The sequence below is a fragment of the Chiroxiphia lanceolata genome, chromosome 4 (genome assembly GCF_009829145.1).
Source record: "Chiroxiphia lanceolata isolate bChiLan1 chromosome 4, bChiLan1.pri, whole genome shotgun sequence".
Taxonomy (NCBI): domain Eukaryota; kingdom Metazoa; phylum Chordata; class Aves; order Passeriformes; family Pipridae; genus Chiroxiphia; species Chiroxiphia lanceolata.
Genome location: NC_045640.1, coordinates 27961102 through 28537817, shown reverse-complemented (window position 1 = coordinate 28537817; position 576716 = coordinate 27961102). Strand labels below are relative to the sequence as shown.

The 576716-nt window shown below is 39.8% G+C and overlaps 5 protein-coding genes, 2 long non-coding RNA genes and 1 other non-coding gene across 17 annotated transcripts; 4 read left to right on the top strand and 4 right to left on the bottom strand.

Moving 5' to 3' along the window:
• Positions 1–136304: 136304 nt before the first annotated feature.
• On the top strand, positions 136305–204990 carry LNX1 (ligand of numb-protein X 1). Of its 3 annotated transcripts, XM_032686004.1 has the most exons (11): positions 136305–136360; positions 140237–140717; positions 170749–170990; positions 172586–172741; positions 181456–181658; positions 184321–184692; positions 189694–189831; positions 194606–194783; positions 196115–196337; positions 203073–203231; positions 204277–204990. In XM_032686004.1, the coding sequence occupies exons 2-11, from the start codon at positions 140332–140334 to the stop codon at positions 204410–204412; spliced, it is 2193 nt and encodes a 730-aa protein (XP_032541895.1). In that variant the 5' UTR covers positions 136305–136360; positions 140237–140331; the 3' UTR covers positions 204413–204990. The 3 variants fall into 3 exon arrangements, with proteins under 3 accessions (XP_032541895.1, XP_032541896.1, XP_032541898.1); XM_032686005.1 differs by lacking the exons at positions 136305–136360; positions 140237–140717 and adding an exon at positions 144128–144601; XM_032686007.1 differs by lacking the exons at positions 136305–136360; positions 140237–140717 and adding an exon at positions 144128–144605.
• An 879-nt stretch (positions 204991–205869) lies between these two features.
• On the bottom strand, positions 205870–244762 carry FIP1L1 (factor interacting with PAPOLA and CPSF1). Of its 4 annotated transcripts, XM_032686008.1 has the most exons (18): positions 244635–244762; positions 243926–243965; positions 241612–241669; positions 238284–238387; positions 236079–236140; positions 235763–235870; positions 234542–234672; positions 234198–234266; positions 231826–231935; positions 223597–223690; positions 222375–222528; positions 219174–219200; positions 218549–218603; positions 216688–216743; positions 212481–212558; positions 211249–211468; positions 206942–207079; positions 205870–206193 (listed from the first exon to the last, which is right to left on the bottom strand). In XM_032686008.1, exons 1-18 carry the CDS (start codon positions 244714–244716, stop codon positions 206046–206048), a joined length of 1734 nt encoding a protein of 577 aa, XP_032541899.1. In that variant the 5' UTR covers positions 244717–244762; the 3' UTR covers positions 205870–206045. The 4 variants fall into 4 exon arrangements, with proteins under 4 accessions (XP_032541899.1, XP_032541900.1, XP_032541901.1 ...); XM_032686009.1 differs by lacking the exon at positions 234198–234266 and having other exon boundaries at positions 244635–244761; XM_032686010.1 differs by lacking the exon at positions 212481–212558 and having other exon boundaries at positions 244635–244760.
• A 3496-nt stretch (positions 244763–248258) lies between these two features.
• On the top strand, positions 248259–437609 carry SCFD2 (sec1 family domain containing 2). 2 transcript variants are annotated; one of them, XM_032685873.1, is made up of 10 exons: positions 248259–248994; positions 256000–256168; positions 280469–280596; positions 299829–300004; positions 332039–332288; positions 422267–422311; positions 422723–422868; positions 426337–426471; positions 431879–431998; positions 435929–437609. In XM_032685873.1, exons 1-10 carry the CDS (start codon positions 248259–248261, stop codon positions 436019–436021), a joined length of 1998 nt encoding a protein of 665 aa, XP_032541764.1. In that variant the 3' UTR covers positions 436022–437609. The 2 variants fall into 2 exon arrangements, with proteins under 2 accessions (XP_032541764.1, XP_032541766.1); XM_032685875.1 differs by lacking the exon at positions 422267–422311.
• A 1549-nt stretch (positions 437610–439158) lies between these two features.
• On the bottom strand, positions 439159–443096 carry RASL11B (RAS like family 11 member B). Its single transcript, XM_032686862.1, has 4 exons — positions 442915–443096; positions 442761–442817; positions 441600–441676; positions 439159–440756 (listed from the first exon to the last, which is right to left on the bottom strand). Exons 1-4 carry the CDS (start codon positions 443036–443038, stop codon positions 440289–440291), a joined length of 726 nt encoding a protein of 241 aa, XP_032542753.1. The 5' UTR covers positions 443039–443096; the 3' UTR covers positions 439159–440288.
• Positions 443097–484405: 41309 nt separating this feature from the next.
• Positions 484406–487011, bottom strand: LOC116785834. 2 transcript variants are annotated; one of them, XR_004356752.1, is made up of 5 exons: positions 486982–487011; positions 486575–486693; positions 485620–485731; positions 485121–485201; positions 484406–484693 (listed from the first exon to the last, which is right to left on the bottom strand). It is a non-coding gene; the product is annotated as an uncharacterized LOC116785834 (long non-coding RNA). The 2 variants fall into 2 exon arrangements; XR_004356751.1 differs by lacking the exon at positions 486982–487011 and having other exon boundaries at positions 486575–486973.
• Positions 485329–485447, bottom strand: LOC116786509. Its single transcript, XR_004356977.1, has one exon. It is a non-coding gene; the product is annotated as a small nucleolar RNA SNORA26 (small nucleolar RNA).
• Positions 487012–487164: 153 nt separating the features above from the next.
• On the top strand, positions 487165–491645 carry LOC116785793. Of its 2 annotated transcripts, none has more exons than XR_004356727.1 (3): positions 487165–487374; positions 488472–488532; positions 489102–491645. It is a non-coding gene; the product is annotated as an uncharacterized LOC116785793 (long non-coding RNA). The 2 variants fall into 2 exon arrangements; XR_004356728.1 differs by having other exon boundaries at positions 487165–487672.
• An 879-nt stretch (positions 491646–492524) lies between these two features.
• USP46 (ubiquitin specific peptidase 46) lies at positions 492525–529619 on the top strand. Of its 2 annotated transcripts, XM_032685764.1 has the most exons (10): positions 492525–493122; positions 494069–494190; positions 507795–507875; positions 508696–508909; positions 511183–511412; positions 514886–514962; positions 520790–520873; positions 521175–521372; positions 522134–522212; positions 523173–529619. In XM_032685764.1, the coding sequence occupies exons 2-10, from the start codon at positions 494110–494112 to the stop codon at positions 523272–523274; spliced, it is 1146 nt and encodes a 381-aa protein (XP_032541655.1). In that variant the 5' UTR covers positions 492525–493122; positions 494069–494109; the 3' UTR covers positions 523275–529619. The 2 variants fall into 2 exon arrangements, with proteins under 2 accessions (XP_032541655.1, XP_032541656.1); XM_032685765.1 differs by lacking the exon at positions 494069–494190 and having other exon boundaries at positions 492527–493122.
• The last annotated feature ends 47097 nt before the right edge of the window (positions 529620–576716 follow it).

The window sequence follows — 576716 nt, the reverse complement described above, 5'->3', positions numbered from 1 at the left end:
TGAAGATTGATTGTATGGCTATGGAGAGATTTGATTTTCCCATATGCTTCACAACAAGAATCAAAGGGTGTAGAGGTGTTTCACACCACCTCAGCACTGCTGCTGAAGGCCCCCAGGAGTTCATAAATAGGTGAAATCACTTGAGACAGGCCTGAACACAGCACTGAGGTAGCAGTATTGTGGACTTCCACCTTGGTGGAAAAAAAACTTCCTGTAAGTTTTTACAGGTTGGAACTAATGTTTGAGATGAGTGCTCTGCACAGCAGTAATATTGCTGTGCCCAACAATTACCTGAGGTACTGACAAATCAATTAAGAACTATAAAAATCACACGTGTGACTTGAGATTACATCACTCCACTAACAGAGCAGAAACTGAGGTCTGGTTCTGAATGTAGGAGCTGTCGTGTCTGTGTTGCTTTCACCAGTGAGTTGACTGAATTGCCACCTTTATTAACTGTATGCTATATACAGCTATATATATATATATACATATATATGTCACTGAGGAGAAAGTGGAAAGAATGAACTGCATTTCCATCTCAATTTTTCTGGTATCCCCTGAAATTCAGGATGTAAAAACCCATGAACATTGTATCAACATCTACAGTAATGATAATTGTGTTGCTATAATTAAATCCAACTATCGGAATCAAGTCTCAAAACAGTGTTGAACTATGTATTAAATAATATCTGTCCCCTAATGATGAATTCATTTTCAGTTAATAACAAGTCTTTGTGAAGTATAATGAAAAATACAGTGCCATGCATAGTAAACTGGCCTCTGTTTTCTTTGACAGCATGCCAGTTCCTCAGCTGCAGCACTACTATACTATTCATCTCCATAAAGGGCCCTTTTGAAAGCATTATTAAACAGCAGGAAGGGATGGTGTATGACAGCTTCATTAGTCACTAGGAGCCAAACCTGGCCACTTTCTGCTGGGAATTATTAGCACATTCCAAAATGTCCCTGGGTTGATGGCATCCCAAGTTTTTTTTTCCGAATTTTTGGAGTGTGGCCAAATCTCCTTTTGAAAATTCTGGAATGGCAGTTGTCCTATCAAGACCTCTCTAGGTGAGGTTAGTCTTTATTTGTGAGGGAAATCTGAACGTCTCTGTCTTACAAGTCCAGAAATATTTGCAGGAGGCTATTTGATCTAAAACACACACACAGAGGAAGTCCGCTCTGAGTGCAGAATGTGATCTTGCTGAAACTGCAAATGCCCAAGTGCCATTATTGCAAGCAAACTCCTTTGTATCAGATACAAAATTTGATTGTTTTTCACATCTCTGTGCAGTGTTCACTAGAGGTGCTTCCAGCAGGCAGGGTGCTCTTACATGTTAAAGATGTTCATGGTCCCATTGAGACCAATAAATGTGAGGTTCTGAACTAACATAGGCTCTATGTTGTTAGCCTGAGACCAACTGTATTTAAAGTGAGGCACTTCTGTGTCCTGCTCAACAAAAGTCTAGGGTACAGGACAAACATGAGGTGTAGAATCAAGCTCTTGCATGCATCTGTTGCAAGATTTATTGCTCTTTCGAAAATATCACAGGCAGTTTGTAAAGTGAATTAACTGTTTAAAAAAAGTAAAATTAGCAAAGCCTGTGAAAAATCCTGCTGCATGTTTTAGCTAGCTTTGATTCCAAGAAAACAAAACCTAAAAGTCAGTTCTTTGTTCAGCGAAGCCTCAGTACCAGTGAAGTCCAGGGAATTGATGGAACTCATATTAAAAATACTGTATACAAAGAAGTATTTTACTGTCCAGCTGTTCTTTATTTCCTGTATATTTGTAAAAATGAAATTATCCCTTAATACATAGTTAGTTATGCTTTTCTACCCACATGGAACTTTCTGTGAATATTTTACAGGTAACGCCACTGATAATTAACAACAAGCCTTCAAATGCCTGGTGCTTGAGTGATGACTTAATGTACACTTGCAAGCTTAGCCAAGCCCCTGGTGTGACTAAGCCAAAAGCAGGAGGGGAGATTGTGCAAGAGTGTGCCTCTGTATGCTGTTGGAAATCCTGACTGTTTCTTTCTCAACTGGTGTGACCACTCCATTTGGACTGCTCTGTGGGCTCAAGCCCAAACAATGGGCTTGCCTCAGAGTCCCTGGAGGCTCCAGCTCTTGTTGAGCTTCCTTGCAGCATACACCGGATCACTGTATTTGCACAGGCCTGTAAGCTTCAGCTTTGGTGTCTCCTGTTGCCAGTAACAGCTGAGATTCTTCAACACAGAGAAGATCACAGGAGACAACTCTCTTCCAAACTTCTTGTTTTCAACATAGAGTATTTGGTGTGAGAGTCAGTTCTTATGATTCTTGGGGGCTCTTCCTTGTTCAAGCTATCTCAATGACAGCCTGAAGTTAATGTGTGTTGGCCCACAAGCCTTGTAAGGGGTTTACTAGTAACAATAGCCACAAAGCCGCAACTGAAAAGCTGTGTGCTTAATCTACAGGATAACACAAACAAGATGTCCTTGAGCAGGATAGGTTTACAGCAGTCTAGCAGGAGTCGTTTCTCCAAGAGCAGAAAACAAACTTTTACAGCCAGTGCCTGGGGAGACACGAGCAGAGCAGACCCACAGGGTGATTGTCAGCAATGGACTACTGGCTCTCCCTGCTGTTAATCCAAATGAGACGCTCTCCATTTTGGTAGCATCTATCTCTGCATGTGTGTGATTCTATGATGAGAAATTTGTTTCCAGTTCTCTGCAATCTGGAGCCATTGCTGTAAGTAGTGTTTAGTGCAGCTTTTTCTGATGCTCTGAGGTGCCTGAAGTACAATCTTGGGCATGAACTACAAGACACCTACCCCTACACACTGAATTCACGTCTTCTTTCTGACTTCTTTTGGTGCGTGAAAGCCAATCCTTGTTGAAAGACAGGATTTGCTGCTGGTGGAAATAATCTGCTACTGAACAACAGAGGGTTGGAGAAGAGGGTGATGCTCGCTTGTGAATGGCAGCTGATTAACTCCATCTCCCACCATGGCTTCCAGTTCCACTCCAGCAATAACAACACATTTCTTCCCACACCTCGTGTTCATTTCTCACCTTATGATTCTGCAATGTCTTTGTTCAGTGGACTTTTGTTTGTGAACCTATCCTCTGCCCACTTGTTCTTGCTGTTGGACCTCACTGGAAGCCCTCTCTAAACGTAATGGGGAGTCAAGGAGGGAAAAATATTTCCTATTTTTGTACTGTTTTCAAAGCTACCATTTAAAGTGAGCTTGTCTAAAAACTAGTTTTAAAGTATTAGACCCTTTTCTAGTCCTCACTGAAAAGGATACCATCTCTTGTTGATATTATTAATAGAATCTTTGCAGACTTAGAAAGTTGTCCAGATTTGTATTTTCAAGTCAGTCTATGCATCCAAGAGAGCTAAAAGTTTCCTGTGAAAAATGAAAAGTTTTTTTGAGTTTAAAGAGAATCCCTAACATGCATGAATAAAAAAATATCATGCTCTCAAAAAAAAAAAAAAAATTACCAACATACCATATATAGCTTTAATTGTATAATTATTCTGCACCGGTTGGAGGAACTATGCTTATTAGGAAGGGCATGGGTTTATAGAAGCTTCCCTGGTAGCTGATTTCTGCAAGAATACAAAGAGAAAAGTGTATGTGCATGAAATGTAATCCTACCCCAAATGTTTTAGTAGACTTGGTGTCTATGTGCTGCAGCTTTGCAGGTGTGATGGCTAAATTAAGTTTCACAGCACTCCCTTGGGATGGTGCCCAGAGTAAAAATCTAGGCCTGGAGATTTGAAGCTAAATCCCTCTGAATAATTCTAGAAGCAGATTGGTGGGACTCTGGAGAATAGCAAAGTGAAGCAGGGGAGGAAGGGGGGAGGGGGCTATTACTATCCAAGCGGGACTGGATCAGAGGGTTGAGGAAGGCATACCAATAAGGAGGGTAAAGACATAAGAGTCTGAGTTAACAGGTGACTCGTGTGATGTTAGGGAAAAAATTATTTGCTTTTGTAATGCTGGGGAAAGATTGATTGTTTCCTAATGCACTGTGTAAAGACAGATGGAGCAGTGGTGGGTGAAGAAGGCAAGTGTGAAAAGGCAGTGGGTTTCCTGTAACTGTGTTACATCTTTCTCTTTCAGGAACTGTTTGGCAAATAAATCAGCAGAATTTGTACAGTCTTTGAAAACGCTTCCAGCCTTCAATACTGTAACATAACCGCTTTGTATAGTGAAATAATACATTACAAAATTTTAGCTTCCCTCATGCCTTATGTTCCCCTTGCATTTACAGCTCTCTACAACATAGCAGCTACTATCTACCTGTGTCAACTGAATCTCAAACAACAGTAGTCTAAAACTGGTTATGAGGGATGTGGTGAGCCTAGGCAGTCATCAGAATATTTCACTGGCAAAACCTCAATAAGCATAGGTGCAGTTCTTCTTGAGTAGAAAGACCATATATTAGAGCAGTTTTAAGAAATAGCAAGAAATAATGCTAGAAACACTGGTCTAGAAGGATCCTGCTTCATTCCGGATATCTGACAATAAGACTTATGACCTGGGCTTATAGAAGATAGAAGTATTAGTTCTGTGAAGGATTTCTCCCACAGTCTGTGGGAGTACCTGGTTTGAGTTTGGACTCAGAATCATTTCCAATTGGGAATTTACCTGGGTTTGGCTGTCTTGACGTATTGTCATGTAATACATTACCTGCCATACTGACCGAATAACCAGCCTTCTAGCTGAGATGCCATAAACACCTCTGCACTATCTTATTGCAACAGCTATGAACAATTTCAGAGAATACCAATTACTAAAACAATCATTTTTGACTCTGAAAAAAATAAACCACTTGAGGATCTGTCATCCCCTCACTTTATTTAAGAAACAGCATTGACATGTCTGTCAGCATTTTATCCACGTTGCAGGTTCCCTATGCTGTGTGTGGTTTGGACACAGTTACCTCAGAGCCAGACACTATCACATCTGCATTGCAGAGCTGAAAAGATGGTGAGACACTGAACTAATTGTGCAAGGGATCAACCCATGTCCAGCATGACCAACCCTGCATTTGGACTTGTAAGGCTGGATGGACTAGAGATTGCCCTGTGTAGTCACCTGGCAGTTCGAGCCCCTTTCCATAACCCATATGACATAGATATTTTCCAGTATATGGAACAGAAAAGTTGATAATTTCTGAGTGATTTCTTCTCCATCAGTTGTAAAGTTAACCAAGTCTGTGGTGACATTATTTGTTTTGAGAAGGCTTAGGAGAAGACTGAGGCCAGTACAGTAGCATCAGTTAATAGCATAGAAAATGAAGACTCAAGTGCAGCACATTCAAAGACTTTTCTTCCATTAAGCTGTGCCAGTGCTTCACATGATCTTTCTGAGTGGAGAATGATGAATACATAATTTGAAGTGTGGACCCGTATCTACATACAAGAATAAGCTCTCCAAGGCAGAATGGCTTCTTAAGCCAAAATGACCTCTCAAACGAGACCGCAGGCTACTGTGCAAATGGGTGCCAGCCTCTGCTACTCAGCTGGCAAATGCTGACTGTTCTTCAGTGAGCTGAATGTTCCTCCCATGCAGTTAGTTCTTCCTGGCAAAAATGCTGATGACAGTTTGATTTTAAACAATGGGAATAATGGGAACTACAAAACAAATGATCCAAGGAGCTCGTTTCCCTCACTTGGCTCTGTTTAGCCCTCAGACATACACTGAAAGAAAAAGCCATCCTGGCAGAGTTCAGGAGATACCCTGCCTGATGGTTTTCGAAGGCTGTCTGAGAGGTAGCATTTGATTACACCAAACCTGCACTGCAAAGAAAGCAATCTTTCCCTGAAATGTAAATAAACTGCTCCAGTCATAAGCGGTTTCTCTCCTTTTGGCCTTGGAATCATGGTCAGTGGTTGCAGGCATGGGGTGGTGAGGTCTGCACGATCAACTCTGAGGACTCGGAGCAGCCTTCTGTAGCTCTGGGATGCCTGAAGACACCTGGGTTCTCACTGCAGCCTTGCTGATCAGAGGGCCTTTCTGAGCTCCACATGCCCATATATTGAGTCGCTAAATGCACGTGATTTATGCAAGTGCTTTTTAATCTTTTTTAACAAGATACCTACACCTTTGTCTCTACCTCCCTATTCTTATGCTTTATACTTGGATATTTATTGTACAATTTAAGTATTTGCTTTAAAGAAAATGTAATTCAATGTCTCCCCAAAGATTTGCTGTTCCCCATAAACATTGGCCTAGAAACATCTGCTTCCCTCATATGGATCTCATAATTTGTGCTTTGGATTTCATCAGTGCTCTGTGGAAAGTGATGCCTTCCAGAGACAGAAACCTGATTATGAGAAACCTCATGGGCAATAGTGAGTGCCTTTGTTGCAACTGATTTTGAAGACAGAGAGCAAGAAACAGAGAAGGGAGAAGTATTTTTTATTAATTTTTTTTTGGTGGTGGTGATTTTTTTTTCTTTTTATTACAGACGCATGCCATGCACTCTTTTACTCTCTTCAGTCAGATGCAGGGTAGCCTCTGCCTGTCTGAGTCTCTGCCTCTCTGTGGTTTCTGACCCTTCAGCCAGCTCCAACCACACCTGACAGACATGGGAAGTCTCAAAAATAGCAATGTCCTTGATGTTTCACCAAGTAGGTTAGTGGAAATAGAAAAGAAACATTTCTCTGAGTGCCCTGACTGCAGCGCTACATTGTTAATTATCAGAAAATCCATGCGGTAGAGAGAACTGGCAAAGAATACCAGAAGTAAATAAGCTTTAACCAGTCACAAAATACAAGTCAGGACACCAGACTTTCAGTTTCAGCATTGATGAAAATAATTGAAAATACAGCACCTACAGACTCCAAACATCTTGAAGAACAACCTGTGCTATGTTCTGTACCGGGTGGGAGCTGTGCAACCGGCAAGATATAGGACTCTTCCTCATCATCTCCCTCCCTCCATTCCTCCTTCCCTGGCTGTGGAGGGTGAATCTGTTCTGCAGAGCAGCAGTTCCAAGGAGGAGTGGAAGAAGCCTTGCCCTTGACCTGCCTTCCCTTGCACCAACCACTGGTACGTAAGAAGGAGATGCATTCATTACCAGCCTATGTACTTTTAGTGTTCAGCTGTTTGGGCATTTCTTAGGGCTTGTCCTTGTGGAAATAAGAACAATTTATGTTAGAATAAAACAGGTGGAGAATAAGAAGTGGCAAAAAATGGTGAAAGGAGGAACTTGACAGAAGAGGCAGGAATACAAAGTTCCCTTTCTGTGTTCAGTGTACAAATCCTATTGACTTAGCCATTTGTCTTTGAGAACAAGCCTGAGGAAGAGATGATAGTTGTTACATACAGATCTAATGGTTAGAGAGTTTGTCCAGGGATGCAGAGTTCAGATACGTCCTCAGCCTGAAGTGCCTGTGATCCCTCACCTCCTACTTCCCTCCATCCCCAGGACAGTGCAGTTAAGTATTTGCATCTGAATGGAACCCTTATCCACTACTGTGATTAAAATCTGCATAACAAAGTCGGTTGGGCCAAATTTACAGGAAGTCAAGTATTTTATTTTGGATTCATCTCTTTATTTAGCTTTGCTCCACGACTGTGGTGAAGCTCTGGATAAATAACCAATCTGTGCTGTATTGTACTGACCTCCTAAACATGTCACAGACTTAACAGTTCAACTATGGGAGCAGGAACTTCATTCACGTTTATGCAATGCCAAATCCTTTGACAAACATTAAGAAATGGTCCAAGATTACCGTTGTCTCTGCACAGGAAAGATTTTACTTCTGCTTGGAAAAATGCTGTGGGTCCACTAGGCTGTACATTCACTTGTGACATCCTACACTTCTTGGCTTTTGGTAGCTGCCCACACCCTTCCCTTGTGTTTGTTGTAAGCGTTACATATGTCAGTTTGTTTTGTACACATACTGACCTCAAATAGGAACAGGAAAATCTCTGTTTGGGAATAACCATGATGAGGTACATATCCTTTTTATCGGTGCTCATGATCCCTGGTTGTTTGGTTTGGGCTCACCTCTCTGTACACACATTTTGGTTTTGCCAGATCTCTGGAATTTTCTTCTATTTTGCCCAAAGCTGCTTTTAGGGAGAGGCTTGCCTTCTTTAGCAGTGCATTTTAGATGCTCCCGCATGCTACTATGTCCAAATAGCATTACAAAAATGCTACTACATGAATTGTTCACTGAAAATTGCTGAGGCTGAGGTCTTGTACAGTGCAAACCTGGAGCATAGTCAATGTAGCCATTGGATCTTGACTAAGTGAAAGCAACAGCTTCAGTCCATTATCATCCTAAATAATTTGCTTTTGTAGTTTCTTATTTCTAATTCTTCATCCTTTGGTCTCCTTACATCTGAGGAAATCTCTATCTTCTTGCCCCTCGCCACCCTCCAAGAAACCTAGCACAAAAGTGTAGGTTCCTCTTGGTGGTTTAATGCTTAACTTAGTGCTTCTCTCTCACTCCATCTCTTTCTCTCCTCTCGATGCCCCAGAGGAATGTGCCTGGATATGGGCCACAAAGCAGTCCTCAGCTGAACAGTGCAACCCTGCAAGCATGAGCTGTAACATCTTCCTCAGGGTTCTTCTGGCTCCGACTTTGCTGTGCAGGAACGGAGCTGCCAAGTTCCAGTCAGAGAGTGGAGAGAGATCTGTATTTATGGGATCTGAGCATTGTTTATGTCACAGGAAGAAAAATAGAGTAGATTATGCTCACCAGTTCACTTCTGCCACACAGATGCACAAGCATCATTAATGTTTGAGTCCAGCTAAGACATGGTTTGTTTACAGTGTACCTCGACATCTTTTTCATTTCTGGGGAATAAGTGTCTGCTGGTTTTGAGTCAAATATTCACCAAATGGTACACTTTGGAAAGAAAGGAAAAAAAGTGAAAGAAAACAGAAATTTGAGTACAGCTTGCAGTCTGTCTCTTCAAAATGCAAGCTGTGCTGGGGTAAAACACTTCCCAGGACAGAAGCCATCTCTGGGTGGGGTTGTTTTGGAGGAGGGAGTTTAAGTAGGTATGGACATGGACAAGGAAACTGTTGCAGTTTCCCTGAAATCTGAGTGATGTTTTTAAAATTCCTATCCACCCTCAGAACGTGGGGTTTGCCGCCTGTCTCTGTTAGACAAACACATCTCAGCTTAAAATCTAGCATGAAGTTCATGCCCAAATGGCCTTCTGGCTGTAGTGAACTTCAGCAAAATGCTTACTTGCTTCAATGGGTTTGGACCACGCATCTGACTCTTCAGGAGAACTGATCCTTTCCTCACTGCAATCCAGCCTGAAGCCGGCAGCGTGGGCTCTGTGTCTGCAGTCAGGTGATGTGGCTGGATTTGGGAAAACCCAATGTGTGATCCTTCAGACCCTTCCCAGCCCTCTACTTGCTCACCAACACTGCCTATCCTTCATTTGTTTGTTCCACTCTTTATATTTATTATCATCTTTCCCAGAATTGAAAAGGCACCAGGTGGGAAACGTGGGACATCGCTGCTCCTGGTCTGCCCTCTCTTGGGTAGCAGCGGTGGTGTCACGCCTCCCCAAAGGCAGGCAGCAGCACATGCTTGCCAGAAGTTTTTTAACCAGGTCTGGCACGTGAGCATCGCCCGAACTAGTCCTGTCCTCACTGGAATGCTGCTGAAGCCCGAGCCTTGGTCCTGGCTGGCGTCCAGGAAGGGGACATGCTGACGTGGCGCGCTCACAGGAGCATGTAGAGCTTCTGAGTCCCGGGCAGCAGAACTGCTGAAGTACTACAGCTTTAGCCAGTCAGGCTGCCCGGTTCTTGCAATTTGATCTGCACTGTGTAGTGTACCCGCTGTTCTGAGGCCGGGGAAGGTAAAGCTTAGGAATTGCAGTTAAGCAACAATGTGATGGCGCAGAAACATGTTAACCTTTCAGTTGGGCAATCCAGGGATGGTCAAGGAAAAGCAAAGCCCTGTATATTTCTTCATTTTTTGTAATAAAGACTCATAAAAGATTCCTTTTTTCCCCCCAGTCTCCACACTTGAGAAAGAGAGAAGGAACGGCCTCCAGCTCAGCATGAAAAGGTATCTTTTTAAAAGAGTAACTGTTTTTAAGAGAAGGCAAATGGAGCTTGATTGCTTGCTTTTGCTTTGTTTTGGGTTGTTGTGGGTGGTTTGTTATTTGCCTTTTTTTCTTTCTTTTTTTTTTTTTTTTTTTTTTTGTAACAGCGTTGCTCAATATTTAATCTTCTGCAGAACACATAACTTCTGTTTCCTGTGTTACGAAACCCTGGAAACAGCCTTGAATTTTAAGGAAAGCAAGCACACTTCTTCAGAGAAGATGCAGCAAAAGAGCTCCCTCTGTCGTCCATTGTATGTTTTGGCCAGTTTGCTGCAACGTAAGAGTATCAGGTTAAAGCCAGAGTGAACTGGTGTTAAATTACATTGGATTGAGGGTTTATCTGCAGTATTCTGCTTTATGTCAGTTTAATTCAAATGTTTGGAAAAAGATGAGTAGCAAGCGTTGGCATTCAACACCCAGCTGAAAAAAACCCAAACCCATCCAACTGTTTTTGATAAAGTACTAAAATGCTACTTCTGAAATAAGTTCTTAAAAGCACAGTGGGAGATATATCTTTCATGATATCTAGAAAATATTTAACTGAACATGTTTTTGATTGTATTTTCTCATCAGCTTTAGTTACCAGTAAAATGGGGTCAAAATAAAAATCTCTTTAACCCCCACTTTCAGAGTGAGGTTGGCTGGACTTAAGCCAGACTGATGTTTGTGAAGGCATTTAACAATGATAGCTTGCACCAAAATCTGCCAATCTTATCAAGGGTGGGGATACTGACTTTTCAGAAAGAGTTGAATGACTGTGAACACCACTAAATGGATCCCTAGTACACAAGATAAATGATGTTGCTTTAAAACAGTGGGCAGAAAGGTCTTCAAAGTCTCAGGCAGGGATTAATTAAAGAGGGAAAACAGATCTTCAACCCAACTTGGTTTCTTGCTGTTCTTAAAGAAACATTTCGCTTAAACGAAAAGCTGATGATTCAATGAAAAGCTAATTTCGTTACCTTATTTGAAAAGACTACTTCAGCAATTTCAGATTTCTTGTTATTTCAAAAAGACCAGGCATGGTGGGACTTTTTTCTGCATATTATATATCTTATTCAGTCTTTTCATCATACGATCACATTTTTATGATGGCATTTTCACAGTGTTTTCAAATCACATGGTGGGTTCTGTTAGCTTGGTCTTAAGTGTTATACAGACTCTTCTACTGATGGGAGACAAATGAGGACAACCTGGGAAACTGTATGTACACTAACAGAAAAAAATCTTACTTTAGTAAACACAGGGTATGGAGAGGTAGCAAAAAGCAAGTCTGTCCTAGAAAGGAAAACACTTCAGCCTTGCAATGAAAATAGAGGGAACCTCCTGATATACTTGTGTTCAAAAATTTTAAAAGCATTTAATTTGATTTTTTCTAATTAAGACCTCAAAATTCCCTTGTGTTTCTTAAGTGGGCTGTAACATAATGGAGATATGTTCTATAGCAGGTAAGAAATAAATTACAGAAAACAGCCTGGTTGTTTTAATGGGCTAGGTCCTCCAAGGAGGAAGCAAATCCTCATCTGAAATGGGATGTGTTTCCCTCCCCTCAGTGAAGGCACACGCTGCTGCGATGCATCCCTACCAGGGGTGGTCAGGGGAGATGGGCATCTTTGCTGGACCCCATCTACCTGTCCTCTTCATGTCCTGTCTTCCCCTCTTGGTGACTGTGTGACTACATCTCAGCTCCAACAGGGCATGGCGACTCCAAACCTTAATTGCTACCTCCTGGAAAAGGCAAGTAATATCTGGGAAAGATGGCTTTCTCCAAGCAAACTCAGTTTTACTTCAACAGATACCATATTTATTTTGAAAGTGACACCTAGCACGTTGAAGGTGACCTTGTCAGACTGCTGGCTTCTGTTTTGTACAGGCTGTGATACTAGCCTGTTGATAAATCAAGTGAAAAACAATAACAAAATTAGAACAGGTGCCTACTGAAAAAAAAGGCGGGGGGGGGGGGGGGGAAGAGGCTTTTTTAGCTGACCTTCACACAGAAATCCAGAATCCATCAGGCTTAACTACTCAGTCTTTGTTGATGCCAGAACAGTTTTGGTGGCATTGTGCTCTGGGCTCCACACGCTTTCTTTTTTAATTTAAATCTCCATGAGCTACTGTGTAAATAAATAAGGAGTACAAGACTGCACTGTCTGTTTCCAGAGTACTCTGTGATTCTGTGCATGAGGCCAAGGCACCAGTTAGCAACCACCTCTCTGAGCAGGCACCCACCTGACAAAACAGGTCTCCCAGAGACCTGCCTTTGAACTTAGTGTCAACAGACAGAAAGGTATGGGGAAAAGAGTCTGCAAGGTGGAGACCCCCAGCCCCTGCTGGGCTTTGCTGCATATTTTCCTGCAAACCATGGCTAACAGCAAAGGAATTTTTGTAGTGTTACGCAGGTTTCAAAGTACTGTGATGTTGATTTTCAGTGTGGTACTTTTTCAGTTTTTCCATACTTGTTTGGTCTTAAACAATCTGGGGAGATACTCAGAAGTAAATAAATGTCAGGATGCTCTGGCTGAAGCCCTCAGGGGGTCATGCTAGTCATAAGTCAGCTCAAAACCAGCTCAGACAGTCACCTTTTTTTTTTTTTTTTTTAATCTAAAGAAAGCCAGCTCACAAATTTGAAGGCTGTAATCCATATAATAAAACACAGGGTAGGCAAGACAGCTTCAGCAGCATCTGCTGAAAAATCCCACAGTATCCAGAATGTACAATAATGGATGCTATCAGCCAGTGAACTCTCATTTACAGGGCCATATGCTTTACAAGGAATGTTGATAGGTTCTCCTTATCTCTGTTTGTCATCACTCCTATCCTTCATTTCACTGGTTCCAAAGGAAAACACTCCAAATTGTTAGTGTCCTCCACTGAGCTGCTGACATTTCTTATTTCTTATGTTGGCCTTTCTACCCTGGACCTTTCTGCTCCATATCTGAGCTCTCTTGTCATTTCACTTTAAAGATGATCCAGAGGTTAGATTTACACAGCACAGTGGTACTCACACAGTTGTCTCTTTATAACTGGCTAGCAAGCTTGTCACTTGCTGCCAACATCTGAAGATAGGAACTTAGGAAAAAAATGACACAATAAAGCACACAAGCCCATAAAACTACACTTAGTGATTTGTCGTGCTTCTCTGTATCCTATTAAAACAGGCCCTGTTTTCACCTGCAGTCCAAAGGCTGCTCTGTTTCCTGCATGCATTCCCTGTACGAACCTTGTGCTAGCCCTCTTACATGCGAGCAAACCCCACAATAGAGACCACTGCTATTTTGGGGTGTTCTCACCTGCAGGATGATGCATCAAGGTGATGTGTCTGGTGCCCTGGAGTGCAAGCAAAGAAATAGGATCAGTAAGACTCTGCTGTGTCTGGGCTTGGCAAATACCATATTCTACATCACAGTGTAAGACTCAACATTGACAATGACATCCCTTTTCCAAAGGAAAATAATCAGGTATGGTGTGACAGTCCCATGGGACATGGAGGGTACAGTGGGGAAGAGGTGTACCCCGGTCCCCTTCCCTGTTGCTGCCCAGGGATTGTGCAGAACCTCTTTGTGCAGGGACCTCATAGCACTGGACATAGACGAGGAGCCTCTGCCCATGGGTACAAAGCTTGGTCAGGAGAGGAATGGTCAACCAGGCCCCAAAGCACACAGCAACAGAGAGAGCAGATGGTGCTTGGGCTGCAAGTCCTTGGTCAGATCCATGCTGTGTAAATAGATATTTTCTCCCTCTGGGTTTTCCACTGAGCAAAACACCAGACAGAGGGCATTTCTCTTCCCATTCCTTCAGGCTTTTACAGTTCTTACACTCGTTGAGTTTTCCAGGTGATTTTGCACTAGGAGGGATGCAGAGCTGTGGACAAGGACCTGTGCTGCCATTTGCAGTTCTCACGTGTCAACGAGAAACAGCATCTTGGTACCATCTTCATGAAGTGGGGCCAGGTTTTTGCTGTTTGCACTTCCTCTCCTCCGCCAAAATTTGTGCCTCTGACTGGTTACACAGTGCAGGAGGCTCTGCGCTGTACTTTTTGACATTGTAAAACTCAGTGTATCAAAGGCAAGAAGCTATCAGCTATCAGTGCACAGAGATTTGGTAAAATGCCTATGATGTGTGCAGGGAGAAGAGACTTGCCACAGAGCCAGCCGAGTTCAGATACAGTAAGGCAATACTATACAGGGAAGCGAGGACACAAGGAGTTTCTAGGCTCAGGCAAAAAGGCTGAACAGACACAGTCCCCTGGAAGGCCTCAGCTGAGAGCAACACCAGGAAGAGCGGGGCAGGTAACAGGGGGGCTGCGACCTTCTCTCCCCACGCTGAGTGGCAGAGCCGGTCTTGTGCAGATGGGCTGTACAAAAGGATATAGTGAAGCTGCTGGGGCTGGCTTTGTGCTGCCCTCCTCAACCATAAACACAGAAGAGTGAATGATTCAAGAGGTGTCTTGAATGCTAGTTTTGCCTCATGTTTCATTTAATTCCAAATTCAAAGTATTTTCTAACTCAACCACATTCTTGTCCTTCGTATTGTGTTATTACCTTGCTCTTAGAGGAAAAGCAGTCCAGAATTTCCGATTGCCTAGTGCAGAGGGGGAATTGCAGCTTCACTCGTACTGCTGCAAAATGTCCGTATTCATAAAACATGCTTGTTTCGCAAAAACAAGGAAAGGGGAGGAGTGTTATTGCCTGTAATATTTTGTCTGACTTTCCTGTGTTTTAGCTCAGATGGTTTTATAATGTCAGGAGAATCGCACTTTAGAGATGCATGGCAAACGGGCTGTTGTACGAGTCTTGCAGGAAAAGATTGATGGCAAGGTTGGTTGTTTTGACACATCTGAGAGGCTCATCTCCCCTGTGCTTTTAGGAGTGCAGAATGTGTGGTTTTGCTTGTTACGTAAGGGCTCAGAGGACCTGCTCTTCTGCGCCTTCTTTTTCTGGAGCAGCTCAGATATCAACCAAGCTTACAGTCATGCCTGAGCCACCTCCTGGTGTTGACTCATTGCAAAACTCAGAGAAGGAGAGATATGGGCTGGGGGCAGCAGCTGTAGACACAAAGGAAAACCATTAATATGGGAGAGACTGCCTGTAGGAAAATAACTGCAAAATAGTAGGAGAAACTGGGATTTCTTCGCTGGAAAATTATTTTTTTCAGCCTCTCTATCCAATCACGTAAGAAGGTATTAAAGAAATCCAACTCACTCTTTTAAACTAAACAAAATCTCTTTTCTTCCTTAATAACATATGAAAGGTATGTTGTTTGTTTGTTTATGTGAGGCAAGTCTTTCTGTGGGAGCACAAAACTACAGGGCTCACAGCTGTACAAACAGAGGGCACACTTGCAACTGCCCTGCACATGCAGGACTGCTCCATTTGGGGCAGGGGGTGGAAAAAAAGAGGCTTCAAAGTTTTTTTTTTTTTTGAGAATTGCTCCTTGTTCACTCTTAGCTCAAAGCTAAACAGGCAGCAGCGCTAAGCACAGCTCTTGTTACCACCAGGGTTTAAACATCACGCCTTGTAGCAAATAGGGGATTATATTGTTGCTCAAGAAGAACAACTTTATTTCGTAACAGCAACTGCACTTCCCAGAAGTGTGTATAAGGTCCAGTTCTCCTCTCTCACCTCCCTCAGATAATCAAGATGCAGGTAGCCATCACTCTGTCCTCTGAGAGGCTGCATGCAGTAAGCACTACACAGTGCAGCACCCTACTCTGACAGCCCAAGCTACCCCAGTTTACTAGGTGTAGGTGCCAGAGGTGATACCTTGCCCAGTGTGTGCTGAGTCTTGTGCTCACATGTCCTTTTTTCTACCTTCTGTCTTTTAGTCTTGCTTCCTTCTCTTGGTCAGGTCTCTGGGCCTTACTCAGCAGGGAACAGGTCCCGCTTTGGGATGCTGCCTTGTGTCTCAACCTTTGTCTTGCAGTGAGCGTGCCATTCCTTTGGATTCTCTGGGTTTTGATCACAGCACCTTTCTCAGGTCCCAAACTCTTTCCCTGTATCCACGCTTGTCCAGCAGCCATTCTGACTGCCATTCCCACCACTGGCCTTTGCTTAGCAAACACTGCTGTAGGTCGATGTCCAGGCTGTGCAACTGAGGAGCACAGAAGGCTACTGGAAGATGGTGAAACAAAGGGCTGACACATGGCAAAATGCCACTGCAAAAAGGTTCCCTGCAGTGAGTGCAGTGGCCTGGAATGGCCTCAGCCCCAGGGCTTGGGGACTGCTTTTTTCTGTGCCATGTTGACTTAACTTTGTAAGAAGCCCATCTTGATTGCATCTGAGCATCCCTGTGGAGTTGTCTCTTTGTTAACTGTGTTATCAATTAAAGCCTCGCTGCAATCTAAAGAACCTTTCTGTGTACCCTTCCTAACACACTTTTTATTGGAAATGGCTCTTATGCATTCTAGCCTGACACTTCTCCTGCTACAGAAGATATCTGAAACTTTTCTCCCCAATTCAGAGCCTTCTTTTGTCAGCTTTCCCATCCAGAGGTAGGAAAGGAACAGCTTACCTGCATTCCCTCAAAGGTGGCCAATGGTAAATGCAGACACAGGGTGTTGTCACAGCCTGGTCCAGTATAAAACAACAGAAACTACGAAAACCCACTGGATGCATTTTTTTTTTTTTTTCCATAGAATAACATTTTAGAAACTGGACAGGAAGGTTTCCCATGTGATAACTGTTAGCAAAGATAGACTGACTTCTGGTGATTTTAGGAGAGCTACTGGCTTTGGAGAATTAATTTGCATCGTATTCCCTAATTCAATTTGCTTGCAATCTGTAAATGTACTTTTCTCTACTTTTTCTAGCTTACGTTTGTATAACTTGATAGAGAAATGAGGTCTGGCTTCTGCAGAAAAAAGAAAACTCCCCTGTTCTTTGAGTGCCCATGTTCATTCATCTCCTTGCTCTCAGTGCATTTTTCTGTTGAGATCCCCATTCTCTGAGCTTATAACATTTCCCATCTCCTCTCCCCTCCAGGCCCCAGCAAACATCTCCCACTAGCCCTGCAGTTTGACCTTGGACCTCAGTTGCTCTCCCTATCTGACCCCGGCTGTGGATCCTGGCAAACCTCCAAGTCAGGGGGCTCTGGGAGAGAGAAAGGACAGAAATTTGCCTTACTTGACTCCTGTTCTCCCTAAGACACATGGCAGCTGCAATAAGAGGTCATCACTGGGCACATGGATTCACACTTACTGAAAGAATAATCTTTTTGTGAAAACTCTCCCAAAATCAAGGACCAAAATACTTATGCTTTCTGTACCAGTTTGTAACAACACAACAATGCAATGTCAGGTTCTGGCACAGGATCCGAAAATCGCAGAAGAGCTGGGAGGGAAAGGGGAGATCAAGGCTTTGGGAAACAAGAGACAACAAGTCTAAACGCAGCTTAGACATTCAATTATACTTCAAACCAAACCATATCTTTTTACCAGTCACCTTACTGCTTTCAAGAATGTGTTTTCATGCCTAGATATAAATGAGTGCTGCTCAATAACTAGCAATTTCACCCAAAAAAGCAACAGGCCAGTGTGTGGAAGAATGCAAATAGCAATTGTAGAAGGGATAATATTAAAATACAATAATGAAAGTTGACATGTTTGGGATATCTGGGAACAGTGACCTGCTGGTCATCTCTCACTCTCAGTAATTGTAATTGACAGGCTGCTGCATTTGCAATAACATAGGAATACTAGAGGAAAAGCAATCCAAAAGCTATTTTTCAGGAAGTTCTTGGTAAAAATTGTCTCTATACACACACATCATTTTCTGAGAAGTTGAGTAAGCAACTATATTTCTATTTTTTGTGAAAGTAATACATCCCAAAGATTACAGGATCTTTGAGATTTATGATGAAAAGGCAGTGTCTGACTGTAGAAAATGTTATTTTATGCTTCTAGAGTATTTTACCCACTTTGCTGGCCTTTGGTAGGGCTTGGTCTGAGAGACTCACTACTATGATTAATACAGTTTGTCAGCCCTCAGTTTCTGAGAGATCTCAGCTTTCTTTTTACAAAGCAGGAGAAGAACAAATCTCCTAATTGCAAAATGAATCTTGAGTGAATGAATGGATGTCATTATGCACAAAGGATGCTCTGAACTCTAGAAATCAGTGGGTTTACATTAAGAGTGTGAGACCTGAACACTAATGAGGTCATTATCGATAACTATTTCTTCACTGATTTTACAAATGCCTATTCAATACCCCAAGGTTATGGACAGTTTTATTTTGTGGGAAAAAGGAACAGTCTGGACTTCTTTTTGTCTTTGGACTTTTCACTTTCCTTCATCTGCTCTGGTGCTTAGTTCTAGGAAATAACCTAAAAGTAAATATCTACACTGAATAAATTTTCCTCTGAACACTAGCATTATTAATGAACATTAATATCCTAAACAGACATCAGAATGAAGTTTATACTATGGCCCTGTCTTTGTGTCCTGTGCAAGTAGCTGATCAGTGTTTGTAAATCAGGCAGCACAAACACAAGCCCAGTGGTTGCCTGGCTGGTGGTATCTGTGAATACAGATGAATAAACAAACTGAACATGTTGAAACGTACGTCCGTGTTTATACAATACAGATTTTGAAAAACCTACCTGCTGTTTTGATAGAACGAGGGCAGAGAGTCTCCTGGGCAAAGTTGGGCTTTGCCCAAATGCCAGTTTTTGTGCTGAAAACATCTTTCAGAAGAGCAATTCAAGTTAGTTTTTCTGGGAAACATCACAGTCAGCTTTCCTACAGAGTAATTTTCAGCACAGCCAGGCATCACTCTAGTTTTCTTCTCTTGTAGTACCTTAAAATCTTACAACTGCTATTCCTCCAGCAGGAAAATCAAGCAGACTTGCTGTCACTCTCCAGATGGGAACTGACATCTGCTGCTATAACATGCAATTGCACTTAAAGGAGGAAAGCAATGTGGCATTTCTGGGAGTCTGAGCCCACCATGACTCTCTCTTGAGGAGAAATCCAGGTGTGTACCTTGCTTCCAGCAGAAAGAAATCCATGTGCATTCATTGGGAGAGAGCCAAGCTGCCCAAACAGATCCCAGTCTGCGTACAATTTCCTCAGATTCTCCTATGAAGCTGGAGACAGATAAAAGAAAGGGGGATTTCCTAATTTATTCTGTGTCAGTTTCCCCTCTGCTGGAAAAGTGAATATTACCTGGGAGCTAGCAAAGAAATTTTACTGTGGGAATATGGATGCTACTTCAATGAAGAACTGTCTTGCTCTGGAATTTGTGGATCAGTGCAAATAGCTGTTAAAGGTAAAACATTCTGTATACCTACACGCACTTATGTAAACAGGCTCTTTTAAATCAAAAACTCATTTTGAACCAGACTTCAAAAAGTATTTTGCAACAGAAAGAAAAGTAAAAATGCAGCTATCAAGAACACAGCCAAAATTGCGCTTTGAAAAATCACCTCAACAGAAGACTTGATTTATTAGATTTAAACGCTGTTTTATATCTAGATATTGATAATTCTCAAAAGGCAATCTTTTAAAATGCTTCTAGTCTGCCCAGTAGCTTAGTAGTAGGTACTTTCTCTGAGGCAAAACAACTCACTTCTATAAATCAGCTGTAATTTGGGAGGGAGTAGTATCTCTCAGTGGACTTGGAGTCAGTTCATTCTCTCACCAAAATTCTAGATGTTTTCAAGCTTTACTGATCACTCTGCACAGCTAAGCCCAGTTTTGTTAAATAATAGCTAAGCATTTCAGCAATGTTATTTTCTCCCTGCTGTCTATAAAATAGACAGTCCCAACACTAGGGCCAATGTTCAGTCTTTGCATTGGAAGTTCTGCCTTTAAAGAACATATCAGCGCTTCATCTGAAGGCCCATTTGATAATTCCTTCATGAAGCATGTCTAATCTGGATATCCTTTCCCTTTAGGGAATCTGAGGACAATAATTTCTGGTGAATGTTTTCTTTCCAGTGTTTCTGAATGGCAGTGAATCATTTTGACTTTTGCTATTACTGATATTCTATGCTTTTTTCTGGCCTTTTTCATGATTCTCCCATATAAGCCTATCTCTGAGTAATAATTCATTTATTTATTAATTTTCTGTTTGAATGCTCTAATTTGCCCCAACATTACTGCCCCTTAGAGGCCAGTTTGGGATTATCACCATAATTTGCTCATCTCTGTGTGGTACCACTTTGACAGCACTTTCCCAGCAGCAGCCTTGCTTGCTTATTTGGTGCAGCTTTCTAAGGCACCTTAAACTCACCACTTCACATCTATTGACTATTGCTGTTGAATTCCCAGTTTCTTTTGTTTTTTAACGACTCTTTGTGGAAAAGCTACAGCAATATCCTTTGAAATATGGGCTCTGTTCTGTAGAGGTAAATTGGAGCAGGGAGAATGGGCGGAGGGAGGGGAAATATCCATTAATTTCATTGAAGATCGATTAACAGCAATGACTTTAGCCTTTTCAGTTCTTGTTTGTTTGTCCAAGCTTCATTATTTCAAATGAGACAAAGTGCTCTCTCCAGCAGGAAAACATTAGAGACATAATTAATTCAAGGGATTTGGCATTTCCTGTCAAAATGGCAGACATTCATCAAGCTGTGGAGATTGCTGAGTTTCACGTCCACTTAGGGCTGATGCTCAGAGCATTTTCCCAGCATACCTCTCTGCACAACCTGCACATCTCTGCATTTTTCCTTCACAGCTAAACCCAGTTCCTTGTGCTGACCCTTAGTCTCTTTAAAACCTCCTGTCAAACCCATTGCTACCACCTCTCCCTGTCCTCTTCTAGGGCACTAAGACATTGCTGGAACTTGCCTGGTTCCCCGTGCCCAAAGGAGGAGCAGTGAATTACCAGCATATGCTACAAGAATGCTGGACTGCCTCTCTTTACTGTGATTTCGGGGGCCCTGGAGTCATATCATGACCTTTTTGCTGTTCACTGATGGGCTGGGCAGGACAGGGCAGCAAAGTGGGTATAGAAGCAAGGGTACAAATACTGAAAAACAGAGAGAACAGAGCTTTGGAGAGTTTAAAGACACAAAACATATGGCTACATGACTGGGTGCAAGCCAGCTCCAGACTTTCAGGCACATTAGCAGAAGATGTTAAACAACACTTAAACAGTAAAATAAAGAAACTGTTCTTGGCAGCAAGGCTCTTCTGTGGGGTGCTATGCCCCTCAAGAAAACTTCCTGGCAGCAATCTGCCTTGGGCTGTGGAGACACAGCCGGTGACAGGGGAGGGCTTGACTATGAATAAAACCAGCATATTTAAATACTTATGTGATTTGGTAGCATTTGGATTTCCCCTTCAGCTTTTTGGCTCTTTGCATATGGTCACAGCTCTCACACTGCTGTCTGCAAGACACAGGCTCATATATTTTTTTCCCTCTGTTACATCAGAAATGGAGTGGATCACTCAGAGAACCTGTCTGTTCACAAACCCTTGTTTTAGAGATTAGATGTTAAAGAAAGAGTGAAATGGTTTTCTGATTTGTCAAAAGTCTGGCAGATTAGACTTTAACTTAGCAGAAAATGATTAAATTAGATGTGACAGTAGTACAAGAAGTCCATAGTATGGCCCTGTCTTGTAACTACACTGAAATTAGGTGAACAAATCTGGTCAGTAATGGCTTTAGAAAAGTAAATGCAGCATCTAAATTTGACAGCTATGTGGCTGAACTGATAGATACGGTGATTGTTGTTGGCACACAGCGGAAAAATAGAATTACATTGTGTTTAATCAAAAGGACCTAGACTGGGATAAGCTTTGGATCCCTCCTCTACATGAAAAACAGGCTTTAGAACAAAGGAAGTTCTGCATAATGTTATTTAGTCTGCATGAACCACTAACTGTATGTCAGAGCACTGATGAAGTCACCACTTAGAAACCATTAAGAGATAGTGCACAATCAATGTGATATACTTTGCTTTAGTTGGGTAACATGCTTCTGGCAAGTAATGCAGCAATCAAGTCTGGTGTGCATGCACAACAGTTGCCAGCTAGCTAAGGTCCATCAGATATAAAACCCTGAAGCTTTCTGCCACCCTACAAAAAGAGTTTCCTTTTAAAATGTGCTGTAAGGCCAGTCTTTGTGTTGTCTCATCTCTAATGTGAGTCAGGAAAGTAGATTTGTCTGAAAGGGAAAACCTCTAAGGAGCAGTTTGATATTAGAGAAAATATCTTTTCTGGCTCCTATAAAACTTTAATATGCATCTAATGCTGACACTAGTGGCCAAGGGAAGAACTGTGTTCCTTGCTTTGGTAAAAAAAAGCATTTCCTGCAGGAAAGAAGCCTTGCCAACAGAAATGAATACCTGAGCCCCAACACATTATTTGCTGGGGGAAACATTTTAATTTAGTCATGCAGTTCACCCCCGCCTAAATTCATTATATTATGAAGGTAAGGCAACTCCTGTAGTACCAAGGGGTTTAGTATGGGAGCACACAGGAGGAATGAGGAGTGGAAGGGCATGAGTGCCATCCATTGCCTATCACAGAATAAATCAGAGCCGAAATCTTCCTTTTGTGTGGTTTGCAACAGACATGGGCCTCAAAGACAGATGATTTGGACCAAAAGACATGTCATCCCTTTATCTGGCTGTAATTAACTGCAGGTGTTCCTGCTAACATAATGCAGATTTGAGTCTCATTTATCTTTTTTATTTGGAGGCAGCCCAGCTTTCACATTTTTGGGAAAATTCAGAAGAAAAAAATTAATTGTTTTCTTATTATGGCAGATCACATCTTTCAGTTTGAATTCTTAGCTAATTGTTTTCTTTTGATAATAATAATACTGTCTACTGCTCTCCGACAGATGAGCTGAACATGACATGGGACAAAACAAAACTCAAGATCTGGGCCAATCATTAACACTGAGTCTTGTCTATCAGAACAGCTATGAAAATACCTGGTGCATACTTGACTCTCTCTCTGACAGTAATTCAGTGCCATCAAATCCTCTTACTCAGTCTTCCTCTGCATGTTGTAAGAGAAAGATTTTTGAAGGATTTCTTCCTTTTTGCTTCTTAGCTGTGTCAACTACAAAACCCTGTAGCCCTGACACATCTCTTTTTATCCTCTCTCTCTTTTACATCAGCATAAATCAAGAAAAACTCACTGGAGAAGCCAAGACGGTATAAAGCTGCTAGGATAAAGATGGGGCTGTTCCTCTATTCCATGCTGGCCTGAGAGCAGATACCTAACACTGTGTTGCCTGAATGCAGCTTGTAATCATATTCCTCTCTGGAAACTTGATCTTTCTTAAGGGAGCCCTGAGCTCTGGATAGTTGGCTTCTTTCTGGTCCACTCAGTCTCCAAAGAGAGAAAGGGGCTTGAAGACCAATTGAGAGACTGAGAAGCACAATTTATTGGATTAGGATAAGATCTGTATGGACTGTGTATGACTTGTGACGTTAGAGTTGCATGATGTGGCTCTGCAGTGATGGCTGAGAGGAGCTGGGGGTAAGCTTCAAGAAGGAGCTTGTGCTTCTCCTTGTGCTGCAGCTGAAACTGATTCGAGTGGACTGTGGCAATAGTGCTCCTTAGCACAAAGCAAACAGCAGCAAGAGATGCTGGGAGTTCTCTGGATACTTTTTGTGTTGAAAACAACCACCACTTGCATGAGACTATTGCAACAGCAGAAAAGGTGAAATATGAAACTGCTTTCCCACTCTGGTTTGTAAGGAAGTATCAGGTTCTGGCAAGTTTGGACACCTGCAGCAATTGACTTCTTTCCAGCACAAGTCCAAAGGCATTCAGTTTTCCAGCAAGTAATTCTCTCCTAGGAAGAGAGGCATAAGAGAAGGGGAAAATGGAGGGAAAGTGAGCAAAGATAATAGAAGGACAAAATTTTTCTACAGCAAAATGCTGTGCAGGCTGCATGTTGGAAGGAAGAAAGAAAGGGAACATGCAAAGCAGAGCATATGTTTGAGGTAGCTATAGCTGTCATATTTGGTTTCAGTATTATTTCTTATCTTTGTGAAAAAATGGTGAGTGGAAAGATGTGCTAATATGTTAAGGCTGTTGAGATGGGATGGAAAGTCTCAGTGATGCAGGGTAAGTGTATGGTTGAGGCAGACCATTTAGCCATTTCTTTCACCTCCCCCAAAACCAGCAATAAGACTGAGAGAACTGAACATACCAGAATAAATTCCTATCTTGGCTACTTGGGAGAAACTCCAAGACAGCCCTTCTAATATAATCAGGGTTGAATTTTGGTCAGAGCTATAGGATGCATTAGGAGGCTGCTGCAATAATCCTGATGGGCGGAGTGCTGGTACATTTAGTACCACCAAGGCATTCCCCTTGCTTAACATGGGTATAGGCCCTGCTGTGACTTTGGTATGTTAAGGAGGGTTTCCAAGTATTCAGTTGCTCTTTTAAGTGCTTGTGTTGTTTTTGAGAAGTACGACATTTTTTCATGATAATATTACGATTTTCATAAATTTAAAATCGGCTTCCAAAGCATTTTAGTCCAAACTTTCCTGATGATTTAAATTTGTTGATTTTGTCTGATTCAAGAATCTACATTCTTATCATTTAACTGCTCAAAAAATGCATTTGAAGACCCTAACTGAAAATTTTGAGTTAATTTTAAGCGAGTTTCATTTTGAACAGCTAACTTTCTGCACTGGCTGTGAGGTGACGTTAGTTAGTTTTCCTTTGGTTGGCTACAGCCAAGAAACTGCATTTGTCTGGCACATCAACATGGAAATCAGTAAGAGACATAAGCAAGAAGACGATCTAGTCCCCGAGGAATATTTTATTATGTGGAATGGATAGGAATAATACATATGCAAGTGTACACACAAAAAGCATTATAATTACTCTATATAGTGTGTATAGATGCATTTGCTGCTGACAATTAGTGACAACAAATTAAATGCATAAAATCCCTAGAATAAAAACAAAACAAACAAAACCACCGAAACAAACAAACAAAAAAGAGAGGAAAAAAGTGGATAAATATTGCAAAACATAGATTTAACTCCCCATATTTGTGGAAAATATTTAATCTTTTTGAAAACCATAGTTACACATTTGCAATGGACTTGATTTCTTATGAGTGGAAGTTATTCAGTCTCCCTGATTGCACTAATTCACCAAATATGATTTGTGCTTGAAATTTGTAGTATATTAATGGATTTTAAGTGCTTCCAGCAATTCCATTAAATACGGGTGGAACAAATAAGTGAACACTTTGCCAAAGGTGGAGACACAACAGTTGTGAAACCAGACAGTGGTTTATGTCAAACACAGTCATTTAAAAATATAGCGGCGAATTAAAGTAAAAGTGACTTAAAGATTGGGTGTTCTACAAAGTGTTGCTCTAAGTGAAGACAAGAGTATGAGCAGTAACATCTGGACGGAATAAAGACCCATCTGAGAACTAAAGTAAAATGGCATTGTTTATTTGAACAATTTCTGTGTTAGAAAATAGAACTTAATACCAAGAACAAGAGTCTCTGGGAGTTTTGACAATTGATACAAAATTTTCATCATCTTTACTGTCCATGTTAAATTAGATAATGTTTAACATTTCCTTATGATGTGCCCACTGCCTGATCACGCTGCCTGCTTTGGGCGTCTTGGAGGTTTAAAGTCAACAGAAGGAGACATAAAGCCAGATGACAAGAGAGCAAGAGTAGCACAGCACTTAATTGCAAATGTATTGCAAGATAATCCCCTGCACCTTTACCTGATGGGAACTGAACATATGTGTATGCTTCTGTTTGTGAGAAAAGCACACGTAACAGCTCAGTTTAGGTTTTTCTTTTGTTTAAAGTTTTACTCCTAGAGTGGTTTTAGTCACTATGGAGGTGCCACATAGAGATACTTTTAATTTCATAAGATCCACTGTCTTGCATATAACAATTTTCTCTATTTGGCCAACTTCTTCCTCATTAACCTACCAGGGATTTGTAGACACCAGGGTTTATTTAGATGATCTTTCAAGTGTCCTTCCTGTTTATAGAGTCATTAGCCACATGCACAAGACAAACTAGAGGCCAGGGAATGGAGAATACCATGCTAACAGGAAGCACCTTTATGTAAATAATGGTGATGCTCCACGCCATCCAGCAACTACATCTTCCTGCAGGATACGACCAGCTTTGAAACACTTGTTTGGAAACAGAAGTATTTCTTCTATCAACAGGATTAAGCAAAATAAGAGATGGCCATGTTTGCATTTACGCACACACATTAAAAAAAAAGAAAAGATCACTTCTGAATTGGAGTTTAGAGGGTTTCTTTGGTTTTCTGACAGTGTCATACCCCTGGAAGAGTTGCCTGATGGACTGAGATAATTTTGCTTGAATTTTAGCTTGACCATATGAGTGAACTTTCAACTATGCATGCACTGGAGAGAACAATGCAGGTGATAGAACAGACTCCTGGAAGCACATTATTATGTTTTCTCAGACATCTATTATTCCTAGGGTACCTATTAATGGTGTAATCATATCTGGTTTTATTACTGTATTTGTGCCATTATTTAAGGACACACATAGACACCAGAGCTAAGATATCACCATCATAAACATATCACCATCATCAACATAATATCCTGCCAGATTTCTTTCTAAAAATAGAAATGTCTGCACTTTCAAAAGTGCTTTTCAAATAAAATAGTGAAGACAAATTTGTTAGTTTTTATTAGGATTTTTTTTTTTCATTTTGACATCTTTTGCATTTTATGGTAGTTCCTAGTGCTCATGGATGAAAGGTTTGTTTCTGCATCCAAATGGACCTTGGTGGTCCCTCAGTAGGTGACAGTTGCCTGTGACCTTCTGTGGGCCCAGGCCTGCACATGGTGCACTGACCTCACCCACTCACAAACAAACAACAAAGATGATCTAGAAGCTCGCTGGTGAAGAAAATTAAACACTGCAGGTCAAATGGAAATCAATTACAAGCTGGGTAGAAGAATTTGGAAGTCAACACCAGCTCTCACCCACGAATTGAGATGAAGGCAATCAAATGTTAGGTCAGCTCAGGTCACCCTGTGGCTTTAGTATCCATTTTTCACTCAATATAGGATAGGGAACTCTAAACATCTGCGACAGTGGATGAAGTTAACAGATGACTTAGATATAGTGATAGATCCTGTGCTGAACACATTGTGCCAGTGCAAACAAAATTATTTAAGAAAAAAGATAGCTCTTTGTAGTAAGCAGAAACATGATCACATCCATCTAAACAAAATTTGTTAATTTTTATATTTAGCTCAGCCTCTGATTTATGTATGAAATCTATTTGGTAACATTTGTCTAATGCAATTAAAACAGTTTTCAGCATTGATAGTCTCTTAACATTTACATGAACACAGAAACAGTTCTCTGCTGCAATAATAAAGATTGGCAAGACTTATGGCAAAAGTACCTAAATGAAGTAGAAGCCCAATTCTCATTTCCATTTCTATATAGCATAGTTCTTTGAAATGACCTATGGACTAATGTAGGATGTTATTTTATGTCACTAATCCTTGAAAACAGCTGTGAATGGAGATGGCATCAGTGCTTCAACTTAAAATGCAAGTCGTGACTCCTTGTAACACTTATATTACACATCTGTAACATGTACAAAAGTATCCTGAATGAAGAAATAAATTTTTACTGTACCTAGTAAGTTATTGCAGACTTCTGGAGACTGAACCCATCATAAGTTAACTTTGTGTCTTGACATGGAGTTTCAATGTTAACTGGTAACAAAAAATACAGAGTATTGCAGGCTGGGTCACAATGGTGATGATGGACACAGATGTCTTCACCATAGTCCTTTTTATTTCCAAGGCATTTACAAAAGTCCTGCAGGGTCACATGGGATAAAACAGGCCCAACTTTGTTGACCCAAAAACTGAGGACTGTCCTACCAATGCTTTTTTGCCTCTGGGTGACCTCATTCTCTTTCTTTGTGCTTTACATTTCCTGCTACTTCTTGTTCTTGTTTTCTTAAAAAACCCACCCTCACACAGAACCTAGCACAGCCCCATCATGCTTCTTATCCATTCCTGAGCAGATGTAATATGTGTATCCAGCCTCTGGCTGGGGTGGTGATGAATTCCTGCATCTTGAGAGCTCTGGACTCTCTGGACTCAGGAGCTTGCTAGATTTGTCTGTCATTTGGATGTGCTTGCGTGGCTGGGAATTTTCCAGCAATATTGCAGCAGGTTTATCTCTTTCATGGATCATAGGACTAACATAGGAACAAAACCTAATTTCAGTCTATGCAAAATGGAAAGCAACAACACTAGTAAACCTGTGTATTCAAGAGTATTTCTATGCTGCATTTATTTGAGGAAAGATTTTCCTGTCTCATAACTTTTATGTGTAGGAGGCTGTGGTATCTCATGTAAGCCGTCCCTGGCCAGGAGTCCTGGAGGGAAAAATTATTTTGTGTAAAATGAAATGGATAACAATCTATGCTTTAAAGATAGGCATGACCACCAAGGAGGTCCTGGGTCAGAGCATTAAATATTCTCCCTTGATCCCAGAGGTTTGGCTTCAACGCACACAGGGATCTGAAGTCTCCAATGATAGGTGACTACAGCTGCTTCCAAGGAGTCTCAACTGTAGAGTTTTACAGCCTGCATCTGGCTCACAGCTCATACATTAAACATCCTCCAGAGAGACAACAGTCTCATTTTTGTTCTTTAAGCACTAGAACAAAACTACAATGAAAATCTAAAATGCAAACCTTTTCCCCAAACCAGGTGAAGGTCAAGGAAATAACTTCTTCTGCAAAAACATCAGGAAAACACATACAGAAAAGCAGATATCACAAATAAAAGCAAGCAGCTATTATAACACCACTAGCAATCTCCTTTTAAAACTGGCTAGCAGTATGGAAAAGTTGAAAATGTTCTTTCAAATTACTTCCAACAGCAAAGGATAGGATACTGCATTGGGCACAATATTCTAGCAGGTGGGTCCCACTACCTTCTGCTCACATGTGTTTTTCATAATAAGTCAAAGCAAAGAACTAATTTTCATGATTCTGTTTTCAAAAGTGAACTATGAAGAGAAAATTCTACTATGGTTCTAATGTCACAAGAGGTCTAACAGTGGGTGGGGACATGCACAGAGTCCAAAAGAGACAGGGAACAGGGCTCCCTATTTACCAGCAGATTCTCCAGGAAACACATGAAGGGCTGGAGCTTGGGGGCTTCAGCCTCCAGTTCCTGTTTGTAAGGAAGCTATTTGGCTGCAGTGCTCCCACAGTGCCCTAAGGCTTCTGAGCAATGTGAGGAGAGATGATATTCCCTTCCTCAGGATGAGCTCTGGCACCTCCCTCCTTCCAATGGGAGATACTGCAGGAGGAAGGACTAGCAAAACTGAGCATGGACAGACAGATGTTTCTGTCAGAAGCCACTCCATCCTCTCCCAAAAGGACTTCCCATCCCATGCACCCTGCCTTACCCTCAACTCTTGGTTGACCACATCTCTGGCATAAGTGATAGAATAAGAACTCCTTCATTGCCACAGGCAAAAGCCTACTCTCGCTAGAGCTAGAATCAGTTCTGAGGCTGCTGGGGACCAACAGTGTAAATGTGTTTGAATAGAGAACAGCAGCCTCTCCCCCTACTCACAGGTCAGGAGAAGTTTGATCCGACTGCTCTATCCATGTGGAAGAGTAATGATAATTTTATTACACACAAAATGTACTGCAACCCAGTGGCTCAAAAACCCCTGGACTTTGATGCAGCATTTTGTGCTGACCGTGTTTCTGTGCTTTTATGATGCATATGTAGACTGCAGATCAAAGGCTATTTCTAAGTCATTTTACCTATAAGATTGTTGAGGTTTCCTGCTAAATCACTGAGAACAGTGAAAATTTGAAGTGTTTTTATTAAACTTGCACAGTCAGCACACAGGAAAATTAGAAGGTATGTCAACTAGGGTTTGAATACCTCAAAGAAACCAAAATGCTTAAAAACCGAACAGTTAAACAAAAGTCAACTTCTAAATCTCTTGAAAAGTCCCAGAGATCTTCCAATCTGTCTGCTGACACCTTCTGCCTGTCTCTGACCCTCCTAAATCAAAGAATTTATCTAAGTACAAATGTTGACAGTTTGCATTTAATAGAAGTTGCTTGTCTTGTCAATCTGCAGAACTCTTGTTCTCACTGGCCATTTCCTTGATGACACAATGGCCAGCAGCACTTATAGAAATAGATGTAAAAAGTGGCCTGAACAATTTTAAAGATGTTTATTTTTTAATACAAAATATAGGTTGTAAAGAGATACTGTGTGTTTCAACTAGCATAAATTCTGTTTTGAGGAGTGATTATTGTTCCTGATAACACACATTGTATGACAAAAGAAAAATGAATGTAAGGACCACACTTTGCTTATTTTCAAGGGGGTTGTAATTAACAATTCTGAAACAGTTTCAAATTTCTGCACACAATTCTGCTCATCAGTAAAGTTAAAGATCTATTACACTTGCAAGCATCAGAAAAAAAAATAATTATGTCAATATGTGCTGGTTTTGCACCTCTGAAGTTTTCCAGACTTACATTTCAGTCCTGTGTAATTCTACATGGGTTTTTTCTTTACCCATGTGCTTTAAGTGAAGCATTCGCCTACATTTTGTAGAATGCAGATTGGCATTAAGTTGTAATTTTGGGAAATGTGTTTCCTTGCATATCATGTACCAAGTCCTTATCATAAGGTAATGTTAGTCCTTAGCACTGAGTACCCTACCAGCCCTCACAAAATAGCCTCATGTTATGTTCTAAGGGTATTGAAACTAATTGCTTGTACTTAGTTTCCCTTTTGTTTGAAAGAAAGATCTTTTCTCATGTACTGTAGAATACGCATCAGATGGAGGCAGTGTAGTTAATGCTATACAATATGCATTTGTTTACAAGCAATTTTTCTTCTCTGGACTGGAAGGGAACTGTGGAGCCTTCCCAGTGATCATGGATGGCTACATCATCTGAAACAGCCTCTGAAATTTTAGGCTGCTTCAAGGCTATAAACTCTACTCGATAGCTTGGAGAAGAAAGCCAAGTATGTTGCGACCTGCTTAGGCACCAAGCAAGATCAACCAGAGTGTAGAGAGCATCAGGCTGCTGGTAGAAGCCTAGGATTACCAGTAGGTCCTGCTGCATATTTTTCCAATGCTGAGCTGTTGCATCTTCTTCAGGGAAGGGGAGAGGTAAAAGGGAAACAGGTGAGCATGTCCAGGCCCAGCAATAAGGAAGGATGGGCAGGATAGCTGAAGGGCAGCAGACCCACTTGAAGACTCTCAGCCTCTCCCTACCTGCAGACCTACACTGATGCCTCTATGGAAGGCCGTAACAGGGTGTAGGGGACTGGGTATGTTAGGAGCGGTGGCAAGCCTGCACAGACAGATGTGGTGAGACGAGACAGTGGTTGAGAACTTTTGAGTGTGGTTCATTTTTCCCAACAGTGTTTATTGGCGACTCCAGAAATGCATACACAAACCTCAGTCTGGGTCAGAAGAAGCACTAAGGCGTGTCTATCTCTGTTTCTCAAGACTTCATGGTTGTCGTCTTCTGTCCAGCTCACAGGTCATTTTGAAACTTTATTTCTGTCAAATTTAAGTGGTAATAGAGTTAATACTCTTTGATTGTCCCAGGCTGTCAGAATAGCTTTAAATCCATCTACTGGGGACATCAGTCAGGTATTTTTATATAGAATACATTCAGTTCCAAAGTCTCGGTAATTAGAAGCAACATGGTTTAAATACGTATTTTCTTTTTTATTTTATGGACTATAGTCTTCAAAAAAAATATTCCTTAATAAAGTACAAAAAGCCAAAATCCAATATCTTATACCTTTCTCTTTGTTGTTGCTTTAAAAGAACCAAAGTAATAAATACGAGTTTAGAAAAATATTTCTGAAGTGGGGTTCAGGCCTGTAACTTGAGTTTAAGTTCAGAAGATTATGCTGGAGGTGCATGGAAAAACCTTGAAACAGGTAATATAAAAACACTTACAAATTAAAATTGAAATAAATATTGTTGAAAAACTGAGTATGCAGACTGTGGTATGAGGCTTAGAAAAAAGCAGCTGAGCTTCTGTTGACAGAAGTAGAAGGCAGATTACCTTGTGCTCCTCTCCCCGAGGATGCTTGTGGGAGGCCCAGCTCATGAATCTCGCTGTTGGACAGTGCTGAATTCTGACCTACGTATGGTTATAGAGAGAGCGATTCTTTGGACAGCTTGGAAACTCATGACCCTTGGTTTGCAAAAGGCATTTTAAATAGCAGTATTTTGGACTCCACAAGTGATCTGTGCTTCAGCATAGTAAAACATTCCTTTAGTTCATTTTTCTCTTAAGAAACTCCATTCCAAGTCAGCAATCTCATCTTCTGGTGCTGGTTAAGGCATCAAGTAAAGGAGTCAGGCTTTTACAGTCAGGCTTATGCAAACATGCATCTGTGCACACCCTGGTTTGTTTTCTTTTAAGGCAACTAAGAGTCACCCAAAGCTTTAGCAGTGAAAGTTCAAAGTCTTGGTCCTGACACTGACTGTGTTTTAAATATTGGAGCACGCAAGAGTTGTGATTTATTTGCCTGAGGTGTTAGTTGTTTATTAGTTGTATTTGCAGTGCCAATGAGAGCTTGGGCTTTTGTGGCACATGGTCTGCCAAGCAGAGCAAACCAGTAGGGTGATTTCCTTGATAAGGAATCTGCCCTTGGGCAGTAGCCTGGGTTGTGAAGATCCAGGTCAATGACCACTTGGGTTAGCAAGTGGTTAGCAGGTTTTAAAGTAATGGGACAAGTCAAGTTGTGAGACACTGAATTTCATTTGAGAGTCCTAAAACCAGCACAACCAGTGAAGCTGGGGGAGGCCTGGGGGATGGTGTGAACCTGCTCCTGGCCACACCAGAGTCCCTTCCCAGAGGAGGGCTGTGATGTGCCTGAGCTTCCTGCAACCACTCGCTCTCTGCTCTGCAGATTTTTTTCGAGTGTGGGTTCAAAAAACCGTGTTGTCTGGACTGAACACGTAAACCATGCTGCACAAACCTAAAGCTTAGGCTCAGCCTCCAGAAGGAAAGTGTGGGGGTTTCCTCTGTTCCCAGAAAGCTATGTTAGCCATCTCCATGCCAGGTTGTGGTGCGGAGGTGTGTGTGAAAATGGCCAGTACCAGATGGCTCACATGCCCTTGAGACCACTTTTTAGAAATATAATTTATTGTATGAAAAAATGTATTAGCATAATTCAGGGTTACCCTGAGCGCTCTGATTTAGGGCTTCTTTGAATAATTTCTGGGAATCATAGACAGCCCTCAGAAGTCTCTAAAGCAGGGAGAGAGGAACCAGGTCTCTTGTATCATTATTTCTGTGCTGGTTTTTTCACTGGGACATGCAGATGGCCATGCTTAGTTACCATTGCAAAAACTACTCTACCAGAAGGCCAAATTTCTGTTTGCAATTCACTCATGATGGCTGAACAGGTCAGCCACAGAGTAGAGGTTTAACTTACTTTGGTTTTATCTTTATTTTTAAATCACACTAATATGCTATTTTAATATATATGTATATGTGTGTGTAATTATATTATACATATAATGTGTTATATACAGTAACATATAACTTATATTCATGTAATGCTTGTTTATATACGTAAAATATATTATTTCCACTGACAATCTTACTGAAGAATGGTCCTGACAAGGCAATGGACAGGAATGGATTTTAAACTTAAATTCGTTTTTAATAATAGACACATTTTTTGTATTCATGGCGTTAGACTCTACAGTATCTACTAGAACTATGCTGTCTGATTGCCTGCTAGATCACTATTCCTATTGTTTCTCTTGCACCTCCATATTAAGTTTTTATGCAGTACTCAACTCCAAAGCAAAAGTTTCTCTCTGTAACTCCTATTGCAATGCACTTTACTTACTTCATTGCAACTCTTTTTCCATTAATTGACCATCTGTAATTCACTGGAACCATAACAATGACCTATGCACTACAATGAGAGTAATGGAGTGTCCCCCTGACACAGAGCCAGCCCACCTTGAAAGCCCTGCCATTACCACCACCCCACCGGATTAGTGGAGATGTGGTTTATATTAGTGACCTGAAGAAGGTTCATGCCCTCTGGGAGAAGGCTGTTCCCTGGAATGGCAGTGTGATTAATGGTTTATTTACAGCAGTGACATCAAGGCTGTCAGGACTCTTCATCAGTCTTTGATGTAAAACACACTAAGAGGCCCTAGGTCATTCTTATCTGCTCAGAGAAGACAAATCAGAAATGAGGAGTTGTTCAGTGTGGTCACAATTCTGGTAGGATTATTTTCCATGATGGCAAGAGAAAGAAGAAAATTACAAGGTCATTTCTACTTCACTGGTCTTACCGATGAGACGGTGACCACAGAAAGACCACGATTTCTCTTTTTTGGCTAGGGGAGGACAGCAAGAGAGCACTAGTGACAGGTAACGTGTTGAGAAAATGCAAATGCCTACATCAAATCTACAGGACATTGTGAAGGGGAGTTCTTCAGTTCTGCACAAATCACCGACCAGGAAAGCTTTTTCATGTCCTGGGTGAAGTTGAGCTTTGATAGGTATTTTTAGGGATTAGAGTGTACTCTTCAGAACTATCATGTATGGACATTTCCAATTTTTAGTATTTCATACATCAATGCTATTTTAGAAAAGGCTTCCACTCCTTAAAACTTCCTGTGTTTTCTTGCTTAGCTGGCTAAGCATGGTCTAATTTTCCTCAGCTCTGTGTACTGGTAACTCCCACGCAGCCCGACTGATCAGTGAGATAATGTTGAGGCAGCGTCAGCCCTTTCCCTCAGCCCACTGATGGGAATGGGTTTGCTGATACTCAGCACGTTTTCAGGGGCAAACAGCTCCTCCCCTGCCTGATCCAGATCCTGTGGTGCAGGACTCTTCCAGGAGAGCTCTTGAGTCGGGGGTTTTATGCAGTACTGTGTCCGTGGTGCTTCAGTTCTGCATTGCCTTCACAGGGGACTTAAAAATAACTAAAATTCCTGAGAAGCTCTCCTGGGACTAGTTGAAATAATAACTGAATGAAAACCAGTTACTGAATCGGAGCCAGATCAGACTGAAAATAACATTTTTGAGGGGGAGGGGGGAAGAAAGCTATGTTGGAGAGCCTCAGCTTCCCCAGAACTTCCCTCTATTAAGAGGTCTGGCACTTGCACTATCAACATGTTCCAACCTACTTGGCTTGGTATGGGCTCCTCACTATTTCCCTGTGCCTGAGCAACACAACCTCATGAGACAGCTTTTCTGGATACGATAGCCTGGCAGACTGCGCTCTTTCTTACTGGGTTAAGATCTACACATAGCAAATCCATGACTTGTGGGAATATGCATAGGATATATCCCTGTGAACCAAACCATTGATCTTAATAGAGCCTTGACTTGTTTAAAACCCTGTTAACAGGCTTGTTTGGCAGAGCTGGCTTCCCAGAGCATATTTTGTGGAGCCTGCTCTCTCCTTGGCTTCTTGTAGAGTACTGTTTGGAAATTAGTGGACGCAGTGAGGACCACCCAAAGCAAATTATTTCCATTACACCTAACGAGTACTTAAACAAAAGAGTGTAGCATGTACGTGCAACAGGACCCAGAGATTTCTCAACAGCAGGTGTTACTTAGGGGAAGCAAAAAGCCCCAGGATGTAGTAGGAACAAACCACCCAAATAAAGCAATCAAGAAAAAAGTTTACACACAATGAAAAGAGCTAAACAAAGCTGCACATCCCTGCCCTAACTTTAATCCTCTAAAAGGTCTTCAGACATGGCTTCTAGCCCACTGTAGTATTTTCATGGCAAGTATTTCCATTTGATTAATGCATTTCAGTGTATAGAACCTAGAGCAGAAAGACTGGAAAAGACAGAAGAAACAAAATACACAGAAAACAAGTCTTTGTTGATGACTTCTTCTGTTTCTCTTTTCTCCATTTCATGGAAGATTCGAGGTAACAGAAGTTTATGTGGCTGATGAGTCACAACCAGCGGTCATTATACTCAATACACACTATACATATATTTTGCTATTTTCCAGCTCTCAGAGAAAATTGCATAATTTTGTCATTTTCTAAAACTTTCCCAGACCACTCCCTTTGTAAAATCTGTGAAAGGGCTTTTAGCTACTTTGTGGTCAAGGCTGTGTCCCTTGTTCAGCTTGCGTGTCCCAAAATACACTTCAGTAAACTCAGAACAAAGTTGGGCTACCCTCAGAAGACCCCACTCCCTTTCTTCTCTCCCTCCTCAATTCCTTGTGGGGACTCAAAAGCCTAATTTATTAAATGCTGCAGGCTTTGTTGGTGATGAGCAGCTGCAGCATAGAAATCAGTGAGGGAAACCTGGATTTTCTGACTCCCATCTTGGTAAACACCCAGACTTCCAGCCTGTGTCTCTCCCATTGCTCTTGTCTCGCTATTGTAACCTGGGGCTCCTCCCTGGCCATGTGCATATCTTCATTCCCTCTGTGCCAGCCAGAAAGAGCCCTCCACTCCTCTGCTGCCTGCCAGCCTGCCTACCTGCTGGAGGGGACATCCACAGCTTGAGCTGCTCAGGGCTCTCTCCAATAGTGCTTCAGTCGAAGAGTGTGCATGATGGGTGAGAAGCCAGCAAGGTTTAGGGAGCACTCAGGCACCAGTAGCCCAGCTGCTATCCGGGAAGCTCTGTCCCTTGGGTGCTAGGACAGGGCATCTGGAGCTGCTCTGGGCTGATGCTGGTCAGATCAGGCTAAGGAGCATCCTGCTTTTGACAGACTCCTTCCTACCTGCAGTCCCTCAGTGGAAAGCAGAGACTGCTCTCCCCTCACAGGGAGAAGTAGGTGATGTACGTGAATGTTTTAGGTGACCAGCAACCCAAGGGTTAAAATGCAGCTTTACTACAAGCTCTGTTTTAGGTACAACTCAATCATTAGCAGCTGAATCATATCTGCTTCCTGGATCCCCTTCTCAAGGGAAAGGCAGCACTGCCAGCTCCCTTCATGACACACAGAAAGACCTGCTGGCTTGCTAGTCCTGCTCGCCACCCTGGAGTCAGCTCCCCACCCACCCTGCCTGCAGAAGGAGGTGTGTAGGCTTTATCCAGCAGTCAGTGAGAAGCAGGGGGGACAGTAGGCCCCTTTTCCCATCAGCATAAATTAATGGGGTGGGCCACAGCTTGTTCCCAAAGCCTAGTTTCTGCAGCAGAAGTCACAGCTTGAGCAAGCTGCTTTGCCTGTGCTCCCCCTAAAGAGCATGTCAAATTTCTATTCTGTTTCCTGTATCCAGAGTCTAACATCTCTTCTTGAGTCTGATATAACCTTCTTTGCATCACACAGAGTCCTTACTGTGGGATATATTGCAGGGTCTAACAGTCCTTACATTGTATGTAACAGTTCTTCAGGTGCCAAGTTTTTCCAGTTTAACATGCAGCAGATGTGCTTGCAGTCTTTTCAAAGCTGTTTTAAAAAAACAGCTATAGTCAATCTATTTTCGAAGCTGGCTGAGTAACTAATGCATCCTTGTTTAAGGGTCAATGTTTTCAGAACTACCCCAGGAATGGCACATCATTTTTTCCATTCTTTGTCTATGAAACATTTCATTGATGACTATTGAAAATTTACTGCCAGATTAATTTGTTGATATGATATGATCTTTAAAGTTTTGGCATCTGGCTGGAAAGTTAATGGCTAATAGTCAAGCTCTGACAAAATGCACTGATTCATTTTTTCAAGAATGTATTGCAACTTTTTAGTTCTATAGGTGTTTCAATTATCAAATGCCTGTGGGTTTTGGATGAGGTGTCTGAAACACAGATAAACTAAATAGACATATAACACTGACGAACTGAAAAGCAGAGCAGCCACAATACTCCAGGCACAATATCCCTTAAGAACTATAACAAACCTCTCTTGAAAAAAGTGCAAGTGTGGAATGTGCTCCATCACAGTTAAAGACAAAAATCCCTTTGACTTAACTGGGAATAGTATCAAAGCCAAAAAAATAATGTCCAATAATGAAGAAAATAGGAACCTTACTGCACTGGGAGAAACATAAATGATGGCATACTGTGTTGCTGCGGGTGAAATTTTGTTTGACAGGAATTGAGTGTGGGGCATGAACTCTTCTTCCTAGCACACAGAAAGAAGCAGTGTTGATACTGTTGTTTTAACCATACTTTGTAGTTATTTCTCCTCCTGTCAAAGTAGAAACACAACAATGTTAGCTAAATTAGTGTCTTTTTTTAACACATCAGACTGCAGAGGCGGTTTTCTGCAAAACCAGACTGTACTATAGTCAGGATACAGAAATGGGGCTCTGGTATAAAGTGATAATGCTTCACCCCATTGGCTTACTAGGACATTACTGCCTGTTCTTGAGCTGGCCTGAGAGGTGTAAGTTAGCTTTTTCTGCTCCTTGATGTGGTGTTGAAGGTTTTTGTGTGGTGCCTCCATGGGTGGGTTGTGAGCCTCTTGCAATGCCCAGCCACAGCAACTTGTGTTACTCAGCCCAGAGAGACAGGACCATTGACTGTGCTGTGCATCACACAAACAGATAGAGCAATGGTTGCTTGTTCTGTCTTAGACAAGTCTCTTATGATGAGATCAGTGGAGGAACTCTCACAACCTGAGTAGGATCTGGGATATGTATGGGAAGCCCAAGTCCCACTGCGACAATCCCCAAAGATCCTGCTCAGCTACTCTACCAACCTGGAAGCAACCAAATGTCATAGGCCTCCCCCCTTCTTTAGACTCTCCAGGAACTTAGGGCTACTGTACTTTCCAAGTAGTGCTCAGGGCTTTGGTTGAACTTAGATCCAGGACTTGATGTTCCTCTGCTGAAGTCCCCTGCAGGGGGCAATTCACAACGTACATCTAACAGACACAGGCATGACAACCCTTTGTAAAGTAGCTGTAGGCGAACACCAGGATTATGAAGCCTGGAAAGAACAGCTTTCTTTTAAAGGATGGCAAGAGATGAAGAAACAGGTGGCCTGACACCTTCTGTTCCAGCTCTCCCTTGAGCTAGGACATCTGGATCTAGGTCTCTCCTCTGTTTGAAGGCACTCAAATCCACTGGTCTTGTCAGCTGAGCAGAGTTCTACCTCCAACCTTTATTCTGCTGTACCAAGAAATACTCCCTGGCTCCCATCTCACTCTTGAGTATGTACCCACGCTGATGGGCAAGCCAAAGTGACCAAGGCTCTGATGAGAGCCTGTATGTGGGATGGAGTTTGAGGTGGTGTAGCAGGCATGTCCTAGGCAGCATGGGGCACAGCTTGATGAGGAAGCCAAGCTGTCCTATAGATAATCCCTGCTCTGGAGGCATGGGGTTAGAAGTCACAATTGTCCAACAGTCACCTTCAGGATAATGAATTCACAATCTTGCCCTCTATCTTCTCATGCTTTTTCTCTTGTCTATTTGTGTCACAGGATTTAATTTAAAATCAATTTTACTAACATAAATGCCAATATTAGTCAAGGGAATTAGGCTTTACTGGCAGCAGGAGAAGTGTAGAGTACAGCTCAAGGAACAACATCCGAGCGTAACACATTAGCAAGCCCTGAGTCAGCACAGGCACTGCACTGTAGTCAAGAACATCGCCTGTTTACTTCAGAGTGATGAATATCAGTCATCTGCTCTTCATTAAATGACTAGATCCTTGATAATAGGAAATTTCCTGAAGTTACATTTGGAAATCCCATCCATCTCTCAAGAATTTACCTGCTGGCTCTTCACCTTGTGTGGCAACAGCAATGGCTTTGGCACCAGGGTGGCCAGCAATGAGGCTGGTCCAGCTAGAGGCACTGGACCAGCACTCCGGAAATCCCAGAGGTAAATTGGAGCTGAAGATGAATTGCATTTTAATTTAGCTCTGATCTACAGGCCAGGTGTGAAATAAAATAATGCCTGAGATATTAACAGTGTTCCTGGTTATGCTAAACTTTAAAAGGAATCTCTTAACCTTATGTAGATTAGGCCTCAATCTTTGACATGGAAACAATTACTACTTGAATGTGGTCTCTTTTTCACTGTCATCCTGAATTTGCCTTGCCTCTTAGCAAACTAATGCATGTCGAAAAGATTAATGGATTAAACACGGCCAGGGATAAGCCTATTACACTAAAACTCCTTAAAATCAATCCATACCTCGTAAAGGAAGAGATCACCTGAAATACAAGCCTCAGGGAATATCTACAGAGTGCCATGACCATCCCCACACCATGGTTACTGTTGCAGGCACCACTAGATTGGACATGCCAGCTCTGAGTGTCACACAGGCCACAGCCAAAGCTGGACACTGTGGCCTAGGGTGAGCTTCTTGCTACCTCACCACCACCACCCAAGCCATACCCTATGTAGCCAGTTTTAGCATTGGGAAAGATTTGCTCTCAGACAACTTTACTGGACTATGTTTCCTTTGACTTCCCAGAGGTTTCTTTTGCAATTCGTGGTCTGGGCTCAGGGACCAAAGCAACTGCTCCAGAGAATTTTGCTGGTGTCATTTTCCACTCTGCCTGCCCTCTGGAGCCTCATGCTTCCCTGCAGCTCCATGATATCTCTCAGCATTTTTTCAAGAGATTTGGAAGAATGTTTCACAAGCAATTGGCCTAGAATGCTGAAAAAAATACCCATCTTGTTTATCTATGCTCCAAATTATTTACCACAACTGGTCACTTTAAAATATAGTTTACAGAGTGTTTAAGCAGTTCATTCCATAATTTAAGGATTATCTTTAGAGATTCTGTAAACTATAAAATGTAAATAGAAAGAGGGACAAGAGAGCCTGACCCTCAAAACAGAGCCTTTAGAAAAGAGAAGGGAATCACTCTTTCAAGTCTAGACCTGGCATCACCTTTTTGCTCCAAGATCTAAAGCATACACTGTGTCTTAAATAACCTGCACCTGGGACTTACATCCACTGGAAGTGGCACAAATAGAGGTCAATAGAGATCTGGTTCTTTTGAAGCCAACCTTGCACATGTTCACGCTGAAGACAAAGGGGTTGCCTACACAGTAGGCTACTGTTTGCAACTATGGCCAGGTAGCAGAGGCTCCATGTCTCCAGTTTCATGCTACCTGTTAAACTTGCAGTGCAAGAGAAGTCTCATAAAGAGACATATAACCTTCTCCATAGTTTGGCAAATCAGTGACAGGTAGTACATCAAGATTTTCACAAGTCAAACTCTTAATTTGACCTCAAGCCTGCAAGACCTGTCCATATATAAGCGTGCAAATACTTAAGAGAGTTTATCTTACATGAGGGGAATACAATATTGGAGCCAGCTAGAGACAGCATGAGCAAACACTGCGCAGCTCCAAGGGCACGGTGTTCAGCCCATTCCCAAATTACCTGGTTGTATTGGAGTTTTCTAACTTTGTTTGACTGCAAATTATAGTCATCATTCTCCTGTAACATGACAGCTCTATCCTAGTTGTATGTCTTTTGATACTGGAAAACCAGATGAACATAATAGCTGCAAAAAAATTCAGGCTAAGACAAACTCTCTTCAGGAACATCGCTTTGATGTCAAGCACAAATTAAAAGAGCCCAACAAGCAGGCCAGGCAAAACGAAGTGAGAATCACTGATCACAGTGTGAAATACAGAGTCTTTGGGAAAGTACAGAGGGTCTTGAGTCAACCAACAGTTAACTAAAGCAACAAATTATTTTGAGTATCTCTGCTGTTATGTTTTCAGATGCAGGGAGCCTGATTTTTAGAGGTGCTTACCCATCCTTTTCAGAAAAACAATGTTTCTTGAAGTCATGTCAGGTGGTAAACCCCTCACACTGAAAAATTTAAAATATTTCCAATGTAGAATCTGCAACTATATAAGTAAATAAGATTACAAATTATATTTAAAAAAATGAAACAACCTTGCTCTTTTGAACAGTGTTTACATTGCACAGATTTGACTGATGAATTAGAATTTGATTGATGGTCCAAAAATGCCCACCTCCATTCCAGGAGACTGGATAAATATACAATGCTTTCTTGAGGTGAAAGAAGATTTTGTAAGAGCTGTATACATAAAACATAGTACTTTGTGAATAAAAGATATTTTATTTCCATAGATATACTCGTCTTTCAAAACACAGTATCTTTCATTTTGCTTCAGATATACAGGACAATTTCTTTGTTCCTTTTCAGCCACATTTTCTTAAGGAAAAGCAGGGCTCACTTCGGAGAATGTTTTTCTGTCTTCCTTTTTCCTTAATTTTTTTCAGGATGAGCTTCATGATGAAAATCATATTGACAATTTGAAGTCACTGTAAAAAAACAACAACAAAAGTGTTTTGTCTTACCGAAATAACAGTGTAAAAGTTTAGATGCTGGCAGGAGCACCCTGAGGGGTGTAAGGTCAGTTGTTAGGTTTTTCAAATCCATTCTCTCTTCATTTCAAATGACCACTGGAATGTCATGAGCATTTGGAAATCACTGTTTTTGCCTCGAAGGTATGTTGAATCTTTGCTGTGGAGAATGACCATAATGCCTTAAAATCTAACTGACCATCAACATTTCCAGATGTGCAAGGAGGACTGATTTCTTTCTCAAAGCTCCTTTTCAACACACAGTCAGCCAGCAACACAGTTCAGAACATATGGAAAAGGCACCAAGCGTCTGACCTTCTGTTGGAAGAGACCTTTACTTGAGATTTGTCCAGTGTGTATCTTACATAGAAACTAGTGCTAAGTATACAAAGCAAAACCACATTTTTGGCTTTAGTGAAACAAATTGCAGCTCCTCACACTCCAAAAGAATGTAGGCTACAGAAAAAGGAAGAAAAAAAGAAATAAAGCATCCAAAGTAAAAGAAATCCAACATGGTTAAATCCAAACCCTCCCAAATGTTGTGTTAAAATATCAAGGGATTTATTTCCTTTGATTGACACAGTATTTCTGCTAAAAAGGTCCTGTGCAACTCCCTTTCTGCATGCACATCTACGGTAATATCGATTTTCAATATTTAAATTACTGTTGATTCTTTAATAGAACACTAAAGGGAATAACATTATTCATTTTTGAGAATCACAAATCCTCACACAAATTAAATTACATATGCAAGGTGGTACACACTATATGTATTTATTCTATTACACATGTAATGCAACCGCTAATACCATAATTCCTCCTTCAAAACAAGAGCCTTCTATTCTTTGTCTCTTTTCCCCTCTCCATGTAACAAAGCAATATACCTTTAAATGAGTAAAATTCCCAAAGTAACAAGCAAACAAAAACCTAAAGCTTGATTTAGTGTTGTAATACCATGGCAGTAAATGAGGACTCAGGAAATGTTCTATTCCAAAGGCATAGCTAATAACAGAGATTTAAGGCATTGTTATAAAATATAAACTATTCACCAATTCTTTGTTGGGCTGTACTCCAGGGAAACTGTATTCTGCTTTGCAGAATTCTAGGACTGACAGAAACATAAATAGAATAAATGTCTACATTGGAAGAAGATTCTTCTTTTCCACACTGAAACTATCTCAGAGAATTTATAAATGTAAGTGAATAATACTTTATTTTACCAACCCCAGGTATGATAAATATATCCTCTCAGAAGTGTATTTTAACCATTTTTGTTTTGAAGCAACAACAGCAGAACTGTTAATTGTATGAACTAATGAACAATGCAGGACACTTAGCTAGTGAAGTTGCTTTAAAATTGTCTAGCAGAGTACAATGCCTGTATCAGTCCAAGTTTGGGATCCAGTTTGATTCTCTAGTGTCTAACATGTCTTTTTGCTTCATTTTGTGGCAGAATTTGGCTCCAGAGCCCAGGAACTAAAAGGTGATTACACAGCTTTTTGTGGTTATCACTCTTGCTGCCAGTAAAATGCTGTGAATCCTGCCACAGGCTCAGCCTTTTAGAAGCATTTGGAACAAACATATTTCAAACTATAAGAAGTTATTTTTACATTATAGAAAAGGGTGTAAAAAGAATCTTTTATGTTAATTTAATTGGATCGGTTTATAGGACTAGCCACTTGGCAACAGCATAATTTTCTTCTTGTGGATAAATCCTCCACTTGTCATTAGACCCCACTGAAATATATCCCCATTCTGCAACGGATCTTCCATTTATATATTTTTGTCTTGTTCTGAAAAAGTCATCATCTGATGGATGAAAACATGAAATCGTTCAAACAGAATGACTGAAAGATGGCTCATCCAAAATACTAACTACGTTTGCACTTTGTTGGTTGAGCCATTCCAAATTCCTGCACATCTTGTAGAACCCTCTCAGATATTTTCATTCTTCAACTGCTGTACAGAGGAACCTCTTTGCATAAGCCCTCCCTTTATCTTCAAGACACTAGCTCAGGCAGAAGTTGATGTTCTTCTTTGTCTTGTCCAGGTTCAGTATGGGGTTTGTCCTCAAAGAAAGATTCCTTGTACGGGGCATGGCAAACAATTAATAATAGCTGTGTCCTGAGGGTTCTTGGTGAGGGGTGACACAGGCGAATGCAGCTGTAGCCAAAGGGTATGTGAGAGAAGCACTCATGCACAAAGAGCAGGCAAGAAAGTGAGAAAGGGGTCAGAAAAAATCCAGATGGACTTCAGCTGTCAGGACCAGCAAAACAGGGATGGGTTGGTATAGATTAAAAATAGCTAAAAGTGAAATGTAGAAATTCTGGGTGGTTATTTAGGCTGCTGAGTCCAGTCACAGTTAAAGGGAAGAGACAGAATAAGATTTGTTCCAGACAGCTTTTAGCTGTACAATAAAATGTTACAAAATGTTTTAGGAAAAGGTGTTGCTCAGAAGCATCCGTAGATGAGTGTCCAGGGAGATGGCAGGATATAATGCCAGGTCTTCATAAAGAAACATCTCATGCTGCAAAAATCTGTCTGAAACTGATCCTTTAGTCACACTTCATTGGCCTCCTAGATAACTTCTTTTTACACTTGAAAAATGAAGAGGATGTAAAAATAGCAATATGCCATGAAGTCATTAGGGACTGCTCATGTGTGTCCAAGAGAAAATATATGGCCTCTGGTTTCATTTTGTGTCTGTTGAAGTCGTTAGACTGTTGGATGATAAGCTCGGGGATGAACAGGTTCAGATCCTTGGCCACAATGCCCAGCATCTGATAGCAAATAGCCCCATCCGCTCCAAACGGCTCTCTAGCCAGCACGTTCTGTTTAAAAAGCTTATGCCTCTGGCATGAGATCTGTTTAGTATCAGTACACATGGGCATTGACATGTTCCTTGTCAATATTTTTAGGAATTCAGCTACTTGCTAGCTGGTGCAACAGACTGATGTTGGAAGGAAGCCCATAATGGAAAAAAGCCCATGGGTTTACACTGAAACAAGCTGATATGTGAATGAGAATATATATCAGCCTTGGCAGGGCACGCTATTACTGAAATTTCCCATCTTTCCCACTACCACAGGGTGGTTTATGCCTAGCAATAAGAAGATAATTGAAGACTGTGAGGGTTAGAAGTGATTTCTTTTGGACCCAACAGACCCTGGAGATTTTTACTACTATTACTACCATTATGTGTATGCAGAAAATTCTCTAGGGGAACAAGCAAGGTCTGTGGTTGTACCATAGCATAAAATGGTCAAAAGATGTTCTGCTTCGATTCATCCTGACAAATGGTTTATGCCTTTAGACTTACAGGGATGGGACTGATGAGTGGATAGGGATCCCAGGTAAACAGGATGGGGTTTGATACCTCAAATCAGGGGTCCTTTCTTTTTCCTCCTTGTCTCATGCATCTAGGTTGAATGAGAAGTTGCTGTACATCAGGCCAGTGCAGGGGAGAGAAACCAGTCATTGCTATTTCCCCACATTCAGCTTTGATTAGATGTTACTTTTTTTTAGTTAAAAAAATCTTCATTAGCTCCAATAATAATCAATTAGTTGATCTAGTTTGTGTTTTGACTTCAAGGCTTCAAAATGCCATTTATCTTAAATAAGCCTCTGATCTTGTTTTTCTGAACATGCTAAACTTTTTCCTCTAGTCATATCCCAAACCTCTCACAGACTTTTCCTCCTCCCTGGAGGCCAAGTGTCATAGAGGGGCAGGTAATGTGGGCTCCTAGTCCTGTTCCTTCAGCTGTGCATCTGAAATGGTAGATAATCATCACCTCTGCCACGGTGTTCGCATCTGGAGATGGACAGAACAGAAGTTGCCTCCTCTTGTAAAACATTTTGAGTTCTCTGACATGTCTCTGAAAAAGAATGGCCTCCAAACTCTGATTTGCGCACCACAAAAGCAAATGTCTAATAATCCTAATATTTGCAAAATTCCTCCCATTTTTACAACAAGCAGCAACATTTATTTTAATTGTGCTGGCAAGGATGTTACCACAGGAGAGTCTCTGCCCTTTAAGTCAGTGCTGAGACCATCACAAAGAGTACACATTCTCTCTGATTATTCTTTTTGCTTTGCACTCACTCAATTTTCTATTTTTTATTTTTGGAAAAGATGGAACAAAGTCAATGAGTGTCTACCTAAGGGAAGGACTGGGGACTGTGGATTACTGGGTCAAAACCTAAGCAAGCAGGGAGAGAGCAGGACCGTCTGTTGTCCTGAGTACAAACCAATAGGTTCCCATGGGAAGTGGTAACAGTGCTTGCTGAAGGGGGTTTTGAGAATGGGTTCAGGAGACATGTTTCAATGGCCAGTTACACCACATCTTTTCCAGCACAACTCTGATCTACATCTCACAGAACTTATAGGGGGCTGCAGTGGGTGTAATGAATTCTGTCAGCAGGGTTGGATTGTATGTTAATTTCTTCCCCTGCAACAGAAGTTCCTTGGTATTCTGCAGGCCCTTCTCACAGTGAAGGGTGCTATGATAGCTAATGCTAGTGAAAAACATTCCGTCCTGTTATCTAAACAAAAGTTGATTTTAGGATTTATAATAGGTGCAAATAATTTTGCTGAGTGCAGAGTGGGTGTTAATATTAGGATTATAAAGTGATATTTCTGTAATTCGTATCTAGGAACATAAATAGTAACTTAGATGCTTAACTTTCACGACCAGTGTTTGAAACTAATGCTCCTGTGATTTCATGTATGGTAATCTCTGGAACATTTCAGAAACACATGCTTTACAAATGTCAATGTGCACTTTCTGTGCAATTGGAAGATGCATTATCCATCATGAAAAGAGGGGTGTGCAGAGCTGCTTAGAAAACAGGCCATTATGTCTCTGTGGCATGTGACTTTTAAAGAGGTTTTAATGTGCTAAGTGTTGTAAAAGTCTTCTCTCCAACTTAAACTTCAAAAAGGCAGGAAATTCACAGGTAACATACAACATATACTTGGCAAAGTGCAAGTTTCTGCCATTGTCTTAAGCCTTCATGTAGCATGTGCTTTACTCGTTGAATTCTAGGTTTTCAGACTACAAAAGGATCTTTCTAAATAAAAGGGTAGAAAAGATGATTTTCAAAGCTGAGGCATGCTTTGGTTCAGAACTCTCTCAGACACGACAGTCCATCATGTAGGAGCAATACAGATCTGTGCACGTTTGCTTTTCCATGAAATCAAGAATATAATGGCTCTTCTCTCTACCAAAAATACATTAAGTAATCTCTTTTACTTAAGGGGTTTCTTTGTGGAAGCCAGACCCATTTCAGAAAAAAATCTTTTGGTGCTGCCGCACCAGGGTGTGAGAGTCCCAATTCAGCACGCATTTCACATGAGAATGACATCTTTAATTTGCTATAGGAAAAGTGTCTTTGAGGTTATGTACTTCAACATTTTTAGCTGCTGCTGCTATTAGGGAAACTAAGGGAGAAAAACATGCTGAAAAATCAGCAGTATCAACAATATTCTAGTAATTTTCTACTCAGTTGTTTTCTGCTGTAACTGTGGTAGCACAGCAGGGTGGAAGGGGAGTTAGCAATATTTTGAAAGGACTGGTTAAAATTTGAAAGACTAATTTTGTTGCACAAGAAAGGAAATATCCATTTATCTCCAGGATTTCACATATTTTTGCCATTAGCAAGTGCCTTTTGTATTCTTCACTCTCCCAAAGCCCCATCACGACTCATTAAAGAATTTTGTTTCAACAAACTGCTTGCCATTGTTCATATTTGGGGTCACATTTTCTAAGACGCCTCAGAGTAAATTCACAAAGGACAGGGTCTCTGCTGTGCCCCTCGTTAAGGCGTCTCCCTGGATCTCTGCATGTGCTGGCTGAGTGCTGGACTGCCCACACGGAAAATGGGAAAGTTTGTGCTCATGTGAAGAGACAGACAGAGGTGAGCCCATGGAGCCAGGAGCTGAGCACCCAACAGTGCTGAGAAGAGCAGGAGCAGGGCTTAAACCTCTGAGTGATCTGGGTACTTCCCTCATCTTCCAATTAATTAGTCCCAAGCTCTCTGCAAGAGATAAGCCACAGAAGACACCTAATGGCAGCCTGGACATAAAGTGATTTTGAAACTGAAGAAGTACTAAGACATTATTTTTGTCCAGAATCACTCACAATGGTTAAAGTGCTAATGATATGAAAAGGGATTCAATAAGTATTTGCCTAATTTTAAAAGTAGTGGCATGTTGTCTCTGGATCTTATGAGAACAATTAAGTGCTTTTCATTTTCTCAGTAACCGAGTGGATATAAAAGAGACCATTTAGGCAGAAGAGTTTTCAGTCTGGTTTCCTACAGATTGAGGCAAAAAGGAACTCAAACTGCCAGATCCTGTCCCAATAATTCCAAATCCATAGACTAATTCTTACCAGTTTAGCTGAGGAGATATTTCATAAATACGAGCTCCTGCAAACTTTGTGAAAATCAACAGCTGTGCAGAGGAGAAGGACCCCATTAACGCTTCACTCCATGAAGGAAAACTCAGCTGCTCTCCATGCTGTTTGACTGCAGACAGCCTGCCAAGCCTGCAGGTATATCTTGGCCAGCTGCCCAGCAGCCTGTGGCTCCAGGTTTCCACATGGCCAGCCAGATTCACACACTTACGCTCCAGAAAAAGGAGCCTGGGGTGGAAAGGTGAAGCGGGACACAAATCTGGTTTCATCCTTTCCACTGCAATGGTCTGTTTCACTTACAGATTAGGCTTCTAGAATGGCTGTTTGCAGGGTTTTGAATCCTACTGCCTCTAATTTCTACTGTATTTTGGAAATCACATTGCAGAAGTAGAGTTGTGCCATGCATGGTAACTAATTGTAAACTGGTTAATTTGATATCAGTTGTGTCAGCTGCCTATTTAGGAGCTTAAGTAAGAGACAAAGGCAATAAAAAGACTTTACTTACAGCTAGTTGACATGGATCAGAAAAAGAAGTAGGATTTGTTAAATGCTCCTGGTGTCAGAGCTCGAGAGAGCAGATAGCTAACACAGTGAGCTTCTGCAGTGCATTAACACCACAAAATGTCCTGATTACAGTGCTGTAGTGTATCTAGCAAGACACCGAACAAGTGACTTAAGATATGGCTAGCTGACATCTACAAATGCAGTCATCAAAAGAGAAATGTAACCAAATTGTGGCACTTGTTGTGTGGTGCCACAGAGACCAGTGTTAAAGGCACTGCTATCTAATGAGGTTATTAAAGACCTCCAGGAAAATATTAAATTCCTGCTGACTAAAGTTTTGCAAAGATTAGCGTGTTCACAGCATAATTGTAAGTGGAAAAGAATCACCTTCTCTGGAGTTTTTTTAAGAACAGGTTAGAGTAAGTCCATTTCAGATGGCTGGGCTATCCTTTCTCTGTGTACAGTGTAGGGGGATAGACTAGACATTCTTTTGAGGTCCATTCCAGGGTTACATGTCTCTTGGTTTGTAGGCCTGGACCATAAAGTCACTATGTTAGCCTTATCGTCTATGACTTAGAATTTCTCAAAACTTTCCATTGACATGATAGCTTAAAGAGTACTAGTATCAATAAGTAAAAAGTCTGGTCAAGACTGATGCATGTACATGTCATCATTCATGTTTAGTCTTTGTTGCCATGAAATGAAGTTGTGAATCCCTCCTAACCAATGGGTATGTCTTCTAAATGATGGTTTCCCATAAACTATGAAATGGAAAATGGTCCAAAGAAACAAAGAATAGAAAGACTCTTTCTACTTGTATTTTTAAGCAACACCCTTTAGTAAACTATTGCCAAGTCAGATTGTCTTTTTGCAGAGACAAAATGTATACAACCTAGTGTAAGCAACTCTTTCAAACCTGGCAATTCCTTAATGCATGAGCCTTCGTGTGTTTGGAAATTGGGTGGTCTCTCATTAGACAAAAAAGGATCTTTGCACTCCTAGCCTGACTCTGAAGTGTTGTGTTTCCCCTGTTGTTGTTTTGTAGTAAGGCAGTGCTGCTGAATAGGCACAGTTAATAAATCCTCACATGCTGGTGTTGTGGCTGCCTCCATTCTGAAAGGGAAGGTCAGGGTACTTCCATAAGTACATCCATAGGCTTGGATGACCATTGCCAAACTTGTATCTGATGGGATCCTGGCCTCTGTCATAGTGGGGCTCCTTTCACAGCCACACACAAATGGAAGAAGGCATTTCAGCAGTTACAGATGTTTGCCAATCCAACACCACTGAGGAGCCAGAAAGACTGTGAACTGCTCTCACAGCACTGATAGGGACCCTCTCAGTAGGTGGTAGAGATTTAGGCAGCTTTTTTTGGAAAATCTTTCTGTTCCCACTTCTTCTGCTAGGTTTCCCTAAGGCAGGGAAGCAACTGCCTGACAGAGGGGATTTCTTTGCACTGATGCAAACTAGTTATGCATACAAGCAAGAAGCTGCTCTGTTCTCTGAGCCAACCAGTGCAGAGGAACAAACCCCTGAAGAAGAAGGAGAAGAGTTTCAGTCAGCTCCCCGAGTAGTCAGCATTGCTCCCTGCTCTGCCAGCCCCATGGCAGGTGGGAGGAAGGAGGTAGCTCTGGCTCTGGGGCTGCTCTCCTGGCTCAGGGCAGGACATGAGTGGGGAAGGTGGGCTCCCCCTTTGGGCCCAGCGTGGCCTGATGCAAGAGGAGCAACTGAGAATCAGCCCACTCTCAGCAAAGTGGGACCCAGGGAAATTAAGTGTGGGCATAGTCTGGCTCATATAGTGGGGGATGATGCAGAGTAAATCAGACACACAACATATCCATGATTATATAGGCTACTTCCAGAAAAGAGGAGAGAAAAAAACAGCTCTGCAGCACGTTGTGCCAGTGGGTGAACTCAGGTGTTGGAGGAGGGTACGTCCACATACGAGGGTGCTGGGGAGAATTGAGTGGCTGTTGCCTGCCTGTGGCACACACATTAGGGAGTCTCCTTACTGTGTCTGATATGACAACCAGATGAAACTACTAGATAGAAGTCATGAATCATCAAGCCCTAGAAAAATGCATATGTTACACAGCTGTTCTCTCATCCAGCCACTTTCTTATCAGCGTTACAAGGCTATGCTAGATGCTCTAGAAGCAAAAATAAGTAGTGAAGTAGTTGCTTGCTCTTCCTACCCTAGTGGGTGCATTTCCCCAGACTTCCTGAACAAGTAAGTGTCTAGTCAGATCCAAGCAGGCATGGTAGCCCAGCAGTTTGAGAAAGCATCTTGGAAGAGCAAGAGCAATGTGTTAGGTTCAGTGTTAAGCAGTGTTTACTTACAGGGAAGTGATTGAACTGGTTCAGAAAACTACTTCAAAACTCTACCAGGTGTATTTCCAAAGACAGACGTTCATCAAATGATGGGCTATTATCCCCTAACAACAAAGAATTTGCTTGTTTGGGTTTTGCTTTGTTTTGTTTTCATTTTAAAAAGCATGGTATTTATATCAAATGCTTATCCAGGAGAAATATTAGAAGAATGTCATGAAGCTTGTAAAATTAGACACTCAAGAAATACCAGGAGTCAAACTGCAGTACATTCTTAATTCATCTCTGAGTATGCTTAAATGGTAGTGTCTAACCACATGAATGCAAAAGTCTCTCATCCTCCTTGCTCAGAGTGGATAGTATTTTCTCAAGCAATATTACAGCTTCTCATTCAGTACGTAGCATTCTATCTTATTTACTGTGTGATATTTAAGATCTGCTTTGAAGATAAACCAGCTTGTTCCTGGCTTAGTCTGATGCTTGTCATTATGGTAACTTGGTGTTTCACAAATATTACCACAGTTATTTTTCTGGTTCATTGAAATAAATGTGCATTCTGACAGCTTTGTGCATGGGAAGTTAGCCAAAGGAAGGCAAAACAGAAAAACTTGGGATTTGGGAGTCTTCTGGTTTAGGAGTACACTGTGTGAATGCTCATGCAACTCATCAAACAGCCCAAAGCAGCTTAAATCAGGTACCTAAGAAAAGAGGACTGTGCAGTAGCCCAATGAAGAGTTTACTTCAGCTAATCTAGTACTGTCTAGGAAGAAGTGAACAATAAAGCTGATTTGGTGGGGGATATTCTGCTGCATTACATGTAAAACTAACTTTTTTCATCTGCAATCCCCTGCCTCATCTTCCAAAGTAAGTTATTCTCCGAAGAATCTGGATTATATCAACAGTTTTGTATTGTACCTGAATCTGCTATATTTCTACAACTTCTCTTTCCTTTGCATTAACTGTGGTAATGGATTGTATGGAAAAAATTCTAAGTACTTGTGTAATTTCAAGACAGTATCCCAACAAACAAGCATAAAAGGAACTACTTTAAACTTCTAGAGACAGCCTCAATTCACACCTTAGCTGATATCGCCAATCTTAGTCTTATAAGTACTGGTCTTTACTTTTTCCCTGTGTGTAACCTTCCAGTTTGCTTTTAAAAGATTATTTCTACCCCCAAATGTTTTGCAACACAGCATCATACAGGCATTTATTTGGCACCTGTGCTGCACCTGCAGCCTTAAAAAGTATACAGATCTCTGGCACTTTAAATAACTTAGTTACTGACCATCAGTAATTGCTGTTTATCCGTAGGGACCTAGGCAAGACCAGAGGGAGAGGCCATCGGTCACCATCTCCTTGCAGCAGAGGGATGGTGAATCTCAGACAAGCTGGGCTCTGTCCTGGCCTCAGGATGGGGAGCTGCTCTGGTAAGCAATGCCTTTGTGCATGGATATTTCTCCTCTCTGCCCACTGATCCCTACCACTTCTGCCTCTTTGCTGCATTCTTGTCTGTCCCTCTGCTATTTTCTCTCAGAGGCTTCCCACTCTTGCAGTCATGACTTGGGTGTCACAGTTCCTGCACGCCTGTGCTCCTGCACACAAATTCCAGTCCCATCCTCAGAGCAAGAGAGCTTGAGAGTTTTTCTTGTAAGTGCATGGTGGGTTTTTTAATGTGAGCTAAAAAATGTGATTTTCCTCAGGCTTTGTTCTCAGAAGTGACTGAAATATTTGGTCCTGCTGCTGGTGTTTGTTATTACTGTCTTAAAGGTGAAAATAAGCAACTATAATAGAACTGGAAAGAATTGGGAAGTGTTAAAGACAGGTCAGGCTAATCATGCAGTCTGTCTTCTATATACACAAAGACTTTAAGACGTTTATATTTCCCAAAACAGTGCTTGACAGCATAAAGCATTTACATGCAACACAGTATCTGTGAAATAAGTGCTTTTATAGGATGATTTAACATCAATAATAGTTCAATTTCATGTCAAAATTATTTATACTTTGTCTCTGTTACAAGCTATATATTAATCAAGGATAGCAGAGAAAGTACAGTGAGTGAGAGAAGCTAGGTCAGTGTTTCCCTCGTGAGCATAGCAGGGGCCATGGACTGCTGTTAGACCCAGAATTTCGGGTGAGGTGGACCTTTTGTCTGATCCAGTATGGCAGCTTGAACAAAAGAGAGATTTTGATGAAGCAAACAAGGACAGACGGAAAGCTCCAGCTTCTTGAGGGTGCAGTAATAGCCAAGGAGAGAGGTAATGGCACTGCAAGCTCTTTGACAAAGGCTCGATGAGTGAGGTTTGAATCAGTCAAGCAATGCAGTAGCTCTGCTGACTCACAGCTCAGGACCTAAAATCCTGGAGGCTAGAGGCTTGGATGAGGAACACAGCGTTAAATTGAAAGGAAGATGCCTTCTAATTTGAAGTGATGGCAAGCATCATCGTTTTTCCAGAAATATGTGATGAAGTAATGAATGCTGTACTGCAGCATACCTAATCTACTCCTTCTTTCCAGTGATTTTTATATCTTTTTGTCAACAGGAAGTATTTTGTGGCTGCTCTTTGTTTACACACACAAAAGGGCAGTTTATATTCCCTCCCTAGTACCGTCCCTATTTCATAGGGCCAGCTGCTTGCAAGAAGTTTCAGATAGTAAAACTAAGTGAATAATCTCCTACTAGGTAGGAGAATGAAAAAATACATGTGAAATGTATTTTTTCCATGCTGGCTTTAATTTACTTGGTCACAATGTCACAGGGGACTAATTTTATCATTTTCTGGAGGCATGATTACATTATTGTTGTGTATGTCTGTCTGGTTTTATCTGCTGTGTATGGCATCACATCAAATAATATGAAGTGACATGACTAGTAGAGTCCGACAGAATGCTCTGGGAGAGCCTCTGAGCAGAGATGTCATCTTTAATGCATCTACAAGGAGTTTTGGAGTGAGCTTTGTTCATCCTCACCATTCCTTGTAATTAGTGTGCTAAAAAGACCCTGCTCCTACTGTGACGGTCCTGGGAAACAGTTCATCCATTTGCTGCCCGTAATGTGGGCCACATCTCTTGAGTTATGATGTCCAGAGGGAAAAACAGCCTCTGAAGACATCAGCATCATCTTAAAGGAACCACAGAGACATCCTGAACTATTTTTTTTTTCAGTGTCTTGCTTTTGTCTTTTATGCAAGTTTTCAAAAGTTTACATCCTTCTGACTTTGCCTCCTGTGATTCATAGCCAGAGTGCCCACACAGACTTTCTACCTGGGGCAAGAAGATAGCGGCTGGCAGCTCTTCAGGCTTGTGTGAGTTTGTGCGGATCATATGCCTATGTACCCCTCTCTCCTGGAGGGCTACAGGAAGAAAGCAGCCTGAAAAAATGCAGAAAAGCTCTTCCCTTTGCACTAATCTTTGTATAGTATTGAGGAGGGAGGAGTCAGCAGCAAGGCAGCCCTCACCCCCTTGACAGTGGGGAGCAGAGCACTGATCCTTGGGCTGGTGTCACCTGGATCTTGTGTGTTGATGCAAGAACTGTGTATGTCTCTGAAGCCTGCCACAATTACAGTAAGATTTCCCCCCCACCCCTGAGACTGAAGGGCAGACCCTCTTCTACCTTCATGCCAGACAGCACATCTCCCCTGATGCTAACAGGGAAGGCTAAAATTAACCGGGAACGTACAAGCAGCTCCCAGATGAACCATGGCCAGAAGCCCATGATTAAAGACATAGCAGGCTGCAGGTTGGCTAAGGCTGCCAACAAGCCTCCTGAGCAGGAAGAAAACACTTAGAACTGTCAAAGCACTTAAAGGTATGATACTGCTTTCTGGGCTAGGCTTCCTTTTTGTTACTTTTTGTTTTACCTATATTTTTTTCAGGGAATTCACGCTGCTAACAGTACGTTCCTGAGAAAGATGCTTCTAACCTGAGCAGTGTTTCGAATTTTTAAAGGATCAGGGCTGCAGAGTGACTGAGAAAGGATTGCAACAGGATCAGGCTGTGCTGCTTTCCATTCTGGTGCTGACTCTCTAAAAACTAGAAACTACACGACTTTTTAGTGGTATTTAAGGCAGCCAGTACTTGAAGTTAATGACTGCATGAGATCAAACATGTTACAGTCTTTGTCTATATTTTAGTTACTTAGTGCATTTGAATTTCTTGGGGGAGGAATCCTGGCTCTGCTGATTTCTGAGTGCTGTCAACTGCAATAATAACAAAACATTACCCTTTGGGTATAGAAGTTATAAAGTTTTGTCCAGACATTCACTGTATTAGTAACTTTTCCTATTTCTACATGTCTTAGCACAGGAACAGAGGAAACATTTACACTTTTTTTTAATAGGAAAAAGTGATGGCTAAACCACATCTTGGCAAGGGAAGTAGGGATAGATATATGAGCTAAAATTTCTTTTAGCTCTCTTTATATTGGCTAATTGTCAAGTTGACTTGTTTCCACTCATGGCTGAGTACAGTACTGGAAATTTGTAGGTATGTATATGTTTATATATGTAGGTATGCGAGGTGCAACACACATATTTTTTTACAAAATTATTGTGGTGTCACTGTAAAAAATAAAAAATACAGCTACAGCAGACCGGACTTGTCAGCAGGCTACTGCCTCAGGTTCACATGTATTTATTCTTCCTGAGTCATTGTATGCTGAAGGAACTGTAACAGCACATTAAGATAAGCACACAGAACATGAGAAAAAAATTGCAGTTAAAATCCATTTTCCTGAAATTGTTCAGCTACATCTCTTGAAATATTTTACACTAAGCCATACATCTAAGGCTCCAAAATTTGGGGTGATTTGAGTATCATGTTAAGCCACAATGAGTTCAAGAGACTATATCCTTCTCCACAGGAGACGGCAGTCTTGCAGAGAAGGGATCAGTCTGAATTGTGGCCCAGATTCATGGCCCTGGGAGAACCTGCTGCTCAGCTGCTGTCAGTGGGCTGGCAAGTGTTTGGTGCCTTCTGCACTGAGGAGGTCCCTGGGAGAACCAGGGACCCTCTAGTTCCCCTCCTACTTTCACACTGCCTACTGCTCAGATTTGGATATCCAAGTAATGAAAAGCAGAAAAAATTACATAGATCTTATGATCTCTTCTCTACCACTATTTTGCTGTACCAGCCTGGAATTCATTCTTATTTTGAGTCTTAACTCCATTCACTGTATAATAGAAACAAGCTGAAACCATTATATTACATTTCTGGATGAGAAGTTCTTCGCAGGAAAGGATTTTTTGCAAACATAGCTGTCCTGACTGGGCCGGATGGGATTGCTGGCATCCACTCACACTTTAAATGTTTTGCATATGCAATTATGGATCCTTGTGTTTGGCCAAATCTCCTAAAATCTGGAATTTGAAATTTAGAGACTAAAGTGCTTCCTGAAAGGGAAGTCTCCACTATGTGGACTGCAAGATTTGAAATTCAAATTCAAGCTCAGCTCTTTGTCTTTATTACAGCCAAAGCACTGCTGTAATATCAGGGAATAGATTGGAAAATCATCAACACTATGGAAGACTCTATTGGTGAAAAGTGCAGCTGAACTGTTCAGAAATGCATTTTGTTGAAAGAAAGGGATTCCTTTTTTTTTTTGCCTGTAAGCTGTTAGCAGAATTTTCTGATTGATAAAGGGATTTCTTTCGCCCTCTGTTTTACAGACCCAAATGGCTTGTGATTGGGTGTGTGAGGTTTGTCCTTGGTTAGGATGTCAGGGGATCACAGGTCATCTCATCACTGTCTGATGAGTGAAAACCTAGAGGTTGAAAGAACAACACTGAGACAGCTTTATTTAGTGCTATGGAATGATTGATGTTTATGATGCACAGGATGAAAATAAAGCATTTTGTATTGCTTTTTCTATACTGTGAATGACTGCCCCCTTAGTTTGAGTGGGGGTTGCCTGTTAGTCTAACATAGAAATTTTAACGACTTTTTCAGCCCAGGTTCTGTAATGATGGTGTTGGCAAGGGACCCCATGAGGTGTACAGGGCCCCTCCAGGCGCCTTGCTGCTGCTGGCTATTCAAGCAGCTCCTAGAGGTACCTCCTTTCATCTGCAGTGAACTGCAAGTTTGTATTCCCTACTGTCAGTTGTTGGATAGGCCATTGAGATCCACATCTGCAATTTCTGGGCTGGATAACAGACACTCTGTCCAATGAGAAATTTTTCTTCCAGACCTAAATTTGACTGTGACTGTCCCAGACTCTCTCATTTGGCCTCCAGCAGTTTGGATTGCTGCGGGAAGATCACCACAGCGCTCTGCCCAACGCATTGACCTCTGCACAGCCATGAGTCTACTTGATATTTTGCTTTGACTTCTTGTAGTGGGCAGCCTAGCCTCAAAGTCCATGTTCTTGGTGAACAACCCCATCAAGAGGGGTCTTTTGGCATCCTGCAAAAGAGGTGCTGGAAGATGAAAAATAAGCTGGTTTTGAGAGCTCAACTGGTGCAAGCGTGAGCTGTAAGGGCTTGCTGTTTTTCTGGGACTGGCTGAGGTGGTAGAAAATAAAAAGAATGAAGAGCCCTTTCTCATCTGCAGAATAATCTGTAAGGGCACACAAATATGTATGCTCAGTCAGGATCCAGAAGGTTTCATCAGTTAGTCTTGAAAGTTTTATGATTCTTTGGCTCGATTTTTAGCCTTTCATCTGTGTACATTGAAGTAACAGCCTAATGCATCCTCTGTTTTCCTCTTGTGAGTAGAAATAAGCCAAAGAATACATCTATCAAAAAGATGGGAAAGAAGGGGGAGGGTAGAGAAACAAAACCCCCATTTTAAGTGCAGTTTGTTTCAGTCTCAGTGGAGGTGTGTGAGACTCCTAAGTGTAAGTGTGATTCATCACGAGTGCTCAGTGGGGTCTGGTTTCTGCCAATCTCTGAATTCAGAGGATACTGTGGGAAAGATTGCCTCAATACAGAGTTGTGTATCTGTTGATGTGGCAGTGGACTAGCTCTGGAGCTTCCATGTATTAAATTACAAGTTGGTGCATTCAAGAATAAAGCCCTTTAGTGTGTCTGCATCTTAATTGCCATTAAGAGATGGAGGGAGAAGGGAGGGAAGGGAGGGAGGGAATTAGATAATTCCATCTCTTTGGAGTATAAAAAATCATCACATTGTTAACTGGATGAGAGCCATTGCCAGTTCAGCCATAGCACATGATCTGCTGAAGGGCAAGAATGCTTCAGGTATTTCTGAGTTTGGAATAATTGCATTTCCTGTTCAATTGATACCTTGCCATGTTATTTGGACATATGGTATGGCACTACAATAGGATGCTTAATTCAGCTTTAATGTGACTTAAGTGGAAATTTACAAATCTATTTATATATACCCTGCTAAGTCACACTGCACTGAAAATTGGACTGTGTGTTGAGGCACACACAAATAATCATAGCAATGCTCTGAGTGTTCCTCTGATGTTCCTTAGATTACACTGAATTTGGCTTGGCTTGCTGGAAAATTTTTGGCACCCTTTTAACTGGGTTTCCTGTAACTTCTCTTAAAATTGCTTCAGTATCAAAATCCTTGTTTTAGATTCCCCTTTGTCCCCCAAACATATACTTGTTCCCCCTCTTATGGTATAATTACCATACAACATCGAGATGTAAAAAAAGGTTACCAGAATATAAACTACATTTCAAGTGACTTTATTTTTCTATGCAGTGCTTTATATTCAAGAGCTATATCTAAAAGAGCAGATTTCTGTTAACTTTTATTTTAAATATTTATTCTTGAATAAACTAAAGCATACTAACTACAGACGAACATGTAATGTATCCCACCTACACAGGCAGCAGTGCAAAAAAGATGCTCATCTGGAAAGAAATCCACTTGGACTAGAAAGTAACATGCATCTTGATTAGCTGTTCATCCAGAAAGCATCCTCTCCTTCCTGTTTTGAAGAGCATTTCAGACTTCCTGTGCGCAACTGAGCTATTATTCTTATTTTTAGTTGAGATGGAAAACTGTTTTCTCTCAACACTCTGGAAGCTAAATGTCTTTGCTTATAAGTTAGAATAGGTGTTAATATGTTTGATAGGCTTGTACTAATCCACTGGTACAAAACAGAAGTATGTGCTGTGTCTACAGCACATCTGACACCAGCGTAAGGACAGGGCCGTATTTTCAGCCTCTTTCAGAAATTGCTATATCTTTGATTAATCATTTAAAAATGTGGGAGTCTTTCTTGTGTTCCTCTGTGCAAGAATGTGAAATCTCCTCTCATGAGTCAGACCAGATTTTGCATGATTCAGTTTGTCTGACTAATTAGATGACACTAGATGAATCGCAGTATAGTAAGTCCTGAAAGGAGAAGATGTATCATCATCCAGGGCAAAGATCCTGGCATTTGCTCTGGAATTATTCCCCAAATACTAACCCAACATTTTAGACAACTGTGTCTGGAAGACCGAGTGTGATTACAAACCTTTGAAAGCCAACGTTTATGGCATGAGAGTCAGGGCTGTGACTACCAGCAGTCGTCAACCTCTGAAAGAGTGATCCCCTCACTTGCAGAACTAACTCAGTGGAAGTAATGCTTGTTGAGGAGACTCCCCTGAAACCCTGATATCTAAATCTAACTGAAAACATGATTTCCATTTCCTGATCTTCTAGGATAGACTTTAATCTAGTACCACTTGTCCTCAGCAATTTTTCTTTTGCAATGACATTTCCGGGAATCGTGTGTAGCTGCTTAGAGCACCACCTCTGTACTTGAACAAGATAGCTGAAATTCAGCACTCAAGCCTCTGAAGGTGGACTATTTAATCCAAAACCATTTACCTCTCAGATTTGAGCTCAGGATTTATAACCCCAGCCTGTAATCACGCAAAAGTTAACTTTTGACAGTTGCGGGTTTTCTTACTGCGAGCATTTCTTGCAGACTGAGACTCAGATGAGAGGATATTTTTCAGGCTGAACAAAGTCTTTCTATATTTCATGGATCAGACCAGTGCCACTGCTGAGCAACAGTGGATTGTGGTTGTGTATTTTGGGTTGTTTTTTGGTTGTTTTGTTTTGTTTTGTTTTTTTTTAACTTTCTGTCTTTTTGAGGCTGGGACAGGACAGGACAGCTCCTGTGCCAGGCTCCTCGGCTCCTATCCCCAGGCCCAGTGAGACAGGAAGGCTGCCGGGATTACAGTCAATGCAGATGGCTGTGCTCCAAGGTGCACATTTCCTTCAAGAAAACTCAGCTGGGAATGCTGAACACCAGCTGGAAAACCAGGTCCTACACAAGGCTTCTTCACTGGAGCCTTTGCTGCAAAAAGCAGTCAGAAGGAGTTCAGTGGTGTGAGCTGCTGATCTTACAGGATTTTCAAAACCAGAAACAGCACAAAGTGCTTTGTCAGGGACCTCATGCAAGACTTATGTGTGGGCTGACTTCCTTGTCCCTGTCTAGTCCTGCAAATGAAGACAGGTTGTGAGGCAAGGGAAAGTCTGGCCAGCATGTATGAACCTGACTATGGCTCTTGATAAGGATGTGCCACTGTTTGGGAAGCAGTGTGCTGGCTGCCCTTGGCTCAGAAAGACTTGTGCTGAGATCTGGGACTCTTGACTGTGGCAGCATTGAAGGTCACAGCCTCCTCCTTTGGAAGCACCTGATGGTCCTGTATCCACATCAGGGTTTGTTTTCTCCTTCCCTCTCGTCCCCCTGGCTACAGGTGCAGTACCATCTCTCTCCCCACTGCTTCCAGGGCAGTGACCCACAGCAAATGAAGATGCTCCTGCACCCTCAGTAAGGCAATGTCTCTCTTTTAAAGCTTTTATTACCTGCTTGCACACCTCTACAATAGGTTAAAAAAACAATGGGGGGAAAAAAACTACTCTGCCCTGACAAACTGCTGCTCCTTTGCAGAAGCTTTTGTTTGTTTGCTCCTTTGCAGCTCTTGTATGTAGAGGATTTAGTTTCCTTTTCTCCCCTTTATTAATAGGTCTGTGCTCTCATGCTTTGGATCTCCAGTTTAACACGGAGACAAATTGAGACCATACATGGAGGCTGGAGATGAGATGATGACCTAGTAGATCTGCACACCAGGTGCATCACCTCCTGAGTAGTGCTTAGGCAGCACAAATGCCTCTTACTGTGCCAAGCAGAAAAAGCCACTAGCCATTGGCTTAACAAGCTCCCTGCTTACTTTCACTGGTGCTATCTGCCTCCATGTGTACCCCTTTCTTTCTGCTGATGGACTCAGCAGTGCCTCTTCTCCTTCTTCCCTCTCAGACTGTCCTCGAGGTCCCCAAAACAACCAGGTCCAGGGCTGTACTGCTGCTCACTGTGATGCAGAAATGGGCAAGTCCTGGAGGTGGTGGGTTTGCTGGGCTTGTAACCTCCCCAGAGCCCACAGGTGCTGGTGCTTAGAAACTGGGCTCTAGGGAATTTCCCGTTGCATTGGCTGCTCCGACCAGTCTTTCTATGACCCAGATCAACTACTATTGCTGTTTGGCTTCCAGTTCAGAAGAAGACAAATGCCTGGTTTAACAAATGAACAGTGAATGCATGTAGCTTTGTAAGGCTTCCTCACTCTGCTTGCCCTCAGAGAAAGTTTTCCCTCCATCTCTTGAGGCATACAGTTGTGCCACCTAAATATCTTGGCTGCTTCTCTTTGGTGCCTCTCCTGCAAGACATTTACTTCTGTCTTCCACAAAATTAGAGAAAACTGCAGATGTTGAAAACATTGTGGTGAAATAAGACCCGTCAAATTTAAACTATAAAATAGTTCAGCCTCTGTGATGTGCTGCTGTAATTCCATGGCTGTTCATTGTTTGAAATGAATTCTTAGTTGAATTCAAAATTCGAAAAATTTAGACAGAAATGTACAAGAGTTGTTGATTCACAGGCAAGGGGATGTCTAAAGTTTACTCCAAATCCACTGATGGGTTTGAGAGAGAGACAAATATCACAAATATCAGCTTTTTCAGTCATCTTAAATTCAACCTGGTTTAGGGTCTGTCAATTTTGTCTGACCCAGAACACCACCATAAAATCTGAGTTTCTCCAGTAGGTTTTATGGACTATAAGAGCTATTCCATACTCACCTCTGTTACAGACTGACAGTAGGCTGAGACCTTTACTGGGCAAAAAACGGCAGCAACAACTTCCCATGGGAACAACTTGTGTCTGGGCAGCCTGCTCTGAGGTCCAAGGGCTCTGCTGCACTGCATCATGACATAGCAGTGTGGTCCCCATCTCTCCTTCTCTGTTTTTCCTCCCACCTGGGTGCAGATAAGGTGATTTGAGCATTAGTTATTCATTCATAATTGTAGCATAAAACAGCAGTAAAACCAGAGAGAATCTGTGATCCCTTCTCAGCCTAGTGCTTGGCCATTGAACCCTGGTTTTGAAGGCATTTGTACTGGTACCTCTCTGTTGTGATGGTTATCACAAATGTAAATATCTGACAGTGCTAAAAGGGAGAGAAAATCGTTCTTAGGTCACCAGAAATAATGGATTAGGTTATGAAACCTTTTAATTTTAAACAACTTGATTTGGTCAATGTAGGCTGTTTGCATGCAGGCAGGACATTTCCCTACCTTTTAGAATTTGTGGTTAAAGTATTCTCCATAGACTACCTTTTCCACTCATCTAGCTTACACAAATATTTGACTTGAACAGATACTGCTATTAATCTGTTTAGAATGCTGCTATACTGTTTACACAGAGAGGAAAGCTGTAAGCCTGCTTGTCCAAATAGTTTTAAGCAAGGGCAATGCTGCTTTTTAGCACCTGGCATAAATATTTGGAAAATTTTATAAATCCCAGATAACCTTGCCTCTCTCAGATGTATTTACTGCTTCCTAAAACCTTTTCCCTTAAGGTCCTCTCATTTTTTCTGTTGTTCATTTGGGAAGAGCTTGATTTTTTTTCTCTGTGAACTTTATTTGCACATCCTTCATGATCCTAATCAATGCTGTGACATTATGAATTAAAATGTTTGTCTACCTAGATTGGTACAGATAACACAATCTGGCAGAATGCAGCAAGGTCACTTAAAAGTGCCTGTGATTTGAGTTAAAACATGCCTACTTGAAGACATAATTTCAGAACAATGCAATAAGCTGTCTCATGTTCTGTATGTCCTGGCTTTCTTCTTACATCCATTTGAATTGCGTTATTATTCCCTTGAAGGTTTCTTATGCTGAGAGAGATTGTCTTTAAATAATAAAATCCTTACCACCACTGCAGTCTGGTGGAGCTTTGTTTTGAGGTTGTCTTTTCTTTAGCTGAAGTGTGTCTGAAAGAGGTTTGCTTTTTCTTAAGATTTTATTCATTACCAACGCTTTTGGTAATTTCTGTTAGGAAAAAATATATGTGATTGTATATGGAAAGGAAAAGAAAATCTTCAGTATTCTCTGAACAATTTACGGTTGGGGGTTTTTTGACTATGAGACAAAAGAGAATGAGATCAGCCAGAATATTTTTATATGATTATGATTATTATACTAATACTTCAAGAGCAAGTCACCTGCTCTACAGTCTCAGCAATCCCTGCAGAGCAAGGGGGAGCTGTGTGCCTTAGGGAAGGAGTGTGTTCTGTGCATTGAGATTTTTATACAAACTATTGATAACTGCTGTGAGATAAAAATATATCTATGAAGTGTTTCCCAGCTTAATTTAAGGTGTTTGTTTGTTTAAAATATTTTTTTTTAAATTGTTTAAAATTAAAAAATAAAGCATTGCTTTTGGGCGAGAGCTTCTTTGAATCTGAGATATCAGTTTCAGTGCACTTGACCTCTTGTACTAGTTGTTCAGCCTTTCAGAAAACATTAGCTCCCAAGTTTTAAAAATCTGGGTCTGTTGAATCACAGTCATAAATATTCAAATTGATGAAGACTAAAACTGATCACTGGAATTGTGATCAAATGCATTATAAATAATGATATTATCAAGTGCAAACTCACTTCAGAAAAAATTATTTGGATTTTTAAATGAAAAATCTAATTTAAAAAGATGAGTAGAATTTGGAATGTCTTAGCATAATTTCCACCTGCTTCTGTCTCACTTGCCTTGGGGACAGTAACATGGGGGGATAAAAGGAGCTGACCCAGAGGAGACCTGGAGAGGATGAGATCTGCCTGTTGGAGGCTTTGTGGGCACTGAAGGGGAAGAGAAGGCAGTTCAGTGATGGAGGAGGAGGAGTTCAGAAGCAGCTGTGGATGGATGCTCAAAAGAGAGCACACTGTAGAGAAGGCAACGTAAGAACCAGCCAAGCCAGGAAAGGTTCAAATATATTTAGGTATCTGCTACCAAAATTGGATATACAGACCAGGTAATTCGTATGGCTGTGAAGTTAGATCAGATCTCTTTTATAGTGATGTGCACGAATATCACCTGGAAACTGCAATCTGTTTTCCCCAGGTTCCATGGATCTGGTGAAATTTTGTGAATTGTCCCAATTGCCATGTGTTCAGGAAATGAATAGTCATACAGATAAGGAAGTGATGAAGGGGTGCATATTTCCTAAAGAAGTCAGAAGAGAAAGAGGAAACAAAATTTAGGACGCACTTTGAGAGGAACTGGGTCATACTTACATTCTGTGCAGTGTCATGTGTAATTTCTTTTCACTTCACAGGAATCTGATTTCTTTCCAGTCAGCTTTTTCAGATGCAGAAAATCCACTGAGTTGAATTTAATTACAACACAAAGATTAAAAAATGATTTGTTCTTCTTGAACTGTAGATGTTCAGAGTGCCTGTAACCCATCCTGTATATTGCAGAGCAGATCAGTTGCATCCCATCTCCAGGAAGCTTGCCAGAACCCTCTTCTCTGCATTGTCTCTGAGTCAGGAAATCTAAACATGTATTCCAGTTTGTCAAACTTCCCAAAGTGCTGCTATGTATTTTGGGGCATGGTGAGACTGTTTATACCTCCCTCAACCACGAGCGTGAGAGCATGGAAAGAAGAAAGGAAAAAGAATAATGGGAAAGAAGAACAGAAGTAAGATGTTTCCCATTGGAAACTGCAAGTAATGGTATACAGGCTGACTGATTTCAAAGTTGGGGGCCCATCCTCAGCCTTTGCATATAGGCAGCCAAACTCCTGGAAAAGCTGATGGTGATTGAACGGAGTGCAATTGTTCAGTTAAACCTTTTTGGAGACAAGGAGAGGGAAAGAGGAAGGGAGAAAGGAAGAAGAGATGGTAGATGTAAACAATGAATCTGTATTTACTGATGTGGAGAAATATTGTGAATTTGTGTACGTGTTAACTGTGTTCGGAGAACAGAAATGCAAATACAAATGTCTGACAGCTAATGCAGTTCATTTGAAATAAAAATGGTTACGGAGTTTCCTTCCCAAATGTCCTCTAATTCTGTTGAAGTAAAATATTGCAGTTTTAGGAGGTGAACAAAGCAAGATGGATAGATTCTTTTTTATTATATTTATGTGTACTTGATTCATTAAAATATTTGAAAAATATTCATCAGGTTAACCTCGAAAATGTTAAAAATCTCCATCCAAAGCTACCTATATATTTCACAAAAAACTAATGCCAAGGCCAGATGTTCTCAGCATTTTGAAATGCTAGACACCTGTGAAGCTGTCTGAAAAAAATGCAGATAATCCATCTGTAAAAGCTGAAGTTTGGAAGTGTTATGTGTCTCTTCATGCTTACCTGCAAGGAAGCAATCCTTTGCAATAGACCACAAGACAGGTCTCCTCGGGGCTGCCACTCACCTCTGCTCTGAACCTTGCTACCAAACACAGAGAGGTGAGAAGCTATTGAGTTAGATCTACTTTCATGTTATTAGGAAAGGAAGGCAAGAAAAGCCTCAGAGGGTCAGATCTTGGACACTCCTGCTGTTCCCCACCACTCTGCAGAGCTTCCTTCTGACCTAGGAAGTCAGGAGGGAAGACACCATCCTACTTGCATTTTACTGTCATCCAGACAGTTTTCCCCACGTTTTTTGTCTCCTTCCTATGAACACACTTTTCTTCAGTTACCACTGGGCTGAGACCTGTCTGTAAGGAGAGGACTTGGGAAACCAACAGGTTGAAGGAGGTGATTCTCCCCCTCTACTTTGTTCTTGTGAAACTCCGCCTGGAGTACTGTGACTGGGGCCTTAGCCACAAGAAAGATTTTGACCTGTTGAAACGAGTCCAGAGGAGGACCACTAAGTTGATCACAGGCTTGGAGCACCTCTCCTATGAAGACAGGCTGAGAGAATTAGGGCTTTTCAGCCTGGAGAAGAGAAGGCTCCAGAGAGACCTTATAGCAGCCTTACAGTACCAAAAAGGAGCTGGCAAGAAAGCTACAGAGGGACTTTTCACAAGGGCATATAGTTATAGAACAAGGGGAATGACCATAAGCTGAAGATATTAGGAATAAATTCTTTACTGTGAGAGTGGTGAGGCACTGGAACAGGCTGCCAAGAGAGGTTGTAGGCTTCCCATCCAAGGGGGTCTTCAAGAGCAGACTGGATGAGGCTCTGAGTAACCTGGTCCAGTGAAAGGCATCCCTCCTCACAGCAGGGGTGTTGGAACCAGGTGATCTTTAAGGTTTCTTACAACACAAATCATTCTGTAATTCTATTATTAAACAGTGGCCAGAAGAAGCTTTTCGGGTAGAAGTAGACCAGGACATGCACAGCGTAGTGCTCCCCCTGGCACAATCTTCAGGCCATCAGCAGTGTGTGTTGACACTGATTCATGATAAATGTGATTCAGGGTTCACAGTTCCGCAAAACAAGTACACACACCACAGAGATTTTCCTGCAAACATTTGTGAAGTTACTGTACTACCGTGTTTTACAAAAAACTCTTTTCCAAATAATTATATGCAGGTTGAAACATAGAATTGGGCCTGGCTGGTGGTTGGGGTGAGCTGTCTCCTGTGGCCCTGGCTGGCTGCATTTGCCAGTGAGGAGAAAAGGGTCAGGAATTTAACTCTGCTTCATCTCCTCTTCCTGAGCAGACCTCTGCAAGCAGGAGGCAGAAAGAAACTCATGCTTGAAATAGATGAGTCCATATTGCAATGTATCATGGTAGGAAAGGTTTTGAAAAATGAACAGCCTAAGCGTTATGTGCTGCAGAATAATCCAGGCTCTTCTAAGACTGCTGAGGAAGTTTCCTTCTTCATCAAAAATGCCTGTACTTCCAGGACAGGCTCTGACTTTTATGGCCTTAGATGGAACAGAAAATGGTTTGAATTCAGGTCATCAAAACCACAGACATAAACACTGTGCTATGTTGTCAACTCCTTCCATGAACAGGCAAGGGAATACATTGGATATTATCCTCTGTGGTTATCTGTTACTTAAATATGCTGTCCCAAATTTATGTATGTAACTAAAGTCATGATAGAGACTACAAGACAGAACTCAGTACAGCCTCTACAATGTGACTCTCCTACTGGAAATCACAAAAGAAGAATTACTTGTTTCTTATTCCCTATTAACACATAAATTTCTGGACAGATTTTAGTCTTGCACTAACCAAAATGTAACAATTCCCCAAAAGGAGGAAGGATGACAGGAAGACTGAATGGCTGGGGACTGGGGGAAAGGATGAATGCTGTGGACCTGGAGTCTCTCCAGGTCTCCTGAACTATTTCTGCTTTTGCAGCACTGATTAGTTTGCAAAGCATTTTTTTCTGTAGTTTAAACCTATATGTTTTCGTGAATGACTCATTTTAAGAAATAGTGTGCTGGCTAAAGGCAAATCTGTGCTGTGTGCTTAGAGTGGAAATATCCTTTCTTTTCCCCCACCAAAAAAATAGGTGAGATCTTCTGTGCCGTATAGTTAAACAGTCTGCCTGAGATGGAAACAGTTCTCCTAGTATTGCTGTTAAAATTACTTTCAAACCCAGTAAATCTGAAAATATTTTTGTTGGACAATTAAGGTAAGAGTATGACAATCCCTACTGAAAACACTAAAGAGCCATCTCTGTGGCATTAAGTGAAACTCCACAAAATGAAAACAGGCAACAGATAAGGAGACACATAATTCCAAGCACTAAAAAAATATTGCAAAGAAAATGTATACTTGAAAAGCATTTTTCTGAAAACAAAACATGCAACCTGCAGCTCAGATCTAAAAAGAGAAAAAAGAGTATGTTCCAGCTTGGCTATAGTGGTGGTGTAAGAATCAGCTGGGTAATGTCTTAACATTGAAAAAAATCAGCTAATCAGCAGTCAAATAATGGGTATTTTATCAAACTATTTTTACAACAGAGAGATAATTTTAAGATCTCTCTCTGGGATCACATATTACAGTTAACATTTAAGTTACAGACTCCATAAATGGCTTAGAAATGCTATAGTATATTGAAATTTTCATAGATATATAAATTTACAATGTCTTTATGGACAAAAATATTCTAATGCATTCTTGCTTTCTAATGAAATGGAGTAGGTTGGGTTTTTCCTTCCACAGAAACAAATCAGGTGTCTGCATGATAAAAAAATTTCAAATGCTCAGCATCATTGGCACAAGAAAACAGTCACCTGCAACTGATCTGAAATCAGCTTATAAGGAAATTGGTCCATAATGGCTGGTCCACAACCTTGGAGACCATACCATACATCATAGTACAAGTAGGAGAAGTGGTGAAATCACTGAAGGAGAGGTAAAAATTAGAAAAAATTATCTAATTAAACACTGTGACTTGAAGCCACAGAGCCTCCTGCTTCCCAGGACAGCAGGAACTTCTAACTTGCTTTCAGTGGAATAAGTTTGTTGAATTTCCACTTCTTACTGTAGATTTTTTTTGTAGTGTTTTCTTTTTCACATTGCCAGCATGATTCCTTGCTGACCCCCTTTATACTTTCCCTTCCTGTTTAAGATCTCCTCTTCCTTTCTTTTTCTGAGCACTTTCAAATATTTACCACTAGGTGCACAAACAGATGGTACAGCACCTGTACTCATCCTTGGAAGAGAGGCTTCCAACAGATTTGCTCATTTAGTGTTCTTATTCATTATGGCCAGAATATGCTTAGCTCTCAAGTGATTGTAAAGGTATAAAAGGCCCTGTAGTATATCTTTATTGTCTGCTAGGACCGGCAAAGTGGCTAGCTTAAGCTACTACTGTTCTTGTGAAAAATGTTTTTTATTACTCATCTTTCAGATTATGGAAGTGGAAAGCAGTCTTCATCATTAGATGACCTACATGTTTTTTCTGCAAGAAAACTTAATAGGCATCTCCTTGTTTAATAACTAAACCTATAGTAAGAATATATGAAAAATATAATTCCACATTATGGCAACATTCCTGAAGAATATGAATAAATGAAAAATATCTCTTGTATAAAGATTTGAGTAATAGTAAATGTTAATGGTTTTTTTAATGTTCTAAATTCATAGAAATGTTATGTGGATTTCTTTTTGTTGTTGTTGTTGTAAATGCACATTTTTTTCTTGTTTATTTGCTGAAGTATAGGTTACCACAAAGATTTTTAGTACTCCAAAGGCTGTGAGTTTGTGCATGTAACAGTTAATGGTGTCAAAAGGAAAAATATTCCCCTCACCTCAACACCACAGTGGGCTGTTTTTCTAACCACCGTTTTGTTAGGTGGCAGGTAGCCATTTTGGGGAGGTGGGAGGAGAGGACTGTTTCTAGACAGGAACCCCAGAACATCTTAGTAGTGCCCCGCAGTTCACCCCTGGACTTGTTATGCATGACGACAATGAGTGTGACACTCACAGCTGGAGAAAATATTGACCTTGTCATGTGACACTGTATTTGACTTTGAAATCCTGACCCAGATACGGTCATTATGCCAGAAAATAAGAACTCCCATTTTCCTACCAACATTCCTGGGTGCCAGATACTTCAGAGAGCAGGATAGAGCAGGAGCTTGGAGCCCCATTATCTTATGTGCTTTATAACTCACCCAGGGTTTGAGGTGGACTGAAGGGGTTCACACTTTTTCACTTCACACCTCAACTATCACTTTATTTGTTCCCCTGTATCCAGATGTGTACTCACTCTCTGAGACTAGTGTGACTTGCAGTGTCTCCATTTCTTTGAATTGACAGTTCAATTGCATGGATTCTTTATCAAGCAGAATGTGACTTCTGGTCAAAGTTCCTCATCCACAGGCAATGAGGACAAGGAAGCAGGAAAGCATCTCTGTGGAGGTCTTTTGTTCTCTTGCTCATTCCTGGACACCTCCTGTGAGGCAGAAGCAGGGTGCTGGTCAGGATCCTCTCTCTGACCCCATGTGGCTCTCTTCACTTATGACTTGGGTGTTCGTCATTTCATTTCCAGTCAAAACTGTCTAGCTTGTGTAAGAGCTTGCTTATTTCTTGTTATGTGTCATCTTAACATACTGAAATGCTACCACCAACACTGCTGTGTCTCCACAGGACTTTCGGAAGGAGGTCAAGGATATTCAGCTTGCACAGTGTGTTGAGTTTCCCTGCTGATCACAACAAGGATGTGATTTGATTAGGTATTCAAGCATCTATTTTTGGTTTCATTTTTTTCGGCAGGAGCATTATTTTTGCTGATAACCTCTCAACTGGGCAGAATCTCAGCATAACTCTCCCCAGGCTGATTGATGACTTCCTGGAGCTGGTGTTGCAAGGCTGTCTGCTGAACGCTGCTTCCTCCAGAGGCTCTGCCGAAGTTATTTGGGCTGTAAATGGATTGTATATACAGGCAGCTCTGGAGCTGCAGTATGCTAACGTTTTATGGCTGTTTTTTCCTTCTCATTATGTCTAATGTTAGTCATCCAGGTGCTGTGGGCTTTCTCTCCCCCAGTTGTCTTGGTTGCATGAACTTGTTAGGAACTGTTTATCTGACACTTATATTACCAGGATAAAAAATTGCTACATTTGTATTTTTTCATCTTTCAATGTAGCTGTACCCCTCCAGAGGCATTATCCACTGTACTGCTGCAGAAGTATTTGTTTCCATCTTTTAATTTGACTGATTTCCATCCTGCATCTGCTCTTTGCTTTTAGAGTCATGGTGAAACTTGAAGTTCACATGTGTGATAAAGATCTGTATGTAATGGATCTAATCAAGATTTCTTCTAGAACAAACTGTGGAGATTGTGCTGACCTGCCCGACCAGTCATCTAAAAAATATGTTTATGTGTTCAAGTAATTTATTAGTCTTGGCTTGTATGTTATTTTTTTTATATTGCTCACCATGAAAATTTCTCTTGCTAAACATGAGATCCTGCTGGGGATTTTGGTAGCTCTGCTCCACTTCTGTTGTTGTTTTTCTTCTATAAGTGTGAATCTCTTTCAGTTAACAGAGGTTTTTGTAGTACACAGACTGCTGCATCCAATGTCTTGATCTGGATTCCATGCTTTTACTCACCCCAGCTTGTTAATATTATCTACTGGTTTTTAGAAAAACAATTTTAGCTTTTATTTCCTGTCAGATCAACTTCCAGCCCCGTTTATTGCCTCCATCAAAAGTCTCTGAGATGCTACTGTTTAAATGTCTTGAGCTGTAGCATAAATAGATCTTGCAATTTGTTTATAAACAAGCCTTTTTGCACAGATCATAGAAAAAGAAAAAAAAAGCTATACGGGCATTTTAAAAAGCAGCCCCACTTAGACCAATGCATGTTTATTCAATAGTCTTGACTCCTTTTGGAATGTATGATAAATAAATACCTGCCTGAATTAGATTTACTGCACAAGCATCTCCCATGGACTGATAAAGGATGTAGCAAAGCAGAACAGAAAGTCCCACCCATGTGGGGTGTTTGTTTGAGCAACCCCACTTGGAGAGGTTTATTCCTCCTCAAATCTCATCATCCCTGCAGGGCTGGGAAGGATGTCAAGTCCGTGGAGGTGGATGTGCTGCTGCCCTGTCCACACCATGGTCCTGGGGTCAGATGGGAGCCTGACCCCAAGCAGTGGCTCCCACGGCCGAGGTGTGTGTGTGTACGCGTATGCATGCACAAGAACCCCCAGGCAAAATTCCCACCTCCCCATGTGCAGGGCATGCATTTCATCACAGCCTTAGATTGCTTCCAGATGAGCGGACACCACTACAGAGGAAAGAGTGTTTGCAAAGGGGTGATGCTAGAAATAGACTTTCTGCTTGGGTAGCCTTGCTGCAGGCATGCTGAGCCTAGTCTCCCCTCTGGCATCAGGAGAGAAGAGGAGGTGTGAGCTGGTGAGCCATGGCTCTCTCTCCCAGGATTGTTCCTCTGCTCTGTAGTAGCCGAGCCAGAAAAGCATCTCTGGATCAACTCTTCTCCCTCCCTACAAAGCTGACAGGAAAGATGAACATCTTGGTGGTATGGGCTCTGAATCATACCAGAGGGCTGTCATCTGCTGACAATTACGCCTTTTTAAAAAAAATTAATTTAATGAAGTGCCATTAAATAGACTTTTGGGGGCACACCAAGGCTCTTTCACTTAGTATGATTATGATGAGGAGAGAACTGCCCATTGCAGCAGTCAGTGGAGGCAAGACTGTGCCTGCCTGTGTGACCATTCAGACATGGGACGAGGGATGGTTGCATAGGTGGTGTGCCCAGGAAGCGGGCTCTGGAGGTTGCAGGATATCACAAATAGGGTTGCAGAGTTGCATTGCTGCAAAAAAAGAAAACATCCATGGCTTTGCATAAGCAGACATATAACCTGCAAGAAACGTGAAGTAGTCCCACTGTCCTACTCCACATGGATACTGCCTCACCTGGAGTATGGCAGATGATGCATTTCCAGAGTGCCTGAAGAAATTGGAGTTAACTCAAAGGGCAGTAATGGGAGAGGTCATGTTTCAGAGGCCTGTGATCATTGAATGGAGGATGGATGAATTAAGCTTACTATTGTATTAAGAAGGGCAGTGGTACAGGACCAGGCTGCAGCCTTGAAGGATGGATAAATGTTACTGTCCGTCCTCCTGGGCAACTATAGAGAGGATATAAACTAATGATATAAACTTCAATTTCAACCAATAAAATCCCTGTTAAACACTGGGAAAAGTTTTCTCTTTGGGGAGGAGGGAAATGGCTCTTGGGAATAAATTCTGTGACAAGGCTGCAAAGTCACCAGCTGAGTGCCAACATCTGTCTCCTTCTTGGGAGGACAGGGAGACAGCAGGCAATCTGGCCTCTCTTCCTTATCCTCTCCTTCCCTAGGGCACAGGATGTTCACCTGGCACCTATCGCCCTCCCTGTCCCTGTTACAGATTTATTCTCAGGCAATGCTAGACATTGCAAAGTTTCAAAATGTGTGAGTGTCAGTGTTGCAATTCCAGATTGTTTCTTTTTCCCCTTTGAGATGTATTATGCTTGGTATTTTAATGACTCCAGTTGATACCCCAGGTTTTTTTCAGTGTGTTTTGATTTTTGTTCAGAAACACAAAAACATAAAAATGTGTCATTTAAAGGAATTTTGGAGAAGTGTAAACCATGTCCATGTACTTTAGAGCTTGGGAAATTAAGAACTTCCATATGCCGAGATGCAGCCCTGGGTCAGAATATAATGTGTGTGTTCACAGCATGTAAAAATAGTAAAGCATTGCAGTCAGTGTCTGGGAGAATTCAGCATTTGTTTCACGTGGATTGATCAGTCAAAACCTGAAAATATTCTTGGCAAAGCTCTAATTAGCATGACAGTTTCAGGTTACAGCTGCTGCAAGTGCCAGAGGACTATGAATTTCATTCATTTTTCTTGAGGATCTTGGAAAGAGCATTAGCACGAAAGTTTTGGTTTGTTTTTTTTTTTTTTCAACTACACTTGATAATTACAGTTTCCATTTAGACTGACTCTAGCGTTGGATAACTTAAAACAGGAATTCCATGTCTTTGGAAAAAGAAGTTTTACATGGCAAATTTAGATACCCCTGTGAAGCAGATAGCTGAAGAGCAGCTGTAGTAATTCTTCATATCTAAATTGATGGGGTTTTATCAAATGTAAACACAATCCCCAGAAGTTCAGTACTGGGACATGAGGCCCCAGGGTGTTTATCAGAAAAGAAGTATGAGCTGGTGTCCGCACCTCCCAGCAAACAGGGGACATAGGGGGATGGCAGAAATCTTGCATCAGTTTGCCAATGCTCTTTCTGAGGAAGTTTCCCTTTGCAATAGTGAAAGCTACTTTATTTTCTGATGTCCAGAAATACTGTCCTAAATCAGGGTAGCACTTTCAAGCACAGGTTCATGTAGTTTGAGCTATATTTTAGAAGATCTGCTGCTCAGATATGGGTTTTCCTATAAAAAATATTTTCACACTAACCCTTCCTTGATAAATATATTTCCAAAGTTGTTGGTGTAAGGGTTTGCTTACTTTAAAAGTATGTCATTTTTGTGGAATTTTTTTTGCTTTTAGAAAAAGGTAAATGTTCGTCAGAAGTGCTGTTTATTTATTCATCAATCCAAAGGCTAAAACATTTGACCCAAGCATAAATATTTTGGCTGTAAAGTTGCCACAAACATTCATGGGAATTTCTGTTTGGGTACCTGAGACTTGTGTTTCCCTGTAGAAGATGATCTTCAGCAGATATTTGGTTTATGTGATGCACTGCAAGCAATTCCATGAGGAATTGCCTTCTTTTCTTCACTAAGAGAAGAAAATGCTCTGCTATATAAGGACTGTGACTTTCCTCTAAAACCTAACCAATGTGCAAGAAGGACAGCACCCCTTTCCTCATTCAGTTCAGGTTAAAAATATTTCTTACTTCTTCCATCACAAAAACTTTGGCCATTTCAGCTGAAAATTTTTCAAGAGCAGAAGAAGGTATGAATAACCTTTTTCTGTTGAGTTCTGAAATAAATCTTTGAACCACATTTAATAAATATTTTATTTTGCTGTTGCTGCTTCTTTGGTGTCAGCCCAGAGCAGATGCTCACGAGTTTACTTCTTACTGACTTTCTTAAGCATCATTCTTTTTTTTTCTGTATAAATTACCTCTCTTTTTGATCCTCAGAAGGAACCATCATATCATAGTGACACAGAAGATTCTCAGATAATTTTTACCTAAAATTATCTTTGTTTCATTTATAAAAATTTAATTTCTTTTAAATTCAGGAAGGATGATGAATTTTGAAAGCAAAATAGCTATTTCTCATTAGGCAGCCAGGAGCTTGTTTTGGGCAGAATAAGAATAATGCAATGAGAGCAACTGATTTAAATTATACAGTGATTTTTGCTTTTTTAAAGCATTACTTTGGCTCTTTGGAGGTCTCTGAGTTGTTCTGGATCATGTGGCCTTCCTACATCTCCCTTCTGTTTTATTTTCTTTTTCTGGGCTACTCTTTGGGAGAAAAGGTTGTTTTCCTTTGGTTCACAACTTTGAATGTTATCTTTTAGATACCAGAACTTCCAGGAAAATCAGGCTCTCATTCAGTGCATTAACATCCTGTTACCATCCCTGAACCCTCCCAGACGCTGTTCCATTTTGCTGCCTCCAGCTTGGCAGCCAGCGATGGGTCCCACCAGTGTGAATCACAAGCCCTTCTCTGGGAAACCAGGCATCTCTCAGCATACTGTGTGCCAGCAACAACAAAACAGCAATAAATAATGAGCAAACATGATGGGGTGACACAGGCAGTTCTCCTCCAACATCACTTCCAAGGGATCATGTCAAGAGAGTGATCAGTTGATCCCAAGTCATAGCACCAATACTTTTCTGCACTGTTGTGCGAAAGTTTAAGCTTCACTCAAATACTTTCTTGTCCAGTTTTTCTGCATTTGACAACAAAAATTGGCTTGTTTTTTTCTTTTAACCTCTTTGTAAAAATTACGCACTCCTGAAAAATGCCTGAAGAACTCTCCTAAAGGACTATGGCTATGAGTCTGAAAACTTGTGTTGCTCCGGGCTGGCAGCCTCAGCTTGCTGTAGGAACCTGTCACCGAACACAGAAGGCTCTTTTCTGACTTTCAGACCCATTCCTTTCTTTTCACTGTTGTTTATCTCTAGTGCTGAATGCACAGAAGGGGAGATAAATCACTTAAATTGCTGGTATGTCATACTTATATAAATGCATAATTGATGCAATATGTATTTCCATCTTACGAATAGCTAATCGCTGCTCAAACTGAGATTAAGTCAAAAGTGCACAGAAACCATCTAGGGGTTTAAAAAAAATAAATAAATAGCAGATTCTGTTGACTCTGGTGTGGTGAAATGCACATCTGAACTCCCTGTTTGTATGCATGAGGTGTTTCCTCATTTACCAGACGGAAAATTTTGGAAGAACTTCCTGTGCTGACGCATCTCACATCAGAGCTCAGCATATAATAACAGGGAAGGAGGCTGTGATTTGGGATTAGCAGAGTGCATGCAGGGTCCTGTCTTAGTGGGACTTGCTGCACCAGTGATGCTGCAAAAATTTCAGGAGCCCAGAGCAAACACCACCAAAATATGTAAACACTGGTGAGAAGAAAAAGAAAAGAAGTTGAAGGAAATCAATCCTTTTATATTTCATATTCTTTTCCTTCTGAATATCTGTCACACAGCAAGCAGAGCAGAAGGAAATAAGCAAACAAGCAGAAGGTGCCTTAGATGGGTGGACATGGGTGACACAGGCAGCAGGAGAAGGGAAAGAATTTGAATGTGCATGGTGGCAGAGTCAGACCTCCTGTCCTGGGCTGTGGTCTTGCACCCCAAACCTGCTGTGGGGAGCAAGAACTTCCTTTGCCTATGGGGAGGTCAGGGCTGTCCGCAGCTGCCTCCACTCCCTGTTTTGAAGGGTGCAAGTTTTGTGTGCTCAGTAAAGCACTAGGGAGGAGGGAGTTGGAGTCTGTAAGGAGCCCTTAACTGCTGGAAATGGGTTGAGTCAGAAAATAATGAAAGGTAATGACAAGAGACAGCAAGAAGTTGGAGCACGGTAAAAAATGTGGACTATTCTTGTGAAGGAAAGCAGTGAAAGGCTCACTGCCTCCAACAGGAAGGGAGACATACTTCACTACAGTAGTGGTTAGGTTATGCACTAGGCTTTTTCCATCTCTGATTTCTGAGCTCATACAGCCAGGCATGTTACCTATAATTAATCATACCATCAGGCACCATTTACCCAGGGGTGTGCCTTGGCTCCTCTGCTCTTCCCCACGTGATGCAATTACCTGCATTAGACATAGCTCCCTGAGCACAAGCATCCATGACTCATGGAGGGCTGTCTACCTGTCCGACTGCTCAAAGACTCAATTAAACACTGTCATGGAGCAAAACACAGGGTCCATTTGCACTGCAGCATGCCATGGCAGTCTGGTGCATGAAGGTACCTTGTAAAGGTGCCAGATCAGGACCATGGGGGGTGTGGTGGCACCTTCCTGCATATACATATGGACAGCCATATGTTGCTCCAGCACTATATTGACAACATCAGGCTTAATACAAATATTGCTCTCCCTAAAAAAAGAGAAAGTAGAAAAGAAAAAAATAGAGTGGAAGAAGTGATGTATGCTAAATACTGTCCCTTTTAAAGGTCTGATCTCTACTTGCTCTGATTTCAGTGCTGGTTTTTGTCAGTGTCAATTTTAATGTTGCACACTTGGACTGCTGAATAGCAGCAATTCCCAGGATGATGTAGGGGATGGTGTTAAGACTCCAGTCTAATACTTGAGACACCCTGGTTTTATTCCCTGCTTTGATGGTCTAATCCCAGATTCATCCCAGCTAAATTTAGGCATTGCCTGAAGTAGGAGCTTTGCTTCCTTTCCAGAGGAGCTGGGGATGATGCTGAGCTGTGGTGTCTCTGTGCCTTATATTTCTCAAAACCTGGAAAGGAGGCTGAGTAGACTGGGGAAGGGCTGGTAAAATACAAAGAGACTGGAAAAGAAGAGACACTACTACCAGGCACCGAAGTGAAGGACTGACCCTCAGGTAAAAGCCATCAAATCTCATCTCTGAAGTAGGAGAAATGGTCTTTATGTCAAAAAAGGGTGAGGAGGAGGAACATGTTGAGCGTAACAAGGCATGTTGATGAGAAAGTAATGGGGAGCAGAGCAGGGAACTTTAATTTAGAAATCAACCCTAGCCTGTTTCCTCATGCACCTGTGTTGTGTACCAAGTAACTCATAGGATTTGAAAAATGTTAGCTTTTCCTTATGGACTTGTCAGTTTGGATTCTCTGTAATAATTAGGAAACAAGGTGACAGGCAAGCTCCTATCTTTCTGTAGACCTCTGGAAGAGGCTGGGAGTATGGGGTGAGCCATAGTGTTCACAGAGGTACCAATAGCAGTACTGCTTGGTACATCAGCACACACTGTAAATGCTTTTCATGAAAGATGGTAGATTGGCAGATATTGTGATGATTATTTTTCACAGGAGCATACGAAGGTTAGAGCAGAAGGTGAGAGACCTTAGTATGTGGCTACATATTGTTACCATAATGTGCAGAGAAGAAATCATTGGATTCCTGTAAGCAGATGTCAATGTACTGCATCTGGTTTCTTTTTTTTGTTTTTGTTTTGGTGAGTACAGCAAGTATGTTATTACATGACTGTAGTAAAGAGCAGTGGACTCTAATGACCCCAGAAAATTAATCCTTACAAAAGCTCTATGAGTAGTAGCATTACTATTGATGTTGGCAAAAGTCTTTAAAGGCAAAGCATGAAGTAAATGCAGGTGTTTACATTAGCATTCCAGAACTTTGATAATGAACAGCCCCATGGACATGCATTTGCTCCCACCATCTCTTTTGAAACATGTCACAGATGAGAAGTGTTGCACTGATCCTGAGAATGACTGTTGACTTTTTGAAAATGTCATCCTAAATCCTGCTGTAGCTCTGTTGTGGTTGTTGATAGTGCCGATTTCCTTCATTTCTGCAGTAGAAAGCTATGGGATTGTTGTGTTTCTGTGCATCTAATAATTTGCATCTTAGTGGACTTTGGCTTTACTATGCAAAATAGTTTTATATGAAACAAATTACAAAAATATATATAATTACATAATACAGATAATTACAAATTACCAAAAAGCTGTCACTCTACATAGGAAAGACAAAAGAAAAGATGTGTAAAACAATGGGAAAATTAAGCACCTCTGGCAGCTTCCCTGTGGTAGACCTGTAATCCAGAAACCACGCCAAAATACTGACTCTCTTCCTCTCACTCTGCCATTATTCTGTTTGTCTACATTTCTGATTTTTTTTAAACTGCTTGGTAATTTCTTTCCCATTCCTAGCATGAGCTTTCTGAAAGTTTTGGGTTTGGGTTAAGAGTAAAACCAGATTCCGAAGAAAGCTTCTACTTAGTGACACAGCACATGAAACTTCCCACTAGCCTGTGGCACCCAGTGAAGCTTCCTTCTTGGGCGAGAGCTCTGCCTTGAGCAGCCACAAGAGGTATCGCCCCACTCCTGAGTTGTTAAATTTTCCCCTGAAGGAAGAACCAGAAGCATCTTCTCGAAGCCTGACAAGTGGAGTAGACATCCTGCTAGTCAGTACAAGCTGCTATCCAGTCACCCCACCAGGCTGTTGCATCCTGAACACTTCACACTGCCTTGGTCACTTAATTGGAGAGAGGGACAGGCTAAAATTAGCCCTCAGCTTCCTGAGCTTGTCTGCATCTTATGAAATAAAGATGCTTTGGGGAGCTCTGAAATGTGGATGTAGTCCAGAGGGTGAAGGGGGCAAACATCTAAGAAATTCATCCTTAATAAACAGTGTGGTTTGGTCTGTGTGAGCCAGTTGTCATTTCTGTAATGATTTTGAATGTCACTCCACTGTCCTTGTCCTTGCTGTGACTCCCCAAGTCTTGTCTTAAAGGTGAGACAAAATAAGTTGCCAAGGCTTAGGGTGACTTGCCCAGGGTACTTTGATGGGTTATTTGGTTAAGCAGGGTGGGAGTAAATGTGTTTTGTCAGGACACCTGCTGCCCTGGATGGGCTTGTGTGCTCTTCAGCTCCACGATACTTAGGAAAATTGGTCTGCAAACGTGCAGGAAACATGCTAGACCTTATGACCAACAACCAAAAAAGAGATAAGGGACATTATTTATTTATTTATTTATTTACTTACTTACTCATGAACTCCCAAAGTGACAATGTGGCCAGAAGCACTAATGGGGGTTTTCAAATGTAGACTCAGGGAATGCTCTGGGGGTGTCGGTCTGGGGCAAGGATGTCGTCAGTGTGAGAGAAGGTTTAATCTGGGAATAAAGGTGTGTGTGGGGGGGTGTGTGCACTGAAAAATGCTGAGCAAGCTTCTCAGCTTTTGAAAAAGACAGTGAAAAAAATCTGATAAGACTTCCCTGGGAAATAAAACCCTCAAGCCTGGACACACACCCTGCGACATATAACAAGTTGTTAACCAGGTGACCTGCCAACTTTCATGGTATGTTCCCCATCACTGGGAGTTTTTGAAACCACAAGTTGATTTTTCACTAAAGAGTTGTATTTAGTTCAAACTGGAGTTAATTCAAGGAAGCCTTCTCGCCTGTGTCATAAAGCATATCAAACCAGGTACTTGTGCTACTCCTTTCGATTTCAGAATTTATGAACATTTTCTCCAAACAGTATGTTCACTTGATATATTTCCCAGATTGCAAAAGATGTTCTGTGGGATTTTAAAAATTTATTGTGATTGGCAGTTCGCACTGACTTTTGAACCTGGAATGCATTTTCCTGTAAAGTACAACTAATTTCCACCCCCTCCTTTTCTCCTCCACCCTGGTTTGTGAATTGGTTTCCAATTTCAAATACCTAATTGGAGGGATTTTTGGTGTTTTATATTCTGGGCAGAATTCATAGATTGCAAACTTTCTGTGATCCATTTTATTGCAGCAAGATTCTTTCCAGAAACGTTATGCTATGTGTTGCTGTTTTGTGACTGGGACATGTGGTAAATCTACTTCAAGAAGGAGTCAGTGCCAGATTTCACAATACATTTCTACACTGTCATGCATATAGAGGAAAATCAGAAACATCTGTCCTCTTGTTTTTAATTCATTGAAAAGAAATATTATAAGCACAAACGTGTATAGAAGGTGATGCAGAAGAATGAAATAAAAAGAGCCATGTGGAAGCATATTCTGGAGTTTATTAATAAAAAAAGGCAAATTATTAACCATTATATAATCATGATAAACATTGATGTTTAATATTCTGCATCTCTTTAGGAGTCGTTTTTGATCTTGTGACCATGTGTTTACATGGAAGGCTATTATCAGCTTCCAATCTCTGAAATCAATTGCAATTTTTCACCTTTGCTGAGGCTTGCAGTTGTGTTTCCAAATATTGACTCAAATTTTATATTTTATAAATTATTTTTTCTTTAAAAATAAATTTATTACTGTGTTGCTCTTTAGACCCTCCTTTGGGCCAGATATCTGTTCGCTGGGACACATACTTCCCTTCTGTTCACATTTTGTCATGGACAGCAACGTCAGTGTAACTGTATGGAACATTGTTCCAGGCCCTAGAAGTTAAAATTGGAAAGATATTACTGGTATGTTAACATAAAGAAAAAAACAATTAGTTTTGCTTTAAGAACAGCAGATAGGATGGACAGCTTCTTAGACTCTGTGTGATACAAATTTTTCTATAAGTTCACAGGCACTGCTCTCAGTAAAGACAACAAAATTACTGTCACATTTTTTATGCTGGGGTGTTTCAGCTCCATGGGATAAACTTAGCTGTGTTCTTGCTCTGAGTACTTGGAAAGCATCCCTTTATGTCTCAGTTTTCAGCATTCCTGTACATTAGGAATAAACTATCTCCCATTTTTCACCCTTCATAATTCATATAGTAATAGCACTTTCCCTGAGTGCTTGTTACAGCTATTTTTTTGGAAAACAGCACGCATTTTTCCGAACACTGCTGGCTGATAATACGACAAGAATACACCAGTGCTCTTCCCTTAGATTAACAAATCTCAGTCTAAACATAATTGAGAGAGTAAGGGTTGAGTGAAATGTTTTAGTTCAGACTTCCTTAATGAATCTAGGTAACAATTTAATATGCTTTGAAAAAATTGGGTTTATCATAGCAAATTATTTCTGCTGGGGTAAGACAGGGCATAGTCTTAGAAACCTCTGTATCATTTTAAAAATATAATCAAAATACTTTATAACTAAGCATTATTTCGTTTCAAAATGCTCTACAAATTGGAATACAAATATTTGATCTTCCTAACTGAAATTATTTCTTTTAATTTACTGAAAACTTTGAAAAACAACTGTTAATTTTTTTTTAGCAGAACTTCCAACGTACCAGATAATCAGTCACATGTATCACTCATTGGCCTCATATTTATAACCCTGTCAAAATTACCAGAAGGTATATAATTGAAATGTTGAAATATTTTTTCACTTTTGTTTCTAATTTTGCCTGGGTAGGGTTTGTCCTCTCTGATGCTCACTCCCATGTGACTTCTTGTGACACTACTGCCTTTTGTGTGTGCATCAGTAATTACAAAGTTGGATACAGTGCTATACTTTTGTAAAGACCAAAAGAGTAATATTATTCAGTAAATATTAGTCAGAAGCAGTAGATAATTTACTTGGAATTTCCTCTTTTTCCTCCTCTGCTGTTCTTCTAATACCTCATTAGGAACCTTTGATTGTGCATAGAGAATGCCCAAGCTGGCATGGCATTTTCTTTGCTCTTATGGCAATTTTAGTTGTTGGTGATCATGACAGGAACAGACAAATTGAAATCGAGCAGTTGTAACAGTTTAGTGAAGATTCAACAAGTCAGCAATGTCAGAGTGCATTAGTTTGTTTTTAGGAACACTATCAATGCGCCCTTTATTATGTGGGAACAGTTGTGTCTTTGTTTTGGTGGTGCTGTTTTTTGAAAGATGAGTGAATAAGAGACCATTGATACTTTATTTACCCCCCAAATCTTATGTGTGTCCTTTGCTTGGCTTGTCTCTCTCTGAAGTGTAAAAACAGTGTGCCACTTTGATTTTTACATATTTGAAGAGCCAAAAAGTGGGGAGGAGCAGTGAGTACCAACACTGCAGGTAATAATGGCTAATTTTATCCTGAGACTCATCAAATGAGGCTATTTCCTGGCAAAGTCAGTGAGCATCACTGCTAGGTTCCCAAGCCTCTAACAGCTAGACATGTTGATGAAGGATGAGGTAATTTCCAGATGAAGGGTGGCAAGTGCTGCAAGAGTAATCATGGTAGGAGAGCTGGTGGTGGGAATGGTCTCCTCACAGGTTGTTACCACAGTTATGCTCCGTGGATGTCTGAGGTAGGTCCCATGAAGGGAAAGAGAAGGGAAGGTGGAGAAAAACAGTAAGTTACTGACAAAGTCTGCTCTGTGTGTTCATATTTTTTTTCATTCAGTTCTCACTTTGGTTGTAACAGAACAGACTTTGCATGACAGATGGTTTATTGTTCTTCTTCTGTAAGATGCTAAAAAAATTCTGAGCAGAAACATGCAGCCTTCCTTTCAAAAAGGCACTTTGCAAGATCTGAGTTCTGGCTGTGAAATACCTGAGGTCTAAGTCACATAGACCATAGGGAGGAAAAAAGTGGTGGGGCTTAATGTGTAGCATTCAAAAATATACTTGCTGCTTGTACTAAATTCTCTGCAATTTTAGTATGGGATTCAGAAAACATAACAACTTCCAGATACTGCCAATGTTAATATATAAAAATATTTCTTTTTTGTGGTATAATGTTAGTTGAAAGCAATGAAAAGAAAATACTGGAGATATAATCTTCCTGTAGAAAGGTAATTTTAAGTTTATAGGAGGCCATACGACCACATAGTGAGAAGAAGCAAGACATCTTTAGAACCATAATGAAACTTATGCTTTCGTAGAGAGTAAAGAACGTAAGTAAACCTAATTCAGTCTTTCAGGTGAGATTTTTTCAAGTAGTTATTGCAAAACTGTGTGTGAATATAAATATATAATCATTATGAAAATAAAAATAAAACATAAACATTATTTCAGCTTAGATGTTGGTCAAGGTCTGGTCTATAGCCACAACAGGAAGTGGTTAGCTAGATCATCAAAGGCCCTAAAATACAGGCTCAGAGATAGTACACTATAATAGGAATGGTTATTTAAAATCATGGAATATGCAGTGTGGAAATTTCTTTCAGAATTCTCTATTCCATAATGTAAGATAAAAGTTTCTCTCTGGCTGTTTCAGTTTTAGCATAATATTTTTATGGATGTGGTATCACTTTAAAGCTCATCCTGTGGCTTTAATTCATTACACAAAAGCTGACTAATCTTTATGTATATTTGTGAATGTTGCAGCAGGCATAAAATAACATTGTGCTTAATAACAAGTTATTCCTTTATTTGTTTTGTTTAAAGATATAATGAATCTTGAAGGCCAGGTTTGATCAACAATACTTTTGTTTGCAGTTCTCATGCATATCCAGTGTCTTACAGAATCATGGAAGAAAGCACTGGAAAAAGTCATAACCATGGGCAGACTTGTAGAAGTAAACAAACCTAAAATTGTTACCTTAAGACAAAAGAAAATTTGTCATATCTCTGGCCTATCATTCAAAAGATTTGATGATATTCCGGTAAATCCAGAAAAAACTTCTAAATGTTGCCCTGTAAGAAGGAAAAAATGGACAATGAAAAAAAGTCCACCACCACAAGCAGACAACTTTTAAGCAGGCTGATGCAAGGTGCTGAATGGACCCCCAAGTATTTAAAGCTGGATCATTCAAAGGTCTTCTGAAAATAAGGCTACTTGTTTCCTCACAGGAATCACATGACAGTTTTCAAGCCCTCCACAGTAGCTCAGATCCTGCCTCCACCAAAGTAATAGGACATTACACTGGCTCAGCTGGGACCAAGTTTACATTCACATGCTTTACTAAAAGTAATGCTGAAATTAGGAAAAAATAATGTTTCCGGTCACGTTAAACCTTTGAGTGCTGTAACACCTTTTCTGTTTACCTGTGAAGACCCATCACCTGATAAAACCTTGGGGTTTGTTTTGCTGTACTTTTGTTGTCATTTTCTTTAATGATTAATGTATCAACTTCACAGATTTGAATGAAACAAGGAGCTGACTTGGTGACCAAATTCTTGTTAATGATTTAAACATGTTCAAGGAAGGGAGTAGGATTTGCACTCAGCAAATGAGCTCAAGCTCACAAGCTCGTATTTTATTCCTTCTTTTACTTGGAGCTGCATAACAAGGATGATTTATTTGCAAATGAATTACTTTAATAATAGGTTTTGAGTTACAGAGAATATAGATAATCTTGACCCCATCTCTGCAGCTGTAAAAGTAAGAGCGTGGGTGTGGTTGTCTGGAGGCTGGCCAAGATGATCCAGTTCAAGGAGGCGGATAAAATAACATTTACACTTACAGTAACTGTTTAAAAATGTAATCTGAGTTCTGCCAAATTCTTCAAGTTCATTTTGTGAATCCAGTTTGTTAGGGTTGCCAACACTCAAGTCTTCTCATCCTAGTTTTTTGCAAGTTATCTCCTCCTGCCAGAAGCATTTCACTGCAATACTCTCACTACAGAGCACGAGGTTCCACCAGCCTTGCTCTGTAAATGGCTGGTGAGACACTCCTTGCTGTCAGCCTGCCTAAGTAAGCAGTGACTGAGCCTGGCCCATGAGAGTCAGTATGGAGGGGGGACACAGTCCCAGAGGAAATGTTCCACTTACAGCTCTGTTTGTGTCTGCTGCAGCAAATGCTCCCAAGCCAAGTAAGGTCAGGCGTTTGTTGGATCCTGGAGGAAGCATGTGGTGGAGAAGATGGAGGCTTGGAATTTGGAACTTGTCCTTCAGAGCTAGAGTTGCAGAAGTGCTCTCAGGCAGTGGGGGCAACCAGTACCAGGCACCTTGTCTAACAAGGACACAGAATGAGATCTTGATCATTTTGCAGTCTCACAGCTGTTTTTAAAAAGGGGGCAAGTATTGTCTGAAATAGCCAGATGACTCCAACTGGAATAAGCACTCACTCTCATGGTGTTCATCGTAAGGCAGCACTTGTTTGAGCACACGGGGTGATTCTGTACCATGTCTGGTACAGGCTGCCACACACAGACTATGTCTAGTCCTTGCAGCCCTAACCTGCCTCACCACTGCACTGAGCAGTTGTGAAGTGCTGTAGCACTCCTGATTTGAAAGTGCAAGGCAGCATATACGGCTAGGAAAAGCAATCACTTCCAATGGCATACTGGGAGCTGTGTTCACCTGTGGATGAGTTATTGCTCTTTTTAGACAAAGAACCCAAGCAGGGTGGTGTTTGGGCTGTTGCTGCAAAGTGTTTTGAAGAGTTGGCAGCCTCTGCTGGTTGAAGGTCCACCCATTCAGCCCTCTTGTTAGGACTAATCACAGAGTTCTTGCTAATACCAACCTATTGCATGACAGCATCCATGAGTAATGGATTTCTACCATTACTCTACCACACTGCAGAATGGTTCACAGAGCTTAAGACTTGAGGATCCTCTGTCTGCCCTGCTTATGTTATGCCATCATACTCCATCAACTTTGGCTAAAATACTTTTTTCAAATCAGTGTCTAGTGTTAAACACATAAGAGATGTAGAATCAGCTCTTCAGTGGCTTGTTCACATGGTGAATTATTGCCTTCAACAGTTAAATTAACATTTCTGCCTTGAATTTGGCAAGCTTTTTCAGGTTAAAAAGGTGGTGTGTTTTTTCAGAATAAAGAGTACTCTTAGTACCTTTTCTTAATGAAGGTACATATATGTCAACACTGTCATCCAGTCAGCCTTATTTTGCATCTGGATCCTGCAGTGACCAGATTTGTGATATCCTTTTGTCCATCACCTTTTCTTATCTAACACGTTTGGAAAATTTTTCTCATTTCAAACAAATTTGAAAGACTGTAGAAGTCTCAAAGAAAAGTATTCACACTGGTTTGATGAAAAATTGACCTGGGTAGAGGAGAGGGGCTTGGAAAAGGGAGAGTTCAGCTGTCACATACTCTGTTTGGAAGCCCAGGGCCAGCCAGTCAGTGTTAATATATTTACAGGCCACCTGCAGTGAGGATCATCTTGTGTCTAGTTAGGGCAGTCATAAGAGACATGAAACTGAGGAGAGTTTTCCCTCAGTTTTGTTTACATCAAACCCATTTACACCAAAAATTGATATGATGCAGCTCTTAGACTCACTCCAAAGCCTGATAAAGTTATGGAGAAGACTATTCTGGAGGTATTGAAAAACACCTGAAAGACAACACAGTCATTGGTCACAGCCAGTGTGGCTTCATGAGGGAAACGTCCTGCTTTTCAAATCTAATTTCCTTTTATGACAAGGTAACCCACCTAATTGATCAAGGGAAGCCAGTTGATGTAACCTTTTTGGATTTCAGTAAAGCTTTCGATACTGTCTCTCACAGGATCCTCCTGGACAAAATGTCCAACACAGCTGGATGAACACATCATGTGGTGGATGAGCAACTGGCTCAAGGGTCGAGCACAGAGGATGAATGGGGTAGCATCAGACTGGTGACCTAGTGGGGTTCCACAGGGCTCCATCTTTGGCCCTGTGCTCTTTAGCATCTTCGTAAATGACTTGGACGCAGGACTGGAAGGAATATTAAGCAAGTTTGCAGACAACAAAAAAATAGTAGGAGCTGTTGACTCCCTTGAAGACAGGGAGGCCCTGCAGAGAGACCTTGACAAATTAGAGGACTGGGCAATCACCAACCATATGAAGGAATAACAACAAGGAAAGTACCAGATTCTGCACCTGGGATGGGGCAACCCTGGATCTACATACAGACTGGGGAATGAGATGATGGAAAACAGTGCTGTGGAAAGGAACTTTGGGGTCCTGGTCACCGGAAAGTGGAATATGAGTCAGCAGTGCCCTGGCAGCCAGGAGGGCCAACTATGTCCTGGAGGCATCAGGCAAAGCATCACCAGCCAGTCAAGGGAGGGGATTGTCTTGCTCTTCTCTTCACTGGTGTGGCCTCACCTTGAATATTGTGTGCAGTTTTGGGCGTCACAATATAGGAAAGATATTAAGCTCTTAGACAGTGTCCAGAGGAGGGTAACAAAGATGGTGAAGGGCCTTGAGGGGAAGCCGTATGAGGAGCAGCTGAGGTCACTTGGTCTGTTCAGCCTGGAGAAGAGGAGCCTGAGGGGAGACCTCATTGCAGTCTACAACTTCCTTGTGAGGGGAAGAAGAGGTACTGATCTCTTCTCTCTGTGACCAGTGACAGGACCCAAGGGAATGGCCTGAAGTTGTGTCAGGGGAGGTTTAGTTTGGATATTAGAAAAAGGTTCTTTACCCAGAGGGTGATTGGACACTGGAACAGGCTCAGGGAAATGGTCACAGTACCAAGCCTGCCAGAGTTCAGTAAGCATTTGGAGCATACTCTTGGGCTAATGGTGTGACTCTTGGGGATGGTCCTGTGCAGGGTCAGGAGTTGGACTCTGTGATCCTTTTGAGTCCCTTCCAACTCAGTATATTCTGCGATTCTGTGACAATATAATAATCTTTTGGAATAAATTTGCTCAGCTTCCATAGTTCTCTGATCTTCAGTTATTCTGCAGCAGGGAAAAAGAAGTGGTGGTTTGCCTGAGGTCCTACATACATGGTGCCAGATGGTCATCAGTGTCCTCAGAACCATTGTATGTAGACTTTATGAATATGTGACTTTGCATTTAATTTTATTTTGAATTACATTTTCATTGCCAGGAGAATATTCTTATCGTACTTAGATTCAACGAAAGCCATTGGATGTTCTACTGTGTAGACAAGAAAATCCTCCCAGAATAGATCAAGATTGTTTTTTGTTTAAAAGTTCTGAAACTCTGCATTTTTTATGGGAAAGTGGGACATTGATTTTTAAAGGAAATTCATTATAAAAATCTTCAACACCTTTAAATAAGGTGTAAATATTTATTTTTCCCTTCACAAGGTTTTATTCAAGCCTTGAATAACTTAAGGTGATTCAAACATTAAGATTTCCATTCAGTATCAGCCCAGAATTTACAGAATCATGCAGCCAAAAATCTGGAAGACATTGAATAAACTGTACCCCAATCTTCAATATTTATAAGTCAGTTTAATGAGAAGGAAACATGAGACTGTAAAATTGTTTAGACATTCAAATAAGTGCAAAATTAATTGTGAGGAAATTTTTCTATCTCCATTCACTAAACAAATTTAATCAACAAGATATGCTAAAGGCATCATTTGAAGCAAGCATTTAGGAGTTTTAATTAGGAGATGGCAGTTTCAAATACAACTTTTGAATCCAAACCAAGATTTTCAGTGTACACAGAGTGTTTCCAAAACACACTTTTAAATATTAGAACTTCAACTCTGGTTTTAAGTACTACAGTTTGATGAGCTGTCCTGGTCTGGGGCTAGTAAACAAGTCTAGAACTTGCTGGATTTCTCCCAGCAGATAAATCGTCATCCACTTACTTTTAATGTTGTCTGGATTTGTCAAGTCTTTCCTGCAATCTTTGTCTCCAGGATAACATGGAATGTGGTCATCTCATGGGAACATGGAAAGATTTTCAGTTGTAATAATAACATTCAAGTGAGTTTTTGGTGAAAAATCTGCTGTGAAAATTTAGCTTCAGAAAAATGACCTCTTTTATAGCCACAAGGCAATCTGCAAAATTTTTGATATGTCATTCCTGCTGAATTTTAATAGGGGTAGAGTGCTTGGTTTTGTATGTAGTAAAAATGTTTGATCTATATCCAAACCATGGGTCTGTTTTTTTGAGCTTCCCAACATACAACAGTTGTACAGGTAAGAGAAAGCTAGTATGGATGCAGGACAGTGTAAAATTGCCAGCTTTTGTAATCATGCTATCCATGGATTTAATTGGTCCAAAAAGATTTTTTTATCCACATGCAACACTCTTCTGGCTGTTAAGAAGGTGTGTGGATATGGGAACATAAAGTTATTCCATGCTGTGCTTAGACTGAAAAATTTTGTGCAGTTTAGAGAGAGAGATGCTTTAAAATTTTTTGTTTGTTAGTTTGTTTTGGCACTTTTAAAACTTCTTTTGGCTCCTGTGCTATTCTACTGCCTTTACTAGTCCAACACATTCTAATATGATCAACTTGACTAATACTTCACAAAAAAAAAGTCCTTATTAACACTATAGTAGGCAAAAAGTCTTTTGGTTTTGAGAAACACTGTATTTTTCAATTTTACAGGGATTTTTATTTCTGAAGGGTCTGAAAAGCTTCCCAGGTGCAGACAACACTGTGGATAGTGCATGTAAGCATTGCAGACACCTTGTTACATCTTTATCCACAAACATTTTTTGACAAAAGTCTAAGACAACTGCTGTCTGAGCTACCAGATGCTTTCTTCTAGAAAGCTGATGCTGGTCCCTTCTGCTTTTCTTGGCACCTCTAAAAATCCCCGGAGACTGCAAGGTATCTTGCTGTGCTTACTGCAGGGAAGACCAATTATTCATGGTAACAGCTGGGCTCTTTGAACCCAGGCTTGCTTTATCCCCTGAAGATATTGTGATGGTGTGCGTGTCACTCCATCAAAAAGTATATGTTTTTTCACACACATGCACAAAAAAGGTCTGATCAGATGGGCCCAGTGTCAGGGATCTGGAGGGGGATACTGCAGGGAGAAGGAGAAGAAGGGAATGGGTAATCCAAGCTGCAAGGAAAGCTGAGAAATGGAGCTAGGTCACAAGTTCCTGATGAGGCTGCCTCCAAGTTTCACAAACATTCTTTCCCATCAGGGCAGCAGGCAGAAGGGCTCACCCTGCGAGCTGTGTAAAGTCTCCCTGGCTGGCCAGGGAGTCTTTCTGGCTGGAAGAGAGAAGATATTTCTGGTTAGTCTTACCCTGGCTGACAAGATCACTACTGTGTTGATTTCTTGTAGCTGCAACAAAGTCCTTTCTTCCCACAGAAGTGATGTAAGATCTGATCTCTAGTGGGCTGGTTTTCTTTTCTTGGTGTGCTGCATAAAAAGTCAGAAAGATTTCCCTTACTTTTGCTGCTAGCCTGGTTGTTACATGACACTTTTTAAGAGCTATTTAAAATCTCAGCTGACTAAAGTGTGTGGGGGAAAAGCCTGTTTTGTATTTTGGTGCACAAAATATTATGTTTATCCTTCATTAGATAAAAGACAAGAAAATCTAAACCCTTTGTTTTAATGTGGGTTGAGTGTAACAGGGGAATTCTTTAGGTTTCCAAATTTACAAAGTGTTCTTCCTGAGTGCTTAACTGTTCCCACATTTGTAAAAAGGAGGGGAGAGGAAACAGCAAAAGAGGTTTTGAAAATCGCCCTGGACATTAACAATTTCTTGTTCTAATTCTAGTAAAAGATTCTCAAGTTGCAATATTCTGCTGCTCTCTTCTAAGTGTCTCCTATGGAAATAAGTTCAATGTTGGGAAATTTGTTTGGAGTTTATCTGTTTTGCATTACAAAGCATTTTTACGTCATAAAGCTCTGGACCAGGTCTTTACCTCCATCATTAAACAAGAAGGGACAGAAACTCACTTGGCCTACATTGGCTTAGTTCCATGGACTTTACTGCTGTGAACAAGTTAAAGATTTCATCTTTTGCAATAAGATTCCTCCTTGTGAGATTTATTTTCCTTTGTTTATGCAAATAATCCCCAAAACATAAAAGAAAAACATTGTATTGTTTCAGCCTTGCTTAACTCATGGGAGAAATCAGGTGTGAGGCAAATTGCAAAATTACAGTTCCAGCTGTAGCAGTCCACAAGTGGCAGGATTGCAGTGGATTAGCCCATGTGGCTGGGATAGCCATAAACTAAGTTAAACATCTGCTTAGAGAACATGCAGGTAATTGAATCTTAGCTTAAGCCTGTGCATGTAATAAGACGTGGCCCTTTCCTCTGTGCAGCCTACCAGGAACTCACAGGCAGTTTCCTGACAAGTCCACAGCGCTCCTGGCACAATGGCACCAGACCTGCCTGGCTCCTGGCCACTCTGGCAGAGGTGCTCCCACTAGCCAGGCATGATGAGGACTGAGCGAGTGACAAGTGCAGCATTGGTAGTGCCCAGACTGTGGGGTAACAACACACTGTTTACATGGTCCCAAAGCCAAGGCGGTCCATTCCTAATAACCCTCTGCTGTGAAAACCTACTGATTTATTTATGGATTTATATCAACCAGCCACAAATCATTGGCTAAAATAAAAGAAGGGACAGCCTTTCACGTTGATGGCAGTCACCTTTGTTATCTTGTCAGAGCTGGAGCTTGATTTTGACTCCTGTTTTTCTGTGCTGTAGGGTAGCAGATGGCCATATTTTTAGATGCATGAAGATACCAAAAGTTGAGGACAGAAACCACAAACTTCTGAATACCCAGCTTGACATTCACTTGTACCATCAGGCTCCTCCTCCCTTCAGAAGTCTCCTCCTAACTTTCCCTATGCAGTTACCTACACAGAAAATAGATGTTCCTCTTTACAGGACCCTTTCTTTGATGGGACTGATAATTTTTCAGGCTTTTGGAGGATTTTTTGGGGGATCCTAGTCTGTTTTTTTTTTTTGAAACCTGAACAAGCTGCGTTGCAGTAGCACAGAGAGTCCCAGCAGAGCGCTGTATGGTTGGAGGGTATGTAGGCACGGCATCCTGAAGTGGAATAGACAGATGATTAGCCTTCAAAAAAGGAAAGAAGAAAATATGAAAAATCATTATTTGGGATGTCTGGCAAGCTTACTTGTGAGGCTCTTTGAAAGGGACAAATTGGTGGTTGTAGAGGTTGTTATTCCATGAGCTAAAGCAAGAAGACAGGAAGCTCCTATCAATTGCTTTGTGGTACTGAAGCCAGACTGAGTTTCCACCTCATCCTGTCCTTTCTAGCAAAGAAGAAAAATGTGCCTCCTTTAAAGTGGAAAAAAACACAAGGAAAGTCTATGTAAGCAAGCTCTGAAGAAATGCTGCATCTGTTTGACTTGGTGTGACTGTTCTTGTATGCATGGGCTTATACACTGTCAGCAGGAACAGTACACTCCGCTGGACAGGACAAAATCCTGGACAAAAATCCAGCCTGGAGTCAGAAAAAGGAAACCAGTATAGGAATAACCAGTACCTGTCAGTCTCAATGACAGTCATTCTGCTGCTTGCTGTGGGCTGTTTCTGGTGATCATTGAAAGCATTTCATACTCAAAAGGTACCCTGTACAGGCTGGTAATTCTAGCCATCAACCAAGATCTCCTGCTCCCCATATAACTGTGGTAATTCCAAAGACATGGAAGTTCTGCTTTTCGCAATTATGTACTGAAAGCAGAACCAGTCTTGTTTCAGGTTGGTAGCAACAGTTACATTCCTGAAGAAGTCAGGAAATCAATTGCACTGTCATGGTACAAACAGCCAAGTATCCTTGTTCCTCTTAGGCTCAGTGCAGTGCAGTAGGCAGACTTCAGGGAAAAAGGGCTAGGCCAGGCCAGGAGTTAACACTGGAGAAGGGGATGTTTAAGTGACACCTGCAGCAGGCACTGGCATGTATCCACTTCCACCTCACTGTTTTTACCACTGCTCTCTGGTGCATGTGGTGATGTCGTCTTCTGTGATGCTTGGAGTGTGGGTTATCTCCTCCATTCGCCCTAAACAAAGCAACATTACTGCACTTTTCTCATTGTCTATATGGAAATTGTAATTGTCACTTTTTTCCTTCCTCCAGTTAAAGGAGGGAGGTAGGAAGATCTTTTTTTTTAGAAATAAAACCTATGAAAAAGAAAGGCCAACATGAAAAGGTATATATATATATTTCCTTCTTGGACTCTAGTTTATCTGAAAGCAGCTCAAGCTTCCCTTCTCCTTCAGAGCCCAGGTTCTGTTCTCCTTCTTTCCAAGGCACCTCTGGTACAACACTTGGTTCCACAAGGATTTGCAATAGTATTTGCCTTCTGCTAGCCCACCAAATGCAAAAATTTGTAGAATTAAGACAGTCAAAAGAATGAAGCCAGGGCATGACTGACGGATATGCCTGAGAACAAGGCCTCTGACTGCTGCCTTACTTATTGTACCTGGCAGCACTCAGATAACTTTGCCTTGATATGGTACTCCTGAGTTTAACAGATGCTATGTAAATCACTGTACAAGTGTAAACCACCACACTGTAACATGTACGGCTATGTTTATCACTCAAGGGCTGCTTACCTTGCTTCTGAGGTATTTTTAGATTGGTACACTGATTTTTGCATTTTGGTGCTGGGTTTGGTTTTAAAAACCACTCAATTGTGGAAACCATTGAATAGATAAACTTGAATCTGTTTACAGTTGATGGAAGGAGTTAGTTGAAAGAACTGTGTTTTCTTCCTTTGATTACCAACCTCTTTCAGATAAAGCAATATCATGTTAAAAGCATCTTAACCAAATAAGATATTTTAAATGAAGGACTTCATAAAAACGCTTGAGAGAGGCTCCTTAGTTTTTATTTCAAATAATCCTGGAGAGTTCAGCACAAAAGTCTCCTGTTCTGATGTAAATTGCCTGGAGAACAAAGTACATATGTGCAAGCTCAAGCTCAGTCACTTCTCTCCCGTACGCACGTGCAAACCTGCAGTTGCACAGGGAGTCCACAGACAAAAACAGACCACTGTGACAGTAGGTTATGACAGCACAGGTTCTGGTCATGAAACTTTTCATTTTTGATTCCTATGTGGCATCAGCCGTGGTTTTGAGAACCAGTTTAATGGCTTACTTATTTAAGGGACTTCGGCAAAGAACTCAAAAGGGTAACATTAATTTGGATAATTTACTGTCTTTTTCTGCAGAACAAATGAACTCAATGGATTTTATTTTATCCTAAGCTCTTTTTAAAATCTGATCAAATAGTTTGGGAATGTGGAGTTCCACATATGAAATGTTGCTTATGACCAATTAGAAATACATAATGCTGTCTCTGTTCTTATTTTGAGTGAACTCTCTATTTAGCCAAGGACAGGCTTTTAGGTCTCTGAATGTCTTGGTACCGGCATATATTAATTTTTAGTGTTCTCAAGTTCACCATGATCATGGAAACATAGTCCAAGTCTTGCTTATGAAATACTTTCACCAGCATAGTTACGTGAAGAAGTGCTCTACTGGAGATACAGCTCCAAGCTCCTTACCTTAACTTGGCTTCTTTTCCTTCTCCAGGCCAAGGTAAGTTCTACTGCTAAGAGCATATTTTATAGCTGTGCCTACACCAGTGCTAGTTCCTGCACAAGAACTCTACATAGTCCATATAGCCAGATACCCTTTATTTAGGAATGGGCAGTAACAAAAGTCAGTGGAAGAGATAAAAGAAATTATGCAGAGTGCCTGAAGGCATCTTCAGGGACCTCTTCAGGTTCGGAAATCCTGAGGTGCAATTTGAATGTAAGCTGTTATGTTTTAAATATATAGAAGAATAATACTCTGTGGCTCTGATCAGGTTATGTTTTGATCAAGATGTGCTTTGGATTTTTTGCAGAGCTTGGAAGTGTATTTCCTTATGTTGGTTTTAAGCCTGCTGCTTGATAACCTGATTCATTGTTGCCTATTTCTTCTGCTTGAAGGAAAAGGGAATAATCATCCCCTGTTTATTTTCCCTGTGTCTTTCATGATTTAATAGATCTTCATTGCATCTCTTGTGCTGTCTTGATCTCTTGCAGTTCTACTATTGCCTTCAGGGAAAAAAACCATCTGAATATATCCACAGATGAATGCAGTGAGAGAACATTGTCTTCTTTAAATCATTTCTGGTGTTTCATATAGTGTCTCCAGAGCACCAGGTTGACATTTTCCCAGTGATCCCGATATCCCTTTTCTGCGTGGTAATGGCTATTTTGGAGCTTATTACAGGTACAGATAGAGTAATTTTTCCAAGGTGCACTACTTTTAATGTACCAATTCAGCAGTAACATGACAAAGTTACATAATTAAAATTCTTACGCCTATACTAGTTCTGCAAAAAATGTATAACTTCATGATAAAGCATGCCTTTGTTTTCTTATTTTTAATTGTCTATATGTCATAACTGATTATCCATTTTGTCTCAGCTATTAGAAGCTGCAACTTACCTCCTTGGGCAAATATACAATATACTGTTCACAGAAACTTGAATATGTCGCATCTTCTTTCACTTTGCTGTAGTGTTACTAGCACTGTGTGAACATTTAGAGGACTTCCACACCTATTCCTTTTTCTTTTTTTCTGATCTTTTTTTCCCTGTCATTTTTTTTTTTTAATTTTCTGTCAACATTTTAATAAATGCATTTGAGATCTTCATGATCTTCAATAAGTAGCTATTGGATTGCAGGTTTTTGTAACTTTGTGAGCAAAAATAGGATTTAAAACATGTTAATTATGCAAACTACGCAATCAAGTTACATTGGCTCTTAATTTAGGACTGGCTCAAGCACAATACATTGATAATTGTATAATTTATGGTGCTAATTGAATTATTTAATGCAGCTGTTAACTATAAAGAAAGCATGAGTTTAAATTCTCTCCTAACAAAGAAGTGTGCACCTGAGAGAAATGCTGTCTTCCGAATAGGAATATTTGAATGCTTTTAAAAAGCAATCTCTTAGGACATGGCTCTGTTACTGAACCATGATTCCCCTCAAAGGTAAATGCATGGCTTTGATGGTGGTGGGGAAAAGAGCAGTTAGTAGCCATCAGCAAAATTAAATTCCTTCCTCTCCAGCCTTCTTCCACCTGGCTTGTTCATCTACCATTTCTCTCAATGGTTTGAGCCTTAAACATAGAGATGACTATAGACAGGGACTGCTTATATGTAGTTCTGCACAGACAAAAGGGATCACTAATCTGAGGAGCAGACTGAAATAGGTCTGTCACTGAAGCTGTGCATTGCACACTTCACTGCTGGCACTGTACCATTTACTCTGCATGTGCAAGAACTCAAAAGGCTTTGTTTCAAAAGTTATTGAAATGACCTTCCAAGAAGCCAATTAATTCTATTTAAATACTTGCTAATGGCCAGAGAATAAGCACAGTGCAAACTAAAGCTAAATCTTCAAATGCTGTTTTGCAAATAATTAGACTTGGGGCCTGAAAGCAATGACCTGCTATTACAGTTTGCCTGAAAGCCCTGACATTTTTCCTCTGACAACAGCGGTATTGAATGCTGTTCTGAGAGAGCTGTTCTGCAGTTGCATTCATTGACAGTATGCCCGAGGGTAAGAGACTTGCATTTATACAAGGTGTAGAAAATACTTAACTTGAAAAATCAGTTCCTTGTGCTGTTTCCCATTAGAAAAGCCTTTGCCAACTCTGACTATAGATCCTGCTAAAGCTTCATGGAAACAGTTTCTTTTTACTCCTGTTTTTGCAGTTTGGATGTTAGTTCTTTGTGTGTTTCAGAAATTTTAGGCAGAGATTTCTGAAAGTGGGAAGGAAGGAGCTACTCTCTCCTGGGTTGCTTGGGTGAGATGAGATGAGCCACACAGGTGACAGCAATGTGCTCTTCTTTTAGGTGTTCAAACAACCCAATTGTGTTTTGCCTGTAAATGTTTAAGACCTGGAAGAAATAGGTAAAGCATTTTATATCTACCTTTGAAGGGAGGTGTGTGCCTGTGCTTTCTGGTTCAGTAACATTCAGTATGTAGCACTTGTCTTTCTAAAAGACGTAGGACCTGCTTTCCTGGCTGGCCAGTTTGCTTTGTGTCTATGACCAGCAAAGACAAACTGCCTGAAGTGTGAAACTATCCCAAAATGGAGGCACATTGCTCTTTAAAGCCAATACCAAGAGATGACACAGTTAGTATTAGTCTGTGTGTGCCTGCACACACAGATACACAGTGACAAATATTAGTTAAAAACAGAGAAAAGAGGCTTAGATGCAGTTGTGGTTGAGGAAAAAGTAGTTAGAGAATCCAACAGTTGGCTTGGAGATCCTGTATGCTACCAGCTTTCTCTGTTTGTGAGCGAGTCATGCACTTCCCATGCAACAAGTTTCTTATTTGTAGCAAAAGACTTGCTTCCTTTTCTCTTCGTCTTACCATGTGTTTGCACTTTTCACTTGCATATTGTGTTTGCTTAGGGTCAATACAGACACACTACAGGTTTAATTATGTGAATAATCTAATTGCCTAGACTGTGAAGAGCTCTCATGAAAAAATGATGCTATCCTAACAGAAGGTTTAAAGATCTGTACATTCTCAAATTGCACATAATTTTTAGTTCCTTTTTTGCTTTACATTTATGTCACTACTTGATTTGTAAAGTTACAACAAATGTAACCCAAAGATAGTCAAGAACACTGTTCTTATCCCTAGTACTTAAAAGAAAAACTATTTCAGCAAAGTCAAACCCTCTGAAATGGATCATGTGGCAAATTTGCTCAGACATCACTGCCAGACTTTGAACCATTGCAGTAGGATCCTCATTTCTAAGACCTTTTCATTCTGGGGACCTTGTTCCAGTATGGATAGGCAAAGTTGGATGCAGGATGCTCTTTTTTGTTCCTAGAACTCGATGATCTGGAAGGAAATCTGCTTTCAAAATCAAAAAATTACATAGATGAAAACTTTTTGCCTCTGAGTGTCTTAGCTGGTTCACAAGTCGGCTCAGGAATAAAAATTCACTTGCCTTCATATGACTTAGCTCATAGTAAAGGTAAGAGTTGTCTTTTAAGCTTAAAGTTAGCCATGGATCCAAACTACCCTGAATAGTGTTTGCAAGGTTGGAATCACCATTATTCTGTAGCTTCATCCATAGTTTGTGCTTCAGGAGAGTAATGAATAATCACTGTGTCCTCATCTGCTTGGTATCAGGTAAATAATCATGAGGTCTATGGAAAGGGTTGTTATGGGGGGTTTTTGTTTTGGTTTTTTTTTTTTTTTTTGCCTTAGAGATCTGAGGGAAAAAAACAGGGAGAGAGTAGCACCACCCAAAAAGCAATGTACTATTCTGTGCTTGATCATTTCCTAACAATTATTATGCAAGTCCTGTAGGAATTAGGGTTTCTCCCTTCCAAAAAGGTGGTGGGATCGAAAGCCCAAATGAGGTGCCCCTGCACAAATGCACACAGCACCGACAACAAACAGGAGGAGCTGGAAGCCCTTGTGCAGCAGGAAAACTGACACAGTTGCTATCACGGAGACATGGGGGGATAATTCCCCCAACTCAAGTGCTGCAATGGATGGGTATAAGTACTTCAGAAGGGACAGGCAAGGAAGGAGAGATAGTAGGGTAGCCCTATATGCTCGGGAGTGTTTTGATTGTCCAGAACTCAATGATGGTGATGTTGAGTGTTTACAGGTGAGAAGTGGGGAAAGGCAACAAGACAGGTATCCTGGTGGGAGTCTGTTAGAGACCACCCAGCCAGGGTGCAGAGACAGATTAAATACTCTATAAGCAGCTGGGAGAAGTCTCACAATCGCTGGTCGTTTGGGGGGACTTCATCTTACCAGGTGTCTGCTGGAAATACAACACAGCAGAGATGAAACAGTCTAGGAGGTTCCTGGAGTGTGTGGCAGACAACTGCCTGGCACAGCTTCTGAGGGAGCCAAGTAGGACCTGGTGTTTGTGAACAGAGAAGGACTGGTGGGAGATGTGGTGGTTGGAAGCCTCTTGGGCGCAGCAGTCACCAAATGATAGAGTTTTTGATTCCCAGAGAAGTAAAGAGGGACTCAGCAGAATTGTCATGTTAGACTTCTAGAGGGCAGACTGTGGTCTATTTAGGAGCCTGACTGAGAGAATGAGGGGATCGAGTGCGCCCTCAGTCAGTTCACAGGTGACACAAAGTTAGGCAAGAGTGCTGATCCACTAGACGGTAGAAAAGCTCTGCAGAGGGATCTACACAGGCTGGATCGATGAGCTGAGGCCAGTTGTATGAGGTTCAGCAAGGTGAAGTGCCAGGTCACTTGGGTCACAACAACCCCATGCAGCGCTACAGGCTTCCGGAAGAACAGCTGGAAAGCTGCCTGGCAGAAAAAGACCTGTGGGTGCTGGTTGACAGCCAGTTGAACGTGAGCCAGCAGTGTGCCCAGGTGGCCAAGAAGGACGATGACATCCTGGCCTCTATCAGAAATACTGTGACCAGAAGGACCAGGGAGTGATCATCCCCCTGTACATGGCACTAGTGAGACTACACCTCAAGTACTGTGCTCAGTTTTGGGCCCCTCACTACAAGAAAGACATGGAGGTGCTGGAGCATGTCCAGAGATGGGCAATAAAGCTGGTGAGGGGTCTGGAGCACAAGTCTTATGAGGAATGGCTGAGAAAACTGGGCGTGTTGGATATTAGAAAAAATGTCTTCACTGAAAGGGTTGTCAAGCACTGGAACAGGCCGCCCAGGGAAGTGGTGGAGTCACCATCCCTGGAGGTATTTAAAAGATGTGTAGATGTGGTGTCTGTCACGTATTGGCCTCATAAGCCACCAGTGTACCTGTAGCAAATGTGGATAGTGCCTTCCCAAATCTTCGTTCGCGAAGCCTAGCCATGATGATGAGATGTGGTGTTTAGAGATATGGTTTAGCAGTGGGCTTGGCAGTGTTGGCTTGATGGTTGGACTTGATCTTGGAGGTCTTTTCCAACATAAACAATTCAATATTTCTAAGATTTCTAGTGAGAGTAGTATAGATCCAGTTGTAGAGGTTGGAAAAAGATTCACAAAGAAATGTTTGTTTTTGTTAAAACCCAAAAGGTTAGATTTCTGTTCAAGCCATTCATCTAGGAAAATTTAAGTATAGCTAAAACTGTTAAGTGCTTTCTTTGGTGTTTCAGTTGGTTAACATAGTCCCAGAGGAAGTTTAACAGTTGTCAGTGTTTCTGAAAATGCTCTGTAAAACAAAAAGAAAGTATTTGAAAATATTAAGATACCCTTTTCAATGAAAATAAATATCAGTTTTAAATAAAAATATTATTAGCTTTATAATTTAATTAAACTTCACTAATGCAACTAATTAAAATTTTGATTATGCAAATTAATATTTTGCACTGATTGCTTAATGACTGAAAGACAAACATCCCATTGCAAGGAGATAACAACTCAGTCATTCAAGTGTGTTGAAATAGTTCTGCAGGTACATACAGGCCTAGCAATAGGGTATTGTGCTGATGTAGAGTTCATAGGTGCCTTATTTTTGTAAATTGTCTCATTATTTGACTCTTTTCTTGGGCACCTCTCTAAATATGTTCTGCCACATGGGAGTAGTTTGCTGGTGCTGCTCCATTCCCTCTGAACAGAGCTGCTCCTCTGTAGGGCAGACGATTGGGTGGTTATGAATGAGAGGGAACAGGACATAAAGGACATGCAGGCTATGTGTGCAGTGAAATAAATGAATGTAAAGTGTGCTTCAGAAGAGGGAAGAGTGTATGCTAAGGAAGAGAAGAAATGGCTGTGTCCCACGAGGAGGAGAAGGCGGGGAGGGATGACCATGTCCTATGGAGAGCCCCAGGTGTGCAAGGTAGCCATCTCTCATAGCACTGTGGCCAGTTTGCCCCTCTGCAGTTGTGGGGTCATTTCAGGAGTGGTCCTGGTAGGCTCTAGAGGAAGTTAGACAGCTGTTCTCTGCCCTTGAGATGAACATCATGACGTGATGGAAGGACCACAAGGATGAGGCAGTAACCAGCAAACATGGCAAATTCCTCAGGGTTCCTGTTGTTGACAAGTCTAGCTGAGGCATGAGGGAATATATGGTTATTCCAGGAAGCTTTATGATTTTAGCAGTTGGCTTCCAAAGAACCTGGATTTTTTTTATTGTTCTGCACAGTAATTGCAGGTTTCTTGGGATGCCATGAATACATTAGATTCACTTTGCTATGATGCTTTAGATTTGATTTGATCTCTTTCTTTTTTTACACCATTGTGATGTCTTGCTTCATTGCAAATATTCCTCTGTCCCTTAACAATTAGGAGATTTCTAGTGAAACTCGTGTGTAATTTTATACAAGTGCCTGAGAGCCAGACTGCTAAGTCTGCTTTATTTCTTCTAAGAGAGGTTTGTTGCCTTGGTGGAACTAACTGTTTTTGTTTCCAACGTGGTTGAGAAAGGTGGAGGAAGATGCATGTTAATGTGTATATGTCCCATATGCACATTATTCTATGTGAAATATGTTTTTCTGTATACATGATAATAGACCATAGGTATAATGATGTGTATTTGGAGTATGGATATAACTTCTCTTCAAATTCATATGATTTGGTGAGAGGTAGTATGTGTTTACAGTAGATACATTCAAAAAATTGGCCCAGCCTGTACTTGGTGTTGTGGTCAGACTGCTGTTTTCTAGGCAGCCCTTGCAAATGTTCAAGACTTGCTCTTAATGCTATAATTTTAGGTCTCAAATAAACCTCAGCAGAGTGTTCCTGAACATCAGGAAGCTTTTTTTGTTTGTTTGTTTTAAGTGAAAGAGTGACCAAACATTGGCACAGGTTGTCCAAAGATGTGGAGTGCACAACCTTGGAGATATTCAAAAGTCATCTGGACATGGTCCTGGACAACTATCTCTAGGTGGCTCTGCTTGAACAGGGGAGTTCCAGAAGCCCCTGCCAACCTCAACTATTCTGTGATTCTACTTTGCATTGGAGCTGGTTTGTGCCTGTTCACGTTTAGCAAGACTTAAAGAACTTCCCTGGCTTTTTAAGCACATCTATCATTCTCTTAAGAAGAAGTAACCAAAGGAACGAAATTTTTTTCTAGGAAGAGATGAACTCTCAAGATACTTCAGTCTGGTACGTCTTCTGTGCTACTACTACCTAGATTTGATTTGCTCAGGACTAATGGTAGGCCTTCCAACATGAGGATTATTCACATGAAAGTTACCGCTGTTTTCTGTCTAGCAGAGATGTACCGGGCAATTCCTAGGGCTTGTTACAAGCTTGTTTCCTCTAACTTCTTAATTAACTTAGCAAAGCATGCCCTGTATTTGATCTAGCTCAGCCACCCGCTAGGATGGCGCACAGCTGAGTTTTCTGAACTGGAACGGAATGCAAAGCACCCAGACAACATTGGCACTGCACAGAAAGGAGGGAAGAGCTCCAGTATGTCAGGAAACTAATCCATCTGTTGCTTTTCATCTTGGTCTGCAAACAATTTGCATGGTCCAATTGCCCATGACTATTTCTACGAACCTGTGATTGTCATATTCTTATCCCAACTGTTTCAGTGCAATTTTACCCCTTTGAGTTCTGTATATAAATTTGAGTCACAGAGCAACTAGTAATGTTCCAGTGTAGAGGAATTTTCTAGGTTTGCTAAGAATACTAGCTTCCTTCTCATCCCAGCACCAGGAGGAAGCAAAGGATCTCTGTGGTAGGAAAACAGGACTCTGAGCCTACCCGAGGCACTGGAAGCCAAGTCTCTTGTGGTAGCTCTAGGAGTGGTCTATGCCTCTCAGGTCCAGGTCCTCTGCTTCTAGGGCTGTCACTCTTGCTTCCTTCTCACCCCCCTGCTCTGCTGCATTCCCTCTGGCTTTAAAATGCTCCTGGCCCTCAGCATGTGTATGAGGTAGGGCAGATCCCTCTTTCCATACAGGTTCATTTCATCTTGAGAAGTAAATCAGGCTGATCAGTGTAGTCCCATTGCAGACTGAGCCAATCTTCTGTCTGCTTTCTCCAGATAGAAGAAAAAGTTAATGATGACAGACTGGCAATATTTGTCATACAGCAGTCTTGTGCAGCCTGTGATTTGCAGTCCATGGCTGATTCATAAGACAGGAAAATGAAAGGAGACATGATGGCTACAAAACACCCTACCTTCTGGTCATAGCAATGGGAACATACCTTTTCTGACTGGCAATGCCCAAGAGACAGTGTGCAACTAATAAAAAGAGATACAAGGACAATGACTTCTCTTCCCCCACAGTGGTAGATTGTCCTTTGGTTTCAAAATGACTGGGAAACACTGCTTTCAAGCCTACTAGCAGGAATTGATCCTCTGGGAAATAGTCAATGCGAAGCACAAAGGAGTTTTGAAAACATTCTGGCTAAGAGCTGACTGTGACCAGCTGATACATGTAAGTGAGAATAGCTGTTTCATGTTTTCAAATACTGCTTAATTAAAACAGACTGGCTACCTCTCTCGACTTTGTGGTCACGGCAAAGCCCAAGACAGGTAGCTGGCTGTTGCAGGGAAGCTATTCCTGGCTACTATTAGAGATGCTGTTTTCAGCAGTGCTTGAAGAAATACAGTTGCCTCTGTGTTGTATCTAGTCATCTTATGCTTCAAATGAGAGCACAAATCTTCTGGCAGGCGTGTGGTTGCAGTTATGGAGCTGGGGACCACAGTGAGAGTGGGGGCTAGAGAAGGCTCTTTACCCTGGGTCAAAATTGGGGCTGCTCTGCAGCCGAAAAAAGGCAGGGGTAAATCCAAGTCAGACAGTACTGAGATGGATTCTGTTTTCCAGATTTTTTTCCAACCAAACTCCAAAATATTTCTGTGTTGAGAAACAAAGGAAGAGGTTTGTGAGTGTCTCCTTTAGTGAATGGTGGAGCAGTTAAGGAACTTGTCTAGTTATCCTATTGCTATTTTGCCCAAGGAGGGAGCACTCAGGAAGACCTCAGCCTTTCCTCTTGAAGTTGTTCCACTTTGGATAAACAATTAACATTTACTAGAAGAGGGACTGGTGTTCAGGAAGTCTAATCTCTCAAAAGAAGACCCGCCAGGCTACTGATTCATGCACACACGTGTGCTCTCCATCAATGAATAGTTAATGTTTTATTAAGAGTGGAATGGATCCAAGGGGATGATTCAGATCTCCTCCCTGGATCCAATACTTGGCTTTCAGCTAATATACTTTTTGTTCCATTGGAAATGTCATTGCTTTTACACAACTCCTTCTCCCCATCTAAATGCCCTTCTTTGTTTCAGCTGATTTTTGTTTTGTTACTTGCCCAGACCCTGCCCTCTCCTTTGCTCCTTGACCTTAAGAGTAGGAGATCTGTACCTCTATTATATTTGAGATTAGCTGAACATATGGAAGAGCCAAAAGTAGGTTTTCTTTTGAACCAAGCTGGAGAGGGCTAAAATGTTCCCATCTCCACACCGTCTCCTGAAGCATTTGGAACATATTGCCCTTGATGAGCCTGTGGATGCTTGGCGCTTCTCAGTAGCCTGTTCCAGACATTAACAGAAGTACAAGGGTGCATTCAATGCTCATCAGACTCATTTTCATCGCTGCCCACCTTCTGCCTCTCTCGGGGTGGTCTTAAAGCCAAGGATGGCAGTTTCCCAGGAGAAATGCAAACTACAAGCAGTAATCAGCACATGCAGGCAGTGGGGTCATACCACATTGCTTCATGAGGGGAGAAACCCTAAGGGAAATCCCAAGTTGAGGACCTACACATCACCTTTACTCTGAGAAATATAACCCCAGCCTAAAGCTGAACCTAACTTGGACCTTACCATGCAAACCATTAGGGATTTCCATCTGCTTTTCAGGACTATAAGGTGTAACTTGGGCTGTGATGCCTCAGCCTCGGGTTTTGTGCTGAGGTTATAGATAACATTTCTCTGCCCGCACAGTGACATTAATATGCATGTTGTTGCACAACATATCCTGATCTCTGGGAGTGGAGGCAGATAGGGAAAGTGAAAATGGGACTGAAACAGATGGAGGAGATGAGGTGGTTGTCTCTGCACTGGCTCTTGTCATGACTGGTTGGATCAGTCACAGCCCAGAGGAAAATTAATGGCCATCCAATGGTTGATAGGAAGATAAATGGCTAAGTGGCATTTACAGGACTGGTCTCTAATTGAACTTCACATGCAACCATGAACATTATTCATTAACTTTCTGCTTTCCTTTGTTCCTTCTGTCTTTTGGCCAATATGCCCCTTCTAGCCAGCTTCCCTATCCCTGAAGATGTCTCTTGTCTGCTTTACTTCCAAGGGGTGATATGAGAGCTGCATAAATGATTGCAAAAACACCCATGGTAACTGGCTCCTTGTCTAACCAAGCCCCATCTGTTGCAAACCACAGTGATTGCACTGATATCCCAGAACCATTAAACGGTTCCATGTGGGACGCTTTTCCATGTACATAACCTTGTCCACAACAAAGCCTAGCAAAGGAGTTGTGATGTTAGGAAAAAACAATACAAATCAAAACAACAGTTAACATATTGGGAGAACATGTCAGCAGTCTGCCAGCTGTAAATTATAAATTCCATTTGCCCACCATGCGGTTGTGGGAGAGGAATGTGAGTGATACTATCACCTACGCTCAGATCTCAGACCAGTCGCACCAACCACTTTGCCTCAACTTGGTAAAAGTGGGTTTCGTGATATCTGTTGTTCTTCACATGGAGCAAGCTGATTTTGTGAGTCAGAATGTGTATGGCTTTGCAAATTGACATCACCTCCAGACCTCTGGGTTTTTTTAGCAGACAATCATTGTGTTCTTAACATGTTTTCTCCGTTTTGTTGTTGTGTCCACTCCCAGCATGGCAGACTTGGCTCTACTTGACTCTCTGAATAAACTCCTTCTTACAGGAAAATCTGTAGCACACTCTACCACAGTTTGCAATATTGCATATGGCTTTCTTTTATCCCAAGTAGCATTTGAGCTAACTTGGGCAATGCAAAATAGATTCAGGTTATTCTATCCAAGACAGTTTAGGCTAAGTTTTGTCATGATAGGGAAAGAAAGTAAATGATGTAATTACAGTGAGATTTAGTGCTAGGTTAAAGGGCAGGATCTCACAGGAAATGCAGTAAGAAGGAAAAGTCATCCCACTTTTGGAAACCACAGCCAATGTTCCCTCCGAAACTCGCCAGCTGCCATTCGCCTTCTGTTTTGCCGATGTTTTTATTAGTTCCTTTGTAAAGGTGCCAAAAACACCAAAGAACTGGGAGCTTTTTCTGCAAGCATGGATTAAGTCTCTCCTAGGTGAAATGGTTGTTCAGAGACTATACTGTAACAAAAGCCAAGAAACGCCACCTCAAAGTCTACTTTGGGATGGGGAAATTACAGCCAAGTAGCCTCCAGGTAAGGAAAGAGATATCTGAGCTACATCACCCTCGTTAGAGAGATGATATTCACTCTAAGATGCATGGACAGAGTGACCAAACTGAAACAAGCTCTGATGATTTTCTCATGTAAACCCCTGCTGTACTGCCTTGCTGGCCTTCATTTGGTCTGTGCAAAACACAGCCCACCTGCAGGTTTTGCACATCTGGTCCCTACTGCTGCTTGGCTGACTTGGGAGTGTGTTGGGACCAGAGATGCACAGGCTGTCTCCCACCACTAGCCTCACAGCATGCCTCTGTGTTTGATGCAGCTGGGAGTTTAAATATTTGGTTGAAATGCAGGTCCTTTTGTGTGGTGGGGTTGGGCTGTTGAGCCTGCAGCTTCCAAGTAATTTAACTCACGAAGTATCTCTGCATCCGCCAGAACCCTGCTGTCTGTTTTGTGTCTTGACAGAAGTCTTGTCCTCTCTTTCCCTAACAATATCATCTCCTTGTGGAGCCTACCAGATACAGGCAAACTGAAATTATTATGCTACCAGCAGGGTATCAAATATCTATTTTTCATTAGAGATTTAGAATATGTCTTTTTTAGAAACAAACAAACAAACACCAAACAAAAAAACACCAAAACCCCAAACCCAAGCAAATAACAACAACAAAAACAAAAACACACCACCCAGTGGGGAAAATATTTTGGGAACCTGGTGTTTTTCATGCACAGGCCAAAGTCAAGCCTTCCCTTTCAATAACTGAAATGCAATTAGAAAGATACAGCTGTGACTCATTCAGACTCTCCTCTGAAGATCTGTGAACCAGGGGCTCAGAAAGGAGGCTGCTCTGCAGCAGCTCACAGGACTACAATAGCTTTGTAATTTCCAGCTGCTTTTAGGATGCTTCCTAGTCTCTTATTAACTTATAGACTTTTCAAGTAGCAGATATTTTAGGATTTTTCTACAGAAAATTGAAAGAAACATTCTTCATTTTCTTTCCACTCTTAAGTGCCTTTTTCTGGTTTTCCAGATCTGAACAGCGATTTGCATTTTCTTTCCCATTGTAATTGTCATGCTTTAACTCTCCTTTCATTTTATCTTTGCTAATGGCTACATTTTTATGAGCCTGTGGGACCCGTTCCATGAGCACTTTCCTTTTCCCTCTGAACATGTGGTAACTTGGTTTCAAAATATTGTCTTTAGCACGTCAAGGTGCTCTGAAGGGGAGTTTTCCCATGTTTCGTGACAGCAGTGAACAGGCAAATAAAAACACTGGGTTTGAAGCACATCGGACACCTCTTAGAGGAAAAGACTGTCAATTAACAGACTTTCTTCTCTGGTGAATGGCAACAACACAGACATTTCTGCGACTGCAATTTTCCTGTCAGATGAAGGAAGTTCTGATCACCACTGTAGTTCTTATTCTGCACGGGTGTACTTCAGCAGACAGCAAAGGTAGTTCAGAGGTCTGTCTGTGCCCCACTGACTGTGGCACAGGTGGCTCAAAGGACACTGGCAGGCATTGCTGCCTGAGAACTTGTGCTCCAGCTCAGCAACGCTGCAGAGCAGATGTGAGAGCAGAGTGGTCAATCCTGCCCTTCTTTTCTCAATGAGGTTCATGAAAAACAACTTTTCACTCTTCTTCGAAAGCTTTTCCATTTGGACGTTTCAGTTTTTTTATATTTTTTCAGTTCAATACCTAAACTAGAACAATGTGAGGTACCATGGATTTCACAACCAGTAATATGTCAGCAATACTTGCCCATGTACCTTCTTTTTCATTAATGCAATCTGCTAAGCTGGAGATAGTTCCCCATCTCAACAGGCAGTGAGCAGCAGGGAGCAAAGCCTCTGGCCCTGGTTCAACAAAGACAAGGCTGAAGTTCCACCAGCAGCAGAAGAGAAAGGATGACAGGATTACTGCTGACCCTCTCATACAGGAAGGTATCTTCTCCTTTTCTCTTGAAGTAACATAGGCCAGCAGTCCTGTTTGAGCAGCTCCAGGACCAAGTTCAGAGTATGAGACCTCTTTCTTCAACTGCAGCAATGCTCTCTGCAATGTAGACTGGAAAAGACCTAAAGAGATTTTTTTCTTATTTAAAACAGGTTGTTACACACAGGTTGTTACACACATCAAACTAGAACAGGCCTTCCCATAATCAGAGAGAGAAAGGCAAGAAAACTAAACAAGAAAGTTGGTTATAGAAATTGCTATCCAGGTAAAGAGTGTCTGTTAACCTTTCATTCTGGCTGCAGATGAGCAAAAAAACAGCCTCTTACTACCTTGAGTTAATGCTTTGGATCAGAAACCTGGGGCTTTTTTTTTTTTTGAGACACTCAGAGGGACTATTTTAAATAGGATTTTGGCAATGCTAATGATAATATGCCAAAAATATTTAACCTCCACTCAACTTACCTCTTGTTAGTATTGAACTAGCATTCTATGAAATGACTGAGAGTGATCAAAGGAAGATGAAACAGACAAAAAAACCACTGCACAGTGTAAAGCAAATAGATTATCAAGCATGTCCTTTTAAAATAAAAACAAAAAGCCCTTTCAATTAAAAAAGAGCAAGAATACTTTTTTGTATGTATTTAGGGTGAGATCCACAATAGTTTCTAAAATGATGTTTCAATTATCTATGATTTATTTTCTACTGTTATGCACTTTCCTTTTCCACAGTTGTTGTGCTGTGTCCTACAATTGCATTCTAATGATATTCTGGCATGCATTTTGAGTCTGCAACAGCAGACACTGTGAGGCCATGTAGCATATTCTGGTTGGTCTCTGAGATCCTTTCTCAATGAGTGATTTTGGCATTGGAAAGGTTATCTGTGAAATAAAGTTAAGGAGTGCGGTTCTCGTTCATAAGACTACTCTTGCCTTTTAAGGAAGACCTTTACAGCCAGTTTTCCCTTGTTTCCTGTTAAATTTTTTTCATAGAGGAGCTAAACCGGGGTGCTGCCCACCACCCTCTCCTCTGAACTCTCATAAATGAGCAGGAACAGGCATTGCAATTCCAGCTGGCCAGTAAATGAAGTGTGAAAAAAAGCCTTACCTTTCTATTTTAAAACAGAAAAAAGTTTTGAACTGCTGTACATGGAGAGACTACAGGCATTGAAACATTAAAATAGCATATATCCTGTGTAACAGATGATGAGAGATGAATATTTCAGTCTTTCACAATTTTTACTCCATTTCCCTCAAGTGTTTTATATAGCTCTGTTGAGACACCTTAATTCCTATAGGATACTCTCTCAGCAAAGATTTCCAAGATTATTTCCAATTTACAATACGGGGAAAGAGAATACTTAAGCAAAAGCAACATCTTTAATATAAAGCCCTTCTTTCCACTTAAGAGTTTGATTTTACTCTCATGAAGGAATGAACTTAGAATACAGTGAGACAATTTTGAAATTATATAGTTTTGGGCGTGAGTAATGATGCAGACTCTTGTCGGGTATCAGTTAGCACCAACTGAAAATACTTCTAGGTTCAAATTGCTTGGAGAAGCTCTAGTTCAGAAAGTAAGAAGGCAGAGCACAGCAAGGGGAATAGGAAGCAGGACACACCCAAAGTACCTGGTTCTGAATATGTAACTCTAGACTGATACTTCCAAGCCCTGTTCATAAACCACTGGTAGGTTTGTGATAATACCAGTGGTACACAGAAACTCATTGCTGTGTATGTCTAATAAGATGAAGGAAAGGTGAAAATAAGTCATATAGTGGTGACCTCAATATAGAGAGGTACATTTTAGTGATGGTTTCTTCCTCTGTTGCAGAGTTCTTGAAATGTTGTAATATTAAGTCTTAATTTTCTCCACAGGTACAGTTAACATGCTCAAAAATACATAAAGAAAACTTCTCCTTCCCACTGTAGGCATATGAAAGATTCTCAGATTTCTGCTGTTGTCTTTTTAATAGCGATGCTGTTGAAAAAAAAAAAAAAAAAAAAAAAGGTAGCTGCTGCCCCAGGTGTGGCTAAATGAGCTTAAGAGGATGTAAACTTGTTTTTTTGGAGCCCTTATCAACTCCTGGAGTAGAAAAAGGGACTCCTTTGGAATGGGTCATGAAGTGCTTTTCTGCTTCCTTGGAGAAAAAAACTCTGTAAATATTTGACAAGCAGATCTCTTACTTGATTATACAGAAGACATAGTTTTGGCCAAAAGCAAAGTCAAATCCTGTTGTGATCACTACGAATCTTCGGACAGGCTCTGTATTAAAATAGAACAAACTGGAGTTTATCTTTCAGAAAACAAACAGAAATACCTTTTCAAAATCCAGCAATTCCATCATCTTGCCCTTATATATCTGTTTGCTCTCAGTCTCCAAAACGCCATTAGGAACTGAGCCTAACTCTAAGGTGTGTGACTACTTAGTCATGGTATATGGAAAGGACTGAGAGGAGAGAGATAGAGAATGAGATATACCACACATCTGTGCAAAACAAAACTGCAACCTGAAGTCTGCTGCTATCAGTAAAAACCTGCAGTTCAAATTCCACTGTCCTTTTAGAGTTTTGTTGATTGTAAAGTGAAGCTGCACATCTATCTTCCCATCTCTAGTGAGGATGCTCCTGTAGCACCTTGGAGGATGCATATTGTGAGGAGTGACAGAAGCCTACAGCTTGAAATTATCAAAACCACAAACTGAAACTGCAAAATACACTATTTCATTAAACATACACCTAACTAAACATATAGCTAATTAAAAAGCAACATATTTCCCCGATTACCCTAAAAATATGTTGGCATCAGAAATCACAAATCAGCATTATTCATCTCAATGCAGGTTTATCAGTTCTTTTAGTCTGGGTCATAATCAAGTTTTCTGCGACATTTTTTTTAAATATTAGGGATAAAAGTGTCTTATTTGCTCATTGTTTCTTTACTGTCTTCATCAATATAAGTTTTTCTTTTTAATTGCTTACAATTCTGGTTTCACATGAGATTATATTCTCCCTTTCCCTCCTTCCAGCTGTGTACTTGCTTGAGCTGCTGGTGTGTGAGAGCACAGCTTTTCTACCTACAATGCTGAAGCTCATGGAGATACTGCCTCTGCTGTAAAACCAGTCCCACAGTATTCAGCACAAGTGTACCATTTCCTCCTCTCAGGCCATGGTATTACCGTGATCTTTCATATGTCAGAACTGGAAACATTTAGGAGTTTCAGTAGGATAAATTTTTATGAAGTTACATGTCCCTTGCAGGTGACACTGCTGTAGCACAGGGAATTTACTCTTTCCATTTCCCCTCACATCTTTTAATCCCTGTATGAAGGCCAGGCAAGGCTGTTCCCTGGAATAATCCTGAACATTAAAAAAGATGCCTGATTAATGCACGTGCACATGCAGCACTCCACAGAGACATGCCTGGTTAACATTAATGCTGCTGTCAGTAATGTATTTTCTGGAAGACTGGATGCTCAACCACTCTAAGAAGAAGAGCACAGGCCATGCCTGGAAACATTCAGGTGGTATTCAGCCCCAGGACAGACTTGCAAATGGAGTATGCCTTGCATTCTGTCCTGATGATCTTTATATCGAAAGTATCATTAGTGAGTGAACTATTATTAGTGAGTGGACGTTTTGCTTCCTAGTGCACTAGTTTTGGCAACTGAAAAGACACACACACTTGCTCCTTGCATCGGTAGCACTCAGGAAGTGCAAGCAGGTATATCGCTACATGGACTACATGAGGATGCTGTAAGAGAGGACATAGCTTCTGTGGGGAAACTCTTGAAATCTCGGGCAGGTGCCCGAATTTAGGCATCTCATAGGTCCTAGCTGAGAGGTCCCACAATATCTGAGATATCCACATAGATCTGGCAGCAATGACACAAGAACTACAGAAGGTCCATGTTATTCTGGAGGCCAGGCGTCTTCAGTATTTGAGTGTTTTGAAAGGGCAATAGAAGCCCAATAACTGAGTTGCACCCCTAAGCCAGGGGTGCAATAAAAACAACAATAAAAACATAGTTCAGTTCCTAGCAAGTTGTTTCCCACAGATAATTAGTGTCTGTTAATGGGAACCCAATTAGCATGAATCAGGTACTATTTCAAGATTTTTGGTTGCCTTTCTGCCTCCTGTTGTGGAAAGAAACATCTCTGTTATGAAGTTAAGGGAGCCATCAGCTATGAGACAATATTTGAGCTCAGTTAGCAGACCATGCAGACTACTTTAATGCCTCAGTAACAACGCAAATGCTGCAGACCAAAGCGTCCTGCAACACATTTTTAAAATAACAACAACAACAATGATGATAATAATAATAATAATAATGCAATTTGTCTTGCTGAGTTGCAGAGATAATGTGTTCCCAGCTAGTTTAAAGGCTGTGTGGTTTGCCTTGTCCCTTCAGGAAAACCTGCTTGGTTTTTCCTGGGGAAGACGGATGGTCCTCATTCTCCCTTGGTCAGGTCAAGAGCTGAGCAAACATGCAGAGTGGATAGGCAGTTCCTCACCTATGGATCAACACCACTGCTTACACCCTCTCCTGCTTTCTGTTTCTCACTCCCTTCCCCCTCCCTGCCTCCATAAATATGACAAGCGGTGCTGCATTACACAAACTCTTCTTCCACAGTGAAAACATCTGCAGCTCGAATGCTCCTGCAGAAATGTCACTTGGGGAAATTGCTCTTCATTTTACAAGAAACCTCTCTTTTGAGTGCTCAGAGGGGCCAGAGAGGGAGGGGACACTGAGTTTGACATTAGTTCTGTGTTGTTTTTCAGGGATTTTGCAGAAGAATGTTGTGTCTGATTTTGTGGATTGTCAAAATGAAGCCAGATGGCAGTGGATTAAGTGTAATGCTGCTTTGTTGTTCTTGGGTTCGTGACTGCGCTTCCCCTTGAGCGAGGGAGCCCTCCCTTCACAGCAGCCCTAGCCCTGCATGCCCCTGGCCAACAAGGGCCCCTTCCCATGGGCTCCTGAAAATGCTGCCCTGGAGGGGGGTAGAGTGGAAGCTTTCTTTTGGTGAGGACTGCTAATTGGAAACTACTTCCTTGACATTTTTCATGCCTAGATTATTCACCAAGAGCCTGTTTGCTGCGCTTTCCATCCGACGAAATACAGGTATTTTGCAATTGTAGTAAGGGGTTTTCTTAATGAAGTGAAGTTGCTGGGTGAGCAGCTGAGCCAGTGAAGTCTGGTTTCTTGCAGATTTGTGCCTGGTAGCTGGATTTCCTGATGTTTAGAAAGGTGTGAGTTTAATTGAAGTGTTTCCCATGAGGCATTCAAATATTTCAAGCCTTTAGTTGATTCCTCAGTGTCTAATAAGGAATGTATTTATGCCTCAATCTTCTTCTTGATACGAATACTTAGTGGGGTTACTTTCCTCTACCACTCTGTCTTATTTTCTTTATGCTTATGGACAAATACTATCTTTGAAATCATTATCCTTTGTCAAAGTTAGGATACTGGAAAAAGCCACTGGACTCTGAAGACATAGAGGGAAGACAGGCAAGCAGACACAGACAGACAAAGGTGTGATTGCCTCAACTTTGTTTCCCTAGGAAACTGGGTTAAGGATAAATTATTAACTAGGGAAAGGGTGAATTTAAAGCTGTGATGCTGAGCATTTTCTAGTTTCTTAATTAAAGGTAGATAGGCAGAAAATTTCCTCTTGTAAGAATTGTTCTTCTCTATATCCTCTCCCCTCAACATGAAACCTTTTTCTTTACAGGATAGCTTTTTATGGTTTGGGTCACAGAGTACTTTCCTGTCACTCACCCAGAGCCTTGCAAGGACCACTCAAGCCCTGCTCCCCGTGCTCAGCATCTACAGACCAGTTCAATTCCCCTCAGCTTATGAAAACACTATCAAAGGATGCTCTACAATTTTCCTTTCTGACTGCAGCATCATTTCGGCATCATTTCATAAGCTTAATACTTTCCCTTTAATTTACTCCTCCATGATCGATCTTTCATTACAATTTCTGTTCAAACCAACAAATTTTATTTTGTAACAAATCTGCACGTTCTCATGTAGACCAGTAACAGTCTGTTCTGAGTTTGTCATAAGGTCCTCGGGCCTGGAAACATTCTGACAAGAACCTGCTGCTTCTTAACAAGGGAGAAACCACAAGCCAAGTCAGTGCTGCTGCCTTGCTGTGCTCTGCCCTGTTCTTTCCTCGGACAGCTTCTCAGCTGCTCAGGAATTTGTTTGAAAGTCAGCTGTGCTTCACAACTCTTCAGAGCTTTTTAGCCTTCTTCAGCAAGTTACAATCCCCTTCCTTTTTTGAAAGTCAGCATTATCAGAAAGCTGACTTATCAGACTTTCATGTCACATGCAAAGCCCTGTGCAGATTCATGCAATGTTGAATTGTTCTGGAATTTCTTGTGCAGATCTGATCTCCTGATCTCAGCTGCTTAGCTTGCAAAGTCTTTGATGTGCAGACTGTCTGCATGGCTTTTACAGCACAGTCTACTCTGACAGATTTTAGCTAAAGAAATTGGGGTAGGAGAGGGGTGCAATTAGGGTAATATTTGCTATTATATTACATGTTATAGTGTATAGATATCTTTCATCCAGTCACTGTCTCCAAAACATAATAAGCAACAGCAATTTTATAATGACCAGCTATTACCAAGATGATCAGAAAGACTGTGTTTGCCTAATCTTCAGTTCAGTGATTTTAGAGATATTTTTTTCCTGATTCTTGAGGAGATACCCTGGTTCTGTAAAGTACTTTTTTTTAGAGAATTTGTGTCCTAATACTCAGCTTGTAACCTCTGCATTTCACCTTCTGCCTTGGTGGTCCAGTGGGGGTGGCCCCAGCACCAATTCTGAGTGTACTTTCATCTTCCTTGTACTACACTGCACAGTCCAGAAGGTATAAATTAGACATATTCAAGTATTCCACTAATGTGCTTAGTCTATTTTAAGTAGAAAATTCACTAAATTTCTGTTAAACAGAGGTAAGTTTGGATGTGCTTTTGTTTATGTTTATTCTCAGAAGTATTTTTCATTTATAGTGTGAGCTTCTCCCCCTCAAATTCTTCTCCTGTTTTCTTTACTGTATCCTGTTGTAATATTCCCTTTGGAAGGTCTTTTAGAGAGTATTTCTTTACGGATTCTAAAAACTTCCTTCCTGGCATTTGCATTCTCTCTTCAGATGTCAAAATCAAAGATAATGGTCCATTGCTGATGTTTTGGGAAGGGAGGGGTAGGCAAGGGAGTCTGCAGCCTCAACACGCTCACAAGTCAACTTTACATGCAGTATGAGGGACTTAGTGTGCATCAACAGTAGCTCACTGTTAGTCAGTACAAGAAGGAGACATTGAAATTCAAAGCAAGCATTTTGAAAATTGTCAGTATTTTCTGATCCATTTCCCCACATACAAAGAGAACAGATCTTCCAAGGAACTTTGTGAACATGGTGCAAATCTAAATATGAATGGCAATTTTGTCCTCAGGACATGAATATAGACTTGTTCTGTCGGCAGCAGGGATGCGTGTCAGGGACGGTCTCAACAATCGCTTCAGCCTGAAGCCATTGACAGATAATAGTAACGCCATTCACATACCCTTAGTAAGTACCTCATACAGTGTAAAATGTCAGCCCCAGCTCCCTGGCAAGCAGCAAGAGGAAAAGTCAGTAGCACGAAGCACAGCATTGTACCTGTGGAGATTTGGGCTCAGCTCCTGCCATCATATCATATACAGAAATAGTTTGATGGCTCTGCTGTCCCACATCTGGAATATTTCAAATGTGGTCTGCAGAGGCCTAAAACTACAACAGCAAATGTTATTTCAGTGTTATCAACTGAGATTCAAATAGATGAGCTGTGGTCCAAGTGCTTTTTTAAAAGCTTCTGCTTTGAATGTCTGGGTCAGACCTTCATTTTTACCTTTTTAGAAGTTAAAGACATGCAATAGAGATTCTCCGGATATAATTATGCTGGAAAAAGCACAACAAATATTCAAGACATCACCAAGGCACTGAAAGCTGAGTTCATACTTTTGTAATATCAAATAAGTCTTATCTTCTCTACTTTGCTGAAGAGCTTTATATGGGTTTCCTGCAGGCCAGAACACACTGAAAGGGGAAGTGCATTATGACACTGACCCAATAATAGGAGATTTATAAGTCAGCTAAATGGACTTTCTTAATTTCTTTTAAACAGTTTTGATGGACTTGCCATTTCTGAGGTGTTTCATGGTACAATGCATAAAAATAAATGTTTACTCAAGGACCTCTCATTTGAAATGATACTTAAGCAATCACATTGTAGACCACAGACAAATTCATCATCATCACCATGATTATTGTTAATAATAATAATAATAACAATAATAATAATAATAATAACAATAATAATAATTCCATTAGAAACTGTTCAAATATAATTCAACTTTTTGTTGAATTTGATATGTATGTATGCATTATATATAATGTATTATACAATTATATATCCATTTGTTATGATTTTTGAAAGCATACAACATCTGACATTTTTAGTGTAGAAAACAAGTATCAGATCCATGAGCACCAATGCCAAGGAATCCTGTCTTGCTCTAGATTCATGAGTGCTGTGAGCTTCGAGGGGAGATTTTAAGGCTACTTTCCCATGCTACGAATAGGATCTCTGCATTTTAGTAAGATATTCTCAGAGAGATGTTCTGCTGGTGAAAATGCTGTCAATCTTTCATCTCTGCCTGAAAGCTTACCTGCTTTCATCAAAGTTGTTTAATTGCTGTTGAAGTTCTTGTCATCTGGTTGAAATTGTTGGTGGTTGAAATTCTTCCTTGAATCGAAAAGTTATTATGCGTTCTTGGAGACTGACAGTTACACAAGTACAGTTACATGAGCTGCTGCAAACTTAAAATGCATTTCCTGTGTCACAGAAGGAGGACAGAAGCCCATGAAAGGGGCCAGGGCTTGCACTGCTCTTCAATCCCCTGTTTTCAGACCTTTGGCTTTGTAAGTAGAGCGATTTAGGACAGAGCAGCACTTACTCATTCGAGATTTAGCTTGCACCTCTGAGCTAAATATCTTCAATCATCACCATCTCGCAGTTTGCAACAGGCATTGCTAGGGAAGTTCTCTGTGTGTATGTATAACGTTATACTCTTTATTTGCCTGTATAAATATAAATAAGTTTTTGCATCCTTACAACTTTTCTTTCTGATGTAATCTATACTCTATGCATTGCACTCTCCCTTTGATAAATAAATTAGCAATTTAGCAATTGGCACTTAAAGGAGTGCACTTAGACTGATGCTTAACTCTCTTAAAACTTTCTGAACTCTCTTAAAACTTAGAGGTTATCTGCAAGATGTGCACTATACCCTGTTTGCTGAGCTTGCTGGATCAGCACACTGTGCCTCAGTCTCCAAGCAATAATGTGTTCAGACTGAATATGCTGGGCTGCTCAGGAACCCAGCTGCTGTAGTGAAAAAATCTCCCTGCCTTCAAGGTGGCCCCTTTCTGTGTGCTCTCTCCCACCAGCTGATACCTTTTGTGGTATGCTGTGTGGATATACTAGAACTTGCAGTGTGTGTGACCAAAAGAACACTTGAATACCTAAAGGCACATCATCCCTCCAGTTGCAGCAGTCTAGTAAAAGATACAACCTTGCTACACATGGAGAAGATCTCTCACCTCTCCTACTCTTAGTTACCTGACTCAATTTACATCTTTGCAAGTTTCTATAGTATGTGTGGAAGTAGCACACTTTAAAAAACATGCCCCGTATTTCTTAGCTAGATTGCACAGGCTTTAAACACTTCAAGGGACAATCCAGGGTTCAGTGCTGAGTTTTGTCCTCTTATGAGAAGGCAAGTACCAGCACAGTAACCAGGCACATCCGAGATGGCCATGGGCTCCTTCCTGTTCCCAAAAAGACTCTGCAGAACTACCTAGTTTACTCTGTGTAGAAAAAAAAAGGCAGTTACAAGTGAGAAACTGTCAGACATGCAGACATATACAGATATTAATGCATTTCTTTCTCCTGCATGGGACACATCTGGGTCTCCAGAGTTTCCATGACTGGCTCAGGCCAGCACTGAGCCTTTTGGCTGCAAGGTGTTGCCAGTACTGCAGGAGACAGCAGTTCCTTGATAAATTGTGCCTGTGTGGCCTACGTGGAGTACTTACACTGATATTAAAATTTTATTTGCTGACTTATTTTGCAAAGCCATGGGCAAAACGAGGACACTTTGACACAGTAAGAACGATGTTGAAATTCATTTTTTGAATAGTGCTGCAGAGACTGTATCGCAGTCAGGCTGTGTCAGCATCCCATGGGTCAGCACAAAATATCCATGTTGGTTTTGGACTGACTACACACCATGGAGCAAAACCCTGTACTGGCTTGTAATATATGCAGTACTAAAAAATTGAGAGATTGAATAGACATGGAAAGGACAAAATATCTTGGCTCTTGGGCCACAAGATTATAAATATATATATAAATATTATAAATATACATATATAAATATTATAAATATAGTTGGCCACAACTATATTTAAAGTAACAGCATGCAGAAAGTGGTTAAGAAAGTAAATGTGGCTCAAATTTACCTTGTCAGGAACAAAATAAATCAGTGTGGTAGAGGATCCAAAGACAAATACATTTGGAAATGCTTATACACTGAAGTTGAGAATCTAGGTAATAAGTAAGAGGAACTGGAATTTCTCAGTAATCAAGATGAATTCAAGTTAATTGTCTCATCAGGTTTCAGTGCCGGTGGGATTAATATTGTATTGTCAGAATATTGTATAAGCTGTTTAAGCAAGCTAAGGATGACAAAAGAAGTTGTGTGAGAGGAATGATTTTGTCTATGACCTGGTGACATATATCTGCTTAACTTAGAACTGGGAAGTGTAAAATCCTGGGAAGCACAGCACAATAAATACACTGATTGCCAAGGCCCAGGAGTGAGCAGGAGTGGGCAGGGGTGATATTATAAGTCACTGAAATGAATCTGAAAACAGAATGAGCTACTACTGCATGTGGGAAGACAACTGTGTAACTTGAAGACTTGTTGAAGATTTTATTTAGCTATCTGTGAAACATCACTAGAGTAGCATTAACTACTGGATGATAGTTTTGAAAAATACATGTTGTTATACCTGGGGTGGAAGAATTCTGCTTTCAGGCAGCCTGATAGATAAAAATTATTTTATCCACCAGACTGGAAGTCAGGGGTTGTCTCAGGAAGAAGTGATCATGACCTAGTTACATTCAATACAGTTGAAGAGAATACAGTCCCAAACAGTGATATTCATTCTTGTTATTTTGAAAAAGCCAATTTCCCAAAGCCAGGGACAGCCCTTAGTAAAATTGACTGAGAAGAGAAAGGTATGAAGAAAACTGCAAGTTTTTCAAGAGGAGCTTGTTAAATTAGCAAGACATTGTAAAGACAATTGTATGGCAAAAGAAAATAGAAAGTAGAAATGGACTTACACATATGTACATGTGTTTAAATAGGTTTAAATTTGTCCACACAAATCTGTATATGGAGTTATGTAGGCATACATATCTACAGACACTTATGTAGGCATGCATATACATGGTACTTACATATTAAATAAAGTGTGTGGCTTTATATTGAAAAAATGGACGATAAAAGGGAGATAGATATCCTTTGATATATATATATGTTACGAAGTATGGAAATTACCAGCAAAACCTAGACCAAAATCTACTCTTGGCAAGCAAATGGTGTTCTGAATGTGTTTTAAATTTACATAGAGAGAAAAAAGTAGAAATGGTATGGGCTGAGCAAGGGTCAAAGGTACTAAAACTATTAATAAGAAATGTATAGATGCCTAAAATGTTCAGAAAACATTTCTGGCTTATGTTTGGAAAGAAACAAGATGATGTTCACATATCATGTGTGGATGATGAACTTCTTTCCAACTAAAGGAATCTTAGACAACTCCTACTTTGAGGAAAAACCTTTAAAGCAGTAGCCCTTCTATTACCTGCAGCTATGCATCCTAAATTTTTGTCTGTTTGTTTTTGTTTAAATTGGCTGAGAAACTGTCTGGCCCACTGCTGTGAACTTTTAATAAATTTGGGGACATAGGAGAAATTTTCCAAGACTGAAAGCATGCTCATTTTTTTTGCCAATGTCCTAACAACACAAACAGGATAATTCTGATAACAGCAGGGCAGCTGGCCTGACCTCACTTCCATCAAAATAATAGAGAAGCTGATATGGGAATTCAAGTATAAAGAACAGGAGTATTATTAATGGCAGCCAATGATGTTTTCCTTGAATTCAGGTCTTGTCAGGTAAGCTTGGTTTGCTTTTTTAATGTAAGATTAGCCACTTGGTTAAAAAGTAACTATATAGGCATAAAGGACCCTGAAAGAGTTCAGTTTGATATCCCACAAAAATTTGATGAAAAACGTCGCATTTTACTTTCTTGTGTAAGAACATGTACAGTGGCAAAGAGTATCAAAAGGAGTTGATGCAAAATCACACTAAAAAGATTTTTCTAGTGAGATTCCAGACCCATATCGGGACTCAACCCTCTTCTGTTAATGTTCACATCTTAGTCTTGCAGGAAAAATACCAAACCACTCAATCATTATGCATGGTGCTACAGAAAAGGGAATCTAAACTGCCTAAAAAATGGACTTCAGTTTTAAAAAAGCACGCTTTAATATGACCAAATGCAAACTTATAAACCTGGAAACAGAGAACATGCAGCATATCTACTGAAATGGAGGAGACAGCTTAAGAAAAAAAAACAGAGACTTTGGAAAGAATTTGGAGATCTTAATGCACAACCTTAGAATGCAGTCATAGCCCAATTGCAGGGCAAAATATTTGGTGTGATCCTTGAGTATGTGCACAGAAGTACAATAAACCAGAGCAAGAGTCTCACTTTGTCTGTCTTTATAGTTTGTATGCATGTGGAGAGACTCACAGAGTAATATCAATCACACCAGTCACATACAGTCAGCACTCTAAAAGATGATTTAAAAATTGGAGGAGAATGCAGGGAATAGCAAAAATCTTACCTAAGAGCTAGGTAATACACCTGCTATATTGGCAGGTTTATACCACAGTCCTTTTGTTCCACATAAAAATAGATGCGGATGTCAGCATGAATGTAACACAGGTAGTGGTACAAGATACAGACACCACCTCAGGATAGGCTCTTTCAGCCAGCCAGGAAACGCATAACATGAATTGATGACAATAACCGGAAGCAGTGTCATCAAATTAGCAATAAATTATCCATACGTTTTTACAAGTATGAACAATTACTTTCCAGAACAAGCTACCAAAGAGACCAGTGGACTCCCTACATTTTGGTTCTTCAAACTCAATGGAGTGCTCTTCTAGAAAGACTCCTGGTTAAACCCAGGCATTGGCATCCATAAAGGGCACAGAGCAGGGGATGTGCAGCTTGTGACATGCAAGTCAGGAAAGACGACCTCCATCTCTCTTCTAATCTTGAACTCTATGAACTGCTCCCAGTATATAAACCTGGCTGTGAAAGTTAATTCAAGAGCAGACTGAGCACAGTATGTACTTGTACATGCTTTTAGTGCAGATATTTTACTCCACCTTAAACTATTCCCTTTACTGTGTATAACAACGTATGGGAGAATTAGAATCTTTCTTTATGCCAGAGAATTCTTTGGTAATTAGGAGAAAGTCACTTAATTTCTCCTTCTTTCTTTGCCCACTTCTAGAGAGTGAACCCAGCTTTTTTCAGTCCTTTCTCCCACGCTAGAGGAACTGCAGCAAACATATTCTTCCAAAAAGGCATAAATAATCTGAAAACTGGAGTAGGGCACAGGACTGATGTTTCTAATAGATCAGAGAGCTTTCATCCTGCAAAAGGTACTAATGTTACCTTGGTCAGCAATCCACTCGTACTGTGAACCTTGATGAGATAAATATAATTGTCCCAGGATTCGTTATGTAATGAGCTTTCTTTGCAATTTAACTAATGAATGTGCTGAGAGACCGGCTTAATCTTTTAACTTCGAGAATTTCTCCCAAGGGAAAACATATAGAGCCTGCCTATCTATAATATTATCCTCTCCCTACAGCCAGAGCAATTTGGCCACTTGAATGTTTGTTTTGCTTATGTATGTTAAGTTCATGTGCTCACAGATTTTTCTGGAGGAGGTGGAAGGACCCCAAGCTTTACTTGAGATTTTACAGCTGGGTCTGTGGGCTTTCCCAATCAGAGCCTTTCCTGATGGATGCCATGTGAGTTCTTTGGTGGGATGATTTTAGTTGCTGGTATGGCACAAATTGCTGTTTGGGGATTTTTCCCAGTAGAGCCATATTTAATCCTGTGCACTCTTAGTCCATGAAAGCAGTTCATTTCAGAAAAATAGTAGTCTGGTACTATTATTGGTTAATTAATTGAGGACAAGATATTAGAATACTCTGGTTTTTACTTTCTTCCTTCTCAGGAGTCATCGAGGAAACGTAAAGATACAGGATACAGAAGATCCAGTAAATTCTTATGATAAATGAAACATGACTTCCCAGAGTAACATATACTGTGTAAGATCTTTGCCAACTGTAAATTGCACCAAGTCAGTCAACTTTGGAAGTCAACATCTTATTTAAACTGTCACACTGTACAGAATTGCTACTTTAATACTGGTGATTAATGAGTGCAGAGTCCAGTCTCATTTCCAAGCAGACTGTCAGTGACACTCAGTAGTCCCCAAAGAGTCCATAGTACAAGTACTTGGCAATAGTTTTATATTTTGTGATCCAATTCAGATTGCTGATTTTCCACAAAGGGGAAAAAAGAGAGGGAACTGACATGAAAACACTGGCCTACATTCTGGAGTTGTTTCAACACCTGATTATTCTCCCTCTCAGAGCTTGTTTGTGTTCTCCTGTATGTCCCTACATGCCAAGGTGCAATCCCATGTGAGAGCATTGAATCAAATGCTCATGCCAGATGTGGATGTGGCCTGCCATTGTGGAGGTTCAGGAGAGACAGTGTATCCTGGGGGACTTCAATCTCCTCCTCTCTGGTCTGTCCCCACAACCCTAAGCTGTGACCCACAGTCCTTGATGCACCTTTCCTGGCACCATTCCTTCTGCTGTTTCTCCACTGAGGCAGAGTGCCAGCCAGGGCTACCCAACCTCCACCTCCTGGTCCCCATCCTACCATCCATCCATGGGGGTCAGGGACAAGGATGTATTTTACCATCGTGGGTATATCACAGAAATACACAAAGAATCTCCAATGCTGTTGAGGACTTGAAAGAGACAGCATAGCTCAGTCCCCTGCCAGAACTGTGTGGACAGGAATGCAACATGCACTGGAGATAGCTCTTTTATTTCCTTTTTTGCAAGCAGTCTGCTGGCTGGCCAGGACCAGGGGCTGGAAGAGAGTGGCCAGTGGCAGGCAAAGAGCTGACCTGCCCCCTGACTCTTCTGCTCCGGTTTCACAGAGCTGCACAGGCCTCTGTGTTTGTAGGACACAGTGATCTTTTCAATCCAACACAGATGGCATCCACTACAATATTATCAATTAACACTTCATTATTACAATTTCCCATAATTTGACTTGACTAATCTTCTAACTTAGCTTGCAGTGTATACTGCCAATGGTTTCAGTATATGCTGAAATCCGTTAGTTAAGTAAATAAATGAGTCTAGTACAGTATAGCTTATGGCATGTTGTCCTCCTGGAAATAATTTCAACAGTAATGAAGTATGCAATATCTGCAGCTGAAAATGTCTGTCCTTGTACACCTATTTGCATAGCTTGAGATAAATGTAAAAATTTATTTTAAAATTAAACAGAGATAAATACGTAATTTTTTTTACCTCCAATGTATGAATCTGTACCAGGGAATTAGAAGTTTATCAAGCAGTCAGTGCACTGCACTGGTCAGATCCATGAGATGCTGTTGTCATTTTTATGCAAAATAATGAATTGTAGTTGGCAAATGCTCTTGCTTTTTTGTGTTGTTGGTGAAGAAAATCTGCCAGAGCCTTTTGCCAGCTGCGGGCAAAGAAGAGAATCGACAAATAATGCAATACACAGGCTGGAGATAGCTTCAAAGGATAGCTTCAATCTTCCCAGCAGATGAAAGATAGGTTTGGCTAGGATCTTCCATCAACAGGTACAGCTCACGAGTTCTTTGGTTCAGAGACATTAAAAAAACTCATCTTCTAGGGAAATAATTTGCATGGTGTGCATAAGGAAATATAAATGCCATTCCAGGGGAAAAAATTCGGACAGGAATGAGTGCCCAAGAGGGTTGTTTGGGTAAGCAGGAGAGTGAAGAGCAGTGAAAAGCCTTTCTTCTGAGCAGAAGAACTTCTTAGAGAGTTTGAGCGGAAAGGAAAACAGGAAAACATATCATGAAATGGGAAAGGCTATTTAAGCAATGCAGTAACATTAGCGTGAGAACAAATGAGTTTGAACTGGCCGTTAGTCTGGAAACTTAGAAAAGCCTTCTGGCAGTGGGAGGGAGTAAAAACTTGGCTAGTTTCTAAAACAGAAATTAAGTCTGTAACTGTCTGATGTGGTCACCTGTGGCAACAGGGCTCTGGGCTTTCTGATCTGGGGCAAGCAGCCTCGGAGAGACCTCCCATGAGAGGAAGGATTTAAACGCAGGCTTTGCTCTGCAGGGATATATTTGCTAATGTTTAAGCTTCTGTAGCTTAAGCGTGTTTTTAAAAGAACGTTGCATATGCATAGTTCAATTTTGCAGGCGACTGACGCATGAGGCTTTCATATCTGGCCTTGTGACTGCCGTGGACATCTGGTCCCGTGCGGGCTGTGTCTCTCAGTATTGCACCCATCCTGGGGGAAGAGCAGCAGCTGCACAATGCCCCAGATCCAACACAGTACTACTGGGTTTTGAACAACCATACACTGAGCACTGGCAGGCTGGCTTGGCAGGGACCCATCCCAGGTTTCCTTGAGCAACTTGGAGCAGAGGTGCTGTGCTGTCAGGGGCAGGAAAAGCAAATACTGTTGCGAAGAAGCATCCATCAGGCTAAGGGTACGACTGTCACACTTGCTGGTAGGACTTGACAAGTCCCTTGATGATTTCTTCTAATAAATATTTAACATGGGATTTTATAGTCACAAGCAGCAAGTATGCTTTTAAAATGTTTGAAGGGAAACCAACTTGTGTAAGAATGCATTGGAGACCAAGACCTGGTAGCCATAAATGTTTATATCAGAGCCTGGGGATTTCCTTCTTGGTTTTAGTATATACTGCAGTTGCTTGCTTCAAGTCTATCTCCAAAGCTGCCTTGCTTCCTGAATAACACTTCCTTCCTTAGAAGCAAATGCTTAAGATGGCTGAAGATGCATTTATTAGTGATTCATAAAGTTGGAAGATGAGAGTTTCTTTTCCTCCACTGAAAATATTTTTTGAAAAAAGATCTTTTTTGCTGCCACTGCTTTTGTTACTAACATTCACACTCAGCTGTTGCATTACAGTACAATGTAGCAGCAAATACTTCATCTACAGTGCACATCCCCTTCTTGGGTACTTTAAAAACTGAAAATGACTCAGTAAGAGGGTTTGAAACGGTCTTAATTTTGCAGAGTTCCGAAAATTAACAAAGCTTGTATTTTCAGAGCGCTGATTCTGGAGTTTACAAATTGCTCTTATATGGTTCATGAGTTTACCACCAACTTCAAGTGTACAGGAACAAGGTGAATATTCAAATTCCAAATCATAGACTTGGGGTTAGAACTTGCGGGCATCATCTTCCTTTTCCAAAGGGAAAGTCAACTTGAATCTTTCATCTTGAAGCAATTTTTAAAATGGTCCACTTGACTGTTAAATGGTTCACTTGCCAATCTAAAACAAGAAAAGAATTGCAAGTAAGAGCCTGACTGAAAATGAACTTTGATATATGCCGGAAAGAAAAGTAAAAGCTTCAAATTACACTGTTGTGTGAGCAGCCTGCTTATCTGCCTGCGGGAGACATGACTGGAAGGGTGTGGTCTTTTAAACCTTAAACTGCTCAGGTTTATGCAATTCAGCTTTTCTGTACCTTCTGTCATGCCACAGGCTTCCCAGTCTGACACGGCAACCGACCGCTCTCTGCCTGCTGCGACAGGGCTGAAGGTAAAGTGCAGAGCCCCTGCCTGGCCACGCCGGTCCCAGCCTGGGGATTTTACACCTGCAGGACTCTGCCAGCAGCGGATGAGAGGCAACCTAAAGCCAGACACGTGAGTTGAAAGACTTGTATCGGTTTTTGTGCTGTTCCCACTTTCCCCCTTCACTTGGGCATGAGCTGTTCCAGAGGAGCAAAGGTGGAAGAAGATGATCGGGTAAACAAATCAGCCTCATTTTGTGGCAGGGGGAGCAGGTCTGAACCTCAGCCTGCACTCTCTGGAGTGCCATGCAGCCAGGCAGTGATAAATATCTACTCTATCTGTCATTAGTGATTCAGCCTCCCCATAATCTAATGCAGAGATAATTTTCATAATCTCACAGAGAAGGCCATATAATGTACCTGTAGGTTGCTGTGTTTCTTGGTAGTCAGTGTTAAACTACTTGCATACCTACTACATGCTAGTATGCAAAGTACCTGTGCTTAGTTCATTACCTTTTTGTTAATCAGATGTGTTTGGGTTTCTGCCTTCCCTGTTGTTAAGAAAGTCTATTTCTTCTGTAAAGTGTGTTGAAATCCAACTGATTATGTGTGGAGAGGTGCCATTTGTACTGCAGCTGCTTTTTAGCCCATCATTTTATTAACCCTCTGGAAATCCATTTCTCCCCCCCCAGGTTAAAACCCACAGTCTCACTGCAGCTGTAGGAGGTAAATTGAGGCTACAGTCACTGCTGCTGTATCTTACTGCTTGATTTTATGCATATAACTGCAGCTGAAGTGAGGAAAGAAAGAGAACTTGATTTAGTTTTTATCTTTAGCTCATGTTCTCCTCCACTTACTTCAGCTTATCAGTTCTTTACTCAAATCGTCTTGCAATTCAGTAGAGGTATATGCAGGGATTGCATACCTGTGAATATGAATGAATGGAAATAACTTCTTATAAATTTCACTTCTACCCAGAAGCCTGATTGTTCATGTGAAAACATGTATTTGCACAGACATGCCAACATAGAACCCAAAACTGCAATGAGGATATGTGGACATCCTCACACACTGAAATACGTACTTAGAGTATTCTGTAGACAAGAGGTCCAAGTACATAAATCAGCAGGACCTGTTCACATGTTTGAACATCTTAATGTTTTGGGGTGTTTTTAATGACCATGGATGAACTTCTTAACATCTACCAATGAAAAACATAAAAAGCAGGAAAGGTATGCATATTAGACTTATATTCCATGCTTTTCTACAGTGCCTGATGACTAGGAAAGGGTTCATCCAACAGCAGGAAAAGCAACTATACATTAGGTGACTATACTGGGCACTTTTCCCACAGTCTCCTGTAGTAACAGAGATCCTTGGTCATCCCACTCTCCCAAGCTCTTTTCATTTGATCATTCATGTTCATGCAGAACAATATCAAGGCAGCTCCATCAACTCATTGAAACAGCATTGTCTATTATCTACCGTTGTTGGAAAAGCACAAATGCTGATCTGCAAATAAAAGCCAGGATTCACTGTCAGGCATTTGGACAGCTGCTGCCATGTGAGGAGTTGTATCTTCAATACTCACATCCACTTTCCTAAGACTGAAAGGAAGTAATCTGTTACTAATTTGGTATTTTATTCTTCCATCCCAAACCTCAGAGTCTATGTGTCTTTTCCAAAAATATAAATTGAATTAATCTGGAAAGTTTGTCTCCTTGTTATCTTTTCTTTGCCACCTGAAAATATTCCTTCTCCCACTGCTAACTTCTCTTACTTGTTCGTGGTCCTGTACAAGTCTCCTCCCCTTTGCTCACATGGGTTCTGCTTTTTGGATGAGTGTTTCAAGCCCATGTGTTTGAGCATTAACTGCATCAGGACTTCATTGTACACAGAGTTGGTAAGAAGAATTTTCCTGGCTCTGGGTTGAGATCATCTATCAGAAGAGAAAATTGAATTGTCTTTTGGAAGAAGTTTGAAGGTGCTGGCATCTTCCCCGAGCATAGCCTTTCTTTTGTAAAATGGGAATAAATCTTGCACGCAGGATGAGATGATAGATTAGCTTCATTTCACTGCAAACCAGGAAATCAAACAGCATTGTTTCCAGAAGCAAGGTAAATTAAAAAAAGGCTTTCAAATGCAGAGAGTCTTTTCCAGGCTGGCTGCTGGAGGGAAGCAGTCCAGTATTTCTGGAGCCCTCAGCCCTGTTTGCAGGGCTAGATACTGCCACCTGATTCCTTTCACTGCAGGGGCAGTTGAAGGCCCATGGCTGATATGGAGGCACTCTGTGGTCAGAGCCTTTTGAGAAGACTAATGAGGCCCCTCTCTTATTAAAATGGCTGGACACTGGTGTCCTGCAAGGCTGCCTGACTTAGCACTTGTTTACAGTACACATCCCATTCTTTCACTTAAATTTGTGCTCCTAGAAGCTGGGATGCACAAGTATACAGTTGATGTTTCCAAGGCTTTTCCCAAAGGCTCAAACTGAATCTGTAAATAGGATCATTACCTGAATCATGTGATTCAAAGGGACTCAACATGGAAGATAAACTTTCACCTTCAATACATATTCAGGGAATGGTTAGTTGGCAGCTCCTGTTGTGTACAAGTACTTCCCAATGCCTACTGCTCCTGTCCCTCTGAGTAAACATCAATTAGTCCTTTACAAGGAACTAAACACTCTCAGACTTCCTACCTGTCTAGCTGCTCCTGGTAACCCTCTCATTGGTCCTCCAGTTTTACTTTAATATGCCTACAACATCCTTACTAAAACAAAGAGTCTTAATAAAGTAATGGTTTTCATCTGCCAGTAATTTCTTGTTAAGGAATGATGGCTATTTCTCTGTCTGGACTGATACATCTTTCAGAATATGGCTTGTCTGAAAACAGGTAAATTTTGATTGGATTTTGGATATAATTCTTGTCTATTTTTTACTTGTCTTTTCCCTACTCTTTTGCTTTCCATGCCTACAACTACATGGTGTAGTTACTGTTGAGATGCTGATGTTAAAAAAATACAGGTGATGCTGTTATTTTATTTTATTTTCTCCTTCAAAGACGATTTCGTACTATATATTTAACAGTATCAGTTCACAGGGGATTTTGCAAGTACAACACGGTTCTGGAAAGTATAGCTTTAGATTTTCGTAGTTGCAGTCTGAGAAGTCATCTAATCATACTACTATTATTTGAAAGTATATTGCAGTTTAGATCGAGTCAAAAAGGGTTTGAGGCACTGAAATAGCTGTGACTTGTAGGAGGAATTTCAAAGAATTAAAAAATCCTCTTGCCTGCATGAATGCAGCAGGTCACATCTGATCATGAGAAAGGATGCAGGAAGCAGGACAGTTTGAGCATGTAATTCCTAATTGCTTTCTCATCACACAACTAACAGCACACAATTGGTCTTCACACCCACAGAACCGGTTCTGGAAGCAGATATTTATTCAGCCACAGACTTAACTATCTTTCCCAGGCTGGTGTCACTCGTGTGTCCTGGCTGACAAAACGTTAGTAAGCCCCTTGTTTTTAAGGAGAATATTACAAGGCCATCAGCACATGCATGCTAATTGGCAATGGGCTTTGGGGAAGTTCCCACAAAGCCCCAATTAAGGCAGTGATGAATCAAGGACAGTGAGTAGTACTCACATACTCAGGGATGTTGTTTCCCAGCACTGAGCAGATGAGGGCAGAACCAGGCTCTAGAGGATGTGTTTTGGTAGCTGAGGGCTTGGTCACTGTAATAAACAAAATTTACTTGACGTGACATTGGATGGACAGGGATATTAGTCATTATCCTACTACAAAAAAAAAAAAAAAAAAAAAAAAAAAAAAGGTGTCCTGGAACAGAAACTATTGCACAGCTTCATCTAGAGAGACCTGCTTCCACTCCTGCTTGAATACTTTGTGTTTATCCAGTCCTTTCCATTTGGAAGAAAGTTATACTGCTCAGCTCACTCCCAGATGAGCAGTAAGGACTATCTGCAGATATAAATGGGCACTGTCAGCACTACTTCATAAGAGAGGTTTGTTCAAGACCCAAAAAGTAACCTGTATTAGCCCCAGAAAACTGATAGACCACAGTTACTGGGCTTCGGGGTTCAGCCTCTTCAGTGTGCAGTATGTCTCCCTCTTTCAAAGACTGCTTGTTTCTTAAATGTGAAATTCAGCACTTGGCATTGCAAAATGTTTGTAAGCTCGTCAAAATTTCTTCCCCGTGCCCACTGAAATTTCGATTTGTGGCTGCATATTGCATGTTTGCCTGTGATTTCATAGGCTGTCCCCGGGCTGGGCCACTCTTCCAAGTTGTTGAAATTTACTTGTTGGCTACCTTGCCTGTGCTTGTCCTCTCCTTTCTCCAGGTTCCTGAATGGGACTGGACTCCAGCAGCTGTGACCCTGGGACTGGGTGAGAGGGAATGCTTTCAGATTGTGTTATTTTAAAGATCAGTGTCGCTGTTTTGTGCAGTTCTTCAAAAGGGACTGGTTTTTTTCTGGTTAGAATGTGTTTATTCCGTCATTTTTTGTGGATCCAAGTGGCAGGAGGAGGAAAGAGTAAGACACAGATATAATTTAAGTTACAGACATTTACAGACCTGCAATTTAAATTATATATTGTATATAATATTTACTAATAATTTTTATTATTATATCTAATAGAATAATAATTATATCTAAATTATAGTACTGGAGTTAGGTGCAACATAAGTGGAATTGAGATACAGATAATTAAATCCTTACTCCATTGAATTTGCTTAATTTTGCTTTTGAGTGCAATGGATCAGAGGTTTTAACTCAAGCGTTTGCTTCTCCTGTTTAGACAAGTCACTCTAAGGAGCGAGATGCTGCAAGTTGCTACCGTCCCCCCATGGGTCCATGTTCACAAAGCAGAGGATGCAGTCCTAGAATTCAGGAGCTTGCGAGGACTTTCCCTCAGATCAGATCTGAGAACATCTCTGTTCAGATTGCTTCACGAGGACTCTTGTGACAGAAGCTTGGCCTTGGCCCCATGGCGTGGGAGCAACTAGGTGCCTCTTCCCCCTCTCACCTAACCGTGCTGTGGGCTGCTTCTAAAAAAAGGTCCCCACAGGGTGTTATGAGAACTTATTAAGTAGTTTGTCAAACATTAAGAAACTCCTGGATCAGAGAAGCAGTTGTAAAGGCACAATGTAATTAAAGCTTGGCTTATTTTATTATGTGTTATTAGCAGGGCTATCCATCATATGTTCTGCACTTTGTAGTTATTAAATATTATCTCATGGTCACATGTGAGAAGATGCTGTGTGGTCTGAGAGTGGCAGGCACCATGGCTGTGAGAGGCAGGTTGAGGTGTAAGGCTTCAATATCCTGTGCGGAAGAAGTCCTCCACGGCTTTTTCATTCCCTCTTCATCAGCTTTTTCATTCCCTGGTACTGGGAGGGCAGAGAGGTAGCATCACCCACCTCCCCAGCTGACCCACTTGGAGCCCTGGGAGAGTATTGCAAAGACAGATTAAGACTTACTGTGACGCTGTATTAAGTTACGATTTTCACATTCCCATGCATTTTTTCCCTGCCTATTGCATTGTTATTTTAAAGTTAAGTAGGGCAGGCCCGCACGGAGAACACATGGTCTGCATTCCCCATTACAGAGACACAGCAGACTCACTTGCAGCAAGGACCGGGGACACACTCCCTTATGCAGTTTGCTTGGAATGTTGTACTTGTTTCTGGCTACCAGCATCTTAGAAGGTAGCTGGGGCATGTGGTTGTCCAGCCACACAAATACAGTTTTGTCACTTGGTCAAATGGCTGAAAGCAAGCTTGTGGTATTTGTAAGGTTGCCAGTCTTGCCAAAGTCAGAGCAATCAGTCAAATCGGAGTGGTAACGCACCTTTTGTTACATAACTAACTGTGCAATTTTATAATTTAGTATGTGAAATGCCGATGGCATTTATTATGTCAATTAGGATGAGCATATGTTTAGGAAGCCCTTTAGGAGTCAATCATAATTGCTCACATAGCCTTGCTTTGGCCACATGATTGACTTCCTTTGAGTAGGTAGACCGTGTGCCTTTGGGCAGCAGTTACCCACAGCCTGCCCATTTTGCTACAACACATCTTTGCACTTGGAGTCTGAGCATGTAGTTCTGGCATAAGCTCTTGGTCCAAGTCTGGGTTTACTGAACTTTGAAAAAAGGAAGACACAGAAGTTTCTACCTCAACCAACACAGTATTTGACAACTAGAGACATGCCAGCAACAAGTTTTCTCGGAAGTACTTCTTTCTACTAAGGTGAGTTCATTCCTAGGACATATTCCTGGTACTGTGGGTAGGTTAACATGCGGATATGTACTGTCTTATTTAGATCTTCTCTTCGCTCAAATCTTGTCCAGCTGTTCCTAATATTCTCAAATTACTTCTGGGCTGATTTTTTTCATTTTAACATGCTGAGTAAAGTTCTGTATCCATGAAATTGTCAGAAAGAGCAATTCAGGTTTGTGTGGGCGTGCGAGAGACAGACAGACAGACAAAAAGGCAGAATATATTTCCATACATTCCTAACAGACATTTCAGCTATGTAATTCCACAATGAAAAGCTTTTTCCAATATTGGTTTATTCTGTAAATTCCAGCATGAGCCACAGAGAAAACCACTTTTTTTCAAACAGTCTGGTTCTGGTTTGAGAAGTTGTTGTGCTTGCAGGCACAGTATGCCATTTCTGTTAGGTTTCACAGCTTGAGCTACAACTTAAAAAGTTGGGGTTATTCACCTACTGTACTGTACCACTGGATTTTTCTATTCAGTTGGAAATGCCTTTCATCATTAAAGGCTCTACAAAATGCTTTGATTGTTATAAGCTATGAGAAGGACTTTTTGACTAACAATAACTTTGAAAAACTAGTTGTCTTAAAGGTGGGACCAGACAGAGAAGTAGTTTTGGAGCTCCTATTTATTGTCTCAAAGGCATTCTGTATTGACTGTGCTGAACTTTTAAACACAGTTTTTTTCCTCTAAGACCCAGTTCTAACGGTCTTTCTTATCGTCTTAAAAGTCAAGCTGAATTCTTATCTACTAAATCTTTATCTCCAGGATCACCAACTATCCTCCAACTACTGACTTGCTACCTGGAGGTATGCATCTCGCCTCTGCCCACAACAAATCTCCAATTAGCTACACCTCAGGCAGAAAGAAAATGTTGTGACTGTTCTTTAGTTAGAATAGATTTAAAAATAAGCGAAAAGGGGAAAGAAAAAAAGAGAAACATATACGTAGGAGGGTAGCTGATCTCAAGGCATGATGATAAGATTTTGAGCACCTTAGTGTTTTATAACCTTCCTTCAAACAAAATTTCAAATCTAGGCAGACCGACCCACCCCTTTGGTCTTTAGTGCAGCTATGCCAGAATTGGTGCAAATTATTACATAATATTTTATAGCCAGATCTTTGAAATGTGAATCACTGCCTTTTTGAATCTAAAATACTGCATAATACATATTATTGGAGTATGGGTCACTCTGTGTTCTCCACAACTGTTACATAGTATCACTTAGAACAGTAAAGTCAGTGTAATCTGTAAAAACACTTCATTTGGGTAGAAGAAGTTAGTGGTACAAAACATGGTTATGGGAAACCTGGGAGGCCTGTTACCATGGAAGGCAGTTTGATGAAAGATAATAAATTAAAACAGTTAAAATTTTACAAAAGGCAAATAGTTTTGTATAAGCATTCAACCTGATACTTCATTATAAAGTCCTGAATATGAAATAAGTGGTGTGATCTCGTAACCCTGTGCTCAAACAGGAGCAGTAAGGTTTATACTCTCTTGAGTATGATCACAGCTAACCCTATGTAACCTGAGGGCTTTGTGCTTTTGCTTGTGAGGGTGAAGGAGGACCTCTGCTCCCTCCTTCCTGGCTCTCATCAACTCTTCTCCCCAGTGCGGGTGAGCCACTAGATGGGGACAATGCCCACATCGCCTAACCTGGTCACATCTAGCCATTGGCAGCTGGGCTGATGCTTCATTAAAGAGCTAATTCTGTAACTGTGAAAGCTACAGAGCCTCCTAACAATTTGATGTGGTTGTTTTTTAACATTAGAAGCAAGATGGCAGTCTCCAGGCTCTCAGCTGAGTATCAAGAAAGGCAAGTGTTGGTTGCAGCATGCTCACAGGTAGAGTGGTGAAAGGAAGGCCAGGTTAAAGCATCTCTGGAAGAATAAGGAGTTTCTAACTTTACTTGGCAGCTGACAATGCCACTGTGGCAGAGTGGTTTCCTTGCATGCCTGCAGACCAGCACCATACATTGTCATGTTGAACCACATAAATGGATGGCTGTGACTCACTCAGAGATGCACATTCATAGGAGATAACAGACCATGCAGAGGCTGGGGGAAGGACGCAGAATGACTTTGCTATCACAATTTAGCTAAGAGCACAATAGCTCTGTCAGTAGTACCTCCACCTCCTAGAGGATTGTACAGCAGAGAAACAGGGCATGAAAAAGCATCTGCTTTTAATGAGCAGGTACAGGATTTGTTATGCACACACTCAAAGTTCAAAAATAAAACAGGAGCATTAATCACTTAAACACAGAGAGAAAACCAAACCAAACAAAAACCCAAACCAAGTCAATCTTACTGTACTATTCAAAATCCCTTTTCCTTTCACGTGCTCCCACCCTTACCCTTGATTAAGGATTTCATTACCACCAAGCCATGCTACTTCAGAGCCACTGGGGCTAAATTCCTCTAACTGTTCTGCAGCTCATCTGTGTTGCTCCTCTGTTTTCCAGTGATGCCTGCTCAGTGGCTTGTCTTTCACCATTGGTGATTTAAGCCAGTAGCTGCCCCTCCAGGCCCTGTGTCACTGTTTCTCTGGCCTTTAGGCAACTATTTTTTCCTTCCTGTGATAGCCAATTCCTCAATATCTTTCATCATTTAATTCTTTTCCTTTCAGCCTCTGTTACTCACTTTTTGCTACCTGAAGTTTCTTCCATTTTGTGCCATGCTACTTCCAAGTGCAGCCTCCTGAACAGCTGGGTTAATATTTGATGGTGTGGGTGGGCAGAGGCAGTGGGGTTCTGCCTCTCTGCTTGGCGAGCCCTCCTCTTGCTACACTGCTGCCAGTGTAACTGTCATGGTAAGTCAGTATTTAAGCTTAAGATTGGTTAAATGCTTCTTGGATGGGACAACTGTGGGCTTGGCTACTCTCCATGTTTACTGTCCATGCTTTTTGTCTGGGTTATTCTCTTAAACGCTTCTGGTGGCTGCAAGTTCCTAAGCAGTGAAGAGCAGTAAGATACACACTCTGTCAAATCAGTGGAGGCTACTGGGTAACTTTTTAAAAAATACGTTACCATGATAGTGGCTTTCACTGTGGTCACAGCCTTGGGGGTGATTTCATGTCCTGATGTGACCATTCTCTTTCCATCTTGTGGCTGAAAACAGCAATTCAGATGACAATGTTCTTCCTTCATCATTTGTACTGTGCTTTAGGTCTCTACCTTGGACTAAACTTGATTTGCTGCAGTGTCACAACACTGTCGTTCTTACAAATCAGTATTTAATTTTCTTTATCCAAGACAAGCTGTGCTAGACACTGTACAACTATGGGATCTGAGTTGTTGAAAACTACCTGCACAGCAGCAAAGTGGCACATGCTGGTGATGTCTGATTAGGCATGGCACCACCACCTCCTCTAAAAACTCCTCCTGCCAATCATCCATGCAGCAACCAGTTTCTGTCAATATGGCTTTTACTGTAAGAAGCATGAGACTGCCAAGGTGGCATCCACACTCTGCTGAGGCTGCCAGTGGTGGTTGTAAATGAATGTAGGATTCCTTCCCTCTCCTTTCCCCTCTCCTCTTCCCACAAGAAGGGTCCCTGAAGATTAGAAGTTCAACCAGGTAATAATTGCCTTTTTTTTTATTTCACTGGGGTTTGCCATTTATCTGCACAGGTTTCCTTGCTCAAAGTGTTTTATTTCTCTTATTTTTTCATAGGTAATAGAAGAAGTAGAAATAAACTCTGGTAATCAACAGGTCAATTTAAAATTGCTTCTTCCCTCTCTTCTACACTGTTCAAGAGGAATTAAGGCTTTAATCTTCCTGAAAGGACATGAAATTAATTACGTAGCTATTATGACAGCACATAAATGTTATAAATACAAATGACTGTAAACATTGCAAACAACAATCTGTGTGAAAACTCTGTCACATGTCCTCTATGCTGCCCCTTTTGGTGGTATAATCACCCTCTCAAAGATGGCAGTAATTGCATTGCTTGATATGTCCAGCAGTTTATGAAAAGGTTAATCATGGAGGAACATGGACCGGGTTAGCCAGGAGAGGCTGAGATTTTTTTTTTTTTTCAGAATTTATATTATTTATATTATTATGTAGTCTAAATTTTCTAAATAAATTATTCATATGTCAGATTCATAAAAAGTATCTGTAATGTCGCCAGGACAGTTTGCTTCCTCTGGGGCTTCTCTGATCATTTTTGCTGCAGCAGGGCATGGCCTTAAGGCAGTGATGCCTCTCTGTTGTCATTGCAAAAATAATTGCAGTCACTTTGGAGCTGTAGCAACATTTCCAGCTGTACCTAATTTGTATCAGGGGAATTGATGTGTTGTACATGTGGGAGCAAAGAAGCAGTACTTTCAGGATTAGGGCACAAGATTGGGAAGGGGCTGTTTGGATGCCCATGCTCCTGTTCCTGCAGACTGCTCCCTCCTCAGAGCAGGGCTTCGGCTTTAGCTTTCAGCAGGTTTGCTGATGGGAGCTGTGTGTTGGGTCTCCTGCCAGCAGCAAGCAATAATTTCTGTCCTTGGGAACATCCATGAGGCAACAAAATGATGGGGTTGGTTGTATTCTGGTGTATGGTGCATGGGGAGAGCACTCACATGGATCTACCTGTCTATAGTGGTACAAGAGAACGTGGCAGAGGAGTGGAGGAACAGCATGATAATGCCCACAGCCCTGGTTGCCCCAGGTGCAAGGTCTTTTGACAATGTAAGACAAAACAAAGTTCATAATGCAGTGCTATTTTTGTCATGCTTTATTGATTTTTAATTCATTTTATGTCTATTTTTAAAGCCACAATCCTGCAAGTTCCCAAGCCATGTGTTGCCATTCTTGCAAGCAGTCATGTTGACTTGAGATGGGCTTCCCCTGTGAGTGAGGGATGTGGAGAGCAGCTGAATGCTCTCCTTCTCTTTTGGAAAACACAGCTGCTGGTAGATCAAACACCAGCTTGCAGCTACCCCACTTCACTGAGAAGTTGTCTAAGGGCTTCCTACCAGGAGCCACTTGCAGTGCCCAAACAATCCCCACCTCTTATCATCTTTTCTCTTGTTTCATTTTGCTGTGTTTCACCTTAATGGGACCAAATAATAATTCCTATATTAAGATAACAGGCGGAGCTGTTTTCTGCGCTATGGAGAGATGTTAGTTACTTCACAAAGGGCTGTTCATAAAGCTCTCATGAATATCTTTACAAAAGGAAACATTTGACCCAGTATTGAGTATTTTAAATATTTGCAAGGGTTTTAATTCCACTGAAGCTACTGCTAATCAGGAGACAGAGCTTATGCAGAACTTAGACTTGCAAGCAAAAACTATTATTTTGCAGGCACTTAACATAATTGCTGTATAAGAATAAGATCTAACAAATCACTGAAGTGAATGTATGACATTTAATCATCTGGTAAGAGTTAGTGGAGGTATTATTTTACCTTCATGTCAGAAAAACCCTACCATGTTAAAGTTTAATCTCTCAGGTTTAGAGCCCATGAGCTTTGCATAAAAATAAGGTTTTATTTATATGAAAATATGCTCTGTCATAGACAGACTTCTTTTATTATTCTTTCCCTCATTTGCCCTCAAACGTGTGTGTCTGAGGCTGACACATTGTCTCAGCAAATTAAGTCAAGCTGGAAGCAAGGGTAGAGTGTTACGGCAGAGCACCAAAAAAGATTTACATTTTCAAGCAAGAGCAGTAATTAGGCCATTGCATATTTTATATCTTCATGTTTATTTTCAAAGCAGTATAACAAAATAAGCATTGATATAATGAGACATAAGTGCTCCAACGAGCAGTTGGGGTTCATCAAGTAAAAACTACAAATTACTCTTCAGTTTTGCTACCACCCACAGAGTTTACATCTCTAAAATACCAGCAGACAGGTGCTTCGACCAGAGCTAATTGGGTTTGTAGTTAGTGACATACTGGGTTTCTGTATTACAAATTATGAAGGGAATAGGCCTATTTTTTAGTGATACAGTACTTGGCATTGTGTTGTCCTTTTCAGCATGTGAGGTGTTTGGTGCTTTGGGAAGTAAATGAAGTTTTGAACTGATTATGCTAGTGCAGATGGTTATAACTGCTTGACTTCAGGCAGATAAACTTTGAACGCAGGGGCCCAGGTCCATTGCTGCTGTGGTATGAGGATGGTCTAGAGGGTCCCGAGCTCTAAGTTCTCATGACCCAAATTGTCTTCTCTCTGGCTACACATTAAGTGTCTGTATGCTTGTGTGCATTGGGTAAAGCCGCTGCTCTCTCATGCTGTGCTGAGCAGGTGGTTTGGGCAGTAACCGTTATTCTTAACTATATTTCTTTCTTCTTTCATTATTTCTTAGCTACTTTATTGCAATCTTTGTCTACACACAATGCTGCTTTTCCAGCAGAAGTAATGTGGCCACAAAATCAGCTGATGGAACTGCAATTGTATACTAATTTAAGGTTTTCAACTGTTAAATGCCAGTAGTATTTCTCTCTATTTTGATATCTTCCTTTACACTTAGAGTATCTGTGTAAATTGAGCTAGATTTAAGAGAATAGAAGTCCCTGGAATTAACTCCCTCTTTTTCTGCCCCCCTCCTTTGCTTCACCCTCCCATCCCAAAGATGCAATCCTTCCCTAATACCTGCTAAAATACTTCATAGCCATATAGATACTTTAAGTATGGTAAGAGAACACAAAGCAGAACATAATTCTCTGGTTTTCCTCCCCACAGATCTGATGGCACTCAAGCCTTGCTGCAGCTCTTAAGAATAGAAAACAGGTTGAGTATTCCCACCTTCCCCCTTTTGAATTGCATCAATTCTGATTATGAGCCAGAAAGAAGAAGAAATGGAGGAGAGCTCCCCGCCACTCTGTGTCACCTGCGGCCAAGCACATTTACCAGAAGAAAACCACTTGTACAGCTACACCGAAGAAGTAGATGATGATCTGATATGCCACATTTGCCTGCAACCTTTGCTTCAGCCATTAGATACACTCTGTGGTCACACCTTCTGCACAGCCTGCCTTACAAACTTCCTTGTGGAAAAAGACTTTTGCCCCATGGACCGCAAGCTTGTGATTCTCCAGACATGCAGGAAGTCCAGCATACTAGTGAATAACCTCCTGGACAAGCTAATGGTTAGCTGCCCTTTCACAGAACACTGCTCAGAGGTCATGCAACGGGGTCACCTCGAACAGCATTTCCAAACCCAGTAAGTTGTTGATAGACCTTTTTTTCACTCTTTTCTTGGGTAGAGGAAAAAAACATCATCAGTTAATGCTGATCAAAATAAACAGTTAATGTAAAGAAAGATTTGTTAGTTTCATCCCAAATGAATACCTACAGTATCATTAATTTAGAGCTCAATTTAGTCTATTATATGACAATATCTCACTCTTTTCTTTAGAAATAAATGCATTCAAGGTACTTCATCCTATAGTTAGCAGTTCTGGGTGGATATCTTGTGGTTAGCTACATAATGGAAGTGTGTATGTAGTCCAAAGAGATCTGTGAGTTTTGGGAAGCTGAGTTATTATAAATGTTTTAATAGCACATTAAGGGTTTTATAATTGCCCTTTCTTCAAACCTTTTTTGAATCACAAATGACCTATATGAGAAGTAGAGCGGAAAATATTCTGGTTTGGTATTGGTCTTTGGAGCTGAGTGCTCCTTTCTTCCAGGTGAGCACTTACCCAGGGCACTGCACCGTGGGGCTCACAGAGTGACATAGTCTGGAAAAGCACCCTGGCTGAACTGCCCCTCCAGGCTTACCTCTCCTGGTGACCAGGATACTCTCCCTCCTGCCTGTGGGAAACATGCCCCCCCAGGGAGCAGTTTGGTTCCTCCGCAAGGAGAGTACTGATGACAAATGATTCTCTGTTTTGCAGAGTAAAAGCATGTGCTGTTGCTTTTGTCTTTCATCTTCTGCCTTTTTTAAGGAAAGGAGTAAATATTCAGGGCTGTGATTTCTGATGGCAGATAAATGATTTGGCATAATCTGGGTAACAGCACCTCAGGTTGAAGGAGAGATGGGGTCTAAGAGATGCTCTTTTCTGTGGTCTGTATCTGTTGTCCAGTGAAATTACTTCCTCTGTGGTTTGCAGGTGTAAATCATGTTGCTAGGTGTGTGCTTTGGTGTGTGCATTGTGGAGGAAGCCTTGAACAACCAGTGCAGGGCTCCAGACTGCTGCTGGGAGCACATTCCTGCACAGACACGGCAATGCTGAGGGTCAGAGCATCCGTGGTGAGCAGGCTGGTGAGCCAGAGAGCAGAGATATGTTCACATGGCTGCACACTTCACAGTCTTGAAGCCCGTAACGGGAAATGGCTCTGCAGCCTGCCATTCAAACATGTCCCCATTTGAACTGGAGACCTCATTTCCTGAAGCACCTGAATTCTCACTAGGAATTTACTCACTGAAGATATTCACTGAAGTTACAGTGTTTTAAACAACAAAAAATGTGACCATTTTGCACTACTGAAACTGGAAAAAACCATTAGCAACAGGTTTATTGATCCCTTGCAAAGATCAATAGAACACTTTTCACATGCTAGAAGCTTGGTGTTTGTGGATTTGGGTGCCCTTGGTGCACCCATTTCTGGACCTGGCTTTCCTTGTGAGGGTGCTGCTGGCTCATGGCATGGCAGCAGGTCCCAGACCAAGTCAGCAGTGCTCTGTGAGGTTAGCTGTCTGCTACTAAGGGTAAAAAATAGCAAAGATAATCATAATTTTCTGCCTTTGGTCACTACTCCTCTGGCAGGCCTCAAATGCTAGTTTTAGTAGTAATGCAGGTAGAGGGACTGTCAGTCTTCTGTGAGCTGCTGTCACTGAAATCATGTTTCTCCAACCACAAAATCTTGAGGCCTTAATGCAAATGCCCTTTCCCTTTGCTATACATATAGCTGACTTTAATGTGTTTTAGATCTTCTGTTTGTGTTAATTTTTTTGACATGATAATTCTGTGGCCATAAAAGTAGCAGGACATCCACCCCCACCTCAATAAATAAACAAATTAGAACATTGGTTTTTAGATGGAAGCCACACAACTAGCACAACTGATTTCTAGTGTTGATTCTCCTACATGGACATGTGCAAGTCACTGCAATATGTTAGTTTCTCCTCCTTAAGGTAGTAGTAAAGGCACCCTTCGCTACATATCTTACAGAATTGCATGCTATAAACCATGATTTGGTCCTGTAAAATCATGACAAGTTTTATTCTAGCACTTATTATTGAATGCCAGTGGCCTCGATCTTTCCCTCAGGATCTTCAAGATCCTATGCCTCTGGCTTCTTGTCCTGAGCCCAGTCAGGGCTAGAAAGAATTGTCTCAGTAACATGTTCTCACAGTCTCTTGGGATTCCCCCTTCCCTATGTCAGGCTCCTTGCACAAAGTCCCAGCTTTGCAAATCCAGGGAGCAGGAGACTGGAGATTCACCAAGGGTCATCTTAGCCTCTAAGGTAGTTCAGTACAGAGCATTGCTACATAGGCTGGATGTTTGCTTTTTGCTACTCATGACATGGATTGGCCTTCCTCAGAGTGGTTGGGAGGGCTGAGCTACCTGAAGAGACAGGAGAACAGGAAACCACAGGGAACTTCTGCTGTTGGGGGTTTCAGCTTTCCGGGCCATGGGTAGTACAGCCTCACTGGCATTCCCACTTGATGGAAGAAATAGGAAGGAGCATTCTGAGTGACCCCTAAAGGTGGACTTCTGCAACCTTGTTCTTGAAGACACTGTGCAGTACCGTTATTTTTTTAAGCACAGCATTAATTAATTATCGCCCAAGGTATCTTATGCCTCTGCCTAATTTAATTCTTGGAAATGCAGAAACCTCTCTTGCCATCATCCCACCTCCAACTCATGGCAGGGCAGGAGAGAAGGACACTGTGCTCCATCATGCCCAGGGACAGATTGAGCAGACTGAACTGACGCTGTTCTCTTTAACTCTGATGAATCAACAGAGGGGAGACAAAGTGTGGGACTTTGCTAATAAAACTAATACAATAATAATCATAAACAACTGGTGCCTGTGGTGAGAACAGCTCAGACCCCATCTGAAATCTTGACAGAACGTGATCTGTGTACTCAGCGAATAAATTAAAGTAGACTCTGCTAGAGTTACTAGGGCAGTCAGCAGTCCTCTCATTTCTTGCATGATTCAGGTTCAGAACAATCCTGGTTTTCAGAAACAAAATGAAAGTTTGCCCTGATCAGAGATGAGGTCACTGATGGGACAAGGTGAGCTTGCTGTTTTATTCTTTGTAATTGACAAGAGAACTTTTTATTTTTTTTTAAACACTGGTTACCATGGAGCAGTCCACTGAAAGCATCCTTATTTAAAATGTTTGCTCTTGCATCCTTCAAAAAAACCCTGAGAAGGGACATGTCCTTGGATTATTACATGATTTATGTTTGTACAAAAACATCTGACTGGATTAGGGGAATTCAGACTGAGATGCAAACAGCCAGCAGTTGACTGTGATCTTTTGTGGTGTTTTACTTTAAAAAGGTGTGGTCTTCTGATATCGCCTGCTACAAAACTCCATGGGGGGCATTTTTTCCCCCCTCGTCAGACAGCTACACCCTTCCGTGATGCAGTTCAGCTCGTAACCCATCTGCTTGTGGGCAGTGATGTAAACATACCAGCTGCCTCTGAAGAACCACTCTGAATCCTGCAGGAGGCAGGTCTCTTCTCTGAGCATCGCTCTCCTCTGCAGCATAAGTCACTGTCTCGCCAACCACGCTGTGCTGTCCCTAAACCCTCACATCTACCCATCCGAGAGTCAGATCGAGTAATCCTCTTACAGGTCAATGATTTTTGCAGTGTAGCTTCGCTTAAGGGATTTAAGCTTGATTCATAATGTGCTACCATTGCGTTGAAATGGAAAGGCTTGCTTAGAAGGGGCTTGGCTGGCACAAAAGCTTCTCGTTGTGTGTCCCACCAGCACAGAGAGACGGTGGGAAGGAGGAAATCTAGCAGCAGTGCCAGCACTGCACTGAAAATGAAGGCTCTCCTGTTACTGGTCCTACCTTGGCTAAGTCCTGCAAACTACATAGACAATGTGGGCAACCTGCACTTCTTGTACTCCGAGCTGTGAGTACGCACAGTCGCGTTGGCGTCGTGCTCTCTGTCTGTCTGTCTCACCCGAATGGCGGGAAGGGGCTCACCATGAGCATTTTGGGGCGTCTGTCTGTCTGCCTGTGTGTCTGTGCCTGTGCATACGTGCAAAGAAAATCCTGCAACATCTTGCTAACAGCTTTAAACCGTGCTGCTTCCCATCCGGAGGGCTAATAATAGCAGTACGTCCCCATTGCTTTCTGCTTTGGAAGCAGCTGAGACATACTGAGTGAAGCTGCTTTTTTGTGTATCAACTTGCTTTTCTGTGCCGACGATTTTGGTGGTTGTTGGGTTTACCTTTTTTTTTCCCATTTCCAAATCTGTGTTTCTTCTTTGTTTCCCATAAATAGCTTTACAGGGAGCTGGGCAGAGAGAAGGGCATCAGGATAGACACCCCCAGTAGAGCACTCTCTGTGTGTACATGCATAATGTTCTGTGTGTAAAGCTGCGTGCCTGTAGCAAAATGCTGAGAAGCCTTTCACCAGAAGTAATTCACTTGAGACAGGAAAGAAATTTCCCATATTTCTGTTTTTGCCCACAGTAGAATGTTATTTTCTCTGTAATGCAAATTTAAATGTAGCAATCTATTCATATATCTTCATGGTTTAACAAAACCCACCTCAAACAACCCCATAGCTCATCTTTCCTACCCATAAAACAAATATTCTATGGTATCATCTGTAAATGTTACAACTTTAATTTGTGCTTGAATGTTATTGTACTTAGTTAATAGGGCTTTTATGACTAGAAATAGATATTTGTTCCAATATGATTTCATTTATTATGTTTTGTTTGTATTTTAACAAATTGTTAACTTTCAAGATCTTCATTGAGATAATGAATGAAATGGCTAATTCTTCTCAAAAATGAATAATTACTGTATTATGCCTACGTAATAGAGAATGTTTTAGTAACAGTTGTGATTAGTACCAATGAGAGTAATTTCCAAATGACTTTGTCTCTACAGAGAGACAAAAATAGCAGTGTTTTTCAGAAACACAAAGTCCCCTTTTAAAATTCTCGTGTGATGTGCACGGCAACTATTAATAATTTAGTCACACTGCATACAACAGCTCAGGATTTCTGTATGCCATAAGTGTTTTTAAACATTTAACAAATCTGGTGTTGAGGGTTGCAGCTATGCCCTCATTTTAATTTGCTGGGATTTTGTTTAAGAATAATAATTTAAAAAACCACAAACAACAAAAACAAAAAACAGTTAAGCCAAGCAGACTACAGGAGCAATCAAGCTCAAAACAGAGCAGATGAACACTTATAATGGAAACAATGGCATCTGGGACATCTAGTTTCCAGGAAAACAAACCGACGAGATTAATCAGAGCATAGGCGGAGACACAGCGTACTTGCTTTTCTTGGGGAATTCAGGTTCACTGCTTCTGCCAGGGTAAAAGGCTATGATGTACGGTAGCTATTCATCTCTTATTTATTTAGCCTTCTAACCCACAGATATGTTAGTAGTGCTGGATGTTGGCAGTTGTTCTTAATGGAGTGGGTGTGGACTGGGGCTTGGACGTGCATCTTCAGCTGTCAGCAATGAGAGGTGCACACCCCCTCCCCAGTGCCCAGCCCAGGATGCTACCTGGCATCCTGGTGCCAGGAGGCAGTGCTCAGGACCTCCTGCACCACTCTGTCTCTGGCCGGGGCAATGGGAAGCAGGATTTGCGGAGACTGACATAATCCAAAAGGGCACCAGGCAGTTTGAGCTCATTTCAGGAATTTCTCCTACCCTCCAGATGTATTTGGTGCCTCTGGCTGCTGCTGGATGCTGCACAAGGCGTTGACATACTAATCTGTGGGATGGTTTCAAGGTCCTTTTTAATAGCAGCAGTTAACAGAAAAAGAGAAATCCCATTTTCAGTCCTGTTTAATCAGTTTATACAAATGTTATGACCTACAGGTTGCTACTTCAGTTGCTTGGGCACTTATATGTGGGATGTTTTTAATGCAAAGATTTGTGATACCACAGCCACCAGTGGCCCTGACACAGGGGGACACAGGTTAACTGCCACGAACTTTTGTATCCCAAACCCCACAGAAGCAGCTTCATAAATCTTTCCCCACAGCCAATTGAAGAGAACCTGCTGTATGTAGTATGGCTTGCAGCACAGCTCAAACTAGACCACAGGAGGCAGAAAACTTTTTTTTTAATTTTATCACACTCTCTTTGGTTGCTGGCCAGTAAAAATAATACCCTCAGTCAGGACTCATTATTTGCTTGGCTGTCAGCCACCAGAGATACCAGCCGAGGAGGAAGAGGGGGATGACAGGTTTGCAAGCAACAAGGGAAGAACTGGAGGACTGTGGGGAATGCAGTTACCATCACTGGTGCTGGTGCAAGAGGAAGAATAGAGGCACTGGGATTCATACTGCTCTCCCTCTCACACAATCCATCTCTTCCCTTCAAACAAAGGTTATGTTATTTTTGTTGCGTTGTTGAGGTTCGCTTTAATTCAAAGACATTTTTGTTCCTAAGTGCAGAGTGGGCAGCTTGGGGAATAAGGATTACACTATAGCCCAAAATCCATCTGGAGATGCAAACTCCGGAATCCATCTAAGAAATAAAGAGGAGATTTTAGGAGATTTGAAGAGGAGAAATGAAGTTGGAGAAAGGCTGTGCCAGACCTTTGCACTTTAGCTGGGTGCCACATGGGTAGGAAAGAGAGGTGTGAGGATGTGCTGTAGTGGCACTTTATAGGACAGCTTATAGGTGCCACTATTTTTAATTTTCTATTAGCAGTCTAATAATTATAGACATTCTCAACAAGCAAATACATACCTCCTGATACTGTCGCCTGCACTAAAACTATTTCCCCGGTCGTTGCCTGTTGTCCCTCCCTTGCCCCCAGCAAAGATATTGGCACAGATGATGTTCTTGTCCTTGCTCTCAGCCGAATCATGAAGAGCAGCATGTGGTAAACCAAGGTCCTCTCTCCTGAGGAGAAGCCCATGGAAACCTCTGGCAGAAGGACAAGAGAAACCTGTGAGGTCTCCCTTGTGAAATCTCTCAGAAGGGGGTGGGATGTAGCCACATCAGCCCAATGGCTCTCAGCATTGTAAGGATCTACATGGGTGTTGAGAAGACCCCACCCCAGGGTCCATGCCTTCTTCTTTATATCCCTGTAAAGCAGCTTTGACAAGCATCTGCTCTCTTTAAGATATCTTCAGAAAGAAAATACTTGCCCAAGCATTCTTTTGAGTCAGGTTATGTTATTCCCTCCAGTTAAAAAAAAGATATATGGATGAAGAGGCAGTCTGTGGTCACTGAAGGAGGCTCTCCTGGCTGTGAGGGCCTGGTGGCACTGCTCACACCGTCACTGTCCCTCTCACTTCATTGCATGAGAGCTGTGTAGCAGAGTATTTCTCAATAGCAGGGTTTTCTGCACCTTGAGTTCAAAGAGCCACTTAGAAATAAAATTGAGGAGAAGGGAGTTGCAAGCCTAGGCAGTGACTAACCTCACCTTGTCCCCTCAGGGACCTCAATCACATGGAAAGCATAGGTTGATTTTCAGCCTGATCCCAGCTGGGCACGTGGCCACGCTGACTGAGTGAGTGCCTGGGAGGGCTCTGGGCATCGCGTGTGCTCAGCACAGGTCGAGCACTGGGGAGCCTGTGGCAGCCGCTCCTGCTGGCACTGCTTTTCTCCAAGGATTAAACAGCTCCTGGCCTTAGTCCTCTCTTGTAATACACCAGCTAGATCTATCCCACTAATCTGAATCAAGCCATTATTTTTTAAAATCTGTTGTTTGTCTGGGGGAGATACATAACCTACACCCTTGTGCAGAAAAAAGTACTTTTTTTTCCCTTATCCTTCTTAAGTTTTACATGAAACAGTCAAAGGAATCTCACCAAATTAACTGGCTCAAGTTTTCCCATGTAACTTTTATATGATAACTACTCTCTTAAATTTCAAAACAGCACTTTGGGCTGGAAGAACTAGTAAAATTTAGTTTCTCTGTTCATTCAATTTGAAGTGCCCAAATTGAATTTTCTTAATACACTAAGTGTTGTATTCAGGAGTGCTTGATACAGACTGTGCTGTTAGCATGGGACGTGCAGCAGAAAGTAGTCATTTAATTGACTGAACTATCTGGGTCCAGTCACCCTTGCCAAAGACTAATTGCCCTCTGTCAAATATGCAGAGTCTTCCCCTAAGCAGCATGGTGGGGTCTGGATGTCTCCCCCAGTGTCTGCCACCCTCTCTCAGAGACAGTACCTTTCCCCACCCACACATCCCAACTGGTTCCACAGCACAGGTTAAAGAGTGCTGTGTTTTTGTGGTATGAGTGTTACTGGTGAGCATCTTTTTCCCCAGCACTGTGATTCTAGGTGCAGAAATAAATTCATTTGGAACAGCTCCAGAAACCAAAAACCCTTTGAGAGCATTAAGAATTTGTTGATTCTACCTGGGAATTTTGTGTCAGGAAAGTTGGCATTTCAATCATAGACTGAGAAAGATCTCCTTCATTTCCCTCTATTCATGCAAGAAAGCCACCTTTACTCCATTCACAGCTATCTGCACATACCTGAGATCAGAATTAGACCTCTTATTCTTCTGTTGTGTTTTCTCAAGGCTTCTCACACTTTTGGAAAAGGCTGACATTGGCCAGCTTCAATCTCAAAAAATATATTTTGTTGCCAAAATTAAAACCTGAGCCAACCAAAAAAAAGTGAAACTCTGCCAACCTGGAAATGCAATGCAACAATTATGGTTGGCAGAAAGGTTTCTTTTCATTAATGACTTATGTCTCAGTTACGTTTGATTTTTATGTAGGCTGATCAAAAGAAGTGTGCTTACAAGCTTTACCTGTGTAACAGGAACACAGAGGGGTCAAATCTTATTCCACTTGGAGGTGGCTTCACAACAGGAAATCCACTTTGGAATGGGGACCAGAGAGGGCAAAGCACCAAAGGTCTGGTGGGGTAGGAGGAAGGAGTGAGGTGAGGGGAGTTGCAGGTGGTCAGTGGTTACTCACAAGCAGCAGACTCTCGTTTCTTGTCTGACGTTAAGCCACGCAGGCCGTATGCTGCAAGTCTGGCCGACCTCCCCATCTCTCTGACAATTAACCTAGTTTAACACTGGCACTGGCAGCATGACAAGGATATTTTCCCTTGAGCTATTTCTCTGACAAATCTGCCAGAACTGGGCTGTCCTGCAACGTGAGGATAAGCACTGCTCTTGCAGAGCTCTTATGCCTGTCATAGCTTAAATCCTGCTCTGAATACTGTTTGGAGATCAGCTGCAACACAGCTTGTTTCACTGTAGGGAAGTAGACTAGCAGATCTGGGGGTCTTGGATTTTTTTAACACTCTTGACCTTTTGGGGGAATCTGCCTTCAAGGTCCCAAGTCCACAGAATAACCAGCTGTGTTTCATGACCTTCTCCATTAAAAGAGCGATTGTTCGGGAACTAGAACTGATTTTCTGCATCTTGGCATGTGACTGCATGTCCGTACTACCTCCCTGAGCCATGCAGTGACACGTGCACAAGGATGCCAACAGCACAGGATACAAAAGCAAAGGTTTTTAAGTAACATTAGCGGCAATGCTGGACTAATAACAGCCTGTGTGACAGCACACGTATGACTGCTTGGGGCTTCTGTTTCAAAAGGAGGGTCCAGGCTGTCTGTCTGTGTTGAACTGGTACCTCAGTGGAGGTATCTGTTGGTCAATGACATGTCTTATGTCATGACTAAACCCCCACTGCCACCACAGGACTCCTGGCTTGGAGCTGAACTCTGTTTCGGGATTAAGAATGTGAACTTCTTTCAAAGCATATTAGAAAGCTGAATACACCCCTAAGCCTCAGCAAAGTCGCAGCTGGTGAAGACTGCATTTTATGAGTGAATCCTTGGGCTCTCCCTGGAATGTGCTTTATCCATTAATTTAATTTATTAATTGACAACTGATTCTGAAAATAGAGTGAGGCGAGCTCAGGAGCAGCCCAGTGAAATGGCTGGAGATTTCAACAGATGCTGTGCAACTTTTTCACGAAAAAAAACAACCAACCAACCAAAACTGTAAAGCATCCATACATATTGTACAATATATCCTCCCACTATGAAGGAAAATAGGCTGACTGTAGAAGTGGGCAAGTCAAGTCATATTTCTTGGAAGTTTCTTTCTCATTTCAGTTGGATTTCTGTTGGCAGCATCCTCAAACTTTATTGATAAGGTTTTGTTCTTCTCAGCAGTGCTGGCAGACAACCAAATTTGTAATGATCACACACTGCATTGACTGTATCTGCTCTGGTATTCATTCTCTCTTCTTTTTACCAAGATACTGAGCTGAGTATAGAAAATACTTAGGTGAGGAGTAAGAAGTCACAATTGAATCCTCTGTCTTAATGGAGTTGTCTTGCTCCATGACACGGCTGTGACACATGGCACGAAGTAGGCTAAGACAAGATGTTTGCAGTTGCTGGAGCCATGCTTAATTTTTATTTGTTCTTCTGCTAATTTACTGTATATTGCTAATTCACTGTATATTATTTACCTGAATAATGTAAAATAAGTAAATAAAATGTCTTTAGAGCTATAAATTTCATCTAAAAATTCAAACATTAGTGTATTACTTTGGAAATTGCTTTTCCCTCCAACACTCTCTTGAAATCATGTTGGCAGGAGACAAGCGTTTTAGATCAGCAAGTCATTTCATGTGCACGTATTGGGAAGCTTACACCTCTCTTTATATTACGCATTGCAGTCCCATCATTTACTAGACAGTGTGTAATATATTCTTAATATAGAATTTCAATAATTTAGTAATCTCTTACTTAGAGGACAAGGGGAATCTGGCATGCTCTAAGGGTTGTATTTTCCTCTCTCCTCTGCAGAACTTAGTGAACAGAGATTAGTAAACTGATGGCCTGGTTCTGTTTTGTGTTTTATCAAGAACAGACAGTACTAATTTTAAAATTCAGGTATTTTCTTTTCTCCTCCCATATGTGATAAGCATTACTGCTAGACATCATTTTTAATATTAAGCTAGCACTAGTGATGTCCCACTGTTTTTAACTTTCTTCCCATGTAAAAGGAGTAGTGGAATGGTTTCACAGAAACATCCAGAGAGGCCTCTTTGCTTGTGTATTTTATAACTCAATAGTATGAAAGGTCAGAAAACATCCCTTGTGGAGCAGGCTTTAATGGGAAGGAGATGGACATGATTAACCAAATCCATCCTGTGATCCATGGGAGACCACTGGAAGCAGAGACTATGCTATGCTGCTGCTATTATATGAGGATGTGTAGGTTGATATGGATGAGCAAGGCTGTTTCGCTTAATATGTATGAACACCTCCTGCCAAGCAGCTAAATTACAGTCAGAAATAAGTGCTCTTTATGAAAAGCACATGTTGCAACCCAGCCCTTTGCCAAGCAGGTTTTGCAGTGGGAGTGGGAATCCCAGGAGTTGGTTGTGACTTGCCTGTGTTGGCTCCCAAAGGAACCTCACCAATGGTTCTGGTTTAAACAATTGACACATCTCTCCTTCAAGCATTACTACCTGGTTTGTATTTGCTGCAAAACAAATAACAAATAAATAACAAGTGCAGTATATATATACTGGCATTTCTTTTTTTGTTCTTGGTACTACTGTGCTTAGAGTTGTCTTCAGGATCTGTTGTGGGGATGAGCAGAGTTGAAACTTTGAGATGAAAGTTGCTGTTACTTTGCTCCAACGCAGCCTGTGATGAAAATATTGATACTAACAACATTAGTAAATCAGTTTAGATATGCTGAGAAGATCCTGCTGTGGATGCCCAGTGGTATCTACTGCAATCTATGCCATCCTTGTGCCCCCCTGCTGCAACCTGGACCCTGGCTTAGGACTAGCAGGGTCCCGCGCATCCTGCACAGCCTCCAGTGTTGGAAACATGCTGTATTCTCCACATCTGCTTTATATCTGCACTGTGCTGTCGCGGGTCAAGGATATGGCCAAACAAATGTACTTTTCTTGGTGCCGTGTCTATAGATTTTCTCAGTATCCATTTTTAAATGGCATTTAAATTTTGCATATCTTGATGATTTTTACTGGATTGAGTGTGTGCTGTTTCTAACAAACATGCCGCTTTCAGTTTCTTCCCTCAGAGGAGATTAAATTCCAGTACATTTTTATTTTATCCTTCCAAGGCATGAATGTAATGAAGTTGGACAGTAATGGTTGCTGCATTTCACTTTTTTTCTGCTCTTTCCCCAGTGGCCTAAGTATCTGTAAGTTTGAAGGCACTTACAGTTATGGTCTTTGAGTTCAAAATAAATCAGAGGAGAATAGACCAAAGCAGGACACAGCAATTAATAAGATATATTGTGTACATATAAACTTGCACTTAATATGTTGAGCTGACAAAACAAACAAGGCAGATCTGCCTTTTTTATAATCGAGGCTTGAATTAATGTGACCTAAATGAACAAAAGAAATTCATGAGGGGAGGCCAAGACCAAGAAACCCTCTTCTAGAACTGAAGAACTGTAATCCATACCAGGTATTTTCAAAAAACATTTGCTCCTATTCCACCTATTTCACAACACCATATCCTCCCCTTCCCTGTCCTCTCCTCCCCTCCCTTCCCCTGCCTTCCCTTCCCCTCCCTTTCTCTCCACTCCAGCACACGCTTAGTTACATCCTTTGTATTTTTGCTAACTCAGTATTGGAGAGAGGTTAATAGTCTATTTCTTAGAGAGAAAATGCATTTCACAGATTTTCTTTTTGTTAAGGGCTGATAATTGTTGTTCAGATTTTCCCGTGCTTCATGTCTCCTCTGTTATTCAAATCCCCGGGAAATAGCAGTTGACAACTAACACAAAAAATACTATAGTGATTTTGTGCCCTGTGGTGCTTTACAACACCAAGAAAAGTCACAGCTGACAGCATGGAAGTTTTTTTGCCTGTGATGAGGGAGCTCGGTTTGCTTGTATGTTGGGTAAAAATAAGTTTGCTCTTAAACAGGTGCTTATCTTTATGCAGAGTAGTGTAAACTTTCTTGACACTACCTGCCAAGTTCAAATAGGCTGTTTCTGCCCTATTTATGTTTTGAGAGAAGATGCAGGTTTGAAAGTCTTAAAATAGGTTCTTCTCTTGGTTCCCTTGACATGACTTGTAAAGCTCATTCAGTCTCTGTCATCACCAGTGCCAGGCCGTGTTTTGATTTCTTTAGCCATTTTCCACCTGACTGCTCCTGGCTACTCTAAAGCTTTGTCTTTCCCTTGCTTGCTCTCAATTCCTGTTTTCTTCACACCTCTGCCCTTGCCTCTTGCCTCTCCCACACGTCTGCCCCACTGGATCCAGCAGTACCAAGAGATGAAGGTTATCCAAGAAGTGTGGCCTTGAAAACACACACAGCAGGACAGCAAAATGTTTATTCTCTCTGGTAAAGGCGAATGGAACTGGTTTAAAAACACAAGATGCTCTTGGACTGAACCGTGAATAGAGATCACACAACTGTAATGTCAAACTCACTTGAAGTTGGTAAATTCAATTAGTCCATTGATAGACACTTCTGCCAGGGCTGCACAAGCCCTGCCCTCTTTGTTGTAGTGGTGGAAAGACCCTGTCTGCTCCCTTCTTTTGTCTCCAAGCACCTGACTGGTCTGTGAAATAGTCTGTGGAAGGGCTATTCCCTTGAGTGTCTTGTCTTGTTCAAGGAGAGTAAGAAAGAAAAGGAAAGAGAGAAACTGGCTGATTTGATCTGTTAAAGACCCTTGTGGTTGACTCCAACAATGCTGAAAACACCAAGCCATGTGTCTTCCATCACTTTGCACTATTGCAGCACTGCAAAATTCTGAACTGGTTATGTTTCTTAATTTAAATTTATGGATTATTGTATGAATAATGTATTGTAGATATAAGCTTCAGAACTTAATTTCAGCAAAACATGTAGAGCTGAAGGCTAAAAACAAGGAAACCTGTATGGATTGACCAGATTTGGTGAGACTCTCTTTATATTAACTTCACTTCAGCAGTCTTGGTGAACTCTAAATATTTATCTGTTAGACTAAACATAGGTTAAGGCAGGCCATGAAAATAGCTCAGTTGAAGAGCTGACATCTAATCAGAGTTTTATCAACTGATCTGCTGCCTAAATTACTGTCTGGACTGAAATTCTTAAAAGAGTTGCAAACTGCCCTACAAAACACACTACAAGTGGTGAGAATAAAATAAGACAAAAAATAAGGATCGTAAGTTCTCTCCCTATATCGTTCAATTCATCTTGCTTAGTTGATTTGTTTGGTTCAAGAACCTCGCTCTAGTTGTTCTCTGCCTGCTATTCCAGTACCTACACAGAGGACAGTATGGAAGAAGTAATGAAAACAGAGTAATATCAATGTGCTTGATTTTTTCCTCACTTAAATTCGTACTATACAGATATTATCCCATTGACTTCAACAAATTACTCTCTTGAATTTCATTTGAATGAATTTGGAAGAAAATAAGGTTTTGCATACATGGACAAACTTCTACTTTTTACACCTATAGAGGAGAGAGATGGAATAATAGAGATCAAAAAAAATATTTTTGAGAAAGGAGCATCTAACCACACTAATTCACAGCATGCAGTTTTTAGCAGAAACAACAATTTGAAAAAACAGAACATCCCTTGAGGGCATGTGGGTGAATAAGTTGAAACAATATGAATAAAATGTCATGGACTCCAGCTTCTGCAATCTCTGTGACAACCTCTCCCTCCCTCAAAAAATACACACCCCTGTGTGGGAGCTTTGTAAAACCTCAGACTGCACTTTTCCTATCCCTTGTGACAATGGTAGCTGTATGACGACAGATCTTAAAAAATCAGGACTTTTCTCATGCTTTCTTTTGTTGAAATTTATCTCCCTGCATTGACAGATACAAACTATGACCTTCGCACTGACCAGAAAGTCCCTTTGGAGCAGAATATTTTTGGGAGAGTAGCAGGATGGCGATAAAACAGTGTCCCATTGCTGAATGGTCAGATCTGCCCCTTAAGGGCAAGGGTGAGAAAAGGTCTCTGTTTGTCTCCAGCATCGAAGCTTGTAAGTCCTTGTAGGGTCATCCACATCACTACAGATAGCTCCAAGGGGTTTTGGGGTGAACAGACCTGCTGCCTGTCACATAAGCTACTGAAGAAGCTGAACAGCATAGTTGTAGGCTAGGGATTAATCCTGGCCCCCTCTCACCAACCCCTCTGGTTGACCACAATGATGGGGATGAAGCAGAAATCATTTTGACTTCTCTATTTCACCTCGGTGTGCCAGGCACAAGGAAACGGAAGGATCAGTTTTGGGGTTTTTTTTCTGTTGACTGAAGGGAAATTCTGGGCTTGCAGTTTCTTCCTTCAAAAAACCTCAGTGTGTTTTTTTCCCCTACCTCTTGGCAGTGCCTCAGAGGGGGATAGGTCTGGCACCATATGACACACCTCCCTCTGTCTGTCTCCTGTCCTCCTGCCTGGGGAAGCCCCAGTCATCAAGGAGGACAGGAGACAGCCCATGTCCATCTGAGACCTGCTTTGGCTTGCTGCATGAGTGTACATCAGCAGGATTTCAAAACAACCTTGAGATAGTGTTTTGCCTCGGAAGGTGCATGCCTTCCTGCAGAGCCCAGGAACAAACAGCATTTCTCTGCTTTCTGTGGAACAACTGGCCCTGCATGGATCAGGTAGCTTGCCAAGGAGGCAGATGAAGGGAGACAGGTAGAGCCATGGGTATGATCTGAAATCCTCCTACTGACATTCTGTAGACATGACTGTGACTAAGCAGTAGAGTGCTGATTTAGGGCTATCTCAGCTGCAGCTTCTGCACTGAGACATGCCTGTGCTCCCATTTGTCAGAGAGAAACAGGTAAACTGGATCCTAAGTGATTATATAGCTTACATGTCAGTTTTTCAAGCAACTGTTTGCTATTTGGAAAGTTAGTCAGGCTTGGTCTCCCTGAGCAACGTTTTCAAGAAAAGGTTATGACTGTGTGAAGCATTATTCTGGAATCACATATTGTGCTGTCTGCTGATGACAACTCCCTCGGCACCTTTTTTTTCCTCTCTCTGACATTTTCAAAAAGAACAGATGTGCTGCTTATGGTCCCCTGTGCCAGGGAAGCAGTTGCTGATGTTATTCTCCCCTCCCTTCTGGCTGCTTTGCAAAGAGTGCTTCTTCCAGGTCTTCTGAAATAGTCACATTGCAGAGAAATGGTCCTCACCCTTGCAAGCCAATGGTGAGTTGTCAGGTACAGGACTGAGCACGGAAATTTAGATGACCCATGATTCTGCATCTTTAGAAACACATGGACATTTGAAATCCCACCCTCTTTTGTGCTTTGATAAGATAGATGGGTGTCTGTTATTTTCATTCTCCTCTCTTTTTGCTAGAGATGCTGAGGTATCCAATGGAGAATAAAAGTGCTGTTCCTATGGTTAGGGCTCTATGGGACTGGTTTTATTCTTACTCCTTTTTGTGCTATGGTAGTTTAAAGAATCCAAAAGTGAGCCAAATCCTGTGTTGTGGGAGACATTGAACAAAAAACATTGTAAGCAGTAAGTGTTTTTTATTACACATTAAATAAGGTGAACCTGTAATTTGTTTTCAAGATGTGGCATGTTGAGGGGTAGACCCTGGCTCTCACATAAACCCAGACATTGAACAATGAGACATTTGGTGCTCAGAAGAAAGGACAGGGAAGAAGGGACAGAAATTATCCCAAAAAATGGTTTAAACACACAGGGAAGTTAATCCATAAGAAAGTTTGGTGACATGACAATACTGTTCTTACTCTAGGGTAGCTTCTCTGGTGAATACTCTTACTCTGGAACAGGCATATCTCCTGGGACATTATTCTCAGATGCATGTGTCTACATGTATAATATACATAATGTACCTAAGGTGTCATTCCACAACCACTACAGTAATCATGTATTTCCCTGTTGCAGACAACCCCTTAGGAAGCAGCACCATCTCTGGAGACTGAATGTGGTTAACCTTTGCGGAATAGTTTGTGCTCAGTTTTGGAAGGTTGTCTTAATGCCCCTATCTAAGTACTCAGAAAACCCTCCAACATGATGCTGTAACAGCTCCAATTAGCTTTTAAAGAAATAAGAACATAATTTGGCACAAGGTTGTTCTGTTTACAATCACTAATTGTTAGGTATTTATTTCCCTTTCTTCCACCTCCTCCTTTTCTCTCTATATTGCGCTCTTAGAAGCACACAGTTCTGAGTGTCTGGCTTTGCCCTTCAGGCAGCAAACTTGTTTCAGAGCAGTTAAGGAAGTTCAGAAGCTGAAGATAGGTAAACCACCAACCACCGGTCCAAGGCATTACAAAAAATTACTAAAACAGAAATCCATGTCTCAATTTCTAATATAAATATTTAAATGCACTACCAATTTTGTTTAGTCTGTCTACTCATTTTTCTTTAATCCTCAGCGTCCATGTCAGACTGAGGCAGATATTTTGGAACCAGAGGAAATTTTCTCATTGTGTCTGTAAGACTATTCTGTGTTATATTGCTTGTTGAGCCATCTGCATTGACAGGCTGTTGTGGTTACATTTACATGAAGTAAGTAGGACTTGTTTTATATATGTTTGAATCTGGGCTGCAAACATGTCCAATGCCCCCAGCATGCTGCTGTCCACTGGACATTGGTGTAGATGTCCAGCTGGAGATCTTGTCTGTTGGTGATGGCTTGGGTCACCTTGAGTGATGCCTTTGCTGTGAAAATTAGCAGATGATGAGGCATGGCATGAGCATGCTGCTGGAGGTTAGATTGCCAGCTGCCTTCTGAAGGACCAGGGTCATCTCAGTATGAAGAAGACAAATGTAATTATCCCCTTCTCAGAGCTGATAATGAAATGACATCATTTCCTATGCCACCTTGGTTTTCCTTCAGGGAGTCCATCATTACTGCTAACAAGACCCAAGTCTACTTAAATTGTGACGTTAACAAAATCACAGCCTGCACTGGAACAGCCTCGGGCACAGAGGCTGCCTGAGTCACCCAGATGCCACAAACTGTCACAGAGAATTCACGGTTTGGATTTATTTCAGGACAGCCTGTCGCACAGCAGCCCAGACCCATTTTGTGGGAGCAGCAAGGTCAAGCAGGATGTTCCCTCTCCTAGGACAGCAGAGGCAAGGCCATTGTCGTGGATAACCCAGGGGAATATAATTGCAGCTCATGCTTAAGGTTCAGCACTCCAAACCTGCTCCCCAGGTTTTCCCACCCTGTTCAGGTGCCCAGTTTAGATTTTAATACTGAAAGCAAAAATAGTCATTAGAGCTTGAATATTGGAATTTTCAAGGCTGCAGTGTTGTAAAAGGGGAAGGAAAGAGCAGCTTCCTAAAGAACATTTTGTGATTTTTTTTTTCTGTTTCCTGTATTTTAGTAGGATGAGCACAAAGTTAATGTGTTTTGTAACAGGATAGTATGAAATGACTGCCTCTTATCCATAACATTTTTAAAAAATTGGAATAATTAAAGAAAAAGAGTGTAAACATCCAGTATCTGAAGTATCTGAAGGGGGCCTACAGGGAAGCTGGAGAGAGATTCTTCATTAGGAACTATAGTGATAAGACAAGGAGTAATGGGTACAAATTGAAAGAAGGGAAAATAGGTTAAATATTAAGAAGAAAGTCTTTACTGTGAGGGTGCTAGATAATCTCACCTAGGCTTCCTCTCCCATAAAAGGCTGGACTACACGATCTCTCGGAGTCCCCTCCAGACTAGGCTCTCCTATGATTTTACAGTACTTGTCTTTGTTAGGGAAATACACTTTGTGTTGTTGGTAATGTGGTACCCACTTCTGAAGGCATCTTTTATAATTAAGGAGTTTCAGGGTTGAATTCCTGCTTGCACCCTGATTTGTGTGTTTTATTCCTTAATTCACTAGTTATATCCTGGTCATCTAAGAAAACAACACACAAATTTACAGAGAGGTTCTCAACCTGTACCTGAAGCCTCTAAGGGCATTTCTTCAGCTTCAGATGGACTTGTGTGCCTAGATGGTATTGCCAGGTTTTTCCGAAGAGACTGGCTGGACGATGAGAGGACTGTGCCTTTTCTTCTTAAGAACCTCTCCCAAATTCAACTGAAAAGTCACAGCAGACTTTGAAGCAGGGCTCAGTTTCTCCCTCCCCAGGTGACAGTTTTTCATTTGGAGGCAGCATTGAACTCCCTCTTGCTTAATATACTTCTGAATAAGCTTCAGCAGGAGGAGCAGAGATCAGCCTTGCCCCAGCCTGACCTGAGCTTTAGTGGTTAGAACATCCAGAAAACTGAAGTGTGAGGGTGCAAGCTCTGTCAGCCTCTCCTGCCACCAAGAGCTGACAGTGGTCTGCATACAACAGGAGGAAAACTGCACCCCTGCCTTTTTGGATGCTTTCCATGATATTGAACTCAACACTACCAGTAAGTACCTGTGCAGGGATAAGGGTGACCAGATTGGGCTTTTTTTTTAGGTTTGGTTAAAGGAATTCTGTTTAAAAGTATTTCTGATAGTTCTGTTAAAAAATGGTGATCAAAAAAAAATATTTTTCACAATTTTTACAGCATAAGTGAGCATTTCCTATGATGTGAGCTTTCAGAAGACTATAAACAACATTCCAGCCATACTTGTACTGTGGCTGGATTTAGGATTTCTGAAGCCCTTGAATGCTTTTACAATGTCTGTTTATTTTAATGGACGGGTGAAATATCTCACTGAATTATCTCATATTCAACTGGGTGGAAACCACGAACAGTGAAGGTTTTTTCATGTCCAATGAGTCTGGGGGTATTTGTTCAGTAAACTGGCTCATGATGTCCCTCTGATCCATCTTCTTCCAATCATATGTGCAAAAGAGAAGACTGCAGAGCTAAGAGAAGTAGAAGCCAGAACAGTGTTTCTCCATCAAAATGTGCTGTTGGCTATGTTATCTTCACATACACACACAAAAAAAGAGATTCTAGTCAATAGCGTGACTTATGTACTCCTTATGCCAGTGTTGATACTCATTCAAGCTGAAACCCTGAAACTGAGCTCTGAGACACACCAGGAAATGTTGTATTGTTCCTTCCCCACCCCTACAAGAAGCCCATGTTGTTTTAGGGTCTTAAGACACAGTGATTCATGAGTCACATGCAGTTTACTTATAGGACTGATTTGGGGTCCTTGTTGAATATTAGACATTGGATTTGATATGATTATGGGAAACATATATGACATTTTAAAAAGCTACTTAGTTGTACCAGCAGAGATGTTTGCTCAACGCTCAGATGGGCATCTGATATGGATCTGTGTGGTTTTTCAGCTGCTGTGGTGTGCTGAGATCTCCTTTTTGTGATCTTCCCTATGAGGAAACAAATATGTGTTTAGAGCTTGATGCGTTAGCAATATAATTTAGATACCCATGCTGACATAAAACAGATCTTATGTGACTTCTGTGTCACAATGGTCAGAACTGCCACAAGAGCTAGAGCTGTATGTGGCTGTCCATAGCATGTTCTATGAACAAGACAGTCTGAAGACAGAATTAGTTATTTACTGGCTGCAGCTCCCTTGTTTCCTGTAATTTCGGATTCCAGTGGAGAACATAGTAGTAAACCCAAGGGCTGGGTTGAAAACATCTTGAAATTGAACACAGAGGTCCCTTTTTATTATTTTATATCTGGAGATTTATGTGCATGTGTAACTGCTTTGTGCCAACAGAAGCCTCAAACCTGCTTTCAGGAGTGCTGGCCTGTTGAGTCTGTGACATAGCAGATATTGTAATTAGTTTTATTTTAAAAATAAATGTGTGCTAAGTACATGTAAATTCAAAGTTTCTCTCTGGCAGGTGCTTCTGTCTGTAGCTGCAAGAATTGGGTTACACTGATCCTGTCAGTCTTGTTAAAAAACCAAAGACTGCTTGTCCCATTGCAAGCATATTTTGCTCACTGTATCATGAAGCTTTTATAGTATAGGTGGGGATAGTAGGAGGGGAACACAATGCTGAGATACTGAGTTCCAAGAGACTAGTTATACCTGTTGAATATAATCCAGTGATCAAAACACAGAACAATAATCATGAAAAGCACATGAATCAACAGACTGAATGCTTATTCTTAATGTTAATTATATGTGTACCTGAATAATTTGAAAAATGTGGCATATTGGATTGTGTGGTACTATGAAGAACAGCATTGCAATGGCTTAAGAATTTCTTTTTCCCTGCACTTGTTATTTTTGTCACAGATAACTTGATTTTAGCAGCATTAATATTTTTTGAGCTTTTGTGTATATATGCTGTGATTTTCCTTAGGTTCATCTTTTTTAGTTAGTGTTCTAAATGAGGAATATTTTAAGTGATCACTGCAGCCTCATTATGTACAGTCTGAATTCCTACTGTAAAAAGGTTGTGTTATTATTATTAGTATAAGGCAAAATCAGTGGTCAATATTGCCAGCAGAGTGCTAGTGCTGTTCTTTGAGTGGTCTTGGGTGGGCTTGAAAAGCAGATACGAAGCTGAAAGCTGCTGATGGCAGGTCTTACGTTGCTTTCCAAATACCCAGCTGACACATATTGCTCATGATTGCTCCCTTGTGCACAACTTCAGTAGATAAAAGAATGTACAAATATTGAGAAGTACCCAAACTTTTCATGAAGGAACCTCTCAAGGGTCTTTTTAATTTGTATTCTCACTTTCTCTTGGAACAACATTCAAGTTTTACTCTTCTTCAAGAGTGGTGAAGGTTGGAGGCTTTAGGTATGTTTTATAGATAATGATGCCATTATGGAAGGCGATGAAAGAACCTGGTAAATTTTTCATCAAGCTCCACTTTTGCTGAAGTCAAGAGGAGGTTCCAGTGCTTTAATACAACACTTGAACAGGATTAGTGGGTTTAAATGATGTGTTATATGTTGAATGCTATAAGTTCTATAAGCCATTGGCGAGGTTTACAGGCTCTTACCAGCTCAAAAATGCTAGTTCCACGTGTCTTATTTTTCTCTCTTATTTTGCTCTGAGTCTCCTAACCAGTTACTCATAGATTCCTTGCTGTGTCACTAACAGAGCACCTACCAAGAATTAGAGATAGTGTGCTGCCTCTCTGTTTTCCTTGTTTGTGTCAGCTGGTGTGAGTAGATTGCATGAGATATGTAGATCACTCTTAGGGAACTTCAGTCTTTAATTAAGTTCAGTATAAATAAATACAGCTCTTGTTTTGCCTCACACAAAATCACTCTGGTTCTGTACTTCTGACCGGTAACTTCCTTGTGATGACAAATGTTTGTTTATAGTAATCTAGGAGCAAATACTAGGCTGGCTGCAGTCTTTCACCCTGGTTAACTCCTCACTTTTGTTGCTCAATGTCTGTTTGTGTTTTATGAGCATTACATTTAAAGGCAACATTGGAAAAGAGAGAAGCTCTAGGAGCAACTCAAGGCTATGCCTTATGTGAGCAGTGGGAACAGGCTACTAGTATGCCTTTGAGCATTCTGAGAGCATTTGTGACTTGGACACAGGTGGGGAAGGGGCAACAGAAGGCGAAGCCACAAAGTCAGTTGTGAATATTGGCTTCTATAAAGTAGTGGTTATGTTATGCAAACACAGAAGGTGTGCTAACCCATAAAAAAGAGCTGTCATTTCCAGCCTGGCTACTGACTTGCCCATCTCAGCTCTCTCTAGCAATTTACAATTCCATTCTCCTCTATGTTAGATAGCTGCAATTTTTTGGAATATTTTTAAGACAAGAACTTGAAACGATAATTGAACCTTGAAGAGAAATCAGTACAGTTGTAGTTTCAAAATCATCAGTGACAGAATAAGTGTCAGGAGAGAAAGAGAACATGATCTGGACCAACAATTTGTACATAGTCCCAACAACAACTGGGATCGTTGCACAATAATTCCAGACATGATTTTTGCCCACAATTGCAGCCAACTAGTATTGTTTACCTATTTCTTACAATTCCCTGTTCCCATGATAGATGTTAATGGTCCTTTTAAAAGATTTCATAATAGATGCTGATGATGCTGGTTGAAATACAAATTTCTGAGTTTTAAAGAGAAGGGGGAAAAAAGCTTAAACCACATGTTACATGACACTTTGGTAGCATGTATATGAAGTTAAAACTCTACGATTTATTTAAGATTAAGAATGTGTTCCAAGTTCTTTCAGCTCTGCTGAAATCTAGTAGGAAATGTGGAGATTCCTCTTTTCTCTTGGTATGATCAGTCAAATTTGAAATAGGGATTTGGTTTCCATTGAATGTTTTTTCAGTTTGTGCCTGGCACCAACTCTGTCCGTTGGTAGTTTTGGAAACTGTGGGGTCTGAACTCTGAACTGCAGTTCCATTCTTCATCAATGCAAAATACTTTCAAGGGCCTGTACCAAAATCACTAGCCATGCTTACTCCTTCTCCTCAGCAAACAAATCACAGAAATGGGAATATGTCACTGTAGCTGAGGACCAAATTGTAATTATAAAAAATGATCCATATTTATTTTCCTCATATGCTTAGAAAACCTTACTTTTTAAAATCTATGGGAACTGTGACTCGTTTGTCTAGTGGTGGACCCAAATTTATACAGAGCAGCTGATGTGGAAATGTAAGTATACAAATACTCTTGCTCACGTTCCTTATATAATGCACAAATATATTTTGTTTGACAGCATCTTAGTGCAAAAGCATTGTGAAAATGACAGCCCTTCCCTGGGGTCAGATCTTTACAGACAGGACAAAGCACAACTTTAGGCTTTGCTAGTAAGGTAGTTCCAGAGTTTACTGAATTGTGATGTCTTCATTAATACCAAAAAGTGTGGAAAAAAACCTTGGGAAACCATAACAGGAATAGGCAGAAATTAAACTGAAAAAGATAGGTATTTGAGAGGTTTTTCCTATATTGTGGGAAATTATTTAAGCTTAATAACTTTAGCTTAAAGAAATAAATATTATGAGGAACTTTATAAATATTTGTAGAGTAATAAAGCAGAAATATAGAACCACTAAATCTACTCTGTGTTTATACTATAGCAAAGGCCCCTGGCTGACAATAGAAAGCAAATAACATGAGAAAATCTCTCTGACAACTAGGCAGATAAGCCATTTGCCTCATCTTAGCTTCTATCATATCTATCTCTGTGCTGACACCAAAAAGAGCAGTGTTTATGGAAGCGTAGGAATCCTCAACCCTCTGGAGGCAGCAGGGCTCATGCCACTGGCCCATGCTACCCTCCAAAGTAGCCCTGATGCCCCAGGTGTCAGGCAGCTGTCTCTAAAAGCCTTTTGTTTATAGGGTTATTGAAATGAAAGAGCAGTAGTAACTGGAACAATTTCCCACTTAAGATGGCAAGCCTTTGACACTGAGAGATCATCAGGGACAGGATACCCAAGTGCATCAATGCCAGGGTACAGAGGGCACAGAACAGCAGTGGTAAGCACTTGGAAATGTTGCTGGCATTATGGAATTCAAGTGCAGGTGCAGAGAACAGCTTGTTTCTAGTTGCGTGCTTAGATATGTTTTTTGCAGCCTGTCTTTCAGCAAGTGTCCACTGGAAACTGTAATCCAGGACTTTAAACTTTGCTTATTAGATGGTTCATTCCCTTCTTTATCAATATTTAGGAATGTTTAATGCAGGGAGGACCTTTCTAGACATAGCTGGTGATTACAGTAGCTTGAGGAATGCTCTTGATATTCTTTAAGAAAAGCAGAAAAAGCGAATGCATTAAAAAAAATTAGATACTTCTTTATGAAGCTTTTTTTCATATGCAGCATTCACATAGTGGTAATTCCTTGCAAGAACTCAGAATTATCAAGGAGAAATCATTGATGTTAAGCATTCAGTTCCAGGATGGATTTCCCTATATAGCAAACAAAACAAGAAAAAAAAAAAAAAGAAAGAAAAAAAGAGAAATTTTGCACATAGGATGAGGATTCACAGAACCCAGTTTTCTGAGCAAGGATGATATAACATCATTGGGTGCAAACAGCAGTAGCATAGTGGTCACCTTCACTGCTGAAGACATTGGTGTCTCTGGCCTCTTCAGCACCCATATAGTTGGTCCTGATGGGGACTGTGCATTTGGTGCATTTTAGCTTAGATCTGTAACATGGGATTTGGTTGGAGTTTAGATGCCTTGCTCCTTTCTCATTTTTGGCTACATTTCCTGGTGCAGAGTTGGCGAAAGTAAGATCAGAAGAAGGATGTCATCCCTATCTGAGAGCTGATCAAGTCACTTCACTTCCTCATGATGGAGTTTTAGAAAATTTTAGAGTTTAGGCATTTGGCCTGAAATCCATGTGGTGGGTATTTGGGTTGTGTCAGTCACTGCTGATGTACACATGGTGAGAATGGTTCCCGTGGGGCAGGAATTGTCAACACCTTCTTGTGAGTCAGGCTCTCCAGTTCAAGCCCCCCCCTCCTTTCTTCCCAGGCACAGCAGGAGCCTCTCACCAGGGTCTCACAAGTGAGGTTAATCAGCACCAGGTTATCCAGGACACTCCTAGCTGATCAGCTTTGGTTGCTCCCTCAGCCTTTCCACTGAATCAGTTCAGGGGTGCCAGAGCAGTCGGGAGCATTTGTGTGATGGGGGTAAGATACACACTGTTGGTACTTTGGATCCCAGCTTGTGTCCAGCCCAAATTACACAGGGATGAGGCTGCTTGCAGTGAGAACATAGCTGAAACATACTTGTCTACTCTGATCAGGGTTTAGTTTTGGATCAGCACTGACAGCCCATTATGCAGTATTTTCTTCTGCTGGGCAATCGTAAGTGCTTTGTATACATTATTTTTAATTTCATTCAGACAATATGTCCACGGCTGCTGTACTAAAGCAAAATAGCTCCAAAATATGAGTGTGCTGGAAGTGAGGTTGGGAAAGCACCACTGAAACTGAGCAGGGAGGGTTCCTGCTCTGTTTATTTGTGTCAGACCTGGCTCACAGGTACTGTGACTCTTTAGATTCACTTTTTTCCCCTGTTTCATACCCAGGCAAGTCCGAGACAGGAAGAAAGAGGGATAGCCTGTGAAGTGACACAGGAAGCAGGGCATTTTTAAGAAAAAATGCATTATAAGTCATGGAATCATAGAACAGTTTGGGTTGAAGGGACCTTAAATATCATCTAGTTCCAATCCCCTTCCATGGGCAAATGCATACATATTTTTTATCTGTGGTATTGTTTCATTTCAATCCCTAGAAGAGAAGCGAAAAAATCCATGCAGTTGTCCTTGCTTATGTTTTGGCTTTACATTTTGTCCCTGTGTCAGCCTGGGTAATTGAAATCCTTGAGGTCAACCTCACTTTCAGTCCTTCCTTTGCTGTGCAAGTCAGGGATGCTGCAAGGAAAAATCTGTTTTCAAACCACTGTTTTGATTTGAATTTCAAATGATGTGAATATGTTTCTTTTGGCCTTGAGTTTAACTGAAGGTTGTTTTTATGAATTGTAGGACCAAGTTAAGGCAGCCATGGTGTTTTGGATTTCCTTGCTCCAGCACTTTGGATGTGCTGCTCCTGAAGCCTGGAGTGCAAAGCCTCCCTTGCATGTGGAGCAGGGTGCAGAGCAAAGATTGCCCTGTGGCTGCCAGTGTTGATACTAGCCAGAATTGCAGTCCTGGTTGAAGTTTCAGGAGCCACCACTGCTCTCCACTGCCTAGTGGTTAGCTTGTGTGGCCAGAATTTCAGACAGCACATTTCTGCTTCATAAAAGAGGCTATGCAAACAGAAGAAGCTATTTTCTCAATTTCCTGTATGCACCTAGTGACACTACCTTAATGACATGAACTGCACAACACACATTATTAATGTCTGTTTATCTCTCTCGAGTTTGGCCTTCAAATTGTTTCAGTATCATACAGCTGTATGGATGTACTTGCTGTCCAGTGCGACTGAGAAGGAACATAAATCTGTAGTTCACCTTGGCCTGCAGACGGAGTTGGGTTCACTTTCTGACAGGCCTGTGTTAATCAGGTATCCTGCTCCTCCAGCTGTAAATCAGGCATTGTGATTAATAATCACAATGAGAGAGCTAATTAGTACTGGCATGTAGCTGTTTTATGGATTCCTCTTTTCTGGGAGCCAAATCCAACCATATGGAAAAATGTAGCTGAGACACTATAAATATGATTCCACTTAGACAGTAATTTCTTCTGTTTTCTGTTATCACAGCAGTGTCAGCATAAGCAAAACAATGAAAGTGAAGAGATGCCGTTGCAGATTTTATTACAAGTTTGAGGTCTTGGGACTTTTTTTTCTTCTTCAAGGACACTGTGTTAATCCGAAGAAAGCAGGCTTGATTTGTATTCATTTATGCCTGCCACAATTATTTAAGAAATAGCTTCAGTGCTCACACTTGAAGAGCTTCGGTTCTCTTTTAACTATTTCTGGCAGAGTCAGAAAGATATGCTTTGTGCTTTGTGTCATGACAACTTGTCTTCTCCAATAAGCCACATCTTAAACTGTGTCAGTCCTCTCTACATTCAAAGTAACTGTCTTCTGTTCATTGCTGTTGGATTGATGCTGTTGACTGAGTGTCTGCAGTGCAGCCAGCAGCAGCAAGTGAGGATTTCCACAGAAAGTGAAGTCTTTAGTAGTAAAGTGCAGATGGGCACCAGGCAGTGGTTGAATCTAGATAGCTGGGAATCGTTGGGCAGAGCCACTTCTGATCTTCATGTTGATCTTCATAGAACCCACAAAATATAAAAAATCATCTGCATTTGAGAATCCATTCACAAGGCTGCTGTTCTAATATCGGCTACTGAAACTTTACTGGCATGGTGAAAGCAGAGGCAAATGAAATAAAATGTAGAGGAGTAGGAATATCTCTTATACTCTAAATCTTTGCAGGATCACCGTAAAGCAGAGACTGTCTTCTGAGAACAACAAACAGTTCTCCCCAAAGCCAGTTCTTTGTGTTCACTTTGTTGTGTTGTGGTTTTAGACTTTTTTTAAACTATTTTATTGAAAATTACTAGGCTGGTTCAGCAAATGTGACTTGACTGCAAGTGGAAGATGTCAAGGATGGGTTTCCAAAATGCTGCATTGGAGAAGTTTAGATAAGCAGCAAGAGGGAAAGGCCTTTGTGCTTCTGCTTCTTGTGAAATCTAAAGGAGAGCAACCTGCCACGATGTAGGATTCTGGGGGAGTGAGGAAGTCACACCCCATTTTCTGGAAGGAATAGAAAAATACCTGCTGCAGGAGAGGCAGGAGAGCTCTTCCTTTCTGGTTTACATAATTATTTTTGCAGTCTTACCTTGCAACAGGTGCCTCAAATAGTTTCTTTCAGTCTTTTGCAATAGTTGACCAACCTTCTCTTCCATAAGAGTATTTTCTAGTGAGATTCCTCATTTTGCTTGTGTAAGGTTTCAGAAATAAATTCTGTTACAGCCATTCCCATCCAAGCCTTAAAGTATATACAAAGCCCTGTGTCAATATGACACAGTTTGCTTTAGGGCTTTTTCCCCTCTTTAAGATGAACATTGTCAGAAGTGGTATGAGGTGAATGATGGTAAATCATAATTTAGTGCCAAAAAAGGTTTTTCAATTGTCTCATCAAAAGCCAATACCATAGGAGAAATTAAACTGCTGCTCTAAAGCTAATACAGAGAGCTCTGTGACTTCTTCTTTCTTGCTGTCCCAGAAACTGCTTCCATAAATCATTTCTCTTCCAAGGCTTCTGTTCAGTGTACTACTTCTTTTCGTGACACTTAACCCACTAGCATTGTGTACTGCATGTATTATGCATTGCCTTTTGTGCATGCCATATATTACGAAGAGCTTTCTATCCCTAAGGGTTTCTACATCTATTTCTGTGAGTTTGCCCTACAGGGCACTTTCATGAAAGTCATCAGTTAGCCTTTGCTATGAAGAAAGAGATAATAGTAACTGAAAGTAGGTCAAGATCATTAGATTATGATTAAAAGGCAGATTTTTTTTTTCTAATGCAGTGAATGTGGTTCTAGTGGGTGGGCACTGGGCAGAAGAGGTGCTGGAAAAAAGTCACAGGTGCTGTGTCCTTGGCCACTCTGTATTTTCAGTTATTTTATAGCTTTTGTTGAATACTGACTCATAAAGAGTACAGTGACCTTCAATTTCATTCTAGCGACTTTCTTTAATGCATCTTAAAAAAGAAATGCCACACATGGTCCTGCCTTCACGGTCTAGGATTAATCTAGAGCAGATAGTTGGTGCCACCAGTAAGTTGGTTTCAAAGCAGGCTTGTAATTTGCCTCTTATAATGCTTTATCTTCAGCTTTTTTGGGAACATGCATGTCCACCACAAACAGAGGATTTTGTCACTGTGGAGATCGAGTTAGGATTTAGGATTTGGATTTTCCTTCAGAAGTATTTTAGGACCTGCCTTGAGCTCCTCAAGCTGATGAAATCCCAGGTTGACCTTGGTCTGAGGTCTGAGGACCTACTCTCAGTACCTTGGTGGGAGCCCTGCACTCCCTCCTTGTCACTGGTGGGGCTGCAGAGGAAGTGGGACACACCTACCACCTCTTGCACCTCTTCCTCTGTCAAGGCACTGACCTGTTTATTTTAGTGTCTCAGTTGAGCTGGAATAGCATTGCTGGCAACCTCATCTCTGTGGCTGATTTTGAAAACAGTTCCCCAGGTGCAATTCAAGTAGTAAATGCTCTGTATGGGCACCTTATGGGAAGTGGATTCCTGAAGCTCTCAAGTGTTGAGCTCCCACCTGCAGCTTTCCCTTCATTGATTGCACTGGTCTCTACAGACCACCTTACTGTGCTTCAGGTGTGACTGCCTTGGTGACTGGGAGGGTTTTTCTGGGTGCAGGACTGAGTAAAGCACCTTTTATTTCATCAGCCTCTGATTTAATTAGCCTCCTGCTGTTCCTGTTGTCCTGCATCTGCAGTAACTGTTTATACATGTGAGACTACATGCCAGACTGTGGCTCTCTATTTTTCCTTGACCAGCAGTAGTCTTTCTGTGTAAGATGTTAACTCAGCTCCTTTGAAGGACAGATTTCCTTCTTTTTGATTCTGTGTAACATGACAGGGTTGGCATTTTTCCCTCTTGTTAATCATCCATATTTCACTGGTCACCACAATCATCACAGTTTGTACTCCAAGTGATTCCTTGACACCAGATAATTTCCATAAGTATTCAGCATTTAAATGCAACTTGCTATCGTGTCTCTTTTCCTCACTTCTCCTTAGATGTAAAGGAGCATCTCACTATGGCCTTACCAAGGAACGGAAGAGGCGTTCCCAAGACTGCTCTCCAGACCATGGCTCCAGCTTAGCGGTAGCTGCCCTGGGCCCTGAGCTCTCAGCAGCGGCGGCCATCGCCTTAATGACAGATGAGCCAGGGCTGGTGAACCCGGCCTTCAGCCCCACCTCAGAGGACAGCCAGCTGGGCAGCAGCCCCGGAGACCTGCACCGCAGCAACCGAAACAGAAGTAAGAACTAAAAAGGTGGCTTCAGAACCTGGTGGCCTCTTTCAACATTGATTTTTCTGTGAAATATAGGTTGTTGGAGGATTTAGAAAAAAAAAAAGGGGGGGGGGGGAATATCAAAAACTTTCATTTTACATGGTATATCCAGTTGTGTACTCAGTGAGCAAATAGATTTGAGTTGAAAACAAAATGGCTTGGCCAGGGGCAGCATCAAGCTGAAGATAGACTAGCTGTACACATGCAAACTGCAAGTCTTAAGAAAGATTATTTAGGCAAGTCAGCTCAGTTGGAAGATTAAATGTTATGTATGATGTGCTGGGGAGATGGTGTAACTGTGTAACGGCTTCACCAGAGCATGGTGAAGGTAACCCCCATGGACATGGGCACCAACCCAAAAGCCTGTTTGGAACTGTGTTTGGCAGTTGCCAAGTATTTGTAGGAAAAATACACCTTAAGAATTGCCTTAGGATCTTGGGAGATGTCTGCCAGCTTCTCAGGAAGGTGCAGCTCGGAAGAGCTGGTCCTGCTGAAATAACCACAGTCAGCAACAAGTTGCATCAGGAAATCTTGCCTTGATCTTTCACCCTGTGACACTGCACCCACCTCTGATGAGTGTCATAATTGAAAAGCATGTCCTGCCACACACAGAAGTGTTAACTGTGAGTTCAAACTGCGTATTTGAGGATTCTGAAGCCAAAATGGATAGCCCACCTTGTTGGACCAGTTGTGTCTTGAGAGAATTGATGAAGGGCTGAAGAACGACTAGAAAACGAGCAGTGCTTTCTTCTTGTGTGCATGGAGCTGGAGGGGCGAGGAAAGGGAAAATGCAAGAAGAGAACTCCAGAATCTCAATAAATCCTGTCAGTTTTATTGAGTTTAGAGGCCACAGTCTGGTTTAAAGGAATGTTGTACTATTAGATTACAATGTTTGGCTAGCATGCAGAGCTGAAAGAGACAGAACAGCAACTGCCGTAAAGATGTCTTTAGCAGGATGGAAAAGAGCAACATGTTTTGAAAGTATTATGACTTTACTTTTGTACTGCTTTACCCAGGTCAGAATATGTGACATATTTGATCCCTCCTACCTGATAATCCTTGAATTTTTGACATGAAATTGTTGGCAATCGTTGGTCGCTTTGGAAGCCTTGCAAGGTTTTGAGGCAGTAGAGGTAGTGGGGATTTTTTCAAGAAGAGTTTTTAACAACTTCCAGCCTTTTTTTTGTCACACTTGTATAGCTTGGGAAAGGCAGTGCTTCTTCCTTTTACTTGCATTTTTCACAGGATTGATGCTGAGATTTTGTCTTGGCAGAGGATTATTCTTTCTAAGGCTACCACATACACAGAAGATGTCTCTTTGTGGCTGGCAAAACAGACAGGGAAGGAGGCAATTCCAGGATGTGGAACTGAGGTAGGGTAATTGTACCCAAATTTGTGTGGGTGCAGCCTTAGAGTATCAGCAGGACTCAGGTGGGAAGGTGAAGTGCAGGCAGCCCTGCTGTTGATGTTATAGCCCATCATATGCCAAGGGCTGCAGAAATGCTATGGTTCTATCCCAGAACTGCTGAACTGTATTGATTTGTTTTTTCCTGCTGTTGCAGCTCGACACTTTGAACGTTCCACTATAAGAAGCAGATCTTTTAAAAAAATAAACAAGGCGTTCAGTGTTCTTCGAAGGACAAAAAGTGGAAGTGCTGTTTCCAACCAGACTGACCGTGAAAGGGAAACTGTTGGAAACTCTGCTGCTGGAGAGGAAGGTAATGCTTTGTTCTCCTTGTGTTATCACTTAAAATGGGGTAGGGGATCCTATCCACATGGGAACCGGATGTCCATGACTGACATGCCTTTCATGTGGTGGACTGTGTGTGATTAAAAAAAAAACAAACCAGAAAACTCAATCTTTCCTTATTTTTTTTATTTAAAAAGATGTGACTAGCAGGCAGGACCGTTGCTGGGATGTGTGGCACCTCATGTAGGGCTGTTCTGGTAACAGCCTGAATGCTACAGCCAGTCCAGTATCTAGCACACGGGATGTGGGATCTGATGTCTAGGATCTATTACTGGAGCTGTCATTGACTTGCTCTGTAATTTTGTTCAAGTCTTCATCAGCATGTGCCTGTCCCCCTAAAGTAAATGGATCACAATGATCATACTTTATAGGAAGTTAATAAGTTTTGGCTAATGTTTACGAAGCACTAGGAATTCCCATTGGGAGGATGGTATGAAAGTGCAAAGTACTGTAATTATTCCAGCATTTCTGTGGGATCCTTGGTGACAGACTTGTATTACCCAACTCAGGCTGGTGATGAGGTAAGAATGCTCTGCTCTTAAACAGGGGGAGAGGCAAGTTTGCCTCATGCATGTCAGGGATGAGGAGTCTGGCAGGCAGTAACACTTAACATTTGACATTCTCAAAGCAATAAGCAAATGTTACTAATCACTCTGGACCATAATTATAAAACCAACATTGGCATTCAAGCATCAGTAGGATGTGATGAATGAGTGGGAATCATTGCCTTAATCAAGGTCTTCAGTGACCTTATTATTCCTTTGCTTGAGACCTCAGGAACTCATGTCTCTTCCCAGACCAAATGTCCAGGATACAGGCTTTAAGTCAAAATATCTAACTTCCCTTTGCTCTGTATTCAAGTTCTCATTGAAACCCATACAGAATAAGGACAAAAGGCCACCAAATGCTACTTCTAAGCATCATTGTTCCTGAAGTGGTGAATTGGGGAACCATGTTCAGTATTCTGCTTTATTTGCTTATTCTTTCAGGAGAATTTCACTATGTTACTGTGTTCATGGTACTTACTCTCCTATCTCACATACTTGCTGATGTAGCCAAAATAATACCTGGTTATTCAAAACTGTGAACCTTTTCCATTAAAGGAATGTGAATATCCTCCTTGACCTGGAAACATTATTAATAACTTTACTGTCCCAAATATTTTATTATTTTTCCCCAAGTAAAATTTTGCAAATAAGTTGTTTATATCTCTATGTAGGCAGACAGGTATATTTCTCATTCCCACGCAACTCTTCAATCCACTGTAAGCAAAAGTTTGCCTTTCTTCAGAAGGAGTGGAATTCTGCATGTCCCAAGTCCATACTTTTGAAAAAACACCTCTTCAGGATGGGATACAGTGATTTTAATGACTGCTTTGTGCCTAGGCATATAGTTGACATTAGTAACTCTTCCACTGAAAGCTTGGTTTCATGTCCAGAGTGTGTGGATGATCTGGATGTCAACAGCACCTATGCAGTAGCCCAGTGTAGTCCAGACATTAACAGAAAGGAGGGTGTGTAAGATGACACTGGCCTTTACATTTCCAACAGAATGAAAAGTACTGCTGTCTCAATTTTAAGGAACATATAATGGGGCCCTGAAGTGGCAATCACTCCAGGGTCCCACTGACAGTATCAAGGTTGTCCATTCTCTCCTTGGCTCTGCTTGCGGTTTCATTCCTCTGTACCAAGCATGACTGTAAACTTGCAAATGTATTTGGCTGCACTGGAAAAACCAGGTAGGCATGTAATTACTTAATAAGCAGTTACTCTTAACTATGAGATCACAGAAGCTGGGTACCTAAATTACTTTATTAACTACATTTACAAAGGATGCATTTTGATTACACAGTTCTGGAATTTAATCTTAAAAAGATGCAAGCAAATAACTTGCAGCAATACAACTTGAACAAAAATCTCTATTCAGTTCTTTGCAACAGGTGCTTTGTGTAATGTCATTTCAAAGGCTCTCTCTGTTTCTTCTTGTTGGAGGAGGAAATAAATGTACTTCTTTCTGTAGCAGTTATCCTGACAGCTGGAGGCTGGTTTTTTTCTCCAGCTTGTATATGTTCCTCTTTTATTTATTTTTTTTAAATCCTCAGTTGCTCTGAGCAGTCTGCTGTTGGACTTCTGATTAGAGCTGTTGGTCAGTCTTTAGGGATAGCTACGGTATGCTCTGCCCTGTGCTTGCTGAAGCTGTGGTCCTAACCCATTGAAGAAAAGGCAGCCCCATGTCTCTCTCTCCCCAGTGCCACTCCACTCTCCTGGGCATGCTTCTGTCGTGGTGAATGGAGATGGTTCCTGACCTCAGAGGTCCACACACCCAGTGTGAAAGCTGCTGCTGCCTTTCCTGAGGTTTCACAGGTTCATGTCTGGGACCACCTGAGACCACAACTCAGCCGTGCCTCATTGCTCGAGGAGATTGGACAGCACTCCGCCAACTTTCCTCACCAAGCTTAGTCAGTGTGTGTGCACAGTAAAGCTGTGACTATGCCAGCCTCACAGTGGGCACAGAGTGATATGTACCCTTCTTGCTGATAACTTCTTATTGATAAAGGAGCTGTCAGATCATCTGGCAAAGCTCAAAGTTCATCTGACCCCAGTTTTCAGAATTTCCTCATCTTAGTTCAGATGTCTCTGTTTGATCTGTGTTTTGCCCGTATTTCAGTCAAGGGAGCTCTGAGAATGAAAACCATAATGAGTATCTATGTATTGACCTTCAGCATTCCACTGCAGTGTGTGTAGGTGCCTTTAATCTGAAGCTACTATGGTTTTTGGGCCAATGCTCAGTTGCAATATGACTGTGAGAATGCAAGACAAACTAATCATTTCTGATGTGGGAGAAAAAATATTCAAATTCTGCTTAACTTGAAGCTGAATGCAGTACTGGTTTTGGAAAACCCCTTTGATACCTACAGACATTGAAAAATATGATGTATAATGTCAACTGTGTTTCTGTTATAATTACAGCAGAGAAATAGTTACAGTCTAATGTTATCTTATACCTGGAGCTGGTAGCAGTTCTGCACTGTGAAGATTACTTCACTATTTATGTTTCTAGTCTGTGGTTTGATCTGTTTAATCAGTTATATGTGCTTATTTTAAATTTAAATTATTCAGGCTTACTTTGTTCCTCTGTTTAAATGTTTTTGTGGCATTTTCAGCAGAGAATTAAATGTCCAAACCAAATAAAATGTTAGATGCGAATGAGAAGTGCAAACACTGATGAGAAAATATTTGAGGGAAGGAGTTGTTAAGATTTTCTCATTTTTAATAATTTGGTGTTTATCAATAACCCATGCAAAAACAATATTTTTCTGTAGTGCAGCACCCAAGCTTGTGATGTCTACCTAAGAGTAATTTTATTAATAGCACTTGCAGCTACAAATAGCTTTCCAGGACTGAAATTCAGAAAGTTTAAAAGAGGTGGTTTTATTCTGAGACGTGAGGGAAGGTGACAGGGACATGCTTATGGCACTGATGCATTTAAGATGTAATATCCTCTGACTGGATCTAGTAGTGTAAATGACCTTGACAATCTACTTAAATGATGAAATATCTCCAAGCAAAGACTGCTCCAGCTTTGCTATGCTTATTTGTATCATTGTGCTCTTACTTTGGCATTACACTTTTAATTCACTTCCAAGAAAGATTATAAAAAAATATATTCTTTACTTAAACTGATCTACAAACCAGCTTGCAAACCAGCTAATGTTTTAGGAGGAAAGAATTTGCAGATGCAACTGAAAAAACCTCTATACAATTTTACATTAAAGGAGAGCTGTGTTTCTGGCTTTCAAAAACATTGATTAGTTCCATTTTGCAGTCAAGCCATTGTAAAAGAAATTGAATTTATGATTGCTTGAGGATGACAAATGTTTTTCAAAGTCAAACTCATTCTTAGTCTCGTGGTAGGTGCAGTTCTACCACCTGTTATTGCTTTGCAGCAGTAAAGACCAAGGCAGCCCCAGCAGGCGCTGGCAAGACCACAGAACAGTTCAGTTCAGTGGGAAGCCTGTTGTATTTTTTTATATATATATATATATATATATGTATATATATACACATACATATATATGATAGATAGATGGATAGATATGCTTCAATGTTTGGAAAAGTACATGAAGAAAAAGAAGGTAAGTGAAACACACATGGTATCAAGCATTTCATTGCATTAAGGCTCTCTATGTGCAGAAAAGAAAGTGGTTTATTGCACCCCAGTACAAGACAGTGCAGCCCAACTTCTGTCTCAGGAAGGCTGCACCCCACAGAAATGCCACACTGTTTCTGTTTTTCCTAGATTTGATTCAGTTGCGGTTCTCATTTCCCAGAACAGCTGTACAGAACTGGTTCAAAGTACTCTGCTCTGGAACGATGAGCCAGGCAATTTCCAAAAGAAAGGGGTTGTCTCTGTAGCATTTCCTCTACTGCAGACTGATAAATTTTCCTACTGTAAATAAGAGAGCCATAACTCTTTTGAGACACATTCAGCTCTACAGCAGTTTAATTTTAGTTATTTTGGGGCTCCTTTGTTGAGAGGAATGTCCAGAAGGAAGAAGAGATGTTAGAACTGGCATCACCTTCTACCTGCCCCCTCTATCAGAGCAGCCTCCCTGGAGAATTAATGGAAGGCATTAAATCAAAATGATGGCAAACCACTGGGAGAATGAAACACTGCATGAAAATCCATTGGGAAGGAAGTGTTGCAGAATAAAGTGCGAGGGCATGTGACATTCAGAGACACAAGAATTTTCCTACAATAGGTTACACAAGCTTCATTTAAATTCTGGTGTCCAGATGCTGGGAAGCATGAGTGTGTGTCCCTGCAGACAGCATTATTTGTGGTGATGGGCTGGCATCTCACATCAGTCAGGCCTTCTGATCTAAATGAGGACTTGCAAACACAGACACAAGTTTTGTTTACAGTGACCTTTGATTAATCTGGACTCAAGAGTCACAGCAAACCTTACACAGTGCTTTGTTGTACTGAATACCAGGAATGAAGACAGAGGTTACACTCATGGCCGCACTATCGGAGGGAACGTGGTACGCATAGAAGTCAGCTGAAACCTGAGCACTGAAGGAACACTATCATTAAATGTTATAAACTGTGGGGATAAAATATTAAGCATAGTTAAAATTTTGTAGTACTATCTCATAGCCACTATACTAATGAATGTTTGGTGTCCTACGTTGTGCTTATTTGTTACTGTAATAGGATGTGTGAAAATATAAATAAAATTGCACACTAGTATAAGGGAAATATTTTTTGAGGAAAAAGCCCACACAATCTTTCTGAATGCAGATGACATTTTATTATATTGACAGATTCAGAGTGCTCCATACAACCCCCGGTGACAAAAGCACAACACTCTGTGGGAAAACCTGCAAGAATCACCAAAAATGAGACAGAAAGTCTCCTTTCTAGATTCAGCAGCTCTTCGATATTTAAGGACTGGAAATATAAAATGGTAAAGAAAGGTATGCAATACTCCTGGGTTTTCCGACTCTGGAAAACCTGGCCTAAGATTATGGAGAATACCAATAAGACTGTAAGGGCTGGAAAATGGAGTATGTGAAAAATGATACTCCAGCCTCACAACAGGCTGAGCGGTGCAAGTCCTCAACCCAGTTGGAGTTGAAGACCCTTAAATTGGCCTGCTGAGGCCCCATTCACTGTACACAACCAGGTGCTGAAAAAGGGTCCACCTTTTCTGGATATGGTATAAACATTCAAAAATTCAATTCAAAGACATTGCTTTCTAGACATGGCATCATCTTATAATAGGTGTGGTAGGTTTCAATCAAACTGCACACAGTGTATGCAGGCTGTTTGGTGAAAAATTATTATGAATTCTCTTATTTAAAAGAATGTGTATTTGTGTATTTTATACATTCAGTTTGCCAGATATTACTGTTAGTTTATCAAAATAGACATTGGCCTTTCTTTACAGCAGTCTAGGTTGTTGGCAATACAATGTCTGTATATGTCTGGAACAAAAAGAGGTAAGTCTTCAACGAAGAGAGCAGAAATTAATGGATCATGGAGTTATTTTCGTTGCTTAGCCCATCTGGAGAAAATGGTTCAATTTATTAATTATATGTGATAGAGTGCACAAATCAAATAAAGACAAGAAGTAAGACAGTACAGCCTGCTAACTAAAAAAGAGAAGCATTAGAAATTTGTAAACTGGCAAGAAAAATGTCTTGAGAAGATTTGCTCTGTTGTAGATTGCTCACTTCAGAAGGAAACTAGGCATTAAAAATTCCTCTAAAAGAATCTCCATAAACTCATATTGAAAGTCAGCCAAGTGCCACTGCATGACTTAACAAACCAGTTAAGGCATTGTTCAAGATGCAAAGAAACTTATATAAGTTTATACCCTATGTAAAGATATATGTAAGTCTTGTACAAGTGTAGAGACTTGTTCACTGCCACGTTGCCCTGATTTTGCTCTGGGGTTACAGACTGAAATAACATGAGAGTGTCAATAGCTTGTTCAATGCACAGTTCTCCATGGACAAGAAATGTAACTGGATAATTTCTTTAGAAAAGTTTTCAGATTGAGCTATAGGAAAATGAGTGTCTGAGTCAAAAAGCACAGTTTGTTAGGATGTGAAGTGAGTCATGCAATGGGAAATGGAAGTAGTTCTACTATAGGAATGTTTTGGTCATCTTCAAAATATATATATATATATATATATATATATAAATTTATACTATTTGTGTGCAGAGAAGATCTAGGTATCCAGATTTTCATTTGCATTTTACACATAGCTACCTTTGTAGTCACACTAAGAATGTAAAATTCGCATGCTTATTCTGATGCAGGGATCAGACCGCTAGTGATTTTTGAGGAGTACTTGTATCATCTGACTTAAAGCACCCCACTGAGATGCCAGAGTTAATTGCCTCATTTTTCTTAAGCAGCAGTGCAGAACATTTGGCACTTCCAGGGGTGATTTAACAGTTACAGGGATATTGATTCCTTTGAGTGACTGTGCACTATAAAGGAAGTCAGAGCAAGTGGATCACCAAATTATGCATTTGACTTAGAGGCCTGGATTTAGATCAAGTGAATCCACACTTCAGGCTAGAGAGAACTGAACAAATTATGAGCTGAGCAATAGCATTTAGAAAATAGAAGAGTATGGGGAAAATGAAGCACCTTCCATTCCTGAGCCATTAGTTGCATGCCAAACTTAAGTAAACATGTATTAGTGCAGAAACTGCTATTACAAGAGTATAAACTAAATGAATACTTGGGTATTAGGTTGGTAAAGACTGTGTAGTTATCTAAATAGACTTTTATTGCCTGTCAACTCTTGTAAAACCACAAAGTCGAAGTCTGTGCTACCGGTAGGTGCTTTTTACAGATGTGGAGGAGGACAGCTTCCCACCCCGAAGAGAATATGATCAAAGAAGTGGTAAGGGATGCAACATGGTGTTTCTCAGTATTTTTTCCTGTTCTTTCTTTCCCCTTGCTCTCTCCCAAAAGGCTTTGGTGCCTTGCTGGTTTGTTGCCTGCTAATTCTGTACTAGAAAATATTTATTCTATCTCAGATATTGGTCTGTTAATTTTCATTTTACACTTAACCACTATTCAATAACAATTACTGTACTTTCATTTCTAAAATAGGTTATTGAAAAATACTAGCAGTTAATTTTTTGATTTACAGGTTTTTCATATAAGCACTGGATTGGACCTGCATGCAAAAAATTCAAAAGCTTTCTCTCACCTGTGGGGGATTCAAAATTATTGAAGGCTGACACACCTGTGGTATAAAACTCCCAGGTGCTTTTACTTCAGCTCTGCTCACTGCTGAGTGTGGACCTAGAAGGAAGGAGAGTATTAGTGACATGCTGTGAAATCAAACAGGCCAGTTGGAAAGTGGTGTTTGGAAGAGGATACTCTTATCCAGTGCATTATAAATACAAAAAGACCTCTGCCCACTGTTAGTCCCTCCTCCCTACAGCCAGATTGCCAGGGTCAGCAGTGATCTTTCCCTTCAGGCACTTTGAGCATACTGTAGTTTTAACACAGATACATCACAGTAAGAACCAGTCACTCCTACTTCCTGGAGTTCAGGCAGTGATGAAGGGAGAGGAATCTGGCAGGGAAACTACTGTGTGGTTTGGATTGTCCAAGATATCTTGTCCTTCTGTTAGCTGAAGATAAATAAAATGCTTCCTTGGATATCACAAGCCAAGCACCCAGTCCTCCACTATGGCATCAAAACCAGAGAATAGCCTGGGATGCTACCAGTGAGACAGAGCGTACAGTCCAGCACAGAAGGGATGGATGTTTGTTGAGGTGCCCATGCCCATCTCCTCTACGGCCAGCAAGGAACTGTGGTGTGGTTCTGAGGTGTCTCTGGGGACTAAAAATGTATTTTGTTCCCCTAAAATGTGTAACAGTTTTTAAGTACATTTCATTTGTCTGGATTACATCAAAGGTTTAGGGCTGTGTTTTGTGAGGGGAAAAAAGGAATATATTAATTGTGAAAAGATCCCTTCAAGTCCACTCAGCAAGCATACCTATTCTTTCCTACCCTCTTACTAGAAATTATATCCATGCATAAAACCTAGTTTGGCTAACGGACAGGTACTTGAACTTGTGTCGTGCATATTTCAACAAAGTAAAGCTGTGATGTCAAATAAATACCTTATGTGCATTTCCAGGTTTTCCCAGGTTGTATCACCTGATTCCAGATGGGGAAATTACCTGCATTAAAATCAGCCGTACCGATCCTCATGAAAGTCTGGCCATTAGGATTGTGGGAGGCAGTGAGACCCCCTTGGTTCACATTATTATACAGCATATTTATCGAGATGGGGTAATTGCCAGAGATGGAAGATTGCTGCCTGGAGACATGATACTAAAGGTACAGTACTATGGAGGTACAAGATAAAAATATCCTAACAAAGAATAAGATTAAGTCAATTATAATGATATTTGCAATGTTGCATGCAGAAAGACATTCAGTTCCTCTACATGCTGTAATGATTTCATTAATTTCAACGGTTTTTGAAGTTCATGGATTTGTTTCTGTTTCCTAGTCGCTGACAAGCCACTCTGATTTCTCCTCAAACATGGTAGATCCAAAATGCAATGTAGGACAATAGACTGTCGGCATTTCTGACCCAGTGGTGCAAAAGTTGTTTCTGTCAGTAGAGACTGGGCTTTTTGTCCAGTTTGTTTCCACTGAACTGTGGGCCTAAATCTCAGTTGGTGAGAGTTCCACTGCCTCATATCCCACTTATACCAGGATAGGTGACAGGGGGCTGATGAGTGTTATTTCAGCATCTAGCTCCTCTGTATAATGTGTTCAATACCACAGGAGTGTTAGACACTGCCCACTTTATTTTGTGAGTGTTGCTCCACCAGCAGCCCCAGGTGAAATCTTTAAGAACAACTTGAGTGGTCTCCAGGCATTAGCTGTTGACTGCTATTTCTGCTCCTACTTCTATAGAAATGTACAAGAGATGAACAAGAATTGGGCCAGATGGTTAAAGATCACATATTTTTACATCTTTACATCCCATCAGCAACAGCTTTTGAATGGGAACTGCACTCTCAGTTGCCCCAGTGACTTGGAGTTCAGCAAGGATGGTAAATTATATTAATGCATCAGTCCTTAGACGAATAGAGTGACTACAGAAAATACTAGTTCCTTCCTTGCTTTGATACTTCGATGGTGCGTATTTGGAGTGTACAGGTATATTCACATTGCAAGCCAAAGGTACAGCTGGAGCTCACTCAGGTTTTCCAAATAAGAATGTCTCACATTTGAGAGCAGGCTGCTTTGTTCACTGTAGGCAGGTCATGCTGCCATGGACAGACTGGTGCTGATGCCCAGGCTAACCATTGTGGCATTAGCTGGGATAAGACTACAGGAGCTGGAAGTTGCATGGACTGCAAAGATCTGACATATCTCCGAGTTTTCTTCCAGGTTGGACTCTTGATGTCTATCCCACTGCCTGCTCTGGTATGCCTAGCTGGTAGGGTTAATGAGTAGTTCCCCAAGTCCTACTGACTTTTTCTACTACATATTCCATATGAGTAATTACTAAGGATACAATCCTCTGAAGTTCAGAGCACCACCTATAAGCCACCATGCTTCCCTAGCTTTTGCTGACGCCAGTGGTATCTGAGGACACTTGAGGCATGCCAAGGTTGTGCCATGCCTTCTACTTCATGTCAGACAGACCCTGGCCAAAGAGGTTTCTCGGGATCACAATGTGGGCACACTTCACTGTAGTAGTGTATAAAAATGCCTCTGGATTGCGGTTCTGAGTAGTAGCTGGATAAGTGTCGCTCAGTTGTGCCTTTCATGGAGGCTTTTTGTCCTGGTGCCAGCACGGAGTGGCAGAGTTACTGGCACCACTGAAACAAAACTGTTCCTGCAGGGCACATCCAAACTGCACTATGAAGCTGTGACTGTAGCACGGATGGCCCAGCTCAGCTCTCCCCAGCTGTGGCTCATTGCCCAGGGATTTACCAAGGATTCTTAGGAATTTCAGCCCCATCCTGCTGCAGCTCATGCAGTTCATGGTACCTAAGCTGGCAACTTAAAGTAAGTTGAGGTGTGTCTCTCTGGGTGCAGACGCCCCAGCAGACTGTAGCAGGGACAGCCCCATCATGCCACACTGGCAATCTGCAAAAGCAAACACCAGCCAAATGCTTTTGTCCATGCTGGGGACCATTTCTGTTACATTTTGGAGACATTTCTTAATATTTAAATGGTTCAATCTGTGCAGTGTAAAACTATGTGGAAATAACTTGTCTGATTAGGGTTTTCCAGCCAGCAGTGAGTTACAATCTTGCAACTGGTTTTTATTTAGCAATATAAAGTGCAATGCCTAGTCATTCTTAGACATATGGACATGACAGGATTGACTGGAAGCTCTTTCTTTTCATCATCCAAGTTAAAAAAGTGGTAGTTGTGCAGTTTTACTGTCGTCTGAGTTAAATCTTACCTGGAAAACGCTGAGAAACTTTAAAAGTCTGATTTCTAGTGTGGTAAATCATCATAATTGCTAGTAAATACCCAGGGCATTTAAAGTTCTACTTGAGGTTCTTTTCTGCATTTTAATCAGAGATTCATTACTGGGGAACATTTTTTTTTTTTTACTGTCCCGAGAACAGCTGGGAGATAATGAAGGGGAGAAACAGCAGGAAAGTGGTGTGAGCAAAAGGAAAGGTTGGCAAGGCAATTTGAAATCAGAAGCTAGTGGAATAAAACTAAGATCTATGAAAGGATATTGAAGCTTGGGAAGAACAATAAGAAAGATGGAAAATAACATGTATGTCTGGAGACTATCAGGGAGAAAAGGGAAGAAAAAGGGCAGAAACTGTCTGTACAGCACATCCTTTCCTTGGGGGGAAGGCTGTTCTGCACTGCAAACTTGGCCTCCTGCTTGACACAGTTTGAAATAGCACATGTCGCTTTGTATGAAGACATCTGTGTAAATAGAGCTGCTGTCTCCAGTGCCAGCTCAGAATAGACTGCCTTCCTGCTGCTGATTTACACTTCTCTCTTCCAGGTAAATGGCATGGACATCAAAAATGTGCCTCACAACTATGCCCTGTCAATCCTGAAACAACCCTGCCACGTGCTCCGACTGACAGTGCTCCGAGAGCAGAGGTACCGATGCCGAAACAGCGGACTTTCCCTTGATGCTCACTGCAATAGGGATGACAGTTTCCATGTTGTGCTAAACAAAAGCAGTCCAGATGAGCAACTGGGAATAAAGCTGGTTCGCAAGGCCGATGAGCCGGGGGTATTTATTTTCAACTTGCTGGAAGGTGGCATGGCTGCCCGTGATGGACAGCTTCAGGAGAACGACCGGGTGTTGGCCATCAATGGGCATGACCATCGGTACGGCAGTCCAGAGAGTGCAGCCCAGCTGATACAGGTTTGTCATCACCACTTTGACCACGGTTTTTGAACTGTGCAAAAACCAAGCAGCGTGTTTTCACCATCCATTGCAAAGCAGGGCCAAACATTGTGTGTTTGGGGGAGGGAAGGAGACATTCAAGCTTGGATGGGAATTTACTCCTCTAAAAGCTCCTTGATTTCATTGTGTCTTCAAGGGTGAATGTGGGCATGGACTCTCATGTCTCGTGTAGTGGTGCCTGCTACGATCAGGCTTTGGAACGTACAGATCACTGTAAACATCTCTATCCTCTGAGCATCATCAAAGCGTGATGCCGTCTGCCAAAAGGCATGCCAACCTGCACCCTGGAAGCACTGGGTCCAGTAGGATCCTAACTCCTCCAGCTCAGAAGGAGTCACAGTGCTCTCTGGTGCAGCCCTGGAGCAAACCAGAGTAGCCTAAGGCAATGGATGTTTCAGGATGAACAACACCCTCCCAAACTCAGTGATTTCCCATGGATATGTTTTACAGCTGAAGGTAGTCCATTCCTTATAGGTATTTCTTACCTAAATCCAGCATATAGAAATCCAAATGTTTTGGAAAAATGGATTTGTAGCTCTAGTTTTTATAAATCTCTATTTAGATGCTTGTGGAGAACTAAATGAATGCCTCTGCAATGCACTAAGCAGTCTTAACACAAAACTGTCACAAAAAAAAAAAAAGCCTGTGCCTTTCTTAGCTACAAAATCAGTCAGCTTCTGCCTTATTTCCCCTCCAGAACCATTTTCATTTGTTTTCTTTGTTTACAGACTATGGTTTTCTTTAGAAAACTTCAACATAAAAAGCAAAGCCAAGAATCTTTTGTTGCTTTTATCTCATATTTATAGCACTTATTATACTTGTGCATTTTTAAGTTTCATTTGGAGGCATGTAGAGTGTTCACATATTGAAGAATTTCATGGGCTTCAATAAAAAGATGTCAAATCAGGCTGGCTGCTTCCCCTTTTCTGACAGGTATAATCAGGGTAATATAAGTCGGACTGAAAGAAGCATTCAAATGCATTCATTTTGTGGAAAGGATTCCTCTGTTAGCATAGAATCACAGTTGGTTGTAGCCAACTTTTATTAAGAAGTTTATAGCTTAGGTAAAGAAAATGTCATCCCCTTGCATAATGCCAGTTGTTGAAATTCTGGTCCAGCATCTTTCTGGATTACCTTATGTATCTCACTAACTGGGAGCAGAAGGCAGAAGGGGAAAGGTTTAAATTCTCTGAGGGCAACAAGTCTGGAATGAAAAACTTTCTGAAAAAAATTGTATTCTTGGAACAGTTCTTTATGGCTACAAAATAAGGCAAAACAAGGCTTCATAAGCAAAAAACACATGCAGCCTACAGATGAAATGGAAAAAATTACTAACGAAATAACCATTCACATACAAGTGTTTAAAAACTCAACTAAAGCCCTTATTGGGGTCCAAAAAGTGGATGTTATTCATAATAATGCTTGAAATACACACTACTCCCTGGGAATTTAAACAACATGCCCATCAAAGGGGAGATTCAGATTTCCAAACAGCCAAGATTACATTGCATTGGTCTGAGCTCTATGAATCACATTTGTCTAATGCAAAATTCCCAGAACCTGTGTCTTTTTTGTCATGTTTTTTCATCAATTATCATTTGCCTTTCCTGTTTCCATGTTATGACAGAGAAAAAATGTTATACTGAAGCCACAAATGTTTTGCATTTGCTTCTTACACGAAGGGATATTTCACTGTGTCCTCTGATTTCTCAACAGCAACCTGGCTGTTGAGACCTCAGTGTGTCACTTGCAGTACGTTGAGGTCTTCTGATTTGTTGTGGTGGAAGCTACAAGTACACCATTGGTTTCTTTAAAAACAGAACTAATATTCATTAAAAGGTGGTGGCTTTTAATGTTGGACTTTTACAGTTGGTCTAAGCACAAATGGAAGAACATCAGATTTCTGTGGAATCTGATAGTTTTGACTTTTAAATAATGAATAATTGAGACATATCTTATTCATCAGGCCTATAGCAATTCTACATTAGCATATGTGAAGCAGTTTTTAATCAGTAGATTAGATGTCTGGCTGTTTATAAGCCTAGTCACAAGAACTGAAATGAAGAAAACGTGTAAGTGCTAATTAGGAACGTGCACACATCTAACACGTGGGAGTTTGCTTCTTCCCTTTTGTCACGTCATCTTTAGTCATGGTCTTGTGTCAGAAGTGGCACTTTTAATCTAAATAACATGACATTCCACATCTGTTTTCCATGAGAGTGACAAGAAAAGGAGCAAGGTAACAGGTCAGTGGGTGCTCGTGTGAGCACATCAAGTCAAGCTGCATGGGTTGAGCCAGACTTTACTGACCCCAGATGTTCACCCTCATCTCTCCCTCTTTCCCTTACCGCAGTTCGGAGCACCTGTGGTGGACTCATGAGCCCCTCTTCATCACAACAACTGCTTCTGACAATCACAGGTTGTCATGTGGAGTGTATCCACATTCCATCGTCCCTGTTAGAGATGGGGCAACTTCTGCTGGGAGCAGCACCACTTCCTCTTTTCAATATGCAATTGCCTACTAGAAACCCAGAAGTTGACACCATGTCTCTGCCTTCCTACTTGATTTGCTTTGGCTGTAATACAGATTTCAATTATAGTCGATTGTTTCAGCTATTAGTTGCACTCAGTCTCAAAGCTAATCTCTTTTCTTTAATTCTTGCTTCAGCATAAAATACAGAAAAATAATTGTATAAAAAGCAAGGGGTAAGAAAGAGAGAGGGATCAGAATGAGTCAGTAATGAATATTCTGATCAGTAGAAACATTAATGGCTTTTTATTTGTACGTAAATACAAAAGCTGGTCTTATTGTTTGGATAACTTTTTAAAACACTCTGGACTTCTGAGAAACTACTCAACTTGACTGACCTGGAGACAAATGTGATATTGCAATAGAGACTCTTGTTGAACTTCTGCTAGTTGTTCTATGAGAATTAATCACATTTACAACCTTTCTCTAAATAACCAACTTTGAGGCTTACCATGTGGCAGCAGATGAGTTTTAAAAAGAAGTTGCGTTAAGGCGAAGTTGTTCGTTTTAGAGAAAACTGGATTTTCATGGGGCCACATGCCCTTGGGAGGTTTAATCTTGTATTGTTCAGTTCCATCTCAATCATATTACAAACTAGGGACCAGGATGGTTTCCTTTCTGACATGATACAGCATTCTGCTTTTGAGTACCAGTTGAGTTCAGAGTCCTCAAATTAATATTCCATAAAAACAGGTCTGGTAAAAATATCCAGAAAATTATTTTGCAATACATGTGTATGCATCAAATGATATATTATGAAGCTGTGGAGATTTGAGTTTTTGGTGAAAAAAATAGTGTTCCCCAAGATACTGGGAAAGCAAGAAAGTGCACATTTTTTACATTATTGGAATTAGCACAGCCTGAACATGCATATTGCAGGCCTGAAGTTAGAGATTTAGGAGAAGTAGATTGCTTTTTCTTAACTAAAATGACATTTTTAAAAAGCTTTTTTTAACTCTCAGCTACTACTATTGAATTAAGCTCCAGAAAAGACAAATCAAGCTACAAAACCCAAAATCCCAGAGGCTTCCTCTGGCTTCTGTTAGTTGTCTGTGGGAGATTTGATTTCAACAGCACAATTGGATCTGGGTTTGGTTTCCAGCTGCTTGCTCAATGCCATCTCTCCTTGGAGCTTCTCCCCAGAGAGCAGGGCATGTCACTGTGCCAGTGAGCGAGCCAGGAGGTCTGATGCCTCCGGGGCTGTGGTACCAACAAGCACTGCCAACTGCAGCCCCAGGGGGATCAGACCTCCAGATGTGCTTGTGTGGGGGCTCCGCGCTCAATATACTGAGCAGTCCCTTGGATATAACCTGAGAGCAAGCAGGCAGGAGTCTTTCTGGAAACTGGTCCTTAAGAGCCCCTCCTGCCTGGCACACCACCAAGGTCTTTAGCCTAGAGGGGAGGAGATTAGAGGATTCATTTTTACATCCTCTGAGTATGCTTCTATAGTGTTGAGGTTATTTCTACACTGCTCTTCATTTTAGTTCAGTATGTTGGTTTGCCTCTAAGGCTGACTAAACCCCAGTCTTCTCAGCTTTATCTTTGTAACACTGTTGTTTTGAATAGATTCATGTGAGTCTTACTGAGGGGTGAATAAAACCATTTGATTCTAGGTATACAGTGCTGATTCAATAAGAGAAAAAAAAAAGCTACCTGTACACAAAATTAACACTAATATCAGGCACACATATAGCACCCTAAAAATAACACACAAACGTAACTCAGTAGAAGCACTGCAGCATCTCTCAGGCACATAAGTATTATGATTGCATTGTGCAAAAAGGCCTAGAAGTACTTTTAGCTTGGGTTAATTGTTTTTGAAGCTATTCTTCCAAGAATAAACTGCATTACTTTGTGTGCTTCCTTGTGCCCTCCCTCTTTCTCCATGCTCTAGTGCAGTACGATTTTATTTCTCAAAATGGTTGCACATTTATTTCTTTAAGCTTTCTTTCATTTGTCACACTCACTGTGTGCAGGTGAACTTAGTTACATTGTTTAGTCCCCATTTTCACCAGCCAAGGCTTAAGCACGTACATCATTTCAATGTTAGTTGCATCTTTCCCAGCTTTCCTGTCTGTCAGGCAGCAACAGCTCTGGTTGTCTGTCTCTCTGCTGTGGCAGGCACATGCTGCTTTGCAGTGGTGTACACAGGTGTATGTGAGAGCTGTGGTGCATTGTTGTGGATTACTACCTCCAGCCAAACTTGGGGCAGGTAAGAAGGGTTTTTTTGAGTTAACACCAGATTTTCAAGAGAAACTTTTATGAACTTTATTGACCTGAACTGATGCTACTGCTTTATGTCATTGCAACATTAGTGGGAAATCCAAACCGTGCTTTAATGGTACCCACATTTCATGAACTCTGTGGTGCTGAGGTGCAGGGGTTTATTGACTAGAGCAGTGCGATTCACACTGTACCTCCTCCCACAGGCCAGCGAGAAGCAGGTTCACTTTGTCGTGTCGCGACAGACCCGGCAGCAGACCCCCGACATCTTGCAGGAGACGGGCTGGAGTTACAGCAGCAGTGGCCCACAGCCTTGTCCCTCTGAGAGAAACAACCCCAGCAAGGTGAGTGCACGGGCACTCATGTGGCTTCTCTGACATCCATGGGACAGGGGAATGGGAGGGCAGCTAGTGTTTGCACGTCTCAGGGTGTTGTCCCTGGTTTCTATCACCAGAAAAACATCTCACTTCGCAATGGAAACATAAAAGCTGTGCTCCTCGTTATTTATCCATTGGTTCTGCCCTGGTTCCACCTGAGGTGGGGAGGGAAGGAGAAGGCAATGGGCAGTGGTGGGGCAGGGGTTGGTGTGCACATAGCATCCTGGCCACGGGCATGGACCTGGCCAACAATGTGAGCCAGCACAGGGCAATGCACTCCAAGAAACAGAAGAGGTTTATCTAAAGTTTCATCATCTGAAACAAAGTCTTCAGACAAAAACCTTTCATGTGCTGGCCTGAAAGATTCACATAAGCTGCTTGAAAATTATGGTAATTACTGGTCTGTTGCTCATTTATTAAGATACCCTTACCTTGACTTGGCTGGCGGTTTGGTGGCAGAGAACAGCTGTGGTCTGCCTGGCTGCTGCAAGCACGCTGACTTTCTGTGGAGCTTTGGACCCAAAGCATTGGTTCTGCTTTGACAAGTCTAGCTCTGGATTTACAAATGTTAAAAGGCGTCCATTTTTGCAGGTTTTTTAAAACTACATTGTTCAGTGGTTTTATGTGTTAAAAATGCTAATGTATATTTATTTTTAGCTTTCCTTTTCCATGAAGTCCCAATCACAGCCCTTGTTAGGTAGGACTGGATCAGCAGGAGTTAAACCAGAGAGCAGAGTCAATGCTCAGTAGCTGCTATGGGGTAGCAAGAAGTGCCCAACTAATCATGCATCTGCAAGGCGTTATTTCCTAATGAAGTAATAATGTCCTTGGGGAGATATGTGTAGGAAAGCAATTAGCTTGTGTTGCTACTGTATGATTTCTATGGAAGCTCCAAGCACCTGTTAGTTCTACCATGTTCATCAGATTAATTGATGCCACATGGGATTATTTGGGAAGATGATTTGTCTTCCATAAATGACCTGAGATTCTCATTTTCTCATCCTGTACTGAGAGGTGTTAGAGGGGAACTCTTGGTAAATCTAACATTATTTTGGGTAGCTGTGAGATTGAAGGTACAATGTTGACTTTGCAACAGTCCTTTAAAGACTAAGGACTAAGGGTTTTAAAGACTAATGAATCATCTTTTGTTGGATAGGCCACGGCTTTTAGGGGGATTTCCAGTCTGCCACAGGACATGAGTACTACATAAGCACATAAGTAGGTGTGCTGCTGTGGGCTTTTGTTCAGTGTCACCATTTGGGCACTTTCCAGGGAAGATTGCCGCCAAAAAAGAAAATTCTGAGATGTTTCTATCCCCCTTTAGCTTCGTGTGTGTGCAGTGGAGGGTTTATATCAGAGAAAATGCTCTGGCAGTAGATCAGGAGAGCAGTACACCCAGTAGACACAATAAGCTTCAGGCACTGTGGGCTTTTGGTTTGATACAAACATTACTGGAGTATTAGTTGCCCTTTTATAGGGCATGAATGTGTCAATTTGAATTTCTCATTGTTTTTTGCTGAAGGTTTAGTTGAACATCATTTGTAATTCAAGATCTTTAAACTGCAGGCTTTGGCAGACTTAAAATGTTATTTGTTTTAAATAGACATTAGTGCAGGAGTAATGCTTCCAAGCCAAGGGGCCTTTACAGTGTCCTCAATGCAGTGCCTGCTCCTGCCCAAAACCAAGGTAATGCTTGTTGGCTGGACTTCACTGTCAGGGGAGTTTCCTGAGTGTGGTTTCATGAGTGTAGTTTGATGAGTCTGCTACCTGCTGCCATCAGTGGGATTGCTTTATTAGGTGTGATTAATAGAGATTGCTAGCTGACTTGAATTCTGGTTAATTTTAAGGTGTATTTTGTCCCCTGAGCTTACTGTAGGAGGTGATATTAGCAGGTCAGGAATGCTCTCTTTGAGGGAAACTGCTCTTGCTGTAGAGCATGTATGTAAACATGGGCTGAAGTCAGCTCTCTATCTTTGGCTGTATTCAGCATCAAGAATAAATTCTAGCTTCTAGCAGCCGCCTGGCTCACACAAGGGCCCAGGAACTTCTTTTGGTCATGATGTTGGCCTCATGACAGCCTGCCTCCATCTCTAAGCCATGAGGAGGTGGCTCTCTTTCAGGCCAGTGGCAACCAGCCATGCGGCCCACAAGGCACTGCGTAAGAGGAGGACATTGTGACCATGTCCTTCTCCGGTGGCAGTGATGCTGAGTGTATGGTGTGCTAAGAGATTGGTCCTGCACAGGGTTTCAGGGATCTGTTTTCCTGTGTACAGAGTAGGGGAAGCACAGCCCAAACCTCTTCTGGCTGCTGCCTGGATTCAGAAAAGAGGAGATGTCAGAAACACTTTCTTGTGCAGCTGAGGTTGCAAAGCCAGGCTGTAATGCATAAACAGGCCAGATTCAATTCCTTTGAAGTCACTGGGAGCTTTGCCATTAATTAAACAGCACTTGTTTTTAATTGGAACTGTTTTCTTACTCTTTTCTAACAAATTGTCTAGTATTTAAAGCAAAGAAAATGTTGATCAAGCAGGCAGTGTTTCCTGACCATATGAGCAGGTTAACCTTCAGGTGAAGTACATTTTCCAAACAGACACAGCTATGTCTTTTGCCTGCAAGACACGTGTCATAGCTTCGATGTTGAGATAATCTGCTGTAAATATTTATTTTCCAGTAAATATATAGAAAAGGAAAAAAAAGAAAAAGAGGAGGAGATGAACTGTTATGTTTTTCTTCTCCTGACCTCCAAGGTTACTTCAAAATGACAGAGGACAATTGTTTAGAAGAGAATGAATTGAAATGCAGTCACTGATAAACACTGCCTTTTAACTGGTTTACTCACTATCAGTTGTACCTCCAAGCAAGCTTTACGTGTGTTTACTAAAAAAGGCTTTACGTTCCTTTCATCACTGCCTTTGTCTCAGTCAAGTCACCCCAATTCCTTTCTATCTGCAACCATGTAAAAAATTATATGTGGAAGAATAGCTTCAAAGAAAAACTGGTCCTTCGTGGTTGAGCACACAAGTACTTGTACCTTTATAATTCTTCATTGAAATGTAACAGGACAATTTGTTCCCAAGCACGGCTTTGAAATCTGTTTCTCTCTGTGATGATTCCTCAAAAAATAGTGATAAACTAGCTAATGCTCTAATGGTTTGGTTGTCTGAGACTTGATGGGTAAGTAACAGGACTGCCCTGTAACTTGGAGCCCCAAGTAGAATTCCAATGGCATGTTTTGCTACAAAATTTCAGATTGCAGTTTTGTGAAAATCAGAAGTGCCCCTATCCCACATACTTCAGAAAGTGGCCTTTTCCTGATGAAAAGCCATTCCTTTCCAAGGGAAAAAGGACATTTATACACAAACATGGATGAAACATTAAGTTTAGTTTTCATAAAGATAGAACTACTATTTTTAAAACATTTACACCTTAAAGACAAAAGTGAAAGGTTAAAATTATCTGGATCAGAACATTTATATTCTGAAGGTTTTAAAATCTTCAGAAATTTTTAGATTCATTTGCAAGCCATAAGCCCAGTTACTCTGACACAGTGACTGCGTTCTGCATGGACCAGGTCTGATATGTCCAAAAAACTGTGTTTGGTTTTTGTCCTGGTGACAGAAAGAAAGAATTCCTCTTTCCACTGAACTCTTTGCCTTTTTGTTCCTGGCGTTCTGTGGCAGCCACTGTTCATCTGCTCAAGCATCTGAAGATCCTTTGCTAAGCTCCTGAACAGTCCTGTGTTTTGTTGTCAATATTGCATCACGGAAATCTTGATATGGAGTTAGTTCCACCAAACATACCATTAAAAAAACCACAAATCCAAGACATAGCCTGCCTTAGTCCCGTAAAGAATTCTTGCTGTAATCTTCCATGTCCATCATTGTCACTTGCGAAAATATTGTGGACTCATCTACTCCGCTTTCTGCGCTGCTGGCCCAGGAAACAAGGTGAAATATCTTTGTGAGATGTCAGATTTTTAAGAAGAGATTAATGTGGCTTTGAGTTTTATAGATTATTTTTGCATATTATGAATGTGAGGTCAGACTTGTGAATGAGACGGTGGGTTTTAATATACATTTGAAATGTCTTTAGAAGCGTGCTGTTATATCTACATATGAGCCTGGAATGGATGATGCTGTTCCTGCATGAGAGGCTGGGATTGTCAGGAGCAGATGCCAGGAGTACTGCTTATGAGATACTTAAGGAAAGCAAAGCAGTGAACACTTAAATCCAGATTTTATTTGTCTTTTGAAAGTGAATATCTATCTTCTAATATGTCCTCAATAATTTTATTCCTTACATCCAAGAGAACTACTTCTCACTAATTATACAGATGATGCACAGACTGCAAGCAGTAGGATAAGAAGCACGACCTGATAGTCAAGGATATCAGGACCACTAGTGATATTAATATAAAGAACTTTTTTTTTTCTTTTTAAATCAGGTTCCTTATTTACATTTCAAAGACCTGCTTGTATTGCCTTAGCACTAAAGCAATTCTGATTTTGGTGGGAGTAGTGCCTGATTTTAACTATTAAAGCACAGTTATCTTGGTGGTAGCTCTGACTCCACAGATGCCTAAGCCCCGCAGAGAATCCTGAGTGCCATCAGGAAGTGTGGCAGGCATCTGGGAAGTGCTTTGATATTCCCTTGATGAATATTTGTTTCGATAGAAAATGCCTAAGTGTCAGGGAGGTCACCATGCCCACTGTGTTTGTTGTTGCTGTTTTCTCCATCATAGAGCACCCTTCACACTGTCACTTGCCATGAGAAGGTGGTGGCTGTCCGGAAAGATCACACAGAATCGCTGGGAATGACTGTAGCAGGCGGAGCATCTAACTGGGAGTGGGATTTGCCTATCTATGTGATAAGTGTGGAACCTGGAGGAGTTATCAGCAGAGACAGCAGGATAAAAACAGGTAAAATGAGGGGATTTTGAAAGTCTGCTTTAAATCAAGGGTTTCTTTGGAGAAATAGAGGGATAGTGAAAGAGCATCACACCCAGTTCCCTTGCCCTTCATTCCCTATGCTCAGCTTCAGTCCAGTCACCACCCAGAAAGCTGGAGGGAACTTCTGAGTGTGAGGGAAGGGAAGGCACTCAAAAATTGGGCAGAATAGCTGCAGCCCAGCTGGGCCCCGCAAGCCTGGGTCTCAGTACCCAGCACTGGCACACATGGGAAGCTCCCCTTTGTGTCTGCTCATCAAAACCCGTGTGAGAACACAACAACAGGAGCAAAACAGCAGGTTTCCCCTTTCCTCCTGCTGGGAAATGTCTGCCTCTCAGTGGGATACACTTTCCAAAAACTATTTATAATGAGGTAGCATGGAAAATTTAGCCTAGTTAATTTGATAAAATTTGAAACAAATGAATATGTGATGTTGTAACAGTGCAACAAGCCTCCATGGCTTAGAGCAGCTCTTAGGCAGTTGTCCTTCTCATTGGGGCAGACCACAAGAAGAGGTTAATGTTCATATTGCACTGCCTGGACTGCTGGGGAATACATCCCTGCCTGGAGAAGCATTCAGGCCAAGCACAGAGGCACCCAAGGAAGCCCTGGTGTGAGAGCCTGGTGCCAAGGGTAGCAGAGCACTTGGCACTGTGGCTGCTTGCATGACATTAATGATACCTTTATTGTTCTCCCTGTAGTGATTGAGGTCATCTTTGCATTTTTCTCTGAAGCTGCTGTGCCTACATTATAAATAAGGCACACAGAAAGAAGTTTTGGCTTCAAACAGGCATTAATATGAAAATAATAACACATTATTCCCACAAAGCAAACTTTACAAAGAGCCAGCTGGAGTGGCAGTCCTCAGCTTAGGGAGAGCTGGGAGAAAAATACCTTTGAGCTGCCACTTTTCGAGCCCAGGTTGAGTACAAAAGTTCTTAGCTGGAAGTGGACATCAGAGACGTGGACTAGCATTAGGTGCCAGTACCAAAGCTTGTTGGTACAGCAGGACCCTAGCTGTTTGTTTGGCTCTGGATTCAGGATATGACATGGCAAGAAACCAGGACCAAATCCTCTGTCCAGCCTCTCAATACTCCTGCATACAGGGACCTAGACCCTTCTCTCATGCCTGTTGCACATTTACTAGCATTTGCTTCACATCCACATTAAACCATAGGATTAACAAACAGCCTCATCAGGCAGCAAGTTCTTGGCCATGGCTTTGACTCACTTGTTTGTGGGGCTGGGGAGTGGATCCTGGAAACATTTTCAGGGGTTTTTATCATCCATTTTATTGGTCTCAGGTGACATCCTCCTGAACGTGAATGGGATTGACCTGACAGGAGTCAGCCGGAGTGAGGCCGTCGCCCTGCTGAAGAACACCAACTCATCAGTGGTGCTCAAAGCCCTGGAGATGAGAGCATGCGAAGCCCAGGAGGAGCAGGATCACCTGCCGCCCCCTGAGCCTGCGCAGGAGAGCAGCAGCGAGTGGTCACCATCCTGGGTTATGTGGCTGGGGCTGCCACGGTAAGTCCACAGATTGCATCCTCTTACTGAAGGGCAGTGGGAGGAAAGATTTGTATTTTCTGGCAATTCTTTCTTTTTGTTTGATTCATTGCACTACGTTAATTAAATCCAGGCTCTGGCACACACTTGACTCTAAATACCTTTTGTAAATGGGTACGTGTACATGGCAAAATAGACATGCCGTTCCCCTTGCAGGGGAGGATAGGATCTTGAATTGTTTGTCTTGAAAACATATCTGGCACTTTGTGAGTGAAAGAGAAACCTTGCGGAGATAGAGGACCTTTCTGGGGGCCAGGCTCGACCACCCCGCAGAAGGCAGACACCCCTCCTGCAGCTCTCAAGCTTCACAGCCCCTTAGCCAAATCCAGCTGAATTGTTTGACTTTACCCAGATGTTGCAAAGTGCATGAAGTTGGCCAGTATCTCCAAATCACCTCTTTTAACCCCACCCCCGGCTGAAAGAAGTACATTTGTCATACACAGGAAGCAGCTGTGTTGTCATTTCAGTCAGGATAATAAAAGCCACATCGCATGTCTTGTTCTCTCAAACACACTTGGTGAGCAGAGCATACTACAGCTTCCTAGACATCTTGTAAAGATGTGAATCTGTGAATATGCAAACTTAGCATCACAGAGTCGAAACTGGTATTCAATTTTAAGGAATGCAGAATTTTGCTTACAAGTTTCTCTTGTCTGTACTCCTAACCCTGGCAGCAGTTCTGTTTCTCTTTTGCGGGAGGGCACAAAAAGAGGGTTTGCAGAACAGGTGGGCTTTTGCTCTAGGCACAGTTTCAGGACTCCTCTTCATTTCCCACTCTTGCATAACAGGTTAGATGCTTTCCCTCCTTCTAGCTGAGCCATTTTGAGCTCATTCACCTTTCAGCAAGGTCTGCTGTGAGGGACAGATTTTTTTCAGGGCTTGATCTCAGGCTAATGATGGTATAACGTGCTGAAGCACTGCAAGAGCAGAAGGCAGGTTGTGTGTTTGTCACCCACAGGCAGAAAGTTCCTCCTCAAGTGGAGAGGACTATGCACTTATTCCCGTGAAAGAAAAGCAGTAAAAAGAAAAAGGATTAAACGGATGACCCATAACTTGCAACCCCAGGCAATGGTAAACTTTCCTCACCCAGTCTCTGCAGACAGGAAGCCCAGGGAAGTCCTCATTCTTGCTGACTTTTCCTGCACCTCTGAGCTTGACCAGCAGCATTGTGAAGGCACTAGAGTATGGGTGGTGCTCCCAGCAGAGACAGCAACAGACTAGAGGCCTTATAGCTGCTGTAATCTACAATGCTGTGTCTTGTCTTCTGTCACCATCCATTGCTAGATGGACTGAAACAAGTGCACCCTGCCTATGCCACCTTCACTGGGCTGTATAGAAAACCTTAACTACCTGGTCATCATCTCCTACCCACAGCTACCTAAGTTCCCACGTCCTTAGCAAGGTGGTGGAGATGAAGAACAGAGCTCCACAGTACTGCAGTCTTATATCCAGTGTTCACATCAGTCAGTTCCACTTCGTAGTTAGGGAAAAAAAAAAGATGGTTTTCCCATTTTAAAAAGGGTCTCTGAGTTCACTCTATCCTCCCTCATCTGAAGGCTGCATTGTGTGAAGGCATTCTAACCCTTTTGGTCTGAAGGAAAATCAGCTCCAGTGTCAGCAAGACTGAAGACAGGAATTCATTGTAACACTATCCCCAGCTGCAATGCTGTGCACAGAGCACAGCATGGCCCTTCTCCTTCAAAGAAACATTGGTATGCTGAGCGGGTACACTGCTCTGAACATCAAACTAGGTCCTAAGACAGGGACTGACGCTCATTAGATGTGCCAGTAACAAAAGGTGCACTGTATCCTTACTAGCAGCTGGTTGCTTGAGTAGGGGCGTGTGAGGATCAGGTTTGTGATTGATCATTAGGTACTATCAGACCCTTCAGTCTTTTCCAGCACGAGTGCGCTTACCCTTTGATTGAACTGATTCTCCAAGGCCCACATAAGACATCTGAAGTCCTTCAACCAGTTGTCTCACTAGGACATGTATCATGTTAACTCATTGCACTTCAGGCTTTCCCTATCTAGCTTTCAGTTTGCTTTTGGCAAGGATCACACCTTACTAGATATCAAGGCACTGTCACCAGTCTCATGACATTTTCCAGGCCATCAGAGAAAATTACTCTCTGTCCAAATAGACATCCAACAGGTCTGTCTTGGCAAGAGTACCCAATGTGCTGCTATGGGGCAAGATGGTGAAGAATCACCTACTTTAATTAAACCATTTATTGGAGGGACTGCTCCAAGATATGCGAGTCTAAGAATGTTTAGTATAGCAGATGAAAAAGTAGAAATGTCAAAATGATGATTACAGAGGACCATGCAAGGCACTTGGGAAGATGGGCAGGAAGGGCACACCTACATAAGACAAACTGAACAAATAGAAGAGGTGGTAAAACTGGTAGGCCAGGAATAGGCATGATTTAAAAAGGAGGAGGCTGGATGGTGGATTATTTAAACTCTGTTGAGAAGGTAAAGATGTGGCTCTAGACAAGCCCTGGCAGTTCAGTGTGTGTATCTGTTCACAAGAAGGGTGGAGAGTGCAGAGGCAGCCTGATCTCATAACTTAGAGTGGCAATGTTCAGGCTCAGGAAACCAATGGGAGAGGGTCTTTCCTTCTGTGTTCCAAAAACATGAAAATCACTTGAATGGTTCCATAAAAACGTGCTGAGTTGAACTAAATACTAGAGCATGTCTACAGACCTCTGCCCATGACTGATGAAGTTGAAAACAGGCTAACATTAGTAATAGTTACATGATTACCTGATAAAGAGTAGCTTACTGCAAATGCCCATTTTTATTAGAACAGAACTCTCTCCTTTTCCCAAGGACTGCAGGCATATTCCAGAGATGGTCACAGACAAGAGACACAAATAATGAGAGTTATGGAATTATACCATTTTTCTATATCAAGTTGGTAGCAGCAGAATCAGACAAGTTATCTGATCCCTCACACTGAAGTTCAAAGACTTGGAAAAGCCATCTTACATAATTTAACATTTGTGGATCTCACTTAAATTTCAGTCCTTTCCTTATGAGATATTAGAATTGGCTTTTGTTACTTTTGTATGGCTTAATAATGCATAAACAGCTCCTCTGTTCTTTTTGTAGTACAATCCAATATGTAGTGGTTATAAAATAGATGCACATGTGCATCTGACATCTGTCAGAACTTGGCCTGCGAGCAGAGGGGCTGTGGGCTGGACGTTGGAAGGAAAGAGTGATGCAGGACCTTAAGCATTCCCACCTGAAGACTTATTTCAGGGTAGCAAATTGAATTGTTTGTTGTTGAGGAAGACAGGTCTCCGTTATTGGTAGAGGGACATAGTGTTGTGAAGCATACAGAAAGGAAATAACGAGGAACAGCTGGTGAAAAATGTTTCCCAGCTCTGTGATGCTGCTTCTACTCTTGCTTGTTCTCCTGCTCTGCTTTCTTTGCTCTCCTCACATTTCCTTCTCTCAGCTAGCACTTAAAAATACTTTATAGATCATCCTGTCATAACATTTACAAACATTAGTACTTCACGAGTGCTTTTCTTCATCTGCAAAGTGAGATGAGAAAGACAGGAGGTGGCCGAAGTCATTAAGCAAAACAGGGGTAGAACAGGAGGTAAACCATGAAATTAGGACAGAAAATTCTCCAAATTAACTTAATCTGAGTTCTAAGGCTCTGATGGAAGCAATTCTCAAATATTACTATATTCTACCACCACTTGTGTACTGTAACAGGACAGGGGGAGGGAGTTATGCTTTTCATAGATGTTATTGCAGAAGTTCTCCTGCAGTTGGGCTGGTTTGCATTCCCAGAGCGTAAGGCTACTCGCATTTCATGAAAATCAGCAGGGAATCATACATTTAACTATTTGAAAATAGGCACTTTAAAATTCCTTGTGCATCAGTAACTGATGCTCAGTTGTAGTATTTTTTAGGATGGGACCCTGTGGCTAGACACTGTAAACTGACAAATCTCTATCTGAGGCAAGTCCATATGTAAATTATTCCTTGTTCTCATCTTTTGGAGTGTTTTGGAGGTAGAAGACTGTGAGCTGCTCTCTTCCAAGGCAGAAGGTGGTTCTCTTTAGTCTGATTGCAGTTTAGTGGGTTATGGCAGTTTGACTGGGTCAAAACATACAAACTGGGGCTTTTACTACCACAGAGAAATAATCTTCTCAAACACACTGTGCATCTTCAGATGACAAGTATTTATTTTATTTTCTCTCTCTGGTACGTTCTAGACTTGTCTTTATGATTATACAGACCCAAATGAACTCACTCCCTTTGGGCTGCTTTTTGCTCAGGCAGAGCAGGCATCTCTGCTTAGCCACTGAGCTGTTCAGAGCAAGCAGTACCTGCATTACATTTGCACATCCTGCCTGCCAGCATCCTTTTCACATTTCTGACAGTGCTAACAAATACTTGGTGGATGGTGCACTGCCATGCTTATACTCTATCCCAGAGGATGGAGATAATTAAAAATCAAGTTAAAGGTGTAAACACCTCCTATTCTGTCAAGAGTCATCTCTAGCTATGGCCCGTGTAATGGGTTGCATCTGCCTGCACCAACACCCACAGCAGGACTAGAGAAAATAGGAAGAGTGAGAGAACTCAAGGGTCACCCATTACTGTTGTAGACAAAACATTCTTGGCTTGGGGAATTTTTTTTTTCATTACCAATTTGGGTATTGGAAACCAAAGATGGCAAACTTGTAAACACTTCGGAAAGCTCTTTCCTTCCCTTTTCACAAACTCAGCATCACACCAGCACCTCTCCTCCTGATTTCCTGGTCTCTGCTGCCTGGTTGTCACAGCAGGTTATATCCTGTCCCTTTGGCGAGGCAAAAGGCAGCACAGGGCCTTGGAGTCAGGATAGAGTAGTTGCTCTCTGCTGTTCCTTGTTTCCCATGTGTTTTGTCTGCTCTGGCAGGAAGAACAATCCCAGTGCTAGGATACTGTGTCTATTTTACTTAAATTCAGCATACACCTTGACAGCAAAGAGGTATTTATGCTTTCTGGACTGATGGAGACCATGCAACTGATAACCTTACAGACTGCATGTACAGAATGCACATAAGACTTGTTTGGCTTCACTGTGTTTTCTCCTTCTGTCTTTACCTGCTTGTCTATTACTTTTCTATGGCATTAGGATTCAGCTGATCACCTTTCCACTTCAGGAATGTACTCCTTAGTGCAGTGAGTGTAGCACCAGGCAGCAGAGACCCCTGCCCCCAAAAATCAACACTGAATTATAGCACTAATGGCTGAATCCTGGCATCACTTGGTCATGACCTTGATAAGTACCATCAAACATAGAGGATTTAAGTGATTTTGCACATTGAAGAAGTCCACAGATGGTAAAATAATAATGTCTGGCTGCTGAGGAAAGAAGCACATGTCACCTGTTTCATACATTAGCAGCCAGAGAATTCTTGTGCAAATATTACATACCTACCATCCTGGCAGCCAGTAAGTAAGTATTTGTAGGTCCTGGGGGACTAATCTAGTATTACTATAAAATGTTGCTATGAAAGACAGCAAATGCACTATTTGACAAACACAATTTTTAAAAAGCTAGACATATTGGTCTTTAAAGGCTATCTGTCTTTCTACAGAAGTGTTAGCTGCTTCTTAGAAACCTAAAAAGTCTCTGAATAGAGCTTGTAACAGTTGCTTGCTGTAAGCCAGCCTATATTTTCAGATAAAGAATAGCAAATGGATTTTCAGCCTGAAAATCCAATCGTTCCTGGATACATCGCTAATGATGAGCAGGTTAAGTACTATGGACAAAAATTTCCATTGCTCACTCTGTAACTAATGAAATTAATTTGGTTAAAAAAAAAACGTAACAGAAAAAGTACTGAAATTAATGTACTCAGAGCAATAGGCAACATACAAGAGTCTAATAACACTATTCTTGCTTTCCCCTATTCCTTGTTTCAGCTATGCTTTGACTCAGCATAACATACAGTATCATAAAATACATTCAAAAGACAAATGGAGGGAGAAGTAGATTTCAGCTCCGTTACTGTAACATGCTGTGTTAATCATTATAGTGAGGACAAGTTATCTTGAGAGCAGGCTCAGTTCTCCAAAGCACTGACTGACGTGGATAAGTTTCTCCCATCTTCCATGCTGTGACTTACCACATTACTTGACAAGAAAAGCTCAGGATCCCTTCTTCCACCAATACTTGTCTTTGTGTCATCTCTGTCATTTTTGTAATTGATTCCACTGGCCTTAAAATTATTTAGCTTTGATATGCACTACAGTAGTAAATAACTGACCACTTTGACATAGTTAATCACATGCAGGCTCATATCTGGACAATAAACAAGAAATTGGACTGTACAATGTAAGTGAAATAGAGGGTTTTGGATTGCTGATTTACAAACATGAACTCCAGTCTTAAGTGCTTTTCTCCATCACACCAACTAGATAATTTGCCTAAAATTTTACCTTATAAACCAACCAATTTAATACTTTAACCCCAAGATTACTTAGTAATTTTACTTTCAGAATAACTGGTTGTGGAAAGCAGAAACAGAAGTGTAAGTATTTAATACAGTGGTACTATGGTGCTATTTTGCACCTTCAAACCACTCTACAGGTGCACGAAAAGGCAGATTCATCATGAATGGTTCATCAGAATCTGAAGTTAACTGTAAGACATTTAATTAGACTGGTTTGTTTCAGGTATTTGTACAGCTGCAAAGAAATCGTATTACGAAGAAATACATCTGGAAGTCTTGGCTTCAGCATTGTAGGAGGTTATGAAGAACTTACTGGAAACAAACCATTCTTTATCAAATCCATTGTTGGAGGAACACCAGCATACAACGATGGCAGAATTAGGTAATAATAACTATATAAACAAAAGTAGCATTTAAGTAAGTTTTTCTTCTAGGTAATTTGGTGGGTTTTTTTAAAAAAACCACCATGTTTCATGAGGACAGTGGGGGAGGGAGGAAAGGACTCAATGATACAGAACTAACTCTGACAAATCTGAAAACAGGACATAAGCATCCTGAACTTTAACAGATCTGCCTTCATAGCAGAATATTTTCAGATATCTAGTAATCACTACTATATGAATAAAGATAACTCAGTTTGATCTCTGGGGTAGTACAAAGCATGTCAGCAACAAAGAAGCTTTCCCACATACCCAGCTCTAAAAAACCCCAACCAAAAGCCTTCCCTGCAAACACCAATACAAATTTAAGAGAAGAGATGCACAATTATGGTGCAAATTTAAATCAATTAACAAGCCTTAAAACATAAGTTTACTCAGAAAATGGATCATTCCAATATCTAAAGAGGGCCTACAAAAAAGGTGGAAAGGGACTCTTTACAAGGGCATGCAGTGACAGAACAAGGGGGAATGGCTTTAAACTGAAAGATAGCAGGTTTAGATTAGATACTAGAAAGAAATTATTTAATGTGAGGGTGGTGAGGCACTAACAAGTTGCCCAGAGAAGTTGTGGATGCCTCACCCCTGTTCAAGGACAGGTTGGTTGGGGCTTTGAGCAACCTGGTCTAGAGTAGAAGGTGTCCCTGCTCACAGCAGGGTGGTTGGAACTAGATGATCTTTAAGGTCCCTCCCAACCCAAGCCCTTTTATAATTCCATGATGATAATTCCCATCTGAAAGAACTATATCCTGTTTTCTTTCAAATATGTCTAATTAATTATAAATTTGTAAGAAAACCAAACAAGTGAAGTATTTTTCACCTGCTTTATTATTCCCTTATTCATGAACAGTAGTTAGCCAGAGAAGGAACCATAGTACTCATTTCTACCCTTTCCTCCCAGCTTAAGGACATGCTTTGGCATTTGCAAACATTTAAGATAAGAAATCACCTTGTTTAATTGTTCTCTTGCATTTGCATTTGTTTTTTCAGATGTGGTGACATCCTCCTTGCTGTCAATGGCAGGAACACATCAGGAATGATGCATGCCTGCTTGGCAAGGATGCTCAAAGAACTGAAAGGAAAAATTACTCTCACAATTGTGTCCTGGCCTGGCACTTTTTTATAAAACAAGTCTTTGTGGAGAGGATGACAAGTAATTTAACACAGGGGGGAAAAAAAAGGAACATCAGTCTTTGCTTTTTGGGGGGCTCAAGTATGTATTTATAAAGAAAAGGTTTGTGAAACTTCAACCTGCATGTCAAGAAAAGTCAAGTTTAGGCAAAGCAGCAAAACCTGTCAGAAAGTCACTTCAGAGTGATCTAAGCTACAGACTTAACTCTTTCCTTCCCTGTGTTCTTAAGGGTTTTTTGTTGTTTTTTGTTGTTTTTTATACATATATATATATATCTATTTAATGCATTATAATAATAATGAAATTTAAGGAGCAACAGCTCCTGCTCACTCACTCTATTTTGATTTACAAAAAGAAATCCATGAATAACTTATGGAAAAATTTCTTGCAATTTTTCTAGTTGCAATAATCAGGTGAAGGGTTTTATCCAACACATTAATAGCACTTTGATTTTGTGTACCTTTTCATGGTCAGCATGAAAGCTGGTATTTTCAAGACTTTCAAGTACTGTTTGTTAGTCTGTAAAACTGTGAATTAAATTTCTAAAATAATTAAAAATAATTGTAACTGTGTACTTGTACAGACATTATTTTCATCCAAAATCAGATGACCTCGTTTCCCTGGTATGTTTTGATTAATACTATTAAATCTGGGATTTTTATATAGAATTACTGCTTTTAATGAAGTACACTTCACCCTGCTATTGTCATGGAGTAAGTCTTCTAGATAGCACCCTGACTGGGCAGTACAATTTTTGCAGGACCACCGTATCAATCACACTTGATACTGTTCAGAATGAAGTAAATCTGAAAGTGATGATATGTCTCTTAAAATAGTTCTTTGTCTTTCTCTGAAAATTACCCACGTTCCACAGTCTTATTTTTGACTCACAAGCTTGCACTGGGAAGAGGATACGTTTGTTAATCTTTATCATGTTAAGGACAGCTGTTCCCCTAGAACAAAGACTAAAATGAACTTTCTCTTAAGCCACTGAAAAGCAGCAGGGATGATTATCCAGCTTAATTCATCCTTATGCACCCACACAAACCAGACATAATTACTAAGTGTATCATCACCACATTTAGTGTTCCATTAGACTGAGAACAATCGGCACCTTTCCCACTTTCCCTAATTTTTTTTTTTGTTTCACCTTAATACAAGGTTCTTGAAGAGTCTGCAATTTCTGCCTGTCCCCGTAGTAACGGATGACGTTTCCAAATAGGACTCCAAAAGCTATACTAAACCCACACTGTTCCAGATGTTGGCATATAATAAAATGAATGCACACTGTTTCTAAAGTCAGTAAAAGAATGACCTTCCCCTTGGCTTATGGAAAAAGGAAACAATTTAATACAAAGAATTTAAGCCCTACTTATATTGTAAGAGCATAAGCCTCTAGCTTTAAGATGTTTTCTCACTGTTTCTTAAAAGACAAAGTCAGTCCAAGAATCTTAACATGAAAAATTCAGTCTTTTATTTTCAAAAAAAACCCCAAAGTAACCTTTGATTTCAAACTAACAGAACAAGATTAAGAGCAAATTATTATAATTCCCAGAAAAATAACAAGATTTATAGTAATCTATTTCTGGCACTAATATATATGCAAGTAGGCAAAAATCACACAAGCCTATTCCACAGGGGCAGCTTCAGTGTTTTCCTGTTCAGGAGCAGGTTCACCACTGGCTTCTTTTCCTTCTTTGCTTCTTTTGGATTTTTTGTGTTTGTGCCTTCTGTGGCTGTCCCCTTCTTCACTGTCATGACGACGTCTGCTGTTACTAAATAGAGAGAGAGAAAATATGCTTCAAACACTTGACACCTCAGGCCCCATTTAATTATAAAGGACCAAAAAAACAGCTTCTGCATTCATATTTGAAAAGTGGCACCTGCTCCCATTCCACCTCAGAGCATTTGGATGTGAGTGCCAAACTGAATTTTTCATTAAGCGGTACATACATCCACCAACCCTGTACTTTTTGTTGGGAAAATGGAATGATTTTTCACATTTGTAACCCCTATTCTAATAGGAATACTTTTAAATAACGTCATGTCCCTATTGGCATTCCTTAACAATTTGACATTCTTGTTGACCACATTTCCTGGAGTTAACCTTAGTTTCTAACTTAAAATGGATCATGTAGAAAAATTTCCATCAAGTGACCATGAGGAATATTTTACTTACTAAGAATCACTGCTGAGTTCTTTTGTTTATGCACTGAATGTCAGCTTCACTCCACCTCTTTCTGACCAACCATTTTTACCCTTCTTTCCCCAAATTCATAATTTCTGTTCACCAACCAAGACTGCCACATACACCATTCAGTACGAGGTTATCCAGGGCCAATATTGCTTTTTGTCTGTCCCCATTTTATATGGCAGACTTGTTCCAAGCAGCACACTTAAGTGTTTACAGTCTTTCCACAAAACTCCAGTTTGTTTGGGGTTCTTTTAAAAGTTTACTCTTTTTTTTTTAAACTGGGCAACTCTTTCGTATCTTATTAAAAAAAAAAAAAAAAATAATCCAACCTTCGAGATGACTTATGTCTAGTCTCTTCTTTCTCTCTGTGTCTCCTGTCTCTGTGTCTGTCTTCTTTCTCTCTACTTGTTCTATGGCGGTCATACCCTCTTTCTGCATAGTCTCTGTATCTGTAGCGTTCTTCATCACTGATTCAAAAAGAAGATATTTTCAGGACAGTAACACCAAGCAGTACATATATATATTAGAAAAAAAAAGAAATTTTTACTCTCAAGCTACATGACTGGAAAATCTTAATATTGCTTCTAGGTGTCTATATGAGATCCACAATGCTCAAAGGACAATTAAAGCTCTTCACCTTACACACTAGACTTCTGTAGTTAGTGCAATTTTGAAAGGAAATTGTTCAATAAAAACAAAAGAAAAAAGAATACAACAGTGTCCCATTACGTTTGTACAGGAGTTACCAAGCTGTTAGCTTCAACCTGTATCTAACTGCAAATGAAATACAATCCTGCATAAACTTCAGCAATGTTTTCAGATCAGTGTATGTACCACTCAACACTTATCAGCATACTTTTTGACTATTACACCATTTGGGTAAATTAGATTAAATTTTGATACACTCAATCTATTTCCTTACATCAGCTTCAAGAAAACGAAAAGCCAGATACAAAGAGACTGACAGTAAAATATACTCAGTGGTTTTGGGTTGCTTTTAAAATTAATTGTTCTCCAGTGCCAATGCCATCTCTACTTCCACTCCTCTGTTGGATTACCTTGACTGCTGTCCTGACACAATGCTGGTAAAAACCCCTAAATATTGCAGGCTAGGCAAGATTTTCAAGGCTTTACTTAAAAACATATTTTCATATTTTGACTTGGTGAAAAGGGCAGTTCCAAGAGTTCAGTGAAATTTAAAAAAAAAAAAAAAAGATAAGAGCACTATCTGTTGTTAGCCAACATCATTCAAATCCTACATTAGCATAGCTTAAAAAGGCATGATCATTTAATCATTTTTCTACTAAGAAAATCCTACACAGATAGTGTCCAGCATCATTTAATAGCATGACCTCAATGCAAATGAATTTAGCGTAACTATTTATATATATCACGTGAAGTCTTCTGTAACCACAGTTTGGCAGAAGAGCCCCAACAAATCCTAAAGAAAGGCACAATGCAACCAGGCTTTCTGAGCCAGTAATGAAAACAGGAAACAATTTAGATACTATCAACTTGACAAAAGGCAAGTGTTTTGTCTTTGCCAACATCTACCATTAAAGAAAGTATCTTCCTGCAGTCCTTGACAGCAGCAGAACAGATCAGACAGATTACACAAGGAGAACAGCTCAAGTCTAAAGAGACTTCTCATGTCCTGGAGCAGTGAGAACTTAGATCACACCAATTTTATCTCTCATCATTTGGATCCTCTGGCCGTTTCCCAAGTGAAGACATTACATTAATGATTACCACAGCTATGCATGAAAACTCAGAGTGAGAAGGCAGAATGTCTGAAGCAACAGCACTAGTCTTTCTGTGAAACTCTGTATAATTATATCATATCATTATATCATTAAGCAAACTTCAAAAATTAGCAATTTAAGAGACTGCACCCCACAGTAAATCCTGCTTTTCTAAGGGACACAAAATTATTCACACATCAAAATCAGGAAAACTACAGCTATTACAGAACTCAAAAGTTATGATTTGCCACTGAGTAATACAACTTCATTGATTTCATAATGCATTTATAACTACAGATCTGAGAGTAGGCTGATCACATCCTGCAAAGTACATTTGTGACCAGATGACACAGAATCACAGACTCACTGAGGTTGGAAGGCATGACTGGAGGTCATCTGGGCCAAATCGCTGCTAAAGCAGGGCCATCAGGACAATGTCAAGACTGTTTTTGGATATCTCCAAGGATGGAGACTTCCCAGCCTCTCTGTGCAGCTACAGTTTCCTCTCAGTATCTGATACTGCTTCCCAAAACTAGTATTTTGATAATCTAATTAAAAAGTTAAAATCTGAATGTGTAGCACTACCTTCTGATAATCTTGGCATAAGAAATCAGATGGCTACTTGTAGACTTATGGCTTGGTTTCAAAGATGAACCCAAAACCTTTAATGTTAACCCACAGTCTGCATCTGTTCTGTTACACAGCTATTTTAAAACACTCTAGAAAAGTTTAAAAATATTATGGATACTCCTTTTTAAACCTTATTTTGGCAAACTACAAACAAACCATGACACCTTGTTAAGTGTATCCGAAAATAAACGACTTCTACAAGTAAAGTAAAAAATCAGTTTGCCAAGATCAGTATGTTGGGAACTTTCAGGAACACTCTAATGCTGCTCAGTGCATTTTGACCTTAATCACACATTGATCGTGGAGTCTCTTTCAGTTTGCTGACTGCCAGGACACCAAGTCCTATAAAACTGCTCTCCAGTCACACAGACCCTTATCTGCTCTGCTGCATGGGATTACTGGGTTCCAGGACCTTAGAAATACAGTTGCTCGGGTTTTAGTTTTGTGTTTGGTTTTTTTTTTTTTTCATTTTCCAAATTGCTGAGGAAAAGACACAAAATGGTAAGATATCAATCAAATCCCAAAGTCTACATTTTTAGTCATAACTAATTGACTAAATGCACACTTTCCTCTGAGGATAGCAGGGTAAAAGCAAAACAAAATATAAAGACAGCTGAAAGTTCAGCTTTTTAAACCGCATTTTGGTTATACTAATAGAATAAAAACAATTCCCATTTTTTTACAATTTTAAGAAATGCTGTAGCACAAACACAGGCTATTTATCTGGAAAACAAATACTAAAACCATTGAAAGCAGTAATTTCTGAGCAGTAAAAGCTAAACATGATGCTTACTCCAAATCCCATGAAAGTATCGCTTGATCAAAGTTTAAACAAAGAGAATATAAATAAAAGTTATAAATCCGTGCAGTCTCTAAAATAGTTCACATTCTCTTCCTCACAGCTCAATTCATTTTATTTTCTTAAGTGCACAGAATTGAAAATCAACCTTCCTAAAAACATTATGTTTGCATGTTCTTTCTTAAGCCTCTCCCACCTTTTCTGTGATTCCCAAACCAACTTATCCTAGTTAAGGGCCTCCCATTTTCTTACACAGCCATGTGGCAACAGCTTTGCTACAGATGGTGGATAATTTAGTCACACAAAGTTGAGGCCTGCTCTTCCCCCTCCTTTACAGATAACTCTGGCAGCAGCACAGAGATTTCTCAAGGCCTGGAAGCTATTAAGGTTCATTTCAAGCACCCTTGAATGACCAGGGTTCTTTCTGGCCTTCAATCAAGCTGTCTGAGAAACAGATGATTAGAAAGGTCTTCAGTTGTCAGAAACTGACCCTGGAACATAACACATGCACACGGGAGAGGACATCACCACACTGGCATACATGGAAAATCCCCCATCTTGCAGGGTGCACCCAGCTAACAACCATCAGGCAAAAAATGCAATCTCTCAGCCGAAGTAATGTTGACTCTGGGTGCTCTCATTCCTCACAGCATAAAACCACTGGTAAGAACAATCTGCCTAATAGCTAACATATATATCCTGCAAAAATTAAAACTTAAAAAAAAAACCCACTAAAAAAAGCATCAAATATTTACCCCAAAATGCTTAGCAAATAACAAGCAGAGGAAATTTAGAAAAATCTGGCAAGCCAACAGACCTCTGCTCTATGGAGTCATAGAGCATCGAATGCTCAACATTAAATGCTTTGTACTTCTGCACATGAACCACAGAAGAGTTGCAGCTTTTTTTTTTAAAGCCATTAGAGAGTTGAAAGCTGAATTAAGTTATCTGCCATGATTTTAATCATCTGCATGAAAATGAAAAAAAGTTCTTGACCTTGAAATAATAGTTTTAAAGAAGACAGATTATTATCCATGCAGTTTATACAACTAAATTAACCGTTTTAGCAGGTAATAACAACATTAATTAAAGTCAAATGTTGCAACACATTGCTCTTTGCACTGAATCGGCAACTAAAATTCATTTAGTACATCTATAGGTTTTTTCTAGACCTACTGATGTCAGAGATGGGTATCTTAATCATTCTCAAGGCTTAAATCGCACCTTTAAACTGTAAAGCACTATGACCAGTTTGGATGTTTACTGCCCATTTTTTTCACTTCTGTTTTACATTTAGAAATTTAGAATTACAGTTTCCAAGGGAAAAGGGTGAAGGGGAGGAAGCCACACCCTCTAGCTCTTTGGAATATACAGCTGAACACTACATTTTAATGTTGAAGTACACTATTTAAAACAGACAGGGGTTTTGAACAGAGTTACAGCACGCTTAAGACATTTCACTAACCTGTTGAACGCACTTGAAGATGGACTGTGATCTCGGTCCCTTTCCCTATCTCTGGTACGTTCTCGATCTCTGTCTCGGTCCCGGTCACGATCCCGATCTCGGGATCGCTCTCTCTCACGTTCCCTATCTTTCTCTCTTCGTGCATAGTAATCCCATTGCTTGCTGGTGTCTAGAAGACTAGACCACGAAGGTGCAGAACCTGCAGGGTGTGGAAAGGTGACTAAAGAGAGAGATGTAGGTATTAGAAAGAACAAAATCAGAAATCCTACGGAAATTGCAATACTACTTATGCACGAAAACACAGAGGTTTGTCAGCCTCCTCTGATGACGTTTTTCAATCTTCCCCTTTCAAATTAGAGTTAATTCTAAGCAAACACCCCATTTTTTCTATGATGCTAATAAAAGCCTCTGGCCCTCATTTAAATACTTCTTATGAAGATGTATAGAACCAGGATATATACCCCGAGGACTGCCAAAATACTTTTGGAAAAAAAAAATTAAAATATTGTGCGAAGATGTTCTGAAAGAATCTGATTTTATGTGGTCAAATGGCTTTGTTTTGGGGGAGCAACAAAACAAAAATAACCACGAACAAAATTGCCTTTGAAACTTAGTTGTTCTGAAACTACAGTTCAGAAAAAGAAGCAAAAAGGACACTTCCAACTTTATATTTAGATGCTACTATTTTTATCTTTCCCCCTTTAATATCACTGTATTTAAAAGTGATATATGTTAGTTATAAAGTTCTCATTCACTAATTTATATTCTATACTGTGCTTTGTCATGCTTTTCTGATTAGAGATGCAACAGGAGCTTTAGATATAAATTTAATCTGGGAGAAGAAATAACATTCCCACTTGTGCTTTGTACGATGGCATTTCTGATGAATACTCAGGACAACCACCACCACTAAAATATAATAGTTTAAGAAAATTAAGCATAGTCTTAATCTAAAAGATTACATGCTTAAGAAGTTAAGAAGGAAGTCACAACACTGTCTCAAAACCATTTTTTAGGGGGTTAGCAATGGGAAGAGAGAGGGAAGATGCTTCTCTATTGCTTTCTGCCAACTTCAATGTAACACATAACTACTATTCCTAATGTCCCAATTATTCTGTCCTGCCCTCCCTCCCCCGAAGTCCCATGAATGCATCCTGTAAAAAAAATAACAAAGGCTGAGTATTTAGCTGGAAACAGCACTCTCTAGCGGACTTACAGTACTGAGGACTTACTTCTCCCTTTCTGCTTATCTGCCTTGCTAGCTTTCCTAACTTTCAATAAATCGTTTGTTTTGAGCTCCACTTCATCATCTATAATATGAGAACAATATTTACTTGACTTCATGGTGTCACAAAGAGATTAACAGTACAATTAACATAAATATTCACTGAACAATGTAAAGTGTGCTACTGATGCTGTATTTAAGACTGTTGAGTTATAAAACCAGTGGCTTCTGCTGACAGCTATGTTCAGGCTGCCTTGCCTGTAAAGTCTGAGATATTCCTGCCCCAGAAAGCTTTGGCAGAAGCTTAAGACAGCAGTTTGCCAAGCATCCAGAGGAGGAATACAAAAGACCTTTTGAGCAGGCAGTGGAGCAAGAAAAAACATTTCATTGTTAAAACACATTTGCAATGAAAAGTATTATAATTCATTAAAAAAGCATTTATACAAGGTTTTGCCACTAATAAAATGCTTGACACTGTTTAGCTCCAGGTCTACAGACAAAATGAAGGGTTAACAGAAAAAAATACCCTAATACAATATTATGCTGTTCATTATACTGCCGAAACCTGAAATTCTTCGAAGGAAAGCAGCCAGAAATAGCAAAAAGACAGCTGGACTTTAAAGACTGCTAATTTCCTTGACTTGCCACTATGTCAACAACACATGGTCTATGAGACACTGGCTGCCAGAGCATTCTGATCTAAAGTTTAAACTTAAGTTTAACTTTAAATCTATACTACAAAACAAATATTAATGGTAGTATAAACTTTTACAATAAATTTTGGTTACTCCACCACATCTGGAGTAAATCTCATCAGAGAAAAGTATGTTATTTCCACCTCAACAACATGACATAAACCAGTAATTTGACACTGCATTTTTTTAACTAGATTTTCACCAGGAATTATTCACAACACAGCTTACTTTTAAATATGAATTGGTGTTCTGCACTTACTATACCAAATGAAGTAATTTGTCACTTCTACTATTTTTACATGGATTATTCCAATAATTTTTGCAAGAAAATAGACACTTGCAAAATTTAACACTGATTTTATTTTTTAAAACAGGAAGAGAGCTTTGAACAATAGTTTTGGAGACTTGAGTCCTGTTTTGGAGACTGTTTAAAAATTTAAAGCTTCATGCTGTCACAGTGTAAGGCAAACTATTTAATGCATCTTCTTCGTGCCTCAAAAAATACTGACTCTGCAACTGTTTCTGTAACATTAAATGTCTTACAAGTTCATAAGATATAAAGAACATTTAGAGCATGGAACAGAGAACTGCTTGAAAAAAGAGCAAACAAGCATACAGTACAAGTTGCTTCAAATGCAGTTCAGTAAAATTCAAAGATCTGACAGCAAAGGTAGCACTGAATTGTGGAAGATTTAAGAGCAAACTGACAAAACGACATCGATGCGGCGGAAGAGCACAAAGACAAAACAGACGTTCTTGAAGCTGCAAGTTAAGAATGTAACCTTCCTAATGGGCTTGCAATGGGAAACATGCCTTTTTCTAGGGAAAAGACACCAAAGTATGAGCTGAGGAATTTGTATAGGAAGAAGAAAGGCTAGAACATTCCATTTGCTCATCTTCCCCAACAATTTCACCAGGAAAACTAGGAAATAACAGACTGTCAAAGATGACAACAGGTTGGAGATTCAGCACTATCATCCAAAGCAACTATTAAATAAATATACTTAGTGATTGTTAATCACAATGATCATCTGTACTCTACTACACTGCTGAGCTCTCAATGTATTAAGTTCTGATGCACAGAGAGCACTGGCAAAATGCTGACCAGTGACCACATTGCGCAACAGGGACTGTGAGAGTATGATGTTGGCCAGGAAAACATCTTTCACTAAGAGACAGCAACAGCAATGAAATGTCACTGAGCCTCTACAGATCCAGAAGTCCATATGACAGACAATTTGCTTTGTGAAGCAAATACAAAATTTTACCAGACTGTAGAAGAGTGGGAGAAGACTGGGAAGATAGGAGCAGACTGTGCTCCTTGGTCTCCATAAACCACATAAAAAGGCAAACATAATTTTTTAAATCCTGCTGAACAAGTTCAAATTCAATGTTGGCATGACCAAGATAACAGTTATCTTTTAAATATCAGTGCTGCAAAAACATAAGCATGCCATCACCTCTGAAGGTCAATCTAAAACTTGGAAATATTCTCATGTCCCTGACAATACTTGACAGAATAGAAAATTCTAACAAAAGAGACACCAAAGTGGAAAACATTCTATATTGGAGACTAAATATTAGATGCAATATACATACTAATGACTGTAAGCCTGCTTTCCTTATGATACTCTGCATGGCCTTAGTTATATGCCTCAGTTTTACCTTTTTGCTAAAACTTCAGCAAACACAATATAATGACTAAAAAAATAGCGTAAAGTAAAAGAAGTGTTTACCCACATCAAGAATTCTTGAAAACATAGTAAGCTTCCAATGCATGAAAGCAAACATTTGATAACTGATAAGAATCCCGAGAACCAACAAAATACCACTTGTTACTCCATAAACTGCTACAAATTGCAAGGTCACTACAAAATGTCATTTTGTATATCCATGTTGAAGACTTAGGAACATTCAGGAGACAGATGTTCTGAACATTTGACCTGTGCTGAACATTATGTATCCCCAGAAACAGGCAAAACTTTTCCTACAATTTCTCCTCCCAGCAGCTAGGGTTCAAGGGAACAAGGAGCAAGGCAACAGAATTCAGCTGAAAGAAAAGGCACTAGCCATGGGGCTGGATGGCAGATGTCCTGAAGGCAGACAGAACTAGTGACTGGCAACATGCAAGGTCCTGCAGCTGGGTAGGGGTGATTCTCAGTGTCAGTACAAACTGGGTGATCAGTTAATTCAAAGCAGCCCTGCAGAGAAGGGCTTGGGGATACTGCTGGACAAAAAATTAAATATGAGCCAGCAATGTGAGTTTGCAGCCCAGGAAGCCACTTGTATCCTCGGCTGCATTAAAAAGAAGAGTGGCGAGCAGGTTGAGATTCTGTCTCTGTGTGCTCTCACGAGACCCCACCTGGAGTACTGCATCGAGCTCTTGGGCCCCCAGTACAAGAAAGACATGTTAGAGCAGGTCCAGAGGAGGGCCACAAAAAAATGATCAGAGAGCTGGAACATCTCTCCTAGGTTGTTTAGGTTGTTCAGCCTGGAGAAGAGAGAAAAGACTCTGGAAAGACATTACTGCAGCCTTTCAGTATTTCAAGGGAGCTCATAAGAAAGCAAGACGAAGAAAGACTTTTTACCAGGGCCTGTTAGTGACTGGACAAGGTACCATGGTTTTAAATTGAAAAAGGGTAGATTGGACATAGGGGAGAAATTCTTTATGATGAGGATGGTGGAACACAGGTTGCCCAGAGAAGTTGTGGATGCCTCATCATTAGATGTATTCAAGGCCAGGTTGGATGGGACTTTGAGCAATGTGGTGCAGTGATTGAAAGATGTCCCTGCCCACAGCAGGGAGGTTGGAACGAGATAATCTTTGATGGTTCCTTCCAACCAAAACCATTCTGCGATTCCATCTTTATATTCTCATTTTATCTTTTGGCACAAGAAGCAGAGCTGTGCTAGGTAACAGTTCTAAACTCACTGTAGGTTCTGTGGATGCCTGTGATGAAGCTTGTATTTTAGTTCACTCTAATTGGAAGAATGGAAAATGAAGGTTTTCAGCATCACATTTTTTTTCCATAACAGTAATTAAAAAAAAAAAAGAAGACTGACTTTGCAACAGGATAGCTGAAGGCTACAGTGTCTTAGGCAAACAGCTTCTCAAAGGAGAGGTACATCACTCAGGATTTTTCAAGGACTGGTCCTGCTAGTTCTAATTCTGATGATATCTCAACAGTACTTGTTTTTCTCCTTCAAAATCCCACCAGTTCTTGAAAAATTCTCCCTGATTTGTAGTCAATATTATGGAATATAATTTTTCAAAATCACAGTTCCGTAAAAGCAGCAGGAAAAGATATACAGTATACAAGTAAGCAAAACAACAGTATTCATCAACAGGGGTTATATTTGCAACAGCATATATCTATTTACAATGGTCAGCAATGAGCTTTCATAATGAACTACTGACAGACAGGACCTGTTTAGTCTTCTAGCTAAAATCCTCATAAGTATATCAAACGATTTGATACAGTACTAGTCAAAATTTTCAAATCCAGCAACCTTACTTACCACTGCCATATGAAAATGCGCGAACAGAACGACCATCATAGCCAGAAGAATGTCCACTGTTGAAAAGAAAACACATATAAAAACCCAGTTTTACCATCAGAGCTACCTCCATCAATAAATACATACTTTCAATATTGTTGCCACCAGAGATGAAAAGCCAGCATGTTACAAATGGATTTAAGTTCTCCATTTTAAGCATTACTAAATAAGGAAGCTGTCTATCAACACAAATATGTATATTTCATGTTTTACTACAGGAGGTGAAAACAAAAAATTCTGGAATTTTAAAGAAAAATAGCTGTATCATCAGTTATTCTCTTTATATTTTCAATGAATTTCCTATTTCAAATGTTTCTCATATCATAATACATTTCTGCACAGATACTGAATTTAATCTACATTTGCTTGAAAGTGCATCATTCCTGAATGAAGCTGTTCTCATTTCTTCTGTTAAAAAGTACAGGTGTGAGCATATCTAAGAACAGGTGGACTTAAAATGTGTAGTTCTATAAATAAGCTGCTAAATTAACTACACATTTTCTAGGACAACTTCTTCCAGTGGCAGTCAACTCAAGTAGGTAGAAACCAGAAGGGTTAAAAAAGATAATACTCACACAGGACATAATTCATACATACATAATGTATGAATTAGTCTTTCATGACTTTTAGCACTTCCTACATAACTTGCATGAATTATCTTTGCATATTTAACCTAAGTGTTAATTCTGTTCTCGAAAGCACTTCAATACTGAGAAGTATGCTTTGGGTTAGCTTAGTTCAAAAAGGAAAAAAAACACCAATGGTAATGAAAGGCCCATGCAACATCTTAACATTTAAAAGTATGAGAAATAGTTCCCAGGTTCCATAATAAACTTGATTTTTTCACATCACGTTTCAAAAACTACATAAATATTCACCACAAGTAAAGGCAATGACCACTGCTTAACAATTAGAAGCAGCACTCACAGCAACTGCCAGTATGAAATAATAAATTTACTTTCATGCACATAAAATGCCTCCAGTTATGGTTTTTTCCTCAATTAAATCAGATGAGAATTTTCTCAGAGATTTACCATCATCATCCTCTAGCATATCTGTTAATAGAATTTTCAATTTCAAAGGAACAGTTGCGTACATCTTCCTTTGGTGAGATCCAGAGGACTGACAAGAGGCTTGTACCATCTTCTTAAATAAGCTTTGTATATGACCTGGTTTTGGCCTTTAGCTGAAGACAAATACTTTTCAAGGACTGTCCTAGCTGACTTTTTTCTTCTTTTTTAGAAATTTGTATCTATATATATAAATACATGTATGCATGTACATATACATGTATATAAAAAAGAGGTATTGAAAAAGTACAATTAGGCCTATCACAGCTGAACACTTACAACAAACAGAACAGAAATACAAATTTGTATTCTGTGGAACTCTGGAATTTCCTGTAATTTTTGAGGGCTTGAATCTGTGGCCAAATTGTTTGCATGCATCTATAGAAAAGGATATGGTAGCAGAAAATTATACAGTTCACTAAAATAGGCCTTCAGATTACCAAAGAATACTTTAACAATCATTTACCTTGATTTTGTTCTTACGTCTTGGCACTGATATACTGTCAAAACCATAAGTTATACTGATATAGTGCCATAACTAAACTAGTAAGTGGCCAAGTAACCTACTCAAAGAATAGGTTGACAGGTGAGACTAGTAACATTTCTGTAAAATTACTGTAAAAATCTGAAACTGTCTCCTCTATCCCAGATAAAAATCCATAAAACACTGGCCAGTGTAAGAGTGCTTACGCATTTATTTTAGTTACAGAATACTGATATATTGCTTTATAAGATTTCAAACAGATAATCACCTTTCTATTGTGGGTATGAGGGATGGTGGAGGACCGCCAGGTGGTGGTGGAAAACCTGTAACAATAAATTAGGTAAGGGGAGGGGGGAAGAAAAAACTACTACCCATAAACACACAGAAGAACTTGGCTAAGCTTACAATAACAAACAAATCCCAGAGAGAACAATGCAAAAATTGTTTCTGTGTAAATGGGTTTTATTTTGTAAGACTAAGAACGACCTTCCAGCTTTACAAAGGCAAAACATTACGCATGCATTATGAGCACTTCAAATAAAATATTTTATCATTATTAGAAATATGCTAATTTAGAAGCATAGAAAAATTCCTGACTATCTAATAATACTTAATGTACAGCAATCAAAATTACTTAATGCATAGCTGAGAAAAAAAGATTTTAAAGAAAAGAAGGAATATACATCTGACAAACTGGCTTATTAGGTCCACCGGTCAACAGCATTTTCACACGTTTTCTCTTCCACCTGGCATCAAAATAACTGAGCCTACATATATACATACAGTTTAGTATTTATGACTGTTTATCTGTATAATTAAAAGGAAGTTGATAAGTTGCATATCAGTTTTCATCTCTTAACCGAATGTGGAAAAAAAAATCTAAGCAAGTTTACCTGGTGGTGGCACTGTTATTGGTATACCTAAAAAGACAACAAATGATATATCAGATATAGTAATAGTTTATGCTTATTACCTGTAGATCTAAAACCAGACTGAGCTATTACTACATCCATGATGAAGAAGAATGATAACATATTTTCTGTGTCCTCAGATGAAGATCTCACACCAACACCAATTGTTAAGATTTTATGCAAGCCTTGTGAAATCCAGCTTTTAATTTAAATTCCTATTCTTTAAGATCTTATTTATTAAGAGGCAAAAATAATGAAGAATGACTCAGGGTCTCAAGATTAGCATTAAATTCATAAAATGTCTACTATACAGAAGAAAAGTAACATCCCATAGACTACATTTGCTTTATTTTATATTCCATGGCTAGATGGAAGGAAATGCAATTGGCCTCTGACCTTTAATAGCTTGGCAGAGGAAATAGTAGGTCCACATGAACCAAGTATTCTAGCAGCAGTAAGCATTACAGATGCTTGAGCCAATGCTATGACACTGCAACTAATCATTCAATTGCTACTTGAAGGGAAAAAGATTGTTTGGTTCTCTATTTTCTTGTAAATAACTGAAAAAGAAGCATCCTTTAACAGAAACATGTGCAAGAATTACTCTAATCTGGTGTTCAGATCGACCTTAGTTGTTACGAATCTAACTAAAAGTTGAGCAAATTTTTCCCAACTAAATTAGCTAACCTAACAAAATATACTTATGTGCTCAAAACTGCTTTCAGGACATCGTATACCATCCTACTAATTCAAGGTTGGTAAATATTTACAGAAAATATTTACAAGTAGGTTTTACTAAAGAAAAGCAATGCCACATATGCTCTGCTTGTGGAGTAAGGAATCAAACATGATCAATGCTGCCACAGTGTAACAACATACTGCAAATCAGCTGAACTGTGTAACAGACCACAGAAACATAATATAACTCAACTTGGTGTAAAAACTTCTTTTGCCACAGGCTAAATTATGTCAAATTCCCTCTATCACAAAATAAAATGTACACACTTAGGTTGCTGAGGTTGAGAGGATGTACAGTCATTTGCCAAACCCTGGTACATATTGCAAAACCCTGGTAATTATACAACAGAAGTTCAATACTTCAGAGGAGCTTCTTTTTTTTTTATATCACCAATACATGGCACATTTTAACTACATGCTTAAACCAAAGCATGTAAACCAACTTTCAAAGCCTGGGTAACAGGAGCATCCTGTTCTTCTTTAGATGTAAATTACTCCAACATAGCAATAAACCAAGCAAACAAAAACCAACACTTTTTTTGCCACAACCAGTCATCTCCTAGGACTATTTGACAATTTTCTGCATTTGGCCCTTTGAATCGTTCCAGGACTTGTTCCTCAAAAAAGATTTGAATCACAAGAGTGAATGAATACAGGACAAGAGATCTAACTTCAAAGCAAGATCCTTTTTCAAAGGCACTTTCGGAGGATGTTTTATATTTGGAATACTTAAATTTTCTGGCAAGTAGTCCTGGTTTAATATTGGTTAAGCATAGTTTTTTCCTCCTCCTCCAATGAACCTAGGAGGGATGGCAGAATCTATTTTAGGAACAGCTTTGAAGATAAAGAGCTGGCAACTGCACAATTAAAACACAGGCCTGAAGAAACCAAATCCACAGTTCTTAATCGTTATTTTCTAATCTACTCAAATGACGGAAGGATGTTCAAGAAGACCTTCTGAGCAAGTGTATGTCATAAACCTGTCTGTAAACCATAGGACTAAAGCCAAACCTGCTTGCTAGATCTGTAACACATGTGGCTTTCTTTCACCTTTAAAAATTCAACAGGTGAGGGATTTCGTAAGAACAGTCCAGTACCCGCATGTGACATTCCTGCACCAAGTGTGTCTGGGGTGTCTATGAGGGTTCTTCTCATTTTTTTTAATAATATACAACTTAGACCACCTTTTCTGAACCACAATTACAATTCAAATAATTACGTTCTAAAAGCTTGTAATGCATTACATTATCAGAAAGGTTTTAATGCAGCTTAAAACCACAGTGAGCATTAATGTCACATTCTTCTCCTTTCTGTCCCCTCCCTGCAGTAAGAAAACATCACAAAATTGCCAGAGCAAAGTTTTTAAAAGTTTTTAAAGTTTTAAAATTAGTAGGAGCAATTGAAGAAAGTAACTTCTTCTGTGAGGACTTAAACCCTAGGAAGGTACATACTTACGACTCTCAAATAATAATGTTATTTCTTTGCTTATACATAAGGGTATTAACAGAGAAACTTTTAGAAGATTCCCTGTGCAAGAAGAATAGCAAAGAAAATGCTAAGCATGATTTTCAGAACAAGTAAGCAAAAGAATGCAAGGAACAGAGGGAGAATATACAGAGAAGCTCCACCTTAAAGCAGTCTCTTCTACAGACAAATGCTTCACTTTCCTACTCAAATACTCCACAAAGTTTCTCCATCTATTTTAATTTCTCACTGACCAATCTTCTGAGTTTCTTGCTAAATCCTTTTGAACTTACTGCCTAAAAATTATCAACACTCAGGTAACTGCACTATTTGTGCAAATGCCCATGATACTTCTCCCAGTAATTTCCATAAATATCAAGTTCCAACAAACGTTCAGGAAATACCAGTAAATTTAAAAACAGATTTAAAAATGGGAAGAGTTCTCAAAAAGCTTTGATTCCTCTAAGATTCACAGACACAGAACACTGGAAAAAAACATCAGGAGCTAATAAGACCTCAGACTGAAAGAAAGGCTACAGCACAAATCTGATACTTACCAAACTTCTGGGAATTCATACATGCTGTGAGGGAAAAGGGGAATTAGAGCATCTCTTGCTGCTATGACCTTAGACATCAGAGAATCCAACTTGTGACACAAATTCATGGTATGCTATAGTTTTAGTTTTGTAGAATGATTTGTTAACATGTACTTCTCAATTGCGTTAGCACTTACTGAATTACAGAAAACAGCTTCTCACTTCAAACATTTTCAAGAACATAAGAATGAACAGTCTCTTGGTAATTATTTACTACTTGGGATTATGCGGAGAAAATAAAGATAAAAGTTTCTGTTTCTGCCTTAGAGATACATTTAAGAAAAGAGCAGAACACAAAATTCTGAAATTCTGCACGATGCACCTCAAACATTTGATGTTAATGAATCTCTCATTATCCACGTCCTATGTAGTGCAGGACATTTACCTGGTGGGGGAATCAGAGGTGGAGCAGTACTGACAGTTGGAGGGGGTGGGAGGAAAGGAGGTGGTGGAAGGTGGGTAGGTGGAGCTCCTGGAGGGAAAAATGGAGGTGGCTTGGTAAAATTGTCTACTTCAGGATTAGAGCGTTCTGAAAGAACCTGTAAAATATCAAACTCTAGTTACAATTGCTATGTGAAAACGGCAGAAAATAGGTTTCCTCTCTTTCCTGTTACTACAATAGGAAGGTATCACTTCACACATTAAGAGCCATATTCAGATGGTTTAAGTTCTACCTGCATACCTATGCTCAATGTCCCACAGTTGCCAAGTACCTTTAAAGGTCTAAGAGCAGCCAACAGGGGACAACAAATGTGAGACTTCAAGGGAATATAAGCCATTTGAATATGGCCCAAAACACCATCTTAAATTTATATAATGGAAAATATTTTAAAAATCAATATGAAAAGCATGAAAAAAACCAAGATTATAAATTACTTAAACATTGTGAGATCAGCTGAAAAACACATGGCAGTGTTTTTAATGTAAGTGCTACAATCCATTATTATTTTCACTGTTTTACCTTAACCTAAGTTAAGTTGCATGAAAATGCAACTGGGACACCAAGCAACCTTGATTCTTCTCTCTGATTCTTCAAGAGAGAAGAAGTGTATTTCATCTTAATAAATTTACTTGCTTTCTTAATATAATACAAGTCTAAAGACTAAGATCATAAACACTCATCTTGCAATTTATGGTAAAATAGTACAACATATTTAAAAACAATCTACTATCAACTATTTATTCCTTCTCAACTCATTTTTAAAAGACTGCATTTCTCAAACTGCATATGAGGGGGCTTTCACTTTCAGCATTAGTGTCTGGCACGAATAGGGGACAAATGGGCAGTTTAAATATTTATCTTTGTCACTCAGTAAACAAAACCTAATCCCATGCAGATCTAGCAGAACCAATGCTGTCTCCTGGACTGTAAATCTGCAATATCGCTCATTTCCTTTCAGTAAGAGGCATACCAAAATATTTATCTTTTGAAATTTATCAAATGTTTCATCTTAATATATTTCAGTAACTGCCACAACTTTATTCCTGAACTTAAAGCTACTTATGTGTTACTCATTCATGCACACTGACATGTTTTAATCAGAAGCTACAGGGAAAGCAAAACTGTCTTTTAGTCAAAGATAGAGTGCAAATGTAGAGTATAAAACCTGTATGTTGCTGTTTTCATTAGCACGTCGTCGTCCTTCCACCCTGCTGATAGTGATGGTCTGTCCAATCACATCTATTGTGCCAGATATTCGCCTGCAACACAGGACAAGCCAGATCAGCAAGCAGAATAAGAAAAGGGAAAAAAAAAAAAAAAGAAAAAGAAAAGAGAGAGAAGAAAGCCTTAAGGACTGCTCTCATTCCATATGCCAAAGTTCCTTCTCCTGTAGAAAACACAAAAGACTGTTTCTGAAAAACATTAAATGTGATGCATTTGCTGAAGCATGTGAGTGTATAGGACTAAACAAGTAGCAATAAAGACTCCTGCAGGAGAAAGGCTGACTGTCCAACACTTTCCTTCCACCCCATACAAGATAATACATCTACTCTTCTGTTACAAAAAAAAAAAAAAGAAAAAAAAAAGAAAAAAAGAAATCCCAAAACTTTAATAATAAAGTAATGAATTATACAGAACTTCCACAAAAATCTAATGTAAAATAGCTATATACTATTAATTAGAAATAATTTCTAAATTGCATGAAACCACAATGAAGAATTCCATGGAAGATCAAGCAAAGGTAAGATAGAAGGTAGAAATAAACATAAGCAAATCCTTCCATGTGTAGTATTGATACTGCAGCACATATTGAACAAAATGAGATGCTATCTCTCTTATCTTGGAATACACAATCTTATAGAAAGTATATGAAACTAGTAAACACTGACTCCCAGACTAAACCTTCAAAAAGAATCTTAGACCAGCCATTCATACTCCTGTTCCTCAGTTTTTTTCAAAACACTAAATCTCTCTCCCTCAAACACCTCTAAAACATTTCCACAATTAAGCACTACGTTCACCTCCTTTAAAGAAACCAGCAGTAGAGCAGCACAAGACCCACCTCAGTCTCTCTCACAATCTAATCAGGCAACAACAGAACACAATATAAATTAAGAACACTTACCTTAGAAGTAATTAGTAATGAATTTTTAGAGAAAGATGACAAGAAAAGCGACACGCATATACACATTCTTTCCCTCCCAGTTTCTGCCAACTTGCATTTGACAATTTCTTTTGAACAACACTTTTACTTTTGATCTCTCAGATCAGTTTCGCCTGTTTGTTTGACTCTGTGACTTTCACTATTTTTTTTACTTTTAACTTTTCAAAGAAGATTAAAAATGCTACACTAAGGGTAAAGACATGATGGTATTTTAGTGGATACAAACAGTAAAATTCAAAGCATAATCCGTATCTGAAAATCCTCAGTAAATCAACTACATGGGAATATACTGACACTAAAGAAGTCCTCCAGGCACTAGACCAGAAAATATGACAAGGATCTGAATGTCATCTAGAAAAACTAAAACCTGATATCTGTGACAATGGGAATCATTATTTTGAAGAGAGGAATAATCTGTATTATAGAACTTTCCTATTTGCAGCCCTAAAACAAATGAAACCTAGAAACTAAGCTTTATAGAAAATGTGTAAGTCTTATGCAGACAGGAAAAAACCCATCTGCATAGGAGTTATAAAAGTTAGGTTGGATAAGGCCTTGAGTAATGTGGTCTAATGGGAGATGTCCCTGCACAAGGCAGGGGGGGTTAGGACTAGATGATCTCCAAGGTGCATTCCAACCCTTTAACATTCTATGATTCTACCTGATTCGCAGCCCATTGCTAATTTCTAAAAGAGATTAAAAAGTAGGATTCACTTACATCAACTCCATTAGAAAATGAGGTACAAAATTACAATACTGATAGTTGAGAAAAACAAAGGTATATCTGTGTCTCACCCATAAAGGAAACGATAGCAGAGAAAACTGACAATATTTATTAATAGTATGATATATTACAAGTAAAAGAAAGACTGGGAAAAAAAAACTTTCATGAAATTTCCATAGAAACAAATCCATAGAAAGAATTTTTTTTCTAGTTTTAAAAGACAAGTTCTTGTCTTTTTTGCATCTAGTGTACTACTAACTACACGAATACAAATAGCAGGGACTACAGCTGGAAGTTGGAATTACAGGCTCAATGTTCTGCCAGACCAACAGCTCTGACTCCAATTACTCAAATACCTAGATTCCAATGCAGCTGAAAAAGATGCAGCAGACACTAGAGCATGAAGAAACAATTAGATCTCCCAGAGATAATATGAAGTTCCTTGGCAGACTGCATACTGAGGATGATCCAAATGCCTGTCCTCTGAGCTTTTCAATATCTGGGTTTAGAGCTTCCGCCTGGATTTTAAAGCAAGTTTATTAAGCACAATACTTTGGAGTAAAAAAAAAAAGAACTAAACAGTCCAGTGGTACAAGAGTCTGAGAACACAGCCACAAAATACAATATGTAGACTATACAGCAGCTGCTCCAATGATAACACAAATTTAAGAAATTCTCTGGTCTTCTCATACCCCATCCTAGGAGTTAGATTATTACACTCTAAATTCTGAAATAATCAACACCTGCTTTCCTAAACCTCCCCAGTGGTCTTGCATGGCATTCCAGCATTACTATACCTTGGATTATTATTTTGCTTTAAGTAATTAAATGGAGAACATAGGTATTATAAAACAATTGTTAAACCAATAATTGTTTTCACTGTCTCAGTCTTCAGTCTGACAGTTCATTTGGTTTTAGAGTTCTCACACACTTGTACTTCCCCATCACTGGTATCTTCTCTTAACTATCTAAACCATATCCTAGAAAACTCATTTTACCTAGCTTTAGTCCTTGGGTATGATAGATGACACTATTCTACAGCAAGAAGTCCCTGCTTGGCTTGCTCCACTGATGTACACAGCACAATCAAGACTTTTTCTCTCTTGCACTGTCTGCACACTGCCAGAAACTCTTGGAATCAGCACTGAAAACACATACATTGACACCAATGCAAGAGTACAGGCATCAAAGCAGTATGTGCCTCAACCATACTACAAGAAGAATTTTGGCTTGGGAAGCAACCCAAATACACCACTGCATTACCAAAGGAAAGGGCTCAGAAAGTGCATTGTCATATCTGACCTGGCCGTGCTGATCCTCATGGAGTGAGATGATCATTTTAAGGAACTTGGGGGGACAACCTAAATGTTCCAAAATCTACCAGAGACCTTTTCTGCTCACAGTATCGAAAGCCTTGGTGAGGTCAACAAAGATTACATAGAGACCTTTGTTCTGTTCCCTACACTTTTCTTGCAGTTGTCTGAGAACAAACACCATGTCTGTGGTACTCCTGTTGACTCTGAAACCACACTGGCTTTCAGGTAGAATTCCTTCTGCTATAGCAGGTATTAGTCTGTTCAAGAGTATTCTTGCCAGGATTTTGCCAGCAATGGAGAGCAGAGTGATACCAACCGGACGTGCCTACCTCGTATTGGCCTTTTTAGCCACCAACTCGCTTGTAACAAACGTGGGTAAAGCCCTTCCCAAATTTTCGTTCGCGAAGCCCAGCCATGATGATGATGATGACCAAAGGAAGCAAATCCAGACTACCAGTTAGTTGGTTCCTAGACATCAATTTTACTGAAATGAACAGAGCTTTCACTTAATTTTTGTAGATTCTGAAGAGTACACCTATGCTTCCTCAACCTCAGTGAGCTGGTGCTTTATAACTATTATTAAAATAATGTTGTATAGTGTCATGTCCATTGTTCTTCCCAACAACTGCCAAGAGATTTAATTTTCATAATGATGGATGGTTTCAGGAATTTGCCATCTTACCTTGAACTTCACAAATTCCCTATTTTCAAGACTCCAATAATGATTTCATTACATACTCCCCTAGAAGAGCTTGAAATTGAACAAGAAGAAGCACATATTCTGTTGCAGATGGAGCAGCAGATGACACTACTGTCAAAAACATAAACTGCACAAAAGCAGGGGAGGCATCTGAGTGTCAGAATTTAAGTTTGGCAGTTTTTGTAAAAGGGCAAATCTGACACCTTGGATCTTGTTTAAGGTACAGCAAGCTGGCACATGGAAAAATTTCTACGACACTCTAGACATTACCTAGACTAATAATAAGATGTTAAGCAGGCATTACTAGGTTTCTGTCTGTGCTGTAAGCAAAGAAAAGGAAGGGCATGGTTTGTCTCTTACACAATCACGGCACCTGGGATACAGATGAATTCCCAATGGATACACCCAAATAAAAAAGGCAGTCCACATGTGTGGGATGCATGTGAACCCACAACAGAGTTCATACAAAGTGTATCTTGAAAGGAACATTCCAGCAACTCTGAGTTATTTCACTCTAATTAGAGAATGGTTATTTATGAGCCATTTGCACTAAGAATACCATTCTCCATGGAGATTTAATTCAGAAAGATAATCTCATTTAGCAAGATGAGTTTATTTAGGTTCTACAGAGCAAAGAGAAAGAGGGAAACAAAGAAGCAGAAGAAAAAAAGACAAACCCAATTATTTTCCAAGTTCATAGCTTCATATCCAAGTTCATATCCTCACCACAGATAACCTAAATAATCTGCTTTTTGGAATACCTCCATACCACTTTTCAGAACTCAGAAATAGTCTAACTACTGGATGTCACATTTATTCAGCAGACTTATAAGATAGTCTACTAATTATAGAATTATAATGTACTTCAAAACCCATATTTAATATGTTTTTCTGTTCCTTCTTGATTTGCTTATGTGTTTTGTTTTATTTTCCTCCTCTTGAGGACATCCTCAACTCTGCTGAGTTCACTTACCACTGACTGATATAAATAAGAAGCAGATTTACTACAGAAATCATTATTATAGAAAATACTTTTTTTTCAAAATAATATCTGAGTTTCCATCATTTAGTCTTGCAAGGCTAGTTTGTGAAACAAGAGAAACCTGTATTTTTTCACAGTAATGACAGATCACAAATCCATTTTCTATAAAAAATCTGCTTACAGAAAGGCCCAAGCACAGATAAAGCTAATAAATAGCCCACTGCACTGATAGGCTAATTTCTCTGAAACTTATTTAAATGTAATGCACTCTTTAGTAACTGTAAAAGCATAAATGGAGGTTAAAAACCAGAAAACTTCTGACAGAAAAGTTTTCTGATGGAGAGCTGTTCTAGGTATTGCTTTAATGAGAAAATATCAGCTTTTGAAGCCAGCTTATAAATGAAACTTCTACTTATTTTTCTATTACTAAAGAAAAACTCTCTCACAGTCCTTGAAAAGTGACATAAGGAAAAGCACTGGTCTGAAAAGATAACAGATATTTCTATGAAGTAGTTGGTTAGGACAGGTTTGAAATACGTCAAATCCTCTTCATGTTCTAGAAAGCACAAAAATCAAAAGAGGTTCCTTCATGATTTTACCTTAATTGTGGCTATGGACACAATAAATCTTTCATTAACTACCTCTAGAGAACAAAGATTTTACTTTATACCATATTGTTTGTATGTGATGTCCATTCACTAAACCATTTCCATTACGAACCTAACTCATCCTTCAGGGCTACACTATACTTTATGCTACTCAACAGCTCTAAGTATTACAGAAAAAAGGCAAGAAATTCAGGTGTCATTTCTAAACAACTAATATCTTAGTTATAATTAAGATAGCCATTGTTTATAAATTCAAGCAAAATTTCTCAGAGACACATTATATGAACAAGCACTGAATTTTGCTTTGAATGACACAGTTAGGATGCAATTCTAGTGAATTAGTAACACTGATTTGCTGGTGAGCAATAATTCTGTTTTGTCAACTACAATTTCCATACTGGTACAGAGTAATATCACTGCTAGGCCTCAGAGGTTTTTGAGTTTTTTTGAGAAATTCATCTGCAATTATATGCAAACATCTACTGTACTCAAACCAAAAAGGTAAAAATAGTAAGCAAAATTATTTTAGTGTTTGTTTACTAACAAATGAAAGAAAGCAAACCCCACAATCTGTTCCCAGACTTGCAATCTAAGAGCAATATGTAATGGAATATCCATGTGTAAAATCATCCATGAAGGATTGCTGCAGCCCTGAGTAGTAAGTGTTAGTAGTAAGTAATAATTTAACATTAGCATCGTGCCCTGCATTTTCTTCCCCTTTACCTTAACTACTGTGATTTATCCCTCCTGTATTATTCCTCCCACTTTCTGATGCCTAAACTGGCTTTTCTGGAGGCAGTGTTTGTCTGTGACTGAGAAGAGCTGCTGCTTCTTCCAGTGAGATAAATTGCCTAAGCCTTTCCTTCTCCTTATCAATGTTCCTATACCGAGCTGCATCAGCTTTCCCTCCTTTTCACGAAATGTATCAAACTACTGCTAGAAGCCTAGAGAAATTTTATTGCTACATGAGAAATGCTTCCAGCAATCTCACAACAGGGCTATTGCAAATGCCTTATGGTATAAAAGCAATTATTTTAAATTATCAAAGAGTTGCATTGCTGAAAATTTTCTGCCTACCTATAATAAACTCTTTAACTAAAGAAGAAAATAAATCCAACCCCATAAAACACTGCTTGGTTATAAAGAAAGTAGTAATATAGGCTTTTATATACAGAAAACAGTAGCTGCGTTAAGCAAGTCATTCAAGTAGAAATATATGCAATCCATATAAGTTAAGACATATTCATTCACTGAGCCAATCTCAAGACTCCTGGGCATACAGTTTTCTTTCAAAATCTCTTCTGATCACTTGGTAGAAATACTTCTTTCTTTACACAAGAACCTATTTTAAGCAAATGTATCCAAAGGAGCAGGTATTAAATATGGGAAGAAGTCGGTTTTGCTATTGTAACAACTTACAATTACAGTATTCACACTAAATGTACATAAAACAACCTACTCCAGCCACTGAAAAGCACAAGTGATACAATTGTCAAAGTAACATGTCACAAAGTGATACAGTTGTCACAACAATTGTAGATTTCACACAGTCACAGAATCTATGTGACACATTGTTCTACAACTTTAAACTTGACTACATTTTTTAACATCCTGGTCACTAATTACTTCTTAAAGTAGTTTAGAGGTTATCTGTGCACCAGTGAGATGAATAAAGAACTGAAATCCTGTAACAAAATCTGTGCTAGATACAGATTAGGAAGCTCTACCCTGTGAAAAACACACTCCAGTTTGAGAACTCTGTACAAGAACAACACATACCAAAAACAATTCAGAAAAGAAAATAACGAAAAATGGCTATAGGGTTTGCACAAAGTTTGGAAGACTATTTTTGTTTCTTAGACAAAGAAAAATAGAAAAACAAAGAACTAAAAATCCACTAAATACAGAGCAGTATAATCTGATAGCTCAGAGAAAAATTTAGGCTACCAGAAGGAATATTCTAGGAGTGAAAGAAAATCTCAGGCAAGGATATGAAACAAGCTTTTTTTCCTGTCCAAGAGAAATACATTTGCATGTTGGACTGACTCTTACAGGATAGGATAATTGAACACAAGTGCCTCTAAATTAGTTGAGGTACTCACGGATGCAGCACTAAAAACAGGTCATAGCTCAATCTTTAACAGTCAGTGATGAAAGTGTACAGCCTGTTCTACCTCTCTTACTATCATTTATAATACAATGGCTTTTAATCTGCACAGAACCAAAACTCCTAAACAGGAACACTAAATAACTAAAGTAAAATAAAATAAATAACTAAAGTAAAGAAGCAGCACAGATTCATCCTAAGCCGAGTGCCAGGTATCAACCAGCAGTAGTTTAGATATAAAAGACAGAACTTCTTAAAGCCTGGGGCTGGGAGAAGGAGGGTAAGATACCTAGTAAGGAAATAACTTATCTCATTTCAAAAAAAGTATTATAAATTATTAAAATATGGAGAAGTTAAAGCTACCTTGCAGGAAAGAGACTGGGTTCCAGGAAATCTTCCAGTTGTTGAAGTCATAACTGTTTGATTCCATTTTGTTAAACTGAAAAAGTGTATTAGCTAATACTCACAAAGGCCCAAGCTAGAAATATTTTGTTGGCCAATCTAATTCTACAAAGAAAACACGGTGTCCATCAACAACTGGATTTTTATAGCTGTCTTGTTATTTGGTCCTGCTGCTTTTTCTCCCTTTTCCTTATACTTTCTCTTTCCCCAAAAGCCAAGAAGGTAGCACAGCATTCATGTGTGATTAAGCCAAATGTGATTAGGGTATCTCTTCCCCTCATTTCTATCTGTTACAGAAACATATTTCCCTTTTCTTTCTACAAAAACTGTAAGTTTCAAACTCATAGATGTAATAGTGGAGTTTTTTGGGTTTGAGTTACAGCTAACTGACCTGTTTGCTGGAATTCCTGATTTGAATAAGGCAGGCGGAGATGTGAAATCAGGTTTGGTCGACTGTACTGCCAACTCTTTCTCCAAATTTCCAGTTCTGCCCTGCTGTACCTTCAAAATAATGTGTCATCATTAGTTTTATTCTCAGAAGTGCAGTAGCTCCAATACTCAACACAGAACATAGCCAACACAAAAAGAAAGTAAGTCCAACTTTACTTGAAATTTTAAACAGTTACCTCTGCACAGCTAGCAAAATTATGTATTTGTAAGGATATATTACTTAAGTACTGTGTTTAATATACATAAGAAGCAATATGCCAGAGAATGAATTATTACATAAGATTAGATAGTTTAAATATTTATTTTCCAAGCATTTGATTTCTACATGAACAGAACAAACTGATTTTCTTATATAATTTCCTGTATGAAAAAAATAACACCTTTATTTTTAAAAGAAACAAACAATTTTTAAAAAGATCTTCATAATCTTAACAGAGATATCTAACAAGCCTGCTATCCAACAACAAACCATGAGACAAGAAATTTGAATGGATTCTCCGTTTGCCTCACTGACTATGAGACCTAGTAACCGCTTAATTTCTAAGTCATACCAGGAAGTCACCTCATACTTGAGGTTATGCAAACTGTAAAAGATTTTTCATTAAGTATTCATTCAGATTGAATACTTCAAAAACATCCTACTGTTTCGGAAGTACTGTAAAATTCCACCAACACTTTATTAAAAGTATGCAAGACCTTTGGTGCAAGTACTTCAAGTACTGTTTTACTTCAGCAGCAGTTATACATGAAAGAAAAACCTACACTAAAGACAACTTTGTGCTGATTCCGTTTTTAAAGTCACTCCCACTGCACCAACCATGAAGCTACATCACTCTACATAGCTAGTTCACTCATGCTATACCATCAGATGAGCCATGATCTCACAGCTTCTTGTAGGCAAGTGAACTACTAAGTTTCTGCAGAATCTCCCTTCTAAACACGGTCACGTCTTTCCCAAACTCACAAAAATGAACATAAATAGTTAAGAGTCAATAAAAATCTAATTAACCTTTCGTATCCAGAAATATGAGAGGGGGAAAGGTACCAAATAGGTATGGTATAGGTTTAATATACGTATTTATCTGAAAAATCTGTAAGACTTCTATTAATTAATGAGTAACTGGAAAATGCAGGAGACAGTCTTGCCAGTTACAGGAGATTAAATCAAATATATCATGTAAATTACATGAGACTTAGTATTACAGAAGAGAGGGAAAAAAACAAATAATTATATGTAAACTCCTTGTAAAACATACGACAAACTCTTACAACACAATTATTATCTGTACTGTTTGATCACCACAGTCAATACTGAGCTAGAAATAGGCAAAGTTTTAGTCTGGACTATTTATTCTTCTTCCTTTAGGACAAGAGTTTAGAGAAGTTTGAGAGTTCAGTCAGATGCAAATTTTAACTCCTATTGCCCACTATGTCTAATGCCCCACAGCATTATATTAATGATAACTGAGGATGGCAAAAAGCCCCAGAGAGCTTCTGATCTGATAAAACCAAAATAACTCAATACCCTCAAGTAGCACATGAGGGAATACAAATATATCTGTCTGCAATTGACACTTCTGTCACAGGAGTATACAGAAGAAAGCAACAAACAGTTCCAAGTAATTTTAAAGACAGTTCAAAAATAAAAATTACTGCATATTGAAAATAAGCAAAATAAATAACCTTTGGATTTTAATTTCAACTTTAGTATCAAACCAATGAGTAAATGAGAAGTTGAAAAGAAAGTTTAATCCTTAGGATAAATCCTATCATATAGATTCTTCTGCTCTCTGAAAATCAGCATTTCTGAATGGAAAAATTATTATACATAACTTGATTTATTGCCTTCTAATCCCAAATGGAAAACAGAAAAATATGAAGGTTGATTTTCATATCTCAGAGTTGTCAAGGATAACTGTTACAAAACACAGTAAGAGTTAAAACAATACAGTAAGAGCTAAAACACCACAGGAAAAATAAACATGCCATAATCTACAAAAGCTTCCCAAGCACATCTGCACAAGCAAATGCACTACAACTAAAAATAAATCATCACATAAAGAAAAATTAGTTTCACTGGGAAATTTGTTAGTTTACCAAGCCACTAACTCACATGCTTCCAGAATAGTGACGAACAAAGCAACACTTTTTAATCCGCATTTTGTGACATACACAGAAAGTCACTGATGTAAGATGAAGAGTATGAAATAATGGCTGTGTCCATTTCAGTTGTTCTTCTATCAGTCTGTGGTGGCATGGGAAGCAATACTCAAGAAAAATGAGAGCAACCAACAAAAGTTTACTAAAATTCACCTTAAAAAGATGGTATCTGCCATCGAGAATCTCTGCACTTGGTCTTACTTCCATAGCTTTGTCTTCAGCCTAAGTTAAATAACACATTGCCCATTAAGAAACCATACAACTCTTAAGTGATGGGCCACAATCTCAATAAAGGTACAGATGCAATCTAGCTGTAGCTGTCTGTCACACTATCCAAACAACTGCCACTGAAGCAACACACTAATACTCAAGGTTCAGGGTAGGGAGGCAGGTGCAAACTCTAACGAACACACTGAACTGGGCAGAACAAGCTTACAACACGCAAGCAGCTTTACAGGTCAAAACCCCATTTATAATACCAAAAAAGTACTATTTACCGTAATTTTATTTGTGGTTGAGGTAACTGGTAAAATTTCAAGACCCATTCGTATTCTCTTTTGTTTTTCACAGTAAGCTTTCCAGGTATCTTCATTGAAACCATAGTTAAAATAATCAGAGAGATCCGCCCCTTTAAATAGAAAAGTACAGGTTTTTAGATCATTACGAAGTTCATCTTTTCTTCACTGAACACACATACACCACTACTGATAACAGCAAAACTGATTAGGTACTGACCTAAAACGACACGACTGAAATGTACAATATATCAGTAAGCATAAAGTATTCATGGCTATGATTATAAGAACATTAAAATTTAGTCAGAAAGAATATCTTGCTTAGCATCGTGAATTAGGGATCAAGAGTAAATACTCAGAAAACATCCTAGGATAATCCCCCATATCTTTACAACAAGATAAATGTAAGATCTACAGTTTTGCTGTATGTTAAGTGAAGAACCACTCCCTTTTGCTTGTTCATTACGTTTTGCTTGTTTCATTTGATGCCATGAAGTATTTTTATTTTAAGAGAGAGACCAAATGTAAGTCAAATGCTCAGAATACATTTCATATAGCTATTTTGTAGACACTATTTGCACCACCAAAGCCATATACAAACACTGGAAAAAAACTATACATAGCAGCAAGATGTACTTCTACTAAAAACACCAACCAATGCTGGTATTATTAGACAAGTGTGGACAAATCACTTGAGCCAATGAGATAATACACAGAGAAGACTTATGGAAAGCCCATGTGGAAAACCAGAGTTTCCTTCTTCAAGGTTTAGGGATGTCTATAGATGAATACAACGCAGCACAAGCAGCTACGTTTCACCATTCTGCCTGCTCAAACCTGCTAGAACTGTTTTCCATTCTGCTTTACCTTCTGTCCCCCAGCATAGACCATGGCAGTAATCTCCACAGAAACACAGATTTCCAAGGGAAGTTCAGGATATAAATGTATCATAAAAAAAAAAAAGGCCACCTCCTACAGTCTTTTTCCTAACATGTGACCAGGATGAGTACTAAGAAACATGGCACAGCCACACACTCTCTGGCACAGCCGGAAGGCAACAAGTAACTTAGTTGCTTCTTACAAGTTATATTGCACAGCACCTTCTAGGGATAGGGCAGGTGGCACCTACGTGCAGTCAACAGGATTACTATTAAAATAACCTACTGAACACCTATATATCAGTTAACATAAACCAGACATTACCTGGCTTTCTCCACGGTTTATCTTCAAAAGAATCTAAGTCTACTTCCAGAAGCGGCACACCATTAATACTCCCTGGCGCATCTAGATCCAGTCCTTTAACTTTTGCACCTGTAAAGAAAAGTTACCAAGTTAGAGCCTTCTGTCTCTACTAAGTGGAATTTTAACAGTTGCAATATGCTTCAGAAATAATAACAGAAAGAAAAAGCTAAATTTATCAAGAAGTTTTGGAAGTTAAAATTATTTCCTTAATCCAAAACTATCCAATGTTTGGGGGTTTTCTGCACTTTTATTAATAGTACTGTGTAAATTTTCTTACCAGAAGATCCATAAGCTCGTCCTCCTGCCTTAATATTGAGATTCACAGGTGCTGCTCCATAACTTCAGGAAATTAACAAAAAAATGAATTAGATAAAGGAAACTTTCAAACCAGAAGAAAACAAAAAACAAGAGATAGCTAGATCCAGAAACAAATTGGACCCAGGCTCAATCGCCATCCTGAATCTCTAGCTTTCCAAGCTGGCAACACTGTAAAAGTAAAGTGATCAGCCTAGGAGGAAGAGAGAGTACCTTTCTATGCTCAGTAGCAACTTCTCCAACTAATAAACAGTTGTGAAGCAAGTCCCAGTCAATCCTCCTGAGTTGAAAGGATAAAGACCTTGATAGAAACAAGAATGGACAGAACCAGAAGAAGAGAGAGAGGAAAAATGCAATTCATTTAGGGACACAGATGACAGTCTGGGGATTAGAATAAAAATAAAATAAATAAAAAAAGGAAGGGTTTAGATGGAGCATTTTCTCTCTTCATAATCATTCCATTTAATCTGTACAGAAGTGGAAAATACAAGCATCTCTCTAAAATGATTGAAATGCTGTCTGTTTTAAAGTACTTCTAGCAATCACCTATCCCTGTGACCAGCAGAAAAGTACATAACTTTTCACTTTCTAAAATACTTGAAAGTTTTCTTCATAAAAATGCAGTCAGAAATCTAAATACTGAACAGATTTAACTAGCTTAGGAATTACAGTATAGTTAATTTGTAACATTAAGAGCTAGCTTTCACTACCACTTGTGTGTAATGCATCTTATTCTCACAGGTGACCCATAAACATAATGAGATGAAAATATAATTTGAAGGCAAGTGTATCCACTTCCATGCAGTTTTAGTTTTCATTCAAGCGCTAGAACAGCCTAAAACTGATAAAAAACATTTAATCTTCTGATCTGCCATGCTGTATTTGTGCATGACTTTGTCAAACAAATCCAATGGGTTTTTTTTAAACAGTAGTGGACTAAAGGAAAAATCATTTAATCCTATAAAAGAAACTTGTCTACTGGAGTTAAAATGAACAGCAATGCTCAGTTTGTTTTAGATTACTGGCCTTCCATGAATTTTCTGTCCAATTTGCCCAGAAAAAAAGGTTTTTCAGAAAATAAGCATTTCTATATAAAACTTTCTACTCCAATTAAATTCAGGATCATCTGCTCATTGTCTTCTGTATTCAAGGAAAGAGCACCAGCAAATCCACAGAGAATACGAATCTAATTTTGCTTTAGTGTCATAAAATTTGAAGTCACTGCCAACATCACAAGAATACTGCAAGTTATTGAGAGCAGAAAAATAAAGAACTGAAAGAATTTCAATTTTTTAAATATTACATTGATTTGCACAATAATTTAGGATATGAAATACTGAAAGTTTAAAAATATTGTTTCAAATGGGAGTAAATCACCTTCATTCCAAAGTTAAGAACATAATGATATACATGAGTCAGACCTACCTGCAGACCTGTCATATTTCTATTAAGAAACAGCACCCTAGTAACTCTGGTTATAAGCATAAAAATATTAGGATTGCCAAGAAAAACAAGCAAGCCACTTTTCTCAGAAAGTTTCCATGCAATGAAAAATACTATTTTATAATTTTGGGTAAAAGTAACACTGTTGAAAAGCATTCAGAGAAAACAAGCTCTTTCTCAAAAGCAGAAGAAGTATGGGGCAATAAAAGCAGCAAAAAAGTTCTCATATGGTACAAATGCCTAAACCATGATCTTGAGAAATAATCTCCAGGGACTGGCAGCTCCATCCTGAACTACATTAAAATATTATTTGAGAACATCAATAGGAATTGAAACTACAGAGGTCTAATTAGAACTATATCCACCATAAACAGGATGACAGACAAATAACTCATGTCCTTGCCACCCTACACTTTGCAACCAAAATGTCACTATCACAGTAAGAACCCCAAAAATGCTATATAACATAGCCATTCCAAAATAAAAAACAACTCTCCTCTTTACAAACTTAATACAAAATATGAAAACACAACTCATATAACAGCTCTTCCTTGTACTTCATTGATTTCATTTCACTTTGTTATCAAGTCACTCTATCATTAAAAACATTGCTGAAAAAACTCCTAATTGCCACTTATTGCATGTACAATTTGACATTGACAAGTATTAAAGAGACTAAGTTAAAAATTAAATACAATCTTAAAAGTGTTTGCAAATAACTTACCTAAACTGTGGAGCTCCTGTTTTAATATCTCCTATGGTGACTTGAACATCATCTTCATCATCATCACTATCACTATCACTATCATCCTCAGCCTCTGGCACTTTCTACGAAAGAAAAAGTCATTCCTTAGACAAAAGGCAGTCACCTACCTTTAAAGCAGAAAAATAAAACAGACAAAATTATCTGCTCTAGAAATCTTTGAAAGAAAATTCTCCTCTTCCTAGTCCTTAGAAATGAGTAGCATTAACAGTAAATTTAGGAGGTTACAAGTATCTGAAACATGACATTTCCTAAATAAGCATAAAATAGTTTCCACTATCTAATATCCTTCTTCCCTCTATCTAGCTCATACACACTGGTTCTACTCTTACCTTGTCATTCAGGAAAGAATTTAGAGATAAGCAAGACTAGCTTCTTGCCATCATCAATTATGTATCCAGAGTAACTCAAATACATGTTTTTCCAGTTGATTACGAACACCGCACTTCAGAGAAATCTATTCATTCCTAACATCAGTAAACTACATAAAATACTTCAGATTTTTCAGCAAACAGGCTGAAAAATCAGATACAAGAGCACACTTTATGTGTCCACAGCTTTCAAGCTTGCTGGTAAACAAAACAGACATGCCAGTTCACACCAAGAGTTCACCTAGTCCACTATTTTGGGTTTGTTAGGTGTTTTGTTTTGGTTTCCCCTTACAGAGACCACAGAGGAGAGAAAAAAATCCATATGATGTTCCTCCCTAACTCGTTCAGCTGCTGATTATTATAAGCTCGGGGTACCTCCTAAGCCAGTTATGGTTTGGTTTTTTCAGTCACCCCAATGGATCTTTCTCTCAAGTACTTGTCCAGACTTTCCGCAGACTCATAAAAGCTCCTAGCAGTGACACTCTTTGGCAAGGAGTTCCATTGCACCATCTACTGCATAAAGATCCAACATATTTTATTTGTGTTCATCCTGACTCCTGTGACCTTTATTTAGCAGTCACAGTCCTCATATGGAAGAAACTGTGAGGAGTCAATCCTTATTTATAGTCTCCATATGTGATTTTGTCAGACTCCATCATATCCTATGTATGTCTTTCTTCCCAGCTGAGAAGTCCTTGGCTACTCAGCCATTCCTGGTATGAAAACTACCTCAATTACTCTTGCTGCTCTTCTTCTCTCAACTTTTCCAGTTGTAGTAGCTTTTATGACAGGAGGGGAAAGAACAGCAGTCAGAATTCAGGGTGCAATTGAACCATGAATTTATAGTATAATGATATCTTCCATTTTGTTCTATATTCACTTTCTGCTGTATCACATGGTTTAAGTGCTTTTTAGACTCCAGTCTAGCACTTAACCATCAACTTTGTGGGTCTGTCTACATATCTTATTGTGTCCCTCCTAAGTGGTAATGATCAACTCAGAGACCATAATTTTATTTGTAAACCTGTTTTTTCACCAATGAACATCACTCTTTCTATACAGAATTCAATTGCTGTGTATTATCCAGTCAGTACTTGCTCTTACTATCTTGATTAACTTTGTAACATCAGAAAACTTGTGATTTCACAACTTAGCCCTTTTCCAAGTAAACACATTAAACAGCACAGGTTATGCACAACATTCCAGAGAATTCCCACTGGAGTTGACCTTCCTTCACTATGAAAACTGAACCTTGACTTCTACCCCATGTTTTCTATCTTTTACACATTAATTATCCATCTGGGACTCATTCTATAACTGCATAGTTTTCTTAAAATCCTTTGGTGAGTAACTTCTTCAGAAACATCGTGGAATCCAAGTGAACTTTATCAACCAAATCACCCTTATTCATGTACTGGAATCCTTCAGCAAGAGGCTGAACACACCAAAGCCAAGCTGATTCTGCCCAGGCAGTCTGCAGTTATCCATGCACAGCTGAGCTCTAGCCCTTATCTATTATACTGTGAACTTGCCTGGTACATAAATTAGACAAAAATAAGCAGCTGCTTAGAAGATAAGATGTTGGAGTGCAGTTCATCCTTGCTACACAACATTAACATAATTTACATAACAATGAAGAGTCTAGTCATGGGGCAAGGGCAACCCTTCTCAACCAAACCCCATTTCTCTTATAATGAATGATTTCTTAGCTTCCTCTTCACAGAAATATTTCCTTTTTCTTATTCAACCAACTTGAACAATGCCCATTTTTCTAGGTTGCTGCTGAACCTTCATGCATACCATTTACCATGAAGTTCTCAATTTTAGGGAGATACGCTAATGATATCCTAACAATGCTAGGCTTTATATAGGTGAAAAATACAAAGGTATGCAAGTACAAGGAAACTGCACCTATAAGGATTTCCAGAAATACTTTAAAATCAGCAAGTCCAAAAAAGTGTAATATTGTTGCCTTATATCTAACAGACTAAATTTACCACCCACTTACAACATTAGCATCACACAAAACACCTTTGATGTACTCTAAATAAATATCTTTTCATTTTAAACAACCAAAGTAAGTTTTTAAGTTTTTATAACTTTTTTCCCCCAACTTTAACTTTGTAAAGTTGTACTGTCTTTCAGAAGAAGTTATTGAAAAAAAAAATTCTTTTGAGAAGCCAGCCCTTAAAACTTACACAAATATCATGATCGTGGTTTCTACATCATTCAAAAAAAATTCTTGCAAGACACAAGCTAAAAATTCCCAGTGAAGTAAAACTACAGTTTTGTCATAGAACATATTTAAATTGTTCCAATCACAGTAAACTGAGTCCTTTTATCAACACTGCAACTGCAAATTTAATTTCCTGGTCCTTTCCTTCATCACACTAACACTCAAATTGTAAGACATACTAAACAGTGAAGACTACTACCAAACAAGTCTGTTATGTTGCCCCTGAAATGCACACGTAATTCATCTCTTGATCCATATTTACACATAGTTCTGCAAATACTGATTGTTTATCCCATTCAAAAAAAGAAAAATGATCAGAGGATTTTATTTTCCTACCCCTGAGAAAAAAACGGAGCATCATTTTGAAAAGGACAGCTTGGATAAAAGACAGCTCTCTTCAAGCACCATATTTCCTCTCCCCCCCCAAAAATATAAGTACTATTAATTTATTGTCTGTAAATTAGATTTAAAAAGTGGAGCACACCTGGAAATTTGATTTCCTAACTTAGTAATTTCTACAGTTTCTGCAGTCTGCAAACACTTTCTAGAAAAAATAAAATCAAAGGTGTACACTTAATCATTGATTCATTTAATTATAGGTCCTAGTCAAATCATGAATTCCCGATAAATCATAGAATCAAAACATATTAAAGCAGTATTTCAAAAACACATTTAAAACTACCGTTTTCACAACGCCATTTTCTGCAGCTTCCTCTTCACTTCCAGGTGGGGGTGGAGCACTTAAATAAAAACAAACAGGAAAAGATGAAACTAGGTATTTATGCATGTATTATTTCACATGTATCAGCTGATGACGAAAAAAGCTTTGCTAGATCATTCCAGATGAAAAGCCAAAGCTCCAGCTGTCTTCTGCACTAATTAAAAAAATCAATTTATTAAAAAAGAAAAATCTATATTATTTAGCTATCGTACTAGCTGGATGTTTGCAGAATAGTTGGAAGTAATGAGGCATTACACCCGGATCCTCTTTTGAAATCAAAGTGAAATATTTCATAGTATATGAAGGGAGAATAACAGAGGGTTTTTTTCCCCTGGAGACTGACACTTTTCAAAGACATAACGGAAAAACATTTAAATACCCACAGGTAATGTTGCACTGAAACAGAATTCCCATATCTGCATTGTGAAATTTTCTTCTACCATACGGAATAGCTACAATTCAATTATTAATTCAATTATATTTTCACTGTAGAGTGAAAACTGTAAAAATTTTAAAACTACCACTCCACCAAAAATGACCAGACCAGTTCTGTCAAACCCATGCAAAGAAGCTCACTGAGCCTACCTACTGCCGTTTCTTACACAGCAATTATTTTAACTTCCATAGTTCCATTAGCTATTAAGAGCTGCACCACAACAGCAGAGTAAGCAGGTAGCCATTTAGAAACAACATTCTTTCACTGAAAAGGTATTTCTGGAATGAGTGAGCAACTGCCAATTTTTATGGAATTGAATTATTCTAATCCCATATTCTGTTGGCAAAATACCCACTCGCAAGTTTTGCACCAAAACCCAACACAGCATTCAAGCTTCGAGTTCCTCACCTGGTAAAATGACAGACTAGCTACAGAATCTGAATAACACCTCACAATTTTTATAGACACGAAGAATACCAAAACTGAGAGGCCACAGACCAAAACTTTTAAGAGGTAAACTGTCCTTACACTTCCAGAGTTCCAAACACAACTTGTAGGATGTGTAAGTTAATATTTGTTATGGTTTTTTGTCCAAAACTATGTAATGAGGCAGCCAAAAGTCAAGCTAGACACTATTGACCAGAAAATGGAATAAACTGTTTCTAAAGATCATTCTGGCTGCCACGCAAGTAATTTTCTTAAATAACAGTAATACTGACAAAGATGCCAGGTCAAGAACATGAGGAATCAACTGATAAGGAATAGCTTCTAAATAAAGAGGAAATAAATAACTAGAATTCTTTGTCTTGGAAAAGAGATGGATTCAAGACAAATGCAACAGAGGTCTAAAAACTTGTTAAGTGGCAGAAAAGAACTCTGCTTCTTATATTACAGAACCAATGGAAATCAAATAATTACATCTAGTAGCTGCTTCACAATGATATCATATATAGTCATGTGGTGGAGGTCATTACTGCTTTATCATTCTGTGCCTGTCAAAAGTTGACATGAGTTCAGAAAAGCAACTGAGCAAGCTTAGGAACAAGCAGTTCACCAAGGGTAACTAAATGCAAAAGTTTGCACTGAAAAATGGAAGCATCTATAGAAAATAACAATGAATGCTTTCACACATTGGCTTTCCTTTTATGTTTAATATATCTTGACAATCAAAAATTTCCATATTTTACCAATTGTGGGACTTCCTTCATTCAGCATGAGCAATTGATTCCCATTTCCAGTCAGTCCTTGCTACTGATCTTCATTAACTTCACTAGAAGTTAATGAAGCATCTTTGTGCTCTACTACAGCTCCTTATAACTCAAGCAGGCTCCCCCCAAATAATTCCAAAGCATTTTCAAATTTTTTTCAAATACTGTCTTACTAGGGAAAAAAAAACAACCCCAAAAGCCTAAGCAGATGTGATGTGTAGATCCACCTATCTGGTAACCTTACACTGCTTCCTTGTATTCCTCTTTTTGCAACCACACGGCAAACTCTTTGGGAGACAGGCTGTCTTTTAGTTTCTAAATCATCTTGAACAAATGAAGTCCTGATCCATCACTAAGACCACAAAGCAGAACGATTACAGAAATAAGAGACCTGTTGACATTTTATGAGGGGTTACTGCCGTCCATACAGTTAAAACTTAAAATAACTTTCACAGTCTAGTGACCTAATTTCACAGAAAAGCCAAGTCCAACACACTATCTTAAGGACATTTTCAAAGACATCAGAGAATGGTCAGGTGCCACCAACTTTCGAGCAGCTGGGAAGATGAATGTAAAGAATACAATTTTTGCGCAGCCACGCTACAGGACTTCCAGTTGCCAAGATACTCACCTAGATTTTTCTTCCTCTGCTTTCTCTGCTTCATTTTCATCTACCATAAGAGAAAAGAAACACACTATTTAAGAATACAATCGCCTGAATATCAGCCATGACAGATATCTTGCTATGCAGACTGGGCAGCTCTTCAGATTACTACTCAGACATGTTCTTAACGTTTCAGTTATGAAATTAGTCGAGCAGATCCCCGAGCCCTCAGAGCGCTCTACGCTGACAGGTCCACCACAGAGGCAGGGCTTAGTTTACAGGTTTCATCACCATTTGAACGTACAGAAAGTCCCTAAAGTTGTAAAAAAAGTTTATGTATAAACGGCTAAGGCTCTTTCAGTACTGCAACGCCGGGACCCTGGCCAGGGGCCAGAGAGGGGAGCGTGGGAGGCGCGGACGCCACGCGGGGCCCCCGCGCCCAGGCCCAGCGCGCCTCGGCCTGCGCGGCCCGGCAGAAGCGGTCGCGGCACCGGCAGCGCCCCGGACACCGGGCAGGGCAGGAGGCCGGGAGCCGCGGTCGCTGGGGGGCTGGCCGGGAGGAGAGAGGGGACTGAGCAGCCACGGGGGCGGCGGGACGGGGGGACACTGCTCAGCGGCCCGGCGAGGCGGCGCACGCCGCGGCCTGCGCACCCCCGCACGGCCCCCCCGCCGCGGCCGCGCCGGGACGGCCCGCAGGGGAGGCGGGCTGGGCACGGGGGTCGGGGAAGGTCCGTACCGCCATAGAGCCACTCCTCCTCCTCGTCCCCCGCGGCCCCGTCGGCGTCCGCCGACAACCGCTCCGCCTCGCCGGTAGACATGGCCGCCTCCCGCGGGACGCGGGGGCCGGCCTGGGCAGCGCCCGCCGCCGCCGGGTGGCCCCGCCGCGCCGCCCCGGGACTCTCTGGTCGGCTCGGGCCGCGGGAGGGCGGCGCTCGGACGGGCGGCTGCGAATGCCCAACGCCGCCGCTCGCGGAGGAACCGCCGCCGCCGCCTGGCGCTTCCCCTCCCCCGCCGCGTGAGTGACACGCACAGGAAGCGGGCCCGGCCCGGCCCCGCGGCGCCCCGGGCACGGGCTGCGGGGGGCGGCCCGGCCGGCCCGGCCCCGGCACTGCCCGCCCCGCAGAGCCGGCCCGGCCCGCTCTGTCTGCTGCCGGACTCACCTCAGCTGCGCCTTCGCCACCCTCGTGAGGCGTGGTGTGCCTGCGAGAGCCGCCTTCCCTGCCTTTCGCTGCCCTGTGCTCTCCTGCATCCCTAAACGCCCTTCCGTGCCCTCAGCAGGGATCACGGGCAGCGTGGCGACCTCCTCCTCGAGAACATCCTTGCCTATCTCCAGAAGCAGGACTGGGCTGAACACACGTGCCGTGCTTCTACTGGCGGCTGATGGCAGCTGCTGGGGGAGTGTAACCACGGGGTAAACACGCTCCTGCTTCTACTAGTGCTGTCCTAGCTCTCAGCTTTTCAAGGGACTCTCCCAGCTGGACGTAGTACTTTAGCTTTAACAACTCTTTGGAGATTTTTTTTTTTCTCCACAAATTTCTTGATTTTATTTTTAGCTCCAGTAAGAGTTTAGCATTCGTAGTGTGCTTTGAGGGTTCTAGAGTGTTTCTGTGCATTTCATGAAGAAATTGCTCAATTTTAAAAGCAATGGAAGTAGCAAGCCATTTTTCCTGATGATTTTCTCACTTTACATCTCTGAATGCTAAACAACAACTGCACGATTCATTAGAAAATGTAAGTACCAACAACTGTCAAAAGTTTTGACCAGTTGTGTGTACAAATGGAGCTTGTGGCATTTTAGGATGTTTGTGAAAACTCAAACAGGGAGCCCGTTTTTCACAGCAGGTCAGCTTGTGAGAAGTCAGGCTAGAGGGTTTGACTGTAATATAAACACATCACAACTCTCAGTGGGGGAAGCTTATTCGAATTGCCTGCATAGAAAAGCTTGTTCGAAAGTTTCGTGACATTTCACTGGAGTTCAGATGAACAACCAACCACCTCAAAAATTTTTTCATATAAAATTAAATGTTTGGGTATCATGTACAGGTACAGATTATGTAGTGTAATTGGGTATGTTTTCATCATGCAATCTCATTTTTTATACATACAGTAGTGCAAAGGCATTTTTCACCCAAAACATTTCTAGACAGTTGTTTCTCATAAGATAAATCTGTATTATGGTACTTGCTATTAGACATCAGTGTCTCAATTTTCATTCCTGTTTTGTTTACTTGGTCATTTAATACACTTCTGGCTGACTTTAAATGACACAGAAGAACTCTAATAGTTTCCTTTGATTGCAGACACAAGGAAGAAGAAAGAAAATCACATTTGTGAAAAATACCACAGATAGAAACCAGGAGTATGTGTAGAATGTAAAATCTCTTAAAATACATTGGTGGAGATCCTCAAAGCAGTTTTCCTTGCAGAAACCTTCGAATAGAAATCACACTGAGCTAGTAGTGATGTAAAAATCCGCCTTGAACAGCTTGAGCAGCTTCAATATTGAAATCTGGCCCAAGCAGGCTAAATCTCAAAAGTAGTTGCCACTGCTACTGCTCCCAGGAAGATCTTTACTCACCTCTGGCTCCAGTTGGAGAGAGAGTGCTCAGAATCTGTTTCCTGCTTTGTTTCAAAGGACAGAGGGCTGTTGGCCTATGTGGCTTTTTAACCTCTGCCCTCAAAAGTAACAACTCTCACCAGTCCCAGCCTGTGGAAGGGACCATGGTGTTTCTCCTTGCTGCTTCACAGAGGGAGAGCAGCAGTTGTGGCCTGTAGAAACTGCTTCTCCTAAGGCCCTGAGTAGCTGAAAGGCTGAAGATAAAAGAATACATCTTTGCAAGCTGCATAAACATATTAACTCACAGGTTACACTCCAGAAACCCACAAAAAGATATGAAGTTTATGGGAAACCTTTAATACAGTTCTTTTTCTAACACGATAGTTGTAAATTTGCCCATGGGATAAAATAAGCTGTAATAAATACTAAACATAATAAATGTAATAAAATAAGCGTAGATAATTTATTTCATAATTTTCAAAATTTCATAATTACTAGATAATTTTATTTTGTAATTTAACCACTATGCTTTAAACTGATTAACCTCATTTTGTCTTCTGGATAGTAGGCCTTTTTTTCAACATTGGCATACGCAAAACTAGATGCAATCAATATTGTATTTATAAAGTAAAAAGCTATTTGCTTTCTTAAAAAAGCATCTGATGTTTTGACAATATGTCTCAAAAAACCCGTCAACCTTTAAGAAGAGATTAAAACCAACTTTTTAAACATTATAAAGCTAAAAAACCCTTTTAAAGTAGTAGGGCAAGCCATAATATATATAGATTTGGTCTATGGCACTCAACCATACAGCAAAAACTCAGAGATACATAATCTCTGAAGTAATTCAATATGAGAGGAGGATAATTCTACTTGTGTATAAGCTTAGGGGCCCAGTGGTTAACCATCCCTTCTTGGCATTCATTTTTCAAATCAAAACAGTCAAGAAGGCTATTAACTTACATATTTTTCTGGCATCATGAAGTTATATGCCCTAAAGTTAAAATAACAGATTGGGGTTAGAACAGCACAGAGAGAGAAGAGGGAAGAATGCATCTGTGTAGGAATGTGCATGGAGCACAGTGGAAGGAAAGGATGTGATTTAATTACTGGAAATCTGGTGGTTCTGCATTACTTGTGTTTTTCAGTGTTCTGAAAACAGCTGAACCTGTGAGAGACCTAAGAAGACCAGTTAAGATGGGAAGGATGAACTAATTAAGTATTTTATCTCTTTGTTAATACTGATAATCCTACTGTGTCAGAGTTCTCTTCCTCACTCTGTACTAAGGAGGTTGCCCAAGTGAAATACCGTGTAGAACACAAGTTTGGAACCGAGCCTTCAGTTCTCTGGGGAGAAGAAACTGTGGGTCCTTGTTGTGCCGTTTTTGATAGTTAGCTTTGAAACTGCTTTTGAGATAAAGGCCTTTTAAAAGGAGAAAACGAATTAAACTAGCTTGTCACGTCTCCAACTGTATATCATAAAAGTTGCACTTCTTGAAAGAGAACACTCCTCGTCAGTACCTCAACCAGTGCATTTGTTAACACCAGCAAGAAATACGGAATCCTGTGACAGGGAACAGTGATGAAAGTTTCACCCTTCCAGTGCTGTAAATGCCAGCAAGGCGGTTGTTTTCGCGGCGTAGCACACACCGGACCCCGAAGACCTCCGGCCTTGCCCACAGACCCCGCACGACCCGGCCGTGGGCGGGGCCGGCCCCGCCCTCAGCCAACCCGCGCTCGTGGCGTCATCGCTCGGCGCCCGCGGCGCGCCGGGCACGTGGGGCGTGTTGTGCTGTCACGGCCATGGCGGGGTCGGAGCTGCTGCGGCGCCTGAGCCGCCGGGCCTGGGAGCCCGCGTTGGCCCGGGCGCAGCGCGCCGCCGTCCTGCTGGACGCGCCGGCCGCCGAGGCGCTACACTGGGGCGGCGGGGCAGGCGAGCTGCTGGCGGCCGGGGCGCTGGCTGTCGGAGCGCTGTCCGCGGAGGCGGCGGTGGCGGCCGGCGCGGCCCGCGTCGTGTTCGTGCTGAGCGGGGCGCTGCGGGGCGGCGCGGCGGCCGCGGTGCGTGCCGTGCTGGGGCAGGGCGCCGTGCGGCACTGCGTGCTGGTGTGCGGCGGCGAGGCGGAGGGCGACGGGCCGGCCGAGCTGGAGGAGACCTTGCGGCGCTGGATGGGCGAGGGCGGCCACGCTGAGGTCGTGCTGCGGGGCCCGCCACTCCTGGCGCCCGTCTCGGCGGAACTTTGCCTGCTGCCCGCCCTGGCGGCGCTCCTCCCGCCGCTGCCCGGCCCTGGCGGCCCTGGCCCCTCGGAGGTCGGGCTGGGTGCGCTGCCCGCCGAGTTGCGGGCGGCCGTGCGGGCCCTGGTGGGCGACCTGGACGCTCTGTTCTCCGCCCTGGGCCTGCGAGAGGAGAGCTTCGCCGTGGGGGCCCTCAGCAGGATCGTCGCCGCTGAGCTGGCAGGCTACGCCCCAGCCAGGAACAGGAGGAGGACGGCCACCAACAAGGCCTCTGTCGTCTTCGTGGACAGGACGTTGGACCTTGCTGGTAAGACATCCACTGCTGGGTTGGTACCTGTCATCCCTGCAGGCCCACACGCACCCCACCAGGAGGGTGTCAGATTGTTTTGGTGGCCTGGGAGCGTGTTTGACACCATGGCCACAGTGGTTGCTTGCACATCCTTGCACCCCAGTGGGTCATGAAAACCAAGAGTGAAGCAGAAGGCTCTGCTGGAAACCTGTTTGTTTCTGGCACTTCCACTTTGCTGCAAATTAGAGACCTTAACTGTGCCTCTGTGTCACCCCAAGGAGTGAAGGAAATGGTCTGCACGTTTCAGATTCAGCCTTATGAATTGCTGTGAAGCATTTCCTAGTGTATCTGCGTGTCACTCTTAGCATTATACCTGTCCAAGCAGATACACATCTCTGTATACCTGTAGCTATATCTTTTTGCCTGGATGTGTCCCTGTCTGTGTGTGTATTGGTACAGGAGTGACTACATTCACTGTCCCATCATACCTAACTCCTGCTGACACACACAGTGTGTGGGCCTGGTTCTGTTTATGTTATCTGTAGTCAGTAATTCAGGTCACAGTTTTTTGCCACCCCATGTCCCATAGCAAATGCTTGGTACAATGTTGAACCTGCAGCTCATCTCTTTCTGAATTTTCTCCCATAATTTTACCTGTGTGTCTCCTTGCACTACTGTGGGGTTCATAGCTGTCAACAATGTGCTGAAGAGCAGCTATGGATCTGGGCAGTTACTGCTGTGCTGAGGTTTAGAAGATTGCTTTGAAGGCTGCAGGAGAGTGCACTTGAATGAGGAGCCTTGAAAGGAAACTGAGAAGAGTGCCTGTTTGGGGTGGGAACTAGGCAAGGATTTATGCACTCAAGTTGTGAGAAGAATTAAAAACAAGAAGAAGAACCAGATGTGGGATGATAGGGAGCTGCATAACAAGGAGGCCTGAAGAGAGATAATTGGTACCAGCTTAAACCTGGGAAAGGAAGTGTGAAATATAGTACTTCAGTAGGAGAAGGTTTTTGGGCGATAACAACGGGGCTGTGGTGGTGCAGCTTTGAAGGGGGAACAGCAAAGCTCTTGGAGTAAGGATGAGAAATTACAGGATTTGGCTTTCTAGGATTCTGTTCTTCTCAGTACCTGTAACTGAAATTGAGATCCCTTCATGCAACCATTCTTTTGTTACCAACAAACGTCTCCAGAATTCGCTGGCAGTTTCACTGAAATATTCCTATGCTTTGGACGTGATACTCTTGCCATCAAGTACAATGCAAACGGAAGGAAGAAAAATTTAGTGCGTTTCAGATGTAAAGCACTATATGGACCTGAATTTAGTGCCACACAATGAGATTTGTTTCATGGTTTGCTAAAAACTGTACAGTAAAAAATATACAACCCCCCCCAGCATTTAAACTGTGAAATCAGTTTTAAAGAAGTGGGAAATGGCAGAATTAAGTTGTACCTGAGACCCTATTTTTCTTAGGCATATTCAGCTTTTTATATACTGACTTTCCTAGCCCCCTACCTCTGATTCCACTTCTTGGCCTTCAGGTGAATGAGTCTGTTGAGTTTCAGCCTTACGCTTTGTAAAGGCAGAAGCTTCCTATCTGCAAATTTACGGCTTGGTGTTGGCAGCTGGGCCACTGGATCTTTTTTTCAAGCAATGATATGTATTTGCAGGCAGCAGTGTAAAAATAAGTAATTTTGTTTTTCAAATAACAGCTTGGTGCAGATGGAAGCCTTTGAGGTAGACTTTCTCATTTGGAGCTCATTTCAAACAACTTTTTAAATCTTCCCTCTATAAAGATGCAAGATTTTGGATTTGATTTGTGAGTGTCTTATTTATATCTGAATCTTGTCCAACATGTGGGCTGCAGAAATGAGCAATGGTTATGTATCCATGAATTATGAGAATGCTTTTCATATTCCAAGAACTTCCACGGAAACTTGGAAGTTCATTAGGAGTAGGTGCTGGACTACTTTCTGATTAAGTAGTACTTTTCTGATTAAGGCTACTGCTTTGAAGACGGTGACTTTGAATCACTATCAGAAGTCTATTCAGTCTATCAGTATTTTCTAACTCAAAGGCCTGGACAGAATACAGCTTTAGGTATCTCTAGATGATGTGTAAAGGAGTTGCAATAACAGATGTCTGATTTTTGGCTCACGTTCCATTCCTGTCTAGAGCAAATAAGATGTTAAAGTGGAATAACAAATAAGTTTCAGTAATACCAAAAGATTTCTAATAGCACAAATCAAAACTACTGAACTAAGGGAAAACACTGTTACTTAAATATTAATAACTTTCTGTTTTAAAGAACATACTAAAAAAAGTATTAAGCACATTTTGGTAAAGAACCTTTGGTGCCAGTGTCAAGAAACTATGTTATTGTGACAATTATTAAAAAAATATATAGACACATATAACATGGCACATTTTTCTATCAAAAAAATGAGAAGGCATTTGACTGACTAGGTTAGCTTTATAGGTTCCATGAAGCAAAGAATCTCTTCTGAGTGATTACTCTAAAATTTGGATTGAGCTCTCTTGAATACTTTTTATAATACATTTTTTTATGTTCAGCATTGCTTATGTATGCTGTATTTACTGAGTAGAGAGGAAAATATGGAATTAAGATAATTAATTCTCATTTTTGTCCTGTGTGGTATAACATTCAACTGAGCTCTAACAGGGAATTTATTTTTATGACCTTTGCTGCCCTCACTGAAAGGGCATGGCTTCAGCTGGGGATGGCAGGAATACTGCCCACCCCTGCAGTGTAGAATCTTCTAGGTGAAGATTCTGTTCCCCAGAAGGTGGGACATGTGTTTTTATGCCCTGGGGAGATTGCATGTTTAGTACTTTGTGCTCACTTCTTGAATTCTGATTGTATGAAACTTTGTTATTGGTGTCCCTGATCCGTATGCATGTGTAGTGCTGCTTTTGTTTGCCTACTTATTATTTTAAGGTCCACTACTTTTGCTTTAAAAAGCAGAATAAATCCTTCCAGCTAGAAGGGCACCATGATAAGTGACACTCATTAAAGTCAGAGCTAACTTTGGCACTTTAATTCCTGGGGGTTTATCTCCTTACTATTTGCACCCCTAAAGATTTGCATTGTGGTACCATATTGTAGCTCCACACTCGTTCCACATGTTTCTTAGTTACCACCTTGCCAGCATTCACACCTCTTATGAAGTAGTTTTTGCAGCATTACAGATTTCTGTTTTCATTTGTTAAACTCATTGGTATCTTTCAGATATTGGTGTTCAGAACAGCTTGACACGTTTCTCTTTCCAGTCTCTTTGAGGTTTGCAGCATTTGGAATGTGGCCTGTTGTAAGCACAGGGTCTCACCCACTGGTATGTGCAGGTGATCCTGAAATCCAAGACAGTGAGCAAAAGACAGAGAATAATGAATTGCAGGGGGTGCCTGTATCATCTCCCTCACTGTCAGCCAGGCATCGTCTTCATGTCACTCCCCTGCGCTGGTTGTAACGTTGTCAGTGTTTTAACAGATAGAAAAAGCACAATTCAGGCTCATGAATGAAGTACAGGTACCATTTCCTTTCAGTTCCTGGGAGCAGCCACAGTGACAAGAAGGTGCTTTAATCATTCTACTGCGTAATCCCATTCATAGTGGAGGATGACAGTGAAGCCTATTGTGCTTTTCTGGTAAAGTCTGGTTCTGACTAATCTCTCTCTTTGATTATTTTTGTTCTAAATTGTTTTTAATTGTCTATTTCTTTCATTATATTTTTCATGTTCTTAATGTAGAGTGCTTTATTCATGCTCTTTTTGTTTGCAGCATCTTCCAGGTTGATGCATTGGTGGATTGACACTAAAGTCTTTCTAGAGAAAACAAACCCATGTTTTTTTTCTTCTTTACCATCCAAGCGAAGGCTTTGGAAACATAAATACTGAGACCTGTGGAGTACAGTAGTCCCCTTTTTTTAAACCAGGCTGGGGCTTTGACACAGAAGGCAACTGATGCTTAAATTATTACGGTTACTTGAGGTTGAGACTGCAGGTATGAAGAGTGAAAGCATTGGGTGAGTGTGCAGTGTCGAAACATCATGAAAACTGGGATGGGTTGGTCCGTGTATCTTTCCATAGTTACCCATCCTGAACTAGTCTGTAAAGCAGGTAAAACAGCAGATGTTAAAAAGATTGATAGTAGGCCAAGATATGCCTTGCATACTGTTACAGTGCACACTGTATTGAAACTTTCTTTGAGGGAAAAGCCCCCAGTAGAAGTTAGCTGCATTAGTTGTTGGCTAATGAGCAATGCCTTTGTAGCAGAACTGCTTTCTAAATCAAACTCATGTTTAGCAACTTTAGAGTCTTTAGAGACTTTAGAGTCTTCCCATTGCCTGAGCTCTCATGTTGCTTATGTGGTATGCAATTGTTCCTTAAATGTGCTATTTTTTTGGTTTGGTTTGGTTTTGAACCAGTCAGTAGAGCTAGTATGAGAACATAAGAATTGGAGCAAAAGTGGTATGACATGGGGCTTATAATGAGCTTAGGAAAATATTTTCTAGTATTCCTGTCAGTGATGCCTTTCTGGGGGAAGCAGTGAGTGCAGTTAATGAGTTCCTGGCTGCTGTTATAGAATCGGTTGGTCGACTTTGCCAATTGTGCCAGCTACAACTTGTCTGAAATGTCACGTATTTCAGTTTGTAACTCTTAATGAGAAGAAAAAGTGAAATTAGAACAGCATGATACATAAGATTTCCTGTATCCTGAAGGCTGATGTTGCCTGGCATGAAGAATCCTATTTTGCAGTGGTCAGATAACTTCTCCATGTCACTTTAATGCCTGATCTGTTTGCACATTGTCAGCATTAAAAACCATCGCTTACCTTGAGTGCTGGTGGTCATGAGAAGCTGCTGAGTGGCTGTCCTCTGAAGTGATGAGCAGAGAGGATAGAAACCAGTCCCATGCACCCTGCTGAAGTCACAGTGCAATTGGAAAGTGACTCCCTGTGATTTCCTGTCCTGATCTTTTGAGATTTGACGGTCTTTTCAGTCTTGATTAATTTGCGTATTTGGTCGGAGTGACAGTGATTTTTAAAACCTCCAGGAGATGTTTTATGATTTATTTGATGATTAAAAATTTATTTTACTACCGAGGAGTATTGGTTGTGGGAAAGAGACTGAATCAACTTGAGTACGCTGAGAATTCCCTATATGCCAGGAAGAAAGGAGGAATGTTAATAATTAATGTGGTTTCATTTGCATTCAAGGTGTTTCTAGTTTATCCAAATGCCTTATGTAGCTAAATGTTGCTTGCATGCAGCTTGTATGGAGAGATAGACATTGCTTCCAGCATGTGGGCTTGGAGGTTCAGATGGTTACTGTTTGTTTTCCCTGTGTAACTTGGTGAGTGTTGCAGTGTGGCGTACAAGTGACTGACCTGGTAAGAAGAATGTAGGGATTTTAGAGAGCAAGATGGCTTAGGAAGTCACAAAGACCACACAGCTCATTTCATCTGTACTTCAGTGATCTAAATCTGGCTGGGGATGGTAGAGAAGAAAGTTGTCATTCTGTGACTGTTCACTGAGTCTTTGGTGACATAAATAGTAATCCAACTGAGCGGTCAGGTACCCACACTGTGGTACCACCATATGCTGAACATATGCCTTTCTTGCCTTCTGTGGATAAAGGCATCGCCAGCACAGAGTTTGACTTTATTTTTCTCTTCCTTTTTCATCTTTGCTTCTGTTTTCAACTTCTTCTACAATTCATAATAGTGGATAAACCATGGAAAACCACGTTTTACAGCATGGATACCTGGTTGCTGTAGAATCACTGGAGACAGTCTTCTGCTTATTCAAGAACAGTTAATAATCTGATGTTATAAATGTTTTTGATGTAAGGGCCTTGTTTGAATTTATGGAGCATACGAAGCTACTTCAGCTGTTGAAACAGACCTCCTCTGCCTTTGGAAACTATGAAAAGATAAGAGCAGATAGGGTGCCATGCAGATGGACTTCGATGGAGTGGGACCGTAGCCTGAAAGATCTTTCTCCTGCTGCTCAGTGGTGCTTCAGAAGTTCCTGTTTTTCTTTTTAAAACCAGAACAATACTAAGCTCAGCACTGCTGTCCAGCCCTGTGTTGATGGCTGAACTGTAAGTTAAGTGGCAGAATACAAAGACCTTCAACTTGTCTCTGACCTAAAGGCAATAAGGTTTCTGGTCCCCCTCTCTTGACTTTTTTATCTGTAGTGTGTGTCGTGTTTTTCTGCTTTAACTTGGCTCACAGTCATCCTAATATTTTATAAGTTGGTTGTAGCACCTGTGTTGAGAGTTCATGAACGGAAAAAAAAGCATGTGTGTTTGAAATCAAGAAAATTGGAGAAAACATGCCAGCTGGAATTCAGAGTTTCTCTTGGAACACAGCCAGATTGACAATGTATACTCAGTAACTTGGATTGGCTTAGCTATTTCATGTTTGTTTCACCTGAGCTGCCCTCAGTCCATATAGAAGTGATGATCTTGATGGTGACATGCCATTGGTAGTTGTTTATTTTAATATCAGGCTAGCCTGTCTGGGTAGCTATTTATGCAACTTGCAAACGTTTCATTTAAGCACAGTACTATTAGTTTAGGTAGAAAAGTATAGCATGCATATAGTGTATATATAAATGTTTGACTGCTTGTTTTAGTAACTATTGCAAATATTATCTAACAACTCCTTAGGCAAAGAAAAATGTTTTTCATGTCTAAGTGCAAAATCAGTGAATATCTAACAGCTGTAAAACTAAGTCTAGTTTGTGCTTTTTAAATTAATTATTCTGAAATGTTATAAGTGCTTTAAACTTCACACATTCCAGAAATGAATTTTACTTTTGTAGCAAAATATCTTTGAAAAGGTAAGCATGGTTCTTGATGTTATGAATACCAGCATTGTGCTCCCCAAAACGTGGTTATTATTTTGTTTTCAATTCCTTGTATTTGATTGGGATTTATTTCCTATTTATGCACCTAGTTTTTGGTTTTTTTGTTTGGTTTTTTTTTTTTTCTTTTTCCCCAGGAGCAGTTGGTCATCATGGTGACAATCTTGCAGAGAAGATACTTTCTGTGCTTCCCAAGCTTCCTGGCCACAAGACTGATGTGATGGTTAACATGGTGGAACTTACAGCACTGCAGACTACAGCTGAAACTTACAGTATTATAGCACCTGGCTGCTTAGCACAACCAAAGTAAACATTCTTTTCTTATTTCTTTTTTTAAAATGTCAAATGTATTTCTTATCTGTCTTTGAAAAAATGAACAAGAGAACAAGTCTTAAAAAAACCAACCTACCAAAATAAACAAAAAAAAAAATCAAACCAAAAAAAACCAGTCAGGCTTACAGCAAAACACCATCTGGTCGTAATTCTGCTGGAATGTAGTTGTCTATATGTGAGCATTAGGTGACCAGGCCAGATAAGACTTCCAAAAGTGGGAGAATCTCAAGACCTTTTAGATTTGGGTTGTTTAAATTTCTGTAGATTACTGTAGTAGATATCAGTACAGAATAAACACCAAGAATTTCCTTTGTGACATTTCTTTTTCTGCCTAAGTAACAGGTTATGCAAACAGGTAGGTCTTAATTGTGACTTCCTTTTCCCATAAGCCTGTTTATGATTATAGTGTGAGCTGCATGCTAAATTTTTGTTAGACTACCAGTTAATTTAAGGTTTTATTCCCGTTTTCAAGCACAGTACCTGTGGAGAATGATAATAAGGCACAAATTTAGGTATACAGACAACTTCATAAGGGCCTGATTTTTGCTTAAACGAGAACAATCCAAAACCAGTAAGCTTGAACAATTGTATTTAGCTATGTATAATCTGTAGCTAAGACTTTACCAGCAAAGTGCATTAGATTTTATGTTTCACTTTCCAAATTTAGTTGTCCAATCTGAAACTTTCCTGCAGCTTCTGTTATTATGCATAAACAGGAAAATACACCTGATTCTGGTTTCACTCCACAAAAAAAAATTTTGCTCAGTAGTGCTCTAGAAATTAATGAAGTGCAAAGGAGATTAAAGTTCTTTCTCTTTTGCTATAGTGTTCTCCTCATATGTTAGAAAATGGTTTTTCAAGATGGGCTATCTAATATAGTTTCTATTCTTCAGATTTGACTCCTTTTGGTGTTTCACACCTGCACTCTACTCCTCTCCCCTCTCTCCTTCTCCCTACCCCCCACTCTGCAAAGATTTCAGATTTCCAGTATTTCAACATTACATTCATTATTTTCTGAGAGCCTCCAGATCCTTTGTCACCTTCCATCTCCCACACATGCTGTAACTGGGTCCAGTTTCTAGGTTTCATATTGTGTAACTCACTTCTTCTGCAGGAGTTGGAGAGGAAACATTTCCTCATAGAGGTGGACTCAGTGGTAAGTTGCTACTGGGGTCACTAAATTAAATAAAATTTATTCTGGTTTTCTTCTCACTCTCTGCTTTTCAGCCGATCCCTGAAGTAGAAGTGAGATGTCCTTAAGATTTGTCTATGCAGCAAAATGAAGAGGTCGTTGTCCATGGTAGAACACTGTGGTAGCTGTTTGTGCTAACTTTGAGTAGCTACCAGAAATAAAGAAAATTTTAACAGCATGAGCTAGGGGAAAAAAATAGATATTTATTGCTCTGAGATTGTTGACCTGTGCTATCACTCCATTGTTTTTTAACATTGACGAGACTAAAAGTAGTACTGGTATGCCTTCCCATGGTGAAATTATGATTTCAGTCATATATTCATGTTTTCAGGAATAGCCAACAGAGTTTTATTGTGTTCTAAGATGGTTAATATTATATATATGTATATATATATATATACACACAAAGGTTTGTTTGTATATTTACTGGCTCATGGGAAGGTGCCCTGTGTTAACAGTACATTTAGACTTAATATGTTTTGCAAAGTCTTCTATGGACACAGCTGCTTAAAGAACAACAGGATTTGGCTACAAGATGCAAGTGTGGCAAATTTGGATGACAGCAGCTGATACCTGGTAGCAAAGCAGTGGTACCATTACCATATCAGTCTATAACAGCTTCCCCGAAATACTCTCCATTTGCAAAGTCACGTTACAGAATCTGTTGCACTGGAAATTTTTAAGAACAGATTAGGCAAATACTGGTTTAAACGGGCTTAATCTTGCCTTGGAGCAGAGTAAAGGGACTAGATGGCCTTTAAAAATCTCTCTTGTGATAATTGTTCACAACTGAAGAAGAGTAGAAGGCCTTAAAATAGTCTCCAGATTCCAAAGAAAATGGCTCTGTGATGTTCAACCTGTGTTTTACTTTTTCTCCAACTATATAATTAACAGGAACAGTTTATAGTTTAATATAGGCATTTCCAAACTAGCTTAAGATTGTTGATGATGAGTACTAGAAACTGTAACAGTGGCTGAAGACGTTGCTGAAGGTGGGTAGTTGTCATTCTGTTCAACAGATCTGTATTCTCAGTGTTGGATTATAAACACCAACATTAATGTCTTTGCTAGTGTAAAATGATTGTTCTTCTGAAGCACTGAAAGTGATTAAAAATTCCCACCAGTAAGTTTCTGTGTCAATTCTGTAAGAAATTCCATAGGATGCTCTCAATTCCTCATCAGCATGGTTATTGCCATTGGTAGCTGGCTCAGAACTGTTACTTGTAATTGAAAACTTAACTCTTGATTTATATTTGTAAATGATGCATGGCAAGTCGTCTTCCTCTGCTTGTAAATTTTCTATTTGCTCTGATTAGTGAACGTGCCGGCACCTTTCCCGGGAACAGGAGCAGTGCCTTCAGTTACGCCCAAGTGGAATGTGTGGGGCTCTTCTACATGAAATTTTGCAATCAGACTGTGGCATTTCAGACTCACATATTCAGAATATTTTTATAATGTTTTCATTGTTTTCTCTCAAGTAGTATTTGAGCATGCTTTGGTGAGGGGGGGGAGAGAGAGAGACAGAGAGAGAGAGAGAGAGAGAGTCTGGTCCTTCCACACAGCTTACTATATTTAACTTTTCTTGTGGAATGCCACTCCAGCAGAAACATCTGGGCTCAGTTACAGAGTTAGCAAACAGAATTAATGAATAATTTATGATTGGTGTAGTGAAATAAAGCAGGGTTCTTTTCTAAAATCTAAGGAAATAATGGGCTTTTTTAAAGATTTAGATGAAAATGTAAACGCCATATGCTGCTTGAGTTACTGTACTTTGAAGGTGTTCTCTTTGTGAGGAAGGGAGTTTCTTAAAAGAAAAAACATTCTAGAGTTCTTTGTTTTATTAGTCTTATTAGCCTCAAAAATCTCACAGAGTAATTGTTTGTCCTGCTGTAGTCACTGAGATGTTGCTGTTCCAGTGTGAATGTCAGTAGAGTTATGCTCTTTGAGAATTGTGTCAACATATTTTATTCATTTTTATATACAGATGGATGTATGTAACAGAAAAGAAACAGATCACAGACATTAATCTAAAGACATCCACTCCTAATCAGAACTGTTGATTTCTGATTTAGGAAAGCAGTAGCCATCCTGTCCTTTCAAACAAATGACACATAATAGAAGTGAAATCTTAATGGTAGAGGTGATTTGAAAAAATTAATTACAGTTCTCTTACTGGTCCTTGTATTTTGGTAACCCACACAGAATTTTTGGGGAAATTCTTCCAAGTTTCAGCTTCTGATTTTAAGCCTACGTGTGGTGGCTTTTAGGAGTTGTCTGCTTGGATGAGCATCAAGCTCTGTGTATTTGTGAGCAATCCATCCTGTACATTTGATAACAGTTCGGTCACGTTTGTTTGTCAAAGCACCTATCTTGTGTTTTTCAGACTGTTTTTTTAGCATGTGGAAACATCCTACTGTCAGTAATGAGTTTATCTTGATGGAAGTTTATAATTTTCATCTCTTACAAGGTGGGAACTGAGGTGCGTGGAGGCCCCATGGCTCCCTAAAGCCCCAAATTAAGGCTCCCTAAAGCCCCAAATTAAGGTTCAGATGCTTGAATCCTGGCCGCAGGTCTGTGGTGTATGGGAACAAGAAGTAAAGGGTTAAATGACACCATGGGCTACTGAATATCTCTGTGCTTTCTCTTTTTTTAATCTGCTCTTCTATTACCCAGGAACACTTTTGATGTGCTCTGCTATTTTGCTGAATAAACTGAATATTTAATTCCCTTATGCACATTTCAAGAACTTGCTGAATAGAGATTTCTTGCCTGTTTTTCCAGTCTTGCAGAAAGCATTGATATGCAGGCCAAGAGTTTGAGACACAGCACCTCCAAAATATTTCCTTATGTCTTTGTGTGAGGGGCGGAAAAGTAGATGTTCTGAGGGCAGTTGATTAAAAATTAGGACATTCCTGAAGATGGAATGGTAAAATTTCAGTGTCTGATGTTAATGGCAGTTGCAAATACATGCTTCTCCCAGTTCTCCTTAGTTCTGAGGTTGTTATTCATGTTTTAGACCAATTAGTACTTTTAACAAATGCTACAATCTGGATGGAGAAGAAAGCCCTATTCAGCTGCACCTCTGCATTTGGGCAGTGTGATGATGCAGTGCTCTTCTGGTGCAGGTGGGACTTGGACAATCCTGAGAGTAAAGGAAGGCCATGAGGTGAGGGGACTTGCATTCCAGTCCTGGTTCTGCTGTCAGCTTGCAGTGTGATCTTGGACAGGTCACTTAATTTCTTTCTGTGTCTGATTCCTCTTGTAGTCCTTTTCTGAGGAACTTGTTTTTTTAACCAGTAAAACAGTGAGTTGCTCAGGAAGTTTGAAGACTGCAAGGCAGAAAACTCCTAGGGATTCTGATCTTTGAAAGGTTACAAGTAACAATGCAAATGAACACAAGGAGAATTAGGGTGTCAGAACAATCAAAGGCAGGATCTCCATTTGTCCTTTCTTTGGTACCATGTCCCTCCCACTCCTATGAGGAGTGCTTTGTTGCACTGGGAAAGGGAGACAGTTTTGAGTTGTACCACCCTGGCATCCTTTCCTGTGAAATGATGGAACAGCAGTTCCGGTGCTCTCTGTTACACACACTGCCATATTCTTTGAACAATCAAATGTATGATGTGAATTTCAAATGAAAGATTTTTTTGTGCTTGTATGGTAAAGAAAAGAGCAACAAGAATTATAGGACATTAAAGATAAATGAAGAGGACATTAAAGTCTCCCTTAAAGCTGGGACATAGACTTTTTTTGAATGGTTGATTCTATTCTCTTGGAGTTTTTTTGTTTAGTTGTTTTTTTTAACCAGTCAACAAGCATTTGAAGGATATCAGTGATATTTTTTTTTTTTTTAACAGTGAATTAATTACAAGCTAAGCTTTGTGAGGATGGTTCCTGGATCTCTTTCATATTTTCAATTCTTTTTAAAGTATTTCCTTTATGTTGGCTGTAGATATTAATTAGAAAAAAACCCACAACTTTTTTTTGCATGCATGAGTTTATAAAAACTTGTTATAAGAAGGTAATTTGAGACAGTGTTATTCTTGAATGAGCTGAAAATTTATGGCAGAAATTAGAGTAATTTTTCTTTCTGGAATGTTAATATTAAAGAGGAAACATTAATACCGCAGTAAGAAAATCCAGATGTCAGGACTATATTCCTTCATATCCATTTTGAGTCTTGCAGAGGAGGAAGGGTAACCTAAAACAGTGGATGGCAAGGCTCTGTCAGACGGGTAGAGCAATGGCTGTGTGCTCAAAACCTCTTTTGGATGTGTCCCGGTGCGTTGGTGGTGGTTCGGCAGCAGCAGGATGCTGCCTGCACGGGGCTCCCTGCCTGTCGCTGCATCTGGGGTGCTCCTCGATCTTTTCCGCTGCTGGACACTTCCCCCTGCTGGGAGCTGCGCGCTCCTGCTCTCCCAGGACCCGGCCTCCTGCCTCTTCTGCTGTCCTGTGCTGAACTCGGCTTTAAACCTAAACTCAACCCCCTCCAAGACAAAAAAAATGCCCAACCAATCAAAAAAGTCACTACCCATGCAGCTTTTTCCTATATACCTTTCTGTACAAGCTGAGCAGCACTTTTGTGGAGAAAAGGAGATCTTAACTGCAGAATTTATGAAAAGCAGACATCACGTTGCATTAAATAAAACTCAAACTTACTTTCACCAGTGACAGGTGAAATTGCAGCCCAGCTCTGTGCTTCTAGGACTCCTGTTGTGCTAATAAGGTCCATTTACAGGGAGATGAATTGTGCTTTAGAGGGTTTTTATGTTGGTACCTTTTGCCTTTTCAGCAATCCAGCCAGGAGATGTTTCACTAAGTGGTGAATGCCCCAAGTAGGAATGCCCCAAACACAGTATTCCCCACTGCCATCATGCTCCTGGACTGGCAGCCTTCTTGCTCACCACTTTTATTTTAGTCATAGGGGCTTAGAGTGCAGTCCTGAATCGGGGCCCATTCAGTTTCCTCATTGTTTGAAATTTCTCAAGGCATCTTCTTGTTGGGAATAACAACCCTGGCTGCATCAGCTTCTGGGGTTTGTCAGTCAAGACAAGCTTTCCAGGAGACACTTTCTGCTCAGTTTCAAACCAGCCTGAATCAAGTGAACATAATTGACTGTTGCCACGGGACGAGATGAACAAGCTGATAAGATTTATTATATCTTACAATAAATGTGTGTATTTGCTCAGATCTTTTCAACATTGGACCTCCTTGAAATGGAAAAAAAAGAAGGGGTGAGAGGGGTGTGCTAAGAGTGGAAAATTCTGGAAAGAGGTCAAGACCTCTAGCTTGCCTGTCCTGTGTAACATACAACATTGCTAGAAGACCTTGCTGCTGCTCTGCAAAACCCCAGTTTGCTGCAGTAGTAGGTTTGCTGAAGTAACTGACAGAGGAATCTCATGAGGGTTTTTCATCTGACCATTCTCCTGCCTAATAGATGCCATGTTTTTGTCAATCGCCTGTTATGACAGAGCTCAGAAACCTTAGAAGTTGTCTTCTAGATAAGGTGAAGATTGAAGATTATTTTCCTTGAGATAAAGAATGAATTGGGCTGACAAGCTGAGCGGTTCTTCCTTATCTATGCTTCTCAGCCTACAGAAAGGCCTTCTGGGGGTTGTGGGAAGCTGGACTGTTCAAGACTTTGTTCCTTGTGCTTTGAGGACCTCTAACTACCCTGTTTGTCTGGGCTACCCAGGCTTAGTAATGAAAGTGTTCAGACAGAATTCAGATTTTTTTCCTTGGCCCTCTGACACTATCATAGCCATCTTCAGAGTGCAAGGTTCAAGAAGTTTCAGAGGCTGTTGCCTGTAGAACCAGCTAGGTGAAAATGCCTGAATCAGAACCCTTCATGCTTAAATTTTGAAGACATTTTCTTAGTTCTTCTGAAGAAGGACTCCCTGTATTTATATTATTCTCAATATAATCTCTATTTGAATACTGTCATTAAGTCCCAAATTTCTGACTTTCCTTTATCCATGGAAAGACACAATAAATTTGAGTGTTACCCAGAAGATGTCCAGCCATCAAAAGGTCTCTGAGTATGTAGCTGGTTAGCAGAGCAAGGTAACTTAATGCCTGTAAGGAAATTCAGTGAGTACAATCCCTCACTTAGTTTATTATCTAATTGTTCCCTTGTTAGAATTGTGCTTTGTTTTGCAGGTACATTCCTTGCAAGATATAAAGAAGGACAACTCTCTTTCTGATTAACTGTCAGAAATAGTAACTACTGATGTCTGCAGTCAGGACAGAAAAATCTTTATGTTGCTTAGGGGTGATGGTTTTTTGGCTGTCTGCAGAATTTCTTTTAAAACTGACATGGCTTTTTTGTTCCCTTAATGCCTTTGTTTGTGAATTTTGTGAGTTTCTTTTTTCCCGTCTGTAAGTTAGCAAACTGCTTTTCTTTTGGTGTGGCCACAGCGCATTTTCCTGCAGATGTATTCAGAGCTCAATAGCAGCATAAAAGTCTGTTAAAGGAGACTTTATGATTCTCTAAAACGAGCTCTGATCTTTCTCGTGTTATAGTAGGATCTCCCAGCGACTGTTGCTTTGGCTGACTTTGTGAGATTTTTCTTAGACTAGCTCTTACTCCGCTTGGCCAACTGCCTTCAAGTTTACCTCCTCAATGACCCCAACAGCGAGGTTTGAAAATGCAGTGGTCATGGCTAGGCGTCGCGAACGAAGATTTGGAAGTGATCAAATGCAGTGATATGCATTGGCCTTATTACGTACTGCAGAATTTCTCATTTGCTGTTCAGTCATAGTGGCAGAACAGAGAGTGACTGAGTGACCTGGAGGGGTGTTTTGGTTTATCATTCTTATACTATAAAGTAAGCCTGCTGTATCTTACAACAGAGAAAAATGTGCCGTAATAGACTGATGAGAAGAACAAATGACAGCTGGTTATTTGGATGACAAAGTAATGTTTGGGAAGGAAATCTGTTGGCAACAGGTTTGGTTGTAAGTTTTGACTATATGATTGGGGTTATTTCTTGATTCCAGACTTAATATGAAACAGGATTCAAAGCCTAGGCAGGCTGAAATTAATATGAAGTGAGCTATTTACCTGTCAGAGCTTAAAGATGCTTTTACTCTGGAAAGTAGACAGAATCTGTGCATACTGAAATATTTTGCTTTTATACAGGTAAATGCTTACATGACAGTTGAGTTTAATTTTTTATGACTATTGGTTTTAATTTTTTATAATTGGGCCAAAAATCCAGCATCCTCTTCTGTTACTTAGCATGGCTAAGTAATATTTAACATGACTTCTGTTATTCAGATGGCAGATCTTTTGGAATCTAATTCATAATGCCTAGCTCTAGTGCTCACGTCTCTAATGGGTATTGCTACTTTATAGCTGCTCAGAGTTTCAAAAGTGGTTGTGAAAATTGACCAAACCACACCAGTTTTTATGCCCTGATGAACTGCAGCCCCCAAAACAGACCACCTGTGGGCATTGGATGACCGTGCTACACCAAGTATCACTTAATTTGCATAGATTGTGAATATATTTTCTAAAATTATCTTCAATTGGTAAAGATTCCCATCCTCTGTAGGAGACAAAAGTCTTATGACCAAACTAATTCTCCCCACAACTGTACTAATTTTTTAAATAAGCAACCAGAAAAAGAAATCCATATTGAGCAATATTCAATTACTGGAAACAGCCGCAGAACATATGCTGAACATGTATACTCCATGTGGATGCTCAGGCTCCAGTTGCCCCTTAAAGAAGGGAAATTAACCTTCACAGAAAAAGCTACAGTTCTTATTAATGACGGGGGAATAGGCTGTGGCTTCAAACACTTCTTTGCACAGGTTGGAAAATTGGTTTGGTGGTGAGAAGGGTATGTGGAGAATTAGACAGCACCCAACACACTGCTTATAGAATCCCTTCTTAGGAGGAGGATGCAGAGTTAATATCATATGACTACAAAAAGTGACTGAAAATCCAGAGATTTTGGATTAGAACAAAATTCTGCTCTCCTTACTCATTCTGTGGCAGGCAGAAGTGTATCAGGAAGGGCTTGTGATATCCAGAACACAAGATAAATATATGCAATGTAGACAGAAGTCCTTATCTCGTTCTCTATGACAGATCAACCAGAGTATGGAAATGGTTATAAAAATGAAAGCCTGAGGCTGAAGCTTTATTCTTTTTGAATAGATGTCAGTTTGGACAGCTAGAATTGTCCATATTAGGTTTGCATGAGATCTGAGGAAGCTAGGGCTCTAGGTTTGAATTGAAATATGACAAATATGCTACTTTGAAGTACCAGAGGGGAATAATGAAGATACACAGGACCAAGCCCTCAAATTCATCTAAGTTTCACCAACGTGATAGCAGAGAATCTGGCCCTGCATGTTCAAACAACTCGTCTTTAGAATGTAAAGTCTGCTTTAGATTAATTTTTTTTTTTACTATTTATTTTGGATCTCCAAGTATCTACTTTAATACTTGTTCTCAACTCATAAAGAGAGTATCTTTGTTTTAACTAGTTATGCCGTAAGGCTTCCTAAGCAATGATTTTTGTGGTAACTGAGTCATTTATGGAAAGGTCTGTCTTTCCAGCTGTGAGAAAGATGTATTTTTGTACATTAAGGCCTCAAAATGGCTTAGTGAAGAGGTTGCATTGGTTACTCAAGGCTTTAGGCAAGCAAGTGAGGGAGAGAGGTCAAAGTCAAAGGAGACTACCAAAAAGTGGCCTTGTAAATCAAAAACATTGAGGAGAGGGAATTCCTGGCATTCCATGGTATCTGGTTATATTTTCTTACATTTCTCTAATAAGAAAAACACACTTCAGTTGTGTTCTTGGTGAATGTTTTCACTTGTCTCATCTATCTATGCTGCCAAATGCGACTCAAAATATATTGGTCTTACATGCCTCAAGAACATCTACTGGATAGCTAACTAGTGCATCTGTAAAAGTGAACTTGGCACTCCAATGCAATCCCTGAATGTAGATTCAATTGTCAGCACCTCATTACTAACTCTTTCCCTGGAATCATTTTTATTAAAATAAACTTATGCAATAGCTTTAAAACACAGAGTAGAATGCTGTAATGTAACCTATTGTGTTACATGTAATGTTCTTAAGTAATATGTTTGTTGTAAGGATCAGACGTTACATTTCATATAAATCATTGCTTTGTCTAAAAACGAAATTAAAATTCTGGACAAGTAACTCTTTAATATACACATTTTAAAGAGCTGCTTGAGAAGAATTTTGCTATACCTAGTAGTGTACAAAATCCTACTCAGAAGCTTTCAGTTAATTTGATTCATACAGTCTGGCATTCTGCATAAGATATCCTGCAGCTTGTAGGAATGAAACATTTTACTGAACCATTTTGTTGGCCTAAAAGGCAGCCAGTTGAAACTCAGACAGGACTAAGTGATGGTTATGAATATGAGAAAGTTTTAGGAAATTATTTGCATGCACTTTTTTCCTTCACCCCTGCACGATTTGGCCAGCTGTTAGAGGAGCAAGAGTGGATTTGAGGGCAGTGCTGGAATGATGGGCTGCTTTATTAGTGACCAAGAGGGCTAAGAAGGTTGTGATGTATCTGGAAAGCCTTTCAGCATCAAACCTTCTCTTTATTTTGTGAAGTAGTGTATATCCACATCTGCTAATTGGAAAACAGAGTGGGTCAGGTCGCAATGAGCAATTCCACTTCTGAAAGAATTTCACTTTTCAGTGATTTTTCTTTTGTTTGTCTTGAAGGAAGCAAACTGGCTTCAGCATTCATCTGGACGCTCAGTTGGTTTGTTTCTGGCAGTCCTCCAATTGCTGAGGTGTGCTTGGCTGTTTATCTGGATCAGCCTGCTTTTAATTGTTGCTCCAGGGTCTAAAGATTAGGTGCCACTTTTGTTTTTGAATGGTGGTGGACAGCTGGAATAACCTTTTTTTTTTTTTTTTTTTTTAACTACATACCAATGAATCCACATGCTATTCAAGGCTATACATCTTACCTTTCTACAGGAGACCCTTTGGAAAAATCTTTGAAGACTTCCAAAGAGTGTATTATGGTTGTGGGGGTGGGCATGCAAGAGAAGAAGAGGAAGAAGCACTCCTAGACCTGGTCCCATGCTGAGTCAATACAGTCCTGAATACCTGTCAAGAAGTGACAACACTACCATGTATTTGGAGCTGAAACTTGTTTTTCCAAGTCCAAGTATGATGCGTAGCTATCCACAGTGTCCCAGTATCACCGTATTTGTTTGAGAGCCCCATTAGTACTACTGTTTGAATAATGGAAAAGTAGGTAAATGTTCTGTGACCTGTAATAAAGGTTCTTCCACAGAGATGACTGCTGTGAATCTGTTGCAGAAGGGAGGCAACCTTACCAGGGGACTATAGTTGAAAATTCTAACAGTATGTATTATGTGTTTTGAAATAACATAATGTAGAAAAGGAACAAATAGGTATTAGAGGAAGGACAGAGTTAAACTATTTTGAAGTGTCCTGACCACATCTTAGAACTAGGACATTTTGCCCAATGGATAGTTAATCTTCTTTTCTCTTTGCACAGAACATGTTCAAAATCATGTCTGTATACAAGATGGAGCTTGGTGGGATTTAATACTTCAAGGGTTTGTATGACCTAAACATCAGTCGGCTTCTGTCAAAACCAGCCCTACTTTCCTGAGATGCATCTTGCTTGCTCTCCATTCTCTCTTAAGTAAACTGCCATCTCCCTGTGCTTAGGGTGTCAGCAGACAGGGTTAAAATGATCCAACCTTGTGTTTGGTAAGTACACTTGCTGTAGATCAAAAAGAGGAAGCCTTAAAAAAGATTAATAAAATCCCTCTTTTATTGGTACACTTGACTTCCAGTAAAGTTTTTGAGATAATCCAAGTTTTGAAAAAGACACACTGGAATTCATATATTTTAAGACAATCAGAGACATTTGGTTGCAGGATAATAATCATGCAAGATTATAAACTTCAGAGGTTCTTGAAGTCAGTAAGTAACTGTCATAAAAGGACTTCAGGCAAGGATGATGAACTGTTTCTTGTTGGTACAATTGCCAGGCATGGCTTCTGTTCCAGGCTGTTTGCATGACTAATGCTTCCCTTTCATTCCTGCCTCAGCTTGGTAAGCAGCAGCAGCTCTGCATGGGTTCCTTTTCCTAACCCCTTGCTATCCCAAAGTGTCTTTGTTTCCTCAAGACTTGCCTGAGGGTAACATCTTCCAACATTAGCATGAGGACTAAAAACATATTGCAGTTTGCACAGTAGTCGTGTAATGGTGTGAAACATCAGTGGCAGTCGGTTTTGTAGACTGTGAGTAGAGCTGGCTTCAGAAATGTATTTCGGGAGCGCCTGGTCCTTTGCCAGCCATTTCATGCTTTTGCTGTTGCTTCTTCAAATCGTTCAGCTGGAGCAGCCTTACTTGCTTAGAGGAATTCTCTTCCCAACAAAAGATTTGATAGCTGCTGCAGAAATGTATTTGTAAGGCTTTTGTGTTCTCAGTGTTGCTGGTCACAAGCTTATACATGTAATAGAACAAGTCACTGTTGTAGCTTAACAACAACAATCAGTGTGGACTTCTGTTAGAGTGTTTATGTTGCTTGTAACAGTGATAAGATATTTATACAATATTACAATTTTTGGGCTATATTTTTATTCCATCTGTGTAGTGTTTGATGAATATTTTTTTACTCATTTTATTCTGATTATATAGCATTTTCTAGAAAGGCACAGTTAGTAAATTTTAAAATTTCTCTATAAAAGGAATTGCTAGTCACTCTGTAAATCCTCCAAATTAAACTCTAGCTCAATATGGAGTTTATGTTCTTATCTTTTCTATTACTAAGGAATAAAGAAAAAAAAGTGTAGTTTAAGGAAACTGCCTTTATGTTTCACAGCATATAATCCAGTGGAATACTCCATATTATATTGTTTCCTTATGTTTCACCTTTTGTTGACCTTCAAGTTTATGGGTTCAAGTGGATATTAATGATCTTGGGAATAGCTAGAATAAACAGAACTCAAAGGTGATGAGAACCCATAGCTCCCCAAACTATTTGTTGGACTGGGTAGTTTTGGTTTTTAACACAGGAAAATGCTGTACTGACTGTGTATAATCAGATGAAACATTGTAGAAGTGCTGTCTGTCTAGAGGATATCAGTTTGAAAATATATGTGTATGTAAAATTCTATTTTAAAAAAAGTTCTGAATGTTTTCCAAGAAATTTTCACTAAGCAAGTGTTCTAGTATTAAGCTGAAACAGAAATTTTGTATTACTAGTCTATGTAAATGGAATAGAATAAGAGTTTTCAGATATTCTGTGTGCATATTTGCATGCATACATTTGTGCTGACTTTTATTATGGTAAAATACAGTCCACGAATTATTTTTCTGCTAGCTTGAATTTTTTTTTTTTTTTTTGGTTTAGTGCACACTGGTGCCATTGGTTTATACTATTATTCTTTGATATTGGAAGCAGAAATGAGTGGAGTTGCATTACTTTTCAATAACATCATTAATGCGCAGCTGCATTGTCTCATGTATGTGGTTATTAGCAAGTAAAGTTGTTTTGTGTCATAGATGCTAAAGTGTATATGTTAAGCTTTTTGGCTTTCTGAAGCCAAAAAGCTTATTGTATGTGTATCACAGCATATATATATATAAATATGTCTGTATTTAGATCAACATGAAACAAGACTGTGGTTAAAATGCTTGTCGTTACAAGTTTACATGATGCTTGGACTGAGGAAATGTTTGATAAAACTGAAGATGGTGGATTTGGCAAGAGACAAACCTGCCTCACATGGTGGTTGACCACACTCATCAGACTTGTGTACATAGTCTAATTTATAACTATGGCCATCTGTAAAGTAGATAAATGAATAAGCCAAAAAAAGTTAAGTTTCTCTTTTAATTTTTAATAAAAAAAAAAGGCAAAATGTAGAATGCTATATTATCATTTACTTTTCTTAGGAGGATTTTCTCCCTTCTTTTTAATTAATTCCTGATGTGAACTGAATCCTTGCCAACCTTTTAAATAATTAATTGTTAAATTTTATTGTCATTCAGTTCACCCGCGGAACCAAAAATATATCAAATTTTAGGAGTCCGATTTACTGTCCATTATCTCTGAGGGAGGGAAAAAGAATTTAGCCCAAAGCAAAGAGCTTTGGGTAAACAAAGGTAAACAAAGAACTTGTGGGACAGTTTGGGGTTGCTGTGTGTTTGTAAGTACCTCTGAACTGTTTTGTTTTTAAGTTTTCCCATGCTCTACTGAAAACGGGGAGCATATTTCTTCCTGGTTTGGAGTATAGCAGTCATGATTTTATTGGGGCACAGTAGTTTGTATGAAATATAGCACTTCTGCAACTTTAAATGCTAATGTTGTTTAAAAGCTGTTTTGATATCACTCTTTCACAGTTCTTGTCTGTCTGAAATGAAATTGTAATTTTGTGTATTCTCAGCATATTTTAGACCTTGCTACTATGTCCATGCAAATCCTGTTTCACACTTCACATGCTTCTTTGTAAGATGAATGGAAACTTATTGTCATGATACTCAGTAACAAATTCAAATAATACTTTCCCATTACTATTGGTCTTAGTCACTGGTTGCGTCTGGTGTATCTTATTTTCTGTTTTCCTAATGTTAATTAGCAGTCTGTTTTATCATCTTTTGTCTGAAAATGATGGCAAAATTTAAGTTAACTTGACTGGGTGTACAGCATTGCCCTGCAGTGTCAGTATCTGTACGTATTCCTTTATGAATCTAAATATCATAGGTTGAATATAATAACTTGCAACTGTTCCCTCTCTTATTGCTGTGTTTTAACCAACTTTCCCCTTGTGCACTAAACAGTGTACCCTTCGTTTGTTAGCCAGAGCTTTCCAAGAGTAACCCCTGTGCTCTGCCTGTTGGATTTTTTTTTTTTTTTTATGGCCATGTTGAGTCAGCTGTAGACAAAACCAGTAATGAAGGAAAACGTGGGCTGTATCCTGTGGAGCTGCCTGGAAGTTGCTCCCAGCTGTCAAGGAGTAGGCAAAGCAAGTTCTCTGCTTCCCACTTTGTGCAACATGATTCTCTATGCTGGCTCAGTGTTACTGGCACAGGGAGATCCATGCCAAGGTGAAAACAGGGGAGAGGAGGCAAAATATTATGAAACTTTTTGACTTTTAGTGGCAAATTTTGTCGTTTGATGAACAAGTCTATGTATTAATCCAATTAATACTGTACTTCCTTGGTATTTATATCTCTATATTGAACTACATACAGTGAACTGAACAATAAACTCATGATATAAATGTGTTACTTCTCACCCTTATTATTACTACAGATATTTCAGGTAATCCAGAGGAGAATCCATTGTAGAACTATGTGGCTGATCAGCAGCTCCTAGTTTTGCTTACAGTACTTTAGCCTTGCTGGCTGCAAGCTGATTTCCAGCACTTCAAATATTATTTCAGAACTGTTTTTAAAATGCCTGGCAGCTTCTGTTTTATACATTGGTTGTTTAAAATAAGTGTTTTAAAATAAATTGGTGGCAAAAGGCTCTTAAAAATTTAGTCTTATTTTAATGATTTTTTTTTCTGTATCTTTAGAATGGGATTATATTTTTAATTAAAAATTTATGCTGCTTGTGTCTTGCAGAAAAGTAATTCTATAATTTGATAATGAAATTTTGTTACATCTAATAAATAGTAATTTGGGCATATAGGACTATGCTTTAATGGTACAGAAACATTTATATACCAGGAAATACTCCTGGTGTAGATGTAGTTAGTAGCAAAGTGTATCACGTTGGAAAGGCCTTTAGTTTTCTTTTGGGGAAAGTTCAATAGTTTGCAGAACTAACAATATAGAAAATTCATTTATGTGACCCTTTCTGTTGTAGGACTTGATTTATTTTTTGCTTAAATATCTTATGAAGCACTGAAATATCTTTTGAACTTTGCAGTGCACTTTAATTGACAGATTAGTTTCTCATAGCTTCTTTCATCTATTTTTGTAGTGGCATTATTTCTTTAAAATTCCTGTTTGCAGTGTGGAAAAATGCAAATCTCAAGACCTTATGTGTTGTTGAGGTAGAAAAGTTGGTGTTTTAACAGCACTCCCCATGACCTTTAGTGAATCAATTGTTTTATCAATCAAATTATGCTAGTATGAGTTAATTAATTAACTTGATCTTGATGTGACACAGCCTTCCTGGAGTATATGCAGAAAGGAGAGAGAGGAAAGAAGGGTCTGTATAAACACCACATGCAAAGGCTGAATCTATCAGCCTGCCATTAGCCCTTTATCTAAGAGGCTCTTGGCATATAAATCAAACAATAACCTCTCTGTTTTGACTCTGTGCCAAAGTACACAGCCACAGTTGAGTCTAGGACAGATTACACCCACCAAGTGGCTTGAGGGCTTGGAGTGAAACTGGGAAATAAGCATTAAATTCTTTAGAAACATGTTTATGTTATTTAATGTTGGCTGTTGGACTTTTTTTTTTTTTTTTGGGAACCATTTGTATGTTCTAATTGTAAAAACCAGTACATGGAGGCATTTTAACATACATCTATGTGAGAATGTGAGAATAATGTTCTAACTTGAAGGGCTGTGAAGAGCTTGTTTTTCAAAATGTTTTGTGTGTTATGCTACATTGCAATATTTTTACTAATCTATGACAAAGGTGGTAATATCCATGCTCCTGCAGTTTTCTTCAAGCACAATACAAAGATGACATTAGGTTTTTGTTTACTTTTTTCCTCAGGTTAGAATGGATCAGAAAATAGTTCAAATTTCTACTGTCTGAGGGGCATTTAATTAAACTGAGCTGAGCTTCCAACTACAAAATGTCCACCAGCAGAATTACAGTCCACTGCTAAGGGCCACTTTAAAACTTATTTATTTTACTTTCTTAGAAATAAATAGATTTAGTCCCTTTTGAGGATGTGCAATTTCTGTTTATCTGAAAATAAAAATTTTGAGGATTTTTTGTTTTCCTGCTGAATCTTTAGTTGAACACATTGGCTAGCCCATCAAGTGCATGTGCTCGGGATGCACACAAGTCACAGCCACGCTAGAAACTGAACTCCTGGAAATACTGATAGCTGTTTCTGTAGGAAAAATTTTGGGTAAATTGTATTGGAGCCGTTTGGTCACTTTTAGAAAGGTGAAATTAAGAGCAGATACATTCTCTGAGGCCAGCTGTGTCCTGGGAGCATGGCGATGTGGAGGTCAGCTCTTTTCATCCACATGGCATTCCCTGCAGCTTCCATACACAATCCTGTGACCTGGAGCAGCTGCTGTTTAGGGGAGGGTGTTCCACATCTTGGTTCTTTCCGGGGGGGGCTGCTCTGCAAGGAGTGGGGTGCAGCCAGGGACTTGGCTATCCCCACCCCAGTTGTCGTGCTGGCACTTGTCCCCAGGAATCCACAGTATATCCGGTGTAGCCGTCTCAGAAACAACAGGGCAGTTGGAGGAGGCAGGATTCTCTCTCCAGCCTCCATGAGGCCCCTCTCTCCAGCCTCATGGCCAGATCACTGCATCTTATCGCAGGCTTGTGCTTCTATTTGGTTTATCGGTATTCAAATGACATATTGCCAGCAATGGATTTGTCCTTCATGGTTATGGCCTTCTGACCACCTGGTGTTGTTTTTTGAAGTGCTGTGCACTTAGTGTGGACGTTTTATTGCCTTTAGACAAATGTGTTATTGCAAAGGCAATAGTTGGCAGCATGCTTACTTTTTTGGGTTTTTTTTTTTTTTTTTTTTAGCAGTCACTCAGTTTTGGGCAGCTTTGTGGTATTAATGACGCTTTAATTTAATCTTTACTGAATTTTTCCCTTCTCCCTTCCTCTTATAAAAATATACAGGCGCAGCTGAGGCAGCTGAGCTATAAAGCTACATAGACGAAAGGTGAAAGTTTTGCTGATACAGTAACCACAGAATCTGTCACATGTTGAGAGTATCACAATTTTCTTTCTGATTTTTTTTTATCTGTGAAAGTACAAACATGACTTTGTTATGGTGAAATTCTGTCATTTCAGTTGATTAATTTTTGAAGCCCTCTCACAGTTATTTTCTGTCACCTATTCAGAGCCTGTGTCAGCAAATTGCTCTTTGAAATCCTGTGCCCTTTGCCAGGTGTAGAAATAACCACATTTGCTTATTCTTCCTTCCTTAGTATATTGCTTGTATGATGTTCTCCAGCTGGTTATTTGTTTTTTCTGCTGTTGGCTGTGCTTTCACCTGACCCCAAGAGGTTTAAAACCAAAGAAAAACTGTACAATTTTTTTCCCTTTATTAATTTGAACGAGAGGAGATCTGGGAAGGAAACTGTACATAGATACTGATTTCTCAATTTGGCCTTTGAAAAGGTTATGGAAGAGACTCTTGACCTGTTTTTCAGTAAGCCTGGGAACATGGCAAGGGTTACATGTAACTGAAAGAAATGCCAGTGTTTTATAAGGAGAAAACAGGATGACCTGAACTTGTCCTGTTAGGCAAAGAAGTCCAGACAAAAATCCAGTAATAGATAATGTGCATGTCAGTTTTATGTTCCTTGACTGGGAATCAGATCACATCAAAGTAATTTGCAATGGCTTGCCAGAGACTACTGATGTGGCTGATAATTTTGGTGATTATGGTAGGCTGCTTGGACAAGAGTGTTTGACTTGTTCTTATTGGTTAATTATTCATGCTGATTGAGGAAATATATTGGCAAACTAATATTATAAATGCTAAGGGGGCTAGGAATGGACTATTTATGTATCTGAAAATGTAATTGTAAATGGGAACACTTAGTGATTGAATGGACCTATTTTCTAGTATAGGCTTATTGCTTCTTGCCCTTTTGCTCTTGCATTAGAGACCTGGAAGACAATATTTTAATAATTTATAAGTGATAGACAAGACCTGGAGCAGTAAGGGAAGTAAATATCTTTCTATTCAAAGCACTAGTCATTTCAGCCAAGGGTAAAATTGTGGTGTTGTGTATTGGACCTCCAAGGGAGGTGCCCCCAGGTGCACTTCTTTAGTCAAAGACTAAAGTCTTTGACTTTAGTTTTGCGTCTGCTCTGAGAGTTTGTTCTCCATTGACTAGCACTTGATTTCACCTATTTCCAGACTACTGCTTCCAGCTTGGTGATAGCACATCTTGGTGCCACCAACCTCCCCTGTTCTCCCCAAATATGTTCAAAATGAGTAGCTTTGAGACAGCCTACAGACAGTCACAGGTAGGTAGGGGCACTTTCTGTGTCAGATAAACTTGGCAATATTGTCCTTGCAGGACTAGACCAGACCAGATCAAAAGAATAAGTTACAATTATTTTAAAAGGCGCAAGATTAGACATTTGATTATCAACTTGTAAATGTCTAGATGGAGCAAATTAATATAGTGATCTGAGCGGTGTTGAAAAATAACCAACTTTTTCCTGTCTGACTCAATGCATTGTCCCCCACGGAACGTGTTGCTGAAAAGCGTTCCATGGGAATGAGAACGAGCTCCCCTACAGTGAGTGTTGCTGAAGCTAGCACACCATCACCAAAAGAACTGCTTACCAAACTGCACCCTTATTTCTGCTTAGGGCTTTGGCTTTGTAGCCCTGGCATCTTGCTACCAGTGAACAACAGATTTCATTGTTTGGTCTTTCCTTTGTAAATTTGGGAAGCCAGCTAGTTAGCTACTTCATGGTTAAACTGTTCTGTTACTGATTTTTATTTTTCCACCTCTCCTATCTTTAATTAAAGAAAGTGTGCCTCTGGAGACTGCAAATCAGAGCTGCTTTGAAGCACCTGCAGGTATCTTCAGTCAGCATGGAACATCTCAGTCTTTCTGACCTGGTTCTCATCAGCCCCTCTCTCCTGGCACTATTGGCAGTTGATGTCTCATTTTAGGATTCGTATAGATTATGGATCGGATGATTTGGTCCTTTTCCCCCTCTTTGTCTTCACGATTCAGTTTTGAAAACTGCATGCAAATACCAGTAGGGAAGCTGCATCTTTTAGTTGTCTAGATTTCTCTGTCTTTCTTTATATCCTTCTTTATTGTTGTTTTAAAGTATGAATTATATGCAGTTAAGTGTTAATTAGTTTTGTAACAGAGAATGACTCATTAAAAAAAATGTGTGTTTGTGTATGAGGGGAAGGGAGAAATTTGCAATTATCAAATGTCTGTCAAAGACTGCTTTATGTATATAGAATGGTATAGCTCTGTCTGATGGGGCTTTTCACAGACTTCAGCTTTATCTCTGGACATAATGCAGTATTTCTGATTAATAAACTTCCAATTTTCTACCAGGTAACTGCTACACTTGTTTCTATTAAATTCTGTTTTCTGAGATGACTGGTTAATAGGTACAATGACCATAACAACTAAAGGAAGGTACAGGGTGGGTATCAAACCCATGAGCAAAACTCCAGATTTCTTGGTGAAACTGGTTAATCTCACAGGCCCCTGAATTTTAGTGTTCTCTTTGTCAGGCTTGCAGTGCCCTGCAAAACATTTTGTAATAGAAATACGCAGAAGTGGGCACTGTAATATTTGCCTAATTTTGTGACATTTATTTTGAAGGGTGATTTTGAGTTCCTGAGCTGCACTGTAGTATAACTGTAAAGAATTTATTTTTTTCTCAAGCAAAAACTCATCCTTCAGACGATATCTTTAAGCGTTTTATAATGCATAAAGTATTTTAAAAACCCCAAACTATTTAGTTTCAGAAAACTACTTTCAGAGTGCAGCGGTTCACTAGGTAACCTGTAAAATCGATAAATAAGTCTTGAGAAGTCAAGGAATGCAAGAGAAAAGAGAAATTTGAATTGGGGTACTGGATCCCATACAAATCACTGATTACCAGTGTCACCGGATTAGGGCATTTGGACCAAAGCAGAGCAACTCAGATGAGAAAAAGAGGAGGGGAAGGGCACCGTGACAAGGGCTGGAAGGCAGTCACAGACAAATGTCTCACCAAAAGGGGAAGATAAGATAACATATTGTCCAAGTGTTAGAAATCTCTAAAAGGAAAATGTGGTAACTTCTCAGATCAGGCAGGAGGCAATACCACAGCCCTGTACTGCATCCTACTGACTCATTCCCAGCAGTCATTCCTGTCTTCTCACTGATGAAGGTTAAGAATGGGCAGTGTTTCAAAGCAAAAGCCCTTCTCGGAAAGGGTAATAGAGAGGGAACAGGAAAAGTGTTTGCAGCAGAAAACACAGTAGTACTTTTGTGGCTCTTTTTCCCTATTAAAAAAAAAAAAAAAAAAGGCTGAGTTTAGGAACTGTTGCTTTCTCTGGGTTGACCTAGTCAGTTGACTGTGTTAGCTATTGATATATATTGATCTCATCCTGTTTATCTATTGTTTTATATATGATACCTAAACTACTAGGTATTCTGCAAAGCAGTGGGAAGAAAAATGTCTACAGAAACTCAATAGATTACACAGAGATGCAGGCATGCAGGAGTGTGGTTGACTCCCATCTGCTTTTAGGCTGTACCACAGTTGTTTTGCTTTCTGCTATTTTTGGTGTATTAAAGGAGTCCTCAGGGATCCCTCAAACTTTAGTCCTTGGGATTAAAGAAAACCTACTGTGGCTAAAAGAGGAAGAAAGAAATTACAAAGCAAAAAGCAAGTCAACACCCCTCCCTTTTTTTTTTTCTTAAAGCATTAGTATGACTTATTCATATATTTTTAGGTTTTTGTTTAGTTTAAAATATTTAGTCTCTTATTTTGGAGGGGTATTATAATTTAAAATATTAACAAGTAGAAGTACCAGCTGAAACAGGGACTTGTAATGATTATACAAATATAGTGCATGATGCTTTCAAAGACCTTACTGTCTAAAGTGACAGGACTAATCAACACATGGTGTGGAAAGGGAGAGCAGAAAGCAAGGATAACAGCTGGAAAAATGGTGTAACCTTATGTAAATTCTTACTTTTACTGAGGTTTATAGATGTTTTGGGGATGAATTTTCCACACTTTATTGTTTGCTAAATATCTTTATGACGTACAGGAGTAAGAAAGAGGAGACTACAAAAACGTGCAAAATTTCGGAGGCTTTTATTTTAGCTTCCTTATGTTGCCTGTTTTCCTTTGTTTGAAAGGCTTAGCTCCTGTCATCTATGTTTATGTGAGACTCTGCTTACATTTTTGTTCATGAAGAAAATTGTGAAAATAAGAACAGATTAAAAATCTTGAAAAGAAGCTTGAGGTTTTTTCCAAGTAGGGAAAAAAGTTTTTTTAACACTAGCTTCCTGCTCATTTAGGCCCAATTCCTGATCTCTCTCGATTTGGTATTGCAACTGCATGTTCAGGAATGGATTAGTTAACAGGCAAGGCAGTGGCCTTGTAAAATTCACATGTGAGGCACAGTTGTAAATGACAGTGAGACATACCCTGTGAACAGGATCAATAGGCTGCATTTAAAAGTGATGCCGGGTGGGGAGACCTGCATCGTAATTGAGTAGATAGTGTATAAATATAGCATACCTGAGGATCATAGAATCATAGAGTCATTAAGATTGGAAAAGACCTCCAAGATCATCAAGTCCAACCTCTGACTGAGTACACCTATGCCCACTAAACCATATCACAAAGTGCCACATCTGATTGGTTTTTGAATTCTTCCAGGTACAGTGACTCCACCATTTCCCTAGGGAGCCTGTTCCAATGCTTGACAACCCTTTCCATAAAGAAATTTTTCGTATTGTGTTGAAGCATCTAGTTGCTTTGGAAATATGTTCCTTATTTCTTGCACTATTTTATGTTAAATATCAGTGTGCATTTTCTTGTGAGGAATCCCTTTGGAGCCGCTGCCCATGAACAGTTGCAGCATCAGTGCTCAGATCACACTTGGCGATGGAGTAGAGGGATTTGCTGCAGATGTCCCTGCTCCTTTTGGGAGGTGCTGCCTCCTGCCCCTGTTACTGGAAATTTAATTTTTAAATTTCATTTAATATTTAATTTTAATATTTTTTTTTCTTAAAGCATGACAGTAGGGTGAAATTTACTCTTCCTAGTCATTTACAATTAGTTCAGAAGAAGAGTAACTCAATGCTCTTCCCATGGTCCTTCCACCCACTCAGGCTTTGACAGAGGATGTGGGTTTCTAGGATGTCTGGAGTGGGGTTGGCAGTCCTCTTACCTGATTTGGGAGACAGCTCAGATTTGCTAAATACAGCCCTGATGTTGCAACAGAGCATAAGCACAGCTGCTCTGTAATGGCTATCAAATGAATTATTGGGGTGTCTTATTTTCCATGAAACAAAGCTTGTTTTGGCATTTTTATAAGCCTGTTGTAAATTACATCAAAACATATTTAGGAGTTAAGGGTCTCCTGAAGAAAAAACAGAGGGAAGCTTTTTCTTTAAAATAGAAAATAAATTAAAAAAAAAATTCTACATGGTTAATCTCAATGTGTGGCTTTAGCCCCAAGCAAGGGTTTTTCCTCCCTTCTCTCCCCTGCCACTGAGAAAACACTGAATTCATTCACACCAGCAACAAATGCAGTTTCCTGGAGGAGAGAGAAAACTGACAGGAAACTGAGTGCAAATGAGCTACATAAAAGCCTAATTTAAGTTTAGCAACAGCAACGATAAAAAGGAATCTCTAAGAACAGCAATCATAAGGACGGTTACATTCTGCTATGCATTATCCTTTTCATGTATGGAGAATCCGTGAATCCAGAGTGTTGGAAGTTCATCAGTTCATACCAACAGCCTTCAGAATTGGAAGTACTGGCTTTGGGATTTAAACTCCCATGATGAAGCTAGAGCCTATCCTTTCCACAGCTTTTTGGTAGCTGAAGTAGTTTGGACTGTTTCTGCTATTCCCGTGGTTAAACAGTAGTGGTTACTTTGAGGATTACATGCTTAATTATCATATGTGAATTCTAATGCTTTGTAGTTGGCAGCAAAAAAATCTAGTTTCTTTTTTCTAAAACTGTAGCAACTGTTCTGGTAAGAATAATCAAGCTTTTATATCACTTTATTTTTGCTTGTATCCTTCCCACCTCAGAGATTACTAAGTAGAAGCACTCATCTCAAAATATAAATGTTGTCTTAAGCCTACTCCATTATTCAAGCAATGTTTAGTGTAACCTTGTCATATTCTTATAGTGATCCAGCTGCCAAAGCTCTCTGGGAGTCCTTCATGAACCTCAAACAAAAGGAAGCTGTGATGGAGGCCAGGAGACACCTTGTGGAGGCTGCAAGCAGAGAAAATTTACCTATTAAGATGAGCATGGGTGAGTAATGTGACATAGCCTTCCTGACATAACCCTCTTGGAAAAAACTCACCCATCCTTGGTTCACCCCCATCCTTGTCAACAGATTTCAGGTGAACATTGTGGCTACCATAGGATCTTTCTGGTATATAAGTGAGGCACAATTTTATTTTGTTTTAAATACAACAACCTTAAAAAGATAAGAGCCATGAAGAAGCAGTGGGTTTCTAGAAGGAGGGTTTTAAAGGCATATGCAAATGGTTAGCAGTGCTACTTGTCTGTATTTTGCAAAGCATGAGAATTTAGATTTTCTTAAAAAGCCAGCAGGATTTGTGTCTTGAAAGCAGGCATTGTAAATAGCAATTGATAGAAGTTGTGCAGATCTTACATATGATTACTTTATATAGGTAGTAGTTGCATTACATAGGTAGTGAGTTTTACGTGAAGTAAGGCTGCCTGGCTCAAGAAAGTTTAAGCTGAAAAACACGTCTAGACACTCTTTAAACCTGAATTCTTCAAAATGTTAGAGATACAGATTAAAACATAATGACTTTCAATAGCGCTTTTAGAACCTCATTCTCGTTATATACCATACTCAGTGATATGCAGGAATTGATATAATGTTAGTTTTATAAAAACTGGTATTGCTCTATACAGCAGTATTTTTCTGTATTGTATGTACTCTTGGGACTATTTTATGCTGAACTTTTCATCAAGAGAGAAAGGTCCTCATGGAGTAAGAGCAATAGACTTTTATCTGTGACTCCAGGGTAAACTGCCAAGATATTCTAGAAGAATTAGATGTACAGCCAACTCATGAACTCTTAATAACTATAACATGTAATATATTGTATGGTCTTTACAAATACCTGGTAGATTATTAATCAGAAATTCTAAATTTATGTAACATTAATGCTGTAAGCTGTTTTAAAGAAATGGAAAAGGAGCAACTGTGAGAGGGCTATTACGAATTTGTCTGAAGGAGGCAAGGGACAGTAAAGAATAAAATCCTGTTTAAGCTTTCAATGCACATATCAGTATTCACCATAATAAAGTTAAGAAGCCCCCATGTTGTTGTATGACATGCACCATTAAAAAAATTATTATTAACGTTGAAACTCATCTTTGTTATAAAAGTAATTACTTCTTGTCTTTGAGAGGCAACAATCCATCTATGACCTTTGCTCCTTTGTGTGAATGATTAGATTAGCCTTTCTTCTGTATCTCCTTCCTGTGGTATTCAGTGAAGGCTGCAATAACCTGGTTCTTAATCATAGTAGGTGACACTTACAGATGGCAGTCTAAATGTCTTATGTATGCGGGCCCAATGTAGTACCGTACAGAAACATTTGGGAGTTGATGGTGAAACAAATTTCTGATTTTTTTGTCTTGTTTTTTTTGAAATGTAGCATAAACTAATGTTTATGGAATTTTGTTCTTCTGTAAATTGTATATTTATCTTGCACTAGTATCATAATCAGTTGTTAACTTTGTAGTTGAACTTCAAAGGGTGAAATAAAATTCGAGGCAGTCTTGTAAATGATAAACAGGGATAAAATGAGAAAGAAAGAAAGAAAGGAAGGCACTACGGTCACCAAAATAAAAAATTCTTATTGAGCATAAATGCAGAAAACCCAAAACTCATGCCCAGATGTCACACTGTGCGATGACATGTATTTATTAATGACTTTTTAAAACAGATCTGCATTTTTACAGCATTCATTTCTTGTTCATCGTGCTACAGAACATGTTAGTTCTCTGTCAGGAAGCTGAAAATTGTGTTGTTTATCAATTGCTGCATTTGCTGAGAAAGAAAAAATTCTAGTGGTCTGTTCTGGTCCTGATTGCTGTGTTTTCTTGAAAGGTTCCTTCCACTGCAGCTGTGATATGAGGCAACATTGGCTGGAGAGAAGGGAAATGCTTTCACTCTGCTCTGTGCTTAGACTTGAGTTTTTATGATTTTACCTCAGGTTCTGCATGTACTGGAAGATCTCAGTGGATTGCACATTGGTTTTCCCAACACTTAGGATATTTTCTGAGTTTTTTATGGCTCTAATATTAAATGTCAGAGAGTTTTTCTAGCATGAAAGTTTCCTCTTACTCTCTTTACTAAGACCGGCTGTGTCTGATGGTTAGAGTATTTTCCTTACTACTACTTTCTTGCCTTTTTTCCCCCTTGGAAATAAGGAGTGAATTACATTTGAAAGCAAAGCTTTGAATTACATTTGGTGTAGCCAAGCCCTCCTGCAGTGGCCACCTGCCTGAAAAACCACATCACGTGTGACACTGGCAGCATGGGAGCCCTGTGAAGCAATTGGAAACTCAATCCCATCCTGTTTCCATATTTTGAGTATAAAGAAAATAAATTCAGTTGTTTTCTGGGCTTTGAAAGGCTGCTCATTGCTCTGAGATGTGCATGTGATTGCCCATGTTTCCCTGCAAGCAATGTGCCTGATGCCCAGCTTTCCTCTTTCTCTGCCTGGCTGCGTGTGGCAGGAGCTCTGACAATTGTGGGAGGACATGCAGCTCAAGTTTTTGCTTTCTGGTATCTTCTGAATGTGTCTGCCTCCTCCTGAGAGGGAAGGACAGTAGGAAAACTGTAGAAGGCGACTCATGTCTTCTCTCCAACACCTCTAAATGTCTGCAGGCCACTGGGAACTCCATCTGCTTCCATTGAAATCACCAGGAGTGGAGAGAGGAGAGGAGTTCTGAGGAAGGAGAAGAAAGAGAAAAAAAGGAAACAATTTTGATCACATTTTTTGAGCTAGGTAGATTGGAGCATTCCTTTCAGATGTTCTTGATATTGTGAGAAATAAATAGGATGGTTTTGTTACAAGCAGGGATTTCCATGGTTACCTCATGTTGAGATACCTAGAGGTCATTTGAGAAGATTGAAGAGCCATTTTGTGGTCAGGAGTTGGTGGGTTGCAAGTTGTTCTGGTCACTGTTACTGACTGCTGCTTACTGCCTTGTTTGCTGTTCTTATTGTTCTGGTTGTTCTGGTCACTGTTACTACTGCTGACTTACTGTTTTGCTTACTGGTCTAGTAGAGAAGGTGAATCGGAAAGTATGTAAGGCAGTGACACCAATTTGGGCTCACTGCCAGGGGACCATGTGGCCAGGGGCAGGGAAACAACCTGATAGGTGGATGGGAACAACCAGTGAACTGTACCAAAAGGCAAAGAGTGCCTTTTGAGGAAGAGGGGAGCAGGGCCTGGCATGGGAGGTGCGAGGGAGTGGTTATGTAAATCAAGAGACCTTAAAAAGGCTTGTCTGCTCCCAGTCAGGTGTGCTCAAACCAGGTCACGAGTTCGGTGCACCCAGCACTGTTGATAAAGTTCTTTGTTTCACTTTATTTGGCCGTCTCTGAAATTTTAATTAGAGATATTTCTCACAATATGCATATCCATTTTATTAGTTGTATTAAGGAAAGTGGTAGTGGGGATGTCTGAAAGTTCTGTTGATTGTTGTGGAAGGAGTCTATGGAAAGAAGGTGGTTAAAGCTGTAAGTTTTGGTGGATGGATTCTTGAAGCAAGCACAGTTTCAAATTTAAGACCATCTCCTTGACATTTGTAAATACAGCAGGATTCTGACCTTTTTCTGTAGCTCTGTCATACTCAGGTTTTCAGGTGGACCATTAAGTGGTCTTATACGATCTTCAAGGAAGATTTGCTTTTTTTTTTGTTTCTTTTTTTCCTTCCATGTATATCTGAGAAAAGAGCATATTTTATCTGTCACTCACTTTGTGAGTGAAAGAACTATGTTGTTGTTACAAACTTCATCAAGTGATGGAGGGTAGTAAGCTGTTCAGAGCTGTTTATTGCAAGCATTTTAAAATGCTGTTTCTTCTTGAAAGAAGAATTGCAAGTCTTAGGAAACTGCATCACAGAGGGAGATAAAATGCCAGGTGTTGGTCCATAAAACCAGCTAGAACATAAAACTGTGGAACTGCTTTCCCCTTTATTTGCAGAACAAAACCTGAGCTGCATAGCTATGGAGCATATATGATTTTCTGATGTCAGCCCTGGAGAAGGCAGGCATGAGCATTGTGCAGAATTCCAGCCAGCACAAAAGCTTTACATGTGCTACATCCGGTTTACATACTGCTTAATTAGTTTAATCCACAAATACATAATATGAGTATAATGGTTTTTAAGATGTAATTTCCTTGGAGTTGAGTAATGCTGTCAGTATTGACTTTTGGGCAGTGTTTGTTTGATATTGCTTACTGTGGGCATGTGGACACTGAACTCCTTTACAGGATGAAACTATGTTACCAATAGTAGTTACATCTAAGTTTTGCCTTAACTCTTTCAGCTAGCTACATTTCTCAAAACAGTATGTGTTTGCATGTAAACAGGTGTAGCTGTCCTTTTCTAGATGCAAATTAAATAAAGAGGCACCAAAATATTCCATGTCAATGTATATATACACACAAACACTGTAAAAAAAACCCCTAAAGCCAACAAACAAGGCTTTTTAAGAACTACATTTTGCCTCTGAGGTAGTTGCATTTGTGATTTGGATACCCAGGTGAATGCTGATAAATACTTGATAAAATCTGTTCAGATACCCATTGTGTAGGTGTAAATTTGTAGGTGTAAATTATTTTGGCATAATAAAAATCCTGGTATTTAAAACAATGTATTTTATTTAAAGAATTAAATATTTTTTTGAAAAGCTATTTGGACAACAGTTTAGGGGATTGTCTTAATAGCTTTCTGGTGAGATTTATAGCATTGTGCTAAATTCACGTGAGATTGCAGATGCTGGGTAAGGATTACTTCTGCCCACCTCTTAGTAAGTCACTGTAAGGAGGCTGCTTTGAGGCAGTGGAGAGGTTGCTGCTTTTTACATTCCTCTGCTTCCGTTCTTCACAGGACTGATGCATATCTTAATCATCCTCTGAGCATGGCAGCCTGTGAATCTCTCCTTTAAAACTTTGCTATTAGCATAGTACTTGGCAACGGTAGAAACTTTGCTACTATTGTTCTTTTGTGGCTTTAGCAACACCCTTGCTCTTCTCTTTGAAAAGAGCACAGTAAACCTCGATCAAGTCTGAATTCCTTTATTGTGTCTTTTTACTGGCATGGAGACTGATGAAAGTCAAAACACTGGTATAGTAACAGGAATGAAGTGCAGTGTGCTGTTACACAAACCCTTGTTAGCAAAAGAAAAGCCGTTTGGTTTCTTTCCATTTGAACTGTACAAATACAGTTTTAAAAACCAATCTGACTATAAATTTAGCAAAGCCTCAGTCTTTGTGAGGTAAAAAAGAGTACTGTGACTTTTTCAGACAGCTTGGTTTGTAGGGATTGAATTGAACTCTAAAATTGGTTTGGGTAGAAATGGGAAGATGCTGACATTTTAGTCTAGAGATACGAAATAACATTTCAAGTTAGAACAGTATGTTAAAGTGGACTATCTAGATCCATACTTTATCTAAAAACATAAAGAATATAAAATGTGTAATTTTGGGGTTTTTTTAATGAAAAGTTGCATTAGACTGTAATGATGTTTAGCATGCTATTTGTTCTTTACAAAACCAGTTTAAAAATATTCAAGATTCAATATCATCAATACCTGGAATAAGCTTTTGGGATAAAAGCTACCTGCTTAGAAAATGAGCTAATGAAGTAGATAAGTACATATATATCTTTCTAGATAAAACAAGTCTGATCTCAGGTATCTAAAATTCACCCTGGCCAACCATTAGGACAACTCTGTGAGAGAGACAAGTAGTAAGACAGTATCAGTCTGAGTTTGAGGTTCTTACAAGGGAAGAGAAGGCAGATAATCATTGCAGAGCTCGACGTGGTCTGCGGGGTGTTTGAATCCATTCTGCAGCATGTCTCTGGGTAAGTGATGGGTACCTGAATAACGGCTGGGTTTGGGAGACACTATAACCCCCCACTTTGAAGAGAGGACACCATTTTGTAGACTGGTTCTTGGGATGTTTGTTACATGTCTGTGATGCCTGTTTACCTGGTCTCCAAATTCTTCGGGAGACCAAACTGCAGAATCAGTGAGGCAGTTTCCCTCCAGGTATCCTCATGAAGCAAGTGGCAACTCAACTGAAACAGGTCTGGCTGAGGAGTCCCAAATTCTTGACAGTAGGTCTCACAGTGCTGCTCCAAGGGCTCCCTCATCTTCTCAGGGCACTTTTCCAAGGAGAGAGGATGCTGATTTTCTCTGACCTGAACTCCTTCCATTGTGCAGCCTGGATCCTGAGCAGGCGGTTCTTGAGTTAAATTAGTCTGCTCTTTGTCTCATGAAATGTAACAGAAGTCCTGCAGTGTAGGACTTTCTAGCCAAGTGGACTTGTTTTTTCCTGCCTATTGCAATACTAAGTTCCTGATTTCTCCCTGTAGTGCAGCTAAAAACGTAGTCTTGACCTGAAGCAAATGTTCTCAACCTTACTGATGGTCAATATAGCAGATGTTTTGTTGCATCACTCACCCCTGGAGGCTGGAAGGCTTTTTGCTTCTCAGTGTGCTAAATGTTTTTGAAGACTCTGAAGTATTTCTGTAAGTTTTGGATACGTTCCTATTTGGGGAGCTTCTGTATAGGTCTTTGCATTTCTGGGGGAATGGTCTTTGAGTGTAATGGGGTTAAGCTTTCCCTGATAACTGTTAATGAAGATGATCTCTCTGAATAGTAATTACCACATTGAGAGCTGTAGAAAGAAATTGATATTATGGTTGTTTCACCTTGCAGCGTTACATCAGGCTGAAGCTCAGGGGTTTGACCCTGTTGAGGGTTCACCTAACTAAATAAATCCCATCTTCAGATAGTCATTTGGGTTTGCCAGTCTAGGACAGAAATGTTGCTTCAAGCTCCAGATGTTTAAAGAGTGTGAAGCCTTCTGCTGTTTTTCTTAAGCAACTAAGCTTTTCAGATAATCTCTGTAACTCATTAGATATAACAGAAAAAATGAAGGACACTGGTATTTCCACCAATAAATTTATCTGTTTTTCAGGAGACATGATAAAATAGCTGAGATGGAGAGAGACTCAGGAGCAGAAGCTTGGTTTTCATCAGTAAGTGACACTGCATTTGTATGTAGTGTTGTTTAGAAACATCACCAGCCGAGGACCCATCTTTGCACTAATCACTATATTTCTTTCAAGTTGAATGGTGGGCCAGTTCATTTTTTTTCGCTCTCATCTACCAATATTCAGAGTAGCATCTTTGAGAGCACAAAACAATTACTCAAAAGAAAAAACAAACATACCTTAGAATAGCTGGAACTATGTGAGGTGTAATGCCCATATGCATATTTTGCAATTTATCCGTCCCTTCTTTTTCCATTTAGCACATGGAGATTCCTATAGTTGAAAGAAATGCGATTTATGAGGAGTAAGTACTTAGGCTCTTGGTGTGAATCCTGTGCAGGTTTAAGAGTGAATGTAGTGCTTACTGGGCTTGGAAACAGCTATTGATTTGGAGGCAACAGCGTGACAGAAGCTTGGTGGTAAAGAGAAGATAAGACAGTGGCAGAAGGCTCATTTTAAGAGCACAGACATGCATCCTTTCTTATCAAGGATCCCAGAGACAAGAATTATGTAAATATGAAGCTGATTGAAAAGGTTTGGCAGAAAGTTTGCCCTTTTTGATGATTGCTTCCATCATAGCACAGAATGAGTGGTATCAGCAAATAGGGATGAACTGTAGAATAACCCCATGCTCAAATCAAGGACAACCTTAAAACAACTAGACATGTTGGACCTTGTTCAGCTGGATTTTGAATATGTCCAAAGATGGCAATTCCACAACCTGTCTGGGTACCCTGCACTGGTCTTACCACCCTTGTGAAGAAAATGTTCTCCTTTACTCACGGTTTGATTTTTCACTTGCTGCAGTGTGTGACCATTGCTTCTTATCCTCTCCCTGTGCATCTCCCAGGCATCTGATTCAGTCTTCCCTGTAATCACTCATTACATCCGTGAAGGCAGGAAGTAACACACCTTACCACTTTTGTATCTTGAGATTAAGCAAATCCATCTTCTTTAGCCTTTACTTGTGCATCCTTTTCTCTAGCCTCCTAGACCATTGTAGTGACCCTTCTCTGGACCTGCTTGAGTGTGTCCTGTACTTTGGAAACCAAAACTTCATACTCCAGATGTTGTCTCACAAGTACTAAACAGAGGCTTATAATCACTTCCCTCTGTCTGCCAGCTGCGTTTGTGCTGATGCTGCCTAGTACGTTTCACTTCCATTGGTGCAAGGGCGTATTACTGATTCATGTTCAACTGGGCAGACACATTTAATCCTGAAGTTCGAAGAACTTAGGTCACAGATCCACCATTAGACTATTGCAACGATATAATCACAGAAAAGGTTGAAATAAGGGCTGGAAGAAGAAGATTTTGATTGCTGCAAAACAGTGTGTGGAGTGTGGCAAAAGGCTTCTAGTGTCTACAGTCACACATGAGATGTGTTCTTAGTGAATGAGGTTGTTTCTACAATTGAAAAGAGAACTGGAAACTGCTGTGTCCCAAATGTTGAAATATTGTGCTAGCAAGCAATAAATTTTAATCGTCCTTGTTAGACTTTTGCTCAAACACTGGAAATACGTAAGAACGAGAGGACTCCTTGTGTGCAGTCACTTAAGTTTGCTGCTTTTAACTGCGTTTGTTTTATTTGAGCAAAAGCTTGAGGATGGAAAAAGAGGTACTGTGCCAGCTCCAAACACAGATGGTGACACTTTAATACCAATGAATTTAAGAGTGAAGGAACTCATAACCAGTGAAGCAATATAGTGTATTTCATAAAGAAGAAAAGTCTAAAACCAAAAAGGCAGCTGTAGGTAGCTTGTTCTTATCGAGCTCTATCAGTCTTGTAGCTGCTCAGCTGATTCAGTCAATTCTTTCTGCTTTTGTTTTTTCTTCTTTTAACAACTTAGCAGATTCTTTCATTTGTCTCTTGCCTTTCCTTGTTCCCCTCCCTCTTTTGCCTACTGAATTGTCTTTCAGTAAGTTATATTCCTTTATGACTTGAAGAAAACACCACTTCACTACTTCACATCTACCTGTTATTTGTGCACTGGTTTGTATTATCTTTAATGACAGAGTACCAATTTGAACCTCAAAGTGCAATTTTTTTTCTGGGAAACGTACACAATAAAATCCATGTTATTGAAGTGAGAAGAGAGGAAAAAATTATGGTAGAACATCCTATCTGAAAAAAAGTACCTTGGAATCCAGTGTAGAGATAAAAAGAATGGTATGGAATGTACAACTCCACTGGGTTGTCCTACTGCAACAACAGCTATAGCTTTTGGGAATGCGTTTGGAAGGAGTCCTGGGAGTTAAGTCCTGCCTTCTGTTTAAAGGAAACTTGCCTAATTTAGAGAAGGAGATGGAGATAGGTAATGTGAAGTGCACTCATAACAAAATTAAATAAATTTAAAGCAGAGCAGGTTACTAGATGTTTTAATCCAAAACTGCAATTACTTAGGATAGTGTTGAAGAAGAAAAATAGAATTTTCATAGAGCATTCTGTAGTCCCTATATTGCAAGGAGCTTATTTGGAGGCAAAATTTCTCCCTCAATATTTTAGGAAGGTATTCCCCACCGGTGACTGTAAATGGCTTTTTGCTGTTCTTATTTAGCAAATCAAGTGTTGTTCAAATTTGTTTTGAGTGTTGTGAGTTGGTTTGGGTTAGGGCTTTTTGTTTGTTTATTTTTTAACTACTGAATTATGCATTATGTGGATTACCTTAAAAAAGAAGTATTATATTGGGACTACTCACTCTTTATTTAAGTTTAAAGAAAAACTTCAGCTGGTTCTAAAGTACCAACTACCATGATTTACCCTAAGATCTTATTGAATTTTTTTTTTACTTTATTTTTAATTCTGTGACTTCATATTCTTGCAAAAATAACAGCTCCAAGGTTAAGTTAGCTTAAAAAGTCTCAGTAAAGGTATTTTTGTCTCAACTGTCTCTTGTTCTGTGAATAATGTACTGCATGCTAAGTAATCTCTTGTGGTGTAAGATGGGTAATGGTTCACGCCCTAATAAAATTGTAAAGCATGTCATATTTGTGTCTCATACCTTATTTACTTTGCACTTCACTGCTATAAAACAGTTAGCAGATGGAAGTGAAACACAGAACCCTGTGCAGTGATGGGAAACAGAGAAATAATCTGGTGGTATGTTTTCTATGATTAAATTGTAGTTGGCACATGGATGCAGGACTATTTGGCTAACTTAACTGTTCCTTTTAAGAAGAGAGTGAGGTGACAATAGTCTTTTATGGGTCCGGATTTTTTTTGATAAAGTTTTGATTTTTTTGTTATTTTTATATCAACTTTTTTTCTGGACAGTAAACCTAAACACTTAAATATGAACTTGGGGCCACATCCCCTTCCCTGTCTGGTTGTGATTAGAGCTGAAGATAATTCTTAAAAATTTAAAAATAAACACAAATGTATTGCTCTTGCAGGAATTCTGCAAATATATAATTTCATTATTTGTATTATTTGCTAATGTAATACTACAAAGCTTATATTAACTTCAGTATGAAGTCTATTTGTCTTAATAAAACTATAGTAAAAAACCTATGTTAGTGTGGTCTTTCTCTGGGCAATTTAGATGATGTTCACAATAATTGGGAATAAACATTAATGTGCAGATAAACATTTGTGAAATTTTGAAACAAAGGTTTAATGCAAACTATATTGTTATAAATGTTTTTATACTGTTTAAATTAAGAGAAAATTACTTTGAGTTAAAGCTTAAAAATTCAAATAGCATTTATTTGCACATATGTTGGTAACTAGTGCTGTTTTGAGAGATTTCACGAGTAGCATTACTTCATTTTCTGGAATCTGTAGTGATAGTGAATCGGTGTTTCTAATGTCTTTAAACAAACAGCTTTTATACCAAACAAACCAAATCGACCAGGAAAGGTTGAAATGAGTCAGTGTTCTGATAAAGCTAGATCAGAAGTCCTCCTCTATAGAAGTAAGCTGATTAAAAAAAAAGAAAAAAATTTGCATACACACGTATTTGTAAAATAAGGTATTCAGGATACTATTCATCAGTTACTGAATGCTGATGCAACTTCCTGAAGAGAAGTCATTTTGCTGCTATTTTCTGTTCTCTGCTAAAATTTATTTGGTGGGTTTTTTTTCAGGTAAACACCTGAGATATTTTTTTACTCACTAAGCTTACATTATTTTTTGCTGATGTTGAGTTCTTCTCAGTCTTGAAAGTAAATATTTTCAAATTTTAAATTTGAGGTTTTAAAAAAAAAAGTCACTGTACTAGTAGACTGTCCATTTGTGATGATCAAGACATGGTTAAAACACAGAAGCAGGTCCCTTAAGCCTCTCTGTACCTGGGTGAAAAACAAAATACTAATTCTTTAAGTCTGGAAAATGAAATTCACTGCAATTGCTGTTATTTAGATCTGTGGGGAAGCAGCCTGGTTGAGGATAAGGTAGAACTTGCTGCAATGTGTGCTGTGATATCTTAATTTTGTAGGGTGCGTCAGCCACAGAGACTGTTTTACATCAGCAAGAGTTGATGAGTATGGGTTGGGAGATGCTGACTCTGGTGTCTGCTTGACATGCAGTGGAAACTCATGGCACCTGCATTTTGCTGGAACACTGTGGTAGTTGTGGCAATCAACACTCAGTACTGTACTTTGAGCCATCTAGTCAAAAAAAGAGGGGGAACAAACTCGAAGAAAGTGGCTGAAAGTAATTCAGAAGGAGTGAAGTGTAACTGAGAGCAGCCTGTGCTGAAGGATTTAAACCAAAGATACGGTACGTGTTGGTGTGCTTGCAAAGTCCCTGAGTGTAAAACTTGAGGTGGAACATGGCAATTCAGTAAAACTGGGTGGTTTGCCTAGTGCTTTTTTTCCAAGCATAGTTATGTAAGCCTCTTCATTCAGTCTCACAAAGGATGACTCGTTACACAAGAGACATGGTGAATTACATATGGATGTACTCATACAATCATCATGTTTTCCATCCCCTATTTATTTGCTTACCACCCAAAATGATTATTAGGATATTCTCAGCTGCAGAAGTCTTCCAGAAATCATTTGAGAAATAATCAGTCCTGTGAATAACGTAGCAAAGAAGAACAATGACCTCCCTTTCTCTGGGACAGCATGCCAAGAACACGATGAAGTACTTCAGTGTCTCAAAACATATGTCGTAGTGTTAAATGAGGACATGCGCAAGCCACCTGAAATCCTTTGGGAATATTATTTTAAGACAAACAAGTTGATTCATTTCTGTGAGAAGTTTAGAATGTTCTGGAGATAATTCAACGAAATTTGTAGATTTCATGTCCTTTTGCAGTCACAGTCAGTTACTGTTTTCAAGGGCTACCAGCTTTTAAGGGCTGGAGACCCTCTGTTTGGAATGTGGCCTAGTACTCTGTATTTATTAACTTGGTGGAAGAGTTAAAAAAGTAAGTAATAAAATATGACCATGATACATATTTAAGAGGAGTATTTGGTAAATTCTGGTATGCCAGCATTAAATTAGAAGTTTTATATTGATGACAGCTCCTGGAAAGCTTAATTCTGGAAGACAAGATTTCACCTGTTTATTCAAACAGTTCTAAAATTTGCTTTAATATTTGGAAGGGCAACCAGAGAATATTGTAGACACTGGCTAGAGAGGGTTGTTACTTTTTTGTGCATACTGATTTAACATTTAAAAGAGGGAAAACTGAATGGTAGAGTGTACAAAGAAGGAAGGTGTAGTTGTCACCAGTCTATGGCTCCATGAAAACCACTGCTGTACCTTTAGACATGTGAGATGTGACAGACTCTACCTCCCTCAACGTCTTCAGATGCCCTGGAAAGCCTATGACAGGCAGGGAAAAGTGGCTGACTTCCCCTGTTTATGTCCCCCAGCTGTTGTTAAAGTGGCAGGAGGAATGGGGGTCAGTAAGGGCCAGGAAGGAAGGCCAGTTGCAGCTCTTTCTCGATGGCACAGTGTTGCAGGGGGCAGGCAGCAGGAGGCTGCCACTGCCATGTGGCAGTGTGTTTAGGGATGTGCTTCAGGGACTGCTGAGATCCCCCAGATGGGCTTATCCTGGGATTGTTCTAGTGAGGACTTGCTCATACCTGTAACCAGGGGATTATCTGGAAAGTGATGTTCCTGCAACAGAAAAGGGAGAGGCTTAGAAGCGACAAGAGCAGATGGGTTCATGTCTGTGGGAGATGAGCATAAACTCTTAGAAATAAGCTTGAGAATTCTGCTTTCAGTCTGCTGTAAGTTAGAGCTCGTTGGGTCCAGAGCCTTATTCTGGAGAAACCAGCCAAACAGCATCTCATACTGGCCTACTTTCCATCTCTCCAAAGAACTAGGGATTAGTTGACGTTCTTATCTTCTTTATTAATAGTTTGAGGGCTGGATGACTTTTGAAGTAAGCTAAACAAAAGTTGAGATCAAATTATTTCTGTGGCACTTGCTTTTAAAGATTGCTATTGAAACTTCCCAAGAATTACAAAAACATTTTGAATTAATAACAACATCTGGAAATTGTACTAACAAGGAGACATAAGGGGCATCATCTGTCCTGCTAAATTGCTCTCACTTGGCTTGTAAAATATCTAATTCCCTTAGCAGTACCGTTTCCCAGTTGGCTTTGTGGAATACAAGAGCTTTCTACATTCCTCTCAAGTATCCGGCATTGCTACTGCGAGAGATAGGTCTATATTCCTAAGACTGTGAACAAGCAAAACAATTTATCTGGATTTTCTTCAGCCCTCTACTGACTTGAAAAATCTCATCTGTGAACATAAGGGTGCCAAGATTCTTTCTTATTCATGGTTCTTTCAAGTGAAAAATGGACCTCAGCAAAAGCCTCCAGCCAGTGAAGCTCTGACTCTGTTCTTGCATTAAACTGAACAAAGTTTAAAGCTGTGTGTATTTGGCGGTTCCTGTATTCTTGGAAGAGCATCCACTTGTTTACTCAGTTGGTCACAAAATGTACTTTCCTCTTTACTTGTTTTCTTTACTTGTTTTCTTTTACTGTGGAGATAATTAACTAAGTGTTATATGAAAAAATAAGGCCTCTATGGTTGGAACAGTGCATTGATAATTCTGACCTTTGCTCTTTTGACACCTTGTTCATCCATAAATTTTTATGTTACAGAAATATGCAGGTTTGGATTATGAATTAAAAAAATTGCTTTTACCAATAAATCTATCTTGAAAAATAATTATATTCCTAAAGCAATGCCTGCATTGAATTACACAGACTGCAGCATTAGTTTAAAATGGAAAAAAAGTCGTACTGCTGAATTGTGTCTTGATGTCTATAAATGTGGTTTGTCCAGTTAACTTTTTGTTTAACTGTTGAGGTGGAAGTCCTTCTCTTCCACTCGGTCTACTCTCACTACTCAAAACCAGATTTTTGACAAACCTTTAGTATTGGTTGCTGGTAATTTCTGCTACAGTATGTTTATCATTCAAGATAATGCTTTACTAGTAACAGAAATACTTCTTCCCTTCAGTCTAATTGTGCATGTCATCATTAGTACATGTAGTATGAACTGTGTTATTTTCAATGTGATGCAAAGTTGCAAGTGTTGGTATGCAGTGCTGCTATTTTCACAGTTAACAACAAATTATTTATTTCAATTAATTGTTGAGAAACAACCAAAACCAAGCTACAGCTTCTGTAATGTAAAAGTTGGCAAAAGTGATCTGCAGTTCTTTTGAGATCTGCCCTGAATTCTTGAAAGTTGGAGGTGGAATTCAACATCTCTATGTCCCAATATGTTTGCAAATTAATTATCATAGCAGTGAAGGACTGAAGGCGACCATTTGTATTGAATTAAGTCTTGTGAACATTTATGCAACTGCTCAGTAGATACTCATCAAACTTCACTTTAGGCTGAGTTAAATTTGTTTGCCTCAACTCATCTCCACTACTGGAAGATTGGTTGATACAGTGATGTTTCTTAATGTCTTGTGTAAATATATGCATGCTTTATTTATCCCTGTTAGTTGTAGTATCAATATTGAACCTTAATGTAAATATTTTTCATGTATTCATAGAGATGTCTTTTTTTCCAGCTGGGGCAGGGAACCTGTATAAGCCAGGCATTTCTATTTTGCTTTAGTAACTTTATAATCACTATAGTAACCTCTCTGTGTACGTGTCACAATTTTGAGTTAAATTCCAAGAATGGGAGTGATTGGAGCTGCGTGAAGTGCTCGAGGAGGGAGAGGCTTTGTATTGAGGCATTTCTATGGTCTTGTTTTTACTGGAACTATATCACCTGGTACGAATTGTACCTGCTTTTTTATGATGAGGAGGCCTAGACATTATTTCCTTCTTCTGTCATTTCCAGGTTTTAACTCCTCATTTACAGCAGATGCTCTTATCCTAGCCTCAAAATCCATAATTTTGCAGTTTATGCTGTTAAATTTCATCCCACTCAAAGCAATCCAGCTGTGCCTTCTGCTCTTTCTCCATGTTAATGATGTTCCACAAGCTTCTGACAGCCCCCATTCTGGAACCATTTGTTACCAAAATTTGTACTATAAATATGTACATGCACACAGATGAACACACTTTTCTTATTATATACTAATACTTCTCTATTGCATATTACCTGCCATCTACATTTGGATGTTTCTTAGATATCTTGCAATTCTTGTAATCCTAGTCTTTTCTCACTCAAATGTGGTTGTGGCATAGTTAATGCTATGCTAAATCCATATGTATTATAATTAATTCGTTAACTGGTTATATATCAGTTTGTCATTATATTCTTTGATAAATGCACTTTGCATTTTATCTCCCTTTTCTGTGTGATGTAAGGTATTTTTTTTCTTGGATATTTGTCCTGAAGCTTTTCATACTCCTGACATCAGCTAATAAGATAGCTAATTTCACCATTTCTTAGACACAAATATTTGTTTTCTCTTTTCCTAGACTAGCCTAGTCCCTGTTATCACTTCCTTTTTATCCTTCATTTTTCAGAGTACTAAAACACAGAGCTGCTTCATCAACTGACATTTAGCATCTCTTGGATGGAACAGGTCCTTCAGTAATGAACCTGATCCCTAGTCCATCATCTTTTTGTTACTTCTGTAATGTCCAGTTTCATTCCTTACACTGTTATTTCATTCTGTTGCCCAAGATTCTTACATTAGTACACAAATATGTTAATTGTGCCAAACTAACCATGCATAGTTTCTTAGCTGAATTAATTCCCCCACATCATCAGTCTGTCAACATCACTCACTGTTTTTCTTCTCTGTTCCCCATCCTCCTATATTCTGTTAACTTTTGAGTTTCACTGTGGTACTTCCCAGTCACCACCTACCCATTTTATCCTCTTTGTTGTACTTGACAAGAGGCATGAAGCTTTGAAATGGTTTTTTGTTGTTGGGTTTTCTTTTTTGTTGTTTTTTTGTGTGTGTGTTTGGCTTTTGTTTCGTTTTAATATTGCTTTCAGTGGATATTGTTTTCATCAAGTTCTGTATTGGGATTTAAAGTAGATGACAGAGTTTGGGACAAATGTACCTGTTTCACAGATGCTGCTTGATAAGTATTAATGGCAGAGGTTATTTCCCAGACAATGTGGAATTCCTGGCATTTGTGCAAGAAAGGTTATCAGTATTTTTAAATCCCTTAAGGGTGGTTGAGATCATGCTTCTCTTTTCCACATCCAGGAATTAAAAAATTATCCAATGCTCTGTCAGCATAATGTAGCCCTCACAAGTTAGACTTTGATGCCCACACAAGACATCTGGCTATGCGTGGATGTAGAGTTTGGAGCAGAGTATGACTGTAATGGAGCAGGAAGAAGAGCAGAGAGCAGGACAAGATGCTTACAGTAAAGTCTTTTCTGCCAGTAATTACCATCTTCTGCCTGTGAATCTCAGAATATGCTTTAGAAGAACAGTTGAAATGTGATGGTGTGATTGAAATCTATCTCCTCTCGATTTCTTAGGACCTGTCTGCCACATTGCAACACAAAATGACTTGAAACAGCAGGGGGACTTTAAAAATCCAAAAGGCTGGTGGGGTTGAGATTAGATTAAATTTAGTCTGTTGTGCTGAAGTCTCCCTCTGTGAGCAAACAGCAGGAAGGTGATGAGGATTTAGGCCTCAGGAAAAGTAATTTAATTGCTGATTACCACCAATCACTTTCCCAAATTCCTTTCCTCAGCTTCTGAAATAGTTGTATTTATCAGCCAGCTATCCAGAGAGATTTCTGTGTAGAAATTGGCTGGAACTCTCAAACCCTGGATCTGAGTGGTTCCATGGGTATTATAAATATCACAGATGAGATGCTGGACTCTGTAATGCCAATGTAAGTTTTGTTAATGACTTGCTAAGGCCAGGATTTTACTTATATTTATATATGTGTTGGACTTTCTTTTGGTCATACTCTGAGGGTGGGAAAGAGTTTGATTGTTTATCTAAAATGGTGCTGAATGGATCTCAAACTGATCCAGTGCTGCATCTGGATTCACTTTCACAAGGAACAATATGGAACAAAACTCTTGAATTTTTTTTTAATTGAAATCAGAAGTCTCGAAAGCTCTCTTATTTTACTGTTTCATATGAGGGAAGGCTGGCAACTGCATGTTTTCTCAATTGAAGCAAGTTATCAGATTTTGAATATGCTACAATATATCAGGACTGCTCTAGGTAATAATGCAGTCATTATCAAAGGTATGCTGCAAGGCATCATGGTTGACATTTTCAAATCACCGTGTAAATCTGCCTGACACAGCTTTAAAAGAAATAAAACAAGACTGAAAGCTCCAGTGTTTAGTCTAAAAACACACATGGCCGTGGTTGCTGTTTTAGCCTATGTGGGCTAACTGAAAGCCTTTTGTCGGCCCTCCGGCCTACTGAGTGGTGTCAGCTTGATTTGTGTGTTAATTTGCTGACTTTTCGGTTTGATGCGTTCCATTAAAATTCACATAAAGAGCCTGTGTGCTTTTACTTTATTTAGCAGCTTTCCCAAATCTAAATGCTCTTCCAAAGACTGCCCTTGGTATCACTGAAAATAATAGAAGGAGCTTTCAGCATTTATTCACTGTTGGAATAACTTATTTGCCATTTATATGACACTGAAAGGATAGAGGGAGATGGGGAACCTTGTAAAGTGATGATATAACCAAACGCAGAGAAAAAATCCAGAGGCAGTTTTAAGAGAATTTTCCTTTATGGAACAATCCTGAGTGAAATGATCAGTGGTGTCAGCCATGAACCACTTAGCATCAGCTCACCCTAGTGTCTTCCTGGCACCAAAGACTGTCCTGTTAAAGGATCCTCCTCACTCTACTCATATATCCCTGCTCTTTAGGTCTGGTTTCCTTGAGGAATATAACTTGTTATTGGCAGAGGTTGCCGGGAACCAGCCCTGGACTTGATCACAACGCAGACTTGCAACTACGATGGTGTTTTGACATAACTTTTTGCTGCCTGTTGATGGCATGTATGATCACCTGTGATGATTTTCTTGGGGCAGATGATCTGCCATGGGCCTACCTTCCTTCCTGAAAGACATTCTTTCTGAAATATGAATTGGTTGAGCACTTCAGCTTGCACTTTAATGTTGGATGGAACAATGGCTAATTTTGTAGTGTTTGTATGGCCCAAACGGTGCCCCTCATGCTTTTCTAATAAGGAGACATCTACAGGCCTACGTGTGGGCACTGGGCTGTCTATTTTCAACTAGCCAGTGAAATTATGCTATGCTAATTACGTCTCAGAAACTGAAGAGTCACACTTTGGAAGTGTTCCTTCCAAGAACAGCTCTGGAAAACAGTTCCTTGCATCACTAACATTATATCTATCTTTTGAGTCAAGACTAATCAAAAATGCATCCTCAGGAAGTGGTGAGAGGGTGTGAGTTTGGTGTAAGGTAAAAGGCTCACAAATTGCCACTGAAATTCTGGTAAAAACAGAAAGATTTTTTAGAAGCAGCTGTCAAGTATTATTTTCCTAGCTTAAATTAATGTCCCTCTATGTCTGAAAACAAAAATTATATTGCCCATTACATCAGCATCTGTTGTGCGTTGTTAAAAAGCTGACATACTACAAACCTTAAGCCACAATTCATGGGTGAAGTCTTTGTCTGACCTGTTGCTGCAGCTGAAGCTCCCAGTGACTACAATGAAGCTAGGATCAGGCCCATAGCAGAGAGAGCCTCTACAGTTCTCTATAACCCTTTCACTATAATTTAAAAAAATTAGGTTTGTATTTGCCACCACTGAATGCTGTTTCCTTTTTTCCTTTCCACAGGCAGAGTCACCCCAGAACAGCTCAGTTCATACATTAAGCTTTTCAGAAATAATCTCAAAGCTTTGGAGAACCACTGTGGTCTTCTACAGCTTGTACTGGCCACAGTCCAGACTTTGAAACACCCTCAGACTTCCAAATGGGACAACTTCCTTGCCTTTGAGAGATTACTTCTGCAAGTATGCCTTATGTTCAATTTTTGAATTTCCATTGCATTCTGTAGCTTATATTTTTTTAAGAAGTGTATTAGGTGTCTTGTTAAAGAGCTGTTCCTTATTGTCGAACTGGTAAAAAGAATGGGAACTTACATATGTAATATTTTATAGCTTTTTCTAAGGACTTTTATAAACAAAAGGGTAGGCATTAAAGGTGAGGTATACTGAATTGGGTGACAATTGTACATCTATATAAAGTTGCAATATGATATAACTTTTAGCATTGGGTAGGATTATTGTTATTACTATTATCATCACTACCAGCCAGAAGATGCTTCTTGAGGTAACATGCCGAATCAGATTCAGAGAGGAGATTGTTATGATGTCAGTGTAAAACTTGTGTAGTTTGCTGAGTAGATGAAATCATAGTTGGAAATTCCATGCACACAAGAGAGTGAAGTTTCTCTTGTTCTCAACTGTCATCTACCTCAGCTTTACCACCACCACATTTTTTACAACATCCTGTTGGTAACCACAGTATTATTTACATACCATTTTGTATCACAGGAAATTAAGAGTTAGTGGTATATTGAACTCTATCCTACTAACCTTTGGAGATGTACCAAAGAAAGGAGTAGTTTTTTCTAAGAACCTGGTAGAGTTAATTTCTGCTGCAGTTCAGGGAAAGCTCAAAATTTTTCTTCCTATGCTGTCTCTTCTGCCATTGTGCTGTTTTTAAAGGCACCATCTTCAGAAACCCTAGCAAGGGGCAAGTCTTCATGAGGTAACTCCTACTGAAGTTAGAGTCAGCCTTAAATGAGGGAAATATATAGTGTTGTTCTCAACTAAAACCAGATGCTTCTGTAAAAATTAGCCATCTTTTTCTAGACGTGGAAAACAAACAATCAGCCTGACTCTCCCCATGATCTTTGGCAGCAGGATAAGATCCCTGGTCCTTTAAGAAGAATATGCCCACACTTTATAGCTTTGTAGTCATTGAATTTCTGCAAGGTCTGGGGAGAAAAAAAATGCAAAACTTAGATAGTAGCAAGCTCTTGACTACATTAATTTTAAAAACTATTCTCTCTTGGTAAGACTGAAATATTTTTTAATACCATTAGCAACTTTCTTTCTCTAGTTAAAAAATGAGCACATCTCAGGTAAAAGAACTCATTGCAGCCATTCTTTAGTTTGTCTGGACTGTAGAAGATGGGACTGATGACCTATAGTCCCCTTCTTTCTCCTGTAGTGAGTCATGTCACATAGCTCTTCTCAGAAGCTAAGTTCCATCTTAAAACCAGTTCAGCTTTAGAATCAAAATAAAGCTGCAAACTCAGCATTGTTTTCACAGCAACAGACAGCTGCCTATATAAAAGCCATGCAGTAAATCAGCAGGGAGTAGAAAAACAGAGGTAAGAAACAACCAAACTATACATTTCATGAAAAAGAAATGTTTAACAAGCACTGTCATAATCGTAGGTGGCTTTGGATTCTACCCACTGCCTTCCACTCATCATAGTAGGGTAAACTGTGCTAGCCAAAGCAAACTTTCTAGGCTAACATTTGTAGCTGTTCTTTAAGCACATACTCATTTTCAGTAGTTCAAACAACAGTTATTTTCAATTACATGGACTCTGTTTTGAAGACAGTTTTCTGAGCACATGGCCTGTCTCTGAGCTGTTGACAGGGGTTTGTAAGAAGAGCAAAGTACTGAGACCCAAGATATTTTTATTTTAAAAAAAATCAACTAGGACATTACATTGTGAATGGTCGGTACATAGCACACTACACTAAATTGTATGTTTATTATGGTAGTTTATTTCAGCAGTACTACTGAGAAATTATTTAGCATATTTGTTATGTTTCAGGTATTTTAAAATAATAAAGAATCATAGGTAAAAAGTAATTGTTTCAACATGAAAGTACTATTGTTTCTGTTGTGTATTGGACCCACATAGAAGACAACTTTGTTTGTGAAAGATCTGCTGGGAGTAATATTATTAGGCTCTGACGATGTAGGAATTCTAGATTTTTCGCTGATGGAGGCATGTCAGACTCCAGTTGATGTTAAAGGAGATAACCCAGTATAAACAACTGGTGTTAGAATCTCAGATTTCCCAAAAAAATAAATCTGCGCAGTTTTGGAATTTCTGTCATTGCTGGATCTCTCCGATGGGTCTCATGATTCTCTGCTTAGTCTACTTTGTGCTTTTCAGAAGAAAAAACCATTGTTGACAAGAAGCCTTTAGTCTAACTCTTACGTTGAATAATCTTTTCTGTTTTTCTCTTTCTCCTTGCTCCTTGATTCACTCCTTTCACTTGCAGGTACTCAGTTCTAAAATGTCCTGCTAGAGGTCGAAAACAGCCCACTTCTACTATTTTATCATAACTAAAGATCTCTTACTACATTTTTCAGACTTATGTTGGCTCAATAAATTTTTTACATCTGCATCAAGAAAGTTTGGGTTTGACTGGAAGTGCACCTGCATGCTTACCACAGAGTTGTCCTCTTCTTAACTGGGATGGATGGGTGGTCTGAGAGCCAAATTGGATTTCAGTGGAATCATGGCCTTGACCTCAAAGGAAAGAGGATCATGTGCTGGTTAAAAGTAATACATCAGAATGATTAATCTTGTTGATCACAAATTTTCTCTATGTTCTGCTGCTCTACGTCTGCAGATGATAGAGCTTTCACTACCCAGAAGTTTTAAATGATGTGTGAATTGAAACAGTATATCCTATTTATCAAGGAGATATCCTGCCCCATCGTATTTTCCCTCTACTGGGGTCCTCTTTCTATTTTTTCTGATTCTGACCATCCATAAAACTGATAGATGGGAAGGGGAGCACAAGCTAAATACTACACCAGACTGCCTGTAACTCCCCAGTATTCCTCATGCAACTGCCTTATTTTCCTTCAAGAGAGGGTTTAATATTTAGGGAGGTAGCAAAGTAAGAAAGAGTGTTGCCACTCCATACTTTTCAGCTATACCCCTCTTCTTCTAAAATGGATGACTTTAATGTGGGTTCATTAAGCAGGATGGGCCCATAAAATACAAAAGCACAAGAGGAACCATCTCCAGGGTAAATAATATGTGACACTGAGAGAAAAAAAATGTTGTTGTTTTTATCTTATAATACTTATATATTCACTGAAAGTGATTTCTGCCTCCAAATTCAGTTTAAAAGTAAGCAGCAGACAGTGTGAATGGGGCCATAATTATGACTCAAGGAAAAGGGCTGTTCCTCTTCGAAGGGCGCTGCTCTGAAATTGCCTGGGTTGGGTGCTACCTCTTAGAATTGGCTGCGTTGTTCTGGCATAATTTTGCTCTCAGATTTAAGAGTAAAGTACTTGTCATACTGAGTAGTAGTCTATTTTGTTAATAGCCCCATCCATTTAAATTCTAAGGTTGGATTTTATTCAGTGACCTCTCCCCAGAGGGGGAGATGGGTGTTTCTTCTTTAAGATGAGGATATTTTCTTCTTTTTTAAGATGTCTAACCTTCCTTTTAAAACTGCAAAAATATACCAGCACTGTTGTCTTAAAATAGCCATATTGCCCCAAATAAGGAAATCTGGACGATTATTAAATTCATTTTTATTATAGTGTTGGGAAGGGAAATGTTGCTTCTTTTTCATGGCAAAGAGTTTTTGTACCTGCTGACCAGCATTTCACAATTTACCATGAAATTAGACATCTTCAACATTGACCTAGAAACCATGATGCTATGATGCTACCATTGGATCTCAGAACTGTCAAAGCTTTGGTTTGTGATGCTGATTAATGTCACATAATCTCAAGAGTAATTTGAATTAAATTCATACTAAATCATACTTAAAAAGCCCCACAAAACCAACAAATCCATAAAATTGATCCCTAACACATTCACAGCTTCACTGTATAGATGGGTGGATATGGTTACCTTTATGATGCCTATCTGGCTAAAAATCGTTTCAGTTTTCACCTATTTGGATTGTCCAACTTCTCGCACCAAGTCCTCTCTGAGCTTTGACTCTTTTAATGACCTGCACTGTCTCTGAGGTAAGTGCTTTGATGATCGAGCCTGTGCTCCCATACATGGCATTTCCCAGCTAAGGCATCAGAAATGTCATCAGTGAGTTTGGAAATGTCCTGCTTCTAGCAGATATTGTGGACAGTATTCAGTTGACCTGACGGTCCTGTTGCTCTTGGATTTGAGCTCATGATCAGCCTACCTAGCTCAACAGTGTGTTACCTCTATGCTAGTCTCCACCAAGAATATACAGGTGGGCACTGCACATCACTTTGACTGCTTAGAAAAACCAATACAGTGTGGCAATGCCAATTAGCAAACAAAGGTCTCAGAAGATAGGCTGCCATCTATCTGTATATCGAAGTTGTTATTATGTGTGAATTTGGTATAGAATATGTGATGTATCTATCAAAATCATTATCTTCTAAAGTTATCTTACTCCTTTTCAAAGGATGACTTGGTAGTTTTTTAAATTTTACCATTTCTTTTTCACTCTTCTTTTTTCAAAGCTTTGCTATAATAAGAAAGAGAACACTGTAATATTTCAACAAAGTTTTTAATGACTCCTGGTAATAATATAAGTAGATCAAATACTCTGGTGGTGGAAGCTGTGTACATATACTTACATGGAGGGCTCTTGACTGTATAGTATTTTCATGTTTAAAATTCCAAATACTAATTAAATAATTTTAACAAATTTTATTTTATTTTTATTTTCTCGTTTTGGTGCTGTAAAATTTGTCAGAAGGCAGTTTTTATTTTTGTCCTTGGTGTCTTGAGAAACAGAAAATACAGACATGTTGTTAAGAGAAACAGAAACTTCATGCCAGATGTCATCCAATGTTTTTACTTTTCTGTTGGCGGAAAGTGGTTATGAGGTTAATAAAATGACATCATTCTTTCTCCTATGAATATTGGAGTGCAAACTCACAAAAAAAAAAAAAAGAAGTGGAAAAACTGCAATACAGCTGAGTATTTTATATTGTAGTTAATATTTCAGTAGCAAGATCTAATAGCTAGGTTGTTAGTAACCATTCCATCCTGTGCTGTGGTTCTCTACCGTTTTTACAAATGCAGGGTATGCATGACTCATTACTTCATCAAAGGTGACATTATTATTTATTTGCACATATTATGGTAGGCGTTGCTCACATATGCATGCCTGCACAGAACCCTCTGCCAATAAATTTAGAAACTCTTAAGACACCAGCTTGCAAATTTTCTGTGCCTAGAACTCACTGTAGTTTTCATGCTTCTCTACAGGGTACAATAGTTACTGGATGACTTTTATTGACTCTAAGCTGGAATAAACCAAAAGCTTAAGCATCGGTTTCAGGCTGCTGAAGCAAGCAGTTTGATAAAAAAAAGTGAGGAAATAGAAAAGCTTTTGGAGTACTTCCTCTTCCTCTGCAAGAATAATTCATAGTTCAGCCATAGAGACCTTTATTTCTACATAGAATAGATTAAGATAAGATCAGTGACATTCCTTGTTGTTATTATTTATATTGCTTTAGTCAACACGTAATTTATAATTACATAGCTCAGCTCCGTGCAATAAATAGTCTTTTTAGTGACCTACAATGTTGATCAATTAATCTCTTTAGAAGAGATATTGCAACAGGATTTGGAAAGAAGACCCATGATGTTAGCTGCCTGTATTTAGAGATTTTACATTTAAAAAAATAAATCTTGACATTTAATCAATCACATTTCAGCATAAAGCTGCATATGGAATTAATTGTCTTGGTGGGAGTTTTGCATGATACCGTCTTGATTGCAAAGGTCATCCTTTGGAATTTGGTACCTTTTGGATGAGATTGAAGTTTGGACACTAGAGGATAAAATGTAATTTGTTGACGAAGTGAAAATAGTCATACATCAGATACTTAAGGTTCCAAATTATTTACTATAAGGTCTTATTTAGCCATTTGTTTGTTAGACTTGCTGCATTTAAAGTGGAGTCATGTCCAGAACATGTAAACCATTTGGATTCTGCCTTTTTACATGTGATATTTTTGACATTGCACGTATTTATTCTGTATAAAATTTATGTTGCATTTCATGGCCTTGCTTAAAAACTGATGTATACAAGCCATGAAATAGTATTACTTCTTGACACCTGCTTCACATGGTCTCAGATTGTTTCTTTTGCTTGCTCAATGCCTCTTACATTCATGATACCTTGTTTCTAACAAGAACTCAGTTGTATTTATGTGTTTTCTATACATTTCTATAAAACAGAGCCCTAAATTGCTGGGAACACCTCAGTGTTACAGCAATACAACAAAAACAGTGGACTAAATTTGAGGAAGTGATGAGCTCTTTTGAGTGCGTTCGATTTTGCGCACCGTCTGTGACAGTCCATAGAGGAGGAGCTTATTGGTTACAGTTCAATTCCATGTGCTAAGAGAGCTTGATTATGAACCATTTCACAGGTTTGGCATGCCAGCATTAAGTCATTCCAACAAGTTTTGCTCAGAAGAAAGATGTGTGTGTGTACGTATATTTACACATATAAATTCTTTTATATGTGTATAAATTCTATCTATATGTGTAGATACAATTCTTCTAATCAAAATAATTTTCTGTGAGTAGAATGCTCTTTTCAGACTACTTTGAAAGCAAAATAAAATACATTAAATAAATGCTTTGAGAGTGAACAGAAGCTATTTTTACAGACAATTTATTAATCTGTTGAAAGAAAACTAGTTTAAGTTTTTCTAACTGGCTGACAAGAGGTTAAAATATTTTAAGTGTGGTTATGATATCACATGGGAGTTAAGAATATCTTTCTGTATTCTTGTCAAAGAAATGTGTTTTTGTGTGGTCTTAAAGTTACTAAGTACTGCCATTGTGCCTCTTATTTAAAAAGCAGAGACCTCCCTTCCTCATCCTGTGAAAGAGCTAGTATTTTGTATCCAGACACAGGTCACCTAGAGCCTCTAAAATGAGCACTTCATGAAGAAATGTCTTTCTTAAGTGAACAAATGTCTACATCAATAAAATTTTAAAAGCTTTGTGGGAAGAAGGGGCTAAACAGATTAAGTCAATTGAAACTGTTAAATTAAAGTTCTGTGTACAAAACCAAAATACTTCTTGTAAAATGAAAGAATTCCAATGTATAAATGATTGTAATGGGACCCACCTTTTCAGGGGGGAAACCAGAAAACGACTATTACCTCCTCTACACATACATACATATTTATTTTGTTAGAAGTTTAAACAATTAATACCTTTGTAACATAAACTGCTTACTTTCTGTAAAAGATAACATTAATGGGGCTGAAAGACAGATACCCTGAATCCCTGCCAGTATATGTAGAGGAGTCGTGAGGAGGCACAATATTTACAGTATTGAACAAGTCACCATTTACTCATGCACAGATAATTGTGCTCCAAGAGACAGTTTTTGTTGTGTGTACTCCCAGTAAGCCCTTGCTTTGCTCTACATATTGCTCCACTGATGAGAGTTGTGTACTACCTGATTTCCATTAGATGCAGGATCTGATTTCCAGTCCCTGCTTCTGAAGGAGATTATTGACACCCTCACAAAAGAAATTTGTCTTGCTTCTTTCTGTTTTGAGTTGCACAGGACAGGCTGTCATACGTGAAACAGGTTTTATAAAAACGCTTTTCCTAAAACATGAGAATTATCTCCAATAGTCTGGGCAAATCTCAGGGCTTATTAACCTGCAGAAAAATGACCTGAACTATTTTGGATCTAAGAAAGTGGAGTCGTCAAGCACTCTTGGCAGCAGCATCTTTTATTTTAGGAGGCAGGGATTTGTAAGCAGTGCCTTTTTAGGTGTGGCTTCTGTGGTCACAGGTAAGCAGTGCAAGACTGCAGATTCATCTTTTTGCCTCTTAACTACAGAAATCCCATTAGCAATACCCATTCATCAGCCTCCTGATAGACAAGTTAATTGGCAAGATTTTGCTGAGTACTGAATCAAGTGTGTTACTGTGGTGTTAAGTCTATGCTAATAAGCTCATTAATTTGATGTTTATTGTGTGTTACTGGCAGGCAAAGTCATATATGAATGGAGATGGGAAGTTAGGCAGCTCCATCTATGCTCTAGCATTTAATTTTGTATCCATTTTGTTCATTATGATACTCATGGTTATCTGATACAAAGATTTGTTTGGTGTAATTTTTTTAATGCTTTCAGTCAGGATGGTTCACTCAGCTTGTCATAGTCTGAGTTAGAAAGGCAGGGGTTTTTTGAACATGATACGTAGGATTTCTTAGCTAATAATCCTGACTGGATTTTTCCCCTTCTACAGGTTTGGAGAAGGACTGCATTTCCTTTTGGATTTTTTTATGCTTTCACTAATTATATCATAGCCTTTAAGGAAATGAGTATTGCCTTATTTTCACAGCCCATGTGTCCTCCTTAGGTAAGATTCCAGACACTGTTGTAATAATAATGAAATCAACACCACAAAGCATAGTGTATAGTGAGAACTTTACTTATAGGAACTGCTTATCATTTAGGTTCTTAGCTCAAAGGCAGTAATCACCAATCAAATCTTTTATCTGCAAACCACTTTGATGGTGCCAGCACTGTATATGTGGGTTTGAGTGTGATCATATTGGTTTGTCAGCTTGGTTTTCCTTCCTTTGGAGGATATATTTGATTATTTCCTAAGACTAGCAAGGAAAAAGCAGAGAAACAACATATCTGAAAATAAATGAAAACTTTACCATGGGCTATAGCCAAAATTAACAATGGGGCTGCCACATTGCATTCCCTCTGTCTCCCCAATTTAATGAGTTGTATATTTCCCTTTCAACTGGCCCTCAGACTTCCTTGGATCACAGACATTTCTGTGCACATGGAGCATGCATAGACATACCAGTGCACATTACTTTCAGTAGGAAAGCAAGTATATTCATAATTTAATTTTACTTATTTGATGGAAAGCAAGGTGGTGTTACTTTTCTGAGCTTTCAGGCCAGCAGAGATCGGGTGGTCTTGGACTTAACTGCTTTTCCTGACTTAAGATTTTATCTTTTACATGTGAAATGGAACTGGCAGTGTGTTAGAGAACTCACAAAACTGTATTGTTTTTGCCTCTTTTCAATGACAACCCCACTCCCAAAGGAAGCTGCACAAAGCTACACAAAGAGACAGTACTAAACAACAAGTTGATGTGTCTCAGTCCAACTGTGGAGCCATGGTAGATTTTTGTTCATTATTATTGTATCATTTTTTGCAGATGTATAGATTTTCTTGATATCATTTGCTCCCTTCCAGTAAAGAAGGCTTAACTCTCCTTGTCCAGGTTAGAAAAGCAAGTCTTGTTTGAAGGCAACATGCTGACTCAGCCAGCACGATATTAATGGAATTTTACCTCTGCAGTAGGCCATGAAGAATAACTTTTAAAATCAGATCTGGCTTGCCAGAGGTCTGCCTGTATAATACTTACTGCTGTGCATCCTCTTGAAGATGACCAGATAGCTCTACTTAAAACAGAGTTGATAATCTAACTCTACCCTTGGAGAAGTGTAGAATATTAGAATTTAATTAAAGAGGTTACTACATCTGCTGTCCCAAAGGTATTTGTAACAGACAAATGACTCAATCTGGTAGGTGTTTCCCACATGATCCTGAGTTTTCCTGGGAAGTCAAGAGAGATTTCTTCTAGTGGTTGTCTTTCTTTAGATTTTCTCCAGTTCACGTCTCTTCAGCAAAGTTACCTTTTATTGCCATGAAGTTTCTCTAGGAACTTTCTTGATCTAAGAAGATGTCTCTTTGGAAGCTTGCCTTTTTCACCTCATGGCAATGTTTTTGGGCACAAGAGCATTAAAGTCAGCATACTATAGACCTGACAAAAGTGGATTTATACTCAAAGCTGCCTGCTGGCTATGGTGTCCCTGGCTCGGCACAGAGCAGTTTGAAGGCCGATACAAGACACTGGTGTAACAAGACTGCTTCATTCTCATTTGTCCCCACCTTCCCCCAAAAAGCAAAAGGAAATATTTGTTCCATACCTATAAATTTACCTGCATTTACCTTATCTGAGGCTCCTGTAGCATTGTATTCTCTGTGTTTACTGTTCTGCGTATTTAATAGGAATACTTTGTTAATTAAAAATGTGGTAGGCATAGAAGAAAAAATTAAATCTCCCTCTGGATGTCCCCCCTGCACCACCCCATCCCAGATTGTTTGCCTTTGTGTGTCTTTAAAACAAATAGCATATGGTTCTGTGACTGTTCCTGTGATTTAAAGTAGTCATGTTGCCTGCAGAAATGAAGGGCACCACGCACACATAAAACTTGCACAGTATTTTCTAATGAAATGCGACAGCCCATTTGTGCAGCTGTGTCTAATAAGGCATGAATACAGTTAACTGCTGTTTACCTCCTCACATTGTTTGTTTGAAGTACAGAAATGCTATACATTCACATTAAGCAATTCAGTATAGAAATCTGACTTGGACTGACTATTGATGGGAAGTATTTAATAATTTTGTAGCAGGTTAAAACATATGGTTGTAGTTACAATAAATAAATGACTTGGTCCATAAACCATTGCCATTCAGCGCAACTGTCACATTGATGTAAGTTTATCCTTCAGGAGAATAAAATGTAGATAACAGTTAAGTAATAAATGACAGTCTGGGTCTTTGGGGAAGGGAAAAGTTTCAAATTCTTTTTAACGAGGGCATTTGTAAGAGAAGAGGAAAAGGTAATGTGCCAGAGATGAGAAACTCTCCAAACATGTTTTAATTCTACCCATCAGGTTTTCTTCTAGTATTTCTTCCCTACCCCTCCCCAAGTCTAGGAAAAGTAATATAGCTGCTAAGCCATAGGCAGCAAAGAATTCACACATACTTCATAGTTGCATCTGACTTACCCTTGCATAGTACTGCCGCCTTTCCTGAACAGACCAGAAGTATTCTTCTCTGACAAAAAATGAGGAGCATTTTCCTTTAGTTTTTAAAAAATGTCTCTGGTTTTGTCTGAATTTCTTAACCCAGTATTCTTTTGCAACACAGAAACAAAGATGACACAGTTAAATTTGGGAAGATGTAGGCACTGTATTATCTGTAACTATTAATAGCTTTAGCTATTAAATGTATTTACTCAGAATATTGTTTTCCAGTACTAGGGTCAAAGTGTTCTTAACATAAAGGATCGCCAAGGAAGACTGGCACAGGTCCTCAATGGCCTCTTTATTAACAGATATTTTAATAATGATTGTGGTGTCCCTAGTGTCCAGGCTCTCACTGGCTTGATTTGTTTTAGTTCTGTTTGCATTTGAAAGTGAATTTTTTTTCATTATTCTTTCTTATATCTATTTTAACAGATACAGTTATGATAAGAGCTCTGAAAGTCTCTGCTTATGTAATAAATACAAAAAATTAAAAAAGCTAAAATCCTTGGTATCTTGTACCACTGCCTAAAGTTCATTATCTGTAACGGACAGTAGCCTTAGCTGGATGTGAGTCTTCTATTGCAACTGTATGATACATAGGAATAAAATTCAAAATACATGTTCTTGTAGCAAAAGAAAGAAAAAAACCCAAATGAAGAGCTCTCTTAACCTTCTCACTTAATTATCCTGCCTCCCCTCTGTGTAGGCTTTTCCTCACTCTGTAGATGTATTTTCTGTCCACATCATTTAATTTCTGGAATTCCACAAAAAATACTCAGTACTCAAGGAATCAGTACATGATATTCAAGTACTCTGCATTCCACAACAATTCTGGAAAGATTTAGAACAGCTCAGTTATAACCTTCTGTGTCCTCTTATCTACTGTTCTCCAAGCTTGTCTTAGTGAGAGGTTGGCTTTTGCCACCGTTACTGGAAAGCTGATGCTTCTTTTCCTGTGTCCCCTGGAAAAAAAGACTGTTTTCAAAGCTACCCACTGTAGGAGAGAAATGGTTCACTACAACTTCTCATTGCATCTTCAGAGATGGCAGCAGATACACAAGGACGTACACTGCTGCTGCTGCTGTTTCAAGAGAGTGTCAGTCACTGACGTAGGCCAAGTTTTGCATTGTTTACATGCTGGTTTAGTTTCATCTGCTTGTTTGCTGCAGAGAATAGGTTGAATGTACTGAAGACACATGTGCCAACTCTTAATTGGTAGGGGTCTGACTGCATGCATTGGCAACAAACATATAGATTGGGAAGGAACCATGTGTTTCAGGGGACAGAGTAGCTGTTAGCAGGAGTTAACAGAAGTCTTGTTAACAGGATGCAAAACTTCAGCAATTAGCTTGAGGTTCTGATTTCACTGAGTTTTTGCGGCTACATGGAATGAAATTTTTTTTATGTATGAATTCACCGATGTAAGACTAGCAGTTTGAACTTCAAAAGTCAGCAGCTGCAAATGGTTTTGTTGCCTCTGTGAAATTAATTGTTGCCTAGCCTATCACATTGTGCATTTGTGTTTTATTCATGACCGGAGCAAAATCTCTTTTAGAAGTGATCACTAGCACAAAATGAATGGTTTCTTTAGTATCTGGTGGGTGGACTTGGAGAAGAAAAGATAAGCATGGAGTAGTGTGCCTCTTCTCATCCTGTTTCCCTTCTGTAAGTCAAAAGAGGAGATGCAGTTCTAAGACATCACTAAAGCACTCTTGCCTGGCACCAGTTATCTTGTCCTTTTCCTGCGTGTGCTGGTCATAGGAGTTTTCTTTTCATAAAATACGTAGAGCCAGAGGATACCCTTAAATCTTTTAACTCTTAAATGTTTTCAGTAAGTAGTGGCACGAGAATGGAATTTCTTACATAAAAATACAAAAGCTAGATGCTATCTCACACAGGGAGAACCAAATTTCAAGCACATGGGCTCTCAAACAATGGTGGAAACAGCAACTCATGGATGATCAGGTGACCTGTTTTTCTGTCCTGAAGAACTAAAAATAATTTACATATTTTTGTTTTTAAAGCATTTGTATGTCATCTTGGTGTGATTATTGGCACATGTTGTATTGATTCAACTTTATTGTTGCATTATTCTCTCACATTCGAGGGCCACATATGCTTCACATCTGGTGAACATTCAAAGGCCTTTTGAAAAACATCACCATGTTTTTGTTCTTAAAAATGCTTATGACAAATATCACACTCTTGCATCTGCTTCTTCTATTGGTTGCAAACAGGATGCACTAGGCTGTGTCTACTGTCCAGTTACAAAACCACCAATGATAACACACTACATTTCCTGTTAACTAAGGTGATTAACTGCTTGACTATTGGTCCTTGTTCCTTGCACCAGAATGACTGATAGGAATGAATAGGAATGCTCTCTTTTATAGTTATTCATGATCAAATATAATCTTGTTTTTGAGGAGGGCATGCTTTAAAAATTGCTAGCATAGTATTCAATATCAAAAATGTCCAAGAAACTCTCCAGAAAACATACTGGAAAAAGTTGAATGTTTTCTGAGAGATCTGCCAGTACTGTTCTGGTTTGGTAGATTGCTCAGTGCATTTTATAGTGTGACTGCATGACTGTTTACCACGCTTCCTGACAATGGCGTTGCATTATCGTGAACGTCTGATGGTGTGGAGTATAGGCATTGTGAATGCCATCTGTTTAGAATATGTGGTTCCCTGTACCAAACCAGTTGCATGAAATGAATACTGCAGTGTGATTTTCACACATTATTTATTTTGTAGGGCAAAGTTAAAAATCATGATTAGCATCTTCTTGCATTTTGCCCTTAGGTGCATATTATATAAAATCTCATTTGGAGATACCTAAACCCAAACTCAAACCTGAAACATGTTTAGTTGAGCTTAGAATGAAGGAGAAAATATTCTCCTGACTCAATAATGAACTTCATTTCTCTTTTGGGACTTGACTTCTGACACAGAGAGAAGGCCAAAATAAAACCCAGACTGAGTGAGGGCCCCGACTTAAACCTGCTTTTAATTAAGCCTTGTAAAGGAGCTTTTCTGCTAAAACTCTCAGGTTGAAGAGTTCATGCAAAAAAACCTCCCTGTGGCTTATGAACAGCCAAAGTGGGGACATTCAAACACACATTTTTGAATAGTTTAAACGAGAAAAAAATCCAAGTGAGAAAGTACACATTATTTATTCAATGTAGTTTTTAGCAGGTCACTCTTTTTCCAGTTATCTTACTTTTTTATTATTCTATGTGTTTCAGTTTAAAACTTAATGCTGCTAGAAGATGTTTTGATACTAACAAACATGAAAACTAAATTGCTTTGTTTTCCTTTTTTCCTAATTGCACATAAATCTGACCCAGTTCATCTGGACACAGTTACAGGGCGTTAGACATGTAATACACATTTCAAATCAGAATCCTTGCACCAAGGCAAAGGTCAAAGTAATTTTCTTGTTTGTTTGTTTTTAAAGGGATTAAATAAATGTAGTTTTACCACAAGGAAAATGACAGCCCCCATTGCTCAATTATGGCTTTGAAGTTCGCATTTAAATGGAAGAAGAAAATTCTGTCTGGACCAGTGGCAGGGATAATTTCAGAAGTAAAGGCTGCATGTTTTCTGTGCAAAGTGCTGTTCTTTGTGCAAGACTTCTGCTAGATCACTTACACTATCAACCCCAGACAAGTGCTTGTACCACATTAAAATAAAACTGTGGCTTCAGTGACAGGCTGTAAACAAAAGGGGTGGGATACAGTTAATGGCAGCAGTGTAGCGCTAAAGAAAAATAAATAATTTCCTTTAACTTGCAACTGGCAAATACCCAAATCCTGAAACATCATCAATCATCCTTGATGACTAGATGAGATCATAAACCGAATGAGGAAAAATAAACTTGAATTTAACTTAAATTGTGATTGGCACAGTAAAAATTAACTTTCACCCAAAAAATGTTTTTTTCTTCCAAAACATTTCTAATTTCCACCCTTCTCAACTTTTCCCCACCCACTGCAGAAGTTCCAAGTGCTCTTTACTGTTGGTAATGTCATCCTTCCATGTCTTCTATTTCAGCATATGCTTTTAGTTTTTATGTTGAGAAGCAAGCTGCTTTTGCGTTTCTTCCAAAAAAACATTCTAAGTGTAGTCTTCATGTAAATACTGAACATCATGTTATTCAAAACCTCATAATTCACCAGTCTACCAGCTGAATAATGTAGCAGGCATAGAAGATTGAGAAGCAAAGAATGTTATACAGACCAGAAGAGCTATTCTGACAAAAATCTGTTGGGGAAATACTTCCTGAGAAAAAATACATTAAGTTTCTTTTTCAGTTCTTCACACATCTACAGCTTATTTTGAACAAAATACACACTCTAGGGAACAGTTATGTACTGTCAGGAAAATTGACTTGATATTTTAATTTTTACAGCTGTTTGTGTTTTGCACCAGGACTTTTTACAAAGTTTCTATATCATATTCCTTGAGAGAGATGTTTGTTCTCCTGAGTGAATGGCTTTACATATAACAGTTTAGTTCTGGAAAGTTGGAGAGCTGGTAGCAATAGTACTAAAATTCCACCAATCGTATGAAGTCCTGACATTGTGACGTCAGTTTTGGAGTGGGCAAGCTATATAATTATTTAAAAGATAAAGCAGCATGTCACAAATATTGCAGTCAGGCAGTGATCATTACCAATTATTTGAAAAACATCAGACATGGTTGGGAGAATCAATTTGACACTGATTTTGATAAGCAGTAAACAAAGAGATTTTGTAGTTTTAGACCCTTAGTTTAAAGGCAATGTTACATCCTAGCTATTCATGGCACATACCAAGTAGGTTGAAAATATCAGTCTGGTTCTTAGGGGTCTAATTGATACCAAATTGGCAGAGATTGAGGAGTAAGGGAGCTCGGGCTACCCTCTAACCTCCTGAGCTTTTGCATACTTACTTTATCAGTTGTGTAGATAAGGACTTTTGCTTCACCGTGCTGTCAATCTGGTCCTTGCTCTAAGATGAAAACACTGAAATTAATTATGTAGCTTGAGCCTGGGTTCAGCCATCCCCTGTGATATCAGATGTGTAAAGTAAACCTCAGCTGGTAATTAGTGTATTACTGATGAGTGTTGGGAACAAACTGTGTGAGTGACCTTTTCAATAGATACTCTGAGAGGGGTTTTTTCCTCCCTTAATAAAAAAAAAAAGGCATAAATGCTGACTTCGAATTGCTCTGATTATGTTGCGTTAAAATGGTGGATTGGTCATGCTGTTTATTTATTTATTTACATACTAAGATTTGAGGGGAAAGCTGTTCTAGACTGAGCTGAATTTCTGCCAGCATATGATGATGCCACATTATTTTATGTGGAGAGAACTTTGTAAGTTGACAACTTGTGATTTTGGAGGAATGTCTTTCAAAGACTTGCTGCTCATTGCAGAGGGATGCAGCCAAAATAGCATTTTAACTTTTTTTTCCCTAGTTATACATGTCGATTTTTCTGTCTGTGTTGACAGGAGGCTCAGTTTGTGAATAGATGTTTATCCTTTTATATGTGATCATGTTCATGTAATCATTCTTGACAGAAGGTGGGGGCATAAGTACAGGGGATTTTGAGATAGCCAGTGTAGCTTTTGTGGACGTGGAGGTTTTGACGTTAGTCTGTGAGAGTTGTCCCAGTGGCCAGTGAAGGAGTGTTTGGATGTGAGAACTGTGGGCTTTGTGGGAGTGCCCCGCTGTTGTCAGGAGAGGGAAACACAGCTGCCATGCGCTAGGGCCACAGGGCCCTTCTAAGGCCACAGTGTCTTTGGAAAGGGCCAGTAGTAGTTGTTAATTGTAACACATTGTTCTGGAGTATTTTGTTTCAATTTTGCTTTACTCAAGTTACCATGTTTCTCAAGTGGTTCTACATAGAAATTTAAAACCTTGTCTTCTAAATTCATCATATGTTTAGATGAGATAGATGGCTAATGAAACATGTGACCTACTTCAAGGCTGAGAACTGGTGGAGTGGTACTTTAGGACCAATTCTCAGTTACTTTGCAGTTGGCTCAGTGTTTGCTAGCCTGGACAGAAAAGAAGAGCTAGGTGGTTGTGCTGTTCCCGAGGAGAGCTGCTTACTGCTCAAAGCTATGTCAGCTCTTGCAAATCCCATTGATACCTCAATCTCAGGATGCAGACTGAGTTTGGACATCCCAGTAGTCCCAAAAAATATTCAAATCAAGAAATTTTCCCCATTGTTTTGCCATTGCCATACACAAAGTTGCCTTCGCTGTGTGGTTTCTACATTCATAGCTGCAGCATCGTAGCCTGTTCTAAATTTCATGGCCATGTCATGAAATGTTCTGAATTTCATAGCATTCTTTGCAGAGAATGGCATGATATGCCAGCTTTTATATCTCACTCTTGCTCTTTTCCTAATGTTTGGGTTATTATTGGTCATTTGGTTGTTGATCAGTTACCTACTAGTTATTCTCAGGCTAAATGTTTTGATTTTACTGTGAATATGCCATTGTTCTGTACCGTTTAAGATAAGGATTTGCCCTTCTTACCAGGATGTTAATAGCTCCACACCAAAAGTAGGTAGCTCCATGTATTTGGAAGAATAAGGGTGTGTTCTGGAAGATTAGGTGAGTAACAAGTATAACTTTCAGGTATCTTCCATGAATTCAGCCCTTCGGATTAAATGTGATATGTTGCTGTTCCTGTAGTTATCTAGAAATTTAGCAAGCTGTTTTTTTGGTAAAAGCAGCAAGAATTAGGGGTAACTGAGAGATTTTAGAATTTTTGTTCTGATAATTATTTCTTCTTTCGATAAGAGCAAATACATATTTTCCGTGTCCTTCACTTTATCCATGTGTACCAAAAAGTTGCAAATTTTAAGTGATCACTAAACTAGTTAAATAACCATTCTTTTTGTTCTTCAAAGGATCCTGATCCTTTGGGAGTCTGGTACTGGGAAGAAAGATTCCAGGAGACAGTTCTCCTGCAGGAATGAGGAATTCTGATCGCTTGTTTCACAGTATTTGTCCACTCAGTGGACTGGTTTGGGTGTCAAGATCTGGCAAAGACAGTTCATTCCCAAGGGGAGTGGAAACCATTGAGGGCAGTGGATAAATTTAGTTAGCTTCATTTTAATTTTCCAATGCTTCTGCCGAGGATCACCTAAGCCCTCACAAAAGTTGTGCTAAATAAAAGAAAACTGTAGCACTTAACGTGTACATTTGCCTTTAGTGCCTAATGCAACATTTGTGCCATATATTCACATCATTTTTCACTTTGGTCAAGAACTATGTAGGAACTTCTGGTTTTTCTTCAAGGAATTTGGTTTGTCGGGGAAACATCTGGTTTATGTAAATGAGCAAGGAATTCAGTACACGAGAAGATGATTGCAAAATAGCATCTATGTGGTCTCTGCGTCAGTCATTCAGCTACATTTTGTAAAAATAAACAGTTGTTACTTCCATGATTGCCTTCCCTTTTTCAGTGTGCGGTGTTAATGAACGTGATTTGCTCCTGCGAATTTATAAAGCTACAAAAAGAAAAAAAAAAAAAACCAAAAAAAAACCACAACAAAACTAAAAGAAAGAGAGAGAGAAGCAGCATGTCCGCAGAAGAAACGACGTAGCAGGATTTTCCTGATGTTGGGTAATTGCTACAGAAGGCTGAGTTCAGTCGGGATCAGTTTTCCAGGCGGCCGCTCCCTGCTCTCGGCGCTCCAACAGCGCCCCCTGCAGGGCCCGTCGGGGCGGGAGTCGCACCGAGCAGGGCGGCAGCGCCGGGAACCGGCGGGTTTGTTCCTGCCCCGCTCCTTTGCCCCCTTGATACAACGCACGCCACCGGCTTGGGGTGCGGGGTGCGCACTGGCCTCCTCCAAGTACAGAGGACTGCGCTCTTCCCTTTGCTCTTCTGCGCAAAGCAAGCCAGTAATTCACCTTAATAAATTCAAAGCGCCGTTAAGCGCAGAGAAACAGTTCTTGTGTCAAAGTTTGATTGTTGTTTTTTTTTTTTTTAATCTGGCTTCGTCTCGGCTGTGTTTTATTAAAATTATTTTGGTGGCATTTCTGTTGCGTGTTTTCTGATGTGGAAAAACCCACTTATGTGAAACCCACTTATCACATGAATCATTGTTAAAATCAGCAGTAGTCCTCTGTGTAAAATCTGCCGGTAAAAGCCGGGAGGATGAGGATTAAACCTGGAGCACATTAAATTAGTTCCAGTCTATCCCAAGTAGGCTCTGCATTGCTTGCTTAGGCAGGCAAAACGGAAACAGGCACTTTATAACGAGGCTGGTTTAAAAACTGTGGGGTTCATTTGAAAAAGATTTATATCCCCCACTTATATAAACATTACAAACGTGGGCTGCAAGCAGGAGGCAAATCTTTATCGAAATCTCTTTAAGAGCTTTTTCATTGTGAATAAAATGAAAGCGTGTACTCTTGTTTGAAGATTCGCCAATATCTGTACACTAATCTTTTCTCAATGCTCTGACTAATTAAAATACAACTCAGGGTAGAACAGCAAGACCACCAACCGGTAGTTTGCTGGGATCTGACAAAAGAGGCAATAACTGAGGTGGTGGAGAGAAATTATTTGGCTGAAGAAGGAAAGATTGTCCTGAGACAGGTTTAGGTTTTCTGTAGTGGTTATTAAAAAAAAAAGTGAAATTTTAAAGAGAAACAACAGTGTCTAGATTTATCTCTGCTAACCCCCCTCCCTGGTGGATGCTGCCATTCTCAAACAGTAACACAGAAATTTTGTGAGGTTTATGATCTTTGCTAGGGCCTGCAGCACTGTCTGCTGGTATGATCAAAATATTTGCTCCAGAAAAATTAAAAGTAGTCTGGGATATGAGGGTTCCAGATGTCAACTGAAGTGGCTACTCTCATTGTAACGTTTGTGGGTAATTGTGATGGTGTTATTTTGAAAGTTTATTTTTAGAAGGATTAAACATACATTAGTGCAGTATTTTTAGTATTAACACAATTTTATTTCTAACTGTTGCAATACCATTTTACTTCATTTAGTGTACGTTATAAAAGTTGTTCAAATCCTGCATTTAGCAGAAAGTGCTTTTCATATTTCATTTTGATGTTAATAAACAGTGTCTGAAAGAGCTTTGTAATACTAGTCTGCCTTCCAACATATGATCCAAGACTCAGACAAATGATTCAAAGTATCTTGTGCATTGTAATATATAAGCAGTCTCCTCTGGATTCTCTCATCAAACTAAGGTGTGGCACACCTACTTTTTTTGCTGCCATGGTGTCTCCATACAGAGTATCACTTATGACCCTCATGTCTGATTATCGTGTCCTGAGAGCATACTGACAGATGGCTTGTTAGAAAAGTTGGAGTTTTCTATGCTGTAGGGGGTGAAGAATTTTCTACTAATTCCCAAATAAGAAATTAGGATTTTCCTGCTCCTGTAGTGGTATGAGTATGCTGCAATGATAGAAGTTGGAAGCACTCTCTCTCTGAGGTGTGGGAAGCCAGATATGAAGGAAAGAAATTATATCAAAATGCTGCATTTCCTCTCTTGTAAGAGTTGTGCAAGAGAGACTGTGAGGTACATAGACCTACCCATACTGGCTTTTGAAAAAGAAGCCAGTTTATAGGGAGCTCCACCCTGTGACAGCTTGATGGCTATCACTAAATAGGTTACAGTGGGCTCAAAGTGAGCCTCTGTTGTATTGACATCAGCGTACCATGACTCACAGTGTAGGTGGGGGCCGTAAAGGGAATTCTTTGCTGCACTGAATGCTATTTCCCTTACCCAGGACTCAGCATCAGACTGTCAGAGCACTCAACTTAACACTTGGTAGTGTGAGAAGCTGTCACTGCTTACAGGTAGAGAAAAACAAGAAGTCTGCATTTGGACATGGAGGTGAGCATCGGTCTCCAGAGTATCAGTCTGGTGCCTGACCACTGGGCCATGCCTCCTTTCTCTGCTACCAAAAAGCACAACGGGGAACTAAAAAATATCTTGAAACCTCAGCATACACAACTGAATTTGTGCGGGTTTGTTTTGCTTGTTGGATAGGTTTGGGTTGTGGGGTTTTTTTATATTGCACATACAACCACCTTTTTTCACCTTTTTATTGCAGTCTGAATTGTGTTTTATCTCAGCACAGCTTGATATCCTCCTAGAATAATTTTTTTAAAAAATAGTTAATCTAAAAGTAGCTTAAGTCAAGTCTGGTCTTATCTTTAAGGCTGGATAATTTTTTTTTTTAGTTAGAATGAAATGGAATATACATTCGTCCAGATCTTTGGAGTTAAACTTGAACGTAAGAAATCCTTTCTGCATGAAGCAACTGGGAAATATATATGAAAGTAACTGAAAACTTCTGAAGTCCTTAAGTGTTTGGAATGACATGCATGATTTAAGTGTTTTTAGATATTGGGACCAGATGTCCTGTGCTCCAGTCATCTCCCTTTGCACAAATATAATATCATGAGGGATAGTTATGCTGACTCAGACTTTTGGCTGAGTGGGAGGGAAATCCCAGAGGAACAGAAAGCTACATTTGTTTTTCTAGTTGTAGCTCATTCTGGACAAATGGATGGGGAGGAGGTGTGGCAGGAGCAATCCCTGGCAGCCAGGATGCCCTCACGTGGCCCTTACAGCTGGCAGCAGGAAAGCAGTCAGATGCATTCTCTGTCCAGAGCAAGGAGCCAACAGCAAAACCACTGCTAGTGCCACCCAGCATAGCCTGGCTCCATGGATGGACAATGGGAATGCTGAAAGGAACAAAAAGAGGGGAGGATTTGCTGTATGCCAACCACAGGAAGGGCATGTGGGCCAAGAGGCAAAGAGCATCATGACGGACAAGTAGGTGTTGGGTATGCTGTCTAATAAATAGCATCCTAAAAGTTCATATACTCATGCAAGGTATGCCCAACCCAGGGCATGCAGTCTATTCATCCACTTCATATGAATACTAGCATTGAAGATTCGCACTGAGCAAACCCTCAGTCGGCGAGGCAGCACCAGAGGTGACTGAAAGAGGGTTCTGGGATGAGACACCCAAGCAGCAGCCTGATGAGGACCTGGGGGCCCTTGGCAGCCAACCGTGCGAGGAGGAGGCAGTGCCGGGACCAATCGAGGGAGATTTAAACAGTTCCAGGGAGCACGAGTGACTTGGACTGTGGCAAACAGGAATGGGCAAAGAGGGACCTGGTACGGCAGTGAGGGCATGGCATTGGCAGTTTGCAGGGCAGTTGGGGCAGGCAGGGTGAGCAGGAAGGGCTCCTCTCCGACCATCCGAGAGTAACCAATAGAGGCAGCAGACTCACTAGCTGGTAAGGACCAGCAAAGAGATCCTTTCAGCCCCAATCTTACTAGTATATTAGTTTAAGCTTCCTGAGTTCTGCCGTTGACTTGCTGTAAAGCTCGATCCCCTGTAGCTGCAGGAGTGGGATTTCAGAAGTTTTTCACCATAGCACTGTCACAATTGAAAAATAATTGTCATTTTGCTGATGCCCATGTTTCATGTGATGTTTTAGATATATGCTGAGTAGTCATTGTTACTGCAGTTCTTGCACATTGATAGGAAAAAAATGTCATTTTCTTTGCAGTGTCATTGTTCTGACATCCTCTGCTCTCTGAAAGATGGTAACCTAATTAGTTTTTAATGGTAGTGGAAAACTAGAAAGGAAAATTAAGGTTTTAACCTGATACATTTCATAGGATGAAATGAGATAGAATTGTGTAATTATGCTTCTTTTATTCTTCCCAACCTAAAAAGGGGAGGGAAAATGTTCTTCCTTGTGCAAATCATGCCACAGCGAGCATCCTCCAGTGGAGATGTCCTGTCATTGAAAGATTGCTTCCACCCACAAAAATGGATGAGGGGCTCCTAAGTTATAAAATTACTTATACATGTGACATCTGCCTTTAATCACCGTGAAAGCCTGAATCCTGCTTGAAACATAGTGAGTCTTGTACAAGAGCTAGAAATGTCAGTACTGTATTGTGATAACATTTACTGTACTGATTATCAGCTGTGGTGCTTTGCAGTGGACTGATAATCTGCCTTTGCGTTGCCGTTCTGTCTCCTTCCTGTGATTCCAGCTGGGACTGTGAGCAGAGCAGTGGGATCTTCTCCTGTACAAACCTCCTATGTCCATATATTTTTGTTTTGTGGTTTATGTCTTATGTTTTTGTCTATCAGCATACCAGGGTGTAAAATATTTCAAAGACAGTGCAAAACATTAAAGTATTTATTACCTTAATCCTTTCTGCTATTTCTAAAGTATTTTTCCCTCACAGTCCACAATTCCTTTAACTGTAATTAAGCACTGTGCCAAACAGTTTATGGTTTTGTTCACCAGATGCATTTTATGCATAGTGTTCTATTGCCTGAGACCAGTGAGTTGGTGCTTTCTGCTCGTTTTCTGTCCTTTCACCCTTGAAAGTCTTTGTGAAATATGCATGCCACTGAGAGCATCTCCACCAACTTGAGAATTGGAAAAATCATAATTTCAACTTCCCTTGTTTCTCGTGCCTTTCTTAACTAGATTCAAGAGCTATCTCGTACTCTGAAATTCTCTTCTGTCTGAAGAAACATACACAAACTGTTTTTCTTCCTTTTGATAAGCAGCTGTCTCCCACTCTGAAGAAATTTACCCTTTCAATGGTTTTATAACTCCTTCCAACATTATCTCTAGTTTTTCACAGCCTCTTGAAATGTGGACACTGGGACTGGGCCTGATATACAGGAATTAATCCTGTTAGTGCCACATACTGTAATAAACCTGCTCCCCTACTTCTGTCCCATGGATACTGTATTTTGTAGTTATATTGGTTCTTTTGCCATGGCTTTGAGGTAAGTATGTCCATTGTGGATTGGATCAAAATGTAGCTGAGTTAGTTTGATTTTTCTAACAAAGTTAGTTCACTTTTTCTGCTCAAAAGCAGCTGCCTGCAAAAGAAAGAGGACAAGGTTATATGATACTCTCCCTGCTCCAACCATTCTGAGTTCTGCAACAGTTGTGGTTTCTCTGTATTTACTAATATTTGATGGAATTCTTTTCCCCTGTGAATTTTCCATCATCTTTGTGAACCTAAGTAAGAATTTAGCAGCACAACAACCTTTGGCAAGAAGTTCCACATCTGGGCAAATTGCAGGAAGAACTACCTCTGTTTAATTTGCTTTTTAACTGGCTTTTACCAGCTTTGTTTATTGCCTGTTAGTTCTTGTGTTGGGTCAGAGAGTGAGCAATCATTCCCTACCTGCTTTCTCTAGTCAACTCTAATCCACTCTGTAGTGATTTTTTTAGGCCTTTTCTCACCACTGGGTCATCTGCTTTTCCAGCCTGAAGGGTTATAAGTAGTGATCTAAGCAGTGATTAATTCCTTTTCTTTGTCCTGAGCATCTCTCAGTAACCATCTCCTGGAATAGAATCTCCTTCTTCTGCAGATACCATCTGCACTATTGAATGGCCAATTTGGTTGTACTACATTTTTCTTGTTTTATATCCCTTTTATTTGTTTTTTCTCTCTGTGGTTTCTTATCCTTTCCTTTGTAGTGGCTGAACTCTTTCCCATTGTTTTCCTCAAAACTGATGTGAGTTTTAACTTCATAGGGTATTACATTATCCCCGTACCCCTTTTCTCTATTTTGAACCCCTACCATCTTCTGGCAGTTTTTTCAATATTCCAAGACTTATAGAAATAAACAGACAACCTAAAAAAACCCACCCCCACAAAAATCCTGACATGCATACATCAAGTTCTTTCTCTGATACATGTTTTGTCTTGACTGTGCCTGTATTCCTTTTTCATTCTTCTGACACTATTCTTGCTATGCTGATTCATGTTTTTACCGAGCATGCCTGTAGAAGACATCACAGCTAAAAGCTTTGACTATGTTGGAAGTACTCCCTTTTTAACCTGCTGATGAGTCTCTTATGTCAGACATGAGGTGATTTAAGTAAAATTGTCCTTATCCTTGCATGGCTTTGTCTAATAAAATCCAGACTTGCTAAATATCCTTTTTTCAGTATGCTCTTGTTGCTGAGCCCCCATGAACCCATTAAAATATCTTCACACAGCTGTACACTTAGATGGTCTCCAAAGAGAGAGAGGGAAAAACTCACCATGTGATGTAATGATACATTGCCAGACAGCATAACTCACTGCAATGAGGTGATTTCTGTACTGTGGAAGATCAGATATCAGTGGACATTTGAATTTTCTCAAAATGTATGTATAAGTCTTGCAGTTCTGACATAGTGACTGAATCTGCTTCTTGTAGCACAAGATACAAAACTAACTGAAGAAGTTCCAAGATGATTGAAAACAGGAAACTGTTGTGCTCAGTAAAGACAGGAGAAAGGTGTTAAGAGGAAATCTTAATTATGTTGTTCAAACTATAATTTCTTCTATGTCCTAAGGAAATTAGGTTAAAGAAAAATACTGGATTATACTACTTTGGCTGTGGGTTATAGCTGGAATCCAATTGCTTAGGTCATGATCATGGGCTAGGGAGTTATTGGCTGAAAGAACTGTCTTGGGCTTTGCTTTTGTTTTGGTTTTAGAAATGATAGGGATTGAACAGCTTGTTTTAAATACTTTTGTTGTTATCACATATTAGCTGTTAAGTGTCAGGGCTGTGTTTCTGGAATTATGCAAGACACGTTAAAAAAATATCTCTGACCAGAAGAGCTTACAAATGTTGTGCTTTTAAAAAGCCTTATGTTGTCAGTAAATTTTTCTTGCCTTTGGCTTGTCACTGTGTTCTGCAGTAAGTGCTAACGTCCTGGTTAGATGTTCAGCAGGTATATCAAAGGACTTTTGATGTCTGTCATGTTGACTGATAGACACCAATTAAGCTTCTGGCCATTGAGAGTATATTGAAGAAGTCATCCAAAGAGCAGGTGATTATTTATATATTTTTCTTTTATCTCTTGGCAGCCTTAAATTCTAGTTCACATAGACTTTAAGCCAGCACTGTTGCATAAGGAAGCAGTCCAATTCTTGGCCTTCACAGCTAGTTTAAGTTTTTCTGTGGCCAAGCAGTAAACCCAAGCAGAGAACCAGTATGGTTAAAATGATTTCTTTTAGTGCACAGGCACAGAAACACTTCAGTAGGCGCAGAAGGAAGAGGCTGCTGTGGTGAGTGGAAGGCAAGAATGAAGGCCAACTGGGAGAGCATGCACATAGGATGAATGTGAATCTGTGCCTTTGACAGCATGAACCAGGTTAAAAATAGCATCTGAAAAGCTTACTCTTTTCCTTTTATTTGTTTTTTATTTGTTTATGGTAGAATTTTAAGACACTGTCTGTCTACAAGGGGTGCCTGGAAATTATCTCTGCAGTTTTGAGAATATAGATCCTTGGACAATGTTCGGAGGGGTGATAAATGCAGAAAAGGATTCAGGAGATAGAATTGGCTCCTTATTTCATTAAAAGACAGAAGAATCATTAAAAGTAATGACAGAGGAGACAGGTCCTAGATGCTTTTACTGTTTCCTGTGTCTCTCACTAGCGGTTTAGTTCTCCACTGTGTTTTTTATATGTGTGTTCTTAGTTTCTGTATCGTCTATCAAGTGAATAGGCAGACGCTGCCATTAAAGAGAGGAGGATGCAGTCTCTTGGACTTGGCAGAGGCAAGTCATAAAGCTGTTTTGGTCCCCAACAAAAGGTGATGTGATCTTTCTCCTGATGGTTAATGGCTTACACTTCTTTTTTTTACTGGAAGCAGCCATTTACTGCCAGCATCTTACACCTCCACTGTCAATCTGCTGTGAGTTCGCTGGATACTTTGTCTGCTTTCCCCTAAGGCTAAAGGTCGCTCCTTCCCCCTGCAAGGTTACACTTTGTCAGCCCAGCTAGAAACATAAGTTTGAGGCTAAAACTTTACAGATGTGCAAACTCATTTCCTGCAAGATATTGGTTATGTAGAATAGCCTGTCTGAATAACTGGATGCTCTATACAGACAGATTGAGGTGTTTCCTAATGGTGAGAGTGTAGTACTTTGAAGACCTTCATTTTTTGTGCTCTGTTTTGGGTTGCTTTTTCTTCAATCATACCCTACAGATATGTAGAGAAGACAAAGTAGAGGTATATTTTTATCAAAACCTGCCCAAGTCAAGAATTACAATGATTTCTAGAGCTTCATATGGAGAAACATAATTTGAGTGGTAAGATCATACTTAACTGATATTTTGTGTCAAATCACTGGTCACTTATAGGTCATTTAATGAAAACTAAATACATGAAATTATTGTTTTGCTGGGACTAGGGAGTACAGACATCTTCTCACCCATAAGGAAATTATGTGCAATCAACCCCAAATCTCAGATGGCCAAACAGTATAAAACAACAAGTAACAGAACTGCAGCATTTGATTTATGGGCAGCTGAGCACTGCAGGCAGCTAAGACTCCTCCTTAGTTTGGCAGCGCCTGTCGTTTTCACTAATATGACTATTGCTGCAGGGATCTATTGCCATCAAAATATCTGAGCCAGTTTCCCATACCTTTGAGGTCCTCCCTTAGTGCCATTGTCGCTTTTAGCAGCTAGAATCTTCTTGCCTCCATCTGGGCAGTGGGAAAGTTAATATGCTGTGCGACAGAATCAGAAACCACAAGTCAAACCCAGGTAAAACATGAAAAATCAAATAGAGTGACTTTGGAAAGCTGCTTATTCCACAACTCTTTTCCCTCCTAAGTTTTCAGTAAAAGGAACTGTTATTAAATAGAGTGGTCCAGGGGCTTGGGGCAGCAAGTGAGCCAAGGCCTTGTGAGTTTCCACTGATCCTTTTGCTGGTTTTACCTGCAGCTGGGTTATGAGGTGGTTTTTTAGTTTTGTTTTTCAGCAATAAAATTCTTCGCTTGTATAAAGCTGTGTGGTTCCCATTCCAAAAAGTTTTGTTAACTCATGCGACCTCTGAAGGAATTAAACATGTTTTGCTTCCTAAATGGAAAGCCGCTAGAATATTTACATAGCAAAGTAGTCTCTAAAGATTTATCTCCTTCTTCCTCCTGGATTTTAAAAGAAAATAAATTCCACTTGCTTGAAGTTGATTTTTGCTTTAATATTTTTAATGATGTGTTGAGGACAGTGGGCTGGAAGCACAGGGATTAAAGTGCTCAGTTCTCTTTTCAGTTTTGTCAGGAACACGTGTTAATTCAAGTAAACTCTGACCCTCCTCTTCTCTTCCTCCCAAGCTTGCTCTGTTTTCTATTGTGTAAAATACATTTAGTGATACATATTACTTTAGATTCTTACAGTTTTATTTAATATTGAAAATAATGCCTTGCACAGAATTGCAAAACATTTTTTCTTGGGTTTGTTACACTTCCTCTTAGGTCCTGTAGATCCTATAAATCACGTTTTAAATGTCATTTTGTAGCACAATATCATGTTCAGTGTTTAAAACTGAAAAAATTATTTTGTACTTTCTTCATTATTCTCCCGTCTGCCAAAACTCAGGTCTTTTGCAAAAATCAGCAAATTGATGTCAGTTCATTTACCCTTAGGGACACTAAATTATTACATGGCTTAAGTTCTAAAAATAAATAACTAAGAAGGGTGGAGGAAAGAGATGGAAAACAACAAAAAAAATCTGTCACAAATTCTCCCTGGATTCTGAAGAATATGTGATGATAGCATTAAAATGTCCAAACAATTCAACCAAGCAGAAGGTGTTAGAGCTTGGGCCATTTGGCTGTCTCTGCATTAAGCAGCATTAATGTTTTTATATAGCCTTTGGAAAGCTCAGAATTGACCTGTTTTTATTATTTTTATTGGCTCCCTTGGTGATAGACAAATGGGGCTAACTTGAGGCCAACATAACCAGCAGGAAATTTGGGTCATGGGTAGTTACATTTTTAAAACTTGTGTTTTAGGGCTGTTCAATCAGGGTAATTGATTGATTGTTAGGCGGTGCGGGGAGCCCCTAAATTATCAGAGGTGGCCAGATACTGACAATCTGCCAGTGGATTTTGTTTGAGGCAAAATTCCCAGCTCCCTGTGGAGCCATGCTCTGCAGTGAAGCTGCAAGTCCCATTTTTTTCATGCACAGTCCAGTCCAATTGGCCTGTTTGGACAAAATAGCCTCTGAAATTTGGCAGTTCCATTTGAAGCCCTCTGTGGTGCCATTTCCCAAGAGATAAGGGAAAAACATTCCAGAGAAGTTCATACCCCAGAAAGACCCTACATGCATTCTGAAGTTAATGGTTTATTACAGCTCTTTAATTATTTGTCCTCTTTCATTTTTACTTTGAAGATAAGAGGTGGCAATTGTTACTTGAAGTTGTTGAGTTTTAGCCTGCCCCATAGTAAATCACCCTGAAAGTTTAGGCACAATTTTTTTTATCATGTATGTTTGAAAGTTTGCCAGAGTTGCTGTACATGTGTACTTGCAGAATCTACTATCCTCAAGCAGGAGCTGTTGACTCTACTGTTCTATGCAACCATGTGCATCCTCAGTGCTCCATTCATGTGGATAATCTGTGTATGCAAAATATAGCTTTTTCAAAAATTCATCTTTGTTAGTGTAGCAGCATGCTATGAGGTATTTAGAGATGGACTGAAGTAGAGTTTGGGTGTTGGGAGGGAAGGAGAGGAATAGATGATGTGCTCAGTAGACGGTAGATGATGTTTAATAATATGTGGCATAGGCCTTGCCTCTCCATAAAAGTGAATTCAGATTAATGTAGATTGAAGTTTGTCATCTCTTCCAGAATAACTCCACAGGTAGGTTATTCTTCAGTTCTTTGATTTTTAGGACTGATTAGGCTTTTGTTAATTGAGGATTGCATTCTCATGATAGCTGCATACCTCTGAATTCCTTGAAGTATTGTCTTTTTCCATTTTAGGATCTGGATGATCTAGTATTTATTGTACATAAATATACAGATGAGAATTTATTTGATGTCACTTTTCAAGAAGAGAGCAGGTAATACTGAACTGAGGCAGGGCTGAGTTGAAATTTGGGAACCGACAACCTTGTCTTGAGGATGGCTCAGCTGCCAACATATGCCAGACCAGTACCAAACACTGTAGATTTGCTTCCCAGGTGGGGCAGTGTTTGGACTTGCTGTGCATGTGATTTAAAACTCCCTGCCCAAACACAGAGGGTGCCAGCCCCTACTGAATTTCTAAATGTTCCTTTTTGGCTCTCACATGCTTTTCACCCCCGTAGCTTTGTAATTTACTGCTTCAAGTCTGCAATTGCACTTACTGTTAGGTTTAGCATGTGAGTAGTTAGAAAATTCTTCACTAAGGTTTGTATTCAAATGGAAACAGCATCTGACCACACTGAAGTCCCGTGAAAAATAAGTCCATGGCAAAACTTGTATGTCAAGAGCAGGGTGGGGCGCAAAAGTCTGCAGAAGTGTTGTTTCTTATAGCACAGCCTGGAAAAAAGTTTCTTGAGAGCTTGAGTAATTCATGCTTTCTTAATGATCAAGATCTATGGTGGATCAGTGTAGGTATAAAAACTACAGTTTATGAGATGCTTATTAGTGTTTCTGAGATTGTCAAAGAACAACTAAAACAAAATGCAACCAGAACCAGGAACCTCTGAAGTCTTGTATGGAGCAGTTTCTGTGTTCCTAAAGTTATTGCATGATTTTACTATTGTATAAACCTATGTCTCCTTCTAGTTTGTTTGATTTGTCTTTTATTTACCTATTATTATTCCATTTAAAGAGTATATTGCTGGCTGTGGTCCCTATTTACCATGACTAGTCTGTGTGAAGTTACCTAAGAATAAATGTTAAGAATAAATGTTTGCAGACTTGACTCTTTGGATTACGGAGATTTGATCTTTCACTGTGTACTATGAGTTGACCCACAGGTTTTCACAGGGTGATCATTTTGGTGATCTCGGGACAAGGGGCAGGGTACTGGTGTTGCAGGAGACCTATTGCTTGGATCAAAGCAATCAGTACCACTGGGAGACAAAGGCTGTTCTCCTACACCTCCCTCTCCACACAGGAGCAGTGTGTTGCTCCTGTTTGCCTTGCAGTGGCTCCACTTCTTCTCTGATCCCACTGCTGAGCTCCAGACTAAGCTACAGCAGAAAACTAGCATGTGAAGATTTCATTCACAGGTGTTTGCGGGCAGCGAGGGTGGCAGTTTGATGGTATAGTTAGTCACTGTGTTGCTCTGAGTGGCAGAGACATACACAGTGGATCTAATCCCCAGCCTCGGTGTTACGTGACGTGTATGTCAGCATGGCACTTGAGGGCATTCATGTCTGAAGTCTCCTTTTTACAACTCCAGTAAAGTTGTATGGAGACCTCTCCCACAGTGATGAGAAGAAGCAAGAGCAATTTCAATTACTGGGAAATCCCAGCATACTCTCAGTTTTCCCTTCCTTTTGTCTGCCAGCCTTCCTCTCCTTATATACACTTTATGATCATCTTCCAGCCTCACAACCACGCTTCTCCAGACTTCTGCATGGCTTTTGCCTTACTCGCCTTGCAGCATGGATGTGCTGTGGCAGTGAGTATGACCTGCCTTGCAAAGAAGGCCTTTTTGGTGTAGAAACCCACTGTTACACGGCTTGAGAAGCTGGTGAGTGGACTGTGAAGGAGGCTGAGGGAGAAGAGGGTCAGGGCCCATGCCAGGCTGATGATTGCTGCTCTGTCCTTGATCTGTCGTAGAGCTCTTGTAGGAGACCACACTGGTCACTTAAACCACATGCTTCACAGGTGGTTCCCTCTGTTACTAATTTTCTGGTTTTCTGACTTGAAAATGTAGGGTCAGGTTTGCAGATACGCTGAGAGCTTGCAATAGCAACTAAAGTCAATGGAAGCCCTTGCTCCAGTACAAAATCAGGCCCAAGGATGAAGCCCAAAATTTAGAGGAAGTGTTTGACCTTGTGCTTTCTATCCATACCACAGTAATGGATGCTCCCATCCTCTTATCATACTGGTACTTGAAGAAGATCTAATCATCAGGCTTTTCAAGTGCTAAGGTGCTGCTATCATGAGTTCCGAAGAGAAAACTATAGAAAACTAATAAATTTGCTGTCTGAGAAGCAAGTAAGTTACAGCACCATTTGCTGACTAATGAGAATGTGAATACTCAGCAATGTTTTATTAAATGAGCTCTGCTATTATGAGAAATAATAGCTTGCGGGTGCAGGCAGGAGTATGTCTGATACTAACTGACAAGCACTGCAGAGGCAATTTGACATGATCTTACTTTTGTTTTTCAGACTATTGGCGAATCAGAAATGCCCAGTGTTTTGAACCAGTTGTTGCCAATGATCAAGTCTTACAATGAGAGAACGAAAGATGATTATACCTGTGAGGACTTCCTTGTCTTGCTGGTATACATATATTCTGTGGTTGGAGAAATCGAAAGTGGAAAAGAGCTGGATGCAGCTGAAGAAGAGGTGAAAAAGGCCCTAGCCAAGGCAATTTGTGATGAGCCAGAGCCATCTCCTTTGTTGCAGAAAATTACAGGTAAGATTCTGCTTGTGTGGTGAGAAATTGGATGGCTGGGAATGTGGGAACTGGGAAAAGTGTATAAAAATGGCTTGACTGGTCTGTGGTGCTGAGAGTACATGAGTAAGCAAAAGGATTTCCTGTAGCTTTGTTCCATCTCCCGTGTTCATATATGCCAAATGCTGACAGGCTGTCCTTGAAGAGTGCTGAGTCTGATGAAAGCTCTACAAGTTGTTCTTTTTGTTAAAGATTGGCTAAGTTTGTATGTTTTCGTAAGGTAATCTTTTCCACAATTTCTTTCACTGATTGGTGTAAAGTTGACCCTGGGAAGTCAAAATTAGTCCTGGAAGCATGTTCAGTGAACCACAGTTGCTTTGTGAATACAAGGAGCTGGCCTGTCTGACATAAAAGAAGAAATGTGTCTAAAACCAACACTGAGCTTTTTGCTGAAACAACATGAACATTAGCCTTTAAAAATAGCATGCTAAGCCTTTTTTTAGGTGAGCACTCACAGAGCAGGAAAGCCATAACCTCTTGCTGCTGGTGTCAAATTTTAGAAAAAAAATATTAAAAACTTTATTAGAAATAAATGAATTATGGCTCAGGGGTGGTCTAGCATGACAGAAGGGACATCACTTCCTGTTATCAGTTTTTCTCAGTATTTGATAATACTGAGGAGGTCATTGACCAGGTCATCTTTGAGGTGGTGAGCATATGAACAGAAATCAAGATGTTTAGAGGAGCTTACAATTGAAAGCCTTTGCAAAGGATGGGCCTAAGTGTGGAGTCTCCAGGGAAGTGTTATAATACTGCTGTTGGTTATTCTGGTACTGTTCTGCTCCTAGTTTGAAATACAGGTGTGGTCTTACCAGTCTGCTGTTGCTTTGAGTGTAAAACACTGTAGTGGTTGAAAGACTTACTCCAGGAATGGACATATTCAGTCATATTTGCAATGTGCTGTTATTTTAATACTCCTGGACATGATGCCCACAGTGTTCCAGGCTTCTTGTAGGCTTTTGCTCTCCTTTTTTTTCAATATGTACTGTACATCTTGTACACTATATGGTGTTTTCTCAGAACTTCAGTGGTGTCTTCTACTGGATGCAGTGTAGTCATTTCTAAATCTCCATTTTCGTATTTTCCATTTTCTCCTGTGATCGGAGATGTTTTAAATCACAGTTTTATCACAGTTTCTCTTCATTGGGCCTAATGTAAGTATGCAAAGATTTTAAGTCTCTAAAACTTCAGTCAAGTACCAAAGAAAAGCTCTGGAGAGACCCAGTACAGGTAGTTTTAGAACAAGCACATCATTGTTACGTGAGGAAATTAATTGCATAACACAAAGCCGGAGTCCTTGCATCCTTCTGTCTGTACCTGTGCACAACTATGTTTGTGCTATCTGCACAAGTGTATGATAGTATGCTTCCATACTTTTTTGATTCATCAACATTCTTCATTTTTACATCTTATTTAGTTCTTTTTGAGTTATTAATAGAAGAGGGCAAAGCAAAATTAAAACCTACTGTCAAGACTAAAAATAAGGATTCTCTTGGGAGCAAAGTATAAAATGAAATTTCTAGGAATGCTCCATAGGTAGTTTTCAAGGCTTTATTCATCCAGCAGTTTGCTTTCTTAGCATTGGTGGAATTTGCTGAATTTGCCAGTTGCTATATTTGCAGTACAGTTGAATTGGGAAGACTAATAAAACTTGACCAGCCTTAGACCTACTCCTCCTTGATCTCTGTTTTGCCAGGCCTGTTTTACAGCCTGCTGTCCTTTGAACCTTAGGTACTTTGCTCGCTACTTGAGAGGCAAAGCAGGTCAGAACCATAGGAGCATCCTTAGGCTTTCCTTCAGAGGCGCATCAGGACTCAGTAGCAGGGCTGAAAATCAGGGAATAGATAGCGGTGCTGGTTTCTCCTTTTTGTACAATCACAGATATAATGTTGAGACATCTCCTGCTACCAGCAGAACTTCTATGAGCTACAGACTGACTATTCCTTTTAGCAGATACTGGTTGGCATATTTTCACAGAGGCAACCCAGCTCTGCAAGTTAGCAACAGCCATGCGTCTGGACAGATCATGGTTCAGACCTTCAGCATTCTGCCCTCATTTTACTGTAAGAAACAGAAACAAGAGAAAGCCTTTTTTGCTCTTGCCACAAAAGTTAATTAGACTAAAAAAAAATTGCAATAATTCTTGGAATCTCTCACTCATGATCAGAAAAAGTAAAATGTTCACAGTCTTTTATTTTCACCTGTCCATCAAGGTAAGGACTGGGCCAGTTACTGGGTGAGTTCAAGACGCTGACTGCTGGCTCACTCCTCACCTCCAGGTTGAATTTTCAAACCCTGCTGGCAATCCATGATTGGACAGCTGGGGTTATAGCAACAGATAGAAAAATTCACTGTTCCTTGTAAAACTACAGAGAAGTTATAATACATAGGTTGCAAACCCAAGCCCTCCAATGTCAGTAACTCTGTTTCCCATGTAACTGTCATTTGACTCCTGTGTGCGTTGTAGCACAGTCTTCAATTTCATGATTATATACTGTATTTTCTATGAGCCATGGCTGCATTTGGTGTATGGACTGAACACCACAGAGGACTAGAACAATATAGTTTCGATTATTCTTACACACGATGAAGTACTTAAGAGGTAAATGAGACTGTATGATATTCAGCAAGTAACTTTCTCTGGGTCTCAGTTTGAAGTTGATGAAGTGGACTGGTGCTCTAAGCTTTGTGTGATTCATTTTGGAACTTGAAGCAGAAAACCATGGAATTACATTTTCAGGTGCTAGTGATTATGTGTCTTTGAACAAAGGGGACTTTGTGTTCTGCTTCCTGATACACCTGGTACCTGATGTTTTGGGTTTTGTTTCATCATAGCATTGCACTAAGGCTGTTTGGTTGGTTTAAGTTGAAATTCAAAGCCATATCTCAGCTGTGGCTCTGAACTGCTTCCTCAGCCTTTTGCTTTCCACTTTTCTGCAAGGCATGGAAGTTGTGCAGTCTTGAGAAATACACATTTTTGTTGATTTTATCTGTTGTTCCCATACAGTCACTTGAGAAATAAAATGCAAAACCCTTGTAAAATTTTAGAAAACTTGACTTTCGAGGTCAAATTATCAGTCAAAGTAAAGGTTTATACGAGGTATCTTCTATTCCTATTTTACTTGTTAAATGTAAACTTACTAATGCTTGTCCACACTTACAGGCAATCTCCAGTCATATAACTACCTCACAGAACTAGTGCAAATGTCCCCTAAAAGAGGCAGCTCATAGGTGTACAGGGTATATTTGTGCTGTTTGTTACCTAGTGAAACTGGACTAGTATTTGCAGTACTGTAAAGAAAGCAGTTCTCAGAGACAGACAGGGTCTGTCTGTCCCATTGGGCACACTAGGTTTCCCTAAGGTAGCCTAGATGATTACAGCTCTATGCAGAATACTTTTAAGATGCAGCACTTGAATAACCTTATATTGTGTAAGAAGCGTAAGCCCTTCCAATTTCCTGGCCGTTGAGTGTTAGGATTTTCAACTTTATTGTTGCTTGAACATGTGTTTTCCAAAATATTTATACAATAACATTCTGCATTTATGTAACACCCTGTTTCATTGAAGCACTAAAAAATATCCTGGAACTGTTAATTAAAATGAGAATGCAATGCATTAATCACCCAATGAGTTTTAAGAAATATTATACAATTTTTTTGCATGCATAATAATATAAAAGTACATTGGCATTGTTGTGTTTGATGGAACTGTTAAATAGTGAGTATAGTGGTAGGCTATCTTAATGCCTTGGGTAATAAAACTGCATGTAACAGTTCCAAGATTTCTCCCTGGTGTGATTTACCTTGGACATATGTTCTACATCACTGATTTCAGCAGAATATTACAAATTGGAGGGGAAACAGAATAGACCAAAACATAATGGAAAATGATGCTTTTCCCATAACGTTGGGTTTGGGAGCTTTTGGGGTGGGGCTTTTTGGCAGCTGTTTAAAAAAAAAAAAAGCTGTAAAAGAGTGTATTTATTTTAAAATCTTATCTGTTCATCTAGTTCTTAAATGTCAGTGTAGAGTTGTGTGCAATGCATGCAAAAGCAATGCTAATAGAGCCACAAAGCAATTAAAAAATTTATTTTTTCAGCTGTGCTGTTCTCTTCTTTTTCATCTGCACATCTCTGTGGGAGCTTTGTAGAGCAGATCTGCCTTTCATGGTGTGCTCTGGAGGCCAGCAGCCCAGCCAAAGGCATAGGCAGCCAGCTGTGCTGCCCAAATGCAGTACCTCTCACCTGGCAGGGCTGTAGGTATCAGTTGCATCCTCTTGAGCACAGGTATGGCAGAAACCCTCTTGTACCAGGAACTGCTGTTTATCAACTTCTAAAACCTGAAAGTTTTAATCACAAAATGGATTTCTGGACCTTTTCCGCCTTTTTCTAAATTCTATGTGTTGTATAATGCAGGGGGAAAAGCGAACTGAGAAATCTTTGTTTAAGGACCAAAGTGGAAATGCAGAGTTCTTTTAATGTCTAGAGTCTTGCATTGGGGTAGAGAGGGGGCTGGGGCTGGGGAGGGGAAGTACAAGCTGTCTGAAATCTGTCTTGTAGCATTTTTAGACCTATGTATAAATTTAGGGACTGGGAATCATAAGATCAGATTCTTCATCTTTTATTTGTCTGGAGATATGTCTGAATTTTGGGGTTCTGGGGGAAGGAGTTGGAAGCTATTTCTTCTTTTTTCTCATAGGTTCAGGTTGAATTTGGAAGAACAGGGTAGAGGTGATGGACCAGTGGAAGGTTCCCTGCCTATGGCAGAGGGGGGTTGGAACTAGATGGTCCCTTCCAACCCACACTATTCTGGGATTCTGGGATTCTAGGATTCTGTGAAGTTTAGGCATTGCCATACTGAAGTAGATAGATGGTGTCTTAGCTGCTTGTCCTCTGCACATGATTCTTGGGGGGAGATGTTACATGTTAATGAAGTTACATACTAATGAATGTTTATAATTTCATTACCTTGATGCTACTATGGCCCAAGTATCATTAATCCTAAAATCAGTCCTGGTTTTGCAATAAACATTTACATTCCAAGACAGTAACAGCCAGTTCCCTTAGAGGAGACATAGTCACTTTTATTTAGTTGTGGTTTTCTCTTCACTGATGGTTTGGAGCAACAATTTCCCAAACGTGGCTATATTAAGGGTAGGTAAGTATGAAATTAAGTCCTTGCCTGAGGTTATAATGTAGCCCCTTTTGATTGAGTGTGCCACCTGCCTTGTGTAGGAGAGGGCTTTCCCAGCTTCGCAGTGGAGGTCTAGCTCAGGTATCTGTAGTGATTTTCCTCCCACACACACATTCATACAGTTCAGAAAAATATACCATTGTTTAAAACGTAAAATACAAGAGTAAATTCTGAGTGATTTTAAATTTTCCATGCTTTTATTACAAGTGTTTTCTTTAAAGTTTCCACTAGTTCAGTGGAAGGCTAGCCCTATCCCTCCCATGAATACTAGCTTATTTCCAAGTAATCCATGGGTTTCACAGTAGAACTGATGGGAAAAACTGATGACTTGAAAAGAAGTTAAACGCTTTATTAATGGCAACATGTAGACAGAGAAGAGTTAATCTGGTGTTCCTATGCAGTGTAGGTATTTATGCTGAGAACTATAAAATAAAAAAAGCTGCAACCAAGTTGTTTCTTGCTATCGAGAGAAGTATAGAAAAATCGAAATTAAATATTGTCTTTTCTGAGTTTACAAAGATTTAGAGAAGTTTTAATTAGCTGTGCTGTCTTCAAGCCTTCTCAAGAGCTTCTGTTTTGCCCGTTCACGCTTCAGGAACTCAGCATTTACATTATCTGCACAAAAAATAAGAGCCATGTGTTAGCAATGCTGGGTCCTGCTGTGGCATTCCTGCATGTCTGGGTACTAGACTCAGGTTTAAGGATTGCTCCATGATTCCAGGCATCTGTGGAAATCTGTCTGCCAGTAGGTTTAGTAAAATAGGCATCAACTCCCCAACAAAACAAAGGTTTCTGATTGTTGTGGTTTAACCCCAGCTGGCAGCTCAGCCTCACACACCCACTCGCTCGTTTCTCCCTGGTGGGATGGTGAGAGAATCAGAAGAGTAAAAGTGAGAAAACTCGTGGGTTGACGTAAAGACAATAGGAGACATAAAGAGGTAAAGCAAAAGCTGTGTGCACAAGCAAAGCAAAACAAAGAATTCATTCATCACTTCCATGAGCAGGCAGGTGTTCATCCATCCCCAGGAAAGCAGGGTCCATCATGCTTAATGGTGACTTGGGAAGACAAATGCCATCTTTCTGAACATCGCCCCCTTCCTCATTCTTCCCCCAGCTCTTTATGCTGAGCATGACTCCATATGGTCTGTAATATCCCTTGGGTCAGTTGGGGTCAGGTGTCCCGGATGTGTCCCCTCCCAAGTCCTTTTGCATCCCCAGCCTCCTGCTGGTGGGGTGGTATGGGGAACAGAAAAGGCCTTGACTGTGTGTAAGCACTGCTTATCAGGAACTAAAACATCCCTCTGTTATCAACCCAGTTTTCAGCACAAATCCAAAACATAGACCCATACCAGCTACTATGATGAAAATTAACTGTATCCCAGCCCAAACCAGCACATTGAGCTAAATGGTTCATGTTAAGAGTTCAGAAGGGTTACAGAGGGTGGGAGAATTCCTTCTAAACATTTTGAATGTCCAAACAGGCTTCTCTCAGAAATACTGATTAGCTTCTACTAGTCCCTGATGCTAAAGGGTCATTTTCAGGCCTAATGTTAGTGGGACAGCTTTGCACTCCAGTTTAAATTGGGAAAAAACCCTCTTCCCACCAGGTTGGCCTGTTTATATGCATGATTGTAGGCTGTGTTGTTTGATTATTCTGCTCTGTCCTGTAGCCTGCAAGTCATAACTGCAGCTCCACAGTGAAGGCAAATGCCAGAAATGTCACAGAGTGTGGTCTGTGTAGGGCTAAATCTGCTGTGATGCAGGGAGGAGCAGTAAATGCTGGTGTGGTGTGGCTGTGGTGTGGCGGCTGCTTCCACCGTGGGTAAATTTCAAGGAAGAAAAACTTTCTCATAGAATAGCCTCTAATCAAATGATTAAAAAGAAAGTCAACTCAGATTATGACAATGTTTCTTTCTCTTTCTCCCATGCTCCCTTTCTCACCTCCTCCCCCAGTAGCAAGGAGGTGATCCTTGCCCTGCAGAGCCTTCCCAGGCTGGTGTGCAGATAAGATACAGTTGGAAAGAGTTTTCTCTTTTGCTTTGTACGACAATGTTAGAGCTAAATAGTTTCATCCTGCCACCATGCAGGCATTATTACTGCAGCCAGAGAAAACCCATTTTCTTCCCAATTCTGAAGTGAAAGTTGGATGTTAGGAGACTTTTCCTTTTGCCCCAGCTGATTTTATAGACACCTAAAATACTCCTCTCTAACTAGAACAGGGTGTGTGTAAGATGATCTCCTAGTATCTGTATCATTTTCTCAATGTGTTTTGGACACAACCCAGTGGAAAGCATTTGTGGACCAGCAGTCCCAGAGGATGGTGACGTTCGCTCTGCCAGGAGCACTGGGAAGACAAAATCAAAGCTGCTGCTTGACTGTCTGAGAGGGGCTGCATAGGGAGCTTCTGCAGTTTAATTAATCCTGAGATGCTGCCACTGCTGCAACACATCAGTCCTTTGCTTCATGGTAACAGAGCCATTGGGTGAAAAAAATCACTTCAGTTGTCCTGAGATATTAATCTAATTTACACAACAGTCAGAAGGATTCAAGGGTTTTGTTGTAATCTCTGCAAAAACAAGGAGAAATTGGGTATGCACCAAAGCAATGACCTGCTCCACTTTAGCCACTGACTCTGCAGGTGCAGAGTAAATGACCTAAGTTTTATCAGCTCCCCTTAGGATCCTTGAGCTCTCCAAGACCGAAGTACCTTTCTGCTGTGACCTTTCTAAAAGCTTTTTCCCATTTTTGGTCAAAATCTGTGGATGGCAAGTGGAAGATGAGTGAGCCAAATCAGCAGACACTGACTGCAGGCTTTGTGTCACTGCTTGGGTGGATTCCTGGGCTATTTCTCAGCTGGGAAACATGGAGGGTTTTCTAGTGAATTGTCTGGAAGACAAATTGCAGTAGTTTTCTGAATTACTTTATATCTAGATTTGCATGGGCATATTTTTTATAGGTTTTAAAAATAGGAGGCATATCTTAAATATCAGTGTTAAAAAGCTATGTTCCTAAAGGTGAGAAAAATCTGATTGCTCTGCACACATGCAAGGATATTTTATTTAGATTTCGTGATGTATGTTAAAATGTGTGGTAGAAGACAATGCCAATGGAAAGCCAGTGCGTTGGGGATTTTTTTTAAACTTCCATATGTTGTCTGTTTATCTTGTCTTCAGCACCTGGTCTCAGTTGACTCCAAACTGGATAGTGATTTTCATTGAAGTGTTTATAACATGCAGTCTTTTTTTCTGTTTTTTAACATGAGACATATGCCTGCAGCTCTGCAGGCCACTGTCTCACTGCCAAGTTAGCGGACAGCCAACTGCAACAGGAAACTGATATGGTGTGATTTTCATTAATGATTTATATTCCTTTTCAGCATGCAATTTCAATAGCATTTAGAAGATGCTTCTAACATCAGATACATCTTTGCTTTAAGAATAAAATGAAAACAGAGGCTTCTTTAGAATTAGGCACCTTTTTAAAAGGTACTTTTATGTGCATGTGGCATGGTTAAATAATTTTTTTCTTCTTTTCATATGAGTGACTTCCTTGACAAACCTTCAAGTTTTGACATCATGTTGTAAAATTATGAGTAAATTCTTGCTGTTTTTCAGAGCACACCCAGCCTGGCAAACCACAAATGGTAGAATATTAAATAACTGTCAAAATTAAAAAAAAAAAAAAGGAAGAAAAAAAAGGATTTGTTAGTCACCACCCTTATTACAGAAAACTAGTGAGATTTTTTGAGAGTTGTCTTTCTTTAGTATACAGACACAAATATTAAGGTGTTTGCTGTAGATTGCAAAATTTTGCTTGGTTCATTTGAGTGCTTGCTTGTAAGAGTTTCTAAGTATTCTATTGTAATTTTTGTCAAGTTGGTGTCTGTTTTAAATACCACACTGTGTACTGGATCTGATGGCACAAGCATCACCTCTGCCAAGGTAAGCAGGAATTATTGCCGCCTTTCTGTATTTCTAGTTATTTTATTCAGCTCAGTGGTGGTGGTAGTTCTCTAGTGCTTACCATGAGATTTTATCAGGTGCGAATTCTGTTCTTTGAATTTTGGATGGTCAACCTATGTCAGGCTAGCAATCTCCACATATTTTAATGATGATGCAATATGCTGAAATCCTGTATTTCAAGAAGCAATCAAGCCCAGACATAAAATGGAGTTACACAGTCCTCTGGTATCGCAGAGTAAATCTCTCGAATAATTGACAATAACCCATCTTTCATCTTGCAACACTGTTGCTGTGTTGGTCACCTTAACATCTCAATAGCAGAACCATATGTACTCAGGCTCTTACAGTATAAACATAAGAGGCAGATCTCTCATGGTCTTGTATTTTAAATCAACAGGGAGAAGGTGCTCTTGTAATCCCTTTCTCCCTATTTGTTCTTGTTTAGTTTTAAATTTTATAGTTGAGTAAATGTCACTGCTGATGGTTAAAGTTCAGGTCAAGTTACATTTTGCTGTGACCCTTCTGCTCTCTTGCAGACACTGGGACTGTGGTCTGTCAAGACAGGAAAGTTCACAAATCATAGCCTAAGGATTTTTCCCCCACCCCTTTTTTTCTTGGATATCATTTCGTCAGGCAGGAAAAGTAATGTTTGCAAAATTGGATTGCGGGTGCTTTGTTAATTGAGAGTTTTGTGAAAATAACAGAATGATGTTTGTGTCCTACACAATTTTAGAAAGTCAAATGCATTGCTGAGGCTAGTCTAGTACCAGATGACGGATTTTCTTTTAATTTCCCACTTTATTCATGAAAATAAACATTATTGTGGAAATAGTTGCCTGATGAGAGGTGGCAGCAGCCAGTCATAACCAATTAGACACATTTACCTAATGAAAAACAATACAAATATGTGTTTGACTTGCGTGGATTTGTGTTAAAGTGGGGAATGTGTTCCTTACTGTTGTTCGTACTGAGAAACGGTAATTCTGGCATTTGTTAAATTTTGATTCCTTGCCTTTCAAAACTCACTGTTGTTCCTTTGATGCTTTCAACATAATTTCTGAAGTAAACAAACAAAATACTTCAAAGCTGAAACAACATTTTAACTGTAGAGAATGATACTTATTTTACTGGCAAGTTCAAATAATTTGGCTGCACATCATACCTATCTGCTGCTTGCACTAGTGATCAGTGCAATAGCAGGTTGTCTTCCAAATGGACCAAATGTTTACCAGCAGATAAACATGCCACCTAGGCTTTGTCAGTGTTTGACAGCAACAGAATATGGAGGCTTATGAATAATTGATTCAATTTGAGATTTTCTGCCTATATTTCTTTAGCTTCTTTTGTCTCTTCATGCCACAATGCTTTTCCTCTACCATCCCTCTCATATTGCTCCCTGTCCATCTGTTTTTACATCTGCCCCAATTTCCAGCCAGCTGCCCCAATTCTTCCCTCTGCCTCTCCATCACTGACATGTATCCAGTCTGCCTTTAGCTCCTTGCTACATCTGCTTTTTTGTTTACCTCCTCTAAAAGTCTGCCTTTGGTCTCCTCATATTCCCACCTGCAGGGTGTCTTATACCTTTGCTTCATTTGTGTAGGCAAAGTACCTTCTTACCCTTTCTTATTCCTAATTTCAGGTCAAGCATTTATGGTGGGGAGACTTCCGTGACCAGTTTCTGTGTCCCCAGGTGAAAATGTTCTTTCTGTCTCACTTGTAGATCTCCTCTGTTCCACGGAACAAGCTACTGTAGGATAGTTCCATCCACAACTGGTTATGAAGTGAATTTTTAAAAAGGAAAAAATAAAAATAAAATTTAACAAAGACATTATGCTTGTTTTTTATAGCTCTCTAAACCCCCTGTTCCTACATTGCATCCTCAAAACACAGATTTGTATTGATGGATGGAAGTGGAGAACACTGGGTTTGTTCCCATCTCCCTACTTCAATGCAAATTTAAAATAGGAACCTTGTCTGTCTGCCTGTCTTTTTGTGGCCTAGAAAGAGTTTTTTTGAGGGCATGACTCATCTTGTTTAATTGGATACCTTGAACCAGACTTAGGAAGTGCCTATTCCTCTGTTTCCGAGGGAGAGGTGTGGGAACCATCCTTCACCAAGTTGGTGATGTACCTATGGAGCAGCATACCTTCCTGGCTTATGGTTTGTCTGCCAGGAGCCCCAGCGGGATGGTTGACAGTCCCCAGTTTGTTCCTGGGGGCTTTCATCAATGAAGGTCAGGTTGCTAAGTTTGGATGTTGCTTTATTTCTGTTTGTAATTATTAATTTGTGCCTTTTTCTTTCCTTTACATTCCGCAAAATGCTTCTTCTTCAGAAATAGTCTTATATTGGAAGTTCATCTCCTTTCACCGACGCTGTTCTTGTCTAAAGGTCTGGATGTTTTTCTTTGAGTTCACAGTCCTTAAGTCACAGTCATCAGTTTATGATGGTTCTTTCTCAGTCCTTTTGTCTTAGACATAAAATACACATTCACCTGGCCTGTGTTTCAAGAAAGAAGAATTTGTGTAAGTGGTAATATATACTTATTTACAGGTTTTATTAGACATTCTTTGTTACTTTTGCTTCCATGGAAGTGCATCATGCCTTTGTAGTAAGTGGAGGTTTCTGCACTTTTCGGTGCACATGTCCCTTCCTTAACTCCCTCTGTGGTCCTGGGTTTGAGGTACCATCTTGTGTGTTGCCTGTGCAAATAATGTCTTCCAGTCTCTTACTTGTAGTAGTGCATAGAGTCATTTGATTTGTTTTTCCTTGTAGCAGCTGTGATTGTTGGATTTAATATCTATTTGATTCTAGTATATTTGCTATTATCTCTTTCCTGGTTTTCTGGAGATAAACTGAGATGAGTCATAGAGCACTTATTCCCAGAGATAGCTTCAGCAATTGAAGAGGAACCATGAATACTTCAGGCAAAAGTACTAGATATTAGGCATAGATGGTATGAAGGTCACTGGTTTTTGTTATTTTTTCCCCCTCCGTAAGTAGATGAAGTTCTCCTCAAACAGACTGCAGAAATACCAATTAGTGTACTTCATTCTGAAGTGTAATCAAATTTAAAATGTAAAAAATCCCTTTCGGCTACAGTATAATCAGACCCCTAATTATGAAAGGCATATGTTCGCCTCCATCTTTCTTCCCTCCACCCATGTAGATAATTGTTCTTCTTGAATGATTTCTTCGTTGGAAAAATCTTTGTGACGTTCTACTTCAGGTTTGCTCAAAGCGATGTTGTTATCTGGTGCATTAGATTTGTGTTGTTGGATTCTTGCAAGATAATATACAATATGGTTACACTGATTACTTGCTATTTTGTCTGTCATCTGTGTTTTGGAATATCTCAAAGCTTGTCAGTCTTCCGCTGGGGATTACATCATTTTGGGGGTCTCAACCACTCTGAAACAAAAGCATACTTCAGTGGTAAAATATGTATGCCCGGACAGCTAGCAGTCTTTCAGGGCTCCAAAGCTGACACAGAGTTAATCTCAGAGAAATGTATTTTCTTATGTTCATAGTAACTAAACAATTATTTCCATGCTTCCCTCCCATCCTTTTTTTTAACTTCCCTTCCTGAATGTAGGGATTTCTTTACAGATAGTAATTACTAGCATAAAATACATTTATTTGCTTTTTTCACAGCAATTGCAGAATGTATTCTGGGGTGATTTTGGTTTCTGTGTGGTCTTTTGACTGTTTTGACAATGGTCAATTCAAATTAATAATTGTTTCTTTAGTGATAAGCCTAGTCTTGTTTGAAATGTGCAAGTCTCTCAGTTATTAGCTTGCCTTTTTTAATCAGGGCAGACTTTTGAGGAGAAAGTTACCTGCACCTGCTAAACTACCTTGTCCTTTGTTGAATTCTAACAACCAATTGTATCAGACTGTACACCCCATCACATAAGCACCATTTGTAAAGTCTTCATCAGAGCTGAACTGAAGGACAGTTGGTTTGCAGCTGGGGGAATTTAATCCCAGTATCCACTGTATAAAATAGTTTCAGTGATATTACAAGAAGATGCTAGGAAAAACAGCAATGCAAAATTAGACTAAGAATGTGCAAATTTGCCATGTGTGTACTTAGTCTAGATTTTCATTTTTGTTAGGTTTAAAAAATATATGATGCAATAACTTGGTCTGAGGAAAATCTATCTCCCAGATTACCAATTCCCAGTTTTTATTTGGGCAGCCTGATTCCAGGCTTGTACTGTTGTGGGTCCTATTTTGGTACCAGCTTCTGCAGGAGGGCTCACTTATAGGCAAACTCTGCTTTGGGAGCTGCTGCATTCAGAAGCACTGCCTGAATCTCTCTCTCTTAGACCCATTAGGTAAGGTTTTCACTAGCCAAAGTGAAAACATCTGTGGAATATTCTCAGTTTTAACAGGGTATCGCTTTTATTTTCCTAAAGTGTTATTTAATGAAATATTTTTATCGTATCTCCCTAATATTAAAAATTTACCTTTTCATTTGAAAGAGGATTTAGGCATAGAGTGTGAATAACTGATATGAACTAAAAATAACAAGTAAAAAATGTAAAAGAGCTAATAGTACTAATTGATTTTAATTGCCATATACCACCAATAAATAAGGTACTATTGTTGAGGGTATAGGTGTGTATCTATTTCTACATTTGATTCAATAGAAAATCTGTGTGAATTTCGGCTTGATTTTTTGATAGATTTTTATTTAATTTGAAAATATTTCATCCTAAAAGAGATATGGAAGTAGGGAATTTATACTTTTGTTTCACATAAGATGCAGGCAACACTGGCATGGCAGATAGGATTTTCTATATGTAGAAAAGCATTTAAATAAGTGGAAAGTGAATGTGAAAAAGCTCTGGAATTTTTTTTAAGACAGAACTTTCCAAAGACATCCCTTAAAAAGATTTTCTATCTCCTTTTAAATTATCACAGATTAATGAACTCTACGTTCCTCTTAATTTTAATGTAATTTCATTTTAATTACTCTTTTTTTCTTGTGTACAGCAGCTTTTTAAAATAAAGAGATTAGATGGCCTTCACATTCTTTTGAAGGCACACCACTGCCAAAAGAGCACTTTGTAAGCAATTAAGCAGAATTGTGCAAGCTCTTGTTGCTGTTGTTTAAATCTACAGCAAATCTGATTTCCCACCAGTTTGCATGCAAGTCATGCAGTCAAGTGTCTAAGTTATGCAGGTTGTGCAAATTGAAAGTTTATTGAAGAGCCTGTATAGTTTTCAATGGCAGCTGTCCACAGGATCCTTAACGCTGAGCTGAAAATTTATCTTTTGATTTGAATGGTTCTCACCCCTAAAAACATTAGAAGGTCTCAACAGCATTGCTATTTTTAGCTAGATAGAGCTTATGTCTTTGAGTTTACTTAGGCATCAGACCAAAGATCATTGAAGTCAATATGAATTCTTCCACTTACATCAGCATGCTCTGGGTCATGCCCTTAATAAACTGTTGTGTTTGCTCTCCAAACCAGAAGAGATTGCAGCATAAAAACTGGTGCTGTACAAACCAGCTATAGCCTGAAGTTCTAATTGTATCTTCAGTCAAGCAAGTGGAAGATAAACATCCCACGAGAAAAGTTTGCTGTGTTAAAGTTACCTTTCAGCTCACCTAACCTGGGTAAAAATATCAGGTAAAAATAACCTGGGTAAAAATATCACCCTATACACACACCAGTGTGAGTGATGAGAGGCTGGGGTGGGCAACAAAACACCATGCAAGATTTTAAAGTGTGAGTGTTCAATTATTAAGCAAATGCTGGCTCATCTGTGAAGTAGAAAAGCATTTTGATCTTTGTTTTGAAAGTCTTTCAATCATGATAGAACAATTATGTGTGTACTGCAGATGTTTTGAAACATGTGGTGAAGATGATAGTAACAATTAAGAAGCTCTGTATCAGGAACCCTGAAAATATGCTTGGAGTAGAAAGTCCAGTAGGCTAAAAATTAGGAATTCAGATATTGTACTGTATGGAAGTACAGTAAGGAGGAAAAAGGAAATATGTAATATTATGCAGCATTACTCTGTTACTGTTCAGAGGAAAACATGGAAGAAAAAAAACCAAAGGGCTGTATTTAACACTTTCACATCATTACATTATAGCTGAGTAATGCTGTGGGCTTAAAAAACAGTTTTATAAGTAAGAGAAAGGGATATTAAATATATTAAAAATATTCCAGACAACCAGTGAATTCAGGATAAAAATGTGCTATAGCAAAAATAAAAGTACCTGATTTTGAATCTTGATTTTAAGGCAAGCATCTTCAGCCTTCTCTCTGAAAAGGCTTAGATAAGCAGAATACTTTCTGCATTAAGGAAAGCTAATTTCTCATGGGTCTGTCCAGGTCCTTCCTGAATGTCACAGAGGGGAAAAACATAGTTAAATAGAAAATTGCAGTCTGACCCGAGAGTTGACAAGAATACTAACATGAAAAGTCCTTAATTTGTGGGTCTGAAAGTGCAAACCCTTCTACTTGCTTTTATTTGGCAGATGTATTAATGTTATTGGAAACTTTAATGATAGTACACCTTTTTTCCTGTATGATTCTGAATTTTATCTTTGCAGCCAGAAAAACACAAGCTACTCAAATGTGATAATGGTATTCATCTTAAAATTTAATTTTATTTTGTTTCATTTTAAAAATAGCACTTTTTTGAGCTATGAATAGGGAACTGAAAGAAATTTATATCATTATGCTAAATTGTTGTCTGCTTTCCAGTTTTGTTCCATGCTTAATTATTCCCTTGACAAACAGGATAGAAAGTATTTACACATCACATTCTATGATTAGTCAGCCTTTGTGTTTGTGTCTGGGTCAGTAAAAACAGAGCTACTGTTGAAGGGTGGAAATAATCATGCTGGCTTATGCCTGTTGTCAATGCTTCTACCTCGCTTGGCTACATTTTTTCCAAACTGTATCAAATACCATTTATAAGGTGTTGCAGTGATTGAAGAAAGGGCTGCTAAGGGACTGTTTAGGCACAGCCTTTCACTTACACTTTATACAATTAGGTAGCAGAGGTGCCTTGGTATTATTAGTGGTTAATTGTTCGTGTTAGGTGCCTAAAATTAGTTTTTTATTCCTGGCAGATTCTCAAAAGGTGTTTGTTAACTACTGGCCCAGGAATGAAGACTGTTTAGATTGGTGATCTTCACCTCTGAGAATCAAGTCCATGTGACTTTTTTTAATTTGCTTTGTGGTCAAGTCGATAGAGCAGTTTCTTTGAACACAATTCACCAGTTACTTTGAAAAGATTACCATTGAAGGCATTTCAGTACAATTTTCAGTCACTGTGGGCAAAGTGCTCCCTTGCAGTCCCAGCTCTGGTAGAAATTGCTTCTCTGATATATTGCAGATGCACCCAGAGGGGATCTCGGCTCAGGTTTCTGGACACTTATCATAAAGCTACAAGGCCCTTGGGAGGGCATCATGCCTCACCACGGGTATCTGAAGTTCAGTCTTATCTAAGAGAAGAAGCTGAGCTGTGGGGTCCACGTTTCCCCTCATGTGCCTAGGTTGGGTGGAGAGCAGGGCAAGTGCTAATGACCAAAGTGGAGAGGTGCACACTGTGAATACTGGCTTTGTTTCTAAACCCTTTTTATCAAAGAGGAAGGTACTTATTAGCACAGAAGTGAGAAGGCAGTGTTGCTGGTCTGCAAGTCATTGTTATCTAGATTTTTGCATGGGAGTAGATGGAGAGAAGAATATGTTCCTCCAAACAGCCTTATCCACTAGCTTGTTTTATAATTTCCTTCACACAATCAATTTGCATTCTTTATGAGCAGTTTCGCTTCTGTTTTTTCTCTACCAAGGGGAAATGGAAGTAAATGGCTCATTTTCTTGTATGATTTTGACATCTTCTACACTTCATAATAACCAATAGATTTTTTTCCTAAAGACAGTCTTGAACACAAGTGTTTGCATGATTTAGAGTAGGTGAGACAGATTTTTGTTCACTGATACCTGCAACTGTGCATGAAGCTTTATAGCGTATGTTTTTACTTATGAGTTCAAGTTGTGTTTTGTTCAGATAAGGTTGCTCAGTTTAACCCAGGCAAATGCTACATCATGAGCAAGTACCATCATAAGTAAAGGTCAGCGTAAAAAAGCAAGAGGTCACCATGAAATAACCATGAAGATTTATTCATTATTATAAATATTAACATATAAGGTAAAATGCTTGCTCAGTTTTCTTGAATATCTGCAAAAAGGTATTTCTATATGTAGGACAATGCAACAGAAAAAAGATTCTTTCTGGACGTTAGTCTAAGTACAAGTAATGAAAAACTAACTGTTCCTGGTCACTGTAGAGCAGCAGAGACTTGTAGTAGTTTACAGCATTTTTTTACAGGTTGTTGTTGGTTTTAGCTTGGATTAATTCCCTGATCTGGCTCACAGTGCAGCTTGTCTATCAGCTTGTACCAGCATGGCCAAGAAAACAGGTTTGCAGTGCCAGAGGGTGCCAGGAGGATTGATGGACTCCTGCCATCATCCTGCCTGCTGGGCTGCCTGGACAACCATTTGTTTCATGAACTTTATTCGACATGCTTAGCCCTTTATCATCCAAATTCATGAATTCCATAGCTTTCACCACAGCATTCTCCTGCTCTTTCTTCAGTCTTTCCCCTAGTTGTTGAGCTGTCAGTGAAATAAAATAGCAGGCAACCCTCTTGGAGACAGGAGAAGTAGTGTCAGCCCTCCCCTGGCACTCTTCAGCACATAGCTGGTGCTGCCATGGTCCTGCAGCTTTTATCTCCTCGTGATAGCAGAAATGCATCCTATCGAGTGATCAGCTGTGTTGTTGGTTGGGCGCTAAGGCCCACTTCCCATTTTCCTCCCCATCCCCACAGCATTTGTCTCTAAGGACATTGGTTATATCTTTATACACTCTCCTTTATTCATTTTAATCTAATCTACCTCCCTTACATCATTCTCCTCTCTTCCTGACAGGAAGTCATGCTGAGAGGAGCTCCTTTGGTCCCCTGAGAGTCTCAGGGAGATATCTTGTGCTGTTGAAGGTTGAAGGTCTAGTTTTACACTTTGTGGAACATGGTCTAGACACAAATTACATTTTGCCTTTCAACAACAAGGGCTGATCAGCCTGAAGAAGAGGAGGCTTTGGAGAGATCCAGTAGCAGTCTTCTAATACTTAAAGAGGACCTATAAGAAAGCTGCTGAGGGACTTTTTACAAGGGTGTGTAGTGATAGGACAAGGGAGAATGGCTTTAAACTGAAAGATTAGATATTAGGAAGAAACGCCCAGAGAAGCTTATGGATGCCCCATACTGGAAGTGCTCAAGGCCAGGTTGGACGGGACTCTGAGTAGCCTGGTCCAATGGAAGGGCAGTGGGGTTGGAACTAGATGATCTTTAAGGTCTCCTCCAGCCCAAACCATTCTATGATTCTATAAAGCACTGCATTTTTAACACATATCTCCAACAAATAAAGCAAGAGGAGAACCAGTTAACAATGGTTCCTTAAGGCAGGTATTCCAGTTGTCTTGGAATTTTACAGTGCCTCAGTATGGCATGCTTATGTCCCCGCTCAGGAACATAACTTCTAGGATATGGGGTTGCTATAAAGCAATGTGCTTGCTTAAGTCCTAGCAATACTTTTTCATACTTTTTTTCTTTTTAAGTAGCTATTTGTTATTCTGCTCCACAAGGGACTATTGCTTGAACACAATAGTTAGATTTACTTTGTTCCCCAGAAAGTTATGTCTTATCTAAGCGGCACATTTATTTAAAAAACTATATAGCTTTTGCAATTTTTTTTGATAGATTTTTTTTCCCCATAAATTGTACCAATCTCTACCCAGATGAAATGTGAAATTAAATTTTAAAACTGCAAACAGTTTTTATTTTTAATCAGGTATACCGAGCTTTCTTAGATGTGCTGAAGGCTTTTAAAAACTGAGTTCAAATGCATTTTGATAAATTTAAATGCAAGTTTTTCCAGTTAATAATAGAACTGACAGATCATACTGTCCTAAAAGCTTCACTTGACTAGACCTCATCCATTGCTATGTAGTTTTTATCCGTAAATTGGAAATTGGTTCTCTGTATCTAACAACCAAAGATTTTCTCAGCTTCAAGCGAACTAGCCTTTGAATTGAGCTACGTGAATAAACTGGCTTAAATAAAACGTTTTCCCTGCACCTGCAGAAAAAGCTGCAGCTGCCAAAAGATGAATACTTCAAAAAACTTGGATCCCTAGGATCTAGCCAGTGATTTCTGCCAGTTTAGTACTTTGATGTTCTTTGAAAATTCAGTACCAAATGCACAGTAATGGAGGTTATTATGTAAGTATAGCCCTTTAAAAAAAATAACGTGATCTCAATTTGGAATCGTAATAAGCAAAAAAAATCCAGCTAAAATGAAACTGTTGGTGGAGGCAGTTTTTAATGCCTGCTCTTTATTCATCATCTTGTCTCTGAAATCAGCGTGAGCTTTCCATATGATTCTGTCAGTGCAGGTGATGGAGGTCAGCTGCCAGCAGGTGTTCATTTAAAAAGAAGAAAAAGATAAACCGAGGAGGGAAGCATCATTTCCCTAAGTCACTAGGGATGGAGGGTGTTCATCCAAGGTTTCTGGAAGAATTTCAGGAAGCAGCTGAGTTACAGTCATGTGTAACTTACTGAAAACAGTTACTTCAGCAAAGGAGCAGATGTGGCTGACAGCATACACTTAGGAAGGTGGGTATAGTTATGAACCTTACTTTACTACTGGCACAAAAAGTGAAGTACTGAAGAGAGAAGTGTAAAAGCAGGAGGAGTAAATGGCTGTTGAGCCTTGTAAGCACAGGCAGGAAACCTCTGGGATGCAGGGGATGGCAGTGCCCAGGGCCAAGAGTTGCAGGAGGCAGCAATGACCCATATGAAAAGATTGAGATAAATGCAGTTAGAAAACAGGTTACAGAAATTCACTGTGAACAAATGCAGGGAGGCAAACATTGGAAAGAGTATGTAATGCTCTCTTTGTCCTGTATTGAGTGAAAATGACATCTGGTTAGGTTTTCTACAAGTAAAGGATTAGCTGTATGTTTTAAGCTGGACAGCAGTTGTCAGATAAATGAATTTAACATTAGCATCACTTTGAGGAGTTTGTTTTGCATAAATTGAGATTGACATTTACAAATAAAATCATCCTTCTCTTTGTTATGTTGAGCTTATGTCATAAATTATTTGAAAAGGTCAAGAAATGAAGCAACGGGAAATGAATAACTGGAAGATCATATAAGGAACCAGGGTTATCTGGGAAAGTTTAAACGAGACAGGAGAAAAACAAAAAAACCATCTAAACCATGAGTTTTCATATGAAGAATTTTGTTCAGAGTTCTTATTTGCCTGTAATGTGGGGATGCTGAAATTTAAATGGCAGACAGTTTAAATGCTGTTAGTGGAGGTGTTTCAGATAAAGCTTTTCACTTTCTAATGTGAGCCCAGGAGGCACACTCAGTGTGTGGTGCACATACACACTTTCATGCACCTCCATGAAGGTTTGTGCCCTGGGAAGTCCTCCCATGGCTGGAAGAGATGATTCCGCAAAGGCAGGATCTAGTGCTAAATTCCTTTCTCATGCTCTTGCCTGAGCAGAGTTTGCAGGATCATATCACAAACAGTCACGTTGCAGGGAACACATGCTAGTATTTCGGGCAGTCAGGTGTCACAGTTTTAAAGTTAGCACCATTTCATGAGAAAAAAGCCCTCAACTACCAGAATGATATTAAAAAAAACCAAACTGGATGAAATATATTCTATTAGCAGTGATGATGTGGTAGAAATAGAAATAAAAGTGACATATTTCACAGTTAGACACTTCAAAGGATACTCCTCTCCCAGTAATCCTCTGATCTGCTTCATGTCACAGGTCACTTAAACAGTATTTACAAAACTCCTGGCTGGAGCATTCATTCAGGATTTAAGGTGTCACAACTTTTTTTGACATAAAAAGTTCAGGGGCACCAATATTTCTCGGGAAATTTTACATCAGAGTTAGTTTTTATGTAGACTCGTTTTTATGAATACGTCTCCTCAAGACCAATGTGAAACAAACCTGGAGAGGGAGAAAAGTTTTCTCCTGACAGCCATGTGATGAGGTTATGCAGTGTCTGGTAGCTAGCTGGATGCTACTTTGAATGTGTTCAAAAAGGTGAGGACCAAAGTAGGAGTCAAAAGGCTTGACCTAATTATTGATTGTGTCAATGATGTGTCAAACCAAGAAACTGGTGTGAACTCTGGGTTTCAGTTACTACTGAATGTGAATATTCATTTTCTTCTTCAAGGTGCTTTGCCTTGAAGAGTAAAATGCAACGATTAGTAATTGATGCCATAATTTTGAGTGTGAGCTGGATTTGGATGTAAGGTCTCTCTTTTGACACCAAACTCATTTTAGGAGGCTGGTGTTTAACATGTAATACTTGGGCAGTGATGGATTCTGCTGTCTCAGGCAGGCATTGTCCTTAATTCTAGGTGGCCTTTCCAAGTCATGACAGTTTGGGAATTTTGTACTGATCAGACAGTTGCTAGTTGCTTCAATTGCAGGGGTCCTATGTTCTTTCCACAGACTAAACTTACTTTTACTCTGTCTTATTACTCCAAGCAAATAATGTCTGAATGAAGCTGACTACTGCAAGTCCCTGTGCAGTTTCTTGCAGTTTCTTGCTTGGTGAAGCCCCAGTGTCAGGCATGTTGGTAGGTGTTTAAAGAGACTTTTATCATACTTTTTTCCCCTGTTTTTGTATTTGCAAGAAAAGAGTATATTCAAAATATTTCTACCACACCGAAGTGAAAGGACCAAGTTCCTGGGGTCATAGCTGAAATAAAACTCTTGAATATTTTACTATTGCCAAAATAGGAATGCCTGGTTGCTTTGTCCATGAATGACTTGAAGGAAGAAGGATATTTTTTCAAACCTGTTTAATTAAGATGCCTCTTCAGTTCTCCCTGTCCTTCATTTCAATAGATTTTCAGAGGCTTTCAAACCAGAACTACACAGGGCTCTATTTCAAGTGTGTTGTAAAGACCTAATAATATAGCCTCTGTGGCTGGGGCACAGAATCTTCCTTATATAGCTTTTCTGAACAGGATACGCTTGTTCTGCAACAGATCTTGTGTTGTTTATTCCTGATAACCATTCTCAAGCCAGTATAAATGACACTTCCAGATAACTTTCTTCCTCCCTGATAACAATCTGGTAGTTTATACCACTTTCCAGAAGTGTACATTTCTGTTTAGTTTTTTAGGGTGCATTCAGTATGGCCAAAGTAGTAATTCTTTCAGTATCTGCCAGCTAGATCAGTTTTGAGAAGAGTCTCTTCAAAGCAATGTCTGTTTAGAACTGACTTATTTATGTGCAGTTTCTGTTCCACAACAAAGCAGTCAAAGAAATGGAGCATCAGTTCCTGGTGCCTGAGAAAGAGGCCTGAGAAAGGTCTCAGAAAACAGGTATGATTTAGAAAGTCATTTGTGAGAACACTGTGTTCTGAATAGCTGTGTACTCATACGCATTTCAGATCTTATTTTTAAGGCTCTGTTTTTTGAATGAAGTGCTGACGGATGTGGAGGCGACAGTGGGTCATGCTGACAGAGAAGTGATTGGAATCCAGGGAGGTAACTAGCAAAGCTCTTCAATGATGGTGAACTCAGGATGGTTATAGAGTCCTATAAATTACTTCAGCATATTAGGGGGGCACTCATGTAGGTTGCTGGTGACCTGGAGTTGTCAGTACAGGGGAAGGTAGGCTGTCACGCAGAAAGGAACTGGACAATGTCAAAGAAATTGGGCAGAATTTCATAGGTCAAAATATATGTCAAGACTACTAATGAGATTATCTTGGATGGAAAGAGTGACTGTGGTACATTGCTGAGGGATCACAGACAGGTGATCCTGAACTACAGCTTGTTGTTGCTGCATGTCAGGGCAGCAAATTACAGCCAAGCAGATGTGGCATGAAAGTTGCAGAATTTGGGCTAGGAGATTTCCTCTGGTTCTGTTTGCTCACATGCATTAATAGTTGACTTTAGCTGAAACAAGTTAAGAAGAGAGCTTGTTGGATGCCAAGGAAGGGGTTTTTGTATGCATTTTACAGGATGGAGAATGACTAATAAGAATAGGGAGCGAAGCAAGAGTTATCTTATGTGGAGGCACTAGCTGGTTTGAGTTACATAGCATTACAAAGACTAAGATCCTTTGCTCTCTGTAAACATGCTTGGGAGGCAAGACCCAGGTAAACAGTGCTGTTCACTGCATCTGCCAGAGGATAATACTCCTGTAAAAACAAATAGTGTAAATCTGATCATTAATAATGTAGGAAACCAGTAACAAGTTTCTGACTGTGGAGTAGCACAATTTTATGTATGTCCAAGGGCACAGAAATACCCCTCTTATATCCTATTCTCCAAACAGAACTCTGTAAATATATAGGACAATACAGTGGAGTGGCCTACAAAAGCAAGAAACTAAGATGATTGTCAAGAAATACTTTTCCAGTCCTTTTTGTTCATAAGTTATAGGGTATCAGAAAGCTAAACGCAAGGTATGTAGGAGTTTATTGGCTATAATATTTCTCTTGTCATCCCTTTCAAGCATTTTAAAGTACTTTCTGATTTTTTTACTGTTCTGAAATTACTAGTAGAAAAATGAAAATATTTTTCTATACTTGTAGGGGAAAAAATAGGTTTTGTTGGGTCTTACAGCCCCTGAGAGGCAGGGCTGCCGCAGCTCCATGTCCCCAGGTTCAAGCAGTAGCAAGGCTGAAGATGTATTCCCAGCAGCTACATGCATCCATAGCATGTGTATATCTAAATTACTCCCTCTGAGTCCTCAGTTTAGGTTCCCCTCTTGCCACTGTGCCCCAATGTTCCTCTGGGCTTGTGCAGGTGGGCCTTGGATGCACTGATATATCCAGTGATGGGCGTAGGGGTAGATGGGCAAGGTGTTGTTTGGGCTCCTCTTCCTGCCGTCATCTCTCTGTGCTCCTTCGTTGGTGTGCAGATGAGGTTTTGTCATGTTACTGACAGTAACAAACTCAGCTTTGAACATAGTTCAAAGAGCAAGCAGCTCTAGGAGAGAGAGGAGTCTCCATTAAGTGGCTGCACATCATGGATCCGTGCTTACAGAATGGCAGGACTGTACAGAATTAAAACCTCTAATTCAGCAGAGGAGAGCTGAATATGGATGATGTGATTCAAAAAGGAGGAACTATGGGAAACATTGAACTTGACTAAATTTTCCCAGAAGACTGGGAAAAAAGAAGTCAAAAATAGGACTGCAACATGGAAATGTCTAAATGATGGCAAATATGTTTGTCAGATGACATTGGAAAAAAATATAATGTGGATATTCTCCTCTGGGTATGCCTTTATGATACATAGAAATACTATATTAATTTTGAGCTTTTAGGCAAATGTTATAGAATATTACTTAAAATGCAGATATAGAGATAGATTTACCTTTTTTCAACAAATTATATCATCCTCTTATCTCCTATTTTCACTTATCAAAGCTTTCTATTTAAATTGATAGATACATATGGGTATTCCTGGGAGATTTTTCTGAGCATAACTAGCTCATTCCTACGTATCAGAGAAGTCTTCTACACGCATTTTTTGACATGGAGTCAGCTGTAATACATCTCTGTTTACAGTAGAAGATTGCTGCCCAGGTACCTGCAATTAAATCTGAGCTGAGCTTTTCAATAGCAGTTGTTGATATGTTCACCAGCAGAGTCTAAATGAGTTTCAAAAAGGTGATGGAGAGCTTCCCACATCCCCTGACAGCTCCATGCCCTCTGTCAAAGGCACAGAGAGATGACTCCTGGAGTCCTCTCATCCTTTCTGGGCTTAGAATCCATTTGAAGAATTCCTGCTTCCCAGCCTTGCTAGTATCAGTCATGCCCTGGGAAATGCAGTATGACACAAGTTCGTGCATCAGTTGATCCTGTCTGTAAGTCCTCTGAATGTTTCTGCTCAATGAAATATTTCTAAACAGCACAGCATCAGTAGCGTAACTCCCATAAAAACTTATCTAGATCCATGGTAGATATGCTGAAGACGGGGGTGTCTATAGAGGATGACTTCATTTTCCATTGTTCAAGCAAAGCCCAGCACTTTGAGCCCCTTCAGGGAATCTGTGTATACATTCCTCAGTTTGTCTTTCTGTCCAGGTGGAGTGCTTTAGTGAGGCATGTGTGACATTAATGTGTGACATTATGGTCACAGGAAAAGAACTGAGTAGAATCAGAATCACAGAATGAATTCTGTTGGAAGAGACTTTCAAAGGTCCTGTAGTGCATTTAGACATCTTTCAGTACCTCAAGTTGCTCAAAGCCCTGTTCAACCTGACCTTGAACAATTCCAGTGATGCGTAGTCCACAGCAGCAGTCTTTCCAGCTTTTCTGAACACCCACCCCTCTTTTCTGCAAGAAAAAGGCAGTTACTCAGCTCATTTGAAACACTCAGGTGATGAGAGGATTTCCCTTATGAAACTCTGCTCCGTGGTCCTCCCCTCAACTAATTCTAATTTTATTAAAATAATGCATTTGAACAATTCAAAACTTATTATTTGATGCCTACCAAAAATTACTGTCAAAGATTCTCTTTGAGAACTCATCTTGAGTGAGGATGAGAAGGGGCTCCTATTCTGTATAGCTCACAAAGTTCTTATATTTTACTGATCTTCATTAGAAATGCAGTAAAAAGCTTTACTTTTTTGTGGTGGTCAGAGCAGAATCCACTTTAATATGGGCACATTCCCTAGCAGTACATATAGATTCTCCCATTTATGTCTTGCTTTCAAACAAAAAGGCAAGTTAAGTCTTTTTAGTCTTTACAACACAATTACATGCCAGGAATATATAGATTTCAACCAATGAGTGATAGTACTTCAGCAATAGCTAGAAGCTGTTGTTACAACACACTCCAAGCGATGTTCAGAGTGGTTGTAAAGTGAGATGAACCAAATAAATTAGTCTGTAGAATAGCTGCAAAGTCCGCCAAGCATACTCTATCCACTTCCATCTTCATGGCTCTGGCTTCAGCAAGGATGATGTGGCTCAGCCTCCCTTTAAGAATGGATGCTTGGAGTGTGCCTGACTGCCAAGATCTGTGTCATTAGGACCTCCTTTCTTAATGACTTGAAAAATTGAAAACTCAACAAATATAACGTGGATTAGACCATGAGAACAATTTGAGGCCATAAGAAGGGGTTTCATTGCTCTGTGGTGCCGCTCTCTTTTCCACCAAAGCAGTAGTTGTGCATCAGTAACTCTGCAATGCATTTATGTTGTGCACGCAGAATAGGCCTGGCACATCCCCAACACACTGGATTCTCCATGGATGGGCTGCACAGCACATGTTGCTGTACAGACTGTTGCATAGCTGAGATTTCTTTTACTGAAATATGTGAGCCATGTGTGCACATGCCTGGATTACGTGCCATGACTGTGCAACATATCTGGCCAGGTCTGTTTGAACCATCTATCCAGTGCGATGATCCTGTGCCACAAAAACTGGGCTTCTTACATGTTGGAGTAAGAGAAGCGAGTGAGTCCTTTCCATACTTCAAAGTGATGAGAGTTGGGAACCTCAAGACTGAAAGATTTAGGAAATATGAGTCTTTGACTTTTTTTCCTTAAACTAATTTTGTCTGGGATCATAGCTAGGCTTGGCTACACATCTGTCTCTAAACTTCCATAAGGAAGCATAGCCATTGTAAATATAAATGTCTTTAAAACTTCCATTTAATGGATAATTCCACAAATCTACAGTATTTTAAAATTGATTTTTCCCATATTTAACTTCTAAGTGTACTGAAATAGAGACTTTGCAAAGTGGCATCTAAAATGTAGCTTGTTAGAATTGTGAGCAGCTGTGTATGGGAAGCACAAAATGCACATAATGTACTGTGACAGCAGGGGAGGTGGTTTGCAGAGAATTGATGCATTTTTTTCTTTCAAGGTCACTTTAGACACCACTGTGCAAATCAGCCCTCAAAATTATAAGACAGAAGAAACTAATAAATATTTTTATGAATGCAGAAGTTAATAATAAGAGTGACTGCAATAACATTTATGTGAGCAAGAATTAAAGATCATAAAAGCATTTTTATATGAAAGACATGAAGTTTCTGAATAATCTGTAATAGAATTTAAGCCCATTTGAAGCTCAAATTAGGGTTCTTTTTGAACTGAAACAATGTGGTTAAAACTTTCATTCAAATGCAGGTATTTCTTTTTATTATTATTATTATTCTATAATCACAGAAAATATTCATCCATTTTCTTTCTGGTTTAAAAAAGACATATTTCAACTTTATGAAGTAGGTGTTCTGTGCAGAATGGGTGCTGATGAGAACCATGCACAGAACAGGAAGTTCAGAAGACAGGGGATGGCAGCCGAGAGCGGCTCCATCTGCTCTGGAAATGCATTGCTGTACAGTGCAGGCCAAAACAACTGACAACACAAAGTCATTATTTATGGAAAGACTCTGAACTCTGGCCGTTTGTCAAGTTGACTCAAGAAGTCTACTGCTGGGCCTGATGAGCTAGCAAGTATCTAACATAGATTTGTGCTCTAATAAATGTCAGATACAGAGGCATTACTGAAACACATTGCTAAAATATCAGGAGAAAAGAGGAATGTACATCAAATCGTGAAAGGCCCTAATTACTGACTTCACTAATAAAGACTGGAAAGCATCAGAACACTTTAATTTTGAAAGAAAAGTGTGGGTGAGACCAGCGCGATGTGCCAGCCCCACAGCCAATGGCAGAGCTCTCGTTGACTATTACAGAGTGAGGGTTTCACCTGCCTTGTACAGCATTTCAGTGTATTTCTCCATCCATTGACTTCATCCTATGGGAGCTAGGATGGTTCATGTGTTTGTTATATAGTTTCCACGTCTTCCTATTTGGTAAAAGTTCCAGTCCCCAGACCAATGAAAATATTCCCCCTTCTCTTTATAATGTGCATCAGCAAGGACGAACAATATCTTTTAGACTAATAAAAAATGTTTGGGATGATGCTGTGCTTTTTTGTGCTAACCTCTGTTGAAAGCTGGAAGTTAGAAAAAAATCAGCCGAAATAAGTGTGGCTAATCTCATAGCCAAGTCAGGTTGCGTGCATTTTTTTTGTCCGTTGTTTGGGGGTTTCCCAAATCTTGTCATCATTCTCAAACTGATGATGTATAACGTGTTAAAAAATGACTAGAAGGAAGAATTCTTTCTGTAACTGTATAGTATACTTGCTGTATACAGTCAACAATTAGAAATTCTTATGCCTTCCTGCTCAATTGCTCCGGTACCTGACTTCAATAGCAATGAGTAATTTGAAGTTGTCTTCAAAAAGTGCCATGATTCTCCAGTTAGTTACAGGCATTTTCTTATTGCAAAAATATTCTCTAAACATAGGCACTTCTAAAAAAATAATAGACACAAACCTCCTAGTAGGAAGCCTGTCTAAATTCATTGCTTGGCTGCGTGACACACAGTAAGGAAGGGAGCCACATGTTCCTGTCTGGAAAGTGATCAGTTACATTATTCTAAGCATTAAAATGTGTCCATATGCGTGCATGTGTACACACAGACATGCATACTTCAGATCATGCTGATAATGACATTTCCAGTCTCACAAGAAAAATAGATTGTGTACAGAATCCTTTCTTATCAGGCATAGAATTTCATTGTGATCTATCCCTTCAACTTTAAAAATACTCTATTATGATGGCAAGAGCAGTCTTAGAATGGTTAACTGATTCTCTCATTTAGTCTGTTACTGAATGAAGGAAGGTGTCCATTAATCTTCTGCTTCATTTATCATACTTTATCTAATGTAAATGCAAGTTATATATACCTGTAGTTCTGTATAAAATAGTGTATCTGTTATAGTCCTGTACAATGGATATTCTAGAGAGCTGAGAGAGTCTCATGATGAACTGTAGTCATGCGACAGTCATTTGTCACATGCCTGTGACAGTCTCACCTGCGTACTGGCCATTAATCTTCAAGATTAATTCTTCAAGAACGTGTAACTTTACTGTCCCCAGGCAATTTTGAGTCTCCCTGCACAGAAAGGCAAAACTTCTCCCTGCATCCTATTGAAGGAAGCACTTCCTCCAAAAGTGCTCTCAGTGAGGTGTAAAATGAGCAAGTTTCTTTCTAGAACTAGTGGTGAAGTTGTGGATCACTTGCATCCTTGCAAGTGTTCAAGTCCGGGTTGGACTGGGCTCTGAGCAACCTGGTCTAGTGGAAGATGTCCCTGCCCATGGCAGGAGAGTTAGAACTAGATGATCTGTGGTGGTCTCTTCCAACCCAAACCATTCTAGGGTTCTGTGAAGCAGGACATTAATGAGGTTGGGGAGGGAGGGAGGGCGGGCAGACAACCTTATTTCTGCTCACTTGAGAAAGGCATCCATCACAGGCTTTGGCAAAAGTTGTGGGGTGGAAAGGAAGAATGCCATCTTTCAGAATTGGCATCTGAGGCTACTGCCATTAGTAAAGGCTGTAGATGATGAGGAAACAGCTTATATAATAGACATGCTCTGCACCATGACCCAGCCTATTTAGGAGGAACTGGATCAAAGAGGCAGTAATAGTGTTTATTGACAGCACTGAACCTATGTGGGGCTTTGTCTCTTAGTCAGTGGGGGGTGTAGAAGGACTCTCCTAGTACAGGGTGCACAGTGGACCAAAAAGCAAGATACAAGCACTCTGAGCCATGCTGGATCATGTCTTCCCTGCACTTTTCCTATCATAATCCTCCTTTTTGTCTTCTTAGAAACAGACCCTTTGGGGGCTCTGAACATTAGGTCTGATCTGATGGTAAGCCTTCTGCAAACAGCAAAACCATGCAGCAGTGGCTTTGTTCTGTTACATGTTACTGAACAGTTTTTATTGTGGTCATGAAATTGAGATGCATTTTTCTCACTCCACGAGGAATTTATTTTTATCAGTAACAAAAGGAATTTTTTTTGTCAGTAAATTTATTTACTTTTCCTTCACTGAATTGTAATTTCCAGTGCAGAAGACAAGTCTTGGGTTTGGGAAGGGGAGAAGGATCAGATATTTTACAAATGACCAGCCAGTTTCTAAGTTCCGTACTGCAAAGGTTATTGAGCATTTTTACTGCATTTGATACTCATTATGCTGTACATGATCTGTTCTTTCCATGAGGAATCCTGCAGATGTAAAGGCTCACACAATGATTGGTTTAATCAGAAGTACAGAAGGCATCCACAGCTTTTCTGGGCAACCTTTGCCAGTGCCTCACCATCCTTGCAGTAGAGAATTCTTCCTAATATCCAATCTAAACTTACTCTCCTTCAGTTTGAAGTCATTCCCCTTGTCCTAGCACTATGTACCCTTTTAGAAAGTCCCTTTCCAGCTATCTTGTAGGCCTCCTTTAGGTACTGATTTACTAAGTGATTTTCTGAATGTTGTTGTTTTGCTAAGGGCTAGCACTGAAGAGAAGAAAGAGTATTTTTATTAATCCCTCTCTTTTGTTTTTGAGAGAGTGACAACTTTGCAGATTACTGAAGGTTCTCTTCTGCAATTGGAGTTCAGTCATATTCTTTTAAATTGTCAGCTGAAGTCGCTGCTGTGAGTTATTGGTAGTAATGGTTGCAGAATTGTGCTCTTAAGTTACAATATTGTCAAAGAAGCAGTTACATATAGTAATAAGATCATTAAAATGTTTTCACTGAGATTTGCTTTGAAAAATAGTCATTTCGCATGTCTTTGCTGCAAATGTTGATTTGTATGTGTGTCCATACTCATTTCCAAGGTGCAAAATTAGCAAATGACTTGTGGAATGAATCAGTAAAACTATTGTGCTCTGTGCAGAAGTGAATAAACTAGCTATTTTAACCCCAGCCTTGGCTTCCCCTCTCCTGGGCTTCCTAGCGGATCCTTTTGAGATATATCTGTTCGCAAAATAAAGACACTTTTTATGCTTTTTAGTACTTGCTGACTATTTGCCAAGGATTTCTATGAAGTATCTGTGAATATAGCCTGAGACAACATGACACTGCTTCCCCTGTTTCCTGTGGTGAATGGCCAGCCCCAATGATAAACTGTAAAACTACTCAAGGTAGGAAGGGTGAGCTGCCAGAAACTATTTATCACTTCACTGGCTTTGTACCATGCACATCCGTCTGAAGCTAAATTGAGGTTATAAGAGGAGTTTTCTTTTTGCTTTGGCTTTGCCAGCAATAGTATCTTGCATAAAGATGAACATAGAAGTTCAGTGTTTAGCCCTTAGATGTTCCCATGCCATGAAAAGAAGATGGAAGTGATAAAAAATTTAACTCAAACACCTTTTTACACTAGTTTCTGACAACTAGTGCTGTAATGTTAATCTGCCATTAACTTTGTAAGGTGAATACCTCATTGGAATGGTAGATTTCAGGATGATGCTTATGTACTAATATATAAGGTTAGGTTTCATCCTCCTTGGTTATTTTAGGAGTTTTGAAACACTAATATCTCCTCTCTATTTGGTGTTGCTCCTAAGGGTAAAAAAGTGACTTCTCTTTTCTCTGTACAACCTCTTTTTAGAGATGGTAGGTATTCTAAACTAAAAGTAAAACTTGCATGATATTCTAAGACAAATTATGGGTAATTCTTTGCAGTTCAACTCTTTATATATCCATAAATCCACATGAAGTTAATCTTCCTGCAGTAGAATAGAGTTTAAATTTTTGTGATATTTCTCTCTTACTCAGTGTCAAGAACCGTGAATCCCATGATACATAACTACGTCGTAAAATGGAAGCATCATCAAAAAAACTCAGCATGCATTTGGCAACCTAGCACTTCTCATTTTGGCACATTCAAAGCAGATGTGCATCTTCATTATCAGTGCTGATTGTTTTTTGATGTTAATGGCTGTGCCAGATGTTGCTTCACCTCAGAAAAAAATTGAATCCAAGAAACAACAGATTTGACTTGTAAAAGGATGGTACTTGGTATGCAGTCACTGTGATAGCAGGTGGCTGATGATTCACTACATGCTCTTATACATCTTCCAATAAGTCGCTAATTGTAGTTGTTGCAAAATGTGGGTTTGCCAAGATTGATTCCCAGTGATTGTATCACTCCTTTATAGCTTCCCTTTCTACTGACTGAAGCTTGCTAAAGTTTAAGCTGTTATTTTTGAGCAGTTGGCTCATGCTAACAGGAATATTGGCTGCCTGTCTCATCAGCTCAAGTGGGACAGGGTGCTGAAGTCGACCACCCTGCTGTCTGAAGACAAGGAGTCTGAGAGCAGAGCACACTTGCTTGGGAGCAATTATGTGCTGGGTGACCTCCCAGCCACTCCACATAAAGCATCTCCTTTCCCATGCTTTCTCCAGACCTTGGCAATGGCAGAGAGCTAAATGGATGAGAGGGTGTGGTGGGAGAGCAGAGTTGGGGGTGAAGGGAGGCAAAGAAGGCTTTATTTCTAGACCTTGAGTGTGTATGTAAGAAGTCTTTATGAATATTTTGCATAAGACCCCAACTTTAAGTGGGGCATATTTAAAATTAATCAAAATACATCATTCAAACTTATTTGCATAACCAAAATTCCATCATGCAATCAAAATTCACTTACTTATTCTTTAAATTTATGACAACAGCAAACTTATTTATGTTCATGCTTTTCTGAGCATGTCAAAAATGCTTAATATATCACTTGGAAAATCTTACTGCAGTAACTGTGTTTTCTTTTTATACCAAAATACAAAAATGCATGATAAAAATGCCATGAAGAGAAGTCATTGATTGCTAGTCCATGCTGCAGAGACTGACCAACTGCATAACACCCTTAAGTAAGTAAATTGCTTTAAGCACAGATAGCTAAGCTGGATTCCTTTACATGGTTCCCAGCCCCCACCCAGGATTCATCATTTCATTTCAATTGATGTTGACCTTGCTTTAAACTGTGAACACACAGATAATGTGTCAAGTCCAACTCATAGTCTTGGTTTTGCTTTATGAAAGAAAAAAATTGGTTTTGCTCCATTAATGTTTGCACTTAAAGAACTTTAAAAAGGTCAATTACTTTCAATACTTTGATGTATTTGGGGATTTCTTTAATAAAGAAATGGTGGTATTAAAGCTGCTCAAGTAAAGGTGATATTTTCTTCTAAAAATCCAGTTCTCATGATTCACTGCCTGGTTTTACCATGCATTCCCCTTTCCTTTTGAATTTGCTCTTACAGTGAAGGGTATCTAAATAAATACAGTAGCACAGAAGCAAATGGAAAACATCTGTTGTTCTAATTCAGGAATTTAGTGAGTCAGGTTTTATGAACATCTGAACTCAGCACTTTTACATATTTTTAGCTTAAAATTGTTCTTATAAAACATATACTTAAAGGGAATACTGTAAGAAGTGTGGAGAGTGTGCTTGCACTTTGGAAATGCCAAAACTGAACAGGAATGAGAGGAAGGTGGGATTTTTGTTTTGTCTTCTTTTTAATGGAAATGATTCAGAACCCCAAGAAAATAAGAAGAGCATACAGTACCACAGTGTGGCTTAGGCTGCTGCCTGTGTCTGGTAGTGGCCAGTACAAGGACATGAAAGACCTGCTTTTCTTAGAGTGATAGGCAATTGTGTTCTCCAGCTATTGGAGGTTTAAAAGATTTACTGAGCTAGTGGATCTTGTAATGACAATAGCAGTGTACAGAACAGGGATATTCTGTGATTTATAAATTGCGAGACTAAGGGATATTTGAAATAGATGGAAGCACAATGGTTTTTTTGCAGGAAATAGGTAGGTACTGTGCCTTAAAGAGATTACTGTAATGTAACAACTTGTTCTTATAATGAAGTAATTTTACCTGAAATAATGCCTTTCTCAAGTTGAAAATGGCTTCTTATGCTAGTATGCCCTATTTTTTGTATCAGTGATCATTGTGAACGCTGCATTTAGAGCCCCTTCTAAGCTTTATTCTGTGCAAGTCTGGTATTTGAGACATATAGGTATCACTGCATTGCCAGAGCTGGATGTCATTACTTTCTTGAATCACCTAATGTTCCCACATTTGTATCTCCCTTTTCTTAGAACTATTGCAAATGTTCATTAATTCAGTACCTGTTATGTCATCTTTACTTTGAAAGCCTGGAAGATCTTTACTCCCACTCATCTTCCTCAGCTGTAAATTGCTAAAAATGTGATTATATGAATTCATTCATGTACCAAAATGCAGTTTGATGCCCCTGCAATGGCTCTGGTAATTTGCATTGCCTAAAAAGTCTTGCTTACAACAGTGTTGGCAGCTGTGCTCCAAGTAGCTAGGTATGTCTGTCCATGCAGTCTTTACCGTCTCCTTTGTGCCTTCTCAAATTTCCATGCTGGTCCCAGTTTAAGATCTTTAGATACTGAAAATGTTTGGTTTTCCTTCAGTATGTTTACATTTCCAAAAATATTTCTATATTATTTTCACTTCATTATGTAGAAAGCTGGGGCACAAAACCTAGCATTAGAAATGGTCTTATGCTACTCTGCTCTATGTTTGCAGATGTAATTAAACTGAAAAGTGAGGGGTTACAGCTTTGCTCACCTACTAGAATGACAACAGCCATGAGAGTAGTTACTGATCTTGGGGCTTGACTTCTAGACAGTTTTTGTTAAATCTCGAAGTATACACTATTGATGCTGCATAAGTAGTAAGTAATGATGATGAGCCTTCAAGTTAAGAGCACAATTTCCATTTGTCTTTGGAACTGTCATCATGGTATCTGAGGGGCTTGAGGCTGTTAACCTCTCAGGTGGATGGATATATCAATCTAGAACAACTGGCAAATTCTTAACAGGAATGAACTGGTGTAGTTCCATGTAAGTATGAGCATCTGTGTTGTTTTAATCCAGCTGAGAATTTGTCCCATAATTTTGGTAACCTCTGTGAGTCTATGTATGGTCACCATCCTTAGAGAATGCTGCCATCTACCATAAGCTAAAAACCACATTCAGCTCCTTCTTGTCTCAGTTTAAGGGCTCCATTTTTGTTGGGTTTTTTAAAAGAATAAATGAGATTGAGGGGTCTCATGAGGATCATCTCCTCCTCCTAATGAGAAAACCAAAACTGTATTCCCTACCATAAGAGATTCTCTAGCAGGAGGAGATGGCTACCTCTGACTTGAAATGAAAGGTTTCAAATATCTCACCTGTGTCAGACACACCTAATTAGTCCTGCTCTGTGATTTACTGGCAAAAAGGAAAGACTAGCTACTTCATAAGAATTTTCCATCCTTCAGGTCCATAATTTTGTGTTTATATACATATATATGCATGAAAATAAGTGTCTGGGTTTTTTTTTAGTTTCCCTGACCAAAGCTTTTCATGCAACAAGAAAAATGTCTGTCTTTATCACAAAATTCCCAAAATGAAAAATGGAAATACACTGACTGCAATTTTGGGCTGTAGCACTTATGAAGTAGAGGCAAAGGCAAAACATGATGAGGAATGACTCCATTAAATTTAGGTACTTTTTACATCATCTTTTGTCTTCCTAGTAAATGCACTGCTCTGAGGATGGAAGAGTCTTAAGAGAAACAAGCTTGAGCATACCTAATTTAATGCAGCACACAGAAGGTGCTACAGGGGGCACAAAGTTGTTTAACATCTCTGTGTCAGCTTCTTCTCTTGCCACCATTTTCTATATGCCAACAACTGTGAAAAGGTTCTTTGAAGGGCTGTCTTATGGTAAGCTGCCAGAGTTTTGAACCAGAAGGTCTTCCTTGAAAAAAATAAGGGGTTGTCAGAATCCTTTTGCCACATCAGCCCTTTGTGTTATGCCAGTGTGGGGAGGCAGATCTTATCCACTGCTTCATGCCTTTAGTATGCTGACCCTATTCATGTAATCAGCAATACCCTTGGATAAATGCATTCATGATTTCTAGATGCAGGACTTTGACTCTTATCTTCCAACCTTGCATCTAAAATTCTGTACAAAGATTGATCAATGCTTTCATCCCCGTTGTATAGGATGTGAAGACAGAGACTGTGACACATTCAGGATAACAAAGGGAAGGGCCACTAAAGCCAGGGTTAGAAACAGAATTTCCTGACTCCGTCTAATTTCTTGAGCAATGACTGTTTTCTTCCATCCCATTCTCTTAATATATGAAGAGTTTAACTGAGTCCTTTAAATGATTTTCCAAGCTCAAGTGGGTCCTTTTGGGCAGCCAAACTTGAAACAGGCAAGACAAGCATTCTTGCTGTACCCCATGCTTATCAACATGTCAGGTTGGACCAAAAATGTTCTGTAAAAGTTATTCTGTGTTGCAAGAAATCCCCTAGCTAGATTACAGCATCAACAAATTTTTACCAGATTTTTACTGCCAAGTTCACTAGGAGCACATCTGGAACTATTAGACATTGTCGCGTCTGGCATATCATGTTCTTTTTCCATTTAGGGCAGGTTGGTCATCACTGGGAGAAATCCTAGCCACAATCTGATGTCCTTTCCCATAGGTAACATAAAGGAATGGCCTGAGTTCCTTATTATCCTCTATTTGATGTAGTTAAAGTCTATAAACTGAATTAAGAAGGCATAGAATCAGCATTTGCATACTGATACATTTTTTAAGAGTTTATTGGGCAAAGTATTTATATGTACATATGCATGCAGAGGGAGAGAGAATCATGCCCCCAAGTCCCAGATATTTTGCCTTACAGAAGATGGAGTCTGACAGGATCCTGAAACATCCTGCAGTGCATCTGCCAGCCCTGAGCAGAACCCTCTTTACTAGACATTTTTCTGCACAGTTCTTAAAAGCTGCTATGAACTACCCTAAAACTTCCAAACTTCCCTAGAGAATCAAGTACTTAACTCCCCTTACTTCAAAAGTTTCTCCTACCATCTGGTACCTTGAATCTTCCTGCAACTGCATCCTCAGTGGCCATAGAAAGGTCTGTTAGGTAAAGCCTGACTAAGAAAAGTATTTGAAAAATGCTCCCCTGTTCCTTCCTGTCTTCTCTACCCCAGACTAAACAAACCAAGGGCTCTTATTCTTGGTTTTGCTAGCTCTGCAATGATTTCAGGCACTTTGCTCTGGGCTCTCTCCAAGCTTTCCATGTGTTTTCTCAAGTGCAGTGGTCACAATGAGGAGCAATAGTGCAATGGAGTCATCCCTGCAGAGCAGAGGACTGATTTATTTCGTGTTTCTGCCATACGATTCTTCTGTCTGTAATTCCCAGTATGTGGGGCTTGCTTCTTCCGCGATGGTGCAGCACTGTAAGTCTGGGTTGTTCCTGTGCTCCTCTTTCTGAAAACAGGCACTATACTTGCCTCCTTCTGGCCTTTTGAAACTTCAGCTGTTGCCTGTGCCTCCTCAAAGAAAGCCTGTAATGGGTCTGAGATTAGTTCACTGACTTCTCTAAATTCTCTCAGGTGCAATTTATCTGGCCCAGCTGACATGAAAATGTCTTAGCTTATCTAGTCTGGTTTTCCTCTAGTCTATCCATGATCATTCTAACCATCTGATTATGTTATCTTTCCTAGCAAAGGCTGCGGCAAAGAGGCATCAAAGTCATTAACCTTCTCAGTAATAACTGTGGATAGATTTACCTTTCATTCAGTAATGGTATCTTAAATTTTTGTTGTCATTTCCCTTCAATTTCTTCTTTCCTTTACTGTTTTCCCTTTCCCTCCTTCATGTGTTTTCTTGCCATACCTCTCAGGGGACATCAAAAGCACATTTATTCATTCTGATTTTGACCCTTTCTGTCTGCATTTCACCTGTAGTGGTCTGAGCTGAGGTGCACTTCCCATGACTTCTTATTTCTGAAGTCAGGAAAGTCCTCATGATTTAGCCAGGAGGTTTTTGGCCTTGTATGGGAAATTTATGCTTATGTCTTGTTTTGTGTCTTTTAGGAAACAGTAATTTTCCAGAGGTCTTTTGCCTTGTAGTAGTTTTGATTTGGTTGTAGTCTTTTATACAAAGTTGCTTAGTTTTTTCAGCTTGTTTTCTTAAATATAGTTCCTTTTTGTGTTCCTGTTCTTCCTCTTCACTTCCTGAAGCAGGTGAACTCAGTCATTTCAAGATTTTTGCTCATGTAATTGCCCTCTACAATCTCAGTAAATTTCCTGATGTTCATAAAAATTAAATCTCAAAAAAAGTGCCTCTAATGACTTTTTCTATTACCTATATAAAAAACAAATGATCAGCTGTACATTTCAGGACTTTACTTACTGATTGTAGTACAGGAGCTAAAGGTGATGTAGCTAATTAAACCTGAAAAATAATTTTTGTGTCTTACATGATCTGTGAAAAATACTACAAGATCTCCAAGGACAAGTTTGTATTGTATTTTTAGTGCAACCTCAAATGCACATGTGATTATGAGATAGCTTAGCATACCCGAACTGCTGGTGGTGAAGCTTGCCTGCGTCTGCAAACCATGTCACAAGTTTCTGGGACAAGAGAGGGAAGTACAGAGCTTTAGGTTGCACAAACCCCTTTCACAAATTCAGCTACTTAACCTGCCTGGTGGATGAGACACTCTCAGCAACACTCAAGTCTGCCTGGCCAAGTCCTTTGCATGATAGCCTGCGATGTCTTGCTGTGATACCATGTGGTGACATTGGGCAGACAAGATGCCTGTGCATCATCCTACAATGGTCTGACAATTATTGCAGCGAATCAGTCTGAGCTGCAAAAGAATTACAGATGTTTGCCAGGAATGAAGACTTGTGGATCTGGGAGCATTAGCAGATCTGTGCTTTACAGGAGAGTGTACTCATAACCACAGGTGATCAACAACTTGCTAGTGGCAGGGAGTGAGAGGCAGTGGTTCTGTAAAGAAGTCTATTGCAATAGGGTATATAAAAATGCTAAACATGGAGTATAGAGGCTTTTTGAATACTGTATTTTAGGTAAGCTTTCTTTGTGTAGACTTTTAACCATCAAGATGAAAGGTTACAGAAAATAAGCTATTGGATTTATAGTTTTGTTTTGCGCTACAAGATTATGCTACATTGCCTTGTTTGCATGGAAGATAGGTAATAGTGTTATTTTTAGTGATGCTGATGAGTGGTGAGTTGTGACTGGTTGTTCCTGGAGTGCTCTCCCTTTCACTTTTTTAATTGCCCGTTCTGTGAATTTTTAATGCCTTGCATATGACTGCACTATATGTAAGGTTAGCATGGCAAACTTCTATGTGAACATGAAGGCCAACTTACACATAGGTATAGGCTTGAGACGAGCACTGGGGTGTGTCAGGAGAGGAAGGTTTGGTCTGTATTGCCCTTGGTTACAATGTTGTAGCATCTTACATACAAGTTCAAGTTCTCTCAGATTGTTTTCTAGAAAACAGTGAAAACATAGCCACATCACCTGGAGGTAGCCTGAGATTGACGTTCCCTGAGTGACCACAAGCCTGAGCTCAGAGGGGTCCTGGAGACAGCAGCAGGGATGCAGAGAGTGCAGGTAGGGAGCATGATATGTATGAGCCTGTTCCCCACAAGAGCTCCTACTCATCTTTGCCTCAATGCCAGGTTGCTCAACAGCATTCCTGGAGGTCCATTCTTCTTTCAATTTTGAGAGATTGAAGATCTACAAATCTGTCACTCTACTTTTGTGTTATGGGTCTTGTCGTGTGTGTGCTTTTGCACCTTGTGCTCCTGAAATTGCTGACTCATTGGAGGTGCACACTCTCTGGATGGTTTGGTGGCAAGTATTGGATACAGGGAGCTTTATTGTTCACATACAATAATGAAAATACTCCTTCATCCTTAAAGAAAAAAATTTTACCATTTTTATTTAAACTTTGTCCCTGCATAATGAACAACTTCTGAACTAAAAGAAAATAAAATAACCATTCTCCACTGTGTCTTTGCCATGTATGCTCTGGGATACTTACCTCCTGGGACAACCCCTTCTTTTCTTTACCACGAAATAAAAGTCAACAGGGAAATTTTTCAAATTGCTCTGACATGCATCTTCCAAAGATGAAAAAGAACTGTAGATTTATTTCTTCTTTGCATCATCCAGACACAGCAGCACATTTTCTGACTACAAAAAGGGTATATTCTAATATTACACAATTTTAGAAAGAATGGTACTTCTGCTAGTTGCATCTGTAGAAGTTTTGAACATCTGAGCACCAGAAGAAACTGCAGCTGAGAGTCAATGTTGCATGACAATGCTGAAAATACTCTTCTGAGTTCAGTGAAAGTGTTTGTTCTTATTCTGAAAAATCTGAAATTAATTAGCAAAAACTTACAATATGAGGGAGACATATTAGCATGCATATCTGAAGCTATGATAATGTGTGAATTGGAAAAAAGGAAAGTTTAATCACTATATGCTAACCTGAAACTACTTTAATCATGGTTACCATGTGTTGTTTCTTTATGGCAGCTTTTTTTTCTTCTTTTTCTGTGCTTTGAAAAGAAGTTGGTGGAGAGAAGCATATATGTGACAAGCAGCATATGCAAACTGTAAGGTGGAAGTGGTAAATGAGTAAGACCACGTTTGGAAGAGACAGATGGTGCTTTTTCTTGATCATGTGGCAGCACTGGCAGTAGAAATGTTTTGGACTTAGAGAAGTGGAGAGGCCAGACATGTTTCCTAAATGCAGGATAATTTATTTGTAGAACATGCAGAAATGCAGGGAACAAAAACGTTTAATGGCCCTTGGAGAAGTGCATGAATTTGATACATTTATATGTGGTTTACTTTGAACTCCTGGCCACTGACATGGGATCTTTGATTATGTGTTCTTGCTTTGGCTGATGACACCTCCCACCATTTCTTGTCCCCATTGCTAGTTTCTCCTTTTCTGGTATCTGTTGCAGCTCTTGCTGCAAAGCACCTTCTTCAGATCCCATATTAACCAAAATTGTTGTATCTCTGCCCATGATTATTTCTATTCTGGTTGTTTGTAGGTTAACCTTCAGTCAGCTGGGCATATATTCTTGATTAACTGATACAGCCATGGGCCTGTTATGGCAAAAGCCTGGTTATTGGGCTAGTTTATCATAATGCCAGAAGGCATTGAGGCATCCTCCATATGTTTTCATAATTACTTAAACAGCATCTCAGGTCTGTTACTGCTGAAAATATGTAATTGAAAGAAATTTCTGAAAAATAATGCAGCAAGAGAATAATTAAACCCTTTAATTATCATTTGTTTGATTGTGTTGTGTGGTTTCTAGGAAACTTTCTATTTCTTATTGTAGCTTGAACAATAAATCTTCAATGCTTTCAACTACTAACATCTGAGTGTATAGAACAAAATGTTCAAAGCAATATATGGAAGATGTATGCTGTGCAAAAACCTTTCTAGAATGTGGGAAAAAAATACTTAATAAAAAAAAAGACAAGACAGTTTGCAAGCAAAACTGGTATGAAAATAGAATGTACTTATGAAAATCCACTTGTCACCTTTTTTGTCCTGCAAAGATGATAAAATTAATGGCATTTCACACACTCGTGGAAGCAAACAAAGTAGAATTTTCAGTTGACAGGGTGAGAAGAATTTTGCTAAAGCTACAGTAGGAAGTGCAGAATCTACAAGCCTGATGGGGTCAGGAGTTTAAACTAAATCTGTTTGAAAATAGTGTAGTCCTGCTCACAGATATCTGAAATCTTAAAAGAAGATTGAATAGTCAATGCTTTTTTACTTTCACAGCATTAAAAAAATGTTTCTTTAAATTTACTGGGTTTGTTGACTGAGGGAAAATATGTTTGTTTGTACTAGATATGAATTACTGGGAGTTCTGAGAGGAGAATTATGAAGATTAAATACTTCTGAAAACTTCCACACATTACAAACATCGCAAAAGAATGGATGCTGATTAAATGCTTTTCTACAGATTGTGATTGTATTCATAGAGAAGACATTTAAAGATTAATTTTTACACCTTTTGCATCATTCTTGCTGGGCACCACTCTGATACACCCCCACGGGACCGACTCAGCCATGGAGAGGCACACCAAAACAGTATGAATGATGTTGAAGGGCATCATGAGTGGCTAAAAGGAACTTCTTAGGCCCCACAAGTTCTTTGCACGAGTTGGTACTGTGATACAAAGTTTCGCATCTTTGAGATATCATCTGATGTCAAAGTTTGTGAAGGCAGCTTCACACCTGGTTATTAGTGCTCTTTACACGTACGTTTTGTATATATTTGTAATTACGCTAAACTTTATTTTCAGATGGGCATGAGAGCTGTTGATATGGTCAGATGTCTTCTGAGTTCCTCGTTTAAGTCTAGGCTTGTCCTTAATTAAGAGTTAACTTCAGCTGAGCTTCATTAATTTCAAATAGTAAGAACCCAGCCACCTGTGGATTCTCTGAGGGCTGTGGTGTTGCCTATCTCTGTCCCTGACTCACCCCAGAACTGTCTCATAACTCAGCCCACTCTCAAAGCAATTCAGCATGTTGGCTCATCCTTAGTCCTCAACGGTAAAAAACACATTTCCCTCTTTCTTAGATTTCCTGCAGCTGACAGACCTTCCATTTGTTTTGCAGCCCCAGCTTGAAATGATTTTATATTCAGCAGTGAATTGGCAGCACTATTGGCTGGACGAAGTCACTGTGATCTTCCTTCCAGTGCTGTGCTGGATGAATGGTGAAAAGTTAATCCATTTACCTGAACTGGAAATGCTTAGTTTCATTGACCTGCTCCATATTACTTGTTAAGCAGTAAATTAGAGGTAGCCTTTATTCAACTAGAAGTGTGTAATTTTGATTATAGTGTGAAATTGCAATAGCTGACCAAGCAGGGACAGATAGCAGTGGTGGGGGGAATCAAAAGGCTTATCCAGATTCATCACTGAGGCTGTGAAAAGTATAATTTTGATGAGACCAGTAGGAAGAGAGGATTGTGTGGGGAAGATGAACTCTTCTCTCTTTATTCCAGGAGTGGGGAGTATTTCAAACAAGCATTTCACTTTATCAAAGTGAAAATGCTCAGCTGAGAGCACAGTACCCTGCTACCTTTGACTCAGGTACTTGAGCTTCTTTGCACTGAAGACTTTGCAGGATATGCTAAGTTGAAATCGTGGAAATTTTAGTTGACAGATTCAGACTCTTAGTTTGTAGAGGATTAACCTAAAAGATACCTTGAAATGGGTCCTTGGAGTTCTGAAGTTTATTTTTGTTTCTGCACAGCTGGTGTACATGTGTTTCTTTAAAACTGCATGTTTAAAGTCTTATGAAACACTAAAAAATACACTGTACATATTACGGACTTATTTAGCAAGTCTTAGTATCTTCTTTCCTTCAAAAGTTAAAAATACTGTTTTACTGAATTTGTCATAATAGGTTAGCCCATATTATTGTGGTTTTTTACTGAAAAGCAGTTGTCTCAAAAAAATTTGATAGGTACTAGACTACAATTTGTATCCCCTAAAGGTTTAAAACAATGAGCTTATGTGTTGTGGTGTTTGCTTTATTTTGTTTTCTGGAAGGCCTGGAAGCAGTAATCGGAATCCCAAATCTGCTGAAGGTGATGGCAAATTCTTGGGAACCAAATTCCTTAGCCCAAAATGTCTTTTTTTGTTCCATGCCTGTATGATATACTGCTAGTCACCAGCCTCAACTGACTGCAGCAAGTTGGAATAGCATTCACAGCAAAAACTTTGATAGTCACTAGACTACAGAGGCAGACTTACAGTAGGTCATGAAGATGGAAATCCTAAAAGGAAAGGTGAAAAACAATGAACTGAAGATGTAAACAGTTATTAGCAAAGACTACTGGCACAAACTTAGGCAGTGCAGATGTAACTACCTGGGTATTTCCCAACAGTGGAACCTTTAAGATAAATGCCTTCAACTAAGTTTTGACTGACTCTCTTGTACAGTGTATTTGGTCCACGGAGCTACTACTATGTGAATAAAGACATTTTTGTGTGTGTGCATTTCAAAATGCTTAAGGTGAGACTTGCCCTACTTCTGAAGCTATTAGCTATTTCTCATGATAGATTAACCAGTCAGTTTTGATACCAGTCAGGTAAGACCTCAGAGACATGCAGAGGTGTTTTAAAAATAATTTATTCCTTTAAATGCAGAACTGTGTGGGTTGGTAATGCTAAGTTAAGAACTCCATGGTCTACATTTCAGTTGCTTGTAGTTAAATATAAGGCAAATCTTGCAATAAGACTGGTTTTGGAGAAATTAGGCACGATTTGGAATAACTCACATCAAGAGTTGTCTTTCACTAATTTAACAGCTTGATTGCTGTTGCTCTGATATGTTGCACACCAGCTTACCCATCAGTGCTTGAAAGGCTCCCCATAGCATCTTTGGCTTTTGCTTCACTGCTCATTAAGGCACTATGTCTAGGGAAGCTTAGGCAGTCACAGACTCCTAAAGCCCTAAGATATGTGAGAAGGGGACTCTCTTCTCTCGGTAAATGCCAGCCTTGCACAGCTATTGCAATCAACTTTCAGCTGACATACCAGGGACCAGATTTGCTCACTGATCTCAGCTGTCTTACTCTGCTCCATAGGTCCCCTGATGGTTTACTAACTGTAAACTTTTCTTATTTGTAGGTGCACACCATCTGCTTTGATACAGCAGTGAATATGTACATAAAAATATATGTATGTCTATTACTGCATATCTTCAAACCATGGAAATACCGTATATGACATTTCTAATAATGTATAAAACTAGGAATGTTTAAAGAGTGTTAAAAAATGAAAGACTTAAGGATAAAAGAATTGCAGGGATTATGCAGCTATCCTAATAAACTACAGTAAATCTTGCATTCATAAATACCCACCCTTGAAAGTAATCTAAACATTTAACCAGAAGCAGTCTTAACTCCCTTTGGTAATAGTATGAAGTGGGAATGGGGGGAAAAGTCCTTAAAAATAGGTTTAAATTCATCTGGGATTGCAAATGCTTTAAGTGCAATCAGAAGTGTACCATAGAATAAGAGTAGGTCTGTTTGTATGCTTAACTGTGCAACTGTTACCTGGCACGTCTGCATTTCTCCTAAATGTAACTGTGTGGTACAGCCTATACATAATTAACCTAAAGTATAACTTTGATTAGATTCTTCTTCCGATCTGTTCTCTTTTGCCAAATTTGTAAAATGTCTATTAACAAATGATATAGATCTCAAATGGAAAATGTGGAGCTTTAGTACAAAGTTAGGGCTGGAAGGAAAGTAATCCCAATGTCCTTTTGCAACTTGTAAATTAAATACTATGGCCGTGTGGCCAAGTTTGCAGAAAGATTTGGGCATTCGGAACTGTTTCTACCATTTCTTTGCATTCCCAGGAAACCATTTATGAACCAACTATTGTAATGAAATAGACAAAAAGCATATAGGATACACTAACAGCTTTCACAGGGGTTTTTTTTGTTACTTTTTAATTTCATAGATTTTTTTAATGTTTGAAGAATATATGTAGGAAATATGCAGCAACAGAGTAGAATTTGGTCAGTATAGCTAGGGCACAAGGCTTTCAGAAGGGAGGAGAGTATTTTCAGATTTAGCCTGCAGGTTTATTTTACAAAAGAGATTGAATTTCCAGAAAATCCTTTCCATGAAAACTCTGCAAAAACTATTCTGTACAATCAAATAAATTTGGGGGAGGAAAATAAAAACCAAAACAAAAATCCAAACTGTTTTACTGGTTGTGTTTGACATCCCCTGCGTAAACTGATCTGGTTCTGATCATGGTCGTGAAATGTGAGGTCTGATTGCAACAATTCTTGACCCAGACACAAACAAACACTGCTTCTCACTTTAATTTAATATTCGTCTATGGTTGAAGCACCACCTCCACTAGGGAATGTAACTGCCGTCTTGTTACAAACATACAAAGTAAAACAGCATGACTGCAGAGCCTCCAAAGGCATAGACCATGCTGTATCTTTGACTGCCTTCCTCCTTATCACCTTAAATCTACAATAGACAAAGCCAGTAGTTGGTTACTTACTATCATTTACAGCCTCACCAAACTGAAAGTATGTATGCGATCTTAAAATAAACTCAAGATTTTTGCAAATTATAGTCTCATTAAGTGAATTCTTTAAGATGTTTGGACAGGAGCATGCATAAAATTTGCTTTGTGAAAAAGGGAAAGCAGCATCTAAAGAGCAAAAACCATTGTGCATCCATGTCAATTGAACACCATAAATTGCTGGTGGAATATGATAGTTGGGACTCCTCAAGCTCCCATCTGTCTTATGCAAGGGGTAGTTCTCCTTCTCTGAGAGCCAAGTTTGTCCCTAAGGAGAATCCAAGCAGCCATCACATGTTTTAGCTGCTCCAGACTTGGCCCTGATGCAATGATTAAAGCCAGAAATTGTTGATAACATTTTCCTTCTTTGCCTGTTTCTCATCTTGAGTTTTATATTTGATTCCCCTATATTCCCGTGTCCCGAAGTGTGATTCTCAGCCTTGTTGCATGTACAGACATTAGCTCTTGAAAATCCGAGCTTATTTTTCCCGAGTTTGTATTGGGTTTTATACCCAGAAAGTTGAGAATCTGTCAGCTACCTAAAGCTGGACAAATGTAATTTTGGCTCCTTTTTGGTGTCCTGAATCATTTTTCTTTTCTAATTTCTCATTTTTTTCTCATCACTGGGGCAGCAGACCCAGACACTTAAGGCTGTTTGCAGCCTCCCTGCCTGGGCAGCCTTCCTTGTGCCATGCAACCCCTCTCGTACCTGCAAGCTTTGTCTGCCACATAGAAGCTCAATAAAGTCTCCTGTGACTATGTTAGTCTCTCCTCTTGCACCACCTGAATTCAAACTTGAACTAGAGAGTTGCCCCATTGTCATCCTCCATGGGAGGAGAAGTCTGTTTGTGACCCCAGAGTGGCAGGATTCAGGCTCTACAGGCAGCCCAAAGGCACAGCCAGGACAGCAATGTCCCTCACTCCCCACCATGGGTAGGCTGGGCTTTTCCTCCTGAGAAATGCCACTATTCCTCCTCTCCCTCCATCACTTAACTAGGCCAGAGCTGTATTTCTAACTAACCCACTGCCAGCATATTTTCTCTGGTAGTTTTGTTTCTCATATCAGGCTGTTCTTGCTCAACCTCAGCTCTCTCACCTTTCTCTCTCTGATGCTTTCTTTTACAGTCTTTAAAAATTTATATGCATTTAAGTTGATGGTTGCCCTGGAGAGCTTACACTGCCTGAATTACAGTTGAATTGTAGCCATTTGCGGAGTTTGGCTTTGCTGATCTTCGCTTTAGCAGTTGTGTAATGAACAACATAACCCAGATCTTCCTCTTGCTGTGCCATTGGTCAATATATGGCCATTTCAGAAGGCGATCTTGCTATTTGGTTTGAAGTTTGTCAAAAGTAAGAGGGGCAAATGTAACAAACTTTGTGAGTGATTTGAGGAAATTGCCACTGGGATTTGCTTGTCTGGCGGGCCCTGAAAACAGCAGGTTTCTATCTGCAGTTGTTTATTCCATGCTATAGGCCCTTACTAAATAGCAATCTGTTCCCAGACTGTTGTATCCAAGTGCCTTACAGAATTGAGATAGCATAAACAAGGAGCAAAACACATTTCAGGTGCTGGTGTTTCAGCGATCAGGGTTGGTTTGTACTCTTGAGATTTCCATGTTTGGAATATGTAGGGTGGAAATGAAGGGTTTGAATTCCATCCTGCTGATTGGGGGTTACTGGCAGCTTTCTCAATTATTGGGTCTGAGACCTTGCCGTGAAGTGATTACCTTCAAAAAGTTCATCAAAATAGAATTGCTTATCTTTAGTCTCACTGAAATCTAAGTTATAATAATTGAAAATTATTACAAACTTACCATGTCACGACAGAGGCGTGCAACACCTCGGGGTAAGATTGCTGTTTTCTGAGTGGTGTTAGGGGATATTTACTAGCTCTAAGCTTTAAAATTATCTTTTTTTTGTTTCTTTTATAGTGAAGCATTTTCAGTCTACTCTTCTTTTTTTTTTTTGTTTCTTTTATAGTGAAGCATTTTCAGTCTACTCTTCTTTTTTTTTTTTTTTCTCCACAGAAGACCATTCACAGTACAGAGCCTTGGTACTGGGGGAATAGCTCCTTTAACATTAATATCAAAACAACAAAACAATATGAATGCTTTTAATAGCCAACAAAACTTCTTTTAAACCCAAAAATCCAAACTCACATGAAGATCATTGTTTTTCTGTGGCACTGTCCTGTAAGCCTCTCATACCCTGAGCTCCTGGCATTCAGTTGTTTAGGCAGGATTGTCCCATTCTGTAATGAGTTCCAGCTGCTGTCTTGGCACCACTGCTCAGGAGATGTTGCTCAGTTCCTATCGAAGTCTCTCTTGAGCCAAGAGCCCTTGCAGGACAGCAAGAGTATCCATTGCTTCTGTTGGCAATGAAGTCTTTCTTTTAGCAATACAAGATTGTGGTGCTTTACATAAAGTGAAAGAAACTGCAGTTTTGAAGGAAACAAACTGTATTATGTGAGATTTCTTATACAGAAGGAGCAAAATATTGTGCAATGAGCATTCTTTTATTGTTTTTTTCCCTAAGAAATGAGAAACAAATTATGTGGCTTTTTTTTCAGCTGTGCTGAACACAAGTTGAAATGGAAGCTGAATCTTGCATTCTTGAGAGCTTCAGAGCACAGCTGTCCTCCTCAGAACAGGTCACTGTAGATGCTCCCTCACAGTTTTGTGCTAAGAACATCATATTTACGCACACACCTCAGTTTGCCATGTGTTCCTAATGTAAAAGCAGGCAATTAAAATAGTATCCTTATCACAACATTCATGTAGTGATGCATTGCTTTGGAAAGAAATTCCTATGCTATTCCACAACACATGTGAAAACGATAAAAACGTAATTTTGAAAGGGAAATAGGTTTTGGTTTTTTTCTTTTTCTTTTTTTTTTTTTTAATTTGCTCTCTCCTTGCACTGATATTTTAAAGTTAAATGCTGAACCTGGTTAGGGAAGACACTTTTATTTTTAAAATATCATAGGGTTTATATTAAGGTAATTTCTAAATACAGTAAACTCTGCATCTTCTAGTGGTATATTTTTAAATCTAGAATTAAGTATAATGAAATAGTAGGTTTATTTTTTAAAATGGAAGATTTTCTTTTCCCTGTCAGCCAATACTGTATGTATCAAAGGAACACCACCTCAGCATTTCTGAATGCTGTTGTTCCATTACGTGTATAATTTCTTCATCAACAAAGAGGCATTTTGCTTTTTTTGAGCCTGGAATTCAGACTCATTGGTCACAGAGGAGAATGGGACTTCATATGGAAAAAGGTGGTTTATTCACACATCATGAGAATCCAGCAGAAAATGGAAGCAGTGCCCTACAAAGTTTGTCACACTTAACTACTGGTCCTGCTGCAAGTTTTTTTAATGTCTGTTGCCCTGTGGATTTGGGGAAGCCTGAGGTCAGCACAGATCCCACTTGTTGGTTTAAGGTGTGGGCACCATCAGAGGAGTCAGCTGCTCAAAGCAAACAGGCAACCTGGGAACAGCTACTGTTGTCTCCTCATATTAGATGTGCTGGTGGTGCTCATGTTACAGTAGGGAAGGTTCTTGTTGAGTCCTGTCACAGGGAGTTTGGATCAAATGGAGGCTGACCATTCCTGCCTGGCCTAAAAAGCATACACCAACCTCCCTCATTGGAGGTGTGGGAAGAGTCTCTCTCCCACTTACTCAGAGATAGTGTCAGCTGGGGGAGGCTTCAGAGATTGATCTGTTTAGCCTTTGCACAGAACATCACATTCAAGCAGTAATTAGCAATGGAGTGGAACTAACGCAGGCAAGGCAGGAACAATGCTGTGGTCCAGCTACTAAAAAAAATGCTACTACCCTTTTAAATTAAATCAGTGTCTGGGGAAAGTTGCTGACTTGTGTCTTCCTCCCCTGTCTTAGCTGCTTTATCCCTTCTAGCTCCATTGAAATATTTCTAGGCTGACTTTCAGGAAAGGCTGCAAATAAGAGCATATTTCTCTGATGCAGACACAACTGATTGTGGATATACAATGATAATTATATTTCTGTAGTGAAAGTGAAACATTCTGCTCCATTATCAGCTTTGTTATCAGTGATTATGATTTTTATGGGATAGTATTTCTGTACTATTAGCAGCACTGTATATGCAATTGAAAACTAGATGCAGTAAATTATGGTGAAACACTGGCAGTCCAAAGGTTAATTTGATTGTACAAGTACGATCCCAGAGCTACATATGAACATATGCTCTACATACTTACTAATGAGTAAGGTTAGACTGGCATGAGCTGTGCTATATTTCCTGAGTATTCTTCAAGAGTTTATGTATGATCTTCGATACAGATAATGCACAGATCTGGTTTTCAGGAAGTGCCTATTTAAGCATAAAGAAAATGGTAGGATGCAAATTGTTAGCTTGGCAGTTTTTCAGCTAATGCAGGAGTTGAGTGGGATCTGAAAGGGTGCCAGTAATTTGTGGTTGGCATCACCCTTGGATCTGTGCATTTGGGAAAGGCACAAAGAAGGAAACCCATGAACCCAAAGCATTTGCGAGTTGTAGTCAGCTGAGCTGTTGCAAGGGAGTTCTCAAGGGAACCTGGTTTGTATGTTTTTGTTTCAGTCCAACTGGCTATAGATTGAGAAAAGGCTCTTTCACAGCACCCACCTTTGCAAAATCATGCTTATTGGATCTTTTGCGAAAGGATCTAGGCAGCAAATGCAGGGTGAAATGAAGCTCCTCAGTTATATTTCTTCTACTGATTTAGGGTATTTTCCTCTGATTGGTTGCTTGCTCTTTGTGTAGTTTCAGACTTTTCTTCATCATACCTGATTTACTGTGTTATTACATTATTATAGCTTGGCATACTTAAATCCAGTTTAGTGTTCACACAGTTAGTCTGTGTGTCTCATTGTGGGCTTAAAATTTGGTGGGTTTATTTAACATCCATGATATGGCAGAATCCAGGTGTCTTGGCAGTTGATTTTGATGAGCTAATACAGAAACTCATCAAAGTGAAGATAAATGATACTCTTTCTGCCTAGGAATTGTAGGTTCATGAATTAAAGCTACACAGATTTTTACAAGCTGTGGCGTTGCTCCAGTGTTGAATCCAGATGTGAAGTGCGTGCCCAAGAGGTAAAATTAAACTTGTTTGCTGAGCCAGTTTTCCTTCTTGGAAGTGTCCTCAAATGATTGAACCGCAAATGCTTCAGGGGAATATTGGCTTCCAGATACCTGTGCTCCACAAACTTCCTAATGTAACCAGAAATACTAATGAAAAAAATGTAATCAGATGTACTCCAGAATATCTGAGGAATATTTTTTAATAAATCTAGACTTCTCTTTCATGAGAGAAAAGGATCAGCTGGTGGTTATCACTGAGACTGGCTTCCTGTGTTGCAAGGGAACACTTGCCCCATTGTTCTCTTTTACATTGAGTAGATCATGGATTACTGTGGGATTTAGTGAAACCTAAGGCTGACATTTTCAGCCAAGCTTTTCTTCATTTTTAACATTTTGAGATGCTTGACACCAGTGTGGCATGCTTATAAGAGGGAGAACATAGGTGTTGCAAATGTTGGCAAACACCATTTTGAAAACTCCTTGAAAGGGTGTGAATATACTTACTATAAAGTCCACCTCCATATCTTGTCTGAGCAGAGAGCACTGGCATGGCTTGGGCATGAGTGTGAGAAATGTGGAAGAGTCCACTCTGTGTCTGACAGCCCAAGGCAGGTGGTGTGTGTGAGCTGTGGGTAGGTGGCTTTCTGCTGGGGCAGGGGGGCAGCTAATTTAATGTGGGAGAAGAGGCAGCAGCTAGAAAGTAAGCAGTTCCCTCTACTACCTCTGTTATTGCCAGTTCAACTTAATTCAATTCTGATAATGTCGACAGATCTCTCTGTACAACATCTTTCAGCCCTATGGAGCTAGTCTGGCAGCTCCCACAACCCAAATAGGCGTCTGGCACTATCTGTCATCTTGTTCATGAGGCTCAGACAGTGTTTTATCCAGAATCATGTAGGAGCTCGTATATACATTACCCAAAAGTAGATCTTGTAAGTCTGCAGTGACCTTGCTTGTGCCATGGCTTTGTCTTGGCCTTCTCATCATGGAGAATTTTGGCCCATGCCAGGCTCTTTCCCACAGTTTGAAATATATAGACATCACAGAGAGCAGATCACTTATTTCTTTGGTGCAGCCACTCCTGCTTTTCTGTGTTCATATTAAGAGGTGAATAAAATATGGCTGTAGAAAAACACTGCTGAGATTGTCCACTCCCTTGCTCAGCTCTGTCAGCAAATAGATCATTTGTCAAGGGAAGAGAAGGGTCTCAATTCTACTCTCCTAGCTGACAAGTTCAAATCCAGGCAAAAAGATTGAGAAATCTTCTGTGCATATGATTTAAAGTACAATTTTCCTGTTGGGAGGAACGTTCAGGATTTAAGTATGACTTGCCTGTTGGGAGGATGTTAAGATACTTTAGACTGAGGCAAGTCTTCAGGGGTTTTTTGTGCTTTAAAAGTTTTATATTCTTCCAAAATACCCTTTTTCTGATGCACTCACTGCATACCAAAGTATTTCTAAAAGACATACTCAGTCTATGTCACCCTATTCTCTTCATATGTGATCCAAAAATGTTCATACTTCTAAATTTGTGAAATCATATTAATTTCCATGACAACCGACTAATGTTGCAAACAAAGAATTAATTGTTTTGTTGTGGCATGAAGCAGAAGGGGGATTTAGATCACACTAGGGAAGAGTAAAGTGCCTATACAAATGCAAACATACTGTAATTGCAATAGCAATATAACAAAGGAACAGCTAAATATGCTTTTCTTTAACTGAATCTTCAAATTCGTCCAGCTTGTTTTAGTGTTATAAGTTGCTTTCTGGGGGAAGATGTACAAGAATATCAGTTAATTCCTTGTGCAAGGCTGAAGAGCTTATCTCACTCACTGGTCAAGCATCCAAACTGCAACTGGCCAAACATCTGCAGGCAAACAAAGGCAGCTGTCTTTCATGACGCTGGAGAAATCCACACATCTTGTGCTGGATCTTCAGAAAAAGTCGGCAGGAACGAGGGGAAAACCTGGCAATTCCCTCTAGAAATACCGGCACGCTCCTAATTTGTTAACATACAGTGCCTTCTTGTGGGCAAAGGAGCTTACTGCCGGATGGAAGCCTTGGCACAGCAGCTCCTTCCCCTCCCTTCCCTTTTTTAACTCAAGACAACTCGGGGAAGAAACTCAAGGAATGTAAAACATGTGGGTTTAGATACAGAAATTGCAAACGCATGTGGAGCCATCCAGTTTGTCGTACATCACAATTTTCCATTAATGAAAGCTCTCTTTTGAAGTCTTCAGAAATGGGACGAACATAGGGGTTTGACTTTCACAATGCTAAGAAACATTTATCTTTTTTGATTTTATTTTTTCAAGAAAAAGTTACAATCTCACACAAAAATAGATGCAGCAATAACTTGTCAGGCATTTTCTTGTCGTCTTCTCTCTTTGCATGAAGGTTTTTCTCTTTTCTTTCAAATTCAGACAAACATGCGTACATGCACACGGGTGCCATATGCTCAGGCACACATGTACAAGGCTATGTGGGTGGGACAGTAAGTCATCTTTTGTCATTTCTGATTACACTTTTCTGCTTAGGGAATTACCCAGCCGTGCAGGGTACCTCATACTCCTCTGGTCATTGATACCTCTAGCAAGCTGAGGCTGCAGCTCCTATCCTTCCCCACAGCTCTCTGCCTCAACGATTCTCTAGGCGAGTGTATTTACAAGCCTCTCTTCTCCCCACAGCCAAGTGCGTGTAAACTTGGGGGTTTCAGTTACTGCAATAACGCTGCTAAACCCAGAGCAAAGTGCCAGATCTGATAAGCAGCAGGCTGGCCGTAGGTGCGTGTTGTGGTGGATGCTGACCGAGGAGCAGGGGGAGGCTCATTGCTGAGTGTAAGGAGGGCACCCCAAACAAGAGGCTGTATCACTGCTTTTCTTGTAATTGTCACATTCTTTTTGTAACATGTTTATAATAAATATAATAGCTGGGTGCTTCCCGTTCATCAGATTTTGAATGTTTGCGAGACTAAACTGCAAATCTGTTTGTTGCTGAGATGAGGCTTACATTTGAGACCAGTTCCTGAATTTGCAGCTTCGTTCATGCAACTAGTATCAGTCCAAGTGTGGTGGAGTTGAGTCTAGTGAAGGCCCCTTCCTGTCATAAATAAGATTACTTTCATTTCACTTGTGGAGTGTGTTATTCCTCAGAGTAATGAATTTCCTCTGTGCCTTTGAGCACATAAACATGGTTTTCATTAGGTTTCTATTAAAAAAAAAAAAAACAGAGTAAAATTAATAAGAAGACTATTAACTCCATAAATGCAGATGTGTTTTCACTCTATAACCATGATGGAAGTAAACAGATTCTTCACTGAAGACTACAGATTGCAGAAAATGAAACAATTCTGCAGACTTGAATTCTGCTATCAGAGAACAAAAGTACTGGAAAATCTGACTTTAAAAACTAGTTTCTTGGGAGGAAAAATAGACTATCAGATTAAATGTAGACAGACAAATAGCTTCAGGCGTTCTACTTAATACGTAACATATGTGATAATAATAGTTTTAAACCATAGATTCTGAATTAGCGTTGCAGCTAAGGGTTTGAACATTGCTTTTTTTTCTGTCCTTTAACAGATATGTCCCTGCAGTTGCAGAAAAAGGAATAGCAAAACTTGCAAATATTTTGCTGTTGGACCCTGTAACTCATAAAATTCTCATGTACCGTTTGTATTTGTGGCTTCAGATCTCTGTCAAGTGGTGAATCCCTACAGCATCCTTGCGGTTTTCTTTCTTTCAAAGCTGCCAGCATTTTAAACGGAAACCCAAAAATCACAATGCACGCAAAGCCAGGAATTTGCAGAAATGATGGATCCTTAAACTGCTGGTGTCATGTTCCACTCTCACAGGCAAAAGTATATCAGAAAATGATAGAAATGAGCAATTAGAATACATGCTCTTTACACTCATCTAATATATTATTTTACTGAAGAAAACTGAGGTCGCTTTCTCACTACTCAAATCCTATACAGTAGTTTTAACTTTCTCAAAATTAAGTTGCTAGACTTCAATGAAAACTAGACTTTAGTAACAAAAATTACAGCTTGGTAACTAATTAAATTTCAAAACATTACCAACCTCCTAAGTGTAATTTTATATTGTTTTATAGGTGTTTTAAGCCTTGTTTTCTCCAAAAATAAAAATTCTGAAATTTTTATGCATAGTTCCCACTTTCATTCTGCTTAGGCAAATTCAATGTGAACAACAAAAAGGCATCACATAATAAGTTTTATTCTTTATGCGAATCAAGACTTTTTGCTTGAACACAGAAATATAAATGTTTCTTTCATATATCAAGTCACTGGTTTTAGAATAAATTATCATGTTTTAAAATGTTATTCTCATTATTTATTGCCTGGTAATTCTGTAAGGAAAACTGCCAATTTTGCCTGACAGTCATTTGTAGTCTGATGCTAAACCTTTTAATTATTCTTCCTTGCTATCATGCAAGTTTTGTTGGGCTGTTACTGTGCAGATGTTTGTTATTTAAAATGGTAAGGATGAAGTTGTTTAAAGAGCCAGTCTCAGTTAGAGGTGAACATTGCTTCAAAACCTCAACAAATATCAGCTCCTATTTCCCTTAGTTTTTGAGCAAGAATTTATTTTTTGATTTTTAAAATTTGGGGGGGCATGGGTATGGGGGTAAAGATAAAAAGCTCTGCGCATTAGAAGTTGTGTATGGTTGTTTAATATTTGCTCAGTAGTGTGCTATTCCCTAATCAAGCCCTTGCAAGATGTAAATCATGGCCGCTATGTCACTGTTTTTCTTGGAAGCAAGAGCTGTACAACGACAAATCTCTAGGGACAGCAAACTTCTGCAGCTGTGGAAAGCTGGGACTATTTGCTATTATTATGAAAGGAATCAGAATTTAATTTTTTTAATGTGAATTTTTAGTGACATTCATAAGGTGCACAGGGATGTAGTGTGAAGATTTTACAGCACTGTAGCAAGAGTGCTCTGGTAGTAGAAAGTAAGTTGTTCTAAGTGTCAAAGCAGCAAATGTGAAATTATAGCCCGTTTCTCACCTCTTGCCATGTCCATCTTAGGAAAATTGTATGTGAGTAATCGTAAAATATTTCTAAGTGTAAAATACCAGACAAGCATTTGCAGCTTCAGTAAAATATCTTCCTGTTGAATGAAAGAAGTTTTCCTTCTAAAAAGATGCTGGTAATTTTTACCATAATTTTGTTTTCATGGAGGTGTTTTGAATGTTTTTTGTCTTTAACTTCTGAACTACAGACAGTATAAAGGAAGCCTGAGCACAGAAATGTTAACTTCTGCAGAAGTGCAGTGTGAATACTTGAGTTAATTTACATACTGTTTATCACAGAGAGTTTAGAGCTAGGTTATAACTTTCCATAGAAATATTCTCTCTCAAGAAAAGAATATTCTCTCTAACATACTCTGCTTCCCCAGTATTAAACTGAATGACTGCAGAGGACATTAATTTTTGACATATGCAAATCCCTCATCCATATGCACAGGCTTCTTGAGGGATTGATTATAATATTATTCCCAGATGCCCTAATCATATGTTAGGCCTTGATTAATTAAAGTAATAACATAGTCACACTGGGATTTTCCCTAACAGTAAATCTGGCACGCTGGTATATTCAGTTTGAAAGAGAGAAGAGTGGAGGAATGTGAGAGATAGCGTGCTTATTGACATGTGGCTTACACCAGCGGTAATGAATCAAAATGAAATACGGATGTGGAAAAAATAGTTCCTGTTGGACCAAAAGATGGTCCGATCATATTCTGACGTCTGAAATCAGCCTTTGCATTTACTGCAACAACATCCTATAGGGTAGCATGTCTCAAATCCTTGGTGATGTAGAACTGGTTATAATGTAACATGACATGGATATAACGCATAATATCTTATATGTAACTTAACATGGGTTGTTTGGAGAACAAACAAAAAAGCCAGAATCTTTTCACCTTTGAAGAGAAATGGATAAACATTGAAAATAAGTTTTATTGCTGTTATCTCTTTAGTAACTGAATAGTTACTCAGCATAAATAGCAGTGCTGGGTTTCTGCAGGACTGATGCTTCTTGCTGTTGCTGTTTTGAAACAGCCTGCAATCTACCTGGCTTTGTTCAGGGTTGTTCATAGCTCAGCTTTCACAATTAATAAATGAGCCAAGTTTACATACCTCCTTATCCAGATACAGATCTATTTTAAAACTGCTGTGGAAAGAGATGCTTTCTAGTAACAAAACCACCTCTTTATTCCTAAGCCTTACTAAGAAGCAGTAAAAGGTGGTGGGTTGTTTGGTGAATGTGCCTCAAGGGATCACATATTGAATGTGACTCTCATACTTTGTTCCCAGGTAGGTCCCGTTTTACACTGCTCTGACTAGTTTGAAGTGGCCATGAATGAACATAGATCATAGTTTTTCCTTCAACTCACATAAAAGAGATCAGGCAGAAACCAGGTGCGTGATATTTTAAAACGTGTGATAGAATCATAGAATCATAGAATCGATTGGGTTGGAAAAGACCTCCGAGATCATCGAGTCCAACCCTTGGTCCAAATCCAGTCCATTTACTAGATCATGGCACTCAGTGCCACGTCCAATCTGCATTTAAAAATCTCCAGGGATGGTGAATCCATCACCTCTCTGGGCAGCCCATTCCAATGCCTGATTACTCTCTCTGTAAAGAATTTTCTCCTGATATCCAACTTAAATTCCCCCTGGCGGAGCTTAAGCCCGTGCCCCCTTGTCCTATTGCTGAGTGCCTGAGAGAAGAGACCGACCCCCACCTGGCTAGAACTTCCCTTCAGGTAGTTATAGACGGTGATGAGGTCACCTCTGAGCCTCCTCTTCTCCAGGCTAAACAACCCCAGCTCCCTCAGCCTCTCCCCATAGGACTTATGCTCCAGTCCCTTCACCAGCCTTGTTGCTCTTCTCTGGACCCGCTCCAGCACCTCAATATCCTTTCTGAACTGAGGGGCCCAGAACTGAACACAATACTCAAGGTGTGGCCTCACCAACGCAGAGTACAGGGGAAGGATCACTTCCCTGGTCCTGCTGGCCACGCTATTTTTGATACAGGACAAGATCCCATTGGCCTTCTTGGCCACCTGGGCACACTGTTGGCTCATGTTGAGCTTCCTGTCAATTAGTACCCCCAGGTCCCTCTCTGTCTGGCTGCTTTCCAGCCACTCTGTGCCCAGCCTGTAGCGCTGCATGGGGTTGTTGTGGCCAAAGTGCAGGACCCGGCACTTGGCTTTATTGAACTTCATCCCATTGGAATCAGCCCATCTCTCAAGTCTATCCAGATCCCTCTGCAGAGCCCTCCTGCCTTCCAGCAGGTCGACACTCCCTCCCAATTTGGTGTCATCAGCAAATTTGCTGATGATGGACTCAATCCCCTCATCTAAATCATCAATAAAGATGTTAAAAGCATCAGTTTGGGTAGAGCACACAGTGCCTCCATAAAAGTCTGTTTTCCCCCCAGATATGGAAATTCAGAGACAAACCAATAGACCTTCACGAGGCCACCCAGTGTGTGAACAGCACCACTGGGATTAGAGCCCAGGAGATACTTTTGTGCAACCCTGTAGTTAATGCGCTGTTTCATGTGACTCCCTTTGCATGGAAAACATGCAGGCACCTGGATTGCTCCAACTACACTAAGAGGAGTTGAGGGATAAATCCACCCTTCCTGGCTGTTTGTGGTCACGAGCAAGCCCTATGCAACCGCCAAACCTGCAGTACTGGCGCACAACTGAATTGAACATGAAATATGGGGTCATCTCCACATAGTCCATTTCGGAACCTTTCCTGCCCTGCCATGTATTTTAGTCCAGTGTAGAAACCCCCTCTGACATGTTTTGCAGTGCCATGCAGTGACTGCAGCTAGGCAGGATTTGCTGCTGCTCTTTGGGCATTCACAGTCTTCTCCGAACACATCACACAAGTGAGCTTGCACGTGGCCATGTTTACCACTCCCCATTTTAGGGAGATCTAAAAATCCCCTATATGGCTCTGTTTTAATGAATGTCAATCAGTAAGAGAAAGATTCTACAACCTTTCTGAGGAGTTACTTAAAAAACAGAGGGTTTTATAGTGTACCAAAGTGAATGTTGAATCAAAAAATATCCCAACTGCAGTTCCTGGATGTCCTTGTGCAGCCTTAACCACCTCTGTGTAGACAATTATTTTCTCTCACAGTCATTTTTAGAGCCTGGATTGCTTGGGGTTTTTTTTTACATCCTTCCCTTCCCGTCCTGCATATCACAATGGAATCTTCCAACAGAGTCATGTTGGACATGTTGGTGGCTTTCCTAAAACGTTCCTATGATATGAAAGTTAAATCCCAAACTTTGTGTGCCAGATAGAATTATAACTTGTTGGTTCTTCGTCATTTTGAACTTGCTTTTCCAACTAGCATGCTTTGCCTCCTTCTTCATTGAAGTATGTTATGAAAGGTTATCAAAGGCTACCATTCTAGCAGTGTGGCATATATTTAGTAAGACCTACATGCATGAAATAAAGAAAAAGTATTTTGACATTGTTCATTCTTGATCTCATATAGTAGCCCAAATATTATGTCATGTGCAAAACTCACCAAAATACTAGTGGCCCAAATCAGCAGTCTCAGAAGTCACTCTAAGAATATTTAATCAGAGAACACTGATAAAATATGATGCATTGCAATACCTAGCCTAGAGCCACTTTTTAATGCAAACAGACAACCCAGTAATATTATGTGCCTATTTTATATTTAACTTATTTTTAATGCATTTTATATTGAATGTATTCATTTATTCAACTGCTTTTTGGTGGAAGAGTAAAATATGATATCTCTTTCTGATAGCACTTTTTCCTTTCTTGTAATGTCCAGCCTTTTGGGGAGCTGTATGTTGCTTAGTACAGCTTTAACATCATCTTTACTGCATGCACATTTTGCAAAACCAAAAGGAAATTCTCATCTGTCCTATTTGGATGGGGAATGTATTTCACCTGAAGGATACAGAAATCTGCTGTATGTCCAAATTGTAGTAAAGCTCTGCAGCTATGCAGCAGAATCAATTTTCCTCTGTGTTTTTATAAATAATACTTACTTCAATGCGAAAGTTCTCCAGTTGCAAGGACATTATTTGCAGGATCCAGTTGGTACAGAATCCTGTTTTGGTCTTCTGACTCAGATGGATTGTCTGCTGTAGCCATTTCATCCTTTACTAAGTGGAATCTGTAAGGAATAACGTTACACAATGTGGTATTTCCCTCTGTGGATAAAACCTAAATGTCTAGGTATGGCTTCTCTTTATGGAAGAATATAGCAATCACAGTCTCTAATTAAAGGAGAACACAATTACTGTTTAGAAGTCTAAGAAGATACTCAGAGTCAACTGAAGCTATTTTGGACTTGTTAGACAGTGCAGTTATCTAAATAAATAGGATTCCCCTTTCTTCTTATTCTCTGCCCTCTGTTGAAATGCCCTCTATTATCTGCCCCTTCAAAATCCAGCTAAGGTTACCCCTGTGGCTTGTATCATCTTTGTGTCCAAAATAATTTTAAAAGTTACCATTTTTAGTGTGACCAGGATATTTTTTCTCCTGGTGAATTTGATCATAGGTATATTAGTTCTCAAATGTCAGAAATTATCTTTCTGAGGATTTTTTTGTGGTTTAGATTCTCTTTAAAGCAGTGTATTTCCTTTTCATTTTTTCCCATCTCATTCCCAAAGGAATTAGCAACAAACTCCCTTTGAGAAAAAAACATGGCTGAGGAAGAAAAGTTCTTTTGATGATTAAGGTCCTGTTCAAACAGTTCCTGCTTACACTATGGAATCCATAGATACTGGACATATAAAGGAGAGGGTTAGAAGATAACTAAGACCCCTCAGGCTTGGAATGTAATCAAAGAAGTATTGTTTGGGAATGACTTAAAGGGAAGTAGAGTGGCTAACATTTTGGCCCCGATCCAGCTACCACTGACATTGATGGCAGAATTCTCACTGACTTCAGGAGCAGCAAGAGCAGACCTTTTGTCTGGTGAGGACAAGCATATGAAAACACAATGAGAAAGATGACAACCATGCAAATCCAGAAAGTCAACTGCCTACAGATTCCTTATTTAAAGGATATCTCTGCCTGGGTACATAGCTTGACAAGAGAGGAGTGTATCATGTCGAGTTCCTGGGCGGTGCCCAGCTCAGTCAGCAACACCTTTTGGTGGAGACAAGATCCCACTGTAGAAATAACAGCGATTCCAGGAGTACAGCTTTGTATCTTGCCAGCTAAAGTAGTAAGAGCAGCTGAAAATTAGCTAGTAAGATAAGCAGAGTTGTGCTGGGTAGGAGCAGAGAGCTGGCTATCCTGGCAATTTGTCTTCTGTAGAGAATTAAAGAACAGCAGCACAGGTCATATAGAGCACAGTACATCCTTTGGTGCACCATCCCAACTTCCCTAAATCAGTAGTAGGTTTTCTGGGTATTAGCTACGTTTCAGAACATTGTGGACCTATGTACAAACAGTTGAAGTCTGCAATCCAGGCATAGCATCTCCCATTTTATTTATGTTAACAGGTCTGCAAGTTAGTAGATGTACTTCAGTAGCTGTACTGTAGGGCCTCTCTTCTGAGGTCAGCACCCGAAAAAGTTGGTCTCTACTTCTTTCCTGCTGTCCCTGTTGTGTGAGTGATTGGAGATACATCTCTCAAGGCTAGTGGCTAGTTTCCTCAGTTTCCTCCTAGTTTGCAGCTCAGGTGTTGCAAAGCTGGCATTGGACTCTAGCTTCTGGTTGGACTTAGGTCTCTTAGAAATGTGTGATTTCCCTAAAGAGCAATGACAACTATGACTGGCATTCCTTGAAGTGGAAGAGTGCAGATGCCTTAAACTTGATTAGGAACCAGCACTGGGAGAAATGGCAAAATTCGCAGAGAGAAAAGTACACCTTTAGGAAAGGCTGAGAAGAAAATAAATGTATAAGGTATAGAAACCAGGGGAAAGAAGGACAAAGTAAAAGAGAGATTTGACAACTGTGCTGGGACCTACGAAAGGGACCACATCTTTACTGGCACTATCCCAAGCCATGAACAGGTCTGACAACCACAGAAGAAGCTTTCCCCATGTAAAGATTGGAGAGGTGTTTGGTAGAAAGGCTACAGTGTAAGCTAGCTGCACTTTCCCTCGCCTTATTGTCATATGGTTCCCATTTACTGGGTGGAATTGAATAGCTGCAGACTTGCCACTCTCAGAGGAAAGAGATCATCTTACTTACTGTAAAAGTCTTGGGGGCATTTTTTCTTGAATGTATGAGAGGGGCACCTTGGCTGTGACTTGTGAAACCTTGCACAGTGCACAGCAGGAACTGCAAGGTGGTTTTGCTTCAGTGCAAGTGTGAATGAAGGGCATGTGTGGACACAAATAACATTCAGCTGCTGGAGCAATCTTCACTGGGCAGAAACAGTCCTGGTATTCTAACATCTACACCATAGCTTTGGCAAAAGAGTGTCTGAAGCAGGAAAAAATAAAAGAGGAATGTGGGAAGAAATCATTTTATTAAGGATTCTGGGCATGAAAATAAGATTTTTTTCTCTCCGCCTTTCTCAGGTCCAAACTGTTGGGAGAAATGAACTGGTGCCCACTCAGTGCTGGTACAGGCAGAGTCATTGTCCTTTATGATTCTTCCCTTGTTCTTCCCTCTTCCACTTGTCCACATCTGTCAGTTTTTGGTCTTTTGCTTTAAATTCCAGCTGCTGAGTTTGAGCTACTACCTGGGATGAAAAATAAGTTGCTATCCCTGTGGCTGAGGGAGAGAGCCTGAAAATAAGAACCTGAGATGTGCCAAGGCTAGTGAAAAGAATTAAAAATTTAAATTGCTTGTGGATTTTTGAAGCCTTTTACCCAGTTTCTCAATGTTAATTCAGAAATAACTGAATAACTCGAACTAATCAAATTGTGCAGTCAATTTTCCTTGCCGGCATTAAGCCATGTAAAGCCCTATTGTTATTTATTTAATTGTTTAATAATTTAATGTTATTTATTTAACCACAGAGAGTTTGGAGGAACGAATAATTAAGGGAAAGGTATTCAGCTGTCATCAACAATTGCCTGTTTCAGGGGTAAAATGGAAGGCTTAAAAAAAGTGATATCCTTTATATATCAGGTGGAAGTCCTTTCTCCAAGCTTATTTCTCACTGTGCTAAATAATCCCATCATTTTTGTGTTCCTCAGATTAATCAGAATAGTCAGATTTAGTAAATTAATTTTTTTATATTCCATTTTTGACAGTTACTCTTTAACTGAGCATTTCTCCAAATCACACAACTATTTTTAAAATAAATTATTATCTCATAAACAAACTCCCTTCAAAAATTTTCTTCATCAGGTGTTAAAACTATTGAAAGAAAATTCTGATTGCATTCAAACTTGAGCGGTTTCTATTGAGATTGGTCTGCTTTGTAGGTGTAATGCTCTGTAACAGACAAGGGAGTTAATGGACCAGTGAATCAGTCACGCTGGAGAGAAGAACCAGAGTACCTTCTGCAGAATTAACTCTGACATGCAAGTGCTCAGCAATTAGAGTAAGGAAGGAGCCAGCACTCAACTGTCTGTGGTTGAGACCCTCCAAATAATATGCTTGCATTTCATCCACAACCGTCACCCAAGGCTTTTACATGAACTGAATGGTCACACGTCAGTATGGAAAATTTACTTATAGGTTACTAACCAGTTACAAATGAAGAAATTTTTAAAAAGCTACAAGCAAGGTACCAAAAATAGCCACAGACATTCAATATGAGTGTGCCTCAATTTCTCCAGGCATGCTGAAGTGTGATATTACTGAGTGTCTTTGCCTCTTCTCTCTCATTTTGACTGTAGAGCAAAGGGTTTACACTGAGCAAGAGCTCAATTACAGTCTCAGGGGTGAATAAAACATGAGTGAGGAAGATAATATTAGGAAATTGCACCACTGCTCACAGATTTCTTTGGCTGTATTTTGACAGCTGAATTAACATGAGTTATCTGTGCTCAAGTGAACTTCTAGTATAGCACAGCTTACTCGAATCCTGCAAAATTATACTGGAGCAGCACAGATGAATTAGGGAGTTTTCAATGTGCCTGTAGAGCAGCATGGAGAGATTAACTTGGTAAAACTAAAGATTTTGCCTCTTTGTTATAGCTTTAGACAAATCACACAAGTTAAAAGTACCATTATTTTTGAACTAACTTTTTTTCTTTATGGTTGGAAGTCTGGTGACGGATGAAATTTTAGTTTTCACTTTTGATTAGCACTTTACAAAAAAGTATATTTTTTAAAAACTTATTTCATCTCCCTTCTAAGGGATCTCCAAGCAGCTCTGGGACAAAAGGCTTCTGGGACTTAAAGTTTTGCCTCTGATTCGTTATGCTGAAATACCGCTTTTGGAAGGACAACTCACATCCCACATTCTCTGTTTACTTATATCTCATTTTGCTCTGGAAAGAGAAAGGAAAATTGTATCTGGCAGACAAAATGAGACTGGAAAATTAGCAGGACACTTGAGAATGATGTTAAAATTGCTTTCCTCAGCCAGCACCCATGAGCACCTGGGTGCAGTCGAGGTAGGAGCACCTCTTGCTTTAAAGCTTTATGGAGCCCCCAGGAGCATGTGTTTCATACACAGTGATGAAAATGGAAGGCCATGAACTCAGTGGAAGTTCAGTTTGTTATTTTTGTTATGTAGTTTAACAGCCCCCTCAAAAAGTGATATTTTCATTCTGGTAAAGCCTTGAATTTTCCAAATGAAACTTTCAGGAGGGAATCTTTATCTGTGTGTTCTACATCAATGGCAAAGCTGCTTGTTTCTTATATCTAGAAAAAGGTCTGTTTTTCTGGGGAGAAGTCCCAGCTGCAGACAGCCTAATTTGTTCTTGGCACATCCTAGGATTTACGTTGCTGTGGGGGTCAGAAATGTAGTAACTCGCAAATCTATCTCCTGAGCTGGGCTCAATTAGTCAGTCTTTCCCCCCCCACTTTTCAAGTTGCCTTTTGGGAAAGGTAAAGCCTTCCCTGAGCAGAGCAGAGGGTCTTGGAGCGTGTTGTGTGGTATTATGCTCAGAGATGCCACTGGAAAGAACAGAGACTGGACAACTTTGTCGCTGCTTTCTGAAGGGATGGAAACAGGGCTTGGCAGGAGATACCACTCATCTCTCATCTCCTGTCCAGCACTTGCCCAGCACTCCAGGGGGCAGCTCCTCCAGGCTGCAGCATGGACACGAGAGCTGCATCTTCTCAGAGGGCTGCTGTGAATTACTGTGAGGTCTGGGGCAAGTTAAGTCATTGCTGCCTGCCTCAGTTTACCTGGGCTGTGTATGAACACTAGAAATACCCTCAGGTGGGAGCTAGATGCAGTGATTTGAGCTTCACAGTTCTGAGATCTCTGAGCTACTCATAAATGTTCCAGGTGCCATTATTCATAAGCTACAGCTGTGTGCTTTAAAAACACTTAAAACTTGGCCATATCAAAATGGATGTTGACCAGACACAGTAAAATATATATCTACCAAATCTCAAACCTGGATTTAAGCTTCCCAGCTACTTCTAGGTGTTAGAGCAAAGATAAGCAAGACAGCTGCTGAAAATATTTGTTCCCAGAAGCAGATGGACTATTTTTACTCCTTCCTTCTAAGCACACCCACTTTTTGAGGAGAAACTGGATAAAAAATATGCTATTTTGGCAGAATTATGAGGATCTGAAGGACTTTTGCATGTAATCTGCAACCTTCAACTAGAACTGTCTTTGGTGGCTCCAGCCATAATGAAACATCACATTTCATGCAACTAAAGGTTCATTACCTGGTAAAACTTTATTAAAGTCCAGACCCTAGTGTCATCAAAAGCATGATGCACTGACTTGTACCGAGACCTGATATGGGAAATGTGGTTGTGGGTTAGCTCAGGTGCACAGAGTCCTGCTAAAGGCAGTAGGGTGGTATATGCCTTCTCTACCTCTTTCTCTTTCATGGATTGAGGTCTTAATCCGTTTGGACTTTTTATGAAACAATGTGCTATTGTGGAAGCATTAGCAGAAATTCTTTTTAAGTAAGATATTTCACTGCTGTTACACTGATAGGGGGGAAGTCCGCAAAATGCCAACATTTCTCCTTTGCTGCCATTAATGGTACAGCCATTAAAATCATAGGCCACTGATATATATTGCTATTAAGAAATATCAGCTGTTATTACACTAGGTGAAACCTCTTTGTTCAGTAATAATTCAGTTTCTTACTTCCCTGAGCAGCCTGTTCCAATGCTTGACCATCCTTTCAGTGAAGAAATTTTTCCTAACATCCAATCTAAACCTCCCTTGGCACAACTTGAGCCATTTCTTCTCATCCTGTCACTTGTTAACCTGGGAGAAGAGACTGACCCCCACCTTGTTACAAACTCCTTTCTGGGAGTTGTAGAGTGATAAGGTTCTCCCTGAGCCTTCTTTTCTCCAGGCTAGACAGCCCCAGCTCCCTCAGCCACTCCTCACAGGACATGTGCTCCAGACCCTTCACCAGCTCCATTACCCTTCTCTGCACACGCTCCAGCACCTCAATGTCTTTTTTGTTCTGAGGGGCCCAAAACTGAACACAGCGCTCAAGGTGTGGCCTCACCAGTGCTGAGTACAGGGGTACCATCACTTCCCAGTCCTGCTGTCCACACTATTCTTGATATAGGCCAGGATGCCATTGGTCTTCTTGGCCACTCGGGCACACTGCTGGCTTATGTTCAGCTTCCTGTCAATCCAAACTCCCAGGTCCTTTCCAGCCACTCTTCCAGTCACTGTAGCGCTGCAGGGAGTTGTTGTGACCCAAGAGCAAGACCCGGCACTCAGCCTTGTTAAACTTCATGCAAGAGGCCTCAGCCCATCGATCCAGCCTGTCCAGATCCCTCTACAGAGCCTTCCTGCCCTCCAGAAGATCAACACTCTCACCCAACTTGGTGTCATCTGCAAACTTACTGAGAGTGCCCTCCATTCCCTCATCCAGATCTTTGGAGAATATATTAAACAGAACTGAACTATACATACATAAAAAGTACTAGGCAAGCAAAAATATTGTTTCAGGTTGTATGTTAACAGCTATTGAAAATATATGGACAAAGGGTTGCAAAATACCTTTTATTCAGAGTTCTGATAACTGTTTCCACCTAATGAGATGCTTTAGAGAAGCAGTTGGAGATAAAAATACTGTATGCGAAGAAAACAATAGCAAGCAAGTAAGTAGAAATTCAGTCAATACTATCAAGTGGAAATAATTGTAAAGGAAATTAAGAAGGACATTATGCAATAATATGGTTGGAGGGAGGGAATAGTTACAGCAGAACTGCTGAATTTTGTTTCCTGGAGATTTGTGTCTCAAGTGTACTAAAAATCTTCTCTCTCCTCCTTCCACTTTTGTAGTTCAACCCTAGTAATGTGATGGGAAGCATTTTCATGTTATTATCAAAGGTATTTTTATTGAGGTAGAACTCTAAATTCAGTGTAACACAGCATAGGAAACAATAGCTGATACATCAAAAAGGCAAACACAACACACACAAAAGTAGCAAAGCTGAGTTCAAAATTCATGGCTATTTTCATTTCCCATTTATTTAGTCACCTTGGCAGACACAACACCATTTTTTGAATTGTTTCTGGTTCATTCAGCACATCTCTGTCTTAAATCCTCTCCTGGAGTGCAAGTCACACTGCCTGCAAAAGCTCTGTGTAGGAGAACTAATCAACTGTGAGCTCCCTGTGGATGTGACCTCTGTCAACAAGCTGTTTGTGATTCCTAGAATGGATTTAAATGGATACCAGTTCTTCCTCTGCTGTGAGAAGCTGTTGACATGGTTGCAGTTGATTAAAAAAAAATACCTTTATCTTACAGGAGAGTAAGTGAATGATAGCTTTATTTAGAGACCCTTCAGATCAACACCTTGCTCTTTGTACAAAAGCGAAGGACAGCAAAACCACCTCTGGGGCATGCTGGTGATGCCCACCCAGAGCAGATTTTCCAATGGATTTTATGCTGCTGAGACAGACAGACAACCAGAAGGATTCTCTCTTCCTTTTAACCTCAAGAGCAATAACATAAATGTATACTGCTTTATTCACCGAGTAAGGCAGGGAATGGGTGAAGCAGAGGAAGGCGGGCAAGTTTCCTTGCTGCATATCCGAGCAGGCTCTTTCCCAAGACAGCAGAGGTCAGTGTGCTCATTAGGAAAGAAATGGGGAAACTGGGAAGCATTTGAGATATTTCAATCCTTGGCTGACAAAAGCAGTGTCTTTCTTCCTCCAGAAAGGAATTGCTAATTTAGATTAGTTTTTCTGTAGTTAAAAAAGAACATCTTTTGGCCAGTAGTAAATACAAAATCTGCATTTGAGAGGAATCCTCTGAATTCTCACTGCCATTAACCTGAAGAAGTTATTAAAAAGAATTTAGGGTCAGAGACTCCACAAATTAATTTCTGTCACTTGGAGGACAGGAAGGTGTGCAACAACAGACCCTGTCTGGGCACGTTTCGGTCTTCTCCCTAGAATACCAAAAAGCTTTTTAGTGAGAAGTGTAATTTGCCAGAACAGACCAAAAGGGTTTATTATTGTGTGTGTGTCTCACTAGAAAGCTGCAGTTTTGAGCATGATAAATTTTACACTATTCCCTGAGATGTCAGGAAATATGTGTTGGTCTCCATGTGGCCCTTGTGCAGCATCTTTCAGATGACCCTGGTTAGAGCTGAGAGTGGTGTGACACAGGAGAGATGAAAGTCCAGGGAACAAATAGAAATTGCAACAAGCTTTGTATCCAGTCAAGCAGTTTCTTTCAGTCTTTAGTGCAGTCCATGCTATATTACCTACCGTGCATATTTTAAGCTTCTGTCCTTTCTTATAATTGTAAAATCAAATCTAGCTCTGTTCTGACAACTGGCATCAAAACTTAACTTTTCCCTACCTTATAGGAAAAGAAAAAATAAGCTGTTTCTTGCTTGGTTGTCTGGCTGCTAATTTTTTGTCCAAACCCAGCAGGTGGAACAGAAGAGGGCAGTACAGGAGTGTCTGAGCACCCAAACTGTCAGAGCAAAATAGGGTGGTGAGTAGGGATACAGACATCTAGGAAGTATGTTTTGTTTTCATTGGTAACAAGGCAGAAGCTCTTATAACTCCATTTGCTTTCTTCAAAGAAGTGATTTTGTATCATAGACACACTGTAAATGAAATTCAGAATTGTTTAGTGGCTAAAACTAGAGGATGATGTTATTTAGCATGTTGGGTTTATTTATTGCTATAAGAGAGGATCATTTCTTGTGGGGACTGAAAAAAACAAGGCAGCAACTTTTGTTTCATCTAAGGATTATCTGGGATATTAGACACATGTATTCATGTATATTTCCTGAACTGCAATAAAATCAGTGTTTCATGGGGATTGCATCCCTGCATCCAGCTGCTTGTGTTGGGATTTGTGGTGTGGCTGAGCAGGGGGAATGTGCTGAGGCACTGCTTAATCCAAAGGCACTCCAAGCATGTGCCATGAAGTGAGGAGAGACAGTTTTGCCCTCTGACACAGGACAGCAGTTGAGCCTTTTAGTGCAATTCTCTCACAGAACAGTGGTGCTGTAATGTCTCCACAATGATGTACAGCTCAACGAGCACATGAATGAGCATCCAGTGTTGCTGTGCATCCTGCCATCCTAGTTTCCCCACCTCTCCTGGAAGAGGGTTCACCCACTGAACTTTGCCTTTCTCTGCATCCCCACCAAAACAATCTCTTACAGGATGACTTGGATGATTGTAGGCAGAGGAAGAAGAAGGTGATCCCTCAGACAGGAGGAAATCCCTCCCTTCTCTCTACAAAGGAGTGGAAACACAGCTTAAAAAGCACAAGGCCAGCTCGCTGGTAGGAGTGGAAACTTGGCAGTCTGGTCTTTTGACACAGAAGACATACTGGACCAGTGTAAGGCAAATTGGTCCTCTGAGCTAGACTTTTTTTAGTCTTCAGAGATTGACTCCAGTGTCACGATCTTCCTAATAAGTCTTCCCCTTATTTCTTTAACCATGGAAGCCTTACATTAGCTAACACAGAAGGATGCAATTATTTACTACTACTTGGTTTGAAGAACCTGTTAGAAAAGACTTGATCGTCGTTTATGGTAATACAGATCTCTTAGGGGTCACTGTCCCACCAGATGCTGTACAAGCAGTTTCAGTACAAGCAAGAGAGAAACTTTTGCTCCTTAAATCCCTCCTAACATGTGTGCCAAGCACTGATATAGAAGACAGCATGGGGGTTCATCTTAGCACTGCATGCCTCGACCCAGTTGTACAATGTCAGTTTTGAAGACCCAAACCACAGATACAGCACGGAGAAGAAGTGTACTGAACCAGTATACACTAGCTGCTGCATTTGTTTTTCAGGGTTGGGTATGGTGAACTGATAATGGGTATTTGCCATTCACATAGCTGAATGAAAATCTCACATGCAGAAAACCCCAGGACATATAGAGAGGAACTCAATCAAAAAGAAAAAAAAAAAAGGATCTATTTAAAACTGACCTTCATGAAATTAGTGATTCCTTAAGCAGAAGTCTGCTCTGCATTGTATGTCCTTGTGGAAAAAGGATGACCTAGACTCACTCACAGATTTTTTTCTTTCATTCTTTCTTTTTTCCTTTTCAGAGGCATCCTCTAAGAATCTCCTCCCTTTTTTATCCTAACAATTCTGAAATGTTTACTTCCACCTCATTATCTTTTATGGAACTTAGCAGCATGATCATTTGTTATCTTTAGAGCTTTTCAAACAGCAGAAGGTTTCATTGTAGTTTTGAATGTCTTTGCTGCCTATTAATGTTACTTTTATTAAATCACTCAGATCAGTATGTATATCATAGCATTTTCTCTTTGAGTGAAGTAACTTTCTGTTTTCCTTCTGCTTATTCTCCTATACACTGTCACAGCTGATGCTTTTGATTCAGCTTGATGGGCTGGAGACTTGTTCTCGTCTGGTCCTGTGATATGAATTAGTCATCGGAGGGCATTTTTGGTTTAGTTTCAGTGGAAAGGAATTCAGTTTGTGCACTCCAAGGTTACTCTCTAATGCAAATCAAAGCACGGCAAATGGGAACTGGAAGATTCTCATAAAAACTCCTAATTCAAAAGAAAATTTAATGTAGATGCAACTAATGGAATTTCATGCCTATACCATAAAAGTACTTTAGAAAGTGAGTCAGAATTACTTTGCAGCTTCTCTACATGTGTTTTTTAATGGAACACACACCTAGATTTAAGCATGGTCATACATGGGTAACTGAAGTGATACCACCACCAAATGTCTGTTCTAGGTCAATTGTGTGATTTTTTTTAATATAATCTAGATCTGTTAGATTTTTTTAGGCTTGGAGTTTTAGTAACATAAGTTTTTTGGTATAGAACTTGTTTTGCATAAAGTATTTTAAAGATAATAGATGTGGTAAATATAGATATAGGTATATTAGAAATAAACATTGTCGGAGGGTGGGGTGTGTAGTAACGTGACAAAAGCCTTATCTTAATTTGATTTCTAAAAGGTTTAGGCTCAAGCATTGGGAATCAACAATCAAATCCCAAGCTCTCTTACCAGGTAGATTTATAAGCATTAAAAATGAGCATGCACAGGGCTGACCTCTTTTCAGCCGACATACTGATGCTAGATGTACTGCATCAGTAAACTTGACAGCAAGTGGAAAAAAAAGCTCTTGAAGTGATGCAACACAATTTGACAAATTTAAGTTCTTAACTTGAGAAAGCTCTTTAATTTGTTAAAAGCACAAATGAGTATATGCTGAAACACTACCAACTAGTAGATAATTGCATGTGCTCAGTATGTTAACCAGCTTCTTCAAGTGATCTCTTCTAGCTCTTTTCTACATTACTAAACACAGTTCATGGTTCTTTGTAATTTTTTTTATCGGTTAGTTAGCCTCTCAGTTGCAAAACCTCTTTGTAAGTAGCAAATAGAAGTTGATGAGACTCATGCTATTACCCAAAGGAGGATGACTGAGTAGACAGCTACCTTTAAAAAGTCTGCTGCTCCTTTCTAAATTTTTCTGTTTTCCCTGAGGCCATGCCTTGAACATCAGAGGCCAGAAGGCAGTGTTAAGGCCAGGAGCTGTTGTATACAATGGCATAGCCCTTTTCAGTCTAATGAATGTGTGGAGGGATCTTTTTAAGTAGTCTATAGAATTGTGGGTTGTATTGCTGTTTCTTTGAAGTAGCTTTTTCACACTGACTTGTGCTAAAATTCATGCTTTCGTCCTTAGGGTAGGGAATCTCCTAGAAGTCTGTCAGAGCAATTGGCTTCACTCCTTTGATTTGAAAGATATTGCAGTATTGAATTACCAGAGGTTTTCTCTAAAGAAAGAGAAGGGGCCTTTGGGAAAGCCTGAGCTGCCTGTACCAAAGCAGTGACCAAACAGCCTTTACTTATACTTTGCCAAGAGCTGTCTGATCACACCACACAATTATCCCTTTCTTACTTGTAGCTGCTAACTGCCCTGAAAGGATGATTAAAATGTGTTCAGTGTTTTTTTAAGTCACTTAATAGCTGCAGTTGTTGCAGTTATTGGATGGTTAAGATGCAATCTGGAGGTGGAAATACAAAGGCTGTCACTGTTGAGAAGTGATTCCAACAGTGAAGAAAGTGTGAGCCTCACTGTTGATCTTTGGAGTTTGTTGGCAAATGAGACTTTAGGCTCTGTTTCAGGGTTGTTTAGAGTATCTTATGCATATAACTTTGAACTGAAATTATGCCTTAAAACAGTGATATTACATACCTTAATACAGTGTAGTGAACTTTAATACTAGTGTAATTCATTGGCCTGGTTACATCATAATAGACTGAACAAAGCAGAAATAGTGCACCCATCATCTTATAACAGATGGGCCTTAAAACGAAAGGAAGAAATCTTGCCTTTAAAAAAAAAAGGCCAAAGTTTTTTATGACAATGGCTCCTATGTATTATCATTGGACTATCACTCCTGAATGATCCAGGGGGATGCAGGTGTACTCTTCAGAAGAATTTGACCCACCACCTATTTTAGTGTGTTTTAGCTCTCTGATCTGATATGAAGTGTGTGATCCATTGGTTAAATACATCTATCTACCTGTCTAGGTAGACCAGGCTGTAGCCATTGATACAAAGAGGTTTAATTAGCTATTCACACTGTAGCACTGAGTGATCAGCTCTGTGCATTCAGGTTCTCCACCCATAGTGCAGTCTGACGTCCTGGTAGTTCTCTTAAGAAAAACGAGTTAAACTTGGTGCTTAAAGATGGAAAGATTTAATTAATCTGGAGACCTGTCTTGCTGACATCTATCACAACATTTTTGATTGCTAGTTGAGAATATGCTGGGAGTAAAATACAATTCCAATATCTCTGACTTATTAACACAACTGTAATGAGATTTTCAGTGGGACTCAGTTTTGCTTCAGTGTTTCTCGTGGTGAAGCAAGGGATGAAATGCATTTTCACTGGAAGTAGAGTGCAGCTCATTCAGAAGAATATTTTTAATAGTTCCTAGAGGTTTCGGCAGTGAAATTCCTGTTGTAACAACATGTGATGTTTGCAGATGGTCTTCCCGATTTGTGAAGTAAATGTGGTGCCTGTTGAAGCTACATGTGACAGCCAGGCAAACTAATTGCTGGTTTTAACACAAAGCAGAGGAACCTAAGACAGCAGCAGCTCAAGCTTCGTTATGATTCCCAGCACCCCTGGAAGATTCAGGCCATTTTGTGTGCCAGTTCAGTCTTTTTTGTTTTGATCAATCTGGTTTTTGTGGCCTATTTTGCAGGTATCCATAAAAACAACAAGGGTCTGTCAAGTCAGGTCACTTGAATCATGGTTCTTGTGTGAAAAGGCTCATGTTAAGACCAGTGATTGCCTGAAGAAAGGCACTTGCGCCACACAGAGCTCTCCAGAGCTCTCCTCTACCAGTCAAGACCCTTGTCTCCCACCTCTTCATTAGCCAAATGAGCCTTTCTGAAACAGATTTTAAGCCCATATTTGCAGAACACATTAGTGCAATGTTTTGAGGCTAATTAACTTGTGTTTAAACTGACTACTATTCCTGGAGTCTCTGTTTCTTAAAACTTCTGCTCAAGTTTACTGATAATCTCATTTTAACATAGCCCCTATGATGTCACTTTCAAACACTGCTTTTTCAGTAACTTTGTGTGGATTTTTTTCCTCGTAAAGATGTGACAACAACACTCTAATTTACAAGCTAGCAAAAAGATTGTCAGCTAAACGAAAATAGTATTCTCCAATAAGAAACTGAGTTCATAATTACCCACAGCTGCTCATGTCTTCCAAGGTTTCATCTGGTAGTGTCCGATGTGTCCCCCCTAACTGTTTTCCCATTGAACTGAAAGTCTAGCTATAAGTCTCTGAGTCCTCTCTAAATCCAAGGAGCTGAAAAGCACACAGAACCATGAGGATTTGGGCTTTTCAGCCCGTTTGTATTGTTTGTGGCTTACAGATTGTTTTTGATTCTGATCATTCCTGCCTTCTCCATCTTGAGGGCAGCAAAGCAGATACTCTCACTGGGGAACTTCTCATGTTGAGTAGGATCTCCAAGCAGCAGAAAATGCCCAGTCACATCCTGATCTCCTCCACAGTGCTTACTAACAAGTAGACTTAGGTACTCTGCCTCTGATTCTTCTGCAATGCTTCATAATAAACCTCATCCATATTAGGTCCCATGTTCCTGGTAATTTCTATGTTTTGTGGGTCTGTAATCATCAGCTATTTTTTAAAATTTTTTTTGTGGTTTTTTTTTTCCCTTTATAGTATTTTAAGGCTCCCTAAAACAAACCTGATAAAATTCTTTCCTTGGAAATGACACACAGACTGTTGCTTCCTAACATCTGATTATACATTTCTTGCAGCAGCTGCTCTTAAAATTTCATCAAGAACATCAAGAAGTATTTGCCAAAAGAAAAGAGTGCTCTTCCTCACACTTGTCCCATTTTTCTGTTCTTACCTACTTTTTCTCACTTTTTTTTTTTAATACAAACCATTGCTCTGATGAACAAGTCTTCTTTACTGACTCTCTTTCTGTAATTCCTTCCATATGTTTATTGTCCTTTGCAAAAAGTATGGAGTAAATGATTCCTACTCAGGTCATGTCATTTTGTTTACATTCTTAGTAAATATGAAGTGCTTGATTGGAGCCCTTTAGGCATCTCAAATATGAATCTCTTTTTCCTGAGTCTTCTATAAAAACAGGATGCTGAATTCTGTGGAGCTAACCTGTCAAGGAATAGGTTTAATAAAATAAATAGGTATCAGCGTCACAAATTTATTGACAATCATAGTTGTTTTTTGTTAAATTCTCTGTGGTTTAACAGCTTACTAAACATGTAAAACAAAACACTATCTTTCTACAACTCATTTTCAACACTGACTTTATCTTTTGACAGAGCCCCATCATTGCCTGGGCACCCTTAGTAGCCTGCTCCGTGCTGCAGCAGTGGAGCTGCTAACCCCATGGCACCACTGCAGTGGCTGAGCAGCCTTGGCCTGGGTAAAGCCTAGGAAATGGGGCAGGCTCGCAGTGTTTTGTGAAAATGACACATTTTTTGCTGTCTGATCAGTTAGAGGCTGGGAAGTAACAGATCACAGCTTGCTGCCCTTTAGCGATGATGGATGGACTGCTCTGTTAGCAGTATGTCCTGTGAAAGACTGGAGTATGCTTGGCAAGAGCATCCTCAGACATCTTAATGATGAAAAACCAGCAAGGCTTAGCTGAGCATGTGTGAGCAATGATCTTTTATAGGTTTACAGCTCACCTAAACTGGAGCAGACTTTCAGAGGAGCAAGAAAATGCATGTCCCTGGCTGTAGAATGAGGCAATTGCTAAATGCCACCTCCCTGTTCTTTCTCTGGAGTACAGGCAGCAGAAGGTATTTAAAATATACTTTTTAAGAGACACATCCCCTGCTTCATCCTTCTCTCCGTTCATCTAAGCTTTCTAATAGCAAGGCAGGGAATTTGCCTTGCAATGCTGCCTAGAAATACATGATGCAAGTCCTTCACTGCAAGAATAAATTGCAGATCCTACAGAATCCCACTTGCTAGCCATGTACACCACAAAACCTCTTGCTTCTCCTGCCTTCTAGAAACGTATCACATACAGATATTTTCTAGCTTTCTGCTTTCCTTTCAGCCTTGGCTATTTTATTACTTTGTCTCTCTCATGACACTTCCACACTTCTTCAATGCAGAAGCAGTTTGGTTTATTAGGGAAGTTAAAGAGTTACACATATGTGTTCTCTGATGACTTTCCTATTCCTACCAGTCTTTTCTGATGGCTAGGCAACTTACTCAAAATTTATGTTTTGAGAGGAGGAAGGAGAATTGTAATAACTTTCTGAGGGGAAAAATATTTTCATTTCTATTAGAGACTGATTCCCAGCTTTGAGCACTTTGTCATTAATGGGTTGTAAACCTCTCAGACAGTTGTCCCATAGCTATCCACTGAGCTATTTGTCAGGGTAGAAAAATGTGCCTGGTGAAGCTGGTCACTGGCAGCCTGCAGCTAGACTGAACCAGGCTTTCAAAAAGTCTGCCAAATATTGCTGCACTTTTAATAGTCAAAATCATACGTTAGCATTTACGGGAACATTTATAGAGAGTTTGAGCAATTGTATGGTTTTTCTCCTAGATGTAATATTAAATCTCTGAAATACAAAAAATTGTTTAAATGATCGCCGGTGTATGTAGAAAGACAGAGCAAGGAAGTGCTTCCCTCACCACCAAACCAGACCCCCTACTCCTTCCAGGCAAACATATCATATAATCTCATTTATAAACTTATCAAAATCTGTCTTGAAACTGCTTTTATTTCCAGCTGCATCCAGCTACTCTCACACAAAAGCTTTTCCAAGACCTTGTTCCTTTGGTGGTTGGATACTTTGTTCTACTTTCTAGCTTACATATCTTCAATTTACCTGTTGCTGAGCTGAACAAGCCCCATTTTTCTGATAAAATGATTTCTTATTTCTGTAGTCATGCTCACATATCTTCTTTAAGTCTGTTGCAGTTTGAATTCAAGTGTCTCGAACACCAGTGACCAGAATTGTTTCTGTTGCAGTTTTACCATTTTTAGGACAGAACTAGCATGTCTGTGTATCTATAGGAAGTATCTTATCTGATGAGTTTGCATGTCTCATACAGTGCTAGTAGCCCAGAGTCACTCCTAGAATCAACTAATACCACCTAGATTCTTCTCTTCCTGTTGTTTTTGATTGCAGAGTCCCAGTTGATGGAGAGATTTCCTATTATTGCCCACTAAGTTGATGGCCTTGGTGAGGTTTGTCTCATTTTGTATTGTGTGCTGGTCTCCTTTGTCTCATTTCTCTTGCTTCAGGACTTGTATAATATTTCAGACTCCTACTACCTTTGACAGTACCTCATAGTTTTGTCATCAGCACTCCTACTTTTTGTGCAGAAGTCATCAATAAGGCCAGTCCTCAAGGATTGTTTGCTAGGACTTTCTATCCCAGGCCATCATTGTCTCTTCTTTAGCCTGTTCCTTACTTCTTTTATTAAGTCCCATCTCTTCACTCCAAGGCCAGTTCTCCAGGTGGCATTGTATCAAATGTTTCACTGAAATCAGAATAGTCATCTACCAGACTTCTGTCAGATGAACAGTCAGTTTTCTCACTCAGAAATATGTGTGGCAGGTCTGGTTATCACCTGAATTTGTCAGCTTTTATCCTCCTTCCTTGTTCATTTTAACACTTGTTTTTTCTTTTCAAAATCTGCTTGAACTTTTATGCCTATTTGAAAGGGAAGTGACTAGACCGTAGTTGCCTGTGTCATTTTTCCTCTTTCCTTACATTTATGTACTGTATTTGGTGTTCTGCAGTTACTCAGTTATTCAGTCTGCAATTGAATACAAGTGGGGATGTGCAGAGAAATGACTTGCAAACAGCTCTGTGGGGGTTGCATATTTAGAGCCATTGTGACTCATATCAAATTTGCTCAATTTACAACTGCAAATATGTTTCTCCGGCTTCTGTCTCCATGAAAACACTCTCAGATTTTAAACCAACCTGTGTCCATTTTGGCTGCACACATTGGAGCCTTGGATCCTACTGTTTTTCTGTTCGTCAGGATTTTGGTTAGAGACGTTCTCATTCTGCCTTCAGTTTGGTTTACAACAGTTGTTTGAGGCAATCTTTGCAAAGACCCTGAATTTTGACTTGGTGCAGCACTCTGGAGGAGCTGTGAAAAAGACCATATAAAAAACCCCAAATAAATTAAGCAGGTATATACATACTAAAGACTCCTCACAAATGGATTGGATTGCATTCCATTTACCATTCCCAGGATAAGATATATTCTAGCTGATATCTCTGTACTTTTTCCATTCTGTAGTGTTGGTGGAAGCAGAAAGTAGAACAGTTTATTTTTATCTGCAGAGTAAGCGTTTCTGACTTTAAATGCGCTGGGGGCTGATGGTAGCATCTATTCATAGTTGTTCTTTAGAGGAACAACACATGCCTTATTATGCTTGTCATAGTTCTTCTGGGCTACAAATTAATCCTTTTTCTTTTTTCTTATCTCAGATTTATATTGCTTTAGTTTATTCCATGTTAATGACTTCGGCCTTTGGTTGAAAGTGGGAATTATTTCACAGAATTTGCTGTTAGCAGGTGAAACTTTCTAGAGTCTACCTATAGTCAATGCAGATAGATTGGCCTTTCCAGGAGATTTCCTGGGATGAGATAGTGAGTGTGGACTAGATTTCTGTTTTTCAGATGGCTAATTGTTAGAGATTAATCACACTTTAGAATATTTTTAAATGGCCAATAATCAAAAAAATTATGTTCTGAGCAACAAAAGGCCTAATTAAACTTCTGGGAGTGCCCAGAGTTACAATAAACTGTGACAAGACAATTCAAGACTGGGAGATCAGGGTAGAAGCTTAAACATGATATTCCACCTAATGCAGAGGGATCATTGCTTGCTGAGTGCTCTGTGCAGGGACAACTAGATGAGTCTCATCAGTTCAGAAACTGGAAGCAGTACAGCTGTGCCCAGAAAATGCAGCATTCCAGTCTTGCCATGGGCAAACCTGGTCAGTTTGGGTGAAGCATCATCCTTGTGAGATGGTGCTTTTCCTGGGAGCTGAAAATAGTGTGTTGCTGCACCACAGTACAAATTGAGCTCAATCCAGAAGCTTGAGCTTGGTGCTGCCTTCTGCAGTCTTCTTATGGCACAAAGACTGCTCTTAAATATTTCCAGGCTCTACCCTCAGGTTTTATTTCAGTTATTGAGCGGTTTCTGCCCCAGTGAAGAGGAAAAAACCTGTGCAAGAAAACTGTATTTTTCAGATGCTATATAGAATAGCATAATTTCTAATCCTTTCATGAAAAAAATAAAAACACAGTAAAAAAAAAAAAGAGAGAAAAGTCCCAAATATGAGGAAAGTAAGATATTATTACATCACAGAAATGAAGCTGTTATGATTTTACATCTGGGATGGTAAAAACTTCTCAAATAAAATGACATGGAACATCACCATGACCTTGGCCAAGACTGTAATGTTGCACAGAAGCTGCAGTAAACAACACTGGTTATCTGAGAAAAAAAACTCACAGTAATAAAGTGTATGGGGAAGCTTTCTCCTTTAATATTTTTTTATTACTTGGAAATGTAAACATTTTCTTACTCCACAGTGATTCAGTTCCAAGGTGACATTTGCTGCTGCTGAGCCCCATGGCTTGCTAGCACTGCCACACATCACTGTTGGTAGGGTGGAATGATGCACATTAGGCTGCTCTGGTGGGAACACTGAGTAGGACTCAGTCACTCTACTGTGCACGTCCTCTGCAGCACCTTCTGTGTGTGTGGGGTCTTCTCATGGTAGGAGGAATGAAGGAAATGAGTGAAGGGTGTCCACAAAACAGCGATGGCACAGGGAAAGGTTTTTAGAGTGGCCTTCTATTATTCAGTAACATGCTTCCATGTAACTCTGAAGCAGAATTAGTCAGTATTTTCCCCATCTGAAATGAAACATGGTTATAGTAGGAGTCTGAGGACTGTCCTCCTCCCGTCCTCAGGCTTCATTACATGTGGTACATATCCATGGAAGTGCATCTGTGTCTGCTGATCATTTGAGTACCTACTAGCTTAGATATATAAAATGTTTATATTGCAGTTATACAATTACCATTGTACAAGCACCCTGCACCTGCCCAGTCCCAGGGTAATGAACAGCACTGGATTGCCACGATCAGCCTCATGGCAAAACTGCCAGCCCGTCAGATTTGACTGGCTGCTTGCACTTACTAATGTCTTTGTCTCCTAAACAACATCAACAAGAAAAAAAATCCAGTTGATCTGAAATTGCATGTCTTCTTTAATTCTTAGGCAGGCACAATTTAAAGAAAAAAAATCCCTATGCTTCTGCCATATGCTTGAAGCGTAAATCATGTTATCCTTGTTCTTTTGGTCACAATAAATAAACAGATGTTGAAACTTGACTGCAAGATTACTAGTGTTTTCATTATTTCTCTTTCCTGAAAACATTAACAATTTATACTAAATGCAAATGAGTACAGATAGCAGGCACTTTCTGTCAGTTACTGTTTTCTTCAAGGCCCTTTTAAAAGCTGTTTTTCATCAATGCATACAACGTTTTCAATTTGTTTTAAAGACAAAAAAATCCTAATTCTTGAGTGCTTAAGAAAACATTCTAGACCAATTCCACAAGCCATTCAATTGTCTCAGTTAAAATAGCACAATTCTTTCTGAATTTAAACTAGAGAGTTTAACCCTAATTCAACAAGGCACTTAACCGCTGCCCTAACTCGATGCTGTCACGCCTTCTAAGTTGAATGTGTGTTCATGTTTCTGCTAAACTGAGACCTCTGCCAGCATATTTTTTTACTATTGCACATATTATGAATTATTATCTGTTTTATGAATATGAGTACATTCCACTTAAGACTCTGGGATATTTCCTGCCTCTGTACATGAACTTGAGGCTTGCCACTGCTGATCATTTTCTTCATTGACTGATACTTGACATCTGCACTACAGTGTGTTTTACAGTAATAGAACAGCAAAAAGAATAAAATTAGCATAAATTGTGTAATTTTATGTTATTCGTAGTCAGGAATCTGCCATGCCTTGGTAGTGGCCATGTACTCAAAGGAAGGGGCGTTGGTCCTTTGGCACATGGTGGTGTTCATCCTTTGGAAAAAATTGGCACCATGGTTGTCCATCTTCCCGTATTGAGTTCCTTCTCTTCTCTTTGGATCCTTTCCACAGTGTCACTTCTTTTATTTTGCTTTACCCAAAGTATGCTTTATGCTGCCTGTGTCTTGTCTCCTCTATAACAGTAGTTTCAATTAAAAAATTAACATAAAGTGGGATAATTCATGCTGTGCTTTCTTTCTAACTTGCATTTTTATTGCATTATTATTGTTCTTTCTGCCCATGCATTTTACTGGCTTGCCTTTCCTTGTTCATCCACAGATTTTTAGGTGTTTGGACTGGGCTGTGCTCTTAGGATCTCCTGCAAAGTGCAGAGCGGTTTCAGTGGATTATAAGTAGATGAACATAGGACGACTTTTAAATCATTTTTGCTTTCATGAAGAAAAAAATCTCTGTAAGGTACTTTTATAGGATGCTATCCTCACTGAGATGTGAAATATTGGCCAAAAAAAGAGGAGTCATCTTTTGAGTCAGCAATGATTTAAAATAAAATAGTTTTCCAACAGGTGATGAAAAAGTAAACAACCACTTAAACTGAAGCTGAAGAGAGAAATTTACCAAGACCTCTATCCTGTTTTATTTCCAACTCCAAATGCAATAACCGATTTTGCTTAAATATTTCCATAAGATTCATGAAAGAGCAAATGCCTCTGCAAAATATTGTCTTCCTAGCTTATCATAGACATAATGCTTATTCCAAATAACATACTCCCATATGCTGTTGGCTAAATTATCATGTTACCTTTTACCTAAATACAAAAAAGCATTCTAATATCAAACTCTGGTAGGTAACAGACAATACAACTTGCTTTTGTGCAGGAATTGTAGGTTTCATGAATTCATAGCTTCAACAATTGACTCAGGCATCCCAAGCCCACCTGTACAACATTGGTGCTTTAATTGTACCAATGGTGGCAGTTTTTTGCTGTGTATTCTGCAGGGAAAGATCTGAAACAAAGTATCATCATAGGTAGGGTCATTTATTCAGCAGATCAAGAGATACAGGAACTCACTAGGGACAGGGGTTTGCCTCCAGAGGGTCCTGTTGTTTGCACACCAAGCATACAGTTGAGCTCGTAACAGAGTAGATGCTGTGCATGGATTAAACCACACATGCTCCTTGCCATGATCTCCGTTGGTTGTGATGGAAGGGCTTGAGAGGGCTGTGCTTCAGTGTAACTTCTCGTTTGCTTGCAGAATATGGACATCTGTGCCCTATATACACGCCTGCCTAGCAGCACGTGTGACCAGCTGGGGACTCACACACAGCTTCTTTGCAGCTCTTCTACAGCTTCAGCCCCTTGCTGGAGGTGTCCCCTCAGTGAGCCAGGGCACCAGGGAGATGTAGCCCTTTCTTTGTGTGCATGGTACCTACTGAGAGTAGAAAAACAAAATTACTCCAGTGAGGGACAAGTGAATGATGTGAATGCAGAAATTTCAGTGTTCCTGTTTCTAGTCCTTTTGCCCCGTCATGTGTGGCTTGCAATGGTGGCAGGTTGCCCATTAAAGTAGATTTTCCTCATTCAGTGTGGAGAATGTGCTGTTGCCATCATATTATGTTTGTAAAAAGTTTATGTTATGCGATGAAGCCCTTTACCATAAATATTTCTGTTATTCTCTGAAAATTGTTATACTTCAGTTATCCTCACTTGCAGGATAGAAGAACAGCTGTTTTGCCCTTATCCTGTTTTATCCTCATATTCCACCTTGATGTCCGGTGTTATGTCCATTTTCAGGAGAAATAGCATGAGGAACAAAAAAAAAAAAGTATACTATGGTTCTTTCCCGGTACAAACCCCTGGTCTCCAGGTCTCCAGCAGAGCACAACAACCATGTTTCTCTGCTTTTCAGCATCATAATATTTTCACACCATAGGCAGCTTTGTGCTACATTTGGTGAGGCACAGCATGTCATGGGTCTTGTGCTACTGATGGAACGATGAGTAGGGTCTTGTGCTATCTGCCAGGTAGGAAATTGTTCTTTCTAATGCACTGGCAGGTGCTTGATCCTATAGAAGAAGGGAAACCCTTCCTTTGTCCTCGTATTACCTGTAGTCCCTGGAGATGTACCACTTGACTTTCTCTTCTAGTCAGCTTTTTTCAGCAGGCCACAATAAGTTGTCCTTGTTGCCATCAGCAAACCTGCTCCAAACCGAGCCTGGAGTTAGGACTTTATTTAGGCAGTAGCAGTATCTCATGTAGCTGGCTAAGTCAGAAGTCCTGTGGGTGCGAGTCAGCTCAGTCCAAAGGGACTGAGACTTGGAAGAGATGACCAAGTAGGTGAAAGCAAGTATTACTATTTCCAGTGGGGACATGGGCATAAGTGTGAGTGAGTCAGCAATTAAATGCGTGCAGGAGAGTGCCATCACTGGGAGGCTGCACTGAGCTCAGTAGGACTCCATGCAAAAGTGGTGTCGTCCCCCTAAAACACTTTGATGCCAGTGTGAAGGCCTCAGCTTCCTAATTTCAGGGCTGAGCTTGTGCCTGAGCTTGCAGGATGGTGATTACAAGATCACCCATCTACCACTTCATGGCCACAAACTTACCAAATCTTGTTGGAAGTTTAGGCACGAAATGGGAATATTCTTCTTTGGTGTGATTGACATATACTGTGAATATAGGTATCATTGACAGTGTTAGCAAGTTGTGTTTTGAAAAAGGCAGGCCTGTAGGATACTAATTGGAATTTGAACTAAAAATCACCAGAGGAATTACCATGATGACCACTTATGCTGGATGTTACTTTTGGTTACAAATCACTTTACATATTTTATTTAAAAATGAATTGTCTACCTGTAGAAACAGTAGAGTAGTAGATTTCTCTTTCCTGACAAGCTGCAATGCTAATATAAGATTGAGGGTATTGTGGATGAATTTCAGTAGGACTTCATGCCAGAATGCTTTCTGAAATCAGGATTTCAGGAGTCAGTGTGGTGAGCTTGAACAACATATTTTTCTTTTAAAATTGCAGTTAGGCTACAAACTGTAATGTCATAGATAAACATCAGAGAGTTTATTGTTACACATTTTGTGTTCTGTCATAATTACACTAAGCATGGCATTTAGTCTTTCTTAGTTTCTCTTACAGTTGGGTATGTGGTGCTGGCTGAATAGTGCATAAAGTATGTCAAGGTTGGTATGTCAGTTCTCAGATTTTCATTCTTAAATTTCAAATATTACATTTGTGTTTATCTGACAGGTCCATTTCTTACTACCATGAACTTCGTAAACCTCGTTACAGTGGATTTCGCCTACTCTTAGCATCAAAACTGTCATAACAGTGTGGATTAATACAGGACTGGCCTATAGATTTTAGCTTTTTCATCCAGTCTTTCCTTGAAAACAACCTTCTAACGCTTTGGCTTTTATGGTTTAATTTGAATTTTAGAAGGTAAACTATGTCATCTTTTTAAGGGAATTATTCTGAGCATGATTGTGAATTTAAAGCAAAAGGTACTTAGGGGTTGTACTGTAATTGTTAATTTGAATAAGAGAGGGGAAATTAAAATTATAATTATTCTAATCTATCATTTTTTTCTGTCATTAAATATAGCCCACTGAATGCAGCCTAAGTGCCCATTATCTTTTTGGTTTTCAGATGGTTTTTTCACCTGTGCTATAGCATGCTGGGTGAAGAGTGTTTTTTGAACAGATAATTAATTACACATAGCAGTAGAATGTCATTATTTTTGTCTTCCTTTTTAAAATATTGTTTGTTTTAGTAGCTCATAAATAGATTACATCTATTAGTTTTAATTGTCATCTTATGCTTCTATAAATTTACATTATTGTATAAGCTGCCTTCACTAGTTTAAGGATACTGTGAGTGCTGGTTTGGCTCAGAACTTAAATTGGGGAAGAACTTTAATTGGGAAAGAAAATATCTTTAGACATATTCTCCATTACCGACATTCTTAGAACTATGAGTTGAAACAGTCCACGCATTTTTAAAAATACTCAGTCGGACTGTTGTTTTCAGAAGAAAGCATTTTCCAATCATGTCTGCAAGCCTGAGTTGGCAGTTGAGGGATATACAACAAATTGGACTGTGAATGCAAAAAAACTCGGTTGTATCATTTCCATTGTCCAAGGTAAAATAAAGATGGAAAATTCAAACAAAATACTGAAAGGCTTATTTTACTTTGTTGTTTTAAAAATGTGATTCATTGTAATCAACATAAAGAAGAAAGGTTTTACGAAAATCAAGACATTTACAGAACTTGCCATGTTTTCCGGATGTTCCCCTCAGTCCGAGTGGGTAAAGCGTCTAGACTCCTATGGACTTCTTCTGGTTAAGGAGGCTGTGCCATACTGGTACCAGTAGTACTTACTGGTTCACCTGCTGCTACCTGGACATGAACCTCATCCCTTGTCCCCACACATTGTTTGTCCTTCACATACATGGTACCTCTTAGAGTACCTTGTGGAGTAGCTGTGAGGCAGCAGATCCAAGGGTGAAGCTTTATAGCATCACTGAAAGGTGTTGGCTGTTGCACAAGAAGCAAGAAAGTCCTTGATGGGAAAAAAACTGTCCTTGCCACAGTGCATCCACCAGTCTGAAGACAAAAGGAGGGTATCTGAGAATAATTTGCAAAAGGCTGAGGACATTTGATCGTATAGGTCCTGGGGTGGTATGTTCGTAAAACTCTGTATTTAGTAAAGTCTGGAGTTTTACTGAGTTCTTGCAAGAACGTTATTGGGAGGCCTTATTAGACTTACAGAGCATTTACCATGGCTTTATTAACATCTATGAGTTTTTAATTAAGATATGTACAACTTGAGGGAGCAACTGAATGGTTCCCTAATGAATTTGTTAAAATAATTTCCCTCAGAAAGCACATCTGAGCCTAACTTATATTCCTGCAATTAATTTATGCAATTTATTCTAGTAAGTGCCTTACTTTTCCCCTGTAATTGTTCGCTGAATTGACAGGTTTAATTTCGTGTAACATGAGAACCTGCAGTACTAAGCTTGCAGTGCTTCATAAAAGTTGGTATTACATGTTGTACTGTTGGATTTTGGCAAGAAGAAGGCAATAAAATATTCCTGTAAAACAGAAACATCCAAAGGACAGATATTAAGGCCAAAATTAAAAAAAAAAAATTACTCTCCAAAAGTAGCTCTTAAAGCCGTATTTAATCACACAGTTAAGTGGCCAGATTTTTACATGTGCAGCTTTAGAGCTTGTGATCCAGCAAAGTACTTAGCCATGTGGACTGTGCATCCCCTGCACACCAAAGAGCGGTTTTCAGAAGAGGGTTCAAAGATTTGATGGCAAGAACGTTTCCAAGCACATCACTGGCTCTTGCTGTCCCTTCCCATGAGCTCCAGAGCTCACAGGATGTGTCCCTATATAATAACATCAGATTGTGCTGAAATGGCCTTGGAGTCCTACATGTGTGATGTCTCAGAATTATCAAGTCCTTCACAAAGTGTTAATAATTATCATACTGCTTTAGAGAAAGAATGAGTTTGGTTTATAATGCCTGGACCATGTACCAAGACACTAGGGACAGTTCCGTAGTTCTCATTTGTTACATTGGATGGAGGAGAGGAATAATCAGTCCACGTACCACTCTGTAATTATAGATCTCATGAGTTCACAATGTCTGTGTCCTCTTCTTAAAGCATCTTCCTCCAGTTTCAGAAATCAGTAGAAAAACCGGTCCTGTTGGTTTCTGGGTCACTCCATACTGTAGAGCAGAGCATCTCCATTCATTCTTCTTTTTCCAGGCTTCTTGTGAGAATGGGTTAGTTTGGTACTAATGGTTGTGCAAATGTGTAGCTTAAGAGGAGATGTACTTTGATGAAAAGTTCAAAGTAGGTCAAAAATAGGGCCAGTATCTCATCCTGGTAGGCACTGAATGCAGGCTCCTGACAGTCTCGTTTTCTCCTCAAATTCAGCGCAAGTGGATGGGAGCAGAACAAAAAGCAGTATCAGTGGGGTTGGGCACCACTTATCTCAGAACTAGGTTGTGTTCTTCTTGGGATGTCATCAAGATCTCAGATATATGCTTTAAAATCTTACCTCCTGTACAGGTTAGTGGTGATTTTTTTTCCCCATACCTGGGTTTCTTCAAGTCCTGACAGGAAATCCCTAAATTTCATTTAAACACTTTTTCCCATATATAATAGGCTTGGGATTCAAAGGAACTCATTGAAGCATGCTCTCCAAATGGCATTTAACTTCCCAAGAAAAACAGTAACAGGAAGAGTTGTTTTAATTAGCACATGAGCTGTGCAGCAGCTAATGTATTCCACCTCTTCACTGTTGTAAAAGGAGCAGATTTCTTGGTAGCATGAAGCGAGCAGAGAAGAGGGATTGTGTTCTGCTCTCCATATGCCGCACAAGCCCCATTCATGGGCAAGGTGTGAACCCGAGGTGATTTGTAGCGGCCTGCCACTTGTTCAGAACAAGCTTCTGTTGTTCTCCAGGCTGAAAAGAAACTCAGCTCCCCTCTACAGCCCTACTGCAGTGCAACAGGTAGACAGCATCCTTCAAAGATTTTAATTTCAACAATAGGGGATTGCAAAGAAAATTTATATTTTAATTTACATTTAAAAAGGAATTACTGGATGTCCCACTGGAAAAAGAGATCCCTAATTTCCCTGGATGTGATATTTCTTGATTGAAAGTCCCAAGAAAGCCCCATTTTTGAGAAACCTTGAAATTACACCTCTTTTCCCTCTGTCTGGTCAGCCTTAAAACTGGTGCCAGACTGGATCTTCAACTCCAGTGTCACCTTGGGGTCCAAACTGGGTCCACCACCCCACTCTGATGCGGGACTGGAAGCAGACAGTGGACCACTCCCTGCTCTGGTGCTCCTCAAGATACACTCTGTGTTGCCAGAAGCAGAGTTGAACACAGCCCAGCGCACTAAGGGTTACACACCTGTTGTGTTGGTTAATGAAATGATATGGCCTGAGAAACACATGGTGAGGGTGAGTGATTTCATGACCTCCTCCAGCCCATGAATATGTCAGCACAAGCTGTGAAGAAAAGCCCAAGCTCCAGACAGCATTTCCCTGGCAATGAGGTTCAAGTAAAGAGTAATGTTACAGAGGCTGTACTTCACCGAGAAATTGCTCAAGAGAAGAATGACCCAGTAGCAAAAAGCTGGGCCAGGCAAGGTGAGGAGCATTGCTAGGGCTTCCAGCTACAAAGGCAGACCATGTCTGCTGGAAACTGCACTGCAGTTCCGGAAGTGAGAAATGACAAGTGATTGAAAACGAATTTTGGTCAGAGTATCAGAGCATGCAGATCTTTCACATACATTGAACAAAAGTATTCCTCTAAGTTATTTTGCACTCATTAAAAAAATTTACTAATTTCAAGTCCAAAACCATATGAGTGTCTGCCTTAGAATTATAACATGGAAGTCATTGAGGTTCAGTTCGTGCTCACTTCATTGCTTTGTGGGCTATAATGGCATAAATCCTCAGCAGCTTGGTTGATGTAGCCCTGCAGCAATCATTTATCTGTTCTATTGCACCATCTGGGGATCCAGCTTGGAGCTTCTCAACAAAAAATATTCAGACAAATGAAACCTCAGTGTCTAATCACCATCTTGTAGGAATAGTTTCAAAACTCTATAAGTGTGTGTGTGTATGCATATATGTTATATATATTTTAAATATATATATATTCTGCTGCGCAGATCGAACAGATGTGAAAGAGTAATTCAGGTTAGCTGTTAAAAATTCCCTGTAGATTTTGAAAGTACTACCTTTTTATTTTTTCTTTAGCGTATAAGGATTCTTTCTACAGTTGTAGAGGAAATTTTGTTCGGGGTCCTCCTACACAAAAATCCAAGTGCTTTCTTGCTGTGCACAGCACAATGCAAGCCAGCAGGCACTGGACCTGCAGGGAGACCCTGTCCTCTCAGCAGGATTCTGCGTAGACATAGAGTTTTGCTGGTGCAGGATCAGTTGCGAAACTGGAGGATGGACACACAAGCCACTACAGCAGCATCCCTGGAGCAGACAATAGCAATAAGCAGGAGTTAGTGTGTTGGTGTGCACATGTGGCAAGAAGGGTTATTTTTTGATGGATCTGCTGCCACAGGGACAAAGAGTCAAGTGGGAAGGAGGCAAGCAGAGATGTCAAAAGGAGTAGTGCTGTGTTGACAAGGCAATAAAAATAGCAGGTGACCCACTTATCTCTCACTTAGCTAATTCTTATCAGCAGATCAGCTGAGAAAGCATGTTTTCAATGCTTTTGTGCAATATAGGTCCCATGGTGAGGGGGATAGAGTCAAGACTAATAATTTCTCTTCGCCAAGGCTCTGCCTGGCCACCTGGAGGGACCTTTTACATCATCCTGTAATTGGAGTTTGGCCTCAGTGGGCAATAAGCATTATACCTTAGCAGAAGCACTTTGATAAAATATATTAAAAGTAGTAACTGTGCCACTTTGAGGGATAAAGGCTTTTTTGTGGTAATACAGCTCTTTCCCAATGTGTGGCTGTCATTTCTGCTGTATTTAGCACAAACTCTTCCCATTTTTCTTGTTGCAAAGGTAGGAAATGTCTTCGGAGTCAGCAGGATGCCAGCGAGAGCCCAGGTATGATGCCTGAGGAGCACTTCCCCTCTTCATGTTTTGCCCAAGGAGATCTGCAAACCATCTGGCTCCTTTCCACATAGTGGGGGACTCTTCTTTGGGGCCTGCTAGCATAGGCCCTTTTGTTTGCTGTGGAGAGCAAAACATACCCTATGCTGACGAAAATGCTGTGTGATTGAAGTTACAGATGTTAAAGAGGTGCTGTTCACTTTGCGTGCTGTCTAGGATTTTTGTTTTCTTGCTTAGCTTGTGCCACACTGAGGACATGCTATCTAACAAGCCCCTGAGTTTCTGGAATATAACATGATGAAACTAATTAAAAATTTCCTCCCAATTATCCTTTTCTTACTGCTTATTATCAAAACATGTGAAAGTTTTTCACTCACTGAGCTGCGTGTTGGTTTATTTCTTTAGGCTGTGACTCCTTACTGAACCTGACATCTCAGAAAGCCACAGATGCAGTGGACAGTATCTTTCAGTCCCTCAGGGATATTACAAGAGTTCGAATGCACATGAAACAGTTTAATTCCATACGTAATCCAGGCAGCAACACCCACCAGGCAAGTGGATCTTTCTTTTCCCTGTGTATGTTATTTCTCTAGCATACTGTCAAAATTACAGCACTAATTTTGTTGATGTGCTAATACCATATGCATTCTGCCCACATAAAAGGGATTTAAGTATAGATTTTATGATTGACCTAATCATCAAGAATTTCCTTTGTCCAAACTTAAGCATATCCATGTCAATGTCAACAATTAATTATCTGAGAAAGAAATTTGAGCTCTGCTCTGCAGCACTGTGATGCGACAAAAAATGCTTGTGAAATGCGGGCTGGATGTAGGTAGTTCTTGACTAAGACCTATCATGATGTAGCAAACAGGATTTCCACATCCATACAGCAACAATATTCCCATGTATTTCTCTTCCATCCCTATGAGTGTGAGAGGGAGACCCATTTGAAATAGGTGACAAATGCAGCTTCTGTTTCTAAAATAGGAACACATGAACTGTGATATTACTTTAGGTCATCAGGACTAATAGACAATTTTTTTCTTTGTCTCCCCCAAAGTGTTTTACTTATTTCAGTTAAAAATAGAGTTTTACAACAGAAAGCAGGGATTTAGAGAGAGACCATAAAACTCAATTCTAGCCTTGAGCCAGAAAAAAAATCCTTCCAAACTCATAACAGTGCTGTGGGCCATCAAAGGGATGTATTTCAAATTAACTGTTGCTTTGTAAGAACAGTAATCATGACTGTTGCTAAATGTTGCTGGAAATCTAAGGTGGAGAAAACCTGTTCCTGAAGTCTCCTAACAGTTAGGACCAATCTGGTGTCCAAAATGGGGAAAATTGTTGAACATTTAATACCGTTCAGTGTGGAGGCAGTGAGATGATAAGAAAGGTTTCCTGAAGGTGTAGTTAGCATCAGTATGTTCTTTGCATATAATCCAGGTTGTCTGTTTAGGGATAAGTGCTGTAACACAGCAAGGGATATATTAACACCTTGCAGCCCCTTAATCTGGCCATGTGATCAATTTAATTGCTTGAATAGGACGAACCTTCTGCTGAGGGAAGTCCAGGAGGTTTATAATAGTAGAAATAAGCAGGCAGTACGTGATTGTCCATCATACACACAGCTCTCTACCAATGGACCTCTCTGTTGACTGGCAGGTGTTAAATGCATGGGTTGTGTGCGATCAGTTTAGCTCCTCTGAAGAAGTAGTGCCCATCCTATGACCATACACATTCCCAGCTCTGCCTAGTGCTATGGGAATGGGTTTAGCTTATACACACTTTTTTGCTTCATCTGTTAGAAGCTGGGAAGGCTCCATGTCTTCTTAAGACTCACAAAAAGGTAAATAAGTGGGAATTGGCTTGTGTCTTAGAAGGACTTTTTATAGCACTGAAGTTTGTATGTCTTACATAAAATGACAGATGTTTTCATCAGGTTATCAAGGCAATTCATGTAGTGACCATGCAAGAGAGTATTTTTTTTGCCTGTTATTGAAACTACTTGCATTTTGATCTAAGTATATTTCTCCCTTCCTCCTTCCCTTCCTCTATCCCTATATCCATTCCTCCTTCCATCCCTGACTCTCCTTTTCTCATTCTTTTTCTTTCTCTCTCTCTTTCTCTCCCTTCTTTTTATAGCCTTGTCTGAGATGTAGCCATTGAGTTTCTAACAGCTATTTTAAACACAGTTTGAGCCCCCAAAGAAACTCCTTAAAATTTAATAGATTAATTTCAATAGATTAATTTCAAATCATAAAGATTTTAATAATATTTGAAACTATCACAGTTAAAAAAAGTAAGTGATCATACTGTCTACATTTTAGTATCTGTGTAACCTAACCAGATTGTTTTGAAGGGCACTAAATTTTGGTGCTGAAAATTCAGACATGCAAAATCATAGCACATTTTTAACGTCTTTCAAGTACATAGTTTTGTCTGAATCAGATGATGTTTTTCCTTTACTGTTGTGCAGTAAGCCTCTCTGTTAAACTGTAATTTGATCTCTGCTCCATTTCATTCCTAATGTTTTTCTGTTCCTCATCTATGAAGATATTAAACAGATTTTTATACATAGGATTTCATGACTGCATGTGTATTTTCAAACAGTTCTTTATTGCGTGACTAGATTTGACAGAAATCTTAACATGTTCTAAAAGATCCTGCAGCTCATGTCTGCTGTAATTTGCTTTGTTGGCGCAACTAAAAATTATACACATGTTGTGAGAAGAACTAAATTAGTAGTATAAATCTTTGTTGACAGGCTTGTATTCAAAAACTGTAAGTTTTGTTTCTCACTGTAAAGTGTTGGATGAAAAACATTTCTTTAATGACTCCAGAAAATTTTAGTTTCAAGCCAAGTGGCTTGCTTTTTATTTTCCATCCATTTTAACTTTTATTTTGCAAGATGTCTCTTGTAGATATCATCTTTGCAAAATTAATGATGTTACACTTGATTCCCTTAAGAAATCTAGGAGATGATATATACCTGGGCTAGTCCCAAAGGAAAACAAATGTGCTAATTTGAAAGCTGCTAATTTTCTAAGACAGTTGCACTTGCTGAAATGGTTGTGGTTCTGTTGCAGTTTGGGTAAAGTTTGCTTTTAGTAGCAAAACAGAGCTCCATCTGTAAACCAAGTGAGCTTGCATTTTCATTAAGAGTATCTTTCCAACAGTCTCTAAAAGTTTTATCTTAAAAACTTTTTCAGGATGGCAGAGTGGTTTAAACCTTGGTACATAAATGTGGAAGTTACTAGGCTACTAATTTATATTCAGCCTGGGTTTGTGGACCCTGAACAGGATGCAAGGTTGATCCTTTGGGAGCAGATCTTCCAGCATGCTGACCATTTGTACTGTTGCATTTTCCACTTTTCCTGATCCCTAACTTCTCTGAAGCTCTGACAATGCTTGGTAATGTTGGGGTTTTCTCAAAGTTTTCCACGGGTGGAAGTATTATGTGGAATGCCATGGCCATAAAAGCTAAAGGACTTACAGGGACTCCTTAGCTCTGCTCTTCCATGAGGGGCAAACAGGCAAGTTGGCCTCTTCCCAGCCCTGCTGAAATCCAGACTTTAGTGGGGACATGACACCTGTGGGAAGGCAGGAGTGGTCAGTAAGCCATCCCTCCTGAAAATCTCTGTTTAAGTGTTAATAAAATCATTACAGAGGGAATGAAATCTGGATACATAATGGGCAACAAAGTGTAATCCCTATTGTTGTCTGTTTCTGTACTACCTCCAAAAAGATTCCAGAGAAACTGTAAGTCCCCCTTTCTTCCTTGCCTCCCTTTACTGATTTAATACACATGGGGCAGAGTAAATGTGTGGCTCTCTTCCAGTCTTTTCAGTCTTTTTATGTTGTGCTGGTGCACACCATTTGCAGGCAAGGTCACAAACTCTCTGAGTGGTTTCCTTTATAGGATGATTATTTTTGCAAGCTTTAATGGAAATAAAATATTGAGCAGTTGCACCAAGTCTAAACAGGTTTATTCACAACGCTTTGTTCTTTTTGTGCAGGCTTCTTACAAACCACTGCTGAAACAGGTCATGGAAGAGATCTGTAATCCTGATCGACTTGATCCTGTTGATATTGAGCATATGTCATCAGGCCTCACTGATCTCCTTAAAACTGGATTCAGCATGTTCATGAAGGTAAACCAGCTTTCCCAAGCTGATCTGTAAGATTTTCTTGAGGTCAGAGCATCTTACGTCAGTAGCTGATTTTATGTATTTGAGTTGATACTGTTCAGCAGAACTTAGGGAGAAATTAGGAAAGTTAAATCCTTGCAGGGAGACTGGGCGCTCGAGGCACCACTTTGCAGTTACAGTGCAGATAGCTACTGCCTGCTGAAAAAAACAAGAGGCATGCCAGTTCATTTAACCTACCTGGATTTCCAAAAGTCATTCCACGAGGCACTCATCAAAGGATTTTAAGGACACCAAGCAGCCTTGAGGTAGAAGAGAAGTAAGTATGAACAGTCTGGTCTCACAGTGGATGCAGGAGGAGCTTCATAATTCAATGCCTTCTCTATACCTTGATGTAGTTCAACTTGCAGTAAGGAGGAAGGAAGCCTAGTTAGAATTTGCTTTCTGGATGCTCTTAGGATGTTTTAAGACAGTCATTCTACAAGAATTTACTCTGTTTTACAAATTAGCCTATGCTAAGTGTTTACTAAATATTTACAGAGATGAAGTGTAGAGTTGCTATCATGCTGTACATTCCGCTCTGTCCTACTGCATATCCTAACTTCTCCATTGAAAACAAACCCAAATTTACATCAAACCACATCAATACTATGGTTATGAGTACAGTATGTTTCTGTACCATGCCCAGTGTTCTTCTTCCAGTATTACCACCACCACCTCTCAGCACGGAAGAGGCATCAGCAAACTATGTTAGGCAGTGGACACAAGTTGCAGCAAGGGAAATTCCAGTTGAATATAAGGAAAAAAACATTCACTGTAAGAGTGGTTAAATCCAGAGAGACTGTGAATTCTCCATCTCTGAGATACTGAAAGGTTGGCCAAACAAAGCCCTGAGCAATCTGATACAATTTTGAAGTTGGCCATGCTTTAGGCAGGGAGATGATCTAGATAAGCTATAACTTGAATTGTTCTGTGATTCTATTGTAATAGAAAAGAAAAAAAGTTTTTTCTCTTTTATGCAGATGCCTGCTAGACCTGCATTTAAAAACAGATGACAAAAATAGTTTTGACCGTTGTGTTACTAGTATTCTAGAACCCATTATCAGAATAAGAAAGTTATTTTTCTGTTATTTCATGGAAAGTTAGTCTTGGGCACAAATCAAATCTGCCTGAAATCCAGTGCATGTTTTCAGGAATCTCTTTCCATGGTTGAAATGGATTTCCAAAATGTATTCAGTTAGGTTCCTAAATCTAAATTCTCAGCTCTTCATAGCTTATGATAAAGTCCCAAGACAAAAGAGACTAGCTATAGAAATATTTCTTTCCATTCATGTATCAGAACTGAAAAAATTTATGCCAACACCCCCAACAATAGAAGAATTAAAAACACGTTTCACTGTCAAACAAAGTAAAGAAGCTGGTGCACATAGGGCAGGAATATAACTTATCTTTAAAAACAAAAAAAAAAACAACAGGACTCCAGAAGGCCTAAATATTTAGATGCAGACATTGACACCTTTGGCTAGTTTGAGGACTACTCTATCCTTATTAATAATATGCATGTGTATGTGTGAGACATAAATGTATTATGGCAATATGTACCTGTAAGTACCTGCATCTCTGCTAGTAAGACAAATATCCTACTAAGGGGTATATTGAAGAGACAAGCAAGTGAACTTTGTGTAAGATTAATATTTCATAGGCATCATCACATACCTCATAAATATATGTCCATGCTTGCTCCTTTGGTTTGTAGCCTGGTTTGTTGGCATGTGCTCAATTATTGCATGACTGAGTTTCTGACCAGCCTGTATTTCTGACACAATCACACCATCAGCACAGTAATTATTTTGTGAGCTTCCTTGTATTTTTGTTTCTTCCTCAATGCCTGAGTATAAATGCCAACTCACATAAAAATACTTTGGTAAGTGATTGCCTCAGGTATGTTAATTCAGGACAAACTTTTAAAAATATTTCTCTTCCAGAAGTTGTTTCTCTGGCAGGTGTGTTTGTTCTGAAGCTATGGGAAGGTGAAGGGGAAAGGCCTCCCTGCCTCAAGGACTCCTGTTTTGACTGCTGCTCTATACCACACATGGTTTATGATGATCTGAGCTTGCTATCATTGATACCAAGTGCCCTGCACAACAGCCTAGTTTCTGGTGATTGCCATGTTTTTCTTTTTCCGGTTATTCAGCTAAATTCAATTGGTTGGTCACAAATACCAGAATCATTGGTGCTGCGATCCTTATTGGCAGTCATCCCCCATAGGACAGTAAAGATAGTTTCTGCTGACTTTCCTCAGAGCAAAAAGTTGTTTTTTGTGAGCTGCCGTGAGCCATGAGAACGAACCTGTCCTCCAACCACTTACTGCTTCAGTGTTAGAGTTTTATTGACCACTGCCACCCTATTTTCCCACCTCTTCCTCCCTCTTTTCCACGCAGACACACACACCAGCAAAGAACCCTCTATCCACCAGCATCCTGAGGACATGCAGTATGAGGGGCTTGGAGCTGGAGAGAAGGCCCTGATGTCTCAACTGGGACACTCTGCTGACTCAGGGCATCCCCCCACCCTCTTCCTTTGGGCTCTTTCACTTCAGTGTAAAGATTTGAGGGTTTTTTGGTTAGTCTTTCTAATTGCCCAAGACAGCTCTCTGAATTATTTTTAATGCATGGCATTTTGAACTGAAAGTGAATTTCACTTGGGGATTTATGCAAAATTCAGATTTCACAGTAAATTCAGAGGTCTTGGAAATGTCCCAAATCAACCGAACTTCAGAAGGATCCCAGAAGATACATGTTACTTTTGTTGCAGTCCATTTCACTTCTTCTTCTGTATCACTGAAATGAGTTGTATTGAGCTACATGCAGCCAGTTCCTTCGAGCAAGAACCTTGGGTGGTTGTATTATCAAACAAAAAAAAAAACTGGCAGAAACTTGCATTCTTAACATAGCCAAATATTTTGTACCCAAAGTATTGTCCTCCTTCAAAACACTTATGCATAGCATAACAAAATTACAGATCCCAAGACCCTTTGCATTTCAATTTTAATTTAATTTAGAGTTTGCATGCCTAATAGTATTTTTAATACACATTTCTGGAATTTGTGGTTTGAACTTTAGTCTTCTGAAAAATAATAAGTTTTATATAGGCACCATGTGTTTGGATCTAGGTTTATTTTGACTGAAGGAAATGATTTGTCAAGACGTTTTCTCTTTAACATTGCCCTGAAAGCTTGTGTTTTCTGATTAATGTTCTTATACTGGGTGTTTTTTCAGTGTGCCCAATCTTCTGCACGCATGTTTATTATGAGTTGGTTGTCACTAGGAAAGACATTAAGAATCACAGAATCACAGAATGTTCTTAGTTAAAAGGGACCCACAAAGACCATCAAGTCCAAGTCCTAACCCTGCACAGGACCATTCCCAAGAGTCACACCATGTGTCTGAGAGTATTGTCCAAACACTTCGTGCACTCTGTCAGGCTTGGTGCTGTGACCACTTCCCTGGGGAGCCTGTTCCAGTGCCCAACCACCCTCTGGTCTTTTTTTAATATCTAAACTTAACAGTGACACAGCTTCATGCCATAAAGAAGTATTTGAGTTCTTTAAATGACCCTTCATTCAAAGTAATTCAGAAGATTCGTGAGATGGAGAGGAGCTGTTTTCTCTGGTGACAGGGTTCAGAAGAGCAAGAGCCATGAAAAGGAAAAAAATAGTATACTTTATTACCTGACAGAGTGCTGTAGCAGAGTGCCTCGTCATCTTTGTGAGCAGTTGTTTCTTTAACTTTGCTTCAGTGCCTTCAGCGATTATGGCATGAAATACTTTAGTATTTTATCAAGTAATAGTTCTATTTGCTCTGATTTGTAAGTAAGTATTTAGGTCTTACACTCCACATAGTATTTGTAGTAAAAATGAACTTTTTTCATTTGAAGTTGACAATAGGTTGAGTGCAGATAGTAAGAAGTGAGAAAACTGATGTGGGAAAGGGCATAAAGAAAGTCTTTGTAAGCTCTGGTGTATCTATTTAATCGATCTGTTGGTGTAAATGCAAAACTGCTCAGTATTGCACTAGTTGCAGGACATCCTACAATTGTAGTATATATGCTATCTGTGCCATCAGCTCAATGAAGATGGCTGACAAAGTGGGTGCAAATGAGAGAATAAACACCAATCACACAAATACTCATCTCACTAATACATCTATCTAAGGCTTTTTGTACTGGTTTCAAATTCCCAGGAATTCAAGAGCTCCTTGCCTGGGGAGCAGCATTGAACAGGGAGTCCTATGTAATCAAAGTCAGCTAGCCTGGAGAGAGAGTATGCCATCTCTCTGTGCTGGCTTCAAAGGGAAGAGTCTTTGCTGAAGGTTGCCAGGCAGAATGCCTGACAGACCTGCAGGATGAAAAACTGCCCAAGGACTAAATATAGGAAAGCCAAAATAAGGAAAAGAAGGAGAGCTGTACCCTCAGAAGCTAGAGCCAGAAGGATCAAAGCTATCTGCTGTGGTGGTGAAAGGAAAGGAACTGCACTGCACCCAAACACAGGCTGATGACCACTATCATTCTGTCGAATGAATGCTGTTAAAAACCTATGCTCGTGGAGGGACAGGATATGGAGATCTAAAAAGAAATTAAACTGTTCTGTTACTTTTTAGAGCCAAACATTTTGGTGATGTGACAAGAGCAATTGCGTGGGCTCTGCTAACATCACTCCCAGAGTGGAGCAAGGCATTGTCAGGGCAACATGTTTTCTCAAGAAAGAGTTTGCTAGGAAACAGCAAAGTTGTCAAACTTGTAGAAGTGATTAAGAAGAAAATGATGTAAAGCATCACCTTCACATTTAAAATCAAAATGCAGCTTTATAAAGTCTTAACTGAAGTGGAATGTTTGTGCCATTTTAAAGATAAATGGGAAAAAATGAAAAAAGTATTTTCTTTGAGGTAAAGTTTCTCTATATTAGTTACGAGGCAGTCATACAAGTATTGAAAATTCTGAAATGAAACAAGCTAGAAACTGATTTTATACTGTAAAGGACATGATTTATTTTTATTGGATCAACTGTAAAAGATTATTCGTTGCACTGGTGAAAACACATTGCATAAATTTTTTTCCCTTGCTGACCTCAGCCAGGGATTCTAGCATGTTTAGGCTGGACTCCTTTGTTCTACTGGGTAGTAATTTATCCCTCATTCCTTAAAGCCTCATGCATACATGTATCCAAAATATACACGTACCACCCAAGTACTCTCCTCCCACTCTGGGAAAGGGAGGTAAGTAAAGTAGAAAGAAAGGAAAGAGAAGCCCTCAGACTTCATGAGAAACTCTTCTAGGTTTCAGTGGAGACTTTATTTCCCTGACAATTTGGACCTGGATGGAGCAACTACAAATAATGCTTTCCTTAATTTTACAGGTGAATCGCCCTCACCCTGGTGATCATCCTCTTCTGATCATCTTTATGGTTGGTGGAGTGTCAGTCTCTGAGGTCAAAATGGTGAAGGATTTGGTAGCAACACACAAACCTGGTACCCAGGTAAAAATAGCTCTAAACATACAGTTCTTATCTAAATGAAACATAAGAAAATTCATCAAATCATGTTCCTTATAGCACTGGTACCAAACCTTCAGAAAGCCACTGCCACGTGGACAGAAATGATGTTAGGGTTTTGCTGTGAAACATCTGTAGACAACAAGTATTCAGACACCAGTGATCTGCATTTTTACATGCTATAGGCAGCAACAAAAGTACAGACTCAGGTTGGAAAGTTCAGAACAGACTGACATTAATTTGAAGGAACTTTCATCATGTCTCAAAAGATTAGTTTGTTTTTATTCTTCGTAAACAGAAACATTTGCTGTTCTGAAAGGCTACAGGTTCCCTGGCATAGTGCAGGGATACTCTGAAGGAGCCTGGGTACCACCTGACTTATCTGTGGTAATCCTGCAGGCAAGCCACTTAGCATTGCTGAGGAGCAAACTAAATTAGCCTAGACACAGCTGTACTGTTTCTGTCACTGGCCAGATATCTGTGATAGATACCTGACCACTAGACCTTAAGTAGCCTGAAGCAGGTGATGCAGAGAAAGCCCCCAAGACTCTGCATCCTTTGAATGTGCTGTTGGACTCCTTGAAGGAGGATGGCTCTCACAGTGAAGCTTCAATAGCATCCATGTGGCTGGTCTTTGCCTTGTCCACTCTCAGGCAGCAGAACTTGACTATGGTAGCTATCATCTGAATGGAGAAGGGAGGGAGGAGTAGGATGGATGAACTCTGGTGGCACCATTAATTCTGGAGGATTGCTTAGGTGTCTGTTGAGTACTGCAGATAAAAAGAGTGATATAAAAACTCCAAAGTGCTGTGTAACCAGATTCTTCATAAACGTAACTCTAGTTTCCAGGGTAGCTTGTGAACATCTTATTTTCAATTCCTATGGAATGTAGTTTTGATTAGAGAGAAATCAGTAGCAAAATGCAGCTAACCAAAGGCAGAGCAGCCCCTCAGTTTAACATGAGTTTTCTTTGTTTTAGTTACCTTTGGAAACCAGTCTCAAGCAGTATTTTGTAAGATGGAGTACCATTTTTAGCGATGTTTTTTTGACCTGATAACACATTTCTCCCCTATTAGCCTATTGGTAATCTCCTCAAAAAAATGAATTGAATTCTTTTCGGTCTTGGAGGCGAATTGAGTTGTGACACACTGATGGGCAAGTTAATCCACGCACAAAATGTATTAAGACACCCTGGAAGATAAACAGAGGGTTAACATCTGAGTTGGTTGAGAACTATGCAGGGGATTTTCAACTGGCTTTCTGAAGGAACTTAAGGCTTGACAGTGGTGACATTGGATCTGGTGTTGCTTTGCTTTGGCTTAACCCTGGCAGCAGGTCACCCTCTGAGGCAGATTCCTAAAGCATTTTAAGCTTTTACTGCATCTTGCCCTTTGTGCAAATGTGCTGTGTTAGAGGTGAAAGGACTTTGGGGGAGAGGTGGGAGGAGGAAGAGAAAGAAGAAAAGAAGCAGTTGTGCAAGTCTCTCACATAAAAAAAAGTTTGTAAGTTTGTTGGATTTACCTGGATTTCTGCACTATAGCTGTGAATGTGCACCACCTGTTAAGGATTATTCTCTTTTCAAGAAGCCTGGCATTTATCTAACTTGAGCCAGGGTTTAACAGAGCTTTTTTGTGTTGTTCGGGCAATCAGGTTCAGGCATCAGAGGAGCACTGGCCTTCCAAAGTCCCTTCCAATCAAACAAAGCACTAACATTTGTACTGATATTGGCTCTTGGAAAAATGGGGAAATGTGCAAAAACTGAGGAAAGTAACTGAATGAAAACTGACAGGGTGCACTGATTACTTCAGCAATTGTTTGGAATTGAGGCAAATGACATTTAAATGTGGAAAAGGACACATGTTTCCATCCACAGAACTGCTTTGCATCTGAATATGAATGACTGTTTTATTTCTCATGGAGAAGCACAAAGGAATACAGTGTTTCCTACGCATTGTTTGGTTTTGGATGGTGGTAAATAGCTCCCCATACCTCGTGAGAAGTACCTTACTTTCAAAGGAAGAAATTACTTCTCTTTCTCTGCTTTAATCAGGAGAATAATGAAGAGCATGAGAGGAAGTTTCACTCTCCCTTCTCCCGACATGCACAACCATCTATGTGATTGTGGCTGTGGCAGGCAGACGGATAAACCCCTCCAGATGCAGCAGCAGATGTTAGCTGCATCCTTCCCTGCCCTCTGCTGGGGGGAAACTGTCCGTTGGAGCTCACTGGGTCAGGATGGGAGCTCCTGGCTCTTCCACCTTGGCTGCCACCAGGGAGGGGTAGCCCTTCAGGTGAAGGATGAAAGACAGACATGCTATACAGAACAAGGAAGTCTGCAAAGGACTGTCCTGAAGAGAGCTGCCTGGAGAAGAGGTGGACATTAGTTATCTGAGGAATTCCCCTCTTCTCTTTAAAAATGAAAGAACAAACATTCACTATTTATCCCTCTCGATGAGCCCTCAGAGATACTGGGGAGAAAGGAGGAAAGTCCTGCTGTATTTGGCAGCATCCTTTCTGAGATGTTAAAGTTGCAGATCTCTTTTCTCTCTGGGCTTGCTTTTAGTTGCACCAATCCCCTCAGGGTTCAGTGGTAGGACTCCAAGAAGAAATTGCTTTTATCTGTCAATGGCTATTGGTGATGTTTGGCTTGTACACTCAAAAAACTTTGGTAACGTGTCACTTCATGCTTGTCAGAGTTAAGCTGCATGATAACAAGATGAGCACATACTGTCCTATAGTCTGATTCTCATATAATTTAAGTAAGACAGCGTCAGCCTTTGGCATCTGCAAGTTACAGAGAGTTTTTCAGGCTTAGGAAGGAAGAGATAATCAGTGTCAGTTTGCTGCAGATTGTGTGGGAGGACAAGGGAAGAGGAGAAGTGAGGGGAAGACTATCACCAGTACAGAAGGGATCCTTTCAGTATCTGAAGTGAAAAGATGAAAGAAATAACAATGAAAAAAGTTGAAATGCAGCATTACCACACACTTAAGCCATGTGATGGACAGCACAAGTGCTTTGAAAACTACTGCAGTACGCGGACACACAGACATACTCCATTGTTGATGTTTGTGCTTCCTGTCCTTGGATTTGCACTGAAGAAGCAAATTCATTTTCAAGTAGGCTAGTATGATTAAATCTGCCCCCACATCCCTGCCTGCAGTCCTGACCCTATGGACTCTAAGAGCAGTGTCCTATGACTTTGACCCTGGGTTAGCTCCACACAGCAAGAGCGTATGCACTCGCTCCTTAGTGATAGCTTTGCCCTGCAGAGAAGCCTTCACACTAGGCAACTGTATACTAGTTTTCACTTAAGGAAAACAGATACCTGCATCTAGCAGGTTGCATATCATGGTTGTACTGAGCGATGGCTTCTTTCATCAGACCCCTCTGGTATTAAAAACCGTAAGAAACAAAAGCAACAGTATCTGACAATGCTCGGGGTTGGCCTGATATGCAGAACATCATGTGCCTGGTCTGAAGAGATGTTTCTGAGCAGAGACTGTGGCTCCCTTGCAGCAGGCCAGCAGCATTTCTGTGGTGCTCATCTTACCTTCAACTGAGAAAGAACAGGTATCACTCAGATCTGTGCTAAAGGAGAGGAAACCAATGTTTCCTCAGCTGGTGCCTCACAGCAAAGGCAGTGGCAGTCACAACAAAGATGTGGGTAGAAGTGTGTCAAAGCACACATTCATTAAGAATACAATGCTACCAGTCATTATGCTCCTTAAAGTGATTTAACTACAGTTATTAGAGAGCAGACAGTTTCACTGGACAAGTTGTATTGCCCTGTCAGTAAACACCAGAAACACACAGCCTGTCTAGAGCTGGGTGAAGCAAACCGTTCATATCCATGGCTCATTAGCACTGTCTCAGTTCCCTTCAGTCTGACTTGTTTCTTGTTCCCCTTCTTTCAGGTAATCGTGCTCTCCTCTACACTCTTGACACCACATAGTGCTGTTGAGTTGTTGTTTGCCCCAGACCACCTCCAACCTGACACTGATATCTGACAGGGGAGGATCTGTGGAGAAGATGAGTGAGTGCCTCACCCGGAAACATCAAATCCCTGGTCTGTCGTTCTTCTCAGTAGCCCTCCAAAAACTGACGTGTCACCTGCTGCAGTTAAAGCTCCAGGTGAAGCAACTGGGTATCTGGCTGAAAGGGAACATGTGCAGCTAATGGGCGGCTCTTCAAAATGGTCCAGTTGTCCAGCAGCAAGTTCCCCCTCCTTAACAGTAGCACTGTGCAGTTTGAATCACTCCCAACCCCATTCGATGTAGTGAGGGTGATTGTAATAATTCCCTAGAAAAGGAGCAGCTGAGGACCAGGTGATGCTGAATTTTCCCTCCCCAACAAGCAGTACTTTTTTCTCTGAAAATTCCTAATGGGTTTGCTGGGGTTGTGTTTGGTGGAAATGCTGCTGAGGAGTGAAAGGCTAGCAAAATCCACCCTTCGTCATGCTACCTTGCAAAATATGTGTGCCTTATACAACGTGAACAGCCTCTGCTCTTACTTCGTCCCTCACTGCAGAGACATCATGGAGCACAGCCCTGATTTAGCTGGCACAGCAGCTCCAGTCCAGTGATGCTCTACTGCAGGACTGGTAGAGGCAGGGAAGCGGAGAATCAGACTCAAGGCCTGGGTTATGTGGCTGCTTCTCTCTCAGCTTTCTGTTTCCTGCTCTAGTTTCTCCACCCACAGTCCCAGAAGAAAAGACTGTTTCTGACAGCACACATATCTAGGTTTACACAGGAGGGCATATGGGCTGTGTTGGTTGGATGATAACCCTGGAAGAATCCTCCCCTCACATGGATTTGAAAAAAAGAGAAGAAAAAAAAAGGCACGGTCACATTTTCGAGAGGCCACGGCACAGATCCATTCTTGAACTAGATTTATGAACAGCATGATTAGAGAACTGCTTTTATTTTATGATCACAGAAGAGCTGCAGTCAAATTCAGTTATGTTAATTTTTTTTATAAAACTTTGCTACAATCTGTTATAACAAAGCAGCAGCCATTAGGAATTGTAGTTGCATATAGCACCGAGATTTCCGAATTGCAGCATAAAATGGTGGAGCTCTAAAGCTGCATCCTCTTTCTTCATTAAGGAATGCTATGACTACAGCTTACAATGAGATGAGAATGTGAAATTATAAGTGGCATTCACTCTATCACAGCATTCTTTATTATACCAAAGAGTAGCTTAAATGGGAAGTTTTCTACATTTTGTTCACTAGCTAACATTAGTTCTCCTAAATGTTTATAATGGTCTTCAGAAAAGGGTGCATTTTGGTTTAAGTTCACTTTCGAGTGGCTGGAAGGAAACAATGGACCAATTATAAAGCATGGACAATGTCGCCTCTATGGAAGAGAAATTTATAGGAATGACTATAGAATGGAACTTTGTGCTATAAAAAATGAGAAATGTTATGTGATTGCAATATTAAAATCGCAAGGAATAGTTTGAATAGAGCAACTGGAAAGCAAACAGCCAGTTTCTTGGTTTCTTTTCTCTCATTCTGTACTGTTTAATCTTAGAATATGGTTGTTTTGCAAATTCTGTAATCAATAAAGCAATGCTCTTACAGTGCCAAACCTGATCCATCTTCTCCTTTTCTCCTAGTGTGCAGAGCTACACCTGCCAGAACTGCATATTCCTGCAACCCCTTTTGCATTATTTTATTGCCCCTAGGAATCTAGACCTTTTATCTTAGGAGGTGTCCTAGAACATTTTCCGCACTCTGTTCACAGAATGGCTCTGTAGCAGAAAGGCTCATCTATGTCCGGTGGCCATTGCTGACCAGTGAGCTCAGGTACTCACACCTCTGAGGTGCTGCTGCTTTCCTGAGATGATGGAGGCTGCCAGGTGTGGTCTCCACTCCCTCACCTCTCTTTCATCAGATGTTCTCAGGTCTCTGACTTGGCCATCTAAAGATGTACTGTATTGAGAAGACGAGGGGTGACTCTAAGCAGACACTGGTGATCTTGCATTCCCTGTGGGTCAAGTAGCACCTCTGACAAGCAAAAACTAGTTTTCCAGGCTCACACCACACACACACACACACACACACACACACACACACTTTGGAGGAATCTTCTCAGCCAGTGGGGCCACAGCTGTGGCAATTGATACTGGAACTCAGCCACCATCTCATACTCAAGTACTTCTAGACCAAAACTGCACTGGAGTCTTTCCAGTGGCCCTAGTGTAATAGTAAGCTCTGATTTGTAGGAAATAGCTGTAGCAGCTACACATAGCCTGTGCTCAGGGAATAGGTGAGATGAGAGATCTTCTCCCAGTTTCATGTGGGTAGGAACAGCACAGAAGAGATTTGCTTGGGCAAGTGCAGGACCACAGCAAGGAATATCTAAGTCCTCTGCATGTGACACCAAGCAATACTCAAAAGACAGGAAGAGAAGCCACCCTTGGCAAATAGATTTACTACTATATTAATAAGCTAAGCGGAATTTCATGTAAGTTCAGATTGGTAGGGCAAGCTCAGTTTTGTTTGCAACTCCTGTCCTAAGTCACTCTGGCTTGTAGCTCATCATCCAAAAGATTGTCATCAGCAGGACCCTGTCAGAGTTTCCCTGCACCAGTTATTACAGCTGTGCGCTAACCAGATGAGCCTGTACAGCCGTCAGCTTCAGCCCAGCAGAAACAGCCTCCTCAGGAAGGCTCTCAGTAAAGCTACTTTAAACATGAGGTAGTTGAAGACTTGCAATTTGATTAAGTTCTTCACTGTGATATAGCTCAATACATTTATTTTTTTTAAGGAGAAAGGGGCAGTCACTTAGAATTTGTATTCTTCCCAATTTTGACCTACCTCACACCATTCCTTTCCAGTTGAGAAATATTGAAGTATTTTTGACAAGGGGAAATGAAGAATCCCATTTTCATTTGAAAGGTCTCTGCCTTATTCAGTTCCTCTCCTAAAAGAATTTCTTAAAAAGGAAGTTGTAAAGCAGTTGTGAGAGCTACCCCCCCTGTGATTTAAGCTAATAAAGGAACAGTATAGGCAGAAAAGGCCACCTTACTGTTTCTGCAATGTATGTTAACGACCTTGAGAAAGCTATTGCTTTATCTCAACATTTCTCTGATTGTCACCAATTGTTTCCCCGCCCACAAACAACACAGGAGGAAATATGCAATTCAAAAATTTAATGTTGAACAAGGCAGTAAGAATGAAGAGTCCACTCCCTAGGAGGAGTAACTGTACACAAAATAAATAAGTTACAGTTTAAGCAAAAGCACAACTGGCTTTTTAAAGTGCATGTGTATAAGGCCCTTAGGCTGTGAACTCCATTGACTCAATATTTAAAAAAAAATTCTTTATATAAATCCACCATGTGTTTTAAGAATGAAGAAGGTCTGGCTCCGCTCAGAACAAGCCCCCAGCTTCATTGCCTGGAGCCAGCTATGCTTCACACCTTTACTGCCTACTGCACACAGGAGAGACAGAGATGTCTTAGAATGGCATCTGTAATAGACTATCACTCCAACTCCACACTCATTCCTTGGAAGCTCCCTGTTGGACCATTTAGTCTGGAGAGTACTTTTTCCAGACCATAAAAAAGTTGTTTGTAATTAAATACACTTACACTCTGCAGACAATAGTTTTACGTACAAAGAATCTGGTCAAGTTGTCTGCAATAACATGGCTAGTAAAAAAATAAAGGACCATTGTTTACAGTCTTGATGCTCAGTCCTGTGCACTTACTTTACACTTATTTTTTACAGAACAATTTCATGTTTGCTTATTTGTTTTGAAATACAGGGGAAAAAAATAGTTCTACCGCGCAGTAAAATTAAACACATACATCATGCTGTGTCCTTAATTCATGTGAGAACAAGACTTAAGTGGTTACTTCTGAACAGTGACCGGAGGTTCAGGACATTTCCCTGCTCAAGTACAAATTGAGTTACAGCTAAAAGGTTGTTTCTACACAAAGGAAAACCAAATCTGTCCAACTGGGGTAAAGACAAACAGTTTCATTTACTGAAAAGTTCATTTTCCACATGAAAATACCTGTTCTGCAAGTCACATCCTAGAACTATTTTTCAAGAGTTTTTGTGTTTGGGTTTTTTTTTTTTTCCCTTTTCCAATCTGACATCATTCCTTTTTTAAGCAACTGCTCAGAGACTTCTACAGCCATGTAAAAGGCTACTCAAACTATACTCCTTCTATCACATGCCTTGGACTCTAGATGTGCCAGTGTTAAATACCCAAGGTTTCAATCTCCGGAAAAATGTCAGGTAGACCAAGGGCACTGCTGTCAAACAGAAGTGACAGTCCTCACTTTGGCAGACAAAGCTTGCTTAAACCTTCTCTTCAGATCCTGCATGTTGGGTGATTTTGGCCGTGGAATAAGAGAGGTTCTCCTCCTCTCAGGGGTGCTGGTTATTTGCTGTTTACTGACTTCTTTACAGAGGAGATGGAAGGCATTGAAGACATTGTTATAGTTTTCACTGACAGATACTTCATAGAAAGTACAGCCCAGCATATTGGCCAGCTGAAGTCCCTGCTGAGGCTCCACCTCTTTGATATGCAAGAGATCAGCTTTGTTTGCAATGATGACAATGGGGATCGTGTTCCCTGGATGCAGCTGTCGAACATGATGGTAAAGGTGACTGAGTAGCTCAAAGCTCTTGTAGTCTGTGATGGAGAAGACAATCACTAGGGCATCTGCCCAGCGAATGCATCTGTTCAGCTGCTCATTACAATCTAGACTGTGTTCGTGGATCTGAAAAATGAATGGTCTCAAGTTAGATAGCTGCAGTCATAAAAGATTAAAGGAACCTGTCTTCAGGAGTCTGTAAGGCCAAATAGCATTTTATAGGTTCAGAGAGATATATTTGCATTTCACATTGTAAGTATGAACTTAATCTGAGCATAGCGAATAAATGCAGATGTTGATTCAGCTGCAAAAAGCTGGAATTTAACACTGGAGTTTGCTATACTCAAATGGAAAATTGACCTGAGTAGTTCTGCATGCAGAGAAAGACTTTGTAGTTCCACAGAATGGGAAATTAACTGGCTAGACAGTAAGTCTGGGGAAGCAAAGATATGAGCTGGAAGCATTTAGACCTGGAGTGTTGCCCAGTTCAAAAAGGCAACAATCCAGCATTACTCAGGTCTATATATTCAAAACTTTAACTTGTGACACACTAATGAGCACAGCCACAATGTAGCAGACTTTGCTTTCTGTCATACACATTTATGAAGCTTGTTGGGCAGTGGTCATAGCATTTTTTTTCCACATGTACTTTATTTGCACAAAATTGTTTCTGGGTTTGTGCCTAATGTTCCCAATATACAGGAACAGGCACTTTAGTAATTCAGCCTCCAATGAACAAATGATTCATCAAAACAGTGAGTTGTTTCCTTTTACTATCAGCACACTGCAAGCACCCAACACAGCTGGCTTGACTGGTTAAAACACTAGTTACCACCTCTCCCACACAGAACACTGAAATGGACAGCAAAATGTTTCTAGAAAGACTATAACAAGATGCTGCACAGAAGGACATGAGCACACAAACACTTTGAGCTGCTCTGGTAAACTGCATGGTTGCATCTAGCTCACCTGAACTCCTGGAGTATCTTGCACTTGGATGGCCAACATCTCTCCATCTATCTGGATGTGCCTGCTGTAGAGATTACCTGACAAGAATACCAACAGGTTCACAAATACAGCTACCACTCTGCAGACAAATGTTGCTTCTACTGCCCATTAGTTGTGCAGAGAAACTTGTATTGTCACTTATAAGGCACAAAACCAGCCTTAAAAGCTTTCTGTGTGTTAACAATGTTTCTGATGTTACTAGAAGCCTGAGATTAAATCTTGTATTGATTTGTTTTGAAGCTTGGTATTTAATAGTGTGCAACTTGGAACTTAATCACTTCTTAAGGACTATTTTAGCTTGGATGATAAAGGTTAGAGTGCAAAATAACTAGCTTTTATTATACAGAAGAGCAGTTTGCTTGTCATTTTGTATTTACGCACTTTAGTGAAGCTCTCTGCTGGTTGGCCTGTAAGATATGCTGTGTTGGTTTGTTTGTTTTTCATTTGTTAGGCTTTCTCAAGTAATTTCCTCAACGGAATGCTGCACATTTTACATTGGCATTAGTTTAGACTCCCCACTGTACTCGCTGAAGTACATAACATCACCTCTCCATTTTCCTCTTTAAGCTGGCCTTGCCTAGCCCGTGTAGATCCCGGCACTCAGTTTGCAAAGAACAGCACAACAGTAGGTTTACAGAATGTTTTCTTGTTTCAGCTAAAAGACTCCTTCAAAAAGGGGCACTTTCACCACATAAAGCGAATTCTGTCAGAGACCAGGGCTGCAGGACAACCCATCTCTAGGGCTGCTGCGGTCACAAACCGCGTGTGGCTATGCCTGGCGTGCCCCTTTCGGAGGGTGGCGAGAGCAGACCAGGGAGGGGAACAGCTCCCAGCGAGGACACCCCGCGGCGGCTCGAACCGAAGGCGGCACCTGCCGGGTGCCCCCCAGCCCCGGGGGACAGTTCGCTCTTCCTTTCCCCCCTGTGACGCGGCTCTGCGCCGGGCTTTGGGCACTCACTCCCAGGGCGCGCACCCCGCGCCGTCCAGCCCGGGCACCTCCGGCGGAGGCACCGACCGGCGGCGAAGCGGCCGGGCCCCGCTCCCCCCTCTCCTCCCCTCGCGGTAACCCCCTCCCCCCATCCCCATCCCGGCGGGAACAAAGCCGCGCCGCCGCTCGCCTACCTGCGTTCCGCTCGTAGTCGCCAATGAACCGCCGGGTGAGGAACCGCACCACGAGCGCTGCGGGCAGGCACAGACAGCTCCGTTACAGCCGCGCTCCGCCGGCCCCGCCGCCCCCCCGCACCCGCCTTGCCCGCTCCGCTGCCCCCCTCCTCACCTGTCTTGCCCACGCCGCTGCCCCCCACCACCGCGATCTTGACGAGGCGGGGCCGGGCGGTGGCGGGGCCGTCCCCGCCGGGCGCGCACTCGGCGATGGTGCACATGCTCTGCGTCAGGCGCATCCCCGCTCCGCAACCCGCGATTCGCACCCGCCGCCGCCGCTCCCCCGGACCTTTTCTCGCCCCCACGTCCCGCCCCGGCCCGCGGCGGCCACTCAGCGCGACCGAACCCCCTCGAGCCCCGCCCCGAGTCCCGCCCCGCCGGGCAGCGGGGAGGGGGGAGCGGCTGCGGGGAGCGGGGCCTGAGGCCCCCGGGCCTCTCGACGAGTGGTGGAGTCTGTCAGAAACGAACAATTTGTGTCTGTGTGTGACCTCCCAACTTTTGTGGAGTCAAACACCTGCAGCACCGAGAGTTTCCGAAAATCACACCGCCGGGGTCGTCGCCCAAAATCCTTCCAGGCTGACTGAAACACGCGCGGAGTGTGTAAAAGCTCAGTCACCTGCCTGGTTCCCAGCCTGGCGGGGTACCTCGGTCCTGTGGATGTCGGTCTGTGTGTACCTGCCATACCACACCTCCCTCCATCCGCCTCCGGATGCCTTGCCTTCTTGCCTTGCCTTGCCTTCCCTTACCTTCCCTTGCCTTCCCTTGCCTTCCCTTGCGTTTTGAAATAAACACACAGAATAGGAGCCGACTGAAACCAGAGCGGCTGCAACTGTGAAGGAAAGAGTTGAAACCAAGGGATGAGGCTGAGGAAGGTTTGTGTCCTTTGAGCTTCGTAGTAAGACACAGAACAGAGTGGGGGGGAGGAATCGAGGAAATCATGGATCTGGCAATGGTTAAAGAAACAGAAAATAATGGCAAGGGAGGAGAATTATAAACGAGAAGTGGGTGGGAAACGGAGGACTGTACCAGCCGAGGTACAGGGAGCAGTCCATGTAAAGCACTTGAAACAGTTTCTGGCATAAGCAGGAGCCTGAGCAGCAAAATGGAGGAATAAAACCTGCGCACATGTCAAGCAAAGCTTCCTAGGAGAGAGGTAGCAGAGGAGGATAAAATCACTCTCCCGCGTTCAGGAAAGAGACCTCATAGTAAAGGCCACTAGATAACACTGAATGCCAATTACAAAAATTAAAATAAATAAATAAATTTTAAAAAGCAATAGACCCAAAGTGTTTGGCTTAAAACCACAGCACGGAAAAATGTTAAAAGAGAGTGAGGGATAGAACTGGGTAACACTGGCCAAAGATGGGCACTATCTCATCAAACCCACGTTTGTGCAGAGCTTTCTATAAGCTCCAAAGCTACGTTTGCACATGGAAAAAAAGATAATGGTAATATAATGAAAAAAAATTCTGCTCCTGCAGTAGCTCCTGCATTCCGAGATATGAAGGTGAGAGCAGACTCTGAACAACACCTGTGGCTGAGCCATGCTGGGTACAACAGAGGAGCAGCTCTCTTTGCCAGCTACCAGACCAACACCAGAGGTGATGGTGGTCTAGCTTTGTGAGTAGTGAGAATATTGTAAGACTAACTACATCCTGAGCTCATAGGGGAAAAAATGTTTCCTAGATGCAGTTTAAAATAAATAGATGGGTAAAACATAGATTTATAAAAAGCTGTTAGAAATCAAAAGGGAGAAGGGTAAGAGATATAATGAGAAAAAAAAAATCATCAAGGCTGAAGAACTCAAGGACTTGAATACAAAGGAAATACTGGATTTCTTTATGCCAGAGCAGCAGAAATGACCTGGACATTGTATCTTGAGCAAAGGGAAAGGGTTTCACAGAACATTTCCTGGCACGTTGGTAACTAAGGTCACTGAAAATAGAAAACTTAAAGGTAGAAGCGAGGAGGATCACTCTCATAAGAAAGTTTTGTCTTCAGGATGCAGAAATGCAGAAGATAAATAATGTCAGCTAGAAATAGTTCAACCACAGAAAAAGAAACAGGGCTGTCATGCAGTGAGAAGGACATACAAATTGAAGGAAGTCTGGCAGTACTGAGAACACTAATAAGCATTTTGCTTTCAATTTTAATAAAGATGATTATATGAAAGATGGATGCAGAAGGAAGATCAGTAATGGGAAGAAAGTCATGGGTAATTATTGCAGGGGGGAAAAATAAATGATCTCATCCAGAGTGCAGACAGGCCAAGTGTACGAAGATGAGGGTGCTAGGAGCAGGAAGCTTTACTGTAGTGCTCAAGTCAGTCTGGAAGACTTGCATTAAAGAAAGGAAGGGAAATAATTTACAATAATCTGGACAAATTTTGAAGGAAAGAATAGTTAAAGATGTGGGGATAAATGGGATAAAAATGAAGTATGTGATTAAATTAGATGTTTCTTCAGCAGGAAGCTCAACAGGAAGAAGTTCTATCTTTTCCTGATAGAACTTTGTTTCCCTTATTCTTCAAGAAAGGCAATGTGGTAGATGTAATCTATTTGGGATCAAAAATACCTGATGCTGTCCAGACAGCAGTTGAAACAGAAACAGCTGTTGAAGCAGAAAAGTGCTTGGATCAGGAGACAATGACAGAGGGGTGTTTTATATGGGAAGTGTCAAACTGAAGGAAAATGCTCTGTGTGATTCATCAATGCTCCTGTCGTCCTTCATATTTTCCTTACAGTGGTGTCATCAAGAAACATGCTAATGAAATGTGCTATTGACAGAGCCAGGAGGCGTTACCAGCTCAAACAAGGGTGGGAATAGTATACTGGTGAAACTGCATGCCTCTTAGAACAGTTTTAATGAAAATACAATTAAACTTGACAATACCAATGGCATGCAGAAATTAATCACAAAAATTTCTTCCACTGGCCGTAAGATCAGCACTTGGATAAGAGCGACTAGTTAATCATGAGATGAGTAAGAGCTATGTAAAAAGGGAAATGTAAACCCAGCAATGTCAAATAAGTAATTTCAGAAAAGACCTGAAGTACAGTATGTGATTCTGTTGTCCAGCCAAGAGTAAATCAATGCTTTTGTCATGGTTTAACCACAGTCAGCAACCAAGTACCACACAACTGCTTGCTTACTCCCCGCTGCCCGCCTTCATGGGATGAAGAATCAGAGAAAGTAAAACTCGTGGGTTGAGATAAGAACAGTTCAATAATTAAAATAAAATAAAATATACAAAAGTGATGCTCAGAAAATGGGGGAGCCAGAAAAGTTAAAATTAAGGGCCAGTGTCAGCTTGAGAATAAGTGGGTATAAGCTCAGTTGGAGTAGCAAAACACCAGAACAGACCACTAAAAAGAGTGACCACTAACAAGTCTAATTTCTCTAGATTTGAGCTGGAGGATTTTATAGAAGGATGATCCCTTGTAGAGGCCTACAGAGAATATTGTAACACCATTCCATAAATAAATATTTAGACCTAACATATAGCAATGCATACAGCAAAGTGTCTCCAACACATAAAGGGGTGTGGTAGAAAAGGGGAAATGGAAAAGAGTGATGAAAATAAGACCATGCCTTAATAAACTGGTTTTATAAAGGAGATGATTAATTAGGGACTGGATGAAAGTGCTAAAATAACTGGAGAATGGAATCTTCTTCCTCTGTCTCAAAACACCAAAAGCAAAACAAACAGAGAGACTGCAAGGTGAAACTTCTGGAAAAACTGAGATACAAAATACATTCTTGTGAAACATATGTTTGAGTGACTGAGTCAATTGTAGGAAGGCACTGGGACAAAAATTAAAATTATCGCTTTACCAAGAAGGAGTGCACATTTATAAATTATGAGGAGATGCATTTTTCAGTACTTTATGCTAGCAAAGAATTCATGAGCAGCAGTAAATTATCTTTTCAAATTTTGCCCAAATTTATTAAGTATTATGGACCAGAAAGAGCTCTAATGTGGTGTGGACAGGCTTTCTCATCCATCCATCTTTTTAATAAAAAATGTTATGTCATCCTGTCAGTTAGGCAGAAGTGACTGCTGTCAGAAACAAGGCCTTAGCCCGGATAGTCATGGGTTGGAGCTGGTGTGAATACACACTTCCACACTTCAGGAACACATTCCTGAAGTATATTTTATGCCACTGTACAGAGGGTATGTTTATATGCAGTTTACACCTGCGATAAAGACACTTTCACCAACAGCCAGGGAATAAACCTTACTTTGTTATTTAGTGCTTTGGTAACTCTAATGCATGTCTTTAGAGAAACAAATGCTATGGACACGGTGTTCAGAAAAACAAAGTCTGCTCATTCCTGATAAGTATTTACTTTCCAAAGCACTGTGAGTTCTGTCTTTGGTTTTAGAAGAGTAAATACAAGAAAGCTCCCTTTTTGTGGCACAGCACATGTATCCCACAGTCCCAACATATAACGCCAAGTGGACCAACCCCTGTGAAAAGCCCGAAAAGACTGGAACTTACCCCTGCTCTCACACAGCCTTGCATCGCCTTCCAAGAGCAAAATAAATAAGGGAGGGAGCAAGATATTAAAATAAACTACATAAACAGGAAAACAGCTTCTCTCTGTACTGCGAGAGATCTCCCGACCAGCAAAGGCCAAGCTTAGGCCAAGCTTACCAAGCAAGATAGGATCTTCATTCCAAGGCAGAGAAAGGGGGGAGAAAAGGAACAACATGCGCCATGCACTCTCACCTACCCACAGATCCTATGTGGTTTCTATAGCAGCACAATAGCAGACATTTTTCTCTCTCCACAAGAAAGCCTGAGTAATGTTCTGCAATTATATTAGTCTGCATTTTAATCAGATTTTATCTTCTTTTAAGCTTGCATTTTTTTCTTATTTCCTCCTTATGTAATGCTCCCAAACTCTAGTCCAAGAAGTGAAATGCTCAAGGTTTTCTTTTTCATTCAGTGCTGCCCATCTGCTGCCAGTATTTTTTTGTGCTGGTTTGTCCCCCCACAGTACAAGCAGTTGGTCTGCACGCAGAGTGCTGGTTTGATCCAAAAAGTGTTTGTGTGGGGGGAAGCCCCAATTACAGAATCTCTTGAATTAATAGAAGCTCTAATACTTAATTCAAAAATGTATGGGAGACAGCATAGCAGAATTTTTGTTTTCCATTTTAAGAACGCCTCAGAATCTATATTAAGCCCTCTAAAAACTGTGGCATTAAAATGCTATTACCAGCCTCTTTAAATCTCACCTGATGTTATAACAGAGTCAGTTCATCAGGGGGCTAACACCTGGGTTGCATTAGGAAAGGTCAACAACAAGTCATGCTGTGCCAGGCAAAGTGTAAGATGATGCTTACACTGGCAGAGGAGCACTAGGACTGGTACAACTTTTCTCAGTTGCTAAGCAAATGAAGAGCTTGTTGCATATGCATTCTGCAAGTCTAACCTCTGCAGATCCTTTAGCTTCATGGAATCATCACCCAGAAGTTGCATCCCTGAAACTATAGAGAGGGAAAGCAGCGCTGTGGTTACCACCTCTCCAAATTTCAGCCAGCACATCTGGGCATGCAGTGACTGGCCCTGCAGCTGTGCTGGTGAGAGGCCCTGGTTGCACGTCCTGCCATGCTCAGGGGTTCAGCCAGGATGACACAAGCCCTCATTAAACATGGTTTGAGCTGACCTTGTGCTTAAGTGGAAAGATACAGAAATCTTCAAATTTCTAATATAACTTCACAAGAAGGATGTAAATTCAAGTCATGCCTACATACTACAACAGAAAGTTATGATGAGTCAATGTGTAGGTTGCAAAGTCAAATGCAGAAATTATAGAAAATGCCAGAAATAAGATTGCCTGGGCAACCTTAACTCATCCTCCCACAGGCATATGCATTTTATTAGAGCCTTAATTGCATAATGTCCCACAATTACACTGTCTCCTGTCATACTGACAGTCTGTCTTCTGTTTGCCCATGGGAACAGGGCACCTAAATATACTGGAAGATCTGGATGTTATTCAGCATTTCTTTTAAATCCTCCATTAATCATCCCATGGTGCAACACAGAAGGTATTCCCTTCGTGTAGAAATTACTAACCCCTTTATAGGCTTGTCATGGTGTATAACAAAGATATATGAGAAAAGGTCAAACTCCAAGTCAACTAGGCTACCGAAGTCTGGCATGTACATGTCACTCCAACTCCTTTCAGTTTCTACCCCATCTTGTACCATCTCAGTGCTTTATACACCCAAATATAATGTAACGAATATAATGTAACTGCATTGAAGCAAGGACTGCAGCCCTGAAGTTTCTGAGATGAGCAGTTGAACCACAGAGAGGGTCCTTCCTTTTCTTTACCTGAGCGGACATCAAATCCCTCAGGACACTGGAAAAACTTTGATAGAAAGACTGAGAGAACCACACCTCAGACCACATGCTAGACCAATTCTCTGAGCTTGCTTCTGTAAATGTCACAGACCTGGGGTCAAGGACTTCTATGACAACCTGAATATATAGGAAGGAAGCGTGAGAACAGGGCATGTTAAGCCAGGTATCTAGCAGGGAAAAGTGGTGGGAGCTCTCCAGAGGTACCAGGCACAGTCTTCCCATCCATTCTCTGGCTGCAACTGGTGCGGCAAGGGGCTGAGAGGGTGATCAGGAAGGGGGGGGGAAATGCCAATTTTACAAGAAACCAGGAGGAAAGATAGTCTTGTTTAGCCTAGCAAATGGTGCCTATGAGGGGCATGATAATTATCTGCTGCCAACTCACATGAGAGGGATCATGGAGGATAGGAGAGCTCCTTAGAGAAGGGAGCAGCTCATCAGAAGCTTTTCCTTATGAGTGGGTTTTGCAGACTTTAAATGCCTAAAGGAACTAGGCACTCCATTCCTCATACCTTTCAGTAGGAAATGGATCCACATGCCATTTTACAAATGCAATTGTTGTTAACAATTTGTAACAGTTTAAAAAAAGTCTGCAGCTATAGAGATCTCCATAAGGAATGAGGTGATCCAAACCATTTTTTTTAATATCCAAACTAGATAAACAATAAAAAGGTAACAAGGAAAATTGGGAAGTAAATTATTCCCACTTGGGAAACACTACTAGCAAGCTATATAGCTATATAGATATGTAGGCTACAAGAAGCTAAGTAATGTGTTCTGCTTCACTGAGTTTCTATATCATAAATTTCTATATTCTGTCTTGTTTGAAGCTCAAGACCATTGGTGACTTTGTGAAGGATGTGTTTTAAGACATTAAAATGAACAAGCATTGCTGTCTATGAGGTAGTCTTAACAGTCTTAAAAACATTTTATTCATTAAAGTTTTAGAATCGTCATTAGCATTCACACAATTACTATGCAGGCAGATGACTACAGATAGGCAGCCAAAAATTGTCAGAGGAAGTGCATTCATTTTTACTAGCAAAAAAAATGACACTCTGCAGCTACTGCAACACCCAACATTTTAATAGCAATCCATTTTTCAACAATACCCTGTTCAGCTGGCTAAACATGCACAAGGATTAAACACAGGAAGCTTAAGAGCAGGCTCTGTCAGCTATGTTTGTTTTCTATAAATTCCTTTGTGATGATGATGAACTGCACCATAACAGAGAAGAATGGTTTAGTGTTATTGTATAGATGACTCATATAGCATCTACAGTTTGACAAGAGCACAGGTTTTTGGTTTGGATTTTTTTTTTCTAAATAAAGGAACTAGTCAGTCCAAAAATAGAAGCAACACTTAGAAGAATGCAGCTCCTAGAGGAATTACAAATTCCAACTACCGAAAACACAGAGGTTGGTATGCTGGGGCATCTCTGCTGAGGATATTGTGTGAAAGCCATTAATTCTTCATCTGGAATGTAAATCTATGCCATCCAAATGGGATTTAAGCATTTCAAGGTAGAACTTCAGTTCCCGGCTGGAACTTGATTTAACCGGTTGGGCAATTTTCATGGTCATTTTTATATTTGCTTTCTTGCTCAGAGCCCAGAGTTATTTGCCCTGGGTTACCTGCAGCGCTGTGGTGTGGTATGGCTGGAATGGGTCCCTAGGCGAGGAAGGAAATGGAGCCCCGGTCCCGCCAGCTTTTCTCCTCTCTTCACCCCAGCACAGCCTCCCCCACCCGCAGGCTGCAGGGTAATTGCATGGCTGGTGAAGTCCGAGGGGACACTGCTGCTGCAGCACATTCAATTGCACATTTTAAGGTTTAATGCCATATTAATAATAGGAAGAAAGAAAAGCAACAATTAAAGAGAGAAGGAAAGCATTTCCATGTGTTTTTTATGCTGTGACAGAGCACTTTTGCCTTCTCCCCAAAATATTTAGAAGCTCTGAAAAGAAATAATCTTTTTTGCTCATAATATCCTGGAGATGTGTTTCTGTGGCTGAACTACAACTTACCTTTAACTCAGTCTCACTGATTTCTCAAAAACAAACAAACAGATTAAAAAAAATCTCAACATTTGAATCCATTAGTCATACTTTCTTTAGAATGAATCACAGAAATCTCCACCAAATAATAAAGGAAAATTCTGACAGAGAACAGCTTATTTTCCAGCTTCTCACTAGAAACTATAGAAGTAAGATCCTCAGACAGGCTGTGCCTGGGTGCCTCATGCACTGAGACGCTATAGACCTGGGTGAGTTTTATCCAGCTGTCTAGAAAGTATCTGTCATTCAAACCAGGTTGAACTACAGCCTGAGAGGAAGTTTCTTGTTCACACTGTCCAAAATAAAGCCCATCACTACTAATTCTTGTTGGACACAGCTGAAGATGTGAAAGAAAACCTGGGCTTAAACTAGTTCCTCTGAGAAAGGTCACTCTTCTGGGTGCATGCTGGGGCAGCAAGTTTTGTTGAGAGGAACAAGTATGAGGACCACAGCTGGCTAAAGACAAGGGGACTTTCTATCTGGGTCCTAATTTCTGACATGGGTCCTAATTTCTGATTTCCAGGGAGTCATACTGTTACAGGATGACCACAGAAAGGATGCAAATAGAACACAGCAACTGCCCTTCGTCCAGACAGGACAGATGGCTTGGACTGGCAGCAGCCCTGCACATACCAGCAGGTCACTGGGCTCTTCCAAGGCTCTCAGCAGTAGACAAGCCACCATTAAGGAAGTAGGACTGGGCTTGGTTTTGTTGTTACAAAACATAAAATCTCTGCAATATAACCTAAACAACCAAGAGAGCCAATGGCTTGTCCTCATTTCAGTATTGCTCCTGCTTAGACCTAACAACAGCTCTATGCTTTTTGCATCAAGGACATTTTCCTGTGCTTGGAGAAGGGTGCAGAGTGATGGCTTCAGGGCAACTTAACTACCAGTGGACTTTGTCTGACCTTAGGACTTCTCTGCCTTCACATATTAACTGGCAAAGGGAAGATCAGAGCTACAGTCTCCATAAGTATTAATGTGAAATACTACACTTCAAATGTAAGATGAAGGGGCTTTAAATGCAAAGTACTACCCTTTGTCCCTTTGAGCATGTAAGAAAATGCCTCATTACACATCACTGTATTACTGATGCGGAATGTATTTTCCTACAGGTTTAGTTCCACTGTTCAAATTAATAAAAGTTTACATTAATTTTCATGGTATGGGAATAGAATTGCTAACTACAAAATGGATTCCCACAGTCTGAAGTTGGGGAAAAAAGTATATTTAGAAAGTCTGGAAAAATTTATGGGTTTTCACAGTTGCATTTGTAAAACACTGGTTTTTTGTATTGAAAAAGAATTCTGACCAAAATTGACTTGTGACTCAAGATATTACTTCATATTGCTGAAAAGAATACTAAGAATCAGCATTAAGCTAGCTGTAAAGCAAGCTATATGCTTGCTAAGAACATATAGAAAAAAACTGTGTAATAAGTCAGGCTTAAGAGCAATTGTAATTAGAATCAACTACTGGAAAATTAGACAATGTTGAAATTTAATACATATTGCGGGTTTACTGCATTCTAGACAAAGAATCACTGTATCTGCAAGTCTAACTACAAGTAGTAATTCTCCCCAGTAGTTATTGTCAGAATTTTTCCTGAATTCCCATGGGTGTGAAAGGGAATAGGCTTTGCACAAAAATAATTAGGAGAACTAGCTAAATGAGGACTTATTCCAGCCATACAACTTGGCTGTAGATAACAGCTGACTCACTGCTTAGAATCCCACATCTCTCACATCTTGGCATGTGAAATAGCTGAAACATCACAAACTGATAATAGGATTTCTAACTGAGAAGTGGAAGTATTTTGCATTAATATTACATATAGCCATGAATAAAACATTAACACATAACTAGAATGTTTTTCACTTGTATTTAAGCAGTAATTGCAATCTCAGCTGTTTCAAAATATGTATTCTTTCAAAATAACAGAAGGCAGTGATATATAAAAGATTAGTTCACTTTTGGTCTCTGAATCAGCTATGAAAGAACTGAAGTTTCAGTTTATGCTTCTGTCATTTCAGCAAGCAGTACAACTACATTATTACTGGTCCAGGAGAGATTGTAATGTTATTATTAAATCTGAAATAAAAACTCCTGAAAAAAAGTCAGTGCTCAGTAAAAATATTCTGGAGGAGGGAAAAATAACAACTGGCCGAGACAACAATAAAGCAGAATTTTCTCAAACTCTACTCTTGGAGTATATTCTAAACCAACATCTATTGATGAATGTCCCACTTTCTTTGACCAGCAAATTGTTTGCAGAATTGGAAAACTTTGTTCAGAGTCATAATAAGAGATTATGCTTATGGAAAGAAATATTTTTTCAAGAATCTCTGGAAGCTGTATAGCAGCTCATCTGTGCCAATTTAGCTTACAATTTTTCCTAACACTAGGACAGACTGTCCTCTAGCTAGCAAAGAAGTACTAAATGAGGATATTTTATTTATCATTTCTTTTCATTTTAAATAAAATTCAAAAGCAAATTATGTGGGTCTTGTTTGTCTTTCAGGCCTCTAGCTCTAGTAGCACTTGAAAAAGTGTCCAACATATTCTCAGGGAGAAAATATTCAAATACAATAGAAGAAGCATCCAACAAGTAAAGAATGGAAAACGAGTTCTGCAAAGGAAGGGAATCATAGCCTGCACGGGCAATGGGGAGAGAGAAAGACACTGCAGACAGGCTGGATATGAAGCTTCATGGCAGTACTCTGGAAAGTGAGGGGTCTGGGAAAAATGCATTCACACTGTAATATTTTGCAGTCCATAATGCATAGGTTTCTTAAATGGAGCCATACAGACATACTTTTTTCAGGTAGTTGTTTCATTCGTTACATCCTTGGCATTCTGTCAGTCATCAAGAGTGACAGCAATGATATGCAGCAGCACTTATGGACTGAGAGATGAGCCCTGCTGCCCATCACCCAGCTCTGCCAGCACCTGTGGACTCCTGCAATCCAAGGAGCAGAAGGAAACACAAACATGATTCATATGCATCAGAAAACAGATTAGCTGTTGCCATGAGCAGAAGAGGTAAGAAACCTTCCTCTTTTGCTCAGTTCAGCCCAGCTGCAGCGCAAGACCAGATTCAAAACTTGCTGACATCACCAGGGTTCTTGGAGCTCAGTGGCCTTGCCTTGAGGTCTCCAGAAAGTGAGTGCCCTACTAGATCTGAGGTGCCCAAGGTTAACTTGAGTGCCACCACTCAGCAGTAGGTACCAAGATGTAAAGGGACAGCCAACACTTTGAGCAGCAGTGATCATGGGTCTGCCTCAGGATGAAGCATGTCCTGATCCCCTTGCTCCATCACCCACCCAAGCCAAGCCCAACCAAACTCCTATGCCTTTTCTCATCACCAGCTTTCTGTACCATACAAAGTCATATGTCAAGCCCAGCCCTTGCGCTTGTTTGCCCACTCCTACCCCATGCCTTGAGCTGTCTTTTGGCATCCTGAGCCAAAAGCATGGCTCCCGCACTGGCAGCTTTCCTGCAGGCTTCTGTGCCAGGCCACCCTCATGCCTGAGGGTCTGCTGGGCAAGAAGCCAGAGCTTCCCCCATGCTCCACCAGTGCTGATAGAACACACCAGGCAGCAGCTGGTTGCCATCCCGCTGGTGGCAAGAGGAAGGCAGAGACAGCTCCAGTTTTGGGTTTACGTCTGCTTATGGTCTTACCAGTGGTATGGGCACTGGCACACAGCAGTGGTGCTGTACTTGAGATGAATGGCCTGGGTGTCAGGTCAGGAAGCCCTGCCTCTCATGACAAGTTAGTCTGTTCACTCTCACAAGGGGTATTTTTGGGTGGGATTTTTGTCCCCTCAACATCTGTTCACATATTTTTGTCTGTCTAATCGCCATAAAAAAAGGGTCTGTCATCACATAAGAAACTGCCAGTGGTTTGTAGGTGAAACTTGTGGCTTCAAGCATGGCTTTGTCAGGGGATGTAGGAGGAAACATAAGCATGTTGGGTGTGCAGAGCTGTAGGAGCTCCCAAGGAGAGGCTGCCAGCACGGGCAAGGAGGATGGATACAGAATAAGTACAATTTACATTTCATCACATATTACTGGAGGACATGTACTTCATGTCTAGAAAATGAAGCTGTTATTACAAGATGAAAATCCATATGCCAAAAGGCTTGGTTTTGGCCTTACTGCAAGGCTGTGCTCTTAGGAGCAGAGCTGTTGTGAAACAGTAAGGGACACGCTCTGATTCACCGTGCGATCCAGCAAGAGCTTCCAAACCATGGAGCAGTTGTTTTTCTTATAGTCTCCAAATGGCTTTTGTTTGTCTGCCAAATTCAGCTGACATGTCCTGCCTTGCAGCCTTTTGTGAAGAAAGAGCAGACCCAAATGTCACACGATGTAGTCATGTGTAAGGCAAGCTCCTCTGGGCTCAGACATACCTCAGTCCACAGTGAAGGCAAACTGAAGGTAAAGTTATACAGTACCTTTCAAGGAGACAAATGGAAGCAATATGTGCTGTATCAAGTACTAGCGGGCTATGATTTTGTGGTGCATTTGAGAGAGCCAGAGTAAGATTAGCATGGCTCTGAAAGTAACTCCAAACAAGACCACTGATACAAGAACCATATGAGTTCTTGGATCAGCACCATTACTCTAGGAGGTTTCTTAGGCCTCCTGCTAATACCTTTCTTCATACTTACTTCTTGAAATCCCCAGTATTGAATCAGCTTTAACAAGAGGAAACATGCTGCACACAAAAATAATATTAGGGGGAAAAGGGTAAATGTAGGTGATTTCCTAATTGCAGAAAAATCAAGATAGCACTTTTTTGTTTTCAAGAAAGCCCAGGATGGTTTAAGAAGCTTCTTTCTTATTTGCCTTCTCCTTTCTTCTCCCTTCCCATCCTCCAAGTCTGCTGATAGATATTGTGGGGTGTGTGAATTGTGGACAGTGTGCATTCCTAAAACATGTTCTGTTACTCAGCTATGAAATATGTAGTTAGCCCTCTCCAATGGACCATAAATATTGAAATATTCACCTAGATGTTATCTGCAATGCTGTATTACTTCCAGTTCTGAATTATATCAAAAGCAAGCAGAATTGCCTGGTTCTCCATTTTCCCCATTTCTGGAAGGAGGCAATAATCTTTGACATCACCATCAAGTACTCAAAGGTGGGTGTATGAAAAACACTATCAAGGTGTGATGCATTCCTAGTAAAATAGTGGCTTGCAAAAAAAAATGTGCAGGTGCTTTTGAAATGCAGGAACGGCCAGGTTGTGTTGGCAAAGGATGAAAGCTGGGGGAGTTTTCAGGGAGTGAAGTCCCATGATTCCCTAGGAGAGATTAACTTCTATCAATTTTTCAAGGTGGCAGAGCCACCCACCAACTGCTAAATCAAGGCTGAAGCAAAAAGTCTGGAGGCTTTGCCTGCCTTGTTGCCAGTGAGGATCATCCTCTCCTGGGGGATGGCCAAAGAAGCTTCAGGAGGACCTCGACAGGATTTTCTGTGGCCCAACAGAGCTTCACAGGTACTTTGCTATCAGCCAAAGATAGCAGGAAGGATGATGCTTTTATACGAAGCCAGTCCATTTGTTACATCCAAAGGATCTCAGTTGTACGAACACTGATGCTATGAAGTTTCTTAGACCCAGCTTTACTAAGACACTTAGGGATAGGGATGCTCAGAGACACTGGTCAATTCTTTGAGTGCAGATCATCAGCTCACTTCTTTCTCTTCAAAGGGCAGAATGATGGAGACTGCCTAGAACTGCCCATGATGGCCAAGAGGCTGAAGTGCTCATCTCAAAAGCAGAAAACCTATCTTCAGTGCTCTCCTCAGCCTGAGGTGATTCAAAGCCATATCTTGCTCCCTTGAGGAGTCTCCTCCAGTTTCTGGACTAGATACTTCTATGGAGACAGGGCATTCTCTGTGTCTTCTCTCAAAGCAGAGTGATAGAACAAGCAAGAAAGTAAGTGTCTCTCTGTGTCATCTACTATCCTTCAGCTGAAGGAATGAGGCCTTGACTTTAGTCTGCTTCCAGAAGAGCTTATAAATTTTCATCCAATCCTTTACAGCACTAAATATTCAGCGGAGAAAAAAAAAAAAAAGGAAAAACTGTACTTGTTATTTCATGAAATACGGAAGTCTTCACTGGCATTTATTAACTGAATTGTAAGAGTTTAAGAGCTGTATACTTCCATTCCAGCTGTGGGAATAATTAACATGAGCAGACTTCCTCTTCAAATATGAAAGGTTTCTCAAGTAAAAGGTTTCTCCAGCAACAATGACTGTTGCTAGAATGCCATGGCCCATATGAGCAGAGGCAAACCAATGATTCATTCATAATTCTAGCTGGAAAGGTAGGGGCTGCTGTCCTGCTGATGAATGTAACCTCCTATCTCTCATTAGAGCACAGATTGGAGGCAAGCCCGAGTCAACCTTCATTATTATAATGAGTCATATGCACTGCAGCAACTGTCCAGACCTCCCTGGGAGCCCTCTTATGCTAGGTGAAAGAAGAGGTAGTCCAAAGACATGACAGCTTCACAGACCAGTCCTGTTCTCTAACTATTACAGTCACAGATAAGCTCTGCAATCTTAACTGCGGCTCAAAAATTGCAGATTCAGCAGCAGGGCAGCCTAACCATAACCACCTTGGGGGAGGAGGGTGAATTGGTTAGGGTCATGAGCAAGCGCATGGATTTAGTGGTGTTCATTTTCTCTCCCTGTCCCAGCTCTGCTTTTGAGAACAGTGGGGGATGGAGACTGACAATGATCCAGACCTCTGAAATGCTCAGAGAGGGAGTGACGGTCAAGTTCAATGACCTCTTAATTGATAAGCAGGAAGCCAGTAGCCAGGATAATGGGGGCAGGGAAATGTGCCTCCATGTGCCCTGCACCCCAGGCTTGCTGCTAATGCTGCCCTGTCTGCTAGAAGTGTTTAATGCTGTTCTAGCCCATTTTTGTAGGCTGACACTTTGTTATTCAGTATCAGATTTCTTATTAAAAGGACAGATTCAGGTTTTACTCTTGAATCCATTTTCTGGGGACCCAGGCACGTCACTAGACATTAAACTCACAGGCACCAGAACACTTGTATCCTAAAGTTTGCCTTGTACCTGAAATCTGAGAAATGCCATCTTACAAATAATTGAGTTAAATAAGACAAAAAATACGCAGAATAAAAGATGTCTTTTCCAAAGACCAGTGCATATTCAACATACTAGAACCCTGCACAAAGTTTAAGTTTTATATCAGGTATTGAACTAAAATAAAAATATTTTTAAAAGCAGTGTTCAGTGGAAAGGAAGATTATACTCAATAAAACTAAAAGTAAGCTTTTGCAGGGGCAGGCAACAGTAAGGTAGCTATCATTTAGAATGAACTTTTGTCCTCTGATATCTACAGCTTAGTATCTTCAGAATACAGAGGCAAAGAAAAGCATGGAATATTGAAAAGCAATGGAAATTAAAAAAATACTTGTTGAGTTGGACCGATGTTGCACATTTTGAAAATATCTTCAGGAACTTAATGCTTAAGCAAAAACAATAGATCAGGTTAAAAATCCCAACAACCCAACAATGTCTCAAAACCACAACACAGAAATTAATGTGTTAACTCTGGAAGCTGTTGAGGTTGAACTTCCAGGGCATGAAGTAGCCACAAAACCCTTTGAGATTACCATCTTTAGATTAGAGCCATTTTTGGTAGTAATTCCTCCTGTGTTTATAAGTTGGTTAATCACTACTAGACAGCTTGAATGCAAATGAGAACTAGGAGCTGGGGGAACTTGTAAGACAAATTCCTAGCTGACAGGTTTTAAAATGAGCAAGCAGGAAAAGGAGAGAATGAGATCAGACTGTCCAGACCCACTACCCTACTGTTTTGTTGGTATGTGGAGAGGAACAAACACTGGTAGAGATAAGAAATACTTGTAACTCAGTATTAAAGTGTCTGGTAGCTTCTTTATTAATTTTGATGTAATACTGATGTTTTAAAGCATATAAAAAAAGACCTTTCAGAGAAATGTGATCCCATGGCCTCAGAAATTACCCCCACATAAAAGAGAGAGGTAAAATAACATAGTAATACTCCAGTTCCAAAATGCTAGGAGGAAAATTACAGGCAATTTCAGTCCCATTGGTATTTTCTTTACTGCTTTGAAAGAATGCAGTAGATTGCCTGCATTAAGCAGGCAGGCTTAGAAAATGGTTCTCTTTTACAGGGTGTTATTGTCTCAAAGGCTTCAGTGCCTTTGGAAATGTCCACACAACAAAATAAAAGATGCAATGTAGTGTGGTAATCCTCAACAAGCTTTTATCTTGCTACTACAGATAAGAGTAGCATCAAAAACATAGCGGGTAGAAAGGGCTTTTCACACCAGCATGTGTCTGTAACATCCACATAGACTGCCCCAGGGCAATTTATCTTTGGCTTGCACGTTTGTGCTCCAGTCCATGTCTGTCCATCATGTTGTGTAGGCATGTTTTCTGTCTTACAGGCAGTAGATGCAAATGATAATGATACCTAATTAAGAAAGCTCTCCCTCACCCACTGAAATCTGAGCAGGCTAGAGACCAAACTGACCGCATGCAACATCAAACACTATCACAGACACTCAGCAGGGGGATTATTTTGCATATCCATTTTAAATATAATACCAAGAGAACAGGACCTGTTAGAAAAGATCTGCAGGGATGGAATTTTTCAGAACACAAAGACCCATCTAGTTCCCTGACTAGTACTCATTACTGGATATTTGGCAGTTTGTGTCTCTATGGGTTTGGAGACAAGAAGACCAGAAATAATCAGTATAACCATTTGTCTCAAATCCAGCCTACTAAGTAGTGACCAGAAGGTCTGGTTAACATATCCTGCTTATTTTTAAGCAATCATCCTTAAGACTGTTATTTGCACTTAGGCAGGTGCTGTACAAATAGAGCAAAGCGATAGGGAAGCCTAGAGTAAGAGGAGAAATGAAGCTGATGACACTAATTTGGGTTCACAGGCACCTAGGCAGGCTTTGAACAAAAAAGTAAGGCACAAAGAAACACATCAGTAGCAGCAGAAGCAGCAGCTTTCTGTGTCCATGCTTTGTCAGTCCAGTGGCTATCATTTACCTGGTGATTATACAAGACGCAACACACGTTTATCACTATCAACATAACTCACTATAACAATGAATCATTACATTCCTTGTCCTTTCCCACACCAGTAACAGAGTCATCTGCATGTTAATTCTGTTCAGGAACTGCATGTTTATACATGAGTAGTTAGAACTAGTTGGGAAAAAGTGGGTTTTATTGCACTGAAAAATAAACTGCTTCCATTAAAATTCTAACCTTCACACCTTCTTTCCATTTCTGAGATACAGCTTCTTAAAAGAAAAAAAAATAAAACAAAACATGTTGAGGTAAATCTAATTGTTGTCTAACTGTTGAGGTAAAACTGATTTCTTTCCACTTTATTTAGCTGGAAACAACCTGATCAGAAAAATATCTGGATCTGCAGGTCGGGCTAGGTATGCATTGACTGGTGTAAGTAAAATTTCCCATCAAGTTAGGGAACATGAGTAAAGAGTCTCACCTTATCCCACTTGTTCCAGCTGTTTGCCATTGTAATGGCATGTTCAGCCTGCAGTCATCCCAGTACAGAAACAAACATACCAAGCTAGCCTGGATATTAGAAAGGTGCCATCTGAGAACATGGAGCAGGTTGGTTTATCCACGAGATAAAATGCATGTCTGAGACTGTGACAGATGCACCTTTAAGTTCTGTCACCTTTAAGTTAGTCACTTTACAGGGATGCAACACTTCTGTATTAATGGTTTTCTATTGATAACCTCACTGGTGTATGTTTTTCTAAAGCAGATAATGAAAAAACACACAACTTTTCCAATTGAGGAATAACCTCATCCTTTTCTGTTAAAATAGCAGTAAAAGCGACCCAACAAGGTCATATAGTCCAACCTCACGACCCCCACGCCAGGCAGGAACAACTAAATGTGAACCATCTATCACAGGAACTGCTTACTATACTTTTCTTGTCTGCTCAAACATTCTTTTTAAACCAACCTTAACCTTTCTCTTTCAATTAAAAGAGGATGGATGATATTGTTCTTGCTCAATAGACTTCCTGCTGTTTCTCACTTTCTATGTGTTGTTTTTGCTGGATATTTTTCAAAGTCAAATGCCCTTTCTAGAAATCTTGGCACCTTGTTGCAGCTTAAACTGCTGCTGGAGTTTGCTATTGACTAATGTGTGTAGACCAGGATTGACATCGTTTTTGTAAGAAAAGCAAATGTTTGTAGGAAAAGAATGGGAATATATATTATTGTGGGCATTGAGATACGCATTATGGAGATGGTATGTTTTCTGTTTCTTATCTGATAATTTCCTTGATTTCCCAGGACTTATTCTCAGTTTATGTAAGTGATTTCAAGTGGGACTGACCCATATCCATTTATACTAAGCAATAAGCTGGCTCTCAGTTTTGACAGACAGTGTACTCAAGCAACCTCAAATGAGAATTCACAATATTTCTCTGTAGCTTTAGCTGCCCTGTACATTATGGTGTTTCCCAAGAAAAATATAAACCCGTGGGAAAACACAGACTTGTTTGTAACTCTCACCTCTGAGAAAACAGAAAAAAATTCTTTTTTTTTTTTTTCAAAAAACGGATTTTACTTGTAAGATGCTGTGGTTCAAAGGTATATTTTGGCCAAAATGCTATGCTCTGATGGAACAGAGCACACATCACAAGAAATCAGCTTCGATAAACAAATGTAGCATTAACACGGTTATTACATAATTATATCTCTGCCATTCTATGTTGCTAAGACTGTAGAGTTGTGGAACATCCTGGAATAGTAAGGGAATGTGTACAGAATAGCTATTTTCTCATATTTCAAGTGATGCAGAAAGAGGTAACAGTCTATCCATTTTCACTTTGCATTTTTTTTGTTTTCATGAGCAGGAAAAAGAAGGAAGTCTCCTGCCAGTTTTCTCCTCATACGTATTAAACTAATTATACTGATTTAACAAGGGTAACTTTGTTCTCAAAATTTCCAAGTTTCATTCCAACCCCTGCAGCTAATCATGACCACGGTTGCTGATAATGAGTAGTAAATTGTTACAGTCCTCAGAGCCTGATAGGTACATTCCAGTCTGCATCATGTAGCCTTGCTGCTCTATACATTATTGTTCACAGATGGTAGCTGTCAAACTCTGTCAACTTCATATACACATTTAGAGAGTTACATCCGCATTCCTGAAATTTATGACTGCACAGGCCTCACCTTCTAAGGCCTTTAATTCAATAACATGTCACGTTCCTTCAGTCTCACCCTGCTTTAAAATACTTTCACCCACTTACAGGCCTTCAATTTAGAAAAAAAAAAACCGGCACCAACCCTACTGAGTTATTACAATGTAAATATTTTAATAGAATGGGGCCAGGGGGAGAAGCCTATCTGGCTTTAAACAGCCCCATTATTACATTAAGATTGATGATCAGGAGCTAATGGAGCATTTGCTTTAAAAGTTTATTTAACTACAGGGAAAGTGGATATAGATATGTGTATCTATTGACTGCCACATCACCAAGTCTTTGGGTAACAGTACATAATACAAAGAGATATTTGCCATGGCTTCATTGTCAAAAGGGTATTATTTAGACTAACTTTGCCTAATATTTAACCCCCCAAGGAAAATAAAAATAGGTAGGAATAATTTCCATTTCATTTAAAAGCACTTCTTTTTACATTAATAAATATTGTCTTTTGAAGATGGATGTCTGAGGATGCTGTCACTAATAACATGAATGTAAAAGGAGAAATTAATTCCTTTGCCCAGACTGAGGAAATGAAGTGCAAATAAATAAATAGGACAAGTAAAGTATAACAAATAAATTGAAAGACATTTTTAGTTTTTTCTGCCTAGCAATGCAAATATATAACTAGTAACTCAGAGACCATACTTGCTGAATGTACTCCCCTCTTCTTCATGGGGCTCCTCTAGCCAAGTCCTGTTGGCTTAGGAAAGGAAATATATGAAAACAACTTTCCCAAGCTTTTGCACTTTCAAATTGGCCTTGTCTCGAATTCCTCCAAGACCATCCTCCAGAAAGGACTCAAGTAGAAGAAGCTGCAGTAGTGTAAATTGTAAACTGACAGCATCTCAGGGCTGGACTCAAATCAACCAGAGTTCTGAGCTGGAGCTGCCCTTGCATTTCCCATCTCTGAGCTACTTAAAAAGACAACAAGTCTTTAAAACTGAAGGAAGCTGGATTTTATTAGGATGTGCACATGGCAAATATCAGAAATTAAAATAATTGGTTCATAGCTCACCATGTCCCACTGTGACCTGAAGTAAAGCCTTGGGGTTTTCTTTTAATTTCACCTTTTCCATAAATGAAGAACGCCTGAGCATCACCCTGCTGACACCCATGTGAGTGACTTGGCAGGAATGCCTGCCCTATGAACAGCACACAGTTTCACCACTAAATCAACACTGGCTGCGTTAGAAATTAAGGTAGTCTCATGTTGTGAACAACTGAACCAAGTTTTCCTCCTACGTGTCTTTCTGGCTAAAGTAAGCCAGTTTGTTCCATGAATAATGCAGTAGGACATATCTGGTCTTGGAGAAACACTTCAATCACACCCCCACACCCTCAGTAAGAGAACTATGAGTAATCTGATAGGGGTTATTCTGAAATTCCATTGCCATGCTGGTGTCTCCCTTCCCTCATTAACCTTTTTAAAAGAACCCCAAGACTCTCACCAGTCTCCCTGGTGGGAACTGGTGCCACCATTAAGGGCACATAGCATACATGCCATATCACATTTATGGCCATCTCCTCAACTGCTAGTATCACTATGAGCACATTGTTGCAGCAGTGATGTACATGCCAGATGAAAGGTTTGTAAGGCTATAATTTATCCAGAGTTGGATGTTCTAAGACCGCAGCAGTGGTGACCTTGAGATCATGTCACAGTGGGACTCCTTTATAGGTTCCCCCATGCAAGAGTGCATCCTGCCAAGGTGAAGACACAGCCTGGGTCAGAGGTGCGCTCTTGCAAAGTCTTGGAAATAACATTCTGAAAACAGCATGCTCTGTTGTCCTTCTTCACCTTATGTGAAAGGGGTAATAATTAAATCGTTGCAAAACACATCAAATGATACTTCACTACTAAGAAACAAGCTAAAAATGTATGGGGATTTAACTCAAGTTGTGATTTTAATTCTCAAAGCAAGTGGGATAGATGAGGATGCCTAGGATCTTAAGCAAAACAAACCCCCTGCCTCCTCCCTCTCCTGCCCGCCCCCCCCCCCCCCAAAAAAGGGCAAAAAGGCATCCACGCCATTAGCAAACATTAACAAGATGAGGAATGTTTTGATAATCTGTGACTTTTGAGATTGTAGTCTGATTCCCTCGCTGCCATAACTGGGTCACTCTATCACAGAGGAGACTCAAGACTCCAAAACAACTCAGATATCATAGTAACAGTGACTGCAAAAGGGGCTGCATTATCACAGGACTTGAGTCAGGACAACATCTTTACTCAGGAAAGCTCTTTAAGTCACTGTGTGATATGGTCTATTTGCAGTGACACTGCCCCAGTGCTCTGTTGTTTGTCTCTCTGGAGAGCTGAAGCAGAAGAATATTCGAAAGCTTTTCATTAAGAGCTTATCTGCTTTTAAGATATTGGAATGGGAAAAAAGCAATATATAGGGTGTGATCTTATAAAGGCTCTTATGTATAGTTTTTTGCCATGGTAACACAATGTCTCAGCCTGTTCTGCATATTCTCTAGCACTGCTGGGCACAGAAGCAATGTTCGTTACATGGCACACAACCTGCTAACAGGGTCACACCGTCCAAAAGCTGTAAAATCAGTCATCCTGGCCCATTCTGGCCCTAACTCTGTTCTGATTTCTTGATAACTATTTAACTAGAAATATATGGGATATTTGAGAAAAATAACCTCAAGGAATAATCTAGTCTTCCTAGTAATATCTGTCTTGATCATCTAATTGCCTAAATGAAGGGAGCCATAGATACCAATTACCCTTCTAGGTTCTGGTCTATCGCCTGTAACATGTGATGAAGATCCATGGTATAACAGGGAGTGTAAAGAGCAGCAATCAGTACAGATAGTGATTCAGTCCCTCTGAACCCTATTGGCCAAATTATTGGTCTCTGCGATTCTGCAGTGACCTGTATTTGGGTAAGAAAAGTACTTCTCTCCTTCTATTAGTATGTTTTATTTGAGTAGCTTAGCAAAATGCAGACAGCCTGAGCATCAGAAGCGTGTGCAGAATTCAGCAGAATGGGACTTGGATCATAGCTGATTATTTAAGTGTTAATATATGACGAATAATTTCAATCCATACTCAAAGTGCTAGAAAAAATATGTGACTTTGGAAAGAATGATTATAATTGTTTCCTACATTTAAGAAAGGGAGAAACTATTAATTTGGTCTTATGTATGAAAAGAATTGCAAGTTATAGAGAAAAAACAATCTAATAATGTTAAGATTGCTTGGGTTTAGGTTTGAAAACTTTTTCCATTGCAGAATCTGAACCAAATCCAAGTGTTTGAAAGCCACTGAAATTTGCTCTTTTCAAAATACAAACCTAATCCACTCCAACTCTATGCACTGCTTGTTACAAACAAAAAGTCAGCTTTTTTCCTGTTTATATATCAGTTACAGCTTAACTGGGGATACAGTGGAGCCACTGTACTGGCAACTTGCTGCTGATCTACACTACATTCCTTCAGGTGCCGATTGGAGCGGCCTTATCAGGAAACTTTGTGCAGGTGCAGCAGGGATCGTGCCGGTCTGGCAGCAGGCTAGAGAGCATTCTTCTGCTGAAGCATCAGGGTCTAATCACACAGCAGTCAGTGGGGAACACATACAGCAGAGGATTTCTGATCTAAAGTCCACAAATAATAGTTAAAAACATTTTATAATGTCAACAAAAGCAATTTTGCAATACAGGACTTCACCTCACCAAGAGACTTAAATAGGAACATTCCTTTGTTGAGCAAACCTATGTGAAAAATACACAATTGAATCAGTAAACAATGAAACAATTTACAACTGGCTTGTAACTAGTGCACTAGCTACATGTTTTGAAAAATATGTATGGGTCTGTACTACACTGCTTATTTTCAAAGTGTTCTGTACCTTGAGCAGCAGGGTTATAAATTTCCCTGTCTCACCAGGTGGAGAGATGAAAGTGTGTAGCAGGAAGAAGATCTGGCAGGGACACGAAACTAACATTTTGGAGGGAAAAGAATTTAACCCAATCTGCCATTCACCTTCCCTTCTCTGCTGGAGACTTGCTGGAGAAGATGTTGATGGAGGTGAAGAATCATGTTAAAAGGCCAGGACTGGAGGAGATAACCGAGAGACAGCTCTGGAAAGGGAGATGCAGGTGCACAGGAGGATACTTCACAGCTAAGGAGAAGCTATACAAAGAACCTGTTTCATGTGAGGAGGTGCAGGAAACCTGTTTACTTACAGGGACTAGCAATGGTTTAGATCTGAATTAGAGTAATTATACCAGCAGCAGTTGCCAAAACAGCTCCCTCTTCTAGGTAAGTGTCCTGGTTTCAGCTGAGATAGTGTTCATTTTCTTCTCAGTAGCTGGTACAGGGATGTGTTTTGAATTTGGGATGAGAATAATGTTGATAACACACCGATGTTTTGTTTCTAAGTACTGTTTACTCTAATTCAAGGAGTTTCCAGTTTTCCATGCTCTGTCAGTGAGCAGGTGCACATGAAGCCAGGAGGGAGCGTGGCCAGGACAGCTGACCCGAACGGGCCAAAGAGATATTCCACACCGAAGAATGTCATACTCAGCATATAAACTGGAAAGTGAGAAGAAATATGCGCTGTTTAATGATGGGTCCTGCTACTGGAAAATATCCGAGATGGAAGACCCTTATGACAATTTGTGGAAACTGGTGAATGAGAAGGTGAGTCAGTTTGCCGAGGTGAAACCCATTCAGTTGGCTTCAGACACTGCTGAACAAGAAAAATGACCAACACTTTACCTCTATACTGATTCGTGGGTAGTGCCAAATGCCCTTTGAGGGTTGTTGCAGCAATGGAAACAGAATAATTGACAGTGCAGAGGTAAACCCATCTGGGCTACTACACTGTGGCAAGATATTTCTGCCAGGATGGAGAACCTGGTTGTGAACATATGTCATGCAGATAGATGCTCAAGATTTGGGCCGCTGAAGAACATCAGAATAACCAACATTTGGAGCAGGTTGCTAAGACTGAATTGGCTCAGGTGGATTTGGACCGGCAGCATAAGAGTAAATTGTTTCTAGCTCAGTGGGTCCATGACAGATTGGGCCACAAAGAGATGCAACATATAGATAGGTTCATGATTAAGGGGTGCACTTAACCAAGGACATTATCACACAAGTTATCCATGAATGTGAAATATGCACTGCAATTAAGCAAGACAAGTGGTTATGGTCTAGCTGGTATTGAGGATGATGGTGGAAATATAAGTATGGGGACACTTGGCAAATCAATTACATCATGCTTCCACAAACCTGCCGAGGCAAGCATCATGTGCTTACAATGGTGGAACCAACAGCATATGGCTGGAAACATATCCTGTGTACCGTGCTACTGCTCAGAACACTGGGCCTTGAAAGGCAAGTCTTATGGAGACATGGTACCCCAGAGAGAATTGAGTCAGACAATGGGACTCATTTCTGAAAAAACTTTATAGACCCTTGGGCCAAAGTGCATGGCATTGAGTGGGTGTATCACATCCCATATCACAAACCAGCCTCTGGGAATACTGAACAACACAACAAACTGTTGAAGACTACACTGAGAGCAATGAGTGGTGGGACCTTCAAACACTGGAATACACATTTAGCAAAGGCCACCAGGTTAGTCAACACTAGGTGTAAAGTAAAATATACACAGGTATTTCCCCAAAAATGCCAAGGCAGTGGAAAGGATTCAAAAAAGTTTATTTCGGAGGCAAGGACACTAACAACTTACAAAAACCTCACAGTGCTGCAAGGCAGCACCAGGCCTCAGGGGAAAGGCAAATTCCTGTGCTCTTCCAGGGCTTCTCTCTGTCCTCCCCTGCTCTCTCTGGCCCGAGGAGGCCCTGTATATGTCTGCAAACATTATCTCTCCTGCATACCAGCAGAGAGAGGCTCACTCACTGCCCTCTCTGCAACTTTCTCTGAAATCGTAGAATCAACCGGGTTGGAAAAGACCTCCAAGATCATCAAGTCCAACCCTTGATCCAACACCACCATGGTTACTAGACCATGGCACTAAGTGCCACATCCAGTCTCATCTTAAAAACCTCTAGGGATGGTGAATCCACAACCTCCCTGGGCAGCCCATTCCAATGTCTGATTACTCTCTCTGTAAAAAATTTCTTCCTAATATCCAACCTAAACCTCTCCTGGCACAGCTTAAGACCATGCCCTCTTGTCCTGCTGCTGGTTGCCTGGGAGAAGAAACTGCCCCCCACCTGGCTACAACCTCCTTTCAGGTAGTTGTAGAGAGCAATCCTCCTCTTCTCCAGGCTAAACAACCCCAGCTCCCTCAGCCTCTCTTCATAGGATTTATGCTCCAGTCCCTTCACCAGCCTCTTCTCTGGACCTGCTCCAGCATCTCAGTGTCCTTCCTGAACTGAGGGGCCCAGAACTGGACACAGAACTGGCCTCACCAGCACTGAGTACAGGGGAAGAATCACTTCCCTAGACCTGTTAGCCACACTGTTCCTGATACAGGCCAGGATGCCATTGGCCTTCTTGGCCACCTGGGCACACTGCTGGCTCATGTTCAGCTTCCTGTCAATCCAAACTCCCAGGTCCCTTTCTGCCTGGCCCCTCTCCAGTCACTCTGTTCCCAGCTGCAGGGGGTTGTTGTGACCAAAGAGGAGGACCCGGCACTTGGTTCAACTTGGTCTTGTTGAACCTCATCCTGTTGGAATCAGACCGTCTCTCCAGTCTGTCCAGGTCCCTCTGCAGAGCCCTCCTGCCTTCCAGCTGATCGACACTCCCCCCCAGCTTAGTGTCATCTGCAAATTTGCAAATGATGGACTCAATCCCTTCATCTAAATCATCAATAAAGATATTAAATAGAACTGGGCCCAACACTGATCCCTGGGGGACACCACCAGTGACAACTGGATGCAGCACCATTCACCATCACTCTCTGGGCCCTGCTCTCCAGCCAGTTCCTAACCCAGTACAGAGTGCCCCTGTCCAAGCTGCGGGCTGCCAGCTTTCCCAGGAGAATGCTGTGGGAAACAGTGTCAAAGGCTTTGCTGATATCCAGATAGAACACATCCACAGTCTTCCGCTCATCCACCAGGCAGGTCACCTGGTCATAAAATGAGATCAGGTTGGTCAGACCTGGTTTGCCTTTCCTAAACCCATGTTGGCTGGGTCTGATCCCTTGTCCATCCTGTAGGTGCTGTGTGATTGCACTTAGGATGATCTGCTCCATAGCCTTGCCAGGCACTGAGGTCAGGCTGACAGGCCTGTAGTTTCCCAGGTCCTCCTTCCGTACCTTTTTGTGGATCAGTATGACATTTGCCAACTTCCAATCATCTGGGACCTCCCCAGTGAGCCAGGACTGTTGGTAGATGACGGAGAGCAGCTTGGCAAGCTCTTCTGCCAGCTCCCTCATCACCCTAGGATGGATCCCGTCTGGTCCCATAGACTTGTGGGGATCCAAGTGGCTCAGCAGATTGCTGACTGTTTCCTCCTGGATTACAGGGGGGCTATTCGGCTTCCTGTCTCTGTCTACCAGCTCTGTAGGCCAGCTGTCCTGAGGACAACCTGTCTTACTGTTGAAAACTGAGGCAAAGAAGGCGTTAAGTACCTCAGCCTTTTCCTCATCTTTGGTGACTTTGTTCCTCCCCATGTCCAACAAACAATGGAGGTTTTCCTTGCCACTCCTTTTGCTATTGATGTATTTGTAGAAACACTTCTTGTTATCCCTAACAGAACTGGCTAGATTGAGTTCAAATTTTGCCTTTGTCTTTCTACATGATCTAACTATATTCCTAAATGCAGAAAGGACAGGGGAAAAAACCATCTACCCTCTTGAGAGAGGCACTTTGCAGGCAGAAAAAGGCTTCCTAACCAAAAAATGAGTTCTAGCTTCCCCTTACAAATTCTTCTGGAAGCGCTATCCCTACACTAGGGGATCTGCCAGTGAGGCTGGTCCTGCTGAAATAAAACTTCTATGTATTATAGAAAGGAACAGAGCTCCTGCTCAGCGATGGGATGGGCATCAGTCAGTGAGTGGTGAGCAACTGTACTGTGCATCGGTTGTTTCTCATGAGTTTTAGTCCTTCCCCTCTCCATCTCTCTCTCTTCTTTTTGTATTAATATTATTGCAATATTTTTTTACAATGATCAAACTGTTCTTAAATCACAAAGGTTACTGGAGGTGAGGAGAGGTGAATGAGGGGCTGTGTGATACTTAGTTGTCATCTGGGGTTAAGCTATGACAGTAAGAAAAATGAGCCCTGATAATAGATTTTTGAATTTGATTGCTCTAACAGCAAGAACTTCAGAACATATATGTTTGGACACTCTGATCTTGATGATGGTATTAATATGAAGATGATTCTGTGTAAATTAATTGCTCATTAACAGTTGATTAAAGTATATTTACTGTGGGATATATTACATATTTTCAATAAATATATAAAATAGATCACTTGGTTCATAAAAAGGCACATGAGTACAGGAAGATAATCCCTAGAGGAGGTGTTCCTACTTCCTCTAGGGAGCACAGGGTCAAGAGTTATCTATATATAAGCAAGCAAGGTGAACGTTGTATTGACCTTTGCTCTGTCGCAGAAGGGATTTAGTTACTCTGCACTGTCCTCCCAAAACAAAACAAAACAAAACAAACAAAAAAAGAGTTTACCAGCGTAAACTGGTATTCATAAAATTCAGCAGCAATTCCTCTGTTAAGTCTAGTGCTGAGTTACAAAAGCGGTTGTCCTTTGTGACTATTGCATCAGATGAAGGATCAGAATATTTCCCTCCTCTTCATCCCAGGCATCCTGTGACATCAGTCAAGAAAGCTCACACTGTACTAGTTCTGGGAACAAAAGGAACAGTTCTTTTATTCTAGTGCTGACAACCTGATACCATTCACAAGCACTGCCAATTTAAATTAAGAACATTGAAATGGTACAAGAAGTACCATTGGCAGGATTCTTAAAAAGGGCCTCTGGTACCCTGAATTTGTATGCAACTGTAGGAGCTGCTAAACCAGAACAATCGATCACCAGGAACACAAACGCGGATCAACTGTGTTACACTCAGTTAAGAGTTCATTTAGACTTTTGTCCTCCGTCTAGGTATTCTAACAGCAAATGCACCCAGGTGTTGTTTTTAAAATAGAATCATAATTTGAATATCACCAAGCCAACAAGAGAGTTACCAGAAAGGTCATAAACATCCTTAAAAATAGCACAAATGGGCCTATTTTCTAGTAACAACAGGTCTTGACAGTGTGATTTTATGACACTTAACATGCAGTTATTTTTGTCTCTCTACGTTTCAGTATCAGCTGAAAATTATTTTAAATGTTACAGTATGGTGACAGTAAGTTCCCTGCCCTCATGCTGGAATAAGAAGGAGAGGTCAGTGATGTTCTTTCCATTTTCTTGCTAAATCTTGTATATGTAGAAAAGAATAAGAGGGTAGGCTAGTACAGTGCTGAACACCAGTGGTGAAATATTATACCCTGATGGTTTTGAAACCTCTTCAAAAATTATTCTGAGAACAAAACATACCTGTATGCTTTTTCCCAGCATGCTGAGAGATTAGATGAGTACAAAACAGTGCATGGGCTGCCTGTCTCAACAAGAAAAGAGTCACCAGGCTCTGGCATAAATCTGCAGTAATTCTAAAATGAGATTGATATGGTTATTACTAGCAACTATTTAGGAAATGTCTCACCTATCAGGTTTTTTGAGTTACAAAATAAAGGTAAAGAGGAGAAAGTCAGTAGTTTTTTCTCCACTCTAATCTTACCAACTCCACATTACCTCAGTGCTGATTATTAACCTTAGTTGTTTTAACAGTGGATTTGGACCCTACACAACCTCACAGAAACCTTCATGCAACCCTCTGGATAATTTTCTTCCCTTGTTCCCTTGCTGTGTGTGAAATTTTCAAAACTGAAAAAGTGAAACCTAGATTTCAAAAAGTAATTTCATAATAATTTAGAGTAATTTGGGGTTTCCTCCCCCACACATTTTGTTGATAATACAATGCAGTGGTTTTCTTTTTCAATAGTATGGTTCAGCATTTTGTCACTCGTTTTGTTTTGGTTTTCATTCTTTTAGGCCAACCCAGGATTTAAGTGTTGAAATTGAACAAGGCAAAGTCTCTGCGTTATACAAGATACCCTAGATTTAACACACCAGCACTTCCTTCACAAGACAAAAAGCCTTTCTGCTACAATTCATTCAGTTTCAGAAGTCTGTATGTAACACTTCACTAGAATTTTATAATTTCTGGGACTTAAGAAAGCTTCTTTCATGTTGCCGTGGATAAGAGAAACCTGCTATAAGCTATCACTGTGGAAAAAGCATCTCTGTTGCCCCGTACAAAGAACCTAACAGTGAAGATGCCCTGAATAAATGGGTCACAAGTACTTCTTTAAACAAAATGACACTGTTGTCAGGTAGCCAAGGTGTCTGGCTGTGCTACAGAGGGTATGATGAGATAATGCATAACACAAGAAGGAATTAATTTTCTCAATACTGTAAAATTAGTTATTTATAGAAGTACAATAGGGAGACATATTTGCTCCTATTGCTTTACACACAATTCCAGCTATTTAAAGGTTGCAGAAGATCAAAATTATCATTGTGATAAAATAATTAATACTATACATCCTGCACTTCTGCTGAATGCCCAGCACTGTAGAGAACCAGGTCCTTTAGGATATAGCCAGATTCCATGGCACAAACTTCCCCACAAAATTAGGTCTAAGCAGATTAATTTGTGTACCGCAAGAAGTTGAAATGCAATTTTATGGTGTTCCTTATAGGTTTATTTAACATGTTCCTCTCTGCTACCACAACAAGGACTGATTCTATATAAATTACAGTAGATTTTTTTTACACTGCACAGGTCACATCCCTTTTGGCTCACTTGTAGATTTGCATCTCCAGGGAGAGAATAAAAAATGAACTCCTGAGGGAACTGTATCTTTCTCTTGTTCTACAAGTGTCTGAGAGCATACTTTCACAGGTATGCAATTATAATGAGGCCCCATCCATTTCCATTACCTCCCCTCCTCACTCCCTAACTCTTTCCTGAAGACATAATGCCCCACAGAAGCTGGGCATGCTGAGACCCACATTCTTGACTGAGTCCTCTACTTTGTTTTGGGTTACTCTTAGGTAGCCATCCATATTGAGTGCAGATCCCTTCCACATGCATGTTTACATAAGCAAACCTGCTCCAAACAGCTTGGAATCAAAAGCAGAAGGCAAATGGGGTAACCTCTCCTCCAAGTACTGGGTTCAGTAGAGCTATAGCTGAACAAGGAGCCAAGAGTCTCTGATCTCAAATGGCTCTGTTTCTAGTTAGGTAAGCACAGAAATAACACAGCCAATAAAACAGATTGCTTTTGAAAACTCAAAGATAATTTTGCTGAATTTGCACACTGCTTTTCTAGGAAGCAGAGGTGATTACCCTCGGTTTTTTCAGCTCTATCAGCAACAATTACCTAAATGAATAACTCATTTTCTGAACAAGCTGCCTGCAAACAGTTTTGGGGGGAAAAATTATACAGGATTAAAAAGGTCAAGTGAGCTTTTAGAGCAACATTACTGAGTTGTTATGTAATATACTTAATCATATAGTTTGTGTTTTAGACATTTTAGTAGATCATGATTGTGAAAAAAGTGTGTTTCAGACTCATAAAATTTCAATCTAAAGACACTGATAGCCAATGACTTGTACTGAATATCCCACCTCTTGCTACGTTATAGACCAGAAATGTGAGAAGTTTGTGAAATCTTTCTGGTTTTGCTATAAAAATTATCAAACAAGAAGAAAAATTAATTTAGCTCCAATGCAGACTAGACGTGCTCAATTTCACAAAATGTCTATATTTTGTTCTATGTTTTGTTCTGTTCTTGCCAAATTTATATCAGCTCTAGATAAGTTTTAAACATCAACTGATTCTCATTTTGACTTAGATTTTGTAAGTCACTATACATCAACACTTTGTTGGTAGAAAGACCACTAAGTTTATGCTGTCACGATTTAATATCTCTTTAGCGGGGGTTTTGATTTTTTTTCCCCCTTTAGTTAGTGTTTTTAAGGGACTGATGAAACGCATTTCCCATATTAGAGACATTCATTTATTGAACTACTCCTAATAGCATTTATTGAATTGATCCAAATCAGAGCAACCAAACTGAACTCTCAAAGTTTCTGAACAATGTATGAAACACAAACCACTTCATCTTCCCTTTCTGCTTTTGTTTTTTTGGAACCATTCACACAACCATATCTACACTGTCTTCAGTCCAAGCCAAAAAACTTAAATCAAACTTGTAGAAGCTTTCCAGTTTCAAACTAAAATACAAATTACAACACTGTTGTATGTGATGGCCATAAACTCTTTGTCACTCATCTCATGGTTCTTCCTCAAGCTATTATTTTCTAAGTAGATTTGTTTCATAATTTTAACTCTATGCTCTATTTAGCTTCTGATTACAATTCATTACATGTTGTTTAAATAGGATTTTCTTTTGCCCCAGGAACGCTACCACAATGACACTAAAGCATGTACACGAAAATCTGAGACTGTCCTTGTATTCTAGACTGAGTCTTCCATAGCATTCTCTGTATGAAACTATTTTTTTCCTAAAAATCTTTATCTAAGTGATTGTTTTGATTTACAGGTTGGCCCTATAGTGTGTTACAGACTATGGGTATGAACTGTCAATAATAACTCTACCTTTAGAGCTGTATTCAATCAAGCAGTTCATTATTACACAGGACTAGCTCAGGTTTTTAAAAGAACTGCCTTGCAAGTAACAAAATTTCCTCAAATCAAGCTTCTACCTTTTAAAATAGTTCATATTTGTGAGACTACTTATGTTTTCTAATGTATTTGATGATACATAGGACATGAACTAAGACTTCTAGAAAGACAGTCTACAACTATGTCTATGGATTCTATATTTCCTTCAGCACCTACAGGTAATAAATTGTTTTTTTCCTCTTGACTTCATGATATAAGTACAGAATCACATTACAAGGGTTTCTGTGTGGCCAATCCAAATTACCTAGCCAAAGAAAACACACCCTACCACCTGAAGAGATTTAAGGAATACCAAAGATTTTTATTTTAGTACCAGCAGAGGGATTTTCAAACTATTCAGCGCTGGTCAAATTTTGCTCTATTGACATTAACAGTAAAACTCTTCAGAAAGACTGGAAAGAATCCAGTTCTGAATACTTCTGAAAAACCCTACCCTAAAAATCTTTATTTTTAATTATTGCAAAACATGCAATTTATAGACTCCACCATAAGAAATTCTGCCAGACTGTATCTGAAAGACAGCTGGAAATATAAGCAAAGAAATGATCCATATGATATTCTTACTTAGAGCTTTGAAATCTGACAACTAAAAATAAGTTACTTGGACGGAAAAACAATTCCTCTCCACTCCTTTTTAATACAAGAAACATTCAGTTCTGATTTATCTTTCCACAAGAAAATGGCAACAGCATTTTGCACTAGTGAATTTTATGTGAGACCCTCACAAGCAGTCCAACTTGTACGCAAATATCAAGGCAATAAAAACATATATAAACTATGTAAAAATCCAACTGAATAAAAACATAGACGTTTAAGTCACAGCCTGTAATTACTTTACAGACTCTAATTACAAATTGCAAGGCATTTTTTCTCTCTGTGCTCACACAAACATAGACAAAATACTGTGAAGATGCTAAATAACCTTCTTAAGGTAGATGCAGTAATAATACAATTACTCTGAAAAAAAACAAAAAGTGACAAAATGGAAATAATTCACAATTAAAGTGCAGAAGTCAGAATGAAAGGACAGATCACTTACATGGAAGAATAAAGATAATAACTCATAAAGCAAAAAAAAGTTAGAACATGAGAAACTGTATGAGTCAAGCTAGAAACTTGTGACACCCTGCTGAAGAAGATCAGAGATGAGTTCAGGTTAACAGCATGAGGATTAGTGAGAAATGGTATAAATAACTTGACTTTATATAACTCTAGACCTAGGCACCTGGTAGCACAGCACAGACCAGGAATGGTGAGGTGAGCTACTGAAATAAGAAAAAGGTAAGAGTGAGGACAGTACCTCAAATAATTTTAGACATTAGGTTAACTTCAGAAAGATAACTAAGGCTCATAGAGAGGAGGGGAGGCCTGAGTCTCTGCTGAAGTAAACAAACATGTTTTAACTGAATTTTGGTGAAATTGACTGAAGACCTACTCCACATTTGCGTTAGTACTCTTACAGGTCCTAATGATCTCCAACTAAGTGTGCATACCTTATTTTTGGAAGTTTTAAATTAGATACGAGCAGCCTTTTCAAATTATAATTAATAGTCTTAAGCGAGAGAGAACTGGGAGAGCAGCTCTTCCATCATTCTACAGTTTACATGGAATGACATCTTCACTTACTTAATACAAAAATGCAACAATTTTCTAAAAAACCCTGCAACATTAAACAGTGGTAGTACCCTATCTATATTTTCTTCCTCATAAAATCAAGTCCTCTCCAAGGATTACACGGGATCTGTTACTAACTACGTAAGAAATGCTAGTTCTGCTTACGGTTCCTGAAGTGAACAGCAACACAGTAACTTACAGTGTTGTGAAGCAGTTTCAGATACATGGGATATTTAAGAGGGTATGTAATACATTCACTGTTTTTCTTTACCTTTTAATTTCATATCTAAACCCTATATTCAAATATGTAGAGAGAGGTCTCATCTGATAACCGAAACTGCATTCAGTTGTCATAATTCCAATCATGAAGGAAAACCATCAGTCCCTCTCTAATAGCATAAATACAAATCCTCAGATTGTCAAGGCTTTATGATGAATTCTTGGCATGCTTTCTTTTTCCTAGCAATTTCCAAAGAAGTGATCAAGAAGTTCAAGGAAAGAGTTTATAAAAGTTGTGGACTACACAGTATATAGTGATAAGCTAACTTAATTACAGAAGTATGACAATGGCAGTAATTTTTCATTCCTGTTCACTTCTAAAATATGGCAAAGTATTACAGAGATATGACAATGGCAGAAATTTTTCTCTTCCTGCTCACCACTAAAATATGCTGCCTGTAGGCATGCAAGAAAGAAAAACAGAAATTTTTGCGATTTTTAAATATCAGCTTAACACTCTCTGTAATTGTAAGTATTAATCTGTTACAGAGATAGCTACAAGGCAGAACTAATATTTTTCCATATCTTTAACTTGTGTTTGCTTTGTTTAACTTGTCTAATTTTGTAATTCTTTCAAATCACACACACGTATCCCATAGCATTTATTAAAAGCAGTTGCGTCTCCATATTCTGTCTGTTTAAGAGGGTGGGTTTTTTGTTCAGAATTTCTGAGACCCAGTAACAGCAAAACTTGAATAGTATAATAAATCTATTGAGTGTTCACAAATTAGTTGAAGGGAGGAAGCTCCACAAGAAGTGAAAATCATGGCTCCTGCAGAGGAAGTCTGAGGAGCCTGGAAAGAACATGGCAACCTGAGGAATCTGACATAGAGCTTAATAGGACCAACCTATGGAAGTACCTTGTGATGTTCTTTCTGCTTTGACTCACAGTAAATTGACACACTGAAAGGTCTCATGTCAAGTTTGGTGAGAGCAGGTGAAATACTGTGAATCAAAACAGATACAGCAATAAAACATAAGTTAGGGAGAAAAACCAGAGGTACAGCATCCCAGTAGCAGTAAAAAAAGTCACCTTGTTACTTATTTGTGTAATTAGCTTCCTTTAGCTAACACGTGGTAAAACAGTGCTGGAGAGGAGCCCCAGCAGTTGGAACCATCATTTTCCATCTCAGACCAAGAGGGCAGAGGGGACCTAGCTCAGATCAGTGAGACTTCTCAGCCTTAATATGACACAGGTGGGAATCAGACCACATTATTACATCTGCAACACTATAAAGGAAAGATGACCTACAGTTAAGGTACCCAAACCTGGGTTGCTCTCCCTACAATGAGATAACATGAAAACACTGACCTGGTAGCAACTTTTTGCATAAGGCCAAGAATTATTTAAGCACTGCCATCAATGATACATGAAGAAGGAGTTATGAACAACTGAAAGGAATGTGGCTGATACGCCTTCTAATAATTGTACTCATTATGCAGTGTAAGGAGCAGTTTGAATCTGAGAGGGACTTAATGTCATCTTATAGTTATTGGGGATACTCTTTAATAATTTTCACATTACTATTATTATAAAAACACATAAAGGAGTTAAAACATTTTTATTGTACACATATGAGTTCTATTATTATACCTTTTTTCTCTTTCCAGCTTTTCTTTTCAGCAGGAGTATGACTAGGTGAAAATCCCAGATTTCTTGTACAGCAGCAAAAGAGGTTTTTTATTATTATCTTCTGTTTATTTTTATCTTTTTTTTTTTTATTTTTCCACACAACAGAGGACAGAGAGGCCATAAGCTATCTCCAAATTGAAACAGCAAGGCCTACAGCAGGTTTTTTGAGGAAACGTGTGGATATGTGGAAAAAAAAATCATGGTATGTCACAGCACACCAGCAACTCTAAAAACCTCGTGCCATACTGGACCTGAAATCAGTGCTTTGAGTCTGGGTATGTGGAAGAGAATACATTATTTCTGGAAACACTACATCCATCTGTGTGGTGCACTTGGCTTTATTTTGTCCTGGTTACTTTACCAGTAAAGTATGTTGTGCATATTTTATGTTTACACTTCAAAAGAAAAAAAACCTGAAGTGATGAGCCTAATAGGATCCATTACTAAAATCCTGAGAACATTAGTTAGCAGCCTTTTTGAGTAGCTTGCAGAGATTTTCTTCCTGCAGAACTGCTACTGATTTTCTTTTACTTTCCAAATTGCATGAGTCTTCACTTAGCAGAAGAAAGTCTGAAAAGCACTCTGAATCATAGGCCACATACCACCTCTGCTTTGGTGTGCAATATACCACTGAGAAGGAAATAAAACGACCTCACTTGCTACCACACTAAATAAACTAGAGATCTGCATGACCTATTGTCTCCAAATCCAGGCAGTGCTAAAAGCAGAAAGTCCTAGCATTTTTTTATCCCCTGGTCTTACACACACCGCTCTTCCTAGACCTCTGCCTATTTCCAGTTACACCTGCTCATGATTTTAATAAAGTATATTTAAGTTGAAATACATATACTAGAGTTGTCAGTTAAATAACTTTGTGTCTTACAGTAAACACATACAGTACAATCTGAAGATGGCAAGTCATTGTTGACAGCTTCTATACTTTCCTGATCTGAAAAAGTATGAATATTTTCAGTACTGTAGTGTTCATTATTTATGCATTGAGTCAAAGCTGTAGAACTTAATTATCAGAGCATAGGAGGAAATCTCTGAGCCTTGCATCAAAATCCACTGAACAGAAAAGGTCATCTTTGCAGCAATGAAAGTCAGTTCACCTTCACTGAGGTAAGTAAAAGTATTGATGTGTGGAAAAATCCAATGAGAGTTGCATTTGAAACCGAAAGTAGAAAGTTTAAAAAAAATGTGGCTTGTTTAGAGCTGAGACATCACAACCATAAATATAGGATTTTTCCATCTCATAAACTGTAGTTTGGTAGGAAACATCTGCCTGCATTGATCTAAACCAAAATACTCAAGATGCACACACATTGTTTCTTAGGTACAAGTGCATTCAGCCTGTATTCTCACCCTATTTTGCTCTCTCCATGAGCTCTAGAATCTCGGATATGGCTGTAACATTATGGGAAAGCATGAGTAAAAATAAGGAAGATGCAGGTAACTAACCATAAACTCAAAAGATTAGCTCAGACAACAAGCAGCCATTATTACTATCTCCAACCTTCCTACTGAAGATCAGTAAGTATGACTTATTAATGTAAGGACATAAAGAATCATAAAGTCATAAACTCTAATATGAATTAATATCTGCATCCAAACTTTGGATTATTAAAAGCATTGCAATACAAACTCCAGAGATCACAAATCCATGTTACTAAGTAGAAATCACACAGGTTCTGGTATTGTCAACCTCCTCAGAACTAAAACTCTTAGGGTATTCTAGACTTTCAAGGTGGTTTCCCAACAACTGTTCCCAATTAAAAAAAAAGGGAAGAATAAGCATTTTTATGTCTTGCCAGACCCTTGCACAGACTATAATACAATGTTGTTGCATGTAGCCCCGTGTAATGAAAACAGTATAGGGCTAAGCACATTACTCCCTAAGTACATTTCATTTTTCAGGTTTTTTTTTATTTTCATTCCTTTGATCACTGAGTCTCATCAGCTGTAACGACTTACCAAAAGGAAGTGAAATAGGAGATATCATGCTTTTCAACTGTCTGCTAGAACATGGAATAAAACCATAGATATGTAAATATCCCCCCTTCTGTCTGACAGTCTTTGGTCTTGATTAATATTTAACATTCTTGCAGATTTAGTCAATGAAAAGCCAAAGCAGCATTCCTAAATTTGCTGTCAATAACCAGAATAAACAGAAATGTACAGATTAAAAGCTATATTATAGATCTCGTCCATCTTTATTTCCCTCAAACTCATATAATCCGTTGTACAAACCATACATACAAAACTTTATAAAATGGCAGAATCTGAGTTCATGTCATTTAGCCTGTAACAAGGCTAGATGACAAAAATCTGTGATGCTGTAAGACAACCAGATAGCCCTTGACTATTCTCAGGCAAACCTAGCTTTTTTTCTTCTATTAGCCTTCACTTTTCCAATGAGAAACAAAAGGGAAAATTGCAATGTTATAACTCTATTTAGAGAATAGCATTGATACAAACCAGGTTTCTTAGTGAACTGGGCAGCCCCAAGCACACAGTCCCCCAAGGCAGCGGTCAGGGTGAATTTACACCACCAAAGTTGTCAATTTTAGACATACTTAAAATACCTACACTAATACTAATCCCTTTGTTTTGCTTCACTACTTTAACATGATATATCATAAATTTAATTAGGTGACTGATGCCTGAACTGATGTATTCATATTTCAAAAAGCCTGTAGATGGAAAAGGAACAAGCCAAAGTTAATTGAGGTGAGATTTCTTATAACTACTCATGAGAAGTTTTAGAACAAAGTACTCTCAAGTGATTTATTGTTCCAATCAGTGTTTCTTCAAAATGAGCCTTCAGCACAGAGTAATGGCCCCAAGTGATAACAAAGTCAAATGTAAAAAATCATAAGACCTATAAATACATGAAATAATTTGATACTTCTTTAATTGAAAATACAATCTCTGCTTGGATTTTGCATTAAGTCAGTTCAGTTTTCAATGAATAATGCCTAAAGTTTGCCTAGTTACCTGAAGAACAAGACAGGTGAAATATTAAGTGCTCACTATTGAGTCCCAAGTATACTTTATTTCAGTCTTGATCTCTCTCCAGATGTATGAAAACCGCTAAACTTAATCCATTTGTGCTGTGTGAAATCAAAATAGTTGATCATGTCTGAAATGGATTGTCTCTCTCTCCATCAGCCTTTCTGACAAGGTATGTCATAAGGAGAAAACAGCAAAGACTGGACCTTACATGTAACATTATCACTTAGTGGCATGTGGGTATTTCTTTAAAAGCTGCAGCAAATTAGGTCTTCACTGACACAGCAATTCTGTTGGAAAACTTGTATACCATATTGCCAGTACACTGTGTAAGCCACTAATGTGAAAAAGCTTATCTTCTGTATCAGACAGACTGACACAAAACAAACCTTCAACTGTCAGTGATGGAAAGAAGTAGATCCTAAAACATTTTTATATTGAACTTCTTGAAATGTAAGACAAATTTCTTTTAAGAAAGGAAAAAAAAAAAAAAGAGAGAGAAAAAAAGTAGCGAGCAATGAAACTATTTAAAACTACCAGCTACTATCAGCCAAAAAGGGTGCAGTTTAGCTAAACAGATAAAATGCTGTTTAAAGACAGTCTCATGGGCAAAATGTAATGCACAAAAACATGTATTTCACACTCCCAAACTAAGAACGTGTTCCACAGTGCAGCTGTCTTTCAGACACTGCAAGTCATGCCAAATCAAACCAAAAACTAATAACCCAGTTTAAATTTGTAGGATATTGAAGCAGCAGAAATGCTTAACTAGTATAATGACAAAAGAACATTAAATCTCTCCAAATTGATCAGAAACAGGAAGTCTGCAAAGGAATTTGCAAGTCCAAGAAAAAAAACAAGTATGAAAGGAGCCTTTGAGAATTTGAAGGTGGCATCACAAAAGTCAAATTATTTGTTTCTGATACAGAGCTTTCCAAAAGCTTTTAATGACTAGGAATGAATGAACAAGGACCTGCTTGAAACATTTTAGAAAAAAAATTGTGAATAAGGACGAAGTCATTAGGATTTAATAGTACTTTTTATCACCAACTGCACAGCATGAAGTTGAAGAATAGTAATGTCTCAAAAAATCTTGACAAGTCCCTGAAGGAGTCAGCACCTAAGCACAGAGCATGACTCAAACAAGCATTATTTTCAGGCTTCAGATAGGTCCTTTGAGGGCATATTTTTTTGGGTTTAGCACCAAAAAAAAAAGCAGAACCCTGGCTGCAGATTCCAAAAGATTTCAATTCTGACAAGATCCTTGTGGACAGAGTAGAATATGGAATTTAATGCCACTTAATGCATGACAAATCTGGAAAGGATTTCCAACCCTAAGATAGCTTCTGATTCCTTCAGAAAGTTCTGGAAGTGTAGACAGCTCACTGAAAACATCATGCCAAGCTATCAAATGTAAACAAACTTAGCGGTTAAGGAAAACAAGAACAAACATTTAAAAATTAGTCTATCCTGAATACTATCAATTAACGTTGAACCTGAGAGAAGCAACATTTAGAAGTCCTGCACAGGGTAGATTTAAAACCACAATCACATAACACAAGACCAAATAGACTAAAACCTAGTCCTTGAGCATGACTGCAGGGGACACAGGTCTATATAACAACACACAAGACTTGCAGGAAAATGATTCATTGTTTCTCATAGCAGGATCTAGACAGTTGTCAGACAGGTTTGATATAATGAAGAGAAAATGCTCCTGTATACCCTTCAAATTCAGTTTTGTCTTTTAATAAAATGCAAGTCCAGAGAAAAAGAAGCAGATTTAGGTAAGCCCAGCAGGCCACTAACAGAGGAAATCACTACTCACTCTTCAGTGCATGTTTACATAAAGATAACAACTCAATGGGGGATAAATCTGACTGTGTGTGTGCATACATATACATGTTTGGTCCTAAATCCACACTAACTCACTTTCCTGTGTAGGCAGTGGGGAGCACCTGACAGCTACTTCTGCTGTATTTTGTATTCTTGTTTGTGTATTCTAAGGAAAATTGGCTAGTAATACAAAGCATTTAATCATTTTATGTAAAGACCTACCATTGAGGAAAATGTTTTTAATGTTTACTTAGGCATAAGCAACTGAAAAGTACATACAAGCTTCCAATTGGTCAATAATATTAAACTAGCTCTTCAAGGACTTTCCTGCTGATTGTGCTTTACATGGAATACTGCAACATTTTCCTTTTTGCTCATTTAAAATATGCAAATAATGGGAGGGATTCTTGCTAACTTGTTCTTTACAGCTTGAGATAATCCTTTTGAAGAGAACATGCAACACATCCAGCCTAATGAAATAACTCAGGAATTGGTTGGTTGATCTTAGTGCTTTTGCGTTACAAAATAATTCAGAAAACCCAGACATTAAAAATAAAATATTGAGGGTCACTTTCAATGGATTTGTAAATTCAAGATTAATCTTATCAAGTTTGCACACAGTAAGAGAATATTTCTGTGTGGCAGCACAAAAGTGTTTACATCCATGAAACAAAGCCTTCATACAGGAAGTACCTCAACAAGAAACCTTCGGAACACACAAAATTCTGGTAGCACACTCACATTTTATTTCAATTGTTCCGCAAAGACAGTAATAAATTACAAAAGTTTTTGTTAAGAAACCTGTTTCAACAAATGGTAAAGTTCCTGTTTAAATATGATCATTGAAGACATGTAGTTTTAGACATTGCTTATGTCAATTCCACTTCCAAGATGATACATTGAAGGTGATAAGTGGAGTCATCTCATATGACGTCAGAAATCAGCCACTCAGAAAATCATAAGCTGAGGTTTAATATCAGTTCAAGTCCCTGGCATGTTCTAGTTTCCTCCCTGTAAAAGAAGTTCTATTTAATTTGCAGTCAGCATCATGCACACAGGAAAAGGGTGACTGCCCTAAGGTTGAGCTATATGAACCTTCCACATGACACTAACTTTTAAGTCGGAGCCATTTTTCAATACAAATTACTTCCTTTGTACAGGAAGGGATTTTCTTTTCACATACCATTAGTATGGATTCTGTTCCAGAGGACCAGCCTTATTAGAATAAATACATCCAATAACTATGCACAGCTTTCCTCAGATTTTTTTGCTATTTAGACTGGCTAAATCTATATAAAGTTTTAACAGCTACCACACAGGTTTTCCATTAGTTCAAACTATTTTGGTTTGTTTTCCAGTGAGGAATAAATTAAAACTCCTTTAGATTTGGAAGGCAATGCATTCACTAACATCTGATAATCCTTTTCACATTACATACCTGGAGACAAAAAAATTTACAAGAAACTCTTCATTCAAGACATTCATCACATAGGTTCACAAAGAACCAGATTTGAGAAACCTGAAAAAGATTTACACAAAATTGATATTAAGACTCAGATAACATAACCAGAATACATTTCAAAATCTTCCTACAAGCTATTAATAAAGTTGATTTAGTAGCTTCATGAAGTTTAGTAGTTTCATAAATGTGTTCCTCCCAAGCATGATCCAAAGAAGGGTTTCAACCTCACCTCTGGGTTTGCAGGAGAACTCTTATACCCCTCTGTGTTGGCCACTTAAGACACTGCCAGACTTAAGAGGGCAAAGCATAAAAGGGGAGTAGATTACACTATATTATATTGGTTTCTTATTAACTAAGATGATCTGAATTTACCATTTATTCAAAAGAGATATTACAATTTGCTTGAAATTTGTGAATTATCAAAGAGCAAGATTTAAAATTATCTGCAACTGTCATTAAACTAGAGGACACTTACCTTCCAGTAGAAGGTATTATTTATTCCTAAGAAGCCCTGAGCATTGCTTCACATTTAGGTCTGATTATCCATGCCTAGAATATTTCTTGCATGATGTTGCTAAGTCGGTCCTCTAAACAACACACAAAAGAATTAATAAGATTATAGTAAAATTATTAGTGTTTAATTAGACTTTCTCAAAGCAATATTATATGGAGTTGCTACTATGTTGGGTTAGACTTTTACAGTAATTTTCTACAAAGTTGCAGAGGTTGTTTACATGAAGCTTATTATCAAATCAAAAGTAATCAGTTTTTTAATCTGTCAAGTTGTTTTCATTAGCCTGTTTAAAATACATAAAATATATTTTTAATATCTTTTAAAATATACTACTCATCAGAAACAATGAAAAATTTATTAAGCCCAAATTCCTTTTTGTGCTGACACTACCCTAAGGCTATAAATGTCCAGAGTAGACTGTCTTCACCAGAGAATTCATTGCTACCCTGTGTTTACTTACATATACATACACAGCTTGTAACAAGTTATACACAGAGCTCAACCAAGAGGTATCAAAAGACATTGTAACAGATATACTAGAAGACTGGAAAGAAAGCCCAAGCAATCAGGGACTTCTTTGTTTGAAGCTCTTATCATTAGAGTCTAAGTGCCTACAGCATTTAATACTCTAAACACTGCAGGGTCTAAGTGTAATATTCTTGATGCACCCTATAAAAATACAAAACCACTGCAGTGAATTCAAATTCAGGGTCTGTGCAGCTCAATACCTACAATTCGAAGAACAGAAGGGTGCAAATGCACACAAACACTTTCTTGTCTCAGAGATACAGGGCAGCATCCCCATAAATAAGTTTGTATTTAAAAAGCGTCGGGATTTAAAGCCTATTGAAGTCAGAAGCCTTTTCTAACCAACCCCAGTCTGTAGGGGAGCGGAGGAGGTCGGTGTGCCCCTCACCCATGGGTGTCCAAATGCGTGGCCACGCATCTCCAGCGCTTCCCCGGGCCCAGATCCGCCACGCCCGGCCTCCTGCCCGCCGGGGACATTGTAAGGACTCGCCGGTACCTCGGGACACACTGCGGAGGGAGAGAAGCGTCAGCCTGCGACAGTGAGGGGGCCGCGGAGAGGGCGAGAGGGGCCGCTTGTGCCTCACGACAGGATGCAGGGCGGAGAAGAGGGCTCCGCACTGGGTTTTTGTGAGGGAGAGCTGCTCTATCCCCCTGTGTTGACTCCCCGGAGCACTGTCAGGCTCCGAGAGGGCAAGATGTGAAGGGAAGGTGGTGCAGGTCCCGCACCCCCCTGCTCCCCCCCCCGCCCCCTCCCCCAGCCCGTCCTTGCGGAGCGAGCGGCCATTGCGGCCTTACCGCACCGGAGGCCCGCAGGGAGAGAGAGAGAGCAGCGCTCCCCACGTGGCCTTAAATATCGCCCCGCGCTCCCGCGAGACCCCGCGCGGCGCACACCTCCGCTGTCTATTGGCGGGGCTGACGCACGTGACCCCACGCGCCGCGGGGCGGTGCCGGTGAAGCCCGCAGCTCGGAGCCCCCGAGGGCAGAGCGCCCCGCGGGGACGGGGGCTGCCCGCTTCCGCCTCTGCGAGGAGCGCTCCGGTCGCTCAGCCGCGCTCCCCGCGGTGCTCAGTCGGGCGAAGCCCTAACGGGTCATAACGGGGCTTTCGTCGGGACGTGATCGTCCGCCCCTGCCCGGGCCGAGCTCTGCGTGCTCGAACGTCTCTAGCACAGGAAAACAAAAGCGTGTTCGGTGAGAAGTAGCAGCTGTGTAGAGATTTTGAGGCAATAAATACGGCTGATCTCTGTCTAAACTCCCGTCTAAGCCCTGCTTAGGAGGCTTAAGAGCTGTCTGTGAGGATGGCGAGGTAAAGCCTCGAGCCTCGCTAATGCCCCTGGCAGAGCACAAGCAGCTCGCTCTGGGGCCGCAGGTCACGGGTGACACGGTGGCACCAGGCCTGTCCTGCAAGGCAGCGCTCAGCGTGGGTGCAAAGGCTCTGCCCCAGCTAAAATGGGCTGCCTGGCTGGGGATGCTGCTGAGAGGGCTTGGGGTGAGTATGAGCAGATGAGCATGAACTGGGAATTAGTAATTTGTAACACAGAGACTTCACATAGAATCATAGAATATACTGACTTGGAAAGGACCCATCAGGATCATCAAGTCCAACCCCCGACCTTGCGCAGGACACCCCAAGAATCACACTGTGTGCCTGAGGGAGTTGTCCAAACTGAACTGAAGTCCCTGCTTCACAAAAAGTGTATGTATTGCTGAAAAAGGTGATATATTGATGATAATTCATAGATTCCTGTCTTGGTGAGAAACCGAGATGTCTTGGCTCACGCCGAGTTCCTATCAGCACAGCTCCTCTAAGTGTGTGGAAAGAAAGTAACAGTCGGCTCACTATCTTTAATCCCGACCCTGCATTTAAACTACCCTCAGCAGATCTAAACCAACATGATTCATCCTGAAACAAACAGTCACATAGTTGCAACCAAGGGATGGTTCTAGAAATTGTTTCTTACCGCCTCTAGTTACTTCTGTCTAATAATTGATACTCGAAACATTGTTGCAGTTGTAGTCCCTGTGCCCTTTATTGTCAGGAGGTCAGGATTCAAAAGTTGTTTCAGGACTCTAGGTAAGTCAGTCTCTGGAGATGAATTTGTGAGACACATAGTTCCAGGTTATTTCAAGTGGGGTTCTCTGCAATGACCATTTTGTACAACCAGACACCTGAATCAGATCAGTACATTTTTTATAATGTAGTAAAAAAAACAAATGATATTCAACCTTTAAATTTTTACCACTTGCGCCAGCGGGATTTATGTCAAGTTTAGTTTCTTCTTTTCCAGTACAGAATGTAAACTGACACCTCCTTTAGCACAGCAAACCAGTGATCAGTATCCATGCCAGGTGAGCATTTTAATCATTCATGTAATCCTACACCTTTTTCTTGCCCTGTACAAGCTTTCTTCTGTCTTCCCCATACAAACTTTGCATTGTTTGCCTTCTCTCTGGTTCCATGAAGCTTACTTTTGTGTCTGATAGTGGCACAACTTCAAGAGGAGGAATGTGGAGGCTATCTGACTTGTCTGTCCTTTTCTAAACCCTCTCTGTAGAGTAAATTACTGTCCTAGCAAGAGGCAGATGTGGATTTGTCAACCAGTATAATGTTTTCACTAGCAAAAAAGATAAGCAAGATTCAGAGAACAATTTAATGCAAAGTTTTATTTTCTGTGCTTTATCTTTAGAATCCCAACAAGTCATGCTGTCACCAAAATATGAAGCTTTACATATTTTCAATTAAGAGCAATAATTTCTCAGATAATTTGAAAATGTTGGTTAGAGGTTGCTTTGAAGATAACAGTCTTAAAGAAGAATAGTGATTCCAAAGTTGGGTTGCTTTTTTGGTTGTAGACTCCCCACATCTTCTGTGGATTTCCATGAATTTTTCATGGACTACAGCTCCCTCTTACCATTAGAATTTCAGGTGCAAATGGAATAGTTTCCATGGACCTGCTACAAGCCATGCACTACAGACTCAATCCATGGACTGCGAGTTAGCATTTGGCATCGTACTAAAGCTCCCAGTCTGTTCTGCAGTGGGGGCCAAGCTTCGTGGAAAATCCTCCCTCGTGCTTGTGTCTACATATTTGCCATCCTATTAAAGATATATTGCTATTTTTAGTAGAATATAATTTAAAATGAGATACAAAATATATATTAAAAAAAAATTGTAAAATTCTAAAGCTACACTGTCAGCACTGAAAGTATTTCTGATATTTGAATTATCTTTTAATTCTTATTATGTATTTTCCAATCTTGCAGAAAATCTTAGTGTTGTTTTAACTGCCTTTTCAATTGAAATGGTCTTTTAATTGGCTGGAAATATATCCTAAGTTTGATTCTGTTCCAAACACTTGTTCAGCAAAACAACTGATGATTGCCCATTTCTGGAACTGAGTTTATTACAAGAAAAACATCAATGAACCCTCTGTGGAATTTTTCAAGATTTTTGGAGACGAAATGCAATATCCTCTTTGTAGTACAGAGTGAGCAGATATTCTAGTCCCAGATTTGTTACCATCTTTGCAGTGTAACTTTGGACAAGCCACTAAATTTTTGCTGCCTGTTTTTTTGCTTTGTAAAAGAAGCTAATATTAACATGCCATCAAATAATTTAACAAGTTTGAGTGAATGCTTGCAAAGTACTCTGAGAAAGTCAGATGGAAAATGTTATGGAAGTCCATGCCTCTGCTAGCCAAAGAGGATATTTACAGTAGATTCTTATTCTATGTAGCAAAATAAAAATGTTGAAGTATATAGCCAGATGAGACCAAGATGGATCTAAAATTAAATGCAGGAGGAATTTTTTTTACCTTTCAACAGAAATTACATAACCACTCTTAGGTTATAAATAGTCCTTTGTTTTCCTTCTCTTTGTCTAACACTCAGAAGAAACACAGGGTTAGTTGTTTGTTATGAAGATACAGTGCAATGCTTTAGAGTGGAAACAATTGTGCACTGTTCTTTATTTATGCAGTTCCTATAATGTTTGTAAGTACCATTTGTTGCATTGCTTAGCACTTTTTTTATCTTCAAAAAGCTACAGAAATAAAGTTTCTAGTTTTGGAAATTACAACAGCAGAAGAAAACAAAAACACACACCAGTCCATTTCAAGCTTGAATGTTTTTTTCTTCTTTCCTGGTTTGATATGTGACTGAAGAACAAAAAAGACAGTCCTAAACTCTTATCAAACTGACACATTAACACTCGTGTATTATTTCCTATTTTTATTATTAATCCTAAGAAATAACACATTAAATGTGTCCCCCTTTAAATTAAAGTATTTATATTAGCATTAAGGAAAACAATACTGAATTCTTCACAGAATGATGTGTGTGTTTACAAATATTTCCTTCAACAACCAGTAAGTGCTTAACTAGTAGCAATTTAATTTCATGTTAAAAAAAAAGCTTTAACAAACAGAAATTACCTGAAAATTTACTCTGAAGTCAAGTAATTGGCATTAGTCAGAAAGCAGAATTATAAGAATACCACCTTTTCCTTACTTTTTTTTTTCTTACTTTGTATGATTTCTCTCATGTTCATATTATGGAAATAATATCCTTGACCTTTAGATATATATGACGCAAATGGCTTTATTAGACACTGCATTTTGTTTCATTTAAATTTTTAATCACCTTTCAAACCCATTCATTTGCTCCATAACTTTGCACTGAGAGCAAGTGTGATTCTCTACAGTAAATTGGAATAAATTTGCTGCAGCAAAGAATACATGATTAGGCTTCAGAAATAAAAGGAATCACAGTTTAAAAACCAGTACTGTCCAATCTCTGCAGGCTATTTAGAAATGCACTGGAGACTGATCAAGCCTTGACTGCTTCAGAACTGAGGCCAAAGGTGAGCAGTCCTGAAGTGACACTTCAGCTTAACTCCCATTTCCCACAGCTATGCTGAGAAAACCTGTCATATTACATGTAATCCAACCCTTTGACTTTAAGTAAATTAAACACTTGGGATCAAACACACATAGAACGTAAAATTATGAATTTAACAGATTATACCAAAGATTTTTTTTTCTCACCATTATGTTATTTGATGGCTCTTTTGTGTAGTGGTTTGTGGATTTATGTAGCAGTTTAGTGGTCCTGATGACTTCACTCTATTAAGTCTGAAAATCTTTCTCCATTCTGTATTTCAAATGTCTGTAGTGATTTAATGTAACTAATCCAACTTACTGAGGAAAGAAAGTTCTCTCTCCATGACAACTGACTGCATTTTGGGTTTCTTTGCTGAAGCTGTCAACAGGAGACCAACTAATGCCAAATTTGATACCATTTCTATAAAGTAGGCACTTGTCCACAAGGAGCTGGATTGGGGCCACTTACCTAAAGTTATTCTAGGGCAGGAATTTATCTTTAGATGCTACTGCTGATGCCAGATTTTTATTAGTAATCTTCTAATTAGTAAGACCTTCTCTTGAAATAAAAATAAAATTACTGACTCCAGAAGGTTTCTTGTAAATAAAGCCTGTGGAGCAAGGCTCTTATAAGCTGAAGTTATTATATTCATCATGTAGCAAAAAGTATAGCCAAGCATAAGCATGCCATACTTCAGGTGCTGTTAAGAGCAGAGATGCCTGTAGAAACATTAGCAGTTCTCTCTCTTCATTTGAGTGATTACCTCAGCATAGCAGAGGAACAATAAACAGGCTTAAGCTTCTGCTGAAAACAGCAATAATTGCTAAGGGAAAGGGGAATTCTAAGATGAGGATTCCCCTAGCTGAACTCAGTTCTTACTTCTCTCAGAGATTTGCTGTGTGACCTCAAGTTAGCTATTTAACAACCTTGTGCCTATTATCCTGTGTGTAAACTTAATACACTCATACTGCTCTACCTTGGAGAAAAACATGGACCTCGACTTGCTTGTGTTTGAATGGAAATTGAGATTATTGCATTAACGGTGCCACATGTTGTGAATTTGTGAGTGAGCACTAAGACATGTGGTGTGGACACGGTCCCGAAGCAGCATTTGTGAAGATAAATGTTATCTGCATGAATGGCAATACAGAGCAACAACTGTGGGCAGTAAATTACATTCCAGCCTACTGTTCTGGGGTTTGCAAGTGCTTGGGCTCCTGTATAACTCTAATCAGGTGAAGAGAGCATGTCCCAAAGCACAGTGCTGTCGTCACTGCCACACATTCATGTCCTCCTGCCTACACTCTGCCTTCCTGTCCTTCGCCCTACTACCTGCAGGTATTATTTTGTACGCATTGAGGCCCGAGTTTTGCAGCCTCGTGGCCATTCCAGGCCCGGCGACTGAGGCACCAGGAGCCCCTCGGAGCGCCCGTGCGGAGGGGCGGCAGGCGCAGCCCCCCCCGCGCCCCCTCGGCCCCGCAGCGCATTGGCTGCGGCGGCGGCCGCCCCGCCGGGGGTGCCCCGCGCCGGGCACTGCCTCTGACCTTCCCTTCCCTCCCTTCCCCGGCGCTGTCAGAGCGGATCAGCGGGCGCGGCGCTGCGATGGAGCGGCGAGCGGCAGCGGCAGCCGCCAGGAGGGGAGAAAGAGGAGGAGGAGGAGGAAGGGAGAGATTAGCGCGGTGCCGGCTGGCGCAGAGACGCGGCTGAGCGCTCCAGCGGGAGCCCGGGGCCCTGCGGACCGTGCGAGAGGCAGAGGCGGAAGGAGAGGAGATGCGGCCGCTCTCCCCGCGTTGCTAAAGCTCCCGGTGACCCGCCCGGGGGAGGGAGGCCGGGAAGGTCCGTCCTTCTCGCTGCTCTGCGGGCACAAAGGGTGCCTGTGCAGTCCCCTCCTCTTGGTTTTACCCAGCACCAGAGCAGGAGTCGCCGCCGCCCCCTATCCCTTCCTGCGCTCTTCCCACCATGAGCGGGGCTGTTTTCACCTTATAAAGATGGCGGTGTGGGATCGCTGCAACCTTTAGACTAATGACTGTCAGAAACATCGCCTCCATCTGTAATATGGTGAGTGCTGGCGGGGGCCGGGCGGCACGGCAGCCCCGAGGGGGCCGACCGAGGGGGGCTGCCCCAGGAACGCAGCCAAACGGAGGGACCCCGTCCCTTGCCCCCGTGGCGGGGGAGCCGGGCAGGCTGCGCCGGGACGTGCCTGGGGTGGAGTTGGCCGATGGAGAGTGACGATGTCCAGAGGACTTTTCCCGGCGCAAGCCCGGGCGTGGGCCGGGGAGGGACGGAGATGCAGAGCCGGTGCGGGGTCGCCCGGAGCGGGACGCGTTGCAGACGGAGCCGTGGCCCACCCTCTCTTCTCCTGCACTTCCTCCTGCCTTTCCTCCTGCCTTAATAATCCTGCGAAAGGACCCAAGTTGGGTTGGGAATCCACATTAAGTCAGTGACCCCGTTTAACCCTCTCAGGCAGGCACCCTGTGGTCTCATGGGGCCAAGAGCTCCCCAGGTTACACAAAAAACGAATAACACCCCTTTGGATCCAAATGCTCTGGATCTGTTTTAGGAAGTCTTAGCTTAAGAGCGGGCAGGGTTTAACTTGCGCTGCATGCCACTCAAAGAGGACTGCTGTTTGTTAAGTACTCTTCAATCACTTAGCTTTCTCTAAACCAGACTAGGCAATTAGGAAAGAATAAGGAAACATTAACATTTTTGTTTGTTATGTTCAGACTTTTGTACTTTCCATCCCTTGAAAGGATGCTTTCTGCACTGTGCTTGGGTTTCATTTTAATCCTAACAAACTTTGAGCGTCTGGTTGGGTTTAGGTTTTTGAAAATTCTTGGTGGGAAGAGGGGGAGCTCAAACTTTGTTAAAGGTTTATTAATACAGTAAGACAGTAGCAAACTCACAAAATAACTGGTTGTGTGCAAGCACCCCAATGCAAACAGAAGAGAAGCCTGTTTCTGTACATTTTTTTGTTTTAGTCTGTATTTTTCCCCCTTATTTCCAGGTTCTTCAAGAGCAGCTACATGCAGTTGCCAGCTTCCCTCCATGTGGTGCCCCAGCATGCCTTGTGCTGGTGATGCCACACATACCATTCATCTGCCCTGGAGAATGGAGCCTACCTCTAGGGTAAGGCAACAGGCACAGCCCCAGAGGCCTGGCTCCTGTGGGGTCAGCAGCAGTGGTCTGGGGGAGGGAGTGCAGATTGCAAGCCTGCTCCCCCTCCCAAGTGTCCACACTTCCACTTAAGTGAGCTTGTTCTTTCGTATCTAACCAGATGCCTGGGACATCCCATGCATAGTTTTGACTTAAGCCTCAGTCCTCCCTTTGAAATGCCTACTCTGAAATGCAGACAGGAAGAGTTGGTTCTGGGGTTAAAAAAAAATTAATACAACATCCAGATTTGGGGTAAAATAATCTGAATTCTCATCTTTCTTCACCAACAGTAAGTAGTTTTTTGAACTTTTCGTTGTTCTTAATAATTACCAGTCCAATGGGCGAGGACACTGAAAAGAGAGGTTTAGGAAACAGTACAGGACTGAGGAGAAAACCTGGGCACACTTACCTTCCTTCTGAGGCAGGCTCCAATTTTTACTGCTGATTAATGGTCAATGTGATGCCCTGCAAACTGTATAAAAGAGCACCACATGAAGGGGAGCTGGAGACTCATAGGTGGTTGTAAGACATTAATATTGGCATAAAGTACTAGGAACTCCATGGTTTTTTCATGTGCTTCAGACAGATGCACTTGTATGCAGTATGCTTCTCTCAAAGACTGAACAGATTCATAGCAAAACTGATGAGGTTGTTCTAGTGGTGTACTGCTCAGCTGTCACTGCCAGTATATCTTGCAAAAGTAGCATCTGAGAAATGGAGAGATTGAAGGGAAGAATGAGAGCCTCAGGCAGAAAAGGCATACAAGAACTCATACTTCAAGGCAATTCTAGCTCGTGGTACTGTGACAGAAGGTGAAGTTGTTCTAATGATGATGTTTTTAGGCTACATATTCCTTTGGGTCTATGTACTTAGCTTTTAAAGATACTGTGTTGTGTTGGTCACATTTAGTCTATTCTGGATAACCCACAGGGATTGGAAGTTCTTTTAGGCAAAAAGTGGAGATTTTCAGACAGCTACAGAAATTTGGGACTATAAGAGAAATAGAAATTCGTGGAAGTATTGACAACACTGCATTATGGCTTGTCCAAAAATGTGTCCACTTAGGTCAGGAGGTGGACTTGAGCTTAGTGGTTTGTAGGAGGAGCTACAACCACCTTCCAGAAAGCTAGAGGTATAAAAGTAAACCTTTTGCCTGTATAAAACCTGAATATTTGCAGTGCTAGTTTGATTTAGGGCATCTGTGGAAATCTACCATACAAAGATCTTAATTCCCAGACCTTGTTGCTGCACTATAATATAGTACTTGAAAAACTGAGCTATTACAGTTTGTGGACTAAGAAATGGCTGTATAATTCTTAGGTAATATAATATATATATATAAAATTTATATATATATATAATATTATATATTTTTGTATATAATGCTGCTTGTTAGTATGTTTGTAAGTTTTTTAACCTTGTTGAACTTAATAATGAAAAAAAAGTCAAGGTCTTTATCTTTTCTCATTCCCATTCCACTTGAGAGTGTTCACAGAGATTTTTTTCTTAACTTTTGCAAAAAAAAAAAAAAAAGATGATGCCTGGTTGATTTTCTGATTGGGTGGGGGAAAGTATGGAAAGAGAGACAGAGGGAGCAATTGGTCCTGAAATACTTGTCCCTCTCTGAATGCAACATAGATTATGTTTTCAGTGGTAGTCCTTTATTGACAGAGATTCTTGTGTGTTTGTCCAAGTCCTTTTGTGTCCTAAGGGAAAAAATAGCTGAATTTTGGCTGAATTAATTACTAATTTAGCTTAAGAGAACCTGTCTAGTCAACATTTTAAGATACACATTTGCTATTTGATTGACTACCTGATGTTTGGTATCTTGGGTTGCAATTTTGATCTCCTGTAGACAGTAGAGATGGTTAGTCTTTTCAGGAAGGATCAAAACAGGCACAGTGGAGCAAGGAAGCCAAGGACAGTATTTAATTTCCTTATAAAAGATCTTTAGTACTATATATTCACTGGATAAGCTCTCATATGCTGAGACAGACACAGTAGGAGCTAATCAGGAAGGAAAAAATATTTGGGGCAAATTTCCACTTAGCACATTTACTTGTAGTAAATATTTAAGTGCACAACTTTCTAGAATTAAACAAAATTCCTCCTTTGGCTTTTACCAGTTTTATTCCCTGAATTTTAATAATAACAATAGTACTAGTTATTATGCACTGATTTGCCTAATGAGACCTAAGAGGTAAAACTTGTTCTGGGGGTGGAGGGGATGAAGGCAACTGTGCCTGAAGGAATCAGTGGGACTCTGTATGGGCATGATGGCCATGCTCATTGAAAAGGGAGGTCTGGTCCCCAAGATGTTCATTTTACCTGCCTTTCAGACACTGTAAAAGCTTCTTCACTCTGTCTGCACACCATGTTCACCAGAGGGATGTATACAATAGGCAATTGTCACCTTTTACGTAGGATAGGTACAATAGATGGAAGAAGCATAAGATACACTGGAGAAACCCTGTCTGAAGGAACACCAACGTCCAGTGCCATGTAACGCTTGAAGACACCAAATAGGGATGTGATTTAGCCCCTACAATGCTGTAATCCTCTTTGGTTATTGTTTCTGTAATGTAACCACACAACTCCAGTATAAAATGCTGGTTCAAAGGTGGATAGGCATGCTGGCATTTTAAGGCTGTTTCTTACTGAAATACTCTGCAGTATGTTTCTCTGTTGATGAGCTTTAGGTACAGCCTTGAGTTCTGAGTTAAGCTCATGCTGCAGCTGTGGCCTAGGGATCTTATTGTTACGTGCAGTGAAGGACATCTAATAATTTCAGAATGTATTGACATATATTTTTACAGATCTGGCTAACAAGCTCTGTGAAGCATTCTCTCTTTTAGAATTCAGTTGAGAACAGGTATTAACCCCTTCTTTCATAATTTTGTAAGAGTATTTCAAATAATCCAATCTGCACTTCAAACTGTTCTGTCAATTTAATAAATGGGTTATTCTGAACACATTCAGATTGCTTTTGATTTAAGGTATCATCTGAGAAGCCCAGTAGTCCCTGCATTCTGGAAACAAATAAGAATAAATGTTGGATTTGTTTGTTTGTTTGTTTTTAATAGCACGATTTTAGAGACTCATTGTAGAGTTTGTTTAAATATAGAGCACTGGCAGAATGAAGACTCAAGTCTACAAACATGGATTTGGAAAATGCTTGACATAAAAAAATTTACAATTTTAATGCTGTGAAAATAGTAACATTCTGCTTCATATAATAAGAATGTTTATTAATTTGAACAATCTGCAGTGTGTATTTCTTCATGTTTTTTACATCTTCTCATAAACAGAGATAAAGGCAAAATAGTACATGCCAAGACAGTAAAACAGCTATCTGAAGGCATATTTAGATTGATAAAGGAAAACCAATCTGTTAAATCTGTAAAAAAATTAGTTACAAAGAGTTCAGGCAAAGTAATGTTAGAAGCATAGTCTCAAGACTGCACAATTTCAGTATGACATACATATAAAATATAGAAAAAATATGAAAAGTACAGAGAATATGAAGTCTAATTATTGTAATACCTTTCTGAAGTAATGAGAAACTTGAGAGTATGGCTGACAAACAGGTACTAGACTGACAAGCAGAAAATATGTATTCCATCAAAAGTTAAACAGATGTCCACAAAAAATGTTTTTTCATTGGATAGAGTCGGATGTGCAAAATGAGAAACATGCAAATACATAATTTTCAATGGATAACCTGGAATAACGGCTGAGCTTGTCTTCCATGAATACCTTTGTTATAATTAAAGTGGTTATTACACACTTACTAGCTGTTTATAAGATAAGCACAGAAGGGCAGTTCATTAATACAATGTGTGCTTTACAATGTGTTTCTTTTAGATGCATGTAGTCTTTGGCTTCATGTTGCTGAATGAAGAGTAAACCAGAGGTTATGCTAAACACCTGAATAAAGGAACCTCTTAATTACAGCTCAGTAAGTGTCGGGGTTGACAGCAAGCCTGTCAGCAGCCTGGCATTTATCTACGAAGCACTGGACATAAACCAGATTACAGTATACCCCTGAAAGGAAGAGAACACAGCACGCAGAAGAATGTGGGCAACTTTCGGACAGGAAGAAGATGGAAGACAGAAATGGACTTCCTGTACTTTCTGCAAGTCAGGATGACTGGACAAAAGCTGTGTTTACTAGTTTGCAACCAATCCTGCTGTGTGTATACATGAAAGTACCAATAGCAGGTTGACATGTGGATGGCCTGATGGCCTGATCTATGTGTACCAATAGCAGGATGACGTGTATAGCCTGATATATGTTTACATGGAAGGCACCAATAGAAAGTTGACGTGTAATATGTGAAAAGTATAAATGTTTGCAACCTGTTACAATAAAGTGTTTACAGCCTTCTTGTAATCCTGTGCCTGCTTTGGAAGAAGATTCTGTGTTGCTCTGCCCATCCTGACTTTAACAGCGACAAGTAAGGCTGAGTGAGCCTGAATTATGGAAGAGATGAGATTAAAAGCAGACTCTGGACCCTGATTAACTGTGTGTGGTGGGCAAATGCCATGCAGGAGGTGAGGTTCTGATGGATATGAAGAGTCACTGCCTGGAGTGTGATTCAGTTTGAGACAATTTGGAGGGGCAGAGATCTCATACAGAAGTCTCCTCCCTTGAATTCAATACTCCTGTTTTCTCCAATATATATGGAGAGACCAAATATGCCCAGATGTAAGTGAAAAAAAAAACTCTTTACCAAGAAGAATGCTGATAACTATACTGATAAAAGTGGGTTAAACCAAACGGTGAGGAGAAACTTTCCAAGCTCTGCCCACCGGACCAAATCAAAATGGCAGCTGGCCTCCCCCACCCAGAGAAAACACACCTGGCCACAGGACAGAGACAAGATGGCTGCCCTTCCAAGTGATTTTCCTCCCCCACGCTCAGAAAATTTGGCAGGAAAGGTTGGAGAGCCAGTGCTGGCAGGAAATGGCAGATGCTTGTGTGGCCCTGGAGTGAGGCTGCGGTGCTGGTACAGGCAGTTGAAGCAGGACTGCAGACCCCCGGGTGATTGGAAGGACCCACAAGACACCCACTGGGTCCAGTGATGAGACTTGGTTGTTGCAATTTCAATGTTCATTGGTCAAAGCGGTGGCCACAGTCCAGATCAGTCGAAGTGGTGGTGTAAGCCCTAGGTGATGAGGGAAGCCCTGAAGCCCAGAGTTATATATGCTCAGGAACACGGAACATGGGAATGCCTCTGATACCTCCCCTGGGGCAGGGAGTTTTACACTGGATGATGTAACACTGGGAGTAACAGGATACTTTGTGAGTCTTCTGAGATGTTGCACCTGTCTCTAACTTCAGTGCAGCTGAGTCCATTATGGCTCATGAACAAGAGAGGAAAACCTTCAGGCTAGGTGTGAATCTTCCAGGAAGTTACCACAGCTGAGTCATCCAGGTAAAGAAAAAGAAACACTACCCCACCTGACAGGATTTGCCTCTTTCCTTACCTTACCTTCTTCAACATGCAGCTTATACCCTGAGATGTTGGATGTGCATGCCTTCAGCCCTTGGCCTGGGTGGCCAACCTGCACATTGTTAGCAAAGCACACTGTGACTTGAGCCATGAGCACCAATAGTCCAATCTCTTGGGCAGGCACTGCAGGTGGTCACATGTTTGAGTCATTAATCACTAGCAGTTCAGTCTCTTTAGAGAAGGCAAACCACCAAAAAACCAAAGAAGCTTATTTGGAGAGAAAAGACTTTTTGTGTAACCCAGGACAGTAAGTCATGGCCAATCAGAGAAGCAGTCAGGAAAGTTTCTTCTGCTGATCTTCCTTTAGCCTCAGAAAATGTCTTTAGCTGGCTGTTTGGTAGATACACTTGTACGCAAGGACTCCCTGAAACAACATTTCAGCCTTGGCCATATTGATCACCATAACTGGTCTACTCTGGCCTCCAATCGGGAGGCCTGGAGACACACTATCTATAACGCAGCTGTCTCCTTTGAGAACACACGCAGGATCGCTCTCGAGGAGAAAAGGCAACACAGAAAGAACCGTGTCTTGCAGAATACACCATCTAAGGAGTCTTTCTGCTGCGCCTTTTGCAATCGGATATGTCTGTCACGTATTGGCCTCATAAGCCACCAACGTGCCTGTAACAAATGTGGATAGAGCCTTCCCAAATCTTCGTTCGTGAAGCCTAGCCACGATGACATTATGTACTCAACACCACAGCATATTAGTGCTTCTGGGGAAGAAATGAGCTTGTATCTCCACCATCAGGCCTGCATTGTAAGCGTGTTCTTGGATTTGCTCAGCCTTTGCAGAGAAGGCTGTTGTGCTGAGAGTTTCAAACCAGCCATTACTATTGGATATTGTGTGTTGCAGTTATTTGATTTTTTGATTTCACAATTGATGACCTAGTAAGAGGTCATCTAAACTCTAAACTCTCCTAGGACAATAAAGTCTCCAACTGTCTATTGGAATTCCATTTGATAAACCTATGTTACTTCTGATGTACAACAGTCAAACTTGGAGATTCCAGTGATGGTGATTACATCATGTTTCCTAATGTCTTACCAGAATCTACATTATAGTAATTTGAGCTTAGTACTTCTCATCCTGTCCACCGTTGAGATCAAGAAGAGGCTAACTGCCTTCTGTAACAAACTGTAGACTAATCTAGTAAATCTAGTTCACAGCTGTATGTGATCCGAAAACCTTTGTCAGGCCATGCCTCAGCCTCTTCTGTCTTATGCAACTAAACCCTATTCAACCCTTTTTTATAGGTCACTTTTTCCTAGAGTTGAGTTTTTCATTTTTACTGCCTTTTTTGGATTCTTTCCAGTTATTTTTATCTTCCTTTAAACCAAGCCTGGATTTAAAATCTGTCTGAAGTCTTACCGGTGACAAGTTAAACAGGAAAGCTACTTTAGAAACTTTGTGAACTCCCTCTGTAGACTCCCATCTAAGAATTTCATTATGTTGTCAATATTTGTTGTTGTGATTTTGGGGATTTTTTTTAAAAACACTGCATAGCTGTGGCTTATTCATCTTATACTACACACAGACTTTCTTTTTTTCAGCTGACTACTACCTTAGTCAGCTGTTTCCCATTCTGTGCATGTATAGGTGATTCTTCTCTTCATGTGCAGAATCTTGCATTTGTCTCAGCTCTTCAGACAATTTCTCTAAAAGAAAAGCATTGCCAAAAAATAATTTTGAATTCTAAACCTGTTCTGCAACATAACTGCAGCCCTCATAACTCATGTTATATGGAGATTTAATTAAGATATTCTTACTTCTGTTTCAGGGTTATCAAAAAGTATTCCAGCTGGTGCACCTGTGATTCAGTCTAGAAGGTACCTTGCTTTTGGAATGCTCTGAGGCACCACATATACAATCTAAGTGGCCCAGAAAAATGTTATTGAAGAAATTATAGCCTGTAAGCAAACCTCAGTCTCTTTTCAACTGGTGAGGCCATCCTGAGATTATGTGTTCTGAAGAAGGAAATTGGCCAAAACCAATGGGTTTGCTACTTGTTCCAGCAAAAGCCTGAGTGCTGCTAATCCCAAACCAATTAAGCTGGGAATGCAGACAGACTCATGAGAGAATACTGAGTTTGGTAAAAGTTGCGTAATCCTGGAAACTTTAATGGTCAATGTTTTTAAAACTTACTTATGTTTTATAAACTATATAAGACTGAGTACCTTAAACACTTTGTTCAAGATTTTAAGTGGCTCAGGATTTCAAGGCTGTCAGGTTTTATATGTTTCTTGGTAGCCACACAGTTAAGAGCTGAATTTATTTGTGGTATATGTGACACTTATATCTGTGTTTAGTGCATCCAGCAAAAAAAAAAACAAACAACAAAAACCAGCAGGTTAGACATCTCTTTTCAAGCTCTTATAATTTGCCTAATGATAATAAAACTCTTTGGAAGAAATGCACAAAAATTATTGATTTAGATATGTTTTCTTAAATCATTTTTCCTACAAAATTATGAATGCACAGTGGTTTTTCAGCTATGAAGTCCTATAAATTTTCTCTCTTTCCTCTTCTCCCTTGTGGCAACAAAGACCCAAAATAGCTTTGCTGGAGGAACAATAAAACTTTGCTTCACAGAACAAAAAGAGAGCTAATCTGGTTAAATTCAATCGTCTTGTAGGATGTACACTTTAAAAAATACAGAAAAATTTCAGGTTTAGTATCTAATATCAATGAGTTCGTAAGAAGCCTGGTTCAGCTATTTCCATTACTCACATATCCCTCTGAAAGCTGAGGTTGTCCCTGAGGATAGCCAAAGTCCAGCACTGGGGACAAGTCGTGTCTATTGAAAGCAGCTGCATATATGCTGCATGCTGTGATATTGCTTACTCTTCCCTTACTCTTCTTTCTTTGTGTTGCTTCCGGGAGCTAATTTGGGATTTTATTTAGAGTTGCTTCCTCTCTTTTGAGTTATCCATCACTGTCATTTGCTGGCCATGAGGTCTTTCACATCTTTTTCCCTTTCCTCCCATTATGCTGTGCCTTCCAAAATCCTGAAACTCAGGCTGCCTAGCCCTGAAGCCATTTCTATTTTTACTTTAATTTCTCCTCTACTGGCCTAAACATCACCATTAGTTTGTCTAAAGTCTCTCCCTTCAGGAAACAGCTCTATTTCTAGCATGTTGCTCTCACTTTCCCTGAATACTAAGAAAAAAAAAATCTACTTCATAGCTGTATATAATCCAAAACCCTTTGTCATGGACCAACCATCTTTCTTCATTGGTCTCTTTATATATTTGTTTTTCTGTTTTCATGATTCAACTTTTTATGTGTTTTTTTCCTTATATTTTTTAGATTTTCTTGTGAACAAGGTATTTCCTCTTATTTCTTCTTTTGTCTTTTATTCTTTGAAGTTTATTCTTACTGTGTTTCTGTTTATGTAGTGATACCCATTTAATAGGTGGCTTATAAAAAGTCCTAATTTCTTTACTGCATTCATTTACTTTAAATTAAATATGTTTATATTTCTAGAAAGTTAGTGCAATTTTTTATAACTCTGTCACAGTACAATGTCTAGCCTGATTTGCTGTCTTCTGATGACAGTATCTTTCATATTAGCTCTATTCTATTTCTCACTTCGTAGAATAATTGTATTTAGGTTACTTTGCTACATGTGATTTAATGATCTAATCTGATGTCTTTTTTTCCACTGAACTGTTATTTTGTTTACCTGCTAAGTAAAGGAATGGCAGGGTTGGCTTTTTTGTTTGTTTTGGTTTTGGTTTTTTTTTTACTTAATCTGTTTCATGCAAATTAAACTCTTAGTAATATTATCAGAAATTTCAACCGAAAAGAAAACTAGCAGTCTTATCCTTTAGAAGGCCTAGAGCAAAATAACAAGAGGAAAAAATATGTCATATGGTGAGAATGTCTTTGGAGCAGTGCTATGGTAGAAATCTTGGCTTTGCCTGAATTGGCCCATGCTTGGCTATGTCTCTAGCTGTATGTCTTTGCCATTTTATAAGGGCTGAATACTTATTGTCTAATTAAGTGGTAAAACTTCTGAGAAATCAAGGTTCACCAGCACCACAGAATACATAGTAGGAGTTTCCACATCGACCTAGTTCTCATTCTCAAAAGGTCTCGCTACCACAGTCACTTCATTGCATTTCCTTCATTAGTGTATTTTTTTAAGAAGGAGCCAGTCTCCTTTACTATGAATTTATTTAATATACTCCAAATACCACTTCACTGACTTATGCAGCCTCTCCTCATTTCAGGCTCTGTGGCCGCACTGCCACTCTTGCTGATTTTTATGGAATTACAGTAGATTCAGCTGTGGTAGGATATTTCTCCTAGCTGAAACACAAAACCATTTATAAAACCATAGAGAGTGAATTGCATTAAAATGTCTGAGCAGGTTTTCACTGTAGAAGTGACCAAAATGACTTGCTGGGAGTGGAAACAAGCACAAGTATGCTTAAAACTGTGTTAAATAGTCATGGTTGATTTTTGCTGTTGATTAACCTCAACTAGTATGTTTTCTATTTTTGATGTGGTAGGTTTAAACTGAATTCTGAATTATCTTTAACCCATCTGTAATAACGTATTTCTTCCACTTTAAACCTGGTTTGGGTATACAGTTTCTGGTATACTTTGGCTGGAAAATTTCCTTCTTCTGCCATCATATCAACTGCTTATTGAGGACACTTCATACTCAAAACATGTAATATATATGGAATGGAACACGGTTTGAGTTTACTAAGTAGTATGCCTAAATTTTTTTCTCCTTTTAAGAAATATATCCTTCTTTGAAGTATTAGTTCTCTATGCTTCTTACCGGTTTTCATAGACTTCTTTTTCTATTAATTTAGTAGCATCTTTTTGGAGAACTTAAAATAAACCAGACTGAAATTGCCCTTGATATAAAAAGACACAAATCCTAATTAAGTCCAAGGAAGTTAAGTCATCCAAAGATTGAATTTAGCCTCTCTGTTTTATTGGGTCACTGGCACGTAGTGCTTTGTTTTATATTTGCAACAGCCAAGTCCTGGTTTTGGAGAGGTAAAGCTGCATGATGAGCTGTTACTAAGCATATGTTGTTTCAACAGTGTGTATTTCAGAAATTTCCATGCAATATAGAATTTTTATATGAAGATCAGTTAGCGCACATCATGAATTTTTTTGGTTTTCAGCTATAATTTTTTTGAAAAATCCTGATTCTTACTCTTTCTCACAATATTTATGAGGAATTTTGGATGCTAGAAAGGATTTGTCAAACCATCTGGCATCCTCTGAAGTAAGATACCTGGCCTTGGAGGAGAAGCAAATGAGTAATGTAAGAGCAACTAGTTAGGAGAGCACTTGCATTCTACTTGTCTAACAACATATACTAACCTGTAGTTTATGAAAGAATTGGAGGTTACCTTTTAGAAATAGCATTTTCCATGAACTGTAGAGGGAGAATTTATTTCAGTGTGGAGAATACTTCCTACGAAACTGGAAAAACACCCACTTCATTCTTACGTTAGGGAAGTTGATTGTAATGCTAAAAGTGTAATCAAAGAAAACCTTTGCTTTGATCTGAATGCTGTACAATGAAGATGTACATATGAAGATGGTTTTCTTCAAAAGTTGTATTAATCTTCTGTAGTCATGTGTTTTTTTTATCAGACACGGTTTTGAGGGTAACAGTGGCTGTTTGCTTCACTGCTAATAACAGGTAGCCAAATGTTTATCAGTTTCCTCCCTTTTGGGATGTCAGATGCTTTGCTGAATCTGTCCATCTTTAACAAGGCTGACTTTCCTAGCAATAAAACCGTTCTTCATATGGGACTTACATAATTATCACATTGTCATCTCTATTGGAAGGTAGCCAATAATTGCTTTGTATCAATCATTCCTTTTTTCCAAGTTTCTCACTGAGGCTTAGCAGAGTTTGGTGAGAAAAGACAGTGTGCCCCTTCTGAAGCACTGCATGAAGCCTTGTGCTTGTAAAGCACTTCAGTCTCAAAGGGATTGTCTGGGAAATAACATGCGCTTGATCTGAGCCATGAGGTCTCTGTATGTGGGAGAAAGGGGGACAATGGTAAAAGATCTGAGAAAGGGATGGGAAATACAATCTTTGGAGCTTTTCTGGAACCTGACAACTTAGAGGAGATGTTTTGCTTTAAAACCTTGTAAATTCTCAAAGGGCACCTGTGTTGAGTTTCACACTGCTGATTCTGTTGACTAAAATAATCTTCTTTTAATGAGTTGCCATGAAATAATTATCTAGTATAGCAAGCAGTGGTGATGGTAGATGCAGTAACGAAACACAAATCAGGCCTTGAGGAGGAGATGGGTAAGGGTCATAAAATTTTTGAATCTGATTACCAGTTACTTTGAAGATTTTAGCTGATGAAGTCTGAGCAAATGCCTACCGTAACATCAGCAAGGTTTTTCACACAATCTCTCACGATGTCCTCATAGGCAAATTCAGGATGGACTGGATGAGTGGACAGTGAGGTGGATTAAGAACTGGCTGATCAGCAGATCGCAGAGAATTATTATCAGTGACACAGGGTCTAGTTACAGGCCTGTCACTAGTGGTGTCCCCCAAGGTTCAATACTGGGCCCAGTATTGTTTGACTTCTCCATCAATGACTTGGATGAAGGGGCAGATGTCTTCTCAGCAAATTTTCTGATGACACAAAGCTGGAAGAAGTGGCCAATACCCCAAAGGGCTGTGCAGCCCTTCAGAAGGACCTTGACAGGTAGGAGAAATGGGCAGAGAACTGTCTGAAATTCAGCAAAGGCAAATGCAGGGTCCTTCACCTGAGGAAGAATAACCCCATGCACCAGCACAGGCTGGGGGCTGACCTGCTGGAGAGCAGCTCTGTGGAGAAGGACCAGGGGGTCCTGCTGGACAACAACCTGTCCATGAACCAGCAGTGGCCCTGGTGGCCAAGATAGCCGATGGTATCCTGGGATGCACTAGGAAGAGCATTACCAGCAGGTCGAGAGAGGTCCTGCCCTTCTACTCAGCCCTAGTGAGGCCACATCTAGAGTGCTGTGTCCAGTTCTGGGTTCCTCAGGACAAGAGAGACATGGAGATCCTGGAGCAGGTCCAGCAGAGGGCAACAAAGATGGTAAGAGGGCTGCAACATCTCTCTTATGAGGAAAGGCTGAGGGAGCTGGACCTGTTCAGTCTGGAGAAGAGACCACTGAGAAGGGAACTCATCAATGTCTATAAATATCTGAAGGGAGGATCTCAAAAGGATGGAGACAGGCTTGGAGTGGATAGGAGTAATGACACATTTGGCAGCAACCTACTTTGCTTGCTTAGTACTTTCAACTTGTTTAAAAATGGTCATTTTAATATAGCGAAACTACAGGTAACATACAAAAGTAATGGTTGTACTTCACAGAGCAGCAGTTACCTAAACAACTTTGCTATTGAAGATAAGCTGAACACAACTTGCCACACGGAGGCAGTGACTAGGAGATGTAACAGTACTTGAGTTTATGTGCCCTTTGATGTTAGATAGGAAAAAATGAGAGATATATTACTTGCTTTTAACATTTGTGATGTTGTTACTGTAACTGTGTACCAACATGAAGCCCAAATATTGTTACAGGCTGATGATGAATTAAAAGGGATTCAGAGGAGTTTCAGTAATGCTTAGAAAACGTACCTTACATCTAGGAACTGGTTAGCCAAGATAACTTTTAGGCTTGTGCTTAAGATCAACAGGTATCTTTATAAGGCAAGTGAGTAATGGGATCCAGATGTCCATGTACACAGCAAAATTAAGAAGGAATTGGGTATGGAAAGAACAGTTGCTGTTGTGACCTGTTCAATTCTAATCAGCCATTACTAGAGGGTCCATGCCAGGCCAGCTCTGCTACCTAGATTTGCAAATATTTTTATTGCCTCATGAGGCTGTTGTGCTTGCCTGTTAGTAAGACAGAGTTAGCTTTGCTAATCATAGCTAAAAGAAAAAATTATCTTCTGTCTTGATACTGTCCATAATTTTATTTTAGAATCTTATTATTCTAAATAATTTCCTTTTCTTTTTTTTTTTCTTTTTTTTTCTCTTTTTTTTAAATTTTTATTTGTATAGGGCACCAATGCCTCTGCTCTGGAAAAAGACATTGGCCCAGAGCAGTTTCCAATCAATGAACACTACTTTGGACTGGTTAATGTAAGTACCGTTTTCGGTAGGTAAACCATATACAGAACTATGGCTCTGATGTTACTTGAACTTTGCTTTGTTTTTTTGTTTTGTTTTGTTTTGTTTTTCTCTCTCCCTGACTCTTACCAATCTTATTTTAAGGTAGGATTGTCTTTTTTTTGAAAAAAAAAAAAAAAAGCTGCCGAGGTTCAATTTTAGGCAAATTAGGCTGCAGAACTGTATCAGATGTTTGAAGACAGACTCATACACCCCCAGAGAGAACAGTTTACTGTTCTGTCAATGTTTCCAGAGATTAGAACTTACACTTCAATAAAGTTAAAAGTCTATTTTAGCTGTGAAATGGCAGGGAGGAAGTGATGGAAGTATGTACAAGCTTAGGTACAGCATTCTGCATTAGGGACTCTTAGGAGGAGCTTTTTTATTTGAACAAGGAGAGAATGAATGAGAAGGGTGTTTAATCACTTGTTTATTCCCACATAAATAATATAGATATAGTAATTCTTTCCATTGAAACATTAGTCATTCTACTACGGAGTGGTAAGATAGAACCTAGGAAGAGTATGTTATTATATTAAAACAAACTTAACAAGGTCCACTACAATAAATATATCTCTTGCAGGTGGAAACCTTTACTTTGTATCCTAGTTAATTTAGAACACCATAGTTTTTTCTGTGAAGTGTCAGGGGTGGGTGTGGAAATATATTTCTGCAGCATGGAAAAATGCATGGAAAAATGGCTGGTTTGTGACAGGGACACAGAAGTTAAATGAAGCAAATAATTTTATTGTGACACACAGGGATTAAGCTTGTTTTTAATTTTACTTGGCAGTTTGGGAACACCTGCTACTGTAACTCCGTGCTGCAGGCATTGTATTTTTGCCGGCCATTTCGGGAAAATGTATTATCATACAAGGCCCAACAGAAAAAGAAAGAAAATCTCTTGACTTGTCTGGCAGATCTTTTCCACAGTATTGCTACTCAGAAGAAAAAAGTTGGAGTTATTCCACCAAAAAAGTTCATATCAAGGTTACGAAAAGAGAACGGTAAGTGTAAAACTGGAATCTTCTAAGACATTCAGGCATTGATCAGAAAAGTATAAATAAATATTGGGCAATGGGATCATAGTAATCAGATGTGCAAGTTAGATTTGTAAATTGCTTTTAGTACTTTGTGGGGTTTCGATATTAATATTTTAGTATCTGTGTACACGATATTATGCTTGAAATAACCATACCAGGTTTCATATGTTCCCAGAGGTGTATGAATTAATAATCTTTTCACAGCATGGTGGGACAGACTGTACTGTACAGTGAGCCGGGACTGGGAACAGGGTGACACTCTGCTCTAATTTTTAAATTCTTCTTTTTGTGGCAGATAGAAACATTGAGGGCAGTTGGCAGTATAGAAACTATGTGGCCTAGGAGTGCTACAAGCACCACTACTCCAGAACACTCTGGAGGATAAGTAACTGGATGTGTGGGGGATGTTCCATCAACTGCACATCAACTGCTGCTCTTGTTCTTAGGAGTGGTGGACACAGTCTTACTCTGTGAAGCATCAGACACCTTTTGAGCATTAGGCTGGCAACAGCATATGCCTAATCTTGTAGTAGTTCTTTCTATGGGATATGAGGAGCATCTTAAGACAGAGAAGCCTGCCACACAGCTCCATTTTGACCTAGATTCATATCAATGTGGGTGGTATGCTTAGAAACAGAGGAGCTTTGAATGAAGAGACAAAGTACAAGTCAAACACCTGGAAGAAATTGCTTCCTGGTGACAGCATATAAATGGGCAGACTGTTCATTTCAAAGCAGATTTTTGAAATTGTGACAAAGTTAACTCTCAGCTGTTTAGTGATAAATGCCCCCACACTGTTCGGGATCACTTTTAGAGACTAGATCTTATGTTTTCAGCTTTTTTAAATTAGGGCCAGACTCAGTGCGTATTAACCTGTTTATGTGTCCATGCTACACACTACAAAGCTGAAGGTCCTGTACAATATTTTCTGAGGAAATCCGTGTGAGCTTTTTCAGGAGCAGGGGAATAAAAATACACATTTCTGGGAACACAGACTCTTTTTTCTTCAACATGGTGGCCAAGTTAAGCCTTCACTGGAGAAGTCTGTACTAAGTCACCAGTGGGATATTTCCTTCTTCTCCTGTGAGCATTTATTGAAGAGGACAAGTCTCTGCTCATCAGACTTGTGTGTAAAAAATGAGCTTCGTTAAATGGTGTTACTATTATTACTACTTGAGGTGCATTAACCTTGACTGACTGCCAGGTGCCCACCAAGCCTCTCTCTCACTCACCACTAAGCAGGACAGGGGGAGAAAATAATATGAAAAAAACCTGTGAATTGAGATAAAGGCATTTTAATTAAAAAAAAAAAAAAAAAAAAAAAGAAAAAAGCAAAGCAAAAATTGCATGTGGAAGGAAAGCAAAACCAAAGGAGATTTATTCTGTACCTCCCGTCAGCAGACGATTCCCAGCCCCTCCATGGGAAGCAGGGCCTTGGCATGCATAGGAGTTTCTTTGGAAGACATATTTCTTAAGAATGAATGGCCACCCCTGCCCCCACCATCTTTCCCATATTTCTCTTATATTTTATTGCTCTCATGGCATAGAATATCACTTTGGCCAGTTTGGATCAGCTGCCTCAGCTATGTCCCCTTCCCAACATCTTTCCTACACCCAGCCTACCAGACTTTGGGGAGGAGGAGAGTTGGAGAGACAGCCTTGATGCTGTGTGAGCCTTGCTGAGCATCAGATAAAGCACTGGTCCATTATCAACACCTTTATAGCCACACGTACAGAGCACAGCACCCCATGGGCTAAGGTATGGGAAAGGCAACTCCATTTCTGCCAGACACAGTACACTGGTATGTGTCAACATTCAGTGTCTTTGGTTTTCCCTGCTAGGTGTCTTACTGTCAAAACTCTGTGATGTTCCTAAGTGTCTGAGGGACTTGGAATATGTGGATGGGAGTCAGTGCTGCCTAAAGTTAGGCATCTAGTCTAAGGAATTAATTTAGGATTAGTCACCCTCTTGCTTTCTTCATTGACTGTAATGGGAGCCTACACAACCAGCTCCAACGAGTGTAACCTTCTAGACAGCTACAGTTAGGTGAGCTGAAGCTTTCCCCCAAGTACCTTCACTGAAGCCAGGATTATTAGCTGCCAAACTGCTCCTCTTTGGCATGATTCTACATACTTTGCTGAACAAGGGCCAGTACACGAATTTGGAAAAAAAAAATTTCTTTCTTGAAGAAAAAGATATATTATGCTGTACAAATCTTGAACTCTCTTCTTCACAGATCTCTTTGACAACTACATGCAGCAGGATGCACATGAGTTTTTAAACTACTTGCTCAACACCATTGCAGACATTTTGCAGGAGGAGAAGAAGCAGGAAAAGCAAAATGGGAAACTGAAAAATGGCAACATGAATGAAGCTGAAGAAAACAACAAACAAGAACTCACCTGGGTGCATGAGATTTTTCAGGGAACACTGACTAACGAAACTAGATGTTTGAACTGTGAAACCGTAAGCATTGGGATAGATTTGTTGTTGTTGTTGTTGTTGTTCATTAATAGATAGATACATTTTATATACATATAAATATATGAATCTTTTCAGACATCTGAGAGTTATGGATATTCCTGTAGAATTTACTTCTTGAAGTGAGTATATTCTTTTCTAAAAATTTATTTTTCTAAGCATTACTTGGCTAACATATGTCAGGTTTTGCTGTCTTAATACATATCTCTACAGTTAAAATTCTTGCTAGTGAACCAACACCCTTCCTTATTACTGTAACTTTGAGGGAAGATACATCATATTCAATGAATAAGTGAAACGTCAAGAAGAATTTGTGTGAATTCAATCTTAAAATGCGACTAGTATACAGACAATTCATTATTAACAAATTATATGTTTTCTTTTATCTCCCTAATATTTTCTAGAAGTTGATGTCAGTTTGGAATCTCTTATGTTTGAAGTATAACTAAAAATTAGTTTTAGTTAGGGGACCTGATTGCAAGTCTGTTATTGATTTCTGTGGTTTTCAATCACATGCTCCTACTGAAAGAGAAGAGAAATATTTTTTAAAAATTATCCCTCTGGTGTTGCTATACGAAAGAGTAACACAGACAGGAAAAAAAAATCTGGTTTGGGGAGAACAGCAACAATGACCTTCCGAAAGGGTTGGAATTAATCTCACCTAGCCTGTGCCTGATAAAGCAAAGTTGATAGGCATCAAGGATGAACCAGTTTTCTCAACACCTTCTGTAGATGGTGGAGATTATAAAGGAACTCCTTCAGGAAATTGCCTCCATCTATCTCTAGGCTGCTTCATGAAACAGGATGTTTTTAGCAGCATCAGGCTTTTGCTGCATACAGGTCGTCCCGGCTCCATGGCGTTACCAAGCTGTTGTTGGTACCAAATGTTGGTACAGCAATGCTGTGAACTGGGCCAGCAAACTGTTCTGGCCTAAGAACACCGTGGTTTTACTCAGATCAGTACTGCTTCTGTGGGCTTCCTCTAAAGAAAACAGCTTTAGATTAGCTGTGTTAAGGTGGGAGAAGGTGCTCAGAGAAGGAATCTTCAGACAGCAAGCTGAGATTAAATATCTTTAGACAGCTGAAGTTAGGTGACATAAACTCTACCCAGGTCCTACCAGATGTGTAAAAGAACATATCCTGATATTTCTAATCATAAAGGGTAGCTCTGTATTCCAAAAAAATTTGACTTTTCCAGGGACTTGGGTCAGAGGGGGAGAGTGGGGAGAAGAGATGCAGTGATAGTCAATGTGAAAAAAAGTGCTGAAAGAGGTTTGGAACAAGCTTGTTCAAGTAAAAACATGAGAGATACATTGAAAATTAATTATTTAGTCTATTTCAGTTTTATAAATCCAGATAATAAAAGCCAGTTAAAGTAAATGAAAGAGTAGAATTCTTTTTTAACTAATAAGCTTCTTTAAATGGTTGTGGCCTAATTGTAAATCAATATCTAGTGTTTACTCAGACAAACTGTAGTGAAGTGGGGATGTGTCCTTAGGTAACAGCAAAACTGCACAATTCCCTACTTGTGATTCAAAGTGACCAAGGTTTATGCAAAATATAAGACTAGGTATTACTGCTGCAGAAAAACTTGTCTGTAGCTTTCTCTGAATGCAGGAATACTGTATACTACTTAGGATACTTTTCCAGTTTGTTTTTCTTGGATTATTGAAATCTTTTGGAAATAGTAAAACAGATTAAAAGATGTTTGTTTGCTAAAATATTCATAAGTAGTCCATGAAGGATCCTTCAGATTCCAGCAGTTCTTATTGTCGCTTACAAAGAGTGCAGTTTGAATCTTGTTTTCCAGCTACCTTTAATTTTAGTCTGTATTATTCAAGCTCTAAGTCGCTCATCTTTCCTTTCAGTAAATATTTGATATGATGAAATCAATAACAAAATTCCTAGCTTCTTTGACCTATTCAGATGAAACACTATACTTGCCAAAGACTTTTTCAAGTATTTAACCTCTTTCATGATACGCAGTGCATCTGACAGAACTCTAGTTCCAGCTGTGTGTCTGACAGAACTCTAGTTCCAGCTGCAGAGATGCAATATTCTCTGAATCTTTGTTGCTTTATCTTTCAAATTTTAGCTGTATATTTATACTGCAGTCGACTGCTGCCAATTTTGTGGCTTCCTATCCCCTGTGGGTCAAGTCATGTCTCAAGGATGATTTGCTGTTCATTTCAATTGGGTGTGCGTTCTGCCTCTATACATGTTTGATAATAACAAAATTCATCCTGCTAAAGGTGTTCCTCTGGATTCAGGTCTGATATGGGCTGCATTCACCAAGCTTATAGGATCTCTGATATAACACAGATATGAGCTGAAAGTAGTACATCCATAGAATTGCAAAAATCTGAGCATGAGTGACTTCTACCAGAATGATGAATTCAACCCCTCACGGAAGTTCTTGATTTGAACTTCACTGTCGCATCATCTGATTTAGTTATTCTAAGGAAATGCAGCCATAGGAGGCAAAATATGGAGTGTTCATGCAACATTTTATAAACAAAATTGATTGTTGTGAATATGAGTGATTTCAGGTGCAGTAAGTAACTCTGCAGCCTTTTGACTCAGTTAAGTATTACAAGGATTATCCATTTGCATGATTTTTTTTGTTAATGTTACTTCACCTTCAAGATTAAACACTCTTAGTAAAAAATAATTTTCAAAGCAAAAATCAATATCTGTCATTCTGAAAATACCTGGGCCTATTTTTTTAAAATAAAAATTCATTATACTTTTTCTTCTTTTCTTCTGTGTAAAAAAAAAGATTGGCAATATTAAAATGATTTCGCAAATTATTATCACTTCATCATTTTTACCTTTGATCTTTAATATTTTTAGTCAAAAGTATTGTCCAGAAACAATGTTCAATGGGGAAATGCAGCTGTGTCAACCAGAAATGTAAACCCAGCCTTTTAAATGCTCACTGGAGAGAAAAAATAACACAGTTAAATATGACATTTTTTGACAGATGCATATTTGGAAAATATCTTCACTACATCCTTTATAGTGGAAAAAATTATGTAGGAATAAACTGTGATTATATAGTGTAATATAATATACAAAGGGTCAACAAAGTTCCAATAAAATAAGAAAGTAGACTGTGTTACATAACAGGGGAACATATGTAATGCACCAATCACAGCTAATACAGGGGATGATGATCAACCATCATTTAGTGAACAATAGGCTGTCATCACTGGTCCGTGGTTAGTGGGATTGGATAAGCGGAACAGATAGAAGTTAAATTATATGAAAACAGCATTGGTAGAATTACTAATAAATATAGTCACAAGGAACTGGAAAAAAAATAAAAGCATTGAAATTAATAATTTTTGCGTAATTTATTTTCGTAGAAATTGCTCTATCCTTTAGCATTTTCCAAGGATAAAAACAGCATTTACATTTATGGCATCTCTGTTTTACATGTATATTTTTTGCAACAGGTTAGTAGCAAAGATGAAGATTTTCTTGACCTTTCTGTTGATGTGGAGCAGAACACATCGATTACACACTGTCTAAGGTAAATGCATGGATCTTTTTGGTAAATAGTTCTGTCTAGCTGCTGAAATTTCCAAGTGTAATTGGTAGACAAAAATAGAATAACATTTGGGTTCAAACTTTTCTTAAACAGAAGAAAAAGACTTTAAACTGGATGTTTCCTCTAATGACAAAATATACATTAATGTACTTTGTTTTACTCACTTTCAGTATGTGTGTTTGAAAGAGAAAAAAAATCATCTCTTGGGAAAAATAGATGATTTCCTTGTCATCTAGAAGAATTGCTGTAGAATAATATTGTCTAGAAAGAGTTTTAAGTGTGCTTATCTTTAAGGTTCTACTCAAGTGCTTTGTTGATTAGAATTTATGTGTATATTAGAAGTTAAATGTGTGCTTTGCAGAATGAGTGTTAGAGTACCTAGAGGGTAAAATATTTCAAAACTCTAGTTTTCTATTATAAATTTATTATTCTGTGTCTCATCCTAAAATTACGTGGAGAAATATTCTAAAATTTCAGTTCTGCTCCTAGTACAGTCTACTAAAAAGTACTTTAGAGATCAAAATAATTTTCAGACATGCATGGATGATTATTCTGAGGGATTTAAAATATTCAGGATTTTGGCATTGATAGAATAAACCATCACCTATATTTAAGACAGTATGTTGCTGCTCTAAGGTAATAATTATCAATTGATCAACCTCTTTCGAACTCCAAAGTAGCAACCAAGGTTGAAATTGCATTTATCAGTTATTCTGGAATGCCTAGGAAGGATTGCTGGGCATCTCATCCCAAGCTGAGAGTTACAGAAAGAGAAATCATGTGAGGTATTAACCATTTCCTGAGTCAGAGAGCAGTGATTTCTCTGTGGGTATCGCAACTGTAATAAGTAACTTCTGTTACATTTTAAAATGCTAAGTCCAGTAAGTTTTTACATTCTCAGTTTCTGTTCTGTCTCGTTTGGTCTCTGTAGCCCTCAAGACAACAGCCCTCAAGTAATCCAAACTGCACTAACTAGCCACATTGTAAAAAGTGAGAAAACTGAAGAATGGCTTTGGAAAGCAGTGCATTATTTTCTGTTTTCCTCCTGTAGACTCTTTGTCTGTTCATAGTCACCAACAGTAGAATTAGTATTGTACTACAGAATTTTGGTTGAACACTTTGGTTCCTCATTGTAGTCCCTGCTTTGAACTTGTCAGCATTACTTACCTTTCCCTATGGTGTTCCAAGTCAATTTGAAATTGCACTGATGCAAGGAGGCTGAAGTGTGCATCTTCTGAAGTCCTTTCTATCCTGAGTTGTTATTTGGTTCTATGTTATACAGTTACTGGAGACTGAGCTCTGACTTTTTCTTACAGTTGAGTCTGGTGGACTTGTTAGAAACTGCTGCTGTACATAAGTTATCATCTATCCTTCAACTTTCTCCAGTTTTTTATTTTATTTCTTGGTTGTTAAGCTTCTTGGAAATGTTTTGTTTGGAAAGACCATTTTATGTAAGGGCAGAGTACTTCAGTAAAGTACCAATAGCATTTCTACTACTGAACAGACAGTGGCTGTAGCTTAAGATGAGGAAGAACTGCGTCTGCACTACTGCAACCCACAGGTGAGGGGTGGAGTTGAAAGTGACCCCAAAAGGTTAGCCCCTATCTCCACATCAGACAGGACACTTAGCCAACCTGTTCTAGAAGATCTTTTTAGCAGTAGTAACGTGATTGCTTACCGAGTCCTTCCTGACCTTACTACTAAGAAGTTTTTTCTGCTGTGGAAAATGAATCTTCCCTGTTTTAGTTCAATCCTATTTTCACTTGTTCTCTGTACTCTGGAAATAAACTAGGACTTGCCCCCTTTCCTCTTAGCAGTAGCCTTTTACATGCAGGAAGAATGCAATTACTTTCTTTTTAATTTAAACTATCTAAGGTAGTTTAACTTTTCCTTCTCAGGCTATCTTCTCTAGATCTCTGCTCATGTTCATTACTCTTTGGCATTCTCTTCAGCTGAACCTCTCTCTTGAGCTCCATCTTTCTTGAAGTGCAGCTGCCTAAAACTAGGCATAGTATTCCAGCAGAAATCTGCACAACCCTGAGAAGAATGGATGCCCTAAAAGTTTATTTATGCAGCCCACTATAGTATCTGCCTTTGCTCCAACAGCATGACATGCATTTTGAAGTTTACCCATTGTTCCCTTTGGAAATAAAGCAAAGCAAAATCTTGGTTTTTCTTTTCTTCTGGTGGGAGATACAAGCTGCTATTTACAGATTGAATGGGAGGAGAGTCATCACCTATGATCTATTCTGATTGTGTTTTACACTAGCAGCATTTCTACCTCTGCTTAGAAAACATATATTCAGTTAGAATATGGATTTCCTCTCATTGTTGTCTGGTACTATGCATTATTAAACAAAATATAAGTGCTTTTGTCATTCCTTTCAATAGAAACATCCAAGTTATTACACTTTTTGGAAACTTTGCTGCTTCCTGTTTCTTTTTAACAACTGCTTTGATGTGTCTTAAGTGCTTTAAGTGCTACTGCATTGAAAAGATAAAATATAGAAAAACTGTGCAAGGTAACAGTTAAGTAGAATGAATTTCTTTGCCACTACAGAATGTTCTTTTATCTCTGTAGTTTTTCAAAATGTGAAAGATCCTTGCTCAACATGTCTGAAGAATACAAGCCTCTGGTGTAGTCTAAATCCACAGCGTAGGCAGCTGGACCTAAAGCAACAGAAGTCCAATTACAGATATAGCACACATCCATTATTTTTATTTTCACTAGGAGTTGCAAAGTTTACCAGTCAATTTGATCCTGGCTTTTAACTGTGCATTTATATTACACCAAGAATTCTCTCATCACTTTAAACAGAAAATTCATATTATTTATGCATATAAACATTAGAAAGCATGTTTCACACTATAGCATAGAGGCCATAGAGGAAGGCTACAATGAGGCTTCCATGTACTGTGGAAGCGTGAGGTCAATCCTAACCCTAACCCCATGGTCAATGAATAAGTTAGTATATCTTGAGCAGGTGTATTTAAAAATTTCCTTCTCTTGTTAAAATAATATATAAACAGAATGCAGATTGGACTGTTAATGGAATAGGAGAGAGTCAGACATACCTTGAAACTGTGCAGGTCTAGAGAAGAGCTTGGCAAACCTGTGGCTCTTGCACATGCACTTTGCATGAACTCCAGTCAATGACCTGTTGTTTTTAACTGTTCAACATCTGTTAGAAGTGCCATGCTGAAAATTCACAGCTGATGAAAGAACTACTGAAGTTGCAGTTGCAGAGGGCAACAAAAGCATCTAATTCTCACCCGCATATCTCCCTTCCTCCAAGGACAGAGTTACTACTTATAAATATGCCACCAGTTCTGTTCCTAGTGTAAAAAAATAAATTAATATGTGCTGTATAAGTGAGTTATTAATGCCTTTAAATTCCATGACTGTTCCTCACCTGCTTTGGTAGAATAGGGTCATAGGTGAAATTAGAGGACAAGGAGACAAAAGAGCAAGATGAATGTGGTGCGTATAGGGGAATGTGCCTTGGCTTATCAAATATTTGTATGTTTTTCCAGCTTTCACAGACATAATTTCCAGAGCAGTCAATTTACCATTTAAAATGTTAGCTCATAGAATCATCAAGGTTAGAAAAGACCTTAAGGTCATCTAGTCCAACTGTTAATCCAGTATAATTGCCCCAAACCATATCCCCAAGTGCCACATCCAGACACACCTTGAACATTTCCAGAGGTGGCGACTCCACCACCTCCCTAAGCAACTTACTTCCATGCCTAACCACTCATTCAATGAAACATTTTTTTTCTAATTATACTAATAATAGATATCGTAATACTACTACTACTAAAAATAATAGATAATAGCATCAGAACAAATAGTACATTTTAGAAGGAATTCAGAAACTCTTTGAGTTAATTAATTTTCATGGGAGGCTTATATCTATCAAAATACTATCAAATTTCTACCATCCCCTCATGTTTCTTTATGTTAGAAAAACATTATTTCCATTGTTTCACTTTGAGATGGGAAGAAAACTAATAAATTCCACAAATTTGGTGGCTTGGGTTTTTTTTTAAATTGCAACTTTAGGCTTTGGAAATAAACATCAGACTCTTACCCTAACAGCAGACCTGAAACTTTCACAAGCACATTCTGCTGAATCTTGCAGCTTTATGTTCCCTACACGAACAACCTACCTCTAATTTTCTGAAGTTTCAGCTCTTTTCTTATGATTCCCTGAGAGGTTACCATGGTTTTCAGAGGAATTGACTGAATTCAGTTAATTTTGTCTTTAAACTCAAATGTGAAATCACATATTCGAGATCAGGGTCTACCACTGAAGCAAATATTTTCTAGTGATAATGTTTTATTTTTCTTTTAGGTAAAAAAGTAAACTTATGATCAAAGCTTATCTTTTTTAGCTTAACTTGTCTTTCAAGAGATGTATTTTGTCCTAAACTTCAGCACTTTCTGACCAAAGTGCTAAGACCATATAAAGAAAAAAACTTCTAAAAGTATTCTCAGTTGTTAAAAATATTATGCAGTCATATTAAGTGCCTCTTTGTCATGCTCTGTCAACCTTAAATAACTTAAAATTTGAAAATGGAAAGTCCCCACCTTTTTGAAGTTAAATAAATAACTTCTAATATCTATTCCTGGCAAAGTATATAGTCTTCAGCTCTTCCACCTACCCCTGTAGTGATGATGCCAGGAAGAAATAATCATCCAGAATCCTCCCTTTCGCTTTGTAGGATGATTCTGGTTCTGCCCACTGTAAAAGCAGACTGAACTTGTGGACAGTGTGGCTTCAGCCTCCATGCATGTGAACTGCAATGGTAGAATGGAGTTTATTGGGGTCTGAATGGGTCTGAAATTGCCTGGAATTCAGAAGTCTGTTAGGTACAATGTAGTTGCAATCAATAGGACAGTTCTGTACTTCTAATATATCTATTTAAGGTCCAAAGTCACAAGAAAACCCGTGTGCTTAGAATGGAAGATAGGTGTTTATGTCTGCATTTACAGTTCTCAAAATACCTGCAATGTAACACCTTAACTGCAACATAATACCAGAGGTGACAACAAATTACTTTTTTCTTTTCAGTTAAGTGTTTTTAGCTACCTAAAATTCTGCTCCAAAGAGAAACAGCACTGTGACTTCCAGTAAATCTTTTCTGTGAACTGAGACATACTATCAAACCAACCTTCCTCTGCCTCTGTCGCTTCAAAAGCTCAATCCAAAAACATCTCCGAGTGTATTTACTTGATCAGGATTTATAAAATTTTCTATACTAGCTGCTACTTTCCTTTTTAGAAAATGATAAGATATAATATAAAAATTTCTGGTTGACTGTTCAAGAGGCTAGAGGATGCAGGAAACTGAGTTAAATTTATATCTTCTGTGTATGAGGATTCAAACCTATCTTATGGAAGAACACCATGAAATGTGAGCTATTTGGGGATGATGGAAGTGCACTTGAAGCTTCTCCATTCTGCAAATAATTTAAAAAGGACTGGATGACTTGAGTTACTGCACCCAAGTCTTGGTAGCCCCTTTATGTGTAAGAGACCAGATATAAGTCCCATTTTGAGATACCTGACCCTCCACTTGTATCATATGGAAGGTCTCTGCTCCTAAAATAGCCCCATCATAGCAGCCAGATACCTTAAATCCCTTTGGAAACCCCAGTACAGTTGCATTTGATGTTTTAGAAAACTGAACTCAGTGGAGAAATGATTTCATGCTGTGTGTCTTTTTAGGGTTCCAGTTCATTAGCCCAAGTGGGGCAAATGTATTCAGGTCCTTTAAGAACTGGTAATTGTATTTATTTACAGAGACTTCAGTAACACAGAGACATTATGTAGTGAACAGAAATACTACTGTGAAACTTGCTGCAGTAAACAAGAGGCACAGAAGAGGTAAGCAAAAAGCTGGCTGTTTCACCATGCCCCTCCTGGGTTCTGACAAACCTTCTCCTCGATATTTATTTTATTTAGATACCTAGAAGCCTTACATCCCAACTGTATTCTCTGTGTGGGCCAGAGAACCTGCAGACAGACTTAAAGGCATGTGTCTTAGTCTAGAAGCTACTGCTAGCTGACTATTGTTACTTACAGAGTGGTTTTATAATGCATTTGCTTATTAAGAACTTATTAAGGAAAGAGAGAATGGCTTTAAACTGGTCAGGTGTTTATCATATGCACTTCAATGTTTTCACAGGATGAGAGTAAAAAAACTGCCAATGATTCTTGCCTTACACCTCAAGAGATTCAAGTATATGGAGCAATTGCACAGGTATACTAAGCTGTCTTATCGTGTAGTATTTCCTCTGGAGTTACGTCTCTTCAACACATCTGGTGATGCTGTCAACTTAGATCGGATGTACGACTTGGTAGCTGTTGTTGTTCACTGTGGAAGGTAATAGACTTTCATGTTTATCACAAACTATTGCCAGACATTTGCCAAGGGCGGAGGCAAACCTATGTGTCTCAGGCTGAAACTTTTAGCCACCTTCCTTCATAGTAAATCTGTACTTGTTTAAGAAATAATGTCTCAGGTCTCCACAAGTCACAAGTTTGGCTTTAATTAATAAAATTACCTCCTTCCTCATGAGTGCACTTAGATAACTTGTGAGCCAGGACTCTGTGAGGGCCAGAATCTGCTAGCACGTAGACCCCACAACAGATTACCTTGAACTCCTGTCAAGGCAATGAAAATGATAGCTTTAATAAAGCCTCTCACATATTGCCAAATATGAAACAAACAGAAGAATCCTTGGGGCTCTAGGATTATGACCTTCTTTCTCTTCTCAAAGATTATAACTCAAGATTCACAGTTGACACCAAACAATTTTCCTACTTATATTTAGTTCATAATGTTTTTAAAATATTTGCAATAGTTGATGCCTGCCATGAGCAACTTGTTAAGTGTTCTATAGGTTATTTTGCAAATGGTCCTGGCACAGATGAAAACAACACCCTTAGCTTTCAGCTGATGAAATTGCAACAAGACAATAAAAAGTTGAAGAGATGAAGTGTCTACTGTACCACAAGGGGTGGGTTTACTATGTTTTTCATAACAGTTATAATTCTCCTTGCATAAAGAAATGTGACTTATCCAAATGGACTCAATAGTATTTTCTAATATTTTGTGGTTTGGGTTTTTGTTTTGCTTTCTAGTGGACCGAATCGGGGACATTACATTACTATTGTGAAAAGTCATGGATTTTGGCTCTTGTTTGATGATGACATTGTAGAGGTCAGTATGCTGAAGGTCATGAGCACAACTTTTGTACTTATGTTTTCTTCTCTATTTGGGGTTAAAATTCTGATCCAGGTCTGGGTAGAGATTACTAGTCTGCAAACCCACAATTTGGTTGTATAATGTGATATTTTGTTCAACTCTGTTTTGAAACAAGATTGTAAACAAAATTATTAATCCTGTAGTTTGTGCTCTGTCAATGTCAGAGGGGGTCATTTTGTTTCAGAGCAACATCAAATGCTTCTAATATCAGACTTCAAGGGTTTAATTTGGAATGTTTTCTACATCTAATAAAATCAATTTAATTCATTTAAGAAACCTATCACTTAGCAAAATTGGACTAAGTAAAGCTAGCATTGCTGTAGAATTTTAAATTTTGAACAATTGGGGGTTTATAAGAAAGTCTGAGCTCTGTAGTTGATCTAGGGTTGCCTGAATGTAAATTAGAGCAGTATCTGTCCCACAGCTTTATAGATTTAGCCTAAGCATTCTGCATTTCAGTCTTCTTCAAACCCTTCATGTCGTTGTGGCATCTTGGCAAAACCAGGGTCTTTAGTCTGATTTCCCAGGAGGTAAGGAAAGTGAGCACTGTGATATTGGATGGGGCATATCTTGAGGAGGTTTTCTGTATATTTCAGAAAGATGGGATCACATGGTCACATTTACGTGTTTTAACAGTGTTTGCTATGGCATTCCAAGGAGTTTCTCTGCTATTGGAAAAAGCCTAATTCAGTTAGGTGCAGTGAGACAAACAAACCCATGGACTTCCATGAGTGATATCGGCAGGGCTCAGACTCTGAACATTAACCTTTCACTACTTAAATTGCAAACAGAATTTGCTAATTGCTACCCCAAAACAAGTAACTGAATTTGTGTTTTCTGTTCATACAGTCATTTAATCTGTGTTTGGTATTTCTTTTATCTAATAGCATATAAAAAAAGTTATTTATTTTGCAGAAAATAGATGCTCAAGCTATTGAAGAATTCTATGGTCTGACATCTGACATATCAAAAAATTCGGAGTCTGGCTATATTTTATTCTATCAGTCAAGAGAGTGACTTGGCAAACTGTGATAATTGCGCACAATGATGCTGCAGACAAAAGAAGATGATGGCTCCCCTGAACTGACTTTTACACAGACCACATCTGGAATGGTTGAACAATAATACACTCTGTCTCCTACTAAATGGTCTATGTGATATTGACTATAACCGTCCATTTTTGACATTCAGAACTTTGTTTAAAGGGGGGGGGGGGGGCTATTTGTAGTTTTTAAGTCTGATTGAAGAGCTAATTGCAGTCAGATTTTAGTGGAGTTTATATGGACTAACATTTACAGATAATAAGATTTGGATGTCAACTGTTAAACCCAATCCAGCTAGAGTAGTATTTTATATGGAAGTGTTCATTACATTTAGAGCAAAATTATTTAAAACTTTCTAAATGGTTTTGGGGTGTGTTGATTTACAAAACATTCCTTGAAATACTTCCTGACATATACTTATCCATTTTAAGTGTAAGGAAAAATATCTATTTCATGATGATTGGAGTTGGAGTTGTAGTTGTATAGGGGATTTTTTACCTGTTACTCTGCTGCAGAAAAGCTATTCTTCCAAAATCATTTAAACTTTGGGTTGTTTAAATTTTCAGTGTGTAACCTCAGGCCTAAAATTCACATAGAGGGATTTAAATTACACTGGAACTAAATAGTTCTCTATGTTCAGTCACTTTGTTTATCTTGAGATAGTACAGATGAGGTGAGATTTCAGAACTTACAGAGCATTGGAATAAAGAGAGTGAGATGACATACATGATACAGAGATAAATTACATTTATAGAGATTGAGCTTACCTTTTTTGTTAAAATTATACCATAGATTGTTTACTTAATTGAGTTTGCAAAGATTGCAACACTGCTCACACTGTAAAATATCCATCAGGATTGAAATCACACAGTCCATTTAAATAAGCAGTTGTTTGTACATAAGACACAGCTTTATCCTGCAATTTTCTGAACATCTGTAGGTCCCATAATACTACATAATACGTAGTTTACATACTATCATGTATATATCATCTCTAACATTTTGGTCATGTTTGACAACATTTTATCACCACAGAAACAGATAGGGCTCTGGTGTGCTGATTTCAAAAACATCAGAAGGCTTAGTACAAAAGGCTTGGTTTGTGATTTTACTGGGTGAATTTGGCTGGCACTAGTCATGCACTGGCTAATAAAATTTTGGAACTCCTATACTGGAATTTGGCAAAGAATGAATGTAGAAGAAAGTATCAGTAGGGTATGAGAAGGGATCGATAATGGCTTTAGTCAGTGGTAACACTGGGTAACTACCTTGCTCACTCTGGCACTTTCATTCCATTATACAATTCTTGAACTTCAGTAGCCAAAGTCCTATTCCAATGATGTCAAGAGCAAAAACACTCTTCTTGTCTTCATGGGGAATGACAGTTGGTTCCAATATTTATAGGAAAATATTCTCATCTCACAAAACTTATTTTTACCTGTTATATTTCATTCAGTCATCATGTATTTATTAGACAATTTTGCTTTTGGTCCTTTTCTTTAAGAAGCCTGCCTGCCACTTTATGGCTGACACTCCATTTCAAGAAATGGCTTTTGAAGTGCAGCTACATCTCATATTTTAGTTTTCTGCAGGAAAGAGAATAACTTTTTTCATTGTACTCTACTGTGAATGTGAAATATCTTTTGTTAAATAATGGTGAAAATGAAGTAATAGTTTCTACAGTAACATCATTGGAAGTTCAGTTGGATTTACCGATGGACATTTTGTAAACTAAGGCAATGTAGCACTTTACACAGAGTGAGAAACAGAAGTGGACTTTTCAGCTAACATTATTTGTGATTTATCATGTTATTATACTGATGTAAGAAAACAGACATAGAACGTAACCTTGGAGTACTTTGGTGAATAATAGTAGTGGTCTACAGAGATCACTCACATGAATGAAGGCTTGCGTGCAGGCTCAAGACAAGCATAGTTGGGATGCAGCTCTTGTTCTTTTATTGATGTTAGAATGAAATGTTCTGTCTCTAACACAGAAGACAGACCTCTTACAGGAGACTTCAACTGAGGCCCAGGAGCTTTTCCACTGAAAGGTTAAACCTGCAAATCCCTCTTTCATGGATATATTTATAAGCATTTAGAATTTCCATATAAAAATATAATTATCACTTGTCTTTTAAAATGGGTAAGGTTTCCTCACTGTAAATGAAGTCACTTTCTAGATCCGCACTAACCAGTACTGGTCCAAAGATCTGTACTTCGCAGTTTACTGCTGAACTTTCTTAAGGCATTCTTTAGTTTTAAAACAAGCAACAAAACAGATATTCTTAAGGTATCATTTGAATCTTCAGGGCTCATGTTTATATGAAAAGTAATTTTTCTTAAAAATAATTTTTAAAGCGGTTCAATTTTAGGAAACATTTTCCGTATTTCAATTGACTTAAGTGAAAATTGATTTTTTAAATGTTAATAGTATGAATTAATATTTAAATATTTAAATAAACAGAATAATAATCTTTGAGTTTCTTCAGCTGCAAGACAGCTTTAGACTGTAAAACATACAGATCATTGCAGTACATTATTGAGAGTAAAATTATTAGAATAAGCATTTTAAATTCCTGCTATGTCTTGAGAAGATCGCAGCAATGCTATCACATCAGTCTGACATTAGCTCTGAAAAATTATGGAATACATACTTTATGCTAACACTAGCTAAACAAAGGAGCATTTTATTTGGATTTTTAAAAAATTGCAGTCACAATTCTCTAAATTGGTTCCAATCTACAGTGTGCTGAATGTTTTGACTTCAGTCCAGCAAAAGCTGTCCATCACAGTTGTATGAATAGTGCCAGTCTAGGCAGAGGAACACTTCTCTGTCAAATTAGGTACATTCACACAAGTTTTGCAGGATTGGGATCCCCACAGGAATAATCATATGATGTAAAGTACTTTAGTTGATTAAATAAATTATAATCCTTTTTCTCTTATGATTATGCATAGATTTCCAGTCCCTTATGAAGGAATGGAAAAATACCTAAGACAATAAAAGCTTTTCAGCTAGCAGCTAGCAGCCAGAAAACAAAATGCTAGCACAGATGTCTAATAGTATTCTGTGCTTCCCTAAGATTACTATATTTTATGGTGTCAGATTCTAAGTATTTTAGGCCTAACAACAATTGAAGTTTTCCACTTGTTTCACATGCTGTTGCTAAGATGCATTGTCCATTTATAAATCTTATTAGTATGTTCTTACTTCGAAAAAATAACATTTTTGTCTTGTGCATTTTTTCTACTGAACCCAGTGAACCACTGCGGCGCTGATCAGTTATCTTAGAGGATGAGCTCAGAACTCAACCTTTATGTTTCCCAGAACAGGCTGCCAGGATTTTATGTAATTTCTGCTTCGGGGACATAGCAGAAGGGGGCAGAAGAAGGGAGTGATGGAAAAGATATACCAATGAAACAGAACACCTTTTTGAAATTAAGTCCCAAAATTACTCCTCTTAATTTTATTTTAATAATTTACTTACCTCAGAGTACTAGATTATGTATTGAAAGTCTTGTCCCTCTAGCAGTTGGAGAAGAGAAAATAAAGCAGTAGGAGTTTCCTTCATATCAGATTTAATAAAGCTATTAAAGACCTAACAAAATGAAACTGAAATTCACATAACATGATGGGTCCTAAACTGCTACCACAAATCGTCTTTTATCTTCAGACATTACATTTCATTCACTAATCTATTACAGCATCATGTACTTGGCATCTGAGCTGATGACTTGTAGCTGATAGGTTTGAAAAGTTTGATGCCTCCCAGCAGCAGATCCCTTCTTGTTTTGTCTCTTTTTTGCTGCATGTGGCTGACAGGTCTGAGCAGTGTCTTAGAGCTGAATGAATATTAGAAATTTTAACAAGTTTTGGCTGTGTACCTATTCTTTGCTAGTACCTTTTACCAGTGTTTGTTTTAATTTATTTTTCTTTTGTTTGGTCTGTTATTGTATTTGTATAATAACTTCTGTGGTTAATATTATCTGTTTTGTTTAAATTTTTATGTACTTTAGTTTTTTAAAATGTAATCAACCCAAGCACTTTAAGCAACAATGTCAATCTTGTGAAATTCCAATCAGCTTAATATTTTACCTTTGTCTTATTGTTTTTGCAGCTGTTTGTTTGTGATCCAATGTCTCTAGTTACAACCCAATTTACATTTTTAGGCTTGTAGTGTGAGTTGCACTGTAAATTTGAGAAGCCTAAGTATTTTCATACATATTTATTCATACTGAACAAGGACGCAGTATTTACTATGTGTGTGCTACGCAGAGCAGTGTGTACCTGACGAGTTGCACTCACAGTGCACTTTTTACAGCCTTTTTTGCATTCTGCCTGCTAACCCATCTGATAATGACTGTAGTACTTTAATATGTGATGCAGTTATCAATGACTAGAATTTAGAAAAGCTCAAATTCTCACAGGAGAATTGTCATTTACCAAACACAGAGTTAGCTGTTGGTCTGCTGATGATACAGGTATTGCTCTCTTTGCCATTTTGTCAGTGGTCTGTACAGTCTCAAGTAGGAATAATCTTAAAGGCCACATTTATTCCTGGCCCTTGTGTGAGTTCTGACAAGGAGAGCAATCTTTCTGCATCTTTCTTCTCTCCACTTGGGTCCATATAAAGCAAAGAGATAAGGAAGTAAGATAAGTGCTCATTATGGTAAAATAATGTTTTTTAGAGGACAACTTCTGTGGTGTTCATATAAGAAAGTCACTGATTTTCTGTGTTGTTAATGCAAGGGTTGTTCCTAGCGCTTTAGACGTTGTATTCTCTTTGTTCAATGAAAAGACCAGGGCTTTTTGCTGTTGCATCAGTTCTGATACTGAGGTGTTTCTTCTCAATTTACAATGGCACTTACTATGTAAATAGCCTTTGGCAAGCCTCAACAGACACCCTTTTAATTTCTTTTCAGTTAACATGCATTACTTCAAAGAGATTGCTTGAACCTTTCTATAAGATTTATTTCAATAACACACTCCTTTTGCATACAGAGTCAAATAACACCTATCAGCCAGTATGTGCCCACCTGGCGGGACCATCTGGGGTAAAACCCACACCATTTTACATACTAATGATTCTTTACTCCCTCTTGGAGGTTTGCTTGCTGGCTTTGCCTGAATGATTTAATATGAAACTGCAAATAACTCCCTTTACTCATTATTTCAGAGTTGCTATAGTTCTTTAATAAATTCTGCTTCATTTGGTTATCAAGACTGGGACTATTGTACAACGTAAAATAAATTAACTTGCGTGTGCCATTCGCAGCAGTCAATTTAACCTAATGCTTCTGATGAAGGCTGTTGCAGGTTGCAACTTTACTGTATGTATGAATATGAAAGAGTAAGTGACTTTTCTGTCATAGCACAGTAGGTCTGTAGGAGAAGCTAGACTAGCATGCAGCTTCCTAATTCTCAGCTTGTAGTCAGCTGAAGTTGGTGCTCCATTCTTTAGATAATCCTAACCCTTCTCCCAGGGGTTCGAAGGCGGCAGGAGCAAAACCATTGTGAAGACACCTTACAGTTCACCAAAACATCTTGCCGGCTGCAGCAGATAATTAATGAATATTTGCAACCCTGCTGTTCCCACTCTCCAAAACCTCTTTAATAGATATACATTCCTTAAAGAGTCTGAGCTTAAACATCAGCTTTGTATTTGCAATCATGTTCATGTTTGCAAATGTCCCAAGACAGACTGTGTTCATGTACTTAATTGTTTCCTAGTCCTCTCTCAGTTATCATTCTAACAGCAAGAGCAATATCAGGGTAGCCATGTTACAGGTTCCAGTGAATTTCCTGGACACAATTTTCTAGCTTCAGTGGCTTTTGTTAAAGAGGTCTTAACACTAGCTCCATAACTTATCATGATGCTTTAGGAATAAAGTCACCACATACTATATGAAGAGGAAGAAATATGGAAAGGGCTGTTTTGTCAGAGGCTTTGAATGTGTGTATCTGTTTTTAAATGTATAGTCCCTCTCTATCTTGTCAAAATGATGCCATCATAATAAAACTACTTAAATATTTTGTGCTAGTTTTTTAAATGAAATAAGATAGTAAAATTACTAGGCATAAAACTGGGGACATATAAAAATACTGAATTTCTTGTAAAGCATACAATACACAGTGTATGTGTACAGTTGAATATCTGCTCTTTTTAATCATGATGTAGATGTAATTAAACCCTGCGCTACCTGCAGAACTGTGAGAAAAAAACTCATGTTGGTTATTAAGGTTGTAACATAAGAAAACAGTATTTTCTCCTGTTAACATGTTTATATTTTACATAAAATAAAACTCCCTAGCTGATCTTGCTTCCATTCAACTTGCTTTGACTTCAGCTGGAGCCAGACTAAGGCTGAGCATTGATGTTGGTTGTTACAGAACATGCTTCTGAATATCAGGTACCTGTATTCTTACAGATGACAAGACTGCTGATGCTTACTTTTTATTTCATTTAATGGAGTCACTGCATTTTAAGTGACTTCAGAGAATGTTTCACCACCTGGGCTGACTGCTTCTGAAGTGTCTTAAGAGAACAAATTTTGCATGAAGATGGTGAGTTGTCTTGGTGGAATATACATACAATTGCATGACTGAGCTATACCTAGTTAAAGCACACCACTGACCTTGTCAATGTTTTTGAGAACAGCTGAAACTGAACAGAATAAAAATCAGTCAGAATTGAACTACCTTTTGCATCAGAAAACAATGAACTCTTTAGCCTGGGATTTTACATATGACTACTGGAGTAGGAAAGGATTTTGCTAGTGAGATCTAAAATCCTGTCAGAGAATTGAATGGGTCCCATTGTCTGCTGATTTTCCTGAAGTTATTCATTAGCAAACACAATTTACATTCTCAAAAGTGAGGTAAATAAAAGGCTGGTGGTTCTTGCTCCTGTCTAAATGGATTTTTGTTATTCCTTCAGAATCATTCAGGGAACCAAAATCAAACATAGCTGTCAAACTGCATATTTGTAGCTAACATAATGTAAGATTTATGGCACATCAGACTATCAAAGGACTAGGTTGAAAAACACTTCACATGTTATAGTCCATGTTTCCTCTCAAATTAAAAACATTCGAAGCATCTTCAAATCTATTCCTGGGTTATTAGATTAGATTTTTAACTGCAGGATGGAGACAGAAATTTAAAACATGGGAGATGACTGAAAAAATAAACCACAAAACTGTTTTTTTAAAACATTTTAAAGAAATAGAATTTATAGTGTATATATAAAGAAACTAAGAAAAGTTTTCCAAGATCAGGGTTCACAGTCACTGTACATGGGCTCCGCTAGAATTTTTCTCACTTCAGAAATGCATTTTCCGAAAAGCTGTATGATGTTTACCTATGTGTCTGTTCTTTAATCTTTTTTATGAGTTAGATTAAACATTTTACATTTACAGGTTATGTTCTGTGTGCCAGATAAACAGAGAAATGCTAAAAATATAATTTAATCTCAATTGAAAATTCAGATATGAGAGGAAAAAATTGTAAAATTCCTCATTTAAATACACTCATCAGACTTCAAACAACATTTATTAGACATGATTAAATATGTGACATGGAATACCATGTATCTGGAGATGTTCATTTCTTTGAATATTTGTGTGTAATGTAAAAATCAAGTAAAAATTTTGAAAGTGGAAAAATAAGACAACCATTGTCAATACATATATATATGGCAACAACATTTTAATTATCTGTTCTGATAAAATGTTCCTATTATTGATTTTTTAACAAACAGTAGAAGATTACTCCATCACCTTAAGTTCCCTCACCCTCACTGCATGACACAATTGGTTGCTCCACTGTGACATAAGAGCTTCAAGCATTCCTCAGTCTAATGAGATTGTAGCTATGTGTCCTTGTTCTCTCTGGGAGATGCTTGTGGCACAGGCTGTGGGACCAGCAGCCCTCTGAAGATCTGGATCTTCCTGGATCCTATCTCTGAGTGCATACCAGGCCAGTGAGAGTTCTCTTCACTTCTCACTATAGCAGCTTCAATATGTATTTTCCCCAAGCTCATCTTTCCAAGAACACATGGTGTATGAGTTTTGTATCATTTCCAGTACAGAATAACTTTGCCATACATAGGAAGATACATTAGCAGATCTAGGGAAAAAAATATAAACAATCATATGTAGTCTGCTTCAGTTTTTTCATGTGGTAAATGAAGGAAGATTCCTTTAAGTAATTAATCCAATAACTAAAAACTCTTCCCTTTTTCTCCCCTATGGCTGCCTTCCCCATATTCTTACATGGTTGGGTGGGAGGCACTCTCAATCCTCTATGTCACAACAGGTGTCTATTACTGAGTTATGGTTAGAGTTTGGGTGTGATGGATGGGCTTGCAAGGGAAGGAGCCCACTGGTGGCATTCACCACTGTGACGACTGGTCATTATCAAAGTGAACAATATCAATTCAGCTAAACCAGTCACGAATATTTCACCTGAACTGCAGTTCATGCTACTTAAATGCTAACAGTGCATTTAATCTCACTATGAATAGAGAAACAGCAGAGGAGACAACAACATGAAGTCTGCAGTTTGTCCCAGGATGCATGGAGAGACCTATCAGGATCAAGCAGAATTCAAGAAACGGAGACTGATTGACACTTTTTGCCAAATCACTGCAAGAGTAAAATAAAGAGGTCAGTGCTGAATGAAATTTGGAATAAGACAGAGTGAAATATCCTTTGGATTTCATTTGACACACATATGAGAAAAAAATATTCTAGTCATGTTCCAGAACAGCAAAGATACAGAAGATACAGATATCACCCAATGTTGCAAACTAGACATCACAAATGCTTAGGGAGCAAATTTTACCATCAGTCATTTCAGTGTGGCTGTAAAGAAGCTCCAGGCAGGTTTTCAGCTTTACAGTGGGATTAGTAATAACAGAATCTGGAACAAAGGTTCTTACAGCACCCTCATAAAAATTCTGGTGTGCAGAGATGTAAGACATGGTTATGTGTGAACCCTGGAGAAGAACAACAAGTGTGATTATTCGTGCTCTTTGAAAACAAGGTTCGGAAACACAAATAAAATATTACATTTTATTTAGTAATTAATCATATAATTCTCACTGTCATTTATGAAGCATTTTTCATCCTCAAGGTAGTTTACTAGATAATGTAATACCTTTCCAACTCTTAATTTGGTGAAAATGGTAGAAATTGAGTAATGTGTACCAAAATCCCTGTGTATTATAGCTAGCTTCAACTTGAGCTGAATCTGGCCACCCCTCAGCTAGTTGAACTGGTAGGAACATTTTCACCAACTCCTCAGCAGCTACCTTGATGACCTATTCACTCTTGGATGCAGTTCAAAGTGTAGATCTTGTCGCACATTGTTCCAGTGCAATCCAATCCCTTGCTGTCTCTGAAACAGTGCATCTTGCCTGGAATGCACTGGGGCAGCTGAGGTTACTGGTTACTGAGGTTGCTAATCCATTTCCGAGAAATGGATTAGATTTTTTTTTGCACCCTAGTAATAATTAAAAACGTTAGGTAAATATTATATAGGTAAATATTAGGTAAAGCAAGGATGATGTAATTTATATGGTTTATTTCTCTTTCTTGATTCTGGATATTTCCATTTACATTTTCTGATGAATGAAAGTATTTTGAGGTGAGGTCGCTGACTGTTTTAACTCTGCAAGATAAGTAGTTCAGACAATGTTGGCTAAGACATCATCGTGGCATTCTGTTGCCCCTCAGAATATGGCCTTGAGGACAACATAAAACTCAAATTCTTTCCCCTAACCTTTACAACTACAACATTTTTAAATGCTCAAGCTCAGGTTGCTAATTCTACTGTTGATATTTATGGGGATATTTCTGGGCATAACGCATTACTATCCAGTCATGTGGTTTCAACCAACATTGAACTAACTAAACTTTTGCATTAACATGCTTCAGAGTAGTATTCAGTATGTATATTAAATTGTATTTTTGCCATGGCTTAGAGAAGATGGCACATGAAATCTAAAAGCTTTACTTTATGGCAATGTTACACGTTCATACTCGTTTATTGTTCCCAAATATAGTTACAGAGGATGAGGAAAGGCAATCAGTTTATTATAAAATAAATGGTACTGCAGAGCACAGACTGTGACTAGCCAGTGTTTGGTGTGGTAACAGTAGTGAATAAAGGCTCACTGTTTAGTGGGTCTGTTTAGTTGTCATGACACTTGTAAAAGAAATGTACCTGGAGAATTTAATGTGTTTCCTTAATATAGGGAATCTCTTGCTCTCACTCTTGTGCAGCAAATCCCCAGATCACCTCCAGATACTGAACTGAAAACAAACCACTTCATTCATCATGCTCTATATACAACTGAACTTTATTTATACAAAGGTATTTTACTCAGAGTCACCATAATATGAAAATGAGTCGTATCTCCTGGGCAAAATATTTTTTACCTTGAAACTGTGCTAAAGCTGAATTCAATATACCATTTCTTAATGAAGAAAACCCCAATATGTAGATCCTCCTCCAGTGGCATTTTGTCCCCTCTATATTTTTGGGGTTTGTTTTGTTTTGTTTTGTTTTTCCCATAAGCCATTATGTATGGACTTTTTTATTTTTCATATTACTCCTGTAATTTTGGACAGTATCATCTACCATTCTATCTCTCACTAAACAGAAGAGTACTTAGCCTCTCTCTCTCCGGGATTGCAATATCAGTCCACCAGCTTCAGTGCATTTTGCAACAATTTCATATCCAGTACTGTAAGGCACATTAACAGGACTCATCCTTTGGGAGAGAATGTTCAGAAAAGCAGCAAGGGCTATAGATCGAACAGGAAAGTCTGTGCTTTCCATTCTCATCCGTCGTTGTTTTACATGGGGCAAATAATGTAACCTCTCTCTTCCTCTATTTCCCAACTAGAAAATGAGTATGCCAATATTTATGTATCTCAGAGAACTATGGAGCTTAGATTAGCGAAGTAGAGTCTGCAACCTAAATTATTCTTACATGCACAAGAATTAGGCTGTCACACTATATTTTTTTTCATTTTCAGGCAGTCGTCTGTTAACAACTGCAGCACTCCCTTCAAGGGGGCAGATTTGCAGAAAGTAAGACTAGCTGACTGTTATTTCACAGGAAAAAATCTCTGCAAAGACATCAAACAACTGTTCAGAGGTGGTAGGAATTAATTCAGTGATACAAATATGCTCCAAGTTTGTCCTGAAAGGTCAGTATTACTGAATTTTCTTTCCAAGTAACATATCCCATTATAACCCCAGTCAAAGTCAGTGTGCAAAGATCAGGTCCAGAGTGATCTAACAAGGGAGTTGCTGCGTGTTTCTTTCAGCTAACTGTCTCTCACCATGACTATATCTAGAGATTTCAAAGGAAAAGGGGAAAACTCTATTGCAGACAGCTTATGAAATAAATGACTCATTAAAGAAGATAATTTCCTCACGAAGAAAAGAAAGAAAAGTTGCCAAGGGAAAGAAACTTTCTCTGCAAGCTTACTCAGATTTTTTTTGTTGTTTTTTTACAGATATTCTTATTATATTATTATATTATATTATATTATTATTATTATTACTTATTATTATTTATCTTTGGCCCTTGGAGGGATTTTACAATGACTATGAGATCATAAAAAAAACTGACCTAACAATGACAATACCAAAAAAACCAGCCACCCAAAAAAAACCAAACAAACAAAACCAAACAAAGAAAGAGCCCCTCAATGCTTTTATAAATTTAAATAGCAAAAAGCCAAACATTTTAATGGAAACATTTTTTCCAGAACTCTGTCCTTAAATTATTTTAGTCTTGGGTTTTGTAGTCTTCATTTTAATCTTGTTTTTCATTTCTGCAAAGCAGAGAAGCCAGCTAAATCATGGCAATGTTCTGGAAAGGAAATGGTTAATATCCATGAAGAGGAATAAGAAATGCTATGTTCTTTTTATAAAGGGCAATTTCTCACCCACATGGGCATTTGGAGCTCATATGGATCAGGTTTCCAAATAACCCACGTTTTGAGTCTGGAACAAACAATATGCGATATGCAGAAGTGAACCATCCTCAGCTGTCACTGTGACAGACTGGTTGTTTAAAGAGCTGCTGCTCATTTCCACTGTCCATTTTTATCCATCCCTTTTAAGTGGTCACCAAACAAAGAAAAGACAGTTATTCTCTTCCGAAAGCCTTTAAGATCTTAGGTAGAAGAAAATTTGCATTTAGCTGAATGTTAATTTTACAATGCTGTCCAGCTACAGCAGAGTAGTTTGCTTTTGCTTCGTCCCCACAACCAGCACACACATAGCCAGGAAGGGACTCGACTGAACCTTCTCAACTTCTTTGAGCAAACTAAGCAAAACTGTGTCTCTAGGTGGGTTTTCTGCTTAAAGGAGAGATACTTCACAGAACAAATAAGAGTAGTCAAGGACATTACACCAGAAGGGTGCTGCCCTTTGGTTTTGGCCATATCAGCTATGCGAAATGAAAATGTTTTGTACTTCTTAGAGCTTTCCTTTGCAGACATCTATCAAGTTTTGCCTTCATTCTTTCTCTTCACAGTTTTCCAATAGTCATCTCAGCATTCTCAGACTTTGGGAAAGGTCAAATCCAGACCTAAAACCAGTTCCAAGTTTTACGAGTTTGATGTAAAAACATAAGTAATGTTTGTTTTTGGAAGCAGCACATGGGATCCAAGTAACCTCATATTAGGACTGCTATGGGTTTACAAGTCATGTGGTCCTAATCCATTTAAAAGTGGTGAAGGCTGGATAGCTTGTGCCCAGTCTCCTGCTGGGTGATACAGCGGATTAGATAACTAATGCAAGTGTGTAACACAGAAACTTCTAAGTGGCAAGGATTTTTTTTCTAAACAGTTAAAACATCCCCTTTTACTTGCTTCTCAGTCAATACACAATTTCACACACAAAGAACATTGTGCTCTCAGATTGGAAAGACATTTGAGAGAGTGATGGGAGAAGTGGTAGATGACTGCCTCAGGCATGAGCCTCAGGGCATGGGCATCCTTATGCTCATGGTGTCCTGCAATGCTAATGAGAGCACCAAATGCCATCCTACTGCTACTTTAAAAAAAATATTATTATTAATACCATGTATGCCCAATTGTTTGGGCACTTCTCCTGTTGCTATTTCTTCTGAACTGTAACACAGATGTTGATTCACATACAGAAGCTGAAGTAGGAGAAAACTGTGATTTATTTCTCTAATATAGTGCATTTCCTTAGCAACAGATGCCTTTTTAGACTGATCTCATTCACACTGGAACTATGTTTCCTCCTTCTGTGAAAAACTACTGCTTTTCTTTCTCCCAAATCCTACCTGCCATCCTTCCATAATAGGAATTTAATAAATAGGCAAAAAAACCAACCCCCCTGTGCCTAAAAAAATTCAAACTGCCAGTGGGTGAAACAGACTAAAGGCACTGATTAACATGGTTTGACAAAAGCTCAAAGCAGAGCACCTTATTCAAGAAACCCTCAACTGGCATGAATTGTCATCATCTACATTCATGCAATATTTGATACCCATGAACAGATGGGAAAGAAATCCTACCTTTTGCATGGTACAATTTGATGTGATTTGGGGCATTTACTGAAGTAGATGTGAGCAGTTTTTATCGTGTTGTATTGGAAAACTGGCTAGTGTAGCCAGTAACCTGTTAATTGAAAGTACACATATAATGCTCGCAACTAGGTCCATGTTACTGCACTTCAAAATGTAGTGTAGGGATATTGGACCTTGGCAGGCCCAGGATGAATTTCCTGATCTTATAAGCTCTCTGACAATTTTGCCTGTGCTTTCCAGGACAATTTCCGAACAACTCGAGTCTGAAAAAAATGAAAAATAGCCAGGTTTCTAGAGGAAATATCAGCTCCAGGAGAGTGACTCATTATGAAATAGCAGGGTTTGAAGGTCAGGGGTTTTTTTCTCCTTCCTTTTAGTACCTGGCTGTAATCTACAGACTTGCATAAGACCAACTTTTAAACAAAGAGTTTGAATAAAAACTGCTTTCAAGCTTTTTGACAGAGGGCTCTCTTTAGTGTTGGGAGCAAAAAGGATTTAGAACAGGCACTTACTAAACCTTAAAAAAATATTCAAAAATATTCTCATGCTACCTTTCTTTTGATAAAAGAGTCCCACCTCAATAATTCCTTGCTACCTGAGTCTCTCATCAGTATGTATTTTGTCTCTGTAGAAGTAAATTTCCAGTTTCCAGTATCACAGGAAACAGAAGTTAAATGGAAAACTGCATCTATACTTCGATTATTTTATGATTCTTTTCACATAAACCACTTGCATTTATACTGCCTAAAATCTCTCCTACAAAGACCCTTTGTATGATTCTCTATCGCAACACATTAAGAAGCAAAACTTTTTTGTTTACTGTGTACATAAAATATAAACCCACATATTTCATAATATGATGTAATATATGTAGTAATTATTTCTTAATTAACTTTTTTTTTAAGTGCTGCTATGCCTTTTGGAACAGGAGAGGGATCAAGTCTGTAAAGGGTAGGAAGCCTATGGTCCTCAAAAGTAGTTTGAGGAAACTTGAGTCTTTCATCCTCCCCTTAGCACCCTTGAGGTCACCTCTGGAAACCCATGAGCATTCTCTTTTGCAAGAAACCAAAAGCCTTTACAGGTGTTCATCCAGGTGAAGTGACCGGAGTAACACAGCACTCCAGTGACACGTGGACAATAAAATCCAGAGCTCCCAGTTGTTATGTCTCCCTAGGCTTTGCAGGGCTCCCCTCACTCTCATCTGCACCCCAGATCATTTGTCTTTCTTCCCCTGCCCACTGGCCCTTACAACACTGAAATATTTACCCAGGTTGATTGTTTCACCGGTGAACTATCTGCTCTTATCATAATAAAGAGGAGTAAGTCACGTGGTCCTGAGGAAGGCTGGGGCTCCACTAATTGACATCACTTACAGCACCAAAGTGACTCCCATTAAGCACAGCAGTGGAAAGACAGATGTTATGGTAATAAGTGTAAATTATTTTACAAGCAAAAATGAGAATATCTTTATTGTAATTCTTTAACTTTCGGCTATTTTTTGTATTAACTTAGATTAATGCAACATGCTTCAACTACTTTGTGGGTATTCAAAATATTCTGTTCTATTTTTTTGGCTTAAAAACAGGCAAAGAATATGTAATTTCCAGCTATATGGCTTGTTTCTGCTTCTTCTGAAATCCACAGGGAAATCTTACCTTTGAATTAAATTTAAAGCTGCTTTAATAAAGCTGGGATGGGGACCTGGTCAGTGCTGGAGATGGGAAAATGGTATAGATGCTCATTTTGTCTTATGCATCCTGTATGGTATGGCCACTCCTGACTTCAGTTTATTTCAGTGGAAATAACACTAAATTTAAGGTTGTAGCCAAAAGTTGCTTTATGCAATGTTTCAATATAGCTAATACAACTAAGTGTGAGAATGTTCAGATTGGTTAATAAGCATTTATTGTTAAAAAAATCAGAATATTCAGATTCTGTATTTCCTTTATAACCACAGACCCCATGAGAATTTTAACAGCAGTTTAAAGTTAATAATATTTCTTTCTCTTCATGGTCTCCTCCATAACTTCAAATTCAGTCTGTGATTATTGCTGATCTTTATGAACTAAATTGCTCATAATTCCTTATTCATTCAAGTTTGAACTTCATAATCTAATGAAAGGCATTAAATTAGAGAGTCCAGTCCCATTGTGTCATAGCTGACAGATTCATAGAGGAAATAAATCAACTAATGAGATGAAATAATCAGATAGCTAAAAGATTGTACACAGATTGCACTGATGGAAGTCTATTTTAAAAGGTAAGCTAATTTATACCCCTTATATTCCACTATAACCACCTAAATTCAGAAGTGTCTGACACAGAGTACAGTCACAAATTCCTATTTGAAAATTGCTAAGGAAAGTTTCCATTGAGGCATTTCATCAGTGCTGTCTAGTTCTCAGAAAAAGGAAGAAGGCACTGGAAGACCTGAGAATTTTCCCCAGCATCGGCATGTGTTGAGTCCAGCTTTTTTATCCTTGTCTCTTTTGCTCGGGTGCTTCCCAACAGCTTGCTGCCTCTGGCGTGCATCTCCAAGAGCAGAGTCATCTTTGACAAAAAGCCATGTAGGCATCTGAGGGCCAAGTTCTCTGCTGAAACAGGCTGTGTAGCTCTACTGGAAGATGTGAAAATTTACTGATTCTCACCATATGGAAACCAACCTCCATCCTTAATTGTTGTTCGACCAAGTTTTTTCTCAACCAAGTGGTTCTGATTTCAGATGTGTAGCCTTGGGGGCATGGGGTAGCCGCTGTATGAAAACCTTTGTTACCCTTTGAATTTTTGATACATAATACCATGGAAAATTTATTTATCCTCTTCCTATATATTTTGCTATACAAATGGATTATATAATTACCAAGAAGAGAAAGATCCAAATATCTAAATTACACGTTTGCAACCAAGCCAAAAGCTGTAGCTCTGTGGTTTCCTCACAGGAACTCATACAAAGTGAAATAACATTCCATCTTACCCCTGTCTTCATGATTAGATGATGAAAAGAGTATCTGTGCTGTGTTCCTAGTGCAGATAGTTGTTTCTTCTATTTGTAACAGAACATGAGATTGACTTCCAAAATGCACTTAGGGTAGAGTCACAGCTTCACTTCACTAAAGATGCTTGAAACTCCCACATCAGCAGGCTTTCTATATAGACACTTCTGATTCATATGGCAGTATAGTCGAGTTGTAGTTAGTGTATGCACTTATAAAGGAAAACTATGACCACATCCATCTAGAAATAAGCCCTGACTTTTTTAACTATTACATTGAATCGTTAGGAGAGGCTTTGCTATCTTCTTTGGTCTTCATAAGCCAGAGGAAAAAAACCACAAAAATGGCTCATCACCCAGAAAAAAAGTTTCATAAGGATCTGGCCTTTGATTTGAAAAGTGCGGGCAGAACACTGACACAAGTGGAAGGGAAACAATTCCCCCTGTGGGAATCAGAGAGTGGGTGCCATGCAGGGTACTTTTGCGACCCACAGAGTGGCTGCAGCATGCATCAGACCAAGTAACAATTCTTCCACCCTTGAAACTCAGGAAAAAAATTATATATAAAAAAAATCATACAGCTCCCTGCTCAAAGCAAATTCAATCACAAAGGACTATGTGCTTAGCAGTAAGAAAATCCAGGCTGCAAAAATATTAATTGCCTTTAAAATAAGATAAAGATGTAATACTGATAAAGCTAAAGATATCAACTGTAATGTAATCCTCTGGCTTATGAACCATTTCATCTTGAAGTGTTTTTATATAATGCACATTGATCAATTTATTCTGGGTAAGACATCCACTGAAATGATGACGGAATGTCAGTGTGAGAGTGACAGTAACATATTTCTGTCAATAATAGTGAAGAATAATACTAAAGAACACTGCAGAACAAAGTGCTCCTTTCTTAAGCAATAAACCAAGATGTGAACCTTGAGAAATAGTCTGATGTCATTTTAGGAGGCAAACATTCCACTATCGGTATCACAGTCAAAAAACTGCATAAGGAAATACAGAGATGGCAGTGGTTTTGAGACTAAGAAGGAATGTGTCTGTGGCAAGTTTTCTTTGCATTTTCCTTTTGTCCATCATTTTATTCAGAAACAGTTTTCTGTTATTCAAAATCAGGGTTGGGCTCCTGCTACAAAAACATTACTAATTTCTTTCAAATCTCAAACATTAGAAATATTTTTCTGATTTAGGATGCTTTATACTTTCCTGATCATCAGTGACACAAACTGCACTCCTGCTCATTTTCTGTCTCGGATGGTGCAGGGTAAAAATAGACATGGAGATGCCCTGTCCGGGCAACTCAGTATTGCTCCTGGACATCAGCACCCTCCATGAGGGAGCCATGTAGTATCAGCTGAGGTTCCTGCTATAGAGAGACTTGTGGGAAACTGGATTATTTTTTATTATTATTTATTTATTTATTATTATTTTTTATTAACTGAATCATCTGCAAAGATTTGTGGACATTTATACATGCAGAGAGATGGGACAGAAGTCGGGAACCACCTAACTACCAGTAAAATCTGTTCAACTTTACATTCAAACCAGGCCTGACAGCAAGAAACACTTGTTCGGACACATGTTAACATAGACTGCTATTATTAGTTATTGTTTTTACAGGATCAATCATGAATTCAGTAGTAGTAATGTATAACATTGCCTTTTTATGTGCCTCTGCAGAAGATGTGAGTGAACAGTGTCAACAAGAACTACATGAAGCAGAAAAACTCATGGAGTAACAGGATGACTCATGGACAGCACAACTGGAAGCAAAAAGCTTTCAAGACACATGAAAAAAATGTCAATTGTGAAGAATGTCAACAAATTGCATTCTACAGCATTTTGTGAACCAACACTTCACGTGCATAAATGGTGAGTAGCTCATCTTCATAATAGTCTAGCAAGCTTTTATCTTCCTTTTATCTTCAAGATAAAAACTTGAAACAAGTAAATTAATTGCCCAGTATGATAGATCAGCGTTATAACCAGGAACAGAATGCAACAATTCCCACTTCAGTCTTTAAAACAAAACAGAGCATAGAATTGTTCGGGCTTTCCACCTTTGCCAAATTTGAGCAAAGCTCATCGGAGGACCATCCATGAGGACCATGCTACACTCAGTGGAATTTATTTCACCCTCAAACAAGTTTAACTGTGGATATCAGTATGTATTGGTGTTTATAAAAAATAAAATATTTTTTTATGATTAATTTAATTTATTTTTTAAACTTCCGTTTTGTTTAAAGATCTCCACTGAATTCTACTCTGATGAAGCTTTTGGTCTGGTTTCCCTTCTTGCAAAAGGACCAGTTCTCTTGTGTACAGACACTTTGCAAATACAACTCTTTAGCTGTTTCTAGGAGATTCTGCAGTATCTCTTAAAAACTGTTTTGTTTTATTAAGAACTCAAAGTGTCACATTTCCATACCACTGCAATTACCAGGTAACAGTGGTTTTACTTCCAAAATGCCATTTCCAAGTTTATCATCTCTCTGTGACTTGTAATTCTTCTGGATAAACATGTTTGAGATCTGTGATGGTCTCCCTGGTGACGGTTGCCATAGTGCTTCACAGGATTTTATTTCTGCTCATTCCTCAAAAGCAGGACTGTGGTTCTCTGTGGGAGGCCCAGAGTTGCACCAGTCTCAGATTTTATTGCCTTTGCCATTCTGCCCCCACTAGGGAATAAACCACCCAGACATGCCACTGTCATCTTTACTGTATTCCATCAACTCTGCTTAAAACAAATGTTACAAATCATTCTCCTCCTTTTCTCAGCACATTATTACACCTTATTTCATTGATTTCTATTTAGTTTCTATCTTGAGCACAAATTATTCTTCATTAAAATTTCAGACTACATTTTCCAACATCATGCACAATACACCAATTTTTAAAAATTTCAGTTCTGTTAAAATGCAATTCAAAAGTCTTAAAAATAGGAAATAGTAACACTACTGTGAAGCTAATGGCCTCAAATGCTATGCTGTCCACAGGAACAAATACGCCCGGCTTGGGCCAGTTCAATCTCGCTTATTTTGATAAATATCTTCCCCAAACCTTTTTTTTTTTTTTTTTTTTTTAATTTTAACTAAGAGCTGTAAGAAAATTGCCAAGTCTCATTTCAGGGAAATGACTGATATAACATCTATCTCAGAAGCTGTGTCAGTGGCAACTAGGTACTGAAATATCTTTGGGAAGCTGAGCCATGCTGATGCGTTTGAAGAGGTAGATCATTTCCACTACCTTTGCCTGTGTTAAAAGGTACTTTCAGCAGTACCTTGTCTAAACAAAGTCAAAGCTGATGGATCATTTCATATAACAGATGCAGAATCTGGCTCACTGCAGCTTCAAAGTCAGGTGTTCAAACCGATTTCTAAAGGACATATATGTAAAATATCACAATGAAGCCACTCCTCATGGTAGATAGAGCAGCCCTTTAAAAAGAGTAAACACAGATATATACAAATGTTTTATATAACATGGTAGTTACAGTCTCTCTTTTGCAGAATTTGCATCTTCTGAGTGAGTGACTGAGGAGCAGAGAAGAATAAATGAACTCCCTTACAACCCAATTTAAGTTTTGAGATTTATTTACCCAGAGGACAATTTTGCATAAAATATACAATAAAATTATATATAAACATACAATTATTTATTTATACAATAAAACTATAAAATATACAATAAATACACAACAAAAGTGTAGGAGGTGATTGAAGGCTATCAAGGAGGAAAAAGCTACCAAAGGAACATGGGCACAAGGCAATAGCCTTCCAAATTGCCATTCAGGCAGCTGGAATTATAACACCACAAAGCAACTATTTTGTGACCCTAGACCTGGTCCCAAGCAAAGTGGGTTACATGAGTAATGTAGGATCTTGCATTATGGACCCATCCTCCTCTAGGGTCTGCAGTATGGTGTGACAGGACAGAGATGAAGGAAAGGGCACAGTGACATCTGTGACATCTGGCCAGAATTGCCTGGGAAATGGCTTTCTCCAGCCCATGAAAGCTTAAATTGGAGACATATTCGAATTCCTTGACAAATAGCTTTTGAAGCTTTTCTAGTTTGTAAGGCAGTCACAAAAACACAGAAGATGTTTCTGGGGAGACTAATAACCAAGGTTACTGCTAGTGTCCATACTAACATGTACATTACTGCTCACCTCTCTGGGCTTGCTCAACCATAGCAGTGAACAAAGGGTCCAAGCTTTGCTGATTTCCGTATCCTGGTGGTAGATGGACCCATCTACTTGAACAGAGACTGACTGCAATTTTGAATTTAGATCATCTTTACCCAGTGCAATACTTCTCCTTTCAGAACATTAATAAGTTGTATATGCTGAATAAAAAATGAGGTAAAAGTCACCTGCCTGAAGCATGTGTAAGGGGTGGCATTCCCTGTTAGGCTGTCAGAGTTGACCAGAGGCATAAAGAGATGTTGATAAAGAGATGTTCCAGCTCCTGCTCTGCTTCATTGCCAGGCTCACAGGATCATAAGTTCCATCTGTTAAAGCCCTCATGGTTACTTATAACTGGGGAAAAATTGTACCAATCACCAAGCATATCATGTAGGACAAACTGAAGATGTCTACATGACACAGAGCTGTGCCAAAGGAGCAAAACAACCAAGTTAAAAATCCCATGAGCATACTGTTCAGCCCTGGGAGAATACACCTTGTTGAATAAAAGGACAAATCTGGATAGCTGTACATAGCCCTATGCTTCAACAGGAACATTCCCTAGGGCTTCACCAGAGCAGAATTCAAACTAGAGAGAAAACATGGTAACAGTAAGTCAATAAGAAAACAATGTCATCCTTTCATAAGGATGTCAGCCAATGTTCATCTAATTCAGGTAAAAATAGAAGCTCTCCCATAATGACCTAGTTCTTCTGTTTCACATTGCTAGCTCTGTCTAAACTTGTGTCGTTCAATACTAAACTTTCTAGAGACATTAAAGTCTGCATTATAAACACATCATAGCAGATTTACTGTTGGACCAACTATATTATGTCTGTCTCTTAGAAACACCCAGTAAAAAAATTGTAAATACTTCAAAGACGTTTTAAGTACTGATGAAATAAATGGACCCAGAGCATTGGAAAGAGCTAGATATGGTACAGGCAGGGAATAGCCTCACATACATCTGTAAGGGCTGACCTGCAGCACCCATTTTCTCAAGGGCTGGTTCCCCTCCTTCCACCATGTCTGCATGTGGCCAGGCAACCATCCCCAAACCATCACCCCCAAAACATCTGCCATCAAAAAGAAGCAGGTATGTGGCATAGATGAAATATATACATATATGCATATACATACCTATCTATGCACACACTGGACTAGCCTCAGGGCTTTTAATAGCTGAGAGAGGAATAAAGTTGGTGGAACAAGCACAGAGAGTAGAAAGGACCAAGCAACAAAAATCAAGTGTGTGGTATGAAGCCAGGGCAGGCAGCAGTCAAGAACAGAAGCAAATGGGACACCTACGGCCTCTCGAGAGGGTAGAAACATTCAAACATGCCACGGAATAAATGAAATGGTCAGTGGTATCAGATGGCAATACTAAGTAAAAGAGATAACAGCACTTAACCTGTGGTGTTAACCAGGGAGAGGTGAAAAAAAATATTGTACTGACATATAACTGGCAGATTGCTCCAGTGGAGCTGCTCTCCAAAGCATCAATAGGGGACTGAAAACAAGGTTGGGGAGCCCTGCCTCAAAACCAGAGAAGCAGTGAACAAAGACTAAATTTTTTTAGCTGTTACAGGAAACCTAGGGAGAATGACGAATTCTTTGCAAAAAAATCTCCTCTTCTTGGTATCCCATTTCTGTTGCTGTTGTTAATGCAGTTGAACATTCTTTGAAGTTGAAATAATTTCCTTCATCCAGCTTTCCTCCCTCCCTGACCTTGTTCTTAGCCCAGTTGAATTAACAATTTAAATTAATTAAAAACATACTTCTCTGAGTCAAAGTTCTTCCATACAATGTGTTAAGAAATATTGCACATGTTTACAGAAATTTCAAGTTTAAGAGGTTTTACCTTTCTGACTATGCAGATTTTCCCTGTTGAGAAGACTAACTTTCTGTGATTACAGGGATATCTTCCATACATAATATTCACCAAATTTCATTCATTCCTCCTTCAGAAAAAGACCTTGATCTTCCTTATTCTTCTCACATTTCAGTGAATATTTTTTAAGGTAAAAAATACTTGATAGTTTTTCAAACTATTTAGATTCTTTCTTTTCAAACATTTTGTCCTTGTCCACTAGGATTTCTACATACTCACAATTCCTGGGATGTTTCTTCTGTGTCTGTCTGTTCCAGACTGAATTGGCTTTTGGGGTTTTATGAACTTCTATGCATATTCCTGGCAATACTGGCTTCACTGTCTCTGCTTACTGATCTTATCATAAGCCATTTACCGTTTCCATTTTATCCTTCAATTAGACCCTTCTTCAAACACATTCTTTCACATTCTTTCCCTAGGTTGTATAAAAGAGAGGTCTTTAATCTCCCCTTTCCTCTAATTGAAGCTGTCCTTCCCATCATGTCCTTCCCATTTTCCACTGCAATGCTCTGGTTTTCATTAAACAATGTCAGCAATACTCCAGTTGCTGTTGCTTTCTCTTTAATGTGGTTTTGCAAGAGTAATAGCAACTTTTTGTCTTTCCAGAGAACATGGAAAGAAAGTTGCAATTTATTAGCCTCATAAAATAAAGGATTGCAGTACTGATACCACATGAGAACAAGGTAAGGAAAAGATAATCCTCTAGGTACCAAACAGGTAACGTATTACCAAACATTGCTGCCTGACTAAGCACTGACACATCAATACCTTCCAACTGTAACTAGAAAGACTGCAGGTCAACCCTGTTGGGGGAACAACATGAAAAGGTAGAATTGGGAATGAAACGAGAAAAGGTTCCTTGGGTCATATAATTGTGCTATCTGGGGGCACAGTGCACTTAAACAGTCACAAAATCCTTGTGCAGACCTGCACAGATGGAGGAGCTGGGACTGACAAACCCCAGCATTAACCCAGTGTAAATTGAGGGGAGATGTTAATCATTCACTTTCTTCTCCACTGAAAATGCACTGGGTACCAGCCACAGAAGATCTCATCAGATTAAAATAAGACAAATAGTGGTTGTTTCCACAAGCAGGAGGTCTTAGCCTCCAGCAATTATCAGAGTTCTGCTATTATCCACCAGCCACAAAGCTAGCAATTTTTCAGACAGCTCTCACAAGCAGTGATAATAGACCAAGTTCCTAGCCTGACTTGACTCAAGTGGACAAGATTGCCAGTGCTTTTGTGCTGTGCAGTTTCTTAGTATCACACTCCTAGACAGCTACATTTACTCTAAGACAAGTCATGAAAATGAAAACCACATAGTCAATATGTGCTGTAAATCGCATACAGCTGTTGGAGTAGGATAATACCTGCTTTTCTTATTGTTTGTTTTTAGTTAAAAAGAAAGAAACAAGGGCTTATTTTTTCTGAGTAGGAAGGAAGGAGAATTGAGGAATGAAAAGAAATTAAAAGCTTCTCAAGAAATTTTCTGGTGTTTGTCCTTGCCTCCTTCCAGGATGAGATTTCAAAGCCAGAGCTTAAAGATAGCTTGAATTGGAAGCAGAGAATGTGTCATAGTTTAATCAAGCTCAGGGTTACAGCGAGATGTGGTGCAAAAACAGCTGCTTCTGACTCACATGATTCAAAGTGACTGAAAAACCTATAGGGTGTCTAAGACATGCTTCCCAGCCCAACACACTTGGACTTTTTTGGTTTTAAAAAGTGATCAGTGAGCATCTTCCACACCTGCCAATCAAAAAAGGGTCTGCCAGCTCGAATGGGCAATGAGAGCCCATTTCTCCACAAAGACTGTCCTCAGACTGTCCTGTGGGGTCAGACAAGGGGTGGCTGTCTGGGACAACACCCGGGAGCAGGAACCCAGACTGGCTCCCAAATGTCACACACCATCATGGATTTTGGTACTCTCTACCTTAAATATGTCAGTGGCTCTGACCAAAACAAGGACAGTGTTGCACTCTGTTCAGACACTGCTGTAGATGCTAAAATCCAGATGAGCCAAAAGTCCTACGTGTTGGTATGATTAAATACCCAAATTACCAGGTCTGGAGCTACCGCAATCATGGCCAATTCAGGAGCCCACTGGTCATGGTGTCCTTCCTTGTGAGCTTCCCCTGTTCACTTCCTCCTAATGTGCACTCCACTAGATATAGCAACACATTTAATAAGACATCAGCCCGGGATTTTTGAATGAATAGAGCTGATTAAAATTCAGAACTTCTGTACTATGAGGAGGTTTTGAAATTTCAAGTTAATTCTTTCTGTCAATCAAAGTTTGAAATAAAATATGTCTGTCATATATTGAAAGTATTTTAAGGATTTTCTTTCGGACTGTGTGAACTTTACAGTATGAATTACATTTATCTGATTATTTATCTTAATGGTAGCATTTTACATTGATTTTAAAAGTTTAAAAATTTTAAATGTTTAGAAAATTAAAACTGTTAAAAATAATGTCAGTTCTAAATAGAAAACACAAAAGTTACATTTGGGAAATCACAGAATCACAGAATATGCCAAGCTGGCAGGTACACACAAGCATCATCGAGTCTAATGCCTGGCCCTACATATACCTAAGAGTATCATCCAAATGCCTCTTGAACTCTGTCAAGCTTGGTGCTGTGACCAGTTCCCTGGGCAGCCTGTTCCAGGTCCCAACCACTCTCTGGGTAAAGAACCTTAACTTCCCCTAACACAACTTCAGGCCATTCCCTCGGGTTCTGTCACTGGTCATCACAGAAGAGAGATCAGTGCCTGCCCCTCCTCTTCCTGTCACAAGGAAGTTGTAGACTTCAATGAGGTCTCACTTCAGTCTCCTCTTCTCCAGGCTGAACAAAGTGACCTCAGCTGCTCCTCATACAGCTTCTCCTCAAGACCCTTCACCACCTTTGTTGCCTTCCTTCAGACACTCTCTAAGAACTTAATATCTTTCTTATAACGTGGTGCCCAAAACTGCACACAATGTTCAAGGTGAGGCCACACCAGCACAGAGCAGAGTGGTACAATCTCCTCCCTCGACCGGCTGGTGATGCTTTGCCTGATGCCCCCCAGGACACAGTTGGCCCTCCTGGCTGCCGGGGCACTGCTGACTCATATTCAACTTGACATCGACCAGGACACCCAGGTCTCTTTCCATGGCACTGTTTTCAGCATCTCATTCCCCAGACACCGAAGAACTTTTGCGGACTTTAAAAGCAGCTTTGCAATGCACTGTGACAAAAAATTAAATAATATTTGGTCAAAAGATCTAGTTTCACGTAAATGTATCATTATGATCTTATTCTAAAGATATTCATTGAAGTTTTTCTTGATTGGTGTAATCTAAAAGTATTATAAACTCTGGAATGAGGAAATTTAAATAAACCGTTCTATATTAGTCATCCTCTAGCCTTTAATTACAGACCAGATTTCAAATACCTGAGTAATTAAAGCCAACAGCAGTTTAACTTAAGAACTTCAGTTTTGATGACTATGTACTTAAGCCTTAAGTTTTGCTCAAGCCTAAGTAGCCATTCCCTGGTCACATAAAAGTGCCACGATATCCTCTCTCCTTTTTAGTGAAATCTGTATAAACTGTGGCACTTTCTAACCACAACAAAGAATCCCTGATGCCAGGATGTGACTCTCTTCCATCCTCTTCCCATAAGCAGTGTATTGGAAACACTTCCCTGAGACAGTGTGTTGTGTTCTGCCTTTGCTGGTAGTTGGGCTGTGCAGTCTTCATTGAGGTATCAGCTTTACCTTACATCCTTTTTTTCCCACTGGAATCATTCTCTTTCCAAGCCTAGGCTGCACTAGGGAGATGGCAGCCAGAGAAACAAAACCTCTTACTAAGTTTCTGCAAATATGAAAAATAAATAAGAACATAATGAATAATGTGAATTTTAGCTTGAGACAATGAGCACACTATGCAGTTCGGGAAGCAGGCAGAGAGCAATGGGGACTGTTAACGGTTTGACAGTAGTTTTTTCCTCTGCACTGATCAAGAACAGTCCTTTTCCAGGAAACAACTGAAATGGCAACGCAGCTCGGGTGGGAAGTGTTCACTGAGAAGAGTCCAAACCGGACTCTGGGATTCCACTTAAGCTTCTGTGCCACAAGAGCAAGCAAGTAGTAGTTAATTAAAAGTGTAGATTAGTGCATGCCATATACAGCATATTACAGGACACCTGACATAATTTAAGTGCTAGGTCATGGTCCATTTGCTGCAACATACTTATTTCCAGATGCCTATACTTGGATCTTCAATCGTTCTTTAATTTTTCAAACTGCCACTAGTAGTTCATTACATTGCAAAAGTGTCTGTGACTGATGGCAGGCTAAGGTCAAACAGAGTGTATCGAGTTTTTTTATTTGGAGGAATGCACTTTTTGATGCAAGTGGCCTCAAGCACCACTCTTAGTCTTATCATGAACTGCCTTTTTTTTCAGAGTCGCATAACATGCCTTCTGTTCTTTCAGACAGTGGCTGGAGATGTTTAACTGCTTCCAGTGCCATCATGATTACCTGTTTTGTCCCCATGCTTTGATGTTAGAGTTGTCACCTTTGTTCATGGGATAAAAAAACAAACAACAACCCCCCCACACACAAGAGTACAGTTGTACCCTGCACTGGGTCACAGCCTGTTTTGGGCATCCATGTACTCTGATGGGGGTTTTCTGCAAGGGCTGAAGGTGAATCTCTGCTTCATTGTGAATTTCCATGGGTTTCAGGGGTGCAGCTGCTTCACCAGGATCTTCACTGCAGGCTGCAGGGGAACCTCTGCTCTGGTGCCTGGTGCACTTTCCTTCCTTCACTGACCTTGATGTCTGCAGAGTGGTTCCTCACATATTTCACTCCTCTCTCTCCTCTGGACACAATTAATTCTGAAAAATATTTTTTTTTCCTTCTTAAATATGTTATCCCAGAGGCATTACTACCATTGCTGATTTGCTCAGCCTTGGCCAGCAGTGGCTCCATCTTGGAGCTTTCTGGCCTTGGCTATGTCAGACACAGGGGAAGCCTCCAGCACCTTCTCACGAAAGCCACCCTTATAGCACCCCCCACTACCTGAACCTTGCCATTCAAATCGAACACACAGGGATGGTGTTTCTAACATGTAGAGTATTATATATTGGCAGAAATGTTTTTACTGGTGTTTATAATTAATAGTGAAAAATGTTTCCATCAGGCACTGAGGACCTTTTGTTTCCAGCTCTTATTTGAACATCTCAGTAGTGACAAATATCTATTTAACATCACTGCTATGAAAACAGTAACTTCTTAGTTGTAGTTAGTGAGTCCAGACACTCATCAGGTCTGTAGAGTAACAAGTTATAAGATGGGTCCCTGATTGGGAAGAAGTTGTTTCCCCACCAGGCAGGGGATTCAGTCAGAGATGTCCTGTTTCTCGAGTGCATAAAAACATACTCCAGGCTTTGGTGAACAAACATACCACACCTACCAGAGCTTAGGAACTCATTATTCCTTCTAACTTTGTTTCTCTTGCAAAGTCCTGCTTTGCACACTGGGAACTTCAGTCCACAGCTCAGCTCTTCATGAATAGCTTCCAGATGTCTGGCCAGGGCTATGTGAAGAGTTCAATAATCCCAAATGGTAGGGTCACAAGGAGCACTGTAGAAAGGTGTTGTATATCATTCACACCATGTCTTCCTGCCTCATTACCTCTCTTACAGCCAAAGATGTCAAATACTAGGCCCATTTTCAAACACTCATCTGTCTCCGTATGAAAACTGTTTATCACTGCATCTTCTGCATTACATCACAAATTCGCAAATAGCTTTATATATAATGTTGTTCTTACTCTACTGTGTGTTTGATTTTGAACTAAAACACCTACCCTGTCAAGCTATTGTCTGAGCCACATCTGATATGCTGAAGCAGGAAACATCCTCTGTTTGCTCAGTCTAACCCAGATCCTTATACCTCACTTGAAGCAACTCGTGAAACACAGGATGAAACATGAAAATGTTGTAACAGAGGTGTCATTGTTTCATCTTCAAAATCCACTTTTAACTATCCCTCATCTTCCCTTTGCTACTCAGAGTAATCATGTCAGGTGTATGCTTGATTCTTGGCAACCTGCTCTGGATTTTGCTCTCTGCTAGTTTAATGAATTTATCAACTCTCCTGTGTTCATTATTGCTTTTCCCCATAAAAACCTTAAGATCATTCATATATTTTTACTTAAATTAGCCCTGGAGTGGAACTTTTTCTCTCTTAAGGGATCAGAAAAGTAACACTTGATTTTTAAAAACCAGATGGATAAAACAAATATTCAAACTAAAAAGAAAAACCTAAATAGCAATGTAAAACATTACTGTAACAAATCCAATGGAGGAAGTAATCACAGTGCCTATATATTGGATGGTAATACACAAGAAACAGACATCATTTCTCCATTAAAGAAGTCTAATATTATTTTCAAAGTTCTAGAACAAATATTCATTATCTAAATGGAGAAGGATGGCTAATATGTAGTATATGGGGGGCTTTTTTAGGACACATGTACTACCAGGAAATGGAAACACAAGATTCAAGATGATTTTCCCTTTAGTTGTGTTGTACAGCATATCAAAATCAAGATTAACTCAGATAATACAACAGCACAGACTGACAAAGGTTGGATTTTAGCTACCTATGACTACTAATTGACAGGGTGATGACGAATGCATTGCATTGGGGAAGCTGGCAGAAACTGTTTGAATATTCCATTTATTCTCCTTTCCTTACCAATGAATAAGGAAAAGAAAATTGTCTAGGTTTAAAGACAATATGTTTGGGAGGTGGGAACTCCGGTAAGATAAAACACCTCCCCTTTCATTCCCCTTCACCTAATATAGAAAACAACAGAAATGTGAGGAGATGTAAGTGAAAAAATAACTATTTACTTAAAGAAAATAGCAATAACTACAAAAAATGCAGGTAGAAAACGATTTACTCACTAAAGCCAAGGTCCACCAAAACAAGTGGTGCCCCCACCCCTCAGGAACAAAAAGGGGAAATCCAAAAACGGCAGAGGGTCTTTCCCAATGAACCTCCTCCCCCTCCCCATCTGCCCAAACAAACAAAAGAAAGCAATGGGAGGGAGAACAGGGGCATTTTCCTGTGTCAGCCAGGCTGAGGTGGCATCAGGCTTCAGATGATGTAATGAAATCAATATTCATCACTAAAGTTTCCTCCCCATCTTTGTAACTATAACAGAAATACAGATGCATACACCAGAAAAACACACTAAGAAAATTAATGTGCGGGAAGGTTGGTTTATTTCTGACAGTTTGATTAAGGATTAAATTTGAGTGCCCATCTAGGTCAAGTAATGTGGTCCACTGCCTTTCATCAGAATGAGTGATAGCCAATTCTGAAATATCTTTTATCACTATATTTCACTTCCAAGGAACCAGAGTATCTAAACCTTAAATTAAATAGTTCTCTAAAAGAGAATCTCAGACTAGGCAAACCCTGCTGCATGTGTTTATCTTTGTTCTCTAGGTAGGTTGCTTGTTTTAACAGGACAGCTCACATACATCAACGTGATCATGCTTTGCAAGAATGAGCCCTTTCCCCACTTCTCTGCATCAGACCAAAGACCAGACCTCTACAGCAGAAGAACATGACATACCAGCCAACTTACAGCCTCTTATCATTATAGCACACATTCAGTTGTGCTTCCCCAAGGATGATGGTCCAATGCCAAGCTTTCCCTGATATAGAAAAGGGAAAGAATGGAGACACAGCCAGGGTACAAATAGCTTGCAAGACAGAATTTGGCCATTTCTGCTGATGATGGGGCTTTGGCTGAGTAGGAGAACCCCTTCTTCTACTGGGCAGTAGGACTGTCCTACTCCACTGCTGACCAACATAGCTTGGCCAATCTTCCATTGGTATCTAGGTTCAGTCCATGGGGCTGAGGTGGTTTTGCTGCTGCTCCCACCAGCCTGATGCCAAAGAGTGCTGACTGCTTGCCCCTCCAGCGTCTTCGTATCAAAGTGGGTCTCACTGACTTAAAATCTGCAATAAAGAGTAGCCAGCCAAGACCCAGATCCAGATGAGTCAATGCTATTATTCATGTTCATATTATTGATCTGTGCATATCTATCAATTTGAACATGTGGTAGACACTATTGGATTAATTGTCTATATGTGAATGCATGGCACAGCAGCAGCTTTGCTATGTTGTAGTTCTGGAGCAATCATGCATGCATGATCTAGTTGCACAGACATATTAATCATATCTGGAGGTAATAATTTTATTTGCCTTTTAAATAAGACAGCTGATCACAGATGGATTATCTTTATCCTTGTGCATAATAGCATGACCTTTCTGGACTGCTATGTAAATATTTAGTCCTTTTTTTTGGCACACAGTTATTTCCTGTGCTTCAAATAAAGAGATTACTAATCACAAACACATTTGAGATGAATGCTCAAGTAAGAGTAAACTCATCATTCTCTTCATTGAACAAACACAGTGGAAATCTGGCAAGAGCAAAAACTGTTGCAGTCTGAAAAGCATTCATTACTGACTGAACATATGCTACAATTGTTACTACCATTTATCATTGCCTGGTGACAAAGCAAGACCCATGACTAAGCAGTGTTGATGATCTCATAGTGTCCTTCACTGTTCATACTCATAGTCTTCTTGCAGCTATAAAAAGTTCAAACTCTCACATGATATAGATTTGAAAACTTGGAATGGACTCGGGAAGATAAAAAGACTGGAGATATTTGCAGACCTTCTCAGGTCATAGAAGCCCACTCTCTCCACTGAGTGTTCCTTTCACAGGCCCATTTGATAACCCCATTAGTAAATGTAGAACAACAAACGCACAAAAGAAATGCGCAACACATTCTGGCATTGAAGTAAAGCACCATTTCAAGAATATTCTTTCAAAAGTACCTTAGGTCCAGATCTCTTCGGACTGAAACGATGTTAAAAGATTTGATTGGTTCTGCAGCTGTGAACCCCTTACAAACGCATCATTTCATGAGAAACCTTTCCATTTTAATCTAAGACAGATGGTGTACCAAAAGGGATTGTATCAGTCTAGCCTAATAAGATTAATAAAGTGATAACTATTTCCTTCTGTGCTTTTCCACTGTTTCGATGTATTTGAAGCTCTTACTGTATTTTCTGGTTTTTTTAGTGTATGACATGAAATCCCTCAGCAATGGAGGGTAATTCAGACTGGATGCAGCCGTGGCAAAGAACTCAGACACACTGAGAAACTAGCAAGTGCTAGAAATGAAGCAAGTGTTCCACTTCTTTTGGCAAGAGTTTAGCAGGGGAAAAACCTAGATGTTTTCAGAGGAAATGGGATACTGCTTTTCAACCAGTTTTTACTAAGCAAAGACTGCAGAATTGTTTGCTTCCACTGAAGTCATTGTTGTTCAGATCATGAAGCAGGGTACTAGCCAGTTGAGGAGCTTCAAAAGCAAAGAGAATCTAAAGTCAAATTACTCACAGAACCAAAAGCAGAGCAAAACTTGGAGTCTGGAAAAGTTTAGGTAGAATCAAATAGCAAAAAAAAACAGGAAAAAGAGAAAACATTGTGATGCACAATAATGAAACTAGGACAAACATACTTTTGTGAATAATTGCTTATTACTGGGGAGAGGCAGTTTGCTCTTAGAGTGGTTAAAGTGGGATTGGCTATCTTGAGTTTCTTCCATTTCATATAACTTTGAATCATGTCAGAAGCTTTTAATGAGACTTATATTTTGCCAAGAAAGCAACATTCCAGTTCCAGTGGCAAAAGAAGATTAGTTTCCTAGAACTGTACTGGACAAGTCAAGAATATGTAAAAAATAACCAGTGAGGAGGAGACTGCACCTCACGAGCCACGCTAGAGAGGAAGGAAATGAGCATTTTCTGACTCCTTAGGTATGTGGCAATCACTGAGGCAGGCTGAAGAGAAAGGGAGAGTGCAGATGGGGAAGGCAGGAGGTTTGTAGACAGGAGAGTGTAGCTGGAGATACAGGGGAAAGGTGAGAAAGCTGCAAAGGATCTAAATAAAGAGGGTAGAGATGAACTTCTGAAGAAGGAAGGAACCTGGTTCTGTTGATTTCCTTGGGGTGACTGTATTGACCAAAGATATTTCTCGGTTTCCACATGACTTTATTTATCTTATCACTAATCTATGTCCAGAAAGTTCTTCTTACCTTTGAAAATGTTAATTTCAGAAGGTCTTAAGCCTGGTCTTTTTTTTTAAAGTATCTGTTTCTAGTGTTTTGCATAATTGAAGGATTTTCTTTTCCATGAATAAACGCATGGATGCTGTATATCTTTCTGTTTATCATTCACAGATCTGCAAACGTGAGAAACCACAAACGTCTGCCTTTGGGAGGGAAAATCAGTGAAGTTTGTATTAGTTGGATTTAAAAAAAAAAGGGGAAAAAAGCAGTTTGCCAATGATTAGGCAAAGACTTGAGTTGAAAGCATAAGCATGAAGGCAACTCTTCAAACCAAGTTGCACGGAAGGGCTCCTGCTCTAAAATATATCACTATATAGAGCAGGGAGAACAGCTTGCGGTGAAGGCTCATGGATCATCACACATGGTATCTTATAAAGCAACCCCAAAACCTGGGAACTCATACGCTGAAGTCCAGGTTTCTTGCAGGAGTTGGCAGCCTTCACCCCTTGTTGTGTCCTGTGGGCACCTGGAGCTCTTTTACTCTAAGGCTACTCAGTCACATACATCCAGTGTCAAAGCTCTCCAAGGATGAATGCTAAAGCCCTTAAAAGAAAACTCCAGAGAAGTTAGCAAGGTGCATGCCACTGCAGGTAAGGGTCCCTTGGGGAGTACGATAAGCAGTAGATGGATTCTGCTTCCTCCAAGGTATGCTGGTGAAGTCACCTCAGAGCTCATTCCGAAGTGGTTCCTACAGTCAGACCATGCAGATCAAGTAGTAGGTTATTTTTACTGGCCAAATATTTTACCCTCCATCATCGCTTTCATATGCTTCTGCCACCTCTCTCCTTCTGCATTTGCTCTTAAAAGTTACAGAGCTGAAGCTACCTTTAAATTAGAAATTACCATGAGTTTAGAACCATGACAGTGATTAATATATGAGCAATACTGCCCATCTCTTTGAAATAAATCATAAACCTACATTTCTTAAGACAAATGCTTCTTTAAAAATGTAACATATCGATTTTTGTCACGTAAAAAAATCCCAACTAATTGTTTGTGTTTCCAACATAATTTGTCTTTTTTTTTTGCTGTCATTGTGTAATACCATACTTTCTGATATAACATCATTTTGTATACAAATGTTCTACATCAACATCCCCTGAAAGCAGCATTTTTTCATTTCAGCGCCAATATTACTTCAAAGTTATCACAATGTCACATCAGCAGACTACTGCAGATCCTGCAAAAATGATAATACTGTGGTATTTAGCTCTGCTTTCTTACTTAAACTATCTATTGAAATCAGAAAGTCAAAATGGTTTAAATAATAACAGAAAAAAGGAAGTTGAACAATTGCTGAAGTAGAATCACTTACCAGGACATTAAGTTAGAACAGATACTAGATTTAATATCAATGTGTAGCAAACACTACAAAAGTTGGGTTTTTTTCAGAGCCTTGCGAAAACTTAGAAGAGAACAGGTTTCAGAAATAGACAATGGGATATGCATAAAGGAATCTTTTCTCTTGAATAAATGTATTCCTAAAAATACTGCTACAAGATTATGAAATAAGACAAAACAGGAACAGTTTTCTCTCTAATTAGAGCCATGGAAAGAATTGGTGATCCAAAAAGCATCAAACAAACCCTAAATATTTTAAGGGGCAAAGAAATACACAATGCAGAGGGCTTTCATGATTATTAGAGTAGAGCCAATTTTTCTGGGAAAGTAAAATGCAGTTTAAATATGGTACCATTATTTTATGTATGTGGTATGGGCTTAATATTTAACTGATTTCAGCTGGAGCAGAACTAGAGCAATGGTGAATGTTTTGAGCAAGAATACCATAACATTTACCAAAGATAGAAAACAACCTTACCAATCTAAAGACAGCACTGACAGTCACAAAACCTGGTTGCAGCCCTCAGCTTTGCCATTGTAATCTGTTGTGGCCACAAGAAAGTTATTGAATTTCTTCATGCTGGAATTCATTCCTGGAGCTGGCAGTGCCCTGCCAGCCTACCTTCTGGGGTTCTTGGTGATTTGGTACTAGACCAAAGAGGTCTTACAATTTAGTATTTTGCTTGACGAACTCAGATTTTACTGAAAAATTAATACAATTTTTTATTTCTTTCATCCAGGTTTGTTCATCAATTTCTGTACTGTAAATTATTACCTCACTTCTCCTTTCTCCCTTCTTTTTAAATTAGTGCAAAACTAATTCTAGTTACATTGTCTTCAGTGGAACTAGGATTAAAAACTTTCATAGAAACTACTGACAGCCTTGTGGAAACATTGGAAACTACCAAAAATATTATTCATGGAAGACATAGGAAGGAGAAAGTGTTAGTAATTTTAAAAGTCATACAATTCGTAAGCTGTGTGGCTAGTTCTGGCAGCAAGAAGTGAGACTCTTTAGTAGACTTAATGGATGACGTCAAATCCTATGTTTAAATATCCGATGTGATTTAACTGCCTAAGAGTATCCTGTTGCAGGTTGTCTGTCTTTCGAGGCACATGAAATCTGATCAGACACCGACAGCGTATAACAGTGGACTCCCAATAGAGCCATCAATATGTAACACAGATGTCAACCTTCTCTCAGGGGATCTCTCTTCAGGAATAATTGGTTGGTGGTGTTACTGGTCAGAAAGAAGAGAAAGAACCAAGATAAGAAATGTTAAGTTATTTCAGGTTTTCAGATAAGTGAGCGCATACACAGAGCTTGAATTTAAAAGGGACTATTCATGTTGTGACCACTACTTCAGGTCCTACCTCTCACCAGCAAGTTGCTCGAACTGCTTGAGAAGTCTGTTGGTTTGGTTTACAACACAGGGGACAAATCCTCAAGTGATATAAACTGCTACTACAGTAGGAAGATAGTAATTTATATTATCTGAAGGTCTGTAGAACAGTTAATTCTCCAATAATATTTTATAATTTTCAGAGAGTTTAATGGCTGGGAATTTTGACAATGCTCTTTTAAAGTGTGTGAGTGGTTTTTTGCCCTGTTTCCTTCTCTTAAGGGTGCTTAGCAAGTTCAATATCAGGATACATCACTTGAAAAATAAGTATAGAAGTAATCGCCTCTGCCTGCAGCATTAGGCAGTCATACCTCTTCTATCTCAGCATCGTTTCCTCTGAAATTAGAATGAAGACATAGGAAGACTAAATACATAATATGATTATTAAAACAATAAATTCTCCCCTCACATAAATCACCAAAGTTTCAGACTCATCAGTAAAAGAAAACTCATCTTGCATCATGCTGAAACTCTACTAGAAACCAAACTATCCCTGACTTCAGCTTCATTGATTTTTGCTTTGTTATCAAAGAAGTCAATATTCTTAGCATATATATGTCTGATTAGCAGACAAAAGTAATCTGTCTGGTGGGGAATATCTGTAGGGATGGAGTTGTCACAAAGAGGAATTTTCTTAAAGATAGACCATCAGAATCCTACAACCATCATAGTTTCCATTTATTCCTTTCCCCTTAAAAACTTTAGTGTGTTTACATGCAATGTTTTGCCTCATTCCTTGGGCATAAAAGTTGCTGACAGTAGTGTGTACTCAACTTAAAAAACTACAAGCACATTAAAGGCACTGAGTTTCAGTTATTGCTTTCTGAAAACTTCTTCTACATCATAGTCTGGAAAAGAATCTTCTCATAAATGAAAACGACCTCATTGCTTTGAGAAACTGCATCAGTGTTTCAAAAGCAATTGAAAAAAGTAATAACGCAGGGCTCTGGGGGGCTGATAATGGCATCAGGGAGAAGAAATATGTAAAATTCTCTGCTAAGCTGAACTGATGTGGTCTTATTGAACCCAGGCTACCTTACAAAGGGTAAACTTATTTTCTGTGTGTCACAGTATTGCCTCTTCTGTACTGGTTGAAATGAAAATCAAGGAAAGTGGCCAAATTAAAGTGCAGGCAGCCTCAGGCTCCACAGGTTCAATTGCTTCCCTTCTGTACCAGTATATTATCTGTATCCTAACACTTTTACTTATTTATCTGGCGAGAACTTTACAGGGGGAAAGTATCTTGCAGTGGTTCACACCTCTGGCACAAGCTTCTGGATGTATCTGATTGCAGGCTCTTTCCTTGCATATGGTAGGTTAAATTAAGTATCCAAACAGCCCAAAGCACCTCTGTGCAGTGGTTGGTGCACTCACAGACTCACTGATGGTGGTTGCAATGTGTCGGGTCAGTGGCTCCTTCTGAGTTGTTTGAGAATCATAGCAATGGCTTCCTGGAAGATTCAAAAATTTTGCAAGTCTGATGCAGAGTCTGATCTGTCCCCTCAACCCAGCACAAGACTGAGTAAAACAGAAAGGAAGAGAGATGATATTTTTTAGTGTAAAACTTAAAGTATTTTTGGAAGACAGTGAAAGCAACAAAAATGCACTTTTACATTTTGGCTTACAAGCTACTTTCATCTACTCACTGTTCACTTTCAGCATTCACACACAAAGCACAACACTGTGATACTTCCCAGTAATAAATATATTCAAGAACCATCTGGACAATCCTGTGCAATGTGCTTGAACAGGGAGGATGCACCAGATGACCCACTGTGGCTCCTTTCAACCTTATTTATCCTGTGATTCTGTGAAAAGAGAGAAAAATAGAGCTTGGAGATAGACTTTTTTTGAAGATAACATAACCAAAGCAGGAGGCCCTATCACGATGTAGATATATAGACGATAAGAAAACAATGGTGTATCATTATAAGAAGTATATGATTATGCTGATTGTAATTAGACAGCAAGTCATTTCCAAGGAATATCTAATTCAAGGACTTTCAGGGATGTATAATGCTGTGTAAAGATCTAAAAGTCCTTTTTTTTCCTGTGTTTTAATTAGGAAAATTGCTTTGCACTTTACAGTTAATTGCAAGTCACCATCAGTTATTAAAGGTATGTCAGTTTTATCTACAGCAAAAGTGTATATCAGGCAAAGGCTGTCTATGTTAGAGACAGGAGTGCAAAACAGCATGTGTGTTGTTGGCTGTGTGGTCTGAGATAACCCACTTTGCTGTTTGAGTAGTTACTTTTGTTTGGCATACTTTGATGTCTGGGCAGAAGGTGTATTAGAACTAAAGCCAAGAAAAAGAAGTTAAAAGAACTGCAGGATGCTTATGAATATAGGACTGACTTTGCAGGTAAGCTGTGTGAGGAGAAGACAGCACACACATACAGCTGCACTTGAAGTATCACAGGTTTCCTTTTTTCTCCAGCTATAAAAGAAACAAAGGCTGCTTGTAACTCCTCAGATACTTCTCAGCTAAGCAAGTTATCAGTAGTGCAGGCTTTCCTTTGGGTCACTGCAACCCTCTGACATTTAGTAGACAGTTTTCTTGATCATCTTTATGCTTTGCTCATGGGTGTAGCTGCTAGAGCTGCAGACAAATGTTAATCTGAGTCAAATCTATCCCAAACTGAGGCCATTTGCCCTGGTGCATAGGCATACTTGATGATATAGGGAAACACCAGGTGTTTCTAAGAAAGCCAAAATATAGTCTGTTTTTATCCTCAACAACTCTCTCCAGTAATTTTGCTAAGCTTACAAATTCTTACTTTGACCATGTATAAGGTAGGGGAGGTGGGGAGGTAGGGGAAAGGAGCAAGGAGCTGCCTTTTTCAAGTCAAACCGGGTGTAGGACAAACCTAGATGTGAAAAGAGTGGTGGTCTTTGTCTAAAGGCAGGATGTATTGCCTGGAAAACCTGAGCCAAGATGTCAGTTTTTAGACAAAATCCATGGCCAAGGCCAGGGAGATACAGAAAACTAGAAAGGGCTTGAAAACACTGTGTGGTCATTTCTTCCTTTTTCCAAGCTAAAAAAATAAAATAAGAAAAGAAATTTTGGTAAAAATCATCTGATTTCGTTATTTGACTTCTGTAGCATTGGAAAGGAGAACTTCATGCAGTAACAGTAGCTCCTTCTCTGCAGTAGTTTGCAAGCCTTCTTTATGAACTGAAGTGAGTCTCTGCATACAAAACGCCATCATAATCAGCTGAAGCACATCAGCCAAAAATCCAACATCTCATGTAAAAGTTAAGCCATGTCTTGCTTTGGAAGACCCTGAGTAAATGTGTTTTAAAGAAAAGACAGCTTTGAAACAGAAGAATTGAATTCCTATCTCAGAGCTCACCTAAACACAAACTTCCTTCCAGCAAGAAGCTGGGACTGCAGTACCAACTGCTAAATCAACATTGCTACTGCTTCCTCTTGTGTTGCCTCAGAACACAGGGACACATTTTCCTGAACCACTGTCCTTGTACATTCGCACATGACTGTACACAGTTGTACTCAGCCCTGTTGGAAAGTGCAGATTTCCATGCAGATTTGAGGAAAAATAGACAAAAGTCAAGTATGGAAGTGAGAGTCAAGAAGAAACAACCATGAATATTTCTTGGTTCAAGCCCTGTTTTCTTCCTAGCATTATCTCAACTTTTCAGAGTAAGTAGTTGCGTATGAACAAAAGCATCCGTACTCCAGCTGGCAGATATCTGCAGTTACTGTGCATTATTAAACATTTATGGAGGAGCAGCTTCCATGAAGATTGAGTTGAAAACAGAAGGACCATTTTCATCTAAGGTTACCTCAGAGTCCAGATGTCATTCAGCTTGATCTGTGTCTTGGAAGCTAACTGTGGCTGCAGCATTTATAATTCACAGAAGAAAACCATAACTTAACCGACTTTTAAAAAGTATACAAGGTTTTTACATGCATGCTGTGACCTTACAATAGTTAGTGAAAGCCAATGCTTTGGAAAGCCTTAACTCATCCCATTCCTCAGCTGAGAGGCCAAATTTAGGTTGTTCAATTCTCACCCCAATTTGCTGTTCAGAGGTATGTTGTTCCCCTCTTCATCTAAGTCCGGAGCCTTAGCTCTGGATATGGTTTGAAGTATGTGTGGATGGAGGGATGGTGGTCACCAGTGCTATTTTTAGCATGATAAGGCTGATCTTTACAGCACCTCTTATAACTGTAGAAGTCTGATGGGCACCTCTGCAGGGCCATCCAGTACAGAAACCAAGCCTTACATGCTCCTGGTTGCCTTCTGTGGAAGCTTATTTCCATCTCTTTATTGAAGGTAGAGCTCAGAAAGATGCACTTGCTGAGCCCACATTCCCCTCTATCATGAAATGGATGAGGCCTGCCAGAGAGCAATTCATAAATAGAGGATAAGTACTGAGGCTTTAGAGAATTACCTTTTTTTTTGCAAATCATTCACGCTTGCTGTTTCCTGGCTCAGTGGAGACAGCAAACCCTCTCAGAGATGCTTTGTTAATTTTGGCTACCTGAAAGTAAGAAAAAGACAATTTTACTGCAAATACAACTTTCACCAGTATGTTGGTCCTAATTCAGAAAACGTACACTAAAGCAAAATATGACTACACTTAAATTAAAATATAGCTTTGAATGTGTATATGTGCTGGCTGAACCAAGGAGGCATAATGAATACTGGCTCACTTCCCTTGCTTTGAAGAGGCAGGAGAGCCTTTCAAGGGGCTTCCATGCTGCAGTTAGCTAGAAGAAACTGAAATAGTTGCATTGAGTTGCCTTAAGACTGTGATGTTTAAGCTGAAAATCTCTATTGTAAAACTCCCCCCCCAAATCCTTGTACCTTACTTTATACTCACTGCATTATTGCACCTTTTCTTACTGCTGTTGTTGCAGGTAGACTCAAAGATAATGTAGTTTCTGTATTTTTTTAAAGGAAGGCCAAAGTAAAAGCTAACAGTGCAATCTATATATCAACTATTGCCCCAACCCCTCACTACTATGCAAATATTCACAACTCTGAACTTCTCTGGGCTCTGAAAAGCTGCTGACAAAGTTTAGCTGTCTCTCAATAAGCTCCTGAATTACATAATAAAATAGCAAGAGCAAAATGTACTCTGGAAGATGGCCTAATGCAAAACTGTGGCACCAAATTTAAATCATAATGTTACTGCCTTTTTGGAACCTTTTCCCATTTTAATGTGCATGTCAGCTGTGACAAAAGTATTGAGCAACAAGCTTTGAACTATTTTGGTGCTCTGTTGAAGTGTTTGAACAGTACTGCCATGGCAATTTATCTACATTTCATAGTAATCAGTGATTTGGAACAAATTATAGCATAAACAAAACATGTCTGAACCAAACAAGTTCTTTTCAAGATATTCTAAATGAAAACATATTTAAGCCTTTTGTTATTGCTTTTAGTACAATCACCATGGAAACTATGTAAAACTCACTTTAAATGTCCATTTTTTATTAAATGCTCTGTGTTGCCTAAATGATACATAAATGGAGCATAATTGACTTAGCATTCTAGTGGTCAGTCATGGAGCAACACGTCCTTTAGAACATGCTATGACTGAGTTAATTGCTGCATTTACTGTATGTGAAGGTAAGTTTATTTTGGCTTTGTTATGAAAAGAGAAGGGACCAAAACTTTTAAAACTCTTTTAAGAAGATGTTCTGGATTACATATATCTCAATTCATTGCAAAGTTTTAGAATTCCAGGAGTGAAAAATTTAGTCAGATTCCCTCCTATAGTAAACAGCTAAAATCAGTGCAGTTACACTAAAAAGTAATTGTTTCACTAGCTTCAGGACTAAGACATTTTCAAGGATGTTGTTAGAGGTGTAGCCTCTAACAGGTTTCATCCATATGTGATGATCCTTTCCCAGGTTCCCAAGGACAGCATTTAAGTGCTTACTGGAACCTGTCATAGAAACTCTTTCCAGATATGCTTTATGGGAAATGAGTGGTAAGGAACAGATACTGTGCATGTGCAGTTCAGTCAGCCTGTTCCTAAACCTGGCACGTTCCAGATACAAGTGCTGTATTTTTTTTTTATATACACACTTGTGCACACACAGAACAGCCATTAACAATCTCATATTCCTACTCTGGCTCAATGATCCTTTTGGTGATTTTAACTCAGCTGGAGATTGCTCTGAACAAGGTCTACAAAGGCTGTCCACAGGCCTGACGCCAAGCTGCATGTCTTCTTCATCCATGGTCCTGACAGCCATGACTCTGTAGTTCACAGAGTCTTTGAGTGGCTTTGAGTGGAGGGCAGCCAGTCAGTCAGCCCTATGCACTCTGCCCTTGCAGGCAGCAGGGTGCCAGCACGCTGGTATGTGGATAGAGGGGCTGCAAAGCTGAACTGAAAAACTGCAAGAAAGGAAATGGGACGTACTTCCCAAAATACCACAGTAAGATGTTCTCAGGTCCCATGATTATGTGACTACTCAAGCACATGTTAAATATGCAAGATTAACAAACCTCTTTGCATTTTTGCTGAAAACCAAGCTTTGAACATGTTTCTCTAAAGGGGAAAATCTAGTGAGCTCCTGTGTCTTCTGTGCGTTCTTTGTTGGAATTATGACAATATTTAGACCCAGTGCTACATGTGCGATAATTATTTTCAGACGTATGTAAATGTGGCTTATTTTTTGCACATTAATCTTTCACATAACCTACATGCATTATAGACTCAGATGTTTACCCAGCATTCAAATAAAACATAAAGGGATTAAAAAAACCGATGTGGTCTGTTAAGCTTCCTTAAAAGGGAGCTGATGGGATCTATCTTGATTTTATTACTGAAATTCTGGGGATTTATGTAACTGTCCTGCTTCTTTCCAAGGTCTACATTTTTGTCTAATTTGGTTCCCAGTGTCCCTGTACAATTAAGTGAGAATGAGTAATAAGTTTTGATGCCCATGATACTACTGAAATTTTTTATTATACCATGGACAATATTAAAGAGAATGGGAGATTCCCCACAACAATTTCTTCCTGAACGAAAGCATGACAATTTTGAGTAGAATAGATGAGAATCTTCTTCTGGCTACACGGCAGTATTAAATCACAATAAATATTGAAAACTTGGTTCATCTTTGCAAAATATGAGAGTTGTGCAAGGGACTTTCACTGCACCAGCCCTCATGACTGAGTTGCAAGAGGCAGTGGCAAGCTTACATGTTACCTTGCTGACAAAAGCTGTCCCTGAGACATGCAGTGCCCACATGTTTTGAAGGCACCTGGTAAGTTCTTCACTTACCAGTTGTCCTTCCTCATCCATCTGCAGGAAGGCACTCACCCTCATGTCTCCATGCAAAAATTTTCGAATCATGGGAGATGTTATCAAGGGCAGCTATACTACTGGGAATGCCCTGATCACGTGCTTTGCAAATGTATGGAAATGTAGCTGGGACAGAGGAAAATAACAAAACCATCAGAGATGGAGTAATCTCCAGCATTTCCTGTGTCTGTAGAATGTGTTTAGTCTTTTGATGTCTGAATATATGGGGAAGAAGCTCAATGGGCTTGTAAGGTACTCCTCTGCAGGTGTACCTACACTGTTAAGTTCAACAGCCAAAATTCAGACAGTTCCTCAATTTGTCATTATGAGCAAGAATGCATAGATCATGCAAACGTTGTTGCTTGAATTTTCCTAGGTTAGAGGAGAGTTATCTTTATATTTTTCTTATGAATACATTACCCTTCCCTGTGCATTTCTCTGGGGAAAAGAAAACCAAACAAGTGCTGCTTTTTTCTTCAATGAACAACATCCCCAACAGCCAGCGAAAAGGATCTGAGTTGCAGGCAAAAGCTGCTCAGGGCCCTTCTGGCAGCCCTGGGCACTCCCCAGTGTCCTTTCCCGAGCAACAGCATTATCACCCCTGGCAAGACAAACCCCTTGGAATTACCTAGTCACAGAGAGCTACTTTTTTCTTCCCTCTTTCTCCAGTGTAGTTAACCAAGGTCAACAATTCAAAGCAACTGATTTTATCTTGTTTGGTTCATATTTGACTTTTTCTTTTAGTACTGCTGTAGCTCTCGTGAATTTGCATCAGCTACTGAATACATAAAATGGAAATCAATGGTAAGATTTTCCTCCACCTGCAAAATCTTTAGCCTGTCTTCAAAAACCTCCTATACTCTTTTACTGCAATACAATTGGCCTGGTTCCATAAATATGTTTGCCGTCCCGATAAACACTGGGAAACTGAGTTTATTGGGATATCTCAGATCTTTCTCTGTAACAAAGCTTTCAAAGTTATCTCATCCATTGTTACTATCCTGTACTGAATAATCAGAGACATAAAAAAGTCAAATTGACATGTAGCTAAAACATCTCACAGAGTCTCACTCTGTCACAGACTCCAGAAAAAAAGAGTAAATCAATCCATAATGATTTTTTTTTCTTTCCAGACCACCCAGTTGCTCTTTGTATCAGATTTTAGTTACTTTTATTATCAACACTAATATATTATAGGCTACCTAAAGAAAAGTCAACATTTTTAAAAGACCATATTTTTCTACTTATGAAGGGAAAGATTTCTTCACATGTTTATACAATAATATTTCTCTCCAACATATAAAATGATTTTAGGGACTCTGACTAAAGAAAAGTTTGGGACAGGAAAAAAATAAACCTTGATGGGTTTTACTGGAACCAGCTACTAAGTGGTCTGGAGTTTGTGGGTTTTTTCTCCTCCTATCAGCTTCTAATCTACATCATGAATCTGAAACATATGAGTAAATACCCAAAAACTTCCACTGTGTTCTTTGATGTTTGCAGCTCAGGAGAGTGTTCTGGTTTTCAGCTGAGCATCCTGGAGATGGTCTCTCACCCTAGATGATGGTTGGAAACAAAAGCATAAAACAATAGATTAACATTATGGGAGGAGGCTCTTATTTTCCTTGTATTCCTTTTAAACTCTATTTATATTGTACTTGGTTCAAGGAGACAGATCTCTGATCACAGCATTCCTGCTATGGAGCTGAGGATTATACAGGATAAGGCAATGAGGATAAAATCTCTGGAATTATTCTTTACATTGTTATCTCATCATCCAAGTTAAGGTATGATATTTTTTCCTCAGTAGAAGGCCCTGGTATAGCTGTAAGAAAATACTCAGAGAACAGAATTTGCACTTGTTCTTATGACTTGTTCTTATTCCCTGAACTTTGGCTTTGAATAATTTAATGAAGCATCATTGCCAAGAGATCAATGTCAGTATTTTTTGCATGCTAATCAATATTGTGGACTGCAACAGACTTGTAGGCTTAACTCATCCAAATTGATGGGGAAGACTTTCAGTCTACTGAAGCTCCCCTTAAGCCATTAGAACAATGTCAGTTTTTCTTGGAAAAGGATTTGTCCTTAACTGTATGATGGATGAGTCTCTTACTACAACCGTGTTTTCTTTCCATTCTTAATTAGAGGCAAGAAGGTTGTTGTATGTGAAAGCAGAAAGAACCAGAAAGTCAAGTATTCTACCACAAAGAGTACAGCAACACTCAATAATCATGATATCTAAAGGCTTCCCCCAGGATTATGGTTAGCTGTTTTCCCAAAGGCCGCACTTGTCCATTCCAGGTGAGCTGTATGGGGTTCAGCCGACACGATACGGGTATCTGTCTACTAAGGATCAAGGTAAACCCACAAGTTTCTTTTTCACTGGCTAATTGATAATAAAGACAGAGTTCTAATCAAAGTGTAACAATATTTAGCTACAAGCCATTCCAGATACTATTTGAGCCAGCAACCTCATGGTTAAAATAACATTCAACATCCCATCCATGTTTTCCCATAACTGGCCAGGAAGGCTGAAGTAAACTCCTTCCCACAGGCACGTAATTACGTCCAGGAAATACACAGCCCAGAGAAACCAGTGCTGTTTTGCCACATTTCACAGAATAACAGAATCACAGAATATGCTTAGTTGGAAAAGACCGATAAGGATTATCGTGTCCAGTGTCTGGCCCTACACAGGACCATCCCCAAGAGTCACACTGTGTGCCTGAGAGTAACATCCAGATGTTTCTTGAACTCTGTCAGGCTTGGTACCATGATCACTTCCCTGGGGAGCCTGCTAAAGTGCCCAAACATCCTCTGGACGAAGAATCTTTTTCTAATCTTCAACCGAAACCTCCCCTGTCACAGCTGTCACGGGTCACCACAGAGAAGAAATCAGTGCCTGCCCCTCCTCTTCCCCTCACAAGGAAGTTGTAGATTGTGATGAGGTCTCCCCTCAGTCTCTTCTCATACTGTATGCTCCTCATACAGCTTCCCCTCAAGACCCTTCACCACCTTTGTTGCCCTCCTTTGGACACTCTCTAAAGCTTAATATCTTTCTTATAAGTTGGTGCCCAAAACTGCACACAATATTTAAGGTGAGGCTGCACCAATGCAGAGCAGAGCAGGACAATCCCCTCCCTTGACTAGCTGGAATGCTGTGCCTGATGCCTCCCAGGATAGAGTTGGCCCTCCTGGCTGCCAGGGCACTGCTGACTTTTCTGACACATGGTTTCCACTAACCGGACTGGAGCTGGTAAAGCCAGAATGCCAAGGGGAACTCTTTGCACTTGCTCACTCTGCTGAATATGCTGTCTGCTGAATTTCTCTGTTTAGTCCCTTTTGTTTCAGCTCAGGAGGCAGAGCAGTTGCTCTAATTTCTAGCTCCCATATGATTCCACAACCAGTTAGGCAAGTAAATCTCTTTGGGACAGCACTGCTGGCATCATGTAAAGCCCCATGGATGAGGAAGCAATGGAATCTCTTTAGACCTACTGGGGCACAGAACAGCAAAACTGGCCTATTGAATGTGGGATTTTCCCGAGACTTCATAAGAACTTTAGGAGACCAAATTCCGTGGGCAGACTGTAGGCACAGAGTCATTTGCTAAATTCCTGGTGCTGTCTCAGCCTTCACAGGCAGCAATTTGGTGCCTTAGCACTGTGAAACTACTGAATGACTGCAAGGAATGCAGCAAAAAAATCCAGTAAAAGATTGGGTAAGCAACAGCTTACTAAAGGTGTTGATAAATGCTTTCTGCAGAGTTTGAAGTCTTTGGTAACTATTCAAATGTGTCTTTGCAAGAATGAGTTAACCTGCCAATTTATTTTAGTAACATTGTGTAAACAAAGGCAAAAAACCTCTCAATCTTTTATGTCAGTCTCTAACTGACTTTCTTCTTCCTATCACAGTCTTCTGTAACTTTACAGTAGTTTCTCAATCTCTTGATGGTCAGAGTAGTGTAATCCTGCACATGGGATGGGCCAGCTGTTTTTCTGCCAGGTTCCTGAAGTTATGCTGCCAGCTGTGAGCCACTCTCTTGTGTCTCACTGACCAGTGAAGCTTCACTTGGGCGGTAGAACTCTTCCATATTACCCCACACCAGAACACGATGAAGCTGCGTCGGTGGTCAGACCAAGCTTTCCCTACCTCTGTGGCGACACCACGAGGCAGTTGTGGCCATTATCTCCTCCAGCAGCTCCCAGGATACCATGTTGCCTGGCCTGGGCAGCTGGCGCTCCCCCACAGTGAGGGAGTAGCAGTGGTCACTCCTCCCAGTCTCCCCCTTACAGTATCTCTATGTACTTATGACCCTGAAATATGAGCAGGAAAGAGGATTCTCTATGAACTACAAATTTTAAAGAGCCAATCTGAAGAGAAAGGGACGCATCACAACACCAAGCCTGCTAGAGTTCAAGTGTTTGGATGATACTCTCAGACACATGATGTGGCTCTTGGGGGTGGTCCTGTGCAGGGCCAGGAGGTGGACTCTATGACACTTGCGGGTCCCTCCAACTCAACATATTCTGTGATTCTGTGATTCTATATCAACTTTTAGCAATAGCTCTTTCAGTTGAGCTTTTCCAGTTCTGAAATGAAGAGGAATGGGATCAAGCCTACTCCAGTGTTTTACTGTGCTTGATTAAATGCCATCTTACAGAAATAGGTACAAGAAGAAACAAAAAGCATTCTAGACAACTGCTTAATATGCAAAAGGTTGATAAATAGGTTTGAGGTCTCACCAATCAGATGACCTTCCATTTGACTCTGATCCCATTTTAGTTCACTTACATTGTCTCTATGCAAGTTGTGTCTGGGACAAAAATAGGTAATTGAATAAGAAAAACTAAGACATATCTTCATCTGTTTTATATCTTCTGGGCTAAAATCTTCAGATCTACTTAGGATAAAGTTTATTCTAATTTCAAAGGTCATCTTCAAAAAGACACACAGTAATGTATTGCAGGCATGGTCCTAAGAATAGAAGTCCACTGCCTCACTGGAATTTTAATTGCCAGCTGGGTAATGGTCCAGACCGCAGGTCTGCAGGAGACAGGTGGAATTTGACTCACCAATCTATACTTAAACCTTCTGTACACTTTATTAAAGTGTATTGGCATTTATGCTTGAAGAACCACAACATTAGCTGAGTTGCGTCAAAGCTGATCATTTCTTAGGTTAACAGCAGTAAAACTAGAAATCAGATAGAAGAAACCAAGTACAATGAAGAATAGTCCTCTGTATGTTCTCTGACTATGGGATCATCAGCACTTAAAATGGAAAAAAATGCCAACCAGTCCTAAAACCCAATGACTGACAGTATCTGAGCAAAGTTGGCCAGACCAAACACGTCAGTCTTGTGACAAGTCTGGCCTTTTTTGATTTAAAAGCCAAATTATTTGTAAATGAGTGGTGTTTTTTTCATATATCACCCTTCCAAAATGCAAATCATGGCATGCAAATACAATTTCAGTCTATTCAAAAAACCAGTTACTTCCAGTCATTCATCAAAGCACTAATATCACTCTTTAATCAGGGTTAGAAAGAAGTTTTAAGAGCAGTGCATTATCTTCACACGCCATTAACTATGAGTGCCTCAGGCTGTACTTCATATGCTTGATGAAATGGCACTCATGCTGTCCCATATACCAGAAAATCAAGGCATTAAATACACTTTTTTTCAAGGGAATCTCAGACATAGTTGACAAGGTCATGTGTATTGATACAGTCTATTTTGATTTCTGCAAGGCATTTGATTTAGGAACAGGTGATATTTTGTTTAAAAGTATTTTAAGGAAAATAAGAAAGTACGTATTAAATTAACCAAAAACTGTCTCATTGGTGATTCTTATAATATCTTAATAGAGACATATCTGTTACCAAGGCCATTCCAGCATGATCCATAGAGACCTGCCCCTGAGCGAACACTAGCAGTTTATCAATCATTTAGGAGCATGGAATATTTTCTGGTGGCATTCACTGTAGATTAAAACAAAAATATTGGAATAGCAGAACTGGGGAGGCTGAGTTATCTGAATTGCAAGGTCTGTTGGTCAACATCCAACCTGCACCTAGGAGTCAGAGACACAGATGATAGCCATGAACTAGGAGTCTCAGACTTGTATAACAGACACTACTCACATATTGTTGAAAGTAACCGTAAATACTGTTAATAAAGACTGCCATGACCCTTCAATAAATACAAAGAGAAATAACAAAGAGAGGTAGCAAAGGGAGCCTGGCCCTGTGCAGAGCCTGGGTAAAGATACTGAGCTTATACATTGAGGAGAATGTGGGAATACAAGAGGCAGCACAGAAAATGTTTTTAACTTATCCAGCTTCTCAAAGAGACATGACGCACCACAAAAAAATTTATGATAGTCTGGAGAGAAAGAGAGTACAGGTTTACTCATGCTAGAAAAGGCAAGGTTTGAGAGTCAAGCTTAGATATATGTGACTATTTATAATTTGAAACAGCCTGTAAGGGGAAGAGGGAACTTATTACCAAGTGAGCAAATCAGATTCCTAAACATAGGTAGCAAGTAGTATTTTGAGATGCCCTAGGGCATTCAGCCAGGTCTCCAGATGGTATGGAGGACTCTGATGTTCTGTAGCCACAGCAATCAGAAATCAGCCAGCCTTCTGCCTGTCCCAGATTCCCAAGGGCACCTCTTGTGGGATCTCACCTTAACAGGGTTCAGTGTAGGATCAGACACTGTTTTAGAGGAGGAGGTTAATCTGCTCTGAGGAGAAAACCCCAGTGGATAGAGGTGAGGGCTGGATGGTCAGTGCATTCACCACAACCTCTCTTCCACATTGCCAGGACTCCCTCTGTTACAAATCTCTTCCCTGTGCCCAGCTTGGACATACACCATTCCTGGCCTAGCCAGGTGCTGTACTCTTCCAGAGGTCAAATCAGAGTCAGCCTCCTGAGGGGCTCAGGAAGGTATTTTTGTGGTGCACAATGACTAAGCCATTTGTTAAAGAGACCCAGACGTGGACCAGGATGCCACTACAATGGGCTTGGCGCAGCATGCGCCAAAAACGCCATGAACATGGTTCGATGTGTCAGCCTTTCTCCCCTCACTTCAAGGGCTGTGATCAAGCACCACTGACAGTTAAAACCTGCTGTATGTCTTCCTTATCTGCTTAGAGTGCAGTTGTGTTAGATTTGGGATCAGAAAGGAATTTTCTTCAGCTTATACTGACAAGGATCAGAGATCTCATCTGCTTTCACCTTAGGGCATATGATTTCATCCATGAGGTCTTAAAAGTTTCAGTCTAAAGTGTTCAGTCTAAAGTCTTTGGACTAAAATGAAAACAAATAGATGAAAATGCTGAAGTTCCTTATACAAAAGGAGTCATAAACTACACTTTCTTCTTCACCTTAATCTCTAAGCAACCTGTAAATTCCTGGAGCAGGAGAGAATTGAGATAGGAGAAAGAGAGGAGAGGTAAAATGCAACTCAAAATCTAAAACTACACAGACGTGTGCATCCTGGATTCAAAGCAAATAAATAAACCAAGATTTTCGGCAGAGAAGACACTGGATGTGGAAAGGATAGATTAACAGTTGTAGTACATCTGGAGTACTACTTACTAAATATAGATATTTTCACAGTCCAGTGCAATGTATCTCCACACTCCCAAGGGAATCCACTCAGTGCAGCAGGACTACCTGCAGATGTGAAGGTAAGACTTCAAGTGCCAAGTTTGTAAATTTCATATCTGAAAGGAGAACTTTCCTTCATGCATTCAGAAATGCATAAGCACAGAGAAATCATCTTGCAGCATGACCATTCAGGATTTTAAAATAATTATTTCCATTTTTCTGTGTGTTTTTCTGTCAACCACCAACAGCTTAATTCAATACCACTGACATCAGTAGAAACCTAATCACTAGAGCATAAAGAGTAGGCATACTCCGAATTCCTCTTTTTTCTCCATAGGTATTTTATTTCTTGTATTCTGACATTTTCCTTTGGCCCCATAGTGCTTTTGGCACAAAAGGAGAGATCCGTTAATCATATTGCAGCATTGTTAAAGAAGCCCAGTCATGAATTAGGATCTCTTTGCACCAGGCTCTGTATAAACACAGAACGAAATGTTGATACCTAAATTAGGCTTTTGGTTGGAAGCTGTTTACAATCTCAACTGTAAAAGGATTAGCTTCACCTAAATGGTATGGAACAGTGAGAGGTATGTCTGTCCAAATGTCTCATTGTTACAGCATCAAGCCCATTTGATTTGAAAAGGCCTATGAATGCATGCCACAATCTGAGCATTACACGGCCTTGTAATGCAGATGGGCCATGGGACAAACCCCATGGAACACCCAAGGCATGTGATTTTCTTGTGAGCAAATCCTGTTTGCATAGTTTCCTTCTTTTATTTTAGGATTAGAACTTCTGCTCTTCAGAAAAATAGATTTTTCTGCCTCTCTTTTGAATTCTTTTGGGTATGAATTACCTGGTATGCTCCCCACAGCTCACTGCCTGTGCTGGAATGCCATGCAGGAGCCAAAGAGCCTCATGCTTTGTGAATTGCCCCAGTGTTTTATATCCTAAAACAACGGTCTTGCATCCCAAAGAACATACTGATCCCCAGCTCTGTGGCCTTTTTTTGGTAGAACAAAGTAGAATGCAGTATGTATTTTGAGAGGGAGAGAAGAAAGAGAAATTTCAATAGTTAATACTCAATCTTTAGATTTTTCAAACTATTTATCAAAAAATTCTCTCTAATGCAATATGCCATATGAATTGAATATGTCTTAATGCAGAAAACATACGTTTTCCTAGTAGTTTTTCTAGTTCTGGCTTCTTTGAGATGATAACAGAACAACAGATGGCAAACCTTGCGGTGCCATTCTGCGTCAGTGGAATATAGGGCACATTGCAGCGACTAAACAAGCCGGTTGAGGGGATATCCAAAAATGACGGCCTCAATGCTGAACTGCGCATTGTTGACTATAAAACAAAAAAAGCAATGCCTGTAACCCTCAGCACTCAGCCCCTTGATTCAAATCTGCTCATGTAAGAGTAGATGGGATTTGAAAAGAGGGAAAGAGATTGCATTATAGGAGGTACTACTGATATAAGAACAATAATAACAAGAATTTCTAAGTGTCATGAAACTCCCTTTCAAAACCAGGTAGCTGAAACAATCAGAGTTTGCCAGAACCAGGCATGTGTCAGCGTTCCCCAAAAAGCACAAAGCAGGCATGGGTCAACCAAGGAAAACTCATAGCTCTTCTTCTAAAGAGTTTCAGGTGTCCATGAAAAGAGTAAGAAATACCAGAGAATGAAGACAGCAAAGACACACCATATACAGACAGATGTAGTGTGTCATCTGGTATAAATGCTGATGGAGAGCTTTAGGATTAAGGGTTAACTGTCTCTGATTTGTGAATGTCGATGTATTCATACAGTCAGGTTCTTTAGATGGTGCTGATTGTGAAACAGCTCCAGGCTGTTCTATAGCACCAAAGAAATGTGAAGAAAAATCACACAACCAGTACTAAATCAGTGCGGGAGACATACAGAAACTATGATGGTTTCCTGTTCTCATGGAAGAGACAAAGAGGGAGGATAGAAAAAAAACACCTGTGCCCTGGTAAGATGGTGACTGGCTGCCAGATGAGGCAAGGCCTTTACTGAAGCTGATTTCCACAGCTAAGGGGGACTGCTTGAAGCCAAAGAGCCACCTCAGGTTTTGAGAAAAATGGGGTTGGACATGGGTGTAAACATTTTGTCTAGATCCTTACTGTCCTCAGGCTGTTGAAGTAAAATCCTTCTTTAGAAACATTTGTGTCACAAAAGCTATAAATCATAAACAAGTGTGCAGACAAAAGCGGGCACACAGGAATGACCAGTGAGAACACTGGAAAGGTACCAGAATTCCATACTGGTGTCTGCTGGGACAAAGAAGAGTAGCATAGCAAAGGGTAAATCCACAGTTCAGGCCCCAAACACAGCAGCCCAGATGAGTTTCCATCACCTTTTGAACAGATCAGGAACTTTTCTCAGTAAAGAAATATTCCCCTATTTGGTCTGTCCCATGCTCAGTTTATAAGTCCTGCATCAGAGAAAGTGTCTAGGTCCCGCATTGTCTTCTCGTGGCAAGAGGAACAACTTACAGACTTATTACTGGTTAGGCACCAGGGTCAAAAAAGAATTTTATAATACCAAGGTTCTGGGACTGCTTTGCAAACATTGTATGCCTATCACATATGCCAGATTGTCATACTAATTGCCCCTCCTTTGCCATCCACATGTGTGTTCTTAGGTTTCAAATTCCCTTTACCTGCTAAAATAAATACATTGAATAATTTCCACTGTAAAGTTTTTTTCAAGCATTTTCTGTTTACTTTTTAACAAAATCAGAATGAAATGTACCAGAAAGATATTAAATCAATTGCAAAATGCTCTATACTTGAAATAGAGCCCATTAAGAAGTACTTGTGATGACACCTTCATCTCTAAAGATTTTGGTTATTTTC

Coding starts and splice junctions, on each gene's coding strand:
- LNX1 (XM_032686004.1), top strand. CDS start 140,332: ATGAGCCAGAAAGAAGAAGAAATGGAGGAGAGCTCCCCGCCACTCTGT. Junction 181,659..184,320: donor CTGGAGACATGATACTAAAG/GTACAGTACTAT, acceptor TCTCTCTTCCAG/GTAAATGGCATGGACATCAA. Junction 189,832..194,605: donor AGAGAAACAACCCCAGCAAG/GTGAGTGCACGG, acceptor TCTCCATCATAG/AGCACCCTTCACACTGTCAC.
- FIP1L1 (XM_032686008.1), bottom strand. CDS start 244,716: ATGTCTACCGGCGAGGCGGAGCGGTTGTCGGCGGACGCCGACGGGGCC. Junction 231,936..234,197: donor GCAGATACCATCTTTTTAAG/GTGAATTTTAGT, acceptor ATTATTTTGAAG/GTACAGCAGGGCAGAACTGG. Junction 207,080..211,248: donor TCTTCAAGTGCGTTCAACAG/GTTAGTGAAATG, acceptor TTTTTGAATCAG/TGATGAAGAACGCTACAGAT.
- SCFD2 (XM_032685873.1), top strand. CDS start 248,259: ATGGCGGGGTCGGAGCTGCTGCGGCGCCTGAGCCGCCGGGCCTGGGAG. Junction 248,995..255,999: donor CAGGACGTTGGACCTTGCTG/GTAAGACATCCA, acceptor CTTTTTCCCCAG/GAGCAGTTGGTCATCATGGT. Junction 280,597..299,828: donor ACCTATTAAGATGAGCATGG/GTGAGTAATGTG, acceptor TCCTTTCCACAG/GCAGAGTCACCCCAGAACAG.
- RASL11B (XM_032686862.1), bottom strand. CDS start 443,038: ATGCGCCTGACGCAGAGCATGTGCACCATCGCCGAGTGCGCGCCCGGC. Junction 442,818..442,914: donor CAGCGGCGTGGGCAAGACAG/GTGAGGAGGGGG, acceptor GCCTGCCCGCAG/CGCTCGTGGTGCGGTTCCTC. Junction 441,677..442,760: donor CGACTACGAGCGGAACGCAG/GTAGGCGAGCGG, acceptor TATTCTTGTCAG/GTAATCTCTACAGCAGGCAC.
- USP46 (XM_032685764.1), top strand. CDS start 494,110: ATGTGGTGCCCCAGCATGCCTTGTGCTGGTGATGCCACACATACCATT. Junction 514,963..520,789: donor TCGATTACACACTGTCTAAG/GTAAATGCATGG, acceptor ATTTATTTACAG/AGACTTCAGTAACACAGAGA. Junction 521,373..522,133: donor GTTGTTGTTCACTGTGGAAG/GTAATAGACTTT, acceptor TTTGCTTTCTAG/TGGACCGAATCGGGGACATT.